Source organism: Lissotriton vulgaris, chromosome 9, assembly GCF_964263255.1.
Source record: "Lissotriton vulgaris chromosome 9, aLisVul1.2, whole genome shotgun sequence".
NCBI classification, from domain to species: domain Eukaryota; kingdom Metazoa; phylum Chordata; class Amphibia; order Caudata; family Salamandridae; genus Lissotriton; species Lissotriton vulgaris.
This window is the reverse complement of record NC_141697.1, coordinates 1,219,268,669-1,219,764,425: the sequence shown is the minus strand read 5'-3', so window position 1 is coordinate 1,219,764,425 and position 495,757 is coordinate 1,219,268,669. Positions and strand designations below refer to the sequence as shown.

Sequence of the window (495,757 nt, the reverse complement as noted above, 5' to 3'; positions counted from 1 at the left end):
CCGCCTAGTGTTGGGTCTGGATGTTTGCACTTTGTTGTCCTGGAAGAATCTTCGAAGTATCTCGAGATAGGTGACTCCTCCCCTGGACTACATTGCGCATGGGCATCTTTTCCATCTTCATATTGTTTTTTTTTTTCCGCCATTGGGTTCGGATGCTATTCCTCAACTCCAACTTCGGGACCGAATCTTTTCAACTTTCTAAGGCCAAAAGGCCTTCTACCCCAACGGTATTGTTCTCGTTCGGTAAACCTTTACTCTATTTCACTTTCCATCTCGATCCGGTCGCCGATGCGGTCTGTTGGGCTTTTTTGACGCCACGTGGGCCTGCTGCCGATGAAAAAGGACCCCATTTAAAAGGTGCCCACAATGTCACTCCAAGTTCCCACATACTGATACACATACAGTATGCAACAAGTGCCTCTCTCCCGAGCACAACGAGGAAGATTGTCCAGCTTGTGCTCAGTTCCGGTCGAAGAAAACTATCCGGAACCGATGGGCCGCTAGGCAAGAAATGCAGCGGCAGGCACCGGAACCGGAGAACATTTTTGATGACTAACACGACCTCCCAGAAGCGGCGGACTCCAACCTTGAAATTGTCACCGTAGAAGACCAGTCAGACTCCGATGACCAGATCACACCGGGGCAAACCGTGTGTACCACGCCCCCTACCCCGCTTCCATCTCAAGACAAGGATCCGGTCGAAGCATCGCCTAAAGGCCTGAGCCGAGATCGACAAACCCCTTCAGAGACCCCGCCTTCCGGCTTGGCTCCGAAGACCAAACCCAAGCCTTCTGAGACCCCGGGAACTAGCTACACTATTCCCAAAAAGGCCACCAAACCGAAAAAGGTTGAGCCGAAGAAAACCATCGAAGCAAAAAAGGTTGTCGATCCCAAGAGAATAGTCGACCCGAAAAAGGCAGTTGTGCCGAAAGAGTGTCGACCTCCCAAAAACAGGTCACACTAAAACTCCTGGTGACCCGAAGAAGGCAGCTGAGTAGATGAAAAAAACGGTCTATCCGAAAAAGGTTATCGAACCGAAAACACCAGTCGACCCGAAGAAGGGTATCGAACCGAAAAGCACGGTCGATCCGAAAAAGGCTATCGAACCGAAAAGCACGGTCGATCCGAAAAAGGTAGTCGAACCAAATAAGGTCGCCGAACCAAAAAAGGCGGTCAAGACCAAACATGGTGAACAATAGGCAGTCGCCGAGCCGAAAAAGGTCACCGACCCAAAAACAGAAGTTGAGCCGAAAGAAGCTCCACAGCCAAAGGCCCTCGAGCCAAAGACTCATAAACAAGTGACTAAGCCACAATCATCGGCGCCAAAACTACGGACAGTTGAGGAAGAACTTTTCCACCCTGATCCAGTGGAGTAAGAACAACCTAAACTGTATGTAGACCCTAAGACGGTACAGGTGACTGTTTACCACAGGAATAAGAGACCTTTGGACACTGATTCTTCTTTGGAGGAACAGAGGAAGAAGTAAGACTTTGCAACATCTCCCTCAAGGCCTTTCACTCCTCCTCCTTTTTTCCTGACATGCCTTATGTACCTTACTCTCCTCCACATTATGATGAGACAGAAAACATAGGGGACGATCCTCAAGATAACTTTGTAGACCCTTATTATCAGGATGTACAGGATAACACATGGGATGACCAAAATGATCCTTATGATACATGCGACCCACAACCCATCCCTGACACCTCCACATATCCTACAGAGCTGTCGCCTACTGACGACACCATTGTCTTTAACCAACTAGTGGATAGGGCAGCTAAATATCACAATGTAGACAGGCACACTGACCCAATAGAAGAGTATTTCCTATTCGACGCTTTTCCTACTTCAGAAAAAAGCGTACCTACACTTCCCATGTTAAAAGAGGTACTAAATCACACGCCAGACATATTTAAAGATCCAGCCAGAGCGCGTGTCCTCAATCCCAGGATTGAGAAAGTATAAGGCAGCCCCTACAGACCCTTCTTATATTAAATCACAGTTGCCTTTAGACTCATTAGTGGTAGCAAACGCTCGAAAGCGAGCTAATTTGCAAAAAGGAGATGCTCCCCCTCCTGACAAACAGTCAATGATACTAGAATCCTCAGGCAAGGAGTGGCATCCCAAGCAGCAAACACTTGGAGAATTGCGAACACACAGGCTCTATTAGCACGTTACGATAGAGCACATTATGACCAGCTGGAAGATTTACTACAACACCTCCCAGAACCATTCAAATCTCAGGCTAACGACCTAATACAGGAAGGAAAATTTATAACAAATGCTTCCATTAAATGTGCACTTGACGCAGCTGACACAGCAGCTAGGTCTATTAACACTAGCGTATTACTACGCCGGCATGCGTGGCTACGCATTTCCGGATTTAAAAATGAAGTGCAGTCAACCATCCTCAACCAGCCAGTTAACCAAGACTTTCTGTTTGGCCCTGGAGTAGATACCATCTTGGAAAAGATGAAAAAGGATACTGATACTGCTAAATCAATGGGTGCACTTCAGTTCCAACAATCCAAAAGTTCCTTTCGTCGCTCCTCTTTTCGAGGCTCAGGTAGAGGCAACACATCACAAACTTCCTCTACATTCAAAGGTAATACCCAGAGCACCTTTAATAAAGACTCCTACAGATGAGGTTATAGAGACCATAATAACAAGGGCAGAGGACATGGTGGCAACAACACCAGAGCCTCCACCACCACCAAACAGTGACTTGCTCACACTCCCTCCAGACCACTCAACACCGGTCGGAGGCAGACTAACACAATTCCTACCAGTCTGTAACGCAATTACCACAGACAGGTGGGTGAGACAAATTATCCAATATGGTTATTGCCTGGAACTCACTTCTACTCCACCCAACATACCACCCAAACACCGTCCTATGTCCAAGGAACAAGTCATGCTGTTACAGCAAGAAGTAACATCCATGCTAGAAAAGGGAGCCATAGAGCCAGTCCCTTTTCAACACCAAGGGACAGAAGTATACTCTCTATACTTCCTTATTCCCAAAAAGGACGAGTACCTCAGACCAATATTGGACCTCAGACACCTGAACCAATACATACTCGGAGCATTTCCATATGATCACTCTTCAACAAGTACTCCCGTTACTCCAAGGCGACTCCCTCGCTACATTAGACCTCGAGGATGCATACTTTCACATACCTATACATCCAGCTCACAGAAAATACCTCAGGTTCACGATAGAAGGTCAACACTATCAATTGAAAGTTCTCCCCTTCGGGATAACTACAGCACCAAGGGTTTCACAAAATGCCTAGTAGTAGTAGCAGCACACCTAAGAAGGCAACACATCCATGTGTTCCCCTACCTGGACGATTAGCTCATAAAAGCCAACTCATACGCACTGTGTGCAAACCAGACATCCCAGATAATTCAGCTGCTGCACACTCTGGGTTTTTCCATAAATTACACAAAATCACATCTGTAACCCTCCCACATACAACAATATCTGGGAGCAACAGTAGATACCTCGGTGCCGAAAGCATATCCAAATCCAAACAGGATAGCCAACATGCAGTCTCTAGTTCAAAGATTTCACCCACAACACTCCTTGCCAGCTCGAGTGTTCATGCAGCTCATAGGCATGATGGCCTCCTGCATATTCATTGTCCCTCATGCCCGACTTCAAATGCGTCCATTGCAGGAATGCCTAGCACGGCAGTGGAACCAAGCTCACGGACAACTAAAAGTCCTAGTATTGGTAGACAGTCGCGCTTACAACTCTCTGCAGTGGTGGAACCCACAAAACCTTTCCAAGGGGCGACTGTTCCAAGAGCCAGTTCCACAGGTAGTGCTAACAGCGGATGCATCACTGACAGGTTAGGGAGCCCACCTACTTCAATACACAGTCCAAGAGCCCTGGGCAGTCAAGCAGAAGACACTGCATATAAACCACTTAGAGTTGCTAGCAGTATTTCTAGCAATGAAAGCCTTCCAGAAATACTTTTACAACAAGGCTGTATTGATCCGGACGGACAACATCGACAGCCATGTACTACATACAGAAACAGGGAGGGACATACTCTCCGCAGCTGTCTCACCTAGCACAGAGCATATGGAGGTGGCTATTCCCAAAAACATCTTTCTCCTGGCAGAACACCTCCCAGGAATAGACAATCAGATCGCAGATCTACTAAGCAGACACAGCCAACAGATACACAAATGGGAGATTCACCCTCAAGTCCTCTAACCATTCTTCAAAAAGTGGGGGCATCCAGAGATAGATCTGTTTGCCACAAAAGAAAACTCAAAATGCCAGTCCTTTGCCACCAGTTTCCCCAAACCCGTTGTCACAGGGCAATGCAATATGGATGAACTGGTCAGGCAGATTTGCGTACGCTTTTCCTCCAACCCCACTGATTCCATTAGTGGCACGCAAACTAAAGCAACAGTCCCTCACAATGACCCTAGTTGCTCCCATATGGGCAAGACAGCCATGGTACACGACACTCCTAGAACTCTCAGTAGTCCCACACCAAAGGCTGCGCCTATCGCCACAGCTGTTAACGCAGAACCGTGGAGAAATCAGGCACCCAGATCCCAATCAGATGAACCTAGCGATCTGGCTTCTGAAGTCTTAGAGTTCGGATATCTTAACTTGCCTCCAGACTGTATGAACATTATCAAGGAAGCAAGATGCCCAACTACTAGAGCATGCTACGCAGTTAAATGGAAAAGATTTGTATTTTACTGTAATAATAACCAAATCCATCCATTAGATGCCTCCATCCAAAACATGATATGTTATTTATTACATCTTCAAAGATGCAATCTAGCATACTCTTCCATAAGGCTACACCTTGCTGCTATAGCAGCATATCGCCAGAACAGACAACACCTGTCCCTGTTCAGAATACCGCCTATCAAAGCTTTTATGGAAGGACTTAAAAGAATTATCCCTCCAAGACATCCACCTTCGCCAGTCTGGAACTTAAACGTAGTACTTACCAGACTTATGGGGCCACCTTTCGAACCACTCCATTCGTCCGGATTACAATTCCTAACATGGAAAGTGGCATTTTTAGTGGCCATTACCTCCCTCAGGCGAGTGAGCGAGCTACAGGCATGAACGATTCAAGAACCTTTCATGCAAATACATCATAATAAGGTAGTGCTCCGTACTAACCCTAAGTTCATGCCAAAAGTTACATCAACATTTCATCTCAATCAGTCAATAGATTTGCCAGTTTTCTTCCAAAACCCGCAATCGGTGGCTGAAAGGGCTCTACACACACTAGATGTAAAAAGAGCTCTATTATATTACGTTGACAGAACTAAAGCTTTCAGCAAGACAAAACACCTATTTGTTGCTTTTGCTCCACAGCATAAGGGTAACCCTATTTCAAAATCAGGAATAGCCAGATGGATAGTTAAGTGCATTCAAATATGCTATCAAAAAGCCAAGCGCACTGTAACAGTTCCCCCAAAAGCCCACTCAACGCGCAAAATGGGGGCATCTATGGCTTTCCTGGGAAATATTCCACTAGAAGACATATGTAGAGCAGCTTCATGGTCTACCATACACACTTTCACTAAACACTACTGTGTAGACGTGCAAGCAAAGCAGCAAGCTGCTGTAGGCCAGGCTGTCCTAAAAACTTTCAAACTGCTGCAGTTGGTACAGGTGACCACCGCTAGAGGAGATACTGCTATACAGTCTATGCTAAGATATGAATTCAGCAGCCCACATGCCTCGAACGGAAAATGCTACTTACCAGTATGCATCTGTTCTTGGCGTTTAGGGCTGCTGACATTCATATCGCCCACCCTCCTTCACCGGTGCCTGTCACAGCTGCAGTAATTATTTCTACATACATTTACATGGTCATCTCTTACTTTTCTATACTCCATCTTTGCCACAATGGCGAAAAACAATCTAAAGATGCCCATGCGCACTGTAGTCCAGGGGAGGAGTCACCTATCTCGTGATACTTCGAAGACTATTCTAGGAAAACAAAGTGCAAACATCCGGACCCAACACTAGGCGGCGATCTATGCTAAAATATGAATGTCAGCAGCCCTACATGCCAAGAACAGATGCATACTGGTAAGTAGCATGTTCCTTTCTTATCTAGGGTAGTTAGTGGGGTGCAGGGAGTATGTTAGACTAGCACAGGGAGAAAGTACTATTGCTCTTAGTATTTCTATGCAGGATGTAGAGTGACTACAAGTACTGTAAGTCCCACCATTTTTTGACAGTATACCACAAATCCTATGTACATGGTATGATTGTCACATGCAGGCAACCTGCTTCCTGAGTAATAATGTTGATTAGTGAGATTCGTCCTTGAAATAAAAATGTTCTGCTAGCTGGAGAACAACGTAAAGCAATGAGTAGAATGCTTAAAATACTGTGAGGTGCAGGTAATTAACTTAGGCTCTACTGAGACCATAGTCTGTCTACAGACAGATCTTGGGCCTACCCAAAAGTATCAGTTCAGCCTTTTCTGTCGTGCTATGCCTCATCAACTCTTGTTCAGTACAGAAGCAGTCCAGCCCAGGCATAGTTGGGCCTGATACTGGACCAACAAGGCAAAAACGTGTCTGTGGTCGCTTGCCGTGTACAGAGGTACACGACATAGCAGTTTGGTCTGTGCTGCCTGTGGTACCAATTTGCATATAGTTGGTGTGAAGCACCCAATGTGTTCATATTGTCCTTATTTGAGGTTCTGCTCAGCAGAGTAAGTCAGTTACCGCTACCCTGCCCATCTGTGCTTAATAACGACACCATCTTCTCTCACCTTCCTGCACATTGTTACCATTGTCTCACTCCCTCCAGCCTCATCGTAACTTTCTTGCTCACATGTTAGGGGTAACTGGGGTAAAGCAAGATGATGCCCGTCTATCAAAGAGCTAGAGGTCGGGGGCTTTGTAGTCGAAAGGCAAATACTCTCAGAAAAGGTTCTCTTAAATCCTCTGCATTCTACATTATTTGCTCTGCTGTGCATTGCGAATGCTGCATTCTTGAAACTGAGAAGCGCATCACCAATACTGGAATAGATTTTGAGGAGCCTAGGGCTTTTGGTGGAGAGGGAGAAGAAATTGAGCAGTGCTTGAATTTGTCTGTAGGACTTCATGTCCTTCATCCATAGTGTTCAAAGTCGGTCTGCATTTTAATCCAACACCTCATGTAACAAGAGTTTTTCATCTAGTGGTGTGTAGAATTAGGTCTTCTGTGCTGCTCAATCAGCCTTTGAGACTTCCCAAGACATTTGAATATCAAGACATTCTCAACATTTGGGAGTTATGTTTTTGGGTGCACTAACAAAGCCATCTACAACCGTGTTTAGACCAGGTTAGCTATTCTTGCAGTTCTGTGCACTTTGGCCCTTTGTGTCATATTTAGGCATTCAAACAGTCTACCTTGGTGCATTGAACAATCAGGTCCTGGTTGAATATTACCTACAGACCCAACAACCTTAGGACAGTCTGTACTTATTGCTAGGCCTTTTATTTGTATTAAATGAATTTAAACTACCTTTGCATTGTACCTAGACAACTTGTAAAGGTAGTTTTTAACTAGTGACCGTTGTTACAAATTCTGTCATGGCAAAGTTGAGGCATCAAGCATTTGAATTCATGAAGCTTTACGTACTCATGAAGCCCAAGATTCATATAAGATTTTGCTCCTAAGTATTATGTCATCGACTCTTTCTCAGCGGAAACCTAGTAGCGGTGTGCCATTGCATAGTTTTATTTGGCACTTGGTGACTTGAACTATTTTCAGGTTGGTGCAGTGACAATGTGTTGGTAATTTGCAGGAGTGTGTTCCTCTGCTTAGGTGAATGTTTCAAGTTTAGTGAGTTGTTGATTACATTATTGGTCTTTGATGGAATCTAGATCCGCAAGAAACAGTTTAAGGGAGGAAATTACACACTGTAATCTCATCAGGATTTGTGGAGTTTTATATTGCATTTACCATGGTTGAAAATGTGCCATCATAAATTAAGCGTTAGAGGCAGGAAAGGGTACATTGGAGGAAGACCCTCCAAAATGCAGAAGTTTAATGTGTTTCTTGGCAATGGGAGTTTCTCAACATGGAAACATCAACAATTGTACCATTATGAAAGGTCTGGTAAGTGGCATTTCAGGTTTAAACCAAAATAGAAACTTTTATTTCATGAGGTTGTAGAAGTGGGTTCTTCACTAGGAAAAATCTCTAAAATACAGAGATAAAGACGGAAGTTTACAAGTAAAGAATGGTAGTAAGAGCTAAATAAATAATGCAATTTCAAATACACTTTTGCGCACCTGGGGTATGCTGAGTTTCTTCCTAAAGTAAAATTCTTTTCAACTACATTTATGGAAGTAAAGAGTACACCTTAAAAGCTGCATAATTGAAACCAGAAATAATATGAAAACCTACTATGAATGGAGGAGAAGCACAAGTGAGTGGAATTTTCAACTTTTTCTACCTTGTTAGTCCTGGAAGAATTAATTTACCTTGTTTTCAAACCGAGTCTTAGTGAAAGGTCTCTTCAAGAATCCTCTTCCACCCCTGTTAAAGCTTACAACCAGCAGACCACAAACGTCTACCTACTGGGACTAGGAAACTAAGGAATCAGTGAATGCTAGTTATACAAAAGCCCTGTAATCTAACAGTATTCATAACCTTTAATTAATCCTCTGGCCTTAAGATCTTTAATCTATCTGCATCTTGAAAAACGTTAATACATTTTAAACTTGTTTAAAGCATTTTTTAGAGCATGAGGGGTTGGAGGCTCACTTGGGAGATTTTATTGGCCTACCTTGTGGCAGATATTAGCTGCCTACCATGCTACTTTACAGCTTACTTTTCTTACTTGTGAAAGGATCCCTGAACACTCAAGTATTTGCTGAAGTGTTGTTTTCACTGTAACAATTTAAAACACATCTCACTTTTCTTTGTAGCATTATTACACAATTTATGTAGTACTTGCTGCACACTGAATTGTTGATCATGCTTAGCATTTCCTACATCTAGACTATAAAGATTATAGTTGTTCCAGGAAGGTGAAGGACTTGGCACTGGTCAAAGATACTACGATGACGTACTTTGTAAGGATTTTCTGCAGTTGGGTCTGGAAGTATCATGAAGGTCTCCAAGCACCCAGAGGAAGATGAAGAAACAAAACTGGATTTTCATTGAGGAAAACGGGGATTATTGCCATAACAAAGTACGGGTTCCAGAGGTTCCACAGAATTATAAAGTAAAACATCGAAGTAAGTGTAAGTGGCATCGAGGGAAAGGAGAATGCGAGGATGGGGGCTACTTGCTCTGCATGAAATGGAGAGGACACCATTTTGGTTCTGCTCAGTGCCGCCATAAATTTGCACAGAGGAACAGCCACCAGGTTTGTAATCTCTGCCTGCTAATAGACCACAAGTCTGATTCTTGCAAGGCGAGCATGGTATTCAAGCCACAAAAGTTCAAACTTGGGAAAAACAAAGTCCGGCACGCTCGAGTAACGCCGCTGAAGAAGCGGAAGGAGAGGGCTCTGATGGCGAAAGAGTTATTGAAGTCGAAAAAGAGCAAGGGAACGAAGGAGAACCGCGTACAGGTAACGCTGAAAAACAATGGGAATAGTTGGGCCGAAAGCTTCAGACTCCGCACAACAGTGCCTCTGTGCTGAAGTTGTTACCGACCGTAGGCAACTCAAGGTAAAAAGGACCCCTCTGGTCCCATAAGTATACCGCAGGCAAAAAAGCCTTGAAGAAGACACTGGCGTTGAAAGACAAAGTCGAGAGAAAGAAAAGAAAACGGCAGCTCAGTCAACAGCAGCTGAAACTTCACCCCAAAAAAAGAGTGCAGCGCCTACAATCTACACCGAAGAACGCACCCTTGAAAGCGGGCCCAAGAAAAGACATCTCAAAGTCAAAATGTCCGCAACCCTTAAAAAAAAGAAATGGAATTCAACGCCTCCCTCACAGGATGGGAATTAGAGTACCATTGAAACCTTCCATAGAAAGCACACAAGAGGATAAAGGGAATGGGGAACTGGAACCCCCTTTCACACAAGAAGAGCAAGAGCTCTTCTGCAAGGCCGAGGACACCGAAAAACAAGGTCTATACCAGAATGTTGGAGTCAGAAGTGTCAAAGGAAAAATAGTAAGACCTTGAGGCAGATTCACCCAAAGAAGCCGTAAACACTTATCTGTCGAGGCCATTGCCTCCAGATGATATTACCTTGTACCATCAGCTAGTAAAGAAGATGGCGTAACAGTATGGAGTCCAACTGGTCAAGGAAAAGTCACATGTTTCCTACTAGTGACACTACTTCCATCACAAAATAAAAGCCACTGCCTTCCATGCTCCCAAGCATCCGGGATCAGGGGCGGAGAAGTTAAAAAAAACAAAAAAAACAGCAAAGCTGCAGGTCAGTGACTAAGAGGGCGAGAAAAAATATGAACATTCCTTCAAGAACATCACCTTACATTTGGGGTAATGTGGTGGCCGATTCCGTCATTCTAGCTACTGCCAGAATCACCGTTAGGGTCTCTAGGCGCTGGGGGCCGTCGGGAAGATTAAGCAAGCTATTGCCCAGATTCACATGGTGCTGGGCTAACCTGCCGCCGGTCCCGGGGATCGAACCGTGATCCCTAGATTCTGGAGTCAGTCACCCTGGCCGCGGCGCCACACCTCTTCCTCAGTGGGAGGATAAAAATCGGGGGGAGGGGGGAGTTGAAGAGCAGCAGCACAATGGTGCATATCAAATCCCAAAGCCTTGCTTAGCAGGTGTGTCCATCAGAACTGGGAGGAGACTTCTGCTAGAGCAATACCAGAAGAGGGCAAGTGCCCTCCCAGAAGAAGGAAGGAACATAGCCAACACATGCATTTGATGCTGCAGGCACAGCAGCAAGACAACTGGTGAGAGGAACAAACCTAAGATGCCACAAATGACTAAATCTTTAGACTAAAAAATAAGGTTCAGGTCTTCATCAACACCCCTTTTAAAGGAGAATACGTTTTCGGCACTTCAGCAGATGACACACTTCAACAAATCCAAAATGATAACGACACAGCCAAGTTGATGGGGCCCCTGCAGTTTAGGGGCCAGCAGAGAAGGGGAGCGCCCCCCCCCCCCTTTTGAAGACAAACCCGAAGAGAAGGGTTTCAAACCATGGCATCACATCACACCTTCCAGCACACAGACCAGACACAAAAAGCAACATAACAGAGGGGATTCTATGTGCAGAGACCGACCTTTCACAGACGAGCATGGGGCAACGGCCAGCCGTTAAGAGGAGCTGTAGTAAACCCTAGAATTGGACTGCCACCCACACACCTGTGGGGGAGAATAGGACACTTCCTCCGGGCGTGGAAGGTCACATCGAACCAATGGAGTCTCAACCTAATTCAACACTGCTATTGCATAAAATAGGAAAAACACCCACCAGTGTGGGGTCCGAAGCACAACACCCACACAAAGAAATACCTGTCTTTAAAAGGAGGCAAAAGAGCTGCTTTAAAAACAAGCAATAGAAAAGGTACTCATAAAAGAGGCCAATCAAGGAGTCTCCACAACATACCAAAACCAGACAAATCATTTCGGCCCATACTAGAGCACCGCTTCCTAAACAAGTTTGTAAGAACACAGGTTCAAAATGACAACTCTACAGGAGGGTTATTCTTGAGCTCCAACAGGGGGGATTAAATGGCAACTATAGACGGGAAGGGTGCCCCTCTGCACATTCCAATGAATCAGACACAAGAAGGTCCTGCTCTTCATAATAAACAAAATACTCGACCAATTAAGAGTTGTGCACTTTGGAATAATGTCATCTCCCAAGATATTCAGAAAGTGCCTGGAGGTGAAGGCGCTCATTTTAAAAGAAAGGGAATACACGTATATCCCCTACTTGAGAGCAAATTCCACTCATAAGTGGAGAGATAGTATAAAAAAGTGATGACTATACTGCACAGATTAGGATTCACAATAAACATGGAGAAGACTTCACCTACTCCAGAACCTGAGAAACTCATCTGAGGAGCAAGAGTAAATACAATACAAGTGAGGGCATTTCCATGTGAGAAAAGTCCTGCCTACACAACAAAACGCTCTCTGTTACTGGAAGGGTCAATCTAGTACAGTGAGGACTGTGGGGAGCTTGTTAGGAATGATGGCTTCCTGCATACCACGAATACCACATGCAAAGCGATATACGAGACCGATCCAGGAGCCGGTCCAAAACCAATGGTCACAGGCGACGGGAGCTGGAAAGTAATGGCTGCCACACAGAGTACAGGAGGAAATTAGATGGTGAAACAAAGTGAATGTAACAGCAGGTAGACCCATCATAGTGCCAGCGACCATCACCACGACGCCTCACATAGGAAGAAACTAAACCTCGGAGGGGTATGGAAACCACAGTAATCAGTACAACACATAAATCTATTGGAGTTGAAGACTGTTCCTAGCCTTAAAAGCCTTTCAGAAACGATTGTGGAGCAAATCAATACAAATTTAAAACAAACAATACAACAAAAGGTGGGGAACTCCAGAAATAGACCTGTTTACAACCCCAGAAAATGCAAAATACCAATACTTCGCATCCAGGCGCCCGTACCCTCATTCCACCGGGAATTCACCGTCAAAAGAGTGGTATGGGAAAGTTTCTTATACACCCGATCCCACTATTCTCCATGATGATCAACAAATGCTGGTGGTTGCAGATGACACTCATTATTATAGCCCCCTAGTAAGCAAGACAAATTTGGTATTCTGATTTAATAGAGGTTGCACACAACGTACCGAAACGGCTAACATCATAAGATGTGCTCTCCATGCAAGAGGGAAGGTTCTACACCCAGTACCAAACACACAGAGTTGACAGTATGACTTCTGAGGACATAGAATTTGATCACCTGGGACTGGCAAAAAAAAGCAATGGCAGTACTAGGGAAGCAAGAAGGCCACCAACTAGAAATTGTTAAGCCGCAAAATAGGAAAGATGCACACGATTGCGAGCGATCTGGTCTGCTTCAAGAGAGGACATACAAAACTACAGTTATCGGATACCTTAAACATATGTTCAGAGAACGCCTAACTAATGTAATGTATGTATACTTGTAAAGCGCACTGTTACCTCGTTACGTGGCGTCCTGGCGCTGTATACAGCTGGGGAACCCGTCCTGGCTTTCCCTGTGAGAGGGCACCCCCAAGGTGAAGCCAGGCATCCCCGGCGCTGCTAGGGCTGTTGTGGAGATTAAGCAAGCTATTGCCCAGAGTTGCAGAGTGAGACCCATGGTTAGCGTAGGCACCTAGGCGAGAATTATCGAGTCCACGGACATTGACCCAAGACCCTGCCGCGTCGGGAATTGAACCCTGGTCCCGCGCCGACCGCTGCTTCAGGGTCTGCCGCTTCTAACCAGTGAGCCACACTTCTCCACTTTGTACCTTTACAAACACTTATGTGTTTGTAAAGGTACATCTGGCAGCAATAGTAGCCTACACAAGGGGATGCATAGGATGAAGTTTTTTTTCACAGCCTCGGTAATCCAAATGTTTCTGGAGGAAACGGAGAGAATAGCTCAACCAAGCAGTGCGCCTACACACATGTGGAACCTTAACATGGTACTGACACAATGGATGAGAGAACCATTTAAGAACTCCACAAGGCTACCTTGAAATTCATCATGCTGAAATCCGCATTCCTAACCGTCATGCTGTTGCACTGCAGAGTTAGCGAGCTACAGATACTATTAAAGAAAGCTTTATTTGGTTATAGTAGAAAAACCATAGAAGGTTGCAACATAGTAAACACATCAAATGACTGAAATCATACAGTAATTAAAATCAATAAAATACCTCAAATAGCCACCAGTTCATACAATAAAATACAACAGAATCAGTCCCTAATTGAATCCCTTGATCGCAAGATGCAGTTTAAAAATAAAACTGGCAACATGAACAATGATATCTACAGAGAGCATTTGCAAGACTAAAAGAGCTGGCCGTGTCTGTTTCTCGCTCCTTAAGAAGAGGGATTAAGGAGGCCTTACCCGTGACCCCATAGTATTTACAAAAACAAAGTAAAAGGCTTGGTATCCTGCGAAGACTTTTGGACATAGCTGCAGGGAGCTAGCGATAAAGATTCGAGCCAACCCAGAGAAAGGCAAATAGCTGGGGCAACAAATTCAGCCTAAATCTATTGAGCAGAAATTGTTAGAGGTTACCACTGTAAGGTAGGGCTCTATTATTTGTTGTTCCTGCTGCTGATCTAAGTGTGTCCCAGGCATCATCTCTTCGTTTTTAGATTCTGATATGACGCGCCTCTCTAAATTGCTTGTGCAGGGTTTGTACTACTTTCGAGCATCTTGGGGTAACCCTCAGGGCAGCATGCAAGTTGTTTAGGTCACAGCTGCGGGGGGCATGAAACCAGCCAGAAGTTGGTGCCTGGATATGGTGTTGTGCGTGTCCGTTTAGTTGTCATGCAGTCAAGTATGTCCGTGAGAGCTTCCATTAACTGCTTTGGCTCTAAGTGGTCATCTACACAGATGAAAATTTCAGTGTTCATCTCAGCCAGTATCTGCGGGAAGAATTCTTCTTTATAAATTTTCTCCCACTTAAGAGTATATCCGTTCGTTCTAGTGATCACTGGTCATGGCACCTTGGTTAAGTGCTTGTTTGACCCCACCCATTTAAAGGAACCGGTCAGGAATGCGTGGTCCCAAAAACTGGTGGTCAGTTTATTTGTAAGAACCGATCACTGAATACCTCTGGGGCCACTCCATAGTCTATGGTAGATCCATTAACCTGGTCCCTAAAGGTCTTTTCTATTTGCCCTGTCTGTTTATCACTTTTATTTAATATAAGTAAGCTTCTCATTATTAGTAATCTATTCATCAGATTCCCATGCTGAATATGAGAGAAGTGGGGAAGGGCTTCTACTTCCCCGTTGACTATGGCACATAGCGCTGTGGAAACTTTGTTACAGGCGTGGATGTTAAAATCCCCCGCCTACAAGTTGTAGAGCCGACAAGGATGTGCATTAAATAACGAGTCCAGTTCCTTTTCCAAGAGGGCTGGGACCGACACCATATTTTCCGTAAAATTATAATAGTAATTAATTATAACCCAATCCGAGTCTTCACAGCCCTTCCATAGTAATATGTGGAATAAAGGGGAAGTATCTACAAATTTGTGGACGTTAAGATTGTAGGTGCTTGCAACCAGAGTTAATATGCCGCCACTTGCTCTACCCACCCGCGTGGTCTGAGCCATAATTCGATAAGAGCAATCTCCATCTAAAAGGGTAGTTTCCATGGCCCAGGTATTTAGAAAACAAACTAAATCATGTTTGTCCACAGTACTTCGCCAATCAGTGTTCCCCAATTTCTTCCTTAATCCTTCTATGTTCCAAGACATGAACTTTATTCTCTGTGTATCTGGAGTTTTTGTTCCAGTCTTCGCGCTGGGAGAAGGGCCATTAGCAATTGGTTCCCTCCGATTGGAAGAGGTGCCACATAGTCAATCACACTCTTCTAGACCTTCCAGAGGGGCAAACCGACTATGTGAGTTCATGAGAATTTGAGTAAAGGTGATGGGCCACATTGTGGCAGAAGTTGTTAGGGCAGAGGCATCGGGCCTCCCTTGAAACTATCTCCATAGCCCATAAGGTGGTGGGTCTGGAGAAACAAACTTAGGGGGAGGCCGGTGATCTGGTATCCAGTGTTAGTTTTGATAGTTGGGGTACTCAATAATTCTCCTACTATTGTGAGGTCATTAAAATCACTAGAATCCAATCCCCTCCTATGATTTTTAGATTGTGACCCACACCGTCAACTCTTCTAGCTATTATAATGTGTTTGCTAAGATTATATGAGGACTTCGAGTTTTCCTTGAACCAGTGGAGGGCTTTATTCATGAGTTGACCTGTAGAGTCTTTTTGGGTTTCTTGCAGTATGGGACATTTGCCAAAATAATATCATATGGGCACACCTCATGGGGGAGGTCCAGTCTGCTCCTATTCTCACAGTCTAATAGCGGTTTGACCAGCCTACCCTCCCTTGGGGCCGTCACGGTTGTACTTGTGCTTCCAGCTGTAGTCCGCTTTCCACAAGTCCCTCTACCTTTATTTCTCCATGCAGATGCCCTCAGAGAGGGTTACTGGGGTGCAGTTCAAGTTGGAGAGCAAGGCACTATTCAGTCCTGAGTGTGTGTTAACCTGAATGCCTGTCTCCAGACCATCTCTTCCCATGTTGACATTGTGAATGCCACAGGACTCGGGGACATCTATGGGCTGGTGCGTGTTGTCTGGGGACCCATAAAGAGAGGAGTTATGATTCTCATATGTAAGACCTGTGCACTCTCTAAAAGACAGAGTCAGTGTGATGGTACTAGCAGTAGGCAGATCTTGACTGTTCTATGGTTCCTGAGGGAGGCCTCTTGCCATGTTTCCAGAATTATCTTGGGTAGTGGAGACTCTCAGTGCCTCCTACATGACTAAAACAAAAGCTTGAAGAGGTGTTCTGAATCTGTATTCTGTATCCAGGTTATGATGCGGAGAGGTACAAATCTGAAAGAAACAGGTTAGTGTTTGATTCCTTACCTTAGAATATCCCCAGGCGTCAGACTGGATCCGGAAAGTTTTGCGTAGCAGTACCCCTGCGCGACGTTCTTTTCGCCATTTGGTAGCGAAGAGTTGGAACGCCCTGCCTCTTAATCTCCGCCTAGACCCATCTGAATCCAGCTTCCGGAAGAACTTAAAAACACACCTATTTTCTAGATAGTTGGGCTCACTCTTTGCTACTGCTCAGAGTTTTTCAGTTGTAGCGCGGGGACACGCTTCCTAGCGTAACCAAGCGCTTTATAAACTTCCCTTAATAAAGTAGGCGTCGTCTGCGGCTCCGCGTCAGTCGTCTGCTTCGTTGGTGCCGGGATGACGTCGTCTAAGTACTTGGACGCTGCCTCCCGCGCTGACGTCAGTTCTTCTTTTTTGCGCCCCAGCAAGCGCAGATCCGGGAAGAGCACTGCTCCTTAGTCAATTTTTGACTAACTTTTTCGATCTGTTTTGGATCCTTCTCGAGTCATTTGTGACTCTCAGTGCCAAAAGGGATGCCCGGGTTCAAACCCTGCGACGACTGTAACTGCCTGATGTCGGTTACCAACCCCCACCGTCGGTGCCTTTATTGCCTCGGGCCGACCACAATGATAAGTTGGGCCCCGACTGCCGGGCCTTGACGATGATGGCTAGGCGGGAGCGGTCCTGTAAGCACCCCGAGATCCGGCAGTCGGCCCACGCCGCTTACGTTCCCGGTCCAAATTTGCAAACAAAACAAGTGATGGACCGAATGTGGATCAATGTCACACATTCACCCCAGTCCAAAGATCTGGGCCCAAATCCATCGTTTTTTTGCACTCCACACCATCCTGGGTTAGACAATGGCGATATGCAAATCAGCTCTGACCCTGTGCCCCATGGGAACAGTCCAGTCCGAACTACAAAACCCATGTCCTTCCCAGAACGGAATCAAGCATCCGAGGACCGGACCGGTTTCGAAGTAACACCTCTCATCAGCCCGGCTAGCTTGACTCCAGTGGTGTGGAGTGCCTGGGACCCACGTCTGAGCATCCCCAGCGCACTTAGGGCGGAATTTCCAAACAAAACAAGTGATGGACCGAATGTGGATCAATGTCACACATTCACCCCAGTCCAAAGATCTGGGCCCAAATCCATCTTTTTTGCACTCCACACCACCCTGGGTTAGACAATGGCGATATGCAAATCAGCTCTGACCCTGTGCCCCTTGGGAACAGTCCAGTCCGAACTACAAAAGCCATGTCGTTACCGGTCCAGGCAGAGGTCGCGGGGCCACTTTCATCACAGCTCGGCGAGTCGACACCACTCGTCGGGCTCCAAGTCCTCAGGTAAGTCGAGGCACAAGAAGTCGAAGAAGCGACATCTCTCTTCCGACTCCCCCCGACGCTCGCATGATGCGGCCTGGTGTTTGCGCAACACCGCCCCCGCAGCTCCGTCGGAGCCGCGAGCGCCGTGTCCAGCTCCATACCCGCCGGTCCCTGGGCTGCACGCGACGCTGGAGGAGATCAATGCCTTCCTCATGGCCATGAGGTCGCTCTCTCCTCCGTTGGACCCCACCGAGGTGCCTCCGGGCCCCGCGGGTCCGTCTGGGGGCCCAAGCGGGCCGGCGGCTCCGGCCCTGGCGCTGTCGGGTGCGGCGCCGTCCTCGGTCCGGATCCAGCGTCGGATCGGTGCCGTATTAGACGCCGATGGGGAGCCATTCACCGATGATCCGGCTCCATCTTTTGACCCTGACTACCAGGAGATTGAAGACGAGGAGGACTGGGAGGGTCTGAGGACCCTCTGGCAGTGCAGTGCCAGTTGTCACAGGACTGGGCAGATGAGTTGGTGGAGGCCAGTGTCTGGACACTTCGCCCTATACTGGATTTGCCTCCCCTCCTACCGTGGCTACGGAGGAGGGGGCTGCTTACAGCGTGGTGTTGACAAGGGCGGCCAAGGCCTTACATCTTGAGCTCCCGGTCACGGCTGTGAGGACTAATCTCCTCACTGAGGTGCTCAAACCGCAGGCAAGCTCCTCTGAGCCTCTACTGCTGTTAAACAAAGCCCTCACTGACGTTCTGTTGGGCACCTGGTCCAAGCCTTCTACAGGCCTTCCTGTAGATAGGAACATGGCCCAATGCCACCGCCCGGCTCCGGGCGACCCCAGCTTCCTGTCCGTTCACCCCACCCCTGAGAGCCTGGTGATCCAGGCCTCTACCTCCCAGATCGCATTCCCGACCGCTCCCCCAGACCGGGAATCCAAAAGGTACAACCAGTTTGGGAAGAAACTGTTCTCGTCCCTGAGCTTGGGGCTGCGGTCTGTTAACACTGCTTGCCTTTTGGGCTGTAACACCCAGTCTCTGTGGGATACGGTTGCGGAGGTGCTGCCCCAGTGTCCGGAGGAGGCCCGGACCAGGCTCGCCCATGCACTAGCGGAGGGGCGAGACGCAGAACGATATTCCATCCGGTGTGGACTTGACCTCACGGACTCGCTAGGTAGAGCAATTGCTACGACGGTGGCGATTCGACGCCACGCCTGGCTGCGGTCCGCCAACTTTTCGGGTGATGTCCAGGCCAAGCTCATGGACATGCCTTTCGATGGCCATCACCTCTTTGGTGACAAAGCAGATAGCACGCTGGAACGTTTTAAGGACTCCAGGGCTACATCCAAGTCCTTAGGCCTCGGCCAACGCCGTTTGACTTCCGCTTTTCGCCCCTTTTGTGGCCAAGGAAGGGGCGCCCCCTCACGTCCAGCCAGCCACAGGCCGCAGAACCAACAGCAGAGCGGCCGTGGACGTGCTAACCGCCGTGGCAGTGCCGGGGGACAACGGCCGGGTCAGTCCACATCCGCTCCCGCAGCATCTGCCTCAACGCCTTCCTAGTCCGAGCTTTCAGGCCCATACGACGCCAGTCGGGGGTAGGGTTCGCCATCACCTCCTCCATTGGCGCACCATCACGTCAGACAGGTGGGTCCTGTAAATCATCCAAAGGGGCTACTCCCTCCCCTTCGAGGCGACCCCTCCAGCAATGCCACCGCAGTACCACCGCGTGTCGGAGGATCACTTGCAACTTCTGCAAGAGGAAGATACGGCCCTCTTGGTCAAGGGAGCCATTGAGGGCATTCCTGGGCCAGAAGTAGGGTGTGGTTGTTACTCCCACTACTTTCTGGTTCCCAAGAAGGGCAAAGGGGGTCTGCGCCCTATCTTGGACCTCCGGAACTTCAACAGCATCCTCCGGAAGGAGAAGTTCAAGATGCGCTCTTTGGCACAGGTCTTAGCTGCCCTAGACCCTGGAGACTGGATGGTAGCGTTGGACTTGCAGGACGCGTATTTCCACATCCCCGTCCTACCGGCCCACCTACGGTTCACGGTAGGCCTCAAGCACTTTCAGTTTACCCCCTTTGGCCTTACCAGCGCCCCCCGGGTGGTCACAAAAGTGATGGTGGTAGTCGCAGCTCATCTGCGCAGATTAGGGGTGTCAGTCTTCCCCTATCTCGACGACTGGTTGTTAAAGGCGGGCTCGCCCCAGACAGTCGTCAGCCACCTCCAGACTACGGCCGACCTCCTGCACCGGCTAGGGTTCTCCATCAATGTGCCAAAGTCACACCTGTGTCCCTCTCAGAAGCTCTTCATCTGAGCGGTTCTGGATTCAGGGCAGTTTTGGTTTATCCTCCCGAACAGCGGGTTTCGGGATATTCAGGCTCTGATTCCGATCTTTCAGCCTTTATCCCGAGTCTCGGTCAGGTTGACGCTGCAGCTTCTGGGGCTGATGGCCTCCTGCATCCTTCTGGTGCATCACGCCAGGTGGCGGATGCGGGCTCTGCACTGGGACCTGAAGTTTTGGTGGACACAGCATCAGGGCAACCTGTCCGACCACGTCCTGATCGCGGAGCGCACTGAGAGACAGTTGCAGTGGTGTCTCACGGACCGCGATTGGGTCAGCGTCAGATCCCTCTCCCTACCCCAACCGGAGCACTTAGATCAGAGGCCTCTGGTCTCTGGCGGAGTCCCGGCTCCACATCAACCTTCTGGAGCTGCGGGCAATCCGGCTTGCACTAAAAGCCTTCCTTCCCTCTGTCCGGGGAAGTGTAGTGCAGGTGTTCATGGACAACAACACCGCCATGTGGTACTGCAACAAGCAGGGCGGGGTGGGTTCGTGGACCTTTTGTCAGGAGGCTCTGCGCCTCTTGCAATGGCTGGAACACCAGGGCGTCACCCTGGTGGGTCAACACCTGGCAGGTTCCCTGAATGCCAGGGCGGACAAACTCAGTCGTCGGTGCATGATGGATCACGAATGGCGTCTGAACTCTGACGTGGCACAAGGTCTCTTTTAGCAGTGGAAAAAGCCTTGGTTAGATCTATTCGTCACAGAAGAGAACGCACAATGTCATCAGTTCTGCGTGTTGGAATTTCCAAGGCGGAACTCGCTCAGAGACGCTTTTTCGTCGCTAGTGGAGCTGCGGTCTGTTGTACGCCTTTCCGCCTATACCACTTCTGCCCAGAGTGCTGAAGAAGGTCAGGCGCGACCGGGCCCAAGTCATCCTTGTGGCTCCGGACTGGGCTCAAAGATACTGGTATCCCAAGCTACTCAGCATGTCAGTCGATCCCCCGATTCGTCTGCCTCTTCCGGAGGACCTTCTGTCGCAGCACCAGGGGACGGTCCTCCACCCGAACCTGTCCAGTCCCCACCTCCATGCTTAGAGATTGAGCGGCGACAGTTGAGGCCATTTGACTTGCCTCCTGAAGTCTGTGATGTGATTCTGGCAGCCAGGCGTCCCTCCACAAAATCGGTATACGCATGCAGGTGGAACAAATTTGTGGCATGGTGCACAGCAAAGGCTGTGTATCCCCTTTCTGTCCCCCTCTCAGAGGTTCTCCTCTTTATTATTTCTTTTGTCCAGCAGGGCTCTGCTCTGGTCACTATCAAAGGCTACCTCTCTGCCATTTCAGCCTTCTGAAGGCTTCCTAATCAGCCTTCTCTTTTCAAGCCCCCTGTTGTTAATAGATTCTTGAAGGGCATCACTCACATGTTTCCTCCTGTTCCTCCAGGCTCTATCTTCTTTACCTTCGGTAACGATATATCTGTAAAAAACAGTAGTAAGTGTTAGATTCCTTACTTTAAAATATCCCCAGGCGTCAAACTGGATCCGGAAAGTTTTGCATAGCAGTACCCCTGCACGTCGGTAGGCGTCGTCTGCGGCTCCGCGTCCGTCGTCGTTGGCCTAATGGTAATGGACTGCCCGATGTGACTACCTTGGGCAGGAAAAAAGAACGCGTTCTCAAGACAACTTTTTCCGGATGGACAGAAAGGAAAGGAGGTTTAGAAGATAGAGCCTGGAGCTCACTCACTCTCCTGGCAGAGGTGATGGCAACCAGGAATACAGTCTTAAGAGTTAGAAGACGAAGAGGGCAATTGTGAAGTGGCTCGAAAGGAGCGCACATCAAATAGGTCAGAACAAGGTTCAAGTCCCACTGAGGCATCACGAAAGGAACAGGAGGAAACATGTGAGTGATGCCCTTCAAGAATCTATTAACAACAGGGGGCTTGAAAAGAGAAGGCTGATTAGGAAGCCTTCAGAAGGCTGAAATGGCAGAGAGGTAGCCTTTGATAGTGACCAGAGCAGAGCCCTGCTGGACAAAAGAAATAATAAAGAGGAGAACCTCTGAGAGGGGGACAGAAAGGGGATACACAGCCTTTGCTGTGCACCATGCCACAAATTTGTTCCACCTGCATGCGTATACCGATTTTGTGGAGGGACGCCTGGCTGCCAGAATCACATCACAGACTTCAGGAGGCAAGTCAAATGGCCTCAACTGTCGCCGCTCAATCTCTAAGCATGGAGGTGGGGACTGGACAGGTTCGGGTGGAGGACCGTCCCCTGGTGCTGCGACAGAAGGTCCTCCGGAAGAGGCAGACACTTACTATTGTTTCTTACAGATATATCGTTACCGAAGGTAAGTAACATGTGCTTTAGGTTGGTTGCTAAGGTGCCATGTGTTGGGTGTAGATTCCATGTAATTTGCTTTTCTTACATCCTCCTCTCCAAATGCGAAGTTTATGGAAGTAGTCACACCAAGTCTTTGTACAGGTAATTCTCTTTAATAAGAAAGTTATCGGCAGAGACCCCATCCCCAACCAGGTAAGAAAGCAACTGACATGGAATCTTGCAACACTGGACTACTGGCGAAGTGACACAGTGCTGCAGAAAGGGAGGATGGACTGCAGACTACATATTGTTCTCAGTCCACTGACAAGAGCACTAGAAGTAGGCCTGGGTGTGCAGCAGTTCAGAAGCAATCTATGAATATGGTGTATTCTGTGTCAGGACTGGAGGCTCAGTTTACTGCTACAAACAAGCAGCAGCCAATGAAAACATTATAAATAATAAACTTAATTTCCTATGAACATTTTCACCTTAGTCATGGCCCCCAACCATAAGACAGTCCTTAGCACTATGTGATTGTGAACAACGTAGTCCGTCCTCTTTCTTTGCGCCTTCCCCATGAAAAAAAAGTCAACCATCCAAAGTCAATAGATCACAACATACCAAAGGTCAACTCCAACCGCTATCTGGACCCAGTATAGTGTACTGCAAACCACTTCCGTCAAGGAGACCGTGCTTCCCTTTCCCATAATAAAGGTGCTGTATATTTCATGTAACATATGGTAGCTATAGCAGCTTGAGCTAATTATATCCTGAAATCATTGTACTCTGTCCCTGATAGCTATTCACTCTCAATATCTTTGTTTGGCACACACCACTTAAGTGGCATAACAACTCAGTGTATGGTGCCAACAAGCACAATAGCACCACCCTTCCTTCATGGCAGTGTTGCAGCCTGCTCCCTTGCTATGTGCCTTCTCCAGGGTGTTCAGCCTAGTCTCTCTCTTTGTCCTCCTTGTAGACTCTCAATGTAAAGAACAGCCACTTCGTCATTGACTGGATGTGAAATTCCCCTCTGTTACAGTCAGATCCCTCCAAGATGCCATCTTGGGGGCTGTTGGAGAGTCCCCAATTCGAAGGGTTAAAACTTTGATCATATATCTGCTTTATTTGCTGGCAGGTTCGTCGGTCACCAAATGTGGTGGAATGCTCCCCTTCATTGGCTGTGTAGGTTGAGTCCGAGCAAGCCCAGGCTGATGAACCATGTCCTCTGCTCCTCGGTAGTTCATTGTTCACTCCAGCCTGTAATTCAACATCTTGGAGGGTCGCCACCTCAACTATTTAAAGGGCTGAAAAATGTAGTGACATTACAATGGAATTTATTAAACATGTTTTAGCCACATATATTAAATGAAGAACAGCAATGGTCCTGTTTTTTGTAAACAACAAAGAAATTGCAAAATTAAAAATTACATGTATGCTGATCAAACTACAATTAACATAATGACTTGTAACTTACAACCATTGTTTTTTTCTTTAAACCAATGATCAAGAAACTCAAATACAACATACTCATAATGTACAACTAACAAGAATAACTACATGAAGAAAAGCTAGAGGCATCTTTGTCTCTCAAATAATGAGGATGAAATGATGCCTAAGGGGACTTCAACAATACTGCCACATAGACCCAGGAGGCTACAAGACAATTGCCTGATGAACCTGCAAGAGACAACAGGTCAGAAAGTGAATCACCTATGGGAAGGTGTGTGCATTGAATGTAAATCCAAAGCGACAATATTAATAAAGGCATAGACAAAAATCAAAAATGTAAGATTGATGTTACTGAAAAAGCTAATTTTGATTTGTTTATTATTTTATAAGTGATTCAAAATTTCCAGTAAATAGCCCTGGCCGTAAACATATACAGAGATTTGAAACCTTTTCATAACCAGCAAATTTGCAAAAATGAAATGATTTCTATTGAATGCATACTTTTAAGCGGTACTTTGGGAAATCAAAAGTATAAGCTTCCATTTATGAGGTGGAGCAGATCTCAAATGTTAAACTAATATGCCTCACTGAGAGAGACTTCTCAGATCTTCACATGTTCATGCATTCATTTTCTCCCAAAATAAGAGGGCCTTTTTGGTAATGTATTTAGGATGGATTGTTAATTAGAGATCAGTTGGTTACAAGATGAAAATCAAAGAAAATTCTGGAACATTTGCTGGTGTGTAAAAATCCTTCTTTGGATAACGCAATAGATAGCTAAGAGTATTGAAGGGTCTTGTGGTGATGCAAAAAACTTAGAGGACGCTTTAGCTAAAACAACACTTTCTGGAACTGTCGATAATAAATCTGTTACTACTGTACAGGTTGAATATCTCTTTTTAGAACATTCCTGCTTTAGGCCAGAAATGTAGAAAAGGTGGAAAAGTTAGCCATGTAGAGGTAAAAAGACCAATAGAGTTTATTGTGTACTTGATGAATAGTATAAAGACAAAGAGGATAAGTTTGTGGAAAGTAAGGGGCTGATTTTAGGTGTGAGAAGTGACGGTGCAGATGGTGTGAGCTACATTGCTGATCCAGACATTGAAGTCTTGATCAAAGAAAAAGGATTAAACTCCTAGTTGACACAGGTGCCTAGATTACTATTGTGCCTCAAGAGAAAAATGACCACTTGTGACTTGATAAAAGATTGTTTCCACCAGGCATTTTAGTTGTGAAATCTGAGGGAGAAGCAAATCGATTTGGTTGGATATTTCTGGGCCGCGATTGAGGTGTGGGATGAATCAAAGAAGGAAAAGTTTATGTGGCTTAAAAAGGTATCACTGTGTTATAGTGGGTGCTTGAAGCATAATTTTTAATTATGATAAAACCAGGATTAGACCAATCCATCACAATTGAAAGAAGTGAAATAGGGTCAGTGTGTGACACTAGGGGGTCTTGGGAAGAAAGGTTCAAAAATGTTTTCCAGGATCGGTTAGGCAATATAACAGAGTTTACATATAATATTTTAAAAAGCAAGGTGTGCCACCTGTGAAAGACACACTACAACATTCCTTTGACTGTGAGGGAAAGATTGATCTAAAATGTTGAAAGATATGTTCACAGGGTATCGTTGAGAAGGTTGAGGCATCTTATGGTTGTTTCCAATCGTTTTGTCACAGAATAAATCAGGTGAACTAAGAATGTGTGTGGACTTGAGCGCATCAATGAAGCCATTTGGGTGGACAACTTTCCTTTGCCTAGAATTGTAGACTAAATTATAAAAATTGGACAATCCTGTTTGTTCACTAAGTTGGATTTGAGGGCAGTGTATTATCAGGTGGAGCTCGATGTGGAATCTTTTCATCTTGCTGTCTTCGCCAGCTACGGCCTGTGCATGTAAGAGGGGTGGGGCCAGGTTGTGGGGGGGATTTCAACAAACGACAACAAATGATTTATTTATTTTTGCCTTGTGGTAGATTGTCGAATTTCCCCCCTCCCCCACCCCACCTGTCTCCACCACTATTACCTGCACGGGCCACTGCTGGTCTTCGTTGCACCAGGAGGAGTTTCTCCATTCTGTTGGATGACGATTGGCCTTACATCAAGTGCACCAGAGTTTTAAAGACTTATGTCAAATATGCTTTCTGATTATCTCAAGTTGTCGTTTTTTAGGATGATATTTTCTGACAATGAACAGGAGCATGATCGTGAGTTGGATGAAGTGTTGGGAGTATTCGAGAAAAGAGGGACTACACTCAGGAAAGAAAAGTATATTTAGAAATAAAGGGAGTAATGTTTTTTCAGGACATGGAGTAAACCCCAAACCTAATTTAGTTAAATGTATAACTGAGGCTCCAGCACCTAAACCTAAGGAGGAGTTGCTATCCAATTTAGGTCTTTGTGAGTTTTACACCAAATGTATGAACAATTTAGCAAATTTTACTGATTGCTTTATATTACTCCTGAAGAAAGATGCTGAATTGAGGTGGTCCAAGGTGTGTGAGCGTATGTTTTAAAGAATTAACATAGACATTGTCAAGACACCAACTTTCTGACCAATTGCGGAAGGAAGAAAGTCAATTGTTATAGTGGACCCGTGTGAGTATGAATGAGGGGCAGTGCTGTCTCAGTCGGATGGTAAATGTGAAAGAATGGCTGCTTTTACTTATAGGACTTTAAGCCAGGAGGAACAGAAATATTCAGTAATTGAAAAAGAGTTGTTGCCATGTGTCTGAAGTGTGGAGAAATGTAGGCCGTACCTCTAGGTGCAGGCCATTTGAGTTGAAAACTGATCAATGTCCTTTAGTTGATATTTTTTTTTGATAATCACATTTTTTATTAAAGTATTTGGTACAAGTAGAATTCATTGGTAACGAGTCACATATCACATTTAAAAACCCCTGTTCCCTTCTGATGACCACACAAATCACATAGTCACTTCTGAATATGGAAATAGTCCCGCTGCAACAGACGGGCAGAGCGGATCGGAACCCTTCAAGGTGGAAGCAGGCCAAACCATTTGCCCCACACTCTGTTGAACATCTCTGGGCACCCCCGAGCCTCGAAGAGGGACTCCTCCTGCACCCCACACCAGTCCACCCCCGCCTCCATTTATGCAGTGTTGGCGCCGCAACTTGTGACCATCTAGCAGCTATATCTTGTTTCGCCACAGCTAGCGCTGTTCCCAGGAAGTGCCTATCAGCCCGGGAGCCATCCAGGTCGTCGAACACCCCCAATAGTATGGGCTTTGGGTCGGGGGGAAGTACCCATCCCAAGACCTGCGTGAGCTCCCGCTCCACCCCCTCGCAGAACTAATGCAAGGCCGGGCATAGCCACACCATATGGTAGAAGTCGGCTGGTGCACCAGAGCAGCGCGCGCAATCCGGGGAGTCTCTTATGCCAGCGTGGAAAAGACGTGCCGGGGTGAGGTAGGCCGCGTGGAGATAGTAGAGCTGGACCAAGCGCACTTTAGAAGATGTGGTCAGGGTTTTGGGTGCCATAAGGGCGTCACGCCAGTCTGCGTCGTCAAAAGGACCAACCCAATCCTCCCATTGCTCCCTAAGCCGGTCCAGAGATGTGGGACAATTATTTACCAGGGCGCGGTATATACGTGACACCCCCCTCTCCCCAGATTACCCATCATGACTTGTGCTTCCAGGGGGCTAAATTCCAGGAGGGAGTTGGGCGTTGGGAGGTGTATGTGAAGGGCGTGGCGGAGCTGCAAGTATTTGTAGAACTGGGAGTACAGGAGAGTGTGTCTGTGTTGTAGATCAGAAAAGGAGTGCATATGGTCCCCCACCCACACGTCACCGAGTTGTTATCCCCCCCAAGTCCCAACGGCGGAAGCCCTCCAGGGATGAGACCTCACTCAACCAGGTGCCATGCCACAGGGGCATCTGTCTAGTCAGCTTCCGGTCCCAGGTCACCAAGCAGAGGGAAGCGCGCCAGGCCATGAGGACCGACCTGGTGAGTGGGGGCAGGGTTTGTGGCACCGGGGAGCTGTATAGGAAGCTTTGAATCTGCGGAAAGTCTAGGGTTGTAAGCTCCACCCGGTAAGCTGGGTCGGACCAGCCACCCGCGAACCAATCATGGATCACTATGAGTTTTGTAGCTAAGTAGTAAAAGCGGAGATTGGTGACTCCCATACCACCGTCGAAGGGGTTGATCCGGCAATGGGACAGGGACATATGCGACCTTCCACCATCCCACAAAAACCGAATGAGTGCGCCATCGAGCTCTTTAAACCAACTACTGGGGAGGAGGACCGAGGTGTTCTGTAGGATGTAGAGAAAGCGGGGGAGGATCATCATTTTGAAAAGAGCACTTCTGCCCACCGGGTTAAGGGGGAGAGATTGCCAATTTCTAAGGTGAGTTTTCATCCGGGTGACCAGGGGGGTGATGTTGAGGGCCTGCTCCAGCTCCTGCAGAAGGGTCACCCACACTCCCAGATACTTAAATGACTGCCTCCGAAGGGGGATTACTTTCTGCCAATCGAAACACTCCCGGTAGGGGTGAAGGGGGACCAGGGTGGACTTCGCTGGATTGAGACGGAGGCCCGACACCTGTTCAAACTCGGAGAGGACCAGTAAAGACCTAGGGCCAGAGTGTTCCGGGTCGGCCAAGTAAAACAGAACATCGTCCGCGTACAGGGCGATTTTATCCACCTGGCTCTGGTCCCACATCCATCCCTGGATAAGGGAGTCCTGCCGGATCATCGCCGCCAGAGGCTCCATCGCCAGGGCAATAGGAGTGGGGAGAGGGGGCAACCCTGAGGGGTGCCTCTCCGGATCGAGAATGGTTCAGAGATTACACCATTGACCAGGACATCGGCGCTAGGGCGGCTATAAAGGACCTGGATCAGATGGCGGAAGGGAAGGCTGAAACCCATGCGTTTCAGAACATCCTTTACATATCTGCAATACACCGTATCGAAGGCCTTTCCAAAGTCCACAAGGAGAAGCGCCAAGTACGGGGATAGTCGGTGTCGATGGGCCAGCGCCAGGTGGAGGCGATGAATGCAAGAATGGGTGCCTCTGGCTGCCATAGTCAGGGTGGACCAGGTCGGATAGAAGGGGCCGAAGTCTTTGGGCTATCGATGTAGCAAAGATTTTCATTTCAGTGTTTATCAGCGAGATTGGGCGGTAGTCAGAGCAGTTTAGGGAAGGTGGCTGTGCCTTCGGGATGACCACAATGGTTGCCACGTCCGACTCGGATGGGAAGGACCCGTCTTCAACCACTTGGAAGAAGAGCTCAGTCAAGTGGGGGACCAGGTTGTCCCGGAATGTAGAATAGTATTCTTGTAGGAATCCATCGGGTCCGGGCGTCTTGCCGGAGTGCCGCAGGGTGATGGCTCCATGGATTTCCTCCTGGGTAAGAGGGCCATCCAGGGAGTCCGCGGTTTCACGGGGGGAAGCAGGGAAGGCAAGTCCCAAATTTCTCCAACAAAGCAGCGAGGGAGGCTCTGGGGGGGGCGTACCGCGTACAGGGCCGCGCAATAGTGGGTGAAGGTTTGCGCAATATCCACAGATGACACTCGGTGAGCCCCATCGGCTGTTCGTATCTCTGGGATGATGCGATGTGCCCTAGGGTGGGATATCCGGTTGTGGAGCAGTTTGCCATTCTTATCACCCCATCCGTAAATAGGGGCCACGGAGGAGCGCCACAACATTTTGGCCGACTCCAGGGAGAGCCACCGGATCTCATCTCGGACCAACGCCAGCTGCCTAGAGGACTCGGCGTTGTTCTTGGCCAATTGAGCACGCTCCAAATGAACAGCTCGGTACTCCAGAAGCGCCAGTTGGGTGACCCGGGCTACGGACCTGGCATGTACTAACCCCCTGGCCACCCCTCGAACCACCGCCTTGCCCGCTTCCCAGAGTGTACTCTGCGAAGGGACCGAACCAGCGTTGGCGGAGAAATAATGGCGGAGCTCTTGACCAAGAGTTTCCGCCAGTGCGGAATCTTAGAGGAACCAGGCGTTTAGGCGCCAGGTCGTCTTGGGGCCTGTAGAGGGGGACCCAATATGGAGAGAGATGGGGGCATGATCGGAAATTCCCCTGGGAAGGATCTCAGCCTCGGACACCAGCTGGCAATCAGTGGCGGGCATCAAAATGAGGTCTACTCGGGAGTGGGTATGGTGCGAGGCCGACGTGTGCGTGTATTGTTCTTTTCGGGGGTTCCACACCCTCCATACGTCACAGAGACCCATAGCTGAGGTCCAACCCCCAAGGCTCTTCGCAGAAGTTAACCGGTGCGCCGAAGGAGGACCCGTCGCCTCCCGGGAGGGCTGTAGGACAGCATTAAAATCACCCCCGATGACAGTTAAGCCCTGGGGCAGGGAGGAGATCACCTGTGTAAGACGTCGAAGGGTGGAAGACAGGAGCACCGGGGGAACATAAGCGCAAAGGAGACTCACGGGGTTACCTTCCACCAGGTAACAACACGGGGACAACACGGCCTCAAACGTCCCCTGCGGATCAGTGACGACATCGACTACAGTGAAGGGGAGAATGGCCACCCCCCTGGAGCCTCTAGCGAAGCCAGAGTGCCAGACCCGGTCGAACCCGTAGCGGGCCAGGAAGGGGCAGCGGAAGCCCAGAAGATGTGTCTCCTGGAGGAGTAGGGCATCAGGCATGTGTCGGCGGGCTGCGCGAAGCACTGCAGTACGCTTAATGCGGTCTAGGAGGCTGTTCTCATTCCAAGAGAGGATGTGGAGGGGTGTGTTACGCATGTGGGTCATTTGTGAAGTTGGGTTTAGCATAGGGCAAGCGGGAAGGAAAAACCCCTCGCGGCCAGGGGGTGGGTCGCGGCCTGATCCGGGGCGCAATTGATGGGGACAGGGGTATATGTGAAGGCAGAGGAAGACAATAGGACATGTGACCACCAATGAGAACAACAGACAGCGGCCCGTAGGCGGCCAAAAACAAACTCTTTAGGGACAATGGTCCCTTCCCCCTCCCACTCCCCCCAACTCCCCCCACCCTACACTTCGAAACAGGAAGCATCTGTCAACCTTTAACAAGTCACAAACACCTCACAGGGAGGCGAACAGCTAAACTAAAACGGTTAGCAACCACAAAATTGGGACATGGCTGAGTCGGACCCCCCTCCATGTGTTAGGATGAAATGCTAACTACCGGACAGAGGAAAAGATAACAAACTTGCATCTGCGGGTTAAGGTATGTGAACTCAGGAGTGCATCAACGGGAGGACCCCGACAAATCAGGTTAGTGAGCTTGGGCGCAGCGGTAGAAATGTGATCATTAACGATGCGCCTCGGGATAGAGCTGCAGGTGCTGGTGGTAGCGTCATTCATGACCCGGTGTCCCCGTCCGAGCCCCGGATCACAGAGCTCCCAGAGAGGTCGGAGTCAGACAGGGTGCGTCGCAAAGTTTCACTGGGTCCGGGGATGCTGCCCAGGTCGATCAGGGAGGACGACAATGGCGGGAGAGTGGGGCCCCTCTCCTGGGTTTGGGTCGAAGAACACTGGTTCCGTGCCTCAGGCAATTGGGAGCCACCACCTCGGCGACCGGTTCTGCTCCGAGATCCAGTTCTACGGCGCCTGGGCTTCGGCGTGGAGTGGTTCGCCCGCTCTAGGGCTCTCTGGGAAGGGGAGACAGTCGTCTTCGGCTGGAGGGGCCGCTCCTCCATGAGCCTGGTCCACGCAGCTTGAGGGGAGTCAAAAAAGGTGTTTTTGTTCTGATAGATCACTTTTAGCCGGGCCGGAAAGAGGAGCCCTAAGCTTCTGTTTGACTTCTTCGTATTAGCGACGTTGAGACTGAACCTCCCTGGAGTAGTCCGGAAACACCATTATCTTAGAGTCTTGGTGATGCAGCGGCCCCAGCTCCCTGGCCACCCCCAGTATTGCGTCCCTGTCCCGGAAGTTGAGGACGCGGAGGATGATGGGACGGGCAGGGCTCCAGGTGGTGGCTTAGGGGCAAGGGAGCGATGAGCTCGCACCCTCGCAAACCAGGGGGAGAGCTTCTCCTTGGGCATCCAGGTGCGGATCCAGGTCTCCATAAAGGTGGCGGTGTTCTCCTTCTCCTCCCTTCGGGGAAGCCCAGGAGGCGCAGGTTGTTTCGGCTCGCCCTGTTTTCAGCGTCCTCGGCCCTACGGTGGAGCTCTGTGGTCTGCGATTGAAGACGGGCCGTTTGAGACTTGAGGGTATTGATGTCGTCCTCCACAGTGGAGATCCGGGATTCGGCCTCCGTGATGCGCTCCGTGCTTTGCGGAGGTCCTGGAGGATGAGGGCCACATCAATCTGCACCTCCCCTATCTTGCTTTCAACAGACGTCTGGGACGCGGAGATCGCTTGAAGGATGGTCGATAGGTCCCCCCCCCCCCCCCAGCTGGGCCAGAACCAGCCCCCGCTTTGCCACAGGGTCCTCGATTCGATTTTGCAAACTGTTCCATGGTCGTTTGGGTTGCGGGGCCAGGGGCCGGGAGGTCACGGGGCTTACCCATTGGTGCAGACAGGCAATTAACACGTGGTAGGGGTGACGGGGCGCAGGTCCAGCGGCACCGGACTCTCCGTTATGATGGACGGATCTCTCCGTAGCCCCTGGCCCACCTATGCCAGAGTCTGTTCAGCGGGGAGCTCGGAGCGAGGGTGGGGTGAAGGCAGCCCATAATGCGTTGGTCAGTCTTCCCGGGGCCGGGGTATTCCACAACGGAGTACTTGGGGCACGGTGGCGCTCATGGACGAGGCTCAGATAGGCCAGTTATAGCGTCAGACTGCCCCCGGGCTCCGTGGCTGGCATGGAGCTCCTCCTCGGTCACACAGCTCCAGGCGGGCCAAATCCTCAATAGTCCTCCCCAGGGGTCCCCTTATGGCACAGATTCACGTGGTCTGATGCAGGTGGTCGTAGTCCCCCCTGGGGAGGAGGGGTCGCAGGGCCATCTTGAGAAGAACGCTGTAACGCTGCTATTTTGCACAACCATTCTTGCTGCTATTCTGACGCTGCTAGCGGAGCTGTATCATCTGTTTTTAGCTCTTCGCCATTAATTGCATATTTTAATGTTTTTAAACCCCCCGGCCCTTTCCCATACTGTGCACTGGCTCCGCTTCACACCGCTGCACTTTACAGCCAGTGGGGTGCTTTATTTGCCTATCTAGCACTGGTTTAGCTTATTTGCACACGCCCCTTTCTGGTCCCGGCCTCAGCGCTCGACCCCAGCGGTTTCCCGGAAGTGAGGCGGGACCGCATTGCACCGGGGTTGACGCTCTAGTCGGCAGATCGCACGTCCGTTTATAACGCCATGTGTCAGCGACCGCGCAGCGGACGCGCGCAGCGGGCGCGCCGTCTGCGCGCCGAAGGAGCGCCAAAGGAGGGCCCGTCTGTGCCCGTCCGTGCTCTGGCCGGGCACAGGGCCCCGACCCCTGGCCGTTTTCCTTCCACCTCTGTCCCTCCTACACCACGTCGGTATACCGCTGCCGACCTTAGAGCCCTTAAGGTCTCCCCTTGTGAGGCGGCGCATTCCTGGGCGCTTTCTGATAATCGGTCCCGATCATGCCCCTTCTGTAATTATCTTCTTTCTAGTCCTGTCACCCCGCCTACTCAACCCTGCAATGGGATTAAGATCATACAGGCAGGCCTGATCAATGCCAGATCTTTGGTATGCCACACGGCTGAGGTCTTTGACCTATTAGCTGATAATGATTTCGACCTACTCTTTGTTACTGAGACCTGGATGACTGACTCCTGCTCGCCGGTAGTCGAGTTAGCTATCCCTCGTGGTTTCAGAATTTGCAGAGTAGATCGCGCTGCCGATGTGGGAAGAGGAGGGGGGGTTGCCGTGATCTATAGGGATCACTGGTCTCTCACCTGCGAGCATCTGGACAAAATCAAAGAAGCGGAACTTCTCCATTTCTGCTTGGACATTAGTCCGCATTTTACCTTAGGCGGCACACTACTATACCGACCGCCAGGTTACGTCGGAAATTTTATTGGATCTTTGGAGGAGGTTATCGTGCCACGAGCCTTACGCTTCTCTCGTTTCTTACTGCTGGGCGATTTTAATATACATGTGGATTCTGCGAACACCACTGAAGCTACTCGTCTTAGTGAGACTTTCAACATGGCTCACCTCTCTCAATGGGTCGACGCCCCCACACATGTGGGAGGTCATGTTCTTGACTTAATCTGCACTAATTTTGATATTAGTCTGTCCCCCCCAATGCCTATGGTGTGGTCCGACCATTACATGATCAAGTTTGCCTGGCAGCTAGATGAGGGTTTGAGGAAAACTCCTTCTATGGTACACCACCCCCGGATTAATGTGATGTCCTTATCTGAGTCCCTTTCTGACACCCGTCCGGCCCCAATGATGGAGCTAGAAGCGACTGTTGACGCATTCAATTCTTGGATAGCAAATGGTGTCGCTACCTCCACTAATGTGGGGGGTGTCCGGCGAATGCGGTCAAGACCCTCCCAACCATGGTTCACGCATGCCCTGCGAGAACAGAAGCTGGTCTGTAAAAAATTAGAGCGAGCATGGAGACAAGCCTACCTGCCTGCCGCAAAGAAATCCTTACGAGCAGCCCAAATGGACTATTATGCTGCGATCAAGACAGCTAAAAGCAGGTATTATTCGGACAGAATTGAGAAGGCGGAAAACAACAGCAAAGAGATCTTCTCAATTGTCCAAAATTTTCTATCTCCTTGTGCTGCCCAACCCCAACTCCCTTCTTCCGCTCAATGGTGTGAAGAACTGTCCTGCTATTTTACGGACAAAATTGCAAAAATACAATTGGACTTAGAAATGGCTCAAAAGTCCTTTACGACTCCTCCTGTCCTTTTTGGATCGGATAGACAATGTCTACAGGACCAATTTGTTGCCTTCCTCCCGGCCTCGGAACTGGACATACGGCAAATCCTGACTGCTTTAAAGTCTGGATCTCCCTCAGACCCCTGCCCAGCCAGGGTTTTGGGCGGGATAGCGGACACCATTACCCAAGAGGTGACGTACATCATTAACCTCTCCCTTTCCATGGCCACGATCCCGAGAAGTTGGAAGGAGGCAAAGCTGCTCCCTTTATTAAAAAAGGCCGGTTCAGACCCAGTATTACCATCGAGCTATCGGCCCATTTCATTGTTGCCAGCTCTGGCGAAGGTGTGCGAAAAGGTGGCCTTCAAACAACTGGACAACTTCATTGAGTCCTCTCACGCCCTACATCCTGCTCAGTCAGGATTCAGAGCTGCCTACAGTACCGAGACAGCTTTAGTTGAGGTTTCGGAGGCTGTTCGTGAGTGCCTGGACGGAGGTGGCAGAGCGGTCCTGATTTTATTGGACCTCTCTGCCGCCTTCGATACGGTCCCACATGCCTCGCTGATTGCCAGACTGCGTGCCGTCGGCATCTCTGGGTTAGCCCTTGACTGGCTGTCATCATTCCTGAACGATAGAACTCAACAGGTCTGGATGCCCCCCTACTCGTCGGCCCCGAAGAGACTGTCAACTGGAGTCCCGCAGGGTTCTACGTTAAGCCCTTTACTGTTTAACGTTTATATGACCCCTCTACTTTATCTGGCGGAATATCTGGGAGCCAAGATAATAGCCTATGCTGACGACACTCAGCTGCTATTCACATGGCCTAAGGGTGTGTCCGATCCATCAGCAGTCCAGCACTGTCTGTCGGAAGTTTTCAGGTGGCTTGCACAAGTCCAACTTAAGTGCAACGAAGACAACTCCGAGGTCTTATTCTTCGGCTCCTTCCCTGACAATTTTAACGACCAGATTTGGCCCTCGGACCTGCCCTGTCCCAGTGCGACGGGAGGCCCAGCTAAGAACCTGGGGGTCTGGTTCGGTCAGGATCTAAAGTTTGCGGATCACATAAAAAAATTGACCGGCATTTGCTTTGGCACCTTGCGTGCCCTGAGGAAATTTTTTCCTCTTCTGCCTAGGGCAGCCAAGGAGTCTGTCCTTCGAGCTCTGATTTTATCCCGGCTGGACTACGCCAATGCCTTATTCAGTGGTCTACCTGCGTACATGGTTCACCGCCTGCAGGTGATACAAAACGCTGCAGTACGTCTGCTTTTCTCTCTCCCTAGGAGGTCAAGCGTGCGTAGCCACTTACGCAGTCTGCACTGGCTACCAGTACCACATCGAATTCTGTTTAAAATTCTTGTGTTGGCATTCAGAGCAGTTCATGGCCAGGGACCAACATATCTGCAGAAAAGGTTTTCATTCTACACTCCCAACCGTGCCCTTCGATCGGCCAATCTATGTTTACTAACCACCCCTAAATTCAAATATGCACGTCTGGGAGGTCAATCCATTTCAGTTAAAGCAGCCTCTGCCTGGAATGCTCTTCCCTTTTCCCTCAGAGCCTCGCCAACCATTTCTGTGTTTAAGAAAGATCTCAAGACCCATTTGTTTAATGCCCCTCTCTTATAGTTCATCCAGGTTTTGCTCCAGCACTTATGTTCTCAATCCACTCACCGCGCCAGGATACCCCGTGGTAACAGAGCGCAATATAAAAGTTTTAATAAACATAAACATAAACACCTCCGGCCTCACGGTGTTAGGCAAGTCTATCCACAGAGCGACTCCTCTGGGCACAGGCACTCCCGCCAGTGGTAGGGGGCCAGAGGGCCGCCTCGTGGGGAGGCGCAGGAGTGGAGCAGGCGCAGCGTCCAGGTCTCTGGGCTGGGCGCGCGGGTCCAGTCTCTTCCCCCACGGACACTCCTGGCTGTCATGGCTCTTCGGGGCAACAGGCCCACTCTCCAGAGGGACGGCGGCCCCCGTGAAAGCCCGACCCCTGCCGGGAGTTCCCCCTCACCTGTGGCGTCCTGGGGAAGTCAGCCGTCACCGCCTTAATCGCCGGTCTCACACAGGCAGTAGGGGGGCCAGCGGTGTCCTTGCACCGGGGGGGGGGGGGGTCACGAGGCCGCCACCCACAGGTCTTGCAGCGGGGCACAGGCCTCCACCGGAGGGGTTTCGGGGCCAGAGCAGGCCACGTTACCGCGCGCAGGCCGAGGGCCGCCTCACAGGGTCTCTCCAGCAGGCCAACAACAGTTCAGGGTCCCTGAGGCAGAAAGCGCGGGCCCGGCCGACTCCAACCCCTCCGGAACTCCCCCCCCATTACAACGCCGGTCCGCTGGTCCGTCTCTCCACCGCACCCGCTAGTTGACAGCTCCCACGGGCTCACCGCCAGGCCAGTAGACTTCTCATCCGCGCCTCGCCCCAGTCCGGCACCAAGAGCTCCACGCTACAACCCTGGCCTCGGGAGTCGCTGGTGATGCCTCTCGGCCCAGCCGCACTTCACCAGTGCCTGGGATGGCAGGCAGCCCACGAGTCCGGCTCCACGAACAGGCCCACGCTACCTGGGGGCCAAAATGTTGGTCGCGCCGGGCCTCCGGGAGCAGGGAGCAGGGGGGGAGAAAGGGAGCACCGGGACCGCTCCCAAGGGCAGCGGCAGAGAGCGGACCTCACAGGGATCTTCGCCAGGCAGGCATGTGGCTGAAAGGTAGGCAGATAGCGGCGGATACTGGGCAGATGATGGAGGGGGTCAAGGAGCACTCTGAGTGCGACCGCCATCTTGACGCCATAGGCCACGCCCCGATATTTTATTTAGAAGAAAACTGAAATTTTTCATGACTAGGATTTCTAGATTGTCAGCCAGACTACCTACCTACTCTGCATCCAAGCGGAAGGCTTCACTCTAGCGGTCACGCACCAGCCAAACAGCGCATCAGCCTCCCAGCCCACCTCTCGCCGCACCCGCTCCGCGGGTGCCGCTTCGCTGGTGGGCGCTGGTAGAGGCAGCATCCTGAAAAACTGAGGCGAGGACACCGGCAGCAAGACAGCTAGGCGGTAAGGGGCGCGAGGGACCAGCGGGGCTGCGAGCGTGCGGGGACTTCATTTCCCAGAAGTCCCTGCAAGACCAAGGAAGAGCTTCCGGTCCGCTCTCCCTGCTGGCCCGCCCCCCGCCCATCCAAGTCCGCTAAAAGCGTCTCTCTCCCTCCACCTTGTGGGACACCTACCTACTCTGCATCCAAGCGGAAGGCTTCACTCTAGCGGTCACGCAACAGCCAAACAGCGCATCAGCCTCCCAGCCCACCTCTCGCCGCACCCGCTCCGCGGGTGCCGCTTCGCTGGTGGGCGCTGGTAGAGGCAGCATCCTGAAGAACTGAGGCGAGGACACCGGCAGCAAGACAGCTAGGCGGTAAGGGGCGCGAGGGACCAGCGGGGCTGCGAGCGTGCGGGGACTTCATTTCCCAGAAGTCCCTGCAAGACCAAGGAAGAGCTTCCGGTCCGCTCTCCCTGCTGGCCCGCCCCCCGCCCATCCAAGTCCGCTAAAAGCGTCTCTCTCCCTCCACCTTGTGGGACACCTACCTACTCTGCATCCAAGCGGAAGGCTTCACTCTAGCGGTCACGCACCAGCCAAACAGCGCATCAGCCTCCCAGCCCACCTCTCGCCGCACCCGCTCCGCGGGTGCCGCTTCGCTGGTGGGCGCTGGTAGAGGCAGCATCCTGAAGAACTGAGGCGAGGACACCGGCAGCAAGACAGCTAGGCGGTAAGGGGCGCGAGGGACCAGCGGGGCTGCGAGCGTGCGGGGACTTCATTTCCCAGAAGTCCCTGCAAGACCAAGGAAGAGCTTCCGGTCCGCTCTCCCTGCTGGCCCGCCCCCCGCCCATCCAAGTCCGCTAAAAGCGTCTCTCTCCCTCCACCTTGTGGGACACCTACCTACTCTGCATCCAAGCGGAAGGCTTCACTCTAGCGGTCACGCACCAGCCAAACAGCGCATCAGCCTCCCAGCCCACCTCTCGCCGCACCCGCTCCGCGGGTGCCGCTTCGCTGGTGGGCGCTGGTAGAGGCAGCATCCTGAAGAACTGAGGCGAGGACACCGGCAGCAAGACAGCTAGGCGGTAAGGGGCGCGAGGGACCAGCGGGGCTGCGAGCGTGCGGGGACTTCATTTCCCAGAAGTCCCTGCAAGACCAAGGAAGAGCTTCCGGTCCGCTCTCCCTGCTGGCCCGCCCCCCGCCCTTTACGCCTCCTACTTAACAACATCTCTCTCCCGCAGCGCGGGACGCAGCTCGGACGAAGACAGGGCAAAGACAGGGCAAAGACAGGGCCGTTTGAGGCCGTTCGAGGACGGCAGAGGACGGCCACGGCCCTGTCACCCTGAACACCACGTCGATCCCCTAGCCCCCCACGAAAACAAACGCACATTACTGGGACTCAGGATGCGTCCCAAAACAAGAAGTGCGTCTAAGAAAGCTACTCTGGTGACGCAAGTGACCGGCTCTATAGACCTCTTCATATCCAGGGTCAATGATATCATTGACAAAAGCATCATCCTACTGGAGAAAAGAGTCTCTCTGGACCTTATGCAGGCAAAACGATCTTCGCTCGGTTCACTTGCCACCGCAAATTCCCCCGTTCACCAGGTGGCTAATAACTGCTCCTTGCCATTACCATTAACTATCGCTCCTACGTTGACTGTGGATTTATCCGTAACCCAATCGGACTCTGATCAATCATACGTCGATCTCGACGCAACCCCAGACTTAGAAGCCTGTCAAATCACCGGTTGAGAAATTAGACCAGAGTGCCATCAGTAATCCTTTACCACCTGATCCAGAAATGACCCTAGAAACAACAAAAAAAAGGGAAAATATCTCCACCCATCCCAAGGCAATGCCAACCATCAAGGAAAAACCAAAGACAAAAATAAAGAATCACAATTTGATCACACCTACCCCAAATTCCTCGGCAGGTATCCCCTGTTGGGTGGAAAACATGGTTATGGATTTAAAATCCGACCTCGAGGCCAAAATCACAGCGCAGATCAAACCACTCATATCAAAGTTGGACAGACTCACGTCATTAATCAATACCAAATGCAGTTGTAAATCAAGCAGGAATGGTCCCGCCCCAACACAGGGAGCAAAGGAAATACTCCAAAAAAAACCATCCAGCACCAAACAAATAACAGGCATAATAGACAAGTCTAATATCTCACTAATCAAAAAAGCGGCAGTAACACATTCGTTAGCCAAAAAAGGGAGCAATCTGGATGCCCCCCAAAACACCCCAGAGGCGGTAGATCCTTCCTCTGCCATACAAACAGGTCCAGATGAACAATAAAAAATAAAAAATAAACAAACGAAAGGAAACTCCACCATTCCAGCAGAGACCCCCTCCCAAGAAAAACCATCAGATCTGAAGACTAAGCAACCTCGGCCTAAAATAATTAACTTACCCCCGGAAGCTTCTCCCTTCGTGGTGGTGTTAACAGCAGTTCCCCCACTGAAGGAGGGTGCAAGAGAAACTTTCGCAGAGCTGAGGAACAAATGTGCCCAGTGGCTCCAACTCCATAGACCACTACCTGCCCACATTAGGGGCGACATCTTCTCCGCACGTAGAGGAGATTGGGTTGGTAGAAGCACAAAGGCAATAGCGGGGGACGTTATCAGTATCAAATTCAGGGAGATAGGGGCATCAAACTACATTTGCAATTCGCCCAATAGAGGACCTGCCACACAAATAAATCCCCTTCCCTTGTCTTACTTCCTACCCCCATCCTCAAGGCAAAATTTTCCCTCGTATGTACACCCATCAAACACCGGCCCTATAAATCCCTCTGAATACAACATGTATCATCCCCAACGCTACCCAGATAGGCCAAGTTCCTTGCAAAATTTACAGCATCCAGCTTTTCAGTGGCAACCACCTGCCTTATTTCCCCAACCCACACACCTTGTTATCCAACCTCCTGTAAACCCACCTCAACATCCACATCATACCACCCAACAATGGTGGCAACCTCAGCAATTTACGCACTATAACACCCACTTATGGCAACAGCCGCGGCAAGGATGGTTTCCCCCATTCAATCCACTAGGCCCAAACCATCAAGGCAGAGATAGGAATGAATGGAGTGGACAGGACCATCGGACAAAGCACAACGACCCCATACGTTGGGATAGTTGGAATGGCCTCCAATTAGCAAACAGATATAGTCCCCTGGAGTGCGTAGATTGACTACCACAACCTCAGGAATACTCTCAAAATCATACAGACCGTTTGGAACCCCCTGAACCCCCATCAGTCCCTCCAGACCTAGAGACTCCACCTGTTCCCGAGAAACTAAATGAATTAAAAAGAACAAAAAGCTCAAGGGACAGCTTAACAATCCTGAGTTTGATCTCGTGGAACATTGCTGGATTAAGGACAAAAATAGAGGATGGGACAATCCTGTACCATATGCTTAACCATCAAGTACTATGCATACAGGAGACATGGTCACTACAAGAATATCACCTGCAGGGGTACAAGACGTACTCGTCTCTCGCGCAGTCGGGTCACACAGGCAGACCAAAGGGAGGTCTGTGTATTTACATAGCGAACACTATCCACAACGTTAAAATAAAGGTTATTGAACTGGCATCAAATTTGCAGATCCTTGGTCTTTACTTCCAGAAAAGAGAGTCGATGATCATTATCAATTTTTATAATAATCTGGATGAATTGGACTTTGAGAGAGTTTTGGCCCACCTCCACGAAAAACTAACCACCTTCAGAATGCAGCAAGGAGAAGGAGGCCCGGCCACAATAGTATGGGCAGGCGACTTCAATCTTCACGCCTGTACCCAACTAAAAAGAAAATGCCCTGGCATGGTGACAGAAGACGGCCTCTTACTTACCCATTTCTCGCACAATAAAATGGGAAGGCAAATGAATGATCTCCTATCCGATCTGGATCTCCAGATAGTAAACACCTTGGACTATGGGGAAAACTCACTTGCACCTACCTATATAGGAAGAGGTTACCAAACTACGGTAGACTTTATAATTATATCAGTTTCCTTACAATCAAGAGTAAAGAACTTTAAAGTACTACCAAATTCCCAAAGTGACCATGCAATACTAACTCTGGAAGTCTCACTAACTTATCAAAAATGTTCTCCAGTAGTAATAGCCAACGCATTGACTCAGGAAAATATCAACGTGGATAAAGTAAATGGGTATACTATAAAGTGGGAGAGGATAAATCCAGAGGAACTCACCAAAGAGCTAATAAGATCAGTCTATCCCCAAATTGAAATCTGTTTGGATATAGCTACTAATGACACGGAGCTTCTAATTAACTTCGCCCAAATTATGGAAAAAACTAAGGTGCTACTTACAAGAAAACAAAAATCTGACTCATCCCGGCCTATTGGCTGGTTCAATCAAGAGTGCACTAAGGCTCATACAAAACTAAAGCTAGCCTTAAATAAAAACGAAAGGGATCCCAGAACAATAGCCACTCTCAGGAGCGAATATCAAAAAACAAGGAAAAAGAGGAAAGAGGAACTGAAGCAAGCGCTGTGGCACGAACTCCACACCAGTGCCCAGGAAAAAAACTCTACAGCCTTTTGGAAAATTATAAGAACTCCTTTCCTGGCGGATAACACTTGCCCAAAAATCGAAGCCGCCATAGATGCTGCAACTTGGGTATCACATTTTACTAGTATCTTCCAAAAACCAATCTATGACCAAGAGCTGGAAGAAGAGGAAAAAACATTCCCACCATACCCGATAGATATAAATTTCGAAATTCCCGAAATTCTTGTGGCATTGAACTCTACCAAAAAAGGGAAAGCTCCAGGGCCGGATGGTGTCCCGGCAGACCTTTTTAAACACCAAACAGATCTTTGGGCACCAATTTTAACAAGGGTCTGCAGCGCTACGGCAAAAATAGGAATTCTAGAGTCTTGGACTAGGTCCATTATGGTGCCGATTTTTAAAAAAGGTAACCGTATGGACCCCGCCTGCTATCGTCCAATTTCCCTGCTGGACTCACTGGGGAAAATAGCAGGAAGAGTGATACTAGAAAGACTTCAGGACTGGGCGGAAGAAAGAGGTATTCTATCCGATCTTCAATTCGGATTCAGAAAAGGATTAGGTACTGTGGAACAAGCCCTAAATTTATCAATAATCTTCGGAAAATATGTGCATGCAAAGAAAGCAAAACTTTATATGACCTATGTAGATCTGTCCGCGGCTTTCGACTGCGTCTCCCACACAAAATTGTGGTCCCTTTTAGCACAGATGGGGGTAGACCAACCACTCCTGAACTTTCTAAGGGAACTCTATTCCAACCCATCCGCAAGAGTTCGCTACGGGACAAAGGGAGAATTGACGGCGTCCTTCACAGTAGAGCGTGGGGTTAGACAGGGATGTGTCCTGGCACCCTTTCTTTTCTCCCTCTATACCAACAACTTGGAGGTCGAGCTACTAAAGGGTGCCCGTGACCTCCCATTGGCCAAACACCGCCCGATCCCCGCCCTGCTGTATGCGGATGACGCCGTCCTCCTCGCACAAACTCCCCGTGAACTCCAAAGGTCCCTTAACAGATATTCCCAGTTCATGAGAACTCTTGACCTCCATATAAATGTGAAAAAGACTTTCGTAATGAAGGCTGGGGTCGGGAAAAAACAGCAAAAATCCATCTACCTCGACAGTCAAAAAATTGACTCAACAAATGAATATTGTTATCTGGGGGTCATGATAGACAATAAACTCTCCTGGAAACCAGCAGTAGAAGCCAGAAAACATTGTTTTAAAAGAGCACTAGCCGCATTGGTGTCGTTTTCTCAAAAATTAGGAAAACGTCCACCCAGGGAACTGTTAACCATATATAAAGCCAAGTGCCAATCTACAGCCTTATATGGAGCAGGACTATGGGGATACACGGACGTCACTTCTCTGCAAATCGCAGAAAATAAGTTTTTTAGATTCATCCTATCTGCCCCCAAAACTTCCTCCGTTTACGCCTGTCACTTAGAATTAGGGGCACCATATATTGAAGATCTTGCCAAAATCCAACCACTTCTACTTTGGCGACGTATTTGGGCGTCAGATAAAAACGACCTCACAAAAACAATATTGGCGGATGCAATGTCTCTGGACTACGTTTTAAAAATCAAATGGCTGGCCTATATTCGGACCTTTCTTAGCGACCTTGGAATGGAAAAATATTACCATAATCCCAAAAAAATTGGAGAACTCGCAAACGATAACTTAAAAAAGCGAGCGTTGGATCATTTGACAAATTTGAGACTTCAGGCAGAAGCTGGAAAACAGTCGGTGCAGCATGCTATGCTGGTCCAATCTACCCTTTCAATGCAGCCTTATTTAAATCTTGACATTGGTACCTTCGAACGATTTCTCCTGATAAGATTCAGACTGAACATATTCCACAAACTGGTGGTCTTCCCAACACCAAATGTTTGGGATGCAAATTCACCTCCATGTCCATGTGATGGGATATCAGGTCAATCCACTATTCATACAGTTCTGTTCTGTAAATTTTATCAGGAACACCGCAAACTCTGGCTACTGACCCTTCTAAAATCTTGGGGTCTTAGACAATGCAGAGCAGCCATGTTGAGTTTGCAGCTTTTGGACACCGAAGCCACATGTTACCATGTCCTTAATTTTCTGAAATGTATATACAGACATCGGAAAAACCTTTAAATTATAATAGTACTGTAATTCCTTTTTGCTGTTTATTAATTAATTGGTAAATCAGATCTCACTGAAGATTTTTAATTGTAATGCTTTTATGGATCGTAATAATCCGAATAAAGTTTATATTTGATTTGACTATCAGAATTTTCTTTCACTGTGGAATATATTACAGTGTCATGTGGCTAGGTTAGGCCCAGGAAGAAACACTGCCATATGTACATGTACACATTTCTTAAGTTGCCTTCTCTTCGACACAATGACTTTTGACACCTATTTACTTGTGTGACAGTGCAGGGAATAGCCTCTCTGAATACCTATTGCTTACAATTCTACTTCATAACTACACTTCCACAACACCTTGAACATTGATTACAAGGCAAATCTTGTTGTTTGTCATTTCGTCCTGAGGCAATATTGCTATCTCATGGGACAAACAATGTCTGCTCAGCTGGAGCTTTGACACAGAAGCATGGATGTTTTTGTTATAAATACACACGTATTTCTGTGCTCAAATCAGAGGAGCAACCCACTGTCATTGCAAGGTTGTCGCTGTGTCGGAGTTTCAGCTCAGCTGGTTCCTGTTTTCCCTGTGACAGGAGGGATGTCCAACTTGTGACCAAGACGGTAACCTACATACCTTACCTTCAGGGAATGGCGGATTAGATCATTCAATAGGGGAATCTTGACAGAGCACCCACCCTAGGTAACGAGGTTAAGGATCGCATATTAGGAGTACACAGTGCCCTGTACTTATATGCCAGCATACATACACTGTTTTGAAACAATGGTGGAATTGTTCATTGTTTTGACTGTCCTTATATTGCTAATCACTTTTATTTGCTTCCGTCTATTAACTATTTAAGTGCATATATTTAATACAAGAATCACACTAGTTGAATATTGAAAACGCCTCTTTGTGTATTTCTTGTGTAGTTTTCTGAGTGAGCATGAGTGACTGAGCGAAAAGGTTCTAAATCTGTTACCACGATACCTGGGGGACTTGGGGTTGTTTTGTTCTGAGGTTGCCTAAACCATTTGTTAACATACTAGGTTTAGGGTAGGGAACTCCAACCTTTTCTGTAATAAAGGCTACTTATGATCAATGAAAATTATCCTAAGCTACTAATATTAGTGGCCACAGCTGACAAGATTACATCAGTGGCCACCATGTGCAAGATTACTTGGAATGATCACCTCAGTTTATCAGGCACAATTGCAAGCAGTAATATGAAAAGGATTTGTGAATGTGGAATACCACGTTGTGCATAATACATAAGAGCCACAGCTGCAACGCTCTTGCCCTAAAAATGCCTCTTCATTTATCACTGAAAAATACAGCTTTGAATATATTTTGAAAAGTTAGCCTTATTTCTCCAAACAACAGTTTGAGTTATAGAATTACACACATTTTGTCTTGGTATACATATAATAATTGAACCAAGCAAAGCTTCTAGTTTATTAAGCTGGGCTTCAAGCAGGAGAGCTACTTACAGGTTACTGGAGAGCAACCAGTAGCTCAGAAGGCTACTCGTTGGAGAAGCTTGGAGGGTTACATCTGGTAGCACTGTGAGCTAGCTGGTCTACACGCCAACATATCTTGAGGGGGTGTATAGAATCAGCCTGGCACTCTCCCACGGTTTATGTTGTCCAACAAATAAACCGTTCCTACTGAAAACTCTGTTAGCGTGATCCAGGTGGAGAAGTTCTTGGCCGCCTGATCAAGGTTGGTGGTGGTGTGAGGAGAGGCTGTGTTGAGGGTGTTGGTCCATTGGCTCTCTGAGATGTTGTTACAGCTGTGGTGTGACATGCTGGGCGGACTGGAGGCAATTCCAGGGGATCCTGAGATGGTGAAGTGGATGATTGGGTTGTCCATCCAGGTGAGCTCAGTGACATGATTGTACTGATTCTGTCGGTGGCTGTGAATATCGGGTCTAGTGTGAGTCCTGCGATGTGATTGGAGTCGGTGACCAGTTGGGTGAGGCGATGTTGCTGATGCTTTCGAGGAGGTTGGCGGTGTTGCTATCATTGGGGTAGTTGAGGTGAAAATTGAGGGTGCCAAGGAAGCTATTGTTTTCGGAGTCGATGGCAAGAAGATAAATGGTGGTTTTTTTTGCTGTTGGTATGGAGTTGGAAGTTGAGGTGTTCCATGGTTGGGATGTCATTTGCAGTGGTGGTGCAGTGTACGGTTTCCTTGTGAATGATTATGATACCGCTTCCATGCTTGTTGATGCAGGCTCGGTGTGCAATCCTGTAGCTATCGGATGAGCCTGAGGCCATGTCGGGTGGAATGAGGGTTGAGGCAGGTCTTGGTGAGGGAGGTGATGTCGGGTGTGAGGAAGGTGATGATATCCCAAATCTTGGTGATGTGATTGTAGAGAGATTGTACGTTGAGCAGGAAGCATAGGAGATGGACTGAGGTGGTTGTGGTCGGTGTGGTGATGGTTGCAGTGTGCACTGGAGCTTTGGTGTAGCAGGAGAAGAGGCAGTGTCAGCAGGTGAAAGTTCCTACCGTGGATCAGGGTGAGGTGTGGCAACAATTGTTGTTATGAAGTCCTAGGTCCAGGGTTTGGAGTTAGGTGGCAGTGTAAATATGGTGGTGTTAGGGCTAAGGTTCCTGGAGCTGGGTGCAGCCCAGGCATGGATAGGACCAGACGGCGGGAGCAGCGAAAGCAACAGAACAACAATGAATATAACAGCAGCAAAACATAATATAATACAGCAGACAGAGCAGAGAGTTGCAAAGCAAGGGGGGCTATCAAAGTCCCAGTTTCCAAACTAGTAGGTTGGAGATGTTAATTCGCAAATCCATAACATTTCAAGTGACCAGGACATGGTCAGAAACCCTGGGTCATTGGCAGCTGAGCATTGACTCATTGATAGTGGCTTCATGGTACCTCCTCTCAGGATTATAGAGTGCTGGGCTGGTGACACTGGGGAATTGGATAGCCAAGATTTTAAATGAGCTCCCCTTGGTAAAACAAATTAAATTCAAATCTCTATGTCTAACATACAAGGCACTCCAGGGCTCTGGATCACTGTTCTTTAGAACGCATCTCAAGCCATATGTCCCCATAAGAGAACTACGTTCCAGCCAGGCAAAATTGATACAGGTCCCACGGTTCAAACAAGCTAGGTAGGGGGGTAGAAGCTTCCTACTGCATGCAGCCAAGGATTGGAACCGACTCCCTCTTGTTATCAAAAACAGCACCTCCCTGTTGTCCTTTAGGAAATCCGTAAAAACCTGGCTGTTCAACTCCCGATAAACTATGCCTCCACTCGTTGCATTTAGTCACACAATTTTCTCCAGCGCCAAGACGCCCAAGGGCATATGCGCGCTTTACAAAACCACAAATCAAATCAAATCAAAATCATTCATAGTGCGAGAGGATCTTACCCTAACCCTGCTGCGGGATATGGATAGATTTGTCAAAATCATGGGCCAACCTCAGAGAGGATACTTGGTTAAAAACTTTTACTGAGGCACTGGGGCTAGTGGATCTCGGGTGGGCCTCTCACCCACGGCTGCTTTCTGGCGCCAGCGCATCAGTCTGGTAGATATCGAAACACAAAATATTTCCCCTGCGGCATCTGTGATCATTCTCCTTTAGTTAAAAGTAAGTTGCTGCCTCTGCCCCATGCTGGGTCTGGGCAGTAAGTAAGGGGGAACGGCGTTTACAACGCAACTTTCACAACGAAGTACCTTTACGACGCAACCATTACAACGCAAGTCATTACAACGACTTGCGCTGGGGGGCGCTCTAGGATAGGGAATAGTTTTAATTTACTATCCAACACCTTCCCTACTATCCACGAGGACTGTAGTTGGAATAGTAAATTAAACTATTCACTATCCAGCGCCCCCCAACGCAAGTCGTTGTAACGACTTGCGTTGTAAAAGTTGCATCGTAAAGGCATGCGTTGTGAAAGCATGCAACAACGCACATCCCAAGTAAGTACATTTTTTATTTGCATAGTTAAATAAAACCATTGCAATTCCTCATTTAAAAAATTTTCTACACAATACATTTTTCATCACAACCATAAATTTACATATATATATGTAAATCTATACTTTAAGAACTTCAATTTTGTAGTTCTTGAGTCCCCGAGGTCAAGGTAGCTCAGTTAACCTTGTTTAAAATAGGAGTTTATGATAATCCACCCATGTGACCTCTTGGCAACACACGCTTTATCTTCGATCCATGAAGGTCTGGGCAGAGACTGGATCCATGGCAGCAAACAGATTGAGATACAAAGGACTTTTACCCAATAGAGGGTGGAATGTATATTTTAAGGCGAATGAAGGGTCATGTACTTGGGGTGGTCTTGAGGGAGGCATATATAACCGTGATGAGAGGCCAGTTGTTCTCTCATTAATAAGGGAAAAAGAAGGCAGGGCACTGGAAAAGAAACAGCAAGAGTGAGAAACACAATATGTGGAATCTCCAAATCCAGGATTGGCCAATCGGATAGAGCAGTCCAGGGAGGAATGCAGATGCCTTATGCAGCAGGAGATGAGGATACTATACAGAGAAAAAAAGAGCAGGCTTTATATAATGGGTACTAAGGTAGGAAAACTGCTGGTCTAGCTTGCAAGGAAAAAAGAGGGGTAGAGATGGGTACAAAAATGAAAACCGATGATGGAGCGCTGGTGGAATTAACTAATGAAATTGTGTACGAATTTGCGTATTTTCTGAGAAATCTGTACACCCACATACCAGTGGGGAGTCTGGGAGGGATCCTGATAATTTCATCAGAGATATACCTGTCCCCAAGTTAGGGAAAAACGCCAGGAGACTTCTGGATGGGGGGTTACAAGAGGGTGAGATTATGGAAGCTTTATCACACATTAAGAGTGGGACATCACAAGGCTCTAATGACCTGCTGTGGGAAACTGGCTCTGTATACACTATACCAAGGTGAGGTATGGTGTGCACAGAGTCCAGTGGATCCCCAAAGGTAGGCAGAGGTAAAAGTAGATAATACCTTATTCTCTTTGTGGTAGTGCGGGCACAAAGTAAGGCTTTATCAGATCAGAGGGCAGTGTTGACCATTTATTGTACACACAGAAATGATGTCACACACTCAAAGACTGAACTCAGACAAATGTGTTTGTATAAAATATTATTTAGTCTTATTTTATTTCTAGAACCAAGCCAGGCCTGGGACAGATAAGTGTAATAATATGGAATGCAGTTCAATGCAATTGGCTTGGTTACCGGTAAGTCACTTGTGCATACACAGTGTAAATTAATTTTCAGTTACTTTGTAGTTACTTTTTAGATTACTTTTAAGTTACATTTTCTACTCAGTGTGATATGCCTAGATATCACAATGGAACATTTCCCAGCTAAAAGGTGAGTTAATCAGTTTTGATAAATATACAGTTATCTACGTTTTTCTACAATTTCCCAACTCCACACTTAGAACATTTTTCACAGAAAAGCAGTTAATGCAATACTATAGGAGGAAATGAGGTTATCCGTGTTTAGGTAAGTACCTGGTTTTGGGAGTTGGGGTTCTGGGGTTAGAACAAGGGTTCCTCCGGGGTTGAGGATGCAATCTCAAAGCACCCTCAGCTGCACTAAGGCAGCCAGGTGCAAAGTCCTGAGGCTTAATGTTATCCAATGGGGCTAGGGGGCCTCTGGTTGGTGGCTGCTCATGAGCAGACCACAAGGTTGTGGGAGCAAAGCTCATGGACTTAAGCTCAGGGCAAAGGGGGATCCGATTTAGCACGCAAGTTGTACCCACAGCGGCACTGGGGTGGCAGGGTACAGGGTGCTGATTTGGCATTGGGTGCCATGATGTTTTCAATGGGGATTCTCCGGTTGTAACTAACACTGTAGGCTTAGGGACGAAAATCTTCTGGAGGTAACCACCTGTTAGGGAGGTAAGATGGGATGTCGTGGGATTCTGGGTCATCATTGGTTGGACCACCCAAGGCTGTGGGGCGTCTGCGTGCATGGGTGTCTTTTGGTGTTGGGTTTTTCTTAACGGCTCCGGTCAGAGGGGATCCTCCAGATAGGGGCTGCAGGCGTCGGCTGAAGACTTGAGGTAGGTCAGGGATCACCAGATCCCAGGTCAGGATCGCCGGGAATACCTTCTCGTGGTGATGGGCCACTCGAACTTGAGCTGTGGGCATTGGGTGCAGAGTTGTGCAGATTCGCTGATTTGGCCAGAACCAGAGTCTGTTTGGTGAGCAAATCTGGTGCTCACTGGAGACAAAGGCATGTTGGGGAAGGCAGGTCAGGTCCTCCATGTTCTGGGGGGCTGCTGGCTGCAGCGCACACCGGGGTTTCTTTGAAGCAGGTCGAGGTCGGGACAGGCCGGTAGGGCTGGGGCCAAGTAAGTTGGTGTCCTCCTCCTTCTTCCTTCAGCACGGCTCTCCATCCTCCTACTTCTTGTCAGAGGAGGCCAGGTTCAGGGCTGCCCCAAAATGCTAAATTTAGGGGCGTTCAGGTAGATAAAGGATGGGACAAATGGGTCCCTTCCTTGGGGTGGGTACACACCCTATTATGCCACCCTCCAGTGGGAGGGGGGCATAAGCCTCACTCTGGTTGGCTGGATTCCCCATCTTCAAGATGGCCAGGACTGAGAGTTGTGCTGCACCTCGCCTCCCCCACCTGAGGGATGGAGTTGGCAAAAGTGGGTACACCTCTCTTCATATCTTGGTTTTCCTGCCGATTCTCCTGCCCAAAGTGGGGATCAGAACCGGTGGGGGCCAGTTGCTGGGAGAAACAAATAGCTGGGTCAGCTTACAAAGGCTGCAAGAGTAGAAGCAGGCTCTCAACCCAGGGGTCCAGAAACATGTCTGGTGGTGGCAGCTGTCGAACAGCCCATCAACCAGGACACCAGTCAGGTCATTGTTCAAGGGACATCTCAAAGTAAATTACACACAGAGGGCATCTTAAAGTCCCACAATAGCATCAGTGTGGGTTTAATGTGCTGTAAGTTTGATATCAAACTTCCCAGTTTTCAGTAAAGCCATTTTGGTGCTGTGGAGTTCATAATGACAAACCCCCATACCATATACTCTTTAAGGTATTACGGCACTTACAATGTGTAAGGATGGACTTAGACACAGTAGGGGTACAGGGCTCATGCACCTGTACCATCACCAGTGGCATAGTGCACCCAGCTAGAGGGGTGGTTGACCTATGCCATAGACAGTGGGTTGTAGACATGGCACACAGGTGGGGCTTCTCTACAAAATTCCGACGTCCTCAATCCGGGTGAATGGCACTACATCAAGGGAGTATGAGCTGGGCAGGGGAACCAGACATGGATGCCACCTGTCCCTATCACTGTTTGCTGAGGCAGGAGCAAACAGGATTTGCTGTGACACCCTGATTCAGGAACTCTGATGAGATATCAACTGGGAGGATCTTATCTCATTATATTTGGATGACATCCTGTTATACCCAGTGGATCCAAATAGGTCAATTTTGAGGGTTCTAGAGATCTTTCGAATTTTCAGAAACTATTTAGGGTTTCCAAATTAATTGGGGGAAATTATTTGCCTGCTCACTCAAGAGGTGGCAGCTCACCAGGGGAGGGGATCGTCCCTTACTCTGGGAAGAAAGGGATTTCACCAATTTGTGGATTCACGTAACCCCTAATCAGAAATTGTTCCATAATCAGAATCTGGGTAGACTATCAGATAAAAAAAAAACCAGGATGTAAGTCATTGGCGCTGGCTTCCCCTATTGTTACTTGTTAGGGTGGCTCTTTATGTTCCCCTGTCTCCAACAGAACTCACTCTTTGAGGTCCCTAGTGCTTTGTTGGATAGGTGGAGACCAAAACCAGATTGTTAAATTGGGACAGGGGATGCCGAGGATAGCGCTATCTAAAATAACCAGAAAACCCATTGACGGTGGAATAGCCCTTCCAGACCTGCGGTTGTACTTTGGGGTGACACAACTACTAGTTGTCAATAATGGTTCTTTGCATAAGAAATTGAGCCATCGATAATGGTGGATAGGAGGGCTATGGACCTGAGAGGCTATGTCAGGCATCTGTATGAATGAGGGAGATTTGATGTGCTCCCGACCCCAATGGCGATAGCAGTTAGGATATGGAGAAGTGGTACCCAAACGTTGGGGTGGCAGAACAAACTAACATTGGAGACACAGTTGGGGGATGTGGCAGCCCTGGCTAGGTGAGACACAGTACAGTGATGGGGGAGAGTGAGCGTTTTTATGTTGAGACTGTGGGAATATAATATAAACTGGAGTATGTGGGCAGAAGAACAAATGTATAAGGCAAGAGATTGCCCACAAAACTTGACTAAAATCTGGGGTCCATGAAAGTGTGTGGAAGAAGGGTTGCCACATGGCGTCATGTCCTGGGATGCTGATCATCCCACTGTGGTTTGTTGATAAGCTGTCCACAGCAAAATCTTCAATGCAGGGATACCAATAGGGGTGGAGGAGATGGGTTTTAATCCTGGTCTGTCTGGTGCATCACATTGTTGAGTATAATCCTACTCATGACTGCCTAGTATATAAGCCGTGATGGCACAGGGTTGTAGTTTTGTGTTCTGCAATATCAATGTTCTTTAAAAATTCAATAAAACAGATTTTAAAATACATCACATAAATTCATGTTTTTGCGTGTCATTTTTCCAGCACTATATTATACTGGAGAAAGCTTCACATGATAGACCATGGAAACTTTCACTTCTGCCTACAGGTTACAGCCTTTGCCCTTGAAACCTTCCATCTTGTTAGCTAAGGAAAGACACGGAGACCACAGTTCAAAATCAATTCACAATATATTTCTGTTTTAAAAAGAGAGAAACTTGTGTGCATTTATTTGTTATGCATGTTTTAAAAAATGACAGTTAGTGACTCAAAAATGTGAATTACATTTTTAATTTGTTCATTCGCTTTGCCATTGTCACTACCCTGAGTACAGATGAGGAACAGTCAGGGTGTTGTCGTTTTTGTACTTGTTCCTTTGTCTGTCCCCACTGTCCTTGATGGAACCCCACTAGGACATACAGTGTGCAATGAAACCTTGGATTGTCATTTAAATCGTACTGTGTTGGGGATTCTACTTAGGATGCCACCTTTCCAAGGAAAAATAGCAGCCATCTGTTCATGATTTAACATTCTACATGATTCTTAAGTGGAACTTTATATGAATTGATCTATATTCATGTTTTTAAAATGGTCTGTCTTTGTTTACTCTAAATATCAGTCAGGTGTCATTACAACAGAATGTTGGTGGTGTTGATCGTCCATGCTGTGTTGCTAAATCTTCCCAGTTGCTTAAGCCTTGAAGTCTGGGTCTGCTGTTTGTGGAGCCTAAGATAAGAGTTGCAACACACTCTTCCACAGACATAATGGCTGTAGGGTTGCGGGGGTGATGCACCCCCTCCCTTAATAAACATGCTAGAGTTCAGAAGGTGAATGTGCAATTAAGAGCTTTTCATCTTAAAACATTTGCTGTGCTTCAAAAATAGGTCAAATGTCTTCCTTTGGCTGCAAAGTGAGAGGATTGTGTAGTGTGAACTATGTGACAATCTTGCTGGGGTACATACACAGAAAGAAATGTCTGTAGGATGTCCTTTTTCTCACACACAATACAATGTAAGTACCAGCAAATTAAATATACACATATTTAAGAATATGTATTGAGTTCAGAAAGCACAAATGAGTTAAAAAAATTATTCTGCAGTGTGATGGAAGCAAAGATTTGAATAGAATGAAAACAGATCAATGCACTTAGAAATAGGCAAATGAAATATTTGTTGCATTCTGATTGCCACATATTATTGTTTATGCAATATGTTTTTATGAGAAACTGTACTGCTGTGCAAATGTAGTGGCTATTTAAACGTAAAATGTTTTTGTCTATAAATGACAGTGCACTACCACACTATGCTTTAGTAAAATATTAGTGAATGTGCTCTAAAATGCACCACCAGCAATACACTACACCCTTATAACTCTCTTGCTGAATACATTTGCTACACTTGTTTATGTGAAGCTTTAATCTTTCACAATCCCTATGACTTCCTTGATCTAGAATGAATGCTAACATCCCAGTCTGAAAATTGCTCCAGCTCCATGGATCACGGGTTGAGCTGGGAATGTCTCAGTCATGTTAGCACCACGAGTCAGGCTGAGGCACTGTTGTCAATTTCATGGCAGTGAGCCTTGTCTCCTTCAGCCTGAGAAAAGCCTCCAGCTCCTTTTCAGTTGAGGTGAGCCTTTTTACTGACAGTCACATGACTATCAAGAGAGGAAAGTTTTCTGCTTCTTTGCCCTCCCCCCTGCGTTGCTAAACAACCCTCCAGGCGCGGGTACGCACCGCCCAGCGTGATGACATCAGGGAGGCACGCACGGAAATCTTTATAAATACCGGCGACGCGGGAGCCTTTGGCCTCTAAACGCGGGGCCGCACGTGGTTGTGTGTACATCTTCGCGCACCTGCTGCTCGCGCTCTGACAGTTGGCCGTGCGTGCGTCGCAAGTAGTCCGTTTGCGTCAGGCGCGCGAGCCGGACAGCTGCAGACGGCGGGAGCGCGCCGTGCGCGGGTCGAACGACAGGTTCCAGGCAGGGGCGCGCGCGCGCTGGTCCTTTCCCTCAGCACCCTCCACACACACACACACGCACCTCCCCGCACCCCTTCTCTCCGCACCCACCCCGGCCATGGCGGACTACCTCATTAGCGGGGGCACCTGCTACGTGCCCGACGACGGCCTGAGCGCCCAGCAGCTCTTCAACGGCGGTGACGGCCTGACATACAAGTGAGTGGGAGGAAGGGGGCTTCTGGGGGCCAACCGGAAAGGAAAGGGGAGGGGGTGTGTGTGCTGTCACCTGACGTATTCCTACTTCAACTGAGTGGTCGGTGTTTTATGCAAAGGCCAGGAAAAGCGATGCAAAATGGCCAAAATCCGTTATTATATCCCAACCTCACCTGCAAACCTGTGTAAGAGTGTCTTGAATGTTCTTTAATGCGCGTTGGCGCAGATAGAGGTAGAATGTGTGTTAAAAAATAATTTAGATAACTTTACATAAACTTTTTAAACTGCTAGCTCTTGGGCTCTCTAGAGTCGCAAAACATGCACTTTGGGGCAGATTTACAAGCTCCTTGCAACACTTTTGCGCCACTGTTGCATCTTTTTAGTGATGAGGCGGTGTTAAAAAGTTTGCCTAATTTATTAAGTGACGCATCTAGGGAGATGTGTCACGTTGTAAAGTCCTGCGTCATATACCGGCATCAGGTATAATAAATGCAGTGTGATTTTACTGCGTCACTTCTAGGATGCCACTGTGTTAAAACTTTGTGCCTGCTTGTAGTAGGCATAAAGAATATAGTGTGAGTAGGCCTCAAAATGCATGGCTGGAGTTGCGCCGTGCTTGTGGCACGACCCCAGATTAGCGTGACTTTTGCCCCAACAGATGCATCAGAATTTCATGTGGCACTGGTTTCTCAGGGTGGCGCAGGAAAAGTGACGCATCTCTATAGATGGATCACTTTCTTGTAAATCTGCTCCTTAGTGTTTTCTGTGGGAAAGCGAACATGGTTGGTAAGTGGGCAGGCGTTTGAGGGAAAAGCTGGTTTACAAGTGAGCTAGGAGTGCCCCATAAGGTGTCAGTGCTGGGGTGAGGGGTGTCCCACATGCTGTTGCCACAAGTGGCCCTGAGACCTCCAGGTGAGTTGGGAGCTTCCAACAAGTGAGTTCCTAGAGGTCTACACATCAGGGTCTAAAATACAAGGGACCTAAGAAGTGAGTGGGGAGGGCAGCCCTAGCGGAGTTTGGGCGATCTAATGCAGGCTTTAGTGGTGATGTTGCCCAACAAGTTCAGGGCTTTTATCCCACCGGCATTTCCCAGTGGGCTGGAGCCCTAAGATGGCGTTGAAGGGCCAGGGATGCTCCTGTTGCCCCTGTTCCCTGGCTCCCCAAGGTTAATTGGAGCAGGCCCAGGAAGGCTTCAATAGAAAGAGAATAATGGCGAGAGGCTAGAGAGAAAGCAATCTGAGAGGGAGAAAAGAGTGAGACTGGAGAGAAAGAGAACACTACACAATAAGACGAAGGGAGTGGGGCTGGTTTGAGTATTTTTGCCAGGGACACTTGTGGTTATATACAGTCCAGCTCTGAATAAGTAATGGACATGCCTGAAATCAACTAACCAGTTAGTCTTCTCTCTTGAAAATGTGAGGATCTAAGGTAATGTGTTGACTATCTCCTTAGCGCAGGCGAGATGAAGTTTAGATTCATTTCCTGCTCTTGAATCAACCATTCTATGGGGCAGGAATCAACGATGGGAGCACACTGCTAGCCTCTCTGCCTGATCGCCCCTCTGCATTGTGGTATATGCAGTGCGTATGACTTGAAGAGTTGGGAAAAAGTTTGAGTGTTTCACCAAGGTTGGTGCAAGTACTTGGTATTTCCAGTATCTCTAGACACGAGACATGGCTCGTGTTTCGGGATAGTATCCCTCATCAGTAGAGAAAAGTTATGGGGTGGCAGAGAAGGCCGCCAAACAACCGTCACAGGCTTTGTTGCCTCTCAGGGGCATTTGTGCTACAAATAGGGGCCTAGGATATGCTGGACGCCCCCCAACATTAAGAGTTGCAAGATTTTTTTTTATGGCGAATGAAAAATAAAGGGGCCTATCAAACATTTTTCTTCTGTCACCACTTTGTGTTTCAAAAGAAACACTGTTAAATACACCTTGCTTTAGTGAGGTTGTGTTATAAGGCACTATCCCCACTCCAAAAATTGTTCCAGCACCACTGAGATGGGGTTGTTCCTGCAATCTACTGTAGCTGCAAACTGCTGAATTATCTACTAGTTGGTGGCCAGAGACCTTCGGTACCCCTCCCACTCCTACCACGAAGGTTAGGAACCTCGGAGTCATCTTCGATGATGGTCTAATCTTTATGGACCACGCCAACAAAACAGTGTCGACGGCACACCTGAAATTAAAAATGATCAGGAAAATACGCCCTTTTCTCCCTGACTCTGCCATCAAGACACTTGTCACTGCCCTTGTCCTCTCATCCTTGGACTATTGCAATGGGCTATTCCTTAATGCTCAAACTAGAGTAATTACAAAACTCCAAACGATACAAAACGTGGCAGCTCGTCTGCTCTCTGGCAAGACAAAGTTTGAATCCATCAAAATATAAAGGATTTTCATTGGCTCACTGTAAAAAAAAGAATTCATTTCAAATCCCTCTGCATTGTGTTCAAAGCAGTTAACAATCAAGGACCACACTTCCTAAAAGATCAATTACAACATTACAAACCCACCAGAGCTCTACGATCAGCCACTCTCAATCAACTGGTCGTCCCCCGCACCAAAACAGTCACCTGGGGTGACCGACGCTTTTTGGTGGCGGCCCCCAGACTTTGGAACACCCCGCCTCTTAACATCAGACAAAGTGCCACGCTCCTTCAGATCCGTAAACTCCTGAAAACTTGGCTGTTCACTCAATAATTTCATCCTTCACAATCTGTCTTAATTAACTGGTTCATTATCTCACATTTTCGTACTCAAATAAATGGTTTATTAGCGCCAAGACGCCCAAGGGTAAATGCAGCGCTTTATAAATATTAAAAATAAATAAATAAATAAATAAATCTCCCATAAGTGGATCCTGCCTCATAAGAAGTACAGCATCTTGGAGTGGTTTAACCCCTTCCAGGCTCATGATGAGCTGGGCTCGTCATGGTGTAGCCTCCTCGCACACTGATGACGAGCCCAGCTCGTCATGGAGCATGGGTTTTTTAAAATCTCAGCATAGAAGGAGAATTCAACTAGCGCGGATGTGGTTAAGCACGCTAAGTGTCATCTCGAAGTTTGATTTTAGGTCCGGTTCAGCTGAAGAGACCACCAAGTACACCATATGCTACACCTGGCATCAGTCAATCAAGTCTAACGTCATATACTTGCCTTTTTTGATAGCTGGGTTGGATGGCATTTGGCTTCCAGACAAACTTTTCTGTTGATTTAATGCAGCAATGTCGAGTTGAGTTTGGATTTAAGAAAGACCTATGAATTATTTGTATGCTTAATCTGTGTAGTGAGTGGTTACAAGCTGAGAGTAGCTAAACAAATGTCACATTGCTTTAAAGCACAACACCCCAATAAAACTCCTCCGGACAAGTGCTATTGGAAATCCTGCGTTGGCATTCTAGAAAGAAAAACTGGTCCTCAGAATCAAATGCATAGATGTAAAGTACATTAGTTGAAGGAGCTTTATTCAAAATAATAACTAGTTTGGAGTTTGCTTTCAGTTTTTGAAATGTGAGCAAGAAGCCTTTTTCGGCGTGATTGGTTTTCTCACTAATTAAATTAATTCAGATTCAAGTCAGTAGCCCCATTTACTGATTTCCCCATCTGCCTTTTATTCAACAATGGATTAATTGGCGGAGCTGGTGATGCTTCTAGCATATCATAGATGTTAATGTCTCAAATTAATGTAGCCCTCTGTGGTACCCGTGGTTTTTAGTACCTGGTCTAGCTACAGAGCCCTTCTTACAAAACGTTAGGATATCATTTGAAAGTCCCAAGGCCTCATTTAGAGTTCGGCTGGTGCCTCTTCTTTTGCCATTATGGCAAGTTTAGGCCTCTGGCACATTGGGTGCTGGAAAGTTGACTACATTGCATTCATGGATGTGAGACCTATACCTTTAAGCAGAGTTTTCTCTGTTGCCGTTGACGAGTGGTGACATTTCAGCCACCAATGCAGACACTGAAATTGCAGTCCCATGCGCTCTCTGTTCCCAAATACCTGCACTCACTAATACTCTGAGTGTTAGAGGCAAGCTAGCGGCCCTCCAACCTATCCATGGTTTTCTTTCATGGAGTTACTACACTTCTAGATCAGACTAGACAGCTGATCATCAATCATTTATGGCTTATGGAGTTTGGAGGCTTGACTGGCCCGTTGGTTAAGCCACTTGGCTCAGGATGTCTCATGACCTGCCAAAGGCAAGCGATTAATATTTGGTTGACATTGCAAGGCCTAAGACTTAAATGGTTAGCAATCTTGGATTTTTTTTGTTTGGTTTACGCTGAAAATCGTAGACTTACCACAGTTTTCCATTACTCGAAGGCAAGCGTTACAACACGAGTCATGTGGACATGCAGTTTCAAGAAGCTTAACTTGCGATCCTGATCGGTTTGTGTACCTTCCAGAAGTACGTATTAATGCAAGAATGACACTGTTTCGAGTTATGCAATCTAATACTCACCAGAAAATGTAAAGTTTTGTGTTTTCATTCTAGTAGCATGAATCTAAGCAACTGAGTAATTATTCTGCTACTTCCTGCTCTAACACAGACTTTTTTTCAAAGCATAATGTGTGAACTGCTCTAATCTTCATTATTGCAGAATTAAGCAGTGTAGAGCCATATGATGGTCAGAAAATACATGGATTATAGCCGGAACACACGCATGTCCAATTTCTGGCTGCATCCCATGACTTTCTTGTGCTCATCCAGGGGTGTTTAATTTTATGAAATATCTGCTTGTCCATGGGTCACGATGCTTCATAAATCCACTTGTCCCGTGGTTGGAAATTGAATCTCGACAAAAGGCAGAAGTTAAACGTGGGAATAAAGGTTGTGGGGAAAGTGAGCTTGCAAACGCTCAACAGATTTTCCGTAAGCAAATATGCATATTTGCTCATATGAAAATGCTGTTCACAAATTTTGTAAGAGTTTGGCTTCCAGGCTTACTTATGTAAATTTTTGTGAAAATAGTAAAGCTGCACTGACGCAAGGACTTGAACCATGGGTGCTATTTTGTTACTCTCTTTAATAAACAGGCCTCTAATTACTTATCTAAGACCCTTTTTTAAAATGTAGATATATATATAAATATATCTATATTTAATTATTCAGTGACTGCATTCTACTCTTTCACAACAAGCACATCAGCTCTCAAAGTAGTTTCCTTCGTTGCCATGGGCTACTATGGCAACTTATGCATTTTAAGACTAAAACCCTCTCTGGTTTTAGCCAGCTTTTTGTAATACATTGGGGAAAGCCCAGCATCACCTACAATAAAGTTTTACAAAAACTGTTAAAACAGAATACACATTGACAAGCCAAAAGGATTGGAATCTGCGCAAGACCCATTGTCTTTGACAGTGTTTGTTTTCATGCTTCCGATAATCTTGCTGAAACTGGGTTTATGCTAATTTTCCATAAAAAAAGTACTTACATGTATCAAACAAATTTTACTAAAGGATGCCACAAAGAAATGTACCTAAAAATGCAGTTTAGCTAAATGTGTTTCTTCTAGTTGCTATGTTTGTGTACATTTTATTTTGCGGTCGAAGAAGCCTCAATATTGCTTTGATGCTTCTGCTTGTATTCACATCTAATTGGAGAGCTGGGTTGGGCCTTGTCCAAAAGACAAAATAAACATGAATACTTGCTGTCCTCGACCCCAAACAATGTCCTTGGTGTCGTGCGATATGAGTTCCACTGTTTGCATCACTGTTGCCTGTCCATGGAAACAGTTTTCCTGCCTTGTTACCACATTATCGTCTCCTTTGGGAGTTCGATGTATTTTACCACGGCCACACTGCAATATTCGTCCGTTTCTTCACACTAAAGAAGCCGTTCCTTAATATATGGCACTTCCGTAGTAGGTCCCATGGCCTGCCCTTTTAATAGTTTCTTTGTCTTCAACTACAATACCGGCTTCACTGTGCGGTCTCATTTCGACCTCAAGTTCCACGCTCTGTCTCATTGGCCGAATAGTATTCCATTAAGGAACACCGATGCCACAACGCGGTTTTTCTATAGTCAAGTCAAAGAATTTATATAGCGCACTACATACCCAGAGGGTTTCAAGGCGCTTAGGGAGGGGGGAGGATTACTTGTCAAATATCCACGTTTTAAGTTGCTTTCTGAATGCTAGGTGGTTCTGGGTAAGGCGAAGGTAAGCGGGGAGTGAGTTCCATGTTTTAGCAGCCAGGTATGAAAAGGATCTGCCTCCCATGGTGGTCTTGTTGATGCGAGGTACAGTGGCGAGGGCTTGGCTGAAAGAACGTAGTTGGCGGGAGGGGGTGTAGAAGGACAGTCGTGAGTTGAGGCATTCTGGACCGATGTCGTAGAGTGATTTGTGTGCGTGGGTAAGCAGTCGGAAAGTGATCCTCTTATTGACGGGTAGCCAGTGGAGGTCTTTAAGGTGACCAGAGATGTGTTTGTTGCGTGGGATGTCTAATATGAGTCTGGCTGAGGCGTTTTGGATTCGTTGGAGTTTCTTCTGGAGTTTTGCGGTAGTACCTGCGTAGAGGGTGTTTCCGTAGTCCAGTCGGCTCGTAACCAGAGCGTGGGTGACTGTTTTCCTTGTGTCGGAGGGGATCCAGCGAAATGTTTTTCTGAGCATGCGAAGAATGTTGAAGCAGGAAGAGGATACGGCGCTGACTTGTCTGTTCATTGAGAGTGAAGAATCCAGGATGACGCCTAGGTTCCGTGCGTGGTCTGTCGGGATGGGTGCTTTTCCGAGGGCTTCCGGCCACCAGGAGTCGTCCCATGCAGATGGGGATGTACCTAGGATGAGGACTTCTGTTTTGTCTGAGTTCAGTTTCAGACGGCTTTGTTTCATCCAATCGGCAACTTCTTTCATTCCTTCATGTAGGTTAGTTTTGGCGGTGCTGGGGTCATTGGTGAGAGAAAGGATCAGTTGAGTGTCATCCGCGTAAAGGTGTCCTACTAATGTCAAAGCGAATATTAGTGCCAAGCCTACTTTTTGCCAAGAGCAACCAATCGATCTTGCACTTGTGTGCAGCAGTGGGCTTCGTCTTGTTTAAAAATAAAACTTCTAGTATATAAAGTCTTCTGGCGCATCTCTCATACCCTTTAGAGTGCACACTTTATTTACAGCTTTGTATGATGGCCAAACCAAAGAGTGAACTTTTTCAGCTGTACATAGTTCTGAATGAACCTTTTTACCTCTGTTAAAAATATTGTACAGATGTGTAAGTGTTTTCATGTCCTCTCAAAGTTCATTGCTTCGGATTGATGCAGCAGGCTGCGTCACTGCCCATAAAGGTAATGCTATTTATTCTCGAGTGGCGGTCTGCTTTGTGACAGTAGAACTGCATGCGTCAGGAAGGGGGCTAGTTTCCTTTGGTGTTTTCCCTTTGCTGTGTGTTCCCATATGTTTACACTGCATTTTATGGGCAGCTCAAAGTAAGCAAGAATGAAGCTTGCATGATTTGGTCTTGCTTAAAACTGCATTTATTTCGATGAGAAATAATGCCATCTCTGCTTTTTCTTCACATAAAACTGGACAGATGTGAATTTTGAGCTCTTGAGGATGTTCTGCACATGCAGCGACATTTGGTGGTAGACTGATCTTTGAACTGTTGCATACCCGGGTGTGGTGGCTTAGTGGACTAATGCGTCCACTGTAGGGGCCTACGTTCGACCTCATGGTTACATGTTCAAATCCCAGAGGGTCCACGCAGCCATTCATCCTTCCGAGGTGACTAAAATGAGTACCATTGAGTTGGGTAACAATAAACATCTGTTGTTCAGCGCAAAGATTCCCTTGGGTGAACATGCGCTTTACAAATTCACATGTTATGTTACCCTGAGACAAATAGCTTGGTGTATTAAAGTAAAGAATGCTTTGCTCTTCTGGAGGCTATCCCTCGTATTTTTAAAATGCTAGATTTTTAGCCATGCTGTTGCTTGGGCATCGTCCTAAAGCAGCATACCACGCTTTTAGTATGAAGGTAATGTCGCAGATCTTTTTATGGAAGAATTTTATTTGACGCCCTCAATAAGTTCTTACAGTGCGGCCATAAACATTCACCACTGTATGAATGCGGACAGGCCCAAGACTGACGTGATGGGACCAGTGGACACAAAATGGTCTCTGACAGCTGCCACTTCTCTTCTCCATTGCGCTCCCATCATACCTTGTAACAATTGCACTTACCGCACCAGCAACCCCATAACTTATGGTTGGGTGCAATTGCCCTTCGCTAGCAGTGAGCCCCAAAGATCTCCTGTTTATTGTTGCCTCTTAATAAAAACTGACTGATCGCCTACCCAGGAAAGCCTAGCACACCCGCATGCAGAGACCGCCGCATGGAGCAATGGCTACATCATTTCCATGTGGTTGGTAACTACTGGTGCTGCCACAGCTGCGGTGCCCACTGTTAAAGGCTCTGCCAGCTGCAGTGCTGCATGCCCCCTACTAACTGCAGCAAACCACCTCAAACTTTCCTTTGTGCTTGTTCAACCCAGGAACAACCAGTATTTTCTTTTCCTATTTATATTGGTTCCTATTTACAAGACCCTAACGGACATTTAGGGAGCACCACTAAGTGTGGCTGCCTGGCATATGGACTCCACCCTGTCTTGGTTGAAACTACCTCAGTCTATACTAGAGATTGGTGAGACTCGTATAATTTGCTGTGGTGTGATTATGGAAGGTTACTGCAAAATTACATTGATTACGTTTGTGTGAAAAATGCCTCTTGCAAAAAATTACCTGTATGGTCCATTCAGGTAAAAATTCAAGTGGAAAAAGGTTTTATTGATCTGATTTCTAGTCATTTGCATTAAAAGCGCTGCCGCTGTCATTCTGATTGATAATTTTGTGCCTAAAAAAAAATGACTTCATCATTGGGGTTCCTCTCAATCCTCTATGGATTGAGTCTCGCTGCAACTTGCGAACTACGTGGGGGCACTTAGTTATGGATTATGTGAGGTGCACTGATGTGGAGTGGAAGGAGGATAAGTCTTAAAAACACCTAACTAGTGAGCTACTATTTTTTTTACCACCCCTAGCTGGTATGGCTAAAATCAGAGGTTAATACCAGGGAGAAACCTGACCTTAATGAGTTTGGGTTCCCCTAGTATTGCGTCTCTATCAACATGTTTTGAGCTGTCCCCTCCAAGCTCTTCATCAGGATGACACAGGGTCCAGCCCCATTCATACTATTCCTAATAAATCCTACAATGAGGATACAGTGAAGTGCACACCTAATGTGTATACACACGGTTACTTAATGATACTCCGTTTTTAGGTTTCGCCTGGCGTCCACTGCACAGCAGTGTCGCGCAGGGAAAATCTTTTTTTTTTCCTGTACGGAGCTTTATTCTTCCTCTCTCTTCCATTGGCTAGCTCTATTAATGGAGGTTAGCCATTGGAAAAGAGATCTGTCAGTAATTCTCTGAGCAGATTCGCGGGCGTTCCGGTGATTTTTTTCTCTCTCCGCCCCTTAAGAACGTCATGCGGCAGTGGGCGGATGTTTTTTTTTTTTCTCCGGCATGTTTTGGTCATTTCCACTGTGTCTCCAAGGAGTGCTGCTCACTGTACGGCAAGCAGAGCTCGGCCGATAGCGACGCCTGGGTGCTGCAGTTCAGCGAGGCCGACGTCCGGCTGCTGCAACAAATGCCTGTCCGTGCTCAAGACGCTGCGCGACCGGCACCTGGAGCTGCCCGGCTACCACATGAAGACTCTGCTGCTCTACGAGTAGCACCCGCGCGAGTCCGACTGGGACGAGGCCTGCCTAGGCGACCGGCTGAACGGCATCCTGCTGCAGCTAATCTCCTGCCTGCAGTGCCGCCGCTGCCCGCACTACTTCCTGCCCAACCTCGACCTCTTCCAGGGCCGGCCGAACTCGGCGCTCAAGAGCGCGACCAAGCAGACCTGGCGGCTGGCCCGGGAGATCCTGACCAACCCCAAGAACCTGGACAAGCTCTAGCGGGTGAGGGGGCCCGAGGACTCATCACGGACTGAGGCTCAGCTCACAGACTGGGGCAGACGCACTCCGTGTTGGCGAGGAGACGCTCTAGGTGGGCGAGGGAACAGCATACATTTCAAGGTTGGCAGTTTAGTTTTCCATAGGCTGGCTGGCTCTGACTGGGAATGTCTTGTATGTTCAGAGGGTGACTCACTCGACTGCATGCATGTTAACGCGGGATTTCCTTAACCCCAGTATTTAGCTTGCCATTTAATGCACCCCTCTTCTGCCTGGCCTGGAATAGATTTTCGGGCGGCAGCATTAGGGATGCTTTCCTGGCACCCCCTCCTGATCAAGTCACTTGAGGGAGCAAAGGTCTGCTGTGGGGAGATGCTTTGCTCTGCTCGCTGGTGTGTTGGTTCAGGCCCTCGTTGTATTTATGTAGTGCTTACTACCCCAGACAGGTGTTGAACTGCGGTCTGTCAAATACCGAGGTGTTGCTTATTGCTCAAGTTACCCCAGTGACGAGCTAACATGGGCGGGTAGGTATGATTATTGGCGCATGTTCAAATGGGCTCGAGATTAGCTAGTGTTGGGTTGCAGGGCTGGGATTGTCAGACAGGTGGTTTGAGGCTAGAATGGAAGGTTGTGCAAGGATGGCAGGAAACCAGGTGGGAAATGGAGCCCACGCATAACCATCTGTAGATGAAAACATTCATGCTAGTGCTCCGAGTAAATGGGGAGGGTCAACTCCAAGATGCAGAAAACTGAGTGCACAGATCATTGAGCCTAAAATCACAGGGTTTAAGCCCCTTGCAGCTTAAACAGTCTTCCCTCTTTAAAAATTGTGTACCCGAGATGATTCACACTGTATTAAACTGGATCTGTGAACATTGCATTTATTTTTAAAAGGAAATACTGCACTTGGAAAGCAGGGACTGCCAGATACTTCTGGCCAGCCACATTTTTACTAAACTAGAACTATTCATAGTGTTGTTACTGGTAATGTGTGTGAGGGGGTAAAATAGTTGCCGTGTCCCCCCCTACCTGTTTCCATCCTCTATATAAATAAAACCCTTGGTACAGACCGGGTATGCGTGCTGCGCAATGGGAATTATTTGCAATGTCAATAGGACAAACTTGCGAAAATACGTGACCTATTGCATTGCAAATGCAATAGGTCTCGCATTTGCGAGAGATTAAGCTATTGCCATTGTAAATGCCATTTATCTGTTTTCAAAATCAACACATAAATAAAAAGTTTGTCATTTACAATGCCAATAGCTCAAACTTTTGCAAAGGCGAAACAATTGCTTTGTAAATGCTTGTTCTACTTAGGCCATACTATTGCCTCATGGTCAACAACCGGGGTAGAGGGGCTTGTAGTCAGTAACACCCAGGGCACAAGTCCTAAAAAAAGAAGTGGGGGACTAACCTAGTTAATCAGAATGCAAGTGGCCTCACAATGTGTAACATCACGGCGTGTGACATCACAGGTAGTGGCATTATAAGAAGTGACATCTGACCATGAGCATATATGTTTAGCAGGTCTATCATGAGTACATTGGAGCAGATTTCGAGTATACACGCAAACCCTCCTGATTGAGGCAGAATATTCACACTATTGAAAGCTATGCATAAAAATGTTGCCTTTTGTCAGTGCAAACTTCCTCTACCCATGGTGCTTTACAAGAAAAAATACTGGTACTTAAATTATTTCAACTCCTCTTCAGGGGTAGTAAGCACTATATAAATTACATTTATTTTGTGTAAATACAGAGGAAGACATGTATCGGACATTCTTACAGTGCATGCATATCTTATAAGCAGGGACTGAACAAAGTGCATTTGCTTCTAAATGTGAGGCTCCTGACTGCTCTCAGCCAAGCGACTCGAACAAAAGGAGGCCTGATGACCCTCAGATTCGTCCTTTGTTATGGGCCCAGCAGGAGTCCGAACTAAGAAAACCCAGTCCCAGCCTACACATTCTTGCGATCGATAGCAGATAACGTGCAGGGGCTGCTGAATGAATCTGTTCCAGTGTTTGCAAATAACACTGGGACAAATTCAGCATATTTTTAGTGGGGCCCAACTTTTTGGCAGGGTGGACGGTGTCCACCTTGTGAAAACAGTGGGCGGACACCATCCACCCCATGTACGCCCGACTCGTGCCCTGGTCACACCCTAAAAATGAAGATAACACACCTATTTAGCTGTTTTGTTCTAGTGCAGTTATCCAGGTTAGCTCCACAGCGCAAGACTGATCTCCTAGTTCTAGTATTTTCTCACTAGATACCCCGCCTTGTGAATAACCCTACATTGAAGGGGAGTCTGAGGCATACTAGTCAGTGGTTTGGTCTGGCACCTGGAGAAATTAGCCTTTTACAGTTGGTAGGGTATTTACATGTTTTGTCTGTCTGTAACTGACTGAGTCGTTTTTTGGAGGTTGAGCTACGGAAAGTTAACCAAATAAAGCAGTGACTCCCCTGTGTACATGCTCTGACCCACCATGGTAAAGTTACCAGTTAATGGGATGAGATAGATGTCCATATTCGAGCTTAGCTTTCTCCTTTTGTTTACCATTGCAGTCTAAACCTCCTCTGCAGTTTGGTCAATTAAGGTGAACTAGAACTATCTGAATGTACTGGGTTGCTTCATAAAAAGCTACGGTCGAGAAAAATGCACTCTAGCAGCATGTTTAATTAGTCATGAGATACAGGAATTTTTTTTGAGCCTTACAAGCCAGAAGACCGATTAGTACTTCTGCCCTCATCACTTGTGTTGTAAGCTGACCAATCCCAGGCTTGTTTTCTGATGCAGGCAGTTATGTTTCCTTGGGGTTGAATCTCCCTCAGTAACCCCCCTAATTCCAAACATGCAGAAGATTCCGAAGGGCTCATACTGTAGAATTGTTATCCTTATGGAGCACTGCAGCACTGTCTGGTATTGTAGTCCAATTGTAGGCATGTATTGCAGGTGCTGCAGGCTTAAGGTGAGCAAACACAAAAGTTCTACCTTTTGTTTAAAAATTTCAGACAATTATGTGCGGAAAACGTAAATTGCATTCTAAATTAACGACAAATAAGGGTATGAAGGAGAATGCTTTGAAATCTTATGGTCAGGAAGGTAAGTTAAGTCGCTGCCTGCAGTTTAAAAGCATAGTTCATAATAGCTGCCTACAAAACGCCAGTAACAACCGTGCATTTTGTCTCATCTCTCAGACCACCACAAATAGATCGTAGCCAAGCGCTAGGTCTCAGGATACTTTAAAGCAGCTGGGTCTTGTACCCTGTTCATTTAGGGAAGCTCCACTGCATAGGATTGCCAACTGGGAGGTGGGGGTCTAGAAGGGTTAACTATGGGATGTGTTTAAAAGCCATCTGTGGGATTCATTGACACTAGTCTCCTAGAAAGTCTTATTGATAGGAACTGAATGGGACATGGTGGGTGGGGAAGAGGACTTTCAAAGAACAGTTGATTTATAATCAAATGAAGGAAATGAAAACAGTATAAGGTTGAAACAAAATAATTAGTGGTAAAGGACATAGGCCTGATTGGTTCATTGTGAAAATGTATTTGATACAGAAGGTCAAATTTATTATGAAAATTTACACCGGAAGCCGTAGCCTGACATATTTTTTGTGAAAAGCATATGTTAAAATCGATAGCCTTTAAGATTATAATAATTAAACTGTTAACACATATAGACGTGATATGTTACATGGATACTCCAAATTACTAGAGTAGGCACGGGGCTTTCTTTGTTAGGTTTTGTGTTTATTACCCCCTTTGATAAACCGAAGGGGGGGTGTCAAGGGGGTGCGTAAAAGATTTGCACTGTGATAAACCTTGCTAGATTTTTACTAGGCCCTGACCGCTTTAGCTGAATGTCAAGCTCTTGAATGAAAAAACATCCTAAATACGTAGAGGGGCTTTAGGTTAGTCCTCTTCTGCTCTTGGTTTTAGTGTCATGGATATTCTGCTTCTGTATGTGACCGCGTACATAATGTGCCAATGAGCCAGCCCGTTTTCATTAGCTTTATTGCCATGTGAGTTGTAGCATTTTGCTAGTTGTCGTGTACATTCATTTAAGATTGCAAAATAGTCCAAGCATGGTACTCCTTTTGCCTGCCAGAATAGGCCGGTCATCCTCAATAGGCAGACATAATTCTTTATAAAGTCCTGATTGATAACTTACCTACTGTGGAAAAATAGTAGATCCGGATATCAGATTCCTGTCCATCGACAGTATACAAATGATTACGTAGAAAAAAATCACGGATCACTAGATATTTTTTAAAATGAACTGTTGCAGGAGACCATAGCATGTCTGCAAAGCAGAAAAGGTACAGAACCGATGAGGGCCGAAAATCCGTCCAATGGTCTTTATTCCCTGATTATGCCATAATTTAGCAGCGGAATCCTGAAAGTTGGATGGAAAATTAGGATTACCCCACAGCAATGTAAACAAGTGTATGGGTGGAAGGGAATATTTTGGTATTTCTGTCAAGCATGTGCCATCCAGCCATTGCTCAGCTTCTCGGATGGTCTTCACTACGCACAGTATGTCAACAGATCTTCAAGAAGCTATTTTATAGTGGCGCTTATCCTAGGTTCGGCAGACAGTTTTCTTCGAGCTATGTAAAACTGTCTACAATTGGTCTTTTTCTGATAGTGCTTAAACCATAAAGTTTGTTTCTTCCCAGTTGTACCATATGCCGGGAACGTCATGTTTAAGTGGCATGCTGTACGCAACAGCATCACCTTGAAACCAAGTAGGATACTTACTGGGAATTAGATTTGTAAGTCCAGATTTTATTTTGGAAGTGGTCAGATAAGTTCTGTGGTCTGTAAGTTACCTGGAATGCCGTCATGAACAATTTCCAGTGAGTTATGTTAGATTCAGCAGTGTGGGTTGACTCATTGCACACTTGACTTCCTTGAAGCAATCCGGCATAGATTGTAACTAGTGTGACCCAACTGTTGATTCCGGCTTTCGTATAGAAGTTTGTCCATGTCATAACGTTTTGAACCGATCTATATATAAACTGCACCTCTGTTCCAAAACAAACAAGTGTGCGACATGGCTTGCATTGCACAGTGTTGCAGTGTCATCCTTAAAATAGCCCTGGTACCGAGGCATACATATGCAGCTGTCTGTAACATTGTACACTAGTCTGCTGGGAACTCTAGGGTGGGCAGTGCTCTGCTCTCCGCATGCCTACGTAGCAGGCCACAGTGGTGCTATTGGTTTGCATGTGAAGGCCTCAATGTAGAAATGTCCTTGATAGAAGCAAACCGTCTGTCTTTTGACAGACCACCATGGTCCGATTTAACAGTACTTGTGTATGTGGTGCGCTTCACTGCCAGAGGGAGGAGGTATTCAACTTAATACCATTAGTTGAACAGTGCTGGGGTTTTGCATGTCAAGTCAACAGTAAACCAGATGTGAAACATTGGGTGGAGAGTCCACCAGTTTCCAGATTGCTCTTACTCGCATACCACAGTGTTCTGTAGGCCATTGCGTTGTACTTGTTTCTCTATGTATGAGGCATTTTGTAAAATAAAGGTTTTCTCCATGTTTTGTCTTTCATAGTGTGGTTACCTTTTTTGTGAAAGGCAGTTTTGTAGCCCTTTCATATTGCGCCCAAGTTGGATTTCTTTTTTGTTGAGTAGTGCTCGCTTCTTGTAATTATAATTCTTATTAGAAATATGAAAATCCAATGTCCTCTTGTACTTTAGTGTATGGACTCGAGTTAGAGTGCAGCAGTTTGTCTCGACACACTGTCCTAGGTCTGATCTATGGAGTGCCTTCAGTCTTCAGTCTCTTCATGAAATCATGGCTGCCAGAGCAGCCCATAGATGTGATGTCGCTGAGGTGGATGCTGTACTCCCTGTGATCTTTGGATCAGTAAACATTGGTTGCAGTATGGCCTTCACAATTGTTTGACCCCCATCTATGCGTTCATAATTGAACTCCGTGCTTTTAATCAGCCCAGACTAGTGATTGTACAATGACACCAGCTTTATCTTTACTGCTTGCATCTTTCCTGCTCACTGTGTTGCAACTTTGCGGGTTAAGGAGGATAACCTTACTTCCCTTGCTCTTTTAAGCGCCATGTGTTGACTGATTGCTCGTTTCTGTGAAACAGTCTTTTAAAACCATGCATTCTTTCTCCCACAGCGACTTTCTTATTCTTCCCGGGTACATTGATTTTACTGCTGACGAGGTGGTAAGTACTGAACCTTATTTGCATAATCTCAAGGCAGTCTGTAGAAGGGGTATGTCTTTTCGGTAGCTAACTGAATATGAACGCACGTGAACTGGTGGCCAGGTCTGGTACTGAGTGTTACCATTGAAGGACTCTTGTGATACTGCTCGAAAAAGCCCAATAATAATTTGAGAATACTTCAGAATGAACGAATGAACAAAAGATGCTCTAATTGGGGTGCACGCATGTCCTTTATCTAGCAACGCCATGTGGTGACATCGAAAATAACTTTAGGGCATAGTTGATGGATTGGAAGAAGCCTGTCGTGGCAAATGAGTGTCTGAAAAATCTTGATGCATATTTTGAGCATTCAAATACTGAGTGATCAGTTCATGAAACATATCCAAAGATCAAATGACACTAAGAACCCCCATGTTAAGGGGATTTGACAGAAGCAAAATTACCATTGCAGTGTACACGGAATACAACGATACGTCTTTAAATGGTGTCCAGGAGGGGCGAAGTCTAGCAAAGGTGTTCGTGCCTGGAGGGAGAAACACCGCACAGGCATTAAAACAAAAATAGAATAAAGATTACTTTGTGAAGCGGGAAGTAAAATAGTTTTATTGTTAAAGGAAAGGAAGCTCGGACTTCCATAAGTGCAAGGCTTGGGTAGGCACATTTTCTTGTAATCCCCATCCTTTAACTGTAGAAGTGCCCTGTTATGTCGAGAGCTGAGCCCTCATTCTGTTGCCATAACTTGAAGGACTTCATTCTAAGGGACAAGAAGTCACCTGCAAGTATGTGCAGGTGAAAAGATGTCACTTGTTTTTTTTTTTTCTTTACTCCTTCCGTAGTCGAGCAGTATTTTGGATCTCTTCACATACATGATTCTCTGTCTTGTCCTTCATTTTAACCTCTCTGCTCACCTGGAACATTTGGAAAATTGCATAAATGGTCCTGCCTGCTTTTTTAAATGTGTATATCACTTGCTCGTAGCATGTCTTTCATGAAATATGTGAGTGACATTTTTGTCCTGTCTTTAAAGGATCTTACTTCAGCACTGACCAAGAAGATCACTTTGAAAACGCCGATGGTTTCCTCGCCTATGGACACAGTCACTGAGGCTAACATGGCTATTGCAATGGCAGTGAGTATTGAGTGGGTTTTTTCTGCTTTTTCCACATTTATGAAGTAGGTGTAAAACTGTCTGGATTGTCTGATTCTTTGAACTGACATTAAGACATACGTATCTATTTATCATGGGTACATAATACTTAGTGACCATAGTTCAATCTTGAAGGTTATTTTTATTTATTAGCACAGGGTGGCATGCAGCGGTATGATTCTTTTGGGTGCTATAAAAAAGCAAGTTGCAGTTGTAGGGCAGGATCCAGCAGATAAGTGCTGCAGCTGCACTACTTGATGATGTCAGTAGACCTTTATTAGAGCTCTATATGATCATGTGTCAGCTCTGGTGCGGCAGGGCAGCATTGAGGGTTGGAGTAGTATATCGCTGGTTTGCATGCATGAAACAGAGTAGTATGTGAGAATGGTAACTTGGAACATAAGCACTGTTTTTCAGGCCGTTTAGGACATTGGAACTTTTGGAAGATTTTTTTTCTCCTAATTGACATGGAGGGAGCTCCAGATGTGCTTGCGTTGAGGTATCTATCTGCAAATGGTTTACATCCAGGCAGCTGGGTAGCAAGAAGAGTTAGAAAGGCTGTTCTGTCTTCTGTAGTGATAACACAGATGGAAAATAATTGAGATAGCCAGGTGACAAAATGTAGCACCTTGTGGGCCAGGTAACATAAGTTTGTTTTTTTGATTGGTAGCAAATCTAGCAGGCAGCAATCATTTCCGTGACTGGTTGAAAGAGCTAGTCTGTCCAGTTCTGGGCTTGTTAAAAATTTGTATGATCTGCTTGCAATAGTTTAAACTGGCAAGTGACTGACGAGAAACAAAGTTATTTTGTGAAGACTGCGGACCGAGTTGTATACAGTTAGGAAGTGTGACTAATTTGTCTTTTTTGACATGGAATATGTACCGAGAGGTCCTTGTCTAATATCAGTTGCTGGTTATGTTTTCTGTACTGGTGTTTGTCCATTATGTCAGGTCACATCCAAGATGAGAATGAAGGATTAACTGGTCCCAAAAGCAGAGTCTATCGTCTGACCGATTAGGTTGAGTCACTTGACCTTCATCTTAAGATGTTTGCTACTCTGAGTGTTCCCAGATGGATTTAAAATCATTGTCTTCTGTATACATCTAGTGAGCTTCCTTGTAGAAGGGTCTTTTTAAGCACTGAAGTGGTGGGAGTGCAGTTTGCTCAAACTCCACAAGGCATCCTAGTGATGTCAAGCAATGGGGAGCAAAGCTGCAGTGACAAAATTAACCAGTGAAGGCTGTGCACCAGGATACGGGCAATTGCACCAGCTCTACCACATACAGCCAAGCTTTTGAGCTTTGACTTGTGTTTAATGGTGTATATGCTTAAAGGATCCTGAAAAATGTAAGCACATGAATGGCCACGGTTGCAAGTGACTACTGATTAGCCTCTAATGTTTATTAGAATGAATTCTGTCATAAGGAACCAACTGAACAATTTTACAGATTGCTTAATTTGTTATTCATCTCCAGATGAGCAGGGTTATACGATTACCTGAGTTTCCAGAAGTGTAAAGATTCAAAATAGGGTGAGATGGGGCCATGTTTGAATGTCTTATTCAGGGTTGATGTGCTAAACTCTTAAGTAGGTAGCATTTTCTACTATGCCCTGGTAGTGCTACAAGTTAACCGGTCCTGTTCATTTGCTTCAGTATCTTTTTATTTGCTAATCCACACGTGATGTAACATTTTTATATGTGTACATGATCATTTACCTCTGATTTGCCCTTTTTATGTGCAGCTCACAGGCGGAATTGGTTTTATTCATCACAATTGTACTCCAGAATTCCAGGCAAATGAAGTGCGGAAAGTAAAGGTAAACTTTAAAAAAAAAACTGTTAGATTTTGACAACTAGCCTCTGATAGTGAGAATCTATTCTGTTACTCTAAATGTCAGAGCATAATATGTGCTAGAAAAGTCCTACTATTGTGCAGAATATCCTGAAATCCTTTATAATGCTTAAAGTGCTGCCTACACATGTCCATGAGCAAACAATATTCTGCTACATTTTTCTGTGACTTTTGCAGTGCCAACTTTTTGACCAACTCCTGACGCATTGTGCTGTTTGGCTATGACACGGTTATGAGGCAAAACTCTGGGATAACATTTCTGTGCTTTGAGTCAGAGCCTGTGCTGATCGAGGTAAATGTGTGGCGCTCATTAGAAGTGATGAATGGTGATGGTTGAGGGAACGAGTGAAGGGAGTGATCTGGGCATAAAGCTGTTCATGGAGGTAACTACTAGCAAACATTGCAGCCTTCTTTGCTTTCCTTTCCTATGGGGGCAGCTGGAGGCTATAGGTGACTAACAGGCTCTCCCACTACACACAATTGAGCTCATGTCGCTGCTCAGAAATGTGTCCTGCAGTTGTCATGTCCTACGGTGTGTAACTTAAGTCAGCTCTAAGAATTTGACTTGTAAATTGCTTTTCTACGTTATTTACCCAGTGCTTTCACTTGGCACAGTCCACTGCTGAAAGAATCAGAGAAAGTGTTTTTTTGCAGTAATTCACTTTCATGGTTGTGTGCCATGCAGATTGTTAAACTTCTACGTGTTTCATCCCAAAGATTGTGGCCAGGGGTGAGGAGTGGTGCAGTCTTATGTATCAAGGACCGGTGTAATGAGCTAATTTAAGATAGAATTGCTAAATGTTCTAGGGTTTATTAGTCAAGGGACATTGTGTCCTGTACATAGCATTGACGTGTTAATCGTTTTGAGGGTTTAGTCTAGGAAGATTGCATGGTCCCTTTGCCCACCCATACTGTAAAGCTTGTGTCTTCTGACACACAAAATCGAGAGTTGATGTTTGGTCACACAGTGCTAATCCTAAAACAAAAGTCAATTTAATATTCTTTTTGTGTTAAACTCCCCTGAACCTCTTATTGTAATGTTTTTTTAACAAAACCTTTTTCAAGATTATTTTTTTGCAATGTATTCTATTTGAGCAAAAATGTTTTATAAATAGACCGCCACCTTTATTTCGTTATTCATGTTATAGCTGTGTTTTAAAACCAATTTTGCTTAATTATGATACATAGCCAACAAGCAGGCCAACTAGAAGAACTCCCTAACCCTTTTGTCTCCTTCAACTTATGTACTGTGCGGCAGCCCTTTATTGCTCTATATCCCTTGCCTACCAGCCGGATGTCCTTTCAAATGTGTTATTTTGAAGCCATCTGTTGTAAAAATATTAACATTGCAACACTTTGCTTGCTGTTCATAGTTGCTTTTAGTTTTTACTTTGATTCTTAAAATGTAAAGAGATGGTACATATTAAAAAGAGTTTCAAAATATTTAATAAAATAATAAAAAATTGTGATATTATTCTCTTCTCTGTAAAGTTGTTGTTTGTTCCATAAAGTACTGTTAAAATTGACATAAGATGTCACAGAGGTTAAGGTAAAACGTGATTTGGAACAAAAAATCAGCAAAAGATGCGTGGGAACATTTTTCCACACATTACGCTACAGTGGTTATGTAAAATTGTAAGCCTGGTCACTGCACTGACCTAGATCTGAAAGACCACACAAGTCTCAGTTCACCTAATTTTTAGTGATCCATTTCATTTAGAGTGATTTTTCTAAAACAAGAATGCGTTCACAAACTGACAAAGTTTACATGGAAAAATGACCAGGGTTGTGTCCTGGTTCAAGTGCACAATCTAGTTTGTCTGAATCCTGAATGATTTCCAAGTCGCATGTAATGAGGTCTGTTGTCATTTAATTTTCTTGTATTGTCGCACGGATTCAAGGTGCCTCTAGAACTTCAAGTCCTTTACTGGAGTCTGCTCACAAACATTAGACTTGTAAATCAGTTGGTGTTTTCTGTTCTGTAATTTACACAGATTTGATAGCTCATTTGTATGTTGCACTTGCTTTGAAGACAAAATCTGTGTTGTAAGAAACCAAATACCCATGAAAATGAATACAAACCTCGGTTCTGTGAAAGTTGTGGTTACAATATAAAAACCAAAAAAGTACACATTGACCTGATTGATCTATTGATCCTCCAATATCAAGCTCACGAGTAACACTACCATTACACCTCACTCAAAGCACACCTACTGATAGCATGTCATTAGTTTGTTTTTCCATAATGTCTTATACAAAACATTGATCTAATATGGGAATGAAACACTTTGACTTTACCAATCCCGAACTTTGTCACAAAAAAGTCCTTGGAACGGTAACTATGGAACTAACTTCTGGGTTGTAGTTTGCATCGGAGGGGCACCAGTGGACAGGGAAATAGCTCACTATTCCAGCAGTCCTCCTATTTAAAGATTATTTGCACATGATCGTGAAATGCAAGTGATCCATGAGCATGGTGAATGCATCCATTAGATAGCAGGGATTATATAAATGGGAGTGCAGAAATTCCCCCCCCCCCCCCACCCCCCTGTGGCAAAAGCAGCATGCTTCCTTACCTTGGAGTGCCCTTAATGTTCCCAAATGTCTCTAGGAGGGGATTGGCATTTGGTGAATGTTGGGGTTCAAAGCCGCCCATGTTCTTGAGACAATATTTGGATTTCTTTTTTTTGGGGCAAATATTAATTTATTCTTGGCTGGGCTGAACTTTGAGTAGGGGCTAGACGTACAGGTCTGGATGGTGTACAGGCAATGTTTGTGATTGGATGTCTGAAGCAGAGGAGACTCAAGTGGAGTTGTCAGCAAATAGGTGAACTGAGATGCTGTTTTCTGTGAGAAGGGCACCAAACGGTTTCATATAGAGTCAGAACGTTCAATTTCAGTACTTTGCAAGACATGCTTGCTTGCTAAAAGTAGACGGTGAAATAAGGTGACCAGCCTACTCTTTAGGTTCACCTTCCAGTCTGATATTGGCGCTGCTGATGACGCACAGTGCCTCAAGACTCGTTACTCATTCGATTGTACACTCCTCATGGGTCATTGAGTGAAATCCCTGGTTGACTCTGCCTTTATAAAAAGTGAGACTACATAGTGAGTTACCTCCTCCAGTGTTTTACTGGGCTGTGTTCTCACGGACATGAGTGCCTTGCAGCCACATATGCAGCAAGTACGATTAAGTATTTTCTACTTTGTTCATGCCCAACTACAAATGTTTTTGTTTTGTTTGTAACCTATTTTTATTAAGTTCCTTAACATTACAATTCACACTAACAATTGTGCATAGCAGGTACATTTCCCCATAGTAGCCAGAACGCATCCTAAATTATTCTTCACGCTCCCACCCCACTACAGACTCCGCATTACATGGTTATATATGTTCAGTAGCCAGCACTACAGTATAAACATTTGTACATTAGAACAGTTATATTCTATATCTTGTGTATTGTATAATGAACGTATCACATCCTGCTACTTGCCCATCATATCTTTGCAGATGACACCAGTGTATTGTATAATGAACGTATCACATCCTGCTACTTGCCCATCATATCTTTGCAGATGACACCAGTAATTATACACGATACCTTCTATTGTGCCTGCACATCCGTAGCTATAAATTCTTCCAGCATGACATTCCATTCCAGCTAGATGGGTTTCTTACGCAATCCCCTATGTTCTTCCTGTTTCAGTTCAGCCTCCTCTGCCCTATCTAACCATTTCATTATACCCTTCTAATACCGACTGTGTTTTGGCAGTCTTCCATCTCATAGTAATATTTCTCTTCGCTTATATCAGAGCCAGATTTGCACATTCTCGGACAGGGCTTCCTTTTTAGGTTTCGCCTAGCGGAAGCTGCGCTCTGCGCAGCTTTTCCGCGCAGGCGAAATCCTGTTGAGAACCGTAGGGTGCTTTGGTTCGGCCCTCGTCGTTGATTGGCTGGCTCCGTAAACGGAGCCTTGCCATTGGACGAGGGGCCTGTCCGTCAATGCCGGACCAGACACGGGGGCGTTCCCGACATTCTTTGGCTTTTGCCGACGTCACGGGACGCCGGGAACGCCCCCGTGTCTGGTCCGGCATTGCCGGCACCTCCCTTGCTCCCCCTCCCGCTTGTTTCCTGGTGTGGGAAATTAAACAAAGGTTTCTTTCTTCATACTGAAGCATCAGTGTGTTCCTGCAGATACTGACCTCGGTGGAAATGACAATGTTCCTTTAAGACGGCCTCCCACCATGAGGCAGCCTCGGCAGCGGCGAGGTGCGCCCTGTCTGCCTTGATGTCACGACAGGCAGAGGCCACCCCTTCGGAGCTCGCGGAGGCGGGCGTGCTGTTTCAGGAAGTGACTCGCTTTCACTTCGCTCGCAGCGGCTCTTCGAGACTTCAGGAAAAGAAAGTTGGGCAGAGCTGCAAGCTGGTCCGGCTGCTTCCGAAGGCAGGACCATGGGGTAAGCTCACGCGCTTGGCGTGCCTCTTTCAGCCCTGCTGTTCCACATGGGCCCGTCTCTAATAGAGCATCGTGTCTCAAGTAGGCAAAGGCTTGCATTATACGTTCTTTGTCAGACCTAAGAACATTCGTAACCTAAGACCACTCGCTCTTGTTCCCAGTAGGTTGGAAGGGCTTTCCAAGTGCAGGCGGCTCTCTGTCTGTCCCAAGGACAGAGGGCAGTGACCTGGCTCGTTGCTGCCCTATGTCCCGGGTTAAGTGCTGTTTGCTTGTTGGGAGCTGGCTTCCTCTCTCCAGATGTTTCTCTTGCTGCTGCGTCGAGAGCGCTGTACAAGTGCAGACTAGCACACATCTACAGTTCAAGCTTTCACAGGGGCAGCAGCAGGGTTTCTTGTAAGACAGCACCAGCAGTAACTTGTACACAGGATAGTACAACAGACTTATCTTCTGACACCCTACAGGGAAAAACCATGTGTAGTATTTACACCCTGCAGCGGCAGTGTTAGTAACACACATTGCTTACGATGGACAGGCAGGCACTTCTATAATTTGAGAGTACCAGCACTTTTCAGAAGAGGTGATGCACGTATATTACTAGTATAACGGCACTTTTTTGGTAGCATACGGGTGTTCTAGGATAGAGAGGGCCGGCAGTTTTACATTTTAATTTCAGTGATTGTGTGTTCACGTAGGCGAATAGGAGGCTCGCGTTTTCGGGGCTGTGTGGCGAATTTTAATGGTTGTAGCTTGTAATGAGCCAATTGTGAGTTCCAAAAAATTCAAGTGCCCCAAATTTGGTACCACATAGGGTATTCCGGACACCTCTGTGAAGCCATGCAGCAAGTACACCTTTGTTTTAGCAAAAATACTTGGAATGCATGAGCGCAGGCGTCCATATTGAATTCCTGCAGATTATTCCACCCCTCTACTTGTGCAGCCAAGGCAGTACCGGTTAGGACCAGTTGTGACTTTGGTTTACTGGGAACCGCATTGACCCCACCATGTTCTACCAGGCTCACCAGGTTCTGACAGCCACTCAGTGGCGATGTGCCTTTTTCTAAAACCATCTTTCTAGACCATTTTCGACGCTGCAGGCAATACAAACTTTGGTTAACGACTCTGGAGGCCATTCCCAGATGTTGGCGAAAAAACAGCTGATTGAAAGTGAGACCTGCTTTGTCTAACGTGATGTGTCTGTGTTATAAAGAGCAGAGCTGTGAGGCGGCACCAGTTTGTTGCGTGGTGCTTTGTGCTGGATAAGCTGGTCTTGAAAATCACTGTCCGTATAACTGAGGCACAAACTGTTCCATCAGTAATCTTGCATTAGAGATTGCTACAGAGTGCAGTCTACAGGGCGGGCCTCGCATGCTATTCTGTCCAGCCCCCTGGGGTGTCTACAAACAGCAGGTGTAAACTTTTGTCTACTGCTTGTGCAGTGCATGCATCACGAAACTGCATTGTGTTTTGATGTCCCCATGGTGGCCAGAGGTTTCTGGCAGAATCGCCATTGCTGCTCTTTTTAAGGAGTGGATCAGATTTAGCGTTGCAGAAACACACCCGATACCCTCAAAGCCCCCCCCTTTGAGAAAAGCACATAAGCTCAGTTTCTGGAAGACTGCCTTGAAGCTCCTGTTGTAAGTGGCGGATATAAGTAGCCTCTTTGTTGACATCGACTGAGATTGTCCCAGAGTTGGTAGGGAAGTTCGGCTCAGCTGACACAAATCCAGGGGTCAGAAGGTCCAGGAGTGAGTCCAGAGAAGGCCTGGCATAGGACATTCTTGAGTTTCCTTTTGAGCTTAGAACAATCTTTTTTTGTTGTCTACAAATCCGGTTCAAACTGTTCCAAATGTTGTGGATCACATGTTCTCAGAGTTTTTCCATTGGCATCCGTTTTGTGGAAGGACATGGGAGTGATCTGTTGTCAGATGCTGATCTCGGGTTGCCAAAAAGGCTGTCATTTTGGAATAGTGACTGCTTGCCTTTGACACTGTACAGAGCTGTGCTGCCTTTTGGTTAGGTTCTCGCCATACAGAATCCACATATATACACACACACACACACACACACACACACACACGTACACACACACGTACACACACACGTACACACACACACGTACACACACACACACACACACACACACACACACACGTACACACACACACACACGTACACACACACACACACACATATATATATATGAACACAAAACTCCCTCCAAAGGAACGAGGCAGAGACCCAGGAGGATACAGTTGGAAGCAACTTTAATGAAAAAACTGGCGAATGCATTTCGGCAGACCACTGCCTTCCTCAGCGCCCAAAGCGTCCCAACTGTGCATTCACAGCATAGTGGTGAGTTCAACCCCCATGTACCTTGTTGGAGCAGGTACGCTCCTCCCCCTTTCAGCCAATTTCCACACCTGCGTTGAGTCCCGTTGTGTAGAGGGACTTCATTTCCCAGAATCCAACAGTGAGACCCTTGGGAATTGTGCGCGGGGCGAACAAGAAACAGTTTGTCAAGAGTCAGTGCGGGGGGTACAACGAACAATGTCCAACCACTGGAACAAAGGAAAAGGACTGTGCATTTGTAGATGGGGTTTTCTTCATTGCCTACCATACACATTTCTCATGCCTCATTTCCCCACCTACTTCCTGCGAGCATAATGCAGTGGTAGTCCCTAAGACAGGTAGCCAACCCTGTATATCAAGGTATTAAAGAGATTTGTTGGCTTTTATATGGGTCAGTACAATCAGTGTTGTCACAATATGCCGCAAAAATCCAAGCAGACGTCATCAAACAGCAATATTTTAGAATGTCTATTTGTGGTGATTGTCACTGATGCAGGAGAAGGTAAACAAAACTGTTTACTTTCTTCCCTTCACTGCACGTCCCCTTTGAAGGCCCCGTATGCTTGTCAAACTATATATGTGTGTATATTTTTTATTGTGGGGAAGGTGCAGCGTATCATTTAAAGACCTTTAAGTGTAAATAAGTTGCAATCATTAGAAGTCTGTGAGGTTTTCTTGTGAGTTTCATTGTTTCATTGGCGTGCCTCTGTGGGCAGAGGAACATGTAATTGAGCTTTACTCCTTCAATAATCCTAAAAAAAGCCTGAAACTACTCTTTATTATACTAGACCATAGGGTTTCGGATCTAGTTGGGCAGACGCTCGTGGGCTCGGGTTCTGTTTTTGAGTCCGTGGCAGAATTGCTAGTACACAAGTCAGTTGTCCGTTTTGTTACTCTGCCTGGTCTAAAAAGTTTTGTGTACGTGTGCATAGTGATGGTGCAATTGTACGGACATGTAAGAGAGTCTGTATTTGACCAGACAGGTATAGATGCTCACAGTCCATGTACATATTGCTATATCGGGACAGTCCAGACTTCCACTGTAGACCCCTGTCGCAGCCTGTTAGATTACAGATCCAACAACACAAAGCTGCCTTAATAATCCTTCAGTCCAGAAGTAGGACGTGGCTTTGTGCCAGTCGAGTGCAGATGTTTGCACAACTACTTTCAGATGCTTGACCCCGGGCTTCGTGCATGTCTGTTAAAGTACAGAGAAAGATGTATTTACAGTGTTTAAGTTTGACATAAAAAGTAATATTTATTGGAGGAATGAGTCTGGCAGCTGCATACGCTGGCGGTACTGATGGTGGAGTGGGAGAAGCTCAGCTTTGTGTAGTTGAGGAAAGCCCTACTTGTGTATTTAAATGCCTTCTCCTATTGGAGAGAGTCCTGAAAGCTGGAAGTCACCCCCCCCTTTGCCCAGGTCTTATTTCTGCCAGCTGGCAGTGGAAATTGCTCATTGCAGGACCACAGCGAACTGTTCTTAATGTCATTGTGCTGTTTCTTTGTACTATTTATTGTGATCTCTTAATTCACCCTGGATGTTCACCTGGTGAACGTGTGAGCCTGGCAATGGCTGCCTTGAGGATTCGTATGTTGGGTGCATTCTGCTGTGCGCTTTTGCATTCCATCAGTTGTTGATGACGGTTGGAGTCCATTCTAAACTTTGTAGGAAATATTTCTACTGTGGTGGTGCTGTCCGTCAGCTAAGATGAAAGTGAATTTTTATGCCCCTACATGCTGCTCAGCCCCAAAATATGTTAATTGTAGAGAATCATTTCAATGCTCATGCAAGTACTGATGCCTTTTTAGGAGATTTGAGAGCTAAGGTCTCAGATTGAGACTCATGCAGGTTGCTACTAGTTGCAATCCAGGAAGGAATTTCCTAATGTTAATAGAGACTATAGTCCAGACCTAGGTTGTTTTGTTTGATATCAGGGTCTGTTAAATGTTCTGGTTCTCAGAGCAACTTAACATTTAGTTCATGTTGTCTGGAATTTGAGGCTGATGTGCCAACAGGTGCTTATGCAACTGTTTGAGTCTCTGACCATCCATGACTCCTTTATGGTGGATACAAGAATGCTGCCAGCGGCATACAAACTCCTCAGAACTTTCCCAGTTATTACTATTTACATGGTGTGTACCTCTTGGGGATTTTATATGGCCTCCAAGGTGAAGAACATTGGAATTGTGATGAACTTCAACTTTGCCATAAACAGGAAGCTTTTCATAAGACTTGCCCTGTTATTTATCTCCGAGAGAAAGTCCTCTTTCCTTGCTCGCTATTCCCTTATACACAATCTTTGCAACCCCCCGCACCCCAGTATATTTTGGACAACAAAGGGATGAAAAGATATGCACACTCCAAATCCAAGGACTCTGGCAGAGCACGTTGCAGCTTTGGGGGCAAAACAGTTTTAGTACAACAGTTGTTCTGTGGCATGCCTACCACAGGATTGCAGAAAACAGCAAGAACACATACATTTTAGCAACATTTTTTAAACCTTCCAGTTTAATGAAGCCTTTGACGTTCTATCTTAGGCCCCTTATCTCTCTCTTTATGGTACTTATTGGGTGCACTAAAGTCCAGCTTATGAATCATGTACCCCAAGATGAAAAATATCATAGCAACATTTTGATGTGGCATGTGTGCATCTTATTGTATTATTTTAACTTGTTTCTTGGTGCCTGTCTTTACCTAATGAATAGAGCATCAGGACGGGACAGGGCCTGCTCAAATCATTTTCTCAAACAAAAGTAAGGCTCACCTGCACCCTAAGCCAATGAAGACTTTTACACTGAAGGGCATCCTGAGGTTCTTTACTCCTCCCTTTAGTACATAGGCGATGATGCTGTTTTTACAGTCATTAACGAGTGACTGGGTGATGGTAACTTTAATTGCGACATGGAATATTTTATTTTTAGTATTTTACTTTTAGTTCCCTGCCCCCTCGCTGTGCTTGCTTCCCTGCCCCACTACTTCGAGAGAAAGCCCCAGGCTGCTGAAAGGCCGGTGTATGTTGGAAAAAAAACAAATAGGGCTTAGAAAAACAAACGCCTCTCTGCGTGGCTTCCCGCCGGTGAGGGGCGAGGGCGCGTTTCGCCAGGGACCCCCATTGTCATGCGGGAATGTGCGAGGGACTTTCTTCTCATTAGGAGGTGGGGGGTGGAGCGGCCGCCGGGGCAGGGCGTGGTGCTCGGCAGGAGATGCAGAGATAGAAAGAGAAAGGGGGCTCTGTGCCCTTTTCCGAGCCGGGCTAGCCTTCTCTTGTCACTCACCTGGGAATATTTTAAGTGCGCAGTATGGAAATTAGCGAAGACGCTCGTTTTATACTTTTTGAACCCAAAGCTACTCTTTTTGTTTCTGAAGGAGGGATTTAATTAAGCTATTTGTATTCCAATAAAACAAATTTATTTGATTAGGCAGGAACACACCCAAAAAGTTCACACTAGTAGTTTAAACTCACTATTTCTAATCATGCATCTTTACTGCTGTTCATCTGTAAAGCTGTAATCATACATATTTTTTGTATTTTGCTGCTTTCACGCCGAGACTATATTATACATAGGGGCCCATACGTGCTCTTGAATATACATTGCGCCACCTGGCAGCTCTGCGACACGAGCTCAGAGGATACTGCCACTACAGTAGCTCGGAGTGTAGTCTGTAAACAGAAAGGTGGGAATAAAGCAAGTGTCAATTGCAGAATAATTGGTACCACTTGGTACCACTGCACCAGCCACACTACTTCCCTACTGACCGTTCTCCACTTCAGCCCCGTCTAAATTACAATTCCTGCTTGTGACCCTTTTGCCTGCTTGTGCTTGTTTTCCTGACCCTGTTGCCTGCTTGTGCCTCCGTGTGCCCCTGTTGCCTGCTTGTGCCTCCGTGTGCCCCTGTCGCCTGTTTGTGCCTCAGTTTTCGTGCCCCTGTTGCCTGCTTGTGCGCCCCTGTTGCCTGCTTGTGCCTCCGTGTGCCCCTGTTGCCTGCTTGTGCCTCCGTGTGCCCCTGTCGCCTGCTTGTGCCTCAGTTTTCGTGCCCCTGTTGCCTGCTTGTGCGCCCCTGTTGCCTGCTTGTGCCTCCGTGTGCCCCTGTTGCCTGCTTGTGCCTCCGTGTGCCCTTGTTGCCTGCTTGTGCCCCTGTTGCCTGCTTGTGCCTCCGTGTGCCCCTGTTGCCTGCTTGTGCCTCCGTGTGCCCCTGTTGCCTGCTTGTGCCTCAGTGTGCCCCTGTTGCCTGCTTGTGCGTCCGTGTGCCCCTGTTGCCTGCTTGTGCCTCAGTGTGCCCCTGTTGCCTGCTTGTGCCATGTGGGTGTGTGTGGAGGGCTCTGTGTGGCTGTGTGTGTGGGGAGGTTTGTGTGGCTGTGTGTGTGGGGAGCTTTGTGTGGCTGTGTGTGTGGGGAGCTTTGTGTGGCTGTGTGTGTGGGGAGCTTTGTGCGGCTGTGTGTGTGGGGAGCTTTGTGCGGCTGTGTGTGTGGGGAGCTTTGTGTGGCTGTGTGTGTGGGGGGGGCTCTGTGTGTGTCATTTGCGAGAGATAAAGCTAGTGGCATTGTAAATGACAATGCCATTTATTTATGTTAAAAAATACATAAATAAAAATAATGTCAAGAGCAATGCCAATAGCTCTAACTTTAACAAAGGCGAAACCATTGCATTGTAAATGCTTGTTACCCAATCCTAACAGACAATACTTCATTGAGTCACTGTTCCTCACCGGGGCAACACTATTCACTATTTTGTGCATTGATGTCCATTAATGGGTTAATCTCGGACAGTCCCACAACTTATGTATTAAAGCTGCATTTGAGCAATGTCATCTGGGGCAAGTATCCACAGTGATGCCCACCTATACAAATGACGCCGATATTTTAACTTTCGTGAAAATTTGTGTTGCGGTTGCATTGAAGTAAAGATTTTTTTGTTGTTGACAGCATTGTGTAATAAGCTAATACATTGGGTGGGTAGGTGGTGAGATGGAGAGACATCTTGGTACTTATAGGGTGAGGGCAATGGCAGATTATTTTCATTCTTAGCTCCATGCGTCAGGCTATTTGGATGTGTTAGACTTGGCAACTTTTGGCATTTTTCCCCATAGTTTTTTGCTTTCTGACTGTTTGTGCTGGCTTAGTGTTTCTGCACACCTTTCTCACTGCTAATCAGTGGTGAAGTGCAATTGCTCCTGTGGTAAAATGTGTTATGGATTGGTGTTTCCTTGATTGGCCTGTTTGATTTATGTCAGTCCCTAGTAATGTGCACTGCGTGTGCCAGGGCCTGTGAATCAAATGCCGTTGGTGGGCTGCAGCAGGGGTTTGTGCCACCCACACAAACTGCCTGTAAAAGGTAACTCTGACCCGCCATTGCAGAGTCTGTGGGCAGTTTGTAACCTCCATGTCGACTTGGCCAGTGCGCACACTTGCCAGTCCTTCACCTTTCCTTTTGTTACATGTCAGCCAACCCCTAAGGTACCTTACCCCTGTGTGCCGGGTATGTGAAAGTTAGGACATGCCCTGGTGTGGGTGGCTTCTCTTGATAGTGAACTATAGCCAAATTCGTTTTTCGCAATTGCAAGGCTTACTGTTCCCCATAGGACAGAATGGGGAGTCTGTTAATAACATCTTATAAACTTAACTGGCCCGGGGAATTAGTTAGGAAAATAAACTTTAGTATGCCTGAGCTCAGAATCTAAAGATGCATCTTTTAGTGAAGGTGATTTTTACATTCTGTGTTTGAAAATACCTCTTTTAGAAAGTATATATTTTCTGGCTCGGTCATCCCGTGTGCCTCTGCTGGAATGTGGATTGCCTGTCTGGGTTTTGAATGACAGAAGGCTGGGGTGCAGGAGTGGCTCCAGATAGTCTAGGTGGGTCAGGAAAGGGCTTACTAGATCTGGGCTGCAATTGGGGAGGGGGGAAGATATTTCCTTGCACCTCAAAGGGCCTGGTTTGCCTCTGACCATGCTGTCTCCACCTCCTGATAGGAAGTCACACCAGAGAAGGCAGGTCTGGTTCTGGCTGGGCACAGGCACTCTGCCTAAGAGATCAAAGGATTTTGGGATATAAATATTGGGGCCCAGGCCCTCGACCTTTAGAACTCTTTTGGATCAAGAAGACTGCCAAGAAGAGCTTGAGAAGCTGTGAGGAGGAACTACCACTTTGCTGTGGGCTTTGCTGTGTTGGCCTGCAGTTGCTACTTTTGTCTTGGGCAGTGAATGGACTGGACGGATCATTCTGCAATCAACTTTTGTTAGTTTCTCCAAGGGCTTGAGGTAAATTGCCCCCTGTTGAAGTCTCAGGAACAACAAAGACTTTAAACTCTTCTGCACTCAGCACTGGGAACTGTGTTTTGTGCTGCAACAGAAGAAAAGCAACCAGACGACGTCTACGACGCTGCTGCCAACTCTGTGTCCTGAAAGCACCGCAGAGGGCACCGCAACCCTGGTCTTGCGACGACGCTTGCTGACGCTGCCACGAGCGGCTTCTTGCACTGCGACCTGCGAGTCTACCGCCTTGCTTCACCACGACGCCTTGGTATCCCCGATGACTCCGCTCCACGTCGAAATCTACGCCGCTGCTTGCACCGTGGTTCGAAGGCAAAACTCGTAAAGTTACACAACGCACCGCCCTCATCCCACACCGCTGCCTTGGCCTACCGACGCCAGCACGATCAACTCTAGTTCGTCAGCAGACGACACCACTTCAGCCACGACAACGCAGCTGCTTGCATCGTGACCTTCCAGCACCGCGACTAGCACTTCCTTCACCTCACACCGCGACCCTGGTCTCACTGACGACACCAGCGCTCCTGACTTCAACATAGGTGCGTTCTGCCTGCAACGCTTGTGACTTCAAGGGCACCGATGACTCCTGCACCGACCTCTGGAACCGATGCCTGCAGACGTCATGCTTTCGGAAGCTCAACGAGAGGTCACAGACACCCTGCATTTCTTAAAGGTATAGTTTGCGGGTCTTCCTGACACCGTAGCTGGCCCGCGACGCTTCGGTCAGTCAGAACTGTTTAGATTTGTTTGCTTACGACGCCATGATGGCCTCGGATGGAGCTATCGACATCAAGGAACTATTATTTCAAGCATATTTTGATCATTGAAGATTTTTAAGTACTGTATTGTGGATTTTTATCGTTTTTGGTCTTGTCTTAAATATATAAAAATATTGGGATATTTTTCTAAACTGTTGTGGTGTCCTTTTGTAGTGTTTACACTGTATTACTGTTGGTTAATGTGCAAATGCTTTACACACTGCCTTTAAGGTCAGCCTGACAGCTCGTGCCAAGCTACTAAGGGAGTGAGCAGGGGTTATTTTAAGAGTGTAACTCCCTTATCACAATGGTGGTTTCTGCCAGACTTTGGCTCATGCCCTATTCAACCAAAAATCCCATTTCTAAATGGATGCACACCGAAAGCTCTGCTATCTAGAGGTACAGCTAACTAGTTCTTCTAAAAAGCAAATGATTTTAAAATATCATGTAGAACTACGAGGTAAAAGAGCTTTAAAATGTCAGCATCTGCACTAGAGGCATTTTTTCCTCTTCCATGAATGCTAGTTTTAAATCTGAATTGTGATTGGGGTGGAAAGGGTTATATATCAGCATTTCTTGTACACTCTGCTTTTGACTGTTTGCAGCTACAAGACTGTCTATTGTCATCACCCAAGTAATAATGAACGTTGCATAACCTTGTATGCTGTCATGGCAATAAACCTAAAATTTTGATGGAGATGTCCTGTATGTGCCTTACCTTTGGATTGCTGCTAATTGCCAACGTACATACTGTCTACATGACTGTGCTTGCACCAGGCCTTTAAGTGAAACTGTTTAAGTATTCAGTCACTCCTCTGGGTCTGGCAAGTGCTGTATCAAAAACTATTAAACCACACCTTTGATTTTCTTTAGAAATATGAACAAGGATTTATCACAGACCCAGTAGTCCTCAGTCCCAAAGACAGAGTTCGGGATGTTTTTGAAGCAAAAGCCCGACATGGGTTCTGTGGGATTCCAATCACGCATAATGGGAAGATGGGAAGTAAACTCGTCGGAATAATATCTTCCAGAGACATTGATTTCCTGAAAGAAGAAGAGCACGATCTTCTTCTTCACGAGGTTAGTAACTTGCATGTGCACTTCGGGCAAGATTGGTAGTTTACAAGGGCAGTAATGTTCGGTGTTTTGGCTTTTTGTGCATCCAGTCTTTGCAAACCCGTCTAATCAATAAAATTGGAATGGTGAAGATTTTTTTGTAATTAAATCTTGATGTGCATTTTGCTTAACCATTAATTTTTGGAAAAAAAATCACAATAGTTTTCCTCCATTTTTATTTAAGATCATGACGAAACGTGAAGATCTTGTGGTTGCGCCAGCTGGTGTCACATTAAAAGAAGCAAACGAAATACTACAAAGAAGTAAAAAAGGTATTTTAACTGAAGTGAATGTTGCTATTCTTGTATGGATTTTAGGATGTTGAAGTACCACATCAAACTGCTGTGATTATACTTTAACAAAGATGGCACCCAATGGTTTGGGAAGGTGTTATTTTCTTCTTTAGCGACCCTAATTTCCAGTTCTTGGGGCAGCTGGTGGTAACCGGGTGGGTGGATGGGGCATGGGGTATGCCTCATTACACCCTCGTTAGAATTACAGTGGATGTTGTACTGTTGTCTGGCAACTCCAATAGTGCTGCCATTCAGCATTTATAGTCCTTTTGACATAGTTTTCTTCATGTTACTCTGACAATTTTGTGCTTTAGACTTTTCAAAGTTTAGCCGTGTTTGTTATGTCAAAGTTTGCTTTCCTAGTGCCGTAACTGTAAATTAACAGCCAAACTGCAGACTTCTAAAAATAATTGTAAAAAAATGTTCTGCATAAATTTGTTCCTGCAGAAAATCAACCGCAGAACGCCCTCGCACATCTTGCTTGTGATCAGATCATTAAGCTGATAGCTTGGTTCTCGTACAAGGTACGACCGTTCACAGGGCAGCTAGGGTCATCTGATGACTTCTGTCGCCCAGTGACCGTTAATTTTTGTAAATGGGAGGTTTTTTTGCCCTATCAAAAAGGCTTGAGTCCGTCTTTCTCATAAGAGTGGGTAATAATCTCCCCCAGCAGTCTGATAGTTTTCACCCGGTTAGCATGATGAGGCTGTATGTGGATGGTGTCACTAAGGGTTGTTATACTTAGATTTCTGCAAATACAGTCTTTGGTGTTGTAGGAGTGGCTACCTCTCATGTGATGACTGATGTACAGAAATCAACCGCTTCTTTGTGTGGTATAAGACATTTTTGTTCAGTCTTTAGCTAAGTTGTTTTCTGGTTGTGAATTCTGCAAGAAGAGCACTCAATTTATTGTTTGACTGTATTGATCAAATGTTCTGAGGTGTTGCGCTTGCCTGCTCAGTACTTTGCGTCATGGACCAGTGTTCGAAGAGTTTAGTGGAATATGTGTGCTTTTAATTGCACATTGGTCCTTTTCATAGCAGGATTTTAAACTGATAATCTGGCCTTTTCACGAATGTTGTGCCGTAGTGACCTCACTTCAGTGTTGCCTCTACTGCTCCTCTGTTGTGGAAACAAATGTTGATGAGCAGTTCCCTGTATATTTAAGCAGAGACTTCTCTTGTGTGACAGCAGTAAACACTGTAGATTCCCTGCTAGTGCACACAACAGCTTGCTGCAGGGAGTAAATTATCGCCAGTATAAAATACATTGCATATTCAGTGAATCCAGCTTAGCACTAGCAAGGAAGAAAACACTGAGCAGAAGCAAAATAAAAAGCAGACTACAGTTTAATGCAGAGGTCGTGGGTCCACTGCCTGGGACTGAACTACTCTAGTCCACCTATTGGAAGTCCCACAGAAACCACAAGTTAAGTTTGTAGATTTATCTAGCGCAGTTTATCACTCTTGAGGGTATCCAGGCGCTGTGCATAGGCTCATGGGGGAAGATGTAGCAGGACCTAATCAGCGGAACTACCAACTTAAAAAAGATAGAGAAAACCAATGTTCTCTTCATGAATCTTCTAAATTCATGAACGGTAGATTCCTCAAACACAGCTTGGTGTATTTTCAAATTTGAAATTAATTCAAGGAAATTATGCTTAACGAAAACAACTTTTTCAGTCTTCTTGCTAGCCAGTTCAAATTGACTGTTACAGCGAAGTACATTTGTCTGAAAACATCCTTTTAAAACCTATATTTTACTACTTAAAATTTGGGGCACTAGTTGTTAGTCTGGATGCCCTGGTTTTTGATTTTGGCCCTAGCCTCACACTAAACTAGATTGTGCATAAAGGGACAGGCCTATACTTGGACATGAGTCAGGTTTAGGATCTGGAGGGGCACCAAGTGTACTTTCATTTGTTGCTAAGTGGACAACCGTCCCAAATATGTTTTTAGCATGTAGGGCAGCATGCTGTTTTTATCTTCAATCTGGAGTTGTAACCCAACCGTTTTCGTATTTTCACGAATGGAGGCCAACTGACCTGCTTGTGTAAAGTTACTCTTCTGCATACTATTCTGAAGTCTATTGGTAACTTCCCAGTGCATGTTTGCATATATGTAAGTGAGGTTTGCATGGTGCATACCTTGTGTATGAATGAACCAGTCCTGGAGCCTGTGGGTTACATTTTGTAAGCCCTGGGCTGGGTCATGTGTACAAGATGGGCTAAGATTATTTTTCCCAAATGGGAACGGTATTCTTGACATTCGTATAGCTGGAGGAAGCAAACAGTTCTCCAGTATTGGAGGAAGGAAACAGTTCTCCAGTATTGAGGTGTCTTTCATAGATTCACATGCTTGAATATTCCCTGTCGTCGAAGTGGGAGTCCCACAGTAAATATCATAGCAATTAGATGCTAATAACATAAGTATGTAAAAACATAACACATAAAAATACACAGTAGAAATGCATAGAAATACCAAGACGTAATTCCTACATTGGAATACATGGCAGAGAGAAAAACTCTTGCAACATATCCATGTCATTATGTTAGTCCAAACTGCAGCCAATCAGGCGCAAGCACCCCTCCAGAACCTTCTCCTCAGAGTTCAGTCCCTCAGATTTTCTACCGCACGTCGTGTGAAGGGAGTCTCCCTGAGCTCTGCTCAGTTTTTCTCAACTTTTCTTCTGGATTCCAGTGTTTGACATGTCTTCAGGTAAGAAGTCTTTATTTAGACCCTGTTCTTCCTGTGGGAAGCTGCCCTTATACTCTGAAGATCCCCACAACAAGTGTATATATTGTCTTTACCCGGACCATGAGGTGAGCAAATGTAAGTTTGCAGGACCTTTTCTACTAAGACCCTTAAAGACAGGGAAGGTTGTCTCCTCTTCTGGTTGCAGAGACTTAAGGATAACCCTCTTTCTGGCGCTGACAGCCTTATGTCTAGTACTTCTAAAGCAGCCAGTAAGCGTAGCAGTGTGCAGAATTTGCCTTCTCCATTTCTAAAGAAAGATACTCTCTTTCTGTGGCTCCTCCGGTGTCTTCACCTCCTCCTGCTTCGCCCACGAGATATGACTCTGAGGTGTCTTCTGCTTCTTCCAGTCATGTTTCCACCAAGAAACATGTTAAATCGTCGACAGGAGCGTCGACTATCGCCCCGACGACGAGATCTGCCGTCTCCAGCTCGTCTACTGCGACTGACGACATCTGCTGCTGGCTCGTCGACGACTGTTACGTCGACGTCATCTATGTCGACGAAGGTATCTAGGGCTCTAGACGGGTCTCGTCACGATACCTATCCTCTCGTCGACGAAAAAGAAAATTCTCTCCTCGTCGACTAAATCATCGACGAGAGCTGTTAAATCTTCGTCGTCGATCCCGTCAACGAGTGCTTCGTTGACGGCTGCATCTTCATCATTGACAGCCACTTCGTCGTCTACATTGAAGAACTCGTCGACGCCAGACCCGTCTACGTCCGCGCCGTCGACGGTGACACCGTCGACTGCGGAATCCTCATCTGCCTCTTCATCGACACTTCTGCCGTCGTCATCGGCTAAGTCGACGACGACTTTGTCGACTGTGACTACCTCCTCTTTTGCATCGTTGCCATTGCTGCCACTTCCAACGTCCGATTCTGTTCTTTCCAACATCGGCCCACTACACCAACGTCGCCAGGTTCAGGTAGACCAGTTGTCTATTCAAGACGACAAGTAGCCACCTTTGCCATTGTTTGCCACTGGCTCTGAAGAGGACTCTGGTTCAGAAGAGGAAGACGGTGGTCCTTTTGGGGCGGCACGTAGCACTTCGGAATTAGTCATCAAGTGCCGGGACTATGGTGAGGAACCTGAAGAGAAATTTTTTCAGGATGAAGAACAGGCGGTGCAGGTTCCAACAGCAACACTGCCTCGGTCTCTCCTTTCTAACCTACAACATATGTTGGAGGATTATAACAGGCGATTTCCCACATCACATCAGGGTTTGCCAGTACCAGCAGCACCTGTGCCTATAGTACATCCTCCTGTAGATCCGCTACCACTGTCCCCGCAAGTCCAGACGTCATTCCGGATACACAATCCTTTGTATGCCGATGACTAGGATGACGTTCGCCCTGATCGTGAAGAGGGAGAAGTCCAGGATGATGACAATGACGACAACACCATGGACGATTGGGACGACTTCCAAATCCAGACGCTGTCCCCTCCAGTGACACCTGGGGATTCCCCGCCAGTGGACATAGCCAGCTTCCATCAGTTAATGGACAGAGCGGCTCAACGCTTTAAACTACCAAGAGTCCAAAGAGAAGAGGACTGTTTTCTGTAGGATTTTAAGAATCAGCCATTTAAGCGGGTCCATCCAGTCCCCATTATTGATTTCATATGGAACGAAGGGTTGAAACTTATGCAGACACCAAATACCATCGCCTACACAAATGCCTCGCCTAGAAAAGAAATATAAGGCACCCATTGGTTCCCCTGCATGCCTGATTTCGCAGCCGAAGCCTGATTCGGTGGTCACTCAAGCTGCTCAGCGACGCTCAAGGAACCCAGCATCACCTATTACAGCTCCTCCAGATTGGGAGTGTCGTAGCCTGGACGCCATCGGCGAAAAATTTCATCAATGGCCTCTACCACAGTGAGAGCAGCGAATGCTTTAGCTATTCTAGGGTGATACGATAGTCAGATGTGGTCTGACATGGCTGCCCTTGTAGCCCTCATCCCAGAGCCCTCCAGGGCTGAAGCCTTGAAAATGTTGCAGGACGGAGAGAGAGCAGCTGAGGAGATCATAGACTGCTCAGTAGACATCGCATCGACTGGTTTCCGACAACTTGCAGGGGCAGCTGTGTTGCGGCGACAGGGATGGCTCTGCTCCACCTACTTTCGTCAAGAGGTACAGGCAAAGATCCTTGATATGCGGTACGATGGAGAGTCACTCTTTGGAGCACATGTTGATGAGGCTCTCCAAGCCATTAAAAAGGACGTCGACACTGCTCACTTTTTAGGGACCTTACAGTTCCGCTCTCCAAGCCATTAAAAAGGACACCAACACTGCTCACTTTTTAGGGACCTTACAGTTCCGAAAACAACCTTTTCGTGGCGCACATGGATGTGGCACCAGCTCCTATTTTCGTGGAGGATCTTGTCAAACATACTGCTCCTATAACCAGGGTAATCGGCTCTACTCTTCCCAGAAGCAGCAGTCCTCCCGTCAGCAGTCCTTCAAATCCTATCGAGGAAAGTCTGCATATAGAGGATCTACCTCTAAACGACAATGACTTGCCTTCCTCCCAAAAGTTGGAGGTCAAATCTCCCTGTTCTCTTCTCAATGGTCCTCCATCACCTCAGACCGTTGGGTTCTGGACATTGTAGCGAAGGGCCATGCTTTGGAGTTCGTCAAGATTCCTCCTCCCTCTCCTCCATCCGGCCCGCCTCCACCCCACCTCAAGGAGTTGTTCCAACAAATTCGGATTATGATTACGAAGGGCGCCATCGAAGTGGTTCCAAAGTCTCAAAGAGGAAGGGGGTTCTATTCCTGTTTTTCCCTTATCCTCAAGAAATCAGGAGTCTGGCGTCCGATTCTGGACTTACGAGCGCTGAACACATATCTCAAATCCCAATCCTTTCGTATGCTCACGAAGATTTTGCATCTTCGCTCCCAAAACGACTACATGACCACCATCTACCTCCAGAACGCTTACTTTCATGTGCCAATTCTTCACGTCATCGAAAGTACTTGCGCTTCCGAGTGGGACGGAGAGACTTCCAGTTCAGGGTGCTGCCTTTCGGCCTACGCTCCGCCCCTCGTGTCTTCATGAAAGTGTTAGCTCCTGTGATAGCCTACCTGCGGCTCCAGGGCATCCACATATTTCCATACCTGGACGATTGCCTTCTCAAATCTCAATCTCGCAGCCAGTTGGTTCGGGACACTCAACGTTGTCAGGAGGTCTTCCGCTCCCTCGGCCTCTCATTAATGTCGAAGTCCCAGTCTGTCCCAGCTCTCTGAAGAACCTTTCTGGGCGCTACCTTGGACACTTCCTTAGCCAAAGTGTTCGTGTCTCACGAGCGCCAGCTGAAGATACTCCGCCTCGTGGCTCGTATTTGCGCAAAACAGTCCGTTTCAGTCCGGATCTTGAAGTCTTTTCTGGGGATGGCATCATGATGCATTTCTCTGATCCCGAATTGCAGATTGAAAACTCTCCATATTCAGGAAGAACTGGACAGGCAATGGCGTCAAGTCACTGGATCCTTCAACAACATAGTCGTGTGTCACCGCTCGCATGAAAGCGGCTCTCCAGTGGCGGGCGCAACAGTCTAACATTGCGGCAGGGGTTACTTTCCTCACCACCGCTCCGGAACTCATGCTGACGACGGACGCATCCTTAGAAGGGTGGGGTGCTCACCTTCAAGGTCTGTTGATGAAAAGCCAACTGGACTCTGCCTCAGCGCTCTTGGCACATCAACCGGCTGGAATTGATGGCCATCTTTCTAGCACTCAAGTCGTTCCATCCTTTGATCAAGGGGGAGTCCGTCCTTATCCAAATGGACAACACGACCAGCACTATGTCAACAAACAGGGCGGAACCAAATCTGCTCTCTTGTCTCGTCTGGCACAGTCGATCTGGGATTGGGCTCAGTCACCACGTCACCTTGACTGCCGTTCATCTGCCAGGAGTCTCCAACATCCTAGCGGATTCCCTCTTCCCTCAGCATATCCACGTCTTCCACCCACGAATGGCAGTTATACCAACCAACACTCGACCTAGTCTGTCGACGGTGGGGTCATCCACCCTTTGATCTCTTTGCAACACCGGAGAACCAGAAATGCCCATCTTACGCAAGTTGGCATCCCCACCCCGGATCGTGCAGGAATGCCCTTTTGATAAACTGGTGCGATCTATTCGCCTACGCTTTTCCTCCGATTCCACTAGTTCCTCGCGTGCTGTGGAAGATGCGGAGACCACCTTGCCACATCCTCCTGATCACTCCCAGATGGCCTCGACAAGCATGGTTCTCAGAGCTACTTCTCCTCTCCCAGTGCGAACCCATACTTCTTCATCCTCGAGCGGATCTCCTCACGATGGACGGGGGTGAAGTATGTCATCCGAACCCCTTGTCTCTGAAATTATCGGCCTGGAACCTAAGCACCTTGAATTTGCCCATTTAAATATTTCACCAGCATGCAGGGACATTCTCGCTCGGGCAAGAGCTCAGTCTACAGTCAAAACCTACAAACTCAAGTGGAAGAGGTTTTGTCATTGGTGCGCAGATGCCAATATTCATCCTCTTCATTCCACTCCGGATCAGCTTCTTCCGTTCTTTCTGCAACTGGCTCAATCAGGACTTTAACATTCCACTTTGAGTCTTCTTGGCGGCGATTTCCCGCTACAGTCAAGATGGTTCCACCTCGCTCTGCTCCTCCAGAGTCATTCGCCAGTTTTTCAAAGGATTATTCCGGAAGTTCCCACCCATTCGGCGTCCTCCCACTTGGCATCTTAATGTCGTACTGGCTCAACTAATGAAAGCACCATTCAAGCCTATCCACAGAACGGACTTAAAATTTCTCACCTGGAAGGTAGCCCTTCTCCTTGCTCTGACATCCTCTCGAAGAGTAAGCGATAATCACGCTTTCACCATTAAACCTCCATTTCTCCAATTCAAATCGAACTGTGTAGAGCTTCGCACCAACCCTACTTTCCTTCCTAAAGTACCTACTGACTTTCACATTAACAAACCTGTTTTCTTAAAAATGTTCTTTGCCAATCCTCCATCTCCGGCAGAGCAACGCCTACATTCCTTGGACATTAAAAGATGTCTTACATTTTACATCAATAGGACGGCACCTGTTCGCAAGTCTGATCAACTATTCATTGCCTATGGACGCATGCGCAAGGGACGTCCTGTTACCAAGCCAACTATTGCACGTTGGATTTCTTCAGCAATTGCTTTCTGCCATCAGCAAGCCGGCAGGCCTCTTCGGTCTTCCGTGAGGGCCCATTCCACCAGGGCAATGTCATCTTCTACTGCCCTGTTTGCCGGTGTGCCGCTTCATCAAATCTGCAGAGCGGCCACGTAGTCCAGCAGGCATACTTTCACAAGACACTATTGCCTGGATGCCATCAATGACGCAGTTACGGCAGTGGGACAGGCAGTGCTTCGCAATCTATTTAACTAAGGTGAGCCTCTGTCTTCCCTCCTCCATTTTGGTTATTTTGCTTATGGTTATTACTTGCATGACTTTATTATAGTCGATGGAGTTTTCTTCCATGTTGTTGCATGGTTTCTTCGAGCCTTTTTCGGCTATTACTGCTAACTATTCTATTCAAGCATGTGAATCTATGAAGGACACACCAATACTGGAGAAGAACAATTGTTACTTACCTGTAAACGGGTGGTTCTCCAGTATTGGTGTCTTTAATAGATTTTTAAAATTTTTTTTTTTATTTATTGAAGTTTTGTATAGCGCTAGCTGGACCCGGGGGTATCAGAGCGCTTCACAGCAAATACAGATATGCAGCAGAGGAAAACAAAACAACAAGCAGGAAAGAGTCTGTGCAACAGTAACTTGAGCGGAATAAGGGATGGAGATCTGGAGTGAATCAACCGGCTCTGGGTTCAGATAGAAAGCGTATTTCCACCGTCAGGCATGGGGTTCTCCTTAGGCACCAGAGTGTTCAAGGAAGAGGGCTTTGAGTAGAGATTTGAATTGCGGGAAGGAGGTAGTCATTCTGAAATGGGGGTGAGGGGGATGGAGTTCCAGATCCTGGGAGCATTCCCCGCGAAGGATTTATTTGAGGTTTTTCGTTTCTGTGATTTCAGAGGGAGGAGTAGAAGTGTGTTGGAGCTTCTGAGGTTCCAGGACCGACCCGCTCTTTTGAGTTTGGAAGCCAGGTATTCCGGTTTGCCTGTATGCAGGGCTTTATGAGTGAGGCAAGCTGTGCGGAAGTTGGCTCGTTGGTCAATCGGGAGCCATTTCAGTTCTTTGAGTGCTGGGGAGATGTGGTCAAATTTCTTTGTTCCTGTGACCATTCTTGCTGTTGCGTTGAGGGTGGAGGTGAGAGGTCCCAGGTGCGCCTTGGCAGTTCCAGTCAGCACTGCGATGCCATAGTCTATTCTGGAAAGCACAAGTGCCTGAGTGGGCTGTTTCAGGTCTTTGGGCGGGAGGAAAGGTTTAATTTTGTATAGAAGTTTCAGGTTCAGGAACGCGCTTTTGGCGGTTTTAGAGATGTTTGTTCATGTCCAGTTTGGAGTCGAGGGTGATTCCTAGAGATTTTGTGGAGTTTGTTGGTGTTAGAGACATTGAGAGCATTTAAGGCTTTGAGCCATTCCACTGTTTGTGGGTTTTCATCTTTGTTCGAAATTAGGAGAACTTCCGTTTTTTCTTCATTCAGTTTGAGGTGGTTGGCTGGGAGCCACTTTTGGACCTCCATGAGTGTCGCATTTAGTCTGTGAATGTCTGCTATCGAGGTGGTTTTCAAATATAGTTGTATGTCATCCGCGTAAAGGTGGAAGGGGATGTTGGAGTTTCTTAGAAGTGAGGTGAGGGGTCCCATGTAGATGTTGAAGAGTTGTGGAGAGAGTACTGACCCTTGAGGGACTCCTCTGCTGACGGGGAGGGGGTCAGATTCGAAGCTGTGCTTTTTTTGAGTGCGGTTGTTAAGAAAAGAGGAGAAACATTTTAGGACCCACCCACCTCCCCTCAGAGGCTCGCTTCTCCTCATAGACTCTATTGTCACTCCTGTGCTACGAAAATCGGACGGACTGAGCTCTGAGGAGAAGGTTCTGGAGTGGTGCTTGCACCTGATTGGCTGCAGTTTGGACAAACATAATGACATGGATATGTTGCAAATGTTTTTCTCTCTGCCATGTATTCCTATGTAGGAATCATGTCTTGGTATTTCTATGCATTTCTACTGTGTATTTTTATGTGTTATGTTTTTACATACTTATGTTATTAGCATCTTATTGCTATGATATTTACAGTGGGACTCCTACTTCGACGGCGGGTAATATTTAAGCATGTTAATCTATGAAAGACACCAATACTGGAGAACCACCTGTTTACAGGTAAATAACAATTGTTTATGTGGAGGAGACCGGGCTCCCTTTAGAGATTTGTGTAAGTCCATTTGGTAGATGGTGGTGGTGAAGGGTATCACTACAGTCTTAAGACTGTGTAGGACCTTATTAGGTGTGGCTTTTAACCTGTTTTTGATTACTGTAAAGTGTAGCAGTTGACAGCCAGAAGTAGAAATCTCACATCTTTGTGGTTTTGTTGTGGGTGGTCCATTCTGGAGACCAATCTGTGGGAAGTATCACTTTACACAAAGGCTGAGTCTGGTTGACAGCCTGTAAAGAACACATGAAAAAGTGCTGACCCAAAACTGTTCTGAAAGGGAAGACGGAGAATACTCATCCCCTATCTGTTTAAAAAAAAATAAAAAAGCTGGAGCTGTTGACCCACTTTGTTCCAGTTACAAATTCTTTGGCCAAGGAAGATGGTGCTATCCAAATTCCTGCTTTACCAGAGATGTGGTTTGCTGACTTTCAGCTTTACAGAACTGAGGGGGCCTCACCTGGAGTCTAACCTGGAAGAATAAGTCTCCCTCCTTAAGAGGCTTGAAGCTGATCTGCCTGCTTGGAGGTTAGGAGTGAGTCAGCTCTGCAAGAGGTGTTCACTAACCAGCTGTACAGAAGTTGCTGACCCTAGAGCTGAGGGTCTGTTCACCCAGAGATTTTCAAGCGAGTAATCAGTATGCTCCTCCATTGATTGTTCATTCTCGGAAGCATTCCCTTGGCACTGGACAGTATGGTGCCAGAGTTGAAAGCACCACTATGATTCTGAACGCAGATAGCTGGTATCCCTGTTTTGAAGTTTGCTCAAGCAGAGTTTGCTGCTGTTCCTAAACTACTGTGCCATGAAATGGCCCAAGCTGCTGTATGTCAGGAGTGTGGCTCAACAACTAACCGGGCCTGCATGGCCCAAGCAGATGATCCAGCATTGTGTGGAATCAGAGGTACACTGCCTTGAAGTTCCTGCAGTGACATAATGAACATGACTTTGCAGACTCTGCACCCAGAAGAGGGCCCGGAATCTCCGGAGAGGGGCAGCAATGCTAGAGCTTGACACCAGCCAGATTCTGTGGAGCGGATCCCAGACTTTTGCTACCAAGTGCAGACAGTCACCAGCACATCTTTCTTCCAGGAAAGGGAGTAGGACATCGAAGGGTGCCGCACCCCTCACCAGCATGAAATGTCATATTGGTGAGAAGATGCTCACTGGAACTAGGACTGTAGAATTAAGCGCAAGAACTCTACCCAAGAAGGGTATAACTGAAACTTACTACATGTACTTTACCTTTTAATAGAGGAAAGTGAGGGGCTGACAAATGCAACATGAAGCCTTGGTACAGTGGCCCTGTACTATTTTCTATTCACATATGAATTTTGGGGGGTGTAGTGTCTTGTTTTTTTATTTATTTAACCACTTTTTGTATAAAGAGACCAGCAGTGTGTTAAACTATCTATTATGCTGTTGGGGGATTGTAGACCTCTGCACTTGATCTTCCACCACAATTACCTTTGTGAGGAGCCTGTGACTGCTCGCTATCGATACGACGGAGTCAAGTGCTGAAGTGGAAGTATTTGGCCCAGTTTGCAAAGCCACCGTACGATTGACCCAGGGACCTCTGAGGCAGATGACCCTCGCTCCTATCGGGCCTCAAAAGCCGCAACAATTTACCAGACCTGCAGGTCTAGAGACTTGAGTAATCTACTCTTAGCTGCAATGTGCCTGACCCATAAACTGTTCTTAAATTGTGTGATCCTAGGCAAATGTTTTATTTCAGTCACCTCTTTCTTCAATCATCCCATATGAACCCACATGTGAGCCCACCTTCAAATATGTGAGTTCAGCAAGTCTACTGTACAAAACCTTTTGTTTAATTTCATAGATTAACCTTTTGCTCCGGCCTAAGCATTGTCGATTATTTCAACGGCATAAAAATACACAAAAAATACAAAAATTTGCATTTATCAAACAAATACATAAATGTCATTTTATTTAATTTACAAATCCATAAAAACAATGTAATTTTATTAGAAAGGTCTGAGCTTTTCTAAATGCAATTGAGGCCTCTCATTGTCCACACTATATTCTGTTTGATGCACCTGTACGGCTCCCACAAATCAATCTGAGAATACTAATTTAATTGTTGGACTCCAATTTCGAATGCATGCACTTTTACAGTAAGTTTTAAAATTTCTAGTTGTACATATAGCTATTTATATAAGCTCTATTAAACTGCTAATATAATTTAATTTTCTATGTAGTCACAGACCCCCCTGAGGAGGCATTGTGGACCCCCAGGCGTCCCCGGAGGACAGGTTGGGAACCACTGATCTGTATCAACAGAATAAACTATGTCCTGTGTTCCGACGTAGACTCCATCGACAACCCAGTCAGCACTAACATCTATGTAGATACGTAAATAGTTATTTCATGCCACTCACTCAGCGAACTATGCAAGTTTCGTACTCTGAATTGGAAGCTGAATGCAGTGACCAAGATGCCTCAGACTGCTTACAGCTACATGCAGCTGGATGTTTGTTACATAAAAGAATTTGAGAAGAATTCAATCGACGAGGACAAAGTTTACCACAAATATAATTACTAGCTACAAGATGGCATGCCACATCATCCTCGTTAACCCCATGAAAGTCCTTATGGCGATGTGGAATCATGAGCTGTCCGTCCCTGTTGTCTTTCTGACAATGCAATAGATGAGGGAAACCTATCGGACTACAACAGCATCCGCCTGTGAGGGCTGTGTATCTGCACCTCTGCATCAACCATCGCCCCAAGTCTGTTGCGTCCACCACTGCTGCCTCCATCGCCAGCCCCACACCCTGTTCTCCAAGGGACCAGCTCAAAGTACAGTAACACCAAAACTGGTGCCACCAACTCCTGAGGATATGGGAGAGAAGATTCTTCTTAATCACCCTATTCAGACATGGAAGATGATGTCAAATTACCTTGTGAAGGTGTTGACGAATGGGGTGATTACGTAGCACCTAAGAAAGGCAACTAATCCCCCGCCCAACCAGATTCTCCTTCAGACTACAGAGCCAGTTTCCGTTCACTTTTGGAGAGTGCAGCTAACAAAACTGCTTCCTATATGATTTTAAGTAACAACCACTATAAAAGCAATTCCTGAACTAGAATTCATCTGGTCAATGGGTCTGAAGCTAATGAAAATGCCGACCACAGTGGTGGCTTGCTTGGAGAAGAAATGAGTGCTCTTGACATGGCCCCTGCCTTCCTCATGGGCCATCCAAAGCCGGACTCAATCATAAACTCAGCTGTGCAGCGAAAGCAGGAAACCTCAATTTCATCTTCCTTCAGATAAGGGTGGGAGAAGCATGGACAGTTTGAATATGGAGTCGGTTCCATGGCGGCTGCGTCAATCACATTTTGAAATTGGTAATCGAAGTCCGCTAAAAGCACCAGATGTGGCTTGCCATCTCACCACTGATTGACCTCATACCAGAGTATAAAAGGGACCTTGGTAAAGCAAATGTGCAACAATTTCAGCAGATATCAATTGATGCAGCAATAGACCTATTCAATGACCTGACCCCAGGACACCTCCCACGCCGCACGGCTCTCCCGGATTGACCGAGTGTTCGCCCGAGGTATCTTGCGTTCCTGCCCTCTTGCCGCTGCCTTTCCTCTCCGCTACCATTGTCAATTGTATTGTGATTTTTATTTTAATTTTTTGCGTACTTGTTCTGCTTTGCACTTAAGGCTCCCCTGCCCTCTGTGCCCCCACCGCTCCCCACTTCCCGCTGCTGCTCCCCCGCGGCCCGCCCCCTTTTCTTCTGTTCCACCTGCCACTGCCCATTGGCCGCCCTGCTCCCGCTTCCCAGCTGCTCCTCCCTCCCACTTGGCCTCTTATGGAGGCGGTGCGGCGCAGGTGAACGTGACCTGACCCCAGGAAACCTCCCATGCCGCACGGCTCTCCCGGATTGACAGAGTCTCTGCCTCCGGCGCTGCTGGTTCTCCCTTGGTATCTGTGTTCCTGCCCCCTTGCCGCTGCCTTTCCTCTCCGCTACCATTGTCAATTATATTGTGATTTTTATTTTATTTAAATTTTTTGCGTACTTGTTCTGCTTTGCACTTAAGGCTCCCCTGCCCTATGTGGCCTCCCCGCTTCCTGCCACTGCTCCCCGCGGCCCTGCCCCCTTTTCTTTTGTTCCACCTGCCACGGCTCATTGCCCGCCCCGTTCCCGCCTCCCAGCTGCTCCTCCCTCCCACTTCGCCTCCTATGGAGGCCGCGCAGCGGACGCGCGCCAAAGGCAAGCGCATCCGCGCCTGGACCGCGCCCAGCGCCAGGACCCCTGGACCTAGACGATACCAGCCCACACGTCGGACCTACGATGCCGCCACCCTCCACGCCGGTCGGAACTTTGCCTGCTACCGAGCTACCCCGAAACGCACCCACGGACCCTTCACCTGCCAAACCTGCAAGTTCACCTGCCTCCGGACTTGCACCGCACCCGCAAGGCAAAGCACCAGCAACTATCACCTCAAGTGCATCCTGCTCAACACCCGCTCCGTCCACAGACACGCCCTCTAACTCTGGAACCTCCTCAACACAACATCACCAGACGTCGCCTTCCTCACAGAAACCTGGATGAACGCCTCCTCAGCCCCCGACATCGCCATAGCCATCCCGGAAGGCTACAAGGTCACCCGGAGGGACCGCGTCAACCAAACCGGAGGGGGTGTCGCCATCGTCAACAAACACCATCCGCATCACGACCAACGCCGAAGACGCCCTCACGCCGCGGAGCACCTTCACTTCCAGATACACATCGATCCCAAGACCACCCTCAGAGGCACTCTCATCTACAGACCCCCGGGACCACGCACACAATTCAGCGAAACCATAGCAGACTTAATCAGCCCTCACCTCCTCAGACTAAATCCTCCTAGGGGACCTCAACTTCCACCTGGAGAACAGCAATGACAGCAACACCGCCGCCCTGTTGGACAACCTCGCCAACCTCTGACTCAAGCAACTGTGGAACACACCTACCCACTACGCCGGCCACACGCTTGACCCCGTCTTCTCCTCCAGCAAGCACATCTCCTTCAGCCACTCCACCGGACTACACTGGACTGATCACAGCTGCATCCACTTCAACTTCAGGAGAACCACGACCCACCACCACCGCTCGCAACAGGTTCCCCGCAGGAGCTGTAGCAAGATCGCCGACCAGCTCACCACCTCCAGCCAGAACCCTCCCACCAACACAACGGACCCAAACGAAGCAGCCCGCAACTTCACACAGTGGCTCACCAACTGCGTTGATGACCTCGCACCACTGAAGAACCCTCCCAGCAGACCCGGCAACAAGAAAGCCTTGTGGTTCACCAACGAACTCAAAACCTCCAAGAAAAACTGCTGCCTCGAGGAAGCCTGGCGCCACAACCAGACTACAGAAAACATGACAGCCCTCAAGAATGCCACCTGCAAACACCACCAGCTGATCCGCACCACCAAAAGGACAACATTCAAAGAACGACTGGACAACACCCACAACTGCAAGGAACTCTTCAGCATCATCAAAGAGCTCTCCAACCCCAGCGCCTGCAACGACATCACACCCTCGCAAGACCTCTGCGACTCACTCGCCTCGTTCTTCCACCGCAAAATCGCCGACATACACAACAGCTTCGCCGCACAGACCACGCACCCAACCACCAAACCAGCGCCCCCTACCACCACCCTCTGCAACTGGACAACGGCCAGCACCGAGAACACCACCCGCACGATGAACACCATCCACTCCGGATCCCCAACCGACCCCTGCCCGCACCACGTCTTCAACAAGGCCGACTCCATCATCGCCCCCCAACTCCGGGACATGATCAACACCTTCTTCGCCACCGCCACCTTCCCGGAGAACTGGAAAGATGCTGAGCTCAGCGCCCTCCTGAAGAAACCCACCACGGACCTCAAGAACTTCCGCCCCATCTCGCTCCTCCCTTTTCCTGCCAAAGTCATCGAGAAGACTGTCAACAAACAACTCGCCGCCTTCCTCGAGACAAATGGATCCCTCGACCCCTCAGTCCAGTTTCCGAGCTAACCACAGCACCGAGACCGCCCTCATCGCAGCCACCGACATCCGATCCCTGCTTGACAACGGGGAAACAGCTGCCCTCATCCTCCTGGATCTCTCAGCAGCGTTCGACACAGTATGCCACTGCACACTAATACAGCGCCTCAGCAACACCCGAATCCAAGGAAAGGCACTGGAGTGGATAGTCTCGTTCCTCACCGGAAGAACCCAGAGAGTCCGCATCCACCGTTCTGTTTCGCGGCCACCGAAGTCATCTGCGGCGTACCTCAAGGATCCTCGCTCAGCCCCACCCTCTTCCCACGTCTACATGAGTCCCCTCGCAGCCATCGCACGCCAACACAACCTCAACATCATTTCCTACGCTGACACCCAGCTGATCCTCTCCCTCACCAACGACCCCGCCAGAGCCAGCCTCCGGGAAGGAATGAAAGACGTCTCAGAATGGATGAAGTCCAGCCGCCTGAAACTGAACTCAGACCAGACTTAAGTCTTCATCCTAGGATCATCCCCCTCCGCATGGGACGACTCCTGGTGGCCCCCTGCCCTGGGCACCGCCCCCAAGCCAACGGACCACGCACGTAACCTGGGTTTCATCCTGGACTCCTCCCTCACGATGACCTTACAAATCAACGACGTCTCGTCATCCTGCTTCAACACCCTGCGCATGCTCCGAAAGATCTTCCAATGGATCCCCACCGAAACCAGGAAGACAGTCACCCAGGCCCTCGTCACCAGCCGACTGGACTAAGGGGAACACCCTCTACGCGGGAACCACAGCCATACTACAGAAAAGACTCCAGCGCATACAGAACGCCTCCGCACGACTCATCCTGGACATCCCCCGCCACAACCACATCTCTGCCCACCTGAGACCTGTACTGGCTCCCTGTCAACAAGAGAATCACGTTCAGACTCCTCACCCACGCACACAAGGCTCTCCACGAATTGGGCCTCAAATACCTCAACAACCGCTTCACATTCTACACACCCACCCGCCAGCTCCGCTCGACCAGCCTCTCCCTCGCCACTGTCCCACGCATTCGCAGAGCCACGCTGGAGGAAATTCCTTCTCATACCTGGCGGCCAAGACATGGAACTCCCTCCCCATCCACCTACGACTGACCCAGGACCATCTCTCCTTTAGGAAACAACTCAAGACCTGGCTTTTCGAGCAGTAGCGGATCCCTCCCCTCCCAGCGCCTTGAGACCCTAACGGGTGAGTAGCGCGCTTTACAAATACACCGGATTGATTGATTGACACCTGATTGAATGAATGTAGCTTTTCGACAATTGGCAGGAGAAGCTGTTTTGAGATTGCAGAGTTGACTGCGTTGCAGTGCTTTCCGTCCCAATTTTCAACCAAATATTTTGGACCTGACTTCTATGCAGCCACCCTGTTTGGCAAGCATGTGAAAGATTTGCAGAATATTTTAACTACTGCTTGCCTCAGGTGTTAGGGTCAAGTATACCTTTACCAAGACGACTGACTGGTCAAGGCTCCTTCAAAGGAAACTAACATTTTTTTTAAAACACATTTTATTTGTCTAATTTCACATATAATGCAGGGCTCTGCACTCCAAAGACAACTGCATACATCGACAATGACTTTGACTTTTGCAGGTATAAGCAAACCATATTATAACAACCCCCCCCCCGATTGTTGGAGTCCACATAAACCTGCCCATCACAGAGCATCACAACAGGGGGTACTGGTCCCCCGACCCATCCCACCCACACCCTCTAAGAAAGAACATGTGAATTAGTCCAGAAAGCGTGCCTCTACTTCCTGTGGCTGGTCCAGTAATAGACCCCTGTAATCTGCCCACTGCTTCCATATCTGAAAGTGTTTGCGCGGACACCTCCTGGCAAGGAAATGGGTTGTTCGAACCCCATACAAAAATCTAGCCCATTTTTCCAAGCAGCTACTGATGGGGCCCTAGGTGCATTCCTGGCCCTGGCAATATCCCTTTTTGCTAATGTGAGGCCCAGCTGCAAGAGGTGGCGTTCATAAATATTACCCTCCACAACATGTAGCAGGGCCAATTGCGGAGTATGGGGGCGCTCCCATCCCAAGACCTCAGAGGCAGGAGTATATCCCCCTCCTAAAACTGTTCCATGATGGGCAACTCCAGTGTAAGTGTACCGTCTTCCTGATGACAACGAAGGCACTCTGGAGAGGCGATCATTCCCGCACTCCACAGACGGACTCTGGTGAAATACACCCTGTGTAAGTATTTGAACTGCACCAGCCGTCAACGCATTGCTATCTCCGCCCCCCATGGGCCGCAAGGGCCTCAGCCCAGTCCCCCTCCTCTAATGCACCCACGCCCTCCTCCCAAGCACTCCTAAGCCTCTGTAGGTTGGAGGAGCAGTGGATGACCAGTGACTGATATATTCGGGAGATCTTGTGATCTGGGAGGTCCCCCATGAAAATCTTCGCCTCTATGGGACTAAAGCCGAGTAGTGACTCCAAACCCTCCAAGCTAGGGGATATGGCGTGCCTAAATTGTAGGTAGCTGTAAAACTGGGAGCGCTGCATCGCATACTCCTCCTGTAGGTCCTGGAACGTTTTAAGCGTCAGGTCCCTCATGACATCCCCCAGAGCTGAGATGCCTATTGTGTCCCATCCACGGAAGTCCTGCAGTGCTGCCAATTGAGAGAAACTCAGTTGTCACAAGGGGGGGTCTCACGGGTCAAAGTATTCCACCACCCCATCCGACGCAGAGCCTGTCTCCAAATCAGAAATACCATCGCGTGACCGATGGCAACGACCTCTGGAGCGGCGCTGAGTATAGTTTTGCATGCAAGGAATGGCGTCCCATAAGCTGCCGCTCGACTGCATAATGCCGGGTCTCACTTATCTCCGTACCACCACTCATTGAGGACCAATAAGTGTGAAGCTTGGTAGTATGAGAGGACATCTGAGGACGCAAGACCCCCACTGTAAGTAGATGGGAAGCATGTGTGCAAGGCCAATCTCCCCTTCCCCCCTCCCACAGAAACTGACCCAGCGCTGCATTCACTTGCTTACACCATCTGGGGTAGAACTGGTACGGGTGGTTCTGCAATTGGTAGAGGAGCCGGGGGAGCGCCACCATCTTAAAAAAAAACAAAAACTGCAAACATCTTGACTGTTGCCTGCATCACTCTTCCGCAAATTGGTCTTGACACTGAACATTGACAAGTTATTCACAGAGCCTTAAAGAAGACTACAGTTCATGGTTGCGATACTGGACACACAACTGGGAAAAACCACCTCTGCTTAAACATTAAAAAGCATTATTTCATGGCAAAGATTTCATGCCAAACAGTTGGACATAGTAAGATTGGAAATCTCTGCTGCATCTGTCTTCATGTACACGTCTTCCACCCTTTTTAGGTCTCTCCTAGACGAAAGCAAAGCGAAGCTTTGCTGTCTAGGGAGACAACTAATGTTGCCACTTTCCGGGGAATGTGGATTGCAGACTGTGAGGAGCTTGTCCTTCTGGAGATTGTAGCTCGTGAGCGCGCACGTCGCGTCGCCGTGCCTGATATTCCCATGCACAGAAAGGCTCCCGCACGCATGCGCACATACACACACTGCATACACACACATGCACCCCCCTTAAAGAAAGGCTCACGCACGCATGCGCACATACACACACTGCATACACACACACACACGCACCCCCCCTTAAACACACACGCACAGACACACGCACGCACAGACACACTACAACAGACACACGCGCACACCCCACCCCCACTCCCCCCACCCCCACTCACCCCTCCTCTCCCTCAACACACTCACCTGTTCTGGCGGTGCTCGGCGGCGGTTCTGGCTCTCGGGCGGCGGTAGCGCTTTGCGGGGCTCTCTCACCACATGAGAGCCCCGCCTTCCCCATGCGGGACCGGGACTCGATCAGGAGCCCGCGGGGCTCCTCGGACAGTGGCTGTTCTCTCGCGCCGCGAAGGGGGCGGGACTTCCGGTTGGGGCTGCGATTGGCCGGCTGCCCAACCACTTCCGGGTCGTCGCAGGCAGCGCGGCGGCCCGGCGGGAACTTGAAGAAACTCGAGGGTCAGGCTTGAGTGCTGCATATTAAGTGTGTATAGTACTGCGGTTCCCTAATTGTGCGCCGCGGCACCCCGGTGCGCCGTGATGAGCAGCCAGGGGCGCCGCGGCACTCATTATGTGGGTGATATGCATTGCAGTCCAACATGCGGGGGGTTTAAAATGCCACCTTCGGAATGGTTTTGCCCAGCACGCTGCGTAGGCTCACCATTACTGCCTTAGCAAGCTTGGAGCGTAGGAGGAACGTTGTTTATTTTGAATTGTGCAATTTCACTGGGCTCCACATGAAAGTGCCTTGGTGTTTGATTTTGCGTGTAGGTTAGTTTTATAAAGCGCGTCATATCTATAAGGGCGCAAAGCACTGAGACTGGTGAGGAATTTTGGGAGGTATGGAAAGAACGCGGTGGAGTTCTATACTCAAACTCACCTGAATCACCGAGCCCCTCTATTATTTACCTACTACTGCTCGAGACAGATTCCTCCTGCCGCTCAGCTCCTCTAACCTCTCACGGTTCCTCTTCTGTTCTGCTTGTAATTTGACCCCGTGACCTCAGCTGTTTACTTCTTCCCACGCTCTCTGATTTATTTCACTGCTCCCGCCCTGACCAGGAGAACTAAGCACTGTAGGACAGACCTGTCCCTCATACTTTTCCCCTATCGAGGCTTCTGCTTGCCCATCTCTGCAGGGTGCTGGGTGTAATTCTACAAACCTAAGCTTTGGAGGTGTGCAGGCAGGGGCCGTTTATCACCTCTCAGACTGAGGGGAACAGTTTTTTTAATGTATTGATTGATTGTTTTTATGCGTTTTTATATAGCGCAGACTTTACCCGAAGAGGTCACAGCGCTTCACAATAGGAACAGAACTGATACATGAGGAGAAAATTACAAATGAACAAATTACAAAAGCAAACGTTAAGTTACACGAGGCAGTATCGTGAGCAAACAAAATACAAGAGGTAGCAAAAGGTACATTACAGGGGGAAAAAGTGACGTGTGCAAGTTACAAAAACGTAAAAACTACAAGTAGAGGTATAATACGGCAATAAATGGCAGACACTCAAGCACAAGAACAAACGTTATGTAAGCAATGGTGGCACTTGTGCAAGTATCTAAAGCAAACAAAATGTAAGGTAGCAAACGGTGTTAAAAGAGAAAAGTGACGTGTGCATGTTACAAACGAGTACAAAACACAGGTAGAAGGATAATACTGCAATAAGTGGCAGACACTCAAACCACAAGAATACACAGGGAAGGCACTTACATAATAATGGAGAATAGAATTTTCTGTACTGGAAGGTCTTCCTTCAGATAATAGAGAGGGCGTGAGTTAAATTTGGAGGTGTCTTTGAAGGAGGAGAACTTTGAGGTCAGTTTTGAAGGCCTGGGAGGAGGTGGTGGTTCCCGAACACATGGAGACAAAATGGGTTTTCTCTGAGAAAAAGGCCCCAAGCAGGCAGAGTTTGTCACTCCCATGTGAAACTGGTGACGGGTACATGGAGTGTGGCTGATCCAGGGGCCACCATGTCCTGGGTCGCCTCCGTGCAGCAATACTTTGATGAACATGCTCTCTGTTCATGACTCCAGTCTATCTGTGGCTCAGAGCTGTTCTGCTGCGCTCCCATTGTTGCTTTATGACAGGTGCCACGCACACTGCCTGAAGGCTCTTTATTAAGGATGTTATTTAGTTTTTGCACTAATGCAAGAGTTCTGTACATGGCCCTTAACAAGTTTGTATTAAACAACTGTTCTCTTCTTATTTTGTTACAAATATGATTATAATACCTTCATTGCGTCCCAATTACTTTAAGACAACAGGAAGTACTCCCAAGGTCGGGCTTACATATCGCCCACCGGTAAAAAAAATGGTGGGGAGCCACGGCCAACTGCTGATTAGGTCAAGGGAGCCACAGGTCAAAAAAGTTTGGGAACCACTGGTATAGTACATCTACGAGGTGATGCTGCCCGGCGAGCAGCTGTTCGGCGACTACGTGGGCAGCCTGGGCGAGGGCAACAGCACGCACGTGGTGGTGTACGATGGCGACCATTTGGGCTCCTTCTACGCCCCGCGGGCCTCGTGGATGTTCCGGGACTTCAGGTGTCGGTGCTCAACGGCGGCTTCCGGAACTGGGTGCGGGAGGGCCGCCCCGTGACTGCGGAGGCCAGCCCTGTGACTGCGGAGGCCAGCAGGCCCGAGCCCGCCCAGTTCAAGGCCACGCTGGACGGTCGGCTGGTGAAGAGCAAGTCACGTAAATACAAAACATGTTGCATTACCAATGCTATAGGTGTCACATTTGTGAAAGTTATAACTATTGGCATTGTAAATGACAAAGCTATTATTACATTCGTTAAAAAAAAAAACACATAAATAAAAATTTTGTCATTTACCATACCAATAGCTCCAACTTTCCTAAGGCGAGACCTATTGCATTGCAAATGCTTGTGTTGATCCCGAATGAGGGACATCCAGCAAGAACTGGACAACCGATGAAACCCAATCAGGGCTCACGGAGCAACTTAATCCAAGTCAAAGGTACTTTGAAGGAAGTGCCGGTACGGTGGCAGATACCTATGAATTTCAATAGAGGTCTTCCCTTGCATCCTAAATCGGAATGAAGTGATGCAACAAATACCTTCATTAAAGCCTGGAGCTCCGGGCCATAAGACTGGTTTCCCCAAGCATTTCTTCCAAGGCTGGCATCTCCCATAGTTCTCATAAGAACAGACAACAATTCATTGATTTAAATCACCAAACCAAGAGGAACCAAGTTACGTCTGCTGTGAGAAGAGGTGCAGTCACTGTGGGACTGGGATACCTCTTATCATGTGGACATTTCAGTGGCGCATCATCTTGGTCGGCGAAATGATTAGGTCAACATGATGTCAAACGTTATTGGACTGTCACAAATGAGTGCTTCATCGAAACCAAGTGGATTACATCTTCCACAAATGGGGCCCAACCAACACTGGATTTATTTGACACCCAGAACAAGAAATGCCAGTATTCCACAGACCGGTTATAGAAACCAGGGTCCAGGTCAGATGGTCCACACTTTCACTACACATTACCATTACCCCTGATGCCCAGGGTCCTTAGGAAATGAAAGACTAACTATTGTATTGTGATTATCATTGCTCCATTTGCATGCCTTGTGGGCTGTTTCCCGCATAGCTTATGGGTAACAGTTGCACAAGTGCTGCCACAGGTCCCAATGAGGCCCAGGCTGTGATCTCCCAAGTAGTGAGAGATGGGAGGGACGCAGAGAAGTTCACCATTAGTAGTGGTCTGGATACAACCGACTTGCTGGGCAGTGCGGTTTTGTCAATGGTGGCGAAGTGGTGCCACACCTGGCGGAGATCTGGCATTTCGGGGGATGTCCAGGCCAATCTCATGGACATGCCCATCAATGGGACTAGTCAGTCTGAAGAGAAGGCAGACTCTGCGCTCGAGCACTTCAAGGACTCCCCGGCTTTGGCCAAGTTCTTGGGCCTCTCAGTGACACCTTGTTCCAGTCTGCCTTTCGCTCTGTTCATGAGAATGGAAGAGGCTTTGAACCGCATCAGCCATAGCCCAGCCACTGTCCTACACAGGCTTCCCAAGTTGTGCAAGAACATGGTCCATTCGAACCTTGTAACAATGATAGCCAGGAGTCACTCACCAACCCCCAGGCAGCTGCAGGCTCTAAGGGCCCGATTCACGGAACTAACTTAAGACAAAATCCTAAACTTACTACCATTTTGGTATTCACAGAGGGCACTTACTCATTTCGGTATTCACAGAAGTTAGGAATTCCTAACTTTAGGACTCCTAAATGCCTTCTGTGAATACCAAAAGCTTAAAGTTAGTATTTTTCTCCGTTTAGGAGTAGTAAAGTTAGGACTCCTAAACTGAGAAAAATCCTAACTTTAAGACTTTCAGTATTCACAGAAGGCAATTAGGAGTCGTAAAGTTAGGACTCCTAACTTCTGTGAATACCGAAATGAGTAAGTTACTTCTGTGAATTCCAAAATGGTAGTATTTTAGGATTTTGTCTTGTTAGTTCTGTGAATCGGGCCCTACGTCCTCTTTAGGCATTTCAGTGGTTGATTGGCTGCAGCACTGCCTCCAGTAGTTGCAGTGCCAGAGGTCACCGTCTGAGAGCAGCGATCGACACTGGAGCCCTGATCCCTGAGCCAGACAGCAGGTAGCGGGTGAAACGCCGACCGGCAGAGGTGAGGCGAGGTGGATAGCAGAGTACGAGCTTTCGCCAAGTCTGGGACCTGCTCCATGCCCTGTCTGGCAGTGGCTCACGAGTCGGCCCTGCTCGGCTCCTGCTCAGCTCTTGATTCCCGCTTTACTCCCAGGTCACCTCCACCCCTTCAGCTTTCTCCTTCTTGCTCAGCTTACTATGGCTTCTGCTTAGGCTGTGGTTCCCAAACTGTGCGCCGCGACACCCCGGTGCGCCTTTATGAGTAGCCAGGGGCGCCGCGGCACGATGTGGGAAATTGCATCTGCAGCGCAACATACGGGTGAAAAATGCCACCTGCATAATCAGGCAACATGGTTTGGCCCAAGCACTGCAGCAATACGTGCGTGCGTATGTACGTGCTTTCACATTAGTAGTCTCTGCATTATGCATAGTCAGCACCTACCTGGTGCAGTCGCGTTCCTTCAGGAGCGTGGTGGGATCTGTAACTTCTCTGGCGGGTCTTGTCTTCGGCTGTAATTGCTGAGGGCAGTGTCTGGGAAAGCGTTCTCACTCTGAACATGAAGTTGGGCTGTCAGCGTCCTTTCTTGTAGCAAGGAATGTCTCTGAGAAGCAGGCAGTCTCTCTTTCTTCCTTCCCTCCGCAGATACTGTTGGCTCTTCCTCTCATCTCTGTTCCTCACTCTCCATGTCTTCATTCAGGTGTCTTGGGGCTCTGTGCTCCTTTCCTTTTACATCCGACTCCACTACCTCTTCCTCTTTAAATTTAAAGCCCCGGCATAATACCCCAGAAGCCAGAGAGAAGTCCTTGGCTTGGCTTTTTTGATTTCTTTAACGAGCTCCTTGGAGCCCGCCTTTTTACTGTAAAAATAATGCTGGTGATACTACTATTAATCAAATGCCATGGCGATCTTCTTGCCAACATCAGTTTTTTACTAACTAGAACTAGATTTTAAATACTGACAAGATCGGGTGTAAAATATAGTTCAAGTAAAAAACTGAGGTTGGGCACACAAGACATCAAGGCGCAAAAAGAAAGAGGCAAATATCGAAAGGTCCAATCAGGTACCTTTCTGCTCATGTTACTCACCAGCATTCCAATCATTGCCTAAAGTTCAAAATTACTCAACTGGAATAACGGTAAATCCTAAATCTGTTAACATTGCAAACACGATTCCAGAAATAACAGAATATTTAACCAGCCCTGACACACTGGGCTCTCAGCAGCTGGAAATAAGAGTAACTGCTCAAGACTACCAGAGGTATCTAGAAAAAACGCTGTACTCCAGAAAGCAGGTGAAGATGTCCAGCAACTGCAACGCCAAAGAAGATTTCACATTGCAAACCAGATAAATCCCATATCAAAGGACAGCACTTATAAGGAAAACTTAAGGGATTCAATAAAGTCCAACCGCACAGCACAGCAGATAATATGGACACCTGAATATGAATCACAAGGCAGACATGACATTTTAAACAGAAGTAATATATTTTATTGAAAAATAGTTATGACATAACATTACAGGGATACCATTTGCATCAAACCATATTTGACAGATCTACAGAGTTGCACATCATGGACCGTATCATGGGGTAAAGCAGTTCTGAGAATGTTAAAGGAGTGCAGAGAGATGGTTATACCGTGCAGATCATAAAGAAAATATAACTTTACATACAATAATCAAAGAAAATACACAATTTGTGACTTATTGAATTAGGTGGATTCTGTGATAAACAGAAGTAATATATTAAGACTCAGCGGAAATTCTGAATCTAACCCAGATGCACATGCCAACCTTCTGGCAGTCCAATTGCTTCCAGCAGGACAAAAAGATGCCAAGAACAACCATTAACATGGTAGTTGGCAGAGGTACCTCAGGTAATATTAAACAGCTCTGAGCAATTTGTAACCTTGGGTATAAAAGTATCCATACCAACAATCCCTATGTACCCCTCTCCTCTGATGGAATACCAACCACATCAGTCTAAACGAGATTCTAATAAACTACTGGTCTCCAAACAAGTTTATTCAATATTAGAGAACGCTAAAGGAAGCAGTAGCACAGAGATGACCTTGGACAGAACTACAGACCGACAAGCAGTAACTAATAGCTTAATAAATAAAACTGGCTTACAGGTACTCTCGCCAACAGGAAGAGACTGACCTAGAACAGATAAAACCTAGTAATTCTTATGAAAAAAGTGATCCATATTTTATCCTGGAATATAGCTGGAGCAAAAAAGCTTCCCAAAGTGGGACACCTGTGACCTAACTGCCTTGCAATAGACCTGGGCACTGGAAGATCTCCCCATAGTTGGTTTTACTCAGTACACAGGTGTGGAAGCAAAATGCAATCATTATGGGTGGCCTGGCAGTTAATGTTGCACTAGTGTTGAATATTACATCAGGGCAGCTGATTTCTCCAGATCCTAGTATTCAACTTACTAAACGTGTGTATCACTATCTGGAGAGAAAGGACATCAGTAATATTGATTAATTACTTAACCAATGGTCTAACAAAAAAGCACAACGCACTCCTAATCAAAACCATTTTGGACTTGCGTTGTGCAGAACCAGCTTTGAACATCGTTCTGACCGGAGATTTTAGTACAAACTTGCTGCACACACCTAATAAAGTCGAAATCTTGATAGCCAAAAATACTTTTTGGTTGCATAAAGCAACAGCTTTCAACAGCTTTCAAACAGGCAGACTTGCCAAGATCATAATGGCCAGCAGCTAGTAACAGCCTTAGAATACCAGGGAATACATGTGATCAGCGCAAGATCGGAAGAAGCTAATCCGCCCAAATACACGTATCGCGGTCCAAGGTCCCAATAGTCACTTGACTAAACGATCATTACGCTTCTATTAATGCCATTCCTTTCTAATTTTCATATAGATTATACCACACAGAGCGATCACTCAATCCAACAGGTTCTCTTTAATTTGAATTGGTCAAGATTACAAACTCCCACATCACAGGAAGGCAACTTGAACACCATAAACTTAAAACGCTCTCCACAATGACCTAACTATCAATTTAGCAGGGATTCTAAATCCACCAGGGCAGAAAGGGAGGAGAGGAGACAGTAAACCTACCTGGTTTAATACTACCTGCAGGAAGGTGAAAGTAGAAACTGCTCCAGGCCCTAAAACTAAAAAATAACAGGGCAATGATAAAAGAAAAGAGGGCTCAATATAAGCAGCTAATCCACCATGCCAAGGAAGAATGGGGTTTGAGAATTGGGCTAATCTAACATCCGCTCTGGCAACCAGAGATGCGCGGAAGTTCTGGTTAATTGTGAATACTGGGCCGTCTGACCCAGTATCTGCAATAGAACCCAACATTGCTGTGGATGCTTGGGAAGTACATTTCCAGACTCTGTATCAGGGGGATAATTCTGCCATTGCTCTGGAAAAAGGGGGTTTGGCTTCTGGCCCCATGGTGGGATCGCCAGAGTTTGAGTTTACAGAGGGAGAGGTCTGTGCTGCAATTCTTACACTTCCATCGGGCAAGACCCCCGGGCTTGACAAGATACCTTGCCACCTGCTAAAGCCGGAACCCATGGTCTGGGTGCCTTATTTAACGGTCATTTTTAATGCAATTTCGGGGGGCATGGCGGTCCCTACTACTTGGCTGGGAGCTGAGATAGTCCCTATCTTCAAGAAGGGCTCACCTCTGCTCCCAGCCAACTACAGGCCGATCCGCCTCATCGATGTGCTGCAAAAGCTCTTCACAAGGCTGATCTTAGATCGCCTTATTGAGTGGATGGAGGAATTTTCCATCCTAAGCCCCTACCAAGCTGGGTTTCGAAAGAATGTGTCCACTACGGACTAGATCTTTCGATTAACCATGCTATATTGGAAAACCGTTAAAATTGAGGGAGGTTCATTATATACTGTATTTGTGGACCTCCGTGCGGCTTTCGATTTCGTCCTGCGCCAGAAACTCTGGACGGTGCTTTCGGAATTGGGTGTTCCCCCTCCTCTCTTGAACATGATGATCCGACTCCACACTAAGAACTTTGCCCAGGTCAGGTGTGGGAAGAATGGATCCTAGTCAGCTAGATTCCCCGTTGGCAGGGGGGTAAGACAGGGGTGCATTTTGGCGCCCACCCTGTTTTGCCTTTAGGTCAACGGGGTAATCACACACCTGATGGTGATGTTACAAAACTTGATGGATGCCGGATCTCTGCGATTATGTTCGCAGATGATACGCTACTTCTATCAAAGACTTCTATGAGCATCCAGCGAGTTCTGGACGGTTTCGTGTCTTTTTGCCGCGACCGGGGGTTGGAAATAAACACCATGAAAACAAAATTCATGAATTTCAATCCCCCAGTAATAACACGTCCAAATCCGGTGATAGATGGAGTCCGCTTAGAAAGGGTTCAGACATTCAAGTATCTGGGGCTTACCTTAAATGAAAGCATGACTTGGGTGCAAGATCAAATAAAATCATAACTCAAGTTGTCCCAGAAAACGGGGGATATCCTAAAGCTCCTAAATAAATCCCCTGTCAAACCAATTGGCCCACCCCTGGAAATTTACAAACTGCAGGCCCGGGGTGCTTTAATTTATGGAGGTGAATTGTGGGGTTATAAATGTGGATCTGCGATAGCTGCCGCAGAAAATAAATTTTTAAGACAGTTGGTAACGCTGCCCCCTAGCACACCACTTTTGCCCCTAAGGCTGGATTTGGGACATAGACCTACAGATGAGGAGCTGGGTCTCAAACCGCTAACCTTCTGGCGGAGACTCTGGGTCACCGCAGAGCTCAGGAACTTTAAGCAAGAGCTTGCTGAGGTTCTAAGGCTGTCGAATGCGGGCAAACTACCCTGGCTCAAGCATATTAGAGACGAGCTAGAGAAAATATGCTTGGTGCCACTATGGTCAGACCCGGAACATGTGTGCTCTAAAAAGTCACGCAAGCATCTGGCCAGATTGTACCATGACAGCCAATTAACTGCCCTTATATCGAAGTCTCAATTAGGCACCCTGTCTGGTATGTTTTTAATGATCAAAGATTTTTATCCATTCGAGTCTGTCCTCGACGATGTTAGTCCTGTTGTTTCTAGGAAGTTGTACCTCCAATGGAGACATGGCTCTTTACCCATTAGGGCTCTTACGAGCATGTGGTATCCATCCTCCCCCAAAAATTGTCCAGGGTGTATCTCGGAGCTGGAAAATGAAATACATGTTGTATTCTTCTGCCCGGGCTACCGAAAATGTAGGAGGTGGATTATCCCCCTTTGTAAAAATATGGGGATTAAGCAATGTTCGGAAATTTATAGAATACTTAAAACTGATCTCTCCCCTCTAATTGTCTTCGTTGTAACGAAATGTTTTACATCAATGTGGAATACGAGGAGGAAGTATGTGAACATTGTTTGAATTAGGATCCAGCAGCTTCCCCCTTGTAGACACCCTGGAAGCTGACTTTTATTTGTGGATGGAAAAGTTGGAATGGTCGAATATATGTATTTATAATGCTCTGTCACTCACTGTGAGGTAATGACACGTTGCTAGAAGACGTTTTAATTGTCCTTTTTTGTTTATTTAAATGTATTGCATTATTTTTAACTGCATAATCTATGTGATCTCTTTTATGACAACATTGTCGAAATAAAGACTAAATGAATGAATGACTAGTGAATACCAACGGGATAAATGCATGGTCTCATTTTCTTAAAGAACTTTTAACCGCAAGGACAAAACTTCGGCATAAGGTGATATGTTCCAATCCGTTCAAAGCGGTAACAAGCGAGGTACAACAATTAACCCTTTCGATGCTCATGACGAGCTCAGCTCGTCATGAGGCACAGTTGAGCTGTGCTGATGACGAGCTGAGCTCGTCATGAATAAAGTATTCAAGGAATTTTATCACAGGAGGGGAAAATGCACAGCAGCCATGGTGTTAAGAAGGGACCTAAAAATATAATTACGGAAATTGCACACACATACCAGTAAAGATGTCACATGTGAAGCATTTTGGCAACTGAAAACTTTATAAAAAATAAGCTATGGGAGAATAAAAGATAATGTGTGGACAGTTTCTGGGTCAAAATAATACACAACGCAAGCCATCTCAATTTAAATGAATTCTGGCTAATGATGAATCAGCTGAACTGGCCAAGGAACATAACATTTAAGTTGCAGGAACAGGACCACGAAGGACCTCAAGAACTTCCGACTCAACTCCCTGCTCCCTTTCTCGACAAGTCATTTAAGACCACCAACAGACAACTGACCCACTTCCTGAGAAGAACGTCCTGGACTCCTCCCAATCTGGGTTCCGCAGCAATCACAGCACCGAAACCGCCCTCTTCTGATAGATACATCTGCCGTGTGGATTCCTCACCTTGTGAATATCCCCCTTGCGTCAGCAACATTCGGAAATTCTTTTTGTAGCTTTGCGCCGACGTGGACGCGGACGTCACAGAGACACGGCTCCGCTCGCGACTCCGCTGACGTCACCGACGCCTACAATAGGCCCACGCCGGCGTGATGACATCAGTTCCCTTTTTTCCGCGTCGTCGACGCTAACGGTTTTCAGAGATCGTGCTGTAGCTTTTCAGTAACTTTGTTACTATTTTCCTGTTGTTCTGTATAACATCGTATTCTTCGGGATGTCGTCGAAGAAGACTGGTTTCAAGGCTTCCGGCGAATGTGGCAAGACTATGTCCATCACCGATCCACATGACTGCTGTGTCTGGTGCTTAAGCTCCGACCATGATGTCGAGGACTGTGCTTGCTGCAAGAAGATGACTTCGAAGGTGCTGAGAGAGAGAGAGAGGCGAAACTCCTTGTGGCTAAGCTTAAGAGTAAGAAGGAAAAAAAATCTTCGAAGTCTCGAGCTCGTCGGTCGAGGTCTCGGTCTCGATCGAGGTCACGCTCTGAGTCGTCTTCAGCTCATGCGTCGAAGTCTTCGAGGAAGAAGCACAAGAAGAGGAGCCACGAGTCACGTCATCGCTCCGGAAAAGACTCTGGTTCGAGACCGAAGTCCCAGGTTAAGCTCCTGAGTAAGGAGTTGGTGGTTTCTGAGTCGGAGCATGTCTCTGTGGGTGAGGCTTCACAACCAGGTTCGCCCGAATCACAGGAGCAGGTCCATTCTCCAGTTCAATCCAATCCTTCTGGTCAGGAGGATGAAGGTGAGGAGCAGGGGGCTGGTGAAGTCGAAGTTCCGGTGCCTGCGGGTTCGTCGACCCCGGTTCCAGGACTCGTGGAAGAGGTCGACGTCGTCTCGACTCCGCCTCCTCAGGAGCGTCCCAGAGAGTCTTATCCTGAGTTTCCAGCTCCAGGTCAGGATCCATCTCAGTTCCTGAACGCCATGTTTGGTGTCTATTCTAGGGCAATGTTCTCGTCTGGTGCACCTGTTGGTCCCACGGGTCCTATGGCTTTCAACTTGGGTGTTCCCCAAGCTTATGCCCCTGCGCCCTTCATGCCTTTTATGCCGGCTATACCACCGCATTGGCATTTACCGGCACCTCTGGTGTCGTCGACGCCGAAGCGCTCGACGCCGACTCCGTCGACGCCGGTCACGTCGACGCCGATGCCCACGACTCCGAGGCAAGATTCTGTCCGACCTCGTGCTGAGAAGCCTCGTCCGACGTCCGGTTCGACGCCGGCTCCGGCGCCGTCGGAGTCGATTCCGAACCCGTTGGCTTCGATTGTGAAGGAAAGTACTCGGAGAAGGGCTCAGAGACTCCTGGAAGAAGATAGGTATCAGTATTCGGATACTGAAGAAGGAGAGTTACGGGATTCTGAGGATCCTTTTGAGGATTTGTGTGAAGCCAGTGGGCTTGAGCTGTCACCTGAATGGGAGTTGGCTTCAGTTTCTAATGTGCCATCAAAGGATGTGGTGGCTTATCACACTGTTATTAAAAAAGCAGCGACCCTTTTGAACATTACTCTTCCTACTGCTGACTATAAGCCTAACATCTTGACTGAGGTTCTTCATTCTCCCTCGTCAGTGGTTGAGCCTGTGTTGCCCTTCAACGAGGCCTTGACTGAGCCCATCTATGAGGTGTGGAAGAAGCCTTTGTCTGCTCCTGCAGTTTCGAGATCAGTTGCAAGGAGGTACAGAGTGGCACCTGAGGACCCGGCATTTTTATCTATTCATCCCTTGCCTGAGAGTTTGGTGGTGCAGGCTGCTTGCGCTAAGAAGTCTGCTGGAGCTTTCCCACAGGTTCCTGGGGACAAGGAATCCAGGAAGCAAGATCAGGGTGCCAGGAAGGTCTTCTCATCAGCCAGTATGGCATTAAAATCAACCAATGCAACTTGCCTGATGGGTAGATATATCCATGCCTTGATGGATTCTGTCAAGCAGCTTGTTCCGAAAATCCCTGAAGATGACCGTAAGGATTTTCAGGAGGTGATTTCAGACACTCAGGCGGCTGCGAGACAGGTGATTCAGAGTGGCCTGGACACTGCTGATTCGGTGGCAAGGGTCATGGGATCGTCTGTAGCCACCAGGAGGGCCGCCTGGCTTAAGTCATCAGAGTTCTCTGCGGACGTCCAGTCTGCGTTGTTGGACCTATCTTTTGATGGCTCAGGATTGTTTGGCAAGAAGGCTGATGCTGCCTTGGAACGTTTTAAGGACAGTAGGGCCACTGCAAAGTCCTTGGGTCTTCAGTTCAGAGGAACTACTGGTAAACGCTTCAGGGGGTTCGGAAGATCCTTTCGTTCCTACAGACCTTCCCAGCAACAGCCTCAGCAGCAACAAAATACACTGTACAAGTCGTACAGGGGCAGACAAAGAACCCGCCCTAGAGGTCGTCAATCCTCCTCCTCCTCTCCTTCCCAACCCCCAGCCATTGCAGCAAAGCAGCCCTAGTTCCGCCATTCCGGATCATGTGGGCCCAGTGGGGGGTCGGCTTACTCATTTCCTACAAGATTGGGAATTAATTACATCGGATCTTTGGGTTCTCAATCTTGTAGGGAATGGGTATGCACTTCCTTTCCGGGAATTCCCTCCCAATTACCCTCCTTGCCAGGGTTTTTGTTCGGAGGACCACCTGCTTCACCTGCAGGAAGAAGTCCTGGCTCTTTTCAAAAAAGGTGCAATAGAGGTGGTTCCAGAGCAGGAGAGGGGTCAGGGGTGCTACTCCCGGTATTTCCTGATCCCCAAGAAAGATGGCAGGCTTCGACCTATCCTGGATCTCAGGATCTTGAACCTTTACCTGAAACAGGAAAAGTTCAGGATGCTCACTCTTGCGCAGGTTCTTAAAGCGCTGCTGGAAGAAGACTGGATGGTGTCAATCGACTTGCAGGATGCGTATTTTCATATTCCCATCCTGAAGTCGCACAGAAAGTATCTCCGTTTTACGGTGGGGTCACAACACTACCAGTTTGTGGTTCTTCCGTTTGGTCTTACTACTGCTCCTCGAGTCTTCACCAAGGTGATGGCGGTGGTGGCAGCTCATCTCAGAAGATCGGGGATACATGTGTTTCCGTATCTAGACGACTGGCTGATCAAAGCGGAGTCGTCGGAGAAGGTGCTCCATCATCTGCAAGCGACAACTCAGTTGTTGCACAGGTTGGGTTTTTCGATAAATGTACCCAAATCTCACCTGGTGCCCTCGCAGCGCAACCTGTTCATAGGTGCGGTACTGGACACTACTGTGTGTCGCGCATTCCCTCCCCCTCAAAGGATTCGCGACATTCAGGAGATGATTCCTTTGTTTTTCCCTGGAGCGGTTGTTCCGGTCCTGAAGGTCCTTCGTCTGCTCGGTCTGATGGCTTCATGCATCCTGTTGGTCAACCATGCACGCTGGCACATGAGGGCACTCCAGTGGTGCCTCCGCAGGCAGTGGTATCAGCACAGCGGAGATCTCAGGGAGTCAGTGAAGATCTCCAGAGAAACTGCAGCGGATCTGTCTTGATGGAGTGTGGAAGGCAATCTGTCACAAGGAAAGCCTTTTCAGATTCCTCCTTCGGTTGCCACAGTAGTTTCGGACGCGTCCACCCTCGGGTGGGGTGCTCATCTGGGGGACCTGGAGGTCAAGGGTCTTTGGTCTCCAGAGGAAAGGTTGCTTCACATCAACCTCCTGGAATTGCGGGCAATTCGTCTGGCGCTCAAGGCCTTCCTCCCTTCCCTTCGCGGTTGGTCGGTCTAAGTCCTAACGGACAACACGACCGCGATGTGGTACATCAACAAACAGGGAGGAGTAGGGTCGCAGTGTCTCTGCAGAGAGGCTCTGCGTCTCTGGTCCTGGGTTCAGGACCATCAGATTTGTCTGATGGCAAATCATCTGGCCGGAGTTCAGAACGTTCGTGCAGACAGTCTCAGTCGGCAGTTCTCTGCCGATCAAGAGTGGAGGCTCCATCCAGAGGTAGTTCACGACATCTTTCGGATGTGGGGGACTCCTCGGGTGGACCTGTTTGCCACTCACGAGAATGCTCACTGCCTGTCATTCTGCAGCCTCCAGTTTCCGATGCAGGGAGCCTTGGGGGATGCGTTTCAGTTGAGTTGGAGCTCGCAACTCCTTTACGCGTTTCCTCCCATACCCTTGATTCCTCGGGTTCTGAGGAAAGTTCGCCAATACCGGGCCCAAGTTATATTGATCGCCCCGGATTGGCCAAGAAGGGTGTGGTACTCAGACCTTCTCCACCTCTCCTCTCACCCGCCGCTCCGTCTCCCTCACAGGGCAGATCTCCTCTCTCAGTGGGAGGGGCAGGTTCTACACCCCCACCTCCAGACCTTACACCTTCATGCCTGGAGATTAAACGGGGCAACCTGATTTCTTTTTCTCTCCCTCACGATGTGGTGGAGGTCATTTTGTCAGCCAGGCGTGACTCCACTAAGTCCATCTATTCTTATAGGTGGTCTAAGTTTGTTATTTGGTGCAGGGAGAAGTCCATAGACCCTTTGAGGGCCCATTTATCTGATGTTCTCCAGTTTGCCCTTTCTCTGGCACAGCAGGGGCTTGCTGTTGCCACAGTGAAGGGTTCTCTGTCAGCGCTGTCAGCGTTTATTTGTTTGCCTGACCAGCCTTCTCTGTTTAAGTCTCCTATAGTTTTGAGGTTTTTGAAGGGCCTCGTTAATAAGTTCCCTCCTGTCCCTTTTATTGTGCCTCAGTGGGATTTGAATCTAGTTCTGACATTTTTGATGGGTGCTCCTTTTGAGCCTCTTCATAAATGTACCATGAGGCTCCTAACTTTCAAAACTGTTTTCCTAGTTGCGATAACTTCGGCAAGGAGGGTAAGTGAGCTTCAAGCTCTTAGTTCCAAGCCCCCATTCCTGTCCATTCATGCTGATCGAATGGTTCTAAGGACCAGGGCTGCTTTTCTGCCGAAGGTGGTGTCTTCTTTCCACCTTGGTCAATCCATTACCCTCCCTTCCTTTTATCCTCCCCCCTCACCGTTCCAAGGAGGAGGAGAGGTTGCACCGTCTGGACCCCAAGAGGGCGGTGTCTTTTTATTTGGACAGAACTAGAGACTGTCGCATGGACGACCAGCTCTTTATTGGCTTTGCTGGCTGCATGAAGGGAAGAGCGGTCCATAAGAGGACTTTGTCGAGGTGGATCGTCCTCTGCATTAAGATCTGCTACTCTTTGGCCGGTAAGGAACCTCCAGAGGGCATAAGAGCTCATTCAACTAGGGCTAAGTCTTCGACCTCTGCATTGGCTAGAGGTGTGCCTGTAGAGGATATTTGTAGGGCCACAACTTGGTCTTCCCTCCACACTTTCGCGAAGCACTACTGCTTGGATACCGAAGTGAGGAGGGATGGTCATTTTGCGCGCTCTGTTCTTCAGGATTTCCTGGTCTAGAAGAGTGGACACCCTCCGGGAGTGGGGACTGCTGTGGGACTCTCTTCACAAGGTGAGGAATCCACACGGCAGATGTATCTATCAGAAGAACAAGTTACTTACCTTCGGTAACGCTTTTTCTGGTAGATACAATATCTGCCTGTGGATTCCTCACTGACCCACCCGCCTCCCCGTTGTCCACTCTTCTTTGCCAGAGTATCTCTGATGGGTTGTTTTATTGTAAAATGTTTTATTGCATTTACTTCACACTGTGTGTGTTACCTTGATTTCTATACTGTGTATATTGTGTACATTACTACTGTCATCGGTCCGTCCGTGTGCCTCGAAGGCACGGAAAAAAGGGCGGAACTGATGTCATCACGCCGGCGTGGGCCTATTGTAGGCGTCGGTGACGTCAGCGGAGTCGCGAGCGGAGCCGTGTCTCTGTGACGTCCGCGTCCACGCGAAGCTACAAAAAGAATTTCCGAATGTTGCTGACGCAAGGGGGATATTCACAAGGTGAGGAATCCACAGGCAGATATTGTATCTACCAGAAAAAGCGTTACCGAAGGTAAGTAACTTGTTCATCGCCGCCATGGACGACATCCGGACCATACTGGACAAAGGCGAAACTGCGGCCCCCATCCTCCTGAACATCTCGGCCGCCTTTGACAGTCTGCCACCACTCCCTGCGCACAGACCTCCACTACGCAGGGATCCGAGACAAAACACAGGACTGGATCACCTCCTTCCTGACTGGCAGAATCCAGAGCGTCCGCCTCCCCCGCTCTGATCCAAAGCCACCACGATCACCTGCCGTATGCCCCAAGGATCCTCCCTCAGCCCCACCCTCTTTAACATCTACATGGTACCGCTCGCCAACATTGTCAGAGCACACCACCTCAAGATAATCTCCTTGTCAGGGTTTAGGCTGGTTGCGCCTACCTGAACTACAATCCCCATGATTCATGGGGGCCAGACTACATGTCCCATGAACCTTAGCGGTAACACAGGATATTGAGGGGCGGAACCGGGCGATCGGGGCTTGCGATTTAACTGTGCTGGCGGGAGCTCCGCTCCAGATCGTCCTGGTATCCTGGCTGACAATGAGAAGTTCTTCTTTACCTAGGAAGGTATCGTTTTTGGTTATGGAGATTGCGCTTCCATGCGCGCTGTTTTGTTTTGTTTCATAATGACTAAGATATAGGGCTGCTCGAGCCTTACTCACCTCGCGGCTGTGAGGGTCTTGGGAAAACGTTTCTGAACACTCGGTTAGAGTGATTATTTACTTGTCCATTTGGTCGCTGATTTCACATTATTCTAGTGGCGGAATGCAGGGGGGGGGGCCTCCGCATTGCCGTCACGAACACATGACGTGGTACATTGCCTCATAACTTGTTGGATTACAAATACTAAAGCGGATGATAGTAGTGCTGGAACTACACCATGCCGTGTTTAGTTTCCTTTTGATACGTGGTGTGTGCTGTTAGGGCTCTTCAGCACCGCATAGCAGAGAGTGAATCTGCATACACGATAACTATACACTTTGCACATTTCATTCTTGGATTTAAACTCTGGAACTTAAAGTGCCTTCTCGAGTGATTTATTAGGGGTTTTACTTTATACTTTCAGGGTATGTATTTGGAGAGAGCATTTTCTTTAGGAAGTGTAGCGTTTCATTCTCTATGATAATAGCGATCATTGTATTGTTTAGGACAGAAGGGAAAATAGAAGATACCACTGAATGAAGGTTTCAGGCACCAAACCTTTACAGGTGATTTATAAAGTCCTTGTTTTAGTGAGAATGTAATGAGTGTAGGGTTAAGATTATTTATTAACCATTGTGTGTTTTTCTTACAGCTTCTTTTCCCCCGCTGTCCCTTCCTTCTATCTTTTCTTTTGGGTTTTTTCCCCTCTTGGGGTTTTTCCCCTCACCGTATCACCTGAACACCCTGTGTTATACATTCGGGGTGTTCGGGAGGTCTGGAGTTGGAGCATTATTTCTGCGTGCGGATCCTGCGGAGTGCAATCCTGACACTCCTACGCCGACGACACCCAGCTAATCATCTCCCTCACCAAGGACACGACCACCGCCAAATCCGATCTCCACGAGGGAATGAAGGCCGTGGTAGACTGGATGAAGACCAGCCAACTGAAACTGAACTCAGACAAGACGGAGGTCCTCATCCTCTGCTCCTCCCCTCCGCTCCTCCCCCTTCGCATGGGACAACTCCTGTTGGCTGACCATGCTGGGAGCTGCCTCAACACCCACTAACCATGCACGCCATCTGGGGTTCATTCTGGACTCCACGCTCTGACCCAGCAAGTCTTCACTGTCTCCTCCTGCTTCAACACCCTCCGCATGCTCCGTAAGATCTATAGATGGATCCCCACTGAAACCAGGAGAACGGTCACCCAAGCACTCGTCAGCAGCAGGCTGGACTTCAGCAACGCCCTCTACGCAGGGACATCCGGCTACACTCCAGTAGAGACTCCCAACGCATACAAAATGCATCTGTTCGCCTCATCCTCTGACTCCTTCGCCACAGCCACATCACCACCCACCTAAGATCTGCATTGGCTCCCGGTCAACAAAAGAATCACCTTTAAACTCCTTACCCACGCTCACAAAGCACTCCACAACGCCATTCCAGCATACCTCAATGAACGACTGTCCTAAACCCCGAACCGGCAGCTCCGCTCCGCTGACCTCGCCACGGTAACACACATCTGCCGTACGACCTCAGGCTGCAGATCTTTCTTCCACCTTGCCGCGAAGACATGGAACACCCTCCCCGCCCACCTGCGCAGTACACAAGACCTGCTCACCTTCGGGAAACTCCTCAAGACCTGGCTGTTCGACCAGTAGCTGCTTCAACCCCCCCCCCCCCCTTTTCCGCACCTTGAGACCCTCACGGATGAGTAGCGCGCTCTACACATTTTATTGATTAATTGAATTATTATATAAAATTTAAAATGCAGTGTTCGAGGCATGTGGGCTGCTGAATTAATCTGTGCATAGACCGCCGCCTAGTGTTGGGTCCGGATGATTGCCCATTGTTGTCCTGGAAGAGTCTTCGAAGTATCACAAGATATGTGGCTCAACCCCCGGACTACAGTGCGCATGGGCATACTCTCCATCCTCAGATTGTTTTTGTTCCGCTATTGGGCTCGAATGTACTTTTCTCTGCTCAAGTTTGGAAACTTTTCTAAAGGCCAAAAGGCCTTCGGGGTGTCTGTATTGTTTCGATCGGTGCCAAGACCTTGTTCCAGTTATCCTTAAGCAAGACGTCAGAGATGCGTGCCCTTTTCGACACCGGTGCCCCCTTTGTAACTTAAATACCCGCACATCGATGTACACCCGGTGTGCAACAAGTGCTTATTACCGGAGCACAACGAGGACAATTGCCTAGCTTGTGCTCGATTCCGGTCAAAGAAGACGCTTGGACTCCGACGTGCAGCGAGGCAAACTATGTCAAAGCCAGCGCCCGACCCGGTGAATATCTTCGACGCTGAAGATGATGAGGTCGTCGAAACTGAGGATCCAGAACAGCAGTCGGATCCTGGATCGGAGCATGACTCCAACTATTATGAGAACGACTAGGAGAACGTCTAGGATGAAAACGTCGTCGAGGTAAGGGACGACGTATCCCCCACTGGAGCCGTTGACGACTCAAGCGATGAACCAGGCCCAGCGATGGGCACAGGGCCCGAAACACACTCAAACACATCCAAAGGCTCAGGTCGAGGCATCGACAGAAGGCCTTAGCCAAGATCTTCAAGAACATTCTATTGCCCCGCTTCAAGGCCCGGCTAAGAATCTATCAAATGAGCCATCGGTCCGCCTACTAAAAATGAAACCGAAAGCCCTTGAGTCAAAATCTAAACCGAAACCGCTGAAATCAGTCTTCGGATCGATGAGCTCCAACCCAACGAAGTCGACAAAAGAGGTGTCGACGACCCTGCGGGGTTGAAAGTGAAGAGTGTCGAACCAAAGATCGGTGCGCTAAAATCCACCATCAAATCCAAGCACGTCGAGCCGACTAGGTCAACGTCGACGGACCGCAACACAAACAAGGGACTCTAGTCTCGGAAGCTTCTCGATCCGAAGCATATAGCCAACAGGCCCCAGCTCGTCAAAGGCTTAGAGTCGAAATCCAAGAGCGCCTCGAAGGACCACGTCGAGCCGAAACAAACAAGCGCGCCTCCGACGCCACAAGCGCCAAAGTCGACGCAAGTACATAAACTTACTGGCGAAAAGGCAAAATCGGTCGGGCCTCCATCGACGCCGGCCCCGAAGAAGGTCGGTCTGTCTAAAGACACTGTGCCGCCAATAAAGTTCGGTCTGCCCCCGACTGCGCGCCCTAAAGCGCTCAATCCGAGGCCTAGAGTCGACACGACCAAGACTGTGTCGTTGGGAAAACGGACACATCCTCTATAAGAGGATGTTTTGTATCAGGAGCCCTCGTATGATGACCAGTCGAAGCTACATATCGACTCCGAATCTGGTAGACTTACTATCTATCAAAGGATAATCAGGTCGGAACATCCTCTGGAATTGTACAAAATCCCACTCAAGAAGAAAAGGGATTCTTCGACGTCGCCTGTCCTTTTTGAGACTGTGAGGTACCATGGACAGGACGCTTCCACATACACTCCCACTACTGAGGATATGGGGTATGACGATGAGGAACAATATCATTACCCTATGGACACAGATCAAGATGACCAGACTCAAGCCTGGACAGACCCTGCTGACCAGGGGGAGTCACAGGCTATTCCGGATACTCCTTCTTATCCTATTAAAACTTCCCCAACAGAAGATACAGCTGCGTTCAACGCTTTGATTGAAAGGGCAGCGTTAAATCATGATGTGGACATGCACGCTGACCCAGTGGAGGAAGACTTCCTGTTCGACACTTTCTCCACTTCGGAGAATCTGTTAACTTTACCAATGCTAAAAGGTATCCTTAAACACGCAGGGGACATCTTCAAAGAAACCACTAGAGGATTGAAAGAAAATACAGACCAGCGCCTGTGGACCCCACATATATTAAGGGACAGTTGCTGTTGGACTCTCTGGTGGTCTCCAATGCTTGTAAGCGAGCCAACTCACAAACTACGAGTGATGCTCCTCCTCCAGACAAGGAATCAAAAATATTGGAAGCTTCAGGGAAAAGGGTGGCTGCTCAAGCAGCTAATATCTGGAGAATTTCCAATACACAGGCCCTATTAGCCAGATACGATAGGGCGCATTATGACACTTTAGAGCAACTGCTTCAACACTTGCCAGAGGCCTACAAAGAAGGAGCAGAAATGTTAATCCAGGAAGGGAAGCTCATAACAAACACATCCATCAAATGCGCGCTAGACGCAGCGGACACTGCAGCCAGGGCCATTAACACAAGTTTCATGCTCAGGAGACATGCTTGGCTGCGAATCTCTGGGTTCAAACCTGAAATTCAGACCACATTACTAAATCAGCCGGTAAACCCTGACTTTTTATTTGGTCCTGATGTGGACACAATCTTGGAAAAGATTAAAAAACACAAACAGCCAAGTCTATGGGTGCCTTGCAGTCCCAACAGTTCAGGGGTGGTTCCTTTTGTCGCTCCAGTAACAGAGGAGCCACGCATCACAACAAGGTCCATACAATAAAGGGAGCACGCATACCACCTATAATAAAAACAATAGAGGTGGACACCGTGGAAACAGTAGCAGAGGACGAGGGAACAACACCAGATCCTCCGCCAATAATAAACGGTGACGTTTTGTCACTGCCCCCGGACCATGTAACACTGGTCGGGGGAGATTACAACAGTTCCTGCCAGTCTGGGAGAGTATTACCACAGACAGGTGGGTGAGACAGCTTATTCAGTACGGCTATTGTCTAGAGCTCACTTCCACTCCACCCAACAGACCCCCAAGACAACGTCTTATGTCTGCAGAGCACATAACCTTATTGCAGCAAGAAGTTATCAGCATGCTGCAAAAGGGGGCTGTAGAACTCGTCCCCATACAAGAACAAGGCACAGGGGTATACTCGCTGTACTTCTTAATACCCAAAAAGGATGGGTCTCTCAGGCCCATACTGGACCTCAGGCCCCTAAACCAATACATCTTGTCAGAACATTTTCACATGCTCACTTTACAACAGGTTCTGCCATTGCTCACTCAGGGAGACTTCCTGGCAACGCTAGACCTAAAGGACGCATACTTCCACATACCGATACATCCTGCACACAGGAAGTATCTCAGGTTTACAATACAAAGTCAACATTACCAGTTCAAGGTACTACCTTTCGGGGTGACCACAGCCCCCAGGGCGTTTACCAAGTGCCTAGCGACAGTAGCAGCGCACTTACGAAGAAACCATGTCCACAGTTACCCATATCTGGACGACTGGCTCATCCAAGCAAAGTCGGCCCAGCAATGTGCCAGCCACATGTCTCGCACTATTCACCTCCTTCACAGCCTCGGATTCTCATCGAACTACCCAAAGTCCCATCTCCAACCAGCCCACGTACAACAGTACCTGGGAGCAACGATAGACACTCTGGTAGCAAGGGCACAGCCAAACTGGGCGAGAATCAACAGCATTCAATAGCTGATTCAAAAATTACCTAAACACTCGCTCCCAGCACGGGTGTTTATGCAGTTGATCGGTATGATGGCCTCCTGCATCTTCATAGCCCTCACGCGAGACTACACATGCATCCGCTTCAGGAGTGCTTAGCACAGCAGTGGAACCAGGCTCAAGGACAATTGAAAGACCTAGTGTTGGTGAACGGTCGTGCATACAACTCTCTGCATTGGTGGAACCCACAAAACCTTTGCAAGGGAAGACCGTTCCAAGAGCCTGTACCACAAATAGTGCTTACGACGGACGCATCTCTCCTGGGATGGGGAGCGCATGTCCTCCATTACACAGTGCAGGGACTATAAACGACACAGCAAAGGATGATGCATATCAACCTATTGGAACTGATGGCAATCTTCCTGGCAATGAAGGCGTTCGTTCGTGGTGCATTTGTGCAACAAAGTCGTGTTGATCCGGACGGACAACATGACTGCCATGTACTACATACAGAAGCAGGGAGGGACACACTCTCCACAGTTGTCCCACCTAGAGTAAAGCATGTGGAAGTGGGCCATTCAAAGGAACATATTCCTCATGGCGGAGCACCTCCCAGGCAGGGACAACCAGATAGCGGATCTGCTCAGCAGACACAGCCACCAGATGCACGAGTGGAAGATACATCCCTCAGTGCTGCAACCGTACTTCCAGCAGTGGGGTCTCCCAGAGATAGACCTGTTCGCCACAAGGGAAAACGCAAAATGCCAACTTCGCCGCCAGGTTTCCACATCCACAGTCTCAGGGCAATGCGATATGGATGAACTGGTCAGGCAGGTTTGCGTACGCTTTTCCCCCAGCCCCGCTCATACCACTAGTGGCACGCAAACTGCGACAACACTCCATGACACTCATCCTAGTTGCTCCAACGTGGGCGACGCAACCATGGTACACCATGTTCCTAGAACTTTCCGTGGTGCCTCATCAAAGGCTGCGACTAACACCCAGTCTTTTAACGCAGAGCCATGGAGACATTCAGCACCCAGATCCGCAACAGTTGAACCTTGCGATCTGGCTCCTGAGGTCATAGAGTTCGGTTACCTGAACTTGCCTCCTGACTGTATGGATATTATCAAAGCGGCAAGAAGACCTACAACCAGAGCATGCTATGCGGCGAAGTGGAAATGGTTTGTCATCTATTGTACCAATAACTACATAAATCCGCTAGATGCATCCACTCAGAACATCATATGTTACCTGTTACATTTACATAGATGCAATCTAGCCTACAGTTCCATACGCATATATTTGGCTGCGGTGGCAGCTTATCTTCAGAACAGGCAACACCTTTCACTCTTCAGAGTACCTGCTATTAAAGCTTTTATGGAAGGACTCAAACGAGTGATTCCTTCTAGGCACCCACCTTCACCTGTCTGGAACCTCAACGTGGTTCTAACCAGACTAATGGGCCCACCTTTCGAACCTCTACACTCGTGTGAGATTCAATTCCTAACGTGGAAAGTGGCTTTCTTAGTGGCAATTACATCACTTAGGAGAGTTAGTGAGCTACAAGCCCTAACTATTCAAGAACCGTTCATACAAATTCATGCAAATAGGGTAGTGCTGCGTACAAACCCTAAATTTATGCCGAAGGTGGTCTCAGAGTTTCACATCAATCAGACTATCGAACTGCTAGTGTTCTTCCCAAATCCAGATTCGGTGGCAGAAAGAGCTCTACATACCCTGGATGTTAAGAGAGCTCTCCTGTACTATATAGGCAGAACAAAACCTTTCAGAAAAACTAAGCAACTGTTTGTTGCCTTTTCACCACAACACAAAGGCAACCCCATTTCAAAATCCGGTATAGCCAGATGGATTGTTAAGTGCATACAAATTTGTTATCTCAAAGCTAAACGCACATTAACAGTTCCCCCAAGGGCGCATTCCACACGCAAGTTAGGGGCATCCATGGCTTTCCTGGGAAACATTCCTCTAGAAGACATATGTAGAGCAGCCACATGGATTACCATACATACATTTACCAAACATTACTGCGTAGATGTACACTCCAAACAGCAGGCAGCTGTAGGACAGGCTGTACTCAAGACTCTTTTTCAGGCTGCTGCAGCTGGCACGGGCAACCACCACTAAGAGGGAGACTGCTATACATTCTATGCACAGATATGAATTCAGCAACCCACATGCCTCGAAAGGAATATGCTACTTACCAGTATGCATCTGTTCTTGGCATGTAGGGCTGCTGACATTCATATCGCCCTCCCTCCTCCCCGGTGCCTGTCGCAGCTGTAGCACTCAGAATTATTCTATAGCATGGACATCACTTACTGTATCATACTCCATACCTGCCACAATGGCGAAAAACAATGAGGATGGAGAGGATGCCCATGCGCACTGTAGTCCGGGGGAGGAGCCACTTATCTCGTGATACTTCGAAGACTCTTCCAGGACAACAATGTGCAATCATCCGGACCCAACACTAGGCAGCGATCTATGCACAGATATGAATGTCAGCAGCCCTACATGCCAAGAACAGATGCATACTGGTAAGTGGCATATTCCTTCATACTCCTCAACAGGCACAGACATCGCAGGACCTCACAAGTGATCCACACCAACTAGGTGGTGGTGACCATTCCATCCACGCAAAAGCCACAAATGAAAAACCTTGACTCCCCGGAAGTATTCAACTCCAGTCCCCTTACTTACTGGATGTTATAAAAAGTCTAATAAACAAAAGCAAAAGAGATGGTACCCTGGGCCCAACGGTGTTCCCCAAGCGGTCTTTAAATGTGATCCTGTTTTCTGGAGCACCCAGCTAGAGAATATTTTTGATGAAGTTGAGTTCCTAAATCAAAACCCTTACAGCCGGCAAGTATCAATTATAACACCAATATGCAAAGGAGGAGAAAGATCTAATCCATGTAACTGCAAACTTATTACATTCCTTGATGTTGAATCAAAATACCTTGCCTCCATTATCCTGGAAGACCTGGTCGACTGGTCCAAAGAGCTTAACCTGATCCTGACAAACCAGACGGATTTTAGAAAATGGATTAGAACAATTTCCAATATCTTCTCAATCTCCCTAATAGCAGACAAATGTAAAAAAGAACCAGAGTTTGCATCTGTTTTTATTGACCTAAAAGCCGCTTTCGATAGTGTGGACCAGAGCTTTCTGTGGACCAAACTACAATCATGGAACATCCCAGAAAGGATTTTAAAAGGATTAATGTTATTATATATTTACACATGGGTAAGAGTGAAAGTTGGAGCCGGCTCAAGAGTTTCAAGAAAATTGTACAGGAATAAGGGCCTGAAGCAGGGTTGTGTGCTGGCTCCACATTTATTTAATCTATTCATATCCGACCTGTCAACAAAACTTCAACACAACTAATTTCCATTCCCCGTATCTTGGTACCTTAGCCCTTTTGCACCTTGCCTATGCTGACAGTATCGTCCTACTCAGTCTAACCAAGATTGGTTTTACCAGATTACTAACTGAACTTGTACAATTTATAACAGTATACCAGTTAGAAATCAATATAACAAAAACAATGCTTATCGGTAACCGGCCAGCCCATCCTTAGAACATCTGCTTGAAGGCAAACCAGTGGAGAATGTGTGTAGCTATAAATACCTAGGATTTTACATTGATGATAAACTAACTCACAGTGAAAAATAACGACACGGCAAGCGCATTAACCTTTGCTTATAAGTCATTGGCATTAAAGCTGGAGGGCCCTTCATTCAAACCACTGATTTCGGTAATAACAGCCAAAACACCTCCAATTTTACCATATGCGAGCACAGCCTTGCAAGGAAAAGACTCGACTCTTATTAATAACCTAACAACTAGCATCTTTGAAAGGTTTCTGCTGCCACAAACTGCTCGCCGGCACAAATGTGCCTGGAATTTGGCCTAATAAATGACACTTTGGGCAGACTCTTAATCAATAAAGGTTTGGTATTGCATACATCAAAACACGGAGAACTCTAGCCTGAACATGGCACTGTGGTTAGAACTGGAGAAAGGGAATACATTCTCATATACACACTTTTTACACAATACTCATAAATCAACTTGCCCTTTGGATCTCTGGAAAAAAAATCTGCCCTTTTCAACATTTAAGCTAACACTTAACAAAACAGCAAAATTCCACTCTCTATTACTAGACAAAAGCATTTTCAGCCAGAGATACCATTTGTGGACAGTACTCCACTATAAAGTCCTTTAACAGGTGTCTTACTGAGATCTCATTTTTTTGTTCCATTTTAAAAAAAAAGCCATTGGCATTGCTCTTTGGAAAAACTCACTTTCTGATTCTCCGAGGTGGAAAAAGTAAAAAATGTTGCCTGTGTGGCAATCAAGAAGATCTTATCCACCTGATATGTATCTGCCAGAAACTTTATCCAGCATGTATCACTTTATTAAGGAAAGATTTCCTGGACTGAGGAATACGATCCTGCCGGACTGCTATTATGAAAGGGCTTGATCCATCTGATCCTCAGATGAACTGCAAACTGGTGAAGTTCCTTCACATACACGATCAGGCTGGGAACTCGAAGCCCCAATGAGGGTGGCGGAGCAAAGTATAGTACGTCCCACATCCAAGGAACCCTGGAATCCCTCTGCGTAAAGCTGTCTAATTGAGCAATTCCAGCTACCTTCTATGCTGTCTAATATTATTAGACTATGGCCAAATCCCAAAGCCCCCCCCCGTTTGCCAGCAAAGAAACGTCTCATCTGCAAAAACTTAAGAAAAACTCCTACTGTTTACATCAAAGTTACTGTAGTTCCTGGAACTGGAGCATATCCCCCAGGCCTAGTAGGTCACCTACTTTCTGTATGCCGCTGTTCTTCCAGTCTAGCATAACTGGATCCCTAAATATTTCCCCAGGTAAAGAGGCATTTGTTGTCATGCGGGTGTATCTATTGTATCTGCCTAGCCCACATTTTTTAGAGCAAGCCGACCAGATTTTGTACGCTGCTTGTAAAGTCTTAAACTTAGTGTGTTTATAGTAGCTAAAGTCAATAGTGTTTAAAAAAGTTATCTGCATCTCCACCCAGCAATGTGATATATACGTTTATACAAGTAGGCCTATTCCCGGGTTGCCCATTCCCATCTCTTCCACCCCCTATTAACCCCTGAAACTATTGTAGCGCCGCCGCCCAGTAATACAGCCTAAAATCTGGAGCCCTCCAGCCGCCTTTTTCTCTTGTTAGGGTGATATAGCGATACGCCCTCCTTGTTTTCCCTTGTGCCCAGATAAATCTGTTCAGTATATGTTCTAATTTGTTGAACCAGGCATGCTCGAAAAACAGTGGGATTGCTCTAAATATATACAAAAACTTCGGCAATATAAGCATTTTGATGACATTAATGCGCCCCACAAGCGTTAGATGCAAGTTGTGTATCCTTTCAAGACCCCTTTTGACTTTGGTTATTAATGGCTCCATATTTATCTCTACTAAGCTGTTCAGGTCTGATGTTACCCTGATCCCTAAGTATACTGCTGCTGGGACCACCCTCTCTTCCTTGTACGCTGTAAAATTGTTTCTAACTATTTGTTTTCCCTTGGTTTATCCCATATCCTGAGTTTGCCCCAAACCTCGTTTCCTCCATTTCGATTTCCTTGATGGCATTACTTGGGGCTGGGGTGATAATGGCCACATCATCTGCATAAGCAAATGCTTTGTACTCGATACCGATTCAGAAAAGGGGGTGGTGATGAACAGAGTGTCTGAATTAAGCAGACCACTCTTACCCAGTCCAAAGATCAGGGCTAGATCCATCACCGTTTTTAGCTCACTGCACCATCCCTGCTCATTTTGTCCACCATAAGCGTGGAAGGGTATACTCCGATGTGAGTCCCTTGCTCATTGCACCATCAGGATTCAAGCAAGCCGGGCCGAAGACGGCTGAAATGCCAGAAACCGGTCCCTGGTAGCTTGTTTCCTTCCCAGTATAAGAATTGGCTTGGTAGTCTGGTCTGCCCTGTTCCCATGATGCACTGGGCCAGGGACAGACTAATTTGCATGTAGCCAGGTTCTGAGCTGGGATGGTGCAGTGAGCTAAAAAACGGTGATGGATCAAGCCCTGATCTTTGGACTGGGTAAGAGTGGTCTGCTTAATTCAGACACTCTGTTCATCACCACCCCCTTTTCTGAATCATTGTGTACTCGATACCGTGCATACTAACTGGGGGGATATTGATGTTAAATTCCAACCTACGAAGCAATGGATCCAGATACAGGGCGAACAGCAAAGGTGAGGAAGGACACCCTCTGCCTGGTTCCCCGCTTGATCTGCAGTGAGTCTGTGAATCCTTTATTGATTTTTACCCTAGCCGAGGGCTCTTTATATAAGGCCTGAATTGCCCTTATGAATCCTATCCCAATGCCGCACCATTCCATGGCCTTCCAGAGGTAGTCCCAGGAGACCCTGTCAAAGGCCTTCTCCGCATCTAAGAAAATAGCCGCGGCAGGGTCTCCTGAAACCTCAGCTGCATCCAGTAATGTGATCATCTGCCTTGTGTGCTGTGTGGTGCCTTTCCCAGGAATGAACCCATGTTGCGTTGTGCTGACCAGACTCTCAATTACCCTCCCTAATCTACTTGCCGGAATTTTAGAAAAGATTTTGGCATCTGTATTCATCAGCGTAATAGGTCTGTAGGAGCCTGGTTCCAGGGGAGGTTTGTCTTTTTTTTAAAATCACTATTATGTCCGCCTCACCCCCATGAGCAGGTAATCTAGTTATCTTGCTGTGCTTGTAATAGGGTCGTGTGAAGATCTCTACAAAGTGACCGCCTGAAAATTTTGTAGAGTTCAGCGGGGATTTGATCCAGGCCTGCTGCTTTCCCCGAGGGGAGATTGTCCATTGCTTCCCCCAATTCCTGTAGTGTGATTGGGAGATCTAACTCCTCTTTTTCCTCCTCGGCTAGTACCGAATGTGGAGTACCTCCAAGGTACTCCGTGACCCAGTTTTCAGAAATTGGCTGTTCGTAAAGAGTTGCATTGTACCCTCCGAAGACCTCCCTAATAGCCTCGGGCTGTTTACCACTCCCCCCTTACCGTATGAGATTTCCTTAATTTCCCCTGCTGCCAGTTTCTGCCTTGTTCGGATTGCCAGTATATGCCCAATACGCTTGCTAAGCTCATAACATTTTCCTTTTTAGTCACCAGCTGCTTTACTTGAGATACTTTCACTTGTCTCTACTTTGTTAAGGTCAATCCTTAGGAGAATATCCTCCAAGGGGCCCTTTCTTTCTATAGCCCTAGACAGTTGTTCTTCTAATTCTGCTAAGTGTTTTGTGATTTAATCTACTCTGACCCTCTCCTGTCTATTCCTGTGTAGCGTATAGCTTAGTGTTTCCCCTCTAATGCCGGCCTTAAATACATCCCAGGCGACGCTTAGGGGAGCACTCCCTCTATTGATTTCCCAGAATGACACCATCCACTCCTGCATATGTTTGATATATTTCTCGTCTTTCAGGAGAGCTCTCTCAAATATCCAGCTAGATTCTTTCTTCGGGGAGTTTCCTAAGGTCAGGGTTAGTACTAGTGGGTTATGGTCTGAAATAATTCTTGGTAGCTTATCTATCTGGCTATTGCTTACCAGAGAGCTGGAGATAAAGAAGTAGTCCAGTCTAACAATAAGCTTATGAGGGGCCGAATATAACGTACTACCGGAGCCAGCTGGGTTGCACCGGGCCTACAGATCCACTAGTGCATTGTGGCGCGCAAGGTTAAGTATTGTTTGGCATGTCCGTTTCTACCGGCCAGAATAGATCTGTCCGGCCTCCGTACCTAAACCATCCAACCCGTTAATATTAAAATCCCCGCAGCAGATGACTGGTTCGGGACATAGAGGGAGTTCGGAATCCAGGAATTCAAATAAGTCCGGATTATCCTCAGTGGAACCATAGACAGAAACTAATGTGAAGATTTCGCCCCTGGTTTTACTTTCCAGCATTACCCACCTACCCGATTGATCTACTTTTTTCCTTCTGATCGTGGTATCCCCCTTTTTGGCAAGTATGGCTACCCCTCTTGTTTTAGTCCCCTGCTTTGTGAGTGCCAATACTTCAAGACCTAGCTGTTCCAGCCAGTATTGTTCAGTTCCCTCAATGTGGGTCTCCTGGAGAAATATGTCTAATCGCATTGTTCTCAACAGAGCTGCCACCCGCTGCCTTTTATTCCCGTCATTTAGGCCACAGACATTAATACAAGCTATTCTTATGCTCATCCATGCTTGCTGAGAATGTCCTCCTCCTCTGCCAGTCCTGTGCCATTCTTGCTCACCCATTACTTGAGTATAGATAGAGCCTATGTAGTGCTGTGCTATGTTACAATGTGCTGTGCGAACCAATCCACCACCAACTACTCTCCCCCCACCCTGTCCTCCCCACCCAGGCTCCCCTCCCCCTGAGAACCCCCCCCATTTACAGGCAAATAGGTCACTCATGACCTATGTGTGGCTGATATTGGATCTCAGCTGTCGCATCCCTCTCCCTCCCTCCCTTCTCATTCCTGCTGTGATGTCCCCCTCCCGAGTTTGAAGCCCCTCCTACTTACTCTGAACATCTAGTAGTATTACCTACCCACCCTTCTGCCCTTTTTCTTCAAGAAATTGCTTCGCTTTAATCTCCGAGAAGAACATCCTCACGTGACCCCTTTTGATGATCTTTAGCCTGGCTGGGAACAAAAGGTATGCCTCTGAACCTAGTGCCTGAAAGGGCGCAATTAGCTGCCAAAGTTTCCACCTCCTTTCTACTGTAACATGGCAGAAATCTGGTCTTGCGTAGAAGGTGGTGCCGTTGTATGACCGCTTGGAGTCAGGTCTAGCCTTGTCAATCTACTGCCTCAACAAGTAATTTCCTTCGTACACCAGCATAGCCCTGGGCAAACTTTCTTGACCACCGCCCCTTCCTTTCTTCAAGTTAAGGGGAAACCTGTGTGGCCTTTGAACCTCTGTCTCCCATTGCCACTGCGCCTCTGGGAAGGCCCCCTTAGCAGATTATTCACAAACCCCCTGGCGTCCTGGCCCTCCGCCCAGATCACAAACCCCCTGGCGTCCTGGCCCTCCGCCCCCTCTGCAACGCCAAGCAGTCTAACATTGTTCTGCCGTTGGTGGTTTTCAAAATTCTCCATTTTCCATTTTAGATCCTCTGCCAACTTTTCCTGAGTTGATTTAAAAGACTGCCAGCCTGCCATGTCGTCCTCCAATCTACCAGTCCTTTCCTCCACATGCGCAACTCTGTCCGCCACCTCTTCATATAATTTATTCACCTTCTTGAGAGAAGTCTGAATGTTTTTAGTGGCCTGTCTTGCCCTCCGACTCTCTGCTCTTGCTACCCCCTGCATCTGTTTCAGGGTATTAAACAGTAGGTCCATTGAAGCATGCGGAGGTGGGGTCCATGAGATGTGGCGGAGTAGTACCAGAGGAGTTTTTTGTTCGTACTTGAGGGGGACTCTGAGCCATGCAACCTTGCCTTTGATCTCCTTTTTTTTTCTCGGTGCTTTTACTCCCTGAAGTGGTGGAACATGCGTCCGAGCTACCCCTGAGCTTATTTTGCTGGAGAGTAGTAACAATCTCCATCGGGTGAGCCTCCCCCTCTGTCCAACCTCCCCTGTGTTTGGTCCTCTGCGTTTAAGCTCTGTGCTGCCAGACTTACTTCCCCACTTACTTGCAGTAGGATGTGGAGTGCTCAGACCCGCCTCTACCTGTAGCAAGGCATCCATCATGTCAGAGTTGCCAGTCCTTATCGCTTCCACCTCTGTGCCAGCTCCCATGCTAACCTCCTGTCTCCTCCGCGCCGCTCGCTGCCTTGCCCTGTAGTTTGTCTGTCTCCTTCCCCGCTGCTGGAATTGGGACCGGTTGTTGCTTGGCAACTACGCAACTTGTGTCCTTGAGGACGGCTACTCTGCTCCCTGTGCTGACGTCCTCATGAGCTGGCTGCACCGACTGCACTGATGTCGGATCTGACAGCAGATCTGCTGGTCTGATGTTGAAGGCTTCTGTAAGGGTAGGCTGTCGCTGGATTGTATCTTGGTGTGTCGTGCCCTCCTTTGCATTTCTTTGTGGCCGCTGTATTGGGGCACAGCGCGTCTCATTTGCCGCGGCTGGGTCTGTAGCCTTGGGGCGCAGCTCCGCCTTTTTCTCCGTCTTCTTCTGCTGGGACTTCGCTGCTGGGACTGCCGGCTTCCTAGTCGTGCCAGTGGGACGCTGATTCGGTCCCTGAGTTGCAGTGTCCTTTTTGCTTTTTTTCTCCGCCTGACCTTTTGCGGCGCTGGGGAGATCCATTGAGGCCTTCTCCTGCCTCTGAGAGCGAAGGGACATCACAATGGCAGCCTTGTAGTCGGTAACGTACCCGATCTGGTTAAACAGACTTGATCTTAAAGTTGCGAGGCCCGCGGAGATGCCGAGGTGGGTACTCCGTGCGTTTACAAAGCTGTAGGCCCCTTTGCCTGTCTTTACTCGATTTTCCAGGCTTCTAGGGGAACACAGCATACTGGATTAAACTTCCATCCGCATCATAGTCAGGAGAGGGATTTAAGTGCGACTGCCCTCTACGATCCAGGCGCGGCCATCTTGCCTCCAACAGAGTATAATTTCTAATGCATTTTCAAACTGTTCTACATTCAGCAAATTATTACTGTAAAGTATGCAATCCTTACCTGTGACAGGCTTGCTTGGTTCTAAAAATAAAACCGTACTTTTTTTCTAAAACAATTGGTCTAGGGTTCAGTCCTTGAGTGTGTGAATTCATTTGCTGAGTGTGTACATCAAATGCTTAACACTGTCCCCTGATAATGCCTTACTGCTCGACCACTCTACCACAAATAGAGATTAAGGTTCTATCTAACTTTAACCTCTGCCTACCTCTAGGGTCACCTGGACTCTATCCACACTATACCTCATTTTGGTGTAGTATATATGGAGCCATTATACTATAGTTTACATATGGAGTAAAATGGTTATGGTTTTAATTAACTGAACAATAAACTATACTTACTAAAAAGTTCCCCTAGCTTGGTTCCGCAAGACCATGGGTGTCCAGTTGGAGGGAAATTCAGATATCCTCTCCTCCACTGGCAGTACATAACATCGAAAGAATAGGTCCGGCACATCATACAGAGGGGTTACTCCCTCCCTTTCCAATCTGTCCCGTCCCCTCCACCTCCATCACAAGAAGACTGGCGGTGGATCATCATATCTTGTTCCGAGAGGGTGCTACAGATCTCATGGCCAAGCGGATTATATAAAGGGTTCCAATATCAGAAGTAGTACCCAAAAAGAACAAAGGTGTTTGTCCTATTCTAGACCTCCGATCCGTCAATCTCTTCCTCAAAAAGGAAAAATTCAAGATGTTCATGTTGGCTCAGGTCTTGTCTGCCGTAGACCAAGGAGACTGGCGAGTAGTGTTGGACTTGCAGAATGCCTATTTTCACATCCCCATTCTGCCAACACACAGGTGTTACCTGCGGTTCAAGGTAGGCCACAATCACTTTCAGTTCACTTTGCTACCCTTTGACCTTACCAGCGCCCCTCAGGTGTTCACCAAGGTGATGGCGGTGGTTGCACAGGTTAGGGGTGCCAGTCATCCTGCACGACTGCCCGTTGAAGGTGTCCTCGCCCCAGACTGTTGTATCCCATCGCTAGACTATGGCGAACCTCCTGCATTCACTGGTATTCACTATCAGCGTGCTGAAGTCACACATGACTCCTTCTCATACTCTTTCTTTCATCTGAGCTGTTCTGGACACAGTGCAGTTTTGGACTTATTCTCCTGAGCAGTGTCCCCAGGATATTCAGGTTATGATACTTATGTTTCAGCTTCTATCCTGGATTTCAATGACAATGACTGAAGCTGCTGAGTATTAGATCCAAATGGGAAAGGACCGTCACACTTCCGTGTAATTATGTTGTTTAGGTTGGTATTATGGTCGTTGGTGCAAATTGGTAAATCCTCCTGAGTTTGAGGGTGTATTCAATAAATGGTTTGCATTGCTCCCTGGGCGGGAAGACTTCTCCAATTGCACTCCTCTATATTTCAATAAGGTATTCACTCTTGTAAAATATTTTCCAAATCAATGTTATTCATTTTTGCTTTTTTTTTTTTTTTAAACATAATCATGGCATATTACAATCAATTAGCATTTACATTGAGCTTTAAGATTTATAACAGACGACAATGACACCACACACAGCGAGAAGAGCTGATGTATCATAATTATCCACGTTGGCATTTTTCGGGAACCAGCCACCCCTTCCCGCCCCGCACTCTGACTCATTATCCTCGTCTTGCACAGGTGTTTCACACAGCCTCTGAATTTGTTCCAGGCACGCCATATTTTTTCCCATTTTCGGGGGCATCCGCGGTGTGTGTATACTACTTTCTGCCATCATAGCTGCATCCAAATCCTTGCACCAGTCTCTAAGCGTTGGTACTTCCCCGGACCCCCAGTTTCTGTCAATATTACGTTTGGCAAACATTGCACCCAGCGTAACCCAGTCCTGAGCAGAGTGTGAAAGATCATTTGGTTCCCATAAGTTCAGCAGACAACACTTCGGTTCCGGGACTATCGAAACCTCCACCACCTGTGACAATGTTCGCATAACTTTGGCCCAGTATGCTACAATCTGAGGGCGTTGCCATATAGTGTGAAAAAAGGTTCCTACCTCCCCGCAATCTCAGGCAAAAATAGTGTGCCGCCCTCCCTATGGTGCGTAGGGTAACCCTGGTGTAGTACACGCGATGAAGTATCTTTAGCTGCACCAATCGGAGTCTCGAAGATACAGCCACTTCCCGTGGGGATGACAACACCGTCTGCCAGTCCGCATTGTCTTTCTCACCCACGTCAGTGGACCATTTGCGCTTAAGTGTTAGTGTTGGGTCTGGCATGTTATTAATTAGTTTACGATAAGTGAATGAGGTTGCCTTTTTGGGCATGTGCTCAGTAAGGAGTCTGTCTTCCAGAGGGGTGGCCTCCGGTAAATCGGTGCCAGGCGGGAGAACCGAGCCTAGTGCATGACTGATCTGTATGTACCGAAACCGCTCGGTGGGCGCTAGCTCATATTGGGTCCTGAGTTGTTCAAAGGGCACTATTGCACCCTTCTTCCATAAATCCCCCCCGTGGAGATCCCATCAGGTCCCATGCCCGGAATTGCTTACTGTTACGAAGTCTGCCCAGCTGTCGCGCCGACCAGAGTGGTGTCATTTGTGTAATAGTATCTTAACATTTAAGACAAACCTGCGCCGGGTACCATATGCCTATTGTGTGCGACGTCGGTCCTACGAGGGAGGCAGATCTACCCTGGTCATATAGTGCGGAGAGAATTCCTGCTTCTCACAGCTCCTGTCTGTCTGCCTGAAACGCTGGCTCCGTCTGGGGTGCGTGCAACCATTGGTTAATTATTTTCAATTGGGCTGCCCAATAATATAACTGAATATCTGGAAGGGCTAGTCCACCGTCGTACCAGCCCAGAGTCCGCTTTCCCTGTGCTATGCGTGCCATTTTGCTACCCCAAAGCAGGCCAGAGACAGCCGCCTCTATCTTCTTAAAATATTTAAGTGGTTCGGGAAATGGGGCATTCTCTAGTACATATAGGAACCGTGGGAGTTTCATCATTTTAAACAGGGCTGCCTTGCCCAGGAGGGTCAATGGCAGGCCATGCCAGTGTTCCACATCGCGCCGAAACAGTTCAAGGGGGGCATCAGATTTTTAAGGAGAAATTCCTCCGACCTGGGTGTCACCCAAATGCCCAAATATTTAAGAGTCCCCCGCGATTGTAAGTGGGCAGACCGCCGGTAGGCCTCTCAGGATAAATAAAACCGATTTGGACCAGTTGATGGTATACCCCAATGCCCGACCGAAGATTTCACAAATATACAAAAGCACTAAAATGGAGTGTCTGGGTAAAGTTAGGTATAGGAGCACATCATCTGCATACAAGGAGATGCGGTCTTACCAGGTCGCTGTCCAATTAAGTCCCCGAATCATAGGATGCCATCGAATCCAAGCTGCCAATAGCTCCAGTGCCAGCACGAACAGCAGTGGAGACAGCTGACATCCCTGACCTGTGCCTCGCCCCAGTGGAAAGTCTCTGGAGATATGCCCATTCGCCACCATGTGTGCCAGAGGGCGGGAGTATAACAAGTGCACCCATGCACAAAACTTGGAGTCGAAGCCTAGATGTCGGAGGACTGCAAATAAATAAGGCCATTACACCATGTCAAATCCCATCCGAGCATCAAGGGAGAGGATAATTGCAGGCTCTTGAAGATAAGGCATGCGCGCCAGCACTGCCTGTACTCTTCTAAGGTTAAGTGCATTGCTCCTGTTGGGCATGAAACTGGACTGCTCAGGGTGAATCAGGGTCTCAAGGTGTGGGGTCAGGTGTTTGGACATCATTTTAGCAAGAATCTTAGCTTCAGCGTTGAGTAAAGATATTGGCCGGTATGAGGAACAATCGTCCGGGGTTTACCTGGTTTCGGTACCGCCACTATGGTGTCCACTCGTTAATCGCGTGGCAGCTCCCCCGCTTCCAGACTGTCAGAGAACATCTTTAGGGGAAATGGAGCAGTTAGATCAGATGTCCGTTTGTAAAGCTCAATGGGTATTCCAATGGGTCCTGCAGCCTTTCCGGACTGCAGGGAATAGATGGCAGTCTGGAGTTCCTCAATCGTGAAGTCTGCATCCAGTGAGAGCCGCTTCATCTGACAGAGCAGGCATTTCGATATCTTTGGTGTAGGTCTGAGCCTCTTCTGTGGTCATTCACGAACCGGCAGTATACACCTGTTCAAAATACCCGGCCAATGTGTCCACCATTTCCTCTGGGGTGCTCACTATTTCACCAGACTGAGTTATTGTTGCTTTTTAATTCATTGTATTATATTACTTTCTTAGTAATAAAGGGGGGTGTGCTTTTCACACATTAGTGTTTTATCATGCCCAATGCCTTTCGGGCTCTGCCCTTCATCAGGGGCATAGAGGATGTTTTCAGCATAGTACCATAAAAGTTGATATAAATACATATGCATTGTATTGATAGTTGCTATTATACATGTTTTTCATTCATATGGTTTACTGGCGTGTTAGGGATAATCTAGTGTTTTTTTTACTGTTAAAAATATGATAGTCATGTAAACTGATACAAGGTAAACTGGGGTGGAAAAGAATCAGATTGTGATGAATCGGTACATCGTGCTTAATAAGTGTATGCAATCGAGTCGATGAATTTACACTGAGTAACAGCTTGACATTAATCCCAACCAGTGGTGCTCGTGATTTTAGACCAAGCATGCATTGTAACAAACCTTCGTTACACTGTATATTATGAATGTCTGGTCACTTCCTCGATCAGGCTAATCATGTGCCTAATTCACAAATGCCACTTAGAATTGTCTTAACATAATAATAATGCGTGCAAAATAGTGCTGGCCGTGGTTTTATAGTTAGTTTCTCACCTTATTTGAGTGAATATCCCGTTAGAATTCCTTCCATCATAAGTCATAAGTGGAAAAAGTTTTGAGTCAGCGTCCCGAGTTGTGCCGTGTTTGTATGTGACCAGGTATAAGAGAAGAAGACCCGTAAGTTGAAGAATGTGTGGAAGTAGGATACGGACTAAATCCATTCTCTCCATTACGCTCGTAGTTCAGGGAGCGTGTAAAAATTACGAGGTAGATGACTAACGTTACTGAAAATGGAGAACAAACTGAATGATCAGTCCAAAGTGAACGTTCTTGCTGATTGCCTGATAACTGAAATTGCGGAAGAAATGGGAGAAATGAAGTGTGATGACTGAGTGAGATGAGAATTCCGTGTCTGGGAACATGGATCAATGGGTCGCATGAAACATACTATATGCAGTTGGTTATATAACATTGGTTACCATCTTCAAGAATATTGAAATTTTGAAAAAGAATAGAATTTAACATAAAGCATAATAAGGTGAATACTTAGATTTCAACTGTTTTTCATGGTGAAGACATACATACAAAGGAAACCATTTAAGTCCAGTCTCTCATTAAGACCCTTCAGGTTAACTGTTAAGTTGGCTTATCAAGTAAACTTCTCTTTGCAATAGGCACTGGGTGTTGTCTCTTCCTCTTAAAATTGTTACTTGCTCTAGTATTGTGAATCTCAACTGGTTTGTTATGTTTCATTGAATTGAAATGTGCAGCCACAGTTGATTTTGGATTTTTGTCTGAATGTTGCTTTGATAAACAGATTTTGATTTTGCGTTCAGTTTTTCCTACAAATGCATATTCGCACGGACATTTCAACATATACATCACGTTTGTGCTGTCATGTGGCTGTGAATTAGTCCCATGGGCTCCTGTTGGTAAATCATGCCAGGTGGCATATGCTGGTTCTGCAGTGGGACCTAAAGGTCCAGTGGGTGCAGCATCATGTGAATCGTTCCGATGTGTTCCAAATCTCGAAAGAAACTGCAAAGGACCTGTAGTGGTGGCTTAAGAACTGCAGTTGGGTCAGAGGCAGAATCCTCTCCCTTCCTCAGCCAGATCACGCAGTAGTGACAGATGCATCACTCCTGGGATGGGGCAGCCAATTGGGAGAGGTGAAGATCAGAGGACTTTGAACTCTGGAGGAATCAGGGCTCCGCATCAACTTCTTTGAGCTCTGGGCGGTCTGACTAGCATTGAAAGCATTTCTTCCCTCTGTCAAGAGGAAGTTAGTGCAGGTGTTCATAATCAACATCACAGCCATGTGGCACTGCACCAAGTCTGGCGGGCTGGGGTAATGAACCCTTTCTCAAGAGACACTGTTTTTGGAAATGACTGGAATAACAGGGCACAACCCAGGTGGTTCAACACCTGGAAGGTTCTCTGAACGCCAGGTCAGACTCACTCAGCCGTCGATGCCTCGTAGATCACAAATTGCCCATTCAGCAGGAGAAGTCTTTCAGCATTGCAGAGAACCTTGGTTCGATTTGTTCGCCTCCGAAGAGAGACTACGCAGTGTCAGCAGTACGGTGTGCTGGCGTTTCCAAGGTGGCTATCACTCGGCGACTGTTCTCGTTGCTAGTGGATGTCCGGCCTGCTGTATGCCTTTCCGCCCATACCACTCCTACCCAGCATTCTGAAGAAGATCAGGAGCGAGTCAATGTTGTGGCTCCGTACTGGGTGAGGAGAGTCTGGTATCCAGAGCTACTGAAAATATGCATCAATCATCAGATCAGACTGCTCCTTCAGGAGGTTCTTCTGTCATAGCAGCAGGGGAGGGTCCTCCACCCGAATCTGTCCACTCCTTGCCTCCATGTGTGGAGATTGAGCGGCAGCAGTTGATGGCTTTTGACCTTCCTCCCGAAGTATGCAATGTTATTTTGGCAGCCAGGCGGCCCTCCACTAAGGTGGTATATACGCCTTCCGTTGTTAGAAATTTGTAGTATACTGTACATAAAGATCTATTGACCCTTTTCTGCTTCGTTCTACTGTTCTTTCGTTCATTCTGACCCTTTACCAGCAGGGCTCTGCTTTGGGAACTCCTAAGTTACCTTTCTGCTCTCCTTTTCTAGGGCTGCCTGACCAGCCATCTTTCGTTAAATCTCCTATTGTGCATACATTTCCAAAAGAGCTGGCACACTTGTTTCCACCCACGCCCTTAGTTGTGCCACATTGGGACCTTAATTTGGTCCTCACCAACCTGTGGTGTGCTCCATTTAAGCCTTTTCACAGCTGTCCCCTCTGGCTATTGACCATCAAAACAGCCTTCCTAGTGGCGATTACATCTGCCCGGAGGGTGAGTGAGTTTCAGGTGGTATCTTCACCGATCTGTTGTCCTTTCCAGAGAAAGTGGTGCTTCGCACCTGGGCTTCCGTTTTGCTGAAAGTAGTGACCCCATTCCATCTGGGTCAGTCCATCACATTGCCCACCTTCTATGCTTCCCCGATTCCCTCTAAGGAAGAGGAGCGTCTCCACTGACTAGACTCGCATGTTCTACCTTTTACCGTATTAGAGTTCCGGGTGGGCGACCAACTCTTTGGATGGTATGTGGGAGCTAAAAAGGGAAGGGCATTGCAGAAAAGGACAATTTCTCGCTAGTTTGTTCTCTGCATTAAGATCCGCTATGCCCTGGAAAAGAAGCAGCCCCTATGGGATTAAGAACCCATTCCACCAAGGGAAACGCTGCGACTATGGCCTTGGCTCTGGGAGGGGTCCAAGTCCTAGACATCTGTCAGGCCGCAATGTGGGCATCATTGCACACATTTGCCAAACATTACTGCCTGGGAAATCAAGTCTGCAAAGATGGGCATTTTGCCCGTTCAGTCCTGCAGGACTTTCTAGTTTGAAATATTGGTCTGCAACCCACCGCCGGAATGGTATGGCTTGGGTATCTAATTCAAAGTTAAGGAATCTGCAGCTAGAAGTCTATCTGATGAACAAGTTACTTGCCTTCGGTAATGCATCATCTGGTAGATACCATCTAGCTGCAGATTCCTTACAGTCCCACCAATCCTACCTGCTGTGTGGACTGCTGTAGAGCTAGCGTCCCTCCCCTGTTCATGGTCCTAGCTTTGCACACAACTACGTCAGTTACTTCTGGCTTTGCGCTTTTGGCGGGGAAAAAACGAAAAGTACTGACGTCTGCACGCCTATGTGGCGCCTATATAGGCACCACACCGTCCTAACCAACTGAGCCGAATGGAGCCACCTGATGGCACGTGCAAGTAGTAGTATTGCTCAGGATCAGGCCTGACTCCTGGGAAGCGCAAAGGTAAGGAATCTGCAACTAGATAGTCTTTACCAGATAATGCATTACCGAAGGTAAATAACTTGTTCAATTGTGCTTCTAAACTTTCCTTATGTTCACTGTTGATTGTAGTTATGCCTACTCTTACCCCCATTTACTACCATTCTTACTTCTAGATTTACAGCTACTTACTCCCATACTTCTAATAATATCTACTGCTACTTTTATTTCTAACTGCTTATTTACTCGTGCTTACTGTTACTTTTATCCCTGTGTACTATTTACTTCTGTGCTACACCCCCACATTGAATCCAGTAGCACTTCCAGAGTTCTCTACCTTCCAGACTTCTAGCCTCTTCCACCACTAATTTTTTTCTCATTCTAAAAGTTCTCAAAACCTGAAATTGCTGCAGAGCTTTTGCATATTGTATCTTTAGAGCTTGGCAGACCAGGCATCCCTTCATTTATTCTGCTGATTATGTATTAGTTTCATAGTTTACTGAAAATCTACCTTTTCGACATGCTATATCTGCCCTGCTTCAGCATGGTTTCCCCAGAACCAGTACGCCTGTTCCTGGGTAACCGCATGCTCTAAAATTGTAAATCCATCAATACTATTTTGCTCTGACAAATTTGAGAGCAGAAAAAATCTGTGATGACCTTGGGGTTCTCCTCCTTTCTATACTTTGAACAATGGTTAGACATAGGGCATTTCTGACAATCATGTCCCTGGGCATGTAGTCTATAATATTTATCAGCACCCTGGTCATACTGAGCACCTACTTTATTTTTACCAGCAGTTTAATTCCTGAAGATAATAATCTCCTTTTTCTTCTGATTGTACAGCCCAAAAATACTGCAAAATGTCACTAATATGGACATTTTATTATGCTGCTTTCTTCAATATCTTGGCATCTTGTTTGAAAGCCAAGAGGCTACTTTATTACAGGGTCATAATTAATCTCTTCCTCCGTGGATTAAATATTACACATCCCCTATTCCAAATAAAAAAACAGTACTAGCTCCTAAGTTTGAAACAAGAACCCTTGCACCTTTCAAATGTCCAACTCGAAAGTTTGGAGCAATTACAATTTTAAAGTACTTTCCATTTAATTAACATGCTTTGTCTGGTTTATCTTTGTCCTCTCATTTATAAGTTAGTCCTCTGTTGTGTAACACACTGTGAAAATAGATCGGACCGCACGGAGTGTTGTACTTGATAGATTTGAAGTACAGAATTACTAGAATTGATCCAGTTATGGTGAAGGAGAATCTATCCTCTCAGCTGTGCATATGGTTTTTCCTAACCTCTTGTGTGTACCTAAAGACCACGAGAGTTAACTTGGTAATATGGTCTCCTGTGTACAGATGCAAAGAGCAGGTTGTGGTTCTCCAAGGTTCTCATAGCAGTTGACAATACTGGTTACCTACTGTTATTCGCTAGTATCCGACATCTACACTTCCATATAGGTTTTTTAAGCCGGTCTTGTATATATTTTGTTTATAGGGTCTATCACATACCAGTAATGCATTTAAACATGGGAACAGCAAGAGCATTAGGGTGAAGGGCTTTAATCTGCCCCATACCTCATCCATGACTAATGAAGCATTTTCCGTTAGTTACATTTTCACCCTTGACATACATGCTTTAGTTGGATTATTATGAAATCCTAGATTTAACTTGTATAGTGAATATTGCAGTCTGATGGAAATAACCAGTTGCTCTTTAGACACCTAATACTCCTATGTACAGGTGATTTCTATTGATTCTCAAGTGGTAACCTTCTTGGAAATAAATATCCTAAATTGAGTGCTCATTCTGCCCTCTTAATGTCATAAATGGACTGTGAATTTTTCAAGCCATGTAGCTAATTTCTGAGAAGGTGAGAACTGCTTGATGGGAGTATCTGCACAGCATTATTTTACAAGTGAAAACTGGATCTACTCCAATATTTGTACTTTAATGTCTACACAGATGCTTTAGTGGCATTTTGAGGAAAGTCTAGTGACGGTCCTCAGTTTATTAACACCAACTACTATTTCACTTAAGAGATGGGGAAACTTTGAACACTGTTCTATAGCAGTTAGGCAATTATGCCTTAAGGTCAAAAGATGGAGATTTTGCATATACATGTTGCTTTTGTTCTGGCCAAGTTTTTTTATTGGTATGATTTCTTTCTTGTTTCAGCAGACGAGTCGACATTTAACTAACTATATTATTTTTCTTCTATAAGGGAAACTTCCAATTGTGAATGAGGAGGATGAATTGGTAGCAATCATTGCACGGACAGATCTGAAAAAGAACCGGGATTACCCCCTGGCATCTAAAGATACGAAGAAGCAGTTGCTGTGTGGAGCTGCCATTGGGACCCATGAAGATGACAAGTATCGCCTGGATCTTCTAGCACAGGCAGGAGTGGATGTGGTTGTACTTGTAAGTTTCTTTATGTATTTCTTTGAGTAGGTGTTCAGCAGAGCACTTATTTTGTAAATCCTTCAGTGTAAGAATTGTTACATTAGTACAAATAAAGGTCTTACATTTTTGCTTCTGCCATCACCATACCAAGTTAATCTCCATTTCCTCATTCTTTGTCAGTATTTGATTTCAAGTTTTTTTTGCCTAGGAAGTTCCATGTTGGGTAGTGCTTACAATTGAAGTTGCAGAAGGATTAAGCACAGTATTCATAAGTTCGAGGCATGTGGCTGCTGAATTCATATCTGTGCATAGATCGCTGCCTAGTGTTGGGTCCGGATGATTGCACATTGTTGTCCTGGAAGAGTCTTCGAAGTATCACGAGATAGGTGGCTCCTCCCCTGGACTACAGTGCGCATGGGCATCCTCTCCATCCTCAGATTGTTTTTTTCCCGCCATTGGGTTCGGATGTATATTTGTTAACTCAAGTTCGGAATCGATAAACTTTATATTTGGCAAAAAGGCCTTTAGTTATCGTCAGTATTGTCTTTGCGATCGGTGCCCAGTACTTGTTCCGGCTCTATCCTCGAGCCAGACGTCAAGAAGAGCCGCGTGGCTTTTCAGCACTACAGGCCCGGTCGACGCCAGAGGCCTTATCGACGATCCATTATGGAACGGAGCACATTCAAAAGATGTCCCGTTTGCAACTCCAAGTATCCTCACATCGATTTCCACCCGGTGTGCAACAAGTGCCTGTCTCCGGATCACGATGAAGCCAGCTGTATGGCTTGTTCTCGGTTCCGCTCCAAGAAGACGATTCGCCTTCGACGCGCAGTGCGAAAGGAGGCCCAGCAGACGACACCTGACCCGGTGAACATCTTCGATGTTGAGGAAGATGACGGAGTCTAGCAGGAAGTTCAAGAGAACCTATCTGATCCTGCATCGGAGATCAACTCCAGTTACGACGCAGATGTGGAAATGGTCGATAATTAAGTCTTCATCGACGAGGTAGGAGACGACGATGAGGCCTTTGGGGCCGTGGAAGATAGCTCCAGCGAGGAGCTAGGCCCAACCGTGGGTACAGGGGCCGAGACTAAAATACTCTATAAGGCTCAGGTCGAGGGATCGCCACATGGCCTTACCAGAGATCAAACGCTTAGTTCTACAGCCTCGCCTCCAGGCCCGGCTACGGACATTTCCAACGAGCCATCGGTTGAACGATCGAAATCAAAACCAAAAGCATTGGTGTCTACAAAACCGAAAGCAACGGAAACCAAATCGAAACCGAAAGTACGTATTACTTTGGTCGGATGGAAGGCTTCAGAACCATCGGCACCGACGAAACAAAAGTGTTGTCGACCCGTGGAGGTCGCTAAAGGGTGTCCAGCCGAAGGCCGGGACACAGAAGAAAACGGTCAAGGACATCGACCCGAAGAAGACAGCGCCGAAGGCCGTAGACACAAACAAGGGACTCGAAACTCAGAATGTTCTCGATCCTAAACGTCGACTCGACAAGGCAAAAGGCAGTAAAGACCTAGAGTCCACAACTGGCAGACCCCGTCGAGTCAACACAGCCATCCGCCTCTTTTTCGAAGCAGGTGTCGGACTTACTGCAACACATTAAAGAGAAGGCTGTTGCTGTCGGACCGAAGGCCACTCCACCCCCAAACCTGTCAGTAAACCTCCGAAGTCGTCGGCACCGATTAAGTTCACACTGTCGCCAACAGTGGGTACCTAAGGCGTTCGCCCCTAAGACTGGCGTCGAAGCGGCCAAGAAGGTGTCCATGGGGCCAAAGATTAAAACTACAGAAGGGGCCACCAAGCATCGACCGCCTCTGCAGGATAATCAGTTGAGGCAATTAATCGACGCTGAGACTGGTAGACTTTCAATTTTCAAGCGAAGGATCACCCCAGAACAGCCTATGGAGTCATACAAAATTCCGTTGAAGAAAGAGGGATTCTGCTACGTCACCTTCTTTTTGAACCTCTACAACCACATGGACAAGACCCTGCTCCTATTTCACCCACTCATTCAGATGTGGATGTAGGGGATGGTGACATCGAGGATTACAGAGCCCACTCAACACGAAAGTTGGGGGCATCCATGGCTTTCCTTGGAAACATTCCTTTAGAGGAAATCTGTAGAGCAGCCACATGGTCTACCATACACACATTTACAAAACACTACTGCGTAGATGTGCACTCCAAACAGCAGGCAGCTGTAGGGCAGGCTGTTCCAAAAACACTTTTTCAGACTGCTGCAGCTGGCATGGGCAGCCGCCGCTAATAGAGGGACTGCTATATATTCTATGCACAGATGTGAATTCAGCAGCCCACATGCCTCAAACCGAATATGCTACTTACCAGTATGCATCTCTTCTTGGCATGTAGGGCTGCTGACATTCATATCGCCCACCCTCCTCCCCGGCGCCTGTAGCGGCTGCAGCTCTCAGAATTACTCTTAGCATGGTCATCACTTACTGTCCTACACCATCACAATCTGAGGATGGAGAGGATGCCCATGCGCACTGTAGTCCAGGGGAGGAGCCACCTATCTCGTGATACTTCGAAGACTCTTCCAGGACAACAATGTGCAATCATCCGGACCCAACGCTAGGCGGCGATCTATGCACAGATATAAATGTCAGCAGCCCTACATGTCTAGAACAGATGCATACTGGTAAGTAGCATATTCGTTAAAGTAATTCCAGAATGCTGGACCGGTTGCCAAGCGCCCCATATCCTGCAGTCTCTGCCGTTACCTCCTCGGGGCCAGTCACTCAGAGGGAATTGTAATCGCGCTACTCACCCGTTGGGGTCTCAAGGCCTTGGGGGTGGGAGCTGCTCCTCTGTCGAAGAGCCAGGTCTTGAGTGTCTTCCTGAAGTTGTTCAGGGAGGGGGTGCGTTTGATGTCTATCGGGAGCTCGTTCCAGGTGTTGGCTGCGATATAAAAGAAGGCTTTTCCACCTGTTCTGGCTCTGCGGATGCGCTGGGTCTCTGCGAGGTCGGTGGATCGGAGGTTCCTCTTGGGTATTCTCTCGTTGAGGTATTTGGGTCTGGTGCTGTGGAGGCATTTCTAGGCATGGGTGAGCATCTTGAAAGTGACTTCTCGACGGGGATCCAGTGGAGGTTACGCAGGTGTTGGGTGATGTGTTTGTGTGGAGGACTAGTCTAGCTGCTGTGTTCTGTATGGTCTGGAGTTTGAAGAGCAGACACCTGTTGTTCCCGGCGTAGAGGGACTTTCCGTAGTCCAGTCTGCTGGTTATGAGTGGGTGGGTGACAGTCTTCCCTGATTCGGGGGGGGGGGCGGGCATTTGAAGCAGTTGGAGATGACCGAGTTGACCTGTCTGGTCCTGGAGAGGGAGGAGTCTAGTACGATGCCGAGGTTTTGGGCGTGGTCCGTGGGGGTGGAAGGGCTGCCGAGGGCGGTGGGCCACCAGGTGTCCCATGTAGAGGGGGAGGGTCCAAGGACGAGGGCCTCTGGCTTCTCAGAGTTGAACTTCAGGCAGCTGCTGCTCATCCAGGATGCAACAGCCTTCTTTCCTTTCTAGAAGTGGAGTCTGGTGGTGACTGGTTCATTGGTGAGGGAGAGGATGTAGGAAACTATGCTGAGTCCATGCTGTCAAACGATGGCGGCGAGGTGGGCCATGTAGATGTTGAAGAGCATGGGGCTGAACGATGATCCTTGGGCTACTCCGCAGTTGATTTCTGTGGGTTCGGAGAGGAAGGGTGGGTGTCTGATCCTTTGGGTTCTGTCCGTGAGGAAGGAGTGGATCCAGTTGAGGGCCGTACCCTGGATGCCGGCATCGTGGAGCCTGGCGGTGAGTGTGCGGTGTGAGACCGTGTCGAATGCTGTAGAGAGGTCGAGTAGGATCATGGCTGTGGTGTGTCCTTGGTCAAGAAAAGTGTGCATGTAGTCTGTGGCGGCGAGTAGAGCGGTCTCCGTGCTGTGGTTGCTGCAGAATCTGAATTGGGAGGGGTCGAGGATGGAATTTTCTTCGATGAAGTTTGTTAGCTGGGCATTGACTATCTTCTTGTGACTTTGGCTGCGAAGGGGCAGAGTGAGATGGGTCGGTAGTTCTTGCGGTCCGTGGGGGTCTGCTGAGGGTTTCTTGAATTCCAAGAATTTGTCCCTTTAGGTCAGCCAGAGGACAAGCGGCCATGGTGCCTTTCCATCATTTTTAGCAAGCCTTTGTCACCTAGCTGGATCATGACTCTGGTCTCTTGTTACCTTTGTTACTTCGAGTCCTCTTCCAGGGGATACTCCTCAATAGCTATAAGCAATGAATAGTCCGGCCCACGTGCGGGGACCCTGGATCATATGTATGTGTGTGTATATATATGTATACAGTGATGCCAGAAACTTACAATTGATCCGCAGGACCACAGGTTAAGCATTTGTCTTGGATATCACTTTCTTGCTGGCTATCACCCCCACTAGAAATTTGAGCAAAATCCAGGCTTTTTGCATAAAACACTTTTAATTTCTATAAAGTAGTTATCCCTAAATTCTAATTGATTAATTCTAAGATTTGATCCTAAATCCAGGAATCTTTTTGCCTTTTTTTCCTCAACCTAGTTTACAGCTGAAGGGTTTTTAAACAGTTTCACCATTAAAACATATTAAAATTCTGCTCAGAAAAGATAACACTTTGGTCTGCCCATTTATATTTATGTAGCCTTTGACCATACAAGCAACGGCAAACCCTAATTGAATCCATATTCAGCAAAATTATCTCCTGCAGCACAATGGATGGGACAAATGTCTCTCAGCCTGCAGCATGGCAATTGGGGCTGCTCACATCTTTGAAGTACAGTGGTTTGTATAAAAGTTAATTGAATGGAAACTCATTCCTTCACCAAGCGCGAGTGGTTTAATCTACCGACCTGAGTAGAATCTGTTGGACAAGAGACTTCAGAACCAGACTACTTAAGGTGAATTAAAGCATACAAATTTTTGAAAGCTCTAGTGTGGGAGAAGAAAATTATTTGCGTGTAACAATTTTTTTCCATTATTGGTATCTTTCAGAGATTCACTTGTAACCCACACTTTTTTTTTAGGTCTCGTAGCGAAAACACAGCGGGTCAGCACTGTGTCTCGCCAGAGATCTTTTGTTGCTGACTCTGCTTCCCAGGAGACAGCACCGGCCACGCGCATCTCGCAAAAGGCGATCGGCGCAGGCCACGCGCACGCGCCCGTGGCTGTCTCCTGGGAAGCGCAACGAACATACACAGGCATACTTCTCCCTGCACGCATGCGCACACACAGAGACACACACACGAGCGCACATACACGCACACATACAGAGACCCCCATCGCACACACACACCTTCCCCTGCACGCATGCGCACACACATACACAAGCACACATACACAAGCACACATACACGCACAGAGACATCCCCTCCCACCCCTCCGCCGTCACACACACAGACACACACACAGACACACACACACGCACACATACAGGCATCCCCCCTCCCCGCTCACTGGCACTCCGGACTTGTGCAGCCTCCGACCGCGGGGCTCTCCCTCGGTGCTCCTCCAGGCACTCCGTGGGCGCGGGCTTCACAAAACGGAAGTCCCGCCCCACGATACGTTTCGTTTGGCGTGCGCACGTCTTCTTAGGAGTGGGCTTCGTGCACAAGACGGAAGTCCCACCCCCACCAAAGGTTAGTTTTATTTATATGTATTTCTATTGAAGGGGTTTGTTGTACTTGTTATGTGAAAGTCAGTAATATAAACAAAAGAGAAAATCAGCCAAAGACAGTATTCACAACCTGCACCATTATAAATAAAAAATCTGAAAACTGTTCCCTGCTAAGCCCTTGGGATGTCTCCAGTGGCAAGCCTATCGCAGCAGAAGTGCGACGCACGAGTAGAGAAGTAAACTTCACAACGTTGTACTTTCATCACGACGTCTTTTGCATCTAGCAAGGCCGAGGGTACCGGAGCAGCGAGAGATAGGGAAACATCAGCAGCAGAGTTGGATACCGAGGAGGGAAGATGGCGGATTCAATTTGAGATCACCAGTCGCCACACTGTTACAGCACCGGAAGTCAGTCTCAACCGTCAACTCGTGTTCTCGGGAGGGGGTCTATCGCCTGCAGTGGTGCTCTGAGAGATGACGTCCATTCATTTCGTGGTGCACCCGTTACCGGGGACCGAAGACCAGCTGAATGATAGGTGAGAGGCATTGGAGGAGCTGCGATCTGGCAGCCGCACTGGCTTATGTGACAAATACTGGCTGACACTTCGACAGCGCAGGCAGGGAGGCGGCAAGGAGGGGTATTCTTTGCGCCTTCCCTGGCAGTAGGGGCCTCGCCCGGGCTGCCCTTGTGCATGGTGGCATCACTCGCCCAGCATGTACGGTGAGCCGCACCGGCTGATGGCGCCGCCGTAGGCATGGAAGGGGCTGTGTCAGCCCCCTTCACAGTTGAAACTACGATGCCGGTTTCCAGAGCGTGTCTCTTGATGGGCTGATTGAGTTGTGACATTGTATTCCGAGCTCTGACTTTAAGGAGAGATTATATTTGTTTTTTTTTACGTGGTTGCTTTTCTGGCCTGGGTTCTTTGCATGACTAATTTTATAACTAGTTACCAATTGTTTATGATGCCGACCAAATCCTAACATCACCGTGGGCTGCTTCTAGTGGGGTATCTGTGGTTGCTCAAAGCGCCCTTCCCGTTCCACTCCTTCAATGGTCTTCCTTACACGGATCCCGCTCAGCCTGTCCCGGGCCACGTATAGATAGAGCGCCCGAGTGACTTAGATCCTGCAGGCAATTACCGTGGGGACGTCCCGTGACATATGCGAAATGCGCGCCCCGCACACGTGTTATCCGCAGGCCCATTGTATTACATAACCAGACCCGCCAGTACACCCCACCCCCCTAAACAAAGCTGTCTGCGAGCTTGGCACTGCACCGTAATATATTGGAGTTAACTTCTGTTCGAAGTTTATAATGCGCGAAATTTGAAAGTTGTCATTTACTTTGTGTATTCCTTTATTCACTTTAGGATGACAAGTCGCTATTTGTATCGCTTTTAAGCTCGCCTAATATGCTTCGTCCTATTAATGGGAAGTATATTATTACTTGTTTTTCTACTTCATTGCTATACAATATGTGCACTCTTATTTTGCATTGATATTCTCTCAGGGTCCTTTGTATGTATTGCCTTAATGCTTCCTAAATTGAATGTCGAACAGAAAAGAATCCTGATTGCCTTTACACCAGCAATGGATACTTATTATTTATAGATCACTATTCCCATCCAAGCACGCTTGCAATATTAGTCTTGCATTGCCTTTTGATTTATTTAGGCAGCCACAGGAACCTGAAGCATTATTAGCAGTCTATCCAGCGATTGGATGACTGGCATGATGGAACCTTTCTGTGGGTTTTCATGTTTACAAATTTCAGTGAAACCAAGTACTTACACTAGTGTATTTTAAGTACCGCCTACTCAGTAGCGTCATAACGAGCGTGATGCCGTTCCTAAAACTGAAAAGTGCAGTTCTTTAAAAAAACACCCTTAAATGTAACAGTTCTAGGATTTTAACCCCTTCAGCGCGGCGCAAATTCTTGCGCTGTGCTGAACGTTCCATTGGGTCTATGGAACCATGACGGAACGGTTCCGTCATAAGCACAGGCCAACCGACGCTCATGACGGAACCGTTCCGTCATGAGCATGGAAGGGGTTAAGCCCAACTATTAACACAACCTACCCAGCTGCTACTTTTTCATCCATTATGTTAATTTTTCCCAATGTACTAATTGGGTTGTTGAAGATCTTGTTGTAAGGACATGTCCAAATACGATGAACACGTACATATATGCATTTCAAAATCTATTTATGCTTTTTAGGTCTCGTCCCTGCTGTCGCAGAGCGAGTCTATTGTAATCGTTTCAGTCCTTTTTGCTTTCAAGGACTAGGCAGAGCGGACAAGAGACTGTTACGCGCACGCAGCCTGCCGGAATCGGATCAGGTCACTCGCATGAACACGCGCTCCGATTCCGGCAGGCTCTTCACAACACATGCCCAACACACATACAGCCCACCCCCCCCCCCGTCGTGCATACACACTCATACAGAACCCCCCCCCGCCGAGCATAAACTCACAAAACCCCCGCCCCGGCGCTTACACACACATCTCCTACCTCATCTCAGCGTGTCTTCTCGCTCCCTTGCTCCTCTGTGGTGCAGTTCCGTGCTTGTTCTAATTATCCGCGGGGTGGGGAGCGGAGCAGAAGGGAGTTGCGGTTCAGGGTTCTCATCGTCGGGGCCCGCAGCGGCAGCTGCGTTTCAGCACAAAAATGTCAGTTGCATGAGTTACTGGTTCCACCAATCGATAGGAGCCAAGACCGGAATCGAAGCACGTGATCGGTAGAAACCGGGAAATTTCTGAATTGGCAGATACAAGTTAAGCAAATCAAATTAGAGATTGATTCTTTCAACCAATTGGCATAGGGTGGGCGGTGGGGTGGGCGGAAATAGAAACCTGCAAGTCTTATAGTCTTATGTGGCTTTAGACTGCTGCGAGAGATTCCCGCGAAAGTGGGATCACTTTGTGCTCATTGGTAAGTACTGTTTCTAAATTCACTTTTAAATGTTTATCTTGGACGGTAATAAGAAGCTTTCATTTCAAGAAAAAAAGCCACTTGATGGTTATTTTAGTGATGATTGCCACAAGCTATCGGTGCTTGCCGCTTGAGAATAAGCAACTTGCTTGGAGAACTTACAAGATGTGTCATAACTAATTTATAGCCAGGTATGAGTATATCTGGGGTTGAACTGAACGTCTTGGGCAAAAACGGTGATAGTGGTGGATACGGGTAGCCTCCCCAACATTGGGACATATCTCCAGGACGTTTTCTCGACTCCTATCTGGCCACTGCTAAATTTCAGCTTCCCGGTGGAGGTACAGAAGAAGTTTGTGCCCCGCCCGGCTGGCTCTGAACATCTGCTGGCCCTCGGGCAGGGTCAAGGTGTGACACCTCGAGGTCAGATGAACATAAGAAGCAGACCCGAAGAGGTGGTCCACGGTTTAAGGGGTAATATAAATGAAGTTATAATGGAATACAATTTAATTAATTTGAATTTCCAGCCCCCTCCTACAGCATCATTTCAAATACACCAGTTGCCTCCGTAACATACACCTGTGATGTTCTCTGGTGCTAGCTATCCAGCTGCGGCAGTTTCTCTGTATATGGAGACTTATGTCTGTAGATGGTCACCATAATGCCCGTACATGATGTGAAACGTGAATAGTGCGAGACACAACAGTGCACCCATAGTGCACTAGGAGTTGGCGTCTGAACTGACCAGGTTTAACATACGTGGCTGATCACTTCATGTATCCTTGATATCCCAGAGTGCTTCTGCTTGTTTCCGGTCCAGGGAAGACATGGCTTGGCAGTTCGGGCTGGACTGTTCCCATAAGGCACAGGGTCAGACTGATTTGCGTATGGCCATGTCTGAACTGGGGTGGCTGAGTGAGCTAAAGAATGGTGATGGATTAAACCCAGATCAGCTGACTGGGGTGAGTGTTTGATTTGCTCAAACGCTCCGTCCATCATCCCCTTTTGTATCGCTCTGCTTCTTTCATGGCAGGATGCGGTGCAAACTAGTGTGTAATGCAGATTTTCCACAGTTTTAATGGGAAGAAAATCATGGTTTTATTAAATGCACGAAGGCTAATATTATACATAATCCTTTATTGCTCTCATACATAGCAGTAACAAGAATCTTGGAATTAGAATACATTACAACTCTAGAACATACATGATGCAGTGCAAACTAGTGTATAATCTTGATGCAGATATGTTTTCTTAGCATATAGCGCATTATGCATTCTGTTCCTGGACGCTATTGTTGTGTTTTCTGTAGTACTACGATATCAAAGACTATTGAGGACGCATCCTGAAGCGATGCATTAACAGTGCAAAGCAGAGACAGAGATAGATTGAGCCTGTTGTGTAATCTGTTCCCAATGCATTGTTGCGTACCAGGTGGACACCTTGGTGAATATATTCCAGAGTTCTTCACTTCTCAATGTAATTTTTCTGCCTTATGGCTTCCATGTACATAAGTACAACACATATTGCGTTACAAATGGTTTAGGTGTCACATTTGCAAAAGTTATAACTATTGGCATTGTCATACACAATGCCAAAAACTCAAACTTTAATGCTGCGAGACCTATTGCATTGTAAATGCTTGTTTTTTTTAGGAGGTGCTGAAATGCACTGAGCTCTCAGTCTGAGCTGTTGAGCCTCTGACAGAAGTTAGCTTTGTGTCTCCTCATTGGCAGGAGTTTGGTTTACATTAGGGTAGATAGATTAGAAGTAGCTTGTAGGAAGCTGCCTCTGTATATGGTATGTCACTAGGAGGTTATTACCATGGACAGAGTCCAGGTGTTCCCCAAGTGTACAGGGCTCAATGTAAAAACCCGAAGTGCTCTTCATAGTAGTGTGGCTAGCAGCCTTAGACTTACACTCGTCTGGTTTAAGACACACAACTCAACAAGCATTTGCAATGCAATAGGTCTCGCATTATGAAAGTTTGAGCTATTGGTCTTGTAAATGACAATTTTTTTATTTATGTGTTGGTTTTGAAAATAGCTAAATTAATAGCTTTGTCATTTACAATGCCAATAGTTATAACTTTCGCAAATGTGACACCTATAGCATTTGTAATGCAACATGTTTTGTATTTACGTGACTTAGATGTATTGATATTACTAATAACAATGGCTTAATGTTTTTAAATAATTAATACTTAAATAAAAGTGATTGTAATTTATAATGGCGATAGCTTAAACTTTTGTGAAGATTATGTTCAGTGTATTTTTATTGTGATGAAAATCCAAGAACAGAAGTGAAATATTAACATTTTTGTGACATTTGGAATAAAGCTTGAAACATTGAGAGAACATATTTGAACCAGTTGTTGTTGAATGGTTGCACAGATTGATGTTGGGGTGGCGCTGAGTGATGTTGGGGTGGCGCTGAGTGATGGGGTGGCGCTGAGTGATGCTTGACCTGTGATCAGGCCAGGTCGCCCCCACGCTCAATCGCTGCCTTCTACCTTGCAGGTAGACTCCACGCTCCTTGCTGCCTCTTACTGGTTCCTGCTCGGGCGACCCAGCCGCTGCTGAGCCGCCCGCCTGCCCCAGACTCTTCCCTCCGCATGCCTCCCTGCGGACACGCCCCCCGCCAGCCCATTCGCCACCCCACTCCTGCCACCCAGCTGATCCTCCCGCCCGGCTCCTTACTTATGACTCCCACGCGTACGCGCAGCGGTCACACGCAGCGGGCGCGCCGATTGTGCGCCGAAGGCGTGCAAAAGGCAAGCCAGTCTGCTCCCGACGGCGCCTGGACTGCGCCCAGCGCCAGAACCCCTGGCCCCCGCAGATGCCAGCCCACCCGCCGGACCTACGACGCCGCCACCCTCAACGCACTCAATACCGGCCGGACCCCCGGCTGCTACCGAGTCACCCCGAGAAGCACCCACGGACATTTCACCTGCAAACTCGCCTGCATCCGGACCTGTACCGCACCCGCCAAGCCGAACACCAGCAGCAACCACCTGAAGTGCATCCTGCTCAACACCCGCTCCGTCCACAGACACGCCGTGGAACTCTGGAACCTGCTCGACACCATCTCCAGACGTCGCCTTCCTCACGGAAACCTGGATGAACGCCTCTTCAGCGCCCGACATCGCCATCGCCATCCCGGACGGATACAAGATCACCCGGAGGGACCGCGTCAACCAGACAGGAGGAGGCATCACCATCGTCCACGAGAACACCATCCACATCACGCCCAACTCCGACACCCTCCCAGCCGCCGAACATCTTCACTTCCAGATACACACCGACCCCAAGACCACCCTCAGAGGCACCCTCATCTACAGACCCCCGGGACCTCGCACACAATTCAGCGAAGACATTGCAGACTTCATCAGCCCACACGCCCTTTCCTCCGCTGACTACATCCTCCTAGGGGACCTCAACTTCCACCTGGAAAACAACAATGACAGCAACACCACGACCCTGCTGGACAACCTCGCCAAGCTCGGACTCTAGCAACTGGTGAACACCCCCACCCACTACGCCGGCCACACGCTTGACCCAGTCTTCTCCTCCAGCAAGTACATCTCCTTCAGCCACTCCACCGGACTCCACTGGACAGACCACAGCTGCGTCCACTTCCGCTTCAGAAGGACCACGACACACCACCACCCGCAACAGGTTCCCCGCAGGAGCTGGAACAAGATCACCACCGACCAGCTCACCACTTCCCTGAACCAGAATCCCACAGCCAGCCCAACGGACCCTAACCAAGCAGCCAACAACCTCACACAGTGGATCACCAACTGCGTTGATGACCTCTCACCCCTGAAAAATCATCCCAGCAGGCCCGGCAGCAAGAAAGCTTCCTGGTTCAACGACTATCTCAAGAACTCCAAGAAGAACTGCCGCACCCACGAGAAAGCCTGGCGCAAAGACCCGACTACAGACAACATGACTGCCCTCAAGCACGCCACCCGCAAACACCACCAGCTGATCCACACCACCAAGACCGCATTCAAGGAACGACTGGACAACAACTCTCACAACAGCAAGGTACTCTTCAGCATCGTCAAAGAGCTCTCCAACCCCAGCGCCGGAACCAACGACATCACCCCCTCGCAAGAACTCTGCGACTCTCTCGCCTCGTTCTTCCACAGCAAGATCGCCGACATACACAACAGCTTTGGTGCACAGACCACGCACCGAACCGATGCCCCCCACCACCATCCTCCGCGCCTGGACCCTGGTCAGCACCGAAGACACCATCCACACGAACACCATCCACTCCGGATCACCAACCGACCCATGCCCCCATCACGTCTTCAACAAGGCCGACTCCGTCATCGCACCCCAACTCCGAGACGTCATCAACTGCTCCTTCAACACCGCCACCTTCCCGGAGAGCTGGAAGCATGCGGAACTTCGCGCCCTCCTGAAGAAACAATCAGCAGACCCCACCGACATCAAGAACTACCGCCCCATCTCGCTCCTCCCCTTTTCCTGCCAAAGTCATCGAGAAGACCGTCAACAGACAGCTTGCTGCCTTTCTCGAGATGAACGGAACCCTCGACCACTCGCAGTCCGGCTTCCGAGCCAACCACAGCACTGAGACCGCCCTCATCGCAGCCACTGGCGACATCCGAGCCCTGCTCGACAACGGGGAAACGGCGGCCCTCATCCTCCTGGTCCTCTCCGCAGTGTTTGACACGGTCTGCCACCGCACCCTGGTGCAGCGCCTCAGCAACATCGGAATCCAAGAGAAGGCCCTGGAGTGGATCATCTTGTTCTTCGCCGGAAGAACCCAGAGAGTCCGCCTCCCCCCGTTCAGATCCGAGGCCAAAGAAGTCATCTGCGGCGTACCACAGGGATCATCACTCAGCCTCACCCTCTTCGTCTACATGAGCCCCCTCGCAGCCATTGCACGCCAACACAACCTCAACATCATCTCCTACGCTGACGACACCCAGCTGATCCTCTCCCTCACCAACGACCCTGCCACCGCCAGAACCAACCTACACGAAGGGATGAAAGACGTAGCCGAGTGGATGATGAGCAGCCGCCTGAAACTGAACTCAGACAAGACGGACCTCATCATCCTTGGATCATCTCCTTCCGCCTGGGACGACTCCTGGTGGCCCCCGGCCCGTGGCAACGCACTCAAACCAACAGACCACGCACGCAACCTGGGTTTTATCCTGGACTCCTCCCTCTCGATGACCAGACAAGTCAACGCCGTCTCATCATCATGTTTCAACATCCTACGCATGCTCCGAAAGATCTTCCGATGGATCCCCACCGAAACCAGGAAGACGGTCACCCAGGCATTCGTCACCAGCAGACTGGACTACGGAAACACCCTCTACACCGGAACCACAGCCAGACTACAGAAAAGACTCCAACGCATCCAGAACGCCTCTGCACGACTCATCCTGGAAATCCCCCGTCACAGCCACATCTCCGGACACCTAAGAGACCTGCACTGGCTCCCCGTCAACAAGAGAATCACTTTCCGACTCCTCACCATGCACACAAGGCTCTCCACGACTTGGGCCCCAGGTACCTCAACGACAGCCTGACCTTCTACTTTCCCGCCAGCTACGATCGATCAGCCACGCCCTCGCCGCCGTTCCATGCATCCGAAGAGCCACCATGGGAAGATCTTTCTCCTACCTGGCAGCCAAGACGTGGGACTCCCTCCCCATCCACCTCCGTCAGACCCAAGACCACCTCTCCTTCAGGAACCAACTCAAGACCTGGCTGTTCGAGCAGTAGCAGACTCCCCTCCCCCAAGCGCCTTGCGACCCTCCGGGTGAGTAGCGCGCTATACAAATTCTTGATTGACTGGGGTGGCGCTGAGTGATGCTGTGGTGGCGCTGAGTGATGCTGTGGTGGCGCTGAGTGATGCTGTGGTGGCGCTGAGTGATGCTGTGGTGGCGCGGAGTGATGCTGTGGTGGCGCTGAGTGGTGCTGAGTGGTGCTGAGTGGTGCTGTGGTGGTGCTGATGAATGAATATATAATGGGGTGTTTTTGTTGTGTGTCCAGTTTGGCCGTTTGCACTCTTTTGCACTCTCCCGCCAGCATTTTGGCAGCCTGTGCAGGCGCTAATTGTGCTTCTGCACGCCCCAGCATTACATTTGTCTGTGGTCAGTTTGCAATGCAACTGTTGGAAAAATCCAGAAATGAATCCGTATTCCCGCTTTCCGTCGGATCTTCGGGCTTTGTCGATGAGTGACCCTTAGGTGGGAAGAAAGTTTTGTGAAAGTGGTCCATATTTCTAAAGTGCGAGCATCACCAGAAACTAGTGAACACACAAGCTTTTCCGTGATGCTCTGATTTCTTGGCGCTTGTTTTGTCTTAAACTTATTGCACACCAAACGAAAGGAGCTTTTTGTCAAACTATTAAACAATGATTCTTCGTGGGTAGGTGCATCCGAATATGATTAGGAAAAGAAAGAAAGAGGAGCTGAATCCGCTTTTATCCCACAGTATAATGTAATCATGAGCTTTTACAGCGCTGTGCAGCGAGACCAGGCTGCTTCAGGGCGCGTGTTTCTTTATTTTAATTTCGGGGTTTGACATAACCCAGAGACTCATCCAAGCAGCAGCGGGGCTCTACAAAGCGCTATTTTATTGTAGCATGAGCTTTATAAACTGTAATTGCTGTACATAAAACTATATTGTGTGGTGTGGACGGTTTAAACCTGTGTGGGAGGGGGGGGCATGTACTTAAGACAGTACTAAAGAGCAGAGCTTTATTTTGAGATCACACATACATGTAAATGTTACCCATGCTACAGTCTGCGTCTCGTGTTTTTAGTGCAGTGCTGGATTGAGCTGTTAGTCAAATAATTGATCCTTATCAGTGTCCTTCTTCGTGACTTGGTCATTTTGAACAGTGACGCAGAGCGAATATATCAGAAGAGCAGTGATGCTGTCGGAGAAAAAGCACACTTCTCTAGTGGGACTAATAGTGCTGCGTGTTTCACATAGCGCCTAGTACTGTGCTAGTCATTATCACCGGCTCAAATGCATTCAATGTATCAACAACGAAAGGAGGAAATGGTGAGATTCATACACTGCACGTGTTTCAGAATACTAGGAGTGTTATTATGAGTTTAGCAGAGGGGAAAAACTAAGAACGTGAATGAATACCACGAATAGCTAAATGTGTTGCATATCAGCCTCAATGAATGTATGTCTCATTATCTACTAAGAGGAATGTAGAAGTTTTCCTACGTCATTTGGTTTCAGCTTCGCATCTGCCGCCGGCAAATAACAATGGCTGCGTGTTTACCAGCACGAGTCACAATAACAGACTCTTCTCTGTCAAGAAGTCCTCTCCCAGCGCGTGCTAGCTGAGTCACGGTTTTATAACCGGCCCACAAAGTAAAACCGTAACAATGAAAACAAGCATTGGCTGCGCGCGCGGTGGGCTGCGCACAAAACAAGGGGAAAACGGGGGCAGAAAGGCACAAAAAAGTCTAACAGAGGGCATAATATATATAAAATTATGAAAAGCGGCCGGGAAATGCGAAAGAAATAATGAAAAGCGGCCGGGAAATGCGCATTCCTTTGTGCTGGGGAGCGTATCCCTGTGAAGAGAAGCTCACGGCCTTGCGGCCGTGAAAGTGAAAGCAATTAGGGGGGAGGAGAAATGCCTGAGGCCAAGCGCATGCTTGGGGAAGCTTCAATCAATCAATCAGTGACACTTATATAGCGCGCTACCTACCCGTAGGGTCTCAAGGCGCTGGGGGGGGGGTGCCGCTACTGCTCGAACAGCCAGGTCTTCAGCTTCCTCCTGAAGGAGAGGTGGTCCTGGGTCAGGCGCAGGTCGGTCGGGAGGGAGTTCCAGGTCTTGGCGGCCAGGTAGGAGAAGGACCTTCCTCCTGTAGTTGCTCTTCGGATGCGGGGGACGGCGGCGAGGGCGTGGTTGGCAGATCGGAGGTGGCGTTTGGGAGCGTAGAAGTTGATCCGGCTGTTGAGGTAGCTCGGGCCTTGGTCGTGTAGGGCTTTGTGTGCGTGGGTGAGGAGGCGGAAGGTGATTCTTTTGTTGACGGGGAGCCAGTGGAGGTCTCTCAGATGTCCGGTGATGTGGCTGGTTCGTGGGATGTCGAGGATGAGTCTGGCTGAGGCGTTCTGGATCCGCTGGAGTCTCTTTTGGAGCTTGGCGGTGGTACCGGCGTAGAGGGCGTTGCCGTAGTCCAGTCGGCTGGTGACGAGGGCCTGGGTGACCGTCTTCCTGGTCTCGGTGGGGATCCACCAGAAGATCTTCCGTAGCATGCGTAGGATATTGAAGCACGCCGAGGAGACGTTGTTGACTTGCCTGGTCATGGAGAGGGAGGAGTCCAGGATGAAGCCCAGGTTGCGTGCATGGTCTGTCGGTTTGGGTGCGGTGCCCAGGGCGGGAGGCCACCAGGAGTCGTCCCAGGCGGAGGGTGAGGAGCCCAGGATGAGGACCTCCGTCTTGTCAGAGTTCAATTTCAGGCGGCTGGTCGTCATCCATTCGGCTACCTCTTTCATCCCTTCGTGCAGGTTGGCTCTGGCGGAGGTGGGGTCGTTGGTCAGGGAGAGGATCAGCTGGGTGTCGTCGGCGTAGGAGATTATGCTGAGGTTGTGTTTGCGTACGATGGCCGCGAGGGGGCTCATGTAGACGTTGAAGAGGGTGGGGCTCAGCGATGAACCTTGAGGGACGCCGCAGATGACTTCGGAGGCCTCTGACTTGTACGGTGGTAGGCGGACTCTCTGTGTTCTTCCGTCGAGGAAGGAGATGATCCATTCCAGCGCCTTGTCCTGGATCCCGATGTTGCTGAGGCGCTGAACTAGGGTGCGGTGGCAGACCGTGTCGAATGCCGCGGAGAGGTCTAGGAGGATGAGGGCCGCTGTTTCTCCATTGTCCATCAGGGCTCGGATGTCATCGGTGGCGGCGATGAGGGCGGTCTCGGTGCTGTGAGCTTCAGATGACCGAGTGCACCACACGAACTGGACGAAATCCGCGATGGTTTGAACCTTGGCTTGCTCACTATACTCTTGCCTATTATCCCTTGCGGGAATAATAGGCGAGACCTAAAAAGGAGATGCACACCAATTTGGCAAAATAAACTTTGTTTAGACTTTATATTATGTCCAAGATCTTCGTGATAAGGTAAGTATATTTTTCAAATAAAAATACTTTTCACTTTCAAAAGTCGACACTTGGAACAATTTCTGTACAGTACAATGTTATCCTATGGAGAAAAACAGTGTGAATATACAGGTAAATATCACATTTAGGGCCAGATGTAGGACACCAAATACCGGTCGGTAACAGCCGACTTCGGCCGTTACTGACCGGTATTTGGTTTTAGATATGTAGGGGGCCTCAACATCTACAGAATCAGTAAATTTACCGATTTCGGTAAATTTACTGATTTGGTAAAATGCCGAATCGGTAAATCTAGATGTAGGTGGCACTGAAAACAGTAGAACAACAATGCCCATGCACTACACAAGTGTGTGAAACATTACAGTAATGACATTCGTAGCAAAAGATGATCAGTTAGTTTACATCCACACTTCCGGAGTGACTTTATGAGGATCAATTAGTCCAGGTTCAGGTACAAGAGTTCCGAAAAAGAAAGAGAAATGTTCTGTTCTTGGTATTAAATAATTGGTTTATTGTTCCTTTGTTAATGCCAACACGTGTTTCATCGCAGGGAACCTACTGCGAATCTTCAGGGCTTAGTGAGGAAAGTATGACAAATAATATCGGAATGGTACCGAATGTCCGTGTCTGGACGAGATTCTTGTTAGTTGTTTCGAGTCAAAAAGAGCTCCGTAGCACGCTGCCTGCGTGTTTAAGAGATCTGGATCGGTTAAGATGTATATCAAAAACCGGGAGGAGTTGACGCGAATAAACGAGGTGTCTCAGTTTGAGACATGGATTTCATGAAAGGCGGATACACCTTCTTTATGCTGAACTCCCTCTTGTGGTTCCCGGTGCCGTTTTACAATGACGGTCCAACTTTGGGCGGTCTTGTGAGATTACCGCTCGCCCTTTTGCCTATACCTACCACTTTATCTACCGTGCGGTCACACGGGTGTGCGCCCAATTTCCCTGGTTAAATTTGAAAATCTCCTTGTTGTTTACAGGCACTGAAAACAGTGCCACAGGCCCTTAAGACTTCGTTATTTACCACAAAATAATATTTCGTGCTAAATAACGAATTCAAGTGTACATGCACATCTGTGCATGTACACCTGTGCCATGTGGCACACAGACATATATGTGTGTCACATGGCACACAAGCCAGAATAAGGGGTGCAACAAAGTGACACCCTGTCTCCCTTGACAATTCGGTAATTTTACCGAATCGGTAATTACCGATTCGGTAATTGACATTGATTCCTATTGAGGCCCATAAGAATCAATGGCAATAACCGAATCGGTAAATACCAATTCGGTAATTACCGAATCATACCGATTCGGATTTTTTTTTCCTACATCTCATTTACCGAATCTAGAATACCGAATCTGTAAAATTCTGTATTCTAGAGTTGGTAAATGAGATTTACCTATATCGGACCCTTAGTCTTTGGGGGTCAAAGGTTAGCAAGGGTTAGGTGAGTACATAAATTGCACCACCAGCGGCAAAAGGGTGGCCGGGTGCAGAGGTCAAAATCTGGGTTCGTCCATTACCCGCCTTCGAGATGGGAGTCTCTGGTGTATATATAAAAGTAGCAATGCACAGCCATTAAAAAATAGATAGCAAGCCTAGGCCCAGTCCAGTTTTGTAACATATCCACCTCTGTTTGCAAAAGAGACCAATAAAATCAACAACCAATCAGATCAGCCTCACCCTCTAGAACCCTCCTTAGAGAACTTTAGTCCCTCCGATTTTCTACTGCACATTGTGCTAAGGAGTCTCCACTGTGCTCTGCTCAGTTTTTTCCTTATTCCATTACTCTTGAGTTTCTTCAACTGTTTTTCTTCAACTACTACAGCTTTGAGTTCTTTCTCATGACTGACAAAGGAAAAAAAAGGCCTTTTTAGCGCTTGAGCCACCTCCTCTAAAAAGAGGCTCTAGTGGATGACCCTTACAAGGACTGCATCCATTGCCTGTATCCAGATCACAGGGCCAAAGATTGCAAGGTATGTCTTACCTTTTCCACCAAAACCTTAAGGGTCCATGAGGGACGTCTCCTGACCTGACTTCAGAAGCTAAAGTCCAGGAGAGAGGCAGTCTCCAGTGACGATAGCGATGAGGCCTCATCGGCTTAGTCTTCAAGGAGATCGCTAAAAAGGGGAAGGTCTGACCCTTCAGAAGACAGTCATGGGAAAGCCTCTAAAAAGACCTCTCATGGGCGTGACAGGCTTAGTTCAAGCAAATCTTCTCACTGAAGTGTAAAGGAGAGGGAAGGACTTACATCAGGAAAGACTGCAGGGAGGAAATCCAGCTCTGTACCTCCACCATTTCCTCCTGAGGGAGGGAAACCTTCAAAAAACCCTCCTGTTCCTACTGAGGGAAAATAGTCTAAAACCGTCCCACCGTCGACTAAGAAGCCGTCGTCGACGTGCAGTGAAAAGGTACATTCTCCTCAGCCCACTCCGGTTCCGACGACTGGATAGTCACCGAGCATTTCCTTGCTTTCAACAACCACGGTCAACGTCCACCATTGACAGCGGTGATGACGGATGCTGGATCGGCAGTGACGAGGGTGAGAATGCCGACTACGGCCGCATTGACGACTGCGCATCATCGCGGACAACGATTGCAACAGCGTCAACTGTAATGACGATATCTGCAAGAGAAAACATTTCTGGGGAGATGATCAAGAAGCGTCCTATAACTCCTGAACAAACTTCCCCTAGCAAAGTGACACATCTACCTACCCATCTCCTAGAGGAAGAAGATTCAGATGACTAAAGTCAATTTGGTGCGCACATAGCCCTTCGGAACTGCACGTTAAGTGCCAAGATCTGGATTCTGAAGACTGATATGGAGATGAACAGGATTATGATCCTCCACAGGACCACCATAGAGGTTATCAGGAGGAGATGGTCCAAGGACCAAGAACCCTCCGCCGTCGACGACCAAACATCGATCGGCGTCGAGGAGGCAGTCTCCGTCGACGTCTCATCGACGCTAGGTGTCGAGGGTGGCCAATACCGCTCCGCTGTCGTTTCGACGTCGAGAGAAAGCTCCGTCGACTGCTGGTCATCGCCGTTCGACGTCGAGGGAGCCTCCGTGGTCAACGGCTCATCGCCGTTCGGCGTCGAGACACCGTAGATCCTCACATCGTTCACTGTTGAAACATTCGACGTCGTGATTGATGGCCCCGCCGACTCCACAGAGGCATTCGAGGTCGAGAGTAAGACACACTACGCCAGAACGCTTGACGTCGAGACATTCAGGAAGAGCTCGATCGTCGTTGAGGAACTCTGTGATCATGGTTACGGAGTCAGCTTCTCGTCATTCCACTTCTCCGTCTTCTGGCACTTCAACAGCATCCTCAAGATCCAGAAGTCCTGTCCGCTGATCTCCTCTGCGTCAGCCAGATCCTTCAGCGGCAGAGGTCAGACAATCACCGAGATGGTACAAGTCATTGGATCATTGGCGAGACTCGGGGGCAGCCAAACGCATGCGCGAATATGTCAGTCCGCAACACAGATCTCCTCTCCTGAGGCTAGTAGAGGAAGTGGACAGGCACAGTCCTCCCAGGCGCCAAGCAGACAAATTGCCTGTGAGAAGGTCGACCAGATCCCGCTCTCCCAGAGCTCGATCTCCCAGAAGATCCGGTCAGATCTCGTTCACCCAGAAGAGAAGAACAGATCAGATCTCGTTCTCCTAGAAGAGAAGAGCACCCAAGAAGATCACGGGAGAGGAGACTCAGTGCTCACCGTAGACGACTAAGAACTCAGTCTACTTCATCTACCTCTTCTACCAGATCCTCCAAGAGGGGTTACACTCCCACGCTTGTGGATAGTCCTATTTCTAGATCCTCTCCAGTGGATGACATCGGCACTTATCTAGATGTCCTACAAAGAGGAGCTCAGAAGCTGAACATTTAAATGTTTGTCCCCCAGGTGACTACGACAGTCATTTTTGAAACTTTACATAAAAAATCTGCCTCTGGTCCACTGCTGCCTTTAGTCCCGGGGATTATGGATCCTGTCAAGGACGTTTTCCTAACTCCAGCAACCATCAAAGCGGTGCCGGCCCGCATACAAAAAAAAATACAAACCAGCTTCCTCCGACCAAGTTTTTGTAAAATCTGACCCTCCAGCAGACTCTGTGATAGTGGCAGCGGCAAGGAAGGTGCATGCTGTTGCTGCTTCCTCTTCAGTGCCACCAGATAAGGACAGCAAATCACACGACTCATGGGGTCGCAAGATTTGCAATTCAGCTGCCTCCACACTGAAGGTCTCCAGTGCAGCCGCGCTGTTGGGTAGATACGATAGAGCCTTATGGGACTCCATGGAAAAGGTCAAGTCCAAGCTACCACAAGAAGACCAGAAGGACTTCGAAGAAACAATGACGGAAGGGTGTCTGGTGGCGAACCAGTTGATAAGCACAGCGGCGGATGGTGCAGTGCTTGCAGCACATTCCTACTCGCATGGGGTTTGTGCCAGGAGGTCAGCTTGGTTGCGCCTCACAGGGCTGAAGCCGGATGCTCAACGCATCCTAAATCTTCCTTTTTCGGGGTCCTCTCTCTTCGGACAACATGCTGACGAAGAGATGACTCGTATGAAGACTGACTGGATACGGTGAAAGCGGCGGGTTTGGAGAAGAAAAAAGAATTAAAACACTGTTTTAAGGCCAGCAACGGAAAAGGGGCTCAACAAAGGGTTCAAACCACTCAGTGGTCCCAAAACAAGAACTAGGGAAAATCCCAGTTTCAAGGCAAATCCAGCAGAGGTAGAGGAGGTCACCAGCAGTCCTCTACCACCACGAGAGGAGGAAAGGCCTGAGCAAAGGCTTCCTCTGGCGCCGTTGCCCACTCCAGTGGGAGGAAGTGCTTCACAACACCTAGCAGAGTGGGTCAGCATCACAAAAGATCGGTGGGTGCTGAATATACTGCGCAATAGATACATGCTACGTTTCCGGGCGCTTCCAGAGAACATTCCTCCAAAGAGCTCTTGCCCTCACCAGCTAAGCTTGCTCCGGAAAGAAGTAAAAATTCTTATACAGAAAACAGCAATAAAGGAAGTGCCTCCCTCTCAAAGGGGAAAGTGAGTCTACTCCAGATATTTTCTTGTCCCCAAAAAAGATCAGGAGGACAAGTACAGACCCACTCAATCTTCGTTTCCTAAACAAGGTCATTGTCGGAGAAAAGTTCCGCATTTTAGCTCTTCACCAAATATGCCCCCCTCTTCAAGCCGGAGATTGGATGTGTTCGGTGGATCTGCAAGATGCATACTTTCACATTCCGATTGCTCTGCGGCATCGTAAGTACTTGAGGTTTGTCGTAGGAAGCAAACGCTACCAGTACAAGATGCTACCCTTCGGACTCAACTCCATGCCATGAGTCTTCACCAAATGCATGGCAGTGGTGGCGGCTTTTCTTCACAAAAAGGGGCTCTTCATCTATCCGTACTTGGACGACTGGCTCCTAAAGGGCCCATCTCCGGTACAGGTAGCACACGATCTCAAACTCTGCCTACACCAGTTGCACAGGCTTGGTCTCCATGTCAATCTGGAGAAGTCAGTCCAGCGGCCGACTCAGTCCATCCACTACCTAGGCGCTGTTCTGGACAAAATTGGGAAAAGCATTTCCTTCGGAGGAGAGACTTTTTTCCATGAGACAGAAATGTGGGATTCTACTAGAGTCTCGGTTTACAACAGTCAGACAGGTAGCCTCCCTGCTGGGTTCCATGGCGTCCTGCATTTTTCTCATCCCGAATGCCAGGCTGAGAATGCGGCCTCTACAACAATCTCTCGAAGACCAGTGGGACCAAGCGACAGGGCGCTGGGAGGATCGTATCACCCTTCCCCAAGCAGCGAAGGATGCCATCATATGGTGGACTCGGCCGAAGAATGTGCTGGTGGAAGTGCCTTTTCACCAGCCTCTACCAACCCAGTCCATAGTGACAGACTCCTCTCTGCAAGCTGGGGAGCGCACATGGGTCCTCTTCAGATTCAGGGTCAGTGGTCTGCGCAGGAGCAGACGTACCACATCAACATGCTGGAACTCAGAGCGGTGTATCTAGCTCTCAAAGATTTTCTTCCAGCAATCGAGTCAAACTTAGTCCTAGTTCAGACGGACAATACAACCACCATGTTCTATCTGAACAAGCAAGGAGGCACGCGGTCTTTCTCTCTCGGGAGGCTCAAACCATCTGGCATTCTCTCTCGAGGCCTCTCAGTGGTGGCGGTGCACCTTCCAGGCGAGTTAAACATCAAAGCAGACGCACTCAGCAGGCACTTCGAAGATCAGCCAGACTGGGTGCTAAACGACAGTGGTGGATGAGCTTTTTCGTTGGGGTCGTCCAGCCATAGACTTGTTTGCAGACGACAAACGCAAAATGCCACGCCTTCGCGTCCAGATTCCACCGGCCAGGGACGCAGGGGAATGCTCTCATGATGGATTGGTCGGGAACATTTGCGTACGCGTTTCCTCCCCTGGCTCTGATTCCGAAGGAAGTGTCAAAGCTCCTGAGGTCGGACATGGAGATGATCCTGATAGCTCCGGATTGGCCACGGCAGTGGTGGTACCCGGACCTTCTGCATCTGTCTGTGTGTCCACACAGACGACTTCCTTGCAGGCCGGACCTGTTGAGCAAGATGAATGGGAGCATACTGCATCCCAACCTCCCATTACTGAACCTGACAGCATGGCACCTGAGATCCTTCAATATGGGCACCTGAACCTGCCTCCCGAATGTATGAACATTTTAAAAGAGGCTAAGAGACCTTCCACGAGAGCGTCTTATGCGTTCAAGTGGAAAAGGTTTTACATATGGTGTAGAGATCGTCACCTAGATCCTACTAAAGGGCAGGAAGAAGTAATCCTTCCATACCTCCTTTCCTTGGCAACTTCTGGGCTGAAATATGCTTCTATTAGAGTGCATCTGTCAGCCATAGTGGCGTACAGGAAATCACCTACTCAGATATCCTTTTTTCAGGTTCCGGTGGTTAAGGACTTCCTCCAGGGGTTGAAAAAAGTCTACCCCCCTGTGCGAAATCCTTCTCCTCCTTGGGAATTGAACCTGGTTCTATCCAGGTTAATGTCACCTCCTTTCGAACCCATCCACAAGGCCTCTTTGCAACATCTCTCTGGAAAGCAGCCTTTTTAGTGGCAAATACATCAGTGAGATGCAAGCGCTCTGTGCGAAGGAACCATATAGTGTTTTCCACCACAATAGAGTAGTCCTTAGAGCTCATCCATCCTTCTTGCCTAAGGTGGTTTCTGATTTTCATATAAATCAGTCCATTTCCCTCCCACAGTTTTTTCCAAATCCTGCGACCCCAGCCAAGCGGTCACTGCACTCCTTGGTTCTTGAGAGTGCTCAAGTTCTATTTGGAAAAGACCAAGGGGATCAGGAAGACTGATCAGCTGTGAACTATGGTTCAATGAGAACAGGCTTTCCAGCGGCCAAGAGATCCATCTCCAGATGGATTGTCTCATGCATTAAGTTGGCCTATCAGCTTGCAGGCAAACCTTTATTGGTGTCACCCAAAGCTCATTCTACCAGAGGGAAAGCGGCCACAGTGGCTTTCTTGCATGACATTCCAATGTCAGAAATATGCAAGGCTGCACCATGGAAATCAGTTCATACCTTTACGAGGCATTACTGTCTAGAATCTGATTCCAGGGCCGATACTAAAGTAGGGCAAGCCTCCTTGAGAAATCTGTTTGGTAGCCTATGGTCTACTCAGGCTTGTTGATAAGATTACTGTCTGGTTTTTCCTTTGCCCGCAGGGATGAGGAGAGGCTCGCTATTCTAATGCTTAGGACTATTGATGAAGATCCCCTGGAAGAGAAGGATTAGTTACCTGTAATCCTAGTTCTCTTCCAGGGGTATCCTCATCAAAGTCATAAGCAACCATCCCGCCTCCCCGGGCAAAGGACGTTCTTTAATAAGGAGATATTGTTAACCTATTTATTACTTGGTTTTTTCAGTCTCCGAAAAGAACTGACCCAACTGTCACCCCTGAGGCATGATGGGATACTGGGGGTCATGAGTGCTTTGTATTACATACAGCTACAGGTTAGCTTTTTAGTCTTTTTAGACTGTGTATTTGCAATGCAGCCTGGGAGCTTTCTATGCTTTCAGTGAGTTATAGGAATTTCTACTGATATCTAAGCATCAAAACAGTTTCTAAACAATCTATGGTGTTGTTTCTCATGTTTCTAATGCATATTATTCATGTATGGTGGAAATTCTGCACAGCATATTTCAGCTCTGATGTTATTTAGCTGTTATTGCATATTTTTATATATATATATATATATATTTATATATATTTATATATTTATATATATATATATATATTTATTTATATATATATATATATATATATATATGTGGGCCACATGTGATCAAGGCTCCGCTGAGCCGAAACGTCTGTGACACTTTCTGCTGAATAAAAAGTTGTAAGCACCTCGAGGTCCGTGTCCGGTGTCCTACTTGCTGGCTGAGGAAGCAGCGCGAGCTTGAGAGATACGGAGTTCAGGATATATATATATATATATGTGGGCCACATATAATAGTTTTTCCGGGGTCCCGCGCATGATGGGCGCGCATGATGGGCGGGAATATTCTAATGCTTATGACTTTGATGAGGATACCCCTGGAAGAGAACTAGGATTACAGGTAAGTAACTAATCCTTTTTACTTACCAGGGATGGCTTCAAGCAACCTCATTTAGACCTGAGGTACAAAACAAAATTTTAGACCTTCCATTCGATGGAGAGGCGCTCTTTGGTAAAAACATAGTTGATGCGCTCCAAGACATTAAGAAAGGCTCACACAACAGGGTTGTTAGGGACGCTTCAGTACCACAAGGTCCCTTTTTGGGGAGCTAGAGGTATTCCTTCATAGAGAGAGGGTTACCAGCAAGATCTGTACTCCTCGTATACATCTGCCTCGCAGTCTTACCATCCACACTACAACCAGCGGCAGGGTCAGTCCACACCATATTCAAAATTGGCACCCAGAGGAAGAGCAGGACGTCCAGGAAAGGATTCCTCTAGGCGTCACTAGCAGCTTGCACGCTCTGATTACTGTTTCTCCCCCTCATCAAACACATGTGGTGGGCAGGATCTCCCTATACTTATAAAATTGGCAACGGAGAAATTGGATCGTTGGGTGCTCAATATAATCCAATTTGGCCACACGTTGGAATTTGTTCATCCTCCTACAACCAACCCCTCTTGCCCCAGCTTATCACATCTTCGTCTCCTGTGCCTAGAAGTCCAACAAATGCTGCAGAATCGGGCAATAGAACCGGTCCCTTTCTCCCAGAGTGGAGAGGGTTTCTACCCTGGGTTCTTTCTAGTTCGAAAGACTGTCGAAAGGTGGCGCCCTATTCTAGATCTGAGGGAGCTTAATACCCATCTCATCCAACAGTCGTTCCGAATGATCTCCTTGCAGGACTTACTTCGACTTTTAAATTCGGGGGATTTCATGGCCACTTTGGACCTAGAGGATGCATATTTTCATGTTCCCGACCATCGCACAGGAACTTCCTTCGCTTTACAGTAGACAAGAGCCACTTTCAATTCAAGGTCCTCCCCTTCAATCCTCAGATCGGCACCAAGGATCTTTACAAAGATGCTAGCTCCAGTAGCGGCTTTCCTAAGAAAACTGCAGCACCAGGTTTTCCCCTAGCTGAACAACTGGTTGCTAAAGGCTCCTTCCAAGGCAGCAACCGAGAATTTGGTGGCAGTTTGTACAAAGCTGTTCAAGCATCTGGGTCTTCTCCCCAACAGAGAAGTCAAATTTCTGCCCATCCAAAAACTCCAAATTCCTGGGAGCCGTATTGGACATTTCCCTAAACAAAGCATTTACGTCACTGAAAAGACCAGACCAACTAATGTCGATGGCCCATCTAAGTCTAAAAAGGTCACTTTCAGTTTGCCTTTACAAGTCCCTTCTGGGATCCATTTCGTCTTGCATTCCTCCAGTAACTCACTGCAGGCTACGTATGCGTTCTCTTCAGGAGTTTGACGGATCCGTCACCAAGACCCAACCCAAGATGGCCGCTGGACTGGACCGAACCAGAAACGAGGTTGGCGTTGCAGACTTCCAGGAGACGCCGGTCGAAACTCCATGCGTCCCACAGATACAAATGACCGAGTATGCAGGGCAGAGGGTGTGTGTGAAGGAGCCGGACACCAGTGCACCCGAGAGGAACGACTAGGACACCGAGGAGGGGAACGCTCGAGGAGAAGACAACGCTGCAACCCCTGCGAACTTCCGAGGAGAAAAAGACGCCGAAAAGACACCCGACAACGCGAGCGAGACCGGCCCCCTGAGGGAACCAGAGGAGGCAGGATCTCACCAAACCACGGTCACTAAGACCGTGGCAACAGTTTACAGCAACGCGAAGCAGCCTGGGTCTAGAGCAAGCCACAAGAAGAAAAGTAACCAGAAACCCGGTTGTTGCAGCTTATTTTTATTTGGACGCTCCTTAAGACTATTAGTTCATTCCCTTTATATCAGTACCAGTGACTCTTTAACTGGACAATCCGGTCTCTACCTGGATGTGTTGCATAGTTAATGCACAGGCCCGAGCAATTAAAACATAGAAAAAGAACTAATAAAGCCTGTAAACCATACCCAGCGACTTACTCGTATCTATCCGGCTAGTGACCGGGACGCACCTCACCACAGTGGTGTCAGAAGTGGGATTTCGACCGCGATCTTGCAGTCGGACCCCACCGACATGGAAAATATTGTTACCCAATTGGCGGAGGGACAAAGCCATCTACAGCTAATGGTAGAGGAGCAAGGAAAACAGGCTCAAAAGGACAGCGGAGTTACACACGGTTCTCAGGGATCAGTCTGCTCTTCTGGTCAACAACCAGCAAGTGCAAGATACAGCCATACTACGCCTATCTGATGTAGTGGCCAATACTAGGGTTCATCCCAACATACCAAGTGCCGTATTACAGAAGTATCAAGCAGGCGATGACCCGGACTACTTCGTAAATTTTGAAAGGGTGGCCACCACTGCCACATTGCCTCCCGAGCGCTGGGGTCAGTATGTCGCCCCGCTGTTGTCAGGGGAACTGCAGGCTGCCTACCAGGCCGCTAATCCCGATGGAACCACGCCCTATTCGGACATAAAAAGAACCATCCTAGAAAGGTTAGGATATGACACCGAATATTATAGAACACACTTCGGGAAAGAAAGGTGGTCGGCAGGCGACAACCCTAGAACTCTGTACTATCGCGTTCGGGATCTTGGTTGTCGTTGGCTCCAGTCCACCACCACATCAGTAGAGGACATGGCAGAGAAGATAGTCCTGGAACAATATCTTGAGGCTCTGCCAGGCAACACCTGGGCCTGGATACGACAACATCCTAATGTCAGCAACTCTAGTGGTTGATCTAGCCTGTGCCTTCCATCGTTACCCAGATTTTCGTCCCTTGGCTCATCACCCCCCCTCCCCCCAACCAAAGTGTGGTGGCTGCTGACTTAGTGGCCAAGTCCCTTATGATTCCAGACACTCAGGTACAGGTTACTTGTGTTCATGGAGAACAAAAACTATATCCTCTTGCAGAGTTACGGAGGTAGTACTAGAAATCCTGAAAGAAGTCCAGTTACGGAAAGTAGGAGTAATTCCAGGACTGCCCAAGAGGGTCCTCCTAGGGACAGACCCGCCACGTTTTCCCGAATTATTACAATCTTTGACAGGGTCCGCCTCTTCAACCGAATGGTTAACTGACGCTTCCTTTGCAGGGACCTCCATAGATCAACCACCAGAGCGAAAGATAAAAAGCAGAAGGGAAAAAGGAGGGGAGAGGGTTCTCTTTTCCCAACAGAGGTATTCCACCGCAGTGACTGTTCTTTCCTCCTCAGAGCAGACTCCAGGTACCAGTGGCAACTTCAGGGCAGACCAACGTGAAGATAGCTCCCTACAGAACGCATGGACACAGGCCGAGGAAGAACAAGAGGGGAAGGTAGGTCCCGATTTCGTGGTAAAAAGGGGTTAGTTATATCGCCTTACTTATACAGGTAGAGGGAAAAGGGAACAGCTCCTAGTGCCCAGCCCATTCCGCCCCCAGGTCTTGCTGTTAGCCCATAGTCAAGCCGGGAGAGGTCCTTGCGGAAAAGAAAAAACCCTTCATTATTTGTTAGAACGATTCTATTGGCCGGGGGTTTATCACGAGGTTGCCAGGTTTTGTGCTGCTTGTGCACGTTGTCAGCTCAACAACCCCACCCTACCTAGAGCCCCCCTTCAGCCATTGCCCATTATAGATGTCTCCTTTAGTCGGCTGGGTATGGACCTGGTGGGACCTCTAATCCCCTTTGCCCGTGGACACCGCTTCATCTTGGTGATCGTGGATTACACCACACGCTATCCCGAAGCCTTCCCCCTAGCCACCGCAACCTCTAAAGTAGTAGCTCAAGCTATGGTGACCCTGTTTTCGAGGGTGGGCTTCCCCAAGAAAATCATCAATGACCAGGGGACTCCCTTCATATCACGCTTAATGAAGCAAGTATGCGACATCCTCCAGATCAAACAGCTAAGGACGTCCGTATATCATCCCCAGACCGATAGTCTGGTGGAAAGATATACCAAGACCATAAAGACCCTGTTGAGGAAACACATCGATAATACCGAAGGGGACTGGGACCGCCAACTGCCCCTGGTCATTTACGCCATTCGCACCCATGAACAGAGGTCTACGGGGTTCTCTCCCTTCGAACTGGTGTTCGTGCGGATACCCCGTACTCTTCTGGACATGGCAGCAGAATAATTGGTAGAAGCAGAAGAGGAAGGAAAGCCCCTACTCCAGTACAGTGAAAACCTCAGATACCTTAGCCTCTGTTTGGGAAGAAGCACACACACACTTAGAACACGCCCAAATACAGCAAAAATGTTTGTATGATTGACAAACCCGGCTAAGAGAATTGGCTGTAGGGGACAAAGTCCTGATCCTTTTGCCTTCCTCTGAGAAAAAACTACTGGCTACTTGGCAAGGACCTTTTCCCGTATTGGCCAAGGTTACCCCCGTCGCTTATTGGGTGGCAGTACCCCACAACAAAAAGTTGTCCCAGATATACCATATAAATCTCCTAAAAGCCTGGTAAGAACCCCCACCCGTCCCTTCATGTTCTAGACAAAACACATTGTTGGTTGTGTCAACCAAACCACTAGAGGTATCCCATTACACCCAAGAGGACACCGAAAAAACCCTCCTGGGGCTCCTACACCACTGAGGAACAAAAGAACCAGTTGGAAGCCCTCTGTGCTTCATTTCCCACCGTAGTATCCGGAAAACGTGGAGAAAAAGGACGCTAGTAGAACACTCTATTGTCACAAACCAATCCCCCCCCCAGTAAACAGGCTCCATATCGTATCCCAGCCTCCAGGCGAACAGCAATAGAAGAGGAAGTCAAAACAATGTTTGAGGCAGGGATTATCGAACCCTCAAAAAGCCCATGGTCCTCTCCCATAGTGTTGGTGCCGAAGCCGGATGGAAGCAATCTGCTTCTGCATCGACTTCCGGAAATTGAACGCAGTGTCCCATTTTGATGCCTACCCTATGCCTAGGGTAGACTAACTGTTTGAAACTCTAGGTCAAGCAAAAGTCATATCTTGTATAGATTTAACTAAAGGGTATTGGCAAATCCCGTTACACCCCGAGAGAGACAAGACAGCCTTCACCACACCCTTGGGTCTCTTTCAGTTTAGAGTGATGCCCTTCGGTCTCCATGGGGCCCCAGCGACATTTCAGCATCTCATGGACATAGTCCTGGGCCTCAATAGAGAATATGCCAGGGCGTATCTGGATGACATAGTAGTGTACAGCCCAGATTGGGGAACCCACATGCTCCATCTACATCAGGTCTTTAGAGCCCTTCAGGAAGCAGGTTTAACCATCAATCCCCGGAAAACCACCTTAGGGGCTGACCACATAGAATACTTAGGGTATGAAATCTGAGATGGACAAATCCGTCCCCAGGTGAACAAAGTAGAGGCCATTTCCCACATTCCGCGCCCCACAACCCGAAAGGAGGTACGGTCCTTTTTAGGCTTAGTGGGCTATTATCGGAGGTTCGACCCCCATTTTTCTTTGGCCAGTCTTTTGATGGACCTACTCACCAAGCCACTTGACGAGACAGAATGCCCTGGACTTCCTCTCAGGAACAAAGTTTCAGCGCCCTGAAAACAGCCCTTTGTACAGACCCCGTCCTGACCTGGCCTGACTTCCACAAAACCTTAGTACTGCAGACAGACGTCTCAGACAGGGGTTTAGGAGCCATACTATCGCAGCCAGATGTGAAAGGGGAGCTCCACCCGGTCTTGTACATAAGTCGTAAACTCTTCCCTAGAGAGACCGCATATGCGACAATCGAAAAAGAATGCTTGGCAATTAAGTGGGCAGTAGAAGCCCTGCAATATTACCTCTTGGGCCGTCATTTCATACTTTTAACTGATCATGCACCCTTGACCTGGCTGGCCTTGCATAAGGATACTAACCCCAAGGTTCTTCGGTGGATTCTTGCTCTACAGCCCTTTTCATACAGCACATTCCACTTGCCGGGGACCTTACAGAACAATGTGGATTTCCTGTTGATGTCCTTTGTCCAAATGGCCCAACCGTCTATTCGCGGGGGAAAGGCAGTGTGACGGATCCGTCACCGCGACCCAACCCAAGATGCCCGCCGGACTGGACCGAACCGGAAACTAGGTTGGCGTTGCAGACTTTCAGGAGACGCCGGTCGAAACTCCATCCGGCCCACAGATACAAATGGCCGGGTATGCAGGGAAAGAGGGTGTGTGTGAAGGAGCCGGACACCAGTGCATCCGAGAGGAACGACGAGGACACCGAGGAGGGGAACGCTCAAGGAGAAGTTGACGCTGCAACCCCAGCGAACTTCAGAGGAGAAGAACACACCAAAAAGACAACGCGAGCGAGACTGGCCCCTGAGAGAACCAGAGGAGGCAGGATCTCACCAAACCACGGTCACGAAGGACCATGGCAACAGTCTTCAGCAACGCGAAGCAGCCTGGGTCTAGAGCAAGCCACAAGAAGAAAAAAACAGATACCCGGTTGTTTTTATTTGGACGCTCTTGAAGACTATTAGTTTATTCCCTTTATATCAGTACCAGTGACTCTTTAACTGGACAATCCGATCTCTACCTGGATGTGTTGCATAGTTTATGCACAAGTCCGAGCAATCAATTAAAACCTAGAAAAAGAACTAATAAAGCCTTTAAACCATACCCAGCGACTTACTCGCATCTCTATCCGGCTAGTGACCGGTACGCGCATCTCTATCCGGATAGTGACCGGGACGCACCTCACCACAAGGTGACTCTGGACTTACAGTGGCTTCAAGTGGAAGGATCCTTCGAGGACATGATCAAGATCACTATACCAATGAAACACGCTGCTTCATGATGGATTCACTGGGAGAACATTTCCCAGGGTGTCTCCTTCATGGTCACCACACCTCCTCAGATAATTACAACATATGCATCTCTGGAGGGCTGGGGAGCGGTCTTGCAGGACCTCCAGATAAGTGGTCGATGACTGCATCATCATAGTCTTTTGCACATCAATCTGCTGGAATTCAGAGCAGTTCGCCTAGCCTTACATGCCTTTCTTCCGAGAATAAAGAATTTGTCTGTTCTAATAAGAACAGAAAATACTTCGGCCATGTATTTTATGAACAAGCAAGGCAGCACAAGGTCCCGTCTGGGGTCTCCGGAAGCTCAAGCTATCTGGGAATGGGCGATCTTAAATGGGGTCTCACTGAAGGGAGTTTTAACGAGACAGCAGACACACTAAGCAGGCTAAAGTCTGTCAGCCACGAGTGGGAGCTGGACCAGAAGACACTGGAGAAAATGTTCTGTCTATGGGGCAGACCGCCCATAGATCTCTTTGCTACACCAAAGAACAAGAAACGCCGAGCCTTCGCAAGCTGGCATCACCATCCGGGATCCTCGGGGAATGTGTTTTCGATGGCATGGTCAGGCGCCTTGGTTTACGATTTTTTTCCCCATTCCTCTGATCCTGAGACTTCTCAGGAAGTTAAAAATGGAACCCTGCAAAATGATCCTAATGGCACCGACCTGGCCTTGCCAGTACTGGTACACAGAGCTTCTTCTCTTATCTTTGGATCAACTGGTTCCCTTGAATCCTATTCAGTCTTTACTGACTGTCCCAGGGCCAAGTACTGCATCCGGATCCCTGCAATTATCAGCGTCGCTCCTGAGCACAATTTCTCTACTTAAAACTCTCCACAGAATGTAGAGACATCCTTTCTCGGGCTTGTGCTCAAAGCACAAACAAAACCTACCGGATGAAGTGGAAGAGGTTTTGTCACTGGTGCAGAGAATCTGGACTTCAACCCTTCTCTTCTTCGGCACATGAAATCCTGCCTACATCCTTTCCTTGGCAAAGACTGGCCTGGCTCACTCATCGTACTAGACTCCTCTATTAAAATTAATCTTGCGGCAATCTCCCGCTACAGAAGGACATCTTCAGGCCCATCGCTCTTGTCAGGACTGGTTCTGTAAATTCAAGACTGACCCCTCATTGGCTTTTGGCTGTCTGTAAAACCCATTTGGGTAGTCATTCTAAATCAATAAGGTCCCTCGCTAAGCGATGGGCGGTGTTGGTACACAAGAAACTGTTCAGACAATTGCTGCGGAAATCTAAGATGGCCAGCAATGTGACACTGCGGTTGCTGGTCTAGTGTTTCTACCGGATTACAACCGCAGCTGTGCTCGCGCTCCATCTCAATTCAATCTGCGCACTTCAACTGATTTTCTTCCCGAAGCGGTCGCATCTTTTCCTCCGGCGCTTCAGTTTCCGAAACTGCGTTTTGTGAGTATTGCCGAAACTTGAAGAGGCGCAGTAAATTCACCGGAGTAGTGGTGAGTAAACTTTTACTTCATTCTTGGATATTTGTAGTTGGAAGTGTGGCGAAGAAAAGCACTTCTCATTTTGTCCACAAGTTAGCAGAAATAGGTTTTGAGCAAAGACTTTCCTCAGTAATTTCAGAAAATTTGAGCTTGTTCTCTGCAAGAAAGAGAAAGGCGAGAAGACATTAAATGCAAACAGAAGATTTACATAAGGAGATACTAAGAGACTTAGTTAGTAAAGAAAGTTTGATATGACAATAATATTGAATTCCATTTAAGTTAAAGATAAAGAGCAGGGTTATTGCGAAGCCGTACCAAAAGCTGCAAGTAGGTGTACATTATAGAGAGATAGATATACACACATATATATAGATGTGTGTGTGTGTATATATATATATATATATATATATATATATATATATATCTATATCAGAACTCGTTCCGGCACAAGCCTTGTAGTGTAGTTCCTAGTTTCCCACTAGGCCCTGCGCATTGGAATAACATAAACAGTAGTATCGACGTGGAACTGCTTATATTCCAGGCCTCCACTGACTATGCTAAACTTAATTGGGTTGTGTTACCAACTAGCTCAGAGGTCACTGGAAACTTTCTTCTCTGCATAGGGAGTGATCAGCTTCCTTGGCACAGACAAGAAGGGATTCAGTTTTCCAACAACCGTGCAACATGACAACTTTGCTCCTCAGATCAAGAGTCGATCTCTAGGGTCGTGTGAAACAATAGACATAGATTTCACTCAGTCAGTCTGGTGCAGTTTACTTTCACAATATGTAGAGAATAGAGAGACGGGCGTGTATCAATAAAGGTTAACATTTATTGAACAGTCTTTCTTCTCGTACAAGAGAAATGTATTGCCACAATTGCAATAACTGTTATTATAAAAAGTACGTACAGTAAGATAAGAATAGTGAAATAGAACTGTAAAAGCATTGATATGGTTTCTTAGCCATACAATGGTTTAAAAGTAATAAAACATATATACAGTCATATATACATTAGGCTAACATACTCAACTGGTGCTTCTAACTAAGCCTACCCCGGTGTGCCTGACCTAAGCCTAACACGTGAGAAGGGGAGTAAGTAAGTAGCTTAAGTTAAGTTGGTTTTGCCAAGGTTTGTTTCAAGAATTCTCTTCTAAGGGTTTAGTCAACACCATACCTCTGAATAGAATGATGGAGGATTGGTATCTCCTTCAGGGGTCTCTCTCGATATCCCAGTCACCTGCGAGGGTAAACTGGAAGCGCCGGGACTGGATTTCTCTGCACGAGAAAGGCAGCGGCTTCTCTCAGCGCGTCGAGGAAGGAGGGGTGACAGCGTCCGCGGGCAGCTGGGCTGGATGTCTTCGCAGAGGACGGCTGCACGGCTCCTCAAGCGTACTGAACCACAGTTCGCGCTGTAGCGGCGATAATGGTAATCAGCAGCTTCACCACCACAGGATAGCAGGCTGCAGCGACAGAGTGCTAGTTTTTACCAACACTGGTCATGCAGGCAGCTGGCATCAACAACAGTAGCTCTCGCTCCCTGTTCACAACAGCTCACATTGCTTAAGGCAACGTTGGTAATATTTATACCTGACAGGTGCCGGGTTTGACGCAAGTTTGCTGGACATAAGACGTCAATTAAAGATGTCACTAGGAAGTGGCAGCTATCAGTTGCTCATTAGAGTTCTATTACTAATCAAAACATAGCAAGCGGGGATTTCCAGGTTTGCTAAGTTTTTATCTTGTTGAAGAACTCGGAGTGTTATCTAGGAATATCAGATAGTGACTGCTGCTCTGTCATTGCACTAATTGGTCGCAAAGGAAGTAGCAGAGAGTCATGCTGGAATGTGGCTCTGTGGCTCTGCTCGTGTGAGGCCAGAGATGACTTTTCAGAAAAATCGCACTTGAACGGTTATGCCAATATAGGGAATAAAAGGGCTTTATAGCCGAATAGGGGCATAAGGTCACAGTATCGATCAGGAACCTAGATAAGCACATGACACCCACTCCACGAATTCATGTCCATCAAAATTACTAAAACTAAGCAATTAGATGCATGTGTAACATTGTGTAACATAGCCCACCCCAAAATACATAAATGCATTCGAAATAGGCGTACTTGTAATACATGGAATTTAGGTACTGTACGTAGTTTTAAAAAGCATAGTAATCATTCAAAAAATTATTGCATATGAAATCAATGAACGATTATGCATAAAGAATTACACATGAAGTATCTCTGACAGAAGAAATGCGAGATAAATCATCACATAAAAATGCATTGTAATAACATGTGTGCTAGAGGCTGGTGTAATGTTGTTATGTCTCTAGATGTGTTTAGAAATAGAAGTGTGAAGCTTCTGTTCTCTAAGAATAGTTTTTACGTTAAGCAAAGAATTGTTCGTGCCAAAAAGAGAGGGTCAATATTTAAAAAATTGTCCAATTCAAAGAAAAATCAGTTTACCAAAGCTCCTGGCAGTTTTTTTTGTTGATCAAAACTGAAGGCCGAATCCAGAGTTCATGGGAACGCTGTGTGTCGGAAAGCTTCTCAAAAGTTATTGTTTCTCTATGGGTGAGAACATCGTATCAGACAGGCTCGCAAAGAATTGGTCTACAAAATCAGGTGATAGTTCAACCAAATTAGATAGCGCTGTAACTTGGCAGGTGTGAGAATGATTGCTGTCATCGAAGTCAGGACCAGCAATGCTCACAGCACGTTGTACCTGGGTGATGTTGCTTTTGTCACTCGCTCCACTGTTACCACTTGGCTGTAGTACAGGAGTCTCCACAAATGCCGTCATCAGGATTGGTAGCCGCTGGGGACAACACAATGCGTGAGCCGTTATTGGACTTAGCAAAGTATCGACGTCCATTGGTACTGCTGATGGAAGTGAAAGACAGATGTCCAACACGCATTCCTCGCCGCAAAGCATACACCGTAGCACAGGTAAAATGCAATTTTGCCATATCGGTCTGAATGAAAGGAACCAGGTCATGTTTAGATCTCTCAGCCTGGCCAATCCGAGGACGTTAGTTATCCTGTCCCTGTAGCGCATTGCTAGGATTGTCTCTTCCATTCCCATGGGAGCTATGTCTGAGCCGAGGCTTGCCATAACGTAGCAGGAGGGTCAAAAATAGAATCCCTGCGATGAGTCCAAAAAATAGTGGAATACCACCAAAAATGGAGTGCACAAAATTAGGAAGGATTCCCAAAATTGCCTGGAAGGGTGTTAGCAGTCCTGTAAAGACTGTCTTAAATATGCCTGGGATGCTCGTGGCACTAGACATGTTAAGGAGTTGCTCGAGCATTTGTACGAAATGCACGGGGCAATTTGTTGATAAAAGGTCATGGACCTCAGTAGCCGTCCTTGCGACTAGAAGATCATACGTCTCTTTAGATGACGTTATAGGCACTGTTGTCTGTAAAAGCACAGATTTCATTTTGCTTAATGTATCAATTCGTATAGAATAGAGATTCAGACGAGGCCAGATGGGAGTCACTATGTCTGGAGGCCCGCTCGGGAACAATGCTTGCATACAGCATTTGACCATGGACGTTACTTCTACTAGATAACTTAGTCCGGGCGCGAGGCCACAGCACCTGTGATCCGTTCTTAGAATGTAACTCCCGTTTGCGAGTTGCATAAAGAAGGGCTCTATCTGAGTTGCAGGTGTGACTAGCTGGTGGCATGAAAGGTTGTTTGAATTTCCATCACATGCTCCGTGTAAATTAATACCCTGACACAAAAGTATACCGCTTAGTGAGTGTTTACAATTGTCACCACTAAGAAATACATTTTTGTCGCTGTCACTATAGCAAGAATGAGTGTATGGTAATTTCCATTCGGATTTAACATATCCCTTACCCAATTGTTCATATTGGCCAGCAGGTATGTACTCAAGGCACTTATGAAATCGGAAAGTTGTTATCGGAATTGTGATAATTCCGTGTATTATCCATTCAATGACAGGGCTCTCTGACATTGTCAATGGTAATCTCTCGAGTTTCTCGATGCTCAAAATTGTATATTCTGCTCCTTTCTGTGCCAAACTGATCTGTTTATCAGTAAGGTTAAAAATGGAAAACAATGACGTTGTGTTTATCAGACGCCGAGGCACATAGCCTGAACGAAGATTTTGCAGCGTCCAGCCTAGTTCTATAATAGAGCGTAATTGAGACTGGCCATGTTGTAACATTAGCAAATCTCTGTCTATCACATCAAAGGCAGATGATACAATATTGTCCAAAGAATATATTCTGGAAGACAGAGTCATTAACCCATTGTCTACCACAGAAAGTGTTTTCTCCAAATTAATACGATCAATTTCTCGTATCTTTTCAGCAGTTTCAATTTGCTTTACTTTCCAAGCCTCGTTGTAAGCAGCATAGATGCTGGTCGCTATGAAACGCTTTTGACGCTGTTTGCGTGGTCCAAGAATGAAATCGCGCAAATCAGCACCATCTTTTAATAAAGACAAGTGTTGCTTAATTTCAGCCAGTGTGGATGTAGCTAGCCATTCCAGGCAGAGTTTACCTACACTGTATGTTGTTATTATTCCTGGATGTTGTCTCTGGGAATATCTTGAGTCTAATCTGGTCATTTTTAAACCCTGTGTTTTATTCAGGAACCTATCTTGACAGTTATTTGTGTCTGTAGGCCAGATTAACCACTTTTTCCAATCAGGATGTGTTCTGTTGAAATGTAAAATGTGTGACACGTCTAACTCATTATCTGCAGTTGCATTCTCAGCTATTGGCTTTGGTATAGACGGTGTTTTCATTTCTTTGTTCTTAGCTAGGCCAAGACAAGATGTTTGGTGTACAGTGTCATTTAAAAATAACATTTGTTCTGGTATCATGCAGGTTCTAAATAGTGCTTCTATGCCTTGCACCTGCCAATCTTTTGTACCCCAAATTGTTTTCGTTTCAATATTATTTTTCCAATAATCAAAACCAAATGTCATCATTTTGTCATAAAATGCTTCTGAATATATCAATTTAGAATTTGTCAGCATTGTTTTCATTCCTGTTTTATCTAACAGTTTGTAATAAAACGTTTCTGCATCACTGGTGTTAAACCCTGAAAAATATCTGAATTTCTCAAAAAATGCTTTAGAACTGCTTTTAGGTGGTGTAGAACAATGTTCCCATTGGTTATACATAAAAACATTTCTAGGCTGTGCAGATTTATGCAAGTAATGATCCCCATAGTGGGTGTAACAGAATAACTGCTCATAACTAGATGAACCTTGTAAATAATCATGATCTGTGAATCTAGCTGACATTACTAAATCAGACATCATGTCATTAATACTGTTAAAGTCCCAATCATCAGAGAATGTACTAGGTGTAACAAAGTCACTTAAGGAAACCTTTAGTTGATGAGGATACTTCAGGATTTCGACCGGACCGTAGATCTCATAGTCTGTTTTCTCCCATACTACCCCACCAGGTATTGGAATTGCTGTGACATTTACTGTTGACAGTTCTCTTTTCTTCACGTGGGATGATCTGTGTGGTTTCAGGACTAGGTTGATGTTCTGACTTGCTGTGTCCATTCAATTGTAATGAACTTCCCTAAAATTAAAACTAAAATTAGGCATAGTAGGAGTATGAATACCCCTGAGATAATCCAATGCTCAATCAACGGTGAATCCAGATATAGTTCTTTGATTTGTTGAAGGAGTCCTGTTGTATTTTCTTTAGAATACTTTTTTGTTTCTGGCATCACTTCGGGGTCGTTTAAATCTTCAGAGAAGTTGTCGAAGTTGATGAAATAACCAGAGGCAGTTCTGTCAATTCTTTCAATCTGTCTTTCGGTAGCACTTTCTGATGCCACATTATTGTAGACTGGTGTTGTTTCCTGACGAACTGTTTCAATCTGTGTTTCAAGAGGCACGAGTTCCATGGCTGTATTGCATAGTCCTTCATTGTGCACTGCAGGCTGATCGAATGTGATGAGTCTTTCAGTTTGAACCTCTTGGATTGTTGCAAGTTTGGGTATTCTGTTGTTTCTTGGGAGTCCACTGGGCCTACTGTTGATTATAGGCCACATGCTTGTGGTTTTACCAGATCGATGGACACGATTCTGTTCTCCTTTTTACCAGCAAGGGGCGGTAGCACAACTGATCTTGTTCCGGTGACTGCCAAGACAGGTACTGCTTTTCTGTAAGAAGGCCCAAATTCCTTCTTAACCGCGATCTTTTCTCTAACTAGATCCCCAATCTTTGGAATCCAGACAGGCCTTGCTGGGGCTGTTGCGGGTGGTGCCTCGTCAGTGGTATTTGGCTGTTGCTTTAACTTTATGTTGCTTAATGATTTTCTTGTTTCATTCAGTTCCTGTAAAACAGCCAAACGGTCTTTTACTTCAAACTGCTTTGTTTCTTTTTGTACCACTGACATCTGACTATCGAGGTCCTGAACGTTCATTCTAATTCCGAACAATAGTTCGTATGGGCTGAAACCTTTTAGAGAATTTCTTGGCATGTTGTTAAGACTAGTCTGGACACTTATTAAATGTTTGACCCACCCAGCGCCTGAACCTAATACCTTCGCTGTTATAGATTGCTTTATGTCCCGGTTTTTTCTTTCTACCACACTATTCCCTTCGGGATGCGACGGACAAGAATACCGCAACCCAATTCCCATGCTAGCCATGGCCCCCCTATAAGCTCGAGAGCTGAAAGCAGGACCCTGGTCAGAATGGAACGTGGTAATTGCGTATATGCCGATATGGACTCGCTAATCTTTTTATAACTGTTCTAGGCGTCAGCCGAGTGCTGGAGGACTCATTATTTAAGTGTATTTCGTCTTAAACGTTGTACACTGGGACGCGCTTCTCTTCTTTGATTGCGCAGATAGACCGCCTTATGCTGTCTATAAGGGATCCTGAAACTACCCTGGCCTGTTCATTACTGCGATCTCTGTTGCAGTTTTCACAATTTTGAGCAAAACATTGAATATCTATACTCATTCCTGGCCACCAGTACTCTGATTGCAATTCTTTCAGAGAGGCTTTGATTGTTTGGTGTTTCAGACCCAACCCCATGTGTGCTTCCAGTAGGAGGAAGCCCCTCCTGCTCCTGTTTGGAATTACTCTATCCCCCACTCCAGGGATTCGAGCAAAAGGAACGGAGTTTGCATCGATTATGTATGCATAATTGAGTGGATAGTTTACGGGTAGTGCTGCACAGTCGCCTTTTACGGTCGTTTTTACTGCCAGCATGGTTTCCCCGTCTATATACTTATCTGTACGCTTTTTTGTGGCTACGGAAGCCGGTTTAGTTGCTTCCGCTTTGGCTGTATTAGCCAATGAATTCCCTGCAACGTGAACGCCATCACGTTGAAGACTCTGTGCGTGAATCACGTGAGTCTTTTGTAGTTCTTTGTGTAAAAGAGCTACTTGTTCCCAAAGCAATTTATGCTTTATTGTGGCACCTGTGTCATCTTTGTAGTCGTTTTCGATCCAACTCTGCAGTTTGTTGTTGAAAGAATTGACGCAAAAATGAGAATCGCACACGATAAGTGTGGGGAATTCGCGTTCTGCATTTTCGAGCGCCATCTTTAAAGATCTGATTTCAGTTCTTTGAGCCGAACAGTACTTAACTGATTCAGTTTTTGTTATTTTCGGTTTGATTTTACCGCACAGCCAACGACATTTAATGATCGCACATGCTGCATCGTAGGATTTTCTCTCTACATTAAAATGCTGTACAAAGCTATCTGTATAGATTATACAGGCGTATTGTGGGAGAGGCAGGATTTCGATTGGCAGAGGATATTCTTCTTCATAATCTAAATCATTCAGTTCTGTGTATTGCGGGGCGAAATAGTATTTTACATCTTCCGCTCCTAGAGAATCTATACACTGTATCCATTTTGGATTCAGTGACACTGTAGGCAGGTTTACTGGGCTGAATAGCGCCTCGAAGGCGGATTCCGCTGTGAGGATATTAATCCGTTTGCCGTGTGCTAGTTCTCTTTCATTTGCCAATGCGATTTGCACTGCGTTCACAGTTCTTTCTGTGCGACTGAATGTTTTTTCTGCTTGTGTGTACAAGTGAGATTTAATTGAAATAGGTACCTTTTCTCCCTCATTAGAGGTTAGGTACGTGAATCCGCATCTTCCTGGGATGACTCGGATTACCAGATCGATCGTGTTGTCACGTGTATCTAATTTTGTTTTTGCTAACATGTCTGTTTGCAGTGATCTCAAAATTTCTGTGTGTTTTTGAGTCCAATTGATTTGTTTTAAATCAGGTTTTATTAGTTCGTAGAGAGGTTTAACCCTCTCTGCGTAATTTAGGATGTAAGTTCTTCCGAATTTCAGAAAACCTAGTATTGATTGTAAATTCTTCAGCGTTTTTGGAGCTTGGAGTACAGCGCACTTCTCTAAGAAGTTGTCCGCTAGGCTTTTCCCTTCACTTGATAATTCGTACCCTAAAAATAGTACTGTCAGATGGGCAATTCGGGACTTTTTAAAGTTGAATTTGTAACCCTCTGCTGCGAACCCAAGTATAATGGTGTTCACTCTTTTCAAGTGAGTATCCAAGTCATCATCTGTGAGATAAATGTCATCTACGTAAGATAATGCTTCATCATCATAGATTTGTAGTAACTCTGTTACCCTAGCTGAGAATAGTCCTGGGCTGTTCTTGAACCCCTGTGGGAGTCGACAGAATTTTTTCTGCGACCCAAATGCGGAGAAAGCGGTCAAGTATCTGCTTTCTGGTGCAATGTTTTGACAAAAGAAACCATTAGAAATGTCTAATGTCGTTTTATATTTTTTCCTAACTATGTTATTCATTAGGGCTGCACTATGCGAGTTTTGTACTGCAAAAGTTTTGCAACATGTATTAAGGTGTCTGTAGTCCAAAACTAGACGATATGAATTGTCTGGCTTGGAGACAGGAAACAAAGGATTGTTCATTTGAGAGGTGCATGTTTCAATCACCCCCTGGTACTCAAGTTGATCTAAGATCTCCCTGACTTGTTTTTTAGCTTCTTGCTTTATGGGATACTGCCGTTGGGCAGTTGGTTCACTTTTTAGTTGGATTTTGTGAGGAGGTGAATCCTCATCCCATCCTACATGATTTTTATACAATGCAGGTGCCTGGGCTACTGCCCATTTCCTTGCATATGTGTATTTTTTATGAATCGGTATGTGATTCGAGAAGGCAGGCATAATCACTTCTTCGCCACGAGGGCACTCCCTGACAAACTCCGGGGGCCAATCTTTTTCAGCTAACAGAATATCATAGCCTTTTGAGAGCTTATCCCAAAATAGACCCTTAATTTTCCTAGTCTTATCACCCTCCATACGCAATGTTATTTCGTATATTTTATGGGGCTCGCTAAGTCTGGCGTCGGCAGTTTCAACCTGAATGTATTCATTCGTGTCCACTGTCTCCAGATGACTCATCAAGTTCTTGCGCGCTATACTGATCTCTGCTGCACTGTCCAACATTGTCAATGCCCACTCCCCGTTTTTCAACTGTGTCCTCAGTATTCTCGGCATGGTTGATTACTCTAATACTGGCTACCTTCTTTTTCTGAAATTGAGATTTCTTATTTTGAGCAGGTTCCTTGTCTTTGGACTTGGTGTGCTCTCCTGGGTCTGACCGTCCTCTTCTTTCCGAATTCTGTGGAAGAGATCGAGAGGGACGTGTATCAATACTTTGATATCTATCAGGTCTTTTTATATTATCCCTATTTCTAAGGTTATATCTTTTCTCAGAGGGCTCCCGTTGGGGAGACTGGCGTTCTCGAGTCGGAGTTCTTTCCCTCCGTCGAGGAGACCTTCCTCTGGACTGGAAAACTTTTTCCTTGGGAGTGGATTGTTTATTTCCATCCCAGCTCTTTTTAGGAGTATTTAAATTATTTTTAATAAATAATTTTTCAGGATTTTCGAGCAGTTGGGGTTTAACTGGTTTTCCACCCAAGCTGTCTCTACCTAATTCTTCATAGCATTTTTCTATGATTTTTGCAAGCTCAACAGGATCTTTTATATCTGTTTCCCTCAACTTCTGGCGAATCGCCACAGATGCTGCTTCTCCCTTTACGTTGGCTAATAATATAGCCGTGACCTGCTTGAAATCTTTCAGTAATTTCATACCTAGATTTAAAGCTGGCTCTGGACCGAATTCATTTTGAATCTGTTTTAGCACGTCTGGTATTACCGCCATAGACGGAACACCGTGTGTTTTTGTGTAAATGGAAGCAAAGACTGTACCCCAAGTGTCGCAGTCCTCTATGTGTGGTGCGATTCCCATAGGAAGGCAGATTGTCAAGATTCTGTGTTTCTCAATAGGGGTAGTATCAGGAAATACTGCCTCTATTTGAGTGATTTTCTGGGCTAACCAGAAAGGAATTTGTTCCCGTTTTACGGGTGTTTTACCAAGACATGACTGTATGTTCTGTGGTGTAATTTTATTTGTGTTCCCCTGATGAGGGGTCAGCTGTGGTGTATTAACAGCTGGCTGGACTGTTGCAGTCCGTATTACATATTGGACTAATTGCCTATGTATTTTTATTAATGTGTTTAGCTGTGCTAACAGCTCTTCCTTGGACATTTTTGCAATGTCAGGATGTGGTGTGTAGCTGGCTAGAACCGGCCACGTGGCTCCTGGTCTACCTAGTGGACCGAGCCTGGTTATGTGATCATTGTGTTTTAGGGCGCCATTAAACCAGAGCAGGTGCTCTTGAAATTTAAGTGGGATTTCAATCTCCTCGAAAGGAGCGTACTCTCCCGGAGGTTCCTCTATTTTGTAATAGTGAAACTCTTGTGTTATAGCGTTTACCGCTGGAAAGTTTATCCATGAATAGAATACCTCTGTCTGCCGATACTCGTGAGCCTCTATCACGAAAATTACTGTACCACCTTGAGGTGTCAGTCCATTCTCTATAAGTTTTAAAGTTATAGATCTTCTTAACTGGACCGGGATGATAATAGCATCCGGGTCTGCTTGTTCCGGACCTTGCTGAGTCGCATCTACTGCGGCCCCAGAGGTGCCGTTGTTTTCTACTGACATTGTATGAATGCAGTTTTTGCAGAGTAGGTCTCCAAGGAGACAAAGATTAGATGCACAATATTTTGGAACACTGTATCCTTCAACGTTGAATAAACCGGAGCTTTACATAGGAATCTCTTCCTACTAAGGTCGGGCGGATTTTAACCTTTCACCCACTCCAGACGTCTATTGGAGTATTTACGGGTGAAAGGGGTGTGAAATATGCACGACTGAGTTACTCTACAAGTCTTGCGTTAGTTTATCGCCTTACCAAACGTTAGGGCGCCATGTAGTGTAGTTCCTAGTTTCCCCACTAGGCCCTGCGCATTGGAATAACATAAACAGTAGTATCGACGTGGAACTGCTTATATTCCAGGCCTCCACTGACTATGCTAAACTTAATTGGGTTGTGTTACCAACTAGCTCAGAGGTCACTGGAAACTTTCTTCTCTGCATAGGGAGTGATCAGCTTCCTTGGCACAGACAAGAAGGGATTCAGTTTTCCAACAACCGTGCAACATGACAACTTTGCTCCTCAGATCAAGAGTCGATCTCTAGGGTCGTGTGAAACAATAGACATAGATTTCACTCAGTCAGTCTGGTGCAGTTTACTTTCACAATATGTAGAGAATAGAGAGACGGGCGTGTATCAATAAAGGTTAACATTTATTGAACAGTCTTTCTTCTCGTACAAGAGAAATGTATTGCCACAATTGCAATAACTGTTATTATAAAAAGTACGTACAGTAAGATAAGAATAGTGAAATAGAACTGTAAAAGCATTGATATGGTTTCTTAGCCGTACAATGGTTTAAAAGTAATAAAACATATATACAGTCATATATACATTAGGCTAACATACTCAACTGGTGCTTCTAACTAAGCCTACCCCGGTGTGCCTGACCTAAGCCTAACACGTGAGAAGGGGAGTAAGTAAGTAGCTTAAGTTAAGTTGGTTTTGCCAAGGTTTGTTTCAAGAATTCTCTTCTAAGGGTTTAGTCAACACCATACCTCTGAATAGAATGATGGAGGATTGGTATCTCCTTCAGGGGTCTCTCTCGATATCCCAGTCACCTGCGAGGGTAAACTGGAAGCGCCGGGACTGGATTTCTCTGCACGAGAAAGGCAGCGGCTTCTCTCAGCGCGTCGAGGAAGGAGGGGTGACAGCGTCCGCGGGCAGCTGGGCTGGATGTCTTCGCAGAGGACGGCTGCACGGCTCCTCAAGCGTACTGAACCACAGTTCGCGCTGTAGCGGCGATAATGGTAATCAGCAGCTTCACCACCACAGGATAGCAGGCTGCAGCGACAGAGTGCTAGTTTTTACCAACACTGGTCATGCAGGCAGCTGGCATCAACAACAGTAGCTCTCGCTCCCTGTTCACAACAGCTCACATTGCTTAAGGCAACGTTGGTAATATTTATACCTGACAGGTGCCGGGTTTGACGCAAGTTTGCTGGACATAAGACGTCAATTAAAGATGTCACTAGGAAGTGGCAGCTATCAGTTGCTCATTAGAGTTCTATTACTAATCAAAACATAGCAAGCGGGGATTTCCAGGTTTGCTAAGTTTTTATCTTGTTGAAGAACTCGGAGTGTTATCTAGGAATATCAGATAGTGACTGCTGCTCTGTCATTGCACTAATTGGTCGCAAAGGAAGTAGCAGAGAGTCATGCTGGAATGTGGCTCTGTGGCTCTGCTCGTGTGAGGCCAGAGATGACTTTTCAGAAAAATCGCACTTGAACGGTTATGCCAATATAGGGAATAAAAGGGCTTTATAGCCGAATAGGGGCATAAGGTCACAGTATCGATCAGGAACCTAGATAAGCACATGACAGCCTGTGCCACCAATTATTTCAATCAATCGGCAAGGAAAGAACGAAGAGCTGATCCCGACTTCTGTGCAAATAACAGGGTGTTTTATTTAAGTATATTGCTGAGCCTGTCCGCCATAACGCGTTTCGACTGTTCCTACAGTCTTGATCATATATATATAATATATATATAATATATATATATATATATATATATATATATATATATATATATATACAAGGACGCTCTGTCCGAAACGCGTCTGTTCGGCATTTTCTTTCACCCTGCACCTTATGATTAAATAAAAGCAAACAATACCGCAAGACTGACTTTGGGCGTATTCTTGGTGTCCACGCGCTGGATTCTGCACTAGGGACTTTGTGCGGCTACCGGCTGGATTGTTATATATATATATATATATATATATATATATATATATATATATATATATATTGTTTACCAATCCAATTCCTTCGGATGCAAGGAAGGCACTGACACCGTGACTTAAACTCAAGAAAATATTTTAATCCAACATGCCTTACAGACGCGTTTCGGCGGAAGCCTCCGCCTTGCTCACTTAACTCTGCTGTGAATGGCATACATTTTTATAACACATAACATGCTGACACATCGTGGGCTCGGTCATATCCAATGATTGGCTGTTGGTTGTTATGACAACAGGTGAGTCATGCATGAACATACTATTTACATAGACACAGAAGAGTCTGTAGTTTTTACGCGCCTTGCAGTAGAATAGTAACACGTTATTTAAACTACTGATTATTACTCACAACTAGGGCATTTTAAATTGTGAACACATTGTGCTAGTGCGTAATATCTGTAAGTGCAGTTATTAAATTAAATCATATATGCGCGTATGCCACAATTATTGAAACTGGTCACTGTTAGACTTGTATTCCCTTGTCATTGTGCTACGTTATTACGTTAAACCAGTCAAGTAATTTTGCTACATTACAATTACCATGGTATTTAAAGAAAAAATAACTATTCAAGGTAATGCTACCTATGACATTATCTCCAAGTGGACATAATTACCGCTGAGCAAAATATTACGCAAAGAAAATAGTCATATACGTTTCTAAGTTTCAAATGTGTGACTGTGGTTCTATTTACATACAGATATAACTGTGTCAAAATTAATGTATTGAATCATAAACAACCTTAGGTGCTCTTAATGTGTCCCAAATACAAAATTAGGTGTATGTTATATATATACAGAGTTAAAAATTGAAATGGGAATGTCTTGTCGGGTAGGGCTCAGCTAAGGATTTATAGGTGGACAGTCATAGCTTCGTCTGAGTTTAATCCATTCGGGATTTTTGAATTCAGCAGGATTATGTATCGTGACTCAAGACGTCTTAGGGCAAATCTGCGATTCCCTCCCCTTGGATTTTTTGGTACGCTGTCAATCACATAATAGGAAATGTGTTTGATATTCCCATCATGCATGGTATTGATGTGTCTGGCCACAGGGTACGTTAGGTCATTGTTAGTGATAGCGCGCAAATGTTGCAATATCCTCACATGTGCTTGGTGGATAGTGCTTCCCACATAGCGCTTACCACAACTGCAGACCAGTACATAAACGGCATATTCCGTTTTACAGGAATAGCCGCCCCTAATGGTGTAGGGTTTGTTCCTGAATGGTACTTGTACCTCCTTCATGTTAAGCCCTTGTTTGCAGGCTTTGCACTTAGTGCATTTCTTAAAGCCTTTCTGCGGTGGGGGCCACGTGACTGGTTTTCTTAGTGTAGGGGAATTACACACTAGTTGGTCTCGCATGGATTTTGCCTTTCTAAATGTTATGCTAGGCCTGTTCCCACTCAGTTGTCCTATCACAGGGTCATTCTTAATCAAGGGCCAATGTTTCTGCAGTATCTTTCTGACCTGGTTGTGGTACATATTGTAGCCAGTAATCATTCTTGGGGGGTTACCAGTCACACTCGCGGGTGTGGTTTCGGTCTCCAAACCTTTGCTAAATAGTAAATCCTTTCTGTTTTTGGTGTTGCACTTACTTTCAGCTTTTTCGAGGGTTTGTGGTCTGTACCCTCGCTTGCTTAATCTTTCAAATAGATCTTTTTTGGCCTTGGTGACTCCTTCCTCCGTACTGCAGTTGCGCGTCATGCGCAAGCATTCAGCATAAGGAATAGATTCTTTTAACTTAGTGGGATGAAAGCTTTGTGCATGAAGCACTGCATTTCCCGCTGTAGGCTTCCTATAGGTTCTGGTTTGGATTTTGTCATTCTGTACATACATCTCTATGTCCAAGAATATATATATACTTAGCAACTCTAGTGAAGACCTTCGCACTCTATTCTTCATACTCTTCATCCTTGGATGCATATAGAAGAATCCAACTTGCAAGAGAAAAGATAAGTCACCTCAAGGGTAATAATGTAATTAGTGAAAAAGACTAGAGCGAGAGAGTAGTTTCAAAGGTAAAGCATAATCAGTTATTAATAAAGGTTAATTTGTGTTATATAGATTATCTTCACTGCTGAACAAGTGAGGCTTGAACCTGAGAGCAAGAAAAAACTTCTAGAGAACAGCTAGCCACTCAGGAAAGGTAACACACATAGAGCTTTTTTGATAATCACAGAATAGTATAGATTTATATATATAGATATAAATGTAAACTATAGATTCATAATACTCTTTTGACTGGAATAAGATTTAGAAGCCAAGGCAGACCTTCCCAACTGGAAGAAGCCGTGGCGTGTTTCTCTTTATTCCCATTCCCCTTCCGCTGTCAAGATCTATATAATCTGGGCATCGGGTATGGGAGTTAGAGGATTCGCATCGGCTCCCGCGGAAATCAAGGTTCTGGACAGACAGGTACTTGACAGCTCTGATCAGCAAGGATAATTAAGCAATTTATGGAAGGTTTTTTCAAGCCTTACCTCCGGTGCAACCTCCTCCACCACTGTGGCACCTTAATGTGGTCTTGACCCAGCTCCTGGAACATCCCTTCAAGCCTATACACAAAGCCAACTTGAAATTCCTGTCCTGGAAGGTGGCCCTTCTTGCTTTGACATCAGCTAGAAGGGTTAGAGAATTGCAGGCTCTAACTATCAAGGAATAGTTTAAGAATGAGACAGTAGTACTTTGTACCAATCCTAAGTTCATCCCGAAGGTGCCTTCGATTTTTAACTTAAATGAACCTGTGGTCCTTAAGACTTTTTTTCCCTCAACCTAAGACTCCGGCTGAGAGATCACTTGACATTCATCATTGACTAAAGTTGTATTTACAAAGAACTAAATATTTCAGGAAGTCACCTCAGCTCTTTGTGGCTTACAGTGCTCCTCATAAAGGTTTCCCAATTTCCGAAAAAGGCATTGCACGTTGGATTTCCAGCTCTAGACAATATTGTAATCAATGGCTGGGAAGCCCCTCCAGGGAAAGGTCTGGGCTCACTCCACAAGGGCAATCTCTTCTTCTACAGCCCTCTTTGATGGGGTACCTATCCGGGACATCTGCAGGGCAGCGACATGAAAAAGTATCCATACCTTCACCAGACATTACTGCTTGGATTCTTCGACACGCAGCGACACTGCAGTGGGTCAAGCAGTCCTGAGGAACCTGTTTCAGTTAGCGGTGAGCTTTCCCTCTCATCCCTCCTTCCTTTTCCTTCATAAGCTCCTTGCACATTCTTTGATAAAGGTCTTTGCTTTTTTGACTGAGTTTGCATACTTGAGTATTTTATATGAACTTTGATGATATCTTTGTTTCCCTTCTACTTCTTTGGATTTTAGTGTGTAAGACTTTTTATAGTCTTCAAGTTAAAAAGAAAAAAGGGAAGAGACGTCCAAATTGACTAGATGTGTTTTATTTTCCTTTCTTAATCTTATTGGTGCATTGTTAATTATTGTTCAAGAGAACAAAAAGCAAAAAATGTGCTCATGACTGCTAGCTACTCTGATTTAAGCATGTGAATCTATGAAAAGTTCCAATACTGGAGTAGAAAACAAGTTACTTACCTGTAACTTTAGTTCTCCAGTATTGGAAACGTTCATAGATTTACATGCAACAGACCCTCCTCCCCTAGGAAAGCTAGCCCTTCTGCTTTTTTTTATGGTTCTCCTGTGGCACTACTGCTGCGAAAATCTGAGGGTCTCAGGAGGGTTCTAGAGGGTGAGGCTGATCTGATTGGTTGTTGATTTTAATTGGTCTCTTTTACAAAAAGAGGTGGCTATGTTATAAAACTGGAACGGGCCTAGGCCTGGTTTCTGGTTTGTGATGGCTTTGCATATATATATACACCGGGGACTCCCATTGCGACGACTGGGAATGATTCAAGCATGTGAACCTATAAAAGTTTCCAATACTGGAGAACTAAAGTTACAGGTAAGTAACTTGTTTTCATGCGTTTCAATGGAGACTGGGGTGCTCAGAGCCACACTGCTTGCAGGTAGGTAAAACTGTTGCAGGGGTCGAGCTTTGGGGGTTAGAACAAGTACAAGGGGGTCAAAAAGCAGAACCAAACCTAAAACACCAGCAGCACAGGGGCGGTGGGGTGCAGAGTGCAGTTTTGACATTGGGCTCCCAATGCTCTTTAATGGGAGACTTTGCTTCCTTCAAACAGGCTGCAGGTGTCGCACTGGAGGTTGCAGGAGGGAGATGAACTACAGCAGAGGACAATGGGGATGTAGGGGGTTGTAAGGGCAGTCTATTCAGCTCACCAAGGCCCAGAGGCTTTTAGTACCGGGGTGCCTTTAGATGTCTGAGTCTCCTTACTGGGGCCGGTCACGGTCAGGGGGAGCCCCTGGATTTATGCTGCAGGTGTTGTGGAGTCTAGGAGGGATCAGGCAATGCTGGACTTGAGATCAGGATCACTATGGAACCCCATCTCCATCTGGACACGGGTTGGAGGCGTCTGGTGCTGAGTGGGCAGGATTCTGGGATCTGCTGGCCATTGAAGTCCTTGTGTTGGATTCTGGGTACAGAACCACTGTTCTCAGGGGTTATGGTCTTTTGCAAAGTTCAGGGAGTCTTACTTGTATTTCTGGAAATCGCTGGTTGCAGGACAGCAGTCTTCTTGCAGGAGAAAGGCTGGTAGAGCTGGGGCCTAGTTTGTAGTCTTCTTCAGGCTTCGCTGCACGGCTTAGTCGTTGTCCTTCTTAGGTTGAAGGTAACTGGTTTCTAGGTCTGGGAGAGCCAACTAAGTGCTAAAATTACGGGTTGGTTTAGGGGAGTAGTAGGTAGGGCAAATGGGCACCTTCTGTAGTCGGGGATCTTTGTGTATAGTCATAATCTTGTGAATAGTCCCGCCCATGTGCGTGGACCCCGGAGCAATCTAAATAGTCTCTTGAGTTGAGTTCTGCAGTCCTGCATAGACACTTAAGAGAAAATCAAAGACAAAAAATGCAGCCTAAAACTTCAAGGCTACATTGGCCAGCACTTCATCTTGAAGTGAAAAGGATAGCCAAATAATATTAAATTGAACACACCTTGTTAAGTTTCACACTCAGAGAAACTCCCCTTCACAAAAATCCTTTGTAATGATAGAGAGGAAGGGTTGGACAGACAAGCCCCATAGGCTGCCATTATGTGTCTGGAAAAGTGATACTGTGCCTTTAAGGAACTCTCCAGAGACCCTCGGTATCCCAAGATGCACAGCCAAAGGCCTTTCAGTGCTTTTTTTTCCGGCTCCTGCTAGCAGGACCCTGGAGCATTGAGCTCTACCTTTTTGGGTATATCTTCAATTTTTTTAGCTTTTCCAGTTATTTGAGTGTTTCACTCAACGTCTGGGGTCTTCCTCTTCCAGTTGCTGTGTTTTTAGACCAGTTTTGCCACCTCTATATTGTCGAAATGCCAGCTTTATTCGACAAGTGCCCAGAGTGTGGTAGGAAGAAGGCTAAACCTGACCCCCAGAGTCTTCCACCCATGTCCCTGACTCCTGTGAATATCTGTCACACTTTCTCCAGGAGGACCCTGCGTGACAGGGAGAAGATTCGTCTCAAGGCCTGGAACAGAGGAGACATCAAGAACCAGGTGGTACATCTGGGCATGGAGGGACTCATCCTCTGCACGTGCTTCGGCCTCTGGGGGGGCTCCCAAGTCACGAAAAGGCCCAGAAACGGCACTGGTCGACGTCTATGGCTTCGGCGTCGAGAGGTATGACCAACATCTGTTCCCCGTCGACCCAGGGCTCTGGGTCGAAGCGCCGTCGATATTCTGCGTGGAGGGGTAGGACGTCGAGACCTCGGACAAGGTAGACGTCTAGGACTTTACCGGCGTCGACACACCATCGATGTTATGAGTCCCGAAGTAGCAAGCACTCGCCGTCAAGGCGACACCGCCGTTCGCCATCAACGTCGAGGAGAGAAAAATCGACGTCAAGGCGAGGACGTTAGACGTTGAGGAGTTTGTGGACGTTGAGAAGAGCGACGTCAAAGAGGTAGACTTCGAGGAAGGATAAGTCTACGTCCAAGAGGCAGTCAAGGCCCAGGACAGTGCCTCTGTGGTGAGCGTATCCTAATCGGCGAGTCCCCGGTCGCAGCGGCACCGGCGCTCGTCCGAGAGGTCTGTCTCCAGAGCATCCTCCCCGAGGCCTGCTCGTAAGAATAGGAGTGTTATTAGGTCACTGGACTCGGAATATTCCCAGACCTATTCGCCCTAAAGGCCCAGGTACCCTACACCTCCTGCTCTACCGCAGCAGATTCCTCCACTGCATCCTTCTCCACTTCCTCCTCTGCCACCGCCTCCTCCTCCACCACCGCCTCGGCCTCCACAGCCTTTGGTTCCGGCTCCGCCTCTTCCTTTCCTGCAACCTCCTGTGCCGGTGGCTCCGGCAAGGCCCAGAAAGCAGAGGTCATGTCCAGAGGGAGGCATCGCTCTTGCAGTGAGCGTAGATCTTCAACGAGGTCTCGTCATTGTCGAAGGAGGGACAGGTCCCAGTCCAGATACACAGATTCGTCCAGTGACCGGAGATACTCTCCCACTTTATTGGACTCTTCCCCCTACGAGAGTGTCGCCAGTGGACGACATTGTGACTTTCCAGAATGTGCTGCTGAGGGGGGGCAGCGAAGTACCCACTCCTTCCACCTCTGTGATCTTTTAAACATTACAGCGCAGGCATCTCTCTCGCCCTTTGCTGCCTTTGGTACCAGGACTGGAGGAACCGGCCATGGAGCTGTTTCTGACACCGGCCACGGTGAAGTCGGCGCCATCACGGCTTCGGAAGAAATACAGGCCCCTGGACTCGGATCCGGCGTTTTTAAGAACAGACCCGGTACCGGATTCGGTTGTTCTGACAAAGGCCAAGAAGCAGCATTCTACGGCCCCTTCATCTACGGTCCCTCCTGACAAGGAGAGCTGTCAAATGGATTCGGCAGGGAGGAAGGTCTGCAGTACAGCTGCCACTTCAATGAAAGCGGCCAGTGCATCAGCGCTTTTGGGTCGGTATGACCGCTCCTTGTGGGATTCCCTGCAGCAATTCATTGAGCTCGTGAGGGACGGGAGAGCAGATTCCCAGGAGATTTTGAATGAGGGCATGATGGTCTCGAATCAGGTCATCAGTTCGGCGGCAGACCCCTCTCTCCTGGGTGCTCATGGGTACTGCCAAGGCATAAACTTGAGACGCCACTCCTGGTTGCTCCTGACATCACTTAAACCAGAAGCGCAACAGCGGATTGCTAACTTGCCCTTTTCTGGATCTACCCTCTTTGGGGCTCATGCGGACGAGGAGATGGCCCGCATGAAGGCAGAAGTGGAAACGCTAAAAGCTGCCGGTTTGGAGAAACCAAAGGAACAGCGGAAGTCCTTCCGCCCCTTCCAGAGGTATTACTCTTCCCAGAGATATCAACGAGGGCATGGTCGCCAAGCTGGCCAACAGCAGCAGCAGCAACAGCAGCAATACCAGCATCAGCCGTTCCAGAAACATCAAAGGGGCAGAGGCGGCCAGCAGGCCTCCTCGGCGAATAAGGGCCCGGCCGGTTCTAAGCCTCTGAGTTCCTTCCCCCTCGTCCGTTACCCGCTCCTGTGGGTGGAAGCATACAGAATTACTTGGCAGAGTGGAGAAAAATTACTCCGGACAAGTGGGTGCTGAATATTGTTTGCAATGGATACAGTCTTCGCTTTGTCAGCCCTCCTCCAGCTATTCCACCGGTTCGTTCGCAATACCAGCTGCGCGAGCTCCAGGCGGAGGCCAAGTCCCTGTAAAGAAAAAGGGCGATAGAAGACGTCCCTCTGTCTCAAAGGGGAGAGGGTCTATACTCAAGGTTTTTTCTGGTACGCAGAAAGTACAAAAACGAGTTCAGGCCCATTCTGGATTTGCAACAAGCAAACAAATGGATTCACAGGGAGAAATGTTGCATACTGTCCTTGCACCAGATTTATCCTCAGACTGCAAAGAGGAGACTGGCTTTGCGCAATAGACCTGCAGGATGCGTACTTCCATGTGCCCATTGCACGGAAACACCGGATGTTCCTGCGCTTCCTGGTCGGCACCAATCCCTATCAATATACCGTACTACTGTTTGGACTGAAGTCTGCACCCAGGACTTTTTCAAAATGCATGGCAGTGCACCTGAGAAATAACAAGGTGTTTGTCTATCCGTACCTGGACGACTGGTTGATCAAAGCCTCCACCTTCCTGGAAGCGCAATTGCACTTTAACAGGACGGCCGTTCTGTTGAACCAGCTGGGTTTGCACATCAACATGTCTAAGTCCATCCCGACTCCTGTTCAATGCCTGCAGTACTTGGAAACCTCCATCAATACTCTCAGAACAAGCGTGTGTCCTTCGGAGGAGCCACGCTTATTGATCCTTCGGAAGGCTCAGGCTCTCATGTCCGTTCCATCGACCGTGAGGACGGTGTCTTCTCTTTTGGGGTCAATGGCCTCTTGCATCTTCCTCACACCACCTGCACGCCTTCACATGAGACCGCTGCAGGAATGTCTGGAGGATCAATGGGACCAGAAACGAGGGAGCTGGGACGACAGGATCCAACTGTCTCTACATGCTCAACAGTCCCCCGAGATGGTGGTGTTCAGCAGAGAATCTCCTCTACGGGGTTCCATTCCACAAGGACATTCCCACGAAGACTATTGTGACGGATGCTTCTCTCCGCGGCTGGGGAGCGCATTCAGACCATCTACAGATTCATGGAACGTGGTCCCAGGTGGAATCCACATACCATCAATTTTCTGGAACTCCGAGCTGTTCATTTGGCCCTGAAAGCCTTTCATCCGTCCTTCCAGACCAACTCCCTGCTTGTACAGACGAACAATACGACTTAAAGGTATTACCTCAACAAGCAAGGGGGCTCGATCGCGCACAGTGTCCCAAGGAGCGCAGGCGATCTGGCGCTGGCTGCTAGCCAGAGGACTGACGATAACTGCTACCCATCTACCAGGTGTGCAGAATGCTCAGGCGGACGCACTCAGCAGGCTGTTCCAGATAAACCACTAGTGGGTCCTAAACGACGAGGTGCTAGGAAACATCTTCGAAAGATGGGGCACTCCAGAAATAGATCTGTTCGCCACTGCCGAAAACAGAAAATGCAGAGACTTCACCTCCAGGTTTTACCAACCGGGGACTCTGGGGAACACGGTATGGATCAGCTTGTCGAACAGCTTTCTGTACGCTTTTCCACCCATTCCCCTGATTCCGGCAGTACTCATCAAGCTGCCTCAATCCAGAGCACAAATGATCCTCATTGCTCCGGAGTGGCCTAGACCGTGGTGTTCACGGACCTGCTCCACCGGTCTCTCCAACCCCATCTGTGGCTTCCATGTCGGCCGGACCTTCTCACGAAGTTCGAGGGACAGATGGTGCACCCCAACCTCTCATCGCTGAGATTGTCGGCATGGCTCCTGAGATAGTACAGTATGGACACTAGTACTTGCCTGACAATTGCATGGAAATACTCAAGGAGGCTAAGAGACCTTCCGCAATGACTTCCTCAGCCTACAAGAGGAAGAGGTTCTGCATCTGGTGCACGTCCAAGAACTATGATCCTACCTCCTGCAAAGATGTCATTCTTCCATACCTCTTGCATTTGGCTCAATCTGGCCTTAATTTCCATTCTATTAAGGTTCACCTCGCAGCATTAACTGCGTATAGGAAATGCCCTTCACAAACATCCTTCTTCCAGATTCCTGTAATTAAATATTTTTTGGAAGGATTGAAGAAAGTATTTCCCCCTGTTCGGCGTCCTTCGCCTTCATGGGAGCTGAATGTGGGGCTGTCACGGTTGATGAAGGATCCTTTTGAACCTATTCATAAGGCTTCTCTACAGCATTTATCTTGGAAGGCGGTCTTCCTTGTGGCCATAACATCGGCCCGCAGGGTGAGTGAGATTCAGGCTCTGTTAAAAGCCCTATACAGTTTTTCATGCTTACAAAGTTGTCATGAGGACTCGCCCTAAGTTCCTTCCCAAAGTAAATTCTGATTTCCATGTTAATCAGACGATAACTTTACCTACGTTTTTCCAACATCCTTTCTCTCCGGCGGAGAGGTCTCTTCATTCCCTGGATGTAAGAAGGGTGTTGAAATTCTACTTGGGTAAAACCAAGGACATTCGTAGGTCAGACCAATTATTTGTCAATTATGGTTCGGTCAGGACTGGTCTTGCCATCTCTAAACAGCCCGTCTCTCAATGGATTGTGTCCTGTATTCAGCTATGTTACCAAAAGGCTAACAAGACCTTGGTGGATAAGCCTAAGGCTCATTCCACCAGGGGCAAAGCAGCTACAACGGCTTTGCTGCATAATGTTCCCATTGCAGATATCTGTAGGGCTGCCAATTGGAAGTCGGTCCATACCTTTGCCAAACACTACTGCCTGGACTCTTAACGCCTGGGAAAACACTCAGGTTGGGCAGGCTTCGTTGAGCAATCTGTTTATCCAGTATTAGGGGTGTCTTTCATAGATTCACATGCCTGAATCATTCCCCGTCGTCGAGACGGGAGCCTCCGGTAAATAAAAAAGCAATGTCCATAGACATGCATAGAGAGAAAGGGTCCAAGGGTCTCCCCTTAGTAGCCTTTCCTTGTCCTTATGTAAAAAGGACCAAACTGCCATAGTCAGCCAATCAGCTCCGACCTCCCTCTAGAACCTTCCTGGGAGGAGCCTCAGTCCCTCAGATTTTCTACCGCACGTTGTGCTAGGGAGTCTCCTGCCTGAGCTCTCCTCAGGATTACTCTAATTTCACCAAACTTTCTTTGAAAGTGTTCTCTGAAACCTCAAAACTCTTCAAGGACTTCTTCAACACACTATCCCTGAAGTAAGTGTGTGTTTCTACTGCTTTTCCCATGTCTGACTCGGGGAAGAAAGCCCTGTTCAGGGCCTGCTCTTCCTGCAGCAAGAAAAGAATACATGTGGATGATAGGCACGACCTGTGCTTGTATTGCCTTTACCTGGACCATAATTCGGAGAAATGCGCAATCTGTCGGTCTTTTCCAAAAAAGACAGTGAGACAGGGAAGGTCGCCTTCTGATTTGGTTGGACAGGCTTAAGAACAGAGATAATCTGGACTCCTCTGTGAGCAGCGTTTCCAGGACCTCTGCTGTCTCAAACAAGAGGCCAAGGGAAGCTTCCCCGGGCCCCTCAGACACTCCTCCTACGAAGACCCACAAAAAGTCTTCAGAGGCGAGATCTGCGTCGTCTTCAGTGTCTGCTAAGGAGGATAAAACCTTTAAAATGCCTGCTCCGTCCTCCAGACAAAGCCAGAGGACTACTTCAGTCAAAACCACAGTGTCTACCACATCAGCATCGTCGCCCTCAGCATCGACGACGATGACTACGTCCTCCTCATCTTCAGGTAGACCTGTTTCTTCAATTATTCCCCTGACATCGTCGTCGACGACAAAGACCATGTCGACAACGAAGACCACACCGTCGACGACGCCGTCACCAGCGACGAGCCCATCGTCGTCAAAACCGGCGACGACGAGAGTCTCGTCGACGAGGCCATCGTCTACGAAGGCACCGTCGTTGAAGACGACGACTTCGCAGTCGTCGACGACCAAGATCCCTTCGTCCACCCCACCGTCGACGAAGACCTCGTCGACGACCCCGTCGACGAAGACCTCGTCGACGACCCCGTCGACGAAGACCTCGTCGACGACCCCGTCGACGAAGACCTCGTCGACGAAGACCTCGTCGACGAAGACCCCGTCGACGACGACACCAAAGGCTCTGTCGACGGACTCGTCGACGACACCGTCGACGGACGACTCATCGTCGAATGAACCATGGAAAAAATCGAAACTGGTGGAGGCACCGTCCATGATGCTACCACCGTCGACGATCCCCTCGACGACGACCAGCTCTACCATACAGTCTGGCAAACCAAGCAAACCACTAATTACCCCGGAAACGACGTCTCCAAGCAAGGTGGACAAGCAACCACCTCAAGAAATTTTCCAAAGCGAGGAATCCGAAGAGGATGACCATCTGGATCCCGCTACTTCAGTCTCAGAACTTCACATAAAATGCCAAAGCACTGATGAGGAACAGGAGGAATTCACCTACCAGGAACACTCCGTCCACGCCAGTGTCCGCACTGAAGTCACCCCCATGATATGCTTACCAGCGACCCTGGTTGATGACTTACGACTTCTTGTGCAAGACTACAAGCAACGCTTTCCGGAGGCTAACAGAGGCGGTCAAGCGCCTAAGAGTCCCGCACCAGGGGACAAGGGGGATCAGACACCTCCAGCTCAAGTACAGGTGTCCGCACCGGAACGCACTCACCTTCACCATCAAACCCACCACGACGTCCAGCCTCAAGTGGTGGTTTCTTCGGACGATGAGGAGGAAGAACTGGAGGAGGGAGAGGTCCAGGAGGTTCACTCGGACCACTCGGACCAGGATGAAGAGGATGAATATATAGCATCATCCCCAGCTTCACCACAACCACGCCAAGCGGACTCCCCCCCCCGGTGGACATTGCTGGCTTCCACAAGCTGGTGGAGAGAGCGGCAAAGAGATTCCACATGGTGGTGGAATCCACGGAAACTGACTGTTTCCTGCACGACTTTAAGGAACAGACTCAAAAATCTGCAAAAGCTGTTCCGATCATAGACTTTTTGTGGGAACAAGGAAAGAAGTTAATGCTAACTCCTGCTTCTGTGCCGGCGGTGGTCCCACGCCTAGATAAGAAATACAGAGCACCACTCACTGCGGCGGCTTGCCTTAATGGTCACCCCAAACCGGACTCGGTAGTGACGCAGGCGGCCCAGAAACACTCCCGCAACCCTTCCTCACCACTGTCCGCTCCCCCAGACAAAGAGGGCAGAAAACTTGACACGATTGGTAAACGTTTCACATCCACATCGGCCATGTCCATCAAGGTGGCCAACTCCATTGCCTTGCTGGGGCGTTACAATCGCCAGCTGTGGGAGGACATTGCCCCTTACATGAAGGAACTGCCTGATGAAGTCCAGGGTGAGGTGAAAGCGCTCCTCGCGGAAGGTCAATCTTCTGCAGCGGAACTCATAGACTGTGCTATTGACGCAGCCATGACAGGCTTCCGTCAACTTGCGGGAGCTGCTGTACTGATACGCCAGGGATGGCTAAGAGCGACTTCATTCCGCCAAGAAGTCCAAGCAAAGGTTCTGGACATGTCCTTCGACGGCCAGCACCTGTTTGGAGAAAAGGTCGACGAGGCTCTACAGGCCATTAAGAAGGACACAGACACGGCAAGGGCACTGGGCTCTCTGCAGTCTAGAAACCAGTCCTTTCGGGGCAACAGGCCCAGAGGTCAGTCCTCCTATCGAGGCTCATATCAAAACAGGTCCTCGTCCTCGTTCTCATACCATCACAAAGGCCAGTACCAAAACAAACAACAGCAAGGCCGTCAATCTTCATTCGGAAGATCAACCTACAGAGGTAAAAATACCAAGAGGGGCGCTGGCGGCCGCCAGTGACCGACTACTCCAGCCAGTCCAAACACCATATCCATCCTTTCAAATTGGAGGAAAGCTGATCCATTTCCTCCACAATTGGCAGTACATCACCACGGACCGGTGGGTTCTTCAAATTATTCGATTCGGCCACTCTCTCGAATTCACCTCCATCCCTCCCAATACCCCTCCACGCAGACGGACACACAAACATCCACGCCTGCTTCTGAAGGAACTTTCGACAATGCTACAAAAAGGAGCAATCGAAAGGGTGCCGGCATCCTCAAAGGGGAAAGGATTTTACTCCCACTTCTTTCTTGTACAACAAAAAGAAAACAAGTGGAGACCCATCCTGGATCTCCGGGGACTCAACACCTTCCTGCGGAGCCAATCGTTCAGGATGGTGACGATTCAAGAAATCCTGGGCATTCTAGAGAAAGGAGATTTCATGGTGTCACTGGATCTCCAGGATGCATACTACCACATCCCCATCCTCAAAAATCACCGGAAATTCCTAAGATTCGAGGTGGCGGGCCGTCACTATCAGTTCAAAGTCCTGCCGTTCGGCCTCAAGTCCGCACCGCGCATTTTCACGAAATGCCTTGCGCCAGTGGCAGCCTTCCTGCGTCAACTGGGCCACCAGGTCTTCCCCTACCTAGACGACTGGCTGGTGAAAGCACCCTCACCTGGGAACGCAATCACGTCCTCCAACGCCTGCACCACTCTCTTTCAAAATCTGGGATTGACGCTCAATCTCAAAAAATCATGCATGGTCCCCGCAACAAAGATTACCTTCCTAGGGGCCATGTTGGACACAGTGTGCACGAAAGCCTTCCCCTCAAAAGAGAGGACAGACAAGATCTTATCTCTGGCCACGGCTGTGGCGAAGACAACGCACCTGAAGGTTCGGACTTACACCTCCCTCCTGGGGATGATGTCTTCCTGCATACTCCTCATCCCGCACTGCAGGCTCAGAATGCGACCCTTGCAGGAGGCGCTCGCGAGCCAATGGACCCAAAGCACTGGCTCCTTCGAGGACATCCTTCGGATCACACCGAAAATTTCCAAAGCTCTACAATGGTGGACACGTCGCCAAAATCTAACAGTGGGCTTACCGTTTCTCCTCCCAGCATCACCGCTGGTGATAACAACGGACGCCTCCCTAGAGGGATGGGGCGCGGTGCTCCAGGACCTACAGATCAGCGGCAAATGGGACTCTCAAGAGCAATCGCTCCATATAAACCTCTTGGAGCTAAGAGCAGTGTATCTGGCTCTTCAAGCCTTCTTACCCCGCATCCAGAAATCCCCAGTGCTCGTCAGGACAGACAACACCACGACGATGCACTATCTAAACAAACAAGGGGGAACACGTTCGCTCTCGCGCGAATCGCAGACGATCTGGAACTGGCTGGTGCTACACGAAATCCAACTCAAAGCGGAATACGTCCCAGGAAAGGACAATACCATCGCGGACGCCCTGAGCAGGCAAAAGTCCCTCTCCCACGAGTGGGAACTATCGGACAGCGCCCTCACTCACATCTTTTCTCTTTGGGGAGTACCAAACATCGACCTCTTTGCCACCAAGAGGAACGCCAAATGCCCGAGCTACGCAAGTTGGCATCCCCAACCAGGATCACTAGGAAATGCGTTTTCCATCGGATGGTACAGCGTCTTTGCATACGCCTTTCCTCCATTCCCGATGATTCCACGACTCCTCAGGAAGATGAAGGCGGAACCATGCACCCTGATCCTGATTGCCCCATCCTGGCCGAGGCAACACTGGTTCTCGGATCTGCTTCGACTCTCCATCAGATCACCGATTCGCCTGAACCAACACCCGGCCCTTCTGACGATGTCCGACGGGCAAGTGCAGCACCCGAACGTCCAATCGCTCAAATTATCAGCCTGGCTCCTGAGCACAGAGTTCGGTGGCCTGAATATCCCACAGGACTGCAGGGATGTACTAGCCAAAGCAAGGGCTGACAGTACGAACAAGACCTACTGTCTCAAATGGAAGAGATTCTGCATATGGTGCTCAGACCAGGGCCTACGGCCCCTCGCCATCACACCTGAACAGATATTGCCATACCTCCTGCATTTGGCCCAGTCGGGACTGGCGCATGCGTCCATCAAAGTTCACCTGGCAGCAATCTCGAGGTTCACCAGAACGGTCACAGGACCTTCTCTGTGGTCTAGTCGACTGGTCAAGCAATTCCTCAAAGGGCTATACAGATCCTTCCCGAGGCCTCGGAAAGTACCTCCCACATGGCAGCTTAACCTGGTACTCAACCAGCTCATGCGTCACCCGTTTGAGCCCATTCACAGGGCATCTCTTCAACACCTCTCATGGAAAACAGCGCTCTTGCTCGCTCTAACTTCGGCCAGAAGGGTTAGCGAGCTGCAAGCCTTGTCCATTCAGGAACCATATCTGCAATTCAGACATGATAGGGTGATACTTCGACCAAACCCTAAGTTCATTCCAAAAGTACCTTCGGACTTCCATCTCAACGAACCATTGGTCCTTAGGTCATTCTTTGCCAACCCTTCCACAGCAGCGGAAAGGTCGCTGCATTCTTTGGACCTTATGAGGTGCCTGAAGTTCTACCTGGACAAGACTAAGGATCTCAGAAAATCCTCACAGCTGTTCGTGGCATACAGCAGACCACGAAGGGGCCTACCCCTCACGAAGCAAAGCATCTCCAGATGGATCTCCTCGGCGATTTCGTTCTGCCACGAGAAGGCCGGCCGGCCTTTGAATGACCGGGTTCTGGCTCACTCGACCAGAGCGATGTCTACGTCGGCAGCACTGTTTGCTGGAGTGCCGATCCTGGACATCTGCAGGGCGGCGACCTGGAAGTCACCGCATACTTTCTCCAGACACTACTGCCTGGATATCGAACTTCAGAAGGATGCGGCAGTAGGCCAGGCGGTGCTTCGCCATCTCTTTCAGTAAGGTGAGCCTTCCTACATCCCGCCTTCCAGGTATGCACATTATTGCTCTGATGATATTATGTCTAAGCTGTCTCTTTATTGTATGATACTATATGCATTATCTACTATGACGGCAGAGCATCTCTGTTTTACAAATGTGCTACTATGATTGCTAGCTACTCTGATTCAGGCATGTGAATCTATGAAAGACACCCCTAATACTGGATAAGAAATGCGTTACTTACCTGTAACAGCAGTTATCCAGTATTGGTGTCTTTCATAGATTCACATGCAACCCTCCCGCCTCCCCTGGAAAGACTCACTTCCCTCTCGGAACTATATTACGCCAAACCTAGCTGGGTGCATACGAAAATCTGAGGGACTGAGGCTCCTCCCAGGAAGGTTCTAGAGGGAGGTCGGAGCTGATTGGCTGACTATGGCAGTTTGGTCCTTTTTACATAAGGACAAGGAAAGGCTACTAAGGGGAGACCCTTGGACCCTTTCTCTCTATGCATGTCTATGGACATTGCTTTTTTATTTACCGGAGGCTCCCGTCTCGACGACGGGGAATGATTCAGGCATGTGAATCTATGAAAGACACCAATACTGGAGAACTGCTGTTACAGGTAAGTAACGCATTTCTTGCACAGTAGTGGTTTTGTCTGTTTTCATCCACCGCTGGTTAGTTTGTTGGGATGGGCTTGCCATTCTATTCACAAGATTATGACTATACACAGAGATCCCCTTCTACAGAAGTAGTTTCTTACCTGTAACTCCAGTTCTGTAGTAGGGGTATCTCTGTTAGTAATGAGCGCCCGCCCTCCTCCGCGGTGGATGAAAAGATAATGTACCGAATGCTACAGGCCTGGCTTTATACACCTTCAAAAAGAACTGAGAGTAAAAGGCCTTTGGCTGTGCATCCTTTGATACTGAGGGTCTCTGGAGAGTTCCATAAAGGCACGTTATCCATTTTCCAGACTCATGTCAGCCTATGGGGCTTGTCTGTCCAACCCTTCCTCTCTATCATTACAAAGGATTTATGTGAAGGGGAGTTTCTCTGAGTGTGAAACTTAACAAGGTGTGTTAAATTTAATATTTTTTGGCTATCCTTTTCAATTCAAGATGAAGTGCTGGCCAATCTAGCCTTGTAGCTTTAGGCTGCATTATTTGTCTTTGATTTTCTTTTAAGTGTCTATGCAGGACTGCAGAAGACAACTTAAGAGACTATTTCGATTGCTCCGGGGTCCACGCACATGGGCGGGACTATTCACAAGATTATGACTACAACAGATACCCCTACAACAGAACTGGAGTTACAGGTAAGAAACTACTCCTTACTTAGGGTGACTACACCCACTATTATGCCACCCTCTTGTGGGAGGGTACAAAGACCTAGCCCTGATTGGCGGGTTCCCCCTCATCTTAAAAATGGAGGGTAACTGAAAAGTGTGCTTAACTTCACCTTCTCCACCTGGTGGGTGGAGTTGGCAAAGGTGGGCACACTTCCTAGCCTTTCTGAGTTAACCATCGTTTTCCCCGCTAAAGTAGGTGTGTTAACTGGGGGCTGCCATCTACAGCTAGCAGCAGAGGCTGAGTTGCATTACAAAGGAGACAGGCCTTTAAAGCTTCCCCTTCGAGCACTGGGCCCATTGTGGGGGAGGTGGTGACACCTCTGCCCAGGATGTACATTATTTCTGGTCCCAGAGAGCAGAGACTCTCCACCCACAGCCCCAGAAACATGTCTGTATGTGGCAGGTTGCCTAAAACCAGTGTGTGCCCACATTAGAGTTGGTACGTTTTCCGGGGCACCTCTGAGGTGCCCACCGAGTACATGTTACTATAAATCCCAGACTGGCATCAGTGTGGGTGTCAGTCAGTCAAAAGTCTTTATTCGGCTTTATACCAGCCATAAAAGAGTGCATCATAAAAACCATTTCAGACAAAATTACAAAGAAAAATACAGACCTCTAATAATAAATCCATGACCGTAGCAGTTTCAGGTATCAATATCATGAGCAATTAATTCCACAAAGAAACATCTTAAAACCTGAGCACAAGATATAAATGAGATCATAAAATAATGTTCGAGGCATATGAGCTGCAGATACTACACTATGCATTAGATCGCCACCTGGTGTTGAGCTCAGATGATTGCATTTTGTTGTCTTGGAAGAAGTCTTTTGTAGTCACGAGATAGGTGACCCCTCCCTTCGACGATGGTGCACATGGGCATCAGCTCCATCCTTAGATTGGTTTTTTCCGCCACTGGGTTCGGATGAAAGTTTTCCACTCCGGCTAGAAAAAGACTTTTCAAGCACTTTGAAGCGCAAAAAACTTCTCAAAACTCATCAAACTAACTACGATACGACTAACATTGTTTCGATTCCATCAGCTTGATTCCAGTCGTCGACGCGGGCCGTTGGGCCTATCCACGCCGTTAGGCCTACACCTCAAGGAAAGGACGCCATTTAAGAAATGCCCCAGGTGTGGAGCAAAGTTTCCACGCAGTGACCACCACGAGCTTTGCAACCTGTGCTTATCGCCAGAACATGACAAATCCCGCTGTACAGCCTGTGCGTCCTTTCGATCCAAAAAAAACCATCAGGGATCGGAGGGCCTGTCGACACGACATGCGGAGATCAGCTCCGGAACCGGTGGATATCTTCGACGAGGAGGTTCCGCTCGTTCCCGAAGAAGAGTCAGATCTCCAGATCATATTGGAGGCAGACGATTCAGATGACTCCATACCATCGGGTCAGCGCGTGAGTACTACTGCCCCTGCACCACACACAGCACCCAGATCGAAGGCAAAGGTCAACCCTCCTCCTCCGGGGCCCAGTCGTGACCGAAAAACCACTTCAACAGCCCCGCCATCGAGCCCGGCTCCGAAGTAGATAACTAAGCCTTCCGGTACCTCGATACCAAGCAAACTGCATATGCTGATACCACCAGCTCCCTCGGCACCGAAACAAGTCTCTGCTCCAAAACAATCGACTTTTAAAGACCAGGGTACGAAGCCAGCGTCCGATGCCTCGAAGCAGACGAGACCAGCTTCCATTCCGAATACATCGTCTTCGGTACCGAAATGGCCTGATTCCGATGCGCCTAAGCCCTCGAAAGAGCCTACGACACCGAAAACACCCTCGTGCCGAAAACCAGGCCAAAGGACATTTTAACATCTCCTAAGGCTAAAGACAAACAGCAACCTCGTCCGCCACCGAAAAATCGACGCCGTCAAAGGTTTCTCAAACAGAAGAATTTTTCCAGCCAGATCCTCTGCAAAAGAAGATCTACATTGACCCTAAGACAGGTCGGGTGTCCACCATACCACATGAGAGGAAGGCTGATGAACCATCCACTCCTGTGGTTCCTGCCAAGAAGGACTCTGCCACATCCTCTATACACCCTTCTTCACCTATACTTCCTTCTCCTTCATCTCCTGTTCCTCTTAACAATTCACCACAGATTTCTCCCTCACATTCTACCACACTCACCTCAAAATGATGAGTATAGTTTATGAGGAGGGCTAGACCCAGTTGAGCCTTTCCCATACCCTACAGGTGACAGTCTGGGAGTACCCAAACCCACAGGATATACCAGACATTCCTGACCCAGTCATACCCATCAAAGCCTTCTTGATTTCTGACGAGGCAGAGGAGGATTTCCTTTTAGATATATTCGAACAATCACAGAGAACTGTTCAAATTCTCCCTAGGATTAAAGGAGTCATCAAACATAATCCAGAAATTTTTAAAGACCCTGTACGTACTAGGATTTTAAACCCTAGGATTGAGAAAAAATATAGGCCAGCACCTGCAGATCCAGCCTACATTAAAGCCCAACTACCATTGGATTCCCTAGTCATCTCCAAAGCTAGGCAAGGGCAAACTCACAAACTTCAGGTGAGGCACCTCCACCTGATAAAAAAAAAATCAAAGGTCATAGATGCCTCAGGCAAAAGAATAGCCGCACAAGCTACCAACATATGGCGCATAGCTAATACACAAGCCCTCCTTTCCAGATATGATAGGGCTCATTATGACCAGCTAGAAAAACTGCTAGACCATCTACCTGATCAATATAAGGCACAAGCAAATGATCTTATACAAGAAGGGAAACTCATTTCTAATACCTTTATCAAGTGCACACTAGACGTCGCAGATACTGCATCTAGAGCTGTAAATACCAGTATAGTACTTAGAAGACCTGCGTGGCTACGCATTTCAGGATTTAAACAAGAATTCCAAACTGCTATTTTAAAACAACCATTCAATCAAAACCAATTGTTTGGACCAGAGGTAGACACAGCTCAGGAAAAAATGTAGTATACAGACACTGCTAAATCTATGGGAGCTTTACAGTTCACACAAACTAGAGGTTCCTTTTGTTGCTCCTTCTACAGAGGGGGCTTAAAATCAAACTGGTACAAACAGTACAACATCCTTCAAATCCAACACACAAACATCCTCTAACCAGGGATATTTTAGAGGAGGATATAGAGTGAATAACAACAAGGGAAAAGGTCGAGGTAACCACAGTAATCGAACCTCTTCCGCTACAAAACAGTGATTTCCCTCTGCTCCCCCAACAGCATTCCACTCCTGTGGGGGGCAGATTAACGCAATTCCTGCTTGTCTGGAACTCCATCACAACAGACAAGTGGGGAAGACAGATTATCCAGTATGGATACTGCCTGGAACTTACAGCAAACCCGCCACACAGACCACCCAAGCAGCGTCCAATGTCTACAGAACACCTTACTCTGCTCAAACAAGAAGTTCTGTCACTTCTGCAAAAGGACGCAATACAAATAGTTCCTTTACAAGAACAAGGAACAGGGGTTTACTTGCTGTATTTTCTAATTCCCAATAAGGACGGGACATCGACCTCAGGCCCCTCAATTACTACATACAATCAGATCATTTCCATATGATCACTTTACAACAAGTGCTCCCACTGCTGCGACCACTAGACCTAAAGGACGCATACTTCCACATTCCTATACATCCTGCTCACAGAAAGTGTCTAAGGTTTGTACTGGAAGGGCAACATTATCAGTTCAAAGTCCTTCCATTTTGAGTGACAACAGCACCACAAGCACCACAAGTATTCACAAAGTGCCTAGCAGTAGTAGCAGCACATCTCAGGAGACAATAAATACATGTCTTTCCTTATCTAGACGACTGGCTCATAAAAGCCAAGTCATTTAATCAGTGTGTTCAACACACACATCAGACAATTCAAACTTAGGGTTCACCATCAACTACACCAAGTCGCACCTGCAACCCTCCCACATACATCAGTATCTAGGGGCTACAATAAACACGTCTACAGCTCTAGCGTATCCCAGTCCAGCAAGGATACAGAGCATTCAAGCCTTAGTCACACTTTTTCAACAGCAAAACTCTCTGCAAGCCAGAGTGTTCATGAGACTAATAGGCATGATGGCATCTTGCATCTTCATAGTACCACATGCAAGACTGCAAATGCGTCTGTTACAAGATTGTCTAGCACAACAGTGGAACCAGGCTTACGGTCAACTAACAGACCTGGTGTTGGTAGACAGCTGCACACATCGCTCTCTGCAGTAGTGGAACACCAAAAACTTGACAAATGTTTGTATTTATGTGTTTGTATTTATATAGCGCACTTCTACCCTGGGATCTCGTCGCGCTGTATTGATACCGCTGTGGAACCCTTCCTGGCTTTTCCTGTGAAATGTCCACTCCTGGGCACCCCCAAGGTGAACCCAGGCATCCAAGCGCTGCTGGGGCCGTTGTGGAGATTAAGCAAGCTATTTCCCAGAGTCAGAGTGGGGCCCATGATTAGACTAGGCACGAGGCGAGAATTATCAGGCATCAGGGTCTGCCGCTCTAACCTTCGAGCCACGCTTCTCCACCAAGGGGCGGCCGTTTATCCAGTATTATGGGTATCTTTCATAGATTCACATGCCTGAATCATTCCCCGTCGTCTGGGTGGGAGTCCCCAGTATATAAAAAGAGTAATGTCATAAAGACCTATACATAGCAATAGGCCAGAGGCCTCTCATTAGTAACATATCCATGTCCTTTTGTAAAAAGGACCACTTTGGCTAAGAGCCAATCAGATCTCACCACTCTCTAGAACCTTCCTGGAAGGAGCCCTAGTCACTCAGATTTTCTTCCGCACGTCGTGCTAAGGGAGTCTTCTCTGAGCTCTGCTCAGTTTCTTTGTATTTCTGGATTTATTTCCACATATTTGTCTCAGAATTATATTTCTGTGAGGAATCTTCTGTTTAGCCATGGCTGATACTCCAAAAAAGGGACTTTTCAGACCTTGTGCCTCTTTTGGCAAAAAGAGGCTTCATGTGGATGACAGGCATGAAGACTGCCTTTACTGTCTATATCCTGACCATTCAGCAAAGGATTGTAAAGTCTGCTGTACTTTTTCGACCAAAACTCTCAAGGATAGAGAGGGCCGACTGCTGATATGGCTCCAGAGACTTAAGGACAAAGATCAACTAGTCTCTTCAGGTGAGAGTGAGTGTTCCATTGGGAGTGTAGACTCTACTCCTAAAAGGCCTAGAACTTCATCCCCAGGACCATCTGTACAGCCTCCTCAAAAGAAGACGCCCAAGTCTTCAGAGGATCCTTTTAAGGCTACTGCTGTAAAGGTTTCTCTAGAAGATCCTGCCTTCAAGAAACCTTTGTGACATCTTCAGCCCTGCCTGTGACAAGGTCGACAGCCACGATCTCCACGTCTGTCGCGTCATCTTTATCATCAACGTCGACAACTACTATATCCTCATCGTCGACGGGTAGGTCTGTTCCATCTCTTATTATTAAAAAGACCTCGACCGCGCCACCGACGAGTGCCTCATGGTCGACGAAGTCTAAACTGTCGTTGTCGACAAAATCTTCGCCGTCGACGAAACTCTTCATCGTCGACAAAACTATCACCGGCGTTGAAGGCCCCATCGTCGACGACAAGTTCATCGTTGATGAAGTAGTCGTCGTCGATACCAGCGTCGACGGATCAGTCGACGGCGATCCCAGCGAAGCCGACGACGACACCAGCGTCGACTAAGTCGTCCACGAAGCAAACATCGTCGCCGCTGCCGTAGACAACGTAGTCATTGAAGAAGACAGTCGACGACACAGTCCGATGTGACTGTCAACGATCCCCCGTCGACAACCATTCAATCGACGGCAGGATCACCTCCATTGAAGTGTACCTATACACACTTCAGGATGACTACGCGTACACTTACGCCAGAGTTAACCTCGCCGAGCAGGGTGCAACCATTTCCCCCGGCTCATCTCCTGGATACTGAAGACTCTGATGAGGGCTCTACGTTTCAGCAAGCGACAAGTCCATCTGAACTGCATGTAAAGCTTCACGAAAGCTCAGACTATGAGGAACAGGGAGAGGAAAGTTTGGAGTACCAGGAGGAATTCCAACCTCCACCACTTCCACAACAGCCTATGGTGTGTCTCCCAGCTTTTATTGTGACAGACCTGCAGTTTCTTATTGCGGACTACAAGCAGAGGTTCCCGTCCACTGCTCCACCTCCGCCAGTGGTGACACAGCCAGTTGTGACTCCTACAGTTGTCACACCGCCACCTAGACCTCGGCCTGCTCCTTTAGTCCTCCGACCAGATCCGACTCCCTCACGTCCTCTACCATCCTCTGATGAGGAAGAGGAAGAAGAGGAGCAACAACGTGAGGAAGGGGAGCTCCAGGAAGACGAATGGGATGAGTATGTAATTTCAGGTCCAGCATCCCCTGTGCAGGCACAAACGGATTCTCCCCCGGAAGACATTGGGGTTTCCACAACATTGTAGAGAGAGCGGCGTTGCGCTTCAGCCTCAAAGTAACGGCAACACCTTAGGATTGCTTCCTTTATGATTTTAAAGAACCATTCCAAAAGGCGGTACGATCTATTCCCATCATTGATCACATCTGGGAACAAGGGAAGAAAATAATGCAAACCCCTTCATCTCTGGTTCCAGTGCTGCCCAGACTGGGTAAAGAATATAAAGCCCCGGACACAGCCCCAGCTTTCCTTATTGGCCTTCCAAAGCCGGACTCTGTGATAACCCAGGCAGGACAACGCAAGTCAAAAAATCCTTCGGCTGCATTGACTGCGCCGCCAGATAAGGAAGGCCGAAAGCTAGACAACATAGGGAAAAGGTTTGTGTCTGTCTTGTCATTTACAAGTGCGTGCAGCAAACTCTTTAGCTTTACTGGGACGTTATAACCGTCAAATGTGGGCAGACAAAGCTCCATACTTGGATTCGCTTCAAGAGGAGCAGAAAGAAGAGATGAAGAAGATTCTCCTCGAAGGCGAGCGCCCTGCCTCGGAGATGATTGATGTGGCAATGGATAACGCATCCACAGGGTTCCGACAGCTAGCAGGAGCTGCAGTCCTGAGACGCCAAGGTTGGCTTAAGGCAACATCTTTCCGGCCTGAAATTCAAGCCAAGGTATTAGACAAGCTGTATGACGGTAAGCTTCTGTTTGGACAACACATTGATGAGATGCTTCAGGGTATCAAGAAAGATACTGATACCGCAAGAGCTCTAGGTACTCTTCAATACAAGAATCCTTCCTTTCGAGGCTCCAGAGGAAGAGGTCAGTCCTCTAGAGGCACCTATCAGGGATACAAATCCACGTACAGCTCGGGCCAACAATACAAACCCCAGTACCAGCAAAGGCAGCAGCAAAACCAGTCGTCCTACAACAAGTCTTCCATTCGCGGACGAGGGGGAAAGAAGGACGCAGGCAGAAGGCAATGACTTCTCTCTGCCACAGGTCTCCAGTTTCTCTCCACCTTGCAAAGTTGGCGGGAGAATTTCATCTTTCCTTCACAATTGGCAACAAATTACGACGGATCAGTGGGTCCTCCAACTTGTTCAATTCGAACACTCTCTGGAGTTTGTAGAAACTCCTCCTCAAAAGCCTCCAATCCCAATGCGGCACAAAAATCTAAAACTACTACAATTGGAACTCTCCCTCATGCTCAGAAAAGGAGCGATAGAAAGAGTCCCCCGGAATCAGAAAAACAAGGGATTCTATTCCTGATTCTTCTTAATTCGAAAGGAGAAAAAATGGAGACCTATATTGGACTTGAGAAGCCTCAACCAATAACTCAAAAAAGTCATTCCGCATTGTGTCCATCCAGGAGGTGCTACAACTCCTCAATGCAAACGACTTTATGGTGTCTTTAGACGTTCAAGACTCTTATTGTCATATACCTATCCACAAGCAATTTCACAGGTTCGAAGTGGCGGGCAAACACTACCAGTTTCGAGTGTTGCCCTTCGGCCTAAAGTCGGCACCACGCATTTTCACCAAGTGTCTGTCTCAAGTAGCAGCATACCTTCGCCAACAACATCACCAGGTCTTTCCGTACTTAGTCGACTGGCTCGTCTATACAAGTCCTTGTTAGGAATGATGTCCTCTAACATCCTGTTGGTCCCACACTGCCGCCTTCGTATGCGCCCACTTCAGGAGGCGCTTTCTGCTCAGTGGATTCAATGCAGGGGATCCTTCGACGTCATCCTGATAACTCCTGCCATGGTCCAGGCTCTGAACTGGTGGCTTCATTCTCAAAATCTACGGCGGGGCCTATCCTTCATACTTCCAATCTCGCCGGATGTGATAACTACGGATGCGTTCTTGAAAGGTTGGGGGCGTTCCTTCAGGACCTCCAAATCAATGGGCAGTGGTCCCCGGCAGAGAAGCAACTTCACATAAACCTCCTCGAGTTGAGGGCAGTGTACCTGGCACTAAAAGCTTTTCTGCCCAGGATCAGGAATTCCCCAGTGCTTGTGAGAACAGACAACACCACCACAATGCACTATCTGAACAAACAAGGGGGAACACGCTCTCTATCGTTGTCTCAAGAATCTAAAAAAATTTGGAATTGGCTTCTGCAGCACAACATTTCCCTTCTGGCAGAGTACGTCCCAGGGACGGACAATGTCCTGGAGGACTCTCTGAGCAGGCAACTTTCCATATGCCACGAGTGGGAGCTAGATCATAATCTTCTCAGCTTGGTATTCGCCCGATGGGACACACCACATCTGGATCTGTTTGCGACGCAACACAACGCAAAATGCCAACATTACGCAACCTGGCATCCCCAGAAGGGATCTCTGGGGAATGCATTTTCGATTGGATGGTGCAACATCTTTGTGTACGCATTTCTGCCATTTCCCCTGATTCCCAGGGTTCTCTGGAAACTGAAGGCAGAGCATTGCACCTTGATCCTAATAGCTCCAGCGTGGCCGCGCCAACACTGGTTCAGAGCTTCATCTATCGCTGGAACCGCCAATTCTATTCAAGCCTTGCCGACTCTCCTTACAATGAACCAAGGTCAAGTCCAGCATCAGGATCCAGCATCTCTCAGATTGTCGGCTTGGCTCCTGAGTTCAGAGTTTCAAAACCTAGACATTTCTCAAGAATGCAGGACAGTCTTAGCCCGGGCTCGGGCGGACAGTACCAACAAGACGTATTCTCTCAAGTGGAAAAGGTTCTGTGTATGGTGTAAAGCAAACAAGATAACCCCTTTTCTTCCACACCTGCACAAATTCTACCTTACCTTCTCCATTTGGTGCACTCAGGACTGGCGCATGCCTCAATTAAGGTCCACCTGGCTGCAATTTCACGTGCAAGGCGTTCATCATCTGGTTCTTCCCTCTGGTCCGAGAGACTAGTTAAGCAGTTTTTAAAAGGTCTTTTCAGGACATTCCCTCCGGTGAGAGCTTTACCACCCACCTGGCAATTAAACATCGTCCTTGCTCAACTGATGAAACATCCCTTTGAGCCAATACACAAAGCTGACATCAAATACCTGTCCTGGAAAACTGCTCTCTTTTTAGCGCTCACATCAGCAAGGCGTGTAAGTGAGCTGCAAGCTTTCTCTATTCAGGATCCTTTCTTGCAATTCAATCAGGACAGAGTTATCCTACGAACCAACCCTAAATTCATCCCAAAGGTTCTATCTAATTTTCACTTGAATGAACCTATAGTCTTGCGGACTTTCTTCCCAAACCCACTTTCTGCAGCAGAGAGGTCTCCCCACTCTTTAGACCTCAAACGTTGTCTGAAATTTTACATTCATCGAACAAAACAGTTTCGGAAATCAACCAACTTTTTGTCGCTTTCATCAGGCCTAGAAAGGGCCTTCCTTTGACTAAGCAGAGCATTTCCTGTTGGATCTCGGAAGCAATAACTTTCTGCCATCAACAGGCAGGTCATCCTCTGCATTCTAAAGTGAGAGCTCATTCTACCAGAGCTGTCTCTACTTCAATGGCGCTATTTTATCGACATATGCAGAGCGGCGACGTGGAAGACATCGCATACGTTCACCAGGCACTACTGCTTGGATTCTGAACTTATGAAGGATGCAGCTGTGGGTCAAGCAGTACTCCGTCATCTATTTCACTAGAGGTGAGCCTTCTCTTTCATCCCACCTTCCTACTGCATACTTGCACATTTCTTTATTACATTGTTGTTGGGGTACTTGTTCTATTTCACAGATGATATTCTTACATTGTGTGATTTTACATGTTGTACCTTACGAAATGTGGTGGATATTGCTTGTTACTCTGATACAGGCAGGTAAATCTATGAAAGATACCCATAATACTGGATAAGAAATGCGTTACTTACCTGTAACTGCAGTTATCCAGTATTGGTATCTTTCATAGATTCACATGCAACCCACCCACCTCCCCTGGAAGGGCTCACCTTAGCTCTCTCAGTAGGTACTATTTAGCACTGGGCTTACGAAAATCTGAGGGACTAGGGCTCCTTCCAGGAAGGTTCTAGAGGGTGGTGAGATCTGATTGGCTCTTAACCAAAGTTTGGTCTTTTTTACAAAAGGACATGGATATGTTACTAATGAGAGGCCTCTGGCCTATTGCTATGTATATGTCTTTGACATTACTCTTTTTATGTACCGGGGACTCCCACCCCAACGACGGGGAATGATTCAGGCATGTGAATCTATGAAAGATACCAATACTGGATAACTGCAGTTACAGGTAAGTAACGCATTTCTTCTCGAGCCTGTTCCACATCTAGTGTTTACAGCAGACTCATCCCTCACAGGATGGGGAGCTCATCTCCTACTTTTGACAAAAAACAACCTAGGCAACTAGTGTTTTAAGACATCTAACAATGTAGTATACATAAGGACAATTGGCTACAAATTATTATAAAAATACATGTTTTATTATAAATTTTTAAACATTTAAAAAAACCAATGGCATAAATGTAATAAAGACAATGAACACAATTTGAATCATATATCATACAATATCAATAAAATTCATACATTCATAACATTTTATGTAAACAAAGATTTAGAAAGGTTAAAAAATTATAAGTGGCAGAATGGGTCTCTACGAGTGTTTCGGCGAACCAGCGCCTTCTTCTGGAGTAGCCACATAAACTCTAAAAAGATATATATAAAAAGGAACATTAATTATACATGATTAAATTAAAAGAAAACACATAATATCCTACGTTCTAACATAGTAGCCAAATTGTCCTATTTCTAATCAAGAGTTATTTATATATTTCTTTCTTTTCATTTCCTTGCATTATCTAAGATGTTATCATTAGGATAAGATGTTCAGAGTAACTGATACACATGAATTAATTATCCGTCTTACAACTAGGATTTTATGAAAAACAAGTGAACAATTATAACAAAAAACAATTCTAATAGCGGCCTTCTAGGTATATATTGGCCTCTTGGTATATATATATTTAGAGCGGAGAAAACTTATTTGACTGCTCTTATTAGCACTGATTTTTAATGAATTTTCTGGAAACAGACAAATGTCTTGTAGGTAATTGATACTTACAAGCAACAATGAAAAATACACCGAAAGTTGATAGTGAATCAGTGTGATGCCCGGGTATTTTCTATGTTGATGAGATATTGCAGGTGCTTTAAAGGAAGAGAAGTGGGATATGACATCTCTTTTGATTAGTCTATACATTGTTTTTGGCCTTTAGTAATTATATATAATTATATGGCTCTTTTCCAGTTTACCTGATTAGATGCAGCTTATCAATGTAATTCCCGCCAGCCGGAGACTTGTCATAAGCTAGTCACTTTTGATAGTTTGGTATCGTCGTCTTCTATACAACCAGTTTATCTATTTTGAAAGTGAAGGAAAAGCATAGTGATATCCTTTGTTTATTTGTTCTATTTAGATTTAATTTGATTGAGCTATTAAAGTTACTCTCTTTAACTTGTTTCACCTGTATCTAGCTAGCTGGATCAATAGCTCAAAGATATTTACATTCCCTTTTGTTATTCTTGTTGTATTATTCTAAATATCATTTCTCCTCACATTTCAATGGTTCCCCACTTTTGGGCTTCATAGTAAAGGTAATAAAGGACTTATATTTTCTCCTAGGTTTGTATGCTACAGATAATTATTGGGTCTTCATTTGTATATCACTAGGAGAAGGCTAGCTATTCTGCTTATTGCATTTCTCTAGATTCATTTACCTTTGAGTGAGAAATTCTTGGCAAGTAACAAGCTTACCTTAAAAGATCTCCCTGCCTGTAGGGTGTGACAAAAAAAAGCTCATCTCCTACACCATACAACTCAAGGACAATGGAACAGTCAACAACAATTGCTCCATATCAATCATCTAGAGCTGCTAGCAATATTCTTAGCACTCAAAACATTCCAAGTACAAGTACAGAACAAAGCTGTCTTAATCCGGACGGACAACATGACAGCCATGTGTTACATACAAAAACAGGAGGGGGACACACTCTCTGCAATTATCCCAACTCGCACAGAGCATTTGGAGATGGGCCATTCCACAAAACATATATCTGTTGGCAGAGCACCTTCCAGGAGTTCACTATCAGATAGCAGATCTGTTGAGTCAGCAGACACAACAAATTCACGAATGTGAACTACATCCGCAGTTTCTTCAACCATTCTTTCATCCAGACATAGATCTGTTCGCCACACATGAAAACGCAAAATGCTCAACCTTCCCCGCCAGGTTTCCACACCCGCTGTCCAAGGGCAATGCGATATGGATGAACTGGTCAGGCAGATTTGCGTACGCTTTACCGCCCATACCACTAATACCATTAGTAGTACGCAAGCTCAGAAAACAGTCTCTAAAACTGATCCTGGTAGCTCCCACATGGGCACGGCAACCGTGGTTCACCACACTGCTAGAACTATCTCTAGTCCCACACCAAAAACTACGACTGACTCCATCCCTACTCACGCAGAACCATGGAGACATCAGACACCCAGACCCAAATCAATTGAATTTGGCGATCTGGCTCCTGAAGTCTTAGAGTTTGGTTATCTTAACCTACCACCAGACTGTATGATCATCATTAAAGAGGCTAGAAGACCTACTACCAGAGCTGCTTATGCTGCTAAATGGAAAAGATTTGCCATTTACTGCAATAATAATCAAATTGATCCCCTGGATGCTTCTATCCAAAATATCATTTGCTACCTTCTACATTTACAAAGGTTTAACTTGGCATATTAATCCATGCGCCTACACCTTGCAGCAATTGCGGCATACTTACAGAACAGGCAACCTCTGTCTCTTTTTAGAGTACCTGCAATTAAAGCAACTATTCAAGGTTTAAAAAATAATTTCACCCAAGTTACCACCTTCTCCAGTGTGTAACCTTAACGTGGTTCTTACAAGGCTCATGGGACCCCCATTTGAACCTCTACACAAATGTGAACTAAAATTCCTCACATGAAAAACAGCTTTCCTTATTGCCATCACCTCTCTTAGAAGAGTGAGATACAAGCGTTCACTATACAAGAACCTTTCTTACAACTACATCGTAACAAAGTTGTTCTAAGGACTAATCCTAAATTCCTTCCAAAAGTGATTACTCCTTTTCATTTAAACCAATCTGTAGAGTTACCAGTGTTTTCCAAAACCCTGACTCTGTAGCAAAAAGAGCTCTACATACCTAGACGTTAAAAGAGCTCTTCTCTACTATGTAGATAGGACTAAATCTTTTCAGAAGACACAACAATTATTTGTATCTTTCTCTCCACCTCATAAAGGCAACCCCATCTCTAAGGGTGGAATTGCAAGGTGGATTATAAAATGTATAAAAGTCTGCTATCAAAAAGCAAAACTTACATTAACAGTTCCTCCTCGAGCGCACTCCACACGCAAGCTAGGAGCCTCCATGGCTTTCTTAGGGAACATCCCCTTAGAAGACCTATGCAAGGCAGCAACATGGTCTACAACACACACCTTCACTAAACACCACTGTGTTGATGTGCAAGTCAAGCAGCAAGCTGCAGTAGGCCAAGCTGTTCTTAAAACTCTTTCAAACAACTGCCAACAGATACAGGTGAGACACTGCTGCACAATCTATGCATAGTGTAGTATCTGCAGCTCATTTGTCTCGAACGGAAAATGCGTCTTACCAGTATGCATTTGTTCTTGGCTGTAGAGCTGCAGATCACTACACGCCTTCCCGCCTCCCCAGGACTTGTATCTGTTCCAGTTTCTATCTTACTTAGATGCACACGCATGGACATCTTTTCTTTACTTCTACTAACTCCATCATTTCCCATCATGGTGAAAGACAATCTAAGGATGGAGCTGATGCCCATGCGCACTATTGTCCAAGGGAGGAGTCGCCTATCTCGTGACTACAAAAGACTTCTTCCAAGACGACAACATGCAATCATCTGAGCCCAACACCAGGTGGCGATCTAATGCATAGTGTAGTGATCTGCAGCTCTACATGCCAAGAACAGATGCATACTGGTAAGTAGCATTTTCCTTTCCAAAAATGTCCCGTAGTAGAACAGCTGAGGTGTACCTGTAGATCATCAGACGGGTAATTTTCAACTTCTAAAAGCTCGAGGTGATATAATGCAACCCCACACTTTATTATATTTAAGAATTTTAAAAGGAGTATTAAAGAATGCCTTGGATTGGTATAAAGTTTACAAAAAAACAAAATGTATGGTGCTCTGGACTGACTCTGAGTCAAATGGGCATAGGTCGAGTTTGACATCACAATAAACATTTATATCAACCAACAACAAGTAGCAATGGGTCAAAGAGAACCAACAAACTGACTATGTATCTGTAAGGACGTGACTTCAACTGAAGATGTAAAACAGCGAAATCAGACCTAGGGTACTTTCTCAGTGAGAAAAAATTCCCATCACAATAAACATTGCCTGGATATGAGATGCCAAACCTGAACCTTATAGATAAAACAATTTGTGTGAAGAGTAGTTTGGTACCAAACACTCCTGTGTTTGGTAAAGCCATTATGGTGCTGAGAAACTTGAGTTGTTGCGTTTGCAGCCCATGTACAGTCTATTGCTTCACTGACACTTACAATTTTCAAGAATAGGCCTCAATATTGTAGAGGCAGATCTGGTCGTGTAGATAGGCCCACAACTGGGATATAGTGCACACTGTCATTTTGTCTGCACCTGGCCATGCGTGCTGCAGTGGCAGTCTGCATGGCCTAGGTGAGGGGTGCCTAGAGAACTCTCTTCAGTTCCCATGCCCTTGGTACCCTAGTACCTTTTTACCAGGGGCAAACAAGGGCCTGAAGGGCCAATTGGGGAATAGGTCTTAGGGAAGTAACACTGCACAGAAGATTTGATTGGCAGGGACCGTGTGCACTACAGTCAAAACCACATCAATGTCCAGGCAAAAAGTGGGGGCTAACTATGTCAAGAGGCACTTTCTCACATAGGTTATGGTTGAATAAATCGTCATTGTGTGTGTATATGTGTACATTGCTCTGTAGATGTAGAATCTAAAAGATTACAGCATACGCAAGTTGAGAATTGGAGTAGTCTGCTCACAGATGAGTAACTTTTCTTTTATTCATTTGTGTCTTTTCTAGATTGACATGTGAAACCTCCCACAATAAATGAAAAATAAATATGGATAACCTTTTTTGAGTAACTTTCCAAATTTTAAACCACTGTTTTGACAAACTTTGTTTCTTTACTTCTAGGATTCTTCCCAAGGGAATTCAATTTTCCAGATTAATATGATCAAATATATTAAGGAGAAATACCCAGAACTGCAGGTCATTGGGGGCAATGGTAAGAAAGCTTTTTGTATAATTGTGACCATGTGGACGCTTTACTTTTTTCTGAAAAGGAACATTTCATTTCTTAGCACAGTCATTACAGCTGCATTAGGCGTACCCGGATGTTACCCATCTGGTGGCTAGGCAAAATGCAGGACACACTATCTAGAGGTGGACTGTTCCTTTGTAACAAGCTCATACGTCACAAATAGATGTAGCAACTGTCTCAGTGATGTACTTATAACATCAAGAGTGGGGAAATCGTTCTGAGGATGGAGACTGAAAAAGTAGTTTAATTATTACTGAAATCTGACCCTGTCTTTTGACAAAGTGTCATCCCACCCGCAACCACCTTCGCGTTTAAAAAAAAAAGTCTTTTTTTTTTTTTAGAACAATTATGTCAGCAAGGACTTGTATTTTACGGAGCCTGCAAGCGGCGGTTATGGCTAAGAGGTACCCATCTTTCCAAGTCAAAAGCTGTAAATATGCTTTATTTATGGGATCAAAGGAGGTCATTTTCTAAAAAACAATTTTAAGACCCCATAGAGGAGAAGGCCTCTTAACTGGTGGGAATACCTTCCTGATATCCTCTAGAAAACCTTGGTCATTAGTACGGAAAAAACAGAATCGTGCGTCTGAAGGACATCTGCAGAATCTGACCCCCAAAATGTGTACAGAAACGTCTATGACCATGCTAGCACTGTTACTGCGTTGGTAATACTAGGAAGCACGGACTAGTCATTTCTTTTCTGTAGTTGCAGAAATGTCTACCTGAAAACACCTAATCACCGTGGACGTTTAACAGTACTTTGTTAAAAAATCATTCATGATTTTGTATTAACATTCTGGTTGGAGTCCACCTCTGCTTTCTGAAGACCCTGGAGATGCCCCACTGTGATTATTATTTTCCTCAAAATAAGAGATTTTTAGATAGACCGCTTCCAGTGATAAATAAGGCACGTGTCACTCCTTGCTTTTTCATATAATACATTGTTACACTGTGTGCGGGTAGTTTGTCTTGAGTGCTAGAAGCAAGGACTTCAGTGCCAGATGAACTGCCCTCAATTTCAGAACATTGATATGGTACAGCATGTCTATAAACTTGTGGTTCTTCCATGTGGCACCCCCATCTCGTAATCAAGGCATCGATCACAATCATTTGTCATGGAATTCTCATGGAATAGTACTCCTACAGCGGAGACTGACTGGCACTACCAGGGGCAAGAATCTAAATTTCAGTGACTGCGTGATTACTGGCACCCCATGTCCTCTATACACTGCTGAAAAGCCTGTATTCAACCAGGCGCAAGGTACTAAAAGACACATGCAGGATTCCATTGAACAAGACTGAGATCTGGTGTGTTGTCAGATTTGTTGTCTTTAAGAGATTGACATTTTGATGGATAGAGGAGTCTCTTCTTCAAAAGATACAGTTTAGCAAATTGAGTCCAAAACTGCATGCAGTTAATGGTGGACTGAAGTGGATTTCATGAAATTTGCATACTGAACTAGCGAGTGGGGGAGTGTGCGGTCTGTCCAATGTAAGGTATCTAGGATAATTTCGACCGCCAACCTGCTCCACTGTAGTCGTTGAGGCACCATTCTCTGCAAAATTATAAAAAATACAATGAGCTAGACCCTGGGGGCTAGAGGTGGGGAAGTGGGAGAAATATGGTACTGTAAGGAAGAGAGAAACTCCGTCTTTCATCAGGGAATACTCTAGCTTCTGAAATAGTAGGTAATAGCTCATTAACAGAAGGATGAAATATCTAGCATTCATCTTCTTGGAATCTTGAGACTGCTGACTCAGAGGATGAGAAGCGAAAAAAACTGGTGTGAGCAGTAGATAAACTGAAGCAATGTATAAAGAACAAGGCAAAACTTACATAAGAACAGAACTGCAAGCATTCAGGAGGGACCAAAAAAGAAATTGGAAAAACAATGAAGGTGCCATAAGTGGAGCACTGAGTAAATGAACTCGAAGCAGCAGATTCAATCCATCAACATGATGTTGCTAGGTACAGTGTTATTGTGCTGTCATGCCTATACACTGAATGTACCTCAAATGCCCTATAGGAGGAATTGTTACCTGATTGCAGAGAAAATCAGTCTCGGCAAGAGAATGAGATTGTATGGAGTTATGGGGGCCTGAACTGATGTTAGTTAGCTAGGTTAGTAGTGAGAGCTGCACCTTTTCAAAATGTCTGCCTCTTACCTACCTGTCTATATCCATGATTTAAAAAAAAATAGCATTTGCTTAATTGTAGTACAGATACAGTGGAGATTTAAAACAACAAGATTGTTTGCAATGTTACATTGACTGTTTTTCAACAGCAGCAATATATATGACCGTAGTAAATAAGTTCTCAAGGATGATCACTCAATTCCCTTGTTTCTCACTCCTCCACTCCAACCTCCGGCCACCCCCAGTACCGGGGAGTTCACTGCGAGTCCTCCATCAGGAGACCATAGTGCTGTGTCCATGGTTTCCATATTTTCTGGAACTTTTTAGGACAACCATGGGCTATAGATGTTTTTTCCCCTGACATACATGTCCATTCCCTTCCTCCACTCATCCATTGAGGGGCTCTGTGCTCTTCCCCATTTGCGTGCAAAATCCCGTTAGCCCACCTTTAGCCCTAAGTTTAGTAGCGTTAACTTTTTGGGGGGGGGGGTCAATTTCTGTATGCATACCCATCAAAACAAATTTGGGGTCCAGGGGTATCTTATCCTCCAGTATATCTTTGAAATCCGTCAGTAGGGTTGCCCAGTATGTCTGTATGTGTTGGCAGTCCCATATCGTATGGAAGTAGGTACCATTGGCAGTGTTGCATCTAAGGCAGTTGGGTGTGTCAGCCCTCCCTATGAGATGTAATCGAGCTCTATCATAATACATCCTATGCAGATACTTTAATTGAATCAATCTAAAACGGGACTTGACAGCTACCCCCTGAGGGTGCATCAGCGAAATTTCCCAGTCCAGATCGTCAATCTCTCCTAGTTATACCTCCCATTTCACTTGTCGTTAGGGAGTCTGGTTTATTATTTATTCTGGTGCAGTATGTCCAGGAGACTGGCTTTTCCTGTATTTCACCCATCAAAAGTAGTCCTTCCAAAGGGGCATATTCAGGGCGATTGTTTAAGTCTATACCCTGTACCTTCCATGCATGTGCTAGCTGTAAGTATTTATAGTATTGTGGCTTGTGCATGTCATACTCTGCCTGGAGGAAGGAGAATGTCACAAGTTCAGCATGATCTAATATGTCTTTAACCAGACACCTACAACGCATGCGTCCATTCAACCCCAGTGGGCCTCACAGATTAATTTAGTGAGTCATAGCTTTTAGGCATGCTGGTACTGGTAGTTTTATAAAACAGCGAGAAATATTTCCAAGTGGATTCAGTCTTGGTATAGAGTCAAAATAAAGCAAAGTAAATGCATGCGTGTAGGTGTCTGGGCGAGCAGTCAGTCTTTACAGCGTCACCCTCTGAAGAAGAAGCCTCCCGGCTTTGAAACGCGTAAGGGATTTCACCGTTTGAAGTAAACTGCCGGTTCTGAAATAAAGAGCTTTGCATGAAGCACTCATCTGTCGTGTGGCATCTTTTGCTTTCTGGGCAATTGTGGAGAAATGTTTATTCGGCAGCCTGGCCGAAAAAGGATGCCCCACCAAGGACTGTAATTGGGGCCAAAAGATCATGAATATTGTGACCTGGCGGCGCAGATGAGCAAAATGAAAGGGAGCTGGCTCTTTCCTTCAGCCCACATGGGTAACACTTTGCTTTATTTTACTCTGAACCAAGACTGAATCCACTTGGAAATATTTCTCGCTGTTTTATAAAACTACCAGTACCAGCATGCCTAAAAGCTATGACTCACTAAATTCATCTGTGAGGCCCACTGGGGTTGAATGGACGCATGCGTTGTAGGTGTCTGGGCGAGCAGTCAGTCTTTACAGCGTCACCCTCTGAAGAAGAAGCCTCTCGGCTTTGAAACGCGTAAGGGATTTCACCGTTTGAAGTAAACTGCCGGTTCTGAAATAAAGAGCTTTGCATGAAGCACTCATCTGTCGTGTGGCATCTTTTGCTTTCTGGGCAATTGTGGAGAACTATATATATATATGTCTTCTCGTCCTGCAGCTTCAGCGTCGGGTTTGGCGCTGAGAAAGGAGCAACCGGTGGGTCATTCTTCGAAAAAGCGACGTTTATCACCGTTGACGGCGGGCTCGCCGTCAAGATCAGGTATGTCGTTGAGATGTCCAGACCCTCCGCCATAGTCAACTCTGCGACGATCGGCGTCAAGAGAAGGCCCCTCCGCCGTCGTCAACCAAGCGACGACCGGTGTCGAGAGCCTTCGTCGTCGTCACGACGTTCGGCGTCGAGAGCTGGCTCACCTCTCTCGTCGCAGGCTAAGCGACCGACGTCGAGAGCCCCAAGTCCTCCGCTGTCGACAACCAGGTGTCGAGGAGGGGATCTTCGTCGACGTCGCGTCGAGGGCGACCAATACCCCTCCGCCTACGTCACGTAGACATTCGATGTCAAGAGAGGAAGATCCGTCGTCGGCCACACAATGCCGCTTGACGTCGAGACCATCATTCCTTACGTCGTTCGCCGTCTAGGCATACGACGTCGAGATTGCCTAATCCACCGGCACCATAGAGAGTCAGTCTAAGGAAAGGACTGCGTCGACGCCGGGGTAGCGCCGGTCGACGTCGAGAGGTCATCATCGCTCGGAGTCTAGGCATGCGCCTTCAGAACATTCGACGTTGAGGCACCATGAACGGTCCAGGTCGACGTCGAGACACCATGAACGAGCTAGGTCGACGTCGGGACACTCTGCTACGAGATCCAGGGAAAGTTCAGTGTTCCTAGTGACTGAATCAGCCTCCCGTCACTCTTCTGGCTCTTCCAGATCCACGTCAAGATCCAGAAGTCCTGCCCGCAGATCTAGAAGTCCTGCCCGCAGACCTCCCACTGATGGTGTGCAGTTGTCTCCCAGATGGTAAATGCCTCTGCACAGTTGGCGAGACTCAGGTGCTACAAGACGGCTGCAGGATGTCAGCCCAGTACACAGATCTCCTCTGCAAAGACTGGTCGAGGAAGTGGACAGTCGCAGCCCTCCCAGGCACAGAGAAAGATCGCCTGTGATGCTAGCTGTATCTCGTTCCCCTGCACGAGAAGAACGCTCAGGGAGGTCTCACGAGAGGCGGCGCACTCGTTCCCCCTAGATGGGGAAAACCCGCCAAAAGATCTAGCGAAAGAGAGCTCAAACACCAGCTACTTCTCCTACCTCCTCTACCCGCTCTTCCATACGAGATTACTCTCCCACTGTGGTTGATAGCCCTGTCTCTAGGGTTTCCCTGGTGGACGATATCGACACCTATCATGATGTCCTACAGAGGGGTGCACTGAAATTAAACATCGACCTGTCTGTGCCACAGGTCTCCACGACAGTGATCTTTGAGACTCTTCACCAAAAGTCGGGGTCTCGTCCAGTGCTACCGTTGGTCCCAGGGATCATGGATCCTGTCAATGATGTGTTCCTGGCTCCAGCATCGGTAAAAGCGGTGCCGGCTCGCATCCAAAAGAAGTATAAGGCCGCACCCTCTGACCCGATCTTTGTGAAAGCGGACCCGCCCGCCGACTCCGTAGTCGTGGCGGCAGCACGAAAAACCCACTCAGTCTCTCCCTCCTCCTCCTCAACTCCTCCTGATAAGGACAGCAAGTTGCAAGACTCGTGGGGCAGCAAGGTCTGCAGTTCTGCCGCTTAGACGCTGAAGGTTTCTAATGCGGCTGCGCTTTTAGGCAGGTACGATAGAGCCTTATGGGACTCAATGGAGCGTTTAAAATAAAAATTGCCTAAGGAGGTCCAACAAGACTTCGAGGAGACCCTGACGGTGGCTAACCAGTTTATTAGCACTGCTGCAGATGGAGCAACACTGGCGGGACATACATATGCCCATGGGGTATGTGCCAGACGTTCATCGTGGCTGCGCCTGACAGGCCTCAAGCCCGATGCACAACAGCACACTCTGAACCTCACGTTTACCGGATCATCTATCTTTGGCCAGCACACGGACGACCAGATGAGTCGGATGAAAGCAGAGCTCGACAGTCACGGCAGTCTGCTTAGAAAAAAAAGAGTTTAAACGCAGTTTCAAGACCAACAAAGGCAGAGGGGCTCAACAGAGGGTTCAAACCCCTCAGTGGTCCCAAAACAAGACCCAGGGCAAGACCCAGTTTCGGGGTGGTAAAGCCGGACGAGGTAGAGGTCACAGCAGTCCTCTACCTCGACGAGAGGATGAAAACAATGAGCACTAGCTTCCTCTCGCGCCGTTGTCCAGTCCAGTGGGAGGAAGTGTTTCTAAACATCTGGCAGAGTGGGGCAGCATCACGAACGATTAGTGGGTGCTGAATACACTGCGCAATGGATATGCTTTTCGTTTCCGTGTGCCTCAACAGGACATTTCCCCAAAGAAATCTCGTCCGCACCAACTCTATCTGCTCCGTAAAGAGGTGTAGGCTCTTCTCCAAAAACGAGCTATAGAAGAGGTGCCTCCCTCACAAAGGGGAAAAGGAGTCTACTCCAGATACTTTCTTGTCCCCCAAAAAGGATCAGGAAAACAAGTTCCGGCCCATCCTGGATCTTCGTGTTCTGAACAAGAACATAGTCAAGGAGAAGTTCCGCATGCTTGCTCTTAACCAAATATGTCCACATCTGCAAGTAGGAGATTGGATGTGTTCGATGGACTTGCAAGATGCCTACTTCCACATTCCAATTGCCATGCGACATCGGAAGCTTTAAGGTTTCTGGTGGGCAGCAAACACTACCAGTACAGGGTCCTGCCTTTCCGGCTAAAGTCAGCGCAGAGAGTCTTCACCAAATGCATGGCAGTGGTGGCAGCCTTCCTGCACAAAAATGGACTTTTCGTCTATCCCTACCTAGACTGGCTCCTAAAAGGCCCATCTCCTCAACAGGTAGAGGACGACTTCCACCTTTGCCTGCTACAATTGCACAGGCTCGGCCTCCACATCAACATAGAGAAGTCAGTACAACTACCAACCCAATCCATTCTCTACCTGGGCTCCGTTCTGGATACAAAATTGCGAAAAGCGTATCCTTCGGAGGAGAGTATTTTCTATGCAGTAGAAGTGCAGAGTTCTACTACAGTCCCAGAATCCAACAGCGCGTCAAGTAGCGTCTCTGCTGGGTTCCATGGCGTGCTGCATCGTCCTGATTCCTCATGCTAGGCTGAGGATGCGACCTATGCAGCAGGCTCTGGAGGGTCAATGGAATCAGTCGACAGGGCGCTGGGAAGACTGGATCAATCTTTCCCAGGTGACGAAGACCTCCATCAAATGGTGGACTCACCCTCGCAACCTTCTGGTGGGAGTGCCTTTTCACCAACCTCTCCCGACAGTCTATAGTCAGACGCATCTCTCCAAGGCTGGGGAGCACACATTGGGGGTCTGCAGATTCAAGGAAGGTGGTCAGCAAAAGAACAGACTTACCATATCAACATGCTGGAGCTTCGAGCAGTCCATCTGGCTCTGAAGTGCTTCCTTCCTGCACTCGAATCACTCAGTCCTGATCCAAACGGACAACACGACGACCGTGTTCTACCTGAACAAGCAGGGCGGAACTCAGTCACGTCCTCTCTCTGGAGGCACAAGCCATCTGGCACTGGCTGCTCGCCCGGAACCTCACAGTAGTAGCGGTGCGTCTCCCAGGAGAGCTAAATATCAAGGCTGACGCACTCAGCAGGCACTTTGAAGATCAGCCAGACTGGGTGCTGCACGACAAAGTGGTGGCAGACCTCTTCCATCACTGGGGTCGTCCAGAAATAGATCTGTTCGTGGACGACAAACTCAAAATGCCATGCCTTCGCGTCCAGATTCCACCGTCCAGGGACAAGGGGGAATGCCCTTTTGATGGACTGGTCAGGGACATTTGCTTACGCATTTCCTCCTCTGCCTCTGCTTCCGACTCTGGTGTCCAAACTCATCAGGTCCAGCATGACCATGATCCTTATAGCCCCAGACTGGCCTCGGCAGTCGTGGTACCCGGACCTTCTACAGCTGTTGGTGCTTCCACCCAGGAGACTGCCCTGCATGCCGGACCTGCTGACCAAGATGGGGAGGTCATCCCAACCTTCCCTCACTGCACTGAACAGCATGGCTCCTGAGGTCCTACAATACGGACATTTAAATTTCCCACCTGATTGTATGCATATTTTAAAGGAAGCAAAACGACCCTCCACAAGAACGTCTTATACGTTTAAGTGGAAGAGGTTTTTTCTTTGGTGCAGAGAACGTCACTTTGATCCCTCATCAGCACAGGAGGATGTGATTCTGCCTTACCTGCTGTACCTAGCAAGATCTGGTCTTAAATATGCTTTGATCAGGGTGCACCTATCGGCCATTACGGCTTATAGGAAGTCTCCTACTCCGCCCTCCTTCCAGATGGAGGTGGTCAAGGACTTTTTACAGGGGCTGAAGAAAGTGTACCCCCCTGTTAGAAACCCTTCTCCGTGGGAATTAAACCTAGTGTTGTCTAAGTTGATGGGCCCCCCTTTGAACCCATCCACAGAGCTTCCTTGCAACACCTATCGTGGAAGGCCGCATTTCTAGTTGCAATTACATCAGCACGCAGAGTAAGTGAGATACAAGCGCTGTGTACAAAAGAACCCTACACTGTTTTCCATCACAACAGAGTACTCTTAAGGGCACATCCATCCTTTTTACCTAAGGTTGTCTCTAATTTTCATATAAATCAGTTTATTTCTCTTCCTTCTTTTTTTCCAAACCCTACGACCCCGGCTGAGCGGTCGCTGCACTCTTTAGATCTCAAGAGTCCTTAAATTTTATTTGGAAAAGACCAAAGAGTAGGAAGACGGACCAATTGTTTATCAACTATGGTCCACTGAGAAGGGGCTTTCCAGCTGCCAAGAGATCCATCTCCAGAGGGATCGTCTACTGTATTAAATTGGCTTATCAGCTCGCAGGCACGCCCTTACTTTTGTCATCTAAAGCACACTCTACTAGGGGGAAAGCGGCCACAGTAGCTTTCCTGCATGATGTCCCTATGTCAGAGATTTGCAAGGCTGCAACCTGGAGATCAGTTCATACCTTTACAAGGCATTACTGTCTAGAATCTGATTCCAGGACTGATACTCAAATAGGACAAGCCTCTTTGAGGAATCTATTTGGGTAGCCTGCGGCCTGTACAAGCTTAGTTTTTCTAGGCTTAGTAATGTTATTAATGTATTGTCACTCCTTTGCCAGCAGGGAGATGAGGTGAGGCTCGCTATTCTATTCTTATGCTTATGACTATTGATGAGGATCCCCTGGAAGAGAAGGATTAGTTACTTACCTGTAATCCTAGTTCTCTTCCAGGGGTATCCTCATCAAATTCATAAGCAACCCTCCCGCCTCCCCGGGCAAAGGATCTTTATTAATTTGGAGATATTGTTAACCTATTTGTTTCCATGGTTTTTCAGTCTCCGAAAAGAACTGATCCAGCTGTCACCCCTGAGGCATGATGGGATACTGGGGTTCATGAGTGCCTTAAAGGCACGGTGTCCGTTTTTTGTAGCATGCAGCTACAGGTTAGCTTTTCAGTCTTTTTAGACTGTGTGTTTGCAATGCAGCCTGGGAGGTTTCTATGCTTTCAGGATATAATAAGAATGTTCTAAGCATGTGGGCTGCTGAATTCATATCTGTGCATAGATCGCCGCCTAGTGTTGGGTCCGGATGATTGCATATTGTTGTCCTGGAAGAGTCTTCAAAGTATCACGAGATAAGTGGCTCCTCCCCTGGACTACAGTGCGCATGGGCATCCTCGACATCCTCAGATTGTTTTTTTCCGCCATTTGGTTCGGATGTACTTTCCTTACTCGAAGTTCGGAATCGAAAATTATTTTCTTAAAGGACAAAAGGCCTTCGGAATCGTTGGTATTGTTTCGATCGGTGCCGACGTCCTACTATACACTATCCAACTCAGGGCGCCGTAGGCCTTCTTGACGCAAAGAAGATCGGTCGTCGATGGAACTAAGTCCATTTAAAAAGATGCCCTCTTTGTAATTCGAAATACCCACATATAGATAAACACCCTGTATGTAACAAGTGTTTATCTCCGGAACATAATGAAACAGACTGCCTAGCCTGTGCACAATTTCGATCAAAAAAAGACACTTCGGGTTCGACGGGCCGCAAGGCAAATCATGCAGAAACCAGCGCCGGAGCCCAAAAATATCTTCGACGATGAACAAGATCTCATCGAGGCCGAAGATTCGGATCAACAGTCTGATCACGACTCAGAGCATGACTCCAACTACTATGACGACAACGATGAAGACATCGTCGAGGTAGGAGACGACTAACAAAGGATCAGGGCTGTCGAAGAAGACTCCAGTGATGAAACGGGGCCTACTACATCGGGGCCAACCGTGAGTACAACGCACCAGACATACACCTCTAAGTTTCCACAGGCTAAGGTCAAGCAATCGCCGGAAGGCCTTAGCCAAGATCTCGAAACACATTCTATAGCCCCGCGACTCAGCTCTGCTAAGAATACTGCAAAAGAGCCATCGGTTCAACGTAACCCAAAGCTGTTGATATTGAAAGCAAAAGTTATGGAACCAAAAACGAAACCGAAACTCAACAGTCTTCGGACCGAACTACGTCGATCCATCTCCCCTTCTGCACTCAAACTGATTGTTATGGCCATGGTTTTATCCAAGATCGATTACGGGAACGTCATTTATAATGGTACCCCCGCCTATGCACTCCAGCGCCTTCAAACGGTGCAGAACCAGGCAGCCCGCCTGGTCCACGTCCTACCGAAATACCATCACTCCTCCCCCCTTCTCACTGCCTTTCACTGGCTACCAATTAAACAAAGAGCCCTTTTTAAACTCGGCTGCCTTACTTTTCAGGCCCGTGCGGGCACTGCCCCGTGTTCATCAATTCCGCCATCACTAACTATTGTCCTACTAGAGCCCTACGTTCCTCCGCCAAGTCTTTGCTAGTCATCCCCCGGTTTAAGAAAAAACGATCCGGTGGCCAGAAATTTTCAGTACTCGCACCCACCTTCTGATCCTCCCCCTCCTACCTAGAGTTTCGCAAGGCTCTTAAGACCTTTCTGTTCCAGCAAGCTTTCAGCCCATAACCCCTGACGCTTTTTTTTTCAGTTCTGAAATCCTGTAGCGCCAAGAAACTGCTCAGTGAATGTGCGCTTTACAAATAACTAAAAATTCAAAAAAATTCAAATTCAAATCCAGCAGAATAGATCCCAAAGAAAATCGACAACACGGTCTTCGGACCAAACTATGTCGATCCATCGGAGTCAAACACAAAGGTCGTCGAGCCGAAAACCAGCGCGCCTACATCCACTCCAAAACAAAAGGACGTCGAACCGAAGAGATCAGCGTCGACAACACAAAGAAGGACCTCGGAACAAAGAAGGTCGTCGAACCGAAGCAAAGAATCGACAAACCAATGGCTGTGCAACAAAAACGGATCGAGCCAAAGAAAATCGACCCGAAAAAAGACATCGAGCCGAGACAACAAAGCATCGGTCCAAAAACACCGGTTCCAAAGATGCAACAAAGTCAATAGGGGACTATCGAGTCGACAAAAAATGTCGAAACCATAGATAAATTGGCTCCAAGGAAACAGGCACAACCTAAAAAGACTGTTGAAACAACAAAAACTCTCGGACCGATCAAATTTGGTCTACTAATTTCATCAAAACATAAACAGTCGACCCAAAAAAAACGGTTTCTACCCTAAACAAACTAAACCAAAGACATTGGCCAAACAACCAAGAACTACTGAGCAGGAGATCTTGTATCCAGACCCCTCATCAGAAGAACAGTCAAAACTTTACATTGACCCTAATTCTGGGGAGGTCAATCTCTACAAAAGAAATGTCAGACCAGAAACAGAAAAGGTGTCTTATGTCATCCCACTCAAAAAGAAAAGGGACTGTGCAACTTCACATAATCTATTTGAGCCTATAAAACCGAACACATACTCATATACGCCCACACACTCAGATGAAGAGGTGGATTATGAGGAGAATGAGGAATACAATTACACAGTGGACCCTGACCAAGACAGTCCAGCTCAACCATGGACAGACCCAGTACCTCCTGGTGATTCTCAGCCCATTCCAGATACACCTGCATACCCTGCTAATAAACCTTCTCCTACGGAGGATTCAGCTGCTTTTAATGCACTTATAGATAGGGCAGCCCTACATCACAATGTAGAAATGCATGCTCGGTAGCATGCGGGGGTTCGGCCGGTGCTGTGTGTTGAGGGTGGCGGCGTCGTAGGTCCGTCGTGTGGGCAGGCGTCTTCGGGGGCCAGGGGTTCTGGCGCTGGGCGCGGTCCAGGCGCGGACGGTCGCAGACGGGCTTGCCTTTGGCGCACAATCGGCGCGCCCGCTGCGCGTCTGTGCGGTCGCCATTTAAGGCTAAGTGGGAGGGAGGAGGAGCTGGGAGTCGGGAGCGGGGAGGACACGGAGAAAAAGGGGGCGTGGCCGCGAGAACGGCGGCGGCAAGCGGGGAGCGGGGCTAAACAGGCAATTCGGGAAACAATGCACAAATTTACAACAATTACAAAGATACAGCTGGGGAAAAAAGTGAGGCAGTAGCCAACAAGACGAGCAGATCGTGACTGCGAGCAGCAGCGAGGGGCACACACACAGCTGGGGGGCCGTGCGGCGCGGGGGTGTCCTGAGAACAGTGTGCTAACAGACGCATCCCTGATAGGGTGGGGAGCCCATGTCCTCCACCACACAGTACAGGGACTATGGACCACGCAGCAGAAGAAACAGCACATCAACCTGCTAGAGCTGATGGCAATTTTTATGGCAATCAAAGCCTTCAAAGTACATCTGTGCAACAAAATCGTGTTGATCCGGACGGACAACATGACTGCAATGTACTACCTACAGAAACAGGGAGGAACACACTCCACAGCTGTCGCATCTGGCTCAAAGAGTGTGGAAGTGGGCCATCCAGAGAAACATTATTCTCATGGCGGAACACCTCCCAGGCAGGGACAATCAGCGGATCTGCTCAGCAGACACAGCCAGCAAGTGCACGAGTGGGAGATTCACCCCTCAGTGCTTCAACCATACTTTCAACAGTGGGGACAACCAGAGATAGATCTGTTCGCCACAAAGGAAAACGCAAAATGCCGGTCCTTCGCCGCAAGATTTCCACACCCGCAGTCTCGGGGCAATGCGATATGGATGAACTGGTCAGGCAAATTTGCCTACGCTTTTCCACCAGCACAGTTGATACCGCTGGTGACACGCAAATTGCACCAGCACTCCATGACGCTAATCCTAGTTGCTACAACATGGGCGAGGCAACCATGGTACACCACGTTCATGGAACTTTCCGTGGTACCTCATCAAAGACTACAACTAACACCCAGTCTCTTAACGCAGAGCCATGGAGACATTCAGCACCCAGATCCGCAGCAGCTGAACCTTGCAATCTGGCTCCTGAGGTCATAGAGTTCGGCTACCTCAACTTACCTCCTGACTGCATGAACATTATCAGGGAGGCAAGGAAGCCTACAACGAGCTTGCTACGCGTCAAAGTGGAAAGGTTTTGTCATTTATTGTAACAACAACGGCATAAACCCACTAGACGCGTCCATTCAAAATATCATATGCTATCTTTTGCACTTAAACTGCTGCAATCTAGCCTATACTTCCATACAGATACACCTAGCGGCCATAGCCGCTTACCTTCAAAACAGGCAGCACCTTTCATTGTTCAGAGTGCATGCAATTAAGGCATTCATGGAGGGCCTCAAACGAGTAATTCCCCCAAGACACCCACCTTCACCTGTATGGAACCTAAACGTTGTTTTAACTAGACTCATGGGACCACCTTTTGAGCCATTACACTCCTGTGAGATACAATTTTTAACATGAAAGGTGGCTTTTCTTGTAGCCATTACTTCGCTTAGAAGAGTTAGCAAGCTGCAAGCCCTAACTATTCAAGAGCCATTCATTCAAATTCACGCAAATAGGGGCGTGCTTCGGACAAACCCTAAATTCATGCCCAAAGTGGTATCCCACTTCCACATCAATCAAACAATAGAACTGCCAGTGTTCTTCCCAAATCCACAGACAGTACGTGAAAGAGCCCTGCACACACTGGATGTCAAGAGAGCTCTACTATATTACATAGACAGGACAAAAGATTTCAGGAAGACGAAACAGTTGTTCGTTGCCTTTTCACCAGAGCACAAAGGTAATACCATTTCAAAAAATGGTTTAGCTAGATGGATAGTTAAATGCATCCAAATATGTTACATTAAAGCTAAACGTACTTTAACAGTGCCCCCAAGAGTGCATTCCACACGCAAAATGGGAGCATCCATGGCTTTCCTAGGGAACATTCCTCCAGAGGAAATATGTAGAGCAGCCACATGGACAACCATACATACATTTACCAAACATTACTGCGTAGATGTGCACTCCAAGCAGCTGTAGGACAGGCTGTTCTCAAAACTTTTTCAGACTGCTGCAGCTGGCACGGGTAGACACCGCTAAGGGAGAAACTGCTATACATTCTATGCACAGAAATGAATTCAGCAGCCCACATGCCTCGAACGGAATATGCTACTTACCAGTATGCATCTGTTCTTGGCATGTAGGGCTGCTGACATTCATATTGCCCACCCTCCTCCCCGGTGCCTGTCTCAGCTGTAGCATTCATTCATTCTTACTCTTACTTTCCTGCATGGACTTCTCTTACTGTACCACACCATCTCAGCCACAATGGCGAAAAACAATCTGAGGATGGAGAGGATGCCCATGCGCACTGTAGTCCAGGGTAGGAGCCACCTATCTCGTGATACTTCGAAGACTCTTCCAGGACAACAATGTGCAATCATCCGGACCCAACACTAGGCGGCGATCTATGCACAGATATGAATGTCAGCAGCCCTACATGCCAAGAACAGATGCATACTGGTAAGTAGCATATTCCTTCTATTGCTTTTTCAGCATTAAAACAGTTTCAAAACCATCTTTGGTGTTGTTTTTCATGTTTCTAATGCATATGTTTCATGTATGGTGGAAATTCTTTACAGCATAATCCAGCTCTTTTGTGAATTTGGCTGCATTTGCTTGTGTATATATATATACATAATTATGCGTCACTATGCCTGAAAGGGTTTTGAGATTTTATATATTATCTATCTATATATATATATATATATATATATCTATATATCTATATCTATATATATCTATATCTATATATATCTATATATCTATATCTATATATATCTATATATATCTATATCTATATATCTAAATCTATATCTATATATATATATATATATATCTATATATATCTATCTATATCTATATCTATCTATATATATATAGATAGATAGATAGAGATATAGATAGATAGATAGATAGATATATATATATAATCTATATCTATATAGATATAGATATAGATATAGATATATATACATCTATATATATATATATATATATATATATATCTATATATATATCTATATATCTATATATATATATATATCTATCTATATATATATCTATATAATCTATATATATATATATATATCTATATAATCTATATATATATATTCTATATATTCTATATAATCTATAAATATATATATATATATAAAATCTCAAAACCCTTTCAGGCATAGTGACGCATAAATTATGCAAAAAAGCGCACTCTCCACACCAGCGACACTCTAGATATGCTCACCTCAAATGTCTGTTTTTCTATCAAAGTTTTTAAGCATAGGATTAGCACAGTGCTATCCACGCCGAGATAGAAAATGACAGTCTTTTGTCATTCATACAGCAAAGTCTTTAAGCATAGGACTAGTACAGCGCTGTCCTTGCCGAGCTGTAAAATGACAAAAGCCATTTATCACTCCAGGCACAATATTACAGCATTGAATTGGTAAAATACCAGGAGCTGTATGTGTGTGTGTATATATATATATGTATATATATATATATATATATATATATATATATATATATGTATATATATGTATATATGTATATATGTATATATGTATATATATATATATATATATATATATATATATATATATATATATATATATATATATATATTTCTCCAGTATTAGGGGTGTCTTTCATAGATTCACATGCTTGAATATTCCCCGTCGTCGAAGTGGGAGTCCCACGGTACATAAAATAGCAGTAATATATGCATGTATATATGAGAAATATTATAAATAAAATATACATACATATAATGCAATAAAATTGTAAACTTAAAAAAGTACCATAGAACAGAATAGGCCCATTGAAAAGCCCAAGGGAGAATTCACTTTAGTAACTTATAGGAGTCATTATGTGTTGGTCCACATTCCAGCCAATCAGGCTGTAGCCTCCTCTAGAACCTTCTCCTCAGAAGCCCAAGTCCTCAGATTTTCTACCGCACGTCGTGTGAAGGGAGTCTCCCTGAGCTCTGCTCAGTTTCTTCAAGTTTCTTCATATTTCTTCATATTTTTTCTTCAAAATGTCTTCTTCAAAGAAAACTCTGTTCAAGGCTTGTCCATCCTGTGGGAAACTTCGCCTTTTTCATGAGGATCCACACAGTAAGTGTATTTACTGTTTATATCCGGACCATGTTGTCTCCACCTGCAAACTCTGTCGCAAATTTCCTCCTAAGACCTTGAGGGACAGAGAGGCTCGTCTCCTTCTGTGGCTACAGAAGTTGAAGTCATCTGACAACATCGTGTCCGATGCTGAGAGTATGTCATCTGGTTTCTCTAAAACCTCTCAGAAGCGTGGGTCTGAGACTGAAATCCCCTCTCCTTTTCTTAAGAGTAAAAAACTGGGATCTTCCAAGGATGTCTTCTCACAAGACTTGCTTCAGGGCGCGCCTACGGGACCTGGTTCTCTGGCGTCTCGTCCCAAGACCATGCCCTCCGTTTCTAAAACGGGCATTGGCTCGTCGACGGGCTCGTCGACGCGTCCGTCGACGTCTTCGGCGTCTACGAAGTCGGTTTTGGCCTTTTCCACGTCGACGACTACTTCGTCCATGTCGACTAGTTCTGCCACGACGATGATCATCTCGTCTACGAGCAGCCAGGAGGTGAGACCCATCTCATCCATTATTATGATCTCGTCAATCAAACCGTCGACGAAGAAACCACCGTCGACACACCCATCGTCGACGGCTCACCCGTCGACGAAGACCAAGACTTCATCGTCGACGACAGCCCCGTCGACGATACCATCGACGCAGATGATCCCTCCGTCGACGACTGCTCCGCCAACGACCCCCTCGTCGACGGTGAAGACAGCGATTCCGTCGACGGCTTCGTCGACGGCTTCGTCGACGGCCTCGTCGACGGCCTCGTCGACGGCCTCGTCGACGGCCAAAAAATCGTCATCTACCAAAATTAAATTTCCTGCGCCGGATGCAGCGGCGCCAACGAAAAAACAACTAGAGGGTGTTAAAGCTATGCCACTCTCGTCGACGGGCTCGTCGACACAGCAACCCCTACAATCTGCTACCACCTTCAAAGTGGTTTCTACTTCGTCCCTCAAGTCTGTACCGCTAATACAGTTAAGTCCTATTAGGAGTGGATCACAACCTCCGGAGAAATTATTTCAATCTGGAGCAGAGGAATCTGGAAATGATTCAGAGGTTGATCAACTTTACCAACCAGCAACCAGTCCATCGGAGTTACACATTAAGTGTCAGGACTATAGCGATGAGGATGAGTATGCGGATCATACCGTCGAAGATGGGAACGTCCTTTTTCCATTGGATAGCACACAACAACCTAATTACGAACACTTTACACAAATTCCTAGGTCTATGGTAAAAAACCTACAACATATGCTGGATGACTACAATCGTAGATTTCCACCATCGTTACCGCCTTCCCCAGCACCCCAAGTGCAGCGGTCCCAGGCTCCAGCTCCACGCCCTCAGTCTCCAGTGCTTCCACCACAGTCTCCAACGCCTAGGCCTCGAGTTCAAGCGACTGTTGCACCTACGTCTCCTTTAGGTGCTGCTCCTGATACGGATAATGAGGGTCAAACTCCACAAAACACTGGAGATAATGACACTGATGATGAGGAAATGCAGGATTGGGACAATTATAGGGCACAGACACCCTCTACTCCACCAACATCACCGAGAACTTCGCCACCAGTGGATATCGCAAGTTTCCACAGCCTTATGGTCCGTGCAGCAAAAAGGTTTCACCTAACGTTAGAAACGCAGCAAGCAGAATGTTTTCTGTATGACTTTAAGGACTTGCCTCAACGCCAAACTCATACCATTCCTATTATTGACCACATATGGGAAGAGGGTCTGAAGTTGATGGAACGTCCTAACTCCATTCCAGCCGTTCTACCTAGGCTGGACAAAAAATATAAAGCACCGCCTACTTCCCCGGCCTGTTTAGTTTCACAGCCTAAAGCAGACTCAGTGATCACTCAGGCGGCACAAAAAAGGTCTCGAAATCCTGCCGTTCCTTTAACTTCCCCCCCGGATCAGGATGGCCGTAAATTGGACTCCATTGGTAAAAAATTTACCACAATGGCTGCGACAACGGTAAGAGCTTCCAACGCCTTAGCCATTCTGGGTCGATACGACCGTCAAATGTGGTCCGAGATCGCTGGTCTACTTCCACAAATGCCTGACTCCATCCGGGAAGAAGCACAGTCCATCATTCTCGAGGGAGAAAAGATTTCGGCGGAAATTATCGACTGTGCCGTCGATATAGCCTCTACTGGATTCCGTCAATTGGCGGGTGCTGCAGTTTTGCGTCGCCAAGGCTGGCTGAAGTCAACAACCTTCCGACCGGAAGTTCAATCCAGAGGGCTCGATTTGCCCTACGATGGCGAGTCTCTGTTTGGTAAGCATGTTGATGATGCCTTGGAACTCATCAAAAAGGACACGGACACTGCGAAGTCCTTAACGACTCTGCAATACAGAAAGAGGCCATTTCGTGGGGCTCGTGGTAGAGGAGGAGGAACCTCTACTTTTCGAGGCACGGGCCAATATAGAGGATACACCTACGACAACAGGCAAAGAGGATCCTATCAGTCCCAAAATCGTTCATCCACCTCCAGGCCTTACCAGCGGAAGTCCAACTACAGAGGTGGTGCGAACACCAGCAAAAAACAGTGAGAGGATTGTGCATCTTGGAGGTCGAATCTCGAAATTCTTCTCCAATTGGTCGAACATCACCAACGACCGATGGGTCTTGGATGTAGTTTCAAAAGGACACACCCTGGAATTTACGAAATTTCCCCCCGCTCGCCCGCCTTCGGGCCCACCTTCTCCCCACTTCAGGGAACTGTTGGCCCAGGTGCAGCTTCTGATCAGGAAAGGAGCCATAGAATTGGTACCGCAAGATCAACGCGGCAAGGGATTCTACTCCCGTTTCTTTCTAGTGAAGAAAAAATCAGGAGAGTGGCGCCCCATCTTGGATCTGAGGGCTCTAAACAAGTTCATCGCGTCCAAGACTTTTCAGATGCTAACCCTGCTTCAAATCTTGAATTTCCTCATTCCAGGAGAGTTCTTTTCGACAATAGACCTTCAAGATGCATATTTCCATGTGCCAATTCACACCAGGCACAGGAAATACCTTCGTTTTACAGTCGGCCAATTTCATTACCAATTCAAGGTCCTTCCATTCGGCCTTCGATCGGCACCGAGGGTGTTTACCAAAATCCTAGCCCCGGTGGCAGCTTACCTGCGTTTACAGAACATCCAGTTTTATCCATATCTGGACGATTGCCTCATAAAAGCCAGGACTTTCCAACTGACACAGGAACACACACAGGTCTGCATATCCCTGTTCGAAACTTTAGGTTTCTCCATCAATTGCCTGAAGTCACACTTTCACCCTTCTCAACAGCGAGATTTTCTAGGAGCCTCGCTCGATTCTCGGCTAGGGCAAGTGTTCGTTTCACAGGAACGTCAGAGCAGAATGTTGCAGAAGGTACAATTCCTGCAGTCAAGAAAGTACGTTTCTGTTCGAATGTACAAGTCATTCCTCGGCATGGCTTCCTCGTGCATTCAACTGATTCCCAACTGCAGACTGCACATGAGAGTCCTTCAGGAAGAACTCGACAACCAGTGGAAGCAGGTATCAGGGTCATTCGAGGACAAGATCCATCTCACGTCTCGCATGCAAAGAGCTTTGGAGTGGTGGGCCCATCCTCCAAATATAGCAACAGGTCGTTCATTCAAGGACGAACAACCAACACTGACACTGACGACAGACGCCTCCCTAGAGGGTTGGGGTGCTCATCTCGACGGAATGTCAGTGAGGGGCAAGTGGACAGCGTCTCAGCGCACTTGGCACATAAATCGCTTAGAACTACTGTCGATTTTCTTGGCCTTGAAGTCCTTTCAAAGAGTAGTGCAGGGACAAACATTGTTGGTGAAGACAGACAATACCACCAGCATGCACTACATCAACAAACAGGGCGGCACAAGATCTCTCGTGCTATCACAGCTGGCACAAGAAATTTGGGACTGGGCTCTACAACGTCAAATACATCTCCAAGCTATTCATGTACCAGGTGTGGCCAATGTGCTGGCGGACGCGCTCAGCAGAGCCCTTTCGGACAACCACGAATGGGAACTACACCAACCAACCTTGGATTACATCTTCAGACAGTGGGGCCGACCGCAGTTGGATCTCTTTGCAACGTTTCTCAACAGGAAATGTCTAACGTTTGCGAGCCGGCATCCACACAAGGAGTCGAGTGGAAATGCCTTTTCAATAAATTGGTCGAACACCTTCAGTTATGCATTCCCTCCTCTGCCGCTCATTCCACGTCTGTTACACAGAATGAGATTCCACCCATGTCGGATGATCCTGATCGCGCCCAAATGGCCGAGACGCCCTTGGTTCTCAGATCTCCTTCTATTCTCTCTGACACAGCCGATACGGTTGCATCCTCTGCCGCATCTTCTCACAATGCATCAAGGTCAGATATGCCATCCGGATCCAGCATACCTTCAACTTCATGCTTGGCACCGGAGTACTATGAATTTGCACACATGAATATCGACAAGGATTGTAGGGCAGTGCTATCTAATGCTCGAGCACAATCTACTGTCAAAACTTACCAGCTGAAATGGAAGCGTTTCTGCGCTTGGTGTTCCACCAGATCGCTAGATCCCATGTGTGCTCAGCCAGAACAAATTTTGCCATTCTTTTTGTCGTTAGCAAAATCAGGACTATCTCACTCTACCCTTAAGGTTTTTCTGGCTGCTATCTCTCGTTTCCGTCATGATGGCCTAACATCTTTGTACTCTTCCAGGATCATAAGACAGTTCTTCAAAGGCCTTTTTAGGATGTTTCCTCCAATCCGTCGGCCTCCACCTTCATGGCGACTCAACCTAGTTCTGTCTCAGCTGCTTTTGCCTCCATTCGAGCCCATCCATTCTTCCAGTCTGAAGTTCCTCACGTGGAAAGTGGCTCTGTTACTTGCTCTGACCTCTTCTAGACACGTCAGCGACATCCAAGCCTTTACTATACAGCCTCCGTTTTTGCAATTTTCCAACGAGGCTGTCACCTTGAGAACAAATCCCAGCTTCATTCCTAAGGTTCCCAGTGACTTTCATCTCAATGAACCTATTGTTCTTAAGACTTTCTTCCCTGCACCTCAATCTGCAGCGGAGCGCTCCTTACACACTCTGGATGTGAAGCGCTGTCTTAAATTTTACATCCAACGCACAGCTGCCTTCAGAAAGTCTGATCAATTGTTTGTTGCATATGGCCCAGTATGCAAAGGACAACCCGTTACTAAACAGACTATCACCAGATGGATATCGTCTGCCATATCCTATTGTCATCAGCGGGCTGGCAAGCCCCTTCCTGCTCCTGCTCGAGCTCATTCCACGAGAGCTGTGTCGACTTCTGCTGCCCTCTTTGCGGGGGTACCTCTAAGACAAATCTGCAGAGCTGCTACTTGGTCCAGCAGCCATACTTTCACGAAGCATTACTGCCTGCAATCAACAGATGCCGCGGATACGGCAGTGGGTCAAGCGGTGCTGCGGGATCTTTTCCATTAAAGGTGAGCCTCTGTTGCTACCCGCCTCCAGTCATAAAGGTATTGTCATGTTTTGGTTTTTTATTGCTTATTAAGTGATAAGGTATGCCTAAACTTAATTTGTATCTTCCTTTATGACTAATGTATGTTTTACTGCTTTCTATTCTTATTCAAGCATGTGAATCTATGAAAGACACCCCTAATACTGGAGAAGAACATAAGTTACTTACCTGTAAACTGTGGTTCTCCAGTATTGGTGTCTTTCATAGATTCACATGCGACCCTCCCATCCTCCCCTCAGAGGCTCTCTTCTCCTCAAGCATTTATACTTACTTGTGCTGCGAAAATCTGAGGACTTGGGCTTCTGAGGAGAAGGTTCTAGAGGAGGCTACAGCCTGATTGGCTGGAATGTGGACCAACACATAATGACTCCTATAAGTTACTAAAGTGAATTCTCCCTTGGGCTTTTCAATGGGCCTATTCTGTTCTATGGTACTTTTTTAAGTTTACAATTTTATTGCATTATATGTATGTATATTTTATTTATAATATTTCTCATATATACATGCATATATTACTGCTATTTTATGTTCCGTGGGACTCCCACTTCGACGACGGGGAATATTCAAGCATGTGAATCTATGAAAGACACCAATACTGGAGAACCACAGTTTACAGGTAAGTAACTTATGTTCATATATATTAATCAAACACAGATTTCCGGTGAAAGCCAGTACCCGCTCACGAGTGGGTCGTTTCTAGGGTTCCGGAAGCCCAATATCTTTGTCCAACCATTCTCCCATCAGGAAAACACGTAAACGACACACCAGGAGTTGCTGTGCTTGGAAGTTTAATTGGCAGCAAAAACAAACAACGCGTTTCACCTCACGACTTGATCACGTTTGCTGTGAACTCCAAACCATAGTCCTTTTACATTGTCCGTTACTAGTCATAAAAACAGGACTATTCGTGTGCAGCCATACGTGAAAGTATAGCAGACATATTGGAACAGAGAAATACATTGTTGTATGTCAGTCTCTAATTAGAAATTACGGTTTTAAAATAAAAAAAGTGGCAACAGATTCACAATCACATACTATGTGTCATAATGTGACGCAAAATAAAATAATATAATTTCAACCACGGGCATTAATAAATGCATTAATGTCATTTGATGTAGGCTATCTGTAGTTCATAAAGCTTAGTATTGAGCCTATATATATGAGACACAATCCTGCAATTCTGCCCAAGTGGGCGTGTAATAGGATACATGATATGAGAAGTGACAGTAAAGTCCACATATATGCTAGACAGAGGTACTGAAGGAACATCTAAAACTCATTATGACATGAAAAAGTAGATACATTAGAGAGTCCAAATTGGGCCCAAGTGGGCGTAATCCGTGTACAAATGTGTGTCAGCTCGCAATTGTACTAATGACCAGATGATTGTCACGTCTCAAAGTTCCAAAATTGAGCCCAAGTGGGCACAATCCATGTATGGATGTCAACTCGTAATTGTGCTACTGACCACCTGTTTTGTCACATCTCAAAAAGTTCCCAAATATTTGCAAGGTGATCTCATATATTCAAAAGTTCTTGGCATCTTGTATCTCATGGTTGATTACTCTCATACTCTTTCAATCCAATCCTCCAAGTGGAGTTTCTTTCGTGCCACATAAACTTATTAGTTTGAACTGACATTTCTGTGCATTACGGTTCCAATGTCCAAAATCGTAGAAACAAATTCTGTGAATTAAAAACATAGGTAAATGGTTTAAAAAAGACGACTTTAAGCTAAACAGCTGGTTACTTCTAAAGTTCTTCAACAAAAATTCAGTGTACAAGCTAGATATCATTCAACTTTTCATCTCTCAAGGTGGACAGAAAGCTCCTCATGATTGTTCAAACCCTGAGGAAACGTAGTTTCGAAATCAATGATATATCTGTATTCCATTTTTCTGAGGCATGTCGTTTTATTCCCACCACGTACTCCCAGATCAACCTTATCTAGTACCACCATTCTTAGCAAATTTTCATTTTGAAAATGATGTTCAAAAAAGTGCCTGGCCACAGGGTATTGCACATTATGATTCTTAATGGCTCTAAGATGTTGTAACACTCTTTCTTTTGCTTTTAATGTGGTGCTTCCTATATACCACTTATTGCAAGGGCAAATAAGTAGGTATACACAATGCATGGTGTTGCATGTTACATTCTTTTGTATAGAGAACACTTTCCCAGTACTGGGCACAGTTACCTCTCTACAGCTAATGCTGTTGCTACATGCTTTACATGATCTGCAACACCTGAAACCTGGTGTATCCGTGGGTTTGTTCATACTGGTCACAGAATTCGGACTGAGCTCATCTCTCAGAGATGTACTCTTTCTGAATGTGACCTGAGGATTGTGGCTTATGTGTGGTTTTATATGCTGATCGGTTAACAACACGTGCCAGTGTTTCTTAAGAATCTTTCTCACTTCCATAGCCTGGCCTGAGAAAGTAGTAATGAATCTAATATTGGATTCAGTGTTGTTAACTTTGTTGGTATCCAAGAGGTCTTTCCTTTCTTTAGTGTTTACTCTCCTCACGGCCCCTTGTATGGTTTTGTTATTGTACCCACGTTCTTTGAAACGTTTGATCATTGTTTCCTGTTCGGTTTCAAACGCCTCCTTGGTACTACAATTGCGTTTGGCCCATAACAGTTCCCCGTAGGGGATACTGTCAATTAGGTTTCTGGGATGTGCACTCCTTGCATTGAGTAAACTGTTGCCTGCTGTTGTCTTCCTGTAGAGACTGGTGGTTATCATGGTCCCTTTTATCTCAACACATATGTCTAGGAACTCTATCTTAGATCTATGTATATGTTCAGTAAGTCTAAGATTCATTGCGTTGTTGTTTAGCTGGCACACAAATCTTCTCACTGATTCCTCCGTGCCGTCCCAGATCAGAAAGATGTCGTCGATATACCTAAGCCACAGGACAACCTTGGTGTTAAAGTCGGCGACCTCGTTGGACACCTGCTCCTCCCACCAACCCATGAATAGGTTGGCATAACTGGGGGCGAAGCAGGTGCCCATCGCCGTGCCCTGTGACTGTCGGTATATCAATTCATCAAAAATGAAAAAATTGTGATGTAGACAAAAGTCAATTCGCTCGAGCAACATCTTGGAGTGCTCCAGAAATGCAATAGATCTTGATTTCAAAAAGTGTTCCACTGCTTGTAGACCTAAGCTGTGTTTGATGCACGTATATAAGCTGTTCACATCTAGGGTAACCAAGATGTAAGTTGGCTCCCAGACAATGCCTTCTATACTTTTCAAAAAATGTGTAGTGTCTTTAAGATACGTGGGTAAAGCTGTTACAAAGGGTCTCAGTCAATATATTGAGAGGTCTTTTCAAGAAGTGAACCCATCGAAGATACAATGGGTCTCCCTGGTGGATTAGTGGCGTTTTTATGCACTTTAGGGAGAAGGTATAAAATGGGGATTCTGGGATGATCACATTTAAGAAATAGATATTCTTCCCAGGTAAGTAGACCCTTGTCTCTGAAATTGTGTAGTTTAGTTTCAAACAATCCTTTGGTTTGTCTGAAATCCGCGAATGAGCTTGACTCATAACAGTTTACATCTTCTAACTGTCTATGCCCCTCTGCCAGATATTTGTTTCTGTCTAGAACAACCACATTGCCACCCTTGTCCGCGTGGCGGATAACAATATTAACATCCTCCTTAAGGCTTTTGATTGCTTTGTGCTGTTCAAATGACACATTTTTCTTATTAGGCATACGGTCAAGTCTCAGTTTCTTAAGGTCTTGCAAAACACCCTTTTCAAACACTTCGACTGCCTCACACACAATCTGAGGAATGAACTTAGATTTTACTTTAAAATTACTTCCTGGATTTTCATTAGTATCAACATCATCATCACACAAGAACTCATTGCCATCAATTGTGCCCGAAGAAATGATTTCCATCAGTTCAATATCATTCAGATCCAAATTGCTTTCAAGATTGTTTCCCACCATTGGTGGGGGCTTAGGAGGATGGGTTTCAAACCACTTTTTTAATTTCAATTTTCTTGCGAAATAAAACAAGTCTATCCTCGTTTGAGCATAGTCTAGATTGTTGCAAGGGCAAAATGATGATCCTAGTGAAAGAACCTCATGTTCATGCACAGTTAAAGGTCTAGTAGATAAATTGATTACCGTCATAGTTGTGTCTTGCTGCCCCTTGTTGCCATTCCCATGGGCTGTTTTGCGGCGTTGTCTGATTTTTGCTTTCTTGTTCCTTTCGGTCTTCCCCGATTTCCTCTGCCGCGTCCTTTTTGATTTCCTTGATCCTGTTTTTGATCCGTCCGTCCCTGATTTATCACTTGGAACTGTAACAAAAAACGCTTCCTTATTTCCTCTTGATCATCCACAGCACTTTGATTTAGACCCACGGTAGTAAGGTCTTGTAGACTTCCCTCTGAAACATCACTTTCTTCTGGTTCTGTTTGTGCCACTGTCAAAGCATTTTTTGTCGTTTTTGATTTGTCATACAGATGATCATATTTTCGGTGGAAGGTTAAAGTGCGGCCCGCCTGGTAATCTTTGTAATCCCTCAGGAATTTACGTTGTTTCTTTGCTGTTATTTCTTCCTCCAGTTTGTGCATCTTTATTTCTAAATTCTTTGCATGTTCATCAAAAGCATCCTTCCCCATTATAGGAGTTATCTCCGCAATCAATGCTTCAATCTGTTCCAGTAATCTTTTCCGGTCTTTCAGCGCATATTTCACCAGAATGCGCATCATTGTCGTTGAGCATGCCACTGAATTATTTGACCACTCATCCAACATGTCAGGGTCTGGATCTTCGAAGGTGGGGACAGTAAAAATTCTCAGGCCTCGCGGCACTCTTCCTGCGTCAATATATCGCTGCAGGGATTCTGCCTCCCACCATTTCCCAAGTTCTTTTTTGTATAATTTTTCAAGTTTGGAAAGTAGAGTTTGTAATTGTACCTCCTTGCTTATATTTCCTGCTTGCGTTTTTGGATCATTGAGAGTTCCACCTTGCATGAAAAACAGCTTGTCCGCTGCCGCTTTGCGTCGAGTCCATTGCTGCCATATTGAATGTAACGCACTTGTAAGATTATAGAAACCCCTGCCGACTTCGGAGGACGCCTCCTCCTTTTAATAGTCAGTCTCTACCTTTGCTCTCAGCGACCTGTGCCATCCCGCCTTCAGTATCCACACGTACTATCCGGAACACCGTCACAGTTCCACCTCCCGCAAGAAGTGCCACGGACAATGCGAGTATCACAGGACCGCAATCCTGTTCACCAACACGCCACAGGCACACTCACGTGTAGGCAGTCCGCGGCAGACGTCCCTTCTTCCGTGCCGGATCTTTTGGCGGCTCCGAACTACCAGGACCACAATCCTTTGCACCTTACGACGTCTTTGCAATGTTGAAAATCGCCGGTTCTTCTTGCTAAATGGCAAAGCGCGGTTCTATTGTCGCTAGTTACCGCTTGTGAGAGACGTACCCTAAGGTTGACTTCGCGCAAGGGAGCGGACCAGCAAAGGTAAACAGCAAACACAGATTTCCGGTGAAAGCCAGTACCCGCTCACGAGTGGGTCGTTTCTAGGGTTCCGGAAGCCCAATATCTTTGTCCAACCATTCTCCCATCAGGAAAACAGGTAAACGACACACCAGGAGTTGCTGTGCTTGAAAGTTTAATTGGCAGCAAAAACAAACAACGCGTTTCACCTCACGGCTTGATCACGTTTGCTGTGAACAGCTGATGATCGTGATTGGGTGGAAAATAGCCTGTGGTTGATGTGGAAGTTCGCTTCCAGCAGCTCATGCTTAAAAAATAAAGTTAATCACTCGGGTGAGAAGGATTTCCAACCTCCAGTGCAGGACGTTATTAGCATGTCCTTAGTTACTTGAGAGGCAGTGCCAGGATGTGTCTACGTTGCCCTAAGGACTGGAAGTGTTAAAGGCTTTAGCCAAGTGTTTCTCTAATTAAAATTGTGCTTCTTATTACATTTTATTTTTATTTAAAAAGTGTTTTTAGGTAGGCATTTGTATTACGCATGTCAGACTATTAGTTTTCGAGGATCTTTCACGGTGACAGATAGCCATGTTTATGAATGCAGTGTTGATATTTAACATGGAGAATTGGGTTTACAAGTACATTGTCCATAATTCCGTTTGAACAATTCCTGTCATTTTAAGTTGTTGCGAAATAAGCTGTTTCTAATAATGTTGTGTGTAACCTTTGCTTTTTCTTGTCAGTTGTGACCGCTGCTCAGACCAAGAACTTGATTGATGCTGGAGTTGATGCTTTAAGAGTGGGGATGGGCAGTGGTTCGATCTGTATCACACAAGAAGGTAATTATTCTTTGTAACGCGAATTCTAGTCTGTACTCCAATTTGTTCACTGTAGTTCTTTGTACAGAGATTCTGCACATCGTGCTAGACTGAGGTAAGAACCCACTTCACTCTGGCTGTTCGGCTAGATATGTTTGCTTTACTTTTTGTTTATGACCTCATGAATGCACTAGAGTTCCGAATGATTGCTATAGTTTGTTATACAGTGCCTCTTTCTACCTCACATTCACTTGAGAATGACCAGACCTCAGATAACTTGTTGTTTTGATTTGTATAGCGCACCAATCACCCGTGAGGCTATTAGGCGTTTTGCAATGTGTGTAGTTTGTGGTCCCCCAGAAGCTTCTACGAAGAGCCAGGTCTTTAGCTTCTTGCAGAACTCAAGAAGTGAGGAGGAGGCTCTGATGTGTTGAGGGATGTGTGCCGTGATTGTATGTATACATGCAGTATTTTTAGTAAACCTAGCCCAAGGGTAGTGGAGCTCTGTATAGGGCAAAAGATAACCATGAAGTCAATAAGTAAAATAAGAGGTAGCTGGGTTGTGGATGGTGAATGCATTGTGATGTCCTGTTTTTTTAAAGAGGTGTCTTCAGCTCTTTTGCTAAATTGGAGCAACGTTCGGCTAGTCTTTTTTTTTTTTTTTTTGTAGATGTACCAGTTCTGGGTACATAAATGGAAAAGATCTGCTGCCCTGTTTTGTTTTTCTATTCTTTTTACACTTTAATCTGCAGTGTCATGGGTGTGCTGAGAACGATCAGACGGCGAGCTTGTCCGCATAAGTGCTGGTTGTTATGGCTTTGTAAATGATGTTGAAGGTTGGCAAGGGCCTCCAGTGGAGTTCCAGCAGAATGGGATTGATGTGATTCAATTTTTCATGTCCTGGAAGAGACATTCTGGCCTTTGTAGATGCTCTTTGGTTGGGGTCGTAGTAATGTGGGGTCTGGGAGGCCATGGAGTAGGGCATTTCCGCCATCCAGATGCAAGAGTATGAGATCTTGAATAGACCATCAACATGTAGTGAGTGAATAGTAATAGAATTTGAAGTTGTATTTTTAAAAGTGGAATTGACCTGTTCCACATTTTGTCTCGTTGCATTTTTAAGTCTGTGTCAAGAGTGAAGGACAAAATGGTCACGCTCAGAATGCACGGTAGCCCAGGCCACAGATATGAGCAATGTTCTCTTTTTAAAGTGAAGTAGTGTGGCTCACTTGTTAGAGGCGGCAGACCCGAGAGCAGAGGACGGCCCGGGACCAGGGTTCGATTCCCGACGCGGCAGGTTTCTGGACCAGGGTCAGTGGACTCGATAATTCTCTCGCCTCGGTGCCCACTCTGATCAGCAATCACACTCGGCAACTCTGGGCACTAGCTTGCCTCATCTTCACTAACTGCCCCACCAGACCGCCGGGGATGCCTGGTCTCACCCTGGAGATACCCATTAAGGGACCATCTCTCAGGGAAGCCAGGAAGGGTTTCGCAGCGGTCGAAGCGCGGAGGTACCCCTTCGGGAGTGATTCCTGCGCTATATAAGCACACAATTAATTAATGTTCTTAACTCTGGTAACTGTTACAAGTGAATACTATATCTAACCACAGATTTCTCACCTTCGAATACCCCCTAGGTGTCGACTTAAACTGAGCATATTTCTTAAGCACCTCTAGGTGGCACCGTGCAGCTCTGCATAAGCTCCTTACCTCCTGGAAGTGGCAGATATAAGTGCCAGACGCGGAATGGTCTTGGGCCATGGTCAGCGGACTCGATAATTCTCGCCTTGTGTCTACTCCAACCATGTGTCCCACTCAGCAACTCTGGGCAATAGCTTGCTTAATCTCTACTAACTGCCCAACAGCGCCGGGGATGCTTGTCTTCACCTTGGAGATACCCAGGAGGGACCAACTCACAGGGAAAGCCAGGATGGGTTCCCCAGCGGTATACAGCGCCGGGACGCCCCTTTGCTGGGGCAGCTGTGCGCTTTACAAGTATGCGACATTTTAACATTCATTTCGAACCCCTGAACTGACTGCAGCTTCTTAAGTCCCTTTTCCTTGCTCTCATAGCGTGAACGATTGTTGGTACCAGTACGCTGCTCTCTAAATTTGGACCATTTTAGATATTTAAAAAGAGATCATTCCAAAGAACTGGGAGGTAGGAGGGAGTGGTGAGCAATCTGTGGTTAAATAGAGTATTCACTCGAGGAGCTTTACTGAAGGTAAGTAACTTGTTCTGATGGATACTTGTACCAGCACCTTTCCCACCTTAGAATATAGATCGAAGCAGAACCTCCCCAGGTGACGGTTCTGTGGAGTGGACTCAGACCAAAATGCCCTCCTGCATCAAGCTGGCGAAGTCTTTCCTTTCAGACATTGCCGTCAGCATATGCACTGTTAGCCATATCGTCGCCCAGCAGATGTCACGGACAAGTATGCAATGAATGAGCCAAGGCGGTGGTGTAGGTCTTAGCCCTGATGGAACTGGCTCTGAGTACTTCCAGAGGCTGCTTCTTGGCCAATGTGTTTTATTCTGTGTATTATCCAGTATTATGGGTGTCTTTCATAGATTCACATGCCTGAATCATTCCCCGTTGTCGAGACGGGAGTCTCCGGTACATAGAAAAGTAATGTCCTATAGACATACATAGAGAATAGTAGGCCTAAAGGCCTCACCATAGTAACATATCCATGTCCTTTTGTAAAAAGGACCAAACTCTAGAGAAGAGCCAATCAGCTATCACCTCCCTCTAGAACCTTCCTGGCAGGAGCCTCAGTCCCTCAGATTTTCTCCCGCACGTTGTGCTAAGGGAGTCTCCTCTGAGCTCTGCTCAGATTCTGTGTTTTTTTCACTTCATTAAATGACTTTGTTGTCAAGGATTCTTTTCTATGGATTATCTTCAAATACATTCTTTAAAGAAGGTCTGGTAAGGAAGAGGTTGCTCTGCTCTGATCCTCACACCGACTGCATTTACTGTCTATACCGCAGGCCAAAGACTGAAAGTCTGTCGCACTTTCTCAAGTAAGTTTTTGAGACACTAAGACCAGAAAGGAGGTTTTTTATTTTCTCCAGTGACCGAGATGAGGCGTTGTCCTCAACGTCTAGGAGACCTCAAAAGAGAAGAGAATCTCCTCACTCATTCCTCAGGGGAACGTCCTGAGAAGGCCCTCAAAAAGACCACTCATGGGTCTTCTGGGCTCAGTCCTTCAAAATCTCCTCACTCTGTGGAAAAGGAGAGTAAAGGACTTGCTTTTGGAGAAAAATCATGTAAAAAAGACGACTTCTGAGCAGTCAAAATCACCTCCTCTGGTCATAGGACCCTTCAGAAAGGCGTCTTCTATACCGTCTGAGGTAAAGACTAAGAAGCCAACCCAGTCTACGATGGCCTCGTCTACGATGGCCTCGTCTACGATGGCCTCGTCTACGATGGCTCGTCTACGATGGCCTCGTCTACGATGGCTCGTCTACGATGGCCTCGTCTACGATGGCCTCGTCTACGATGGCCTCGTCTACGATGGCCTCGTCTACGACGGCTCGTCTACGATGGCTCGTCTACGATGGCTCGTCGACGACTGCGTCGACGACGAGAGCGTCTATGACTGCTCGTCTAAGACTGCCTCATCTACGATGGCTTGTTTACGATGGCCTCATCTACGATGGCCTCATCTACGATGGCCTCATCTACGATGGCCTCATCTACGATGGCCTCATCTACGATGGCTTGTCTACGATGGCTTGTCTACGACGGCTTGTCTACGATGGCTCGTCTATGACTGCTCGTCTACGGCGTCGACTATGCCCTAGTCTATGATGGCCTCGTCTATGATGGCCTCGTCTATGATGGCCTCGTCTATGATGGCCTCGTCTATGATGGCCTCGTCTATGATGGCCTCGTCTATGATGGCCTCGTCTACGACGGCTTCGTCTACGATGGATCGTCTATGGCGGCGTCTACGACGGTTATCTGACTGCTCGTCTACGACGGCATAGTCTATGACTGCGATCTCGTCGACGAGGGAAATTCCGACAATTCTGTAATCTCTTATAAGGTGGTAGAGAAGGCTGCTCAACGTTTTAAGATCTCAATGGCCTCTCAAGAACAGGACTGCTTCTTGTATGACTTCAAAGAACCTCTCAAGAAGGCATTAAGGTAATTACCGATTATCGATTACCTATAGTCAGAAGGGGTATAGGGCGCCAGATACAGCACCGGCGTGTTTAACAAGATATTCTAAGCTGAACTCCGTAGTGACATAGGCGACCCACAAGAACTCCAGGAATCCTTCGGCCCCTTTGTCGCTTCCTCCTGATAAGGGGGGAAAAGAGTGGACAACATTGGGAACAGGTTTTCCTCAATGTCTGCAATGACGGTAAAGGCCGCGAACGCCCTAGCGCTCTTGGGACGCTATCATAGACAATTGTGGGCACACATAGCCCCATACCTCTCGGAATTGCCAGATTCATCCAAAGAGGATTCTGCTAGATGATGAAGCATCGGCGTCAAACTATAGACTGCGCGATGGATATCGCTATGACAAGGTTCCGCCAGTTGGCTGGAGCAGCAGCCTTGCGGCTCCAAGGATGGCTCTTTCCGTCCTGAGGTGCAAACAAAGATTTTGGACATGCCATATGATAGCCAGTTGCTATTTGGCACAAACAATTAACGAAGCAGACACTGCAAGAGCTTTGGGCACTCTTCAGTATAAGAACCAGTCCTTTAGTGGAAATGGAGGAAGAGGGCGGTCTTCCTACAGAGGAAATTATCAATACAAGTCTTCCGGCTCTTCAGGCCAGAGTAGACCGCAATACCAACAGCGCCAACAACAGCAAAACAAGACTTCCTCTTTTGGGAAGTCTTCCTTTCAAGGTAAAGGACAGCGAAAATGTAGGGCTGCTTCTACGAGAGATCTCGATTATGCTGTAGAAAGGAGCAATAGAGAGAGTACCTCCACCTCAGAAGGGAAAAAGGTTTTATTCCCCCTTCTTTTTGATCCAGAAACAAGACAAGAAGTGGAGACCAATCTTGGACTTCGGGCCCTCAACAAATTCCTAAAGAAGCAGTCGTTTTGCATGGTAATCCAGGAGGTCTTGCAACTACTGGAAGAGCAGGATTTTTATAGCGTCCCTAGTCCTACAGGACGCTTACTTCCATATTCCATTTCACAGGAATCATAAAAAGTACTTGCGATTTGCAGTAGTGGGCAGACACTTGCAGTTTCACGTTCTGCCTTTCGGGCTCAAGTCTGCACCGCGCATCTTCACGAAATGTCGTTCCCCAGTGGCGGCATATTTCAGACAGTGCCATCACCAAGTCTTTCCGTATCTGAATGGCTGGCTCGTCAAGGCTCCATCCTTAGACGCGTCCAGGTCTCCCAATGCCTGTTTAAAGCTTTGCGATTGCTTGGGTCTCACCCTCAATCAGGAAAAATCTGTCCTACAACCTTGTCAGTGCATCAGTTTCCTAGGTGCAACCCTGGACACACGGTCAGCAAAAGCTTTCCCATCCAGAGAGAGGATGAACAAGCTCCTTGCACTAGCTGCTATAGTAGCCTGAAGAAAATCTTGACAGTCCGCCTCTTCAAATCCCTCCTGGGGATGATGTCATTGTGTATTCCTCCTGATTCCTCACTGTCGACTAAGAATGAGACCTCTACAGGAGGCGCTCTCGAAGCAGTGGGTCCAATGCACAGGGTCATTCGACGACCACATAAAAGTGACTCCTCAGATGGTCGGAGCCCTGCAATGGTGGTCGTCATCTCAAAACCTGTCTCAAGGCTTGCCATTCCTGCTTCCGGCTGTCCCTCATGTTGTCACAACAGGCGCCTCCTTGAAAGGCTGTGGAGTTTTTCTGCAAGAGCTACAGATAAGCGGAAAGTGGTCTCCTATGGAGAAGAAACTACATATCCATCTGCTCGAACTGCGGGCGGTCTTCCTGGCCCTTCAAGCTTTCCTGCCAAGAATAAAACATTCCCTGGTGCTCATCCGGACAGACAACACCACGACTAAGCACTACCTCAACAAAGAGGGAAGGCCACGCTCGCTGACACTCTCGCGAGTTGCAAAAAATTCTGGAATTGGCTCATACTCCACAATATAACCCTAAGGGCGGAATATGTCCCAGGCACGGACAATGTGCTCACCGACGCGTTGAGCATGCAGAAAACATCGTCACACGAGAGGGAGCTAGATCAACAAATTATCGACCAGATCTTCTCCAGACAGGGCACGCCGCTAATCGATCTATTTGCGACGAGAATAAACGCCAAATGCCCACACTTCGCAGGTTGGCATCCCAAGTCAGGGACTCTAGGGAATGCATCTTCCATTGCATGGCTCAACGTCTTTGCGTACGCCTTTCCGCCATTCCCGATGCTTCCCAGAGTCCTCAGGAAAATCTAGGTGGAGCCTTGTACTCTAATTTTAATAGCCCCAACTTGGCCGAGGCAACATTGGTTCACAGAGCTCCTCAGTCTATCCCTGGAGCCGCCGGTCCACCTGCGACATTATCTATCTCTGCTTACAATGAACAACAATCAAGTTCAACATCCGGATCTGAAGTCTCTCAGGTTAGCCGCCTGGCTCCTGAGTTCAGAGAGTTCTACAATCTGAATATTCCACAAGACTGTAGACATTCTTGCCAGAGCAAGGGCGGATAGCACGACCAAAACGTATTCCCTGAAATGAGAGCGCTTTTGTGTTTGGTGTGCAGATCACGGAATTCGGTCTTTCTCCACATCACTGGAGCAACTTTTACCTTATCTATTACATCTGGCACAGTCGGGCCTAGCCCACTCCTCCATTAAAGTACACTTATCAGCAATATCTCGTTATAAAAGAACTTCAACGAGTCCATCGCTTTGGTCAAGCGGGTTGATTAAGCAATTTCTAAAACAATTATACAGATCTTTCCCGCCAGTAAGGATGTTGCCACCTCCTGGCATCTCAGTGTGGTTCTTTGCCAGCTCATGAAACATCCGTACGAACCAGTACACAGAGCTGACCTAAAGTATGTCTCGTGGAAAACAGCACTCCTCCTGGCGCTCACATCTGCAAGGAGGGTCAGTGAGCTACAGGCGTTTTTCAATCCAGGATCCTTTTCTACAGTTTAAAAACGACAGCGTTATCCTGAGAACCAATCCTAGGTTTATCTCAAAAGTCCAGTCGGACTTCCACCTAAATGAACCTGTGGTTCTGCGTTCCTTCTTTCCAAACCCAAGCACGGCAGCTGAAAGATCGCTGTTTTCTTTGGATCTCAAGCGATGCTTGAAGTTTTACATTGACAAAACGAAAACATTCAGGAAACCTAACCAGCTATTCGTAGCTTACAGCAGACCTAGGAAAGGTCTACCGCTTGCCAAGAAGAGCATCTCCAGATGGATTTCTACAGCCATTGCTTTCTGTCATGACCAAGCTGGACAGCCATTGCATTCCAAAGTGAGAGCGCACTCCACGAGAGCTATGTCCACTTCTATGGCTCTCTTTGCAGGGGTGCCAGTCATTGACATTTGCGGGGCGGCAACATGGAAGTCGCCGCATACCTTCACTAGGCCCTACTGCCTGGATACGGAGCTGATGCATGATGAAGCAGTGGGACAAACAGTGTTACGCCATCTATTTCAGTAAGGTGAGCCTTCCTCCGTCCCTCCATCCTACTCTGGTATGCACATTTCTTTAGTAATACTATGGATGTCTAATGATGGTTCATGCTCGCATGGTGTCTTACCTAAGGACTTGTATATGCTGTTCCATCAGAAATGTGCACTCTGCATTGCTTGCTACTCTGATTCAGGCATGTGAATCTATGAAAGACACCCATAATACTGGATAAGAAATGCGTTACTTACCTGTAACTGCAGTTATCCAGTATTGGTGTCTTTCATAGATTCACATGCAACCCTCCCGCCTTCCCTGGAAGGACTCACCTAACTCTCTGGGTTACGCCTACTTAGCTTAGTGCGTACGAAAATCTGAGGGACTGAGGCTCCTGCCAGGAAGGTTCTAGAGGGAGGTGATAGCTGATTGGCTATTCTCTAGAGTTTGGTCCTTTTTACAAAAGAACATGGATATGTTACTAAGGTGAGGCCTTTAGGCCTACTTTTCTCTATGTATGTCTATAGGACATTACTTTTCTATGTACCGGAGACTCCCGTCTCGACAACGGGGAATGATTCAGGCATGTGAATCTATGAAAGACACCAATACTGGATAACTGCAGTTACAGGTAAGTAACGCATTTCTTGCGTGCCAAGAGAATGTCACTTCATCATGGGGATTCTCTTATCAGAGTATCTGCATCATTGGGGTTTGTCATTGTGATGTCTTCTTATTGTAAATGAATGGTTTGGGGAAAATTCTAAAGAAGGTAGTTGGACTGAGCTGTGAGTCGGCCGGTGGTCTGTTCTTTTTATCTTTCTAATAAATGTATTAACACAATCTCAAGCCTGCGGGTTGTACTGGACGAAGAGAAGCGTAACACTGGTGACAAGGGTTCCTTTGGCTGCATTTGGAAGCCACCAGTTCCAGAGCCCACAGAAATAAATGGCCACCAATGGAACTTAGCACTGCACACGTTGTCTAAATGGGCCTTCTTACCTCATCTGGTGATATCTCTGCATATCAATTTCACTTTCTCTGGTTTACCTTTTGGTTTTGCTAGGTACCAGTGTACTATTCCACCTTCACGCGGTTTCAACAATAACAGGTGGTAGCGACTGTGGACACACCATACTAGCGGCCATTTCATACTCTACAGTAACAGGTTGCACAGCAACGACTGTGCATACTCACAGCCATTTACAGCATCTAGTGAACATGGGAATACTGCTTATTCCACGTGCAGTAGGTGCTGTCCTCTTGAAGCATGTTCAAGCATCACATGGGACATGGGCACGCACAACGTTTCACCCAGCTTGAGTTCAGTTATGACATAAAGCTAAGTGTATGTGTGCAACGTGATGGCAATCGTTTTGGATTGGGAAAAATGTGCTGATCCGAAAGAAACACGTTCATTATAGATTCCCTACCTTAGAATTCCCCCAGGCATCAGACTGGATCGGAAAGTTTTTTCATCAGCAGTACCTCTGCGCGGTTGAAGGTGGTGTCGGTCGGCTCAGTCCATCGTGGTCGCTGGGATGACATCGCAGCAGCTACTTAGACGCCGCCCCTGCGCGCTGACGTCAGTTCTTTCTTTTTCCGCGCCAGCAGATCCAGGAAGAGCGCTACCTCTGTCATTTTTTGACTAAGTGTTTCTTTACTTTTGTCGCCTTATTCTTGTTTTGAGTCTCCGACTCCGAACGGTGCACGAGGGATGCCCGGTTTCAAGGCCTGCGGTTCCTATAACCGACTGATGTCTGTGACGGATCCGCACCGTGTGCGCCTCTTTGCCTGGAGCCTGAACATGACCCCAAGTCGTGCTCCGACTGTCGGTCGAAGGCGCTGAAGGCTGTGCGGTAGCGGTCCCGAAAGCTGCTTGAACGCCGACCGTCTGCTCCGCGCTGTTCGAGGTCCCAGTTGAGAGAGAGAGGTCGAGGGACCGGTCCCGGTGCCACCACCAGTCCTGTTTGAAATCTTCGAAGGCTTCGCACTCAGGGTCGAAGAATAAGAAGTCGTCGAAGAAGCATCGTTGCTCTTAGACGGCCGATCCAGTGAGGCACGCTGGTGTTGCCACTCTTGCGGCTCCGCCTGCTGAGCCCGAAGGGTTGACTCCGAGCTTCCCTCCCTTTCCGGGACCCCTAGCGAACCCCACCCAGCTTCGTACGTTCTACGAGGCGTTGCAGGCCATCTTTGGGCAGAACCGGCCCCGCTGGCGCACCTTCGGGCCCTGCGGACTCGGTTGGGGGGGCCTAGGTCTTCGCTGGCATCGGCGCCGGTTGACCTCGTTACACCTCCACTGGCGCCGCTTCCTACAGCACCACTACCGCGTTCTGAGCCGGTCAGCTCCCTGGCCGGCATCGACCCCGGCCTCCATCCCAACGTGAACACTGAGCCGGACCCGGCGCTGGGTGGGGTTTATGCCCCTGTTCACTCCTGGGGTCTCTATTCTACAAAAGTGGCACCCAGAGGAGGAGGACTGGGAGGGTCATGGATTGGCATTACTGACCTTAAAATGGAAGTCCTACAGAAGATGCTGAAATTCCACCTTCTAGAAATGCACACTCAGGCCAGTGTGGTGCCAGCATGGAAATGAAGTAGAAGAAATTTGAAATGGAGCTGCTGAAATCAGTGGAGCTAGAGAAATATTGCAACCCTAGGACCTCTCAGGATCATTCTCTGAAGAGGGTTCAGAACCCTCAGTGACCTCGAAGCAACAACAGCTTGGTGACTTAGAAGGGTAGGATTTAATCGACCAGATGAGCCAAAGCGTAACCTCTTGCAGTTAAAGGATGTATTTTGTTCCCGCGCCACCTGTCTTGTTTGGGGCAAGTATCTGAAGGCACCTCTATGAATGGCAAGAAGTAGCAGATCAACTCATTGAGCACTAAAACACTACTTCTCTTTGTTCAGGACTCTCACAGTTAGTTCAAATGGACAACATGACGAAAATGTAGCATGAGCCCCAGAATCCTATTTTCAAGCACAAGTTATGTGAAAGTGACTTATGTCCAGGCACCTACTAATCACTATGGTGTATCTCTGGTGTTGACAATAAGGAAGACTCCTATGGCAAAACATTTCAAGAAAACCCCAAGTGAGTGCTAAACATTGATGCGCTGAACCAGATCTGACGGAGGCCTTCAACAGATAGACTTGTTTGCGGATGTATAAGACCGCAAATGCCCATACCTAACCTTCAGTGCCATAGCCAAGATGGACTATTGATCTAGTCTGTTGCAAAATTTACACACTAGACTTGTGTATACTGGAATCTTCTTTATGGATTTCCTTTTCAAGTTGTAGGTCCAAATTTTGCACACCAATCTTCCTTCACTGAACTGGGAAGCCTGGTTCCTAATCTGTAAAATGTGTTAAAAAAATCTGCCACAATGCTATTTGGATGTTCTGAAAGACCATGCAGGACCTTCTTTGGTTTCCAAATGAGGAAAAGTTTGCATTTGTTGCATGTAATATCTCCACACCTTGAAACACCAGGAAACAATACTTCATGTTTACTCTACTTAGCTAGAAAATGGCTGTTTTTCATGGATTAAACAGCAGCTTGCAGCTATTAGTGTGCAAAAAATTTTTCTATGTCCCTATGGTTAAGAACATCCTTGAGGGAATTGTATGTATTCCTGCCAATCAAGAGGCCCCCCCTTGAGAATTAAACAGTCCCTTGGAGGCTTGTTTTCCCTTTGAGCCTATCTACAGTGCGTTTTAACTTCTTACCTTGATTTCTTTTTGTTGCCATCATGTAAACTCGTACTGTTAGTGAGATGCCACCTTTATGTTCTCATGAACTGTATTTGGCGTTCACATGCACAGAAGGATCATGAGGCCACATCCATTACTTTTCTTCCCAAAGTAGTAGTGGACTCAGTTATTGAATCTGTCTTCTTCAAAGTGCTTCCATAACCATTCCTGTCCAGTGGTAAAATTGCATCATACAATGTATGCCAGTGTCAAGGTACTATTTTGTTTCCAGGGTTTGCCACCACAATAAAAGAAAATATGTAATGAGTAGGGTGGTTACCCACTCCAAACTTTGTGAAGGAATTTTAGTAAAAAATATTTGAACATTACTTTTTTGTAGCCATTTATAGTCCAGATAACCAGGATGAGTCTGCAAAGACTGAGGTAGCGAAATGTGAGAGGCCATGTGAGGTTTGCTTGTGAGCGCAATACACAAACTGATACTTATCACAGTACCTCCATTGAATACACTGTAAGTGGGAAGACTACATAACCTGCAGTACTGCCACTTTGGAATAAATATGTGCATTACAACGATCACTGCAAAAAAGCAACATATTTTGTGAACACTGGAAGAACTTTTTGGGTTTATGCAGCAGAATAAATACAGCTAAACTAAGATTAAAAAAATTGAAAACACTAAGAAAAGACCATTTAAAATCACACAAAAAAATTAACTCTAAACTGGCCAGCCTAAACATGTTATTAACTTCGGGGCAGTTCAAATGTATTTAGCAGTAATAAAACTATCCATTTTGAGATGGCTAGTTTTTTCCTCTTTGCAGAATACCAAAAAGTTACCACCAAAGTCGAAGTCCTAAAACTACAAAATCTGAGGGGTGTAAGTACTACAAGAAAACCTTGATTCACAATGCAAAAACGAATTATGTATTTTTCAATGGTGTACCCTAATAAGAATCTTATTGCAGATACCTGCTGTGCAGCTACTTGCCGATCTGTCGCCACACATTAATGAGGCATTTCTGTCTCCACTATTATTGGAGAGCTGTTGTCAAAATAAGTCTGGCATCTTTAACAAACTTGTTTGGATTACACTTTTTTCTTTACACCAGTATCCAGGAATGAGCTGACTACTCGGTGCATTGCTTGAGCCACTCAACAAAGACTTGAATATTTTAATTGGCCATAATCGTAGTTTGCTTTAAGAGCAATCTGCATTTAAATGATTAAAACCACTACTTTCTCTACAGTGGCAAAAAAAGGAACATGATTACTGATGAGCAAGACCCTAGGACACAATAAAAAACTTATTATGGTAGCTGATGAAGACCGGCAATGAGATACTGTTTGTGTGTTAAAGTTTTAGTTTGCATGTGGATAGGATGCAGTTTCACGAAACAGAATTATTCCTGTTTTTATTTTTCAATTGCGAAAGTAGTTCTAGTTGCCTGTTTAAATTTCTAGTCACTCCTTTGATATATATTGACTTTATTTGTACTCCAGTATGGAGCTTCATAGATTCACATGCTTGAATCCTTCCCCGTCGTCATGATGGGAGTGGCCGTTACTTTAAATAGTAATAGTAATAAAGTAGATTGATAATCAGACTAGAAAAGGTCTAGGCCTCAGTTTATTAACCTATCATAGTCCCTATTAAAAAAGAGACCAAAGTTTTGCCTTAGCCAATCTGCATCTACCACCCTTTAGAACACCCCTGAGAAAAGCTCAGAACCTCAGATTTTGTACTGCAGCTTGTGTTAGGGAGTCTCCTCTGAGCTCTGCTCAGCTTTTCTCACCTTCAAGAACATTTTCTGAACTTCAGCTTTCAGGAAAGTGTCTTTATTTGATATATTGTCTCAACAGATATATAGCTGCTCTTTGTCTGTTGTTTGCCACAAATCTGACTGTCATGTCAGAAAAGGCTCTCATTAGAGAGTGTGCCACTTGTCTGAAGATGAGATTGTATGTGGAAGACCTTCACAACCAGTGCATTTATTTTTTATATGCTTCTCATAAGGCGTCTGTTTGCAAGATATGTTGCGCCTTCTCGAATAAGACTCTCTGAGACAGACTCGGAGTGCGCAGTCTATGCATTGAATACTTCCCTCAAGTGAGATTCATGGCACTCTGTCAAGGAACCCCACTCAAAATGTGCTACAAAGTCTCCTGATGTCTCCTCCGGGGACAGTTAAGAAAGAACACCCTTATAATTCTGTATCTGAGTCAAAAACCCCACCTCCAGGCTTAAAACTGACTTAAAAACCTTCTTCAGAGCCATCTATAAGTTCTCTGCCACTCAAGAGGGTTTTGCCGTCGACAAAAAGGGGATGCACCTCAGACATCATTCTCCACAGCCCTGTCAGCGTCCATGACATCCCTGCTATCTATCCAGGCCCTGATTTAGCCAACTATTCCTCTAGCATAGTCAATGAGGATCTCCTCACTGTCACTAAAATTGAAGCCGCCAACCGAGAAGTTGCCGTTGACTAGGTAGTCCTAGTCAACGCAGACACCGCCAACCAAGACACAGACAAGACACAACCATTGATGAAGTAGTCGTCGACTAGGTAGAAGATGATGCAGGAGGAGGGCACACGGGTAAGCATCGACGCAGCTGTTGACTGAGACTATTTCGGGGACGAAAGCTCCTAGATCATCAAGGTCTGGAGCTCATGCACCATTGCCAATAACTACTGTCTTAACATGGGAGATGGATCATTACACAAGAACATACGTCCACAAGTAAAATTACCCCTCTTTTACCAACCCATGTATGGGAAGAGGATTTGGACCTGCATATAGTCCATTAGATTTACATGTCCAGTACCAGCCAGATGACGATGAGCAAGGAGCAAGACTGCTATGGTCAAGTTTACTACGCTCAACCTGAGCCAGGTCATCGGTACTATCAGCAGGAGACATTGACTGTGCATTCTGCCTTAATTTCAGATCTTTCGTTTATGCTGGAGGACTGCTGCCACCGTTTCTCACCTTCAGTACCGGATGCAGTCTCAGTCACCAATGGGGTTACCAGTGCAGAAATCCTCTCCTACCAGACTGTCACTCCCAAATGCTCTGCAGTCTGTTCCTCTCCAGGAAACAGTTTCTTCAGACGAACTCGAGGAGGGAGATGTTTGAGACACAGGCGCAGAATGGGATAATTACTTGATCTATCTGCTTCACCAACACCTCCAGTATTCTCTCCACCAGAGAATATAGGAGTTTTTCATAATCTTCCAGAACGTGCAGCTAAAAGATTTGCTTTACCACTCCCTTCAAAGACATCCAACTGTTTCCTTTACGATTTTAAGGAACCGGACCGTAAATCTGTTGAAGCCATACCGATTATTGATTACATTTGAGAAGAGGGTATGCAGCTTTTGAATACCCCAGCATATATACCAGTGGTGCTTCCGCAAAACAATACAAATCCACAGATAATGCACCAGCGTGCCTTAAAGGAACATGCAAAGCCCGATTTCAGTGGTTATGCAGGTGGCTCAACGCCGCTCAAAAAATCTGGCACCCCTTTTGGCTCCTCCTGATATAGATGGCAGGCGTCTAGATTCAATCTCAGGGCGCTATGATCGCAAGGTGTGATCCAACATTGGTCCCTACATGGACAAACTCCCAGAGGACGCTAAAGAAGAGGCAAAAAAAGATATTACACGAGGGAAAAAGCATCCAACGAAATAATAGATTCTGCCATGGAGGTTGCCATCACAGGTTTCAGGCAGTTGGCAGGAGCGGCGGTCCTCAGAAGACCAGGTTGGCTTAAAGCCACCTCATACTGCCCTGAGGTTCAAAATAAAATCTTGGACCTCCCATACGATGGAGAGGATCTCTTTGGGAGTCAAGTGGAAGAAGCCATCAAAATGATCTAGGCGGACACGGATACTGCCAAATCTTTGGGGACGCTCCAATTTCGGAAACCTCCTTTTCGTCGTTCCCGAGGGAAAGGGCAACAATCCTATAGGGGAGCCTATCCGCAGTACCGATATCCTGTGTACTCATCCAGTCACCAGGCTTATTGTTACCACTTCCAGCAAAAAACGCATTCGCAGACATCCTATGTTAGTGAACCGAGGCAAGTCAGCACGAGCAGGCAAGAATGGGGGCTGTAGACCATATCGTACAGGCTCCGGCTCCAACCCCTTCACAACACACTCCTCATTCTCTCCCATCAAAAACCTCCAACTGTGCAGGCAGAACTTACAACCGTCTCTTCCAATGCAAACCATTACAACGGACAAGTGGGTTCTACGCCTGGTACAATTTGGACACACACTGGAATTTATCCAAAAACCACCTGGAACCCTACCACCGCTTTTTCACCAAAAACGTCTCACAGCTCTTCAACTAAGTCAAAATAATGCTCTCCAAAGGTATGATAGAGAAGGTCCCAGTCTCCCACAGGAGCAAAGGTTTCTACTAATTTTTCTTCTTAATCAGAAAGAAGTTAAGGCAGTGGCAACCAATGCACGACCTCAGATGCCTCAATCTTTACCTGAAAAAGCAACCTTTTGAATGAATTCTCTGCAGGAGGCTCTGAGACTTTAAAACCAATACGATTACATGACCTCAATGGACCTCCAAGACTCAAATTTCCACATACCCATTCATCCAAAGCACAGGAAATATCTGCGGTTTGTGGTTGCCGGATGCCATTTTCAGTCCAAAGTGCTCCCATTTGGTCTTATATCTGCATCCAGGATTTTCACAAAGTGCCTTGCGCCAGTAGCAGCATTCCTCAGGTAAAGCCAGCATCAGGTCTTCCCGTATTTGGATGACTAGCTGATAAAGGCACCTTCTGAGTCAGCAGCTTGAGCATCAACACAAGACTGCACAGATCTTTTCCGTCGACTGGGTCTCACTCTCAATCTGAAAAAGTCCAAACAGAAACCATCCTAAAAGATTGTCTTTCTAGAGGCAAAGCTAGACACTGGGCACTTAAAAGCATATCCTGCGGAAGAACGGCAACAACTTCTCATGCTAGCACCAACCTTTAAGAAGAAAGTCTTCCAGTCCGATTATACAAGTCACTCTTTGGAATGTCTTCATGCATACCTCTGATTCCATTTTGTCACCTCAAAATGTGACCTATCCAAGTGGAGCTGGACAAACAGTGGACACAAGCTAAAGGCTCGTTCAACATTGTCAAGGTAACCCCACAAATGCTAAAGGCCTTGGAGTGGTGGCTAGACCAGAACGATCTGTCAGTAGGGCTGCGTCTCAAGCACACGCTGGCACCCTTTGTAATCACCAAGGATGCGTCCCTGGAGGGCTGGGGAGCTTACCTCCAAGAGCTACAAGTAAGTGTCAAGTGGCATCAGACTCAGTCAATCACACATAAATATGCTTGAAATAAAAGCAGTCCATTTAGCCCTTCAAGCCTTTCATCCCAGAATACAAGGTTCATTGATGCTTGCATTGGGGCGAGGTGTGGCGCCGCGGCTAGGGCGACTGACGCTGGAATCTGGGGATCACGGTTCGATCTCCGGCGGCAGGTTAGCCCAGCACCATGTGACTCTGGGCAATAGCTTGCTTAATCTTCCAGACGGCCCCCAGCGCCTAGAGACCCTTAGGGGTGATTGTTCGCACTTTATAAATGTGGATTATTATATTTTTGTCCGAACCAACAATACCACAACGATGCATTACATAAACAGGGTGGGAATGGGCTATAATTTTCCAAATCTGCCACCGAGCAGAACATGTTCCGGGACACACAACACAATTGCGGATACACAGAACAGGCTCACACCATCGTGCCACAAGTAGGAACTACACCAACAGACCCTGCACAACTACTACTGCTGCTGGGGCACCCCTAGAGCTAGATCTATTCCCAACCCTCCTGAGCCGTGAATGCCAGTACTATGCAAGCTGGCATCTCTAACAGGGGGTCATGGGAGAATGCCTTTTTGATTGCATGGTCCGGCTTCTTTGCCTACGCTTTTCGTTCCAGTCTTCTCTGCAAGAGTGATCAGGAAGATGGAAGAACGAGCCCTGCTAGCTGATTCTCATTGGTCCAGCATAGCCATGTCAATACTGGTACATGGAACTGCTTCTCTTACAGGTTCTGCACATCCGACTACCAGTACTCTCCAACCTCCTCACGATGAACCAAGGAGAGATCCTACATCCGGATACCAGACACCTCCACTTATCAGCATGGCTTCGGAGTTCAACGAGTTCCAGCATTTGAGCATTTCCGACGACTGTAGAGCTATCTTGGCCAGAGCGGATGATGCCAACAAAACTTATCACTTCAAGTGGAAGCGTTTCTGTATCTGTTACTGCCAAGCAGGAATAAATCAGTTTTCCTCCTCTCCAGAACAACTCTTGCCATACTTCCTACAGTTGGCACAATCAGGCTTGGCACATAGTTCTGTAATTGTCCATCTAGAAGCCATTTTCCACTACAAAAGGACACTTTCCTTGCCACCTTTATGGTCTTCCAGGATAATCAAGGAATTCCTCAAAGGTTTGTTTCGAGCCTATTCTCCTGGAAGGACTACACCTCCAGCGGGCAGTTAAATACAGTACTTTCACAATTGATGAAGCCTCATTTAGAGCCGATTGACAGGGCAGAGATCAACTTCCTATCGCGTAAGTTAGCTTTACTTCTTGCACTGACGTCCGCCAGAAGAATAAGTGAAATACAGGTATTTGTTATTGAAGAACCATTTTTACAATTAAAGTATGCCTGTCTTCTCCGCCACACAAATCCAAAATGTATTCCAAAGGTTCCTTTGAATAAGCCAGTGATACTAAAGACTTGCTTCCCAACTCCATCGACTGCTGCAGAGCGGGCCCTTCATTCGCTGGATGTCAGGGGTTGCCTTAAGTTCTATATGCAAAAAACAAAACCCTTTCGCAAGACTTCTCAATTCTTTGTCACATACAGCTCTCCAAGGAAAGGTTTCCCACTTTCTAAGCAGAGTTTTTCTAGATGGATATCTAGTGCCATATTATGTTGCCAAAGCTGGCAGACCACTATCCTCCAGAGTCTGGGCTCACTCGACAAGGGCTGTGTCTACGCCTACAGCATTGTTTTTAGGAGTGTCACTTCCTGAAACTTGCCACGCAGCAACGTGGAAAAATACACATATTTAAAAGGCACCACTTTTTAGATTGAATAGTTCTAAATGAGACAGAGGTGGAACAAGCAGTGCTTTGCAATCTATTTAGTTAAGGTGAGCCATCCCTCCTTCCTTCCGTTGCTGTATCACATTTTTGTATCCTAGATTATTTGCACTGTTTAATGGTTTAAGGAATTAAATAGTTAATTGTTGTTCCTTTGAATGTGAGTAACATGCTGCTTGATGTTTACTTAAAGATCTTCTATCGCATCGTCCTGTTAAGTTGTTCAAGGCCTTTATAAATGTGCTACTTAACTGCTAGCTACTCGGATTCAAGCATGGGAATCTATGAAAGCTCCAATTCTGGAGTAGGAAATAAGTTAAATGTTATTTACCTGTAGTTCTCCAGCATTGGAAGCTTTCATAGATTCACATGCGACCCACCCTTCTCCTGTGGGGACAGCTCACCTTCCTCTATTTCTCTATATGAACAATGGCACTAGTGCTCAAAAATCTGAGGTTCTGAGCTTCTCTCAGGGGTGTTCTAGAGAGTGGTTGAAGCTGATTGGCTAAGGCAGTGGTTACCAAACCTTTTCAACCCGTGGCTCCCTTGATCCATTGGCCATTTCCTGTGGCTCCCCTGTTGTACTATTTTGGAAAGGGGGGGGGGGGGGGGGTGCAAGCCCATCCTCAGGAGTACTTGAATTTTCCCCCCTGAAAATAATTGGGATGAAGCGGATAAACTTATTATAGCCATCCAACCCATCGGCCTGGGACGACTCCTGGTGGTCGCCTGCACTGGGGGCGGACCCGACACCCACCGACCGAGCACGCAACCTGGGAGTCTTCCTCAACTCCACGCTCTCCATGACCAAGCGAGTCAGCGCCGTCGCAGTCTCCTGCTTCAATACCCTCCACAGCTCCGCAGGATCTACAGGTTGATCTCGACAGATACAAGAAAAACAGTCACCCAGGCCCTCAGCAGCAGACTAGACTACGGAAACGCCCTCTACGCAGGAGCCCCGGCCAAGCTCATCAAACGAATAAAACTCAAAACGCCTCTGCACGCATCATACTAGACGTAACACGCCACAGCCACATCATCCCCTACCTGAGAAGCCTGCACTGGCTCCCAGTCGATGGGAGAATCTCCTTCAAACTCCTCATCCTTGCACACAAGGCACTCCACAAGACCAACCCAGCCTACCTCAACAGACTACTCCTCTTGTACGTCCCCACCCGCCAGCTCCACTCCGCCTACCACTCCCTCGCCACCGTCCCGCGCAACCGAAGTACAACCACTGGCGGCAGATCCTTCTCCCACCTTGCCGCAAGACCTGGAACACCGTTCCACTCAGCCTACGACAGACCCAAGACCTAATGACCTTCAGGAGGCTACTCAAGACCTGGCTGTTCGACCAGTAGCAGCAAAAAAAAAACCACCCCCTTCTCTCCTCTAAGCGCCTTGAGACCCTCGCGGGTAAGTAGTGCACTCTACAAATTCTGTGATTGATTGATACGCAGGCTGTTTTGTATTTCTAAGGCGGTGCCTCTAATAAAATATTCATTCTGACACTTCTTTGCCCATGCCTTTTTTTTAGAGTATCCCTCAAACTTTTCTATCCCACTTACAGTGCCAGATAGCACCTGTATGCATGTACGCCCCATTGCCAAAGTGTTTCTGCTCTTGAAGAATATTTGCATGCACATCCATTTCTACCCATGTCATACATACCAACACACCTGTCTCAGCAGGGTGACTCACGATTTTTTAAACCACATACAGCTTCATATTTGCTGTCTCCTCCCTAAAATTCAAGACAAATTCTTGATTCTGATTTTTCTTTTTAAAATTTTTTACTTTTCATTAAAGTAGACTTTTCCCACCAAAAAAATTGTCTGAGTGCTATGGGGTACTTCTCGTGGGTGGACAGGTCAGTGCTTATGACATTAGTGAATCTTTGGAGATTTGTGTGTAGGAAAAATAGGATTACAGTTATGCTATGTCTAAATTCTTTAAAAAAAACAGTGCTTTCATTACAGTTTATCCCAAAAGTTTGGTATGATGTAATTAGGTGATCATCTGCAGCCCACCATTTTATTGAAATAACAGAGCAGATTTAGTGCTGAATGCCTTTCTTGCTATATGTATTTCCACCTTGTATGCTCTCAAATCTTAATTATGTAATTTTAGTTGAACGGTCATAATGATTCATCCAAATGTTCATTCAGTCAACATTTGTTAATCATATGCATTGAAGTGGAAAACTGGTGTTTTTGGGAAAACCCAGCTAGGAAGAAACTATTCTGTCCAACTTACTTATTTTTAATTACATTATCCTTGGCAGTTTTCCCAGCCTGTGCTTAACAATTTTTGTAATTGTAAAGAGGTTTTTGAACCTGTTAAAGACAGTTCCTCCTTATGTAAAAATTCTGGGTATCCTAAAAAAAGTTTAATTCTTAAATACAGGTAATTCAGGAATCAGTATTACTTGTTCCCTTTATCAATTTAGAGGCCATAACCACTTTGCTAATTTCATGTCTCAAACTTGAGACTGAAGCCACCATGTGTCTAAGCAAAAGGAAGGGCAAAAAGTAACCACCAATGACCAACCACAGTTCCATTTAATATCCCAAAAGAAGAAACACTTCTTCCTCTTTCTTGCTGCTGAGCATTCAATCCTTTGCAGATCCACTGATCCCCCTCACTCTGGTTTCTTCTCGGAAGCTGCTTGCAGACAAAACACATAAGGGAATCTACATTGTAAACTAACATTTTACCTTATGTGACAATATCATTGAAAGTTTCCTAGAATGAGGAAAACATTACTGCACAAAGCTGTAATGCAAGTCACTTAAGAATGACTACCCCACCCAAATCCTTCCTTCCCTCCCCAACCTCTTCACCAAGGGAGGTGAAGGGGTCACACTCTGATATGCCGGTAGTAAAGTCCATGCCTCAGATACCTTAGTGCAATTTAAACTTGTATTTGTGATAGCTGGGATTTATACATTCTCCATCAAGACGAGGTGAGGATTATGCAGGTTCAAAATATACTTGACCAATCCTTCACCGTCATTAGTCCTCTAAGCAGCTGCTAAACTCAACACTTTCAGCACCATTTCTTCTTGAGCCAAATGAGCACTAAACACTGAAGTGTCCATTCTGCTTCATGCATTATCCAAAAAGCCCATCTCACAGTGAATAGGAGAAGAAATTACCCAAAGGATTGGGGCAGACCACCTGATTGGTCCCCAACACCAGATCAACCACTGTCGTTTGAGCTGCCTCACTGGCAAACATGGCGAAATGAGGGAAGGCCTGTGACCAATCCTGCATAAAAGCCTCCTCCACTTCTGCTCCCAATATCTGTGTGCTAGCTCAAATAGTTGGAAAGCTGTTGAGCAACCTATAGCTAAAGAAATCCACTTTGGAGAGCTCATGAGCAAGTGAGGCCCATGGAAACACTTCTTGTTGTAGTTTCTATGAGGATTTGGATTTATTATATGATATGGCTGTGGGGCCTTATTGTTTAATACACTGATCTAAACTCTTATATCCTGCCATGCTCATTTGTAAACCTTAAGCTCAACCCTGGGTAACTGGCTTTGAGCAGCAAGGCTTGACAAAGGAACTTAATGTAAAACATTTAACATCACCAAATAGAATTAAATTCACACAAAAACAAAGACCCAACCTAAATTAAACAAGCATTGGCATAGCCAATAGGTCTCTTTTGGGACCTTATAAGTATTTAGTTATGCAGCACAATATCCTTGGTGCAACAAAATCAACTGTTGCATGGCTAAACACTTATAAGGTCCCAAAGACGAGACCTATTGGCTATGCCAATGCTTGTTTATCTATGCTTCTACGTTTTTTCCTTCCTTTTCACCAGACTTCCCTCCATTCCCTACTCTTTTCCTTCCTTCCATAAACAGAATGCAGATCATTGCAAAGAGTTGCTGCTTTTAAAACATTTGAGCTCATTACAAAGATCCGTCAGTAATCAGAGACTGTGGCTCAAACCCCATTTTAGTCATACTGATCTTGTGCACTTGTTAAAAAGTAAAATCCAGGCCAGGCATAATATCTATTTTAGTGTGCACATAAAACAAAGGCATGTGTGTTCTTAAAACTACAGTACGCCAACGGAAGAGTGTGATATTTTACCTAGTCAACAACAATTTGAGAAATCTTCAACTAAAGCCATCCCCCCGTATGTTTGGAAAGGAAGACAAATGGAGGGTCAGGAACAACAACCAAGCTCCTGAGACGACTTCAATGAATCCAGAACGCCTCAGCACGACTGATCCTCGACGTCCCCTGACGCAGCCGCATCACACCCCACCTGAGAGGCCTGCACCCACTTGTGCTACGAAAATCTGAGGAGAACTGCCTCTGCTGGAAAGGTTCTAGAGGGTGCTGATAGCCGATTCGTTGGAACTATTTTTTAGTTCTTTTCATATAATGATGTAGGTAGGCTACTAAGTTTTAAGCTTATGGGCTTTTTCTTTCAGCCTACTACTGTTTTTTTCTAAGGCACTGCTTTTCTATTTTTACTGTGGGACTCCCACCTCTGGGACGGGGAATGATTCAGGCATGTGAATCTATGAAAGATACCAATACTCTATGACTGTAGTTACAGATAAGTAACTTGTTTTCATCTCCTATAGTCACACTCTTGAATAAAATAACACTTTATCCCTAAAATATAGAAAATACCTAGAGATAGGGAGAATATAATTAAAAATAGAGGGATCTGTATCTTGAAGGCCTGAGACACTTATGGGCGGTGCAAAGAGGATGAAACATGTTGATACTGGCAGTGAGGGAAACTGCAACATAATTTCTCCAATATACCCTCCAAAAACTTTTTTACCCTGCCCAAGAATAAAATTAGGTAGGGCATGCCTCTTAGACAGTTCAAATACCTTTCTTTTTCTCTGCATGTGGGATCCCTTTCCAAGAGAAAATTGCTCTTTAAAAATAAAAAAAATATGAGCTCCACCCTGAGCTTTGGTCCATGCCAGAGTGTGTTCAGCAGCCCAATGATGAAGCATGCCACTATCTAGTGTGTGAGGGCAGTATTTACAACTTTTTTGGTTTTCCTTCCTAAGAGAATAGCACTTCTCCAGTATTACATCTTTCATAGATTCACATGCTTGTATCTTCCCCGTCGTCATGGTGGGAGTCTCACGGTAACAGAATGACCAAGCAGTATCATAGAGAAGAAAAACTGCATAGAAAAACCCCATAGGGGCTGTACTATTTGGTAACCAGACCATTTCTTTGTTTTGGTCCAAAAGCCAGCCAATCAGAATTGCTGCCCTGCCCTCACACTCCCCAGCAGCAGCTTCCTGCCTCAGATTTCCAACCGCCTTCGTGTGAGAAAGGAGTCTCCCTGAGCTCTGCTCAGTTTTCTTCTGTTCCTGTGTGAACTTTTGACCCTTTGGAATCTTGTTTCCTGCCTTCTAAATTGAGGTATTGTGTGTACTTATCTTGCTTATGATGGCTGAAAGCTCTAAAAAGAGGCTGTTCAGGCCATGCAGATCCTGTGGGAAGGCCAGACTTTTCTCTGAGGACCCACATGAGGACTGCCTTTACTGCCTCTACCCTAAACACCTGGTGAAGGACTGTAAGCTTTGTAGAAAATTTTCTGACAAAACCAAACGTGACCGAGAGGCTAGATTACTGTTATGGCTTCAGAAGAAGAAGGCCACATCAGGCTCAGATTCTGAGGAAGAATCTTCTCACTCCACTCCCAAGAAAAGAAAGGCCTCTGTTTCTGTGGAGAAAGTGGAGTCTAAAAGGAGTAAGTCTAAGGAAAAATCGACATCATCTCTTACTAGTACTCCTCTGGAGAAGCAGTCAAGTCTTAAAGGACCTGGATCTGCACCCTCTACCAGTGCGATGGCTTCTGCTCCTAAGTCTGTGGTGAAAACTTCAGTTCCGTCGTCTACAGCCTCGTCGACGACAGGATCTAAGGCTGCGTCGACGACCACGACGTCTACAGCAACGACATCGATGAGTAAGATGTCTCTGTCAGCGAAAGGACCGTCGACGACGACTCCGTCGACGACAGGTTAGATGTCAACTAGGGCCCCGTCGACGATGGTCCCGTCGACGATGGTCCCGTCGACGAAGGTCCCGTCGACGAAGGTCCCGTCGACGAAGGTCCCGTCGACGAAGGTTCCGTCGACGAAGGTTCCGTCGACGAAGGTTCCGTCGACGAAGGTCCCGTCGACGAAGGTCCCGTCGACGAAGGTCCCGTCGACGGTGGTCCCGTCGACGGTTGTTCCGTCGACGATGGTTCCGTCGATGAAAATCTTGCTTTCATCGGCTAAAGCGTACAGTTCTCCTCAGTCGAAGACCATGATCTCCATCCGCTCTTTTCAGTCGACGAGAGGTTCGGCTACCATCAGTAAATCCGCAGAGTTCACCTCATGGACAAAGATTTCTCCTTTACCGCCATCATCGCTGTTGGAGCAGGATTCAAATGGAGAGGAGTCCTCAGGTGCCGCCTACAGTCCTTCTCAGCTTCAAATAAAAAGCCAAGATACGGATGAGGAAGAAAGTTATTCCTTCAGGGACAGGCCAAAATCTTCCAGATATGAATCATTCCAGGAATCTGGGGATTATGATGATGAAGAAGAGCAGCACGTGGACTCACGGGAGGAGGAACGTCAAGAGACGGTTTCTATACCCCTCACTCTTGTGTCTGATCTTAGATTGATGCTAAACGACTACTATCGTCGTTTCCCAGAGGTGAATTCCTCGCAACCAGTTACGCATACGCCTCCTCCGCAGACACCTAAAAAAGCACCTGCCCCTCAAGATCAAGGAGTTAAATCTCCGCAGGTGGTTACTATAAGGGACGACCTAACGGACTCCGATGAAGATGAAGAGCCCGAAGACGGAGAACTGGTTCATGATGCCTCGGGGAAGGAATGGGACGAATACGTCTTGCCATCGGCTGCATCACCTGACCCACTCAAATCTACCTCCCCTCCTCAGGACATTGGAGGCTTCCATGATATCATGGAAAGGGCGGCCAAGAGATTCAGTCTAGATGTGGAAGTGCAAGAGACTGATTGTTTCTTGTACGATTTCAAGGCTGATAACAAAAGGTTACTTCGCTCAATTCCTATTATCCCTCATATCTGGGAGGAGGGCCTCAAGATTCTAAAAACACCAGCTTCTATAGCGGTTTCAGTTCCGCGAATTGAAAAGAAATACAGAGCTCCAGAATCTACGGCAGCCTGCCTCATTGGACATCCCAGGCCGGAATCAGTTGTGACACAGGCGGCGCAAAGAAATTCTAAAAACCCGGTGGCTACTTCGCTAGTGCCACCAGACAAAGAAGGGAGGAGAATGGATGGAGCAGGTAAGAGGTTTGCGGTCATGGCAGCCTCTACCATTAAAGCGGCAAATGCTATGGCACTGCTTGGCCGTTACAACAGGCAGATATGGTCAGATCTGGCTCCCGTACTGTCAGCGCTTCCGGAGGACCGAAAGGAAGAAGCGGCAGCCCTTCTCAAAGAAGGAGCAAAATCGGCTGCCGAGTCTATCGACATCGCCATGGATGTCTCGTCTTTGGCCTTCAGACAAATGGCCGGGGCGGTTTCGCTTCGCAGACAGGGCTGGCTCAAGGCGACTTCTTTTCGACCAGAAGTGCAGGCGAAGATTGTCGATATGCCCTTTGACGGAGAAAATCTGTTTGGGAAACATATTGATGAAGCATTGCAAGGCATAAAGTCGGACACGGATACGGCTAGAGCGCTAGGATCTCTTCAGCAGGGAAAGTTTCAGTCCTTTCGGAAGAGGGGTGCAAGAGGCCAATTTAATCAAAGACCCTCTTTTCAGTCCAACCGATATCAACCGTACAATCAGCAGGGATATCGTCAGTTTAACACCAACAACCAGTTCAGATCCTCTAACTCCTCTTACCAGCAACAGTCCAGAGGTAAACCCAACGCCAGGGGGAAAAATCAGCAGTCCAATAGACGTCAATGATTTCAGGCAGGCGCTCCCCACACAGAAGATCCCGGACAACGACCACTATCTGTCTCAATACTTCGCCAACTGGATGTCCATAACATCGGACAAATGGGTCTTGGATGTCATAAGCAGGGGCCACACGCTGGAATTTGTGGAGATACCACCGGACCACCCCCCAGTACTCAGGCCCAACCGTCATCGCAAAGAAATGCAGAAGGAAGTTCTCTCGCTTCTGCAAAAGGGCGCCATAGAGGAGGTACCACAGCATCTCAGAGGGAGAGGCTTCTATTCGCATTTCTTCTTCATCAAAAAGAAACAGACCCAGAAATGGAGACAGGTATTGGACCTGAGGGATCTCAATCTATACATAAAAAAGATACCCTTCAGAATGTTGTTGTTGCAAGAGATCTTACTCATGTTAAAGGACAAAGACTACTTGGCGTCCTTGGATCTCATGGATGCGTACTTCCATATTCCCATTCATCGGAAACACAGGAAGTATTTAAGGTTTATTGTGGAGAGTCGCCACTTCCAGTTCAAAGTCCTGCCATTCGGACTCAAATCAGCCCGAGGGTATTCACCAAATGCATGGCCCCGGTGGCGGCCCACTTAAGACTGCAAGGGCATTACATTTACCCATACCTGGACGACTGGTTGGTGACAGGTCCATCTCTCAGGGAAGCAGCAAAAGCTCTACAAAGTTGCATCCGTTTGTTTCGGCGATTAGGCCCGAGGACAAACTTAGAGAAATCCTCGCTGACTCCGGCCCAAGGCATACAGTTCCTGGGGGCATGGATATGCACCAGAGCAGGGAAAGCCTATCCTTCCGAAGATCGGATGAAAAAGATCAGGGGGTTAACGGCTTCCCTTCAAACAAAAAAGTCCACTTCCGTGAGGATTTACAAGTCCATGTTGGGGATGATGTCATCCTGCATCCCATTGGTACCAAACTGTCGTCTGCGAATGAGACCTTTGCAGGAACAGCTCGACGAACAGTGGGTACAGGCCAAGGGAACCTTCGAGGATCGCATTACCATCATGAACCGTATGAAGGTGGCCATGTCATGGTGGAAGATCCTAAAGAACCTGGACCAGGGACTGAGCTTCATTCCTCGAGATCACGACTTCGTGATGACGACGGACGCTTCGCTGAAAGGATGGGGTGCGCATCTTCAAGAGCTGGAAATTCAGGGCCTTTGGTCAGATTGGGAAGCTCAGCTTCACATAAACATGTTGGAGCTCAAGGCGGTGTTCCTAGGGCTTCAAGCATTCCTTCCCAGAATACGTCAATCGTCAGTACTTATCCAAACGGACAGCACCACGACCATGTTTTACCTGTTGAAACAGGGCGGGACGAGATCCAGACAGCTGTCGACACTGGCGCAAAGGAACTGGAAATGGCTCATAACCAACGAAATTTCGATCCAAGTTCAGCATATACAGGGAGTCCTCAACACTCGGGCGGACGCCCTGAGCCGCACTCCCAATGCGACACACGAGTGGGAACTACACGACACTCAGATTCGCATTTTGTTTCAAAGGTGGGGCACTCCCACATTAGATTTGTTCGCGACTCAAAGCAATTCAAAGTGCGCTCGCTTTGCGTCCAGGTACCGTCAACAGGACTCCATGGGAAATGCGTTCCTCATGGACTGGACAGGAAGGTTTGCATACGCGTTCCCTCCGTTCCCATTGATACCGCGCATCCTGCACAAGATGAGATTGGAACCGTGCCGGATTATAATGATTGCACCAGCCTGGCCAAGACAGGCGTGGTTTTCAGACCTCCTTCAATTGTCGAGGGGCGACAGGATCCAGCTCCCGACATTTCAAGACCTCATCTCCATGAAGGAAGGGCAGATTCTGCATCCGGACCTACACTCTCTAAAGTTGTCCGCATGGAACCTCATGAGCGGGAATTTCAAAATCTAGATATTTCGCAAGAATGCAGGCATATTCTCTCACAAGCGAGAGCTGTATCGACAAACAAAACATATACAGCAAAATGGACCCGTTTCTGCCACTGGTGCAACAGACAAAACTTGCATCTGTTTGAGGTTCAGCCTGAAGGTATCCTGCCTTACCTGCTTTCACTATCTAAGTCAGGTCTGTCGCATGCTTCGGTTAAAGTGCACTTAGCAGCAATATCACGTTTCCGGCGGAAGCCAAATGAACCATCTCTCTGGTCATCCAGAGTGATAAAGGAATTTATCAAGGGGCTTTTTAGAGTCTTCCCACCCATCCAACGCCCACCTGTGCCGTGGCACCTCAATACAGTTCTATTGCAGCTTATGAGGCCACCCTTTGAGCCCATACATAAGACAGACTTGCAGTTCCTGTCATGGAAAACAGCCCTCCTTCTCGCCTTAACATCTGCAAGGAGGGTTAGCGAAATCCAGGCCTTTTCGGTGGAGGAACCCTTCTTACAATTTCGTCAGGACAGGGTTATATTGAGAACAAATCCTACCTTTATTCCCAAGGTGGCGACGTCTTTTCACCTCAACGAACCCAATATTTTACCTACTTTCTTCAGCAAGCCTTCCTCGGAAGCAGAAAGAGCCTTACACTCTCTAGACATTTCAAGATGCCTAAAGTTCTACATTGAACGGACAAAAACGTTCCGCAAGTCCAAGCAATTATTCATTGCTTTTGAAGGGCAGAGAAAAGGTCTTCCATTGTCGAGACTGAGTATTGCTAGATGGATATCCTCAGCTATCCTGAAATGTCACGAAAAAGCGGGGAAGCCGCTATGTTCTAAAGTGCATGCACATTCAACGAGGAAGATGGCAACCTCGATGGCCTTGTTCGCAGGAGTGGCACTGCCAGACATCTGCAGAGCAGCAACGTGGAAGAGTGTGCACTCATTTACAAGACACTACTGTCTAGACACTGCGTGGAAGGAGGACACGGCAGTGGGACAGGCTGTTCTGAAGCGTCTATTCCAGTAAGGTATGGCCTAATGGCATATTGTTTTTACTATACAGTGCTTTGACTTATACATGCATTTATTGTACTGCTGATGCTTTACTAGCTACTGTTATATCATTGCTTTACGGCAGAGCTTCCTTCTGTGTTCTGTCCTGGAAACGCTACAAGTATGGTGAGCACTGCTTACTACTCTGATACAAGCATGTGAATCTATGAAAGATGTAATACTGGAGAAGGAATTAGTTACTTACCTGTACACTATAGTTCTCCAGTATTATCTTTCATAGATTCACATGCGCCCGCCCGCCTCCCCGTTTCTCAGGCAGATCTTGTTCTCTGTATTTATCCATGTCTCTCACTCGGGGACGGAAATCTGAGGCAGGAAGCTGCTGCTGGGCAGTGTGAGGGCAGGGCAGCAATTCTGATTGGCTGGCTTTTGGACCAAAACAAAGAAATGGTCTGGTTACCAAATAGTACAGCCCCTATGGGGTTTTTCTATGCAGTTTTTCTTCTCTATGATACTGCTTGGTCATTCTGTTACCGTGAGACTCCCACCATGACGACGGGGAAGATACAAGCATGTGAATCTATGAAAGATAATACTGGAGAACTATAGTGTACAGGTAAGTAACTAATTCCTTAACCAGAATATAATTTCTGAATGTCCAAATTGGGTTGTTCTGAATTTTAGTTTACATGTTAGTCCTTCCCAGTTTGAGAGTTTTTGTATGTAGCCTTGGAGAACAAGGGAAGGCTCGATCTCTAGTCCTCACTTTTGTGTGTTCAGAGATAATTAATTTAATACCTTCCAGTACCCAATTAGGTAGTCCCATTCAGAAGTTAGCCCGGCTGAATTGCCAGCCTGCAGCCTTGTTTTAGCCAGTGGGGCTACTAACTTTCCTCAACAAAAGAACTTTTGAGGGTTTTGCTGTTCAGACCTGAATAAACCACACTGCTCTTCCAGTGTGCAGTGGCAGGCTGATAGCCATATGACGTTTGTCACACTTAGAGTAGCATAATAAGTGCCTTAGCACTGGGTGGACACTACCTTCCATGCCCTTGGAACTCTGGGTACCTTATACTAGGGACTTGTAAGTAAGTCAGCACTTGCCAATTGGGTAGTCTTTCAACGTAACATTTGTAATGGGTCAGTACACTGGCACTGTCGTCTGATTAGCACGTCTCTGTGCACTCTGAGTCGAAAAACCAGCTTCTAATAGTCCAAATGGGGTCGAAGTGGAGGGAACCTGAGAAAATGCCTGTTTCTTTACACTTTCCAATCCCTGGCATCTTAAAGGCATATTGAGTTCCAATCTGCCCCCATGTAGTGGCTCCACAGAAGATATTCTGCCGTCACTGAGACTTCTGGCCAGGCAGAAGTCTAAAATAAATCATTGACCAATGCTGCAAATATTTTGGACCAGGTCTATAGACCACACCCTCCAAACCACAAAGGAGCCTGCCAGCAGTTAAATCAATCAGGGATTTATAGAGCGCACTACTTATCCATGATGGTCTCAAGGGGGTGGGGGGTAGTGGGGGTACAGGCAGCTCAGTGGTCATCCGAAGAGCCAGGTCTTGATCTTTTCTGAATAGGTGCAGTGTCGGGCTTGCTCTGATGTGGAGGAGGAGTTTGTTCCTGGTCCTGGCCAAGATGCCACCCGTTCTAGCCCTGTGGATGCGAACGACCGTGGCTAGGTCAGCGGAGCAGAGTTTCTCTTGGGGGCATGGAAGGAGATTCTTTCGTTGTGGTATTGGGGTCCGGTGTTATAGAGGGCTTTGTAGGCGTGTGTGAGCAGTTTTAAGGTTATTCTTTTTTGGATGGGGAGCCAGTTTAGGTCGTGGAGGTGTTGGGTGATGTTGTCATGTTGGATGCTGAGGACGAGTCTTGCAGCGTTCTGGATGGTCTAGAGTTTGCGGAGGAGTGTTTTGTTGATTCCAACGTAGAGTGCGTTTCTGTAGTCTAGCGTGCTGGTGATGAGTGCGTGGGTGACTTTTCCTGGAGTTGGGGGGGATCCATTTGAAGGTCTCTAGGAGTATGCAGAGGGTGTTGAAGCATGGGAAGGTCACTGCGTTGATCTGGCGGTTCAAAGTGAGTGAGAAGTAGAGTATGATGCTGAGGTAGTGGGTGTGGTCTGTAGGGGTGGGAGGGTTTCCGAGGGCATGGGACCACCCAGTGTTGTCCCATGTGGAGAGGATGGACGCGAGGATGAGGACTCCTGTTTTCCCAGTTGAGCTTCAGGCAGCTGCTGCTTATCCAGGATGCAACGTCCTTCATCCCTTATTGGAAACTGTCTGGTGATGTCCAGTTCCTTGGTGTGGGAGAGGATGAGCTGGTGGTCGACGTATGAGACTATGCTGAGTCCGTGTTTTCTGACTATGGTTGCGAGGAGGGCTATGTAGACTTTGAAGAGCTTGGGGAGGAGGAAGGATCCTAGGAGTACTCCGCATCTGATCAATGTGGGGACCCCTGTCTTCCTGTACATAACTCTGCAGCAGGACCCCCAACATTGGATGCCAACATAAAAGGCCACCTCTGAGAAGCTGGAGTGATAGAATTCAACCATCTCAGATCTGTTGTACTGTTTCCTGTGCAAATGTTTTGCATCTATATGTAATAACCCTATTCTGCTGGGTCCTAATTCCTTGTTCAATGCCCATGGTATCCTGGTGATTTCTTACCTCATCTGTGCCAGTGCCGTGCTCATGGGAGAACAAGATTTGGTGCATCAACTTTGTTTGAATTACATGACTCCACTCCCTCCCCTGTGGAGGGTAAAGCGGGCAAATCTCTCTTAAGGAACAACTCTCTCCACCAGTTAAAGCCATTGAGGTTTCCATGCTTATCCCTTTTCGGTCTCATCTTGGCTTATCCTTTGTAATTGTTGCTTTGAAGGAGGAGAGGCCTTGAGTTCTATTTGGTGAGCCACTAACGTGAGTAACTGTTCCCTGTGGGCTTCAAGGACTCCGTGACTGCTTTTTTTTATAGAGGAACTGAAATTTTCAAGATTCCTGACTCCGATCAAAATGATTGCTTCATGCTTCACCATCTCCTCATAACTGTTATCTCTTTAAAGGATATTTGTCCTAGCAATTGGTATAGGTTAGCAGTAGGCAGAGAACAGAGCCAGCTGTATCCCAAACTTGAAAAGTAGAAAACCTAAAATGGAGTGCGCCCCTTTAGCAACTGGAGAAAGCCCTAAAGGTAGATGACCACACCTGTTGTAATCTGTGGGAATATACCCATTAGGTGGTTTGTCTCTCTCTATAAAAAAACTCAAGAGGCTGAGTAGTCAAGTCAAAATATACTTTTATTTGATTCATTAAAAAAAATCATAAAAGGATGGACAACCATCATAAAACGCAGGGCTTTAGAATATACATTTTTAAAAACCTAAAAAGAGTTAAGGTCGATGTCACAATAAGGAGATGCTTATTATTTTAAAAATAATTACAAATATAACAATGCATTTGGGAAAAATCTGCTAATTAGTTGGCTGCTTGGCAGAGTCGCATTTTGCCAGTTCTTTTGCTGCGATTTTCCATAGTGTTATGGCTCTGCAGGACAGGGGAATTGACGACCCTCAGCCATTTAATGACCGCTGCTCTACATGTTCTTATTTGTTCCTTCCTTCGAGCCTCCCGGAGGGTGGATTTTCGGGCTTCCAATAAAAAAGAGCAAGTACATAGAAAATGTAGTAGTGACTCTTCCCCTTCTCCACAGACACGACACTCCTTGGATGGCCATATTTGTTTCCATTTTGGGGTCAAATCCTTTGAGGGGAAAGACCCCATGCGTATCAAAGTCAGATAATGTTTTTTCTGTTATGTTATGTTACTATGAATTTGTAGAGCGCACGTTCACCCCAGGGTTTCTTGGCGCTGTGTACCGCTGGGGAACCCGTCCTGGCTTTCCCCTGTGAAATAGTCCCTATTGGGCATCCCCAATGTGAAACCAGGCATCCCCGGCAGCTAAGAGGCCGTTGTAGAGATTAAGCAAGCTTTTGCCCAGAGTTGCAGCGTGGGACCCATGGTTAGGGAGGCACTGAGGCGAGATTTATCGAGCCCGCTGACATTGGTTCCGTACCCTGCCGTGTCGGGAATTGAACCCTGGTCCCGGGCCGACCTCTGCTTCTGCCGCCTCTAACTGGTGAGCCACACTTCTCCATTGGAGAATTGTTCCAACAGGTATTGTTGCTGCTTTAGCCTCTGGTAATCCTTTATCACTGCCCAGGCATGATGTTTTTTTGCAAAGGACGTTTTATCAGTTAATAAAGGTCCGTTTGATAGCGTTATTGACTACGATTTTAAATCCGGAGTACGTTGTGAGGGTGAGCCAAGCATCCTCAAACTGTAATGCCGACAGGGATTCCTTCAGGGCTGCTGTGGTTGAGTTAGCTAGGCTCTTTTGGTTTTCAATCTCTACCCAACAATAGTGGGCTAGGATGTTATCTTCTGCCTCCCTCATCCTCCAGTAGTATTTTACTAGGGTGCCTTGTCTGGCCATAATCTGATTTTTTTAGACCATATTCTAGGCAGATCTGTGCCTGTAAGGTGTGTAGCGGAATTGAAAACAGTCTCTTAAATAAGGGTAGGCTGAGTAATGGTGGGCGATGGTGAGGGAAGAAGAAATTATGTAATAAAACGGAGGCACAAAAGGAAATCAATTACTTGGTCCCAGATTGATCAAATCTTGGCGGGAGAAGCATTGTTCAAAATGCAGCGCTCCACACCTGCATTTTGTTGCTGCTGTACTCCTATTATGGAGCTGAAAAATGTGTTCGAGGCATATGAGCTGCAGATCCTACATTTAGAAATAGATCGCCACCTGGTGTTGGGCTCGGATGATTGCAGGTTGTTTTCTTGGAAGAAGTCTTTGTAGTCACGAGATAGGTGACTCCTCCCTTGGACAATACTGCGCATGGTCATAGGCTCCATCCTCAGATTGTTTTTTTCCGCCACTGGGTTCGGATGAAAGTTTTCTGCTCCGGCTAGAAAATACTTTTTTCTTCTTTTTTCGAAGCGAGAAACTTCAAACAAACTTCTTTCGACATCGAATAGACTTTCGACATCACCAGCTACATTCCGGTGCGTCGACGCAGGCCGTTGGGCCCATCGGTGCCGTGCAGCCTACGCCTCATGGACAGAACTCCATTCAAGAGATGCCAGGTATGTCAAGCAAAATTCCCTCATAGCGACCATCACGAGGTTTGCAACCTCTGTCTCTCTCAAGAACACGACGAGTCGACCTGCACAGCCTGTGCCTCCTTCCGATTGAAGAAGACCATCCGGGATCGGAGGGCCCTTCGACACGAAATGAGGATTAGCACCAGCGCCGGAGGCCATCTTTGAAGAGGAGATCGTCGAAGAAGACTTCTCCGAGGACGAGGCTCCACTCGGCGCAGAGGAGGACTCGCCTGATCTCCAGATTATATCAGGGGCAGAGGATTCGGACGATTCGATTCCATCTCGACAACCCGTGAGTACATCTGCCCCTGCACGACAGACATTACCCAAACAAAAGGCGACGGTCAGCACTCTGCCCATGGGGCCCAGTCGAGACCGAAATTTACCCTCTAACGCCCCGCCTTCGGGCCAGGCTCTGAGGAAAGAGAATACGCCTTCCGGTGCCTCAGCACCGAAGAAACACTATGTGCCAGTTCTCCAGTATTTGGGTGTCTTTCATAGATTCACATGCTTGAATATTCCCCGTCGTCGGAGTGGGAGTCCCACGGTAAATAAAATAGCAATAAATACTAAATATATAAATAATATATATAAAAATATATAAAGTACATAATAAGGATAAACCCAAAAAATGCATAAAAGAAGCATAAGGTACCCAACCAAAAAGTTCTACATAGGAATGCATGGGAATACAAAAGTTCCAATGCAGCCTATCGTTGTCATTATGTTAGTCCAAACTGCAGCCAATCAGGCGTCAGCAGCCCTCTAGAACCTTCTCCTCAGAGCTCAAGCCCTCAGATTTTCTACCGCACGTCGTGTGTAAGGGAGTCTCCCTGAGCTCTGCTCAGTTTTCTTCTCTTCAAGTGTTTTCAAGTTCTCCACAATGTCTTCAAGTAAGAAGTCTCTCTTCAGGGCTTGTTCTTCCTGTGGAAAGCTGAGATTATTTCATGACGACCCTCACAGTAAGTGTATTTACTGCCTGTACCCGGACCATGAAGTGGGAAGCTGTAAGCTCGTAGAAAATTCTCAGAGAAAACTCTGAAGGATAGAGAGGGCCGCTTACTAGTTTGGCTTCAAAGACTGAAAGATAAAGACAATATACTTTCTGATGCTGAAAGTCTTGTTTCAGGCCGGTCTAATGCAGCTTCAAAGCGTGGTAGTGTGCAGGAGGTGCCTTCCCCATTTCTAAAAAAGAGGAAACTATCCCTCGCCTTAACCCCTGCGGTGTCTTCACCGTTACCTACCACGTCTGGGCCCACGAGACATAGCTCTCAGGCTCCTTCTGCTTCAATTTCCAGTTTTTCTGTGAAGAAAACTGATTTTCCATCGACGACGGTAGTTTCATCTCAGTCGACGAGAATGGCTGTCTCTGGATCAATGTCGACGACGCTGGCCTCTGGATCGTCGTCAGCTACAGCGTTGACGTCTTCGTCGTCGATGAGAGTGGTTCTCAGTTCGAAGTCTGTTTCTTCCTTAATTCCAATTTCATCTTCGTCGACGAAGAGAGTTCACTCGTCGACGACCCGCTCGTCGTCGACGAAAGGATCGAAGACGGTGGGTTCGTCTTCGCCCTCGACAACGAGTGCACCGTCGACGGCTGTCCCGTCGACGAGAGAGCCTGCTTCATCTGTCCCGTCGACGGCCGCTCTGTCGACGACCGCCCCGTCGACTACCACTCCGTCGACGACGGCTCCGTCGACGACGGCTCCGTCGACGAAGACCTTAAAATTGAAGGTTCCGTCGATGACAGCAACGACGATGTCCATGAAGATTACTCCGTCGACGGTCTCCTCGTCGGCGACGACATCAAAACCAGTTCCCTCGAAGAAAACGACTGATGTCATGCCGTCTACGTGTGCGCAGGACACAGTTTCCACGCCAGCTTCTTCATTTGCTTCAATGCCTTTGTTGCCTCTACAGTCCAGCAAATCTATCCAGTTCGGGACTTTCACAGAAGGAGACATGGTTAATCCTCCATCTCCTTTGTTTGCTACTGATTCAGATCAAGAGTCTGATGACCAAGCTCAAAGTCTTTCGGACTTGAACATAAAGTGCCAAGAATTCAGTAACGATGAAGAGGAACAGTATGGCCAACATCAAGCAACTCACCCTCAAGTACCAGCTGCGATGTTGCCTATATCAATGATATCGAACCTCCAAAGTATGTTGGAAGATTACAATCGACGATTCCCACCATCTCCACAGGTTGCTGCTGTCCCATCAGTGTTGAACCCAGTTACAGAGCCGACACTGGCTCCTTCACACCCGACGCCGCCTGTTACTGTTCACAGAAGTACATCAGTTCGAGTTCAGACAACAATTTATCCAGATGATGATGATGACGAGAATCCTCCAGAGCGTGAGGATGGAGAAGTCTCGGATGTGGAGGGGGATGCTGATGAACATTTAGCGGAGTGGGATGACTATCGTGCTCAAACATCATCCCCTTCTCAGGTGCCGCCAGGGGATTCTCCTCCAGTGGATATTGCAAGCTTCCACCAATTAATGGACAGGGCGGCGCAACGATTCAAATTACCACGAGCCCACAGAGAGGAAGATTGCTTCCTTTATGATTTCAAGAACCAACCATTTAAACAGATACACACAGTCCCCATTATAGATTTCATCTGGACTGAAGGGGTCAAATTAATGAAGACGCCTAACTCTTTACCAGCACAACTACCAAGGTTGGAAAAGAAATATAAAGCTCCGGTGGGATCTCCGGCATGCCTGCCAGGTCAACCTAAGCCCGATTCTGTCGTTACACAGGCAGCTCAGAGAGGTTCGAAGAATCCAGCGTCTACAATCACCGCTCCTCCAGACCGAGAGGGCCGTCGCCTAGACGCAATTGGGCGTAAGTTTTCCTCCATGTCCTCTACAACGGTTCGAGTAGCTAACGCTATGGCTATCTTAGGTCGTTATGACAGTCAGGCTTGGGCTGATATGTCAGCCTATGTGGCGTTGCTTCCGGATACTTCCAAAGCAGAAGCGCAGAAGATTCTGCAAGAAGGAAAAAGAACTTCAGAGGAACTCATCGATTGTGCAGTGGATGTGGCCTGCACTGGTTTCCGCCAACTCGCTGGAGCGGCCGTCCTTCGTCGACAAGGTTGGCTACGCTCAACTTCGTTTCGACAGGAAGTTCAGGCAAGGATCCTGGATATGCCATATGACGGCGAGTCATTATTTGGAGCGCATATTGATGAAGCGCTGCAATCCATAAAAAAGGACACGGACACCGCACGTGCCTTGGGTAACCTTCAATTTAAGAAGCAGCCCTTTCGGAGTGCTCGAGGACGTGGCACTACATCCACTTTTCGTGGAGGAAGCAGTCCGTATCGGTCCTATAACCAAGGTAACCAACGTTTCACCGGAAACCGTCAACAGTCTTCCCGTCAGCAACCTGCCAGAAATTATCGAGGAAAGTCCACTTTCAGGGGAACATCCAACAAACGTCAATGACTTGTCTGCCGAGCGGAGAATTGGAGGGCAAATCTCTCTGTTTGGTTCTCAATGGTCCTCCATTTCAACGGACCGTTGGGTACTCGACATTGTGAAAAAAGGCCATGCATTGGAATTTGTCGAGGTACCTCCTCCAACGCCACCTTCCGGACCACCACCTCCGCACCTCAAAGAACTATTTCATCAAGTTCGCATTCTCATTCAGAAAGGTGCGGTGGAAGTAGTACCAAAGTCTCAGAGAGGGAAGGGGTTTTATTCCCGTTTTTTCCTTATCGTCAAAAAGAACGGAGAATGGAGACCCATATTGGACTTGAGAGCACTCAATCACTATCTCAAGGATCAGACCTTCCGTATGCTAACGCTTACAGAAATCTTGCGCTTACTCTCTGTCGGAGATTTCATGACGACCATCGATCTCCGAGACGCCTACTTCCATGTCCCAATACTCGCAGGTCATCGAAAGTTCCTGCGCTTCAAGGTGGGGCACCTTCATTTCCAGTTCAAGGTACTTCCATTTGGCCTCCGGTCGGCCCCCCGAGTCTTTACAAAAGTGTTGGCTCCGGTCATGGCTTTTCTTCGTCTCCAAGGCATCCAGATATTCCCATATCTCGACGATTGCCTCCTGAAATCGCAATCCCGCTCACAACTCCAACACCATACTTCCATTTGTCAGACAGTATTCCGTTCCTTGGGTCTGTCCATCAACCTGGAGAAATCTCAATTGCAGCCTACAACTTGAAAGGATTTCCTAGGAGCAACGCTGGACACCAAACTAGCAAAGGCGTTTGTCTCCCAGGAACGTCAGCAAAGGATTCTCCGATTAGTTGCACTACTTCTGACAAAAAGGTGCACTTCAGTCCGTTTGTTGAAGTCCTTTCTAGGGATGGCTTCGTCGTGCATCGCTCTTGTCCCTCATTGCAGACTACGAGCACGACCTATTCAACAGGCACTAGACAAACAGTGGCGTCAAGTCACCGGTTCCTTCAACGATCAGGTTACCATCACCGTCCCCATGAAGAAAGCACTCAGATGGTGGGCACAACCACATCAGCTTGCGGCAGGCACGTCCTTTCTGTTCAACACCCCGGATCTGACTTTAACGACGGACGCATCTCTGGAGGGTTGGGGGGCTCACCTCCAGGACCTTTCCGTCAAGGGGAAATGGACTCTGCATCAAAAGACCTGTCACATAAACAAATTGGAGCTCATGGCTATCTTTTTGGCCCTGAAATCATTTCAACCAGTGCTGCAAGGGGAGTCGGTTCTCATACAGACGGACAACACAACCTGCATGCATTACATAAACAAACAGGGCGGAACGAAGTCTCCGGTGTTATCCCGCCTAGCAGAGGCGATTTGGGACTGGTCCATCAATCATCAAATCACAATCACCGCAGTTCATCTTCCGGGGTTGTCCAACCTTCTGGCGGATTCCCTAAGCAGATCCCGATCATCCAACCACGAGTGGGAACTCCACCAGCCAACACTCGATATGGTCTTTCGTCGTTGGGGATTCCCGGAAATAGACCTCTTCGCAGCTCCAGAGAACCGCAAATGCCCCGCTTACGCAAGTTGGCATCCCCACAAAGGATCCCAAGGCAATGCCCTTTTGATGGATTGGTCGAATCTCTTCGCCTACGCCTTTCCTCCGATCCCTCTGGTGCCACGAGTACTTTGGAAGATTCGGAGAGAACCCTGCCACATCCTTCTGATTCCTCCCAGGTGGCCACGACAGGCGTGGTTCTCGGAGCTGCTCCTCCTGTCTCAATGCAAACCCATTCTTCTTCGTCCTCAAATGGATCTTCTCTCCATGAACAGGGGTCAAATCTACCATCCAGACCCCTCTTTTCTGAGCTTATCAGCCTGGAACCTGAACTCTGTGAATTTGCACATCTAACCATCCCTCAGGAGTGTCGTGACATCCTTGCTCAGGCCAGGGCTCCATCAACTATAAAGACATATATAAGTTGAAATGGAAACGCTTTTGCCACTGGTGTGCTGACGCCGGAGTACATCCTTTGCGTGCCACGCCCGCTGAGCTCCTCCCTTTCTTTTTCCAGCTGGCTCAGTCGGGTTTGTCACATGCTACTTTACAAGTTTTTCTGGCGGCAATATCACGCTTCCGCCATGATGGCTCCGCCTCCCTATGTTCATCCAGGTTAATACGTCAATTTTTCAAGGGGCTTCTTCGGACTTTTCCTCCAGTTCGGCGTCCCCCTCCCGAGTGGCGCCTCAATATCGTCCTATCACAATTAATGACTGCACCTTTTGAACCAATCCATAAAGCAGACCTCAAGTATATCACCTGGAAGGTCGCGCTTCTTCTTGCTCTGACGTCTTCACGTCGAGTGAGTGATATGCATGCATTCACGATCAAACCACCATTCCTACAGTTTAAACCGGATTCTGTGCTTTTACGCACTAACCCTACTTTTCTTCCAAAAGTGCCTTCAGACTTCCATATTAATGAGCCTGTTATACTGAAGTCTTTCTTTGCCAACCCGCAATCTCCTGCGGAACAACGCTTGCAGTCTTTGGACATTAGGAGATGTTTAAAGTTTTACATCAACAGAACAGCCCAGTTCCGAAAATCGGATCAGCTCTTTGTGGCCTATGGCCGCTTTCAAAAAGGGCGACCAGTCACCAAACCTACAGTAGCCCGCTGGGTGGCTTCGGCGATTGCTTTCTGCCATCAGAAGGCGGGAAAGCCTTTACAGACTACAGTACGGGCCCACTCTACCAGGTCTATGGCCTCTTCGACTGCACTCTTTGCCGGAGTTCCATTGCATCAGATTTGCAGAGCAGCCATGTGGTCCAGCAGGCACACGTTCACAAAGCACTACAATCTGGGTGCCATGGCTGAAGGAGATACTGCAGTGGGACAAGCTGTGCTCCGTAATCTTTTTCTATAAGGTGAGCCTCTGTTCTACCCTCCTCCTATTAGTTTCCAGTTTTATTCATGTCTTCTCTATGTGTACATATAGTTGTATAACTTCTATGGCAGGGATTATTACACCTGTTGATTCCAACCTTTTGCTTATACATTGCATTCTGGAAACTTTGTGTTAGGATACGGACTGCTAACTATTCTATATTCAAGCATGTGAATCTATGAAAGACACCCAAATACTGGAGAAGAACAATTGTTACTTACCTGTAAACAGGTGGTTCTCCAGTATTGGTGTCTTTCATAGATTCACATGCGACCCTCCCTCCTCCCCTCAGAGGCTCTCTTCTCCTCATAGACTCTGTGGTCACTCTTGTGCTACGAAAATCTGAGGGCTTGAGCTCTGAGGAGAAGGTTCTAGAGGGCTGCTGACGCCTGATTGGCTGCAGTTTGGACTAACATAATGACAAGGATAGGCTGCATTGGAACTTTTGTATTCCCATGCATTCCTATGTAGAACTTTTTGGTTGGGTACCTTATGCTTCTTTTATGCATTTTTTGGGTTTATCCTTATTATGTACTTTATATATTTTTATATATATTATTTATATATTTAGTATTTATTGCTATTTTATTTACCGTGGGACTCCCACTCCGACGACGGGGAATATTCAAGCATGTGAATCTATGAAAGACACCAATACTGGAGAACCACCTGTTTACAGGTAAGTAACAATTGTTCTTACACCTCCTCATTGGCACCGAAACATCCTTCGACACCGAAGGACTCGTCTGCACGAAAATAAAACACCCTTCGGCGCCCAAAGACAAGGACACTTCAGCACCCGTACCATCGGTGCCGAAGCCAAAACCTGTACCAGACCCGAAAGCTTCGACTCCGAAACCTTCCTGTTCAAAAAACAAAGAGGGGAAGCCAGTTTCTGGCGCCACAGGACCAGCAAAACCGGTCTCCACGCCGAAACCTCTAATATCGGTACCAAAGACCCCAGACAAGACAAAACAACCTTCGGCACCGAAAACATTGCCAAAAGACTCAGTTACTCCTTCTAAGGCAAAAAACACTAGACAACCTTGATCGGCTCCGAAAAAATCGACGCCGAAGAAGATTATAGAAGAGGAAGAACTGTTTAGACCAGATCCTAGACAGAAAAAGGTCCATATTAATCTAAAGACTGGACATGTGGAAGTAATTACTTATAAAGAGACCAGCAGACACACCACTTACACCTGTGGTTCCTGCAAAAAAGGACTGTGCAACTTCTCCAATGCACCCTTCCTCTCCTTCACCTTCTTCCTCTACTATTACTCCATATGTGGAACCTATAACTTCTCCTATTCAATCTCTTGCATCACACCACACTGACGAGGAGTATTATTTAGGTGGGGGGATGATGTTCCTGAGCCACATACATAGCCTTTAGATGAGGATATCAACACAGAATATCCCAAGGATGATGATTCATATAATTTTGCACCAAATAATACATCCGACATCCCTGATCCTCTGTACTACCCAACAAAACCTTCCCCTAGAGAGGATAGTATTGGGTTTAACCATTTATTAAACAGAGCTGCACTTTACCATGGGGTTCCTATGCACTCTGATGCCATTGAAGAGGATTTTTTGCTAGTGCACAACACACAAAACAAACAATTCAGACACTGCACAGCTTAGGGTTTACGATAAACTACACCAAATCGCACCTAGAGCCTTTGCACGTTCATCAATATCTAGGAGCTACTATAAACACATCAGTAGCTCTAGCGTATCCCAGTCAAGCCAGGATTCAAAGTATTCAAAACTTAGTCTCCCTTTTTCAATGCCAGCACTCTCTACAAGCCAGAGTGTTCATGAAACTAATAGGCATGATGGCATCTTGCATCTTTATAGTTCCTCAAGCAAGACTGCAAATGCGCCCACTACAAGAATGTCTAGCACAACAGTGGAATCAGGCTCAAGGTCAGCTCACAGACCTCGTATTGGTAGACAGCCATACATATCGCTCTCTGCAATGGTGGAACACCAAAGACATGACAAAGGGACGGCCATTCCTAGATCCAGTTCCACAGATAGTGCTCACGACAGATGCATCCCTCACAGGATGGGGAGCCCATCTCTTGCATTATACCACACAAGGTCAGTGGAACAATCAACAGAAACAGTTCCACATCAACCATTTAGACCTGCTAGCAATTTTCCTAGCTCTCAAGACTTTTCAAGTACAAATACAAAACAAAGCTGTCCTAGTCCGGACGGACAATATGACAGCCATGTATTATGTACAAAAACAGGGGGAAACACTCTCTGCAACTGTCCCAACTTGCCCAGAACATTTGGAGATGGGCCATCCCTCAAAACCTACATCTGACGGTAGAACACCTTCCAGGGATACACAACCAGATAGCAGATCTGTTAAGTCGCCAGTCCCAACAGATTCACGAATAGGAGTTGCATCCACAAGTTCTTCAGCCATTCTTTCAAATGTGGGGGCATCCACAAATAGACCCGTTTGCCACCCACGAAAACTCAAAATGCCCAACCTTTGCCGCCAGGTTTTCACACCCACGGTCGGAGGGGAAAGCAATATGGATGAATTGGTCAGGCAGATTTGCGTACTCTTTTCCCCCTCTCCCCCTCTCATTCCACTAGTAGAATGCAAGCTCAGACAAGTCTCTCAAACTAATACTAGTGGCCCCCACGTGGGCACGCCAGCCGTGGTTCACCACGCTACTAGATCTCTCATTATTTCCACATCAGAAATTACGGCTCACGCCGTCCCTCTTAACACAGAACCATGGAGAGATAAGGCATCCTGAACCAAGCCAACTGAATTTGGCAATCTGGCTCCTGAAGTCCTAGAGTTTGTTTACTTAACCCTTTCGATGCTGATGACTGAACGGTTCCGTCATGAGCATCAGTCGGGCTGTGCTGATGACGGAACCGTTCCGTCATGACCACACCCATTAACATTGGGGCCCAGCACAGGAGGTAAATCCTGGCCGCAGGGATGTGGTTAAACTTGCCACCGGACTGTATGAATATAATTAAAGAAGCTAGAAGACCCACCACCAGAGCATGCTATGCTGCTAAGTGGAAATGATTTGCAATATACTGTAACAATCACATTGATCCTTTGGATGTTTCCATCCAAAATATCATTTGCTACCTTCTACATTTACAAAGATCCAATTTGGCTTATTCTTCCATACGCCTGCATCTAGCAGCAATTGCAGCGTACTTACAAAATAGACAACATCTATCTCTCTCTAGAGTACCTGCAATAAAGGCATTTATGGAAGGATTAAAAAGAATAATCCCACCTAGGTTACCACCTGCTCCAGTATGGAACCTAAATGTGGTCCTTACAAGACTCATGGGACCCTCTTTTGAGCCGTTGCATACGTGTGAACTGCAATTTCTAACATGGAAAACTGCTTTCCTTGTTGCCATCACCTCTCTTAGAAGAGTTGGTGAAATACAAGCATTCACAATAGAAGAACCATTTTTTCAAATACATCCTAACAAAGTGGTTCTTAGACCCAATCCTAAATTCCTACCAATGATTACTCCTTTTCACCTAAACCGGACTCTGTTGCGGAAAGAGCTTTACACACTTTAGATGTTAAAAGAGCTCTACTATATTACACAGACAGGACTAAATCCTTCTGGAAGACAAAACAACTATTTTTATCTTTCTCTCCCCCACACAAAGGCAATCCCATCTCTAAAGGAGGAATTGCTAGATGGATTGTAAAGTGTATTCAAATATGCTATCACAAAGCTAAACGTACACTAACAGTTCCTCCTAGAGCACACTCCACTCGCAAACTAGGAGCCTCTATGGTTTTCTTAGGAAACATACACTAGAGGACATATGCAAGGCAGCAACATGGACTATTTATTTATTGACATTTGTAGAGCGCGGCGAATACCCGTGGGCGTCTCGGCGCTAATTAAGGGATGGATCAGCAACTGGGGTAAAGAAGATATACAACGCTATTGGTCAAATAACCACGTCTTTAGCTGTTTGCGGAATGTGAACAGGGAGGGACTTGCTCGGATATGTGCAGGAAGGGTGTTCCAGAGTCTAGGGGCGGCAACCAGGAAACGCCTGTCGCCCCAGGTGAATGTTCTAGTGCAAGGCACAGCCAAGAAGTTCTGAATAGAGGAACGAAGAGATCGGGTTGGGACATGATGGAGAAGATTCTGTTTGAGAAAGTGGGGACCTTGATTATTGAACAATACACAGCGATTTGAATTTGATACGGCTGCGTATCGGGAGCCAATGGAGATCCCTAATGATGTTTGTAACTGGTGCGAACTTGGGGATCCCAGCCAGCATTCGTGCGGCTGCATTTTGGATTGACTGCATCTTATTTGTCACTCGGACTTGGGCATTTAAGAATAGAGTGTTACAATAGTCCAAGGAGGACAATACACACCTTCACTAAACACTATTGTGTTGATGTGCAAGCCAAGCAGCAAGCTGCAGTAGGCCAAGCTGTTCTTAAAACACTATTTCAGTATGCTGCAACGGATGCAAGTGACCACCGCTAGGGGAGACACCGCTGCACAATCGTTGCTAAATGTAGGATCTGCAGCTCATATGCCTCGAATGGAAAATGCTACTTACCAGTATGCATCTGTTGTTGGCATGTAGAGCTGCAGAATCCTACATGCCCTCCCGCCTCCCCGGGACTTGAATCGTTACAGTACTCATCTTACTTAGATGCACACGCATGGACATCCTTTCTCTTTACTTCTACTAACTCCATTTTCCATCATGGCGAAAAACAATCTGAGGATGGAGTCAATGACCATGCGCAGTATTGTCCAAGGGAGGAGTCACCTATCTCGTGACGACAAAGACTTCTTCCAAGAAGACAACAACCTGCAATCATCCGAGCACAACACCAGGTGGCAATCTATTGCTGAATGTAGGATTCTGAAGCTCTACATACCAAGAACAGATGCATACTGGCAAGTAGCATTTTCCTTTCTGCCGGCTGTATACCGAAATGCTGCCTCTGTGGTTCATGACACCATCCTCTGAACCCCTGGCCTGGTACAACTTGCAGTCCTCAGCCAGAGAGCAATCAGACATTCCTCATTGGATGCAGATCATATTGAGAATCCAGTTGGGTAGGGCTCGTGGTGCCACACTGAGAGGTGGAAAGATTAGTCCGAAGTAAAGCAAGTCCAGCATTGTACAGCCAACCAGAAAGCTCAACTAAAGTTATCCCCCCCCCCCCCCCACCTTTCTCTGTGCCATGCAGATTTGTGTGAAGGCCACCAAAAGAAAAAAAGACCCTTAGCTGGATGTAGAACAACAAAGAAGAGGAACCGTTGCTTCTTTTGGGCTATAATGTAATTGGACTCTGGTTGCTCATTGGTGGTTGTGTGTTGCCTGTGGTTTGTGGTGACTCTGGAGCTTCAGTCCCAATTTTGAAGTTAGCTTTGATGGTTATGGCTGCTAGGTTAATAAGGCAAGAATGTAGTGCCTAATACCCTAGTCCGGTCCTGATGTATAATTAAACATCCATATGAATTAACCATAATCTTGTCAATGTTAATGGATCCACCATGTGTGCCTCTGTGAAAGTATTGCTTAAATTAAAAACAAGACCACGATGGGTGTAATACTTTGAATAATCTCGGCCCCTGAGAGTTACTCTGGGCCACATTAAAGTCCATAATGTATTGCCCACTCTGTCACTTCAGGCAGTGAGCAGCAATCTAGTAATCTTACTTGTTCTTGCTTAAAATAGGAATAGTCCATTCTGGACTACAAGGCTATTTTTTAAGAGCCGGTGTAAGGTTGATTTGCTTAAAAACAAATGTGGAACGTGACCAGAGTAATTAGCACTGGCACAGATTAATACAAGAATTTCCATCCATAAAATGTTTTGCTCTAATTTACAGCTCCTTTTTTAATATTAAGTTTGTAGAGATCATCACTACTACTTGTAGGATTAGTGTACTTAGTTGAAGGACGGCTTGAAGGAGAGCATGTTACAGCTCAAAAAACTCAATAAAATTGACTGTGAGCATCTGTTCCTCTTGTTGAGACCTTTCATTGGCAACCCCCCTCCCTCAGGAGTCTCCTGCGATCTTGCAGGCGATGGTGGGACACCCTGTCATTGAAGGAACCTTCTATCTATGCCCATCAGATAGTCTTGAGGTAGATTTTCTTGAGTTTGCTGGCCCTCAGATTAGCCATGTTGTGTGATCTTCACCCCTGTCCTTCAGAGTCCTCTTGCATATTTCTTTACAGAAATTACACTCTTCAGGCAGAGTGGAATTCAGCAAGAAACCATGTAGATGTTGAGGGTCGGTGTCTTTTTTTTTTTTTTGTTTTGTTCTTTTCAGCACCATGAAGAGCACTTCCCAAAGATGCCATTTTCTTGGAAAACAGGAATGTGTAGGTTAGTAAACTGAAAATTCATGCAGCCGCTGAGTCAATATTTTGTAGGTTTTTATTAGTTTAAAACCAAAAATCAAGCCAAGCTTACTGTTCCATTGTTCTTTTTCCAGGAGCTGCAAATAATCTGCCGTCACTGAGGGGACATTAATGATTATTGATGGATAGCTCTTTCTTATGAAAAAGCAGGTTGTTTCCAGCCTGTGTAGACTACAGCCTGATTAGCTACATCGACTTTCTTCTCTCACTTTTCCTTAAAAAAAAAGGGAACTTAAATATAAAGTTACTTTTATTTAAGTAGTGACATTTTCTGATTTAAATATTAGCCTTTCCAAAGATTAGCGAAGACAGGCCAGCATATTGTACTTCCAACTGTAAAGAAGCATACTTAATTCTTTTTTCTGAAAGAAATAAGAAAACCCCTCTGAAATATCTCACACTCACATGAGTGAAACAATTGTGTTTATTACTGTTAATGAAGATCTGGAGGATTAGAATTACAGCTAACTATTCTTCATTGCCGAAAAATAAATTGAAACAAACCAAACCTAAAATAAAGGGACGGATAATTTAAGCCAAAAGCGAGGCTCTGTGTCTAGTCTTCCCAACAGGCCAAGGATGTTTTTTTCCTCTGAACACATTGTAGATGAAGTGATGACATGTATCTAAAGGAAGATATTGCATAAGAAAGTGATCTATGTTTTGCCTCCCAAGTTAATGTTGTAATCATGATTTGCTTTAAAGCATAATTTTCATCAGTTTGTGTAGTTTCCTTGTGAATACATCTGAGTCTCAAAATGGATTAAAAATATAGCAAGCGAAGGTGGAACATTTTGACCAAGAGGCCCTAATGTGCACCAAAACCAAAGTGCCTCACTCATCCCTCCTCAAGTGAAACTCCAGCTTTGGAAACTGACAAGGTGCGAAGTGTGAGTCTAGCCAGGACCAGAAAATTGGCTGACAGAGTTGCTCAAATATAAACCCACCCCGTCCCAGGAGAATACAACATGCTTCGATGTCTACCTTGCCTGTGTGAAAAGAGGAGTCTGGAGAGACTGCCATAAAACTAATGGCATGTGAGTCAACACACCCAAGTACCGCTTCTCTCCCCTGCCTCCAGTCCCTTCTCCAGGAAAGAAGTAGAACATGATTGTTTGTCAGTCAATGTCATACCTGCAGTGGTCTTCAATCAGACACCTGAACAGGACATTTAGACTAACTACTAAAATGGGATCTGCGCATCATGAAGCCCTTGGCCATTACATTTCTGTGCTTCCAATCTGAGCCCAGGGTCCTGTAAGTTGAAAAACATACTAATGGAGCAAATGCTGTCAACCGTTCAGTTTTTGTGTCTCTTGCAAGCAGGGAAGTGCATTGATTTTGCCTCAACAATAGCAGCAGATCTTTAGAAGTTTGAGTTGCAGAGCAAGCTTTGGGGAAATGCAATGGGAAGGATTTGACCAAAGCTACCAGTATACTGAAAACCATGAAACTGCGCGGTTTTCGCTCTCACTTTATTGTACACCACACTGCTACATGCTGCGTCCAATAACACAATAACCGCACCAAGGTTGTCGCTATGCATGATATGGAAACACTTCCCTAATAAGGTCAAAACAAAGACCGCATCCTGCCAACCTCGCACTACACGGTCAAGTGTGCTTCACTTCAGTGCTCCACATAAGAGTAGTAAGTGCTATATAAATGCTGTAATGCAATACGTCTGCAATGCCTTTTGATCTGTACTTATTGAGGATCTCTTTGTTCTCTTGTGTGAAATGGTTATGCCATAATTGCACTAGGTCTGGATTTTAATGTATCTTTGTTGTAGTCCACTTTTTTATATGTTGGTTGGCTGAGTGACAACTTGTACCTCCCAACCCTTTCAGTAGTTAATGAGTGTTAATTAGAACCTTGTTGCCAAGTGTCCCCTGTTGCACTGTAAGGGAAATGTAATTCTCTGGTACAAAAACTCTAGTCACATTTTTATGATCTTGAATATCTCTTCTTAAAACCTAAGGAAAATTATTCTGGTGGGTCCCTAAAACGTAATTATCGCTTGACTGACTCGTGCATTATGGTGCAGTTGATTACATTATTTTAACAAGTTGTCCTCCAGTCTGGTTATCTTATACAGTACTTAAGCTATGTCCAGCCTGTTTCGAAGTGTTTCTGGGTTTCCTGAATCTGTGGTTGGAAATTTAACACTAAACCTAATCTGAAAGACATTACCACTAACATTTCCTCCAAGAAACCTTACCTGGGAAAACCCTCATAAGACGTATAACCTTGATGCTAATGTGAACTATATTTTATATAGTTGCTCTTCTAATGTACCTTGACGTTTCACATAATACATCTACTAGTCCTGGATAGCATTTTTTTCACTGCCACAACCAAATGCTTTCTCACAACAACTGGCTAAAATCACAGCTGAGATCAGGCAATTCCTAGTAATCTCTGCTAGCTTGCTTTGCTACCGGTCTTTGATAATACGTTTAATGACCTGTTAAATACTTATCTGGCAAATTCTCTTGTCAGACTTTAACATCCCTACAAGAGTTAATGTCCGACAGGCCAGAGTAGATTTGATATTTGAAAAAAGGTTTCAGCCATTGAAGACATTAACTAAGAGTAGCCTTCCGTGTTCGGCATTTGAAATCCCCTCAGTATGTCTCAAAATATAACTTTAATTGAGTAAATTACTCGGAGGATGTTTGCTGCTTTATATAGGGAGTTGGTGATCTTGACCAGTTGAGTCCTTCATTAATATTTCTGCATTAAATGCTAATATGGTCCTCTGCTCTAGGCCTAGTACTAAAGTGGCAAATTAGTAAGATAAAAAGTGCAACACGGTTTACTTGATTTTTCAAGTGAGAAATCTATTTAATAAAATGGTGCATCCAGATGCGGTTGACCCAACCCGCTCTACAAAAGGGAAGTGGATTTGATCCTTTATAGGAACTCTTGAAGCAGGTTCTTCTCCTATTTTCGCTTTCCTGGTAAATTTCTGAATTAAATAGAATGTCTGTCCCACTTTTTTCTTCACGTGTGCATTTTTGTGTTTTCATTATTTAGCTGCTCCAAAGATCCCTCCAGACCTAAAGTCCCACAGCCCCAAATGTTGTTCTACTGTCACGGGCAGTTATAGTAAGTTACATGCCCCTGTTTCCAACCCTCGTTCTGTGCCTGAAAGCAGCATCTTGGTTGGCTGTTTATTGTCCTGCTTGACTTATAACCACTTTAGTTGTAGATGCACTTGGGGTTTTGTGGCTTTGGATACTGGTTGGCTTAAAAACAAAGTAGTAACTTTTTTTATTATTGGAAAGCAGGGTTTAGAATTGTGCTCTAATTACCTCACCAAATTGCCAAACCAATGCTTATCAGTCATACCTGCAGCAGTTGTTGTAAACATTGCTCACATTTCAGTGTTCAGATATTACTATTACTGTAAGTACCAGTGTTCTGCTGCCTAAATTGTCCTGGATTTGGCTTTCCTGAAGTAATTTTAAGACTTTATGGCAAAACATAGTTAAATTGGAACAAGTTTTAAATGTTCCTTAGTAATGTTATCTCTAGAAAATGAACTTTATCATGTATTTGCATGCTAGCGATGCAAATCTTCTCATTTACTTTAGAAGCATGTACATTTTGAACCCTGCTTTTGGGTGTGTCCCACACCACATTTCAGTTCTTTGACATCCAGATGTTTCGACTTACTAGTGCTAAGGGCTGATACTGAAGATCCATACCTACCTGGTGCTAAGGGGCAACCTCCGGGGGCAGGTCTCAAAATGATCACTGGATTCTAATGATTGTTTATATTTGATTTTTGATGTAATAACGGGGCCCTGCTGGACATTTGTTAGTCATTGCAATTCTTCCACTTCTTTTCTAGGAATGGGATCCTATGGTTTTTGTAGGCATGCAGTTTAATAAACTTTTTATTGTCACAGTGATTAATGCAACACCCAAGTATCTTCAGTGAGACCATATTTCCGAATGTTCTTGGCACTCATGCACATCACAAATTTAGATTGTGAATCTGGTTATTCCCCCTATTAAGAACGCAAGAGTTTTTTGTTGTCTATTTTTATTTTTACTTGGAGTAAAATCCAAGGCTGTTCACTGGCATAAATGCCACATTTGATGGTTAAACTTGACATGAACCATTTTTTTTTCATTCTGCTCAGCTTTTTTTGGCTAATAGGATATATCTTGAGTTTTAGAACAGTTTTGGGGTTTACTCCAAGACTTTCAAAACCACATGCGTTAAGACTGAAGTATGCATTTTGATGTACTAACTTGCATGATCATTTGAAATATGCATTAGCTGTGATTTGTTTGAAACACTCTAATGCATTTTCGATTGGTTAGAGTCCCGGAAATGAGTGTCAACTAAGTTTTTTAAAGATATCTACACATTTCCTGTGCCACATTAGTACTTGCTCTCATTTCCTAATATTTTTTCAAAGTTATATTATCTACTTGTGTATTGATCAACAAGTTTAACACATGCATGTGAAATCTTTGAAAGACGCACTCCGAAAGCTACACTTCGCCAATTACTGGCATTCTGATAATATTGATCAGTTTGCTCTCAAACATGAGATTCTCTCTGATATTCCTAAACTTTCGTATACGTCTTCATGTGGAGAATCCTGGAAAGCCATTAAAAAAAAAGTACCTTTCAAAACTGAAAAGGTTTTGAGTGTAGAATAAGCATGAAGGACGCAATATGTTCATTGTTTTAATTTTTTTAAGCCAAGTCATATGATCCATTACACTGGAAACACCAATTTGTACAAAATTGCCAACTCAAGAATTCCAGAGGTTGGCGTTATCCCATCATGCAGTGCATGATATTCGAAGCCTTTGGAAGTTTTATTTGAGAAAGGATCCTTGGGGCAGAGGGTGGATGTTTACGAATTCTGAAAGTTCCCCCATGATGACCAATGATTACAAGAAAGCATCCATACCTTCATAGGATCTGCTTGATCTTCAAACATTTCAATATTGGAATAGTTAACTGGACTCTAGTGACCCCTTTAACTCCTTGGACGCTCATGACGAGCTCAGCTCGTCATGATGTACACCTCCATACACTCATGACGAGCTGAGCTCGTCATGAACAATGGGAATCAAAGCCTTCCAGCACAGGAGGAAAATAACACTAGCATCGATGGTGTTAACAGATCGATAAGGCAGGACAGCCTGCACCATAGGATATCCGTTTGGTGCTGCAATGAAAACCGTATTGCTTGGCAAGTTTATGGAATGATCCCCGGTTAACAACTCTGTAAATGTCAGAAATCCATTTTTTTTAAAAAAAAATTTTTAATTAAGGCAGCATGTGCGGTGTTTCTCCTGCTAGAATGAGCCTCTGGTTTGTCCAATGTGTCATTTAGCCTCCAGGAGACTTGCAGTAATTTTGGATACTAACCTTATAGCTGTTGTATGAGAACAAAGGTCCTGTATGATCAACCATGTAGTTAATGTGGCTAGGCCATCTTCAGATCTTTGACCTGTCCAGTTAGTAATGGAGAGAACGTTTTAACATGCAAATTATGAAGTAGCCTTTCTGCTGGACGTGATTAATTCAAACAGGATTTCTACATGGATTTTCTCTGGTTAATGTGGAGATTGGATTGTTTTTGCAAGAAAAGAGCAAATCCATAAAAAGCCTTAAATACAGTGTACTGTTTTTGAGTACTCCGAGCTTGAAGCCCACTGATCCAATGCTGTAGTGATGCCCACTAAAAAGGCAACTTTCCTAGACTGGTGTTGGAGGTCAACCTTTCTCATTGGAGGAAAAGGTGGTCCTATTATTTTAAATACCAAACTAGCTCTTCTGTGAAAGGTTTACTTAAAAGCTTTGCTTGGTGTTCTAAGGCCTTAAGGTAACTTTTCTCAGGCATTGTCAGAAAGGGTGCACACTAAGTACTTTTGCAGTAAGTGCTAATCCCAGTAAAATGTACTTTTAATAGATGCAAACTGAAAGCCAGACCTAGCTAGGTAAAATTATAGTGGTATAATGTATATCTCAATGGCAAGTTGTCTGCTTGATCTTAGAACATCCGATGTAGAACCTCATCCATTTGAAGATTGGCAAGGTTCTATTAAAAGAACAATTTGCTTCCTTGTGGATAGTCCTTTGGTAGGGTTGTCTCTTTTTCAGGTGCTGAGAAGCCAGGCCTTCAAGTTTTGTAATGAACCCCTAGGAGTAGAGAACCTTTCACAACATCCTGATAAGATCGTTTCTGCACCGAAGCCTTATAAGTAGAACGGTGGACAGCTGAGGATTTAGGTACCACCATTGGTGGAGCTATTCTGGAGCAATGAGAATCATTCTCATGCCGCTAAAATTTGGGTATTCTCTTTTGGACGTTGTGAGATCTGTGAATACTAAACAAAACCTATTTTATTAATCGCACCATTCCAGGTGAAAGGCATTCTCAAGGATGGAGGTTTTGGAAAACAGAATTCATAGTCCTTGCTTTTTTAATTAGATTTTGTTGAAGACAATTGGCTCCTTTTTTTTTTTTTTCTTCAATTGGATTTAATTTTGAACATTTAAAGATTATTTCAGAGATTCTGCAGGTGCACTGCGATTGAATGGTTTATGAATTCAGAGAAAATACCAAAGATGAAGCACTTGGTTTTACAAGTATTAACATGTTTTAAACTTTTCCTTTCCCCTTGTGGACCTTCTAATTATACAGAAGCTCAGTTATTTATACAGCTTTTGGTTACGTTTTGTATTCGGAATCATATGCAACTTGCATAATTTCTATCATCAACTGCTGTTTGTCCACAACCTTCTCCATGAAAATTGTACTGGCGATTTACAAAATGTGTTGTGCAGTGATTTTAAAAACAGAACATGTTTGTCAGCTTTGTTCTTTTTCCCCAATTCAGTGTTGGCATGTGGCAGACCACAGGCCACTGCTGTGTACAAGGTCTCGGAGTATGCACGAAGGTTTGGCGTGCCAGTAATTGCAGATGGCGGGATTCAGTCTGTAGGACATATTGCAAAGGCTCTTGCTTTAGGGGCTTCCACAGGTATGTTATTCTGGTCGTGAAACCTTAATTTGACTGAATTGTTTGCTGTATACATGGCAATAGTAAAACCTGTATTTCTTTTTGCAGCTTGAATTCCTATTTAGTTTTTTTCACAATATGTAGACCGGTTATGAAACACAAGAAAATATTCCTACATATTTTTGAAATGCAAGAATGCTCATATAAAGAACCTTGTGCTTTTATTCGTCTTGGTGAAACCTTAAATAGTCTGGTATGGTCTGAATCTTAAACCAGCCAATGCCCCTGAGCAGTCTGATATTGAACGATTATTTCCACTTTTTTTGTACATTCCCTTCACCTTACCTGTAGGTTTTGACATTACCATGAATAGAAGGCAGTTCATCCAGGGATTTCACAAAGGTGCAACATGATTACATTTCCTGACATTTAGTAATATAGCCACCACTTCTTCACACAGATCGTAATTGCCCCAGGAGAAAATAACCAGCATTTGCAATGCAATAGGTCTCGCAGTTACGAGAGTTTAAGCTATTGGCATTGTAAATTTCAATGCCTTTTATTTATGTTTTTAAAAAGAAAACAAAAATAAAAGGCATTATTTTTAATGCCAATAGCTCAAACTCGTGTCAATGCGAGACCTATTGCATTGTAAAGGCTTGTTTAATGCTCTGGGCGACGTGAGAACATTTCCTTCAGCTGCCTTCTAAAACTAGCAACATTAAGCAGTGATTCATGCGCTGTAAGATATCTGTATGTAACCTACATGTTACAGACTCGCCTCACAGCCTTTCATCTTTTCAAAGTAGACCACAATGAATACTGCCTCATTTGCTAATAATTACACTTTTTAAGCACCAATGTACAAATCCTTTTGTGATGTGCACTGTATAAACAATCACTATAGAAGTGAGCTAAACATTCTCATCGTTATTTACATGACATCAGGTTAACCCGCTTGATTCAGGTCCTGCCTATAATTCTGTTACTTAGACGCATTTTTTAAAAGTGCCTGTAATATGAACGGCTTTCCTGAATAATGACATTACTGCCTGCTTCACAATAAAATATACCATCTGTCTTCTTTTTTTACAAGCCATGCGCGTGGCACAGCATCGGTTAAGCTGTTCAGCATGGCTTGAACCCTTTGCAGAACCAATAGTACCCATAGACGAGGCTTATTGGCTTTGACAATGCTTCCTTAAGCATGTCGTCACTGGGACATGTAGATCTTTAATAAAATTCCACATCTTTTCTGTGCAGGGTAATGCCATACCTCTATAAGAAATGTTTCCTTTTTCTAGGCTACCAATAACAATACATGCATTAAGCATCTTGACTTTGACAACATACAACTTCTGATGTTTGTGCTATCCATAGAATGAGTGAATAAAAACACAAAAATGTCAATGTGGTTGACCGGATGCTGAATGTTAGATGAGGGGGCAAAGCAGGCTGCCAGTTAGTGATCTACATCAGGAAAATAAATGTTAACAATTCATTTATAAACAGTAGTGCACAGAATGGAACTGTAAGGGAGCCGTCGTAAAGCGATATTGTGGCTTTTTGCACTTTTTGAAGGTTTAGATGGCACAAACTCAACCCAAAATCGCTGTGGCAATTATGTGTGACCACTTTCCACAAGGTCAGACTTGTGTTGCTTTCCGCACTGAGAGATTAAGTGATTTGTACATAATCACAGGATGTTGACCGATGCCGGGAATAGGAGGGAAAGTGAAAGTGTGCCATACACGCACTGTGTTGAAACGCCAGACCTACGTGGGGACAGGAGATGTACACGCGTATGGAGTGCACATGTCCTGTCCGTACGCGTGCACATGTCCTGTCCGTACGCGTGCACATGTCCTGTCCGTACGCGTGCACATGTGTCCGTACGCATGCACATGTCCTTTCCCCCTGCGGCCAAGAAACCGATGACTATAGGTCTGGCCAAGGTGGGCAGCGTATGCGCTGCATCGCTAGGTGAGACCTAAAAATCTGTGCCGTAGTAAATTTGTATATGGTTGCTGTCACTGTTCACATTTCTAGGTGAAGCCTAGAAGGATGTTTTTTCAGTTTGTGGACGGAAACCAGAGGCCTACTGACTCAACCTCTGAATCTACGATGATCTTTAACCCTGTGTTTATTTTCCTGAAGTTGAGCAAGCATCAATATTTTCGGCTAAAAGAGTCCTCTGGAGGCTAATGTTGCCACCTACAGCTGTAATTTGTGTGGATGTAGAGAAATTATAACAATGAATGATGCCGGTCTGTTTGCCTCACCAACTTCCTGGACATCAACTGAGGCATGGTAGACCATGTCAGAAACCTTTGACTGAGGTCAAAGATTGGATTAGACATCATAGATACTGCCAGTACATCACACAACCCACCGCGAAGGTCTGAAACTACCTCCAATATACCTCCAGTACATCTAGGCAATTGAAATACGCAAAACTAGAAAACAGAGCAATATTGATGTAGCTTTTTTAAAAACTGCACTAATACATTTTGCCTCATACACGAGAAGACTCGAGGCGTGTTTGTCTTATGTCCAGCCAGCCAAACTCCAGCTCTAGATCCTACAGACAATCGAGAGCACCACTTAGCTCCACATCTCGATGTAATTCGAGATTGTGTCCCATTCACATACAATTATACATACAAGTATCTCAATCTCTTCATTTCACAAATAACATCCAACACTGTGACAGTCTTGCAAATTAACATTCCGACTTCAATGAGTTATTAGACAGTGGAGCTGCAAAGTTCTTACTAGTTGATATTAAGCCTGAATCAATGGGTAAATATTTCCCCTACAAAATCCAAGAAACCAGGGAAAAAGCCAGTGTTTTGTTGGCCTTTTAAAAGAACAGATGTCCAGTTGCAATCTATGCCTCCTTGTGAGAATAAGTCCTGAAAAATGTTCCAAGCAAATTTGACTGAGCACATAAAACCATGGCTGAAAGGTTACAGAGCAAGACTTGCAGATATGAAGGATAAGGGCACTGTACAGACTCTAGTTTGGAGACTTTGTCACACTTTCTCAAGAGCGCGCCAAAGGCCTGTTACATCAACTCTAAATAATGTGGTTAACTGTGCTTTTTTACAAATTTTTATCTTTAAATTAATAGCATTAACCAGAAGACTGCGGACTCTTTTATCAAGCAATGAGATAGAACAATTAGCTTCCTGTTTAACCTCTGCACACAGTACCTTTTGTATGCTGTATTACCAGCACTGTCAATTTGGCTAGTTGCCTGCACCACAGCAGTTACCTCCACAGCAGTAAAACCTGGAAAATTGCATTTCACTTGTGATATGATTGGTGATAAAATACTGTCGAAAGTAAAAGCTATCCTACAAGAAGTGGATATTGTGGCGGCTCCTATGATTGCTGCTGTGGTCGCATCAAATGCCAGTTTTCACCAACTGGAGGAAGCTGCAGTCCTACACCAAGTGGCAGCTTTCCAGCTCTAGGTTCAGAGCAAAGTATTGGGCATGCTATTCATTGCGACTTTTGGAAGCACATGGTTTTGATTGCATGAGAGGGCACCTACATGGATAGCATGCTTTAGTGGTAAACAGAGGGAAACTTCTTTCTCTTCCAGGGGATACTCATTAATAGTCATAAGCACTGAATTATCTCCGCCCATGAGCGGGGACCCGGAACACATAAACAATATACATATATATGTGTAAATATAACCAAAAGTACATAGTACGAAGTAATTATACACATATACATGTATAACAACCATAATATGCAGCCTAACATTAATACACAAGCTAATCAAACCAAACCGTACACACGTTCTGAAGCATGAAAATATGCTGTATATAAATGCAATAAACAGGCATGAGACTAAAATGCATTTCATAACCATGAAAAACCTTTTATTTTCTTCAAAGAACCTGTTGTAAACAGTTATTAGCCTAAAAAGGCTGCATATGAAAAAATGTCTGTGTAAAGAAAATCAGATTGACACCTTGCCTTTAAGGCCCCAGAGAATTTGCACACTTTGCCTTTAAGACCTCCAGGGGAACTCTGTTCCCATCATGCCCCACAGGTGACAGTTAGGTCAGTTCTTTTTTCCGGCTTGTTCTGTGAGGAACCTGGAACTTGAGCTCTGCTCATTTGAAGTATTTTCTGTCAGAACATGGTTTTTCTTGCCATTTTTTGACAAGATATAGCTGTGGTGGTGGTTTGTTAACCTTTTCTGACTAAGCTGTTGGTGTTTTTTAGTCAGAATGCCACCTTTATTTTACAAATGTCCTTCCTGTGGGAAGATGTCAAACTGACCCACACTCTGTTTGTGTGGTGTCTTCCAGCTTCTCATAAGGTGGAAGATTGTTGTCACTGCCTCAACCTTTCAAATATAACTTTAAAAGAAAGGGAGAAAATGAGGTTGCTGGGCCTTCTGGAGAGAGAAAACCGTGGTGAGAAGAGTTCTAAAGGCCTATTATCATCGGCTAAGCCATCTTCTCAGCCTAAAGGTCGAAGATCCGCGTCTCCAGAAGGTAGAACTAAGAAACATCGACTCCAGGGAGCGTCGCCGTCAAAAAAGGTGCGCTCGACGTCGAGAACCAGATAGACGTCGAAGAGAGCTCAATCTACGTCGAGGACTTCGCCGGTGAGGCAAGGTTCAGCGGCTCGACAGTTGCCGTCGAAATCCCTTTCGACGTCGAGGCAAGTGGTGTCGATTGCAGTGAGGACGACGTCGGGAGTGCAACGCTCGACGTCGAAGGATCGTGTGAGGTAGACGTCGAGGGACGAGAGATGTCCGACGTCGAAGGATCGTGTGTCGACGTCGAAGGGTAAAGGGTCGACGTCGAGAGAGTCATCGGTCGAAGTCGAAGGATAGATCGAGGTCGAGAGGGAGACATACGTCGTCGTCGAGGAAAAGGTCAACGTCGAGAGAAAGAATGACGTCGAAGGATTCGACGTTGAGACCTAAAAAGAGAAGGTCAAGGTCTCCATCGCGACGTAGGTCGACGTCGAAGCATGCTTCGGGCTCGAAGCATGGAGTGTCTAGGTCTCCCCCACCTGAACATAGGTCGGCGTCGAGACTATCAAGACCAGCCTCTCGGATCTCAATTGGGTCTATGTCGAGGTCAGAAATAATTCCCGAACCTAGAGTGGAGACTTCCCCGCATGATCAGCAAGACAACAGATCTGCAGTGGGGCAAGAGATAGTGCACCAGGACTCTTCTGTGGTGGCTCATTCGGGCTCAACCTCAGGGCAGGTGTCAGATGACACAGTTGGTGCCCAGACAGCGGACTCCGTCTGGTTCATTGGTTTCTGAACACAGTGCAGCTTCTAGAGCTTCCAAGTCTTCCGCAGAGCTGAATATTGTGCAGGTGTCACTGAAGCTTCACCTGAGCATAAAGACCGGCCTGTTAACTTGTCACTGAGGTGGTTGGAAAGTTTAAGGCATTGGAAGATGCGTCCGATAATGGGGGAGAGAGCTCCGGTCCCTCGGACGGAGCTGCATAGAAGATCACGCTCAAGATCCTTAGTGAGAGAGAAATCTCGTTCAAGGGAGCGTAGGAGGCAGCGGTCGGCAACTCCTCAGAGAAGACGTAGAACTCCTACTCCACTTCTACATCGTCTTCGTCTTCTTCAAGATCTTCATATGGAGACTATTCTCCAACTATATCTTCTACTCCTCCTTCCAGAGTGTCTCCAGTAGACGATTTAAGCACATTTAATGATGTATTATGTCGTGGAGCGAGTAACTTCAGCATCAAAATGGCAGTTCCCCAGGTAGCAACATCAGTCATCTTCGAAACCCTGCATCACAAGACGACTGGTAGGCCTCTTCTGCCGTTAGTGCCCGGGTTGATAGAACCAGCAATGAGGACATTTATTATGTCATCGCGCACACTGTATGTAAACGCAGAATGTAAACTTGAGAGACACGTAGAGATGACGCACACTGCTTAAAACTTTCCTTTGTGTGAACATATGATTACTAGTGTCAGAACGAAATGTCAAAATAGTGAACACATGCACTGTGATTCATGCATAGACAGTTACGTGCTGCAACACATTTTTTGTTTGTTTATTCATCGTTTGTACTGTGGTGTCTGAGCACAGTCGTCTCTCTCTCTGGGACATCCATCATTACAGATTTATGCATCAGAGATAAAAAAACTGAAAATGTTTCCCTCTTACGTCACCGTTTTAAGACTCAAGAAAAAGGCGACTCGGGATATTTCCCACACTGTAAGCATGAATGTGTGAACCATCCCAGCACGGTACTTGCTCTTGGCACCGTGGAAGCTCCCGCCTGTATACAGCGGCTCCCACAACAGCAGTGCCGGACCCGAGCAGTGCGCTCCTCTCGAGGCAGGTAGCAGAAATGATCCATATATGAGCTTTCGGCAGCACCGCCCGCTCCTGGACACTAGCGAGTAAAAGAGTGAATTATTTACAAGTGCCATGTGGAAGACTGAAGAATATATTCGCAAGATTTTATGGTTTCCATTAAAAAACGGAAAAGCAATCTGGCACTTTCTTTTCCAGGCCATGCTCATTACATTGGATTTCCACGACATTTATGTCACATGGATTAGAACTTTGTCTGTACAAACTTTATAATAACAAATATTTTTTCTACAAAAAAGATATAATAATTAATAAAATATTAGAATATATCAGGTAAATACATAGTGTCAGTTGATTCATTAGAACAACGTTCTTCCTCACTTAAGTATAATAGGCACAAAACCCGGTGCAATTTTGCTCCACTTTTTCCAAAGTACTGTTTCCTTGCTAGGGTTATTCTCATAAGGCAGGGGCCCCTTTCTTCCAAATCTGGGTGTTTGGTCGGACCGGTTAAAGGGAATTAGGGAATTTCCTAGGGTTCGAGTACAGGGCCCTAATATAGTCCCTGCCAGGCAGCAGCCATCTATCCATGGTATGCCCTGGATCATCTGGCCTGCGATAGGTGCGGTGATTGATAGCGGCGAGATGGGAAGCCCAATAATATTTCCTGATGTCAGGGAGACTTATTCCTCCATCGTACCAGTTTAAGATCAGTTTATTTAGAGCTATCCGAGGCCTCCCATCCAAAAGCAACTCCCTTTGCAGGCTCTCTATTTCCCTATAGTATCTCGCAGGGACCAGATCTTGTGAGTTTTGCAGGGCATATAGGAAACTGGGCAATGACCTTATTTTAAATAGGGCTGCCCTTCCCAGCATTGAGTGAGAATGCCTTCCAATTGGCGATATCTCGCCTGTCTCCGCAAGAGTGGGAGCAGATTTCTCTTAAAACTGAGTTTAGAGTCTGCAGTGACAAAGATCCCAAGGTAGTGAAAGCCATCCCTAACCATTTGTATTGGGCAGTCCCTGGGTATGGAGTGAGGGTCTCCGCTAAGAACATACAAAGCTCATAAAGATGTCTAGTACACACCCAAGTGACATTTTGAGGGAGGCTAGGTAGAGGAGAACATCATCTGCGTATAGGGAGATGCGGTCTTCCCAATCCGCTGACCACCGTAGCCCTCGTATCACTGGGTCCCTTCTGATCCATGCCGCCAGTGGCCCCAGGGAAAAAGCAAGGGCAACAGCGGACACCCCTGATGGGTACCACAAATAAGTTCGAAAGTGTCTGATAATTTGTTGTTGACTACTACCTGCACCAGGGGCCCGGAGTCTAACCCATGCTGTGAAAACTGGCACGAACCCCATTTTGGTAAGGACAGCGAGAAGGTACGGCCATTCGATAGTGTCAAGCGCCATAGAGGCGTCTAGGTAAACAATCACGGCCGCCTCCCGGATTGTGTGTACCCTACTCAGCACTCCATGTACTCTACATAGATTTAGGGCCGTATTTCGGTGGGGCATAAAGCCCGATTTGATCAAGGTGCACCAGACTACTAATCACTAGAGTCAGTCGGGTAGCCAAGAGTTTGGCCACTATTTTGGATTCGGCATTAAGCTGGGAAATGGGTTGTAGGAGGAACATTTGTTTCTAGGTTTACCCTCTTTATGAATCACGACCAACTACGCAAGTCGCTGGTCTGGCGGGAGCGACCCCACCCTCCTTCTCTCTTCAAACATGGCTCTTAAATGCGGGCTATTTTATCTGGGCGTAGTTTAAACAATTCAGTCGGTAGGCCGCTGGGGCTTGCCTTACTTTTTAAAACAAACCTGATGCAAAGTCTTTTGCTGGGAATTACAATCCAACACAAATAACAATTTTGTGTTGGTTTTTCATTAAAAGAAATGCAACACTGCACAATATGGCGCCTTGCATTACTTTGCGTCCGGGAGGCATTTCAACAGTGATGCATTGACATTATCGAGCTATCCCGCATGGATTTTGACACACGTCTACAAAAACTTGTAGATATGGATTTAAGCCAAAATCCTGCACCTACCGCAGGTTGGCATAGGAGGGAGAAATCTCTTTATTTCTCCTTGCTTTTCCTCTTTGAAGGTATGCTGCATTTTACTGCGCACATACTTGGAGGACATAGCCTTAAAACAGTTTTTGGGTAGGAAGGGACACATTTCTGCACATAAACTATAAAGACCAAAGACACACACCCGTGTACTATGTCTCAAGGGTGCCTGCATTGGTGCATGGTTGCACAAAGTGTGCCAGTGCATGGAAAAAACATAATTATGCCATTTCTTTGTAGATCTTTTTACTCCAGTTTACACAAATCAGCAACGTTGTTTGCTGATACACTCACAAACTTTACTATCTTCCAAAGCGCATCCCAGGGTTCAGTCCGAGACACTCTGGTCATACGCACAGACACCTTCACTGATCGGATTAACTGAGGTTTCATAATATAAAAGGGTGCATTTCCTTTCTTCTACTTGCATTTATTTTTCATTCATGTTGTGCTTTTTTATATTTGTATATGCTGGTACTTGAGACTGAAAACCCAACGCAAGGGTTACAGAACACTTAACTTGCCCCTGCACTCACTCAGTCTACCTTTCGCCCTTCCACCTCCAAACCACATGGCAGTCATACTTTTTTTTTTTTTTTTGAAAACCTTTATTTATCGTATACAAAGTACACAGCGTCTGCCTACAACCACTGCGGGCCGGCCGCTATGACACTGTAAAACATTTCAAGTGATCGTGCACTACGATAGATGATTGAAGTAAAACACTACAATGTACTAGTAGGGAACCACAAGAAAAAGATGAAGAGGGTTTCATTTTATAGTTTTGACGAATCGTCCTAAAGTCAGACCGGGTAGCTGAGAGGGCGGGCCACCTAGCAGGATATACACAGGTGAAACAGCGTGATCAGAGTACAGGCGGAAGTCATTACAGGCAAGACACACAAGCATGGAAGTACGTATAGCCCCAGTCTGCGCCCGCCCAATCGGATAATCACTTCCGGAGTTGCAACCTAACTTATCAATGGTACAATAGGATGTTAGAGGGATCGCTGTATAGCAACAATAAAAGGATCAGATGACCTACAAAAAGCAACCATTACGTACGAAGATTCGTGACAGGATATACGCCCTCTAACTGAAGTATTGAGAGGAAGAAAGAGCGGGATATGTAATCATTCAACGACTATGCATTAAATCGACATCTTAGCCCCAGATTCGATAGTCCATGCGATAAAGATACAAACGCGAGGTGTAAAAATCCTCCCGGACAGAACCACCCCCTGACCCCCCCGTCCGACCCAAGACAAATACGAAAGGAAGAGAGAAAGAAGAAGAGCAGAAAAAGAAAAGAAGATAGAAGGCCATGGAGACACAGAGGTACAAACAACACATCCCATCCCACACCCTGCATACCAGCGGAAGGCCACGGCCCACCCCCCTCCATTAGGCATGCCTGTCGCCCCAAAAGAGGGAGAAACGGAGGAGGGCCATAGCACCAGCCCCTTGTACACCCCCAACCCCCGAAGCATGGGCCCACTTTAACAGTACGCGGGCCCCATCATACAATCACCCCAGCCACCCACGGTCACCAGTGCAGTCCGTAATCCGCTTCAGCATCCAATCCACGAGCAGCCGACATGTGTGAGCAAAAGTCAGCCCTGGCCAGTACGGAAAGGGGTCAGACACGAGTCCCAGTTACACACCGGTGGTGGCAGCAAATCCGCAGTACCCGGAGGGGCAATCTCAGTTCGAGCCAGGAACCAAAAGAGTAGTCCAAAAAGGTCTCTCCGAATCATAGTCTCGTTACACACAAAGGCAGGGTGTTGGCATTTAGGCAGGTGGGCTGGCAATAGGAAGGGAAAAGGATAGGCACAGCCGCTGATATTGTCAATGGGCTCCCCGGACCAGCCAACACGCTTCCGGCCCGCCTGGGGGACCTCCGCCACAATAGCCGGGGAGCGTTCGGGCTCGCAGTCCTCAGTACACGTTGGCATATCCAAGTCTTCCACAGCAGGAGAGACGGTGGGGTGTGAAATGTGTGCCGCCACCCGCAGATCTTGCAACTCTGTGCGCCAGTTTAGAAGGGCAAGCCAAATATCCACTAGCGTGGGCGCCATGTTTGTACCTCCAGCGCCCAGAGACCTCAAGGCACACAAGCCGAGGAAGGTGGGTTCTACCGGCGTCGCTGCAACATCAGCAAATCACAGTGTGTGAGGAAACGAAATTGAGGCACACGCAAGCTCCTTGAAATGCGCAGCGCTACGCGCCTCTCACCACGATGTAAGCAGGATCCGGTCAGGCAAGCCGATCCGCCGTACGATCGTCTCCTCGAGGTCGCTGGGGCCAGCAGAGTGTGAACGCTGCGGTAATCAGTGCTGCATTGCGGCGAGGCTTAGAGGATCTCAGTAAAGCGGTTTCGGTTTCACCGCTCGGATCACCGGGCACAATGACCAATGGAGGCTGGTGTTGACGCTGTGGGAGGCGGCCGCTTCGTTACGCAAGGTCCCGGCTCGCACTGGAAAGAGGCCGAAATCTTGCAAGCGGTCTTATTCGGCCGTCAGAGGCCGTACGAAAGTCAGGGTAGCGCGGTCGGGCTCCGCCACGATTCCGCTGCGCTGGGCCGCGGCTGGGGTGCAGGATTACTGCCAGGATAGGTCCGGAGGCGAGGGCGAGTTGCGGAGCCGGGCTTCTATGCGGCCATCTTGGCCGCCGTCTTGGCTCCTCCAGCAGCAGTCATACTTTTTAATGCACCTTTAGGAGCTGTAATCCTGGCTGTCACTAGAAACAACCGGAATATTTTTATTGAAAAGTGGCTTCCTAGTTTATTTCTTAAAGGTACTATATAGCACTAGCTGGATCCTGGGTTAATCATAGGTTCAAGTTACATAAAATAAAAAACAAGGAAAGTATGGTTCTACAGAGAAGCTCACAAGAATATATACACACTCTGAAATGAGGTCCATTCAAAATAAATTAGGGTCCATGGAGAGAAGGGCATCCGGAATAAGAGGTAAACACTAAGAAAAGAAATAGCCAACAGAGTTTGAACTGATCAGGAGAGCATATTTGAACCAGGTTCAGTTTGATTCATGGGGTCCAGTATTGATTGAGGAGATGGCGTTTAAAGTCTCTTGAAACCTGGGAAAGAGGGGTTGCAATGTAGGTCCCTCGGGAGGGAGGTCCAAATGCTGGGAACATTATCTGAAGATCAAGCATAGGCAGTTTTCCTTTTTAGTTTTGGAGGCACGAGAAGAACAGCAGTGGAGCTTCTCCTAGATCTGGTACTTCCTGCTTTTGTGACTTTGTTGTCTAAATAGGGGATTGAGAGTGGAGTGCCTTGTGGATGATGCAGGCAGTCTTGTAGCTGCATCTTCCTTTGATGGGAAGTCAGTTTAGGGAATTGAGGGCAGGTGTGATGTGTTTGTACCGTTTAAAGTCTGTGATAAGCCAGGCTGCCATGTTTAGTACTGATCTGAGGGGGGCAATGTGAGTTTTCAGGGTCCCTGTGACGATACCATTCCCATGGTCCAGTTTAGAGAGGCCCAGCGATTGAACAACCCATTTGAAATCATATGATGGAATGCATAGTTTAATTTGTTTGAGATGTTTTTGTGGGCAAAGAGCTCCTTTGGCTGACTTTTTGATATGATCCTTCCGTGACAGATTTCTGGGCAGGGTGAAGCCTAAGGATTTGGCAGAGTTAGAGTGAGCGAACAATTTAGGGCCTTAGGCCTCTGGTCCAGCTTTGGATTGGAAGGCGGTTACTTTTAGGGTAGAAAGAAATGATGGGGTTTAACTTTAGATGGAGTAAAACCAAGATTGAATCCCACTTAGTGTGATTTGGAGATGTAGGATATCACTGTGTGATTTGATTTTGTAGTAGTTGCATGTTGTCTGCATGGAGGTGATATTTTGTGATCTACATTTCTTATTCCTAGTTATGATGGGGTCTTTGCTTGCTGCAACCTCTGAGGCTCCTGGAGAATTCTTCTTCTCGGATGGTATCAGGCTAAAGAAATATAGAGGAATGGGCTCCTTGGATGCTATGGACAAAAATCTTGGCAGCCAGAACAGATACTTTAGGTAAGATGTCTCTTTTCTCCTGTATTTAAAATGCTTTCCTATTCTTGCCAAGGTGAAATAGCCGAGATGTTACTGTATGTTCATAAAATATTTGCATTTAAGTGTTAAAAATAAATAGCATCAATCGTCCATTTTCTAAATATTTGCAAATTCTTGGTTCCTTGAAACGTAGACTTGTGTTGTGCCTTAAGCCTCTTCTACAGGACAACAGCATGTACTTTTCATTGAAGCAAATATAGCCTCTTTGAGTTCTCTATTTTCACCCTTTATCTACTCTACCCCCCCTACACACACACACACACACACAGATTTAGTTTTCGTATCCATCAATAACGCACCATCTGTTTCTTTCTTCATGGGAATGCACTAGTGGGCAAAAGAACAATGGATTTAACCCAGATCTTTTGACTGGAGGAGAATGTTTGCATTGTCAGCATTCCGTCCATTTGTTTGCTGTAACACTTTTCATCCTAAGTGGGATGGGTATGCCAAGGCGTGGGTCCCTTGCTCACTGTGCCACTGGATTCAAGCTAGCCTGGCTGAAGAAGGGTGACATACCCTGAAACTGGTCCCAGTATGCTTGATTCCGGTCCAGGGAGGACCCGGCCTGGCAGTTCGGTCTGGACTGTTCCCATGGGGCACAGGGTCAAGACTGATTTGCATATGGCTGGGTCCAAACTGGAATGGCATAGTGGGCAAAAGAACTATGGATTTAACCCAGATCTTTTGATTGGGGGAGAATGTTTTTCATTGTCAGCATTCCGTCCATCATTTGTTTGCTGTAACACTAGTCCTGCAACCTGGCATCCTTGAGGGCTTATTCAGGGATGTGACGACTTGTCTCCTCCTGGCAGGGAGCCTGGCAGACAGGGAGCATACTTCCTAATAGTATGGCCTGAAGACTTGTTCCTTTGTAAGAAATCAAGATTTTAATGTCATTTTGTGCTAATAATTTTTTTAAACATTTCCAGGAGGGATGAATGGAGTGTTGTGGTGTTACACAATTCCTCACATGTTACCATACAATAAATGTGTTTTTGATAAATGTTTTAGGCATAGTGGTGAAGAGAGACTTCACTTAGGAGTTCAGGTACTTGCAGTGTTCTTGCAGGCATAAGTGGACTATGTGTGCATTGCTTTGGGTGAAGGGGTTCTCAAATCTTTCAAGGAGTCATACAAGAAGCCTCATACTTTGCCTCCTCATCTGCAGTGGCGAGATTAAGTTATATGCACACAAAACGAAACCTTGCCAATGCACTGGCAATTTAATTGAATTTGTTAAAGTAATATGAAAGGCAACATGGTCTATTGTATTTAAATGTATCCACAAAAGTAGATCTTACAAGCTGAAAGGTTTTCAATTGTGTCCCTCTTTCTTCATCGCAACCGCCCGTAATAAAATATCAACCTGGTTAAGTGTTTGTTAATCTGGAGTATGTAAAGTAACACGAATTTTAAAGCACATGTTCATCCTTGGGTCTTGTAGCATAGAAATAAGTTTTCTGCATCGGCCATATCCATTCCAAATGCTTAAATAATTTTAAACTGCATATGTGGACACCAGAAACACCTTTCATAGTTTTCAAGGAAATTCCATTCTAGAATGTCTTTTTCCGTAAATTCATGTAAAATCATAGACCATGGAAGCCTATCAGAAGGGTCATTTTTCTCCTGAATATCCATAGTATTTCTATAGTTTCCAAAATGTAGTGGATTGTACTACCTGTCATGCAAAAACCCTTTTAAGTATTGTGTACATAAAGGCAGAATATGTAGCCGGATAAGCCCCTTTAAGGACCTGGGAGGCTCCCCTTCCCATAATGCATTGAGTTGTATTCCAAGAAACCGTTCTTATTTTCGCTTGACTTGCTTCAGCAGGATCTCTGTGGGGATTTCACATTTCTGAAAATATTTGCTTTTTCTCTCAGAAAATCATTTGACTTTTTCCCTCCGTGACCTTTAACGCCTACTGTTGAGTGATTTAATTTTTTTCTTCACAAATATTTTAGTTAGAATACCATCCATTTTCTCAAACTGCCGTTGATGTGGAAGGATGAATTTCAGTTATATGCCCACAAGGTCTGTGTGGTCTGCCTACATGTATCTGTCCCATATAGTGAAAAAAAAAAAAAAGTCAGACATTTTTCATAGATTCGCATGCCCGAATCCGGGGACTCCCATCCCGACGACTGGGAATGATTCAGGCTTGGGAATCAATGAAAGATACCAATACTGGATAACCGCAGTTACAGGTAAGTAACACATTCCTTATCTACTATTATCTACTATTTCCAGCAATGCTGTTTCGGTGCTGTGGAAGGCCCGAAAACCGGACTGGGAAAGGTCAAGCAGGTTGTTAGTCTCAAGATATTCTGACAGTTGTTTATTTACTATTGTTTTAAGGACATTCTCAAAGAGGTAAAAGGGAGATCTGTAAGTGTTGTTTTCTTTGGGGTTGGAGTTAGGCTTCTTTAGGATGGGTTTCACTATGGCCTCTTTCCAGATGGTGGGTACAGTGGATAGGGACAGTGAGGGTAGGCTTCTTAGCTGGCCACAGAAGTTGAAGTCTAGAAAAGACAGTCTCCAGGTACAGTGAGGTATCTTCATCAGCGTCATCTTCTAGAAGGTCAGTCAAAAGGGGTAGTTGTCCCCCCCCCTTCTTCTTCTTTGGAGCATCCTTCTAAGACCTCAAAAAAGACCCCCAGAGAGTCTGAGAGCCAAGGTCCAGTCGAATCTCCTCACCATGGTGAAAAAGAGAGGCTGGGACCATCTAAGCCTTCTTCGGGGATGAAGACTGATCAAGCCTTCAAAAAACCTTCTTCTCAGTCTTCTGGAAAGTCTGACAGAAGTACCAAGGCGTCGACGGTGAAGGCGCATTCGACAAAAGCTTCGTCGACGAAGAGATTGAATCCTTCACTTAAAATGGTACCGTCGACTGGCTCGTCAACGGGACAATCAACGTCGACGGGAGTGTCGACTTGGAAGGAGTAGTCTACGACAGTGACCGCATCGTCTACGAGGATGTCGACTACGGCCGCAACGTCGACTAGGATGAGGAAGACAGCAACGTCGACATCTATGTAGACGACGAGAGGTTCGTCAACGGTCGTGACGACTACTGTGGCGTCGTCGAGGGCTTCGTCGCCCATCTCGTCGTCGAGTGTTCTTTCTTCGACGTTTATTGCGTCGTCTACGACGACGGCAATATTAACAACTCCATTGTCGACGGGATAGATTTTTGTCGTCTGAGGAGAGGATAACCATCTCTATGCCAAGGATTACTCCGGACATGACATCTCCTAGGAAAGTTACCCCCTTGCCTCCAGCTCTGCTTCTAGAGGAGGATGAGTACGAGTCAGAAGATGACGGACAGGACTCGTATGGCTATGCGAACAGTCCTTCCCAGCTTTTGGTGAAAAGCCAGGAGACAGATTCTGACGAAGAGTACAACCAGGAATGTGGTTATCCCCATCATTCTACCCAGCCACAACAGTACTCGAGACAGGACATGGTGTCCATACCATCGTCATTATTGCAGGACCTTCACAATATGCTGCAAGAGACTATAAGTCAAGATGTTCACAACCTGCTGATGTTCCGACTGTGCAGGCCTTGCCTGTCCCTGCGGCTCCACCAATGGCTACTCCTGAAATGCCGGCTCAGGTGTCATCTCGGCCACAAACACCAGTTCCACAGGAGTCTTCAATGCCATTGGACACCCATGATGATTCATCGGATTAAGATGAACATTTTGATGAAAGGCCTGGTCAAGGTGTGGAATGGGATGAATGTCATCCAAGACCCAACATTTCCGTGTCCATATCCGGTGGACTCCCTGCCAGCGGATATAGGGGGGTTTCCCAAACTAATGGAGAGAGCGGCTGGCAGATTCAAACTGCCTATGCCTTCTGTGGCCACCGAATGTTTCTTATATGATTTTAAGGAACCTTGTAAGAAGACAAGAAGATCTATTCCTATTGTCCAACATCTTTGGGAGGAAGGCCTCAGGGCAATGAAAAATCCAGCAACGGTGGTCCCTGTACTACCGCGCCTCGACAAAAAATACAAAGCGCCTGAAGATGGTCCGACGTCTTTGACGGGACACCCGAGACCGGACTCAGTGATCTCACAAGCCGCACAAAGGAAGTCTCGCAACCCCTCAGCTCCTTTGACAACTCCTCCGGATAAAGAGGGCAGGAGATTGGACAACGTCGGAAAGAGGTTTTCTTCAATGGCGAGCAGCAAATGCCTTGGTGATATTGGGCAGGTACGATCGCCAACTTTGGTGTGATATTTCGCCATACTTAGATCAACTTCCTCCGGAGTCCAAGATAGAGGCAAAAAAGATCTTGCAAGAAGGGGAAGCAACGTCAATGGAGATCATAGACTGTACCATGGATATTGCCACAACAGCTTTTCATTCTTTGGCTGGAGCTGCAGTCCTTCGTCGCCAGGGATGGCTTAAGCCGACCTGGTTCAGGCCCGAAATCCAAAATAAGATCTTGGATTTACCTTTTGATGGAGAGGCATTATTTTAGTAAGCTGATTGATGACAACCTCCAAGATATTAAAAAAGATACTGAGACTGCCAAGTCTCTGGGTACCCTTCATACCGCAAAGCTCCTTTTAGGGGTTCCAAGGGCAAGGGCACCACCTACAGAGGCTCTTATCAACAGCAAAGGTACTCAACATATGGCTCAGGCTCACAACAGTACCGCCAACCGTACCAGCAAAGGCAAGGTCAGTCCTCGAATTTCTCAAGGCCTAACAGAGTGAAGCAGGCTCGCCAAGGACGTGATACGTTCAAGAGACAATAGCAGCCTCCTGGCTCTTCCTACTGTGCCCACCTCTGCGAAATTGATCAGTAGGAGGCAGGGTGTCACAATACCTTTGGAATTGGTCCAAGATAACATCAGACCAATAGGTGCTCAACATCATTCGAAAGGACCTTACTTTGGAATTCACGCAAAACCCACCATCCAAGCCCCCTGCTGCCATTCCATCAAAACATCTGCGTCTTCTGCGGCTCGAGGTTCATCAGATGCTCCTGAAAGGAGCGATAGAGCCGGTCCCCTCCGCCTAAAAAGGAGAAGGATTCTATTCCAGGTTCTTCCTGGTAAGGAAGATGCTAGAGAAATGGAGCCTAATTTTAGATCTCAGGGAGCTGAACACCTATCTCATCTCTCTATCTTTCCGGATGGTCTCTCCAAGACATTCTGCGGCTTGTCAATCCAGGGGATTTCATGGCCATGCTCGATCTCGAAGATGCGTACTGTCATGTGCTGATTCACCCAGCACACAGAAGGTTTCTATGATTCACAGTAGCCAAGAGTCACTTTCAATTCAGGGTTTTACACTTTTACTTCGCTCAGCTCCGAGAATCTTCACGAAGGTGCTGGCACCAGTAGCTGCGTTTCTACGGAAAAATCACTTTCAGGTCTTCCCTTACCTGGATGATGGGTTGCTAAAGGCTCCGTCCAGGGAGGCTGCAAGGGAAGCGGTCAATGCATGCACAAAACTTTTCCAGAATTTGGGTCTCACTCTGAACAATGATAAATAATCTCTGGTTCCGTCCAGGACAGCACGCTTCCCGGGGGCCACCTTAGACTTGAATCTCAAAAAAGCTTTCCCAACCTTGGAGAGGCAAGAAAAACTGCAGACCATGGCGCTAGACTTACGAAAAAGGTGTCTTTCAGTACGCCGTTACAAATCCCTTCTGGGGGTAATTTCTTCATGCATTCCTCTAATTCCACACTGCAGATTGAGGATGCATCCTTCAAGAGCAACTGGACATCCAATAGAAATAGGTTCACGGATCGTTCAACGACAAGGTGACCATCACCTCTGCAAGGAAAAAAGCTGCCTTGTGGTGGACCAAGCAGAAGAACTTGTCCCAAGGTCTATCCTTCATAAGCGATCCATCTCCTCAGGTGGTGACGACCGATTCGTCGTTGGACGGTTGGGGATCAGTACTGCAGGACCTGCATGTCAGTGGGCATTGGTCTCCTCAGAATAGTCGGCTCCACATCAATGTCTTGGAGCTCAGGGCAATCAAACTGGCTCTTCAGGCTTTTCTCCCTCGCCTAAGAGGTTCAAAGTTCTCATCCGGACGGACAACACCACGGCCATGCATTACGTGAACAATGAAGGGGGAACCAGGTCTCTCCCGTTGTCTCAAGAAGCTCAAGAAATCTGGGAATGGGCGATCCATCATGGGATTTTGCTGCCGGCGGAAACCTGCCAGGAGTCTTAAACGAAAATGCCGACAGACTAAGCAGGTCCTCCTCAGTCAGTCACCAGTGGGAACTGAACCAGCAAGTTCTGGATGAGGGCTTCCGACAGTGGGGCAAGACTACGATAGTTACTCCAGTATTGGAACTTTCATAGATTCCCATTGCTTGTATCATTCCCCGTCGTCGGAATGGGAGCCTCGGTAATAATATATATATATATATACCTAGGTAAATACACCCTAATAGGTGTAAAAAAGGTAAAAAATTTAGGCCTAGGCCTCATTATCTTTTGCAGCCTATTGCTGTCATTATGTAAAAAGACCCAAAGTCCCCTTAGCAACCAATCAGATCAGCCTCACCCTGTAGAACCTTCCTGAGAAAGCTCAGAGCCTCAGATTTTCTACCGCTTCGTTGGTGACAGGGAGTCTCCTTAGAGCTCTGCTCTAACTTCAACTTGAGGTACTGTTTAAACAGTTTTCTTTAAGGATTTCTTTCAGCTTTGTCATGGCTGATAAGGAAAAGAAGAGCCTTTTCAGGTCTTGTGCCACTTGTGGCAAAAAACGACTTTATACAGAGGATCAACATCAAGACTGTATTTACTGTCTATACCCAGACCATAAGGTCGATAAGTGTAGTATATGCAGGAGAATGTCTGTTAAAACCCTCCGTGATCGTGAAGGACGGCTGCTTCTGTGGCTCAGGAAGTTGGAAAGGAGGGAGGAAGTAGTGTCTGGTGATGAGGAAGATGCCAGATCAACATCTTCAAAGACTTCATTGAAGAGGGGCGGATCGTCTGTGGACACTTCAACTGAACCCCCCTTAAAGGCTGTGCGTGTGACCTCTGATAGGTCTGGCAAGCCAGGGCCTATCGAATCTCCTCACGTGAGTGTAAAGGAGAGGGAAAGGCAGGCACTGCAGGTGCAAAAGGCTAAACTGGATGAGAGCTCGGCTGGGCCTTCCCACCAGGTTAAAGTAGCCAAGTCCGTCAAAAAACCGACTGTAGAGGCTTCTACAGGGGTCAAGAAGGACTCTAAATCATCTGAGGTGATTTTGTCTCCTCAGTCGTCGACGAGCCATCCAGCGACGACGAGGACGACGACGAGAGCGTCGACGAGGACCTCGATGTCGATTCCGTCGACGAAGACTGGATCGACGACGGCGTCGTCGACGATGACCACGTCGACGGTGACCACCACGTCGACGAAGACCATCCCGTCGACGATGACTATTCCGTCGACGGTGGCAATCTCGATGACGACGATCCCGTCGACGAGGACGGTGAGCCCGTCGACGACGACAGCTCCGTCGACGAGCCCGTCGACGATGGACCCGTCGACGATGACAGTTCCGTCGACGATCCCGTCGACGGTGAACCCGACGACGATGATGGTTCCGTCGACGATGCCGTCGACGGTGAAGGGACTCTCGTCGACGATGCCGTCGACGACGATTCAGAATATAGAAACGGTGGATTTGTTTTCAACGCCGTTGACGACAGGAGCGCCAGAGAACATCAGAAGGAGGAGGATAACCCCAGATATGACTTCTCCAAGGAAGGTACCATCATTACCTCCACCCCTTTTGTTGGATGAAGATGACTACTCAGAAGAGGAAAATGAGATGTATGGGGACGCTTACAGTCCATCACAATTGAATCTGAAATACCATGATTCGGATTTGGATGAGGAATATTATTATCAAAAGGAACAGCGGCCAGAGAGACAGGTTGCATACCAAGATACCCAACCACAGCAGGGCATGGTATCGATGCCTATAAGTCTTTTGACAGACTTGAGGGCTATGCTGGAGGAGTATAGGAGCAAGAAGGGGTCGCAACCTGTGGAAGGTCAAGCACAGGTTCAACCGCAGGTGGTGGCAGCACAGTCAGTGCGGCCTGCACAGGAAGAACATGAGAGGGCATATCCTCCGCAAGTCCAAGTGGATACCTCGGATGAAGAGGAAACGGGGCAAGACCAAGATCAAGAGAGTGAATGGAACCAATATATTGCTCCGGATCCGGCTTCACCAGTGCCAGACCCGGTCGATTCGCCTCCGGCTGATGTAGGAGGTTTCTTCAGCCTGATGGAAAGAGCCACAGCGCGCTTTAAGTTAGCGATGCCGACAACATCTACAGATTGTTTTTTATACGATTTCAAAGAGGCATACCGTAAGGCCGTGCGCTCGATTCCCATTGTGGAGCACATATGGGAGGAAGGGAAGAAAGTGATGCAGACCCCAGCGACGGTCATTCCAACTCTTCCGCGCTTGGAGAAAAAATATAAAGCTCCAGATGACAGTCCCGCCTGTTTGATTGGACAACCTAGACCTGACTCGGTCATATCGCAGGCGGCACAGAAGAAATCGCGGAATCCTTCGGCCACCCTCACGACTCCGCCGGATAAGGAGGGTAGAAGGTTGGACAACGCTGGGAAGCGTTTTTCGTCGATGGCTAGCTTGCTGGTCAGAGCGGCGAATGCCTTGGCGATCCTAGCAAGGTACGACCGCCAGATGTGGAGTGATGTGGCACACTATGTGAATCTGCTAGCGGATGACCAGAAAGCGGAAGCACAGAAACTTCTGGAAGAGGGACAACGTTCCTCTTCGGAAATGATTGACTGCGCGATGGACATCGCCACCATCTCTTTCCGTGCCCTAGGCAGTGCAGCGGTTCTTCGGCGACAAGGATGGCTGAGAGCTACATACTTCCGGCCAGAGGTCCAGAATAGGATTTTGGATTTGCCCTTCGACGGGGACATGTTGTTTGGGAAACATGTCGACGATACCCTACAGGGTATAAAGAAGGACACAGAGACAGCAAGGGCTCTGGGGAACCTGCAATATAGAAAGACACCGTTCCGTGGAGCACGAGGAAGAGGTTTCTCTTCACCTAGAGGAGGTTATCAGCAACAGCGATATTCACAGCAGTCGCAGTCTTACAGGCCCCAGTACGGCAATCAATACTATCAGAGGCAGTCGCAATCCCAGTCTTTCTCTCGCCAGAACGCTCGTGGACGACAGGGGCGTCAGGGCAAGGACGCTGGCAAGCGTCAATAGCGGCCTCCCGACTCTGCCAACTGTTCCTCCGCTTCTGGGATCTCCAGTGGGCGGCAGGATATCACAACATCTGAGCAGCTGGGAAGAGATTACATCGGATCAGTGGGTATTAAATATCATCCGAAATGGGCATACTCTAGAATTCCAGGACTTTCCACCTACAAGAGCTCCCCACGCCGCTACTTCCAGCCATCTGAACCTTCTTCAAGAGGAAGCTCAACAAATGCTTCAAAAAGGGGCGATCCAGCGTGTTCCCCTATCACAAAGGGGAGAAGGTTTCTATTCCAGATTTTTTCTGATCCGAAAGACAAAACAAAAGTGGCGTCCTATCCTGGACTTGAGGGAGCTCAACACCTATCTCACGAAACTATCGTTTCGGATGATTTCACTCCAGGACATATTGCGCCTCTTGAACCCAGGCGACTACATGGCAACATTAGACCTGGAAGATGCCTATTTTCATATCCCGATCCATCCAGCTCACAGACGTTTCCTTCGCTTTACAGTAGGCAAGAGTCACTTCCAGTTCATGGTGCTCCCATTTGGATTAAAGTCCGCTCCTCGGATATTCACAAAGGTGCTGGCACCGGTAGCAGCATTTCTGAGAAGACAGTCGCTGGAAGTATTCCCGTACTTAGACGACTGGCTGCTGAAGGCCCCAAGCTTGCAAGAGGCATCGAAGGCAGTGGACACGTGCTTGAACCTCTTTATTCATCTGGGTTTACAACTCAACAAGGAAAAGTCAGTTCTTCAGCCTGCAAGTACGGTGAAGTTCTTGGGAGCGATACTCAATACTCAGGAGTGCAAAGCCTTCCCATCGGAAGAGAGACAGATGAAACTCATATCGTCAGCCACCCGTTGCCAAAAGAGAAGTTGGATGACAGTCAGGATGTACAAATCTCTTCTAGGGTCGATTTCATCCTGTATTCAATTGATTCCGCATTGCAGACTGCGAATGCGCCCCCTGCAGGAGGAGCTGGACCTTCAGTGGAGACAAGTGGAAGGTTCGTTCGACGACAGGGTGGCGATAACCCAGCGGATGAAACGGTCGGTTTCATGGTGGATGAAAAGATCTCACCTCACTGTGGGACTCAGTTTCAAGGCTGCAAGGGCTCCTCAGGTCATTACCACGGACGCTTCTCTTCAAGGTTGGGGAGCGGTCATGCAAGACCTCCAGGTCAGTGGTCACTGGACTCAGGAAGAACGTCATCTACATATCAACGTTCTGGAGTTAAGAGCTATTCGACTGGCAATGTTGGCTTTCCTCCCAAGGATTACAGATTCAGCAATCCTGGTGCGGACGGACAACACCACCGCAATGCATTACGTCAACAAGCAGGGAGGCACAAGATCGCCACTGCTTTCACAGGAAGCCCAAATACTGTGGGAATGGGCGATAGCGCAGAACATCACACTCGTAGCAGAACACCTTCCAGGAGTATGCAACACGAAGGCGGATACGCTAAGCCGCCTGAGAGCAGTCTCGCACGAGTGGGAATTGGAGGACGCAGTGATCAAGGACATCTTCTCCCGTTGGGGGACCCCAGCGATCGACCTGTTTGCAACACCGGGGAACAAGAAATGCCGGTGTTACGCAAGCAGGGAACACCATCGAGGGTCACTGGGGAATGCCCTTTCGATGTCCTGGTCAGGCGCGTTTGTTTACGCCTTTCCGCCATTTCCCATAATTCCTCGAGTCCTCAAGAAACTCAAGATGGACAGGTGCAGGATGATACTAATAGCGCCTGCCTGGGCTCGCCAGTTTTGGTACACGGAGTTGCTTCTCCTATCAGAGACACCACCCATTCATCTGCAACCCAAACTGACACTTCTGTCTATGTACAACGGCCAAGTTCTTCACCCGAACCCGAGCTCGCTTCAGTTGGCGGCTTGGCTCCTGAATACAGAGAGTTTAAGGATTTAAACATCCCGGAAGAATGCAGGACCATCTTGGCACAGGCACGAGCCCCTAGCACTAATAAGACATATAGAGCGAAATGGAAGAGGTTCCATTTGTGGTGTCAGAGGGAAAAAGTACATCCTTTCTCGTCAGCTCCGCATCAACTCTTACCATATATTCTTTCATTGGCACAAGCAGGTCTGGCTCATGCTTCTATCAAGGTCCACTTGGCAGCTATTTCCAGGTATAGGAGAACGAGATCGGGTCCCTCTCTATTATCAGCGAGAGTAATCAAACAATTCCTGAAAGGACTGTTTAGAGTTTTCCCGCCAGTTAGGCCCCCACCTCCGGTGTGGCACTTGAATGTGGTCCTGGCTCAGCTAATGAGACCGCCATTTGAGCCAGTGCATAAAGCGGACCTGAAGTTCCTATCATGGAAAGTGGCGCTTCTTTTGGCACTCACCTCTGCAAGGAGAGTAGGAGAGCTTCAGGCTTTAACCATCAAAGAACCCTTCTTACAGTTCAAGAATGATACAGTTATCCTGCGGATGAACCCCAAGTTCATTCCGAAGGTACCGACAGACTTTCATCTTAACGAGCCAGTGGTTTTGAAATCTTTTTTTCCTCGGCCTTCAACCCAGGCTGAGAGGACACTTCATTCTCTGGACGTTCAGAGATGTTTGAAATTTTATCTACAACGCACAGCTGGATTTCGAAAAACACCCCAACTGTTTGTGGCTTTCGGAGCCCCAAGGAAAGGATTTCCTTTGTCAAAACAAGGGATATCTAGATGGATAACTAGTGCGATCCGGTTCTGCCACCAGGCGGCAGGCAAACCTTTACAAGGACAGGTGAAGGCACATTCCACAAGGTCGGTCTCAGCATCAGCGGCACTGTTTGCTGGAGTATCCATAAAGGACATTTGCAGAGCAGCCACCTGGAGCAGTACGCACTCCTTCACGAGACATTACTGCCTGGAGGCGGCTGCAAAGGAGGATTCGGCTGTAGGACAGGCAGTCCTGAGAAATCTCTTCCAATAAGAGGTGAGCTTTCCTCTCTTCCCTCCTCCTGTTTTTTCAAACATTTCGTTTATTATGCTTTGTTACTGCTTTATAGTTGTTATAATCTGTGAGGTCATTGGCTGATAATGATTCTATACTGTGCACGAAATGTTTGAGGTATGCTAACTGCTATCTACTCTGATACAAGCAATGGGAATCTATGAAAGTTCCAATACTGGAGTAAGAAACAAGTTACTTACCTGTAACTTTAGTTCTCCAGTATTGGTAACTTTCATAGATTCCCATGCGCCCACCCGCCTCCCCTGGGAAAGCTCACTTTAGGGCTAGGTGATTATGTGGCAAAGCAACGGCTACGAAAATCTGAGGCTCTGAGCTTTCTCAGGAAGGTTCTACAGGGTGAGGCTGATCTGATTGGTTGCTAAGGGGACTTTGGGTCTTTTTACATAATGACAGCAATAGGCTGCAAAAGATAATGAGGCCTAGGCCTAAATTTTTTACCTTTTTTACACCTATTAGGGTGTATTTACCTAGGTATATATATATATATATTATTACCGAGGCTCCCATTCCGACGACGGGGAATGATACAAGCAATGGGAATCTATGAAAGTTACCAATACTGGAGAACTAAAGTTACAGGTAAGTAACTTGTTTCATCTATTTGCCACACCGACCAACAAGAAATGCCGTTCTTATGCAAGCAGGCTTCACCACCAAGGATCATTGGGGAATGCACTTACGATAGCCTGGTCAGGGACATTTGTCCACGCTTTCCCCCCCATTTCACTGATCCCGCTGCTTATCAAGAAGATCAAGGTAGAGCCATGCAAAATGATCTTGATAGCCCCTGCTTGGGCGAGACAGTTCTGGTTCACGGAACTCCACCTGTTATCGCTGGTTCCTCCTCTTCCCTTGCGAACGATTCCAGATCTTCTCACAATGTCCGACGGGCAGATTTGGCATCCGGATCCAGTGTCATTGCACCTGACAGCATGGTTCCTGAGCAGCGAGAGTTTATGAACCTTCCCATCCCAATTGAAATAAAGGAAGTTCTCTCCCAGGCTAGAGCCCCTTCCACAAACAACTTACTGTCTCAAATGGAAAAGATTTTGCATTTGGTGCAGGAAAGAGGATGTTGACCCCTTCTCTTCACAACCTCTTCAAATTCTGCCTTATCTTTTATCCCTGGCTAAGTCTGGGCTGGCCCATTCATCCATAAAAGTTCATTTGGCAGCGATTTTCTCTTTGGTCTTCCAGGATAATAAAACAGTTTCTCAATGGATTGTTCCGTGTCTATCCCCCGGTGAGGCCTCCGCCTCCTACGTGGCAATTGAATTTGGTCCTCACACAGCTCACGAAGGGCCCCTTTGAACCAATACATCGCTCAGACATTAAATTCCTTTCATGGAAGTTTGTTCTTCTTCTTGCGCTCACATCAGCAAGACTCATTGGGGAATTGCAGGCGCTCACAATCCAAGAGCTGTTTCTCCAATTCAAAAGAAATACAGTAATCTTACGGACTAATCCAAAGTTCATACCCAAGGTGACCCCGGATTTCCACTTCAATGAACCTGTTATTCTTAAAGCTTTCTTTCCGCACCCTACTTCACCAGCGGAGAGCTCTCTACATTCTCTGCATGTACAAAGATGCTTGAAATTTCACTTGGATCTCACTAAAGGATTCCGTAAATCCTCCCAATTATTTATTGCTTTCGGTGGTCCTCGACGGGCCTCCCTCTTTCCAAGCAAGGTATTGCTAGGTGGATTACGAGTGCCATTCTACATTGTCATAATACAGCGGGAAAGCCGCTGACCAGCAGGGCTAGAGCACATTCCACAAGATCGGTGGCTTCTTCAACAGCTCTCTTCGTGGGAGTGCGCATCAAAGACATTTGCAGAGCTGCGACTTGGAGCAGCGTGCTCACCTTTACAAAGCATTACTGCTTGGATTCCTTGCACCAGGAAGATACGGCGGTGGGCCAGGCGGTCCTGAGGAACCTCTTCCACTAATTTGTGAGCTTTTCTAGTCTATCCCGCCTTCCTTTTATTCTGCACATTTTGTTTTTCATGTAATGATGATTATTGCAATGTTTATTTATGCCACAAAATGTGCTTATGGATGACTGCTTGCTTGCTACAAAAGCATGGGAATCTATGAAAGTTCCAATACTGGGGCAAGAAAACAAGTTACTTACCTGTAACTGTGGTTCCCCAGTATTGGTAACTTTCATAGATTCCCATGCGCTCACCCACCTCTCCGAGGAAAGCTCAGCCTTCAGCAGATATGGTGACTGTTGCACAATGGCTACGAAAATCTGAGGCTCTGATTAGCTGATGCCTAAGTTTGGTCTCTTTTACAAAAAGAGGCAGATATGATACAAAAGGGAATGAGGCCTATTGCTTTTTCTTTCTCTTTTGTACCTACTGCTATGTTATTTGTGTTACAGAGACTCCCATTCCGACGACGTGGAATGATGCAAACGCATGGGAATCTATGAAAGTTACCAATACTGGGGAACCACAGTTACAGGTAAGTAACTTGTTTTCTTTCAAAACGTGCTACAATGTCAGGAAGCTGATCCGCACAATATCTGGGCTGCAGATGTTACTCTTGTGACAAGTGTGCCCTCATGCACCCAAAGGGGATGCAAGACGTTGCAGCTTTTGCTTTGGTCCTGCTTACACTCAAGGTCCTGGCCTGTGACTCAGTCTTGGTTATGACGATGCTCATACGACTGCTCAACTTCGCACCTGAAGGTTTGTTTTAAGTTCAAGTGAAGCAGGACTCTATCCATCCCACCACTCTGGCAGCTGCATTCATTGAGTTTACCAGTTACTTAGCTGAATCCTCGGCTCTTCCTGATGCAGCCTGATTTTTGTGGCCGCTGGTGACCCCACATCAGATAGTAGGCTTCAAGAATGCCATGCTGCAAATCTTTGCTGCACTTTCAGCTCCCTCGGAGGCGCCTTCATCCCCCATGGAACCGCATTGGTCTCCAGTCTGGTTACTGCCAGTGGGTCCGCCCCCAGAAGCGCCTGTCCCCATTGTCACGTTACTGGTCCATATCCATGCTAGTATAGGCATCTACTTCAGTCCCAAGATGCATACCAGTCCCTGCTACCTCAATGCCTGTGATTATGCCACTGGATACAGAATAGTCTATGCTCGATCCCAACCAATGTTGTGATCGGAAATAGCAAAAGCCGAACCGGTCAACATGCACTCCGACTCTAAACCAATGTCCCTGCAATGTTGGACATACTAACAGAGGCTCCAGTATCTTTTTGGTTCCGACTCTGATCATTTACCATAGCTGGTGGCACCACCGGATGTAGAAGACTTTGATTTGGTGACTTGCTCCCCCCTCATGGTACCTACCATGAACATTAATTTACAGAATGTCAGTGGGCTGGAGACCTCACTCGAGGCAAAGATTGACTCGCCATTTATACCACCAATAGAAGAATTCCTCATTTTCAGTGGTGGTCTAAAGGGCAGCTGAAGCAATAGATTTGCAGGTTCCCCCCATTGAGGCCAAAACAAATGTTCTAATGGACGTTGACACCCCAGGTGGCAAAACCTAAGTCCTCACTCCCTTTTAATGATGCCCTCCCTGATCATTTAATGGATACCTTGTCAAAGCCTAGTTCTTACCTGCCTATGAATAAGTAGGTAGCCAAATGTCACAGAGCAGGGCCTGGTGATCCGGATTTTCTCATCAAACTTATAGCTCCAGAGTCTTACTGCCGCACAGTTTCCACATCCATTTCAAAAGGTTACAGGCTATTGCAGAGGGCTGGTGTATAGACCAAGCTTTCTCAACAAGTTATTCAGCAGACACCCCTGTCCTTTCGAAGCAGTCAGCCTGGTTCTGGCATGCAGTGTTTGTGACATCAGACTTCTAATTTCTCTTCTCTTGCTTCATTGGACGCCAAACCACTTTAGTTTCTTAATGGCACACAGCCTACCCGAGAGTGGCAGAATTAAGCATTTCCTCCCAGGTTGACTATCGCATCTGGGATATGGGTCTTGCAGATTGTGCCAGATTTATGAAAATGTCTGCCCTGCCTCTTGTCTCTTTCCTGCCCACTAGTCCTACCACACCAGAGCGAATTTCAGACTAGTTCTAGTCCATGCTACAGGAGCTGTGGCTGTTGCTCTCCAAGACGAGGGAAAGAGCTATTATACTAGTCATTTCCTTGTTAGAAAAAAGGAGGGGGGGGGGGGCACTCGCCTATTTTGGAACTTCAGCCTCGGTATGTCTTCCTGTGCTGCCTGTCTTAAGAGGTCAGGGATACTAGTAGTTCTGTAACTTGACGACTAACGTTTGAAGGCGGGTTTGCCGCAGTCCGTCATAGACCACCTCTTGAAAGTGTCCGACATCTTGACATCCTGGGGGTTCACTGGTAACGAGCCAAAGTCCCACCTGATTCCTTTGCAGAGGCTTCCATTCATTCGGACAATCCTGGACACAGTGAAGCTCCGGGCTTTCCTGCAGCAAGCCTAGAATATTCAGGCTATGATACTGCTCTGGGTCATTGTAAGAGCAGGATGTTTGGCCGCATGCATCCTCCTCGCCTGGTGGAACTTTGTTGTGTAGTTTCCACCTCACAGTAGGTACTGCACGTTTGTGGACAACATAACCGTCCAGATGGTGCCTGACTGAGAATATACACCCCCTCAGGATATGTTGTCATACAGGTCAGCTAGCTAAGTGCCACCATGCATATCCCTAAATCAAGGCGGGTAGCAAATGATTATGGCAACCACTGAACAGGAGAACACTGATCCCCCCAGGGATTGTGGAAACAGATCTACAACCCTCACTTGTGCTCTCTTCTGAGAGAAATATACAAGGAATACACAGTGGGAAGTTTCAATGTTTATTGATCCAACGTGATTCTTGTATAAGATATGGGCTGCAATGATCAATAGACAGAAGTAGATATGTTATTAGCAGCACCAGGACAGTGAACAGAAGAAGTTCCACCAACCTGCTAAAGCAATGTATATATGCAGGCAAATAACACAATATAATCAGGCGTACTCCTACTATGCAGTCCCTAACCCAAGTGTCTAGGGTACGTATGTTTTCCTGCCAAGAATCCCCCTACTGGATGAACCACCCCCCGTTACTTGAAAGGAATAAATGTAAGTCCCAGTCTTGTTCAATAGCTGGACACCCTTCGAAGAGATCAGCACGCTGCTGGGCCTAAGCTTCAGTGTGTAGAGACCTCACCAATGACCACAAAACACTTGTCTACCTAAACCCGGAAATGCTTGTTAATTTATAATGAAAAGCACCCTTTTCAGTCCTCTAGGCATGTCAGCATTGTTATTGTCTATAGATAGCTGTGTCGCCTCGTGGATGAAAAATAGAACAACATTTGCACAGTGTGTGTCGAGGCCTTGTACATTGTGTTCAAGTTGTAGTGATAATGGTCTCATGAAGTGAAATCTGTAAGCGAGGCAATTTCAGAGAAATGAATCCAGCATTGTCATGCATTGTCATGCACTCATATGTTTGAAAGGGAAGGGCACTGTAAGAAACCTGTATGTGGTGGAAAATGGTAGTGTCCCTTCCTGGGCCTAACTAAGACACATGACGTGTACTTTACAATGGAATTTAAAGTTTTCATTCATTCCAGCTTCATGGCAATCTGATTCCATCCATCTTGGGGGGGAAATGCAAGGTTTGCTGTGGTGGCTGCTTGAACACAATCCCAATTTGTGGTCTGGTGTGGCATACCCAAGACTGATCTCTTACAAACAGGCAAGGCCATGCAGTGGGCACTATTTAAAGTTAGTTGGCAGCTCTTTTGGCCTTTCTGTATTTTCGGACCAACTGTCCTTGTTGAAATCCTCCTGAGATTTATCAAAGGTTTGCTACAAATGTAGTCTCCCAAACATTTTGTGATGTCACAATGGGACCTTAACTTGGTCTCCTCGTTCCCCATGTGTATGGCCTTCGAGCAGAAGCTTAGTTATTCACTGCACCTCCACTGCACGTAGAATATCTTGCGAACATGCAATTTGAAAGCGTGAACAAGCAAAAAATCTGCGAAGCTGAGGATCACAGAATACTTGGCAATTCCGCGGAATGTGAAATTACCCAAATTCTGCAAATTCCATGAGCTGAACAGAATTTACCGCCCAGGCCTAGATGGCATACAGCATTCCTGACCTAATCTGCCAGGCCGTGAAGTGGGAATTGATGCATACATTCATGCAGCACTACTGCCTTGACAGCCAGATCCTGTGGGCAGGATGATTAGTTGTCTTGGTCCTGCAAGACTTTTTGGTCTGAGTCCACACAAAATAGGTTACGTGGAGAGGTACTGCTTTGGCATCTATTATCAGGTGAGGAGTATGCACGAGTAAGAGCCTTAATGAAGGTAAGTAACTTGTTCTCTTTCAGGGGATCCTCCTCAATAGTCATAAGCACTGAATATTCCCGCCCATGTGCGGGACCCCGGAAACAATATAAAAATATATATGTAAAATAAACATATATCTTGTTCCAAATATATGTAAATACATATATCATTTGTCTCACACCAATGCAGCTCCAAACCCAAGGCTAGACAATATAAACACTTGTACATGTACAGCAATTAGAAAGGAAACAAACTCATTCGGTCAAATAATCCTTGAACTTAGTGTTTTAATGAGTAAAAACATCCATAAATTCTGCAAATTGCTCATAAGACATTGTCAGCCATAAGCTGCACTGAAAAGTGAATAACACAGAAAACTGAAAGCATTTTCAGTTAAAACTGTCACCGTGCCTTTAAGGCAGCCATGACCCCAGGCTTCCCATCATGCCTCAGGGGTGACAGGTCACTTGTTCTTTCCGGCTCTTTCAGTCAGGACCCTGTTTAAACAGCTCCCACCTTTTTTTGACTGTCTGTCAAAAATACTTGGTGTTTTCCTTCAATTTTTGTCTTCACTCGACAGCTTTTAGCCTTAGAGAGCTAGTGCTGCCTTTTTTGGGCTCAAAAAAAGGTTAATTTGTGGTCAAAAATGCCTTCGCTTTTTGATCCCTGCTCTTCCTGTGGGAAGAAGAAAGCTAAGACTGATGCACATCCTGTGTGTATCCTCTGTCTTCCTGACTCTCATTCTCCAGAAAGCTGTGATCACTGCAAGTCCTTGTCAAGTAGAACTCAAGGACAGAGAAAAAATCAGGATTTATGGGTTTTCTGAGAGAGCTAGGTCTCCAAAGAGATAGAAAAATCAGAGGGCGCGGTCGACGTCGAGAGATGTCCCGACTTTCTCTCCTTCGGCGTCTGGATCGGCGTCGAAGGTTCCAACGACGAGTCAACTCCCCTCGACGGTGAAGACTTCAGCGTCGAGAGTCCAGGTAACTCCACTGCCGTCAACCGGGCGACGTGCAGCGTCGAGGGAGAGGTCGACGTTGTAGCGCAGAAGATCGACGTCGAGACCTCCGTCGTCGAAGCCTCAGGTCCAGTCTTCGACGCCTAGTCACCGGCGTTCGCCGGCGAGGCATCCTCTGTCAGCGTCCCATCATCGATGCTCGATGTCGAGGCACCCTCCGTCGTCGCCAGGTCATCGACGATCGGCGTCGAGGCACCCTCCGTCGTCGCCATGTCATCGACTATCGACGTCGAGGCATTCCAGTTGAGGGCGTTCAGCGACCCAGCATCCTCCTTCGGCATCCAGTCATAGGCGCTCGACGTCGAGGACTCCTCAGTCGACGTTACCCCCCGGCGTTCGACGTCGAGACATGGGACTCCAGCGCAATCTCTTCTGATTCATCAGCCAGTGGTGGTGCAACACACCGAGACATCGAGCCGGCCGGCTCCGTCTTCGAGACATATGCCTACATCCCAGAGGTCCTCAAGAACAGCTTCAGCTGCGGAAGGGGACCAGGGCTCTCCAGAGAGAATCGGTCACACCTATAGGAAGAGCACTCCAGAGCATCGTGGTTCTCAGTCGCACTGCTTCTCCTGTGAGTGTCTTCCTCATCAAGATCATCTTCTGGCCCGGGTGTGATCATTTACACGTCAGGCGGCGAAGAATCAAGACACTCCCCTTCACCTCCTCCACAGGGGCGAAAGGATGTAGCACCTGCAAGCTCTCCAGTGAGGGATGCCGCACAGCAGCCTCCTACCGTCAGACTGTCTCCACGATGGTATGCACCGCTGCACAACTGGGCTACAGATAAAGAGACGGCATCTCGATTGCAGCAGACTTTCTCTAGGTCTAGAGAACAGTCTCGCTCTCCGGTGAGGTCCAAAGGAAGATCACGCTCTCCGGTTCGCCGTAGGGAAAGATCACGCTCTAGAGTTCGTGCCTCCAGGCGTAGATCCAGATCTAGGAGCAGGAGGAGAGAACAAAGATCACAGACTACCTCTACGTCTCCGACACGCTCCCATAGAGAATACTCGCCCACTCTGACGAATTTCCCTCCATCAAGGGTATCTCCGATCGAGGATATCTTCTCCTTTCAGGATATACTGGGTAGAGGGGCTATAAAACTGGGAGTTCCCTTAACAACTCCGCAGGTCAAGACCTCAGTGATTTTTGAAACGCTGCATCACAGGTCGGCACCTAAACCCTTTTGCCATTAGTTCCTGGCATTATAGATCCGGTGATAGTGGTATTCCTCACTCCAGCAACGGTCAAAGCGGCTCCAGCGAGGATCCTGAAGAAATACAAATCTCCAGAAGAGGCTGATCCTCCCCCGGACTCAGTAATCATCGCAGCAGTGAGGAAATCCAGTGCGGTTTCCTCTTCTGCTACTGTACCTCCGGACAAAGACAGCAAGACGCAAGATTTGTGGGGGAGAAGAGTCTGCAGTACTTCAGCGTCTTTTCTTAAGGTTTCTAATGCAGAGGCCCTTTTGGGACATTACGATAGGTCCCTGTGGGATTCTCTACAGCGTTTTGTGGACAAACTCCCTCAGGAAGACCGTAAGGACTTTGAAGAAATCCTTCTGGAGGGCAGTCAGGTCTCCAACCAAATTATAGATGCCGCAGCGGATGGGGCGACCCTGGCGGCTCATGGATATGCCCACGGAATATTGGCAAGGAGATCATCCTGGTTGCGCCTAACTGCTTTAAAACCAGAAGCCCAAGCGCGTATTCTGAACCTGCGTTTTTCGGGGACTTCACTGTTTGGAGCGAGCATGGACAAAGATGCAGAGCATGAAAACTGAGCTGGATACTCTAAAGGCGGTGGGTCTCGAAAAGAAAAAAGAATTCAAAAAAATACCTCTCCTACAACAAGGGCTCTTCCAAACAACGGGTTCAAACCCCTAACTGGCAGAAGAGTCAAGACCAGCAGAGTCAGCAAAAGTCCCAGTATAGAGGAAAGCGTAATTCCAGAGGAGAAGGGAATCAACACCAGGGCAACAACACCGGCAAAGCTCAGTCCAAGCAATGAGTCTTTCCTTTCCCCAGCGCCGTCGACCACTCCAGTGGGAGGAAGCCTTGCGGGTCATTTGGAAGAGTGGCAAAACATCACAAACGACAGATGGGTGTTATCTACACTTCGGAATGGATAGTGTCTTCGTTTAAGTCCTCAGCCTCCACCTGTTCCCCCGATGGCAACATAGAATCATCAGTTACACCTTCTGCTTAAAGAAGTGGCCACTCTTCTCGAAGTGTCTCAAAGGGGTATACTCCCAATATTTTCTGGTCAGAAAAAAAGGGGCAAAAGCAGAATTCAGACCTATTCTGGACTTGCGAAGTCTCAATCTGTGAGTCAAAAAGGAAAAATTTAGCATGTTGGCGCTTCACCAAATATATCCACATCTCAGGGGGGGGAGATTGGATGTCCTCGCTGGACCTCCAAGATGCCTACTTTCATGTTCCAATACACCCCAGTCACAGGAGATTTCTTCGGTTCCGGGTGGGGACCTCGCACTATCAGTTCAAAGTCCTGCCGTTTGGGTTGAAGTCGGCTCCCCGGGTGTTCACAAAGTGTGTTGCAGTGGTAGCAGCCGCAGAGGGGTCTTCATATACCCATACCTGGACGATTGGCTGTTGAAAGGTCCCTTCTCAGATAGCGTAAGAAGTCTGTTCCAGGCTTGCATACAGCTCTGCCAGCGACTAGGGCTCCATGTCAACTTCGGAAAATCAGTCTCAACCCACCCAGAAGATTCACTTCCTAGGAGCTCTGCTAGGCTCTGAAGTAGGAAAAGTGTTTCCTTCGGAGGAGAGACAGTTTTCGATAACCCACAAATGTCAGCTGGTGCTCCGCAACAAGGCTCAGAAAGTGCGCCGGATTGCCTCCCTGCTAGGGTCGATGGCATCATGTATCTTCCTGGTCCCGAATGCCAGACTTCGAATGCGTCCTATTCAGCAGGATCTGGAGGATAAGTGGGACCAGCAATCGGCTCGCTGGGACGATCACATCATTCTCTCAGACGCAGCTCGAGCTTCCATTCCATTGTGGACCAAAAGACAAAATATGCAGGTGGGAGTTCTGTTCCATCAACCTCCTCCTGTGCAGACTCTGATCACGGATGCTTCCCTTCTAGGTTGGGGAGCACACATGGGTCAACTGCAGGTGGAAGGGCTGTGGTCGCACAAAGAAAGTACCTACCACATCAACATGCTGGAGTTGAGAGCAGTCCATCTAGCTCTCAAGGGGTTCCTTCCCTCGATTCACGAAGCTTCAGTTCTAGTACAGACTGACCACACCACCACAATGTACTATTTGAACAAGCAGGGGGGAACGCGCTCACGAACTGTTGCTGGAAGCACAACAGATTTGGCATTGGCTTTTGGCTCGCAAGTTGTCCATCACAGCAGTCCACCTCACAGGAGAGCAGAATGTGAGGGTGGACGCTCTAAACCATCATTTCGACGACCAGGAGGATTGGGTGCTACACGACGCAGTGGTAGGAGACATTTTCCAATCCTGGGGTCGTCCCACCATAGACCTGTTCGTGGACGACCAAAACACAAAATGCCAAGACTTCGCCTCTAGGTTCTACCGGCCAGAGACGAGAGGGAATGCTCTTTTGATAGACTGGTAAGGGGAAGTTGTGTAAGCCTTTCCACCACTTCCACTGATCCCGAAGGTGGTGAGCAAGTTAACACATTCATGCACGATGATGATCCTCATCGCCCTGGACTGGCCGCGGCAATGGTGGTACACGGACCTGATTCACCTGTCAGTGACTCCTCACAAGAGGTTACCATGCAGGCCGGACCTGTTGTCCAAGATAGAACGAGAGGATTTACCTCCCCAACCTTCCATCGCTGAGCTTGGCAGCATGGCTCCTGAGGTCATACAGGACGGGCATCTAGGGCTGCCAGAGGACTGCATGTTCATCCTTAAAGAGGCAAGGCGGCCCTCCACAAGACATTCTTATGCATGCAAGTGGAAGCGATTTTATATGTGGGGTATACAGAATGATCATAATCCCGTTCAATGTCAGGAAGAAGTGCTTCCTTATGTTATATCTTGCTAAAACAGGTTTAAAGTTTAATTCCATCAAGGTGCACCTAGCTGCTATAACAGCCTATAGGCGGTCACCTTCTCAAACCTCTTTTTTCCAGTTACCATCTGTCAAGGGTTAAAGAAAGTATACCTTCCAGTACGTCCTCCTTCTCCTCCCTGGGAGTTGAACCTGGTGCTATCGAAGCTAATGGGTCCACCTTGTGAACCCATTCATAAAGCTACTTTACAACCTCTTTTGTGGAAAGCAGCTTTTTTGGTAGCAATCACATCGGCTCGCAGAGTGAGCGAGATTCAAGCTCTCTGTTCCTCTGAACCCTATACGGTGTTCCATTTGAATAGTGGTGCTACGGACGCATCCATCTTTCTTGCCTAAAGTGGTGTCAGATTTTCATGTAAATCAGACCATTTCTCTGCCTACTTTCTTTCCCAATCCCTCTACACCAGCTCAGAGGGCTCCGCATTCTTTAGACCTGAAAAGAGTTTTAAAGTTCTATCTAGATAGGTCTATGGTTATTCGTCACTCTGATCATCTTTGTTAACTATGGATCGATCAGGACAGGTCATGCTGCCTAGAAGCGTTCTATCTCAAGATGGATCGTTTCATGTATTAAACTTGCTTACCAGCTGGCGCAGAAACCCTTGGGGGTTTCTCCCAGAGCGCATTCCACCAGAGGGAAAGCTGCGACTGCGGCTTTCCTCACTAATGTGCCCATGTCTGAGATTTGTAAGGCGGCGAACTGGAGGTCCGTCCATACATTTACCAGACATTACGGTCTTGATTCTGACACGAGAGCAGATACCCAGGTAGGCCAGGCCTCCTTGAGGTATCTGTTTAGTAGCTGATTCGGGCTGTTGTGATTAGTCTTTTTAAGTTGGGTCATGTACTTCTCATTTACCTGCAGGTGGTTGATGGGCTTGCTATTCTATTCAGTGCTTATGACTATTGATGAGGATCCCCTGGAAGAGTAGGATAAGTTACTTACCTGTAATCCTAGTTCTCTTCCAGGGGTATCCTCATCAAAGTCATAAGCACACCCGCCCTCCTCCCCAGGTAATTGAGAGATGCACGTTTCTGACTTGTAGTTTAGCCCTGACTCCAGGGTTATGCAAAGATCAACTGACCTAACTGTTACCCCTGAGGCTTGATGGGAAGCCTAGGGTCAGTTTTAACTGAAAATGCTTTCAGTTTTCTGTGTTCATTTTTCAATGCTGCATATGGCTGACAATGTCTTTTATGAGCAATTTGCAGAATGTATGGGTGTTTTTACTCATTAAAACACAAAGTTCACGGATTATTTGACCTAATGTGTTTTGTTTCCTTTCTAATTGCTGTACATATACAAGTGTTTATACTGTCTAGCCTTGGGTTTGGAGCTGCATTGGTGTGAGAAAAATGATATATGTATTTACATATATTTGGAACGAGATGTGTTTTTTACATATATATTTATATTGTTTCCGGGGTCCCGCACATGGGCGGGAATATTCAGTGCTTGTGACTTTGATGAGGATACCCCTGGAAGAGAACTAGGATTACAGGTAAGTAACTTATCCTTAGGCGCATTAGGATATCAGAATGTGCCTACAATTAGAAATTAAAATGCAGTACATGAAAGGGACATTACATTGTCCCACATATTATATAATATGCATGTGTGGCACACAGCTAAAGAAACCCCCGGTTTCTAAGACCAGGCATATAAGCATTACCTTTAATCGAACCCCTTGAGTATGGTGAGTTTGAATTTAAGTACTACTTTTTACATATTTTGCATATTGTTAAATTTCTTTCCATGGTGCAGAGGGCTGTCCTAACATTATATTGATCTTTATCTTCTCAGTGAGACCGATAAAATAAAAGTGGCACAGGGTGTCTCTGGTGCTGTTCAAGACAAAGGCTCCATCCACAAGTTCATTCCATATCTGATTGCTGGTATCCAGCACTCCTGTCAGGACATTGGTTCGAAGAGTCTCACGCAACTCAGGTAAGCATGCATCTCGTAAATAAATTACTGTGCTTTCTGGTTTACTTTATTTTAAAGCTGCTACTCCCTATTTTAATTATAGAAACCTCCTTAAATATGATTGCCCCAGTATTGGAACTTTCATAGATTCCCATGCTTTGTATCATTCCCCCGTCGTCAGCCTGGGAGCCTCTGTAAATAGAAAATACCATAGCAGTATGTACAAAAGAGAAAGTAAGGCCTAGGCCTCATCTCATTTTGTATCCTGTCTACCTCTTTGGTGGTTGCAGACTTTTGGTCTCTTTTACACAATCAGATCAGCCTCACCCCATAGAACGCTCAGGAGAGAGCCTCAGATTTTCTACTGCATGTTGTGCTAAGGGAATGTCCTCTGAGCTCTGCTCAGTTTTCTCTTCATTTGGATTTCTACAACCTTATTTCTCTTCAGGATGTCTGAAAAAAAAGTTCTATTCAAAGCCTGTGCTACTTGCTCAAAGAAAAGACTTTATGTGGAAGATAAGCATAAAGATTGTATTTATTGCTTATATTCAGACCACAAGGCCACGGAGTGCAAGATCTGCAGGACCTTCTCAACTAAGACTGAGAGACCGGGAAGGAAGACTTCGACTTTGCTGTAGAAAATGAAGTCTCGGAAAGAGGTTCTGTGCAGTGAAAGTGAGGATTCCTCCTCAGCTACATCTTCGAGAAGGTCTACAAAGAGGGGTAGGTCTTCCCCTTCTACATCTGCTAAACCTCCTGCTAAGGCCTCTCAAAAGACCTCTGAAAGGTCTAAAAGGCTTAGTCCCAAAAAATCTCCTCACTACCTAAAGGAGAAAGAGGGACTCCTCCCTGAGGTGCCATCTGGAAAAAAGGCAAGCCAGGGCCAGGTCTGTGGCTTCTTCCCCATCATAAAAAGAGAAGATATTATAAAAACCTTCAAGTACACCTCAGGAAGTAAAAGGAGAGAAGAAAATCGACGACGGACTCCTCGGGTACGTCGACGACTATAACAAAAACTTTATTGGCTTCAATTGACTCTGTCGGCGGGCCCGTCGACGAGAGTTTCAGCGACGACATCGTCGACTATGACTTCGTCGTCGACAGTTCCTGCCTTGGTTTCGTCGTCTAGGCTTTCGATCTCGCAGTCGACGGTGATGTCGTCTACGTTGACATCGAGGAAGACGTCAACAAGGATCCTGACATCCACCTAGTCGACGATCCCATCGACTATCAGTCCTCAGTCGACGGCTGTTCCACCATCAACGACAGTACTTTCTCCAGCGACGACGATCCCCTCGTCGACTGCACCGTCGACGATCCAAAAAGTAAGGATTTCTATAAGGAAAAGACTGATTACGCCGGGGCTGACATCACCCCGTAGGGTAACACCATTGCCTCCACCTCTTCTGCTGGAGGAGGAATATTCGGATGACGACGAAAGTCCATATGGGGATGCATATAGTCCTTCACAACTTCAAGTGAAGTATCGGGACTCTGATTCTGACGATTATTTCCTGGATCAACATCATCCAGAATCTCAATTCACTCCTCAGGACACGCATCATCAAACATCTGGCCAGGAGATGATGGCCATGCCATCTTCGTTGATAAACGATCTGCAGTTGATGTTAGACTATAAAAAGAGGTTCCCATCTCAGACGTCTGAATCCATTCCACCTCCTCTGCCACCGCCTCAGCAAACTTTATCCACTCCTGTGGCATCAACCTCTGAGACCAAGTGAACAGCCTGGGACTGAAAGGCATGATGTGTTTAGAGTGCCTGATAATGATGATGACTCTTCTGATGAAGTCCAAGATAGAGAGGATAGTCAAAACCCGACACTGAATGGAACGACTATGTTATCCCTGATCCGGCTTCTCCATCTCCGGACCCCGGGGATTCGCCTCCAGCGGACATAGGGGCCTTCCATAACCTTATGGAAAGGGCATCTAAACTATTTGGCCTTCCGGTTCCTGTCATGCAGTCAGATTGTTTACTCTACGACTTCAAAGAGCCCTACAAGAAATTGATTTGTTCCATCCCAATTGTGGAACATGTATGGAGTGAGGGCAAAAAGGTGATGCAGTCTCCAGCTGCTGTAACTCCGGTTTTACCGTGGCTGGAAAAGAAATATAAGGCCCCGGAGGACTGTCCTTTATGTCTTATTGGTCAACCTAAACCGGACTCTGTTATTTCCCAGGCAGCACAATGGAAATCGTGGAACCCCGCAGCACCCCTGACGGCACTGCCAGATAGAGAAGGCAGGTGCTTGGATAATGTTGGGAAGAGGTTCTCTTCGATGTCTAGCCTCCTTGTTCGGGCCTTGAATGCACTCGCAATTTTGGGAAGATACGATCGCCAAATGTAGTTCGATCTCTCTCCTTTCATTGATCAGCTTCTAGAGAGTGCCAAGACGGAAACGAAAAAGATTCTAGAAGAAGGGGAAAGATCTTCCTCGGAAATTATAGATTGTGCAAAGGACATTGGAACGACGGCTTTTCGTGCCTTAGCTGGGTCAGCGGTCCTGAGACGTCAGGGTTGGCTGAGATTTACCTGATTTCGCCCGGAAGTGCAGAACAAGATTCTGGATCTGCCTTTTGACGGAGACATGCTGTTTGGCAAGCATGTAGATGATGCTTTGCAGGACATTAAAAAGGACACCGAAACTGCTAAAACCTTGGGCACGCTCCAATACCGAAAAGTGCCTTTCCGGGGAGCAAGAGGCAAAGGATTTTATACATACAGGGGAGGCTATCAACGATATTCCTCCTATTCGCAATCCTCTCAATCCTATAAGCCTCAGTACTCTCAGCGGCAAAATCAATCTGCGTCTTTCTCTCACCAGTCTTTCAGAGGTAGACAAGGGTGTCTGGGGAGAGACCTCAACGCCAATAGCGGCTTTATGGCTGTGCCTACTGGTCCTTCATCTCTTGCTTCAAAGATAGGGTGAAGGATTACGAATTATTTCGATTGCAGGAAGATCATAACAACGGATCAGTGGGTCTTACAGATCGTTCAATTTGGCCATACATTAGAATTCCAAAATTTACCACCTCCAAGAGTCCCTCGCTCCACAGAATCAAAACACCTGCACCTTCTCCGTCTCGAAGTCTCGCATCTGCTCCCCAAGGGAGCGATAGAACCAGTGCCACACTCACAAAAAGGAAAAGGGTTCTATTCCAGATTTTTCCTCATTCAGAAGACGGAAGAAAAATGGCGCCCGATCTTAGACCTGAGGGAGCTAAACACCTATCTCATAAACCCTCCTTTCGAATTGTCACTTCAGGATGTCTTGCGTCTTCTAAATCCGGGGGATTACATGGCGACTGGATCTCCAGGACGCATATTTCCACATTCCGATCCACCCAACTCACAGAAATTTTTACGTTTCACAGTATCCAAGAGCCACTTTCAGTTCAAGGTCCTGCCCTTCGGGCTCAGATCCGCTCCGCGGATCTTCACAAAAGTATTGGCCCCGGTAGCGGTGTTCTTAAGGAAACAATCGCTAGAAGTTTTCCCTTACCTAGACGATTGATTGATCAAGGCTCCGTCTTCTCAGGCAGCGTCAAGGGCAGTCAAATTGCATTCAACTTTTCAAAGGCCTGGGTCTATGTCTCAACAGGGACAAGTCAGTCATTGTTCCATCCAGGATGGTCAAGTTCCTGGGCTCCATTCTGGATACAAGATTTTGCAAAGCTTTCCCTTCGGAAGAGAGGCAGAAGAGACTAATCTCCTCAGCATTCCGATTACAGGGGAGAAGATCCCTATCAGTTTTTCTCTACAAATCTTTTCTAGGATTGATATCATCTTGTATTCCATTAGTTCCGCATTGTAGATTAAGAATGCGCCCCTTGCAAGAACAACTTGTCAGGATCCGAACTGAAGCAAGTCAAAACCAGTCTAGGAGACCAAAATATCCTATGCTTTCTGGTCCTGGTTGAGCCGTTTTGTTCCGGCGGTCAGCGTTCTAGCTTCCAGCTGACTGTCTGCCATTTCGTGCGCTCGCTTTTCCTGCACTGCGCACTTCAACTGTCATTTTCTGGCGGACGGACGTTCTTTTCTGTGGTTCGTCCTTTTCCCGTAAAATTCTGAGTTTGACCCTACCAGTTAGTGCGGGGTTACTATCCAACTAGAAACCCTCCCTTTTCCGTCTTTTGAGACGTTCTGTCTCATTGTATTCTGAGACGGATTCTGTATCCTGAGGTGCTCCGGCGCCTATTCCATTTTCCCCGTCTCTTCAAAGTCTGGAGCAGAGTCCGAGCCTGTATCCTGTTGACCCAGTCCGAAGATCTTTTTGCTTCTGTTTGATGAGTGGAATCCAGAGGGTCGTCTTTTCAGAGAGTTTCCAGTATTTCATCATAACCACAAGTAGGAGGTTTCCGTTGTGTTCCAATTTGAGAGTATAAGTCTGTTGAATCAACTCAAGAGACTATTGTAAAGACAGTAATTTTTCGTGATGCCAAAAGCCTTTACAGAGAATTCCAGTGAGTCAATTTACTAGTAAAGGTTATGAACAGCACTGTCCTGGAGCTTCGTCAATTGTAAGAAGTGACTACTTCTGGAACATTTGGTAGTCTAGGGTTTTCTCATCTTCTCAGCCATCACTTGAGACAGCGTTCAACAGCTCTAGTAGATAGGGGTATTCAATTGTATGCATATAATTAATACTGCTGTGTACCACCTTATCTTCTTCGTCAACAAGAGGAGTAGCCCTGACACCGAACTGTTGTGCTTAAATATCCTTCAGCAATTGAGAGTAATTCTGGACTATCTAAGAGAGCAGCTAATTCCACACAAACTTAAGGTAGGAGTCCAGTCCCGAGGGAGTTTAGTGCTAGAGAAGGCCAGTAGTTATTAGAACGGTATTAATGATGTTCTTAATGTTTTAGGTGTGACTTGCAGTACTGAAGAGTCAGAAGACACCTGTGTGGACGTCTCTTGTTTGTCTATCCACTTCCCCTTTCGTTCCTGATCTCGGAGAGATCCGGGCCCAGGGAGGTGAGGGAGTTGGGAAATATTCGGCTGGGTCCTCCCTTCAAGTCGTCTGCTCCCACGGAGAACCGCAGGAATTCAGGTACACTTCTGACAGATTGAAGTGCCCTAAAATTCCTCCGTCTGAGCAAGATGACTGAAGGATTTGATGTGAAGGCGTTAGCGTCAATTTTGGAAGGGTTGCAGAAGCAGCTTAGCAAAACTAGAGAAGAGGTTAGGAAGTCCAACCAAGAGGCCAGTTATCTGCGACGAAGGTTAGACCAATTATCTGAGAGTCCCAGTCCTAACTTTGGGGGTCAAAAAACACCGGTCTTTGATTCTTCCCCTACTACTTCCTCTTCCCTTACTACCCAAGTAGTGCATGCCATGTCTTCCACCATTCCTTTGGCAGCTCCGGAAAGATTTCAGGGGGATCCAAATAAGGCCCAAATTTTCATGATGCAGTGCTCCCTGCATTTCCTTTGCAAGCCCATATTGTTTAAGGAGGATCAGTCCAAAGTGGCTTTCGTGCTCTCTTACCCGAGTGGTGATGCCGCAGCTTGGTCCATGCCTTTGGTTACAGCTAATGATCCAGTTCTTTATAAATTTGAAGACTTCAAGGCAGAATTTCTCAGAATTTTTGATCGAAGAACCATTTCCCAAGCCACCGATAACGAATTATTGGATTTGAAACAGGGAAATCGAGAATTGGGGCTTATCTAGCTCAGTTCAATAAACTGATCGTGGAGACCAACTGGCCATCCGAAAAGAGAGCCGCCATCTTTTATAGAGGATTGAAGGATGAACTGAAAGATGGGCGATCGCAAATTCCAAGGCGACCCACTGAACTGTCTGAACTCATAGATCTAGTGCTCCAAATTGATCAGCGCCTATCAGAACGAAGAAGTGAAAAGCGAAAAGATTTAAAACCGTTTTTGCCTCGTTTTGATCGGGCGAAATCTGAACCAGCTAAGAGTACTGAAGGGAGCGTTGGTGAAGAACCTATGCAGATTGGCATAGTTCGAGGACCTCTTTCCAAGGAAGAAAGAGAAAAACGTCAAACGGGAAAACTTTGCATGTATTGTGGTCAGCCTGGTCATTTCGTAAAAGATTGTACAAAAAGATCAAAATCCCGGCAATGGGTAAAAGACAGGCGCCACCAGTAGACGGAGTTGCTCTGGTGGGAGTGCCTTCTGAGTCAACTCCCAAACCTCAACATTTAGTGAATACTCTTCAGGTCGCAGCACCGCATTTGATAATTTCCTGTAAAATTTTCTTCTGAAATAATTTGGAAAAGGAGGTTGCCATAATGTTGGATTCTGGTGCCACCGGAAATTTCTGTGATGTTCGATTTGCAAAATCTTTGGGAATCCAATTCGAGAAGAAATCCAGACCCGAGTCTGTTCGAGCAGTGGATGGCACCAATTTATCTTCTGGTCCTATTGTTTTTGATACAGAGTCCAGGTTGGTGCAAGGTCCTGGAGAACATCGGAGCTATATTAGTTTCAATTTAATTGATGCCCCTCAATTTCAGATGATACTGGGATTGCCCTGGTTAACGGATCACAATCCCCAAATTGATTGGACTAAACGTACCGTGGAAATGAATTCAACCTTCTGTAAGGAGCATTGCTTTCATGAGCGGGCAGAAGAGGCACAGGCCACCTTGTCTTCCAGTTTGGCAGAGCAAGTTCAGATGATTTGCGCTGTAGAAGTCCCCGAGATTCCACAAGAATATCGAGATTTAGCTGAAGTGTTTAGTGAACAAGAAGCCAAGAAACTACCTCCTCACAGGGATTGATTGCTGAATAGAATTGGAGCCTGGAGCAACCTTGCCTTGTAGCCGAACCTACGCCCTATCGGAACCAGAGAATCAGCATCTGAAAGATTACATAGAGCAAAACTTAGCTAGTGGTTTCATTCGACCCTCTCAGTCACCAGTGTCTTCCCCTCTCTTCTTCATTCCGAAGAAGGACGGATCTTTGCGGACTTGCATAGATTATAGGGCCCTGAATCTGGTGACCAAGAAAAACCGTTATCCGTTGCCTCTAATCTCTGAACTATTAGATCAAGTGAAAGATGCGTGCATTTACACCAAACTCGATCTAAGAGGTGCGTATCATCTTGTGCTCATGGCTGAGGTTGAGGAATGAAAGACAGCCTTTCGAACGCGGCTGGGGTTATTTGAATATCAAGTCATGCCATTTGGACTATGCAACGCCCCAGCTGCCTTTCAGCATTTTGTCAACGATGTCCTGCGAGAATTTTTGGACCACTTTGCGGTGGTCTATATCGATGATATTCTCATTTTTTCGAACAGTTTGGAGGAGCATGTTGTTCATGTTCGAGTGATCTTGGAGCGCTTGCTGGAACATCAACTGTTCGTCAAATTGGAGAAATGTGTTTTCTATTCTTCGAAGGTGGAATTTTTGGGATTTATTTTGTCTCCAAAGGGAGTTTACATGGATGATTCCAAACTACAAGCGATTAGATCCTGGCTTGCTCCTAGATCGGTGAAAGAAGTACAAAGCTTTTTGGGATTCGCCAATTTTTATCGAAGGTTCATCCAGAATTTCTCGGAGAAGGTTAGTCCCATCACTCGGCTTTTGAAGAAGAATGAGCGATTTGTTTGGGGACAAGAATCTGAAGACGCCTTCCAAACCTTAAAGGGAGCCTTTGTATGCGCGCCTGTTCTTCAACACCCGGATTTGAAAGAACCCTTCTTCATTGAAGCAGATGCATCTAATCTAGCCATAGGGGGAATCCTTTCTCAACGCCATAAGCAGACTGGCCAGTTGCATCCCGTGGCTTATCATTCTCGGAAATTGTCTTCGGCTGAAATCAATTATTCCATTGCAGACAAGGAATTGTTGGCGGTAAAAGATACCTTTCAGGTCTGGAGACATTATTTACTGGGTGCTAGACATGTGATTACAGTTTTTACCGACCATCGAAATCTGCAATTTTTGAAATCCGCACGTACCCTCACACCTTGCCAGTTGCGGTGGTCTCTTTTCTTCGCAGATTATGATTTTATGTTGACCTATAAACCAGGTTCTGCGAATGGAAAAGATGACGCCTTGTCTCGGCTCAGCTCTGAAGGTGAGGTCGAGGAGATTCAAAAAGGGTATATCATCCCTCAAGAAAAGGTAGCGGCAACAGTTGTGGAGGATGAACTGGGACATCGAATCAGAGAGGAGTTTCGTGGTGATCAATACAGCAACTGGTTGGAAAAAGGTCCGGATCGTGAAGTCGGAGATCAGACGCCGTACCGTCAAGGAAAGATCTTCGTGCCTGGTGACACATTGCAGAAGGAAGTTATTCAGCTTTTTCATGATCATCCTATGGCTGGACACAAGGGAAGCATTAAGACTTTGCAACTGGTGAAGAGAAATTATTCTTGGCCTGGAATGGAAACTCAGGTGAGACAGCACATGGCCACTTGCGAGCAGTGTGTTAAGGGGAAAAGTTCTAGACAGTCTCCACAGGGCCTCCTCATGCCTTTGCCCTTGGCACCGTCCCCTTGGCACACCATTTCCATGGATTTCATTGTAGAATTGCCATCTAGTCAAGGTTATTCTGTGATTTGGGTGGTGGTAGATCAATTCTCTAAAATGAGTCACTTTGTCCCTTTAAAGTCCTTACCTACTGCTCCCCAATTGGCCACCTTGTTTGTACAGCATATTGTCAGGTTACATGGGATTCCTAAGGTGGTTATTTCGGATCGGGGCTCCCAGTTCATTTCTAGATTTTGGAGGTCCTTTCTGAAAGGTTTGGGGGTGGACTCTCGTCTGTCCACCAGTTTCCATCCTGAGTCGGATGGGCAGACGGAGAGAGTGAACCAAGACTTAGAGCAGTATCTCCGTCTGTATTTGATGGATCAGGAGGGAGAGTGGCCTTCCTACTTAAGCACAGCGGAGTTCGCTTATAACAACTCAGTACATTCAGCAACAGGTTACACCCCATTCTTTCGGAACTCTGGTAGACATCCCAACATGTTGGTCGGCAAAGAAGAACTTGAGGTCCCAGCCGCTGAGGAGGTGATTCAGAACTTGCAGAAGACTTATCAGTCTGCTTCTCTCAATCTCTCCAAGGCAAAATCTGGATATAAGAAACAAGCTGATAAAAAACTGAGGGACAGTCCAATTTTTAAGGCTGGGGATTTGGTTTGGATTTCTACCCGTCATATGAAGCTAGTGGGTAATCGAAAGTTTCAACCAAGGTATGTAGGCCCATTCCCAGTAGAGCGCATGGTTAATCCAGTTAGTGTAAGAATAGCACTTCCTAAGTCCATGAAAATCCATCCTACCTTCCAAGTATCCGTGATCAAGCAAAACTCACCAAATTTGAGATGCGATTCGCCTCCCTCTGCAGTTTAGGTAGAATCAGCAGAAGAGTTCGAGGTGAAAAGAATTCTGGACTCCAAATTGAGACGGAACAGACTGTACTACTTAGTTGATTGGAAGGGTTATGGCCCAGAGGACCGCTCTTGGGAGCCTAGCTCAAATGTTCACGCTCCCCGATTGGTGGCAGAATTCCACAAGACCCATCCGCAGAAGCCTAGAGAGGGGGCTTTAGTGGGGGGGTACTGTCAGGATCCGAACTGAAGCAAGTCAAAACCAGTCTAGGAGACCAAAATATCATATGCTTTCTGGTCCGTTCCCTACTCTATCCTTGTGGAGTTGGCGTCAGCGAGTAGCTCAACTGAGGGCTGCTTAGGTTGGTTGGTTCCTGGTTGAGCCGTTATGTTCCGGCGGTCAGCGTTCTACCTTCCAGCTGACTGTCGGCCATTTTGTGCGCTCGCTTTTCCGGCACTGCGCACTTCCAACTGTCATTTTCTGGCGGACGGACGTTCTTTTCTGTGGTTCGTCCTTTTCCCGTAAAATTCTGAGTTTGACCCTACCAGTTAGTGCGGGGTTACTATCCAACTAGAAACCCTCCCTTTTCCGTCTTTTGAAACGTTCTGTCTCATTGTATTCTGAGACGGATTCTGTATCCTGAGGTGCTCCGGCGCCTATTCCATTTCCCCCGTCTCTTCAAAGTCTGGAGCAGAGTCCGAGCCTGTATCCTGTTGACCCAGTCCGAAGATCTTTTCGCTTCTGTTTGATGAGCGGAATCCAGAGGGTCGTCTTTTCGGAGAGTTTCCAGTATTTCATCATAACCACAAGTAGGAGGTTTCCGTTGTGTTCCAATTTGAGAGTATAAGTCTGTTGAATCAACTCAAGAGACTATTGTAAAGACAGTAATTTTTCGTGATGCCAAAAGCCTTTACAGAGAATTCCAGTGAGTCAATTTACTAGTAAAGGTTATGAACAGCACTGTCCTGGAGCTTCGTCAATTGTAAGAAGTGACTACTTCTGGAACATTTGGTAGTCCAGGGTTTTCTCATCTTCTCAGCCATCACTTGAGACAGCGTTCAACAGCTATAGTAGATAGGGGTATTCAATTGTATGCATATAATTAATACTGCTGTGTACCACCTTATCTTCGTCAACAAGAGGAGTAGACCTGACACCGAACTGTTGTGCTTAAATATCCTTCAGCAATTGAGAGTAATTCTGGACTATCTAAGAGAGCAGCTAATTCCACACAAGCTTAAGGTAGGAGTCCAGTCCCGAGGGAGTTTAGTGCTAGAGAATGCCAGTAGTTATTGGAACGGTATTAATGATGTTCTTAATGTTTTAGGTGTGACTTGCAGTACTGAAGAGTCAGAAGACACCTGTGTGGACGTCTCTCTTGTTTGTCTATCCGCTTCCCCTTTCCCTTTCGTTCCTGGTCTCGGAGAGATCCGGGCCCAGGGAGGTGAGGGAGTTGGGAAATATTTGGCTGGGTCCTCCCTTCAAGTCGTCTGCTCCCACAGAGAACCGCAGGAATTCAGGTACACTTCTGAGACAACTAGATATGCAATGGCGCTCTTTCGAGGACAAGATAAAGGTCACTCCTCCCATAAGAGCAGCAGGTTGGTGGGCTGTCTAGAAAAATCTCAACAGGTCTTTCTTTTAGAATGATTCCATCCCCTCTGGTTCTAACCACAGACGCCTCAATGGAAGGCTGGGGCGCAGTCTTGCAAGATCTCCAGGTGAGCAATCACTGGAAGGCAGTAGAGCGTTGTCTTCATATAAATCTCTTGGAACTCAGAGCGATTCGCTTAGCCTTGCGGGCTTTCAAGCCGAAGATTCAAAATAAAACGGTGCTGGTCAAAACAGACAATACAACAGCCATATATTACATAAACAAGCAGGGAGGTTCAAGATCCCTTCTACTCTCAAAAGAAGACCAGGAGATATGGGAATGGGCGATTCTCCACAATGTAGTAATCTCCGCGGGGCACCTACCAGGCACACTCCATACTACAGCAGACACCCTAAGTCATCTAAAATCTGCCTGTCATGAGTGGGAATTAGATCAAGACACTCTGGAGGAAGTGTTTCAACGTTGGGGAACTCAACAATAGACTTATTTGCAACTACAGAAAACAGGAAATGTCAATTCTGTTCAAGCAGGTATCACCATCGAGGATCGCTGGGGAATGCTCTTTCGATGTCCTGGTTAGGCGCATTTTGTTATGCCTTTCCTCCAATTCCACAGCTCCTCAGGAAGATAAAGATGGAACCTTGCAGGATGATCTTGATAGCACTGGCGTGGCCTCGCCAATTCTGGTTCAGGATCATCCACATCACCTTTGTCCCATCCCATCTCTGTTGACAATGTCCCAGGGACAGGTGGTACATCCAGATCCGAGCTCTCTCCATTTGAAAGCCTGGCTCCTGAGCACAGAGAATTCCACACTCTAGATATCCCTCAGGAATGTAGAGGGATTTTGTCTCAAGCTCGCGCCAACCAAGTACGAATAAGGCTTACCATGCTAAATGGAAGCGTTTGTCTGTGGTGTCATAGGGAGCGCATCCATCCATTTTCTTCAGCTCCTCATAAGATACTACCTTACATCTATCACTGGCTAAATCTGGCCTTTCGCCCCAGTTCATCTGGCGGCTATTTCAAGGTACAGAAGGTCAACTGCGGGTCCATCTCTTTGGTCAGATAGAGTTATCAAACAATTCCTGTAAGGTCTTTTCAGGGTTTTTCCACCAGTGCGGCCGCCGCCTCCGACCTGGAATCTTAATCTGGTTCTGGCTCATCTGATGAGACCTCTGTTCGAGCCAATTCACAGAGCGGATTTAAAATTCTTATCTTGGAAATTAGCTCTCCTGCTGGCTCTTACTTAAGCCAGGAGAGTAGGAGAATTGCAAGCCTTCTCCATCCTAGAACCTTTTCTACAGTTCAGGAAGGATTCTATGTTTTAAGGACCAATCCAAAATGTATCCCGAAGGTCCCTTCGGATTTCCATTTGAATTAACCAGTGGTTCTGAAATCACTTTTTCCTCGTCCTACAATACCAGAACGTTCTTTCATTTCTTGGATGTCCAGAGATGTCTCAAATTTTATCTTGAGGACAAAGGATTTTAGAATATCATCTCAACTTTTTGTGGCTTTTAGTGCACCTCTGAAAGGACTTTCTCTCTAAAAGCAAGGTATTTCACGCTGGAATACAAGCACAATTGATTACAGCTCACTCCACAAGATCTGTCTCCTCTTCAGCAGATCTTTGCTGGAGTCCCTATAAAAGACATTTGCTGGGCGGCCACATGGAGCAGCGCCCATACCTTCACAAAGCATTACTGCCTGGACTCTTTCATGAGGAGCGAAGCGGCAGTAGGTCAACCTGTACTGAGGAATCTTTTCCAATGAGGTGAGCTCTCCCTTTTTTCCCTCCTTCCTATGATTGCACATTTTGTATCGCATACGTTTTCTACATGTACTGTTACTAAGTATAGATGCTTATGAGTATATTTATGCTGAAATGTTGGAATACGCTTGTAACAAAATATGCATGTTTTTTTTTGCTGCTAGCTACTCTGATACAAAGCAAGGGAATCAATGAAAGTTCCAATACTGGGGCAAGAAAACAAGTTATTTACCTGTAACTTTGGTTCCCCAGTATTGGTAACTTTCATAGATTCCCATGCGCCAACCCTCCTTCCTGGGGAAAGCTCAGCCTTCAGCAGAAGTGGTTACTGTTACACAACGGCTGCAAAAATCTGAGGGACTCTCCTGAGGGTTCCTTGGGGTGAGGCTGATCTGATTGGTGGTTGCAGACGTTTGGTCTCTTTTACACAAAGAGGTAGATAGGCTACAAAATGAGATGAGGCCTAAGCCTTACTTTCTCTTTTGTACATACTGCTATGGTATTTTCTATTTACCGAGGCTCCCAGGCTGACGACGGGGGAATGATACAAAGCATAGGAATCTATGAAAGTTACCAATACTGGGGAACCAAAGTTACAGGTAAGTAACTTGTTTTCTTTAGATGTACATTCTAAAGAATCCCATGGTGATTAGCAAATAACTGCTGGTATATTTTCACAGGTCGAGTTTGCTGGTGACAGTAAGCTAAAAAATATATCTGCATTTTCATTACCACTCCAGCTGATGATTCACTCAGAGGTGACACTATGATCTGGTCACACTGAAAATCTGTAGACTAGATTTTAATTTTCACTGCTGTCTATCTGTTAAATGCATGAGCTGTATTTTTTTCCTTTTATTTTGGAGTAAAGGTATTGCAGGAAACTGCTAAGTGGATTAAGTTGATGATTAAAATGCTCATGTTTGTCTGTAGGTTATAATTTTGTAGTAAATAAAAGAAGGAACCATTGATTACATGTAGATGTTCTTGTATTAGGTTTACTACTCAGTTTATTTCTTCGCAATGCCATGTGTTTCTCCATGTAGTGCAATTTTATTTGCTACTAGCAGCCCGTCCCGACGTTGTCCGGGTAGGCTTTGCGAGGTGAAAGGTACTCACCAGCATTGCGCACCCCGGATACGGGCAGCTCCTTCCTCTTACCAATTACCCCTTTTTGCCCACTTCCCCTCAAACTACATGGCCTTCTGTTCTGAGAGCCTCAGCTTCACCTGTCCCGGCCATCCACCTGCGCACCTACCCCCCCCCACCCCCCTCTATATCTCCTTTGCCCAGTCACCTCATCCTCACACTATCACGCTAGTAAACTCACCTCAGACTTCCCTCATCTCAGCCCACTCCCATGTGTACCCCATCACCTCCTCAGCCTATTACATTAACCCACGTCACCTTTTAATCTCTACACCCTCCCAACCCGTCAGTTACACTTTACACCTCAGTCAGACCCCCCACCTCATCCCACCCATGTCCTTGCTTTCGGTCTCACTTCTTCAACCTACCAAAAGCGTACCTTTCCTCGCCCTGCCAGGAACTCCCTTACCTCTCTCCGATCCTCTTCACCCCTCCGTTCACTCCGTACCCTCTCACCATGATAGCCCGCGTCCTCCTTGGGGGCCGTCTCAGCCCCACGGCCCCACTGTCGCTGCCGCTCTCTTTACCATGATGGTGGCGGACATTGCTCTGAACTGGGTGTCGGTTCCGCGCTCCTCCCCTCCTCCCCGTGCTCCCGGTGTACACCGAACGCGGCATTACTTTTCCTCCCCACAGCTCCACTTTCGCCGCCGCTCTCTTCACATTATAGTGGCGCACATTGCACTGAACCGGGTGTCTGTTCCGCGCTCCTCCCCGCGCCACGCCATCGCGTTGTATGCGCCCATGACGCCAAACGCGGCGTTCATATCACTTTTCCCCTAACGTTCTTCACCCCCCCCCTAATGTATATGGTGTGGTGCTGTATAGCCTATGTCAATCTCCTGGACCTCCCCTTTCCAACGCTGTATTGGGTATTGTGATTTGTGGTGTACTTTTCGAGTTTACCCGCCTCAAAGGTTCCCAGTTCTCGCTTTATAATAGTAGTATAGATATAGATATAGATATAGATTGTAAAAGCAAACAATTGTGTAATGATAGTGCAGCTACGTTTAATGTTGAATTACAGTGGTGTATATGTGCTTAAATGTTTGTTCTTGTTCTGTGAATTTGTGATGTATGTTTTGTGTAATGTTTAGCAATTGTAATGAAATCCTTGAATGTGTAAAAGGTAGTACTGTGTGTTTTTGCACTCCAGTATTGTGAAAGGCTGTCCTTTACAAATGTTTTGGTTTTAAAAATTAGTGGTCCTTTATTAGTCCCCTACTTCTTTAGCTACTATGTAGATGTCTGATTTGCACAGCGGAGTTAATGCTCCTTAAATTTGTGAATAGTTGAGTGGATAAAGGCAAGCGATGTGTGTGATTGACAAAGCTTAGTTAATTAGTATACAGCAGCCCTGAATGTTCCACTTCATTTACCCTTACTGAAATGGCAATTTTGGTTACAGTTGGCCCCCTATTAGCGAAGTAGTACAAGTGTAAAAGTGCCTTAGGGTTCTGTCAGGTATTGATTTTGTGTTTGCCCGCAGGTGAAAGTGAAATTTGCAGATGTAACTGAATGGTACTTTAAGAGGCCAATAGTGTCGCTGAAAGATATCCAATTATGGCTTGAAAAGAGTGCAGTTGCTGAAAGTGGCGTTAATGAGCCTACTGCAAAAAACAGTTGATGGACAGAATGTAGAACAATGTCATACATTCACCCCAGTACAAGGATCTGGGCCTAAATCCATCGTTTTTTTGCACTCCACACCACCCTGGGTTAGACACTGGCTATATGCAAATCAGCTCTGACCCTGAGCCACATGGGAACTCCAGTCCGAACTAACAAGCCATGTCCCAGGTCACACGAATTAAGGAGTCACCATTGTTCCTTTAGTGGATTTACAGTTTAGTTAGAAAAAATACTACAAATGCTGTAGCATAATTAGTTTCCATTTTTGAAGTTCAATTTTGTTTACATCACGGTACACCTAGGGACCATTGTACAGTATGTTTGCTAAGTATGTATGAGGTATGGATGTGGTGTAGGTGCAATTTGTTAATTTGTTCAATTGTATTGTGTTGTATATTGTGTACATATTTGTATATAGTATTTGTTATATAAGGTGTTTCCACACAGAGAATATTTCATTCAAAAATGTATAAAAGAAGAAAATTCAAGCAATATCATTAAATGATGCAAATGAGCAAGCAGACGTTTGTTTTATTCATAGAGGTCAATACTAAGTTTCAGTTTTCAAAAAACCATCAGTCATGGCACACATATTTGTATTTATATTATTTGTATTTGTGGCGCCCTGCAACCGGCGAGTGCTTTTGCAAATGTTTGTGTGCGTGAAGGCGGAGTGGCTTAAACTTGCAGCCCTCTTTCAGTTGTACCCGCCCCTTCAGACAGCGTGCGTGTGCCGCGCCTCTTGTACTTCTTGCCGCGCCCCTTTGTTTATGGCATTCACAGGCTCTCTCATAACGCGCCATGAATTTATCGGCGAGTTAAGTCACTGGCCATGTAAGCCGCATGTCATTTGTTGTGTTATTGATAAACCGCCTCGTGTTTTGCAATCTTTGTGCCTCAATTCGGAGTGCTTTTGGGTGTGCTTGAATCTGCAGCCCATGAGTGTGCCGCCCACAAGTTTACTTTGACACGCCCATGCTACTCCCTAACAGCAGAACAACGCCGACAGGGAACTACTTTACCCTCAATGTTGTTTGCACTTTGTAATATATATGGTGTCCATATATATAGCCTATGACCATCTCCTAGAACTCCCCTTTCCAACGCTGTATTGGGTGTCGTGATTGGTGGTGTACTTCTGGAGTTTACCCTCCTCAAAGGTTCACAGTTCTCTCTTTATAATAGTAGTATAGATTTTATGTAGTGTAATTTATACTTGTAGTATCTGATGGAGACATCTAGCCGCAGATTTCTTAACTTAGAATATCCCCAGGCGTCAAAAGAGGATCCGGAAAACTTTTCCCCAGCAGTACCTCTGCACGGCGGGGGCGGCGTCGCCCGGCTCCGTCCTGACGTCATCCACGGAAATGGCATAAATGGAGCTGTATTAGACCCCGACCTCCTCCTCCTCCTCCACCCCCTGTCACCTCCACCGTGATGAGGTCAGTTTACTTCTTTTCTGCGTCCCAACATGGATCTGGAGTTTAGCGGTTCCTCTGGCCTGTTTGTTCAGGCCTTCAAGACGCCTTTCGCGTCTAAAACAGTGTTGATGCCTGTGGGCTTCAAATAGTGTGCGCCCTGTTCACGGCAGATGTCTATGATGGATCCACACAAGATTTGTATGTGGTGCTTGGGCAAGCACCATGACTCCAAGTGCGATGCCTGCCAGCAGCTAAAGCCGAAGTCCCCTGCAGGAAGGTTGGATGTAGCTGTTGTCTGCCCGGGTGTCCTGGTAAGAATCCTTGTGGCGCCGGCTCCCGTCTCCGGAGGAAGTATACAAACCGAGCAGTTCTTCCTCCTACGCTGAGGTCTCTACTCACGGCAGACCCCGGATTGTTCCTGTGGAAGTAGTTTGCCTGCCTCGAGTAAGCACCAGAAGAAGTCACGGTGGTCCTCTACCTCGCACAAGCGTGACATTGAGGGCTGCCGATCCCGGTCTTCACCGGCCGCAAGCCCTCCGGAGTAGACCCCCACCCATCGACCATTTCCTGGTGCTGGGGTGACTCGGATCCAGATGTAGGCTTATTCCAGGGCTCTGCAGGTCTTCTTTGGGTCACCCCTATATCTAGCGCACCTTCGGGCCCCACAATGGGGGTAGGGATTCAGGTCGGGGGTTCGCTGGCAATTTGCCCTTGGCGCCGACCGAGTGCCTTGACTGATTCAGGGGTCGCAGTGACGTCGGGGCATGGCCCGGATGGGCGTCCTACTCTGATGTCTAGCCCTCCTGATGTGTCTTCGCACAGTCCTGCGGGGCTCCCTGCGTATCGCTGGATGCGGCTGCTGCGCGGAGTTTGACTCAGTCGACTTAGTTTCTTCCTGCAGGCTCCTGTCTCTGTCGGTCGAGCCGATGCCTGGTGGAAGAGTCCCTTACGGAGGTCGTCTGCGCCAATCCGACACCGTCCCGACGTCGGGCAGCGCTGGTTCTGTCCCTGACTTTTTTCTTCTACTGGAGGACGTGACACCAGTGGGCTCACCACCCACAGGGCTTTTTCTACGCTCCACTAAGTACATGCCAGCTCATTTTTCTACAGGCCATTGTCTTGACGGATTAGTCTGCAGCCGTCCCAATGGATGACTTGCTGACTCCCCCTCACATGGCCATGGAGGCTAGCGTAGACTTTGCGAGGGCGGTTAATAGGGCTGCACATAACTTAAGAATGCAGCCACCCTCTGTCTCCCGGTCTTCGGATCCTTTGTTGGATTTCCTTCACCAGGGCACAGTGGATGTGAAGCCTCTTCTGCCTTTGGCAGGTCCTTGTATGATGTCCTTCAGGGGACTTGGGTCAGACCCTCATCGGGTGACTGTGACCAATGCTGTTGCGCATTGCCACCGGCCAGTTCCAGATGACCCTGCCTGTTTGTCCCTTCATCCTAGGGCTCAAGCACTGGTAGTCCAGGCTGCGTTTCCTTCCTCTCTCCCACCGTTGTTTCCTCCCACTCTGGAGTCTAGGTGGTTGGAGTTGTGTGGCCGCAATGTTTTTGCCTCCACCAGCTCAGGCCTTCGGTCCCTGAACATGACCTGCGTGTTTGCTCGGGCTACTTCTGCCCTTTGGGACTCCATCAAACTACTCCTTCCCTTGGTACCGGATGGTCCTCGTTCTGACCTGCTCCAGATTGTTCGGGATGTCCACGACATGGGACGGTTTTCCATCAATCGACAATGGACCCCACTGACTCCGTGGGTCAAGCTATGGCCAGCTCGGTTGCCTTGCGTCGCCATGCATGGCTACACAATGGCAGTTTCCCCGAGAATGTTCGGGAGCGACTCAGGGATTTTCCCTTTTGACGGGACCCTTCTGTTTGATGAGCATGCCGACTTTGCAGTCTTCTCTCCGGATTTCCATGATTGCCTGGTTTTTAGTCCCCTATGGTGGTTTTGTATTTTCGTGCGACGGTGTTGTCATTTTGTTTTCCTGATTACTTCTTTGGGATCAAAATATTTCTCCCCAGACAGACTGTAGGGCTGTTTAGCCAGGTTGTTCCTTCCTTTGATGCAGCTGGGTCAGCAGTTTGTGGTTCTTTTTTTTTCTTCTGCCTATGAGCTTGTCTCAAGAGGTGTCCTTTGTTATTCCCCAGACAGACTGTGCAGCTTTTCGTCGTCTTGCCCTTTTCTTGTTGCAGCTGGTCAGCTGTTTCTGCATTTCTTTTCAGTCCTCTATCTAAGAGCTTGGCTCAAAGAGGTGTCCCTTGCTTTTATAGGGATGTGCCATACCCTATGTAGGGTACTTGTTGGCTATTGTGTAGCTGCTCTCCCTGGCAGTTTCAACTGCTCCTGCTAAGTCTTTTCGGCTACTTCTCTTTTGTCAACACTCTTCCTGCTGTTGAAGACATCCCCTCTAGTGAGACCCGTGAGGTTGGTGGGGTTCTCTCCTGGGGGTTTTGTGTTGTAGTCTACGGTTCGTCCGTAGTCTTTACGGTCTCTGTGGAAACACTGTGTACACACAAGTTATGTTTGCTGTCGCAGAGTGCCGGCGGTGTACCTTCCGCCCCGGTCTTGGCTGCGTTCTACTCTTTTTAGTGTGGGGAAGTGCTTAAGTCTTCTCTCATGGCTCAGGCCCTGTAGGGCTTTGGCCTATTGGCAGTGGAGTTTCCACCAGCTACGTTTCTGCTGCGTGTTGACTTGCAATCTATTTTTTGTGCACTTTGAGAAGTTGGCCTGATATATGATGCTCACTAGTTCTAGTGATCACCTTGTATCAGTCCAAACAACCCTTATGGTGATTGGTTGCAAGTCAACCTCATAGACCAGCTATCCTAATGGTAGCATGGACAAAGCAGTCTTAGGCTAAACTGTTTTGGCATGTGAAGCCAGCTGTTTTACCACATATAACCCCTGTAGCAGGGTTTCCGTTCTCCCACAGAACTGTGCATAGAGATCTAGAACCTGGGTGAGTTCGGGTGACCCAAAACTCACCTTAGTATCAGAAATCCCCTATTTAGCATATTATATTATATCTAAGAAGGTCTCATTTGGGTTTTTAGCAGGGTGGGCCCATACCTCTAATGGTCAGTAGGAGCAGATCACATCAACAGCTACCAGCTCTCTGCATGCGAAGCATCAAGTGTGTTGATTCATTCCCTGTAACTCTATCTTAAACCCGCGTAGAGCCCAATGTTGGCAGCAACATTATTTGTGTTATGTCTAATGTGGTGCGAGGATCAGGCTCTCAGCAACCTTGTGTTAGGTTATTCTTAGAGGATGCAGTTCTCAGTGTGCAGACAGTAGTACCAAGCACGACTGATATCAGAGCAATAACCTATTATTCTCAAATAAATCACATCTTTCGTCTAGGTTGAAAGCTACAATAACAATTAGGTAAGCCGAAGGAAAATATGTTGTTTAAACATTTAATAAACTCATGCTAACTTAACACAATATATAGAAACGCAGTAACCATATGACACCCCCCCCCCAATGATCCGAGGACGGTTAAAAAAAAGGAAAAAATATAAGCCAATACTATATGAGAGGCAAAACATGAAAGCAGAGTTCAACAATATTGAGCCAAGCTAAATGTATGTAAATGTATGTAAATGTATATATGTTTTTAATAACAAAAATATGTATGAATGCCTATAGTGGCCACACAAAAATATAAAAAATTCGAACTTGAGGCCAACTACGAGATTATAGGCCTAGAACACATAAAAGTCGAATGTTCGTAATAGAAAAGGCACCATTCAGAATTACTAAAAAGTCACGTGCCATAATAATGAATGTCTCCAAAGCCACTCATGGGTCGATAGAATATGCAAAATAGGTAGCCACAGCTTCCAACATGAAATCACTGTCATCATCCGAAAACAGTTCAGCCATCCAATTAAGCAATGGGAAAGAACATACGTGCTCATCCAGCATCGAATCCTCTAGCAACATCAGAGGACAACTCAGTGGGTTCTCGAGAACGCCATGTGCCAGAAAGTCATGCGCCGCTGCGGATATGTCCCACTGACCCATTAGTCCATGCATCGCTGCCACGGCCATAACCCTTTTGCCAGAACAAACCAACTCGTGAGCAACTACGGGGCTCATCAGCTGATCAAAATCGACGTCAGGAGAAGTCGTCAAGCAGAGACACATCAATGGCCCAGTCGAAATCACAGCTCAATGAAACACAGGTTGGACACATGTGAAATAGGAAAATCGAAACGACAATCCAAAAGCCGTGCTCAGTCGCAAGCGGTAAGGTGCCATAGTATTCAAGCATCCGGTTGCGAAACAGTGTTAGAAGGGGCTGAGCTGCTCCTTGTGCAGGATGGGCATCCATGTTTTATAAAGCAAAATATCACCAAAACGCCTGCAGCCAAAGCCAGCAAAACAGGGAATCCGCCAAACAAACTTGCGAATATAGAATGAAAGAACGCAGGGATAATACCAAATACTTTTTCAAACGTAGTCACGAGACCACTGCTAACCAATTTTAAAAAATGTGCGATTCCAGACGTGGAGGAGGCATTAAAGATCTGATGAACCAGTTCGCAGAAATGAAACGGCAAGTCAGTATTTAAAAGTGCCTGTACCTCTGTGCGTGTGTTAGCTATGTGAAGGACATAAGTTTCATGGGCCGAGCTCAGGGCCACTTCTTTCTGAGACAAAAGGGCTCTTATTCGGCTCAAACCGTTGAACTCCGCTCTCAAGGTTGGGATTCGCGGCCAAATGGAAACATCTGAATTCCCATGCGTGGGTGGATATAACACGTTCTTGCAACACACCACACGTTCTGATACAGTAACCACATAGGCGATACCGACCATTAACCCACAACACATTTCGTTATTCAAAAGTAAATAACTACCGTTAGACAATAACGTGAATGTGGGAACTATTGCAGGAACCGGTGTGCCTTTTAAAACACAAGCTAAATTAGGCCGGTCCTGATTACAAGAACCATGCAACTGGATGTGTCTGCATATCCGTGAACGGTCAGGCGGCTGTGTGCATTCTTCACCATTCAGATTCACTTCCGTCCCCTCCTTTAGACATCTGTATGTGTATGGTAAAGACAATGTCTCATGGAGGAAAGCACTGCCTAATGGTTCATATCGTCCTATAGCAATATATCGCATACAGTTTGTAAATTTATATAGAGCAAATGGCAAAGTAATAATACCATGGATAAGCCATGTAGCAGCAGCTGCCTCAGCTACAGAAAAGGGCAAAGATTCTAATTTTTCAATGTGTAACATAGAAAATGATGCATCTCGCATGGAAAGCATGCGCTGCTTGTCAGTCAAATTAAATGGGGCAAATAGTGATGAGACGTTCATATAACTCCAAGGCACTCGACCAGCCTTCAGAGTCTGTAGTGTCCAAGCAAACTGCATGACAGAACGCAATTGATTTTGACCATGATACAATACGGACACTTCATCATGCACAATGTCAACAACAGATGACACAATATTGTTTAACGTGTAAATTCGGGAAGAAAGCGTGTTAATACTGTTATCGACAACTGCAAGCACTTTTTCTAAATTTGCTTGATCAATTGCCCTTAGGCGCTTAGCAGCCTCAATTTGCGAAACTTTACAAATTTCATTGTAAACCGCATAAATCCACCGTTTAGATCTACCTTTAGCTGGGCCTTTTATAAAATAGTTTAAATCCACATTTTCAGTTAATTGAGACAGATGTAGTTTAACTGCAGCTAACGTGGAATGATGTAACCAATTCTGACAGGTTCCCCACAGAATAAGTTGTAACAGTATAATCATCTTCAAAACGGGGATCAGGTCTGACTTCTGTGAACCCTTCAGCCAAACCCAGAAAACGACGTTGGCAAGAGTCAGCACTCCTATGCCACATCAGCCAACCCTTGGAATCCAAACTGGAAACGTTAAAGGATGAATTGTGCAATAGAGCTTGCAACTCATGAATGGACAATTCAGTATAATTACCCCAACCTGAATATTCCTCTAAATCTGGGATGATTGGTGTATTTAATTTTTTAGAAGTAGCCAATCCAAAGCATGTTGTTTGGAAAATGGATGAATTTAGAAACAACATGTGATTCGGGATGAGACATGCACGGTGCAAAGCCTCAGTGCCTTGTACCTGCCAATCTTTGGTACCCCAAACCGATTTAAGGTCAATTGTTCCTTTCCAAAACTCGTAGCCATCTACAGCTAATCTGTCTAGAAAGGACTTCGAATACAGCAATTTTGTATCGGTAAGTCTAACTTTGGACATGGACTTTTGTGTCATTTTGAAATAAAATGACTCAGGATTTGATTGATTTAAATCTGTGAAATAAGTGTATTTTTTCAGAAACGTATTGGAGCTGCCTCCCAATGGAGCAGGGCAATGTTCCCACTGTGTATAATTTACAGCAACCCTCCTGGAATTTGTCTTATGCAAAAAATGATTACCATAATATTGAAAACAAAATAAATCACCAGAATTAATAGAATCTAAATACAGATCCTCTGCATCAAAGGCAGCATAGTATTTCAAATCAGAGAACAATGCTTCTACGGCCTGAATATCCCAATCATCAGAACGTATATTTTGTTTAATTACATCTCCCATGTTTACTCTAAGCACATTCGGAACATTAATCACTTCAGTGGGCCCATGTATTTAAAATCTAACCGCATCCCACACAATCCCACCAAGTCGCACAATTTACAAAGGTGCCCTAGGGGCACGGCAAACCATATACTAAGTAAATGGTATAAGTAGAACGATAGAAGAAATGAGGATGCCCAGAGGCTGTAGAATCGCTGGGGCTACACTACCCTAACCTTAGGTAAGGAGCAGGAGGCCCATGGGGCACGTGTGCAGTGTTAGAACACACATGCGGGTTTCATTGCAAAGTCAATGGGCATGAACAAATTACGAAATAGGTAAGTAAGGACAGTTCCGACTGGTTGAGACAAACTACAGGATACCTGGACACTAGGAGAGTCAATCTACCTATGAGCACCGAAATGCTCTCGTTACCTCACCCACGGGCTGCGGGTGCATAGGTGTAAAAGTGTTGGGTTTCCGCGTTGAAGTCAATGGAGCTTTGGAAAAAGATGCTGCAGGCGACCAGGAGGAAGATGTCCGGAGTGATCCAAGGGCGGATCGAGGAAGATGGAGACCTGAGGGCAGAGGGGACAATGTTCAGTCACTAGCCAGTGACCGGAGTGGAACCAAGAAGGAACCAGATGTCGCGATCAGGTGAAGAGGTGACACTTGACTCTGCAGCCACGTGAACCAGGAGGTGTCTTTGACGACCAGGATGGAGGCACGAGCTGTCCCACGCAGGCTCTCGCTGTCGGCAGTGTCGGTTCCGGGATCGGAGTCAACAGGCCTTGGCAAAGGCAACCCACGCGGTGAGTGAAGATGGCATCTGGTGCGGACCAGGAGGGTCCGGGGTACTTCTCTTTTGGAAGGAAGCAAGGGCCAGTCTGGAGCAACCAGACAAGTGGTCTAGATTTCAAAGTTCGTCATCTAGGAGGCCACAAGCCAGCCGGCAAGTGACCAGACAACGCGTCGAGCAGCAACCAGGCAGAAAGGCCCCACGCAGATCTCGTGGAGGCTGGAGGACTGGTCTTTGGTGCAGGAGCTGAGGCTTCTCAATCCCCAAAGCACTCACTCGAGGGTGCCTCAGAGGTCGTGCTGGAAGCGAAGTGCAGTTCCTTCAAGATGGCCGGTCCCATGTGTCTCGTCGCACCCACGGATCTCAGCTGTGCTGCAGATGTGAGTTGAGGTCGGAGAGGTCTGGAAGTCCGGGTCTCGTCGGGCTCTGAAGTCTGGTTCCACCAGGAAGGACGACAAAGTGAACCGCTAGGACGCTTGATGGTGCCTGCAGATGCAGGGTGGTCACTCCTTGGCCACAAGGGAGATTTCTTCAGTCTTCTGTGGAGCAGAACGTCGAAGTCCAGAGTTTCTTCTTTGTAGAGTTGTACAGGATAATTAATGTGGAGATGGACCAGCTCCTACCTTTATTCTGCTAAAGGGGGCTGTACTAGTGACTAGGTCCTTCCCATGGGTTGGACCAGGAAGGGAGGGTGGTTACACCCCCTATCCTTTGTCCGGTTTCGCGCCAGAGCTGGGGCTGGAGTGCCCCAGCAACTGGTTTGAACCGGGGTATGCACAGTGACAGCTTGTGTGCCCCAGGCATGTCTCATTCCTTTCAGCCCTGCCTATCTGGATACACAAAGTCCTGTCTGGGGTGGTGCTAGTACCTCCCCAGGCAGGAAATACTTTGTCCAGGCCTCCGTTGCTGGAAGGACTCCCAGCAGCAGGAGGTCAGACTTGTCTGTGGCAGCAGCATCCATTTTGTGATGCTGAGGCTCGGGTTAACTGTAACCGGGGTTACAGTTACATACATGTCTTTTCCCTCTAGAAGGGTAGAATGCTACCCCCGTCGCCAGAACTGGCGAGGGGGTAGTATTCCAAAGCGTATGACACCTTCCACGACATGTTTCGATAATGCTATGCCAAAGTTTGCAATAACCGCGAGGATTATAATGCACTTAAGAGTATATGGTATAGCGTTATCATGGAACAGCTATAAGGACATGGTTCCGAAAGCTGAAGACTGGCTCAGCTCATGCTAGAGCACCATCTCACATAATTCCAAGCACTCTGCCTTCAGGATTGATAAGGCCTGCCATAGGAGTTACTTATAGGAGTATATGTGTCCATTTTGGGGTTAGATATAGGTATACTATATCTACAGCAAAGGGTGATTACACCACCTTGCCCCAGCTGTGTTACCAGCCAGTTGTCTCTTTAGATGGCCAGCCAGGGGTGGCATAATACATGCTGCAGCCCCTGGTAGGCCTTGGGTGCACTTATGCCCTGGGTACCTATGGTACACTTTACAAGGACTTACAAGAGTGACCCAATACCAATTGGTAAGTGCACCTAAAGTACATGTGTGTCAATTCGGAGAGAGAACAGCTAGACTGTGGGTCTGATTAGCAGGCCCACAGCCAGGGAAAGTCGTAAACCAATGAAGCAAAAAGCAAAAATCTGGGGTGAGGATAGGATTGCAGACTCTACTCTACTCTCCTAAATGCACTTCCCTGGCAGGGACTCCAGTCCCTTTGCTTTTTACGCGCAGGGGTTCAGGTCCTTCCTCTCCTGGCCTCTGCAGATGTTTTCTGATTCACCATGGCCTAGTGGGTCAGGGCTGTCATTCTGTTTCCATGGCTCTGTGTTCCGTTCCTAGTATTTCACAGGTTGTGAATGGCCAATCTAACTAGTGGCACTGTTACTTTCTTTTATGTAGGTTACGGTGCAAGTATTCTTCTTCAGGATACTCGTCATTGTACAGTGTCTAAATGTGACTGTTTCTAACCTTTTCTGACAGATCTCTGTGTTTTTCACACTCCTTCCTTGCGAGTGTGGTTGTCAGTGTCCCTGCCTGTCTCACGGGGGGCCACGGTTCCGTTCCCGTCAAGGGGGGATGTTGTCGCTTTTGGTGTTTTAGATACTGTTGTGTCCTTCTTTTGTTCTATATATCTATGTATACGTCTTTGTCTTGGGTGTATATATATATATATATATATATCTATCATGATTTATATACACACAGTGAGTATGTATACTAGGTTTTCCTTGTCCTAGTATCGGGGGTTTCACCCCGGATCTTTCTTTCTCCCCCCCGCCCCCCTTCTCTAGCTCTCTCTCTCTCGCTCTCCCACTTGCTCTCTCTCGCTCTCCCACTTGCTCTCTCTCGCTAAGTTCTCTCACTCTCTTGCTCTCCCTCCTCTCCCCCCCCCCCCCTCTCTCTCTCTTATGGCACAGAGTATTCTGTGTCCCTGGCTTGCCGGTTCCCTTTGCCGTACGATTGGCAGGGTGACTACGTGGTGATGCGCCCACCTCGCTTTGCCACCACATGCGTGCTGTTGGTAATCCCATTCCTTGGGTTTTTCTTCAGCTGTGGTGTGGCTCTCATGGTACACTCTTGTCTCCTTCTGTGTACCCTTCATCCACATACCTGCATCTCCTGGTAGTCATAACTCAGTTTCTCTGCATGGTGATATCTGTCCCCTCCTATTTCACTTTTTGGCTAAATGCTCAGTGGGTATGCTTGGACGATGGCATACTAACTTCTCCTTTTTCTGGGACTCAGTCTCTGGCTGATCCAGAGGATCTGGTGCTCAGTCACCGTCTTTTTGCAGAAGTTTATGAACTTTGTTCCATTCTGCAACTTCCTTTCTGGTGTCTCTTTTTGTCCCTGTCTGGACGAGGGAGTTCTCGGACCGCCCTCTGACGGATTTTGGTGCCTTTGCCTCCCCTTGTTTATGCTCCCTTCCAGGGCTTCATAGGTCTGATGTCAGCCGCGCTGGCACTTCTGTTCCCACTGTGCTTAGTCACTATTTTTGACAGATAAGTTCTCTGGAACTTGGTAGGTTTCAGTCGCAGACCCTCCATCTATTTGAAGTTTAGGGATCTGCGGCTAGATTTCTCTTATCAGATGGAGTTATTTACCTTCGGTAACAATGTATCTGGTAGAGACAGTCTAGCCGTAGATTCCTTAACACCCACCCATCCTCCCTGTTCTGCGAGGACCTTTCCAGGTGGGGTTCTACCACCTCGCCTTCTTACAGGTGGTCTTGGTCTTCCTGAGGGGTACTCTAGTCATCTACCTCTGGGCAAGTTGTCATTTTGTGTGCCATTGGTCCTCCAGCCCCCGTTTATTCCCCCTCGTTCTATGTGGTTATGCCTTCTGGTTACTTGCTGTGCGTCATGTGGTTCCAGTCTTGTGGTCCTTTACAATTCTGTCATGTGGTTAGTCTGTTTTTCATACAGTTCCATCCTGTGGTTACAAACTGTCCTTCGTCATGCCTTTTGTTTCCACTGCTGTTGCCTCTTAGAGGGGGGTACAGCTTTTTGCTTTGATGGGACGAGTGCTCGGTGTGCCCTACATGTCTTGAGTACTCTTTCAACATGTTTTTCTCATTTTATGATTTTTTTCTCAGTTGTTTTCCAAGGTTTTTGCTCTTTTTTTGACAAACAGTTCCTATACTCTTGCAGTCATTGTCGTGGTCCACGTTGTGGATCAGAAAAGTTTGACTGTAGAAAACTGACGTCAACACGCCGGGGGGGGGGGCAGAAGGGGGGGAGGGTAGGGTCTTGCACCGTTATGTCGTTTCGTGGACAACGTCAGGACTGAGCCGGGTGACACCGCCCCTCAGCGAGCAGAGGTACTGCTGGGGACAAAAGTTTTCTGGATCCAGTCTGACGCCTGGGGATATTCTAAGTTAATGAATCTGCGGCTAGACTCTCTACTAGATACATCGTTACCGAAGGTAAGTAACTCGTTCTTCGTGTATACATGCCGCTTCAAACAAAAATGCCTGTGGGGATTGCAATTGATGTGTTATCAGCTTTGTCTGTTCCTGGGTTGGCGTACTTTGTTTAGGTGAGTTTAAACTTTTTACTTGGTCTCACTTTAGTGCCCATATTGAAGTGTAGGACCTGTCCTTCAACTGAAATTTTCTTTTGGATTCTCAGAGCAATGATGTATTCTGGAGAGTTAAAGTTTGAGAAGAGAACCATGTCTGCACAGGTTGAAGGAGGCGTACATGGTCTTCACTCGTAAGTTTTCATAATCTTTTAACGCTAGTGTTCCACATTTATCAAGATGTTGTTTTATCTTTAAGAGTTTGTGACTTTTTAATTGATAAGGTATTTTATTTATTCATAGAAATGTATGTTTGAGGTTGTAGATCATATGCTGTGCATAGATCGCCATCTAGTGTTGGGTCTGGATGTTTGCACTTTATTTTTCTTCCAAAAAGTATTTTCCAGTCACGAGGTAGGTGACTTCTCCTTTCAGTGATAGTGCGCATAGGCATCGACTCCATTGTTAGATTGTTTTTTCCACCATTGGGTTTGGGTGTGAATTGTTGTGGTCTGGTTCAGCACCGTTCTTTGGGCCCTCTTCGACATGCAATCCAATACCCTCGACTGTATTATTTATCGATCGCGTTTTCCATTCTCTGCGTATTGACACTCAAACCTTAGACCCGAAGATTTGTGGAAGGCCGTTGGGCCTACCCGCGCTGGAGTCGGTATCAGTCGAAGGAACGGACTCCAAGTTCTGTCCAGGGTGTCCCGCTAAGTTTCCGCGTACTGACTTGCACGAAGTGTGCAACCTTTGCCTGTCCCCGGAACATGATGAAGACCGACTGCGACGCGTGTCGGTTGTTTTGATCGAAGAAGACAGTGTGGTCTGGCTCGATGTGACGAAATGTACCAGCAAAGTGGCTCCGCCACGCACCTCCGCAGAGACTAGTCTGAACATAAAGATTCACAAGCTCAGGAAGCCGAAATAGAGGAGCAACACATCTACGTGTCTGAAGCCAACTCTGATGCCGAAGACCTCACACCAGGACAACGGATCGTAAGTAAAGACACTTCCTTCCTCTACCATCTCCTCCTTAAAAAATGCTCCGGTCCATTCTCTGCCTTTGGGCCAAGGTCCGCTCAGAGAAAAGGTTTCGAGTGTCCCGCCTTGAAGTTTGCTGCCGAAAAATAAACAGCCTTCCTGCCTGGGCTCTACTCGTCCCCACGCCGGTGCCGACCCGAAACCTTCAGCGTTGAAATCCAAACACCTTCTGGTTTCCATGCCACCGGTGCATAAGGCTAAATCTTCGGAGCCGAAAACTTTGGCATCAAAACTTTCGACATCAAAACCGGTGTCTAAAGAAAGTACTTCAACTAAAGAGCCTCGGACGGATATTCCACCTTCGGATCCGAAACAGGAGATTGTGATTCATCCAGAAACTGGACATATTCATGCCAAACTTCCTGAGAAGAGAAAAATGGGCTTACAGGAAGACTACCACATTCCTCTAAAACCCAAATTTACTCATTACACCTACACATTCTCCTCCACCACCATCATCTGACCCACAGGATACAGGGGATGATGACTAGACACCACAGGATACTGACCCATGGGAGAAATCGAATGCTGACCCTCAACCAGATAATGACCCGACCTATATCCATCCAGACCTTCGCCTCCAGATAACATTGGATATATTGAGCTTGTTAACTGAGCGGCACAATATCATGGAGTAGAGCTTCATAAAGAGACTTTAGAGGAGGATTTTTTGTTTGACACACTACGGTCAACTCAAAGAGCTATACAAACCTAACCAATGTTAATGGGTATGCTTTAACATACTGATATCTTTAAAGACCCTGTAAGAGCTAGAATCATCACTCCCAGGGTAGAGAAAAACTAAAAGCTAAAAATCTGCACCTAATGACCCTGTATATATCAGACCAGCTATCCTTGGACTCTGGTAGTTTCCAACCCTACTAAGAGGGCATTCGCGAACAGGTGAAGTCCCTCCTCCTGATAAAGTCCATATTAATTGATGCTTCGGGCAAAAGCGTAGCATCACAAGCAGCTAATCAATGGCACATTGCCAATGCTCAAGCACTATGGACAAGGTATGATCGAGCTCATTATGAGCTCAAAGCTCATTGAATTTCTTCCTGATGAACATAAGTCTAGAGCTAGTGCCCTTATTCAAGAGGGCAAATTAATAACTAATACCTCTATCAGGTATGCTCTAGATCAGGCAGACAGCAGCTCAGGCAGTAAACACTAGTGTACTGCTCTGTAGACATACTGGATTAAGAATTTCAGGATACTAGAGCGAGGTACAAATCTCTATTCTTAATCAACCCTTTGACAAGGAACATCTCTTTGGTCCGGCTGTCGATACATCACTAGAAAAGATGAAAAAGGATACTGAAGTTGCGAATTCCATGGGGACCTTACAATCCCCCTCCAAAAGAGGGTCCTTTCGTCGCTCATTTTACATGGGCGGCTCCAAAAATGTGTCTACAGACAATCCCTCCTCCTCTTACAAGGGAAACAATCAATCACCCTCTTCCTGAACTTATATTAGAGGTGGATTTATTTAATCGGGAGTTTTATATAGCGCTGGCCAGATCCGAGGGTATCTGAGCGCTTTACAACCGTTAAAATGAGAGAATCACAAAATAAGGCAAATATACGCATGATGGTTAGTAAGTCCCAGCGTGGATGCTGCATTGAGGTATGCAAGTCCTGCAAAGCCTTGCAGTGCGTACATAGTCTAGGGCTGAACCATGATCGGGGCGAGGGTCTCTGGGAGGAGATAGAGTTGTTGACAAAGTGTCCAGGTGCTGCGGATTGCATTGCATGGGTGTGCGCTTCAGTGAAGGTTAACTGCTCGAGAATGCATGGTTGAGAAAGAGGTCTTTTAGGAGTCTTTTGAATTTTACAAAGGACTGGATAGTCCCAATGTTTGCTTGGACAGAGTTCCATATTTTGGGTGTGCTTCCAGCGAAGGATATAGAGTAAACAACGGCAAGTGAAGAGGCAGAGGTAACTCAACACGCACTTCCCCTGCAAATACCAAACAGTGACTTCCTTTCCATACCGCCCGACCATTCCACTCCTGTCTGGGGATGTCTTTCTCAATATCTACCCATTTGGAATAGGATTACAACAGACAAATGGGTTCTACAAATTATCCAATATGGTTATTGCCTGGAGCTTACAAGCACTCCACCGAACATTTCTCCAAGGTCACATATTGTGTCACAAAAACTTCTCATCCTTCTAAAGCAAGAGGTTCTCTTTGTTGCAGAAAGGTGCAATAGCACCAGTCCCTTTACCATTCCTGGGAGCAGGGATGTACTCCCTCTACTTTCTAATTCCCAAAAAGGACTGGTCTCTCTGGTATATATTAGACCTCAGAGAACTAAATCTATACATTCAGTTGAATCATTTTCATATGGTAACAGTCCAACAAGTGCTTCCCTTTCTTCAGCAAGGCGACTTTCTCTCCACTCTGGATTTAAAGGATGCTTACTTTCATATTCCAATACACCCTGCGCACCGCAAATACCTCAGGTTTGTGGTAGCCAGTCAGCACTATCAATTCAAAGTCCTCCCATTCGGAATAACTACTGCACCCATTGTTTTCACAAAATGCTTGGCAGTAGTCGCAGCCCATCTAGGAAGACCACATATTCATGTCTTCCCATACATTGACGACTGGCTCATAAAGGCCAGCTCGCACAACAGCTGTCTACCCCGCACACAAAAAACTGTGCAATTGCTTTACGAGCTAGGATTCACAGTAAATCTGTCCAAATCCCATCTCCAACCATCCCCAACCATCCCCGTCTCAAGATCTAGGAGCTACTATAGACAGACAAAAAGCTCTAGCATACCCAACTCCAGCCGGAATATACAAACCCTGATGTCTGTTTCAGCCTCAACACTGCTTACCAGCTTTAGTGTTCATGCAGTTACTGGAAATGGTGTCTTGCATTTTTATATTCCTCTACGCAAGACTTCAAATGCGTCCCCTACAGGAATGTTTAGCAGGTCCGTGGAACCAAGCTCAGTCAGTTATCAGATCTAGTGTTGGTAGATTGCCACACCCATTGCTCTCTGCAGTGGTGGAACATGCAAATTCTTTTAAAAGGGCGGCCCTTCAGCGACCTGGTTCCACAGATAGTACTGACAGCAGACGCATCACTGACAGGTTGGGAAGCGCATCTCCAAACCCACAAAATTCAGCTTCATATAAATCATCTAGAGCTGCTAGAGAATTTTCTGGCACTGAAAGTGTTTCAAGTTCAGCTAGTACGCAAGACTGTCCTAATTCGTACAGACAACATGACAGCCATGTACTACATACAAAAACAGGGAGGTGCACGCTCTCCAGCTGCAAATGGGCCATACATCACAAAATATATCTCCTAGCAGAAAAGTCAGATGGCAGATTTGCTCAGTCGTCAGACACTGAAAAATCCACGAATGGGAAATACACCTTTAAGTTCTCCCATTCTTCCAAAGGTGGGGCTTCCCGCACATAGTCCTGTTTGCCACACATCTAAACGCAAAATGACCAAATTTTGTGTCCAGGTATTCCCACCCATTGTCCAATGGCAATGCACTATTGATGAATTGGTCAGGGATATTTGCTTACTTTTCCAACTCTCCCACTCCTTCCATTAGTGGTTCAGAAACTCAAACAAGCGTCCCTGACCCTAATCTTTGTTGCTCCCACTTGAGCACGTCAACCTTGGTTCATAATCCTATTGGAACTCTCAGTAGTTCCTCACCAAAAACTAAGTCTTGCACCCAATCTTCTCACACAGAGCCATGGAGACATAAGACATCCAGACCCCAGTCAACTTAATCTGGCAATCTGGCTCCCGAAGTCTTAGAGTTTGGCTATCTTTATATTCATGCAGTCTGGCAGAAGATTATCAGAGGCTAGACGTCCTACCACGAGAGCCTGCTATGCAGCAAAGGCGTTTGTGATCTACTATAATAACCACATCAACCCGCTTGATGCTTCTGTACAAAACATTGTTATTGATTGCTTCTACAACGTTCCAATTTAGCGTGCACGTCTATACGCTTACATATAGATGCATACCTCCAGAATAGACCTATATCTCTTTTTTGAGTGCCCATTTATAGGAATCTGGCTCGGTTTAAACTATACCAAAGTGAGGTTTAGTGTGCACAGAGTCCAGTGGAACAAAGGTAGGCAGAGGTAAAGTTGGATAGCACCTCTCTCTATTTGTGGTAGTGTGGTCGAGCAGTAAAGCAGTATCTGAGGACTGTGTTGAGCATTTATTGTACCCACTCAAACAACAAATGGTTTCACACACTCCAAGACTGAGCTTCAGACCAATTGGTTTTGTATAAAAATATTCTTTTAGTTATTTTATTTCCTGGAACCTAGCAAGCCTGTCACAGGTAGGTTGATGTGAGAAAGTGAGTTCCTGTTGTAGTACCCCCCCCCCCTCTATGGCACACATCCCTGTGTGCCATGCCACAACCCCACTGACCTGGCATACATCAGCCACCCCTCTAGCTGGGTGCCCTATGCCAGTGATGTGAGCACGGGTGCATGAGCCCTTTGCCCCTACAGTACCCAGGGCCAATCCTGGGCACTGTAAGTACAGTAATGCCATTAAGAGTATATGGTGCTGGGAGGTTGTCATTACGAACTCCACAGCACAATAATGGCTACACTAAACACTGACAAGTTTGATATCAAACTTCTCAGCACATTAAACCCACACTGATGCCAGTGTGGGATTTAATGTAAAATTCACTACAGAGGGCATCTTGGAGATGCCCCCTGAAACCTACCCTACAATCCACGTCTGGGCTGAGTAGCTGCAGAGGCTGCCACCCAGCAGACATGTTGCTGGACCCCTGGGTAGGAGAGCCCCTCGCCCCCCTGGGCCTGCAACAATGCACATCCTGGGCGAGGTGCTGTGTCTCCTCCCCCAGGATGGACAGGGGGAAGCTTCAAAGGCATACCGCCTCTGAGAGCTTCTCCAGACCATTTGCTGTACCCAGCAACTAGCCCACACCCGTTCTACCCCCACTCTGGCGGGAAGACTGGCGGTAAAAACTACGTCAGGAAGGGGGGTGTGCCAACCTTTGCCAACTCCACCCCTCAGGTGGAGGAAGCGAGGTGAAGCACGACCCCGGGCCCCAGCCATCTTGTAGATGAGGAGCCCTGCCCAATCCCAGCCAGGCTCCTGCCCCCTCCCACAGGAGAGGAGCAGGCTTGGGGGTGTACTCAACCCAGTACAGGGACCCATTGGTCCCTGCCCTTGCCCTACCTATAACGCCCCTAAATTTACTATTTAGGGGCTCCCTGAACCTTCCTTCCTTAGATCCAGATACCGAAACAAGAAAGAACAAGAAACAAGACCTTCCGTGCAGCTGCTAAGAGGATGAGGACACCAATTGATTTGGCCCCAGCCCTACCGGCCTGTCCACCCTCTAACCTGCTCCTGCTAAACCCCGGCCTCTCCAGTGGTCAGCAACCTCGAAAACCCCGGAGGACCTGACTGCCTTGTGACTCTAAGTACCTGGGTCTCCCACGAGCAGTGGTACTGCTCAAAGCAAGTAACAAGCCCTGACATCAGCCCGGAACCGCAAACCCTGCACCCTCTGCACCCGCCAAGCCTGGCCTGTGCTGGAGTTAACCAAGACTGTAAGGACATCCCCCCGGCAATTCTAACACTGAATTCAGTGCCCAAGGACCCTCCTCGACGACCCAGGCAACTCCTGCAGCCTCAGGACAAGGGACCCCTCCGCCGCGACCAGCAGGTGGTAAGATTTCCCGACCTCAAAAGACCCTGCACACGGCGCCCCCTGTGCCCAACTCCTGGGTGCCTTGCTATCCTCCAAGATCCCAACTTACCCTTCGAAGTGTTGGTCGCTCCTGTAGATCCACCGTCCACGAGCCTGCAGCCTTTGTCCCCTTTTCTAGATCCTCATTGAATAACATTGAGCGCCCGACTGCTCAAAAGCACTCTGCACCCAGCCGCCCGAGTGCCCCTGGCAGTGCAACCTGTACCCTATTCTACTTCCCCCTTTGCCCTGAGCAAGTGACCAGGAGCCCAGCTTCCACAGCCGCGTTGCCTGCTAGCCAGCAGCCACCAACCGCAGGCCCCCTGCCTCTCATTGCATAACATTGGGCCTAACTACCTCTGCACCCGGCCGCTCCTGTGCCGCTGAGGGTGTACTAACTGTACCTACATGACCCTGGGGGACCCTGAGTCTATGCCCAGAACCTTAACTTCACCAGTCGAGTACTCACCTGAAAACTGATGACTCACTTTCCTGCCATAGGATAACATTGACTGGTTTGACTCGAAAAAATTTCTAAGTGTGGAAACTTTAAAATATTCATCTAAATCAACCGAATAACGAATTTTGAATTACCTGTGATCAGGAGAGAAGCCAGTACTGTACCTTGTAGCCCAGTACTGGACCGCAAAAGTAATCACAACCGTGTTTGCTAGTAATCTAAATTTCTTCCACAGGAAACCATTGACTGCTTTTCTGTGAAATTTCTTCTAAGTGTGAAGTTTTGAAATGTTAAAATATTCACCTAAAATCAGCCAAATATCGAAATCCGAAGTACTCCCCTGGGCCGCAAAAGTAATCACAACAGTGTTTGCTAGTAATCTAAATTCCCGCCATAGGAAACCATTGACTGTTTTTCTATGAAATTTCTTCTGTGAAGTTTTGAAAACTGAAAATATTCATATAAAATCAGCTGAATTCCGAAATACTCACCTGTGACCAGGGGAGAAGTCAGTACTGTACCTTTCAGCCCAGTACTGAACCGTAAAAGTAATCCGTACCGGGTTTACTAGTAATCTGTATTTTCGCCATAGGAACCCATTGACTGTTTTTCTAGGAAATTTCTTCTAAGTGTCTACTTTTGAAAACTTGAAATATTCTTTAAAAATCATACGAAATACTGAAACGCAATTACCTACCTGTTTTAAGTGAAGACCCCAATGCTGGCCCCAGGAGACCATTGCTGGATTACAAAAGTAACGCGATCGTACTTTACCTGCAACCTGAATTTTCTCCCATTGGATAACCCTGCCGGATTTTCATTGAAAAGTTTCTAAGTGTGAACTTTTCAAACAGCTTTATATTCAGGAAAATTCACTACATTAAAACGTTTTTGCTAATCTGGTTTCAGCTTAGACCCCAGGACTGCATCTAGGATCTGGTCCTGGGACTACTAAAGTAATCTGTTTAGTAATCAACTGTACTTACATGTGGAAAACTCATTGAACTCAATGCTATAGTGTATTTTAGGATTGTGTTGCTTACTGTCAATACTGTATTAATTGTGTGCACAAACTTTATTGCTTCATTGCGAAGTAACTACATGAGAGTACTCATAACGAGAAAAGTAAATGTTTAGAACTGTTGGTTCTAAAAATAAAACAACTATATCTGTAGATATAAAAACAATTGGCCTGGAGTTCAGTCCTTGAGTGTGTGAAACCTTTTGCTGACTGTGTGTGTACAACAAATGCTTTACACTGTCCTCTGGTACTGCCTTACTGCTCGACCAAGCTACCACTTTGGAGAGTAAGGTCAGTTCTGACTTTTACCTCTTTTTTTACCTCTTTTTTACCTCTGGGGGTGGACTCTATACACACTGTACTTCATTCTAGTCCAGTATATATAGAGCCACTTTCTCACAGTTGATAAATACTTTGCAGTAAATATACAGTTTGAAATGCAGTTGTAAATGTACTTTGAAATGGTTAGTTTGAATTACTGGTAATGCAATACTGTGGAATGCTGTACATATACTCTGTATAAATTGTGCAGTAAAAATTACAGGTAAGTTACTTTTACGTTACTTTTGTGATTACTTTTTCTGCTCAGTGTGATATGCCTACATATCACACTGGGACATTCCTAGAGAAACGGTAAATATAGTCAGTTTTGCACAATTTTTGTTTTTCAAGTTTCTATGCAAATCAACTTCACACTTAAAACATTGTACTGAGAAAAACAGTCAATAGGTTCCTATGGAGAGAAAGGAAGTTAACGGTTACCAGGTAAGTAATCAGTCTTTGGAGTTGAGCTTCTGGGGTTAGAACAAGGGTTCTCCCAGGGTCAAGGATGCACACTCGCTACACCCTCAGCGGCACTAGGGTGGCTGGGTGCAGAGTGCTGTGGCCCAATGTTATCCAATTGGGAATAGGGGGCCTCTGGTTGGTGGCTCCTGGCAAGCAGACCACTTGGTTGTGGGAGCAAAGCTCCTGGACTTAAGCTCAGGGCAAATGGGGAAACAAAGTAGCACCAAGGGTGCATCCTTTGCGGCACTAGGACGGTCATGTGCCGGGTGTTTCGACGTGTGGCGCCCTGTTTTTAATAGGGAACCTCTGGTTTGCAAAGGCACTACAGGCTTGGGGACGAAGGTCTTCCGGTTGTGACCACCACTTCGAGAGGTAAGTTGGGGCTTGGTTAGGCATAGTTTGTTTGGGCACACAAGGCCGTGGGGAGTCTGGTGCAGGGGTGCTTTTTGGGCTGTGATCTTTTTACCAGCTCCTGGTCACGGTTGGGCGGGACCTTCAAGATTTAGGCTGTAGGTGTCGGCTGGAGGCAGGTCAGGGGTCGGCGGGGTGACCTCCTCGTGGTGTTTGCCCGCTCTGGCCGTGGTCGGCGGGTGCAGAGTGGGGGCGGATCTGCAGTCTCCGGCCGAACTCAGAGGTTGAGTATGATCATGGGAGACAAAGTCTTTGTAGTTGAAGGCAGGCAGGTCCTCCAGTGTTTTTGACGTTGCTGGATGCAAGATACTCCGGTATTTCGCAGGAGCAGGTTCGAGGGGGGAGACAGACCGGTAGGGCTGGGGCCAAGTCAGTAGGCCTCTTCCTCTTGTTAGCTGCTGCACGGCTGTTCGGGCCTTCTTATTCTTCTTGTAGTTTCCTTTTGTCTGACGAAGCAAGGTTCAGGGGTGCCCCTAAATACTAGATTTAGGGGCATTGCAGGTAGGCAAAAGTCAGGGACTAATAGGTCCCTTCCCTGCAGTGGGTACACCCCCCTATTATGCCACCCTCCTGTGGGAGGGGGACATGAGACTGTCCCTGGTTATCTGAGTCCCCCATCTTCAAGATGGCGTGGACTGAGAGCTGTGCTTCACCTTCCCCTCTCACCTGAGGGGTCGAGTTGGCATAGGTGGCCACACCTCTCTTCCTCACTTGTTTTTCCTGCCGGTTCTCCCGCTTAAAGTGGGGGTCACAACCAGTGGGGACTGTGAGAAGTTGGCCTGATGTGTGATGTCCACTATTCTAGTGGGCACCCTGTATCAGTCCAAACAACCCTAATAGTGATGGTTGTAAAGTCAACCTTATAGACCAGCTATCCCAGATGTAGCATGGACAAAGCAGTCTTAGGCTAATACTTCAGAGAGCATGTGAAGCCAATTGTTTTATCAATAATAACCACTTGAATACCAAATGAAAGGAAACCACACAAGGTATAAATCAAATATATATGTATTTATTACTAACACAACCCCTCTGCACTCTTTATGAGGTCAGAGTTCGAGATACAGCACAAGTGACTCAATATGCATACTATAAGTTGCACAAATACAATTCTGCCCTAGGGGCCTCACGAACCATATACTAAGTAAGTGGTATAAGAATCACTTCAGGACAAGTGAATAGGCCTAGGGCCTAGGGAATCACTGGGTCTTCACTGAACAACTACAGGTTAGGAAGTAGGAGACCCACAGGATGCGTGTGCAGTGTCTAAACACACACGCGGGTTCTCATAGACTTTCAATGGGAACGTAAAGTTTGTAAAGTAGTTGATTTCGGGCACTTCCGGGTGGACTACGGGAAAACCTAGTTAAACTAGGACACTTGGATAGTTATTACCCACGGGAGCACCGGAGTACTCTAGTTACCTCACCCAGGGAAGCCGGGTGCATAGGTGTTCTTTCGTGTCGTGTTTCGTCGTCGAATCCTATGGAGATCTGCACAAAGATGCTGCAGGCGACCTGGAGGAAGATGTCCTGTTGGATCCAAGGGTGGATCGGAGCAGTGAAGAACCTGAAAGCAGAGGGGACAGAGTCTGGGTCACTAGCCAGTGACCAGGAAGGAACCAGGCGATGTCTAGCTGCAAGCAGGTGAAGAAGTGAAGCTCGTCTCTGCAGCCACGTGGACCAGGAGGCGTCGACGACGACCAGGAGCTGGATACGGACTGTCCCACGAAGGATCTCGCTGTTGGCGGTGTCTGCTTCTGGATTGGAGTCAACAAGCCTTGGCAAAGGCAATCCACGCAGGAAGGGAAGATCGGCTTTTGTTCAGACCAGCAAGGTCTGGGGAGCTTCCCCTTTACAGGAAAGCAGGAGCAAGCCCTGAGCAACCAGGCAAGCAGTGTTGATTCACAAGGATGTCTTCAGGAGGGCCACTAGCCAACGGGCTAGCAACCGCAAAGACGCGTAGGAGAAATGCAGGCGCAGGCCCAATGCGGCACTCGTGGAGGTCTGAGCTTCGGTGCACTTAGGGCTCGGGTTGGGGCTTCTCAAGTCCCAATGCACAACTTCGAGGACACCTCAGAAGCTGCACAGTTAGCAAAAAGCAGGTACTGCAGGTAGTCCGGTCCCACGTCTCTCGTGTCCGCCACGGGTCTCAGCTTTGCTGTGGATGTGGGTCGGAGTCACAATCTGGAAGTCCAGAGGCTGCGTCGCGGAGTCTTCAGGTTCCGGCGGGAACATCGTCAAAGCAAACCGGCAAGTCACTGATGGTGCCTGTTTGCACAGGGTGGTCACTCCTTGACCACAAGGGAGATTCTTCAGTCTTCTAGTTGCAGTAGAATGTCGAAGGTCCAGAGTTTCGTTTCAGAGTTTCAGTTAAGGATAATCTAATGTCTCTACACACAGCTCCTAGCTTTATACTAATCTAAGGGGCTGGATTACCTGCTAGGTCCCTCCTATGGGTGGAACCTGGGAAGGGGGTGGTTACACCCCTTTCCCTTTGTCTAGTATCGCGCCAGAGCTGGGGCTGGGGTGCCCCAGCAACTGGTTTGAACCGGGCTATGCATAGAGCACCTTGTGTGCCCCAGGCAGTGTCTCATTTCATTCAACCCGCCCTGCTCTAATACACTATAGCCTGTCTGGGGAGGTGCTAGCACCTCCCAAGGCAGGAAACCTATTGTACAGTCCTCCCCTGCCGGAGTTTCATCCAGCAGCAGTAGGTCAGACTTGTGTCTGTGGCAGCAGCATCCATTTTGTGATGCTGAGCCTCTGTTTAACTTTAACCGGGTAAAGCTACAACTACATGTCTTCTCCCTCTAGAAGGGTGGAATGCTACCCCCGCCGCCAGGACCGACGGGGGGGGGGGTAGTATTCCAAAGCTTGTGACACCTTACACGACCTGTTTTGATAAAGCCAAACCAAAGTTAGCATTAACCACGAGAATTATAATGCACTTAAGAGTATATGGTATGGCTATATCATAGAACAGCTATAAGGACATGGTTCCGAAAGTTGCAGACAGGCTCAGCTCATGCTAGAGCACCATCTCACATAAAACCAAGCACTCTGCCTTCAGGATTGTCAAGGCCTGCCACATAGGAGTGACTTATAGGTATATATGTATCTATATATAATGGTAGGGATAGGAATACTATACCTAAGCAAGGGGTGATTACCCGACCTTGCCCCAGCTGAGTGATCCCCCAGTTGTCAGTTTGGATGGCCAGCCAGGGGTGGCATAATACATGGTGCAGCCCCTGGTAGGCCTTGGATGCACCTATGCCCTGGGTACCTATTGTACACTATATAGGGGCTCATTCGGTGATCCAATATCCAATTGGAGATGTACCTAAAGTACATGAAGTCCATTTTACAGTGAGAGCAGGTAGCCTGGGGCCCTGATTAGCAGCATCCCAGGCCAACTAAGTCGAAAAATCAGCTAAACACTACGCAAAAAGTTGAGGTAACCATAGTCAGATATCCACCTTCCTACAGGGACCAGTTGCTGAAAGCAGCAAGTGGCCTGGGGAAGCTCAGAAAAGACGGCATGTCTTTGAAGCTTCTCCTTCGTGAACCTCGCACTTTGTTGAGACACCGACGAATGCGGTACGTCTTCGACTGATGCAGACATTAAGAAATTGAAAACCCCGATGGCAGCAAATGAGTGAAAGTACCCAAGCCGCTTCATTCTAGCGGTATCGTTGGGTGATTTTGCCCCAACCCTCAAATAATCGCAGGATTTATGACTGAGTACATTTTGGGATTTATTTCATCTTACCGCAAACTTATTCGGGTCCCCTCCCCTGGTCCTGAGGAAGACCCGCAGCAGAGGAGTCTACTTGCCATTATGCGCTAAGATCGAAACGTTGACATTCCCCCAGTGGGCCTGTACCCAACATACCCCAACCACTCCCCCGCCCCATCCCAACCACAGATGAAACCTCACTGTGCTTCTAATTGAGTAACATTCATCAAATATTGCGATTGAGATCAGGGGTAGCCTACTCATAATGCTTCATCATTTGCTTAACATTCAAACGGGATTGATTGGAAATTGTTAATACAGCGCTTGTTCCACTATATGAGAATAAAACTTAATGAAAAGAAGAATATCGCCAAGCCCTGAAGTCTGTGGAGGACGAAACGTGTTGTGTTTTTATGAAGATGGAATAAAGAATGAACTTCAAAACTACGTTATTGATTCTGCTATCAAATGATTTACTACTGTGCATAATAATTATGGTTAATGTTGAATAATTTATAAGGAGAAATTTGTGTGCTGGACCACATTTTGTTTAAATGGAAACATGTTGTTTGGTGTCAAACACTTTGGAATCCTACCCCCCCCTCCTCTTCCCCCGCCAGTCCTGGCGGCGGGGGTAGAAAGTCCACCCTTCTAGAGGGAGAGACACGTACACACTGGTCTAACCGGTAATAATAGTTTAAAAGAGCCCTGGCATCACAAAATGGATGCCACAGACACTGGTCTGACCTCCTGCTGCTGGATGAAACTCCGGCAGGGGAGGCCTGGACAATAGGTTTCCTGTCACAGGGAGGTGTAACCACCTCCCAGACAGCCTTTAGTGCAGGGGTCTCCAAACCGGTCCTGGAGGGCTGGATCCATGCCAGATTTTTTGGATATCTCCATTGAGATGCATGTAGTTATTTTAAAAATCTGGCATGGATCCGGCCCGCCAGGACCGGTTTGGAGACCCCTGCTTTAGTGTATTGGGGCTGTGTGGGTGCATTCAGATAATGCTTTTCAGACAGTGCTGAGGGCACAGTTGGTGTCATGTGCATACCCCAATTCAAACGGTTGCAGGGGTACTCAGCCCCTGCTCTGGTGTGAAACTGGACAAAGGGAAAGGGTGTAACCACCCCTCTTCCCAGACCCTCTCAAAGGTGGGTCCCTAGGGTATGTCCAACCCCCTAACTTTTTTTTTTAAACCTTTATTGACATTTAAACCAAATACAAGTATGGGCCTACAACCCCGGGGGCCGGCCGCTAAGCAGTGAGATTAACAGAGAGCAATTTTAATCACATGCAGCACCTCGGGGAGCAGAATCTCCATGCTAGCGTACTCTTGGCCACTGAACAGCACAATTAGAAAAACAGGATATAAAAGGTTTTCATTTTATATTAGAAGATGAAAGGATCAGGTGCCGAACAATTTCCCAGCAGCGAAAATGGCAGGCAGAATAGTAAACGTATCGACAATAAACAGTAATCGATCAAATCAATGGCGCTGCAACAAGAGGTCAGGATTTGAAGGAATATTATGGTCAATTCGCGCCTGCAGTTACCTGCCCTAAGACCCAAAAAACACTACGAAAATTGAGGCACAGATGAAAAAGCAGGGATTGATACCAAAGGAAACCCACTGCACTGACCCAGAAAAGAAAGACAAAGAAAGATAAGAGAGGAGAAAAAAAAGGCCATAGAAACAAAAATAAAAACGAAAGATCCCCTCCCCCAATCCCCCACCCTGCACCCCTGCAGATGACTACGCCCCCCTCCCCCAGCAGTGTGCCTGTCGCCCGAGAACCAAACCCGAAATATAGAAGAAGAGAAAAAAGAGAGACTGGAAACCCCACCTAACGGGGAAGCGGAGGAGGGCGATAGTCTATGCGCTCCGGGTCTCTCTCCCCCGCCCTATCAAAGGGGCCCCTCTAAGCCAACACAAGTAAAGTTGTCACCATACAAAAATACCCCGGGGGGAACCACAAACCCCCCGCCCCGGAATCCGTCCGTTGATGAAGCAGTCCCGTTACCAATAGATCCATCGTAAATGATTCAACCCACAATCTCAGCCTTGGCCCCGTCTAACAAAGTTGCTGTGTCCCTCGGATAAGAAAAGCCACATCCCCGGAAAGTCAAAGTTCACACAGAAGCAGCCGGAGCTTGAGTCGGCAATAAGGAGAGGAATAGCAGGTCCCAATGCACACAGCTTGCACCAACGATGTCCCTCCCCGTCCCCGAAGCCAAGCATCGTTCCATCCGCCATATTGGGAGACAGATTGGGGAGGGGGTGTGACTCGTTCCGACACAGATCAAAGTGTGGGCCAACAGTGTCCAGGATGGGGGAAGCAGTGACATGCTCCGATAACTGTAGGACCGATGTTTCCGAGAACTTAAGAGTCACCAATCTCAGCACCCACGATCAATTCAGTTTCTTCGGGGGCAGGCACAGCTTCCAGTACCGGGTCCAAACACACCAGTAGGGCTTCCAACAGGGGGGCAAGTCGGCTGCCGGGTCTCAAAGAGCAAGTCAGGGCTCGATCCCGGTCCTATGAGTCCATCTGTTGCCGACAGCCAATGATTGACCTGGGCCCTCACCATCGCGTGAAGCGCCGCAACTTCCGCCATTACCATCCGCAAGGAAGGGCCACATTGAGTCCGTTCCGCCGGGTTCCATTCAGCCGCAGGCATAACGGTCCCCACGGAGAGGCTCCCTCTCCGGGGCAGGATACGCCGGAGCAGAAACAGGCCGTGAGGGACGGGCCAGCAACATGCAGCAACGCGCGGCGGGACCCCTACCCCGGGGCACCAGCGGTGCTAGTGCCGGGCCTCCGGGCCGGGGCCCCCCGCGACGCAGCACCGCGCACCACCCGTCGCCTCACCTCAGGTACAGCACCAGGCAGCAGATGGTTGCAAAGTAATTCAGAGAAATTTTCGAAAGTTCCAGGGACCGGACCCAACCACCCTCGGCAGTCCGTCGTTGTTCAATTTGGACCCGGGTAGACCAGAAATCGAGACCCCGGCTTCCAGTCTGGGTTAGGCCTCAAAAGATTTTCGATGTTACTTCACACCAGAACATCAGAAAAATTCCGCGATCACACCATCGGGATGCAGACTAGTTCACCCACACGAATCCGGGGCAGGAGATCAGGATATTCGACAGGATAAGCGAGCGGAGGACGGGAGACTATGCGGCCATCTTGGTCAGTGTCGTAGCTCCTCCTCCCAACCCCCTAACTTAGTATAAGTGTGGGACCCCAGTTCTTAGGACTTCAGATTACACCTGGATGAAACTCTGCAACATATATGCTGAAACTTCGACATTCTAAACGACTAGAAGACGGAAGAATCTCCCTTGGGGTCTAGGAGTGACTCCCCTGTTCAAACAGGCACAAAAGAAGCATCTTGCCGGTCTGCATTTCCAAGGCTTCCGACGGATTTGTGACTCCGGATACAGACTTCCAGACTTCAGAGGCCGACACGAGATCCCAGCAAAGCTGAAACCTGCAGCCCTCACAAGTGACGTGGAACCCGAACTCCTGGACACCGTGCATATTTGCAAGTGCATCAACTTCCAGAGCTTTCCCGAAGTTGTGTGTTGGGCTACTTGTAGTCCAAGTCCTGAGCACCATTTGCACCAAAGATTGTGGGCCTACACTCCACGAGTGTTCCATGGACCCGTTTCTAGCATTTCCGCTCGAGGCTCCTTCGCGATCCCTGGTCTGACGACTCGTGGGTCCCCACCAAGGGGACTCTTCTGTTTCCTGGGCTTTCCTGGTTGCTACAGACGTGCCCTGACTCTCCACCAAGTGGTGAGTCCCTCAGACCTTGCTGGTCTGCACCAAAGCCAATCTTTGCTTTCTGTGTGGGTTGCTGTTGCCAAGGCTTGTTGGGTCCAGTCCGGATACCGACACCGCAGCACTCGACATCCTTCGTGGGACAGCTCGAATCCAGCTCCTGGTCGTCGTCGTCGACTCCTGGTCCTCGTGGCTGATAAATCAAGCTTCACCTTCACCTGAAATCGCCTGCCATTGAAGGGCATCCGCTCATTGCCTTCCTGGTCACTGGCAAGTGACCCAGACTCTGTCCCCTCTCTTTCAGGTTCTTCAGAACTCCGATCCACCCGGGCACTTTCGACTTGCTCGCCAGCAGTACTTTTCAGCAGATCGCCATTGAAATCGACGACAAAACACAACATCAAAAGACCCCTAAGCACCCGGCTTCTCTGGGTGAGGTAACTCTAGTACTCCGTTGCTCCCGTGGGTATTGACTTTAGAACTGTCTAGTTCTAAATAAGTGTCCTTAATCTTTAAAATTCCAAAAAGTTTTTTTTAGACACTGCACGTGTCCCCCGTGGGTCCCCTGTGTCACTACCTTGGGTGGTTCCTGGTGGTCCCAGCCATTCTATAGGCCTTGTATCGGTCAGTCGTGATTCTTATACCACTTTCTTAATATATGGTTTGGTACGCCCCTAGGGCTCAACGTATATTGTGCTAATTTACTGTGTGCTAAATGGGTTTACTGAACATACTTTTGCCTCTAGCCTCATAAAGAGACTAGAGGTATGTGTTTAGAATAAATACATATATTTTATATATATATATCTGGTATGGTTCTCCTTTCACTTGGTCATTCATAAGATTATAGACTGGTAAAACAAGCTGCTTTACATTCCTTAAAGACTTCGCCTGAAGGCTGCTCTCCATAGCTACCACTAGGATAGCTTTCTATATAGGTTGTCTTTAAACCTACCATCAATAAGGGTCGTTTGGACTGGTGCAAGGTGCCCACTAGAATAGTGGACAGCATATGCCAGGCCAACTTCTCACAGGGAGGACTTCATTAAGCTTATGCTGAAACAGCTGAGCCCTAATGAAGAGTTGACATCTGCATTATTGGTCAAGAGGGCCCTCCGATCTGTAGGGCTGAGGCCTCCTCCTGGGACTCCATCTCCAGACTGTTTAATTTGAAGGATCAAGATCTAGTTTTACAAGAAGTTTTTGTCAGTTAAAAGATGGCTGCAGAAAGCTGGCATTCCCTTTTCCTTCCCGCCAAGCTGCACATCATGATTTTAGGCAGCATGTTTTCAAACACCTAAATCATACAGCAAATTTGTTCAAAATAACCTGAGAAGCTCTTGGGACTGTGAGTAAGGCAGCATGCCAGAATCGTCGAGGCACCTCAGCATGCCAGAATCGTTAAGGCACCTTAGCAACCCACTTTGTCGGTGTCCTCGGATTGTTAATCTACACTAGTAGTCTGACTGCTGGATAACATTTGTTTTCCGTGTGAGTAACTAGCAAAACTACTGCCCCAGACTTTTTTTGTTTTTTTGACAGCATGCAACTACACAACACTAACAGTTGATCTCATCTAACTCCATGGAGGACACCGCAACCCATCTCCAGCATGAAACAGCAGGCCAAAAGCATCCTGTGGCTAGAATGCAGATCATCCTGGCATATGAGACTGAAACCTTGAGCATGTCTCTTCGTAGACCCCTTAACTGGTACCACATGAACTATTGCAGATCGCAGGAGACTAATCTTTATCTAGTACATACTGAGTGATTAATGTGATGGTGCGAGAGGTGCTGACTTGGCTGTCTGGTGTCTGCCAACCCTGTCACCACCCATAGCTCTAGCTGCGTCTGGATGCATGTGTGCTAGTTGATTCTTTTGTTGGGGGGTGGAGGGGTTTGAGGGGGGGGGTGGAATTCTGACTGGGTTTAAGACTGACACCTGTGCTATTAAACAAATATATGGGTGCATTTCCCCCAGCAACCAGGTCACCCAAAGCTGGTATCCGCTTCCCTCCCCAACATCTAAGAGGGAGTTCACCACATGCATTCATTTTCACCCGAGAACACCAATTACAAATTGGAGGAGTGTGGTGTGTGGGTTATGTTCTTCTGGCAGTTGGGGTAGTCCGAGTATGTGGGGAAGAAGCTAATTCATTTAGTGCACACTGATGCCAGCCCAACCATGCTATGCGCACATCTATCAGGAAAGTCCCTAAGACACCATGCCTGCACTCAGATTGACAACTTGGAACATTTGAGGTCTAAGTTCACTTACAATACTGCAGGTGCTGGGATACATGAAGAGGCATTTCTGTTGGGTACTTCTAACTAGATTTCTTACCTTGTTGATATTCCCCCATGCATCAGACTAGATGTTTAGAGCAGTCAGTTCTCCTGTGCGCCAACCGGTCTCTGCTCTGACCTCATCCCGATCCAGATGGGGGACACTGAGCCACATATAAGCGCCACACATTTGCTCACGCCAGTTCCTTTTCTATCTGCACGTTCAGACTCCGATCCAGAACTTCTCTCTGGTTCTTGACCAGACTTAAAAAAAATAATAGCAATGAGCAAGGGAAATGTCAGTCCCTGAAATAATAGGGTTTAAACCGTGGTGATGGATCCTCACAAAGTCTGTTTGTGGTCCCTGGGGTTGGACCAGAACTCAGACTTGTGGCGACTGCTCCCAAGTGAGCCTAAAGGCTATATGAGACTGAGGCCAAACTCAATGTTGCCAAATACAAGGTTCCGTGCTACGACTAGTTGAAGGCGAAAGGAGGCTCCTGTACCCAAGTCGTTCCTGTGGGAGTCATTGCAGTCAAAGTCCTCTGGTAAGTCAAAGAAAAAGTGCAAGAAGTAAAAATGGGAATAGCCCCTTACGGCCATTCTCAATCTCCAAAGAGGGCGTAAAGGCATCAGAATACTTCCTGGTTTTGCTCCCAATCTCCATTGGAGCAGATTCAGAACTTGGTACGGATGACCCCTGTATTTTCAGGCCTATCGACATCGCCTCAAGTAGAGAGTCCAGGCTGCACACATAGGGCAATTTACCAGCTCCCTCTGGTCTCCCACCAAGGATTTGCAGGAGCCTCCAGTCAGAAACTGTTTGAGGGTCTACCCTCGGAGTAGTCTGTGCCTCTTGGAACCACATCCCGTTCTGCACCTCCCTGGTGAAGGCTTAGGCCCTGAATCCATCTCCTGGGCCCCTTCTTGCAGCGATAGTGATGGATGATGTGCAGCTGATAGTACTATCCGACTCGGAGCTGAATCCACCTTGACTGGTGAGCAGCCTCTCAGCGAACCTTCAGACTGATACTTTGCCCTTACAACATGGTAGGTTTCAGACTTTACACAATCTTTTTTGCACGGATTGCAATAGCAATGGTGACTGGGATAACTATATTCCCCAATATGATGAGGAAAACTGGTGTAAAGAGCTTCAAAATGCCATTGTGCTGGACACTTCACCAGACATGGGCCTTGCCCCTTCCTACCTCCCAAGAGGAAAGCGTCACCTCCCTGTAGTCATGCACAGAGCAGTAGAAGTCTTAAACCTAAAGAAACTGAAGTCTTGCAACTTGACAAGGCTCCCACAGGGCTACTAATGCCATTTAAGGAGGCCCATACAGACTTGTTTAGAACGGTTGGTTGTTGCCATAGCCTTGCAACCAGTGACCCTGCCTTTCCTACGCATCTGACGTCGGAGTTTTAGTACAGGCTTCCACCAGCAAAGTCAATCCCAGTGCCTTTACTACCACTTAGCCTTATGGTGAGTTAAAAAAATAGAAACATTTGGTAAACAGATTTTTTTCTTTTTCAAAACTTTCTCTGAGATCAGTAAATACCAGCTGTTTTTCTTTACCACTACTCTAATCCCCTTTGAGGCACACTGATGCCAATTTTACCAGTTGTTCTGGAGACCTCTTGTCGTCTCTTGCCCAGGCTATTGATAGCCACGATGGAGCAAGTTTGTCATCTGATTTCACCTGGAAACTAGAAGCAACTGCTTATTCAGAACACACCAAGGTTGGATGTATGATGATACAAACTGTACCATTGCAACGCGGTATGTTACATTGCAGTCTTAACAACGCAGGTCATTACATCGACTTGCCCTGGACTTCGGAATAGTGTGAATTACTATTCAAACTCCAGTCTACGTATAGTAGGGAAGGTGTTGGAATAGTAATTTACACTATTCCTTAGTCTAGAGCGCCCTCCAGTGCAAGTAAATGTAATTATTTGCGTTGTCAAAACCACGATGTAACCATTCAGCATTCTAATGGTTTTGTGGTAAAGGATGTCTTCCTCCATAGTTACCAGTGTGGCTCTTTGGCATCATGCCTGGATGAGGGCTATGGACTTCTCCAGCGATGTACAGGCACTTGATGTCTCTTGCATTTCGGCTAAAAGGTGGACTTGGTATTAAAACATTACAAGGAAAACCGAGCCAAAGCACATTCCTTCTCTGCTCCCATAAGATAATTCCACTAACATGTGTTCACCCTCTCTGTGGCTACGGTAGAAGGTTTTCATTTTACCTATGCCAGACTTCTCCACCCAAGCAAGCCTTTCATCCCATTCGTGGCGGGGCGCTGTTCTTAGGAACAATGAGGATAGCAGAGACAACATGCAGCTCTGTCCCTAGCCTCTCCTGCCACAGCTTTAGTAGGTTCTTGTCGGCATAGTCTCACTGTCTGAGGCAAGATAATACACTTACTCCAACAGTGGCACAGCACCACTACAGACGAGCGAGTCCTAAACAATTGTTGATTAAGGCTTTAGCACATGACGTCACCTGTCAGCATGCAGGAGAACTGCTCTAAAAGTTTCTGGATTCAGTCTGACCCCTGGGGACTATTCACAAGTTGAGAAATATGCGGTTAGAGTATCCACCAGTAACCTCACTCTTGTATGTGCCAGTGTTTGAAGCCTTGTTCCTTAGGTGGATTAAACTCTTATATTGTGCAGCTATGGCCAGCATAATACATTTTATCATATCGTCGTCCCATGAAATGGCGAAAGTTACACTGCATGGATTTTCAGTATTGCACATCTCCTTCACGATAGGACTAGAGCCACTTGCTGCAAGTCTGCTAGAATTGTGTGGTAGGAGACCTACATTTTATATCTAGGCAGATATTCTCCTTACTTACAGATGGTATCCCCCCGATGTTAGCATTGCTCCTGATCTAAGAGTGCCTCCACTTCGGTCCCCTTTCAGGCATCTTTATGAACTGTGCAAAATTAGAAATATTCCCTTTGACGCACGTCACCTCCTAAATGCACTTTTGAATACCTGCTGCTATGTTAATCATTGGTGAAATATCTGACGTCTGGGTCACTAGAGACTTCAGAGTTGTACTGCAAGAGAACTGTATGTGAGATGACTTAAGCTGCCATTTTCCCTCCACAGTAGGCTTGGTTTAGTTAAAATTATAATCCTGCCTAGATAGTTATACATATTTACCAACATACCTGTTCCACTGAACAGGTCTTTTTCCTGCATTTGAAATCAAGCATATCTCGGTGTGGGCTTGGGGTTTTGGCAGACCGGAATAACGGGCGTGTTGGCCGGATATAGTGTGCTATGACTTAGCGTAGTTCATTGTTGTACACAGTTAGTGGTTGGAGGGCAAGAATGTAGAGTGGAGAAATGAAGGAAAAGGATCATATTTTTGAGTCGTCTGGTGTCGGGTGGACGATGGTCCGCGTTGATCTCTGGTATGCAGGACGTCTCTGGCTGTATCCTGTTCGTGGGCTGGTCCTGGTGGTGTCCTCGGAGGTATGAGGAAGAAAAACGGGGCGGTTAGTCCTCAAGCGTAGGACCGATTGAGTCCTGTTACCAACACACGGAGCGTGTGGAGGGTAAAGCGAGCGTGAGGAGCGGGGCAGTAAGGAAAGGGGGATAGGAGATGGGATACTAAGAGCGGGAGGGAAGAGGGTGATAGCAGTGAAGGGTAAGTGCAAAGGTTCTCTATACAACAGTGCTCGTGACCTGATTCGACTGTAGCGTATATACAGTGATTCGGCTATAAATACAGTGAGGTTTGCAACGTGAGGGGGGCACTCTATATACACCAATATACGAGTCGGCCTGGAGACCAGGAGACAAGGTACTCACGTGCCCCGCTGCAACTCTCCTGCGAATTGCGGCCGCTCTCCAGCCACCTCCTGGGGACTCCACCAGTCTTCGGTTCAGACGTCCTCCTCTGCTCCTGTCTTCCGTTCCTCCTTCAATCACGCTCCCTACCATCTCGGCTCAGGTTCTCCGCCCTCTGTCTCCTGCCACGAGTCCGCCGTAGTGAACGCTTCTCCCTCGCTTCTGCCGGCTTTTCCGGGTTCTGGCTCTGGTTAGAGGGAGGGATTCCGAGGTCGCGGGAGGGAGCTTCCGGTCTTCCGCTTGCTGCCATAGGTTCCTGTAAGGGAGGACAGAGGGGTGGAGTCCGGGCTGCCAGGGACGCTGTAGGATCGGGATCTGGGACCCGGGATTGCATGCTATGGCGCCTCGCTGTTGAGGTAGGGGACGATTCCGTTCCACACTCAGGTAATGTGGCTAGGCAAGCGACTTAGATTTAAATGGGAAACCCTAACACTGCTATTCAAAGGGGTGCCCTGCCAGCCTCAGTGACTGTTGAAGCAGATTCCATTTATCTCAACCATTTGTAAACCGCTATCTGCTCACCCCACAGCTGCTCAGTGGGAGAAATGCACTGTGCAGTGCACATTGTGGTTGGGTGTGGTATGGTATCTTTTGTAGAGCGAAGCTGGTGGTATTGCATGCTCCCAGTTTGCCGCTGGCCTTAAACCCTGCTGTACTGCCAACCTGTGTCTCAAGATCAAACAAGTAACTTGATACTTTATTTTTTCATATTTTGTTTTAGATTTGACCACGTTAGGCAACAAATACCCTAATAACGCCTTCCTCCCCTTAGAAACGTGAAAGAGCTGTAGAGAACGCATATCGTTAGATATCCTCTTATACTTCAGAATACAAGCAGCCTCTAGTTGGACTGACACACATTTTCCAGTTACCTGCGAACATTTGACCCTTCAGAAAAGCTCCTTTTAACTCCTTGGTTAAGGAGACTTATCTAGATTGTACAAAGAGATGCACAGCAAAGATAAGACATGTTTGCACCTAATACTTTTCGAATTTCTGCACAAAACATACTATGCTTGCTCATCTCTGCACAGTGGGTGTGAGGGCTGAAGCACACTGCTATATGTGGTTTAGCAAGTTTTGTGGTACTTCCCGCTGATGTGCAATTGTTGTATAGCGATGTTGAAAGCAAATACACATAGTAGGCTGTATTGTGGTTCAGTCCCCAGAGGTGGCCCAGCTGAGGTACTGTCAAACGCATATTCCTTGAAATGTCAGTGGTATTAGAGAAGGGAAGGGTCTTGATGCTTTGAAGTTGCAGACCATCGCCTAAAATAACTGATCAGCTGTGCAACATGGCATACTGTAGGGAACAGCTAAATGTATATAGGGACATTATGCCCCCGAAATTGAGACTGAGATGCGTATGGGTTCTACTCAAGACATACTTAAGTACTGATGGAAAAACATCCAGTGACATAGTGGAGGGACAGTTGATAACCATAATCAAGAGATTGGCGAAACTGCCTATGCAAGTTTTGAGTCAGCACAGGGTGGGCCCGCACTTGAAGATGCATTGATCTTGTGATGTAAAATAGAGCTGTATTTAACCAAGATATGTTTTAGACAAAGTTGTTTGTCAAATGCATACCATGCTGCCTTGTAGATGCATGGTGTAAAACTTCACAGCTAACTTGGAAATTAAATTGTAATCAATGTACACTCGTTGAGTGGCCAGGGTGTTTGGTTGTTTTGTGTTGCTTGTATTAATGTAATATGTACTCTTAAACTCAATACAAAATGGACCAAGGCAAGAGGATTCTGATTCCTATTCAAATCATATTTGTTTTATACATCTAAGCAGATGAGACCTTGATGTGAGGCTTGGAATTGAGGTCTTATTTTAGACATTGGCAATACATCTTAGTGGTAATCTCCAAACAAAAGGCTTTGGCAAGTTATTCAATGTAGCCTGGGTTAGGCAACACACCTTTACTCATTTCCTGCTAACTCTGATATAATGTTCAATGCCATTTGTGCAAAGCTTGCAGCTGTTAGTCACCTTTCACCCAGCCCCAATGCCTTAGTTTCTTTGCCCGAATATTGACTACAGATATCTTGTGCTACAGAAATACTACCGCCAGAACCCAATATGCACAGAATACACAAGAATTGACCAAATACTACTTCCTGTGTATGAGACACAGATCTTGGAAGGATCACCACTTTACTTTTGCTCTGCACTGCTTGAGTATCATAAATGGTATATATAGCAGGAGGAGGCATGGTCTTCAAAGTCAGATCAAAATTCTGTCAAAATACCCCTCTTCATGGAAGGGAAAGCAACAAACTAAAGATGTATGGGATTGAGATGCTGCTGCTTCTCACATCACTGGGACTGAGCGGACTTGTCAGCTGAAACTGTTTAATCAAGGTATTGTTGCAGGGCACATCTATTATCCATATGTGGGTAGAAGCTCAGCACTTCGACATGGGTGAAACTACTGAAGGGATTTCAGAGGAGCAGCACTGCTGTAAGCTCAGGGAAGCAGGAACTCTGCTGCAGGCACTGCCTGTCTGATGCTGCATGTAGCTGCATAGTCCCCTTAACTACACACCTGTAAGCACAACTGCATCTTCCATGGTCTGAAGTAGAAAAACTAGCGAACTGAGTTTTACTTAAGGAGTTTATTATACTCTCTGTGTGGGTGAGCCTAACACAACCTGTGCCCGGACAGCATCTGGCAGCTGCCACCAAACTGTCCATGGCTCTGTAAGTGTGCAGTTGTGTCTACTCTGTTGTGGGTCAAGGGGCATTCTTTGAGTGTAGCTCCAGTCCAGCATACCCTTGTGGGCTGTTGGTATACCAGAGTGCACATTCATTGACACAGTGAGGGCTGGGCCTCTGCTGAAAAACGCAAGTTGACGGATTTCGAAAGGAGGGTGGTTTGGCACAGCTGGCTCTGCATCCCCTCTGTTATCCGTGCGCAATTCATGTTACTTGGTACGCTAGACTAAAGCTGTCAGTGACAAAACCCCATCCATGCGCTTGGAGCTAACTTACTTATCTCTCAGACAATGTACAGGATTGAAGCTTTATTTTACAAAACAACTTATTTAGAAACAATTTTGTCTTTGCTTCATCGTTATATGTAAATCCAACATTATTTTGTAAATAAATAGGCACCAGCCAATTGATTTATTGATAGTGGTCTGCCCGTTAAAGGTCATTATGCACAGCATTTGTGTCCGAGCCGTGGGTCTATGAAGGATATCAAATGCTAGCACTTTAAAAAAAAAAAAAATTATATTAAGTTCTTGTCTTGACAAAACTTCTGAACTTCACTGCAGCCAGGACTTTTATACAGCTGAAGCCCAAGCAAACTTTAAAAAAGTTTAGCCAATGATGTAATCTAAACCCAGTGTTTGTGTGTGTGGTACTTTCGTAGCAAGCCCCATTGCGATGCAATCACTTCTTGTAATTTTGCCCTTCATGGCCTTCTGCAATGCTTTCTTGCGCTGTACACGCCTTGCCTTGCCGCTTGTAGGTTAATCAGGATAAATCCACAGGCAGCAGTCAAATTACCGCTATCCCTAGGTTTGAATAACCCATGGCCTCAGTCGACGGAGCAAAAAGTGACTGACAAGCAATGTGGCCTGCTACGAAAGTAAGGACAATGATGAAATACTCGCCCATTGAGGCAGAGTGTTTTATTGGAGTATTTGAGTCGATAATTTGTTATGAACTATGAGAATTAAGACATTGCATTTCCAACATGGCGTCCGATATTGATTGAAAATCCTTGCAGTCCTTTCTTGCCATCATTTTAAAATCACAAATGAGAAGGGTGTGTATATTATTTAAATGAACTCAATGTTACTCGCCATGAACATGCATTTAGAGAACTGAGGAAGGTGTATCGCTGAAACGTGCATGCATAAATGTATGATGGTAGTCACCCAGCGAGTGCCCCATTAATGTTGCAGTAATATATATATATATATATATATATATATATATATATATATATATATACACACACACACACATATATACAGAATATTCTCCTCTTTCCCAGGAAATAATCGTCTAGAAGTGTTAGGTCACTTGGATCTTTATTTTAGATAACCAACATCTACGCGTTTCAGCAGTCTCAGCTGTATGTATGTATATTTAATATACATTTGGCTTTACTCTAGGTAATTATGAATTTATCCAGTTCATTTTGTTCCCATCTTTATTGTTAATAAAATCAATCAAATTAACAATCGAACCCATTTTGTAATAAGATTTTAAGTGAAATTCAAGTACCAAATCTAGATTGACTATAGACTGTTTCCCCTTATAAGGCCCTTATTTCTTTTGTATTCCATGCTTTTCACACTTGTTGCATATTAATTTAAAGCGGGAAGAAATCCCTGTTCTCAGTGTGGAATGTCCTTCTGAATCGAAGTAAAATGGCATTTTTTTATTAGGAAAATATTAACCAAAAACCACTATGAAGCATGTCAGAAATACAAAAATAAATTTTGGAAAAATATTTGGTAACTTTTTTTGCTATATTTTCTTCTTTGCAGGTATGAGAAAAGACTATTTTGAATCCTACTCTGAGAACCAAAATCTTCTATGAATTGCATGGAATTCAGCGATTTCAGGGGTCTCCAGCCTTCGATTCACATATTCTCCAAATGGACATACAGCAGAGGAAATGTTTTGAAATGACAAATCCTTCATTTTGTTCTTGCCTTTGATTTTTCTTTCAAACCACGGGCCATTACAGAACTCATTGAATTGTCCAAATTCAGAACTGCTGCTTTATCTGTGGTCATTTCACTTAATTAAGTGTTACAGCAAACCTTGAAGTGTGAGCTGGCTTTTGGAGTAAAATATTGAAAAGCAACTTGTGCTCATCTCAGTCATATTTCTTAAAGTACGACATTTGTGCGGAGTTGCTGGCATCATCAAAACCTTCATGGTGCAAACATCCTTTAGATACATATATTGGAACAATATTTTTGTACCTTTGAATAAACCAAAACCTAGTGTGCTATGGTTCTGTAATAGTATCAGCTCATCCAGTGCTGTTCCACACACCAATGATGCACCCATTTTGGCTTCTTTTGCTACCAGTAATAATCAAACGACAGGCTTAACTGTTTCTTGGACAAGATGTTTAACCCACCGAGGCACAATAAGCTTGCCCACGCCCACAACAGGGATTTGAAAATTGTGCAACCAAGCAAAAGAATGGGCAGCCTACAGTAGCATTGAGTTGTACCCTTCTCCCCAGCCCAGTAGGGGCAATAGTGTCTTACTGCCACCTGTTGGCAGATAGGTTGCCCCAATCTGTTAATTTTCCCCAATTCTGGCCATGGGGAAGGGTGGTGGTGTTAAAGGCTAACTCCGTATCAGGGTTTTTGCACTTAGGGCGACAGAAAAGGCTGCAGGCATTGCACTCTGACATTGGATCCTACTCCAACCCCAATAGGGACATATTAGTGTTTTGGCTTTCTCGGAGGGCAGTAATCCCCACTATATAGCAGGATTTTCTTTTTTGGGGTTGGGTCTAGCCCATCCTGACATCAGGCCCGCTCTCACCCCCCTTAAGCCTCAAAAGTCTTTCTGCACCAGTGTGGATCAAAACATCCCATCCCAGTAAAAAAAAATTGGGTGTTTTTACATATAGGCCAAGAACATGGGGCTAAATCCCAATATCGTTCCTTTTGCCATGGTGAATGGCTGCACTTTTTGGGCACCGGCAAGCTGCCACCTGGGGAAAACTACCAGAGAGACATTTCTGAAAATGCAACACTGAGGGTAGGCCAGGGTGGTATAATTGAATGAATTCCATTTTGTTTTCTTACCCACAGTACTTTGCGATCCTCACACCCTGCCTAAAATCACACATTTGACTTGCAATTCATTCGGTCTTGTAAACTGTAATACACAGGGATCCACAAAATACCTACTGACCAGCATTTCCCCCACTTCTCTTCCAAGGGATCCTCATCAATAGTCATAAGCACTGAATATTCCCGCCCATGTGCGGGGACCCCGGAAATAATAAAAATGATTTATGGAAAACCTATATACCAAGCGATTTATATATTATACAAACACAAACAACCAACTTCCACAGAGTGATCCATGAGAGAAGACATGGACTCGACGCAGGTAAGATACGGCATCTGTTTTATTTGATCAGATCAGCCTCAATCCCAAAATTTAAAAAAATGACACGTTTCGGCTTACTGGAAGCCTTTAGAAATTACTTAACGGGAAAAGGCGAGTCAAAGAATCATGGCTCGTCTGAGTCTTTTGAAGGGGAACAGGTCCTGAAACAAAACAGGGCAGTGGTTAAGTATCCGGTTAAGCGAAATTACGGAGGTGAAACTGACCCGAGGAAGGTGAGGCCGCAGGACATACCTGTATCAATCGTGGAGCCTGCTCTGGGGTCAATCTCAGTGATCGGGTGTTTCGGCGAGGCAGGCAGAAACACTAGCTTCTGTGTATGTACCGATGCGAGGGGTGAAGTGATAGGCTGAAGGGAACCGGGGGGGCGTGTCTAGTGGGGCGCGTGGGAGGGGGTGGAGCTGGGGAGGCGGGAGGAGTACTGAAAGGAGGCTACCAACATATGAATACATTACAATGACCGTCATGGACAAACGTAAACAAATGGCTGATAATGTCACAATATTCTCAACTAGCGTGGTGGTAATTAATTGAATAAGGACCAGAACGGTGGCCAGAACATATTTACACCTAAACATATGCTAACAGGCATGTATTGAGGGCATAGTCCCTATGTAAAACGGGTGAATTGGCATGTACATAGACAGAGGCAGCATATTAACCGGGTGCATTGACATGTACATAGACCGAGGCATCATATTAACTGTGCAAGTAGGGAAATCTAATTTGGCACAGAATTGAAAGAGACGAGATCACAGCGATAGGAGACAGTAGTACTTGTGAAGGAGTTAACCACATCAGATGTAGGAGGGGGGGCGGGGTAAGGTTAGCTACAGCCGTAACAGGTTCATAGAGAAGGGTCGGTATAGAGCCAAGGTATGGAGGTCTGTCATGACGGTACTGATCCATTCGTCAATGGTGTTTACACCGTGGTTGACAGTCACATAGGGTCATCGATTTGCACTCTGCTTTGTTCAGGAGGATTTTGATGTCACCACCACGGATAGGGAGGGTGGGCTTTTCGATGATTTGCCACTTCAGGTCTGTATCAACATGGTTGAGTTCAATGAAGTGTGTGACCAATGGTGCTGTCAGAGTATTACTATTGATTCTGCTTTTGTGCTGAATGATTCTTTGTTTTACCATCTGTGTGGTTTGACCGATGTAAATCAGATTGCAGGGGCATTTGATCGCATAGATGACGTTCTGTGATCTGCAGTTAGTGTGACTTTTCAGTTTGCGAATTTGCCCATTGAATGTGAAGTCCTTTGTATTGGTAGTTAGTGGACATACGCTGCAGTTCTGGCATCTGTAGTGTCCAATGATGAGATCTAGTCCCCAAGCAGCGGTTATGGTGTGCTTGTCTGTTGAAGTTTGTGGCCAGGTTATTGCATGCACCAGATGTTTGGCGAAGTTTTTGCCGCGTTGATAGGAAAATAATGGTTCTTCTTGGAATTGTTTGTGGGAGCGTAGAAGTGGCCAGTTTTTCTTGATTATTTTGCTGATTTTGTTGCTGTTGGGATTACATTTGGAGACCAAGGGGATCCTGGTCATGGATTTCTTTAGTTGTGGGCGGAGGAGATGTTCGCGATGGCAGTACCATGCTCTTTTTTTCCGCCTGGTTAACCAAACCTCGTGGGTAGCCTCTGTGGAGCAATTTCTTCGTCAGTGCATCTGCTTCTGGGAAGTAGTCTTTGCGCCATTTGCAGTTCCAGCGAATTCACAGGAATTGACCATATGGTAATCCATCACGTAGTCCTCTGGGGTGATGGCAGCAGTATAACAGTAGGGTGTTTTTCTCTGTGGGCTTACGGTAGAGTGAGGTACCTAGCTTGCCGACTTCTGCGTGGATGGTTACATCAAGGAATGGGAGGTCATTGTTTTTACAGTCACTGGTGAATTTCAAATGTTCCTGTGAATGGTTCAGCCAGTTGATGAAGTTATCCAGAGTTATCGGTGTGTCATTCCAAATCAGCAGGACATTGTCGATGTAGCGACGCCAAAGGTGGATGTTGGAGAAGAAGGGATTGCGAGGTGTCGGGATGAGCATTTTCTCCAGGTTATGGACAAACAGGATGGCAAAATTGGGAGCGAAGCATGCGCCCATTGATACACCTTTTACTTGTAGATAGTAGGTATCACAGTATAAAAAGTAATTGTTCTGGAGGGCTATACACAAAAGGTTCATGATGAACGCTGAAGGTATTTGTGTAGGTTGAGGTCTGGACAGAAGTAATGTCTTGGTGACTTGTAATCCTTCATCATGGGGGATATTGGTGTAGAGGGATTTAATATCCATGCCCACCATGACTTGTGTGCTTGTGTCAAAAGGCTGGTCTTCAATTGTGTTTTAGTCCATTGTGTCACAGATATAGGTATCCGTTTTTGGGACGAATTGTTTAATGATGGCATCAATGTATTTGCCGAGGGGTTCCAAAATGGAACTGCATCCAGAGACAATCGGTGGCCCGCGGGGGTTGATTTTATCCTTGTGAACTTCGGGTAGAATATACAATACTGGAGTGCGTGGGCTTGGGTTGTTCAGAATATCAAATTCTTTTTTGTTGGAGATATTGAGGTCTTTAGCTTGACTGGTAATGTCCTGTATTTTGCATCTTATGTCATCAATGGGGTCTTTGGTAAGCAGACGGTAGTGTGCTCGATTGGCAAGCTGTTGTATTTCTTGATCATATTTGGTTACTGCCATGACCACAATCCCACCCCCTTTATCCGCAGGCTTGATAATGATTTCAGCGTTTGTTTTCAATGAAAGCAGAGCCTGTTTTTCAGCCATCGGAAGATTGTAGGGGATGAACTGCGGTTGTGATTTGATTCATAACCTCTTGCATCACCAAACGTTCAAATGCAAGGATTTCTGATGGCATGGCTTTTGACGATGGGTTAAAGGTGGAGGGCGGACGAAACTGGGATAGTGACAGAGATGTGGTATCCGGTTTGTCCGCGAAGAAGTGCTTCAGTCTTATTCTCCTGAAGAATTTCAAAAGGCTGGATTGGAGCTCCAGATAGTTAGTGCGTTCGTTTGGTACAAAGGTAAGGCCTCTTGAAAGAGCAGTCTTGTTATGGCTCAAGGTGTGATCTGACATTGAAAATGGTTATCGTTTGGTCAGCTGATGTTCCCATGTCATTTATTGTTGGGGTCCCCATTGGTAATAACGGTTGCGTGTTTGGCGTTCGCCCGCAAATTGCGGTTGGTATTGGCAGTTTCTGATAGGGCTATTTGGAGGTTGTTTGGCTGCGTCCGCGGCCTTGGCCTAAAAACCTTGTGGATGTAGTGGTGGTGGTCTGTTGTTTTGTCCTGAGGTGCTTGGGGAGCAATCCTGGTCTTCAATAGAAGTATTGGATGAGTCTGAAAGTGATTCGTTGGTTATTTCTGTAGCGGCCCCAATTTTGTGCCCTCTGTGGGATGTATGGGGTGTTCTGATAGATACATCTGCCGTGTGGATTCCTCACCTTGTGAATATCCCCCTTGCGTCAGCAACATTCGGAAATTCTTTTCGTAGCCTCGCGCCGACGTGGATAGGACGTCAGAGACACGGCTCCGCTCGCGACTCCGCTGACGTCACCGATGCCTATAATAGGCCCACGCCGGCGTGATGACATCAGTTCCCTTTTTTCTGCGTCATCGACGCTAACGGTTATCGGGATTCTCTGTAGCCAACTGGTACTCTGTTGCCATTTTGTTGCACATTTCTGCTTCTTTGTATCCTGTCTCTTTGACGATGTCATCCAAGAAGACCGGCTTCAAGCCCTGCAGGGAGTGCAGTAAAATGATGTCTATTACCGACCCGCATGATGACTGCATCTGGTGTTTGAGTTCCGACCATGATGTGAAAGATTGTTCTTCATGTCGGAAGATGAACCCGAAGGCCCTGAGGGAGAGAGAAGCCAAACTCCTGGTTGCGAAGGTGAAGGCTGGGAAGGAGAAATCGTCGAGGTCTCGTTCTCAAAGGGCGAGGTCAAAGTCGAAGGCGAGGTCGAGATCTGGTTCTCGAGAGAGGTCGTCTTCGAAGTCGGCATCGGATCATGTTTCGAAGTCGAAGAAGAAACATAAGAAGAGGAGACATGAGTCCCGACGTCGTTCTGGTAAAGAGTCTGGCTCGAGGTCGAGGTCACCGAAGAAGGTACGTTCGAAGGTGGTTACTCTGGAAGTCTCTGAGCCTGAAGGTGAGGCCTCACCTTCGGAGTCGCATAGGCGGTCTCCCACTCCGGCTCCGAATCAGTCTCCGGCGCCGTCCCCGGCCCGTGAAGAGGAAGAGGCTCGGGAGGATGTGGATTCTGCGCCTGTTAAAGAGCCGAATCCGATCCCTCCTCAGGACCGGCCTGATGGTTTTCAACCGCCCTTTCCTGCCCCAGGCCAGGACCCTTCAGCGTTTCTTAACGCTATGTATGGCGTCTTCTCAAGGGCGTGGTACCCCTCTGGTGCACCTTCGGGTCCCATGGGTCCTTTGGCTTTCAGCCTAGGAGTTCCGCACTCCTATCCTCCTGCTCCATTCATGCCTTACATGTCGGCTCTGACGCCGCATTGGCAATTCCCGGCTCCGCCGAAGTCGTCGACACCGATTCCGGCGTCTCCCGCTCCAGATCGTCCTAGAGGGCTTTCCTCTGTGCCATCGGATTCGATACCGGCGTTGGCCCCGAATCCGACGGAGCCGCAGGTGGATCCGGCTGCGAGGCGTAAGAAGGAGATGTCCAGAAGGGAAGCTCAACGCCTTTTGGAAGAGCAAAGGTACCTGGATTCACATTCTGATGTTGAGGAAGGTGAATTGGAGGAGAGCTGTTTTGAAGAGTTGGCAGATTCAGGAAGTCTTGATTTCTCTCCAGAGTGGGAGTTGCCCTCAGGCTCTGGTGCTCCTTCTAAGGATATCCAACCTTACCATCTAGTTATGAGGAAGGCTGCTGAACTTCTTCAATTGACTTTGCCAACGGTGGAGTTTAGGTTTAAAGTATTTTATTAAGGCATAAAAAAAAAAAAACACGGGGAGGGGAGCAGGAAGTCAGGTAAACATACAATACAAGAAGCAAAACATTGCAGCGAGTCAGAAAGAAAAGAGGGAGACAGGATGCCCCAGAGGGTAACAAGGCAAAGACATAGGCAATAAGGCATTGTGTACGATCCCCCTGTAGGCCCCCACTCCCTAGGCAAGGTCAAGCCAAAATAACACTCCGCGACACAGTGAGAGAGAAGCGTACCGTTCCACCAGCCCCTCGACCCCAGAGAGGAAGGAGAAAGAAAAGCGAAGAAGAAAGAAGAGAAAACAATACCCCAACATCCTCGTCCGAAAGTCAGCATTAGAAGCATATAACTCCACTTCCCACCCCCAACCCTCGGCCCCCAATCCGCACATTCACTCTGCCGCTGGCGCCGGCAGCGTCAGCCTAAGGAGGCGCAGGTACCGTGGACACGTAAGCTCGCGAAATTCCGTGGACAGCAGTGCCAAAAAGGGATGCCAGAGCTCCTCAAACTGGTCAACATTCCCAGCCACCGTTAGCGATATCTTCTCCATGCCCAGTACCTGCCAGAGCCTATGTAACCAACCAGTGATAGAGGGGGCAGTGGGGGTGCGCCAAAGTACCAGTATGTTCTGGACGGCGGAGCCTAGCGCAATCGCAATCTGCCTGCCCCTGCGGGATTTCAGCGGGTACATCAAATCATTGGGGAGGCCAAGCAAAACATACGCGGGGAAGCGCGGAAGCTCGATCTCAAAATGCCTATCCACCTCATCTAAGACTTCCTTCCAGTAGGCCGACAGCACCGGGCACTCCCAGAGAATGTGCGTGAGGGTACCCTCCTGTCCGCAGCCGCGCCAGCAACCCTTATCGCCTATTTTGCGCATCTCGTAGAGCCGCTCCGGGGTGTAGTACCAATAGGTGGACACTTTAGTGAAGGTTTCCGTCAGCCCAGTGTGGTACGCAGAGTGCCTCGCCCGATACGCAATCTTGTCCCACTCCTTGTGGCTCAGGGTCCTGCCCAGTTCCCTGTGCCAGCGCTCACTCCCTGGGTTATGGTAATGAAACGGCGGGGGTTGGAGAAACTTATACAAATCAGTGATGAGTTTGGCGTCCGAGGCCCGGGTTACCAACCATCGCTCAAAGGGCGTAATCGAACGGGCGGCGACGTCACGCACTGGCGGACTTGCATGTAACGCAGTCTGTCCCCCTCCGTCAGGCCAAACTCCTGTCGGAGCTGCTGGAAGGGGAGCACGCCCTCCGGCCCGTAGATCTGGAAAAGCGCCCTGCATCCCGCGCTCACCCAGTGGGAAAAGGCCCCCGGCTCCAGACCCGGGGTGAAGTCCGGGTTGCCAGCAATGGGAGTGAACGGCGATGGAAAAGTGGTGAGCTCCCGAAGCTCACACACCGCGTCCCACACTCGTAGCGGGACCCGGGTGATAAAGGAAGCGTAGAGATTGGGTGGACGATGGATGCGCCGCAGGAACGGGACCTCCTGGAGGGTACGGCCTGCAACTGCCTGGTCTTGAAAGAGCCAGTGTTTGTCCGATTCCCACCGGCTCCACTCCACCAGGTACCGGAGCTGCGCCGCCTGGAAGTACTTCCGGAGGTCCGGGACTCCGAGACCTCCCGCCTCCGGGGCAAGCATGGAGAGGACCCGCTTCATCCGAGGCTTACGGCCCTGCCACACAAAGCGGGAGATGTCTGCCTGCGCCTGCCGTATCCAACCCACGGGGGGATGAAGAGGCAGAGCGCGAAAAAGATACAGGATCTGGGGCAGTATTGTCATCTTCACCGCCGCAATACGGCCCAGCCACGAAAGTAGGCCCTTGTTCCATCGGCCGAGTTCCTCTTTGATCTTTTTGCCCAGAGAGGAATAGTTAGCCGCGACCATAGCAGGCAGGGAGGGAGCAAGCAAAATGCCCAGGTAAGTCACCGTGGAGGAGGACCACTGCATAGGGAAGAGACTTTGAAGGTCCCGCCTGGTGTCGGCAGAAAGCGACACATCCAGCGCAGCCGACTTGGCCATGTTCATTTTAAAGCCCGCGACGCGGCCAAAAGCGTTCAGCTCCTGGACGCAGGCAGGGAGTGACCGCCTGGGGTCATCTAGGGTCAGCAAGACATCGTCCGCGTATAAGCTGACAGTGTGTGTGTATTGCCCCATCTTCACCCCAGTAGCGTCCGGGTTGTCGCGGATCCTCTGCGCAAACGGCTCCATATAAAGGGCAAAGAGGAGCGGCGAGAGGGGGCAACCCTGTCTCGTGCCGCGCTCAATGGCGAAGCTGCTGGAGCTGTGTCCATTGACACGCACTGACGCCGACGGTCGCCCATAGCAGTTAAAGACCATAGTGCGGAACTTCTCGCCGATCCCCAGTTTCCCAAGAACCAGCTCGAGATATGGCCAATGAACCCTGTCAAAGGCCTTCTCCGCGTCGACCGATAGCAGCATCCGCACCCCCGGGACGCGTGAGGCCTTTTCCAGCACGTGCGTCACCCTCTTCGTATTGTCGACCGTCTGCCTACCGGGTACAAAACCGGCCTGATCCGCCTCCACCAAACCTGGTAGGTGTAGACCCAGTCTGGCCGCCAAGATTCCGGTATAAAGCTTGAGGTCCACATTTAGGAGCGAAATGGGCCGGTACGAGCCGCACAAGGTCCGGTCCTTCCCCGGCTTGGGGATAACCGACACAGTCGCCGAGAGGAGGTCCGGTGGGATGGCACCCGGTTCGGAGAAGGAATTGAACAAGCGGGCCAGGAGAGGAGCAACAGTGGGACAGAAGGTCTTGTAGAACAAGGCCGTGTAGCCATCCGGGCCCGGGGCTTTACCATGCTTCAGCCGTGCGATCGCGGAGATGACCTCCTCCACGTGAATGTCTCTCTCTAGGTGGTCCGCCTGGGAGGGGTCCAAGGCCGGGAGGGTCACGGAATCCAAATAGGCCTCAGCCTCTCCCGGTGGGGAAGGCTCTGAAGCGTACAGTGCCTCGTAAAAGGAACGAAAGGTGTCTGCCACCTCCGCGTCACCGGAAACCGGGATCCCACCCACTCCCACCAGCTCCTTCACCACATTGCGTTGCTGCGCGGCCCTGAGCCTATGGGCCAGGAGCTTACCGCACCTGTCCCCGCCGGTGTAAAAGGCATGTTTCAGGCGCAGCGCTGCGTACTCCGCCCGATCCAGATCCAACGCAGAGAGGAGTTTCCGTGCCGCCTTCAGTTGCTTCCAAACACGAGGAGCCCCCGTTCGGCGGTGGACCTGCTCAAGCTCCCTAACCTGCGCTGTCAGTTCCTCCCTCTTGCGCTGGCGTTCCTTGTTTTCCGCCGAGGAAATGGAGATAAACTCTCCCCTGACGACTGTTTTCAAAGCCGCCCACTGCGTGGCCAGGGACGTGTCAGAGTTGTTATTGTGGGTCAAGTAGTCCTGGATGACCTCCTCCACCCGCTTCACCACCGATTTCTTATGGAGAAGCGTGTCCCGGAGCCGCCACATCCCTCTGGAGGGGGGGGCCGCCGGCCACGCAAAGACTCCGGAAACCGGCGCATGATCGGACAGGGACAAGACCCCGATGTCCGCCGCCATGGCGGCCGAGCGGAGCGGGCCGCTCACCAAAAGATAATCCAACCGCGAATAAGTGCGGTGTGCGTGGGAGAAATAGGAGTAGTCCCTATCGGTGGGGTGCATGGTGCGCCAAAGGTCATGCAGGTCCATCTCCGCAATCTGGTCCTGTACCGCCTTAGAAAGCTCCCCCGTCTGCGGGAAGCGCTGGGCAGACCTGTCTAGAGTGGAGTCGAAGACCATATTCAGGTCTCCCCCCAAGATAATATGGCGATCGGGCGAGGCAGTAACGTCCACTAACACCGATTCCAGGAAACGATCCTGGTGGTCGTTTGGGCTGTAAACCGAACCAACCGTAAAGGCAACACCACCCAAGCGCATGCGATACACTAAAAGCCTCCCCTTCTGCTCAGCATGTTTATACAACACCTCCCCCCTAAAGGAGCTGGCCAGGAGAATGGCCACCCCAGCGGTCTTAGTCGCGGCAGAGGAAAAGAGTTGCGTGGGGAACTTAGCAGAGCGCAACCTATGGCAATCCCTGGAAAGGAAATGGGTCTCCTGCAGGAGGCAGATATCCGCCTGCGACCCCTCCAACAGGGAAAGGATCGCCCTACGCTTCACGGGGTTATTCAGACCCTTACAAACAACTACAAACTTAGGGGTCCAAAAGAGGATTCAATCGTAATTCTCTGCTCGTCAACGCCCTGTCAATAGTACAAGGGTACGAACGCAATAATAACACTAACAAACCAGATCACAAGATGTGAAGAACCAGTAACGTGAGTCACCCCTGGTGTAGGATTCCCATCAACAGTCTTGTAATGATCAATATTATCATTTGGAAGTCCTTATCGGGTATTGTGTCTCTAGATCATTGAGACCGGCATACCCCGATACCCAGATGCGGGGTAGCGACCCACAATCACTTGGTACTGCCACATAGTGTTGATGTGATGGGAAGTGCAGTGTAACAAAACAAAAGTAAGTGGTGATCTTAAAAAAGGATAGGGAACTCAACCCAGAAGACTTTAATAATTGTTGGCCCCTTCCTTAATAAAAACCAGAACAGTATAACATCGTAATCGCAGTCCAAACAAATAGCTGCGAGGAGACCAACATCTTTCAGCCACTAAGGGATAACGCCTTCGGCTTTCGTCAGGGTCTCTGTTCTCAAGTGATACTACTGCATAGATTGTGAATAAAGTGTGAAAAATAAGAAAAAACACACAAGTGAAAACCAGTAAAGGATATAGTGTTCCTTCGACTGTGTCACATCCCCTCTTCGGAACCTGGTTGAGTATTTACTGTTTAGGGAGGACAAACATACAGGAAAATCACAATCCGCTACACTGGTCTGCAGAAAACATATACGATTGTTTCACAAAAAATGTAAATGCTTGCTTACTCACCCAGAGTGTCCGGGGAGTGGACCTCACCTCTTCCTGGACCTGGCTCAGGATATATGAGACCCCGCTCTACAATAACAAAACCGACTGCGTAAAAAACAAAGACCAGAAGCCCAGACAAGATCCTGCTCTGGCAATGTATGAAGCTACGTAGTCCACGGTGTTCTGTCCATGGAGCTAATTAACACCCATCAACAGGTTCACACACAACCTCTATCCATCTCCCTGTCCACTATCGGCTCACTGCGCAGCTTCTTATATACCACATATATCTGGCACAATGCAACCCTCTAGTGATAGGCTAGCAACACAGGTAATCCTACCTGTCCGTCGGTATCTCCGGCTGTGACTGAGTCAGGGGGAGGCACAGTCACCTGTGAGTTCTGGCTACTTGACTTCTGGCTATGCATCCCACAGCCAACCGCTATCTGCGGGGGCGTGGCCGGCCCGATCGCCATAGTCCCAAAGCTCACTAGCATACTTGAACATTAGTATACACCTGCTGCTTGACTGCTTCGTAATACACGATGATGATATAGGGAGCTGGTAATACCCTACTTTTTGCATTGCCCTGTCTCCTAAGGGTCATAACTTTCAGGGGTGGCATCGCCTCCGGGGAAACAACGCGCTATGCCGCAGGCGGGGGATCAGCGGAGGGGGCGCGCGGGGTAGGGGTGCAGGGAAGGCCAAAAGCGGCATCGTACACGTTCGGACAATTTCGGACGGGACCCCCCCACAACAAACCAACAGTGAAACCCCCCCAAAACCCCCTTATGGCAACTAGCCAAAACAAAAAGCAGAAAACAACACCCCATAGTCTCAGTCTAGCCCAAATGGGCGAGTCTGCAGAAAACAGTCAAGTGGACGTCCAGCCACACACCACCCCCCTCGCCCCCCCAGCCCCCAGCCCAGCATCGTCAAAGTTAAGAGCCTCTCCCCCCGGAGAAAATTTAGGCCGTCAAGGCCACACCAGTAGATTCAGGCAAGTTCCTGGCCGCAGTCCTCAGGGCCTCCGCCATTTCAGATCTGATGGTGGGCGAGTCTGGACGACTCGCTGACGATGGGCGCCTTCTCGACCTCCGTCGGCCCCGCCGCTCGGGGCGCCGCCATGCGGGTGTAGCCCCTTCCTCCTCCGTAGCAGTAAGACCCAGCACTCCGCAGACATCCTGTAAGGAGCGCAGCTGATGCAGCACCCCATTCCATCGAAAGATAAGACGGAAGGGGTGACCCCAGGAATAGGCTGTCTCGTGCTCTCGCAGAAAGTCCGTAGCAATGCGGAAGGACCTGCGCTTCTGTAGTGTGATGGCGGACAGGTCCTGATAGAGCGCCACAGGTCTATCTCGGAAGGTCAGTGGCTGCTTCCTGCGGGCCTCCGTCATGATGCGCTCCTTTAGGGGGAAATCCGGCAAGAATGCCAGGATATCAGGCGGGGGTGCCGAGGACTGGCGTTGGCGGCCCACCCTATGTGCTCTGTCAATGCGGATTGGGAAATCCGCTCCTTCCCCCAAGATGTCGCGGAACAGGTCCTGCAGATAAGCCACTAGGTCCGCACCTTCATCCGCGGATGAAACACCCCGCACCCGGATGTTGTTCCGCCTGGACCTGTTCTCGAGGTCCTCCGAGTGGGCCTGGAGCTCAACACATTGCTCCCGGAGGCGGAGGACATCCTGCTGGAGATGGGTTATCTCCTCATCGCGGCGTTGAGCCGCCGTCTCCACAGTATCGACCCGCTCGCCCAGGCCCTCGACTTCCCTGCGCACCTCCCGGACCTCTCCAGCCACTTCGGTCTTAAGGGTTTGAAATTCCTCCTTGAGGGAGCTGAATAGGTCCTCCATGAAGGACCGCGTGACCGGCGGCTCGCCCACAGTTGCGTCCGTTGATGCCCGGGAGGCCCCCGGGGACGGCTGCGTCCTGTCGCGTAGTTGCTGGGACCTGCTGAGCATTTCCGGCAAAGTGCGGTCTCCTCGCGCTGCGCCTCGTCTTCCAGTCATCTTGGGGCCCGGCAAAGCCCAGGGTCAGTTGCTGTAGGCGAGCTCCGTCGCTCGCGGGCACCAGATGTGAGGCCTTCGCCGAAGACAAGGGTGGTGCGTCACAGGCGACAAAATGGCGGTCTGGGCCTGGGCAAGACGGCCCCTGGGCCAGTAGGACAGGCAGCAACGTCCGGAGTGTAGGCCTCCTGCTTCGTGCTCCCAGGGAGGGCAGCAGATGAATCGGTGCCAGGACCAGCCGAGGCTCCCACGTGAGAAGGGCGCGGGCAGGGATCACTGGGCTCAGCCACACAAAGACAAGATGGCGGGAGGGTGGGACCCAAGAAGGCAGCCCGGGCCAGCAGGTCCGTGGGCGAGTCTCAAATGGTGACGGGTCCGGAGAGCATGAAACCAATGCCCCCCTCCACCACCAGTTGATTTGTCCGGCTCGGGCACTGCTCGAACTCCGCCGTCCAGCGCCTCCAGGCGCGGAGTTCGCAAGTCGTCACCCTTCGAGGCCCCGGGTAGGGGGGAGGCCGCCGGTGCAGGGCTAAGGTCCGTCGTCCAGCAATGGTGCCCGCCGCCAGGGCACCGGCCAGGGAGCCACCTCACTCCGCGGAGTCCGTCGAGTCCGCTCCCTCGGGATCACAGGCTTTCCGCCGTTCAGCACTCGGGCCAGCCGGGGCGCGCGGACAGCGCCGCACTACGCTCCGCCTCCAGGCTCTTCTCCTCGGGGCGACCCGGGCTCTACTCCTCGGAGCGATCTCAGAATGAACTTCTCGGGAACTTCCCCCGGGGCCACAGAAGCCAAAGTGGCACCAAAATGTGCCCCACAAACTCCGGCACAGTCCTCTCACCCGCGATGCAGCCGCGGGGGGAGAGAAACGCAGAAATCGGGGCTCAAGCGGAGCTGGGCCGGAGGAGCTACGGGAGGAAGCGTCCGCTCACCCCGCCATCTTGGCCACGCCCCCCAACGGTGGAGTTTAAACCCAATATCCTCACTGAGGTCTTGCATTCTCCGAATTCTGTGGTTGTGCATTTGCTTCCATTTAATGATGCCTTGACGGATCCTATTATGGAGGTGTGGAAGAAACCATTGTCGGCTCCTGCGGTTTCTAAGAGTGTTGCGAGAAGGTACAGGGCTGCTCCTGAGGACCCGGCTTTTCTGTCTTCTCATCCTTCGCCAGAGAGCTTGGTCATTCAGGCTGCTTGTTCTAAGAAGAGTCTTAGTGCCTTTCCTCATGTTCCATGTGAAAAGGAAGCGAAGAAACAAGACCAGGTTGCAAAAAAGACCTTTTCATCGGCTAGCATGGCGTTGAAGTCAACTAATGCCACTTGTCTGATGGGAAGATATGTGCATGCCCTGATGGATTCTTTGCGTGTCCTGGTTCCAAAAATTCCTGATGCCAGCAGGAAGGATTTTGAGGAAGTGATTTCTGATACTCAGGCGGCGGTTCGCCGGGTTATTCAAAGTGGTCTGGACACTGCCGACTCTGTGGCTCATATCATGGGCACTGCTGTTGCCACTAGGAGATCAGCCTGGTTGAAGTCCTCAGACTTTTCGGCTGATGTTCAGGCGACTTTGCTGGATCTTCCTTTTGATGGTTCTGGTCTCTTTGGGAAGAAAGCGGATGCGGCTCTTGAGAGATTCAAGGATTGCAGAGCGACAGCTAAGTCTTTAGGTCTCCAGATCAGAGGCACTTCTACCAACAGGAGGTTCAGGGGCTTTGGTCGCTCCTTTCGGAATTTCCGGCAAGGCCAACAACAGCAGCAACAGCAGCAAAATTCTATGTACAGATCGTACATGGGAAAGCAAAGAGCGCGTCCTCGTGGACGTCAGGCCTCTTCCTCCTCCACCTTTTCCAACCCCCCTGCCACAGAAAATCAGCCCTAGATCCGCTATTCAGGATCATGTGGGTCCGGTTGAGGGTCGGCTTACCCATTTTCTACAGGATTGGGAATCGGTTACATCAGATCTTTGGGTTCTCAATCTTGTAGAAAATGGGTATGCCCTTCCCTTTCGGGAATTCCCTCCCGTTTACCCTCCTTGTCAAGGCTTTTGCACCGAGGAACATCTGTCTCTTCTGCAGGAGGAGGTGCTAACTCTGTTACGAAAGGGTGCGATAGAGGTGGTCCCAGAGCAGGAAAGGGGTCAGGGATGCTACTCCCGGTATTTCCTGATTACCAAAAAGGATGGCAGACTACGTCCAATCCTGGATCTCAGGATCTTGAATCTCTATCTGAGGCAGGAGAAATTCAAGATGCTCACCCTTGTTCAGGTTCTTCAAGCGCTGCTGGAAGGAGACTGGATGGTGTCGCGCGACTTGCAGGATGCGTATTTCCACATCCCTATCCTGAAGTCGCACAGGAAGTATCCCCGTTTTACGGTGGGATCGCAGCACTACCAGTTTGTGGTCCTTCCGTTTGGTCTTACTACTGCGCCTCGAATCTTCACCAAGGTGATGGCGGTGGTGGCAGCTCATCTCAGGAGGTCGGGGATACCTGTGTTCCCTTATTTGGACGACTGGCTGATCAAAGCGGAGTCGTCAGAGAAGGTGCTCCATCATCTGCAAGTGACAACTCAGTTGTTGTTCAGGTTGGGTTTTTCGATAAATGTACCAAAGTCTCACCTGGTGCCCTCCCAGCGCAACCTGTTCATAGGTGCCGTACTGGACCCTACTGTTTGTCGTGCATTCCCTCCTCCTTAAAGGATTCGCGACATTCAGGAAATGATTCCTTTATTTTTCAATGGAGCGGTCGTTCCAGTCCTGAAGGTCCTTCGCCTGCTCGGTCTGATGGCTTCTGCATTCTGTTGGTCAACCATGCACGCTGGCACATGAGGGCACTCCAGTGGTGTCTCCGCAGGCAGTGGTATCAGCACAACGGAGATCTCGGGGAGTCAGTGAGGATCTCCAGAGAAACTGCAGCGGATCTGTCTTGGTGGAGCGTGGAAGGCAACCTGTCGCAAGGAAAGCCTTTCCAACTACCTCCATCGGTGGCCACGGTGATAGCGGATGCATCCACTCTAGGGTGGGGTGCTCATCTGGGGGATCTGGAGGTCAAGGGTCTTTGGTCTCCAGAGGAAGGGTTGCTTCACATCAACCTTCTAGAGATACGTTTGGCGCTCAAGGCCTTCCTCCCTTCCCTTCGCGGTCGGTCGATTCAAGTCCTGAAGGACAACACGACCGCAATGTGGTACATCAACAAGTAGGGAGGAGTGGGGTCGCTGTGTCTCTGCAGAGAGGCTCTGCGTCTCTGGTCCTGGGCTCAGGACCACCAGATTTGTCTGATGGCAAATCATCTGGCCGGAGTTCTGACCGTGCGTGCAGACAGTCTTAGTCGGCAGTTCTCTGCCGACCACGAGTGGAGGCTTCACCCGGAGGTGGTTCGACACGTCTTTCAGATGTGGGGGATTCCTCGGGTGGACCTGTTTGCCACTCGCGAGAATGCCCACTGCCCGTCATTCTGCAGCCTCCAGTGTCCGATGCAAGGAGCCTTGGGAGACGTGTTTCAGTTGAGTTGGGGAAATCAACTCCTTTACGCGTTTCCTCCCATACCCTTGATTTCTCGGGTTTTGAGGAAGATTCGCCAAGACCGGGCCCAAGTTATATTGATCGCCCCGGATTGGCCAAGAAGGGTTTGGTACACAGATCTACTCCACCTCTCCTCTCACCCGCCGCTCCGTCTCCCTCTCAGGGCAGACCTCCTCTCTCAGATGGAGGGGCAGGTTCTACACCCCCACCTCCAGACCTTACACCTTCATGCCTGGAGATTGAACGGGGCAACCTGATTTCCTATTCTCTCACGCCTGACGTGGTGGATGTCATCTTGTCAGCCAGGCGTGACTCCACTAAGACTGTCTATTCATGTAGATGGTCAAGATTTGTCACTTGGTGTGGTGAGAATAAAATTGACCCTTTAAGAGCTCGTTTGTCTGATGTTCTCCGGTTTGCTCTTTCTTTGGCGCAGCAAGGGCTTGCTGTTGCCACGGTTAAGGGCTATCTTTCGGCGCTGTCAGCTTTTATTTGTTTGCCTGACCAGCCCTCTCTTTTTAAGTCTCCAGTAGTTTTAAGGTTTTTGAAGGGTCTCATAAACAAGTTCCCTCCTACTCCTTTTATTGTGCCTCAGTGGGACTTGAATCTTGTCTTGACCTTTCTGATGGGCGCTCCCTTTGAGCCTCTTCATAAATGTCCTAAGAGGCTTTTAACCTTTAAGGCAGTTTTCCTTGTTGCAATAACCTCGCAAGGAGGGTGAGTGAGCTTCAAGCTCTAAGTTCCAAGACCCCGTTCCTGACCATTCATGCTGATCGAATGGTTCTAAGGACCAGGGATGCTTTTCTTCCTAAGGTGGTGACTCCTTTCCACCTTGGTCAATCCATTACCCTCCCTACCTTTTATCCTCCCCCGCACTCTTCCAAGGAGGAGGAGAGGTTGCACCGTCTAGACCCCAAAAGGGCGGTGTCTTTTTATTTGGACAGAACTAAAGACTGTCGCTTGGATGACCAGCTCTTCATTGGCTTTGCTGGCTGCAAGAAAGGAAGAGCGGTCCATAAAAGAACTTTATCAAGATGGATTGTCCTCTGTATAAAGATCTGCTACTCTTTGGCCGGTAAGGAACCTCCAGAGGGTATAAGGGCTCATTCTACGAGAGCTAAGTCGTCTACCTCAGCATTGGCCAGAGGTGTTCCTGTAGAGGATATTTGCAGGGCGGCAACTTGGTCTTCCCTCGACACTTTCGCGAAGCATTGCTGCTTGGATTCCGAGGTGAGGAGGGACCGCCACTTTGCGCGCTCTGTCCTTCAGGATTTCCTGGTTTAGAAGAGTGGACACCCTCCTCCCGGAGTGGGGACTGCTATGGGACTCTATTCACAAGGTGAGGAATCCACACGGCAGAAGAACAAGTTACTTACCTTCGGTAACGCTTTTTCTGGTAGATACTATATCTGCCTGTGGATTCCTCACTGACCCACCTGCCTCCCTGTTGTCCTCTCTTCTTTACCAGTGTTACTGTTATGTATTGTTTTTATATTGTAATGTTAAGGGGTTGTTTCATTTGCTTTCTTGCATTTGCTTCTCACTGTGTGTTTCTCCTTGGCAATTGTATGTTGTGTATACTTTGTATATTTCTACTGTCATTGGTCTGTCCGTGTGCCTCGATGGCACGGAAAAAAAGGGTGGACCTGATGTCATCACGCCGGCGTGGGCCTATTATAGGCGTCGGTGACGTCAGCGGAGTCGCGAGCGGAGCCGTGTCTCTGTGACGTCCTATCCACGTCGGCGCGACGCTACGAAAAGAATTTCCGAATGTTGCTGACGCAAGGGGGATATTCACAAGGTGAGGAATCCACAGGCAGATATAGTATCTACCAGAAAAAGCGTTACCGAAGGTAAGTAACTTGTTCTTTAAAAACTTGTCACTCAGGTACGGGTAGGTCTGTTCCACTTTATAGTACTTAATATCTTTTTGTATCTTTGTGATCTTTTTGTTGAGTTCAAATGTATTGAAAGTGGAGACAGTGGTGTTAATTTTCTCAAGGAGACTTTTGGCATCCGTGAATAAAGTATCTGCCAGTATGAGTTTTTCAAGCTCTGCAATCTCCTCTAGTTCTAGGCGGCTGTGTTCTATGGCTGTATCTATCCCAAGGACCATCCAATGACAGGAACAAGTGGTTGCTAGATGGCTGAAGCAGGTTCGGAATTTGGCATCCTAAGTGAAGATGGCTGGTGCGTTTCGGATTTGTAGACCAATAGGGATCATGCCTGATCTCAGGTAGTCTGTTAGCATACGGGTGTGGAGTTCTGTTCTGATTTGCTTTTTCTCAAGTTTTTCTAGTCGATCCAATAGTACTCGGGAAGAGTTGGGGGTAGAAGAGGAGGTGGGTACAGATGGGGGTCGTATGCTAACAGACTACCTGAGATCAGGAGTGATCCCTGTTGGTCTACAAACCCGAAACGCACCATACACTGAAGCGAGTGTTTCTGCCTGCCTCGACGAAACACCCGAACACTGAGATTGACTCGAGAGCAGGCTCCACGATTGATACAGGTATGTCCTGTGGGCCCCGCCAAGGTCCTTTTCACCTCCGTTATTTCGCCTAACCGGATACTTAACCACCGCCCTGTTTGATTTCAGGGCCTGTTCCCCTTCAAAAGACTCAGACGAGCAGTGATTCTTTGACTCGCTTTTTCCCGTTAAGTAATTTCTGATTTATAATTTTCACTATCGCCGCCCACACTGGTCTGTGACTTAATTGCCCCTTTACAATTCTCTCGTCCTCAGGACCCACAAGAAACAGATCGCCTCCCACCTCCAGCCATTTCACAATTAACTTTTTCTGGGGAAAATCCTCCCTTTCAGGTATGCCGCTTCCATGATTGACCCCGGTGCGATCACCACGCGACTCCTTTCATCACCTCCTTATTTATCACTGTCAAGCCATGCACCCTCCAGCCAGTCTCTATCCCTTCACTCCCTATCACCACTGGTAGCACACAACTGCCCCACGGCAATCGTGGTTTTTATTCCTTTCATCCTCACGTTAGTCACCCGTTTTTGGTAGTTCTGGACCTCGGTGCCTTGCCCTGTGACTTCTCATTCACCCCCTTTCACTCATCGATGCAAACTTTTTTGTTAAAAACGTTCCTGCTTTCAACCCTATCACGCCGCCCACGCTGATCGAGACTCTGCGCGCTTTACCGTCCATTGCCCACACCTGCTCCATAACTTTTCCTTCCTTTCTCGCAGCACTGTTACAAACAAGACAACCAGTCCTGATGATGATCCCAAATGAAATGGATCGAAACTCCGTCGACTCTGCAGCTCAATACTAGGCGCATTTACTACTGTGGCTCTTAAAAAACATTTAAAAATTGACAGATTCCTTGTTAGTGTTTTTTCCCTTCACTGTACTCGAGCCACTCACTGTATATTATCAAAACCATTGTCACTGTGCGCCGTCTACGCTGTCACTCCTTTCACTTGCACCGTCGCGTCCTTTCATCGCAAGTGCTTCGGCCATCTGGAGGAACACCATCTCCTTCATGCCAGGCAGGCTGGGTTTCGGCCCCAACATAGCACAGAACTAGTCATGGCCTCGGTCGCCGATGAGCTGAGAGTCAGGGCAGACAGTAAACAGCCATGCGCCCTGATTCTCCTAGACTTATCGGCGGCTTTTGATACGGTCAGCCACACCATCTTGCTGGACCGTATCGCGAAATTGGGGATCACAGGCCAGGTGCTAAAGTGGCTAGAATCCTTCCTGTCAGGTCGAACCCAGAGAGTGCAGCTAGGAGACAAGTTGTCAGGGATCAGTGAGGTGACTTGAGGGGGGGCCCCAGGGGTCGGCTCTATACCCTCTGCTTTATACCCTCTGCTTTTCAATATCTATTTACAACCGTTGGTGGAGGAGCTCATGCGTATGAACTGCAAAATTTTCAATTACGCAGATGACACCCAGCTATTGGTCTAGCTGGATGACACCAAAGAGGCCCAGGAATCAGTGAGGAATCTGCTCAGCTTCACGGTCAACTGGATGACTAACAATCTGTTGAGAGTGAATGCTGATAAAACGGAGGTGCTGGTGATCAGCCACAAAGAGGATCCCTGGAGTGACCTGTATTGGCCCCCTGAGTTTGGAACCACCCCTTCTCCTGGTGCTGTGGTAATAAGCCTGGGGCTAAGGATCGATGCGGATCTCTCAATGGCCCCTCAAGTTTCTGCTGTCGTTGGATCTTGCATAGGTGTGTTGATGCAACTGCGAAAGCTAGTCCCCATCTTACCTGCCTCCACCCTGCAAACTATCGTATCTGCCACAGTCATCTCGAGACTTGACTATGGCAACGCCTTATATCTTGGCCTGCCACAGAAGCTGTTGAGGAAGCTGCAGGTAGTACAGAACAATGCAGCTAGGCTGATCCACTCCCTGCCTAGAAACTCGCACGTAACCCCCTGCTTCAGAAGTTGCACTGGCTTCCATTGAAATTTCGAGTCCAGTTTAAATGTCTCTGTGTGGCCCATAAGGTACTCTTTGGGAAAGCCCAGGATTACATCAAGCAACATTTGAAGAGGTATGTTCCCGGGAGACCCTTGCGCTCAGGAACAACCTCCAATCTGATTCAACCCAGGTTCAAACTAAAAACCAGAGGAGGCAGGGCCCTGTCTGTGCTTCTCCCGCAACTGTGGAATGAGCTCCCGCCCACCCTGAAGGAGGAATCACAGCTACTACCCTTCAGAAAAAAACTGAAAACCCATCTATTCAGAAAGGCATTTATGACAGTTTAGGCGGTGGAACAGCTGAGGGTTCTATGGGTTCCAGTGTGTTATGTTCTTCTGTTAAGCGCTTAGAGATCGGCGGTGATAGGCGCTATATAAATATTCCATAACAAAACACCAAGTGTTTTAAGGTTGTCACTTGAATCACTTGATACAGTGCTGCTTCAACTGTATTTATCTGACCATAAGAAACCTTCAAATACAAGATGATTTACAATCTTTAAACAAATGAATTTTGGTCTCCTTCTCTTCCTTGTTTTGTAATGCTTTGTGCATGCATATTTTATTTCCTTAGATGATTACCTGTTGGGACATTGATATGAACTTCGACATATCGACTCCACAAACTACACAGAGAATCCATTATCTAGGTGCTCTGGTAGACTCCGTGGTAGGAAAAGTGTTCCTTCGGAGAAGAGACAGTATTCCATCATACAGAAATGCAAGCTTGTTCTGGACAACAGAATGCTGTTGGTTTGTCGGATTGCCTCCCTGTTAGGGTTGATGGCATCCTGCATCTTCCTGGTCCCCAATGCCAGACTATGCGTCTTCAGCAGAATCTGGAGGACAAGTGGGACCAGCAGACAGCTCGCTGGGACGACAAAATAAGTCTCTCAAACGCAGCAAGAGCTTCCATCCAATGGTGGACGAAGGAGAATATGCAAGTCTGGATACCTTTTCATCAAGCACCTCCCTCTCAAACTCTGATTCCGGACGTTTCCCTCCAGGGCTGGGGAGCCCACATGATATCCCTCCAGACACGAGGTCTGTGGTCACCAAAAGAGAGGTCCTATCACATCAGCATGTTGGAGCTGAGAGCAGTTCACCTGGCCCTCAAGGCTTTCCTCCCTTCGATTGATGCAAGTTCAATCTTAGTACAGACAGACAATACCACCACCATGTACTACCTGAACAAACGAGGGGAACTCGCTCACGCACACTGTCACTGGAAGCTCAAATTCTCTGGCATTGGCTCATGGCACGGAACCTATCAATCACAGCAGTCCACCTGCCGGGAGAACAGAACGCGAGAGTGGATGCTCTGTCGTCACTTTCGAAGACCGACAATACTGGGTTCTCCACGAGGTCGTCGAAGACCTATTCCCACTATCGACCTCTTCGCAGACGACAAATACAAAATGCCAAGACTTCGCCTCAAGGTTCTACCTACCAGGGTCGAAAGGGAATGCCCTTTTGATAGACTGGTCATGGGCACTTGTGTACGCCTTTCCACCCCTTCCTCTCATCCCGAAGGTGGTGACCAAGCTGTCACATTCCCACACGAGGATGATACGAATTGCCCCTGACTGGCTGAGACGTTGGTGGTACCCGGACCTTCTGCACCTGTCGGAAAGCCCTCACAGGAGGCTGCCATGCAGACCGGACTTGCTGTCCAAGATAAACGGGAGGATTCATCACCCCAACCTTCCCTCACTTAACTTAGCAGCATGGCTCCGGAGGTACTCCAGTATGGCCATTTAGGACTGCATGTCCATATTAAAGGAAGCAAGAATGCCGTCCACTAGACACTCGTATGCGTGCAAGTGGAAGCGTTTTTATATGTGGTGTGTTCAAAACAACTGTAACCCAACCAAAGGACAGGAAGAGGTTATGCTTCCATACCAGCTTTATCTGGCGAAAGCAGGCTTGAAGTTTCCTTCCATTAAGGTGCACTTAGCAGCTATCTCTGCATATAGATGATCACTTTTTCAACCTTCTTTCTTTCAGTTACAGGTTGTTAAAGACTTCTTACAGGGTCTAAAGAGGGTCTACCCTCCGGTCCGGCCTCCTACTCCACTTTGGGAGCTAAACCTGGTGCTATCAAAATTGATGGGTCCACCTTTCGAACCTATACACAAAGCAACCTTACAACACCTTTCTTGGAAGATGGCTTTCTTGGTAGCGATCACATCAGCTGGCAGAGTGAGCGAAATACAAGCCCTTTGCTCTAAGGAACCATTATTCAGTCTTCCATCTTAATAGGGTCGTATTGAGGACTCATCCCTCTTTCCTCTCTAAGGTGGTGTCAGATTTCCATGTAAATCAGATCATCTCTCTGTCCACCTTTTTCCCCTAATCCCTCCACTCCAGCTGAGAGGGCTTTACACTCCCTGGACCTGAAAAGAGTTTTAAAATAGGTCCAAGTCCACAAGAAAATCTGATCAACTATTTGTTAACTATGGGCCGATCAGCATGGGTTTTCCTGCTTTAAAGCGGTCCATCTCCAGATGGATAGTTTCATGTATCAAGCTAGCTTATCAGTTAGCACAAAGGCCCATTGGGTCTACTCCCAAGGTGCATTCTACTAGAGGAAAAGCGGCTACGACTGCTTTTCTTCATAACATACCTATATCTGAAATCTGTAAGGTGGTGGCTTGGAAGTCCGTCCATACATTTACGAGGCACTATTGTCTAGATTCAGACACCAGAACAGACACAAGTAGACCAGGTCTCCTTGAGGAATCTGTTCAACAGCTGGTTGCGGCTGTTATTGTATGTTGGGTGATTTTACTCTCATTTGCCTGCAGGTGGAAGATGGGGCTTGCTATTCTCAGAGGTTATGACTATTGATGAGGATCCCCTGGAAGAGAAGGATAAGTTACTTACCTGTAATCCTAGTTCTCTTCCAGGGGTATCCTCATCAGTCATAAGCAACCTATCCTCCTCCCCAGGCAAAAGAGATTCTCCTCATGGTTAAAGCAGTATCTTTGTGCCATGTTCTTCAGGGTTACACAAAGAACAACTGACCTAACTGTCACCCCTGAGGCATGATGGGAAGCTAGGGGTCATGGCTTCCTTAAAGGCATGGTGCTATTTTTTGTGTGAAAATGCTTTCATTTTCTAAGCTATTGGTTTACAATGCAGCCTGTAGGCTAATAATGTCTGCTTTATTTGCAGTTTTTTCTTCATGAGTTTCACTCATTAAAAACAGAGTTCAAGTGCTACTTGTCCTCTTCTATTTTTATATATGTGCAAATGCAGCTTTGTGTTATTACATTGTTTAGCCTCCTATATGGGAGCTGCATTGGTATGAGAAAAAATGTGTGTGTGTGTGTGTATATATATATATAAATATAATGTATAAAGTTTTATATAGTGCAAACCTGATCCTGAATGATATCAGAGCACTTTACAGTTAGGAGAGGAAGGAAAAAGATCATATCCAGACTAAAATGGGGAAGCTAATGAGCATAAAATCATATAGTGCAAACATAACAGAACCTATATAGTTCAGGGGTAACGTAGGGTGGGCTAGTCAATGATAAAATGACATCAAGGGAGTGATGATACATAATGAAGTAAGGGGTAAATACAATCGTAATAAACAGAATTGTTAACCAATGCTGTAGCATTTACAGAGCAATTAGGGCTACAGTAGTCCATCGTGTTAAGGTAAGAACTTGTTAAGAGGAATCTTTTTGCTTCCAATTTGAAAGCAACCTTGGAGGAGATTCTGCATATTTCCGGTGGAAGAGTTCCATATTATTTTTGCAGCACCAGAGAAGGCTCGTTGGCATGTTCTCTTTTTGCAGAAGATCTGAAGTTTCAGAAGGAGGGAGTTAGCACTCCTAGACGGTCTACCCCCTCCGGATAGAACTAGTTTTTGCGCAAGGTAGATGGGGGTTTTGAAGTGGAGTGCTTTGTGGGATAGGCAGGCAATCTTCGGTTGAATTCTAGCTTCATAGGGCAGCCAGTTTAGAGCTTTTAAGACCTGGGAGATGTGGGCACTTCACTTGGTGTTTGTGATCAATCTGGCCGCCGCGTTCAGTGAGGCCTTTTGGGGAGGCCACATAACATAGCACTGCTATAGTCCAGCTTCGGCAGTACAAGCGCTTGGACCACTTACTTGATGTCAGATTGGGGTAGGAAGGGTTTGAGATTCCCAAGTGTTCTCAACACATGGTTAGCTCCCTTGCACACGTTGCTAATATGGGTCTTCATATTCAGATGCTTGTCCAGGGTGATTCCAAGAGATTTAGCTGAATCAATAATGCAGGGGGAGCAGTTGAAATCGGTGAGTTGGTTCATCCAGAGGTCTATTTCTGATGGATACATCTGCCAGTGGATTCTTCACCTTGTGAATATCCCCTGCGTCAGCAACATTCGGAAATTCTTTTATAGCTTCGCGCCGACGTGGACGACGTCACTGAAGCATAGCATCGGTAACGTCAGCGGCTCCGCTGACGTCACCGACTCCATAATAGGTCCACGTCGGCATGATGACATCAGTTCCCTTTTTTCCATGTCGTCGACACTAACAGTTTTCGAGGGATCCTCTGTAGCGTTGATAGTAACTTTGTTACTATTGTGGGGTTTTTTGGTGTCTTTTCCAGTGTTACTGTCTCCTGTCGTGATGTCGACTAAGACTGGTTTCAAGCTGTGCGGTGAATGCGGGAAGATGATGTCAATCACTGACCCATATGATGACTGTATATGGTGCCTAAGTTCGGATCACGATGTCCAGAGTTGTCATTCCTGTAGGAAGATTAATCCGAAAGCCCTTCGTGAACGTGAGGCGAAGCTCCTGGTTGCCAAATTGAAAGGAAAAGAGGCCACGAAGAGTTCGAGGTCGCGATCGAGGCGGTCGAGGTCCCGATCGAGGTCGGCTTCGAAGTCTTCATCGGTGCATGCTTCCAGATCAATGAAAAAGAAGCATAAGAAGAGGTAGCATGGGTAAAGGCACGATTCAGGAAAGGAGTCTGATTCGAGAACTAAGTTGCCTGGTAGAAGGCATCGAAAGGATATGTTATCTCCTCCAGTACAGAATCCAGAAGGTGAGGCCTCGCCTGTGAAGTCGCCAGAGCATTCACCTGCTCAGGTGTCGAATCCCTCTCCGGCTCAGTCTGATTCTCCAGTTCAAGAGGAGGAAGAGGTTCCCGTTCCTCAGCGCTCGATGACTCAGGCTCACCAACCCGAGGAACAAGAGGAGTCTATTCCGGCGCAGCCTCCTCGAGAGCAGCCGGTGGGATCGTATCCTCCTTTTCCGAGTCCAGGTCAAGACCCTTCTCAGTTTTTAAATGCCATGTATGGTGTTTAAGCGAGAGCTATGTACCCCTCTGGAGCACCGGCTGGTCCCATGGGTCCGTTGGCATACAATTTGGGTTTTCCCCAAGCTTATGCTCCGGCTCCGTTCTTGCCGTTTATGCCAGCGCCGACAAAGCCTTGGCATCTCTCAGCGGTACCGAGGTCTTCAACACCGATACCTTCGTCACCGGACCGACCTCGAACGTCGCCATGGTCTTCCGACTCTGAGTTAGACGACGGCTCCGTGTTCGACGCCGGCTCTGGCTCCGTGTTCGACGATGGCCCCGGCTCCTTCAAAGTCTATTCCGGATCTGACTACGTCGCTCCGGAAGGAGAGGTCGAGGCGTGAAGCTCAGTGCCTTTTGGAGGAGCAGAGGTATAGAGAAGCTGAACTTGGAGTGTGAGCTTCAAGAGTCGGAGGATTATTTTGATGATTTAAGGGAGGCAAGTGGACTTGAACTGTCCCCTGATTGGGATTTAGCCTCGTGTCGGATGCCCCTTCTAAAGATTTGGCTCCCTACCAGGTGGTTATCAAGAAAGCAGCGGATCTGCTGAATTTGACTCTGCCCACTGCGGAGTATAAATCAAATATTTTGACTGAAGTCCTCCATTCTCCCTCATCTGTGGTGGAGCCTATGCTTCCTTTTACTGATGCTTTAACAGATCCTATCCTGGAGGTGTGGAGTAGACCTCTTACTGCTCCTGCGGTTTCTAAGGCTGTTGTAAGACTATATAAAGTGGCTCCTGGGGAACCAGACTTTTTGTCCTCTCATCCTTTGCCAGAGGGCTTAGTGGTACGGCAGCCTGCTCTAAAAAATCTGCAGGTGCTTTTCCCAGGTACCTGGTGATAAGCATCCAAAAAATCAGGACCAATCTGCGAAAAAAGTTTTCATCGGCGAGTATGGCTCTCAAATCCATGAATGCCACTTGTCTTCTGGGTCATTATATCCATGCCTTGATGGATACTGTAAAGCAATTGACCCCTTAACTTCCTAAAGAGGACAGAAAAGATTTTAAGGAGGTGCTTGTTGACACTCAGGCTGCTGCTCGGCAGGTCATACAGAGCGGAATGGACACATCGGATTCAGTGGCTAGGGTCATGGGGTCTTCGATTGCCACTAGAAGAGCTGCCTGGTTGAAGACTTCTGAGTTCTCTGCGGATGTTCAGGCTGCTTTGATGGATTTGCCCTTTGATGGCTCAGGCTGCATTGGAGAGGTTCAAAGACAGCGGTGCAACAGCCAGGTCTTTGGGGTTGCAAACTAGAGGATCTGTGAGCAAAAGTTATAGGGGCTTTGGAAGATCTTTTCATCCCTACAAGCAGTCACAGCAGCAGCAGCAACAGCAAAATCCGTTGTATAAATCCTACAGGGGCAGGCAAAGAGCTCGTCTTCGGGGACGTCTGGCATCCTTCTCCTCCTCTTCCTCTACCCACCCTGCTCCTACAACAGCAAAGCAGCCCTAGATCTGCCATTCCGGATCATGCGGTTCCTGTGGGGGCGCGGCTTACCTAATTTCTGCGGGATTGGGAATTGATCACATTGGACCTTTGGGTTCTCAATCTCGTAGAGAATCGGTATGCTCTTCCCTTTCGGGAATTTCCCCCAAATTACCCTCCTTGCCAAGGGTTTTGCACGGAGGACCACCTGCTGCTCCTGCAGGAGGAAGTCCTGGCACTGTTAAGAAAAGGTGCGTTAGAGGTGGTTCCGGAGCAGGAAAGGGGGCACGATGCTACTCCCTGTATTTCCTGATCCCATAAGAAGGATGGCAGACTTCGTCCAATCCTGGATCTCAGGATCTTGAATCTTTACGTGAAACAGGAGAAGTTCAAGATGCTCACCCTTGCACAGGTTCTTCAAGCGCTGCTGCAAGAAGACTGGATAGTGTCGATCGACTTGCAGGATGCATATTTCCACATCCCCACCCTGAAGTCGCACAGGAAGTATCTCTGTTTCACGGTGGGTTCGCAACATTACCAGTTTGCGGTCCTTCCATTTGGTATTACTACTGCGCCTCAAGTCTTCACCAAGGTGATGGCTGTGGTGGCGGCACATCTCAGAAAGTCAGGGATACTGGTATTCCCTTATTTGGACGATTGGCTGATCAAAGTGGAATCTTCAGAGAAGGTGCTCCATCATCTGCAGGTTACAACTCAGTTGTTGTACAGGTTGGGTTTTTCGATAAATGTACCCAAATCTCAACTGGTGCCGTCCCAGCACAACCTGTTCAAAGGTGCAGTACTGGATACAACTGTATGTCTCGCATTTCCTCCTCCACAAAGAATTTGCGACATACAGGTTATGATTCCTTTCTTTCACAATGGAGTGGTCATTCCAGTCCTGAAGGTCCTTCTGCTCGGTCTGATTGCTTCTTGCATTCTGTTGATCAACCATGCACGCTGGCATATGAGGGCACTCCAGTGGTGCCTCCGCAGGCAGTGATATCAGCACAACGGAGATCTCAAGGAGTCCATCAGGATCGCCAGAGAAGCTGCGGTGGATCTGTCTTGGTGGAGCGTGGAAGGCAATCTCTCTCAAGGAAAACCTTTTCAGCTACCTCCATCGGTGGCCACAGTGATAACGGATGCATCCACTCTAGGGTGGGGTGCTCATCTGGGGGATCTGGAGGTCAAGGGTCTTTGGTCTCCAGAGGAAAGGTTGCTTCACATCAACCTTCTAGTTACGGGCGATACGTTTGGCACTCAAGGCCTTCCTTCCTTCCCTTCGCGGTCAGTCGGTGTAAGTCCTGACGGACAACATGACCGCGATGTGGTATGTAAACAAGCAGGGAAGAGTAGGGTCGCATTGCCTCTGCAGAGAGGTTCTGCGCCTATGGTCCTGGGTTCAGGGCCATCAGATTTGTCTGATGACAAATCATCTGGCCGGAGTTCACGTACATGCAGACCGTCTCAGTCTGCAGTTCTCGGCCGAGCACGAGTGGAGGCTTTACCCGGAGGTGGTTCGTCAACATTAAATAATAAAACAAGGCCTAGAACATGCATCTTTAGATCAAAGACCACAAAACTGAAAAAAGGAAGAAGAAAAAGTATTTTTGTGAAATCATTAAATAACAAAACTCAAGCAGAATAATGTTACCCCAGTCTTTCTTGATGCTACCTTGTATAACAAAGTTACATTGTATTGGCCCCTTCAGTAAAAAAATAAAAATTACTCTTTCCTTTTCCTTTCTTTGAATGTGGCTGTGCAGGTGTTTTTCCAGTGTTTATATGTTTACAGTGGTGAGGGCTATTGCCTTGTCAGTGGGGTTTTATCAGTTATTGTAGGTTTAGACCTAAAGCAAGACAACCTAGAAATACCAGATAGATGCATTCTGGCCTGTTGTAAGGATAGCCTGCGCTACTCTTCACATAAAAAACCAAATAATAAGTGTGTGGTTTTCAAATTTTGTGTGGGCTGTCTGGCAGAGAAAACTGGAGAGGAGTGGAATGGATGGCAGGTAGGACATTACCAGTACAGCAAGTCCTGGAGCAGGGGTGGAATTCTTTATTTCAAACAAAGTAGGTTCTGTACTCTTCGTTCGGTTGGCTGCTCTGATACAGGACTCTTGATGTAATTTGAAAGTTGAAGGAGGTACGTAGTTTGTGAACACATCAAGGACAATGTAATCTCTTACTGTGTACCACAAAGATTCTGCCCAATGTCTTACAGAGCATGCCGTGATAGTGTAACCAAGCTGGATAGGTGCACAATTGATTGTTGAATCAGGAAAACCGAGCCATCATGATGCATAGGTATATCTGTATGGAATGGGTCACATTCTTCTATGCAATGCCTACGAAATTGCAATTCAAGACAAGGTCTTCTTTGCTGAGGTGTGTGAGAACTATTGGGAAGCCTCTCTGGCATTAGTAGGCAAGTGAATGCAGGTCCGGCAAGAAAGATTCAAGCCTTCTTGGTACCCTTCAAGCAGATTCAGAAAGATGTTGTCTTGGTGGATGGAGTGGCGGTCTAGATGGTGTGTAGCAGGCAATTGCTGTGAACACATGCCAACCTAATCTGTGATGTGCCAGACAGGGATCTAGAGAATTAGAATTGCAGCAAATATGGATGGCCAGAAGCCCAGTGGGGTCTGTTAAAGGGTGGCTGACTAGTCCCCAGTGGCGAAGTTGATAATGGTGACAAAGAAAGAAGGACTTTATCGTAAGATAATTGACTCTACGAATATAGATGCTGGAATCCCTCTCTGTTATTTTGGTGCAGGCTAGTTCAGAGTAGCAGTTCTGGCTGAGACACAAAAGATGCAGCAAGAAGGATGTCTGGATGTGCAAGTGCTTGATTGCAGTGGGAAAACTACTCCTAGGTGGAGAGTTCTCGGCTCGTCCCAGCAGGGCTGGTGGGAGCAGTACCTAGCAGGTTCCTTTCCAGCATGACTGCAGGTCAGGCTTTAGTTGGTGCACCTTCACAAAAATCAGTCGGGCTTCCAATATTGGCAGGCTTCAATTGGGCTGGAAAGCTCGGACCAGAGAAAACAAACTACAGACAGCAAATCATTTTCCTGCAATAACATTGAACTACATTCTCATTCAATTGCAGATCTGGAGGGGCAGGTGAAACTTGGGGATTAGAAAGGGTAGGCACATGACCGCTTCCTTGAAACACAGACTAGTCCTTTGTGAGGGGATGACTTGGATTATCTAGAGTCTCAATGGCAGAGCATCGGGCCGTGTTAGTGGTGTCTCTGAATATATTTTGCCTATCTTATTCATTATGGTGGAATTGTACATTTGCCAGCAAATGTTGGGTGGTATGCACAGTGGACATGTCTACTTCCTAGAGCTTTGCATACTTCGTTAACTACAGAGGAGACCAATTGGGTACCCTGATGACTGGAAAGGAAAAGGTGCACCCTGAATCTGGGAAAGAAATCCCAACAGCTTCTAGGCTAAAGAAACTACATCAGGGCGCGTGCAGGGATTAGCTTCAACCCATCCTGAAAGCATATGCACCATCTTAACAAGAGAAGCACTTGAATATTTGGATCAAGTCCTTTTGCAGCTGAACAAGAGCCCCGAAAGAGACTGGTGGCTTTGCATCCTTTACCAACATTGTTGTCTACTCAGATGACAGAAGTGGCAATAATTATGGGCAACGGCTTGAAAGTAGAGAACATACCACTGGGTTACTGCGGCATGAATCCTAACATCCCTCCAGATATGGACGACTGCATGATACAAGTGGATCAGGTTGGAGAGAAAGAATTTTGGAGCCACTATCCCAATTCTGTCCCTTCCCACTCCCGCCCCCCTTTATAACTCTATTTGATCCATGCCTGTTTTTCAACAACAGAGGCCTGCTCCTGCAACCCATTAAGAATGGGCACAGGAAATACATTAGTTTGTGAAACTTAGATTGCAGCCTCACCATTGGGCCGCTCTGTTAGTGAGTGTGCTTCTTAGGGACACTTCATCGTGTGTACATTGATGGCCAGCACAGTTCATAATGGCAACTTTAAATGGCACTATTTAGTTATTTATTTGTTGAGTTTATAAAGCGCGACAGCTACCCCCAAGGGTTTCCCGGCGCTGAAAGGCAGAAGCAGCAAGAACTATCCAGTAAGATGTTATTGGTTAAAGAGCCAGGTTTTCACGGCTCTGCGAAAGTGAGCGTGACAGTTCTCCATACGGATGTCCAGAGGAAGGGAGTTCCAAAGTCTTGGTCCTAAGTTTGCAAAGGAACTGCCACCCATTCTGGAAAGTCTGTACTTGGGTACGCAAAATAAATATCGAGAGGAGGAACAGAGAGAACGAGAGGGGGTATAGAGTTTGACTAAGGACTGAAGGTACAGGGGAGCTACCCCAGCATTGATCTTATGCATGTAGCTCAGAGCCTTGAACTTTACACGACTTTCAAATCGGAGCCAATGGAGCTCCCTTAAGCATTCTGTGATGTGATCAGTTTTTCAGCAACCACAAAGGAGCCGTGCGGCAGCGTTTTGGACCAATTGGAGACGGCGTGTGACCGCCCTGGCGGACCCCAGGTAGAGCACGTTGCCGTAGTCCAACCTGGAGGTCACAAAGGCATCTACAACGGATCTCTGGGTGTTAGATGGTAGCATCCAAAAGATTTTTCTCAGCCACCGCAAAATGGTTAAACAGGTGGCTGCCACTTTGTTTGACTGATCTTTCATGGATAGGCCATTGTCGATGGTCACACCAAGATTTCGCACATGTTTGGAAGGAAAAGGTAGGGAACCCATGGCAGGCGGCCAATGCCTCGGGCTCCAGAGGTCAGGTTTATTCCCAAGTACCAGAACCTCGGTCTTACCACCATTTAATTAGAGCAGGTTGCGGTTCATCCAACTGGATATTTCGCTGAGACCTGCTTGCAGGGGGGAGGTAGAGGTTGGGATTTTTCTCAGTTTAGTAGTAGTAAAGTTGAGAAAAATTCTAATTTTAGGACTTTTGGTATTTACAGAAGGCATTTAGGAGTCCTAAAGTTAGGAGTCCTAACTTTACCACTACTAAATTGAGGAAAATCCTAATTTTAAGACTTTCGGTATTCACAGAAGGCATTTAGGAGTCCTAAAGTTAGGAGTCCTAACTTTACCACTACTAAATTGAGGAAAATCCTAATTTTAAGACTTTCGGTATTCACAGAAGGCATTTAGGATTCCTAAAGTTAGGACTACTAACTTCTTTGAATACCGAAATGAGTAAGGGCCTTCTGTGAATACCAAAATGAGTAAGTGCCTTCTGTGAATACCAAAATGATAGTAAGTTTAGGATTTTGTCTTAAGTTAGTTCTGTGAATGGGGCCCAAAGTGTCCCTGCCAACGGACCTGCTGGCTATCAAGGCAGTAGTGTTTTGTGAACTGACCTCTATGTTCCAGCCTGACCGATTTCCAAGACAGGAACTCTGTATTCCAACAAATTGATAGCAGCCTTGGCCCTGATGGAATGCGCTCTCAAGTCCTCTGTAGGTTGTTTCTTTGTCTGTACATAGATTTATATGCAGAGGATTAGCCATCTTGAAATGGATCTTTTCTGCACTGCCTTACCTTGCTCCGCTCCTGCAGACCCCACGTAGAGTTGACCGTCCATCCATTGGGCATCAGTGCTATTGATGTAAAAGCTCAAACTCTTTTGGGATCCAAGCGATGGAGCCTTATGGATGAGGTGGAGCAAAGAAGGGCAGAAGGGTAATGTATTGTCCAACACAGAAAGATGTCTCAACCTTGGGCAGAAATGCCGCCCTAGACAGTAACACTAGGCCTGGGTGGTAAACTCCATTCTGCTTGCGAAATTTGGGTCATTTCGCGTTCCGTGGAGAACGAGGAATTGCCAAAAATTCTGCGGCTTTGCTGAATTTTTTGCCTGTTCGCGCTTTCAGAATACGTGTTTGCAAGATTTTTCCCCCCGAGCACGCAAACAGCTTTTGCGAACAGGAAAAAAGCATCACAAACGGACTGAACAAGCAATTCCGCGTGTTCACGGAACTCTGCGTGCTCGCGGAGATTTTTTACCGTTTTGCGGAGCTTTGCGTAGCTCGACTACGCAAATTGCACTCACCCCCTAGGTAACACCAGTTCTTCTGGAGAAAAGCGGTATATGGTTGATGGACAGACAGCGATGAGCTGATGTTATCTCCATGAAAGACTTTTTTTCTAGAGTCAAAAGCCGAAGTCAGCTGCATGTTGGTTTAAGTAGGGTACATATCAAGTATACAAAAACCAGGTTAAGGTCCCACTGAGGCATTGCAAATAGGTAGGGTGGAAACATGTGGAATAACCCTTTCAGAAAATGCATCAAAACAGATGGTTTAAATAACCATTGTTAATCTGGTTGATCAAACAAGGCAGACCAGGCTGACAAACTTTAATAATGACTACAGCAAGTCCTTGTCGAGCTAAAGATAACAACAAATCTGACATTTTGGTTTGCAGTGGTTCTATCCAATAAGACGTATACCAAGCATAACCTTCCCCCATCATTGATGTTTTTTGTGGCTGGACCACTGGCTGCCAAGATGACATCCACTACCTTGGGAGGGAAGTTGAAAGCAGTCAGCAGTTGCCCCTCAATCTCCACTCATGGAGGTTTTTATTGGTTGGAGCAGCCTGACCAGCTGCAGCTGCAGCAACTCCTGAAATGGCAGCCTGATCGCTTGACAGATGCTCATGCCGAGAACTTCCTGGTACCAATCTCTGCTGATCCAACCCAGAGTCACTAAAATGGTCTGGCTGTTCATCTGCATCAAAACTCGAGGAAGGCGAGGTAGAGGTGGTAGACAAACGGGAGTCCCAAGCTCCACGCTATGTGGAAGACATCTCGGAGAGAGAATAGACTTGGACCGGAGGAAGACCTTTAGTGCCAAGCAAGTTGACTGGTACTCCAAAATGATTTGGAGGCGGGTCTCAGCCAGAAACCACTGTCCCCTGATCTCCAACTATCTCAAATGACCTCACCACCACAGAAACTGTGCGTCCATCATGACTGCCAACCCTGGGTGGGGTACAGAGAGAAGGGTCAGACGCCGGTCCAATTGTGGTTGAACAGCCACAACTGCAGATCTTTCACAGTCTTCTTTGAAACCTACATGGAATCAATCTGATTCTCTTGATGTTGAAACCACTGAGATGGGCAACTAAAAATGCTCTTGGCCCAACTTGAACCGCAGGTAATGCTTGTGGGACTGCAGGACAGGGATATGAAAATAGGTGTATTGCAAATCCAATGCCAATCCAGTCACTTGGATCCAGGCCAGACAGCACTTGGGTCAGAAGGAGCACCTTGAATTTGTTTTTGATTAAGAAGTTGTAAGAACGAAGATATAAAAGAGAATAAAGTCTGCCATCCTTCTTCGGCACCAGGAAATAACAGGAATAGCCTCCAATCTCTGTTTCTGATACCAGGACCCTCTGTATGGCTCCTTTTACTGAAAGAGCCTAAAGGGCCTGATTGAAGATGGACAAATGGTACCCGAAAGACGGTTTGTAATGGGAGGAATATGTGGTGGATTGGGGCAGAAGCGGTAAAGCGTGTCTTCATCAGATGATCTGGAGCACCCACCAATTGGATGTGACGCTCCCATCCTTAGAGAAAATGTTGTATACAACAGAGTGGCAAAGTGGCTAGAGGGCCAAATTAAAGTGCTTTTGTGTTATGTGGGCGGCGGGTGGATTGGGCAGTGTGCTGTTACTGATGATTTGGATAGTGCCAGATTGATCCCCAACTCCAACCTCGGAAAGGCTGGATGCAGAGTTTGGGGTGTTAGGGAAGAAGGGTTGGGGGTGCAGTTAAGGTCCTTATGTTGTCAGTGTTGGAAATCGCTGCTGAAGGCTTGAATAGTTGGGGATACTGTAGCACAGGTGCAGAGAGGCCGAGAGAGTGTGCTGTTGCCCTTCTTTCTTTAGAGCGCTCTATTGCAGAGTCTGCTTTATCAGCAAACAGGTGGAGTCCCGTAAAATGGCATTTCCATCATGGATGTCCAGACATCCCTTTCAAAACCCATAGTTCTGTAGTAGGGGATCTCTGTGTATAGTCATAATCTAGTGAATAGTCCCGCCCATGTGCGTGGACCCCGGCAATCAAAAATAATATCTTAAGTTGTCAAAATCATGCAGAAACTGCAAAGACACTTAAGAGAGAATTTAAAGACAAATAATGCAGCCTATATCCACAGGCTACACTGTCCAGTACTTCAACTAGAAATTCCACCAAAAATCACCACACACAGCCCAGCCTGCCAGTTTCTACCACAGAGAAACCTGCCTCCCCCAGTCCAAGACTCAGGAATGATAGAGAGGAAGGTAGGGACAGACAAGCCCCATAGGCTGCCATTATGTGGCTTAAATAGGATACTGTGCCTTTAAGAAAACTTTCCAGACTTCTCCCAGTATCCCAGAATGCATAGCAGGTCCAACTTACTTTCAGTTCTTTTTTCCGGCTCCTGCTTACAGGACCCTGGCATTGAGCTCTCCCTTTTTCAAGGGTTTATTGAATTCGTTTTTGCACTTTTTGACTTTTAAAAGTGCTGTAATTACTGCTTGGTGTTCTCTTCTCACTTTTGTGCTGTTTTTTAGGCGTTTTGGCGCTCCGAAATGCCTGGCCTTTTTGTTAAGTGCCCAGCATGTGAGAGGAAGAAGGCCAAAAGCGACCCCCATGATGTCTGCATCGTGTGCCTTCCAGAAGATCATGGCCCTGAGGAGTGTGTGATCTGCCAGCAACTTTCTGCTAGGACACTCAGGGACAGATTGAAGATCAGGCTGGCTGGCCTGGAGGATAGGCGCCAACGTGCTGCAGGTGGGTCTGGGCAGCCTGGGAGGGATCCCTCTGCCTCTGCTGAGGCCCCTGGGGGGCTCCCCGGGGGCAGGAAGTCCAGCCAACGATCCCATTCTCCGTCGACGTCGAAGGCTTCGATGGCGGCGTCGAGAGGGATGACGACGGCGTGCTCCCCGTCTCCCCGGGGCTCCGGGTCGAGACGGCGTGACGGCTCGACGGCGAAGGAGAAGCCGACGTCGAAGCCGCCGTCGACGTCATCGTCTTCGTCGACGTCGAGGTCTTCATACCGACGCCGAAGGCGCTGGGACGTGCATCGACGCTCGCCGTCGAAGCGGCACCGACGCTCGCCGTCGAGGCGACACCGTCGGTCGTCGTCGAGGCGACACCGCCGATCGTCGTCGAGGCGACACCGCCGATCGACGTCGAGGGGCTCCTCGACGTCGGGGACATCAAGACGACGATCGACGCCGAGGGCGGACCGCCCGACGTCGAGAGGGCGACGGGAGAGGTCGCGCAAGAGGGGATCGACGTCGAGGAGTCGACGTTCGACGGCGAGGATGAGAGGGTCGACGTTGAGGGGACGACGTTCGACGCCGGAGTCCAGGAAGCGCCGTTCGACGCCGGAAAAGCGTCGTTCTGCGTCCAGCAGACAACGGTCAGCGTCGAGGAGTAGGTCTCCCTCTCCCAAACGACGCAGAGGGGGCTCTAGCCCCAGGAGTCACGCCACTTCCAGTGGACGCAAGAGGAAGAGGTCGCCTGCGGATGGGGATGGATCTCCGCACCCGTCCCCTAAAGGGTCACCGGGCTCGGTGTACTCGGAAGTGTACACTCCATCTCGACCCGGGACTCCTGCCCCTCCACCCGTACCGAAGGAGGACCCTCCGCCCGTGCCACCACTTCCTACGGGGGATCCTGCTCCACCTCCGGTCCCACCGCATGGGCCCACCCCGCAGCCGGTGGTTCCTCCGCCGAGGTCCACTTCACTGCCGTCACTGCCTGTTCCTCCCAAGGGGACCCCGAAACCGAAGCCCCGGGAGGATCCAAAGAGTCCCCGTGAGAAGCCACGGAAGACCCCTCCTCGCAAACCGAAGGAGCGCCCTAGAGCTGGCAGGTCTCGTTCTCGCTCTAGGCGCAGATCTTCCACGAGGTCGAGACACCGCCATAGGAGGCGCGAATCTCGCTCCCGCACGAGATCGTCTGGGACCAGGGACTATTCACCTACGCTGTCGGGGTCACCGGACACCAGAGTGTCCCCGATAGATGACCTGGTTGCCTTTCAAGACGTCCTGTTGAGGGGCGCGGCGAAGCTAGGCATTACACTGACAGTGCCTACTCCGAAGACGTCCGTCATTTTCGAGACTCTACATCAGAGGCACATGTCTCGTCCCCTCCTGCCCTTGGTGCCGGGCTTGGAAGAACCGGCTATGGCGCTGTTTCTCACCCCGGCTGTGACGAGAGCGGCCCCGTCCAGACTACTAAAGAAATACCGGGCTCCCGACTCGGATCCGGCCTTCTTGAGAGCGGAGCCTCCGCCTGACTCCGTCATCGTCACGGCGGCCCGCAAGCAGCACTCCACCACCCCGACCTCCACGGTTCCCCCGGACAAGGAGTCTAGGTGGATAGACTCGGCGGGGCGAAAAATCTGTGGGACTTCCGCGACATCCATGAAAGCGGCAAGTGCCACGGCTCTGTTGGGGCGTTACGACCGCGCCCTCTGGGACTCCCTCGAGCGCTTTGCGGAGCATCTACCTCGGGAGCAGCGTGAAGACTTCATGGAGGTCCTGAGTGAGGGGATGCTGGTGGCCAACCAGATAATCAGCGCGGCTGCGGACTCTTCCCTGTTGGCTGCTCACGGGTTCTGCCACGGGATCAACCAACGGCGCCACGCCTGGCTCCGACTGACGTCCCTGAAGCCGGACGCGCAGCAAAGGATGGCCAATCTGCCGTTTTCCGGGGAGACCCTCTTCGGGAAGCACGCAGATGATGAAATGGCCCGCATGAAGGCGGAGGCCGAAACACTGACGGCGGTGGGCCTGGAAAAGCCCAAGGAAACCAATAAGCAGTACCGCCCTTTCCAACGGCGGTTCGGAGGGCAGGGCCGAGGCCGGGGACAGGCTTCGGGGCACTCGCAGCAGCCGTTCCGTAAGCCGTCCCAGAAGCGGCAGAAGGGCAGAGGAGGCCAGCAGTCTGCTTCGGCGCCCAAGGGCCAGGCAGGGCCTAGGCCCTAGGAACTTACTTCCCCCGGATCCGTTACCCACTCCGGTAGGGGGAAGCATCCAACTTTTTCTGGCAGAGTGGAGAAAAATTACTCAGGACAAGTGGGTGCTGAATATTGTTTGCAATGGATACAGTCTTCGGTTCACCAGCCCTCCTCCAGCGATCCCCCCGGTCAGCTCGCAGTTTCAGCTGCGCGAGCTTCAGGCGGAGGCGGATATCCTGTTGAGGAAAAGGGCGATAGAGGACGTACCTCTGTCTCAGAGAGGAAGAGGTCTGTACTCCCGGTTCTTTCTGGTTCGCAAGAAGGACAGGAACGAGTTCAGGCCCATTCTGGATTTGCGACAGGCAAACAAGTGGATTCGCAGAGAAAAGTTCCGCATGCTGTCGTTGCACCAGATCTACCCTCAGTTGCAACAGGGAGACTGGCTTTGCGCTATAGACCTACAGGATGCTTACTTCCATGTGCCCATTGCACACAAACACAGGAAGTTCCTGCGGTTCCAAGTCGGCACCAATCACTATCAATACACAGTACTCCCATTCGGACTGAAGTCTGCGCCAAGGACATTCTCGAAGTGCATGGCGGTGGTAGCGGCACACCTGAGGAAGAACAAGGTGTTCGTCTACCCGTACTTGGACGATTGGCTGATCAAGGCATCCTCCTTCTCGGAAGCGCGAGCACACTTCCAGAAGACGTGCGTTCTCTTGAACAAGCTGGGGTTGCACATCAACATGGCCAAGTCTGTCCCGACTCCGGTCCAATGCATACAGTACTTGGGAGCCTCCATCAATACGCTGTCAGCAAGCGTGTCTCCTTCGGAAGAGCGACGATTATCACTCCTTCGGAAGGCTCAGGCTCTTATGACGACTCCATCTACAACAGTGAGGACGGTGTCTTCTCTACTGGGATCGATGGCCTCTTGTATCTTCCTGACGCCGCACGCACGGCTGCACATGAGACCGTTGCAGGAGTGCTTGGAGGATCAGTGGGATCAGAGGAAGGGATCTTGGGACGACAAGATTCGCCTGTCACTGCATGCTCTTCAGTCCCTGAGGTGGTGGTGTTCGGCGGAGAATCTCCTCAGAGGGGTTCCCTTTCACAAGGACATTCCCACGCAGACTGTCGTGACGGATGCGTCTCTTCTGGGATGGGGAGCGCACTCCGGGACTCTACAGATTCAAGGCACGTGGTCACCGATGGAGGCCACGTATCACATCAATTTCCTGGAACTCAGGGCTGTTCACTTGGCGCTGAAGGCCTTCCTTCCGTCCTTCCAGACCAACTCTCTGCTTGTACAGACGGACAATACCACCACGATGTATTACCTCAACAAGCAGGGGGGCTCGAGATCGCGCACTCTGTCGCAGGAGGCGCAAGCGATCTGGCACTGGCTCCTAGCCAGAGGACTGACGATAACGGCCACCCATCTACCAGGTGTGCAGAATGTTCAGGCAGACGCACTGAGCAGACTGCTTCAGGAAAACCACGAATGGGTCATAAACGACGAAGTACTAGGAGAAGTCTTCGCAAGGTGGGGAACTCCAGACGTAGATTTGTTCGCCACCGCCGAAAACAGCAAGTGCAGAGACTTCGCCTCCAGGTACTTCCAGCAAGGGACGCTGGGGAATGCGTTATGGATCGACTGGACGAACAGCTTTCTGTACGCTTTTCCTCCCATTCCCCTGATTCCGGCGGTGCTCATCAAGCTGGCCCGGTCCAGGGCTCGGATGATACTCATCGCCCCGGAGTGGCCCAGGCAGTGGTGGTTCACAGACCTACTTCACCGGTCTCTCCTTCCTCACATCCGGTTGCCGTGCAGGCCGGACCTTCTCACGAAGTTCGGGGGACGGATGTTACACCCCAACCTCTCGTCTTTGAGTTTGGCGGCATGGCTCCTGAGATAGTGCAATATGGCCATCTGAATCTGCCCGACGATTGCATGGACATACTGAAGGAGTCCAAGAGACCTTCCACTCGGACTTCATACGCTTACAAGTGGAAGAGGTATTGTATATGGTGCCAGTCTAAGAACCATGATCCTACGACCTGTAAGGAAGATGTCATCCTTCCCTACCTTTTACATTTGGCGCAGTCTGGCCTTAATGTGCATTCCATTAAGGTTCATCTGGCTGCATTGACTGCCTACAGGAAATGCCCTTCACAGACTTCCTTTTTCCAGATCCCCGTGATCAAAGATTTTCTGGAAGGATTGAAGAAAGTATTCCCTCCTGTCAGGCTTCCCTCGCCTTCATGGGAATTGAATGTGGTGCTGTCCAGATTGATGAAGGAACCTTTTGAACCTATTCATAAGGCTTCGTTGCAGCACCTGTCCTGGAAGGCGGCGTTCCTCGTGGCCATTACATCGGCCCGCAGGGTGAGTGAAATTCAGGCGTTGTGTTGTAATGAACCTTATACTGTATTTCATGCTGCTAAGGTTGTTATGCGTACTCACCCTAAATTTCTTCCCAAGGTTATTTCTGACTTTCATGTCAACCAGACTATAACTTTACCTACGTTCTTTCAGAACCCTTCATCCCCAGCGGAGAGGTCTCTCCATTCTCTGGATGTTAGGAGGGTGTTGAAATTTTATCTGGATAAAACCAAAGATATCCGTAGGTCTGACCAGTTGTTTATCAATTATGGATCGGTCAGGACAGGTCTTGCGACCTCTAAGCAGTCCATCTCTAGGTGGATTGTGTCCTGCATACAATTGTGTTATCAGAAAGCTAATAAGACCTTAGGAGGTAAGCCTAAGGCTCATTCCACCAGGGGCAAAGCTGCCACGACGGCTCTGCTCCGTAACGTGCCAATTGCTGAGATCTGCAAGGCAGCCACTTGGAAGTCGGTTCATACCTTTGCTAAGCATTACTGCCTGGACACTGACGCCAGGGCAGACGCTCAGGTTGGACAGGCTTCGCTGCGGAATTTGTTCGCACAATAGTGGCATTATGTATTTATTCTCCACCGCCGCTTCGTTGTGGGGATGGGCTTGCCATTCTATTCACTAGATTATGACTATACACAGAGATCCCCTACTACAGAAGGAGTAGTTTCTGTCCTGTAACTCCAGTTCTGTAGTAGGGGTATCTCTGTTATAGTCATAAGCGCCCTCCCTCCTCCCCGGTGGAGAATTCTTCATGTGTACAATGCTGCAGGTCTGGCGTTTTATACGCCTTCAAAAAGAACTGAAAGTAAGTTGGACCTGCTATGCATTCTGGGATACTGGGAGAAGTCTGGAAAGTTCTCTTAAAGGCACAGTATCCTATTTAAGCCACATAATGGCAGCCTATGGGGCTTGTCTGTCCCTACCTTCCTCTCTATCATTCCTGAGTCTTGGACTGGGGAGGCAGGTTTCTCTGTGGTAGAAACTGGCAGGCTGGGCTGTGTGTGGTGATTTTTGGTGGAATTTCTAGTTGAAGTACTGGACAGTGTAGCCTGTGGATATAGGCTGCATTATTTGTCTTTAAATTCTCTCTTAAGTGTCTTTGCAGTTTCTGCATGATTTTGACAACTTAAGAGATTATTTTTGATTGCCGGGGTCCACGCACATGGGCGGGACTATTCACTAGATTATGACTATAACAGAGATACCCCTACTACAGAACTGGAGTTACAGGACAGAAACTACTCCTTTTCTCTCAGGTGAATCTACAATGATAATCATAAGCACTGAATAGCCCCACCCACGTGCAGGGACCCCGGAGAAGTCCTTTCAAAGTCACATCCACTTTGCCTTACTTCGGAAAGGCCAGGAGACATTTGTGACACACATTTTACATTTTGCAGCCTTAAAAGAAACTATCTTGCCACTCTAAATGAATTACTTTAAAATCTAGAAGGAAAAAATGGTCATACCCTTAAAAGTCACTTGAGTAAAACGAAAATTGACATTTTAAAAACATCCTTCATAAACACCTTTTAATTCTTTTTTTAAAGTAAGAAATAGGGTTTCACAATATAGCTGTTTAGGCTGCCTATTACCAGAATGTGCTCCCCGTCAAGCATTACCTTGAGATTAGCAGTTTTTTTTTCTTTTTTGTATGTTCTTATATAGGGCTCGAATCACCCGGAAGCATCTCAGCGCTTGCCTTGGGAACCCTTCCTGGCTTTTCCCTGTGAGATAGCCCCTAACGGGCATCCCCAAGGTGAAAGCCCGGCATCCCGCCGCGGGGGGCGTTGTGGAGATTAAGCAAGCTTAATGCCCAGAGTTGCAGAGTGTGAACCCATGATTAGGTCAGGCACCGAAGCGAGAATTATCGAGTCCGTGGACATTTGAGCTCAAGACCCTGCCGCGTCGGGAATTGAACCCTGGTCCCGGGTCTGACCTCTGCTTCAGGGTCTGCCTGCTCTAACCAGAAAGCCACACTCCCTATGTACTTTTAGATCTGAGAGGATTTTCAGTAGTAATATGTACTAAACTTGCACACCTGTGTTTAGTCAAAAAATACTCATTTTTTAAAACTTTTCAAAAATATGACTTTATTCTGACGTGAATCTCAATATTTAACATGATCTTACAAGAACTTTTAGCATGGGATTCCTCCCCCAAAATCACGACTCATAAAAACATCACAATACACCGTACACCGTACACAGTATTAAAAAACAAATGGTAAAAGCCAATCATAAATATATTTAACAGGAGAAAGCTGCATAGGATGCATTATTGTAAATAATGAGAATATGACACTTCGCCCTTGAGGGCCTCTTGACCTCCAGTGTCCCATCATGCCCTGCAGGTGGCAGTTTATTCAGTTCTTTTTTCTGGCTCCTGCTGACAGGATTCTGGAGCAAAGTCTTTCATATTTAACTTTTCTAAAAATGGTTTACTCAATGTCCTTTAGGGCGTAGAGCATAGTAGGTAATTTCCTGACTGGAAATACATCTACTTTTTGCTAAATGCCATCTCTTTTTGCGAAATGCCCAGAATGTTGTAGAAGAGATGGCAAAAACAGGCCCACACAGGATATGTATCCTTTCTTTGCTGGACTCTTGTGGTCCCCATGACGTGTCACCACTGAAAGACCCTCTTCAGGCGCACTTTGAGGAAAAGAGAACAAACTTGCCTTCATAGCCAAGTAGAGAACCGCATATGACAAGATTCCCTGGCTGAAGAGCCTTCTGAGGGGTGAGGAGAGACTGCTCGCTCTACCAGTGCCCCTAAGTCTTGCTCTGAGAACTCCAGTTGCGGGAGATTCAGAAAGCGACAATCTGGAGAAAAATGATGCTTCTATTCGACGTCGAGGGAATCCATGTTGAGAAGAGATACAGCACCTACTAGCTCGCTGACAAGGACTGAGTCGATGTCGAAAACACTTACGACTTAGAGGAGGAGAGCACCATCAACGGCAAAAGGTACCTTGACGTTGAGACAACATACAACGAGAACTTCAAAGTTGAGACATCAGTCAACCTCCCTAACTAAGATGGTGGAGCAGCTTTCACGCATGAAAGCTCACAGGTTACCATCAGAATTTGACTGACTATTCCGTACCCAGACCAATGTCATCAGTCACCATGCTGGATTCGCCAACACCTCCTCAGACTCTAACAAGTCTCCTGGTCCTCCAACTCCTCCACAAACAGCCATTCCAGCTGTACTTCTGCCATCAATCTGCCAACCGCTCCTTCTCAGTCACTGCAATCTCATATTCCAGTGCCATCTCCCCCGTGGTGCACTAAATTGTGCTCAAGTCACACTACACCTTACAGCTATAGGAAGTGTTGGCGAATAAGAATTTTGCCATTGCGGTTGTAGTTCCAGATGATCATACTCACAGCGAAAAAGATATTTTTCCTCCAGATCGAGATACTCGTGGTCTTGCCATATTACTTCATCTTTGGGTCTTTACCCCCCCTGCTCTGTCAGATTCCCCTCCGCAGAGAGCATCGCCTACAGATGATATCAACACCTTCCAGAAGGCTCTCATCCGAGGAGCCAATAAGTTAAATATTGACTTACTGACTACCACCACCTCCACATCAGTAAGCTTCGAAGCGCTTCATCAAAGGTCTGCTTCTAGACCATTGGTACCCGGTTTATTGGAGCCTGCTATGGATTTATTTCTACCACCAGCTTTTGCCCAGGAGGAATACAAGGCTCTGGATCAGGATCCCTCTTTTATACGTGCGGACCCTTTTCCAGACTCAGTTAAACTCTCTGCTGCCCCTCAGTTACATGCTACAGCCCCTTCATCCACTGTTACTCCTGAAAAGAAGAGTAAAATACTGGAGTCTTTGTGGGAAGAAAGGTATGTGGTACTTCTGCTGTCACTCTAAAAGTGGCGTGCACTTCTGGGATGATATGACTGATCTCTTTAGAGGTTGATCCAACAATTCATTGAGGTTTTGCCAAGAGAGAGACGTCAAGACTTCCAGGAGATCATCAACGAGGGCATGAAGGCGTCAACTCGAATCATCAGTGCTGCAGTTGATAGGTCTCCTCTTGCAGCACATGGGTGTTGTCACGGCCTAGCTCTCTGTTGCTCTTCATGGCTCAGGCTTACAAGTTTAAAACCAGAAGCACAGCACCGTATTTTAAATCTCCCCTTGTCAGGGAATACGTTGTTTGGATTTCATGCTGGTGTTGAGATGTCTCAGATGAAGAAGGAGCTGGACACCCTTACAGCTTTTGGACTGGAGAAAAGAAGGGATTACAGAACACACTCTTATAGACCATATGACCGCTGGTACTACCATCAGAGGTGCAAATGAGTCACTGGTTTCAAGGACACCAACTACCGTATCATCAGCCACACAGACCTCAACAGCAGCCATCAGTCAAGAGGCAGAGGAGGTCAGCAACCACTGCCCAAACCTGAAAACCAACTATCTGAGGCATACAATGAGTCCAATCTTCCCCCTCTTCCGTTACCCACTTGGGTAGGAGGAAGCATACCATCTTTTCTAAAAAAAAGTGGCAAAGAATAACCACCGACAAATGGGTTCTGAATATTGTACAGCATGAATACTTTCTCAGATTCAAGTGTCCACCACCATCTAAAATAAATCATCCCTATTCCAGCAGGAAAAACTGTGATAAGAAGTCTCGATCCTCTTGCAGAAAGTGAGGTGGAAAAGGTACCTACTCACCTGAAAGGAAGGGGAATTTCTTCTTGTTACTTTCTGGTGAAAAAGAAAGGACTCTTAAACATCTACCCTCAATTTAATCAAGGGACAGGTTATGCTGGATGGACCTAAAAGATGTCCTTTTCACATCCCAGTAGCCAAAAAATATTGAACATTCCTGAGGTTCATTGTAGGACAAGAGCGCTACCAACACTGCAAACTTTCTCCAAATGTATGGTGGTTGTAGCAGCCCACTTCAGGAAAATGAAAATGTTCGTCTATCCATATCCGGATGATTGTCTCATAAAGGCATCTTCCTATCAGCAAACAAGTCAACATTATTATCTAAACATCATGACTCTCAATCGACTGGGTCTACATGTGGATCATGACAAATCTATCTACAATTCTGTTCAATCCCTGCACTATTGTGGTGCGATTCTAGACACAGTACACACTCGGGCATATGTACAAACCCCTATCGCTACAGGAATGTCACATTCTTGTGCTGATACGAGCTTTGCCTTATTTACAAGGCAGCATTAAGCCACTTAATGTGGCTTAACGCTGCCTAGTAAATAAGGCTCCCTTTTACCCGATGCTTAGCATGAAAGGGGAGGTCAATGGGTGTTGCTGTGGGCGTTCCACCACAACACATATTGATTCTGATGCAGCCTCCTGTTTACAAGGGGGGCATAAATAGGAGGCAGTGACAGAATTAAGATCAGGGTAAACCTGGTCTTACACACGCAACGAGGAGAAATGTTTTATTTCTCCTTGTTTTTGCTGTTTATGTGTGCTACCTTGTGCAGCACACTTGAAAACAGAAAAAGGCCAATGATTGATTATGTACAGGAAGGTCCCCCACCCTGCACATGAACAATGATTTAAAAAGAAAAAAATGCCATTTTGAAACTTCTGTGTGCGCTGCATTAAGAAGCACAGAGAAGTTACAAAATGGCATTTATAGATTGTTTATGTGCAGGTAGGGGGGGGGGTGGCCTTCCTGCACATAAACAATCTTACCCTGCACGCAGACACCCCTTGCACTATAGTGCAAAGGCACCTATGTTGGCGCTAGGCTGCTAAGTGTAGCGCCAGTGCAGAGGGAAAAGCAGGGCTGCACCATATTCTTGTAAATATGATGCAGCCCTGCGTTTCTGAAGTGTCGGAGAGAGGCGTTAAGCCCGGAAAGCCAATGGCTCTCTCCAGCACTTCCCTTGTACATATGCCCCAAAGTGTTTTCTTTGCAGGAGAGACGATTATCTATCCTTCAGAAATTTTGCAATCAGAAGAAAGCACCCTGTTCAACAGTGAGGCAAGTCTTTCCTCTTGGGTTCAATGGTGTCCTGCATCTTCCTGGCAGGGCCGGTGTTCTGAGAATGGCTGCTCCCCCGTGAGCGGCTGCTGCCCCTACGTCACAGGGTGCAATGATTCTCAGAACCAAGCTATTATGCGTCGCTCCCCCGTGAGCGGCTGCTGCCCCCTACGTCACGGGGGAGGAGCTGTTCAGGTGCTTTAGTGTACAGCGCTCGCGGGCGCTATTGGTTTTTATGATTAATTAGGGCGGAGCGGCCCCCGCGCGGTGTAGTCCGCAGAGCGTTGCCTACATTGACAGTGCGGCCCCTTCGACCAGGTTTAACTCCCCCCATGGCCTGCTTGCGTGGTGGAGTGCTCCGGGGAAGCGGCGTACTGGTGTTGCGCCTTCTCCCGCTGCAGAGTCTGTGGAAGGCTCGGTGCGCGAGGCTTCATGGCGGAGCCAGACAAGGGCAGGCGTGCGTCGTCATAATTCAAGCACGCTTCAATAGCTCAGTTGGGAGAAGCGTTTGACTGCAGAGCTGGAGGACCCGAGTTCAATCCCGGTTTCGGCATAGTTGCAATTTCGGCATTTATTTTTATTTTATTTATGTATTTATTTATTTATGCGATTTTATATAGCGCGGACTTTACCCGAAGGTGTCAGAGCGCTTCACTTTAGGACCAGTAATGATACAAGAGGAAACAATTGCAAATTAACAAATTACAAAAGCAAACGTTAAGTTACATGATAAAAAATGACAATAGTGAGCAACCAAAATACATGAGGTAGCAATCGGTACATTACAGGAGAAACAAGCACTGGCGTTGCCAATAGGTTTCGCCTTTGGAAAGTTGGAGCTATTGGTTTTGTAAATGACATTTTATATTTATATATTGTTATTGACAATGCCAATAACGATATATAAATATAAAATGTCATTTACAAAACCAATAGCTCCAAATTTCCAAATGCGAAACCTATTGGCAACGCCAGCGCTTGTTTTAAATGACGCGGCATGGCACAGCTAAATTGGCCGCAACACCCCGCTGCGCCATTTCCTTGTAATTATAGCCCCCTGTTCCTTCCTTCCCTCCCAGGTGAGGGTCGTCCCCTGCTGATCCTGGCGAGTGCGCGGGGTCAAAGGTTGCGTTTCACTCAGTGAAAGGCAGTAAATAACCTGGAACAGCCTCTAAATCAGCTCCCACCAAGAGGTGAGTGACGGGGGGGAGGCGCTCAGAAGGAGGGGGGCAGCCCCGGCAGGGGGCCCACGGAGCGCTGCAGGACAGGCCTTCCGGATGGAGGCCGGAGCCAGGTGAGCAGTGCGAAGATCGCGGTGTCAAGGTGCATTATGGTATATTTAGTGGATTGCATTGTTTGGTTCATATTTTGTAAACGGCCCGTGAGATCCCCGGGGCCAGTGTGGCGGGAGGAAGCCAGGCAGGACTTGCAGTTAAAGTTCACCATCAGGCATCCGATCTCTAAACAGAAACAGCAGGAAAGCCCGTCGGCATAGCTCAGTGGGTTAATGCGCCTGAAAGTGAGATGTATCTGCAACCTGCAGCTTACACGCTGGAGGAGCCACTTGGCCCTTTCATCCTTCTGAGGCTAATAAAATGCTGCGCTCCGAGTTTGTATTATAAGATGACTCGCTCTTTGCAGCATTTCAAAGATAAAACTTGTAGCTGCGAGCACTACATACAAAACCTTCCATGCTGCACCCAATTACCCCACAGAGGCCAATGTACAAGCAACACGCTACGAATCCTGCACCACGAAAAGCGCCCAGGGGGTCAGTGAAAACGGTAGCGCTTCCGTGACCAGGACAGGGCCAGGAAGCGCTAGACATACACGGAGTAGCCACTTAAAAGTGAGGAAGCGCTTCAGGCCACAAGGGGGTACGGGTAGCGCTATGTAAATAATATTAAAAATGCATCTGATGCTCTGACGAACGGGGCAGACTTGGGGGGCAGGTGGGGGATGACTCCGCCTCCTTAACGTGGCACTGGGGGCAGTCGGTAGGTAGGCGCCAAGGGATGTGCTGAGAGCCTCCCGGGCACTGTGGCCCTCACGTGGGCACCGGCTGCTGCATGGTGTTCGGGCACAACAGAACGGAAGCCACGCCAGTGCAGAGTCGACTCTAGTCTATTGTAGGCAGAAGGGGAGACTGGCCCTGCAGAGGGGGAGTGGGGGTACAGACAGGAGGATGCTCATGTACCGGCATGATGGGGGCGGGGTAAGAAGAGGGGTGACAGGCACGAGAGATGCAGGATAATCAAAATCAAAAGGAGCACCGCCAGCTGGACACAGGAGGAGAGGGTGACAACACCCGCAGACAGACAGCGGGACAGCCAGAGATAGGTGGGGTGAGAAGGGCACAGAGTAAAGCAGAGGGGTGAGAGGCACGGGCGCCCTCAGGGACCCAATCACTCACCACGTAGGAGGACCCGCCCTCCCCGCTGTGGGTCTCGGTCTCTGGGATGGAGAAGTGCATGTCCCCCGGTCTCGCGCACCACGCTCCTCTCTCCAGGCACGGCACGCGCCGTCTCGCGCCTGCCCCTCCCACACACCTTCCCCTCTCCTCACAGCATCACAGACAGTGGATGGGAGGGCGGGAGGTGGCACGGACAGTGGGCGGGCAGGGGGTGGCACGGACAGCGGGCGGGCAGGGGGTGGCACGGACAGCGGGCGGGAGGGAGAAGGCAGGACAACGGGAGGGAGGGAGATTTTATTTTATTTATGAAGGCATCGGAAACAGACAGTGGGCGGGCGGGAGGGAGGAGGCACGGACAGTGGGCGGGCGGGAGGGAGAAGGCAGGACAACGGGAGGGAGGGGGATTTTATTTATTTCTTTTATTTATGAAGGCATCGAACACGGACAGTGGGCGGGCGGGAGGGAGGAGGCACGGACAGTGGGCGGGCGGGAGAGAGACGGCTAAAAAAACAAGGCCAAGGGAGAGAGGAAAATCCCTGAACATCGTGAAAGAAACAGGAGCCAGTAGTTGATGTATCTAGGATGTTTCTGTTTTGCATGTACTACACTAAGGGGATACTCTCATCCATCACTCTGCCAGGTTTGTAGGAGGATATTGGGTGGTGGTGTATAAAACAACTGAGAGGGATAGGGAAGGTTCAAGGTTCTATAGATGAGTTATAGGGCCCAAGGGAATGGGATAATATGACTGGGAAACTACACAAAAAGTGCCTTTGAAAAATCATGTGCTGACTGGCTCAAAGTAGCGGGCAGAGCGGAGCAACAACGTGAGTGTGTACAGGAAACAATTCTCCAAAACGTAGTGTGCTGGCCGGCTCAGCTTGAGTACGTGAGCGGAGCAGCAAAACATACGATAAAAAGAAATGATGGGAACTCTGAGGAGTGACACCTATGACACGGCGTGCTGACCGGCTCAGGAATTAGGAGCGTAGCAGCAATGCGCGTGCAGGCAGAGCTCACGAGCAAAGAAATATGAGGCTGGGGGGGTCGCGTGCTGGCCGGCTCCAAGTTCACAGGAGCGGAGCAGCAACTCGAATAAAGGCGAAAGGGAGATGCCAAAATTAAAGGTGTGGTGCGCTGACCGGCTTAGAAGCGGGCGGAGCGGAACAGCGACGTGCACGCCAACAGGAATGTACCTCTCTTGAAAGGGGGCCAAGGAGGTCCGCAGGAGTCCGGGGCCAAGGCTGGATAAACCCATAATTAAAGACGGGACGGAGAGCTGGACAATACACCAAACGCGCAGCAACCAGGAACCAAAATGAAACAAGGGGGGCGTGGTCACGTGTCAAGAACAGTAAGCCAAGCAATGGCTTACGTAGGAGATGGCCTGTTACGAGCCTCAGGGGCCATCTCAAAAGTACTCGCATCAGTGGATTTCACAATCCCTGGCCATGCATTAATGTTCTACCAGTTTGTAGTCCTCTGGAGGCATGGCGCTAAACTTAGTTCCTAACACACTAGAGATGTGTCATAAGTGTAAGGTGGTCCTGCTTTGGTGAGGGGGCGAGATAATAAAACAAGTCAGGTCCCGGGCCGTGCTGTGATTGGCTGACGTCACGGGGGTGTCCCGGGCCGGCAGCCAATCACAGCGCGGCCCGGGAAATGACGTCACGGGGGTGTCCCGGGCCGGCAGCCAATCACAGCGCGGCCCGGGACAAAGGGGCGGGACTTAAAAAAAGCCCGAGAAACGCCCCCGAATCGCGTTTTCCCGAGAAAGCGTGATTGACAGCCTCTGTCTCCCAATGGCTAGCCTCCATTTATGGAGCTAGCCAATGGGAAACAGAGGCGGTCCGAACATCCCTACTGTAGACAAAAGTTTTCGATCTGGGAGGGGCACTGTGTGCCCCTCGCCAGGTCGAAACCTAAAAAGTGATATGTGTGCAGGTTACAAAAGCATACAAAGTACAAGTAGAGGTATAATACTGCAATAAATGGCAGACACTCCAGCACAACAACAAACGTTACGTAGGCAATGGTGGCACTTGTGCAAGTATCTAAAGCAAACAAAATGTGAGAGGTAGCAAACAGTGTGTTACAAGAGAAAAGTGACATGTGCAAGTTACAAAAGGGTACCATACACCGGTACAAGGATAATACTGGAAAAAATGGTAAACCTTCAAACTACCAGAACACACTCGGAAGGAACTTCCATAGTCCAGGACAATAGACTTTTCGATAATGGGAGGTCTTCCTTCAGAAGATAACGAGGGTGTGAATTAGATTTGGAGGTGTCTTTGGAGGAGCAGTCAGTCTTAAGTCAAAATCAAAATCAAATTAAGATCAAAATACGGCAGTCTATCCTCAACGCGGGTGGCCTTATTAGACTTAGTTTTTATACCCGTTTTACACCCCTTTTACAATAAAGGCCTGACGGATCTCTGTTATATGTGTTCATATGTATTTCCACCTGTAATGGAAGGGACCTTGCAGCTTTTCTGTGTTATTTACTGTGCCTTGGTTTCTCACGCTTACTAAGTGTTCCCGACAGGAATTGTTTTCGCCCACGGGCGGGATACTTGAAATGTTCCTTGACCGGTGGGGTTTTACCAATGTGTGCTTCTAGTTGCAATGCCTGTGCAATTTGCATTATAAGCTTCATGCCTCAACTGCCTATAGATGTCTTTGTGTCATAACACGAAATGGTTAACACTTCCAGTCACGCAGCCTTAAGACGCTCACGTTGGTGTGGAGATGGCGTGCTCTCATGTTATAGATTGACTCTACATACGATGGCCCAACTGGACGCTAAATCCAGACGGGGCTGGGAGAGCTTGGCCCCGCTCTGGGGTTCCAGCGTTACTACTACACCACTGTCGGGTGATAGTAAGGTATCTTACTAATGCCAAGGGTTACGTATTCAGTGCAGGTAGGTACTATATATTGTCCCAAACTAGTACCTTCACAGTGTACTTCCATGAGTACATCGGGGACTACTTCCTATCATGGCGCAGTTTCTCGCTTATCCGCGACAGGCCTTCCCAAGTGGCTGAGTGCGGATTAGAGACGATTACGAGCCGGGGGGCGTAACCCAATCAGGTTCCACTTATACCAGTTTGGATTACGCCCTTCGCTTGTGTTCCCAAATTGCTCCTAGGCTCCTAATGCTTCAAGTTCAGACGGAGCAATTTTTTGACTTACGCCTTACCGGCTGTAACAACAGGAGGGCCCTCGGAGTGCGCACACGCTCCTTATAACTAGACATGGCTCTTACGCCCTTGTGGGCTGCAATGATTTCGACTACAGCTCTGCTGAGGAGCCGGTTATATTATTAATTTCACTTCTGGTGTGCAAAGGGTTGGCTCCCCCTCTTACTCCTCCGTGATTGGTGCCTTGCACTACAATATTACATTCTGACACCCTTACACGGGCGTGATTGGTGCTTGGCACTACAATATTACATTCGGACACCCTTACAAGGCTGGGTGAGTTACAAGGAGGATGAAACGTACATTAAAGGAGCATTCGCCCCAGAATGCACTTGGTGCCAATCGGGATTTTTCCATCCCAGTGTCGGTCACCAGGGCCCCAGGTATACAGTCCTCAACACGGTGTGGTAAGCCCTATGACCGCCCATCATTATTATTTACGCATATCCTTTGGGCGTTGTTGTTTTGTCTTGTTTCTTATACTTTTTCTTTTTTCCTATTTCATTTCTCCTACCGCCAAGGTCGGTCTTCTTCCTACCATTGACATCCACTCCCGCCTGATTCTAGATCTTAAATACGATGGATTTATCCAGCACTGTCGTACTAGATAGTTCGGTCTCTCTGGGGACTCCGTGGGTTGCAGGGTCCACGATACGGTTTTGGGTACGTTTTTCACCCCTTCTCCTCCAAGAGATGTAAATCCCTTTTCTGGGAAATGGATGATTTATCCATGCCACATGGGGGGTCGTTCACCATTAACTTTGTGGCAAGGTATCTGGAGTTTTTGGGGCAAGTTTAGCCTTCCCCTAGACCCCCGGGGATACGTCATAATAACGGTCCTTTATGTTTGCACCTTCTTATCGCCATTTTCGCCTATAACCCCTTATGCTTCAGGGTTTCTGCTTCCGGTCCCTTTTCGGGAATACACAATATCAGGGCCGGTTCCAGCTGCACTTTCGTTCCCCTATGCCTCAGGGGGTTCATCCATTATCTCGTTCTCTGGCATCGTCTGAGGGTGCAATCCTTCACATACTTCCCCTTGAAGCTCACTCTGGAGCTCTCCGTGCAAGGGTTCCTTCAGGCGCTTTGGTGTGCTGGTATTATTACCTTCGTTCCCATTAGCCTCTTTGGCTCTTTCCAATATATTGTAAACGGAGCTACCGCCAACTTAGGAGGTTCCTGTTCCTCCTACTAAAGGAGGGGTTGACTCCTTTTCCCTTAGACACCCTTCTAAGGCCTTATATTGGAAAGGGGTGTGGCGTTAAGGCGACTGACGCTGGAATCTGGGGATCACGGTTCGATCCTCGGCGCCAGATTAGCCTGGCACCATGTGACTCTGGCAATAGCTTGCTAAATCTTCCTGACGACCCCTACAGTGGAGGGGTGGAGTGGAGAAGCATGGCTCAGTGGTTAGAGGCGGCAGACCTAGAAGCTGAGATCAGCCGTGGACCAGGGTTCGATTCCCCGCCTCGGCGGGTCTCGGGCTCAAAAAAAAAAAATCCACGGAGTCGACAATTCTCTAAGCATGGGCGGAAAATCCGTTTCGCTCGCGGATTTTGTGGATTTTCGGTAAATTCTCAATCCGCGAGATTCGCGAATCTCCCGCAAAATCCGCAAATCCGCGAGCAGCGGATTTTGCTCGCACTGTTCGCGTGAGTTCGCGGCTTCCCAGTACAACTTCGCGCCCCGCGAATAAGCGCTAAATTGCAGAAATACGATCTTAGCAAAACTGAAACTACTTACCAGGTTCAAAAGTTCAGGCTCATCATTAGTAGCCATTTCCTGTAGTGCTTCCTGAGGGGCCCCTCCAGAGTTCAGTTGCCTACTTGCAACTATTATGTGACCCTGCTCTGAACCTCAGAATAGTTACACATATGCCACAAAGGTCCTGAATTACAGCTAAGGGAGACAAGCAGGAGCCAGGCTGGAAGTTAAAATCCATTAATCAGCCCCTAATTCATTATTGTCAGTTGTGGCAGGGCAGGTGTTGTAACTAATTTTGCAACAATGAAAGCACTTAGCAAGTGCAAAAGATCACTAATCAGGAAGCACTAAGGAAGCAGGTGCCAGCTAAAAAAATATTCTGTGACACATTAATCAGCCCCAAATTAATTCAGGTCACTTGAGGCAGGGAAGGTGTGCTTTGCTTTGCCACAATAATGTACACTGACTGGACAACCAGAGGGTGCTGTGATGAAACAGAGGGTGGCATGGGTGGGCCAGAGGGTGGCATGAGTAGTCAGAGAGTGGCAGTGGTGACAGAGAGTGGCAGTGATGAAGAAGAGTGTCCCAAACAGGCTGGACACGTAGAAACAACAAGTTCGCAAAACTTGCGAGCCGACAGGTAAGTTCGCGTTTGCGAAATTGTACAAAACCCTCGCGAACTGGCAGAAACCCGCGCGAACACACAAAAAAAATCCGCAAATTCGCGGATTTTGCGAATTGCGAGTTCGCAAATCCGCAAAATTCGCAAACGCGAGATTCGCAAAATTCGCCCGTGCTTACAATTCTCGCTCTGGTGCCTACTCGACTCACGGGGTCACACTCTGCGACTCTGGGTAATAGCTTGCTTAATCTCCACTACGGCCCCTCGCGGCGGGATGCCTGGCTTTCACCTTGTGGATACCCGGCTGGGGTATCTCACAGGGGAATACCAGGACGGGTTCCCTAAGCAAGCGCCTTGAGGCCCCTGGGTTAAAGTGCGCTATATAAATCGAAACACATTTACATTTACATTTACAGCTCGAGACCCTTACGGGTGATCGTTTGCGCTTTGCCAATGTGAATTATTATTACACCTTCACTGTCAGCAGAAACAGATCCTAGCATTTCTGATGTATGAAGACCTCCATGCCGACTTCAACACCCATGGCCAAGGGTTGTGTCCTGATTACCAAGGTTTCTGGCATGTCCGCCGTCAAGTAAGCAATCACCTTTTTTGGGTTCAGGGTTTCCGATAACAACTGAAAATTGTCAGGCGCTTAACTGCGTTGCTGGCGCTCCCCTATAACTCCAGGTTCTTCAGTCCCTTGCGATTCATTGAACGTGGGAGGGCCAGGTTAGCTGGTGGATATATGACACGGGACTCTGCTGTGGGGTTAATTTTCCCCACATGGCGGGCGCTCTTATACCAAATGTGTGCATATTGATTTTTCGCTCGGTTTTTCCAATGGACCGGGTTTTAGACTATTATTTTCCAACAGAGGGTGAATGGATAGGCTTGAGCCAATATTTCTCGTTAGGTATTCCGTTCACTCCCTCCCAAATCAGAATATTCCTCAGGGGAAGGGTTTTTCCCTACTTTCCCTTATTGATAATGGCCTTTTCATACATACTATCCAGTGATGATAGGCCTAATCTACTTTGCCAGTGTGCGTTGTGTACGGTTTGGCTGGCGTGGATGGGGAGCAGGTAGTATTTATGCTCCCCGTGGTTTTCTGTACCCCCTAAGTCAAAAGGGAGTTTATACATGCCTGTTTAAGTTGTTTGTTGTGCGTTGGCTAGGGTTCGGCTGGCGTTGATGGGGAGCAGGTAGTATTTCTGCTCCCCGTGGTTTTGTGTACCCCCTAACTCAAAAGGGAGCTTATACAGGCCTAATCTACTTTGCCAGTGTGTGTTGTCTAGGGTTTGGCTGGCGTAGTATTTCTGCTCACTGTTGTTTCCTGTACCCCCTAACTCAAAAGGGAGCTTATACAGGCCTGTTCTAGTTTGCCAGTGTGCGTTGACTAGGGTTTTGCTGGCGTTGATGGGTAGCAGATAGTATTTCTGCTCCCCGTTGTTTTGTGTACTCCCTAAGTCAAAAGGGAACTTATACAGGCCTAATCTTGGTTGACAGTGTGTGTTGACTAGGGTGATGGTGTTTGTATACCCTCTTTGCAGCTCCTTAATCATTCTAACATATAATTTCTGCACTATCTTTTCAGTTTTGGACAAAAGAGTGTTACCCCAGTGTCTTCTCATCAGGTACGATATCTTTTTCACCTTTTTAGGGCTTGCAAGCGAAGCGAGCGAAAAGCACTTTTACTAGGGTTTCAAAAATGGACCTTGAAATTCCACATAGGTCGTGCATGTGCATTTCAAGGTCCATTGTGATTGGGCTTTGCATGCGTGCTGTTATATAACAAAACACGCAATAGGCCATAGGCGGTCGCTTAACTCCGCCTACGGCCTATTGGTGTTTGTTATGCGCACCAAAGCCCATGTGTCTTCAACTATGGCAGCCAGACACGGCGCCACTCAGGAGCTTATTTTTTTTGTTTGGGATCCATTTCACTGTCGAAGCAACTAAACGCTGGATGGTGCCTGGTTGCCCAGGGTGGTCACTCCTTGGCCACAAGGGAGAGTCTTCAGTCTTCAGCTCAGGTGAATGTCGAAGGGCAAGGGACTGAAGGGCAAGGGACTGTGGGAAGTAGTGCTGTCAGAACCATTCGGGAACATGAAATGCCCCGTGTAGATAATCCAACCCTCTACAGTGCGTGGGCACAAGATAACATTTTACCTGGTAGTACTCATGCCCACGCTCTGATACCCACAGATCAGCCTGATCCGATTTCAATATCTTCTGCCTCACATAATCAAGAACTAACACAATCACAAGGCTCCTCTGTTGCGCAAGTGGTCACTCATCACGCTAAAATTAGGTCATTGGCCTCCAAATCTAAAACTCTACCCGTAATTTTGAAGGTTCTGTCCTGGAACGTTGCGGGCATTGCCAACAAAATACATACTGATGACTGGGATGTCCTAGTAGCTAATAGTGATGTTTGTCTCTTTCAAGAGACTTGGGCTAGGGAACCCCCGTACAGAATGGGATATGCTACCTTTGAAATCAAGGCCAGTTGGAGTGGCAAGGGGAGACCCTCGGGCGGCTTGGCGGTGTGGGTAGCCAGCCACATTGGATGCACTGTGGAGAATGTAGTTACGTCCTCCCAGGACATACAGTGTGTCTTGCTCGAATGGCCCAATGCCCCTAAGTTAGCAATCATAAATGTGTACTTTCGTCCAGTTGGTCCCACCATGGAGTCACCTACACTTGATGATCTCTCGTCCTTTCTGGGCCAACTACCCAAAGACTGTAAGATACTGATGGGTGGAGACTTCAATAGTCACTTTGAACCACTGGAAGGGTTGAGGGAAGGCGCACTCACAGCAGAAGATGACTTTTGGGGTGTTCCGGTGTGTCAATCTCCACATCCCAAATCTTGGTCTCCTCTTGCAGTGCAAATTATGTCTTTGACACTTAATTTTGCTCTAAGGGCTTGCAATGGGCGAACAATCTCAGACACCCCTTCAATATGTACTTTTAACAGGAAGGATCAGGAATCGCGGCTGGACTACATTTTCGTAGATATTAGCCTGTGGTCCAAGGTTAAAGATTTTAAAGTAGTTGCACGAACGGACAGTGACCACAATTCACTTTTATTAGACATGGTGTATCCTGTAGCTGCAGTGGGACCGCAGCCCGCTGAGACCAGGGAGGACCCAAGTAACCTGGTTCTCACCTCCAACAGGCGTAGGGTAAAATGGGAGAAACTGGTAAATTTGCAAGAAAGCATTAGGAAATTGTATGAGCTAGCACTCCCCAAGTTAGAGGACTTGGATAATTTAATTAACCAACCCAGACTTCAAAACTTTAATAATAAATTAGCTTTAATCCACGAAGAGTTAGTGGGCGTTCTGGGTGAGGTTCTTTTCCCGGAAGTAGTGCAGCACAAGCAAAAGACTCGAACCTCTACCTGGTATAACTCAGACTGTAAAAAGGCCAAGTCTGAGTTAATAACAGCAATAAAAGCAGGAACAGACAGGGGCAAGGTCGCTGAGCTTAGGCAGGAATATAAGGACATAATGGCGCAGGCAAGGTCAGAGTGGGACTGGGACAGATGGCAGGATCTCTCTCTCGCCCTAGAGACGAGGGATTCTAGGAGATTCTGGTCTTTGGTAAACATTGGTACCGGCGAACCAAAAACTGCAGTGGAGCCCAACATTGCAGCCTCTGTGTGGGAAGACCACTTTGGTAAGCTCTACGAAGATATCTTTGAAGGTTCCAATGATGTGGCTGCTGCCATCCTATCCCAATCTGGCGACGGATTGGAATTTAGCCTTGGGGAGGTGGTCAGCGCAATGGAGAGACTGGCACTGGGTAAAGCACCGGGGCTGGATAGATTGCCTGGTGACCTCTTTAGGTCCCATCCTGAGATCTGGGCCCCGTATTTCCTTATTCTTTTCAATTCTATTGCGAGCGGCATGGAGATCCCCTGTACTTGGCTGGGGGCGGAGATAGTACCCATCTTCAAGAAGGGCTGTCCTCTTCTCCCAGCCAACTACAGGCCGATCAGCCTTATAGATGTGCCTCAAAAAAAATGTTCCCGCCTTATACTGGACCATCTCTTGGACTGGATGGAGGACAATGACATTCTAAGCCCACTCCAGGCTGGCTTAAGGAAAAACACGTCCACCATGGACCAGATCTTCCGCCTCGTACTCCTCTATTGGAAAACTGTGAGAATCTCTGGGAGGTTTTAAGTAAGATGGGGGTCCCTATACACCTTCTACAGGTCATAATCCGGCTCCATGATGGTAACTTTGCTCAGGTCAGGTGTGGGAGGGGTGGAGCATTGTCAAAAAGGTTCCCAGTCCTTAGGGGGGTAAGGCAGGGTTGCGTTTTGGCGCCAACCCTGTTTTGCCTTTATGTTAATAATGTTATATCCCATCTTGGTAATGTAAGGGATAATGATGCTCCAGTTCTGGCAGGCAGGAGGGTGCCGGCCATTATGTTTGCGGACGACACCCTCCTGCTCTCCAAATCCCCGATGGGGATTTAGCGGATCTTGGATGGATTTGGTCTTTTCTGTAGACAATATGGTCTAGAGATCAATACAGGGAAGACCAAATTCATGATATTTAACCCCTCACCCAAGACAAGACCTAACCCTTCACTGAGCTCTGTAACTCTGGAGAGGGTAAAAACATTCCAGTACCTGGGGGTAACTCTTCACGAGAACTTATCCTGGGAACCACAAATAGCAAGATCTCGGATAAGGCTGTCTCAACTATCTGGGGCAATTCTGAAGGTTACGAACACTTCCACCTATAAACCTATTGCCCCGGCAGTTGAAATGTACAAAACACAAGCTAAAGCGGCTGCATCATATGGTAGCGAGCTATGGGAGCACAAAGCAGGGTCATCATTGGCGAGTGTAGAAAACAACTTTCTGAGACGCCTCCTGGCCCTTCCCCGTGGCACGCCTCTGCTTCCCCTAAGATTAGACGTGGGTCTCCCACCCATAGGTGAGGATCTGGAATCAAAGCCACTTAGATTCTGGCACAGGCTCTGGACCACCACTGAGCTTGTACACTATAGGCAAGATCTTACCCACGTAATGAATCTGAACCAATGTGACAAAATTCCGTGGTTGGCTTTTGTGAAGAAAGAACTGTACCGGTTGAGTCTACACGAGCTCTGGGAGGCCCCTGAGATAGGCTGCCAAAAAGTTTCCCGGAAGAGACTTGTGCAGATATATAAGGAGAGAAGTCTTGATTCCCTCGTGCTCGCACCTCATAATGGGATTTTAACTGAACGATTCCTGGAATCCAAAAATTCTTACTACTTTGAAAGTTTTATGGATATCATCTTCCCGATACTGGCAAGAAAATTATTCATCCAATGGAGGTTTGGTACCCTGCCCATTAGATCTTTTACATGCAAATGGGCTAGGGGGGAAAACAAAATATGCCCCGGCTGCAGCAAGTATGATGAGGAGGAAATTCATGTTCTGTTCTTTTGCCCAGCCTACAATAGACCTAGGAAACACTGGCTAGTGCCTCTATGTAGGAATTTGGGCGTAAGGAGCTTTGTGATCTTACACAGAATATTGAAAAAAAATACTTCCCCTCATATAGTATTTGCAGTTGCAAAATTTCTAATGGCAATGTGGCACATCAGGAGGAAATTATTAAAATCCTGACTACCAAAGGATGGAACTTCTCCATAAATTGTATTGCCAATGTATTTTTTAACATCCATACTGGGATTGATTTTTGTTTTTATCTACTTTTCCAAAGTATGTTTTAACACAATGTTTTAATTTAATATGTATTTTCTGTAATAATGTTTTATATGTATCTTTTATGGCCTAAACGGCCGAAATAAAGAATTTTTGGATTGGATTGGATTGGAATGTCGAAGGGTCCAGAGTTTCGTCTCGAGTCGATTCCAGGAGTAATCTAAAGTCTCCTGGGTCAGCTCCTACCTCTATACAACTAAAGGGGCTGGTTCGCTAACTAGGACACACTGAAGACAATGAAGTCAATCCACTCAGGGGCCCCCACGGACCCCTGCCCCCACCACATCTTCAACAGAGCCGCCAACACCATCGCACCCATGCTCCGCCAAACCGTCAACCGCTCCCTGGCGACCGTCTCGTTCCCCGACGACTGGAAACACGCCGAGGTCAACCCCCTCCTAAAGAAACCCTCAGCGGACCCCTCCGACCTCAAAAACTACAGACCCATCTCCCTGCTCCCGTTCCCAGCGAAAGTCATCGAGAAAGCCATCAACAGCCAACTTGCCACATTCATTGAAGAACACAACATCCTCGACTCCTCCCAATCCGGCTTCAGAAAAAACCACAGTACGGAAACCGCCCTCCTCGCCGCAACAGACGACATCCGCACCTTACTGGACAAAGGAGAAACAGTAGCCCTCATCCTCCTCGACCTATCAGCGGCGTTCGACACAGTCTCCCACTGCACCCTAATACGCAGACTCTACGTTGCAGGAATCCAGGACAAGGCCCTCGACTGGATCTGCTCCTTCCTCTCCGGCAGGACGCAGCGGGTCAGACTCCCCCCTTTCCTCTCGGACCCCACACCGATCACCTGCGGAGTCCCCCAGGGCTCCTCCCTCAGCCCGACGCTCTTCAACGTCTACATGGCTCCACTTGAGCCCCATCGTCAGAACCTACGAACTCAACATCGTGTCATATGCAGACTACACCCAGCTCATCCTCTCCCTATCCAACGAGCCCAACACCGCCAGACGCAACTTTCGAGAAGGCATGGAAGCCGTCGCCAAATGGATGAAAAACAGCTGCCTTCAACTAAACACCAACAAAACAGAAGTACTCATCATGGGCCCAAACCCCGACGCCTGGAGCGACACCTGGTGGCCCACCGCCCTCGGAAACCCGCCAACCCCCACAGACCACGCACGCAACCTGGGAATCATCCTGGACTCCGAGCTCAAAATGGACCACCAGATCAACTTTGTCTCATCTTCCTGCTTCCACACCCTCCGTAAGACCTTCAAATGGATCCCCCTCGAACACCGAAAGACAGTCACTCACGCCCTGGTCACCAGCAGACTCGACTATGGCAACGCACTCTACGCCGGAATAAACAAAAACCTCATCCGCAAGCTACAGAACATCCAGAACGCCGCCGCAAGACTGGTCCTCAACCTGCCAAAACACTGCCACATCTCCCAGCACCTGCGCACACTCCACTGGCTCCCCGTCGAGGCGAGAATCACCTTTAAGATGCTCACCCACGCACACAAGGCCCTCCACGGCACCGGACCAGCATACCTGAACAGCAGACTCAAATTCCACGCACCACAAAGGACCCTACGATCAGCCCAGCTTTCCTACGCCGTGGTGCCCCGCACCAGAAAGACCAGATCGGGAGGCCGCTCCTTCTCCTTCCTCGCGGCCAAAGCATGGAACGCCCTTCCGCTCCACCTCAGACAGACAACATCGCTCCCCATCTTCGCAAGAAACCTCAAAACCTGGCTCTTCGACAGACCCCCTCCTTGATGGAATGGAACCTGCACCCCCCCCACCCACCTCTAGCGCCTTGAGACCCTTACGGGTGAGTAGTCGCGCTTTAACAAACTCCTGATTGATTGATATGGGTGGGACCAGGAAGGGCGGTGGTTACACCCCCTTTCCTTCGTCCAGTTTTGGCGCCAGAGCTGGGGCTATGCATGGAGCACCTAGTTTGCTCCAGGCAGTGTCTGTTTCTTGTCAACCCTCCTTGTCCCAATACAGAAAGTCCAGTCTGGGGTGGTGCTCCCACCTCTCCAGGCAGGAATCCTATTGTCCAGGCCTCCCTTGCACTCACCCCCTCACTTTGTTTCTCTCTGCCTCTCCCTAACGCTTATCTCTCTTGCTCTACTCCACTTTTCAGTTTCTCTGTCTTTGCTTATCTGGCTGTCTCTCTGCCTTCTCTCATGTTCTTGTTCTTTCTCTGCCCCTATCCCTCTACCTCGGTTATTAACTACTTGACTTGATTTGTTCTGTATTGCAGAATTAATGTAGCACTTTATACCACTAGCGATGATGTAAGATGCCCTCTGATTGCCAACACGGTCTAGGGAGGCTCTTTCTGTGTGCATGGCTGAAAGAATGTGGGATGTAATCTGGCATTGTAAAATCATTGTGCGGCAAATATGTACCTGCCCTTAAATCTGAAATTCTGGAGAAAGATGTGAGTACAGATAGGGTAGTGCATGCAACTGCACAGGGACGTACCTTCAGGAGGAGGGGTGTTTGTGGTGCTACAGCTCCCTAATAAATGCATTTTCTGGTAAATAGTTGGGTACAGATGCTTTAAGTCGGGTATGGTGAGGTGTCGGTCGGATTTCACCAGGAATGTTTGCATACATGCAGACAAACAATACAATGTCTCCCTCTCTGTTTTAAAAGTCTTCATAAATGTTGGTTATTTTACAAAATATTGTGTTTTCTCTCACTTAGTACCGCTACCCATCCTCATTTGTCTCCCTTTCCACTGCCACTTTAGCCCCTCTCATGCACCCTGCTTGTTGTATAATGTATTATAACATTAAATGCCAGCGCAATTGTTGGGAAATCTGAAGCTCACACCCCCAATCTTACTGACCAAACTACACCTCTGTGACTGAAAACCCGTGCCCCCTGTGCTTCAGCAGCATGCTGTCTCACAGCTTCAAGGAACTATAAACAGCCAGGTTTTAAGGCTTTCACAATTTGAGGTGGTTGTCAATTCTTCTTGCAAGAATTGAGTTTCAGAGGTGCCGCCCTGGACTGAGGAGCTTGCAGCAGTGCAGGACATCCTGAAGGAAGTCATCCTGTGTGAAGTTTATACATTTGTGGGTGGGGGGGCGTGAACTAGACCTGAAGGCATCAGAGCGCTTTACATGAGCACCAGTTGTGTTACAGACGAACACATTAATTGTTAGGTCTCGCTAAACCAATGCGTAAGCATTGTTCGGCGAGATTATAGTAAGGCTTCCGAAAAGTCTCCCCAAACTGCGGATTCAATTCAGTTCATGTGAGCCAGGTGCGTGCGCATCGCCAGCCACATCCCACACCATGCCTCGGCATCAGACTTGAAAGGAAGCCGCTCCACCGCCCCACTCCGCGCAATGCCAGAGCTAGTTTTTCTCGCTTTTTTTTTGGTGTTCTTTGCGGCCCATGCTTCATTCCACCTACCACTTTACACCGACTTGTTCACTTTCCTCCCATTTCTATCTCCTTCTCTCAGTCTCCTCCTTCATGTATTACTCTGTCAATCTCCCTGTCTCCCATTCTTCATCTTCGATGCATCTCTTATTTTCTTACATGCTTTGGTGTACTTTCTCCTTTCTTCCCCTTCCTCCATATTTTCTACAACTTCATCACCTGTATTCTCATATCTTCTTTATTACTGCCTTCCTTATTTGATTTCCTCTTCTTCATTCCACCTTCCTTGTTCTCGCTCCGGTTTTCTCTTTCTTACCTCATTCCTCGTTCTTTCCAACATTGCCCCATCCTCTTCAGTCTCTTTCTCTGTCCGTCTGCCTTTCTCCGTCTCTACTTCTGCTCATTATTTCTTCTGTCCCCAATGTGCAGCTTCCAGTCCTTATTCCTTCCATTCTCTTCGTTCTATCCTGTTGATCTTTCCCCTCTACTCCTTCCACCCTGCATGCCCGCCTCTACTGCTTCCTTCGTTTTCGCGCTTTACTTCCGTAGTCTTTATTCTGTCAATCCACTTCTGTTCTCCTCCCTCATAACCCCCTCCTTCGTTTATCCCTGTCTTCGCCCCTCTTCCTTCTTCCTTATCATATTATTTTCTTCCTCCTCTCCTTTCCTCCCTCGTCTTCCCCGCTCTTTCTTGCTTCCTTGGTTCCTCCGTTCCTGTGTGTCCAGCCCCCTCTCCCTGGCACCTCTGACCTTTCCTGCTGCTTCCGGACCACCCTGACAGTCGGGAGCTGGTGCCTGTGGGTGCAGAGTCTGGCTCGGCGTGATTTATGCCATTGGTATAACAGCAGACACACTGCAGTCCCCCCCTGATTAAAATTCAGCTCCGGCCCCGACTGCAGCACTCCACAAATGGAATATTCTACATAATTTCCGAAAATGCTTGTTTTTCTTGTTTAAAAAGTGACCTTGTGTGATGTAACTAGTGTTCATTTAAAGCGCTGCAATACCTTCCGATAGAGTTCGCGCTAAATAAAAGTGCAGAAAAAACACAAGACAAATCGAACGCTTTAAAGCAAGAAAGGAACACCTCGGTGGGTGAATCACCCAGCTGGTGTCACAAGGCCCCCATAGGCAGAGCGGATGTTTCTTGCCATTCCCACCTCTGCTGATTATCTAGAGGCTACCAGGCCTTACAGTGACACCTCGTCACCCAGAATACCCTCGGCACCCTCTCCAATCTCACACCTCAGCAAAGAGCCTTTGATCAGCATTAAACAGGCGAGTGCTCCCCCCTGGGGCGCTACCTCCGGGCATAAAACACCACCTTGAGTGTACCCGTTCTTTGAGGTAGACAGTACCATATAGGAGAGGTGCAAAATAAGTGTATAATCTTGTTGTAAGCCTTTATTACTGCAGGACATAATCAGGGTTTCTTTGCTACAACAGCTTGAATTATATACAACACTACATTGGGCGCTAAAAACTGGAAAAATTCACATTGGAATGTTTAGAACTCCAACCGCTCAAAATTACTCAAAACGTAACCATGAACAAATCAATTTACACTGGAAGAATACTGAAGCATTTGCTGTGCGTAATATACTAAAAAAACAAAACATAAAACCGGTTTGCCCATAGGCAATTAAAACAGAAGTGGCATGCATGCAGGGTGAACGAACTGCTCAACTTTGCGGAAAATTGTTCTTTAAGTCCACCAATGCAGTGTGCTAAAGTGTTTGGTCTTTCAGGGCAGTTTCTCAACTAGTTTTCATCAGTGGTGGTTAAGTCCCCAGAGTAATCATTTGGGTCAGCAGCATCATCCACATCTGCACTTTCTGCCTCCACATTATCTGCTCCTCATTTTCATCGTTTTCACCATCAATGTCCTCCTTTTCGTTTTGCTCATTGTCTTCATCATTCGCATCAGTTGTTTCCTCAACTACCGATTCTCCTGTTTGTTCAACGATTTCAAAGGGATTCTCACCCTAAAAGTAAACACAAGTTTTAAACCATCTTTAGCAAAATTTTGCAGAACAAATGCACACTAACTATTACAAAAGTAACAGCAAAAGTCTTGTGTACAGTGCAAGTAAAGAACTCAGATTTCAGATCACAAAAAAGCAGAAAGAATGTATTATTAGAAAAGGCATCTTACAACGGGGAGAACATATGCAGGACTTCTAAATTTTAGAGTATGTCCAGACAGGCCATAGGATGGAAAAATCCATGCCAGGTCTATGAACGCCCATGAGCTCCGAGGAGTCCTTGTACAGAGGGGGCGATGACTGGAATATTGAGGGTGGGCATCACATTTCCAAGAAATTAATTTCCTGCGAAACTACAATTTTTTGGGTGAAACTCAGTACGGAAGAAGTGTTATTTGCAAAGCTGAGTTAGGAGTAAACAGATCTGAACATTCAATATGCAGTGTGAGCCCTGGAGGCAGGAAGGGTGGAAGTGCATCCACAGCATTACAGGCTGCAAGCTAATTGTTGATGGTAATTAACTTATCAGTTTGCAGCATGTGTACCTGTTTGATTTAATTAATGATTTTATTTAATTTGTATAGCTCTTGAATCACCCCCAGGGGGGTATCTCAGCGCTTGGAAGCACAGCATAGGTCATGGGTACTCACAAACGTTCTCTCAGGGGCCAAATTTACACTGTGGTTTGTGTCCGAGGGCCGCACCAGTGGGGGCGGGGTCAGTGGGGGAGGTGGCAGGGCTAGAGCAACAAAAAAAAACAACTGACCATGAGGTTGATCACTGGTCCCTGCAGCGGACACCTTCGTCCACTGAGCCACCAGACCCGGGATACACACATCTCTTGCTCTCTCTTTGTCTCACTCCCTCACTCTCCCTACCTCTCCCATACTCTGTTCCCCTCCCTCTGTCTTCCTCCCCCTGTCTCCCTTTCCCTCTCTCACTCCCTCCCCCCTTTCCCTCTCACTCCCTCACTCTGTCTCCCTTTCCCTCTCTCACTCCCTCACTCTGTCTCCCTTTCCCTCACTCACTTTCCCTCCCTTCCTTTCCCTCTCACTGTCTCCCTTTCCCCCTGTCACTCCCTCACTCTGTCACTCCTTTTCCCTCCTTTCCCTCCCTTTCCCTCTCACTCCCTCACTGTCTCCCTTTCCCACTCTCACTCCCTCACTCTGTCAGGGCAGTTTTCAGGAGTCTTCCGAATTTAAGATGGTCCAGACACTGTCTTAGGGCCAGCTGTAGTTGATTCCAGATGAAGGGTGCGAGAAGGACTTGCCTCCGGGTCTAGCCTTTTTTATGTTGGGGCTTTTGAGGAGCGATTGGGAGCTGGCGCGCAGAGTCCGAGCCGGGTAATAGCGGCGAAGTTTCTCTACTACATCGGGAGGGCCATTGCCCCAGATAGCTTTGTGTGTGAGACAGCAGATCTAGAATTTCACGCGCTGTCGTATGGGCAGCCAGTGTAGCTGATGAGGGAGGGGAGAGGAAGCTGATCTGGGGGGAGCATTCAGAACCGTGCAGGCGGCTGTGTTCGGTATCATTTGCAATTGGTTTAAGGAGGACTCATTTGCTGCGATCAATAGGGCGTTGCAATAGTCCAGCTTGCTTGGTATCAGGGCCTGTGTTAGGGTTTTCCTTGTTGTGTCGGGGACATAAGTAAAAGCTTTCCTTAGTAAGCCATGGGTGCGGAAGCAGGATCAGACTGTGTGAGTAACGTGTTTCTTCATGTTTAGGGACTGTTGAAGGTGAACACAGAGGTTTTTGACTGTGGTTGCCGGGGTCGGGGTGTGCCTAGTTCTGGGGGCCACCAGGAAGGTGACCAGAGGAGGGGGCATCTCCAAAGAGCAGAACCTCAGTTTTTGCAGCGTTCAGCTGGAGGAAATTGCTTTCCATCCAGTGAGATTTCCAGCATTCCTAAAGAGAAGGTAGATTGGGCAGATTGAGAAGTTTTATTGAAAGAGAAGGTAAGCTGTTGATGCTTTTATGCCTGTGGCTGAAGGGTTACCCATGTGTGGTGTGAAATTCGCTTTTAAGTAGAACTGCAGAATGGCCATATTTCTGGTTGAATACAAGACTGCAACAGAAATATACTTACTAGAAATACCAATAAAGAATTTGCTGGATTACATTTATATTTAAAGCAGACATCTCCAACGGATAGCTCTGAATCTACTGGCAGCTCACCAATACCCTGGAAGATTGGGGGTTTGACAGTGTGAAAACACGAGTCAGGATACAGGTATCCTGAACCTATAGGACACATGGAGGGACCCCCTCATGGGCAATTGCTTTTTTTTAAAAACCTATTAAAATTTTAAGTGCTGGCTTTTCTATGGTTGTGTGGGTAAAAATGAAACTAACGTCCCTGGAACCTTTGGCATTTTCAGTGGGTTGTAAAACTTTAATTGTGACAGACATCTGAGTAGTCAGAACAATAATTCTGGAAGGCATGGTCACTCACCATTGTGGTAACTCTCATAGAAAAAGTTGGACTGCCGATTTAACTGGCCAAGCAATTATTCAACTTGAGTCAATAGGTTCAATGTCTTCAGATATGGCTCCTAAAAATCTTACCGTTGCATACTGTTCGTACCGGGACTTGACTGTTGGGTTGTTTAGGATACTTGTAGCAGTGAGTACGCTCTCCCTTTTTATTTGTTCCTTGTAAGCCTGGAATTTTTTTTAGATAAATAAACGTTAATTTATACACATACTGCTAGTTCAACTACAATAACTTGGTTGGAACCTAGAAGAGAAGGCATTCAATGTGGACAGAAACCCTTTAGAAACTACTCTGCCACCAGGGTGTGCCAGATAAGCGTTTAAAAAACACCAGGGACTCTTATTAGGGAATGACCCGCAATCTCGCTCCCTCCACAAGCAAGCAATCAAACCCCACCAAGCAGGCCGTGACCTGAAACCCCCAAGGGGAAAAGAGCACAGCCAAGAGACCAGGCGAGCAGATAATGTGCTTTAATGTAAGCTGGGACTCCAATGTCTGTGCTCTTTTCAGGACATGCCCTTTGAAGGACCCAGATTGGTCAATGAGAGAGCCCAAGGATTTGGAAAAAAATGAAATAGGGAGAAGAGGCCATCCAATTTCAAAGACATGCCCTTCACATTGACAAAGCCTTTATTTGAGATACCCATAATTAATATTATAACCACCACACTGCCCAATTATTTCAACTATCAAACCAATGCCAAGGTGTTGGCGATGTGAAGGTCTGTAATTGTTAATGACGTGATGGGTTGCACTGACATTCATATAGAGCCACTCTCACACAGACAGAGCCACCCACACACAGAGCCGACAAAAGAAGCTATCCACACAGAGCGCTACACACAGAGCGCTATGCGCCACACACAGACAGAGAGCCACACACAGACAGACAGAGCGCCACACACACACAGACAGACAGAGCGCCACACACACACAGACAGAGCGCCACACACACACAGACAGAGCCACACACACACACAGACAGAGCCACACACACAGACAGAGCCACACACACAGACAGAGCCACACACACAGACAGAGCCACACACAGACAGATCTTCTCACCTGCACAAAGGAAAGGACAAAAATGCACACAGGCTTCGATCAAACACCTTCCAGATTAACTGCCAAGAATGCAGCAGCACGCACAGCTTCAGACCCAGCACTTACCCACCAAATACACTTCCGCCACAGAAGCAGCACTGGCTGGTGAGACTAGCCAGCCACCAGGGTAAAACCAGACAGAGCAGATGTTCTGAAGAGGCCGCTACCCACAAGACAAGGGCGCCACCAATTTCCAGGACATGGCTCACCAAGACTAACTATTAGTCAGTCAAAGCTCTAGCCTGTAGAATGGGCAATCCAAAAACCACTTGTAACCCAACCATGTCCCCGTCCTCCCTCGCCCCAAAAGAATGTACAGTTAAATGAGATTGATAGGACACTTTGTAAGGCTGAAACAGGGCACATTAACTGTAATATCCAGACGCGGGTAGAAATCTAAGCTCGGAATCAGAAAGGGGGGCCCTGAATACTGCAGGGGGGCTGGGGAGTTCAGCAGTCAATTACTCTCTGCCTTGAAAATAGTACTGTGCCAAAATGGCCTCTTACCCAGAGTGACTAGTACATGTCGCAGCTCAGCGCCCATCACAGAGCCATTGGCTTCTTTGTCGAAGACCCTCAGCCCCTCCACAAAGTCATCGTAGGTACCCTGGTCCTTGTTCTTCGCAATTGTCTGCAGCATGGGCAAGAACTTGTCAAAGCCAAGCTTCTTGGTGTTAAGCTCTGGGAAGGAGAGAAGAGTTCAGAGGAGCAGTCACCGGCTGCAGCAGCGTGCCAGGCTGGAGAGTACACATTAACAGTGACAATGTGATCGTCCAAGTTCCCCAAAAAACCCCTACCACCTCCAGTCAGGTTTTTGTCCCATCCCAGACTGCCAATGAATATTACTGATATGGTCCATCTAGCAACTGTGAACGAGGCAGAGATCTCCAATTCAATGTGTGGCACATGGCAGGGTCAGAGCTGAGGGCACAGGTGTAAGAGCTGAGGGCACAGGTGTAAGACCTGAGGGCAAAGGGGTAAGAGCTGAGGGCAAAGGGGTAAGAGCTGAGGGTGAAAGGTGAGTAGAAATCTGGCGTGTTGGGAATGAGTAGAGCACAGGATACAGATTGCTTAGTGGGTGTGTGTGTGTATTCAAAGGATAAGAAGTATGTGCGGACTTCTGTGAGCTCCCCATTCCTATCGCAATACATAATGCCTTACATACTAGAGTCACATTTTCTACAGCGTGTTCCTCCTGTCACAAATCAATATTTCAACTATTTATTAAACAATTATTGCTTGAAATAGCCTGGAGGTAGGACAGCAAACGCGCATATATACCTAATTTACGAGACGGTTTCCAGTTTCCCTTTGCTGCTGGGGGGAAGAGTTGCATCATAAATACCAGAAATCATGTTTCCACAATTTAATCGCCAGTAACTCCTGAAATATTTAACAATGTTAATACCAGATCTGCCACGATTATCACATTTTATGTAATATCCTAAATCAGATACAAGCAACACGTCGCGTCCAAGTGAAAGAGGCCCATTAGACTCTAATGCAAGCCTAAGGTTTAGTAATAATAGCCAACGAGGATATAGTGAGCACTTCTGACTTGCCCCCTAGGTTCAATGCACCACAGACATAATGAGCCCCTGGGTCTCATCGTAACAGACTGTGCACTCTGAAATACACCTTAAAATGTAGCTCCTTCAGATTCACCCAAGTTAATTTTCAACTGGGGGGGTGCTCTGGTCCACGGATGAGTGGCGTATGCTCAGATCCAGGGGTGAGTGGCGGGTGCTCTGGTCCAGGGGTGAGTAGCGGGTGCTCAGATCTAGGGGTGAGTAGGGGTACTCTGGTCCAGGGGTGAGAGGCAGTTGCTCTGGTTTAGGGGTGAGTGGCGGGTGCTCTGGTCCAGGGGTGAGTAGCGGGTGCTCAGATCTAGGGGTGAGTAGGGGTACTCTGGTCCAGGGGTGAGAGGCAGGTGCTCTGGTCCAGGGGTGAGTGGCGGGTGCTCAGATCTAGGGGTGAGTAGGGGTACTCTGGTCCAGGGGTGAGAGGCAGGTGCTCTGGTCCAAGGGGTGAGTGGCGGGTGCTCTGGTCCAGGGGTAAGTGGTGGGTGTTCTGGTCCAGGGGTGAGTGGCGGGTGCTCTGGTCCAGGGGTGAGTAGCAGGTGCTCAGATCCAGGGGTGAGTGGGGGTGTTCAGATCCAGTGTTTAGTGGCGGTAGGCAGACACGGTGTAGTTGTGAGTGATTCCTGCAGAGGTCCTGTGGTGATGGCAATGTCCAGTGTAGGGGTGAATGACTGGTGCCGAGGACCAGTGTGGGGGTGAATAACATGCGCGGGGGTGCATAACGTGTGCGGGGGTGAATGAGGGGTGCTCGGGTCCAGTGTGAGTGACGGGTGCCGTTATCCAGTGTGAGTGACGGGTGTGGAGGTCCAGTGCAGGGTGAGAGATTCAGGTTCATCCCAGCCACTCGTTCGTCTAAACCTCGCTCTCATCCAGCACCGACTCCGCATCTCACCCGCCCAGTATTACAAAATAATCCAGCGCCCACCTGTTCGTGAGCCGAAGGGGTGGCAGCGAGGGGGTGAGCTCTCCGTCCGCCATATCCCGGCTCAGGACGCCTCCGACAGACAAACACTCACTGAGTAATTACAACACCTGGCTGCTGCGCTCCATCACAACAAACTTCGCCCAACCGGAAGTTGCATTCTGAAGGAATCCGAGCTCGGAGCCGGCCCGGCCGGGTCTGGCTCCTCTGGAATGCGGCTCCACCGGCGCAGCCTCGGCCCAGGCCTCGGGGGGATGGATGCGGGCGGGCCACGGGCGCCTGCTCTGGGCACCAGGTTCAGGCAGAAAAGGGAATGGCTGGTTCCGTCTGAACTCAACAGGAGGCAGTTCAGAGAGCAGCCGCTGGGCGGCGTGCCTGGCGTTTACAAGAGAGCGCCAACCTGCCAACCACTCCCAAAAGACAATGAGGCATTGCCCTGGCTGCCGTAGCCTGCCAGGGAGAAGAGCGCAGAAGAGCATGGCAGGCAGGGGGTGCACAATAATCGAGTGAAAGCCACAGACGTATGCCAGCTGCACCCTGGCCATCAGACCCCATCTCTGCCCGCCAGCGACATAATCTTCGAACGTCGCCCTCTGGTAGCAGCGCACATACCCGGTCTACCCAGCCCGTCATCATCCCAGGCTGTGCGCCTCACCCATCGGTGCCAGCTAAACGAAAACTGTTTAACCGGACCCCACATACCCTGTCGTCGGACCTACCCTCTGGTGCCAGCCACACAGCGGCGGCTGAACGGCACCGGCTAGACTTGGAACCGCATTCTCCCTTACGAGCCAATCTCTAGAGATAGATAGAGGTAGGGAGATAGATAGAGGGAGGGAGGGCGATAGATAGATAGAGGGCGATAGATAGATAGAGGCAATAGATAGAGGGAGGGCGATGGATAGAGGGAGGGCGATGGATAGAGGGAGGGCGATGGATAGATAGAGGGAGGGCGATAGATAGAGGGAGGGCGATAGATAGATAGGAGGGCGATAGATAGATAGGAGGGCAATAACAGGCAGATGTCCCTTCCAATGGCTAGCCTCCATTTATGGAGCTAGCCAATGGAAGAGCAGGCGGGACAAAGCACTCATACTGCTAAACAAAAGGTTTCGCCTGCGCGAACGCTGCTGCGCAGCAGATCGCCAGGCAAAACCTAAAAAACAGAAGCTGTCTATCTAGAAACATACCTTCTTTGACCGCATTGCCATTTGATCCAGGTTTTCTCAATTTAGGTTTTTTGCCGACAAACGCCCCTCCAATGGGTTTATTAAGCGATTGCATCATCTTTCTTTTCATCCACCTTCCAGCAGGCCCACCAAATACCAGACTTTTCTGGTAGTCGACAACAATTCCAGGTCTCTGCATACCGCCATAATCCTGCAAATTGATAACATAAAATTAGCAGAGAGTATGCAGATAAGGCAAGTTACATGGTGTGCAAAAATGTGTTAACAGTTTTATAATAATGGCAGGCATAATCCAAGCACCAATGTTGGGTGGTCAAGGAATTCGTAGGCTAAGCAGCAGTTGTTGCCATTCTGGTAGGTGTAGATACTTCTTGGGTACAATTATGAAAACAGCAGTAAGGACACTGCTGTACAGGTTTTCATTTGCATTAGTGAGTTGAGAAATAAAGAAGATAAAATGCTTATAAACATGTGTGTGGTTGGGTCTGGTTGCGCGTGTGGTTTGGTTGTGTGTGGTGTGGTTGTGTGTGAGAGAACAGGGAGTTAGAGAAGGAGGCGGGGTGAAAGAACAGCAGATCAGCACAGTAAAAGAACAGGGAGTTAGAGAAGGAGGCGGGGTGGAAGAGAGCAGCAGATCAGCACGTGAGAAGAGAAGAGAAGAGAACAGGGCGATAAATAGAGGGAGGGCGATAGATAGAGTGAGGGCGATAGATAAGAAAGGGAAGGAGGGCGATAGAGTAAGGGAGGACTTTATTTTTCTGACACCGAATCCGACATTGAATTTCCTGCCACCCCTGGGGACGGGAGCGATTAAGGTACACATGAAAACACCCAGCCAGCGGACCGTTCTGTTCCTTCATCCAGACCTGCAGGCGCAAGGCGCAGACTACCTGTTGTTCCAACCCATGACGGGGCGAGACCGGTGGACATTAGCAGGACCGGCAGACTGTTAGGACCGCCAGCTAAACTTAAGGACTACATTTGTGGATAGTGGAACCTTATGTTCTCTATCTGTTTCTACTGTTCCCATCACCCCCAAAGGAGGGGGATGTGTTGTGTTTATAATACTTGTGTCCCTCCTAGGACACCTTACTAGACGTGCTTCCCAGTGTCCCTGCGAGGACACCGTTCAGCAGTGAGGTCACCAGCTGATAACTGTCACATATGACAGTTACCAGCTGATCGCCGAGCTGACTGCCGCTTCGCTCCATGTTAGGAGCAAACGTGTTGGTCGGAATAAAGAAGTTAAGAACACTCAATAGTTTTGTATTCTTAACACACTTTGCCAGGGCCGGTTCTGGTTCCCAGTCCGGCCCTGCAAGAGCATCGCCAATACCTGCTTAAAATATGCACTAGATGCAGTGGAAACATCAGACCGACATTATGATAGGAATCACTGAGAGAGCTATGCCTCGTTAAGAATTTCAGGTTTTAAGTTCTTAGGCGCTAGGTGGTACACTGGTGAATGGCCGCCATTACGTGAGGCTCTCACCGTCCGGAGATCTAAATCCAGCATTTATCCTTTCAAATCGGCACCCCGGAGGCCCCCAGCAGCAGCGATCCCTGCCTTGAGCCCACGGAACGTGATGTGAGAGTTACAACGCAATCGGAGCTGCAGAGTTTTTCAAAAGGAAACCAGTTGAATTAAAGAAATAACTTTTTGTTGGGGGCATGCAGGTATAAGCATGAACAAAATCCTACACTTTACAATGCAGTTCAAAGAAGAGAAAAGGGAAAAAAGTCAAAGAGAATTCAAAATTGATCAAAAACACGCCCTTACTTCTGAATAATATTGTAACGAGGAAGTAATGGTAAGCATCAGCAACGACCGCAGCATTTGAACATTTTACTGAATAGCCTGTTCCATCGAACAGCTCTAGATAGCCACATTTTTTTATATGGCCTCAGGCAGCAGAGTATTAACAATCATTGCACATCCCAGATTGAGCATATGGTGTCCCCCACCACAGAGAAGGAGAAAGTATGTTTTCTGTGCTGTACTCATGGGCCCTGAAACCACATAAGAACGTTCAGCCTCTGGAAGTAAATATATAATAGTTTCTGTACTATCGAATTAATTTTTTCACAAATTTGAGAATGATTGCTAAGATTTTGCTAATATGCACTTCTAATATGGCATTCTCTTCTTAAAGAGAGCGTGCTGCCACTTTGTCAATTCTTACGAACCTCAGTCTACCAAAGAAATGATGTGCTCTTAATTCTCGGAATCGAACCAAAGGAGAACCCTGAATCCGTCCTAACACATCGGACCAGTGGCGTCACTAGGGTTGGTGTCACCCGGTGCGGGTAACTCATGGTGTCACCCCCTCACGACTTACCGCATGGACCTCCTCCGTTCCGAGTCCGCCAGTGGACACAGATGGCAAATAACGGGCCCATACAGAATCCTTAGTAACGTTACAGTGTGTTACACCAAGAAAAAAGTGACGTGTGCATGTTACAAAGGAGTACCAAACGCAGGTAGAAGGATAATACTGCAATGGACACTCAAACACAAGAACAAACGTTACGTTCGTAGGCAATGGTGGCACTTGTGCAATGATGTGCAACTATCAAAGCAAACAAAATGCCATTACCGCGCAGTTCAGGCCTATCATGCTGACTGCCCAACCCAATGAAGGAAGAAAGCTTTGCCTGGTGCACCTGCCCGAAGAGGGCCATGTTTTCGTTTGAGCCAGTAAAAAAAGCATGTCCTGTGCACTGAATCTGATCACATTTGTGTGCCACATTTTTAACTTAGTTCATGCAGTAATATGATCTCATTAATAAATAAATGTAAACAGTCAGGTCGTGAAGTGCGATGCTACAGCAGACTTGTGTCTCACAGCTGAGGTAATGCAGCCCTCCTGATTTACCTTTGTGAGGAGCGATACTATTTCTGTATTAAAACTGGGGGTGGGTGACGATGATGCGAAACCTGGTGGCTGCTCTTTTCTGAGCTCTGCCACTTTTCTTCCACTTGTTAAACCCTACATGCACCGCAAAGGCTCCTGGCTGGCTGGTTGTTTTGCTGCTGACCCACTACGTAACATCCCAGTGTCTGCCCGGGAAGCGATCCAGCGAAGTAGAGGCCATGCTGAGATAGAGCCCTGCAGCAGAGACGCAATGGGACAACATAAGGATGACATGGGCTTGGAGAAGGGGTCTGTTTAAAAGTGGCGCTGCTGGAGAGTGCGGTGAGTGATCCCTCTTCATCATCCTAGCTGGCCTGGCCACTGTCTGAAGCCCGCCACCTGTGGGTTGTGAGTCAAGTACCAGAAGAGATGAAACCCTTTGGTGGGGCGCAGCACTGTAAAATTGTCCGCCCGTGAGGAAAGGCGGAAAAAGCACCCGGCCTGGGCCATGTTAAGGACAAGGTAAAGGAGAACTCCAAATACACATCTGTTTAAGAACCCCTATTCTTTCTGCTACAATTTGTGAAGAATTAGGCCTAGTAGTTCCATCCTTATCAGAAAAGTAATGCAGACCGTGTAATTCTAAAGGGAAGAAGTCCTAACAAAATTGTTGACCTGCCTGCACTGCCTGTCTTTATCAGCACTGATCAAATCAACGCTAAATGTTCATGAGATCGCGCAGAATGTCTTTTCCATTGTGTATCTGGACACAGCACTTAGCAAGACCATGCCGCCTATTTCAGTGTCTCCAGTGTATTTCAAGGGGTTTAAGCGACAGTCTTTGACTTGCCCATCAGTTGAAACAAGCCTACTTTCATCTCCAACGGATGAAGAAGCAGCTGCCTGTGTATAGTCTAGCCGTACTAGTAAGGCATTTAAAATGTAAATATCAGCCAGATCGAATCCTGTCTCTTCTGGAAAGAAAAGAGGAGAATTTGTAACAGATCAGAACATTCCCTGCTATGTGCCACAGTGGCAAGCAGGGCTTCTACAAAGACAATGGGACTCTGACCCTCCTGGCTACCAAAGAGTATGCTTGCTTTGTCATGGGCAGGAGAGCATCAGAGCAGTACCACCGTTGAGGAGTATGTATCCTCCTGGGCGCGAGAATGTCTGGGCAATAGTACTATCGAAGAGTATGCAGCCTGCTAGTGGGAGAACATCTGGTACTACTGCTATTGACAAGTGTGCAATTTAATGGGCAGGGGCATGTTCCCGCAGTACCACCATTGAAGAGTATACATCTGTTAAGGTGGGACAGCATCTGAGCAGTATGAATCCTCATGGACACGAGAGCAGTAACATGGTACCACGGGTGGTTATGCGTGTGTCCCTCCCCAATCCCACTTGCATCGCTACTATTTTCTTGAATGTCTCCCCAATTCCTAGGTATTATAAGTTGAGAGCAGTAGAGGTGGGATCAAATGCCTCCCTTAAAAAACAGAGCAAATGCTCATTAACCACATCAGATGAGACTTGCCTTTTTAATACGTAAATCTTTACCCATGTGGACAGCAGACTCCTTAATCCAAGTATATGCAGGGACAGATGGACAGTGACCTGGGCATGACCTGGGCAGCCCTCTGGGCCTGGTAGATGGACCAAGGGCTGAGTGGAGCATTATCGGGGAGTGTTTATATCAGGGAGGGATGTAAGAAATGGCGACAGGCTCAGTGGTTCTCGCAAGGTACTAAAATGGACGGCCTTGCAACCGACCGAGCAAAGAGACTTATGATTGACTGAGGAGCAGAGTGTGGACCCTAATACCCTGGTCTTCATTGCTTGAATTTGCTCGCGAGAAAGAGTGGCTGAATCGTGTCACTCATAATTACACTGAAATTAAAAAAAATTCACACATAAGCATTCTGAAACTCGGCATCTATCTGATGTAAATATTATTTCTCTCTAGTCTCACCGTCGTCCCTGGCATCCCAAATTCGAAGGCGAATTGCGACGCGATATCACAGAGAAGAAGGTGGTGGCCTCTGTCTGATGTCGTCGTAGGTATTGTGTTTCACCACTGCGGCGCACGCACGGTCTCCGCGACCTCAGTCCACTCCCTGGAGGGCGCGTGACCGCGCTGTGATGAGTCAGAGAGCAGGTGCGCTGCGCACAGCGCGTGGGGGCTGTCCCATGGCCGTCATTGGTAGTAGTGCTAAGATTGACGGCCCTGGGACCAAACTGCTGGGTACATAAGCCGCGGCCCTCGCGCATGCGCATCGCACCACCAGTGACGATCATCACAACATACATCTGCATAGCTGCCAAAGTTTCAGATTGCTATGAGTGACGTTTTCATAATTTTAGGGAAATTATGAGTGACATTTCAACGACTATGAGTGACACTTTTTTGCGAGTAAAATCAAGCAATAAAAATGAAGGAAACATAAATATCAGAAATTACACCCCTTTGAGCAATGCGCCTGTGCCACCAAAAACAATTTTTTCATAGCATTGCAAGTCAGTGCAACAGTAGGAGATCATGACGTACATCATAACAAACACGTTTTCAGGTTGTCCTCATATGCTATACGTGTTTTGCATGTCCGATTCCGTTCATTTAAGCTTACTGCAGGATTTAATTTTCTTCAGAAAAAATCAGCAGTCCAGCCTGACAAGCCCACAAACAGACAAAAAAAACACCCCACACACTGTGACCTGACCTGCCATCTGGAGATCGGACTGCACTGGTGGCAGAACGTCAACTAAATAGATAGCTGCAACCTCATCTCAGGGGGCAAATCGTCATGGTCTCAGCTGTACCCTGCATGCGCTGACAAAAGCTCGCGTCCAGTTTAGGCTTCATTGAAGCTCCGGGGCTGCCCGTCGGTCCAGCTCCAAATTATCTATGGATTCTCTCACTGTGGCCAGGCCGGACACAACCCTCTTCCTCCCTTTTCCCTCCAGGGCATAGGCTTCCCCACTGTGCAGTTCCAGGGCCAGGAGCTGCGACCTGCTGCTGTGCTGCCAGTGCTTGAATATATGTTGCATTTTGGAAGTGCACATGCACTTTGCAGCTGCAAACTGACTTTGTTCTGCACCGGGCAACCTAAGGAAGCTCTGGCCTGTGTCACCCTAGATCCGCGTTGGACAGGCAGAATCCGGCTGGCATGGGTTCTTCCCCCACCACTTCCCGATGTTATCCTGACGTGGTCCTTTCTGCCTGGGAGTCCCGGTCAGAACCGAAATGAACGGCTACCGGGCACTGATGCAGGGCCTAGTCAGGTGCACTGTATCCATTAAATCACAGAGGAGACAGCCACGCAATGAGAGCTGTTGGAGGCACACGCAGTGATTATTTACGCTCAAAAATGAATAAAAGAGTATCAAATTACCTGCGTGAGACTTCTGGCACAGCGACGATCAAAGGAGTATTGTCGGGCCCAGCGCAATGAGAGGCAGTATGCAGGCAAAATGTTCTCTGGCAGCCGCATCTGGGTGCGGTGCGGTGCATGCGTGCGTGGCGCCTTGGCGGCGTGTGTTTCAAGTTGCAGTCAGTTGCACTAACACTAAGCAGCACCCACACTAGTGGCCAGGCAGGCATTTAGGACATCTAAGTAACTAGGTCCGCACCCCCCTAGTGACGCCACTGTGGCGTCTTCCCACGGAGCGCGACCTGCGAGCCTGTCGGATCTGCCACCCACGAGAGGCCGCGGCACTGCCTAGGGAAACGGGCCGCGCAAGTACAGGGCCTGGAGGGGAGACCATCCTTTACCTAGGGGGACTGATCGGAGGCGCGTGGCTGCCGCATTCACGGAGGAGCGTCCCCCCCCCCTGGCAACGTAGAATTGGCCCCAGTCCCTGATGGGCGGGGTAGTGAAACGTCATTAAAATGAATGTGCGCATGCGCATGTGCGCACAAACCTTAATGTGCGCATGCGCATGTGCGCACAAACCGGGGATGCAGTCCCTGATGGGCGGGGTATTGAAACGTCATGAAACGTCATAAAAATTAATGTGCGCATGCGCACAATGACAGGGGGTGCGCTCAATCATGGGAGCAGCGGATCATAGAACACCGGCTCTAGGCTCATGGTGGCCCTGTGCAGGGAGCGTAGGTGGGGGCCCCGGAAGAGGGGTTCTGGACGGGGCGTAGCTCAGGAAGGTGTTTTAATAATACGTGCTGAAAAGTCGTTAGATGATTGACCAGTACCTGCGGCTGCTCCTACCCTTCCGAATTCGTCTCAGAATGATACAATTTAGGAGGAGGAGGGCATTGTGTCACACGACATGAGGGACTGGCCGCACAGACTGCTGCAGTGCCAGGGCCATGACCGGGGCACCGGCACCTTCTGCACTTACTGTAGCGAGCTTTGTGTGCCACTGCACTGCCAGTGCCACAATCACATTTTTAACTTAAACTTAGTCAGTATATTCATAAGGGAGTAAATATGCAACAGTTTTTAAACAATTGGGCCACAACCACATACACTTGTTCAAGATTCTTCCACGAAATGACAACCAACGAAAGGTTTCAAGAGCTGATACAACATTGCCGTATTAAGGAAGGCTATGGGATAGGTGGGCCACCACAAGCATGAATAAAATGTAACCCAAGAGATTACTAGGGATTCTCCTGGTTTGGACTCTGACAGACACATGTAACTGATTGTTTTAATGTTTATCTTGGGACGTGGATCAGAGAACTGTAAATATGATCTACACTTGTGTGTCATCAGTAATCTCTGTAGAGGTCACATCCTTACCATATAGAGGAAGAACCATCTGAGTGAAAGTACACAATCATATCATATCATCATATATACAGTGTATATATTATAAATTAAAATTATACTATTTAATTAATTCTCAGACTCTCTCTATAGCAGTCTCGTCTCAGAGTCAGACTCTCACCGTTCCAAATTGAAGGGTCGGGCCCGGGGAACCTTTACCAAGTCACACGCATTGCAACTGTTAAATAACCAACAACAATGCAAATATGTATGGTGTGTAATGTAGCGTTTGCTGCGACAGCCCTGTAGCTCTTTTACTGACAGTTACTTCGATAACACAACTGAGTTGCACTCGTTTTAATGACTTTGGGAGGATAACAGGCTGAGTTAGCAGGGCGGCATTTAAGCATGTAGCCTGCAGGATGCGGCCATTTTGGCAGTAGATGTGTTCGACTAATGGGGCTATGTGATCGGTTCCATAAATCATCGCCTGCCCCCTAACAATTAACCACGTTTTTTGCGAGGAATTGCGCCACAATGCGCTCAAGCGAAAGCCTCTTTGTTGCAATGTCATCTGAAATCTTTTTTTTGTTCAGGTGCAATGTTAAAATGACATCACAAGGGGCCATTCATTGTGCATTGCTTTTTGATTAAAAAATAAAACAAAAATGTCCTTTCTGCCACAATATGGCTTTTGCCCATAATTCATAAGATGGACTTCAACAAAAGAAATGGCTTCACGTGATCAGTGTGTGCTTGGCAGTGCCTCACAGCCAGCCAGGAGTGGACGTTTATGAAGTTACAATGTATGCTGGTCACAGCTACACAACAGACAGAAACTTGGGATGAAAGATGGCTTCATTCTAATTGGATCTGCGACCCCGAACAGCAGTTTGATTATAGTGCATAGGCCTCTCTCTATTGTAATATATAACAAAAAAAACACCACTAAAATGAAATATGCCAGCACTTCATAAGTTAATGCGTCACTCCACGTGTCTCCCAGTGCATTGTCATTGCACCGGAGGCAAGGCCCATGCTCAAAATGCATTTCTGTCAGAAAGAAACACATGATGCGTCATGTCAAGTTTTAAACATGGCATTTGCTTAAGAGTTACACATTTACAAATAAGACCGCATGCACGTGCAAATTAGCTGACATGCAACTACTTAGGGGGACGAGAGACAGCATTTGAGGCTTCGTTGCACAGGTATATACTTTTGTTCACCAGGATATCCGATATTAAACCACTAGTGCATATTTGCAGGTTTATTGTATAGGGGAGCAGTGGTCATCAGTGCAGCGGCACTGGAGCAAAGTGGTGAGAGGGGGCCCACTGCACTCTAACTATGGATGTATTTTAGTACCAAACAGGTTAACGGGGGTGGTATCTTATTATTTGCATTAGAAACCATGACACCCTTCAACGTCACGCATTGTTTACAATTCGAACATTTCTAATGAAAACATGTTTTGTCTTTTGCTCCACCAAAGTTGCGCTAGGTCCAATGTCTAACTTTTAAAGCGGGCCACCACATGAAAGATCAGAGAAGGGGAGGCCTCTGCGCCTAGGTTACTTAATAGCGTTTTGTAGTATGTTAGTAGTACAAAATGTACAACAAAAGCAGTATGTGACTAGGCCCCAACATCTTTTCTAATTTCAAGTCACAGCCAGAAGTGTCCACCCGTGTGTTTCAGCGCTCTCACGAGAGCTGCCACGTGTCCTGTTTTTTGAATTTTAATCAAAATGCCATCTCTATTTTTGACCTCTTGTTCCGCGCAGATTAAGTCATTTCAGATTTGGCCGCTCCAACGTTTTCCATATGCTTTAAATATGGCCTCTGCTGTGTGTGCCATGTGGTAGCTGTGGGGTGCATAGGGGGACAGCCGCCTCCTGCTCCTCGGACAGAGGCCTCAAATAGCAGGTGGGTTTTCAAATTGGCACCGAGCGTGAGCCACATCTTCCTCTTTCACTTTTATAACCACAAAACTGCTGCAACTTCCTGGCCAGCTCTAAAAATACTTTTTGTTTGTAGAAAATAGTGGAAATATGATTCTCCCTCCCCCCAAAAGACCGTGGGTGTTATTATATCCTATCATGCCATCAAACACCTTGAAGCCATGTTCAAACTGTATACATATAAAGTAAAGTTGTGACGCTGTACCTTCAATTAAACCGTTTGTTGTCCTTTGTGCACCCATCTAGTTTGCTTCACTGCGTTGTGCTTTGGGACTGCGCTGGCGCCAGTGTGCCTGCCGCTGTAATAGTTAACCCCCGGCGGAGGCCGCCAAATCCTGCCAGGGGGCCGCCAGTGCCAGTGATCCTTCCGATCCGATCCTCGTCGTGGCGGCCCCTGGGGTTTGGCGGCCCTGCAGGTGCACACTTTGCACATGCCTAGGGCCGGCCCTGTTCCTGGTCCCAAATGCACACCTCTATATGCAGTCTCCCCAACAAAGTCTGGAAGATCAATGGGATCAGCGCTCAGGAACATGGGAAGACAAGACAGAGGGATACTGCCACTCATGCGATACGATCAATCAAATGATGGTGCTGCTCAGAGAAGCTACT

The 495,757-nt window shown here is 47.2% G+C and overlaps 2 protein-coding genes across 3 annotated transcripts; one reads left to right on the top strand and one right to left on the bottom strand.

Annotated features, from left to right (window-relative positions):
* Positions 1–54,710: 54,710 nt before the first annotated feature.
* IMPDH2 (inosine monophosphate dehydrogenase 2) lies at positions 54,711–411,943 on the top strand. 2 transcript variants are annotated; one of them, XM_086939328.1, is made up of 15 exons: positions 54,772–55,137; positions 71,248–71,296; positions 72,324–72,425; positions 74,187–74,261; positions 89,008–89,214; positions 89,435–89,522; positions 153,220–153,419; positions 234,649–234,739; positions 263,104–263,199; positions 313,565–313,636; positions 317,405–317,548; positions 329,839–329,983; positions 355,468–355,611; positions 384,049–384,132; positions 411,621–411,943. In XM_086939328.1, exons 1-15 carry the CDS (start codon positions 55,040–55,042, stop codon positions 411,640–411,642), a joined length of 1,617 nt encoding a protein of 538 aa, XP_086795454.1. In that variant the 5' UTR covers positions 54,772–55,039; the 3' UTR covers positions 411,643–411,943. The 2 variants fall into 2 exon arrangements, with proteins under 2 accessions (XP_086795455.1, XP_086795454.1); XM_086939329.1 differs by lacking the exon at positions 313,565–313,636 and having other exon boundaries at positions 54,711–55,137.
* A 66,116-nt stretch (positions 411,944–478,059) lies between these two features.
* Positions 478,060–491,957, bottom strand: LOC147693083 (uncharacterized). Its single transcript, XM_086939327.1, has 5 exons — positions 491,850–491,957; positions 485,600–485,789; positions 482,415–482,588; positions 480,875–480,970; positions 478,060–478,309 (listed from the first exon to the last, which is right to left on the bottom strand). The coding sequence occupies exons 1-5, from the start codon at positions 491,946–491,948 to the stop codon at positions 478,305–478,307; spliced, it is 564 nt and encodes a 187-aa protein (XP_086795453.1). The 5' UTR covers positions 491,949–491,957; the 3' UTR covers positions 478,060–478,304.
* Positions 491,958–495,757: the final 3,800 nt, after the last annotated feature.

What these genes read in the sequence shown, in the direction of transcription:
- IMPDH2 (XM_086939328.1), top strand. Translation starts at nt 55,040, where the DNA reads ATGGCGGACTACCTCATTAGCGGGGGCACCTGCTACGTGCCCGACGAC. An exon ending in GAGTGGATGTGGTTGTACTT is followed by an intron (nt 153,420 to 234,648) that starts GTAAGTTTCTTT and finishes CTTTACTTCTAG; the next exon opens with GATTCTTCCCAAGGGAATTC. An exon ending in GCAGGTCATTGGGGGCAATG is followed by an intron (nt 234,740 to 263,103) that starts GTAAGAAAGCTT and finishes TTTTCTTGTCAG; the next exon opens with TTGTGACCGCTGCTCAGACC.
- LOC147693083 (XM_086939327.1), bottom strand. Translation starts at nt 491,948, where the DNA reads ATGCGGCTGCCAGAGAACATTTTGCCTGCATACTGCCTCTCATTGCGC. An exon ending in GTGCCAGAAGTCTCACGCAG is followed by an intron (nt 485,790 to 491,849) that starts GTAATTTGATAC and finishes ATCAATTTGCAG; the next exon opens with GATTATGGCGGTATGCAGAG. An exon ending in ACATGTACTAGTCACTCTGG is followed by an intron (nt 480,971 to 482,414) that starts GTAAGAGGCCAT and finishes AAAAAATTCCAG; the next exon opens with GCTTACAAGGAACAAATAAA.